General features: G+C 43.2%; 3 protein-coding genes and 1 pseudogene across 13 annotated transcripts; 1 reads left to right on the forward strand and 3 right to left on the reverse strand.

Moving 5' to 3' along the window:
• Positions 1-101,306: 101,306 nt before the first annotated feature.
• RAP1GDS1 (Rap1 GTPase-GDP dissociation stimulator 1) lies at positions 101,307-278,560 on the forward strand. 5 transcript variants are annotated; one of them, XM_030564400.1, is made up of 15 exons: positions 101,307-101,651; positions 151,594-151,704; positions 215,871-215,993; positions 223,881-224,006; positions 241,200-241,346; positions 250,892-251,020; positions 256,156-256,281; positions 263,558-263,701; positions 263,978-264,109; positions 264,641-264,775; positions 266,355-266,480; positions 268,796-268,935; positions 272,548-272,674; positions 274,130-274,258; positions 278,260-278,560. In XM_030564400.1, exons 1-15 carry the CDS (start codon positions 101,648-101,650, stop codon positions 278,385-278,387), a joined length of 1,827 nt encoding a protein of 608 aa, XP_030420260.1. In that variant the 5' UTR covers positions 101,307-101,647; the 3' UTR covers positions 278,388-278,560. The 5 variants fall into 5 exon arrangements, with proteins under 5 accessions (XP_030420260.1, XP_030420261.1, XP_030420262.1 ...); XM_030564401.1 differs by having other exon boundaries at positions 151,597-151,704; XM_030564402.1 differs by lacking the exon at positions 241,200-241,346.
• Positions 278,561-287,607: 9,047 nt separating this feature from the next.
• Positions 287,608-408,784, reverse strand: TSPAN5 (tetraspanin 5). 7 transcript variants are annotated; one of them, XM_030564406.1, is made up of 10 exons: positions 408,369-408,447; positions 371,901-372,065; positions 371,756-371,809; positions 317,283-317,333; positions 306,342-306,488; positions 302,943-303,113; positions 300,260-300,385; positions 294,148-294,195; positions 293,881-293,997; positions 287,608-293,125 (listed from the first exon to the last, which is right to left on the reverse strand). In XM_030564406.1, the coding sequence occupies exons 2-10, from the start codon at positions 371,916-371,918 to the stop codon at positions 293,060-293,062; spliced, it is 798 nt and encodes a 265-aa protein (XP_030420266.1). In that variant the 5' UTR covers positions 371,919-372,065; positions 408,369-408,447; the 3' UTR covers positions 287,608-293,059. The 7 variants fall into 7 exon arrangements, with proteins under 7 accessions (XP_030420266.1, XP_030420267.1, XP_030420268.1 ...); XM_030564407.1 differs by lacking the exon at positions 408,369-408,447 and adding an exon at positions 372,166-372,315; XM_030564408.1 differs by lacking the exon at positions 371,756-371,809.
• Positions 408,785-478,193: 69,409 nt separating this feature from the next.
• Positions 478,194-479,148, reverse strand: LOC115652417 (annotated as a pseudogene).
• A 6,565-nt stretch (positions 479,149-485,713) lies between these two features.
• Positions 485,714-525,155, reverse strand: EIF4E (eukaryotic translation initiation factor 4E). The gene is made up of 7 exons (XM_030564414.1): positions 525,061-525,155; positions 511,589-511,695; positions 505,010-505,105; positions 499,207-499,270; positions 497,170-497,283; positions 494,139-494,278; positions 485,714-486,967 (listed from the first exon to the last, which is right to left on the reverse strand). Exons 1-7 carry the CDS (start codon positions 525,076-525,078, stop codon positions 486,853-486,855), a joined length of 654 nt encoding a protein of 217 aa, XP_030420274.1. The 5' UTR covers positions 525,079-525,155; the 3' UTR covers positions 485,714-486,852.
• Positions 525,156-569,605: the final 44,450 nt, after the last annotated feature.

Below are 569,605 nucleotides of genomic sequence, written 5' to 3' on the forward strand. Positions count from 1 at the left end.
ATATCCAGACTCTCTGCAGCTGCGGGCGGAAAAGAACACTGTATGAGTAGTTTACACTCAGTTTGGGGTGCTGGGACGTGGAGTTGTCGAAAGCGGTTCTCACTTACACACGCCTTGGTGCACCCTCTCTCTTTTCAGGCATCTTGAAGCCAAGTGGAAGAGAAGGAAGTGGCAGGATGCACACACAGAGAAGATAAGAAGATGGAGAAAAGGAAGGAACTCTGGGCCACAGAACTTCCCTCAAATCAGCCTCAGGTCATGTAATTAGGCTGTATGGGGATCTGGAGCCTTTTAATAATTTGAGCAGCGTGACCGCCCTGTAAGCTGGGTCCCGGTCCGTCCCCTTTGGACATTCTGCTGCGTTATCTGTCTAGTGTGAGTGACTGTCCTGTAATAAGGGTGCCAGTCACCTCCTCCTAAATGTGGAGGGGGATTGAGCTCTTTCTTTAATGGAGCATTGTGAGCGCCCTGTAACCAGTGTCCAGGTCTCTGCCCACTTGCTCATTTGGCATTATGCCATGCTCCGCCCCAAGTGTCAGCGTGACAACCCTGTAATTAGGGTCCATGTCACAAGGCTCTCCAGAATGGGACCTATTGAACTCTTTGGTACTTTCACAGCTTGACCTTCCTGTAATTCGGGTTATGGTCTCTCCTCTTTGGCTAATGCCAGCGACCACCCTGTAATGAGGGTACAGGTTGCATCTCGCTTTTGAAATCTGGGGGATTAGAATCATTTCCATCACATGGGCAGCTTGACGTCCCTGTAACTAGGGTTTGAGCCTCCGAGGACCTTTGGGTCTCCGTAAGCTGCTTAGTGAGTGTGACTGCCCTGTAATCAGGGTGCAAGTCAACTCCCCCTAAATGTAGGGGGGGATAGAGCTCTTTTTTTAACTGAGCAATGTGACCTCCCTGTAACTAGGGCCCGGGTCTCTGCCCACTTGCTCATTTGGCTTTCCGCCGTGCTCTGCCTCATTAGTCTGCGTGACAACCCTGCAATTAGGGTCTATGTCACAAGTTACTCTTAAATGGGACATATCGAGCTCTTTCCCACTTTCACGCCTGGACTTCCCTGTAATTCAGGTTATGGTCCCTCCTATTTGACTAATGCCAGAGACCCCCCTGTAATGAGGGTACAGGTTGCATCTCCCTTGTGAAATCTGGGGGATTAGAATCATTACGAGAACAAAGGGAACTTGACCTCCCTTTAACTAGGGTTTGTGTCTCCGAGGCCCTCTGGGTCTCTTGGCCTCGTCCTGTCTTCACAGCATGCTGCGAAAGACCGCCCTGTAGTCAGGGATCGGGTCTTTGCCCTCTGGTCTCTTGGCAGTCGGACAAAGGCTGCCACTGCCCCGAATGAGCACCCTGTAAACAGGGTACAGGTCTCATTCGCTACTATTTATGGTGCCCCCGTGAGACTGTGTCCAGAGTTCCGGCCTTTTAAGCAGCGCTTGCAACGTGCCTGGAATTCTGCAGCCAAGTCTCCTGCTTTCTACTCCCTTCTTGGACTCGTGGAGACCTGACATGCTATTGGTGGTAAGCTGTGAAAGGGAGTGTCCTGTGGCGATTTGGACTAAGTCATTCCAGGCAGTATACCTTGTCCCATTGCTTTAGGAATGCTTGTCAATTAATTGCTTCCATCCCTACGTTATTTATTTCCTCTTGATTTGGTATGGAGACTGCCTGGTGAAATAATTGTCAAGGGGAAATCTGGAGATTGTGGCTTTAAAGGAGGAGGGGTTCAGGACTTTTCTCAGCCAGTGCAGCCTGGGAGGAGGGGAAAATGCTTGTGGAAGTAGGTGAGGACCACAACGAACTATCTTGGACCTAAATCTCCAAACTGTTTGCAATTCCAGAAAAGAACAACAGTGTATCAATAGTTGACATTGAGTTTCCGTGGCATTGTCGAAAGGGGATCTCACTTACACACGCCTTGTGCTCCCTCTCTCTCTTTCAGGCATCATGAAGCACAAGTGGAGAAGAAGGAAGTGTCAGGAATGCCACGCACAGAGGAGAAAAGAAGATGGAGAAAAAGGAAAGGAACTCTGGCCACAGTACCCTCCCTCAAATCAGCCTCAGGTCATGTAATTAGGCTGTATGGGGATCTGGAGCCTTTTAATAATTTGAGCAGCCTGACCGCCCTGTAAGCTGGGTCCCGGTCCGTCCCCTTTGGACATTCTGCTGCGTTGTCTGTCTAGTGTGAGTGACTGTCCTGTAATCAGGGTGCCAGTCACCTCCCCCTCAATGTGGAGGGGCACTGAGCTCTTTGTTAAACTGAGCAATGTGACCACCCTGAAACTAGGGTCCGGGTCTGGGTCTCTGCCCTCTTGTTCATTTGGCTTTACGCCACGCTCTGCCCCACTAGTCAGCGTGACAACCCTGTAATTAGGGTCAATGTCAGAAGGCTCTCTAGAATGGGACCTATTGAGTTCTTTGGTACTTTCACAGCTGGACCTTCCTGTAATTCAGGTTATGGTCTCTCCTCTTTGGCTAATGCCAGCGACCACCCTGTAATCAGGGTACAGGTTGCATCTCGCTTTTGAAATCTGGGAGTGTAGAAACATTTCAGTAACATGGGCAGCTTGACCTCCCTGTAACTAGAGTTTGCGTCTCTGAGGCCCTGAGGGTCTCCGTTAGCTGGTTAGTGAGTGTGACTGCCCTGTAATCAGGATACCAGTCATTCATAGGCAGTATACCTCCGCCTGTCTTTGGAGGGGCATTGAGCTCTTTGTTTAACTGAGCAATGTGACCGCCCTGCCACTGGGTCCAGGTCTCTTCCCTCTTGCTCATTTGGCTTTCCGCAGTGCTCTGCCTCATTAGTCTGCGTGACAACCCTGTAATTATGGTCTATGTCACAAGTGACTCTTAAATGGGACATATCGAGCTCTTTCCTACTTTCACGCCTGGACTTCCCTGTAATTCAGGTTATGGTCCCTCCTATTTGACTAATGCCAGCGACCCCCCCTGCAATGAGGGTACAGGCTGAATCTCGCTTGTGAAATCTGGGGGATTAGAATCATTTCCAGAACATGGGCAGCTTGACCTCCCTGTAACTAGGGTTTGTGTCTCCGAGACCCTCTGGGTCTCTTGGCCTCGTCCTGTCTTCACAGCGTGCTGCGAAGGACCACCCTGTAATCAGGGATCGGGTCTTTGCCCTCTGGTTCTCTTGGCAGTAGGACAAAGGCTGCACTACCCCGAATGAGCACCCTGTAAACAGGGTACAGGTCTCATTCTCTACTATTTATGGTTCCCCCATGAGACTGTGTCCAGAGTTCCGGCCCTTCAAGCAGCGCTTCCAACATGCCTGGAAATCTGCAGCCAAGTGTCCGGCTTTCCACTCCCTTCTTGGACTCTTGGAGACCTGACATGCTATTGGTGGTACGTTCGGAAAGGGAGTGTTCTGTGGCCCTTTTGGACTAAATCATTCCAGGCAGTATTCCTTGTCACATTCATTTAGGAATACTTGTCAATTCATTCCTTACCGCCCTTAATCATTTAATTCCCCTTGATTTTGCATGGACTCTGCCTGGGGAAATAATTGTCAAGGGGAAATCTGGAGATAGTGGCTTTAGAGGAGGAAGGGTCCAGTACTTTTCTCACCTAATGCGACTTGGGAGGAGGGGGAAATGCTTGTGAAAGTGTCTGAGGACCACAAAGAATTGTCTTAGACCTCAATATGCAGACTGTCTGCAGCTGCGGGCGGAAAAGAACACTGTATGAGTAGTTTACACTCAGTTTGGGTGCGGGACGTGGAGTTGTCGAAAGCGGTTCTCACTTACACACGCCTTGTGCTCCCTCTCTCTCTTTCAGGCATTATGAAGCACAAGGAAGTGTCAGGAATGCCACGCATAGAGGAGAAAAGAAGATGGAGAAAAAGGAAAGGAACTCTGGGCACAGTACCCTCCCTCAAATCAGCCTCAGGTCATGTAATTAGGCTGTATGGGGATCTGGAGCCTTTTAATAATTTGAGCAGCGTGACCGCCCTGAAAGCTGGGTCCCGGTCCGTCCCCTTTGGACATTCTGTTGCGTTATCTGTCTAGTGTGAGTGACTGTCCTGTAATAAGGGTGCCAGTCACCTCCTCCTAAATGTGGAGGGGCATTGAGCTCTTTCTTTAATTGAGCATTGTGAGCGCCCTGTAACCAGTGTCCAGGTCTCTGCCCACTTGCTCATTTGGCATTATGCCATGCTCCGCCCCAAGTGTCAGCGTGACAACCCTGTAATTAGGGTCCATGTCACAAGGCTCTCCAGAATGGGACCTATTGAACTCTTTGGTACTTTCACAGCTTGACCTTCCTGTAATTCGGGTTATGGTCTCTCCTCTTTGGCTAATGCCAGCGACCACCCTGTAATGAGGGTACAGGTTGCATCTCGCTTTTGAAATCTGGGGGATTAGAATCATTTCCATCACATGGGCGGCTTGACGTCCCTGTAACTAGGGTTGGAGCCTCCGAGGACCTTTGGGTCTCCGTTAGCTGCTTAGTGAGTGTGACTGCCCTGTAATCAGGGTGCAAGTCAACTCCCCCTAAATGTAGTGGGGGATAGAGCTCTTTTTTTAACTGAGCAATGTGACCTCCCTGTAACTAGGGCCCGGGTCTCTGCCCACTTGCTCATTTGGCTTTCCGCCGTGCTCTGCCTCATTAGTCTGCGTGACAACCCTGTAATTAGGGTCTATGTCACAAGTGACTCTTAAATGGGACATATCGAGCTCTTTCCCACTTTCACGCCTGGACTTCCCTGTAATTCAGGTTATGGTCCCTCCTATTTGACTAATGCCAGAGACCCCCCTGTAATGAGGGTACAGGTTGCATCTCCCTTGTGAAATCTGGGGGATTAGAATCATTACGAGAACAAAGGCAACTTGACCTCCCTTTAACTAGGGTTTGTGTCTCCGAGGCCCTCTGGGTCTCTTGGCCTCGTCCTGTCTTCACAGCGTGCTGCGAAGGACCGCCCTGTAATCAGGGATCGGGTCTTTGCCCTCTGATCTCTTGGCAGTCGGACAAAGGCTGCCACTGCCCCGAATGAGCACCCTGTAAACAGGGTACAGGTCTCATTCGCTTCTATTTATGGTGCCCCCATGAGACTGTGTCCAGAGTTCCGGCCCTTTAAGCAGCGCTTGCAACGTGCCTGGAATTCTGCAGCCAAGTCTCCTGCTTTCTACTCCCTTCTTGGACTCTTGGAGACCTGACATGCTATTGGTGGTAAGCTGCGAAAGGGAGTGTCCTGTGGCGATATGGACTAAGTCATTCCAGGCAGTATACCTTATCCCATTGCTTTAGGAATGCTTGTCAATTAATTGCTTCCTTCCCTACGTTATTTATTTCCTCTTGATTTGGTATGGGGACTGCCTGGTGAAATAATTGTCAAGGGGAAATGTGGAGATTGTGGCTTTAAAGGAGGAGGGGTTCAGGACTTTTCTCAGCCAGTGCAGCCTGGGAGGAGGGGAAAATGCTTGTGGAAGTAGGTGAGGACCACAACGAACTATCTTGGACCTAAATCTCCAAACTGTTTGCAATTCCAGAAAAGAACAACAGTGTATCAATAGTTTACATTGAGTTTCCGTGGCATTGTCGAAAGGGGATCTCACTTACACACGCCTTGTGCTCCCTCTCTCTCTTTCAGGCATCATGAAGCACAAGGAAGTGTCAGGAATGCCACGCATAGAGGAGAAAAGAAGATGGAGAAAAAGGAAAGGAACTCTGGGCACAGTACCCTCCCTCAAATCAGCCTCAGGTCATGTAATTAGGCTGTATGGGGATCTGGAGCCTTTTAATAATTTGAGCAGCGTGACCGCCCTGTAAGCTGGGTCCCGGTCCGTCCCCTTTGGACATTCTGCTGCGTTATCTGTCTAGTGTGAGTGACTGTCCTGTAATAAGGGTGCCAGTCACCTCCTCCTAAATGTGGAGGGGCATTGAGCTCTTTCTTTAATTGAGCATTGTGAGCGCCCTGTAACCAGTGTCCGGGTCTCTGCCCACTTGCTCATTTGGCATTATGCCATGCTCCGCCCCAAGTGTCAGCGTGACAACCCTGTAATTAGGGTCCATGTCACAAGGCTCTCCAGAATGGGACCTATTGAACTCTTTGGTACATTCACAGCTTGACCTTCCTGTAATTCGGGTTATGGTCTCTCCTCTTTGGCTAATGCCAGCGACCACCCTGTAATGAGGGTACAGGTTGCATCTCGCTTTTGAAATCTGGGGGATTAGAATCATTTCCATCACATGGGCAGCTTGACGCCCCTGTAACTAGGGTTTGAGCCTCCGAGGGCCTTTGGGTCTCCGTTAGCTGCTTAGTGAGTGTGACTGCCCTGTAATCAGGGTGCAAGTCAACTCCCCCTGCATGTAGGGGGAGATAGAGCTCTTTGTTTAACTGAGCAACGTGACCTCCCTGTAACTAGGGCCTGGGTCTATGCCCACTTGCTCATTTGGCTTTCCGCCGTGCTCTGCCTCATTAGTCTGCGTGACAACCCTGTAATTAGGGTCTATGTCAAAAGTGACTCTTAAATGGGACATATCGAGCTCTTTCCTACTTTGACGCCTGGACTTTCCTGTAATTCAGGTTATGGTCCCCCCATTTGACTAATGCCAGCGACCTCCCCTGAAATGAGGGTACAGGTTGCACTCCCTTGTGAAATCTGGGGGATTAGAATCATTTCCGGAACATGGGCATCTTGACCTCCCTGTAACTAGGGTTTGTGTCTCCGAGACCCTCTGGGTCTCTTGGCCTCGTCCTGTCTTCACAGCGTGCTGCGAAGGACCACCCTGTAATCAGGGATCGGGTCTTTGCCCTCTTGTCTCTTTGCACTAGGCCAAATGCAGCCACTGCCCTGAATGAGCACCCTGTAAACAGGGTACAGGTCTCATCCGCTACTACTTATGGTTCCCGCATGAGACTGTGTCCAGACTTCCCGGCCCTTCAAGCAGCGCTTCCAACAGGCCTGAAATCTGCAGGCCAAGGTCCGGCTTTCCACTCCCTTCTTGGACTCTTGGAGACCTGACATGCTATGGTGGTACGTTCGGAAAGGGAGTGTTCTGTGGCCCTTTGGACTAAATCATTCCAGGCAGTATTCCTTGTCACATTCATTTAGGAATACTTGTCAATTCATTCCTTACCGCCCTTAATCATTTAATTCCCCTTGATTTTGCATGGACTCTGCCTGGGGAAATAATTGTCAAGGGGAAATCTGGAGATAGTGGCTTTAGAGGAGGAGGGGTCCAGTACTTTTCTCACCCAATGCGACTTGGGAGGAGGGGGAAATGCTTGTGAAAGTGTCTGAGGACCACAAAGAATTATCTTGGATCTAAATCTCCAAACTGTTTGCAATTCCAGAAAAGAACAACAGTGTATCAGTAGTTGACATTGAGTTTCCGTGGCATTGTCGAAAGGGGATCTCACTTACACACCCCTTGTGCTCCCTCTCTCTCTTTCAGGCATCATGAAGCACAAGTGGAGAAGAAGGAAGTGTCAGGAATGCCACGCACAAAGGAGAAAGAAGATGGAGAAAAAGGAAAGGAACTCTGGCCACAGTACCCTCCCTCAAATCAGCCTCAGGTCATGTAATTAGGCTGTATGGGGATCTGGAGCCTTTTAATAATTTGAGCAGCCTGACCGCCCTGTAAGCTGGGTCCCGCTCCGTCCCCTTTGGACATTCTGCTGCGTTATCTGTCTAGTGTGAGTGACTGTCCTGTAATCAGGGTGCCAGTCACCTCCCCCTCAATGTGGAGGGGCATTGAGCTCTTTCTTTAATTGAACATTGTGAGCGCCCTGTAACCAGAGTCCGGGTCTCTGCCCACTTGCTCATTTGGCATTATGCCGTGCTCCGCCCCAAGTGTCAGCGTGACAACCCTGTAATTAGGGTCCATGTCACAAGGCTCTCCAGAATGGGACCTATTGAGCTCTTTGGTACTTTCACAGCTTGACCTTCCTGTAATTCGGGTTATGGTCTCTCCTCTTTGGCTAATGCCAGCGACCACCCTGTAATGAGGGTACAGGTTGCATCTCGCTTTTGAAATCTGGGGGATTAGAATCATTTCCATCACATGGGCAGCTTGACGTCCCTGTAACTAGGGTTTGAGCCTCCGAGGCCCTTTGGGTCTCCGTTAGCTGCTTAGTGAGTGTGACTGCCCTGTAATCAGGGTGCAAGTCAACTTCCCCTACATGTAGGGGGGGATCGAGCTCTTTGTTTAACTGAGCAATGTGACCTCCCCGTAACTAGGGCTTGGGTCTCTGGCCACTTGCTCATTTGGCTTTCCGCCGTGCTCTGCCTCATTAGTCTGCGTGACAACCCTGTAATTAGGGTCTATGTCACAAGTGACTCTTAAATGGGACATATCGAGCTCTTTCCTACTTTCACGCCTGGACTTCCCTGTAATTCAGGTTATGGTCCCTCCTATTTGACTAATGCCAGCGACCCCCCCTGTAATGAGGGTACAGGTTGAATCTCGCTTGTGAAATCTGGGGGATTAGAATCATTTCCAGAACATGGGCAGCTTGACCTCCCTGTAACTAGGGTTTGTGTCTCCGAGACCCTCTGGGTCTCTTGGCCTCGTCCTGTCTTCACAGCGTGCTGCGAAGGACCACCCTGTAATCAGGGATCGGGTCTTTGCCCTCTGGTTCTCTTGGCAGTAGGACAAAGGCTGCCACTGTGTATCAGTGTATCAGTAGTTGACATTGAGTTTCCGTGGCATTGTCGAAAGGGGATCTCACTTACACACGCCTTGTGCTCCCTCTCTCTCCTTCAGGCATCATGAAGCACAAGGAAGTGTCAGGAATGCCACGCATAGAGGAGAAAAGAAGATGGAGAAAATGGAAAGGAACTCTGGGCACAGTACCCTCCCTCAAATCAGCCTCAGGTCATGTAATTAGGCTGTATGGGGATCTGGAGCCTTTTAATAATTTGAGCAGCCTGACCGCCCTGTAAGCTGGGTCCCGGTCCGTCCCCTTTGGACATTCTGCTGCGTTATCTGTCTAGTGTGAGTGACTGTCCTGTAATCAGGGTGCCAGTCACCTCCCTCTCAATGTGGAGGGGCATTGAGCTCTTTCTTTAATGGAGCATTGTGAGCGCCCTGTAACCAGAGTCCGGGTCTTTGCCCTCTGGTTCTCTTGGCAGTAGGACAAAGGCTGCCACTGCCCCGAATGAGCACCCTGTAAACAGGGTACAGGTCTCATCCGCTACTATTTATGGTGCCCCCATGAGACTGTGTCCAGAGTTCCGGCCCTTGAAGCAGCGCTTGCAACGTGCCTGAAATTCTGCAGCCAAGTCTTCTGCTATCTACTCCCTTCTTGGACTCTTGGAGACCTGACATGCTATTGGTGGTAAGCTGCGAAAGGGAGTGTCCTGTGGTGATTTGGACTAAGTCATTCCAGGCAGTATACCTTGTCCCATTGCTTTAGGAATGCTTGTCAATTAATTGCTTCCTGCCCTTCGTTATTTATTTCCTCTTGATTTGGTATGGAAACTGCCTTGTGAAATAATTGTCAAGGGGAAATGTGGAGATTGTGGCTTTAAAGGAGGAGGGGTTCAGGACTTTTCTCAGCCAGTGCAGCCTGGGAGGAGGGGAAAATGCTTGTGGAAGTAGGTGAGGACCACAACGAACTATCTTGGACCTAAATCTCCAAACTGTTTGCAATTCCAGAAAAGAACAACAGTGTATCTATAGTTGACATTGAGTTTCCGTGGCATTGTCGAAAGGGGATCTCACTTACACACGCCTTGTGCTCCCTCTCTCTCTTTCAGGCATTATGAAGCACAAGGAAGTGTCAGGAATGCCACGCATAGAGGAGAAAAGAAGATGGAGAAAAAGGAAAGGAACTCTGGGCACAGTACCCTCCCTCAAATCAGCCTCAGGTCATGTAATTAGGCTGTATGGGGATCTGGAGCCTTTTAATAATTTGAGCAGCGTGACCGCCCTGAAAGCTGGGTCCCGGTCCGTCCCCTTTGGACATTCTGTTGCGTTATCTGTCTAGTGTGAGTGACTGTCCTGTAATAAGGGTGCCAGTCACCTCCTCCTAAATGTGGAGGGGCATTGAGCTCTTTCTTTAATTGAGCATTGTGAGCGCCCTGTAACCAGTGTCCAGGTCTCTGCCCACTTGCTCATTTGGCATTATGCCATGCTCCGCCCCAAGTGTCAGCGTGACAACCCTGTAATTAGGGTCCATGTCACAAGGCTCTCCAGAATGGGACCTATTGAACTCTTTGGTACTTTCACAGCTTGACCTTCCTGTAATTCGGGTTATGGTCTCTCCTCTTTGGCTAATGCCAGCGACCACCCTGTAATGAGGGTACAGGTTGCATCTCGCTTTTGAAATCTGGGGGATTAGAATCATTTCCATCACATGGGCAGCTTGACGTCCCTGTAATTAGGGTTGGAGCCTCCGAGGACCTTTGGGTCTCCGTTAGCTGCTTAGTGAGTGTGACTGCCCTGTAATCAGGGTGCAAGACAACTCCCCCTAAATGTAGGGGGGGATAGAGCTCTTTTTTTAACTGAGCAATGTGACCTCCCTGTAACTAGGGCCCGGGTCTCTGCCCACTTGCTCATTTGGCTTTCCGCCGTGCTCTGCCTCATTAGTCTGCGTGACAACCCTGCAATTAGGGTCTATGTCAAAAGTGACTCTTAAATGGGACATATCGAGCTCTTTCCCACTTTCACGCCTGGACTTTCCTGTAATTCAGGTTATGGTCCCTCCTATTTGACTAATGCCAGAGACCCCCCTGTAATGAGGGTAGAGGTTGAATCTCCCTTGTGAAATCTGGGGGATTAGAATCATTTCCAGAACATGGGCAGCTTGACCTCCCTGTAACTAGGATTTGTGTCTCCGAGACCCTCTGGGTCTCTTGGCCTCGTCCTGTCTTCAAAGCGTGCTGCGAAGGACCGCCCTGTAATCAGGGATCGGGTCTTTGCCCTCTGATCTCTTGGCAGTCGGACAAAGGCTGCCACTGCCCCGAATGAGCACCCTGTAAACAGGGTACAGGTCTCATTCGCTTCTATTTATGGTGCCACCATGAGACTGTGTCCAGAGTTCCGGCCCTTTAAGCAGCGCTTGCAACGTGCCTGGAATTCTGCAGCCAAGTCTCCTGCTTTCTACTCCCTTCTTGGACTCTTGGAGACCTGACATGCTATTGGTGGTAAGCTGCGAAAGGGAGTGTCCTGTGGCGATTTGGACTAAGTCATTCCAGGCAGTATACCTTATCCCATTGCTTTAGGAATGCTTGTCAATTAATTGCTTCCTTCCCTACGTTATTTATTTCCTCTTGATTTGGTATGGGGACTGCCTGGTGAAATAATTGTCAAGGGGAAATGTGGAGATTGTGGCTTTAAAAGAGGAGGGGTTCAGGACTTTTCTCAGCCAGTGCAGCCTCGGAGGAGGGGAAAATGCTTGTGGAAGTAGGTGAGGACCACAACGAACTATCTTGGACCTAAATCTCCAAACTGTTTGCAATTCCAGAAAAGAACAACAGTGTATCAATAGTTGACATTGAGTTTCCGTGGCATTGTCGAAAGGGGATCTCACTTACACACGCCTTGTGCTCCCTCTCTCTCTTTCAGGCATTATGAAGCACAAGGAAGTGTCAGGAATGCCACGCAAAGAGGAGAAAAGAAGATGGAGAAAAAGGAAAGGAACTCTGGGCACAGTACCCTCCCTCAAATCAGCCTCAGGTCATGTAATTAGGCTGTATGGGGATCTGGAGCCTTTTAATAATTTGAGCAGCGTGACCGCCCTGTAAGCTGGGTCCCGGTCCGTCCCCTTTGGACATTCTGTTGCGTTATCTGTCTAGTGTGAGTGACTGTCCTGTAATAAGGGTGCCAGTCACCTCCTCCTAAATGTGGAGGGGCATTGAGCTCTTTCTTTAATTGAGCATTGTGAGCGCCCTGTAACCAGTGTCCGGGTCTCTGCCCACTTGCTCATTTGGCATTATGCCATGCTCCGCCCCAAGTGTCAGCGTGACAACCCTGTAATTAGGGTCCATGTCACAAGGCTCTCCAGAATGGGACCTATTGAACTCTTTGGTACATTCACAGCTTGACCTTCCTGTAATTCGGGTTATGGTCTCTCCTCTTTGGCTAATGCCAGCGACCACCCTGTAATGAGGGTACAGGTTGCATCTCGCTTTTGAAATCTGGGGGATTAGAATCATTTCCATCACATGGGCAGCTTGACGTCCCTGTAACTAGGGTTTGAGCCTCCGAGGCCCTTTGGGTCTCCGTTAGCTGCTTAGTGAGTGTGACTGCCCTGTAATCAGGGTGCAAGTCAACTTCCCCTACATGTAGGGGGGGATCGAGCTCTTTGTTTAACTGAGCAATGTGACCTCCCCGTAACTAGGGCTTGGGTCTCTGGCCACTTGCTCATTTGGCTTTCCGCCGTGCTCTGCCTCATTAGTCTGCGTGACAACCCTGTAATTAGGGTCTATGTCACAAGTGACTCTTAAATGGGACATATCGAGCTCTTTCCTACTTTCACGCCTGGACTTCCCTGTAATTCAGGTTATGGTCCCTCCTATTTGACTAATGCCAGCGACCCCCCCTGTAATGAGGGTACAGGTTGAATCTCGCTTGTGAAATCTGGGGGATTAGAATCATTTCCAGAACATGGGCAGCTTGACCTCCCTGTAACTAGGGTTTGTGTCTCCGAGACCCTCTGGGTCTCTTGGCCTCGTCCTGTCTTCACAGCGTGCTGCGAAGGACCACCCTGTAATCAGGGATCGGGTCTTTGCCCTCTGGTTCTCTTGGCAGCGGGTCTTTGCCCTCTGGTTCTCTTGGCAGTAGGACAAAGGCTGCCACTGCCCCGAATGAGCACCCTGTAAACAGGGTACAGGTCTCATCCGCTACTATTTATGGTGCCCCCATGAGACCGTGTCCAGAGTTCCGGCCCTTTAAGCAGCGCTTGCAACGTGCCTGGAATTCTGCAGCCAAGTCTCCTGCTTTCTACTCCCTTCTTGGACTCTTGGAGACCTGACATGCTATTGGTGGTAAGCTGCAAAAGGGAGTGTCCTGTGGCTATTTGGACTAAGTCATTCCAGGCAGTATACCTTGTCCCATTGCTTTAAGAATGCTTCTCAATTAATTGCTTCCTGCCCTTCGTTATTTATTTCCTCTTGATTTGGTATGGAAACTGCCTGGTGAAATAATTGTCAAGGGGAAATCTGGAGATTGTGGCTTTAAAGGAGGAGGGGTTCAAGACTTCTCTCCGCCAGTCCTCCTGGGAGGAGGGGAAAATGCTTGTGGAAGTAGGTGAGGACCACAACGAACTATCTTGGATCTAAATCTCCAAACTGTTTGCAATTCCAGAAAAGAACAACAGTGTATCAGTAGTTGACATTGAGTTTCCGTGGCATTGTCGAAAGGGGATCTCACTTACACACGCCTTGTGCTCCCTCTCTCTCCTTCAGGCATCATGAAGCACAAGGAAGTGTCAGGAATACCACGCATAGAGGAGAAAAGAAGATGGAGAAAATGGAAAGGAACTCTGGGCACAGTACCCTCCCTCAAATCAGCCTCAGGTCATGTAATTAGGCTGTATGGGGATCTGGAGCCTTTTAATAATTTGAGCAGCCTGACCGCCCTGTAAGCTGGGTCCCGGTCCGTCCCCTTTGGACATTCTGCTGCGTTATCTGTCTAGTGTGAGTGACTGTCCTGTAATAAGGGTGCCAGTCACCTCCTCCTAAATGTGGAGGGGGGTTGAGCTCTTTCTTTAATGGAGCATTGTGAGCGCCCTGTAACCAGTGTCCAGGTCTCTGCCCACTTGCTCATTTGGCATTATGCCATGCTCCGCCCCAAGTGTCAGCGTGACAACCCTGTAATTAGGGTCCATGTCACAAGGCTCTCCAGAATGGGACCTATTGAACTCTTTGGTACTTTCACAGCTTGACCTTCCTGTAATTCGGGTTATGGTCTCTCCTCTTTGGCTAATGCCAGCGACCACCCTGTAATGAGGGTACAGGTTGCATCTCGCTTTTGAAATCTGGGGGATTAGAATCATTTCCATCACATGGGCAGCTTGACGTCCCTGTAATTAGGGTTTGAGCCTCCGAGGGCCTTTGGGTCTCCGTTAGCTGCTTAGTGAGTGTGACTGCCCTGTAATCAGGGTGCAAGTCAACTCCCCCTACATGTAGGGGGGGATAGAGCTCTTTTTTTAACTGAGCAATGTGACCTCCCTGTAACTAGTGCCTGGGTCTCTGCCCACTTGCTCATTTGGCTTTCCGCCGTGCTCTGCCTCATTAGTCTGCGTGACAACCCTGTAATTAGGGTCTATGTCAAAAGTGACTCTTAAATGGGACATATCGAGCTCTTTCCCACTTTCACGCCTGGACTTCCCTGTAATTCAGGTTATGGTCCCTCCTATTTGACTAATGCCAGAGACCCCCCTGTAATGAGGGTACAGGTTGCATCTCCCTTGTGAAATCTGGGGGATTAGAATCATTTCCAGAACATGGGCAGCTTGACCTCCCTGTAACTAGGGTTTGTGTCTCCGAGACCCTCTGGGTCTCTTGGCCTCGTCCTGTCTTCACAGCGTGCTGCGAAGGACCACCCTGTAATCAGGGATCGGATCTTTGCCCTCTGGTCTCTTGGCAGTAGGATAAAGGCTGCCACTGCCCCGAATGAGCACCCTGTAAACAGGGTACAGATCTCATCCGCTACTATTTATGGTGCCCCCGTGAGACTGTGTCCAGAGTTCCGGCCCTTTAAGCAGCGCTTGCAACGTGCCTGGAATTCTGCAGCCAAGTCGCCTGCTTTCTACTCCCTTCTTGGACTCTTGGAGACCTGACATGCTATTGGTGGTAAGCTGCAAAAGGGAGTGTCCTGTGGCGATTTGGACTAAGTCATTCCAGGCAGTATACCTTGTCCCATTGCTTTAGGAATGCTTGTCAATTAATTGCTTCCTGCCCTTCGTTATTTATTTCCTCTTGATTTGGTATGGAGACTGCCTGGTGAAAAAATTGTCAAGGGGAAATCTGGAGATTGTGGCTTTAAAGGAGGAGGGGTTCAAGAGTTTTCTCAGCCAGTGCAGCCTGGGAGGAGGGGAAAATGCTTTTGGAAGTAGGTGAGGACCACAACGAACTATCTTGGACCTAAATCTCCAAACTGTTTGCAATTCCAGAAAAGAACAACAGTGTATCAGTAGTTGACATTGAGTTTCCGTGGCATTGTCGAAAGGGGATCTCACTTACACACGCTTTGTGCTCCCTCTCTCTCTTTCAGGCATCATGAAGCACAAGTGGAGAAGAAGGAAGTGTCAGGAATGCCATGCACAAAGGAGAAAAGAAGATGGAGAAAAAGGAAAGGAACTCTGGCCACAGTACCCTCCCTCAAATCAGCCTCAGGTCATGTAATTAGGCTGTATGGGGATCTGGAGCCTTTTAATAATTTGAGCAGCGTGACCGCCCTGTAAGCTGGGTCCCGGACTGTCCCCTTTGGACATTCTGCTGCGTTATCTGTCTAGTGTGAGTGACTGTCCTGTAATCAGGGTGCCAGTCACCTCCCCCTCAATGTGGAGGGGCATTGAGCTCTTTCTTTAATTGAACATTGTGAGCGCCCTGTAACCAGAGTCCAGGTCTCTGCCCACTTGCTCATTTGGCATTATGCCGTGCTCCGCCCCAAGTGTCAGCGTGACAACCCTGAAATTAGGGTCCATGTTACAAGGCTCTCTAGAATGGGACCTACTGAGCTCTTTGGTACTTTCACAGCTTGACCTTCCTGTAATTTGGGTTATGGTCTCTCCTCTTTGGCTAATGCCAGCGACCACCCTGTAATGAGGGTACAGGTTGCATCTCGCTTTTGAAATCTGGGGGATTAGAATCATTTCCATCACATGGGCAGCTTGACGTCCCTGTAATTAGGGTTTGAGCCTCCGAGGGCCTTTGGGTCTCCGTTAGTTGCTTAGTGAGTGTGACTGCCCTGTAATCAGGGTGCAAGTCAAATCCCCCTACATGTAGGGGGAGATAGAGCTCTTTGTTTAACTGAGCAATGTTACCTCCCTGTCACTAGGGCCTGGGTCTCTGCCCACTTGCTCATTTGGCTTTCCGCCGTGCTCTGCCTCATTAGTCTGCGTGACAACCCTGTAATTAGGGTCTATGTCAAAAGTGACTCTTAAATGAGACATGTCGAGTTCTTTCCTACTTTAACGCCTGGACTTCCTGTAATTCAGGTTATGGTCCCCCATTTGACTAATGCCAGCGACCTCCCCTGAAATGAGAGTACAGGTTGCATCTCCCTTGTGAAATCTGGGGGATTAGAATCATTTCCGGAACATGGGCAGCTTGACCTCCCTGTAACTAGGGTTTGTGTCTCCGAGACCCTCTGGGTCTCTTGGCCTCGTCCTGTCTTCACAGCGTGCTGCGAAGGACCACCCTGTAATCAGGGATCGGGTCTTGCCCTCTGGTCTCTTGGCAGTAGGACAAAGGCTGCCACTGCCCCGAATGAGCACCCTGTAAACAGGGTACAGGATCTCATCCGCTACTATTATGGTGCCCCCGTGAGACTGTGTCCAGAGTTCCGGCCCTTTAAGCAGCGCTTGCAACGTGCCTGGAATTCTGCAGCCAAGTCGCCTGCTTTCTACTCCCTTCTTGGACTCTTGGAGACCTGACATGCTATTGGTGGTAAGCTGCAAAAGGGAGTGTCCTGTGGCGATTTGGACTAAGTCATTCCAGGCAGTATACCTTGTCCCATTGCTTTAGGAATGCTTGTCAATTAATTGCTTCCTGCCCTTCGTTATTTATTTCCTCTTGATTTGGTATGGAAACTGCCTGGTGAAATAATTGTCAAGGGGAAATCTGGAGATTGTGGCTTTAAAGGAGGAGGGGTTCAAGAGTTTTCTCAGCCAGTGCAGCCTGGGAGGAGGGGAAAATGCTTTTGGAAGTAGGTGAGGACCACAACGAACTATCTTGGACCTAAATCTCCAAACTGTTTGCAATTCCAGAAAAGAACAACAGTGTATCAGTAGTTGACATTGAGTTTCCGTGGCATTGTCGAATGGGGATCTCACTTACACACGCCTTGTGCTCCCTCTCTCTCCTTCAGGCATCATGAAGCACAAGGAAGTGTCAGGAATGCCACGCATAGAGGAGAAAAGAAGATGGAGAAAAAGGAAAGGAACTCTGGGCACAGTATCCTCCCTCAATCAGCCTCAGGTCATGTAATTAGGCTGTATGGGGATCTGGAGCCTTTTAATAATTTGAGCAGCCTGACCGCCCTGTAAGCTGTGTCCCGGTCCGTCCCCTTTGGACATTCTGCTGCGTTATCTGTCTAGTGTGAGTGACTGTCCTGTAATCAGGGTGCCAGTCACCTCCCCTCAATGTGGAGGGGCATTGAGCTCTTTCTTTAATTGAACATTGTGAGCGCCCTGTAACCAGAGTCCGGGTCTCTGCCCACTTGCTCATTTGGCATTATGCCGTGCTCCGCCCCAAGTGTCAGCGTGACAACCCTGAAATTAGGGTCCATGTCACAAGGCTCTCAAGAATGGGACCTATGGACTCTTTGGTACTTTCACAGTTTGACCTTCCTGTAATTCGGGTTATGGTCTCTCCTCTTTGGCTAATGCCAGCGACCACCCTGTAATGAGGGTACAGGTTGCATCTCGCTTTTGAATCTGGGGGATTAATCATTTCCATCACATGGGCAGCTTGACGTCCCTGTATTAGGGTTGAGCCTCGAGGGCCTTTGGGTCTCCGTTAGCTGCTTAGGAGTGTGACGCCCTGTAATCAGGGTGCAAGTCAACTCCCCCTACATGTAGGGGGGATAGAGCTCTTTTTAACTGAGCAAGTGACCTCCCTGTAACTAGTGCCTGGGCTCTGCCACTTGCTCATTTGGCTTTCCGCCGTGCTCTGCCTCATTAGTCTGCGTGACAACCCTGTAATTAGGGTCTATGTCAAAAGTGACTCTTAAATGGGACATATCGAGCTCTTTCCCACTTTCACGCCTGGACTTCCCTGTAATTCAGGTTATGGTCCCATATTTGACTAATGCCAGAGACCCCCCTGTAATGAGGGTACAGGTTGCATCTCCCTTGTGAAATCTGGGAGATTAGAATTCATTTCCAGTAACATGGGCAGCTTGACCTCCCTGTAACGTAGGGTTGTGTCTCCGAGGCCCTCTGGGTCTCTTGGCCTCGTGCCTGTCTTCACAGCGTGCTGCGAACGGACTGCACCCTGTAATCAGGGATCGGGTCTTTGCCCTCTCGTCTCTTGGCACTAGGCCAAATGCTAGCCACTGCCCTGAATGAGCACCCTGTAAACAGGGTACAGAGTCTCATCCGCTACTATTTATGGTGCCCCGTGAGACTGTGTCCAGACTTCCGGCCCTTCAAGCAGCGCTTGCCAACAGTGCCTGGAATTCTGCAGCCAAGTCGCCTGCTTTCTACTCCCTTCTTGGACTCTTGGAGACCTGACATGCTATTGGTGGTAAGCTTGCGAAAAGGGAGTGTTCCTGTGGCCGATTTGGACTAAGTCATTCCAGGCAGTATACCTTGTCACATTGCATTTAGGAATACTTGTCAATTCATTGCCTTACCTGCCCTTAGTATTTAATTCCTCTAGTTTCGCATGGACTCTGCCTGGGGAAATAATTGGTCAAGGGGAAATCTGGAGATAGTGGCTTTAGAGGAGGAAGGTCCAGTACTTTTCTCACCTAAATGCGACTTGGGAGAGGGGGGAATGCTTGTGAAAGTGTCTGAGGACCACAAAGAATTGTCTTAGACCTCAATATCCAGACTCTCTGCAGCTGCGGGCGGAAAAGAACACTGTATGAGTAGTTTACACTCAGTTTGGGTGTGGGACGTGGAGTTGTCGAAAGCGGTTCTCACTTACACACGCCTTGTGCACCCTCTCTCTGTTTCAGGCATCTTGAAGCACAAGTGGAAGAGAAGGAAGTGTCAGGGAATGCCACACAACAGAAGATAAGAAGATGGAGGAAAAGGAAAGGAACTCTGGCACAGAAACTTCCCTCAAATCAGGCCTCTGGTCATGTAATTGGACTGTATGGGAATCTCAAGCCGTTTAATACCTTGAGCAGCGGACTGCCCTGTAAACTGGGTCCCGGTCTGTGCCACTGGACATTCTGCTGCGTTATCTGTCTAGTGTGAGGACTGTCCTGTAATCAGGGTGCCAGTCACCTCCCCCTCAATGTGGAGGGGCATTGAGCTCTTTCTTTAATTGAACATTGTGAGCGCCCTGTAACCAGAGTCCAGTCTCTGCCCACTTGCTCATTTGGCATTATGCCGTGCGCCGCCCAAGTGTCAGCGTGACAACCCTGAAATTAGGGTCCATGTTACAAGGCTCTAGAATGGGACCTACTGAGCTTGGTACTTTCACAGCTTGACCTTCCTGTAATTTGGGTTATGGTCTCCTCTTTGGCTAATGCCAGCGACCACCCTGTAATGAGGGTACAGGTTGCATCTCGCTTTTGAAATCTGGGGGATTAGAATCATTTCCATCACATGGGCAGCTTGACGTCCCTGTAATTAGGGTTTGAGCCTCCGAGGGCCTTTGGGTCTCCGTTAGTTGCTTAGTGAGTGTGACTGCCCTGTAATCAGGGTGCAAGTCAAATCCCCTACATGTAGGGGGAGATAGAGCTCTTTGTTTAACTGAGCAATGTTACCTCCCTGTCACTAGGGCCTGGGTCTCTGCCCACTTGCTCATTTGGCTTTCCGCCGTGCTCTGCCTCATTAGTCTGCGTGACAACCCTGTAATTAGGGTCTATGTCAAAAGTGACTCTTAAATGAGACATGTCGAGTTCTTTCCTACTTTAACGCCTGGACTTTCCTGTAATTCAGGTTATGGTCCCCCATTTGACTAATGCCAGCGACCTCCCCTGAAATGAGAGTACAGGTTGCATCTCCCTTGTGAAATTGGGGGATTAGAATCATTTCCGGAACATGGGCAGCTTGACCTCCCTGTAACTAGGGTTTGTGTCTCCGAGACCCTTGGGTCTCTTGGCCTCGTCCTGTCTTCACAGCGTGCTGCGAAGGACACCTGTAATCAGGATCGGTCTTTGCCCTCTGGTCTCTTGCAGTAGGACAAAGGCTGCCACTGCCCCGAATGAGCACCCTGTAAACAGGGTACAGGTCTCATCCGCTACTACTTTATGGTTCCCGCATAAGACTGTGTCCAGACTTCCGGCCCTTCAAGCAGCGCTTCCAACATGCCTGGAAATCTGCAGCCAAGTGTCCGGCTTTCCACTCCCTTCTTGGACTCTTGGAGACCTGACATGCTATTGGTGGTACGTTCGGAAAGGGAGTGTTCTGTGGCCCTTTTGGACTAAATCATTCCAGGCAGTATTCTTTGTCACATTCATTTAGGAATACTTGTCAATTCATTCCTTACCGCCCTTAATCATTAATTCCCCTTGATTTTGCATGGACTCTGCCTGGGGAAATAATTGTCAAGGGGAAATCTGGAGATAGTGGCTTTAGAGGAGGAGGGGTCCAGTACTTTTCTCACCCAATGCGACTTGGAGGAGGGGGGAAATGCTTTGAAAGTGTCTGAGGACCACAAAGAATTGTCTTAGACCTCAATATGCAGACTGTCTGCAGCTGCGGGCGGAAAAGAACACTGTATGAGTAGTTTACACTCAGTTTGGGTGCGGGACGTGGAGTTGTCGAAAGCGGTTGTCACTTACACATGCCTTGTGCACCCTCTCTCTGTTTCAGGCATCTTGAAGCACAAGTGGAAGGAGAAGGAAGTGTCAGGAATGCCACACATCAGGAAGATAAGAAGAATGAAGGAAAAGGAAAGGAACTCCTGGGCCACAGTAACTTCCCTCAAATCAGGCCTCTGGTCATGTTATTAGACTGTATGGGAATCTCGAGCCTTTTAATACCTTGAGCAGCGTGACCGCCCTGTAAACTGGGTCCTGGCCTTTGCCACTGTGTCCTTTTGCCATATCTGGCTAGTGTCAGTGACTGGCCTGTAATCAGGGTTCCAGTCACCTCCGCCTGTCTTTGGAGGGGCACTGAGCTCTTTGTTAAACTGAGCAATGTGACCACCCTGAAACTAGGGTCCGGGTCTCTGCCCTCTTCTTCATTTGGCTTTATGCACTGCTCTGCCCCACTAGTCAGCGTGACAACCTGTAATTAGGGTCAATGTCAGAAGGCTCTCTAGAATGGGACCTATCGAGTTCTTTAGGTACTTACAGCGGGACCTTCCTGTACTCAGTTATGGTCTCTCCTCTTTGGCTAATGCCAGCGACCACCCTGTAATCAGGGTACAGGTTGCATCTCGCTTTTGAAATCTGGAGGTGTAGAAACATTTCAGTAACATGGGCAGCTTGACCTCCCTGTAACTAGAGTTTGCGTCTCTGAGGCCCTGAGGGTCTCCTTAGCTGGTTAGTGAGTGTGACTGCCCGTAATCAGGTACCAGTCATTCATAGGCAGTATACCTCTGCCTGTCTTTGGAGGGGCATTGAGCTCTTTGTTTAACTGAGCAATGTGACCGCCCTGCCACTGGGTCCAGGTCTCTGCCTTCTTGCTCATTTGGCTTTACGCCGTGCTCTGCCCATTAGTCAGCACGACAGCCCTGTAATTAGGGTCTATATCACAAGGCTGTCTAGAATGGGACATATCCAGCTCTTTGGTACTTTGACAGCTTGACCTTCCTGTAATTCAGGATAGGGGCTCTGCTCTTTGGCTAATGCAGCGACCACCCTGTAATCAGGGTACAGGTTGCAGCTCGCTCTTGCAAACTGGGAGATTAGCTTCATTTCATTAACATGGGCAGCTTGACCTCCCTGTAAGTAGGGTGTGTATCTCCGAGGCCCTTTGGCTCTCTTGGCCTCGTGCTGTCTTCACAGCCTGCTGCGAACGACTGCCCTGTAATCAGGGATCGGGTCTTTGCCCTCTCGTCACTTGGCTCTAGGCCAAATGCAGCCACTGCCCTGAATGAGCACCCTGTAAACAGGGTACAGGGTCTCATCCGCTACTATTTATGGTTCCCGCATGAGACTGTGTCCAGACTCCCGGCCCTTCAAGCAGCGCTTCCAACATGCCTGGAACTCTGCAGCCATTCTCCTGCATTCCACTCCCTTCTTGGACTCTTGGAGACCTGACATGCTATTGGTGGTACGTTCGGAAAGGGAGTGTTCTGTGGCCCTTTTGGACTAAATCATTCCAGGCAGTATTCCTTGTCACATTCATTTAGGAATACTTGTCAATTCATTCCTTACCGCCCTTAATCATTTAATTCCCCTTGATTTTGCATGGACTCTGCCTGGGGAAATAATTGTCAAGGGGAAAATCTGGAGAGAGTGGCTTTTAGAGGAGGAAGGGTCCAGTACTTTTCTCACCAATGCGACTTGGGAGGAGGGGGAAATGCTTGTGAAGTGTCTGAGGACCACAAAGAATTGTCTTAGACCTCAATATGCAGACTGTCTGCAGCTGCGGGCGGAAAAGAACACTGTATGAGTAGTTACACTCAGTTTGGGTTGCGGGACGTGGAGTTGTCGAAAGCGGTCTCACTTACACACTGCCTTGTGCACCCCTCTCTCTGTTTCAGGCATCTTGAAGCACAAGTGGAGGGGAAGGAAGTGTCAGGAATGCCACATTCAGAGAAGATAAGAAGATGGAGGAAAAGGAAAGGAACTCTGGGCACAGTAACTTCCCTCAAATCAGGCCTCTGGTCATGTAATTAGACTGTATGGAATCTTGATCCTTTTCATACCTTGAGCAGCGTGACCGCCCTGTAAGCTGGGTCCTGGCCTTTGCCGCTGTGTCCTTTTGCCATATCTGGCTAGTGTCAGTGACTGCCCTGTAATCAGGGTTCCAGTCACCTCCGCCTGTCTTTGGAGGGGCACTGAGCTCTTGTTAAACTGAGCAATGTGACCACCTGAAACTAGGGTCCGGGTCCGGGTCTCTGCCCTCTTGTTCATTTGGCTTTAGCCACTGCTCTGCCCACTAGTCAGCGTGACAACCCTGTAATTAGGGTCAATGTCAGAAGGCTCTCTAGAATGGGACCTATCGAGTTCTTTGGTACTTTGACAGCTGGACCTTCCTGTAACTCAGGTTATGGTCTCTCCTCTTTGGCTAATGCCAGCGACCACCCTGTAATCAGGGTACAGGTTGCATCTCGCTTTTGAAATCTGGAGGTGTAGAAACATTTCAGTAACATGGGCAGCTTGACCTCCCTGTAACTAGAGTTTGCGTCTCCGAGGGCCTTTGGGTCTCCGTTAGTTGCTTAGTGAGTGTGACTGCCCTGTAATCAGGGTGCAAGTCAACTCCCCCTACATGTAGGGGGAGATAGAGCTCTTTGTTAACTGAGCAATGTTACCTCCCTGTCACTAGGGCCTGGGTCTCTGCCCACTTGCTCATTTGGCTTTCCGCCGTGCTCTGCCTCATTAGTCTGCGTGACAACCCTGTAATTAGGGTCTATGTCAAAAGTGACTCTAAATGAGGACATGTCGAGTTCTTTCCTACTTTAACGCCTGGACTTTCCTGTAATTCAGGTTATGGTCCCCCATTTGACTAATGCCAGCGACCTCCCCTGAAATGAGAGTACAGGTTGCATCTCCCTTGTGAAATCTGGGGATAGATCATTTCCGGAACATGGGCAGCTTGACCTCCCTGTAACTAGGGTTTGTGTCTCCGAGACCCTCTGGGTCTCTTGGCCTCGTCCTGTCTTCACAGCGTGCTGCGAAGGACCACCCTGTAATCAGGGATCGGTCTTTGCCCTCTCGTCTATTGGCAGCTAGGCCAAATGCAGCCACTGCCCTGAATGAGCACCCTGTAAACAGGGTACAGTCTCATCCGCTACTATTATGGTGCCCGCATAAGACTGTGTCCAGACTTCCGGCCCTTCAAGCAGCGCTTCCAACATGCCTGGAAATCTGCAGCCAAGTGTCCGGCTTTCCACTCCCTTCTTGGACTCTTGGAGACCTGACATGCTATGGTGGTACGTTCAGGAAAGGGAGTGTTCTGTGGCCCCTTTTGGACTAAATCATTCCAGGACAGTATTCCTTGTCACATTCATTTAGGAATACTTGTCAATTCATTCCTTACCGCCCTTAATCATTTAATTTCCCTTGATTTGCATGGACTCTGCCTGGGGAAATAATTGTCAAGGGGAAGGAAATCTGGAGATAGTGGCTTTAGAGGAGAAGGTCCAGTACTTTTCTCACCTAATGCGACTTGGGAGGAGGGGGCAATATGCTTGTGAAAGTGTCTGCAGACCACAAAGAATTGTCTTAGACCTCAATATCCAGGACTGTCTGCAGCTGCGGGCGGAAAAGAACACTGTATGAGTAGTTTACACTCAGTTTGGGTGCGGGACGTGGAGTTGTCGAAAGCGGTTCTCACCTACACACTGCCTTGTGCACCCTCTCTCTGTTTCAGGCATCTTGAAGCACAAGTGGAGGAGAAGGAAGTGTCAGGAATGCCACACACAGAGAAGATAGAAGATGGAGGAAAAGGAAAGGAGCTCTGGACACAGTAACTTCCCTCAAATCAGGCCTCTTGTCATGTAATTAGACTGTATGGGAATCTCGAGCCTTTTAATACCTTGAGCAGCGTGACTGCCCTGTAAACTTGGTCCCGGTCTGTGCCACTGTGGTCCTTTGCCATATCTGGCTAGTGTCAGTGACTGCCCTGTAATCAGGTTCCAGTCACCTCCGCCTGTCATTTGGAGGGGCACTGAGCTCTTTGTTAAACTGAGCAATGTGACCACCCTGAAACTAGGGTCCGGGTCCAGGTCTCTGCCCACTTGCTCATTTGGCATTATGCCGTGCTCCGCCCCAAGTGTCAGCGTGACAACCCTGAAATTAGGGTCCATGTTACAAGGCTCTCCAGAATGGGACCTACTGAGCTCTTTGGTACTTTCACAGCTTGACCTTCCTGTAATTTGGGTTATGGTCTCTCCTCTTTGGCTAATGCCAGCGACCACCCTGTAATGAGGGTACAGGTTGCATCTCGCTTTTGAAATCTGGGGGATTAGAATCATTTCCATCACATGGCAGCTTGACGTCCCTTAATTAGGGTTTGAGCCTCCGAGGGCCTTTGGGTCTCCGTTAGTTGCTTAGTGAGTGTGACTGCCCTGTAATCAGGGTGCAAGTCAACTCCCCCTACATGTAGGGGGAGATAGAGCTCTTTGTTTAACTGAGCAATGTTACCTCCCTGTCACTAGGGCCTGGGTCTCTGCCCACTTGCTCATTTGGCTTTCCGCCGTGCTCTGCCTCATTAGTCTGCGTGACAACCCTGTAATTAGGGTCTATGTCAAAAGTGACTCTTAAATGAGACATGTCGAGTTCTTTCCTACTTTAACGCCTGGACTTTCCTGTAATTCAGGTTATGGTCCCCCCATTTGACTAATGCCAGCGACCTCCCCTGAAATGAGAGTACAGGTTGCATCTCCCTTGTGAAATCTGGGGGATTAGAATCATTTCCGGAACATGGGCAGCTTGACCTCCTGTAACTAGGGTTTGTGTCTCCGAGACCCTCTGGGTCTCTTGGCCTCGTCCTGTCTTCACAGCGTGCTGCGAAGGACCACCCTGTAATCAGGGATCGGGTCTTTGCCCTCTGGTCTCTTGGCAGTAGGACAAAGGCTGCCACTGCCCCGAATGAGCACCCTGTAAACAGGGTACAGATCTCATCCGCTACTATTTATGGTGCCCCCGTGAGACTGTGGTCCAGTTCCGGCCCTTTAAGCAGCGCTTGCAACGTGCCTGGAATTCTGCAGCCAAGTCGCCTGCTTTCCACTCCCTCTTGGACTCTTGGAGACCTGACATGCTATTGGTGGTACGTTCGGAAAGGGAGTGTTCTGTGGCCTTTTGGACTAAATCATTCCAGGCAGTATTCCTTGTCACATTCATTTGGAATACTTGTCAATTCATTCCTTACCGCCCTTAATCATTTAATTCCCTTGATTTGCCATGGACTCTGCCTGGGGAAATAATTGTCCAGGGAAACTGGAGAGAGTGCTTTAGAGGAGGACAGGGTCCAGTACTTTTCTCACCCTAATGCTACTGTGACAGGGGGAATATGCTTGTGAAAGTGTCCGATGGACCACAAAGAATTGTATTAGACCTCATATGCAGACTGTCTGCAGCTGCGGGCGAAAAAGAACACTGTATGAGTAGTTTACACTCAGTTTGGGTGCGGACGTGAGTTGTCGAAAGCGGTCTCACTTACCCATGCCTTGTGCACCCCTCTCTGTTTCAGGCATCTTGGAAGCACAAGTGGAGGAGAAGGAAAGTGTCAGGAATGCACGCATAGAGGAGAAAAGAAGATGGAGAAAAAGGAAAGGAACTCTGGGCACAGTACCCTCCCTCAAATCAGCCTCAGGTCATGTAATTAGGCTGTATGGGGATCTGGAGCCTTTTAATAATTTGAGCAGCCTGACCGCCCTGTAAGCTGGGTCCCGCTCCGTCCCCTTTGGACATTCTGCTGCGTTATCTGTCTAGTGTGAGTGACTGTCCTGTAATCAGGGTGCCAGTCACCCCCCCTCAATGTGGAGGGGCATTGAGCTCTTTCTTTAATTGAACATTGTGAGCGCCCTGTAACCAGAGTCCGGGTCTCTGCCCACTTGCTCATTTGGCATTATGCCGTGCTCCGCCCCAAGTGTCAGCGTTACAACCCTGAAATTAGGGTCCATGTTACAAGGCTCTCCAGAATGGGACCTACTGAGCTCTTTGGTACTTTCACAGCTTGACCTTCCTGTAATTCGGGTTATGGTCTCTCCTCTTTGGCTAATGCCAGCGACCACCCTGTAATCAGGGTACAGGTTGCATCTCGCTTTTGAAATCTGGGGGTGTAGAAACATTCAGTAACATGGGCAGCTTGACCTCCTGTAACTAGAGTTTGCATCTCTGAGGCCCTGAGGGTCCCAGTTAGCTGGTTAGTGAGTGTGACTGCCCTGTAATCAGGATACCAGTCATTCCCAGGCAGTATACCTGCGTACATCTTTGGAGGGGCATTGAGCTCTTTGTTTAACTGAGCAAAGTGACCGCCCTGCCACTGGGTCCAGGTCTCTGCCTTCTTGCTCATTTGGCTTTACGCCGTGCTCTGCCCATTAGTCAGCATGACAGCCCTGTAATTAAGGTCTATGTGCACAAGGCTGTCTAGAATGGGACATATCCAGCCTCTTTGGACTTTGACAGCTTGACCTTCCTGTAATTCAGGATAGGGTCTCTGCTCTTGGCTAATTCCAGCGACCACCCTGTAATCAGGGTACAGGTTTGCAGCTCGCTCTTGCAAAACTGGGAGATTAGCTTCATTTCATTAACATGGGCAACTTGACCTCCCTGTAACTAGGGTTTGTGTCTCCGAGACCCTCTGGGTCTCTTGGCCTCGTCCTGTCTTCACAGCGTGCTGCGAAGGACCACCCTGTAATCAGGGATCGGGTCTTTGCCCTATGGTCTCTTAGCAGTAGGACAAAGGCTGCCACTGCCCCGAATGAGCACCCTGTAAACAGGGTACAGATCTCATCCGCTACTATTTATGGTGCCCCCGTGAGACTGTGTCCAGAGTTCCGGCCCTTTAAGCAGCGCTTGCAACGTGCCTGGAATTCTGCAGCCAAGTCGCCTGCTTTCTACTCCCTTCTTGGACTCTTGGAGACCTGACATGCTATTGGTGGTAAGCTGCAAAAGGGAGTGTCCGGTGGCGATTTGGACTAAGTCATTCCAGGCAGTATACCTTGTCCCATTGCTTTAGGAATGCTTGTCAATTAATTGCTTCCTGCCCTTCGTTATTTATTTCCTCTTGATTTGGTATGGAAACTGCCTGGTGAAATAATTGTCAAGGGGAAATCTGGAGATTGTGGCTTTAAAGGAGGAGGGGTTCAAGACTTTTCTCAGCCAGTGCAGCCTGGGAGGAGGGGAAAATGCTTGTGGAAGTAGGTAAGGACCACAACAAACTATCTTGGACCTAAATCTCCAAACTGTTTGCAATTCCAGAAAAGAACAACAGTGTATCAATAGTTGACATTGAGTTTCCGTGGCATTGTCGAAAGGGATCTCACTTACACACGCCTTGTGCTCCCTCTCTCTCCTTCAGGCATCATGAAGCACAAGGAAGTGTCAGGAATGCCACGCACAGAGGAGAAAAGAAGATGGAGAAAAAGGAAAGGAACTCTGGGCACAGTACCCTCCCTCAAATCAGCCTCAGGTCATGTAATTAGGCTGTATGGGGATCTGGAGCCTTTTAATAATTTGAGCAGCCTGACCGCCCTGTAAGCTGTGTCCCGGTCCGTCCCCTTTGGACATTCTGCTGCGTTATCTGTCTAGTGTGAGTGACTGTCCTGTAATCAGGGTGCCAGTCACCTCCCCCTCAATGTGGAGGGGCATTGAGCTCTTTCTTTAATTGAACATTGTGAGCGCCCTGTAACCAGAGTCCGGGTCTCTGCCCACTTGCTCATTTGGCATTATGCCGTGCTCCGCCCCAAGTGTCAGCGTGACAACCCTGAAATTAGGGTCCATGTTACAAGGCTCTCCAGAATGGGACCTACTGAGCTCTTTGGTACTTTCACAGCTTGACCTTCCTGTAATTCGGGTTATGGTCTCTCCTCTTTGGCTAATGCCAGCGACCACCCTGTAATGAGGGTACAGGTTGCATCTCACTTTTGAAATCTGGGGGATTAGAATCATTTCCATCACATGGGCAGCTTGACGTCCCTGTAACTAGGGTTTGAGCCTCCGAGGACCTTTGGGTCTCCGTTAGCTGCTTAGTGAGTGTGACTGCCCTGTAATCAGGGTGCAAGTCAACTCCCCCTAAATGTAGGGGGGGATAGAGCTCTTTTTTTAACTGAGCAATGTGACCTCCCTGTAACTAGGGCCCGGGTCTCTGCCCACTTGCTCATTTGGCTTTCCGCCGTGCTCTGCCTCATTAGTCTGCGTGACAACCCTGTAATTAGGGTCTATGTCACAAGTGACTCTTAAATGGGACATATCGAGTTCTTTCCTACTTTGACGCCTGGACTTTCCTGTAATTCAGGTTATGGTCCCCCCATTTGACTAATGCCAGCGACCTCCCCTGAAATGAGGGTACAGGTTGCATCTCCCTTGTGAAATCTGGGGTATTAGAATCATTTCCGGAACATGGGCAGCTTGACCTCCCTGTAACTAGGGTTTGTGTCTCCGAGACCCTCTGGGTCTCTTGGCCTCGTTCTGTCTTCACAGCGTGCTGCGAAGGACCACCCTGTAATCAGGGATCGGGTCTTTGCCCTCTGGTCTCTTGGCAGTAGGACAAAGGCTGCCACTGCCCCGAATGAGCACCCTGTAAACAGGGTACAGATCTCATCCGCTACTATTTATGTGCCCGCATAAGACTGGTCCAGACTTTCCGGCCCTCAAGCAGCGCTTCCAACATGCCTGGAACATCTGCAGCCAAGTGTCGGCTTTCCACTCCCTTCTTGGACTCTTGGAGACTGACATGCTATGGTGGTACGTTCGGAAAGGGAGTGTTCTGTGGCCCTTTTGGACTAAATCATTCCAGGCAGTATTCCTTGTCACATTCATTTAGGAATACTTGTCAATTCATTCCTTACCGCCCTTATCATTTAATTCCCCTTGATTTTGCCATGGACTCTGCCTGGGGAAATAATTGTCAAGGGGAAATCTGGAGAGAGTGGCTTTAGAGGAGGAAGGGTCCAGTACTTTTCTCACCTAATGCGACTTGGGAGGGAGGGGAAATGCTTGTGAAAGGTCTGACGACCACAAAGATTGTCTTAGACATCAATATGCAGACGTCTGCAGCTGCGGGCGGAAAAGAACACTGTATGAGTAGTTTACACTCAGTTTCCGTGGCATTGTCGAAAGGGTATCTCACTTACACACGCCTTGTGCTCCCTCTCTCTCTTTCAGGCATCATGAAGCACAAGTGGAGAAGAAGGAAGTGTCAGGAATGCCACGCACAAAGGAGAAAAGAAGATGGAGAAAAAGGAAAGGAACTCTGGCCACAGTACCCTCCCTCAAATCAGCCTCAGGTCATGTAATTAGGCTGTATGGGGATCTGGAGCCTTTTAATAATTTGAGCAGCCTGACCGCCCTGTAAGCTGGGTCCCGGTCCGTCCCCTTTGGACATTCTGCTGCGTTATCTGACTAGTGTGAGTGACTGTCCTGTAATCAGGGTGCCAGTCACCTCCCCCTCAATGTGGAGGGGCATTGAGCTCTTTCTTTAATTGAGCATTGTGAGCGCCCTGTAACCAGTGTCCAGGTCTCTGCCCACTTGCTCATTTGGCATTATGCCGTGCTCTGCCCCAAGTGTCAGCCTGACAACCCTGTAATTAGGGTCCATGTCACAAGGCTCCCCAGAATGGGACCTATTGAACTCTTTGGTACTTTCACAGCTTGACCTTCCTGTAATTCGGGTTATGGTCTCTCCTCTTTGGCTAATGCCAGCGACCACCCTGTAATGAGGGTACGGGTTGCATCTCGCTTTTGAAATCTGGGGGATTAGAATCATTTCCATCACATGGGCAGCTTGACGTCCCTGTAACTAGGGTTTGAGCCTCCGAGGCCCTTTGGGTCTCCGTTAGCTGCTTAGTGAGTGTGACTGCCCTGTAATCAGGGTGCAAGTCAACTCCCCCTAAATGTAGGGGGGGATAGAGCTCTTTTTTTAACTGAGCAATGTGACCTCCCTGTAACTAATGCCCGGGTCTCTGGCCACTTGCTCATTTGGCTTTCCGCCGTGCTCTGCCTCATTAGTCTGCGTGACAACGCTGTAATTAGGGTCTATGTCACAAGTGACTCTTAAATGGGACATATCGAGCTCTTTCCTACTTTGACGCCTGGACTTCCCTGTAATTCAGGTTATGGTCCCTCCTATTTGACTAATGCCAGCGACCCCCCCTGCAATGAGGGTACAGGTTGAATCTCGCTTGTGAAATCTGGGGGATTAGAATCATTTCCAGAACATGGGCAGCTTGACCTCCCTGTAACTAGGGTTTGTGTCTCCGAGAACCTCTGGGTCTCTTGGCCTCGTCCTGTCTTCACAGCGTGCTGCGAAGGACCACCCTGTAATCAGGGATCGGGTCTTTGCCCTCTGGTTCTCTTGGCAGTAGGACAAAGGCTGCCACTGCCCCGAATGAGCACCCTGTAAACAGGGTACAGGTCTCATCCGCTACTATTTATGGTGCCCCCATGAGACTGTGTCCAGAGTTCCGGCCCTTTAAGCAGCGCTTGCAACGTGCCTGGAATTCTGCAACCAAGTCTCCTGCTTTCTACTCCCTTCTTGGACTCTTGGAGACCTGAGATTCTATTGGTGGTAAGCTGCGAAAGGGAGTGTCCTGTGGCGATTTGGACTAAGTCATTCCAAGCAGTATACCTTGTCCCATTGCTTTAGGAATGCTTGTCAATTAATTGCTTCCTGCCCTTCGTTATTTATTTCCTCTTGATTTGGTATGGAGACTGCCTGGTGAAATAATTGTCAAGGGGAAATCTGGAGATTGTGGCTTTAGAGAAGGAGAGGTCCTGGATTTTTCTCAGCCAGTGCAGCTTGGGAGGAAGGAGAAATGCTTGTCGAATTATTTGAGGACCACAAAGAACTGTCTTTGACCTAACGCTCCAGACTCTTTGCAGATGCGGAAAAGAACACTGTATCAGTATTTTACACTGAGTTTGCATGCAGGATTTGCAGTTGTTGAAAGCGGTTCTCACTTATAGTTTCTTTTTGCTCCCTCTCTCTGTTTCAGGCATCTTGAAGCACAAGTGGAGTAAGAAGGAAGTATCAATACCAAGGTATAACTGTGAATCTGAAATGCAGAGACCTTAAACACACGAGTTCTACAGAATGATTACTTCCTTTTTATTAATAAGTGATCATTTCCTATTGGAAATGCAACGATGTGACTGAAGGGAAGCCATACATTTTTATTCTCCACTCACCCCCTATTCTGCCCCCCAAACTCCTCACATAATGTTAAGGTTCACAAAATTAACTTTTACTTCAGATAACGCCTAACTTGTGTATCTCTTACACATTTTTAAAAGGAAGTAAGCAAAACTACATGTTCTGGCATCTGACAGTTACTTCCTGTACTTCACAACTTTCAAACACCTACTCCATTTAAATGGTCTCACCAACCAAAGTGTACCACACATTCAGTATTATCTTTGCACCTATTGTGTCAGAGGTTAGAGTGTTTTTAATAGTTTTGTCCATTGGTGGACGTGGCCATAGTGGTGTTTTAATAGTTTTTTATGCTTATTGAATTCAGAGGATGATGATGTGGATGTTTAGGTAGGTATTTTTCTGTTAAGTCTTGGTATTTGGGCAGAGGTGCAGTGTTTTGTGATTATGATTGGTTTTCTGGTATTGGTTTAGTGTGAATTGTTGGCAATTTTAGATGTTTTTGTATACGTACATTGGTACATGTATTTAGAGGGCAAAGCTGAAGTTGTCTGTTTGGTGCAATTTGATTGGTGTGAAAGTTAATTTCGGGTAGGTGTTTGAAAGCCCTGAGCTTTGAATTTGTAGCTCAACAGGGAGGCAGGACCCACCTGACTACCTCAGTTCTTACTGTCATTCCTAATTCCAAAATTTTGGATGAAGGTGACCAGGCAGAATAATGATATCTCCAGAGACTTTCAAGAGGGTAGCATTTCTGCAGCTTTAGGGGATTCCTTAAACCTTATTGAGTTTTTCAAAGTGCAATAATTGCGGAAAACTTCTACTTCTGCCACTTAAGTGTTGAACAATAACCTGTATTAAAGGATTTACACTGGTAGTTAGTTCTGTTCTGTATTAAGATGATTTTGCTAAAATCACCACCTTATGATGTGTGAAATGAATTAACTAGGTCTGATTATACCTATTTGATAAAAGTTGGACTACTCCATATTAAATGCATGGATTGAACTTTGATTGTCATATCACATTGCTTTGCTTTCTGTAACTCCTTATTTATGAATGTATTTATTACTCTTTATTTAATTCAATTAATAAAATGTATGCATTCAAGTTTTCTCTCCGTTTTTTCTGTGGCTAAACAAAAAGGAATCTGGTAAACTTGTGAAGAATTTTGGTATCGTTTTGTTTAATTTAATTAACATTTTTTTAAACTTTTCATGCCGTCATTGGAAGTAACTACCCTGTAGTGGTGCAAGTTTGATTTTTCTCTTGGATCCTGCGTTTTGGGCAGACTGCAGTGTGATCTTGAGGATGAAGATCTCACTGCCACTTAGGTGCATAAGGTTGCCCTCCTAGAGCTTTTTAGGTGCACAAGAATAGGCCTTTGTTTGGTCCCTTCACTGTTCACAGGCTTACAGATTCTTTGAGATCTGCAGGCCCTAGAGCTCACTTCCGGAGCACAATATATGATTGTGGCTATAATAAGATTAGCCTAAAACTAGCAAGGTCTTCTGGTTTCTGCACCTTTCCCATTCAGAAATTTTTTAAAAAGTGGATTAATGTTATATTTGTGTCTTTAACTTAATCTCAAGTTTCTCAGAAATTTACTCCTACGGTGCACTAAGTTTTCAATATGCTAATACATGTGAGGTAGTGTGGTCTAGTGGTTTAGAGCACTGGCCTGGGATTCAGGTCCTCCTCAATTTAAAAAAATGGGGAGAGGGGAGATGATTGTACTGACCTCATCTGTAAAGTGTTTTGAGACCTACTGAAGAAAAGCACTAATCAGTTTTACTATAATTGAGATTCTATAGGAGTGGGAGAGAAGTAGAGATTAACTTTGGTAGGGTGGATGAAGATATAATTCACTTTGTAGGCATTAATTTTGCTAATGCTATGAAGAAAATTGTCTTGTAAATAATGAATTGAAACAGCCGCTTTCTCTTTGCATTTGTTAATTCATTTCTCCTATACCAGATGCTTTTTGTTCCATTGAAATATGCATGGGAATGTGCTTTTTTATTTATTACCCTTGCCCTATGATTTATTATTCAAAGGTGGGCAACTTGCAAAGCAAATACTCAGTCTTAGGTGGTTGTTCACGTGGTGTAGGAAAAGCAGGTGAACAAAGTCTAAGTATGCAGCAGATGCAGTTACACTAGGGGAACTGCATGACTTCAATAGATTCAATAGTCGTCTTTTCTCTGTTTACAGGTACTCTGACTTGCCCCTTTACCCCTTCACTTAAACCCAATTCAGAGGCAGCTGATGAGTAACAGGTGCACTTCCTTCCACGTTAGGAGAGACCTGAAACCTGATCGTATGATGAGGGTGCTAATTCAGCAAAGTACCGTTTTACCATACCTCAGCCAGAGTCATCATGCGTACCTGGAAAAGAAAGGGCTTCTACAGCTAAACAAAAGATCTGCCAGGACTATTCAGTAGAATAGGTTGCAGCTATTTAACCTGGTGTAAAGTTGGCCAAACCTCTCAAAGACTGCGTTGGTGCAGGTTGCATTTCCACTAAATAATTATGCATTCATGCATGCCTATTTAAAAATTATCTTCCTTGCTGTTTGATTTGTCTTATTGTTTAAAACTATTGTATCGCGTTGCTCTCTAATTAGCGGAGCTTGTTAGAAAAAAACAATTGCCAGAGTTTGCTCTTTTGTTGAAATTGAAACATACTGCAGGACTGTGTCAAATCTGACAGAATCCACCAGACACTGAGCATGTTTCCAATGGACCTTTGCCGGCCAGGCAGACTTCCATTGGAAACTTGCTTGGCTTCCTGGCAGCTCAGCTGCCTGGCTCCTTAACAGACCATGTGGCACGCTGCTGGGGAATCCAGGCTTTCAGGCTCCCAGCTCCTCAGCTGCCTGCCTGGTGGGCTGATGGGAAGCTGGGAGCCTGAAAGTTGCGGGAGCCCCAGCTGCCAGGCTCGTGACTCCTCGCCAGGTAGGGCTCTTAGGGTCCTTTGCTCCAGGACAGCCCACCAGATATGCTACCATGGAGTTAGGTCTTGTAAGGCTCCAAGGGTCTCCAGTTCTGGGGCAGCCTACAAGGCTGCTTTAGAGCTCAGTGGAGATCAGCAATTCCATTTCACAGAGAATTTCAAAATTTTTGAATAGGATTCCAAATCAGAATGAAATCTGATTTTGAAATAGCAAAATCCGCTACAAAATAGAATTACCGTTCTCCCCCCAGCTCTTTCCGATGTTGGGACTAGTGGGGCCTTGTAATGAATGCAGCCCTGTTTTCCAGCTTCCTCCCAACTTTCCCTCTGTTATTTTTCTCCTTTCATCCTGTGGAAACAAAAATATTTCCTTTCCTATATTCTTCTGTTGTGTGTGTGTGTGTTCATTCGGGGGGGAACAGATGCCCCTGGGGTAGAAGGATCTTTCCCTGCTGCGTTCCTGCACGGCCCTTTTCTTGGTCAGAGCTGCCTGCAGAGCAGACTCCATCTTAGCCACGAGGGCGCTAAAGTAGTACATAAACAAATCTCCATATGTCCTCTGCAAACACTTATTCCCGGCTAGCTACCGAGATTATTATCGCTAAAGATTCAAAACACACATACCAAACCCTATATATTCTATTTCTTCAGGGGGAAATAAAGAACAGAATTTCCATTGTAACTCTAGTATGGTTTAAAGTTAAAGGTCTCTGAGTTATTGACATTTGCTCTCTTGTAGATAGAATTGTAAAATTACAATCTCTTATTTTGTGTACTATAAAACAATCCATATATTAAATCAAGGTTGAAAGTGCTTTGCCTATAAGATTAATTTAAACCTCTATGGATAAAAAGAAGACCCTCGCGGACTCATATACTGATGTGAGATAGCACCTCAGCATATTTCAGGGTGCTGGTCATTTCCTTACTTGATGCCTGTGCAGGGGATGTCTCTTTACACAGAAGCTTTTGCTGTATCTTTGGCTATAATGGCCCAGCTCCTCCAAGGTACATAGCCATTATGTGAGGGGAGTGAGGGGCCCCAAAGATCTTTGAGGATGTGGGTCACTCTCCCCTGGTTTCTCTTTCCTGTCAGTGCAGTCGGGCTATGCAAGTGGAAAGTCACTGCCTATGGCTGGGAGTGGCCCAACTCCTCCCTGGGCTGGTGGTGGGCTGCAGAGGGCCACATGCCCAGGCAGGGGCCCTGGTCTTCAAAATTCTGACACTGCTCCAGGCCCTCAGGGAAAGGGGAGGCTCAACGGGAGAAGCAGCACTAGGAGCTGCCCACAGCCAGTAGAACATTGCAGGAGGTCCCGCTACCCCGGAACATCAGGACTGGTTGGGACCAGATGAAACAAGCACCTCAGAGGTGGGGGGCTTGGACCAGGCTTCTACATGGTGGCATGAGAGGGACTGCGGCTAGGCTGAAAGCACCTTGAGGAGGCCGGATGGGAAGCAGCGACAGGCAATGCCTAAGAAAGAGGAGCGGGTGGCCGGGTTATGAGGTGGCAGGAGGGGCAAAGGTGAGGCTGGAGCACCGCGATGAGATGGCAGGAAGCAGCTGGCTCTGGCGGGAAGTCTGACGGAATGTGGGTTGGTTGGGAAACTGCAACATGGGGCAGGCAGAAGGCGCTGAGGAAGGAGCAATGCTGAAAGGGCAGTAGGAGGCTGGGAGTAAACCCATAGAAAGGGCACGAGAAGAGGGAAGGGTTGGGCTTGAGGCAGGAAGCGCTGAGGTAACTTGAGGAGAGGTGGGCAAACTACAGCCCGTGGGCCACATCCGGCCTGCGGGACTGTCCTGCCCAGCCCTGCCCAGCCAGGGAGGCTAGCCCCAGCCCCTCCCCCCCATGCAGCCTCAGCTCTCCGTGCTACCTGCACTCTGGGCAGCGAGGTCCTTTAGGGCAGCGCTGCTGCGAGAGCCACTAGGGTGTAGTGTGTTAAATTGCTCCCTGTAGGAATGTGCTACTCACAGAGCACGAGGCCTGACAACTGTAAGTAGTACACGGTAGGTAGCACATTCCTATGGGTAGCAATTTAATGCACTGCACTCTGAATGTAAATATATGTGTTTTTCTTTCATCACTTTCTAGTTTTCTTTTTACTTTCAGTTTCCTACTTTTTATTTAAGGAAGTGAACAAACAATCAGAAGAACAAAACCAAAGAGAGTCCCTTTTTAAATATTAATAAAACTCTACATTTCTTTCCTTAGGTTCCCCCTTTCCCCATTAGATAAGAAAATGTAAAGGGTAAGAAGAGTATGATGATTCACAGTGGTCATACAGTTACAGGTTAGCGTAGGGACCTGTCTGTCTGCTCCCAAGTACCTGTAACTAGCATTGTTAGTATGAATGTCTGTTACCTTAGTAAGATTATCCATGCATTGAAGTGATAACAATGAATTTGGGAAGATGCAGGGAGGAGGTGAACTAATGCAAAGCTTCTTTTTGCTAGACCCTGCAGACAAGAGCAGTGGAGTGATGTGTAAAGCTGCTGTTTCTTCATTTTGCCAGAAGATGGAAAACTTTCCCTATCTTGACATATTTCAGCATGGCAGCCATGTTAATCAGCCACCACCAGGACCGGTGCTAGGGGTTTGAGTGCCCTAGGCACATGGCAATTTTGCCATCCCATGCCCTGGTGCCGCGGCTCCCGTGGACCTGCCGCAGTCGTGCCTGCGGGAGGTCCACCGGAGCCGCACGAGCAGCCAACCGTCCGCAGGCACCACTGCGGCAGGTCCACCGGAGCCGCCTGCTGCCCCCTCTGGCAAAATGCCGCCCACCAATAATTCTGGCACCCTAGGCGATTGCCTAGCCCGCCTAAATGTAAGCATCGGCCCTGGCCAAAGTACTCCTTGTTCTTTTCCCTATCTTGTGACATTGAAAAATCATAAAAACCTGCTATGCTCTAGCTGTCTCATTCCTTCCTTCCAAGCTTTGAGAGGGTGTAATGCTGTAGGGACCTCTAAAAATTTGATCAGGCATGGAAAGAATTCCTGTGAGACTTTGGGGCCAGACAGCTATTAATCGCATGCAACTTCCTGACCATTTGAAAAATGAGGGAGGAAAAACCTTGTTTGTAGGGATTACCAGAGGATGGACAGAGGGCCCTGAGAAACTGGAGCTTTACTTAGGAACCTGATACCAGCTGTGAAAAAGCTGAGGAACAGGTTCGGTTGAATTGTTTGAACATGTTGTTTTGTTGGGCACTTCTGAGTAGTTCCCAGTGATGTAGCGTAGTGACATGGGAGGGAGTTGTCCAAAAAGATGATGTGGTAGGTAATAAATATGCTAGAGAGCCTGAGATAATGAATGAGGTTAATAATTTCAAATGTGATTGACTTTTCACCATTTGTGCTTTTTTCTTATATCAATGTGTGTGTTTTTAGGCTTAAACACTGCAGCTGAAGTGGTCTGTTGAATGAGCTACAAATTCTGTAGCAAGTTTCACTTTCTGTTTTCCATGCCATAGCACTAGGCTGTCATGTCGGAGTTTCTGTCAGTGAAGGAGAATGGTTTTCAATCCAAAAATTGAAAATAATTTTTATATTAATTTTAAAAATGGAAAGGAAGAAAACATAAGAATATTTCTGTTTACTAGTTCTGTAACATCTCTCTCCCCCATCTCCTCCTCAGGTGCTTTCTTTTATCAGAATACAGAGTTTGTGCCCAAACTACTTGGAAGTGTCACTTTAAAGAATGACGTTTATTGTGTGTATATAGAAATACTGTGCACAGGACCCATGGCTTATACAGTCCCATCTCCCATGTGAGTTCTGTGTGTGCATTTCATGGCAAGTTGAAGCTTAGGAGGGAATATTTATAAGCGAGAGAGAGAAATTTAAAAATCTGAACCCTAACAAGAAAAGTTAAAGTAAGAAAGCAATGAAAGTAAGGACACAGTCTTTCAGTATATTTGTATCAGCACTTAGCCTGTTTTCTGGGAAAGATTAGATATAGACCCAGCTGGGTGAAATATTTCTTAGAATTTGATGAAATCCTGCATATTTGAATTTCAACTAAAAAGAGCAGAAAACTTTTTTGGGATTTTTTTCTCCTGTATATGTCAGCCATTTTTATTTGAATGTATAATTAAAGATTAATTTGTTGCCTTTTCCTATTTGCAAATAATCTGCAAATAAATTCAGATTTTGTTAATGTGTTTATTTAATATGGTTTGACAAATGGCTTACATTCCACTCTCTGATTGCTCAGGATCTTCTCACCACATCTTTTGCTTTGACTATTCCCTATTCATAATTTACGACTTGTTCTGTATGATGGTTCACCTGAATCGATGCAATTATGTTTCTTCCCTGATTGATTGCCTTCGAATTCAAAACTGCTTTCAAGATGACTACGTGAACTTTTCTGGAGAGAATCCTCTTTAAAATGTGTAGTTTCAAAAGTACTGGTTAAACTTTGTCTTTACCCAAAGGCTCTTTTTGAACAAAAACTCACACGTACAAATATTGCTGGAGATGTTTACAAAGAGCCAGACATTTTTCATACATTTCAATATGTTTCAGCTGTTTGGCTGAAATTTGTTATTGTAGTGCTATTGTTGACTGAGCTCTCCATAAACACTATCTACCTACCAAAAAATGTGGGAGAGAGGTGGATCCTCACTAGATCTGATCCAACAGCCAGTTTTAGTACCATATTTTTAAATGCTGGAGTTAGGGTCATTTTTAGTCAATTCTTGTGTTTAGTCACTATAAGCGATGCACTGCAACAGAAGGATGTAGGGTGGCCCCAAGTGACCGTGATCCAGGCCCATAAAATTGCCAAAGTGTGGAGGAAACTGAAACGGGGAGTTTCATGTTGAATTTACTATTTTTGCATAAATCTGTGCATTTCTTGTGTCATTGAGAAAAGAGCAATAGGGTGTTTGTTAGAATTCTATGCAAAGTGCCTGGATGGTCTAGGCTATACCTACCGTATGGTCCTTTGATGAGGTAAACAAGAAGGCTCACACCTATAGGTGTATTTATGGCAGGGCCACTCAGAGGATTCAGAGGGCCTGGGGTCTCCCTGCCGCCAAATTACTGCCAAAGACCCGGCACTTTGGTGGCGGGTCCCGGGGGCAGAAGGACCCCCCCCCACTGCCGAATTGCCTATGATGACCCGAGCAGAAGAAGCTCCGGGGCCTGGCCCCACGAGAGTTTCCAGGGCCCCCTGGAGTGGTGAAGGACCCCCACTCCAGGGGCCCCAAAAAACTCTCGTGGGGGCCTGGGGCAAATTGCACCTCTTGCCCCTCTTCCCCCCGCCCCCCGGGCGGCTCTGATTTCGGTAGAGGACATGTTACTAACTATGAAAAATTTTTGGTGGTCATGCTGGTCCTGAGAGCCTAGGGCTACCATATGTCCCGATTTTATAGGGACAGTCCCGATTTGGGGGTTCTTTTCTTATATAGGCTCCTATTACCCCCCAGCCTCATTTTGATTTTTCACACTTGCTGTCTGTCATCCTATGAGCGCCTAAGGCTGATAGGCTGCAGGATTCTATTTCCATGATGAGGTAATAGAGTGAGAGTCAGGGCCTAGGAAATGTGCCAGGGAGGCCAAGGGAAGAAACAGTTCTGTCATCTACTGAGACCCAGAGTGAAAGTCCAAGGGGGATTCAGCATCTGCTGAGCTGCCAAGAGAGGGAACCCAGAGAGATTTGTGACATAGGGATAAATGGGCTAGTGTCTACAAGCCTGGGAGATGAAATTTGTCAGCTGAGTGTACACAAGCTTGATTGACAGGGATAGGTGCATGCAAGCCTGATTGATGGAGGGTGGTAAAGCAGGCCCTTGCAAGCTTGATTAGTCGGTGGAGAGGTGAGACTGGGCACACTGAAACCTGCTTGATGGTGGGGATTTGAAGGGCTGATGGCTGCAGCAACCTCTACGGAACTGGGAGGGAGGAGCACAGGTTGCTGAAGGGATGTTTAGAGGCGGCACTGGGAAGCCAGTCTGTGGGCACATGGCTGGAATGCTATCTGCAGTTACAGCGAGTCCCCACATGTTAATATCCAGTATGTGGTATATGAAACGGTCACATGTAAACTGGTTGATGGGGAGGAGAGATGGCTGTGCTTATTGTAATCTCATTTGCTTTGAGAGGGGGAGGGGCAAGCAAGCTAGATTGGTGCAGGGGAGTGTATGCAAATTTAATTCTGGGGAAGTGTAGGGGGTGTATGAAAACATGAGTGAGTGGTGATTGGGGGTAAACAAGCCTGATTACTGCACAGATGCATGCAGTCTCAGCTGGGGAGGGATAGGAGTAGCCAGGCACACACAAGCCTGATTGAGGGAAGTGGGGAAGGGTGCACTTGAACCATCTATCAGGGGATATGCTGTCTGGCACATTTTACCCTGTAAGCATGAATTTAGTCTAGGCTGGGCACATACAAAGGAGTCAGCTGCAGGGAAGGAGAGGACCTACAAATCTACTGGGAATGCATGTGCGCATACACTTAAATGGGGGATGATTGCTTATAAATATACTGTGGAGAGGAGCTGGATACAATGGAATCATGATTGATTTTAGGTTGGGGTATGTGAATGAGGCTAACCTGATTTGTGGGGGGCACAGACAGGCTGGTTACAAATGAGTTAATTGGTGTGTTTTTGGCAGGACATGCAGACTGAATTGGTGGGGAGAGAACACCAAACTAGCCTCTTCTAACATACCATCTTCTACATCAAACATCCGCAACTACTGGGCAAAAATGATCTAGTAAAGGGTAGGAGAGGAAAAAGGGATAGAGATCCATGTGGTGTGTGATCTGTTACAGTGGAAAGACTAATTATTACACAGTATTTTTTTCATATGGAAGCACTGTGAAGTTGAAATTCATCAATGTATTTAAGTGTGTTCCCAGCTTGAAGCATGAACTTCAGTGGGATGGGTCTCATGTGCTTAAGTACTTTTGGAATTGGAGTTTTTAAGGATGAACAATTACAGAGTTGGAGTTGGGTTGGTTTGGAGTTTTTTGTTAGTTTTTTGCTTGTACAGGTATTTATACAAATCACTACTGTTGGAGGGTCCCATTTGTATGAAATAACATTTATTTATAAGTAATAATACTAGGAAGATGACATAACAAGAAGAATAAATAAATAGTAGACTGACATAAATATACTGTTACAAATCCAGTAAAATGATCTGAAATATTGGCACAGCGCATAAGGAGAATAAATAGTAGCAACAGCTGTTAAAATTCCACTTCATCTCATTTTGTATGCCATATAAAAGATTCATTGATTTCAATTAGTACTTCCAATAAGTTGGTATTTTTATATCTAAATTTCCTTATTAGTTTGTCACATATTTGAAAACTTCTCAATTCTCCTTGGATTCTCTTGTCAGCACTAAAGCTGAAGTTAACTGCATATCTATTATGAAAAAATTAGTATCTCTTCACTTCCATCCTGGTGAGCTGTAAGTCCATCCTTCCCAGTAAGAGTCCCACTTTCCTTCACTACAACCAAACATGTCTCCAGATGCCCAACTTGCTGATGAGTATTTTGAGTATCTGAATGGAACTCCCGCCTGAGGTAGCTTGAGAGAGATGTTTGCAAAATCAGCAGGAAATGTGTTGGAAGGGTTCCTGAATTGCCACCTAAGCATTCTCCTTCAGGGATTATGGGGGCTTGAGATCCTGTTGGGGCCACCTGAAATCTCTCTCTTCAGTAACGCTAATTCAATTACTCTGGGGAAAAGTTTTGTACTGGACAAGCCTTCTATGGAGTCTGTCAATAAGTAGAAAACATCTGGGTATTTCCATGTGACTGATCTCCCAAACACACAGGCTGTATTGCTTTATTTTTTTCTTCAGGTATGCATCTGTCTCGTGGAAGTACTTTTTCACTCTGGTAAACTGTGATCCTTGTTTTCTGGGTTGGTTAATTCTGTGCTCTCAAACATGCCTCCAGTCTTTGAATTTGCAGATAAAGCCATACTGTCACCCGACTGTGGAACTCCCATCCCAGGCAGTTGGCATGAGGATTTTGCTAAAGATAGTGAAATCCTCTTGTGCATTCTTTTACTGAATGCTGGTACAGTACCCATAATAACGTGATAAGTAATAATCAGCTTGTGCTAGACCTTCTACCTGTAACTGTCACTGTAGTGCACATTAACCTGTCAGTTACCACAGAAAAGACTTTCCCTCCAGTTAAGGGAATACAGTTTGCATGTTGCAGAACTTCAATATCTAGCTCAGTGATAGTCAGACCTCAGTAGTTCAGGAGCCAAATTAGCGATCTACATTATCCAAAAGAGCCACAGTTGTGTGAATGCATTGATTCATTTAGTATTCATATTTAAATGGTATGACAGGAGAAATAGTTCGTTTTTTTATATAATAAATATTTTATATAATGTATATTATTAGAGCAAGTTGATAACTTAATTGGTTAATGACAAAATAAAAGCATCCTGATTGGTTAATAACTAAGACTGGCTAATAATTAAATCAGCCGGTGTTTTTATATCATATGCTGCAAAGACACATCAAAGAGCCACTTGCAGCTCACAAACTGAAGTCTGAGTATCACTGATCTAGATGCAAGTCATGAAATGTTCTGAGAAATACACATAATCAGAATAGTCCCCTCCTCTGTTTCTTGAGATCATAATATTGTCACCATTTGTTGTTGTTTTTCTCTCCTAGCATTTCTTCTCCATCAGAGCTTGATTAACCCACATGGTATCATTTCATAATAAAGTGAATGTATTGCATAACACATCAAGCATTATGGAGTGTTAGAAGCCACTGTGGGAAGACTCAGCAGAGAGGAGAGATTCCACTGCATCCTTTTGTCTTAACCTCAGTAGCTGCAACATCCAGAGCTGAAATGAAACAGGAAATAGTTGAAACAGAAAGGGAAAAAAATATAATGTTCATTGAATAGATCTCAATAAATGAAATGAAAATAAGAAAGCTCACAAGTCTTTTAGTATGTTCATATTTTTTTTAAGTCCCTAGGAAGCTTCTCAAACCTTGGAATACTAGAAATAGTTCTCATGACGACAGATTAACTAATAGCAATTATCACAATCGTAGAAACACTACATATGTCGAAGTCAGAGTACTTTGTGGTTTGGGAGGGAGGAAAGTATCATTACCTGCTGACCAAAGTGCTGGTGAGATACCTAAGTATTCCACATATGTGTACTTTGTTGCTTGGTCTGCCAATTACCTACTGCACACAGTAATGGTATGTTGGAGATTATGAAGTTCTGCAAAAATAAATAATAGTAGAAACACAGAAAAATAAATCCATGTCACTGAAAATCCATTTCCAGTACAGGACAGGAAGTGGCTAAAGCAGCTATCATGAAAATCAGCTGCTATTTGGCCATTGAACCTGTGGAAGAAGGATCAGGCCCTATATAAAAAGAATGATAAAATATTCTCTTTCTCTGTTCAGCTGTATAAATTACACTACTGTTGATTCATTTACTGCAGGGAAAAGTTTTATACTGTACCTTAGTAACTAAGTCTTCTTGTGAGTTTGTCAGTCAGTACATCTGGGTATTTCCATGTGAATGATCTCTCAGGCACACAGGCTGTATTGCTTTTCTCTCAGGAAAGCATCTATCCCCTGAAAGTATTATTTCACTCTCTGACTGGTGAGCTGGAGGTCCTCACTTTCTGGGCTGGTTAATTCCTTCCCTCTCAAACGTGCCTCCAGCTGCTGAATCTGCTGGTAAAGTCCACTTTGGAACCTGACTATTTAAGTCCCATCCCCAAGCACTTTGGATGAGATTTTTGCTAAAGATGTTGAAGATCTCTTGGAGGATCTCTTGGATTGCCACCTTGGCATTCTCCTTCTGGGACACTGGAAGTTGGACAGCATCCTGAGGGGGCTTGAAAGCTGCCCTTTCATTTATGCATTGTGAAGGAAATTTTTTTCTCTCTTTCTTCAGAAGCTCCAAAGCTCTCTGTGTTCATTTTGTTCTGCTGAAAGTGAAGCATGGTGCAGAGGTGAGATGAAATTTCAGTGGAGAAGAGCAGTACGAGGCAAACATGCAGCAAACACCTGGTGGTCATGATGATGTTTATACACTCCTTTTTTGCGTGTGGAAACCTTGAGCCTGGAGTTTGTTGAGGGTCCAACATAGACTGCTGTGACTTTCCTTTATGTCTCTGAATTTAAGTATTTGTTTGGAGAATGTTTCTTTGATCATTTTCTACTTACAAGATTTTCCTTCTTAGAGCTTCCAGAGTTTTTCTTTCTGTTTTCCAGTTCTTTTATGACGTTTACTCCTTCTTTTATTTATTTATTTATTTTTGTGAAAGTGACCACCCGTGACAATACACAATCCTATTAACTCCTGTTGGATCCGCATACATACAGGCTTTTTATCATACATTAATTTCTATCATTTAAGAAGATCATTCACAATTCCAAAGTGGAAAAGACTTCCAGCCAGTGCACTTCACATTCATAACCTCCTTCATTTGAGAGACAGAAATAGTTTAGGAATATTTAAAGTTTGCTAGGCATGGATGAAGTAAATGCGGGAGGAAAGGGTTAGGCCTCCCAAAAATATTGGCAAATCTCAACTTTAACCATTTCCTCCAATTTAGAAGGCACATTTAAAATGTAGACAGCACAAATCATCAATATCTTCTTTTTGTGAAACCATAGGAGATAGAAAGCTCTGAGAAAATGAAATCTTAACTCATTGTTATTTCCAGGTCTTAATATACATATTGGAGCTGAGGAATAGATGCAGCTGGAAAGTGTGACTATCATGTCCCGTTGATCACTCCAAGTAGCTGACAATAGTGAAAAATTGAGAATAATTCATAAAACAGGATGAGCAATTAGTAAAGTAACACATGGTAGAGAGGTACCCACATGGATTACTATGATTTACAATGTGGTCAGAAGTAGGTTATGCAGAGAAGTCACATTATGTATTTTTTACCAAGTGTGTCCCTGGGATGAAAGAATTCAAATATTCTTTAAAAAAATGAAATTCAGTGCTCACCAGTTTGCTGATTCCTTCTCTTTTAACATTTGCCTTCCTCTTGGCTTGGGCAGGGAAATTCTTCTGGTTTGTTTAATTCTCTTCACTTCCTGTGGTTTAATTTTTCTGGATCTCAAGCCCTAGAATAGACTGTTGTGCTGGAGTTTCCATCATGGCAGTGAAATGTGTTTTAATTCAACAAGAAAACTATTTCCACTTACATTAAAAAAGAAAAATCACATGAAGAAACCATGAAAACATTTTTGTGCATATTAATTTGGTTAGAGTCTCCCAAGTCTTCCTGCACTTTTATAAGAAATTTGAGATTTTGGCTTTCAAAGCAGAGAAAGCAGACTTACCAGAGCCCTCAGACTGTCATGGGCTATGTTCCCCATTCTCCCATGACTTTCCAGGGATGGGGCATCTGTATTCCACACCAGGGTGAAATCCTACGAGAAGATGTTGCGGGGTACTGAAAGCAAATGAACAAAACTGCAAACCCACTCTCATTGGGCTGGTGCCGACTGTGACCGCAAGACCAGGGCTGGCTCCGACTGTGGCCGCAAGTTCATAAAGATGTGTTCAGCTACTGAGGATCTAATCCTCCCAGTAGAAATGTAACATTTCATGGTGTGACATTCTGTACCTCATGGGAACACCCTACACCCCCATGTTCATTCTTATATATGATTGTGTGGTATCTAATGCAAAGTTGTCATGTTGAGTGTCTTCGGAAGGCTCATGATGCACTGAGTATTGTGGTCATAGTAATATTATAGTAATATTATAGGTTATAATTTCATGTATATAGTTGTGAGGCTGAAAATGTGTCTTCATGGAGAGTTTTTGATTGGGCTTATTTTAAGCCAAGAGTAGAGAAGCAGTTCACACCTCATCGGGGCATGGATGGGACAAACCCAGCCTAGCCTCACAGGAACAAAGGCCTAGGAGCAACAAAAGAATCTGTTGGACTCTCAAGTGAGTCACACCCCCTTCCTTTGGACAGTTTAGGATTGTGATGAGCTAATGCTCACCTGACTTTGAAGGGGGAGGGGCAAAATCAAGAGGGAAGAAAGAACATGATAAAAAGGAGATCCAGCTACATCTACAGACACCATACCAAGCGACTGAAGTGCTGATAAAAGAGGAGAGCCTGGCTGAAAAGCAGGACCAGCGCTAGTGTTTTTAGCGCCCTAGGCGCACGGCCATTTCACCACCCCGTGCGCTGGTCCGCAGCTCCAGTGGAGCTGCTGCAGCCATGCCTGCGGGAGGTCCACCGGAGCTGCGGGAGCAGCAGACCATCCGCAGGAATGCCTGTGGCAGATCCACTGGAGCCGCGGGACCAATGGACCCTCCGCAGGCACAACTGCTGCAGGTCCACCGGAGCCACCTGCCACCCCCCCCACCGGCAAAATGCTGCCTCCCAATAATCCTGGCGCCCTAGGCTATTGCCTAGGCCACCTAAATGGAAGCGCTGGTCCTGCTGAAGAGCTATCCTCCCAGAAGGAATGTAACATTTTCATGGACTTTCATTGTGCCAGTGTTAACTCTGGCTGCAAGGCCAGGGCCGATGCCAACTCTAGCCACAAGTTTCCTAAAGATGTGTTCCACTATTGAGGATCTAATCCACCCAGACATTTTCATGGACTCTCATTGTGCCAGCGCTGACTCTGGTCACAAAGTAAAGATGCGTTCAGCTATTGAGGGTCTAATCCTCCCAGAAGAAATGTAACATTTTCATGGTGTGACATTCTGTACCTCCACCACTCAGTCAGTGTAGCTCCCCCATCCCACTCTTATAACAATATATACATGTGGGACTCAGTTATGGCTCTAACATTGCATTGGCCAGGAACATCACTTTATATTGCAAATGCTTCATTGTACATGTACATTATACATACGATCATATTTCCTTTTGTAAAGATTGTAACCACCTTATGTAAAATTGAGCAAAATACTTAAGAATTCAAGCAAATTATGTAAGAAAATATACACACTGAAAATGTGTTGTGGTTACTGAAATATTTCTGAGGCCTATCTCCTTCAGTCCTACATCTCAGGATATGAGATACTCTAGACTGGCTATAAGCTGTACAAAGGGAGACTGTCTCTACAATGTAAATAGGTGAAGTGGTCTGAGACATACTTGCTTTGCTTGGGCAAGACCTCATAAGATCAGATGACATGTCTTTAAATTTTGCTCAGTTTTGATATGTAAAAGAATGAAAGCTGGCACCTCCTAGAGTAGAAAATCTCCCAAACATTTTAATCAACCACTACATTAAATCGCACGTGCTGCCCTACCCTCTGTTTATATACAAAACCAGAATACAAGCAGAATAGCTGTACTCTGCTGAGAACAGGGTGTGAGCTGGGAAGTCTCTATGTCCCTTGGACTCTATCATGCCTTTCTTTGCAACAGAGTGGAGGGCTGCGGGTGTAGCCAGTAGACAGGTCTGTGATATAATAGGTGACAACCAATGTATGAGGTATATAGGAACCCCATTTGTCTCTACTACTAGAGCACCAGTGCAGCTATTACATGCAAACCCAGCAGGCTAATGGGCAAAATATCCACCCAAAGCCAGATTTTGAGCTTTGATGAGGGGTGGCCCCATTTGGTCCCATGTGTTTCTTGCCTCATTTTCTTCTAAGGCTATTTGCATACCATAATCTTCCCTTTTCTGTGACCTCATAACTTCCATAGCAAGTTGTTTCTAATGTCATAAGCAGTGGTGATATGTAGATAAGCAGCAGGAGATGAATTTAAGATGTACAATGTATAGCATATCCTCAAGTTTAAGGGGGAAAAAAGCCCAAGAATTGATTTGTTCTTAATCCTTATTTACAACCTTGGACCAAATTTTTCCAATTTATTTGAACACATTGGATTAGAATGAACAATCCTGGAGCCTTAGATAATTAGGGTAGTTTAATGACTAATAGCAATGGAAACCAAGTGCTCCACCTAACAAAAAAGCAACAACTTGGGAGTTCTCAGGACTAGGCAGATACAGGGCCAGAATAAGGTGTAGTGATCCTTTCCCCAAGTACAGGGTATCTATCTAGTGCTCAAGATAATGTTAAAAGGTGCAGGCCAAGTATCACACACTACTACATTGCCCAAGGAAATGTGGTTCACCAACAAGGGGGCAAAGCTATGCACCATATAATGCATTCCAAATACAGAATTGTCATCTTCTGCACAGAAGCACAATGTATGTGCATGGCCATGCAGGGCCGGCTTTAGGAAGTGCGGGACCCAATTCGAACAGTTTTGATGGGGCCCCGGCAGGGATGACTAAAAAAAAAAAAAAAACCACTTAAAAAACCCCACCTTTCATTTCTTCCATGAATTATTTACTTTCCATGACTATATACATAATAACAAAATTATATATTACATACATTACATCATATTGTATATGGATCTTTTCATACTCCCACTTGGGTACTTTCTACCAATATCTCTTGCCCATATTGATAGAAGTCACCACATTCTAAAAGAATATTAATTATAGATTTTCACTTTCATATTAGGAAAATAATTTACGTTTTGATAGTTGTACAACTGATTTTCTTCAATAATGTTTATTTTATGCCCCCTCATTCCCCCCAGCACCGGCCTGTCCCGTGGAAACACTGCCCCCCCACCCAGCGCCGCCCGCCTTGCAGAAACAAACCCTCCTTCCTCAGCACCACCCCGTCGAAACAGCTGTGGGCCAAAGAGGAAGGTTTGGGGGTGGGGGGAGAAACGGCACACATAGGCAAAAGAAATATTCCATTCTATGCATCCGAAGAAGTGAGCTGTATTCCATGAAAGCTTATGTTCAAATAAATTTGTTAGTCTCTAAGGTGCCACAAGTACTCCTGTTCTTTTTGCAGATACAGACTAACACGGCTGCTACTCTGAAACCTAGCACAAATAGGGTGACCAGATCACAGCAGTAAAATAGGACTCACCCTCTCCCCGCTCAGCCCCACCATCACACCCTCTTCACCCCCTAGTCCCCCACTGACTTGTTGCGTCCCTCCTAGTCAGTCCCCCTGTCATAAACAGATAGCTAAGGGTTAATGTTAATGACACCCCCACCCACCACTTGCTTCCTTTCATTTTCTCTCTCCCCTGCCAGAAACCCCTATGCCTGCCCCTAGAACCCCTGCTGGCTCACTGCTCGCCTCTTTGTCCACCTGCCGCTTGCCCACCCGCTCGCCCCCGACTTGCCGCTGCACCCCCCCCCCGAGTATATAGCCTTGTTCAAAGACCCAGGGGTCACTATATTACTGCACACAGCAATCAATCAATGCAGTTGTAGATAAATCTCTGCATTATGCATTTTTGTATAACTTTTACATGACTTTGTATTGAACCTTGGTAATATAGTGGGCCCCAAGGTAGTATAATTAAGGTAAAAGAAAAATGTCTTTTTGCTAGAAGTAGAATGAGATTTTTCCTCCACTTTGTAATCAATTGCCCTATTGAATGAATGAGGTGTGAATGAGGAAGGTGTGGAAGGCAGTCACCTGCAGCCCTTGGAGAGGGGCTGGGAGTCTGACCAAGGCGCTTTGCCCAGGGCTGAGTGGGATGGAGTTTGGGTGCTGGGTGCCGTCTCTGGGCTGGGGCACGGGCTGGGGTGCAGGAAGGGTAGAGGGGTGCAGGCTCTGGGAGGGAGTGTGGAGGGGTGGGTGCAGGCTCTGGGACAGAGTTTGGGGGCTGGAGGGAAGGGACTGCCATGTGGCTTCCTTCTTCCCCTGATGCCCCTCACCGTAGCCTCAGTGGGGGATGGAGCTGCCCTTTCCCCAGTGTTTGTAGGAGTGGTGGCTGGGGGGAAACCCAGTCAAACTCTGGTTTTACTCTTTAGCTGATGGGCCACTTAAACCCCTTACAAATTCCTTCCCGCCTCTCTCACTCCCCTTTTCTACTGGGCTTGTTTGATCTTTTCGGTGGAGCCAGATAAAAACCACAAACCCCAGTGAGAACAGCAGGCTGGAAGACTAGACTGAACCCACCACTCAGCCTAGTCCATCCCAGAGCCCAGGACTGAGGGCAATGTCCCCCCACCCCCCAGGCCACCTGCTTCCACTCCTGGCCTCTCCCAGCGCTGCCAGTGATTCTGTGTGGCTGCATCGGGTGGGATTTCAAGCAGATTCCTCAACTCCCTGCTAAATTCACCCCTGTTTTGCTACCACTCTGCACCAAGAGCACCTTCCTTCCCTGCCTAGAGCTGCTGGATGGCTAGAAAGCTGAGCTGGGCATTTGATTGATCTAGAATATTATCATGCCCCACCCCAAAACATTACTATCCACACAGCTTTGGGGGGGGCTATTCGCCCCCCGCAACTGGTCTATTTTATTGTTGCAGGGCAAATGAAGGAGCCATAGTTTAATGGAAATATTCAGCCCCTACAGCGGTCTTGCAGCAGGGAAAACAGAGTTGATGGGAAGGGAACTGGTTTGGATAGGAGCCCCAGTCCCCTTCCTTTGCAAAATAATTTGGAGAGGGAATCAGATCACGCTGTGCCTCAGTTTCCCCTTCTGCAGGGAGATGGGGGAGAGATAAAAGTCTCAGCCTGCCATGCCATGTTGCAGACCTTTTGCATTCTCCTCTCTTGTTGTATTTGATTTCCTCCTCCAAACCTCCCTCTCTCTCTCACCTGGAGTTCACAGCACTAAGTACCGGCTGGGGGCTTTTTTCCTGGGTTACATTACATGACCCCAACTTTAGTTTCGAAACAGACATAGGCAGGCACAAACTCACCCGCAAACAGCAACACCACGAAAACCACACCACCAACCCAATATTACAAACCTAGGGGGAATGAGAGGGTCAAACACTCACCGTTGGAAGCCCCAGCAGCTGTTCAGGTGAGTGAAGTCCAATGCAGAGATTTCTGTGTCTCCCACTGGACCAGAAGCTCCCTCGGCATCTCCTCCAAGCTCCAGGTGACTGCTGGGGGGAGGGGAGGGGAGGGGAGGGAGGCTGCAAGCACGTGTGCCTTCTCCCCCCTCGCCCCCTGACCTGCAACACCCAGCGGCTGTCTCTGCCTCAGCCCTCTGCCGGGAAGTGACTCTTGTTGCCTAGCAGCAACAGCTGCTGCTTCCGGGAGACAGCCAGCCAGCGCGGGGCCCCTTCAGATGCGGGGCCCTATTCGGGGGAATCGGGCAAATCGGCCTAAAGCCGGCCCTGTGGCCATGAACAAAATGATGCTTGTTTCCCTAATGGCAAAATTGTCAATTCCAAAGCCATGCCATCTTATTTTATCATTTTGTCTGACCACTTTTCCTTGCCAAACTCTAAAGCAAAGATCAAGCAGAGTACACGCTGGTTGTTCTGAAGCACCATAGTAAATCAGTTTGATGTCAAAATTGCAAAACTGATATGGAGTGAGGCTAATCCAGATATGATCCCATACTTTATTGCATCTGATAATGTGCCATACAGAATTGGAAATGGTGGTATATTATACTACATACAAACAAGTAGCATCATGTTTTTTCTATATTTCCCAAACTTGGATGACCTGTGGGGGCGGGGGGGGCAGAATTGCTCTAATGAAAACACTAGAGATTAGCATATAAAGCAGGGGTACACAACCTATGGCATGGATGCCGAAGGCAGCACGCAAGCTGATTTTCAGTTGCACTCACACTGCCTGGGTCCTGGCCACCAGTCCAGGGGGCTCTGCATTTTAATTTAATTTTAAATGAAGCTTCTTAAATATTTTTAAAGCCTTATTTACTTTACATACAACAATAGTTTAGTTATATATTATAGACTTATAGAAAGAGACCTTCTGAAAACGTTAACATATATTACTGGCATGCGAAACCTTAAACTAGAGTGACTAAATGAAGACTCGGCACACCACTTCTGAAAGGTTGCTGACCCCTGATATAAAGTGTAGACACTTTACTTTGACAGAATGGGCAAGAAAAATATTGGCCCAGTTAAAGCATAGAAGCAACTCGATGTAATCTCTCTTCAAGCAGGCCATTTTAACTCTTCACTTTTACATACTATCTTCAGAGGCTTTTTGTAAACTCCCCATCAGTAATGACTAACCTGGGGAAAGCATAGGATAGAAAAAGCAGCTGTTGGCATCTACAGAAAACCAAGAAAGTCAGCAAAGCGCTGACTCTCTTCATGAAAAAAAAAAATCCCATTTTTAGACCCACTCATGAGATTTTGACTACTTCATAACTGGACCTGGAAGAAGCACACCTTTATTGATTTTTGGGTCTGTTTTCGATTCTTAACCGTGGAGCAAATTCATATCCCACCTCTCAAAAAACACTATATAAGGCACCCAGTTTACTGTTCCACCATTTTTGTTTTGGGGAGGATGTTTTCTCCATTCTACTAGACACTGTTATGTTTATTTTCCTGCCACCATCATAAAAACTGTTTCACAAAGCTTGAGATTTTATAAAATACCAAACGCTGTTGGGCTGTCCAGTCCATAAATACCTTTAAGAAAATAATAGATCTTCCAAGTAGGTCTAAACAAGTATCTTCTATATTTCCCTTACTCCTACTGTTCATCTAACAATTATGGCACCACAACAAAAATCATGGCATATTTCCCACATCATTTCTCTTCCTTTTCCTCTCTCTTGGTCTGTGTCAAACTTGCCTGTACTTTTCCTTTTATGGACAGCTTCATCTCCCTGTTAGACCAAAACTGTGCTAGATAACCAGTAAAGGCCATCAAATAAACCCCTTTAATCTTAATTTCCCTTGAGGGCCTTTCCAATCTTTTTGGCTAAAAGACAAGCTCATCTTGGCCTGTATTTCCTTTAAACTTCTGACAACATGGCAAATCTTCAGCACAACTCCTTTCACAAAAGAACAATTTCATATCTAGTGGGGTGATTGTTTTCAATTACTTGACTGTGTATTCATATTGGTGATGGTCAAATGCACAGGTAATTGCAGCACATAAGTAACTGACATTTGCAAAATAATAAAATTTTAAACTATCTTCTATGTTGAAATTTTAAGACTTTCAAAAACATATACTAAATATAGAAGTCAGACTGCATCAGTTCTCCCCAGGTATAAAGCTATATGGTACAAATCTGCTCCTTGAACATCTGTCAGATACTTCTTTGTATAATGTATGAGAAAATGTAAGTGCACTGATATGACACGCACGATCACAACACACTGACGTACAAGCAGAAGGATATAAATAGACACAAAAATGCTACAGTTGTTACCTAAACACAAAACCTAAACACAAAATCTTTCACAAGGTAAAGACCCTCCACAGGCTATAGCAAAGGTGATTCCAAGTCACAGGAATGATGTTTTTCATGCTCATACTCATAGAATAAAACATACTCTTCAGTCTAGATTTGTTTTCATTTCAGGTCAAGGAAAAACATCAAAGAAAGGGCTTAACCCTAAGAGGCACTAACTGCTTCCTGCAAGGTACTCAGCCCCCTGATCTCCCACTGAACTAGTGGGTGCTCAGCACTTCTCAGAATTGGGTCCAAAGACTGAACAAAGAGAAATTTTCCATGACCGAGAAAACACAGTGACTGTGTAACATGCTGCATCGTAAGGACAAGATGGCAGCTGCACTAGGCAAGGAGAAAATCTGCTTTTAAAAGTGTAGTCTTTAGAAAACAGCCTTTAATTTACATTGCTACATATAGAAAGAATAGTTAGCCATAATAGGCAAGATTCTGCCACCCCTACTCACAATGAGTATAGCTCACTCTTCTAACACTGATTTCAATGGGGCTTGCTTGTGGGGTATTGTACTAATCAACATAAGGGTAGCAGAATCTGGGCCAACATAAGAACAATGGGCCAGATCCTCACCTCATGGAATGCAGCACGGTACTGTGGCTGTCCCAATATCATTAAAAGAATCCAGATAACCCAGAGCAGAAGTCAGTTATAGTGATTGGTGTACAGGGACAGAGGGACAGAGCCAGTGCCTGACAACAAAATTCATATATATATATAGAGAGAGAGAGAGAGAGAGAGAGAGATCAACACTCAGAGATCATCCAGAGCTCTGAGATAATAATAGAGAGCCCCTGACTAAGCCAGCCCTCATTACAGAATGGGCCGCACCTGAGAGAAATTAGGTGATTCCAGGTTTAACTACTGAGTGGGCCCAGCTGAGGAACAGCTAGAGGAAAGAGAATACAGGATCTTGAGTGAGCAGGGAAGTGTAGATAGTGCTAGGTTGATGGAAAAATTCTTCTGTTGACTTAGCTACCGTCTCTTGGGGAGATAGTGTAACTACAGCAAAAGGAGAACCCCTCCCATTGCCGTAGTGAGAATGTACACTGAAGGTTCCTTTTGAATGTTCACCTTTGATTTATCAAATACTAATTAATTCTTCTCTGTGGGCAAGTAGGGCGGATGACTGACCCTTATATGAATTTGGGGGAGGAGAGCTGAGGGAGTTTGAGGACAGTGTTATGGACTAATAAAACATAAGACCAGTGTGCTTCTGAAACTGGAGATGAAAGACCATAGATAGAGCTACGTGTCGCTTGGCTGATAGAGGGATATATATATATATATATACACTCTGATTGTTAAGTGCTTTTGTTTGTATTGTATGTTTTCTGCTACTTGTTTCTGGGACACTCATAGGTGCAAGTAGCCAGTTACATCCCTTAGTCCTTTCTGCATTTCTGGAAGGCACTTAGATACTACAGTGACTCAGTCACATAAGAACCTGCATAGTCTTTTTAATTTAAAAAAATGTTGCATTTTTGTATTTAAAAAAGTTAATTTGGCATTAGTTTTGCATTATTGACAACTGTTTGTTACTATTTTAAAGTTTTCTGTAACTTGTGTTCAAAAGTAACCCCTTTCTGCATACATCCTATCAGTAGTTACATATGTCCACTTATTTGTACCCGGAGTACTGGTCAGCTATAAAGAAGCAAGTTCACTGAATATATTTGGCATCTCGTTCAAATCTTGAAAAAAAATTATGAGGGAGCATATTTTCTCCATTTTCATGTGCATCGAGGTGGGGGAATATATTCTAGGTTATCCCACTAGTGGAAGTCAGGCAGATGGTATGGATCATCTCAAAATAAGAATATATTAGCTTTTTATTACATGTGATCTGGAATTTTTAAAATATTCTTATTTATTGGGAATTGATTCAGGATCCAAGTCCTTCACTAGAAAATCTTATCTTTGTGTTTTTCATTCCCTTCACCAAATTCACAATTGGTGTAAACAGACAGACGTCAATCAGGGGAGTCACACTTGCTTATCCAAGCAGTGAATTTAGCCTCCTGTTTGTATTATACCAAAACATGCAAATACAGAAACATACAATATAATACTGTTGCTAAAGTGATATTTTAAGTATCAGAATTCTCAACTCAAGTGCCTAACGGTAAGCCAGGTGAGTACTATCTAGAGACATCTACATGGAACACATCACAGGACACCACCAGTACCAGGTCGAGTAACCGAGAACGCTGACCAGGGAAATAACCTACTTCCTTCCCTGACAAACTGAGGGATCCACCCCACCCATGTACTTATTCTCTACACCAGTACTGACCTGGACTGTTAATACATTCCATGGGTGGCAAACCTGAGCACACTTATCAACTGATGCTTTAAAAACTCCCACACCCCAATCTGGACCTATGCTGGTTATGTGATATGTATGTACCTCGTGAACCTTGAATGTTACCGATACTTGCAATCCCCCATAACCCAAACCCAAACCCAGATGTGCAATACCTTCCCTCTTAACTTGTGTAAATCTGATTTTAAACATTAACTTTAATACAAATTTTAATTGGTATGCACAAAGAATGTTTTTAAACATAATGTTAAGGGATTTACCCATCTGCACCATCACTTATAGATATCTTTTCTTCACAACTTCAATGTAGCTTTGATAGAACTGGGAGGGAAGTAACTACAGCCACAAGAAAAAAGAGAGTTTCTTTCAATACTACAGAGAGAGCACTAGATGGTGCCTTTTCCCAAGTTTCTCAGAATACATATAGTGCAATTGATCTCTGCTCTTTTCATCAAAGTAATTCCTGTGTGAATATAATGCATCAGAAAAACTTCATATTTTACTGATAAGTTGCAAAGAAACATGTATTTGCAAATACTATCTGAGGCAATCATTTAGACATGTCTAAGGCAAAACAGATCTATACTGAAAGACAGTACTATAAAGTGACAAGAGAAAATCTCTTTTCATCTACATAGATTTTTTAATTATATATACAGTAGCATTCCAGAAGCTGTTGTAAGTGAAGACCAGAAGGGAATCTGTTCAGTAATAAATAGCATGAAAGATTTAAAATATTTTTGGTTTTAATTCATGTTAGACATTTGGATTTGTTTTAATTAATGACTCTAATATCTTAACAAGACATAATGGCTTTGCATTAGCCTGAAGAGACTCAGAGTTTATCACTTGAGCATAAGCCTTTGCTCCTTGAGTGACAGTGGCTAAGAGTACTGAAGAAATAGTGTGCTCAACCTATGCAGGCATCCATCCCTCTGGTCAATTCTGGAGTGAAGTTCCTTGCCTCCAAACATTGGTTGACCCCCTTTTTTAACACCTCATACAAATTTTGACAGGATAATAGTTGTCCCGTGCAGCCATTCGCAGCTGCAGGCAGTTGCTACAGCAAAAAGTCTAATAAGGTGGGAGAGAGCATAAAAATAGATAAAACGGTGGCAGTACCCTTGAAGATAAAAGGATGCAAATGGATGGAATGCAAGCCATATGAGCAAAGACTAAAGAAACTGGATATATTTAGTTCAGAAAAGAGGAGATTAAGGAGGGAGATAATAGGGCTCTTCAGATACTTGAAAGATTGCCATAAAAAAGATGGAGAAAAGTTGTTCTCTCTTGCCACAGATGGCAGGAGAAGAGACAATGGGTACAGCCTAGCAGGTTTAGATTAAATAGCAGGAAAAAATTCCTAAATCTAAGAACAGTAGGACAATGGGAACAGACTGCCTCAGGAGGCTGTGAAAGCTTTTTCACTGGAGGTTTTCAAAAGGAGGCTGGATAGCTATCTGTCTTGGATGGTTTAGACACAACAAATCCTGCATCTTGGCAGAGGGTTAGACGAGATGACCCTTACAGTCCTTTCTAACTCTACGATTCTAAGATTCAGATCTTTCAGGGCAGTGGTCCCCAACCTTTTCATCTGGTGGGCGCCAGACGAAGGACTGTGGCGGCGGTGGAGCATCCACCGAAATGCTGCCGAATTTCTGTGGCATTTCAGCCGTGACGCCTCTCGATGATGTGGCTTGCTGCCAACAAGTGATGTCATCGAGAGGCGTCGCTGCCGAAATGCCGCAGAAATTCAGTGGCATTTCAGCAGATGCTACACTGCCAGCCAGGATGCAGGCGCATTTAAGATGCCCCTGTGGGCACCATGGCACCCACTGATTTATCCTCGTTGGGGACCCCTGATTCAGAGGAACCCAAACACACTCCTATAAAAAAATGTGAAATTAATGCAAAATAATTATGCTAACATAGTGGGATGGAGCACTTTGAATGACACTCAGTGAACCTACAAGAGACAGAAGAGAAATGCCAAAAATATTGTTTAATAAAATCTGAACACTCCAAGTACAAAATTAAACAGAGAAACAAGGTGGGTGAGGCAATATTTTTTATTGGACCAAATTCTGTTGGTAAGAGAGAAGAGCTCTGTGTAAACTCAAAAACTTCTCTCTCTCAAAGAAGTTGATCCAATAAAAGATATTTCCTCATCCACCTTGTCTCTCTAATATACTGAGACCAACACAGCTAAACCACTACTGCATACAGAATTAAATAGATATATTAGATGTTGTATAAAAGACAAGATATTACATAAACCTGTTGGGATGATGGTATTGTTTCTGGTTTACTTTCCCTTTCGGAGACCCATGTAAGATCATTTTGGATCTGAAATTCATACTAGGCTGACACTTTCAAACTGCACCCAAGCAAGGATGGTGGCAAAATATTGTATGAGTAATTGAGGATTACATTTTAGTGAATAAAGTCACATGGAAGACACTGATTGAGAAAATGGACTTCATGTAGAAGAAGTGAAATGATAGGAGAATGTAGAAGGTTAGTGAGAGGATAAATCAATTTTTTTTTAATATTCCAGATTTCTAACACTGTAGCAAATATCTTTCAGTTTGGAAATATTCCCAAGAGATAGTTCCCCTTACTATAGCATTTCCTCCTGTATTTTGTTCTGAGTTTTGAATTGGTTTCCATTTTTAAAACTGGCGTGTGGAAATATCTGACAATACATTTCTTCCAATATCTTTCCTGCGAGGCTGAACTTGTCCTGCTTATAGTAATTAGTGTTATAATCTTCCACGCTTCTGGAGAGATTTGTTGCTTCATTTCCTTTTCCGATTTCCTAATAGCTAGGCACTTGGTGACTTTTGACTGCTGTTATTGACTGGCTTAGAATTGCACAGACAGCTAATCTGTGCTAAAATATCCTATTGTTATTGTTAACCCATCCTATCTATCCCTGCTCCCTGCTTATTTGTTTCATCCAACTGTAAAATCTTGTCATTTAAATTGTAAGCTGTTTTGGGCAGGGACTTTCATTTACTATGTCTATTCACTGCTGAGCAAAGTGGGACCTTAACCCGATTGAGGGTACTACAATATAGATAAATTAAAGCCTAACCTCATAAAAATTGTCCTCTAGTCCTTGGTGCAAGATTCCTATTATTTATCATTGTTGTTTATTTCTATTGCAGTAGCACTTAAGAATCCAAATTTGGATTCCAGATCTCATTGTACTAGACTCTGCATGTACAAATAGCACAAAGACTGTGTCTGCCTCATAGAGGTCACAATTTGTGTTAGGAAGTATTCCAATACTTAGAAATTAATCGAAGAAATAGTTGTTTGGAATCCTTGTCACTGTAAAGACACCTATCTTTATGGCTTCAGGAACAACTAACAACTGTGGAAATGAGGTTGACATGAATTAAATATAGTCATTCAACTTTCTTTCTTTTAAGACTCATAGACTCATAGGTCAGAAGGGACCAATATGATCATCTAGTCTGACCTCCTGCACAAGGCAGGCCCCAGAACCCTACCCATCCACTTTTATAACAACCCCTAACCCAGGACTGAGTTATAGAAATCCTCAAAATTGGTTTGCAGACCTGCAGAGAATCCACCAGCAAGCGACCCATGCCCCACGCTGCAGGGGAAGGCGAAAAACCTCCAGGGCCCCTGCCAATCCGCCCTGGAGGAAAATTCCTTCCCGACCCCAAATATGGCGATCAGCTAAACCCTGAGCATGTGGGCAAGACTCACCAGCCAGCACCCAAGAAGGAATTCTCTGCAGTAACTCAGATCCCATCCCATCCAACATCTCTCCGCAGACCATTGAGCAGACCTATCTGGTGATAATCCAAGATCAATTGCCCAAATTAACTATCCTATCATAACATCCCCTCCATATACTTATCAAGCTTAGTCTTAAAGCCAGAAAAGTCTTTTGCCCCCACTACTTCCCTCGGAAGGCTGTTCCAGAACTTCACTCCCCTAATGGTTAGAAACCTTCATCTAATTTCAAGTCTAAACTTCCTTATATCCAGTTTGTACCCATTCGTCCTCGTGCCTACATTAGTACTAAACTTAAATAATTCCTCTCCCTCCCTAACGTTAACCCCCCTGATATATTTATATAAAGCAAGCATATCCCCCTGCAGCCTTCTTTTGGCCAGGCTAAACAAGCCAAGCTCTTTGAGTCTCCTTTCATAAGGCAGGTTTTCCATTCCTCGGATCATCCTAGTAGCCCGTCTCTGGACCTGTTCCAGTTTGAATTCATCCTTCTTGAACATGGGACACCAGAACTGCACACAATATTCCAGATGGGGTCTCACCAGCGCCTTATATAGCGGTACTAACACCTCCTTATCCTTGCTGGAAATACCTCTCCTGATGCATCCTAAAATCGCATTTGCTTTTTTAACAGCCGTATCACATTGACGGCTCATAGTCATCCTGCTATCAACCAATACCCCAAGGTCCTTCTCCTCCTCTGTTGCTCCCAACTGATGCGTCCCCAACGTATATCTAAAATTCGTATTATTAATCCCTAAGCGCATAACCTTGCACTTTTCACTATTGTATTTCATCTTATTACTATTACTCCAGTTTACAAGGTGGTCCAGATCTTCCTGAATAGTATCCCTGTCCTTCTCTGTGTTAGCAATACCCCCCAGCTTCGTGTCATCCGCAAACTTTATTAGCACATTTCCACTCTTTGTGCCAAGGTCAGTAATAAAAAGGTTAAATAAGATCGGTCCCAAAACCGATCCTTGAGGGACTCCACTAGTGACCTCCTTCCAGCCTGACAGTTCACCCTTCAATACGACCTGCTGGAGTCTCCCCTTTAACCAGTTCCTTATCCACCTTACAACTTTCATATTCATCCCCATCTTTTCCAATTTAACTAACAGTTCCCCATGTGGAACCGTGTCAAATGCCTTACTGAAATCGAGGTAAATTAGATCTATCGCATTTCCTTTATCTAAGTAATCCGTCACCTTCTCAAAGAAGGAGATCAGATTGGTTTGGCACGATCTACCTTTAGTAAATCCATGTTGCAATTCGTCCCTATTACCATTGACCTCCATGTCCTTAACTACTTTCTCCCTTAAAATTTTTTCCAAGACCTTACATACTACAGACGTCAAGCTAACAGGCCTATAATTACCCGGATCACTTTTATTCCCTTTCTTAAAAATAGGAACTACGTTAGCAATCCTCCAGTCGTATGGCACAAACCCCAAGTTTATCAATTGCTTAAAAATTCTCGCTAACGGGTTCGCAATTTCACGCGCCAGTTCCTTTAATATCCTCGGATGGAGATTGTCCGGGCCCTCCGATTTTGTCCCATTAAGCTGTTCAAGTTTGGCCTCTACTTCAGTTGCGGTAATATCCACTTCCATATCCACATTCCCGTTTATCATCCCTCCATCATCGCTAAACTCCTCACTAGTCTTATTAAAAACTGAGGCAAAGTACTTATTTAGATATTGGGCCATGCCTAGGTTATCCTTAACCTCCATTCCATCCTCAGTGTATAGCGGCCCCACTTCTTCTTTCTTTGTTTTCTTCTTATTTATGTGGCTGTAGAACCTTTTACTATTGGTTTTGATTCCCTTTGCAAGGTCCAGTTCAATGTGGCTTTTAGCCTTCCTCACTTTATCCCTACATGTTCTGACCTCACCAAGGTAGCTTCCCTTGCTAATCCTGCCTTTCTTCCACTCCCTGTATGCTTTCTGCTTTTTTCTAATCCCCTCTCTGAGTTGCTTGCTCATCCAGCTTGGCCTACAACTCCTGCCCATGGTTTTTTTCCCCTTTCTTGGGATGCAGGCTTCCAACAATTTCTGCAGCTGCGACTTAAAGTAATTCCAGGCCTCCTCCGCATTTAAATCCACTAATTCCTCCGTCCAATTCACTTCCCTAACTAATTTCCTTAACTCTTTAAAATTAGCCCTCGAGAAGTCGAAAACCCTAATCCCAGATCTACATTTGTTTATCCTTCCGTCTAGTTTGAACTGAATCAGCTCATGATCACTCGAACCAAGGTTATCCCCTACCACCATTTCTTCTACTAGGTCCTCACTGGTCACCAAAACCAAATCTAAAATGGCATCCCCTCTCGTAGGTACTTCAACTACTTGATGAAGAAATCCATCCGCTATCACATCCAGAAAAATCTGACCCCTATTATTCTTGCAAGCACTCTTCCTCCAGTCTATATCCGGGAAGTTGAAGTCTCCCATAATCACACATTTCCCCTTTGTGTTTACTTCATTAAAGACATTAAAGAGGTCTCTATCCATATCCCAATCAGATCCCGGTGGTCTATAGCACACCCCAAGCACTATCTCAGGGGAAGCTCTAGTTGCTTTTTTACCCAGCGTGATTTTTGCCCAGACAGACTCTGTCTTATCCATTCCATCGCTTCTTATTTCATTACAGTTAATCTCATCATTGAGGCTACTCCACCACCTTTGCCTTTCTTCCTGTCTTTTCTAAACAGCACATAGCCTTCAATACCTGTACTCCAGTCATGAGTACTATTCCACCAGGTTTCGGTTATCCCTATAATATCCGGTTTCACTTCCTGCACCAGTAGCTCCAGTTCCTCCATCTTGTTACCTAGGCTCCTCGCATTAGTGTACAGAACATTTTAATTTTTGGCGTTTGGCGTCAGTGACATTCTTTCCCCCATCGTGCACAGACCTTCTACCACCAGCATCACCCGTTACTCTGGTTTCTACTCCACTATTCCTCCTTGGATCAATTATTTGGTCCGCAAGAGTATCCCCTCTCACTTTGTTTACTTCCCTCTCCAGGTTATATTCCAGCGTGGAGATCTCCTGAACATCTCCCAACCATCTCCCCCAACTTCCTAGTTTAAAACTCTCTTGATGAGGTCGGCAAGCCTCCATCCTAGAATTCTATTTCCCTCCTTACTTAGATGAAGTCCATCCTGAGCGAACAGTTGCCTATCCGTAAACGCTTCCCAATGACCGTACATCCTAAAGCCCTCCTTATAACACCAATGCCTGAGCCATCTGTTGATCGCCATAATCTTGTCACTCCTTCATTGCCCTGCCTAGGAACCGGCAGAATCCCACTGAAGATCACCTGAGCTTCGATTTCTTTGAGCGTCTTCCCCAGTCTGGCATAGTCCTCCTTGATAGAGTCCAGTGAGTAACTAGCCATATCATTCGTTCCCACATGAAGGACAATCAACGGATTCTTTCCCGCTCCCGCTAGGATCCTATTCAGCCTCAGGTCCACATCCTGTATCTTAGCCCCTGGCAGACAGCACACCCTTCTGTTCTCCCGATCAGGTCTAGTTACAGGCCTGTCTATTCTTCTCAGTAAAGAGTCTCCAATCACGTAGACTTGCCTTTTCCTGGCAAAAGTGTGATTCTCCGGTCTATCCCCCACACCACCTGGCCGCAATTCCTCTCGATTTGTATTCGCCCTTACAATCCTCCTAGGGCTCATACTTGGTGTCGCCTCCATTGACTCCTCCCCTCCTTCTGCAGGACTAGCTGCTCTTAATATGTGTGTAAAGTTAACAACTAAACTATTGGATGAAAGATAAAACAAATGGGGCAAATCTGTTAAAAATAAATAATTGATTATGTCTATAACAGTATGTACCTTTACCATAACCAATACTCAATACACCTCTACCCCGATATAACATGAATTCGGATATAACATGCTAAAGCAGTGCTCCGGGAGGGCGGGGCTGCACATGCCAGTGGATCAAAGCAAGTTTGATATAACGTGGTTTCATAAGATTTTTTGTCTCCCGAGGACAGTGTTATATCGGGGTAGAGGTGTATTTCTCTGACTCTACTGTGTTCTGATATACTATGTATGTGAGACACTCTCCCTTACTTCTAATGTAAAAAAAATTTCCATTATCAACAATTCTGTTTCCTGTTATATTTTTTTATTTTAAAAATACCAATAAAAACATAGTCCATATAACTTGAAATTGCTATAAAAGTGAGAAAACTAAGCTTCTCAACTAACTTTTTATTGGTTGAATGTTTTGGCTTTATGACTGAAGTTCAGCTAAATGGACAAGCTACCAGCCTGGAATGCTAACTTCAAGAGTCAGACTTTGAGCCCAGAACTGGTGACACTACACATGGGATACAGGAATCCCTTCTGTGCATGAGAAAAGCAAGGCCTCCTCAATCATCAAAGTGATTCCTTAGAGGTAAAACAGTCACCTAAATTGGCAAACGTGGTTCAAAATTTGTCCTTCCTACTGATCATACCGTAATACGTGACATCCCAGAATTAAGACCCAGTTACTACCAAGTGGTAGAATCAACCAAGCAACATAGGAGACATGTTCTGGGTTGCAAATAGCACTGTTACATTTAGCAGGAAAATGAAATACTTGACTCAGACAGTGAAGAGAAGCCAAGAAGTGAATTCTCAGGAAGAATATCTATAGACAGGATATTTTAAAATGAAAAGGTGAGAGTTGAAAAACTTTAGTACCATAGATTATAAAATTCACATTTTTGCTGGGAATGGAATCAACAGGCAACTAGTATTCTCCACAGAGGATCATTTTTTCTACCGAATGTGACAGTCTATATAGACTTTGGGTACATACAGTGGTGAGCTGGAGCCAGTTCCCACTGGTTCGCAGGAACCGGTTGTTAAATTTAGAAGCCCTTTTAGAACCAGTTGTCCTGCGAGGGGGGGGGGCTGTCAAGGAACGTGGGGGGTTGGATGGGGCAGAAGTCCGGGGGGGGCAAGACCCCCTCGTGGGGTGCGAAGGAGGGAACCGATTGTTAATATTTTGGCAGCTCATCATTGGGTACGTCCACACTACCCGACAAATTAGCGGGTAGTGATCAACCTATCTGGGATTGATTTATTGCATCTAGTGTAGATGCAATAAATCAATCCCCGATCGCTCTGCCGTTGACTCCTGGACTCCACCGTGGCGAGAGGCAGCAGCAGAGTCAACTGGGGAGTGGCGGCAGTCAACCCTGTGCGGACGTGAAGTAAGTCGACCTAAGATACATCAGCTTCAGCTATACTATTCTTGTAGCTGAAGTTGCGTATCTTAGGTCGATCACGCCCAGTGTAGACTAGGCCTAAGAGAAATCTGGGTCCAGGTTCTTGTACTAGGGACATTCAGAGGTGATAATAGCGTATGGTACACACTATTTCTCAGGAAATCCATGGAAAAAGACAACTCTGGACAAAATCTTCCATGGATTTTTCTGTAATTCATGAACTGCTGGTGGAATTTTGCCAAACTTGCCCAAAATGTCATTTAAAAATGCCTCCAAGTCACTAAACAAAACTTTGACCTATAATAGCAGTTATAAGTCCCATTGGAAAAGGTGACATCAGATGTCAGAGAGAAAGTATTCTGAGCAACATGTTATTTCAACATTTAAACTTTGAAGAAGGAGGGTTTAATTAAATTCTCCCAATTTTCTCCACTTGTATTCACTGCCCACACACACACTTGGAGGTTGAGGAATGCTAAATGTTCCTCCATACAGAATGCTAAATGCTGATTCACATGACAGCCAGATAAGATAGCTTGAGAAATCTGCAATCTGTTCTCTCTGCCATTCTCCTGGTTCTGGCCTCCCAAGACAATAAGCTTGGGGCACAAACTTGGTCACCTGCCTGAACATGTGTATTACTTTCAAACTTTACTGAAGTTTGACCCACTTACACCAGGGCTGAATTTACTACAGTATGTTTAAATGTCTAAATCTATGAGCAATAACATTTGGCAAATTATATAATTTTACTATTTAAATTAAAAGTTCGTTCTGCAGGTGAGGGACAGATCTTGGAAATAATTTTATATCCACAAGAATATTCCTCACCATCTAATTTAAATGTTAAATCCTAGAAAGATCATTGGTTGGACCAAAAAAAAAAAAGGCAATTTTCTCCTTCCTGAAACATATGCTTGGTTTTCATGAAACAGACACACTTTTTAGTCTCACCTATACTAGGAAAATTACCTCTTGCATGATGTCAACAAGTTTCAGCAACAGGTTCAGCACCTGTTCACTTGCACAGGGTTTAATTGCAAGCCTAGATCAGGACAAGCTGTGTTTTGCACCTTCAGGAAACTGTAGTTAAGGTCAGCTGAAAGTGAGACCTGTTATCAGCAACAGCTAATTTTCCTGGTATAGACCCAGCCTTCTGAGATCTGAAACACAGAGACCAACAGCCAAGACCATAGCACAATATAGCATTGTACTATCCTTACAAAATGAGTCCCGGATAAATGGGACAAAACCAAATAACATGACTCCCCAACATGGTATTTTTGTCAGAGTAGGTGGACCCTTAGTTTTGTGTTTCCCTGGGACTATCTTCACTAGAGAATTTTACATACTCATCTTGCATGGGTGTGATTGTGCTGCTGCAGTGGCGCACTGTATCCACACGAGGCACCCTGTTGGAGCACAAAGAGCACTGCATCCACAGACAGCATTCCCTACAAGCATTGTAGTTCATCTGGATTGCTGAATGTATTCCATAATGTCTGGCATCCTGGAGCAGGTGCATAGGATCTGGGATTCACAATATCTATTTTCACCTGTTTGCATTTTTGGTTTGTTCCATAGCTCTGTCTAGCACAAGTTTGTGTGTGCATAAGTCAGGGGTGGGCAAACTTTTTGGCCTGAGGACTACATCGGGTTTCCAAAACTGAATGGAGGGCCGGTTAGGAGAGGCTGTGCTTCCCCGAACTGCAAGGCGTGGCCCGGTCCCTGACCCCTAGCTAACTGCCCCCCCCCGCTTCTCGCCCCCTGACAGCCCCCCAGGACTCCTACCTCATCCAACTCCCCCCTACTTCTTGTCCCTGATGGCCCCCCGGATGCCTTCCCCATCCATCACCCCCTGCTCCCTGTCCCCTGCCCCTGACTACCCCCTGCCATCCCATACAACCCCCCATCTCCTTCCTGACTGCCCCCCAGAACTGCTGCCCCCATTCAGCCACCCCTGTTCCCTGCCCTCTGACTGCCCCAACCCCTATCCACACTCCTACCCCCTGACCACCACCCCGAACTTCCCTGCTCTCTTACCGTGCTGCCTGGAGTCCCGGTGGCTGGCATGAGCTGAGGCTGCACGGGAGGGAGAACAGCGGGGTAGGGCCCAGGGTCTAGCCTCCTGGTCCAGGAGCTCAGGGGCCGGGCAGGAGGGTCACGTGAGCCATAGTTTGCCCACCTCTGGCATAAGTGGTAGTAATTAAACCCTCTCATTTTCAGATGCCATAGCAGTAAGTCAGCCATTCCCTCTTTACACATGGTTGGACCACTTTTGAGTAGCAGCATTCACGGAGGTAAGTTCCTTGCTTTTAATATTTTAATTAATTTATCCGATAGTCTTCTAATTTTTATTGTATTTTCTTTTCTTCCATTTTTATTTTGTTATTTCATGCTGGGTGTATGGATTGAGCACAGGATGACCATGAGCAACCAATGAAATACAGCTGTGAAAAAGGCAACTGCTATCCTAGGATGCAGGGGAAGCATTTCCAGTGATAGAGAAGTATTAATACCATTATACAAGACACTGGTCTGACACTACACCCCATATTCAGCATAGTGATATTATTAGGATATGATTATGGCATAATTATGATGCATTTTGTACAAGGTGGGTCATGTAAGATGTCATTGGAAAAGTTATGATTTGCTGAATATGATTATCCTATTAGTGTGCATGTATTTTTTGTATCTGAAATTATGAATATTGACTAGGTATCTGTATATCAAATGTGCTTACTCTGGGAACACCCACAGCTAGCCTTTCAGATACAACAATAAAAAGGCCAAAAAAATATTAAGAAAATACACACAAGCACAAGGATTACCCCAGAAATTGTGTACAATAGAAACCCCTCAGAGATAGTTCCCATTGTGTAGTGCTGTTTGACCCAGATCACAGCAAAAGAGCTTTCCAGCAAGTTAGAAAAAGATATAAAAGGTGGGGGAGGGGGGAAATGACATCATGACTGGACCTCACTTTTTCTACAACCCGACACCTGAAAGTACCGGAGGAAAAAGAATGAACTGAGGGGGAAGTGCTGGTCCCAGGCAGGAAAGAAGGAAGCCTGCCTGTGTAAGCCTGATTCAAATACTAAAGAGTACATTAGGCTTAGATTGTGGTTTTCTTTTATTTTATACAGTAATCTGCTTTGATCTGTTTGCTATCACTTAAAAGCTATTTTATACTTTACCTAAAACACTGTGTGTTGTTTGAAGGGCAAAGGGGATAAACCTGAGCTCATGATCAAGAGTTGGTGTACGTCCACTTTCCTTTGTAGAAGGGGCGGACTGGGCAATAAATTCATACTGGACGGGTTTTGGCTAGGGTAGGAAGGTGCAGCTCTGAGGTCTTAAGCTGGGGAGCTGGGAGTATTTTGGCTGTAGCCTTTCTGTTGTGGGTGCATGAGTGGCTGGCCAGAGCATTCATGAACACAGTTGGGTGTGATTTCTGTCTGTGGATGTTGGTGTGAATGCAAGTTTGGAGAGCTATGCAGCTTGTCATATCACAGTGCAAGAAGGAACCCAGATTGGTGAGATTGAGGGCTCAGCTGTACCTCAGTTCCAGGTGACACCCTAGGGTGAGTGGAGGAGAACCCATCACAACTGGTAAAACCTCATATGGAATACTGTGTACAGTTCTGGTCATCCATGTTCAAGAAAGATTAATTTAAACTGGACCAGGTACAGAGAAGAGCTACTAGGATAATTGAGGGAATGGAGGACCTATTTTAAGAGAGGAGCCTGGAATAGCTTGGCTTGTTTAGTCTAGCAAAAAGAAGGCTGAGAGGGGTTATGATCTGGAAAGAGTAAACAGTGAGGTGACAAAATTTGCTGAGGATACAAAACTACACAAGATAGTTGCATCAAAAGCAGACTGCGAAGAGTTAGAAAGAGATCTCCCAAAACTTGGTGACTGGATAACAAAATAGCAGATGAAATTCAATGTTGATAAATGCAGAGTAATGCACAATGGAAAATATAATCGCAACTGTACATACAAAATGAGGGGTCTAAATTAGCTGTTACCACTCAAGAAAGAGATCTTGGAGTCATTGTGGATAGTTCTCTGAAAACATCCACTCAATGTGCAGCAGCTGTCAAAAAAGCTAACAGAATGTTGGGAATCATTAGGAAAGGGATAGATAATAAGACAGCAGCATTATGATATTTTCTATCTAAATCCATGGTATGCTCGCATCTTGAATTCTGTGTGCAAATCTGGTGTGTGTCCCCCTGTCAATCTCAAAAAAAAATCTTGGAATTGGAAAGGGTACAGAAAGGGGCAACAAAAATGACTAGGGGTATGGAATAGCTTCCATATGAAGAGAGATTAATAAAACTGGGACTTTTCAGTTTAGAAGAAAGATGACTAAGGAGGGACATGACAAAGGTCTATAAAGCCATGACTGATGTGGAGAAATAAGGAAGTGTTATTTTCTCCTTCTCATAACACAAGAACAAATGAAATTAATAGGCAGCAGGTTTCAAACAAAAAGAAGTATTTCTTCACACAGTGCAGAGTCAACCTGTGAAACTTTTTGCCACAGGATGTCGTGAAGGCCAAGACTACAACAGGGTTAAAAAAAGAATTAGTTACGTTCATGGAGGATAGGTCCATCAATGGCTGTTAGCGAGGATGGGCAGGGATGGTGACTCTAAACTCTCTTTGCCAGAAGCTGGGAATGGATTCCCTCTGAAGCACCTAGCACTGGCCCTATTGGAAGACAGGATACTGAGCTAGATGGATCTTTGGTCTGACCCAGTACAGCCGTTCTTATGCTCTCTATATGTACATTAGGGGGTAAATATCACAGAAGATGAAGAGCTATTTAAGATGAAGGACAATGCTGGCACAAGGACAAATGGATATAAACTGGTCTTGAAAAAATTCAGGCTGGAAATTGGAGGAGTGAGGTTCTGGGACAGCCTCCAAACAGGAGTTAAGGGGACAAACAATTAGTTTTGAGAGAGAACTGGACAAATATGTGAGTATGACGAGATTACTTGTGATGGTGAGGGCCCTTGGCAGCCCTGGCTTACACTTTATGTCTTAAGTTCCTAAAAGCTTCACAGTTTTGGATGACTAACTGCAGGAGTCAGGAAGGGATTTTTTCCCTCTGATGAATTCTGGGTTTGAGGGGGTTTTTAAGCCTCCTTTCTCAGAAGCATATACTAGAGAAGTATTATTGTGAAAATAAGAATAGCATCTTCATTTATCTAGCTATGATGAAATTACAAGGCTATCAATCCAAATGCCTATGAAATAAACTGATTACAAATTAGATTTAAGAAAAAATGTCTTTACCCTGATATAAAATTATATTAGGACAGGTTTGTATCTTCCTTTGAAGCAAATGACAAAGGCTACAGCCAGAAGCAGGATCTTAAACTAGATGGACCATAGATCTATTCCTAGCAGTTCTTTCATTCTAATTATATAATCCATATTCAAAAATGCATCTGACTGGAATAACTAAGAAATAACATAAAATAGTAAACTAAGAAAACATGGGAGAGAATGATATTATTCTACAACCATAAAAAATACAACATATGTATTTACAGATCTGGCAAATGGAATAATGACCGAAAACACCAGAGATAACAAGGAAGTTCACAAGTGTGTCAGGGAAAGACTGTATCTATATCATAATAAAGAAAAACACATACATTTACCTGTTCTGCTTAGGTATTTTTAAAGAATTATTTTGTTAAAATTCTTAGAAAGGGAGTCAGGTTGTCCTAAAATCACTAGGAATTATCTTCGTATTGTCTGTAAGCTTTTACATGAGCAACATGTTCAAGACCCTTTTAAATCACGTGGCTATGTCTGAATGGTCTTTCTTTATCCAGTGCACAGCTAATGAGCATGTCATGGCTAACAAGAGATGAAAAATAAATTTAGGGGCAGATTTTTAAAGGTATGTAGATGCTTAACGATGCAGATAGGCTCCTTTTGGGATTTTCCAAAGCACCTAGGTACCTAAGTCTCATGTATTGTTTATACATATTTTAAATACCACTGTTTCTGAAAAAAAAAGTATTCTTTCCACTTGGAGTTGAGAAACATCTTTTTGGTGTGAATTCCAGAGTCCTACAAATCAAACAAGATAGAATATCATTCAAATAGAAAACAAACCAGTTTTGGGACTTAAAATTATGACTGAATTTTATGCACAAGAAAACAAGACACCTACAGTAACAACCTATATTCATGCTACACAAACCCAATTACTGTGTAGCTTTTAGGGTATTAGTGGCAAGGTTGAGTAGTATTTAGTGGAGAAGGGGGAAAAAGGCAGATTCTGGTCTCATTTATAATTGTATAAGTGAGAAATAACTGTGCTGAAGTCAAAGGGTACCTTATTAATACTACTGTAAATGAGATCAGAATCTAGCCTTAGACGTTTTAAGGGATTGGTAACAGGCTACAGAAGCATTCTTTTTTATATTGCTTATTCAAATCAGGTCCAGATGAGTGGTGATAGATAACTACCTTTTGATAACTGTTTGGTGGCTTTTGTGAACTGAGATGGTGGTCCCAGTTGCTAGTGAACAGCTGATTACTTCAAAAAAAAAACCCAAAAACAACCCACCATCATTGTGAAAGTTTAAGGTTGACTGAGAGTAAGGGTGAGGCAATAATACCCAAAGTGGAAGATAGGGAGAGAGACAAGCTCTTAAATAATTGGGTTCCTGACCATATAGCAATGTTACTTAGCTCCTACCCAAAACCTTCAACTATATATAGAAATGACTGCGTAGCCTGTGCAAAGCTTGGACAGAGGTATCATGGAGTGACAACTGTGTGCCTCATTCAAGGAATAAACTGTTGCTGATTCAGCACTATCTGAAGTTGCCATGGGCCTTTTCCTCTACTGACTTGCACCTCATGTATTCATCTACAGCTCTGCAGAATGGGTGTAAAATGCGATCAGAGTAGAATAGGAGTGTTTTACCTCCACATTTGCACAGGTGTAAAGGACTACAAACATAGATGTTGGAACTAGGAGTTCTGCCACACCTCCTGGCTTGAAGTAGTAATAACAACCCAAACACATCGTTTCCGCCTTCAGCATGCCCATTACAGAAACTGTTCTTGCACCACTGACTACAAAAGCTACAAAACAGCATAAAAATCAGGCTTGTGTATGCTATCTTGTAGCTTTTGTTACAACCATAGCATAGGAACATACGATCTTTCTGTGTACAATTGGTCTGATTCAGTGTGGTTTCCACACTACACGCCTCAGTAATGGATCAGCTGTGAAGCATGGTGACCTGTGATAAAAAGGTGAAGGACAGGTGTGGATACAAGTTAATCTGTCATTATTTCAAGTATCAGAGGGGTAGCCATGTTAGTCTGGATTTTTAAAAGCAGCCAAGAGTCCTGTGGCACCTTATAGACTACAGACATATTTGAGCATGAGCTCTTGTGGGTGAATACCCGCTTTGTCGGATGCATGTACCAACAAAGTAGGTATTCACCCACGAAAGCTCATGCTCCAGTACATCTGTTAGTCTATAAGGTGCCACAGGACTCTTTGCTGCTGTCATTATTTATGACTAGTAAATTGTTCTAACATTCCCCTAAAATAGCAGCAGCAGCAGCAGCAGCAATCTTATTTCACTGGGAATGCACACATTGGTGGGTGCGTTTCCTGGGCAATTACATCACAATTGATTTTTAGTCCCTATTTCATTACACCATATTTGGAGAAAGTGATTTGGGAACTAAAAGACTGGGATGCCCTCCTCCATGCTTTGTTGTGTGGCAGAGGTATCCTGTTTCTACAAAACATGTGGAAATGCAGTTCCAAGAGCAAATGGCAAGGGGATCGAGTTGGAGGGACCAAAGTGTGTACGTTTTTGAAAAACTTTCAGATAAAACAACACTAGTGGGATAACGAGAAAGAAGAGGGCAAAGAGCCAAGAGCAATGTGAAATGAAAGAAAGAAGAGACAAGACAAAAGCAGAACAGAAAAGAGAGAAGGAGTAAATCACCTACATCCAATAATACACTTACTATTTTCTCTGTAAATACATATATAGACGGTTTGTTAGTTTTTTGGGACTGGGTAAATATTTTGTGTTTAAAAACAGAATTGGCTACTAGAAAGAGAGACTTTTACAAAAAGCTCACTGCCAATACCCTTTTGAATATTTGGTAGTGTGCCAGCTGTATTGTGAGCTCAGAGGCAAGCAATGTAGGCATTTTAAATTCTTGGCCTTATAGGCATTCTCAAGCTTGTTCATGGTATGGACTGAATTTTAATAGACTAATTGTTTCACGGAGACCTCCGCTTGCTCATTCATAACTGCCAGGCCTCCCAGTCCCATTTACAATTGAATAACATCCCTGTGTCAATCATAATTATTGCTTATATGGAAAAATATTAGGAAACTATTTGAGGTATTTTTAATACAAGTTAGCTAGGAAAAAAGAGGAGAGCCAGCACACTGTAACTAGCCAGTTCACTTTGGACCATCAGCTAGTGCTCTCTGGACAATAGTTTAAGAACCTCGTCTCTAGAAGGCCTGTTCTTCCTTCCCTTGGTGGGTTCCCAATAACATACCGATAACATACATCTAGTAATAAAGGAATCTTTACTAAGAGTATGTCTTCACTATCCACAGAAAAGAATGGGTGGAAATATCAGACGTATGAAGTCTAATCAATAATTCACTTGTGGTGAATGCAGGAGGAGGGTAAAGGGTTGCCCTTGTCCCTCAGGGCCTTGGAAGGAAATAAAATCTTAAACCATTGGTCTCACAGACGTGGGTTTGACTCTGACAGTACTCCATGGCCCTCTCCTTTCTCTCTCTTCTATCCCCTTTTTCTTCTCTCCCTTCTAAGTCCCCTTTCCCTTTATCTTTCAGTTTTACTACTTTCCTACTAAAAAACCCCACCCAAAACTTAAAAAAACAAAGAAACAACATACATTGTGGAACAAACATGTCACTTGCGTATAACTACATTGTTATTCTGCTTGTATGTTATCTCTCTCTTTTCCACCTCCTTCCTCATTATCTAAATTGTAACATCTTCAGGGCAGGGACTACTATTGTTTGTACAATGCCTAACACTATGGGGCCCTGATCCCAGATACTGTTCCTAGTTGCTATCACAATAAAGATAATAAAATGCTACTAAGGCAGAGAGAAAATTTTACAAGATCCAGTGGTAAAGGCAATGGAGCTTAAATTCCCCAAGCCAAATAGCTGCAGGTTCCTATTTCTTCTCAATCTTTTTTAAATTATATACACACCTATACTAAGGAAATTAAAATACAATGTAATGATCAAGGACTCAAATTAAGACTTTCCAGAAGCTAAGGCTGCTCCCAAAATGCTAACTTAACCATGTTGCACATGTCAAATTTCTGATACTTAAGCAGGTAAGTTAAAAAAATAAAAGCCTTGTAAAAATGTATTATTGTTTGTTATTAATGTGCGTTACAAAATGCATAGTATGTGCAGGATGATTGACTTAATGTTGCAGAAAGAGGTCTCATATCTGGGCCTTCTTCATTTTTTATTTCAATCTTAATTCTGCATATAATGCTATAGATTTTGCATCTAAGTAATTTTAAGTAATGCATGCAGAGATCTAGCTGGGCATTTTTGCAAACATAGTCACACTAGTTCTGCTAGGTACATGAAAGAAGTCATGGAAGGATAATGTTTTTAACAATTCAAGCACTGAAAGACATTAAAATTTAAAACCTTTAATGAGTAGAAGGGAGTGGGCTTGTTAATCCTAGTACCCTGGAGTGCCTGAGCAATAGCATAAACACAGTAATTAGATAAATAGACTCAGATAGTCTGTACATTCTACCATCTTTGGTCAGTGGATAAGAGGTAAGAACTTTGCTTGTTAAAACACTTTGATTCCAAGATTTGTCTGCAACTGAAGAGTGTACAGCACCCCCCCAACCCCCCACCCCACTGGGTAAAACAAGGGGGAGCGGAGAGAGAGCCAAAGATGGTTTAAGCCACATTTAGGCTCTCACAATCTCGGATCAGCTGTGTGCTGGTCTGATCTCCTACTGTAAGTTAGTGCAGCATCTAATGTATGTTGCCCTTGGCCTAAACATTTGGCCAAAATTCAGAGCCTGACCATATTGTCTCTATTTGGAGAATAGATTAATACAACAAGAAGTCAGCTATTTCTTTGGTGCAATCCTGTTTACTTACAAAGCACATACACAAAGTTGATTCCATGACTATAGGAGAAGCAGTTTCTTCGCTCATATTTTCCAAGTCTGCCTTTCCAGACAGTCTTGTGCCCACAGGGTTCTGGCTCTTCTTCCTCCAAAAGGCATCCTCACAAATACTTCTCGGGCTCTCCTAAGTTATGTCGGCATAATTTATGTCATTCAGTAGGAGAGTTTCTCCTGCCAACATAGCTTTTGCCACTCATGAGGGCTGGAGTAGTTAAGTCCATGGGACAGCTCTCTCCCATCAGCTTAGAGCAGCTACATAGAGCTGTAAACTCTCTAGTGTAGATATGCCTTTAGTCTCTTGGCTTTCTGGTTGCTTTTTGACTCTGAAACCCACACAGATAACACAGCTGCAACCAATCAATCCCCAGCCCCTGCATTTGCAATCAGTCCTCAGGGAAAACCCTCTTGTCCCCGAATTAGTTCTTTCTCAGACCTTCCCATGTGGTACAGTGCCCTATACACTGTACCAGCTTCCATTGTTTCAGCTACATAAAGGAGCTTAATTGCTTCTTCATTTAGCCTAATGAAAGGTGACTGTCATGCCCATCAACTTTAACATGGTTTCTGCCTACAAATCAAAGATATTTGCTGGTAACTATTAACACCTTCAAGCATAACCGCTAATCAGCTTTCAGTTGAACTAGAAGCACTAACCTCTCACTCCATTTGTAAACTGGTAACTGCTAAAATCACATTGGAATTGAAGTAGAAAAAAATGCAAGGTGGTCAGAGTGATGTTATGTTAAGATCTGATATTTTGAGACACCAATGGAACCTATTTTGTGAATTAATGCATGCAGGTGGTGATTCATTTTATTGTGTAAGTGTCAGATATGTTTTAGCTGAACCTTTACTCCTATAAGATTCAAAAGGCCAAAGTGGGAAAATTACTCCTATGAGCAGTAAGAAAATGATTAAATCACTTCTTAAAGGAAAGAAATCCCTTGCACATTACACAAACAAAATAACTGATGGCAGGGGCCCCATATTTTCAACAGCAGAGAGCATTCTAAGAATGATAAATATCAGGATGCTCTCTGCTATTTTGATAATAGAGTTCTTCAAAAGAGCAGGATGGAGGGGGCCAAGGGGATGGAGATACTGGGCAAGATTCTGTGCTTCACCTCTTGGAGACACAACAGGAACTCATAACCCTGGGGGAGTCCGAGGCCCTCCTAACTACAGACTAGTGTAGCTTCCTGCATCTCTAGAGCAGCCATCTCAGTGCCTAAATTATATACAGCCTGCTCTGGATTTGCTACTAGTAGTGACCTTGTCAAGAATCCCCATAGTCCTACAGGCCTGCTCTCACTGCCCTGTTAAGTTCCCTTCCACCCCTAGCTTTACACCCGGCATGTCTTCTGTACTGGAGCTTCTAAGGGGATGTGCCTAGGGAGCCTCTGGCTATGCTGCACAGTACTGTCCTGCAGGAATTCTCCTTGGCCGGAATAAAAGGCTTTTTTCAGCCCTTGTACCTAACCACAGCAGCATATAGGGACCAGGGGGATCAAAGTCTCACCCATGGAATGATATTGCTAAAAGGCCAAAGTCACTTTGTGAACATATGCCACACAATTTAGCATTTTGCATGTTATCCTTTTAAACTGAGACATGTTCCAAAAAAGTTATATTTATACAGTGCTTTTAATATTAAATGCATTTTACAAACATTATGACCCAGTCCTCACAGCACCCTTGTAAGGTACATCGGTAATTATTTTTAATCCCCTTTTAGAGATGAGTAAACAAAGTTACAATGATTTGCCTCAGGCTACAAAGGTAACTCATGGCTGAATCAGGAGTAGAATTCAGGAGTTCCATGCTCCTTGGGCTCATCCACCCACAAACTGGAGTTGAAATAACTAACTTGGTTGTAATTCACACCTTATTTATTTCTGTGGCAGTGTGTGTGTGTGGACACTTACTTTGGAGTAAAAGTACCCTTTTCAATGTAACTTAAGTCAGAGAAAAATCAATTTAAGTTAAATTGAAATTAGACACTCTTACTCCAAAATAAAACTGACACTTTTAGTTATTTTGGTGCAAATTACAACTGATTTAGTCATTTTGGTTCCAGTTTGTATGCAGAGAAGTCCTAGTCTTGTGCTCAGATGACTTAAAATAAAGTTTCTAAAAACCTGAAAGGGAAGTTTTAGGGAGGCCAGGTCTACACCATAAACTTAGAATTGGTATAACAACATTGCTCGGGGGTGCGAAAAATCCATACCCTTCAGCAATACAGTTACACTGACCTAACCCCAGGTGTAGACAGCACTATAGGCTAGTGTACATGAGAAGCACTACAGCAGCACAGCTGCACCCAGGAGAGTTTGCCCACTGACACAGCACTGTCCATACCAGCATTTAGGTGAGTGTAACTTAAGTTACTCAGGACGGCGGCTTAGGCAACGCCTACACTACCACTTATGTCAGCAAAATGTATGTCACTCAGGGATAAGAAAAAGATACCCCCCTGAGCGACATAAGTTTCACCAGCATAAGTGGTATGTGCACAGTGCTATGTTTGTGAAGAGCTTCTCACATAAGTATAGCTACTACTGCTGCATTGGTACAGCTGTAAGCTTGCTAGTGTAGACATGGCCTTATTCACACTCCTGAGCATCAAGTTATACCAACAAGACCTGTAGTGTAGACAGACAGGAGGGCTTCTTCTGCCGACATAGCTACTGCCTCTCACGGGGGTGAGTTGTTCTCCTGTTGGTGTAATAGCAACTTCACTGAAGAGCTATAGCAGCAGGGCCGGCGCTTCCATTTAGGCGACCTAGGTGGTTGCCTAGGGCACCAGGATTTGGGGGGGTGGCATTTTTCCGCCCTCGGCAGCGGGGGGTCCTTCCGCGCTCTGGATCTTTGGTGGCAATTCTGCAGCGGGTCCTTCAGTCTAATCTCCAGATTTGTTTCATGCAGTGTCTTAAATGTGGATCTGCTCTTTGCTTCTGTAATTATGGCTGTGAACATTAACTACTGTATGTATATTACAAACTACTGGGTGGGGGGCGGAAGACACACCAGAATCACTACTCATGGCACTGCACTGTATCATATATCTGCCAATCCCAGATTTTTTAAATTAAGCATTTGAAGGAACCAGATTATACTCTTTCCTCTGGTTACAGAACATATTCAGGAACTGCCTTTCTTTGTATTTTTTAAGATCTGATCTGTGTACCACTGATATGTTTGATCATGCTCTGAACATGTTTAGTTTTCCCCAAATTTATGGCTGTAATACTTCCTCCTGAGGTGCATGTCACAAAAACTTCCTTGTTAACAGCTCAAACCATTTGTGAGTTTCCCTAAATGAGGTAATGTTATATTTGCCATGAACGCACTGACTGCCCTTAACTTTGAAAGTCATTCTAAAGGAGCATATAATATACAATTCCACTTCTAAAATGTAAAGCACAAGAAAAGCTAATAAGTCCTGCAGAGCAAGTGAAGGCTTTGGATTATGTGAATGCTGCTAATTCAGAGAGAGAGAGAGAGAGAGAGAGAGAGGAGAATGACTCATCTTTTGTGCAAAGTTATCTGAATGCACTTAGCCAAAGCCAAATTCATAATGTTCAGACACAGATTATTCTGGGAATCTAAAAAACATGACATGGCTTTTCCATTAGGCTCCATACACTTATAACCTCAATTAAGGAGTGCATATGATGCTTGCATATTCTTAGCACATTAATTGTTAATCCAGAATATTTGCATATTGCTGGGATGAGACAACACATATTAATTTGTGATTTTAGCTGTAAAAAGGAGCTTGTAGCAATTACTCACAAGCAGTCCCACTGAGATCATGAGACTACTTTCATGAGTAGCTGTTACATGCAGAAGTAAAGTTTGTTTGATCAGGGCCTATATACACAAGAATGCTCACAGGTAGATATTTGAAAAGAGGCCAGTCACCCTTTGAAATGCTTACATACTGATTTCCTATATATACTATAATATATATACTGTAATCATTTATTTTAGAGGGCTCCAGAAAATGCATAATTCATAGAGGAAAAGACTTTAGCATATAACTTGGAAGCCTTCCTTTGCACTAAGCACTGAGGAATAGAAAACTGAAGTGAATTATTTGACAGACTGAACATGCATGTGTGGGTTTTATTTTTTTCTATAAAGGAAGAAAACAGCATGGAAATCTCTTACCGGCTACATTTCCGCACGCTCTGGATACTTGTACTTGCAATGTACATGTGCTCTAAATATAAACAGACAACAAAAAATGATTGGAATATAGTCTGTCATTTTCTTCTTTCAGATTATTTTCTTGCACTGTCTATGATGTGATGGAAATGACAGTCAGTTCAAGCTGGAATTTCACTTGGGAAGGCAAAGAATGTCATGTTAATTCTGTTACACAGAATGTCGCAGAATAGTTTGCAAAAATATGCTAACAGTGCATGCCGAGACAAGTCATTTTGTGGGGGTTACATTCCAAAAAAAAAAACCCATTAAATTAGATAAAATACAAAATAGAAATTGAGAGAGAGACTATCAGGTAGAATTCAAAGCTGGACAAGCTGAGCCAACTTGCCACATGTCTTCAGATATAGCCCTATAAAGTAAATAAGATAATGTCTAAAGAACCCAGTGGTTTATTTTTAAGATACAGTAAAATCCTTTTTTTCAGATTCTCCATAACTGTGAATGCACAGATTTTAAATCATCATTGCTAAAATACCTTCCTGTAATTTATCTGAATTTTACAATGATTAGTCAAAAAATAGTGGCACCATTTCTTACTGAATGGGATACATTGATAAGTAACTAATCATCATTCAAACACCTACATTTAAGAACAGAAAGTTATTCAATGCATAATTTAAACTAAAAAACCTAGAAGGTCAGATACATAATATGACAAATGGATTGCCCCATAATGCATGCATTCACATCCCTCATTATGATGGCTTTGCCACTTGGGAATTATGGATCTCATTCTTTTGTAATGAGTTTAATGCATTCCTACATAACATCCCACCTTAAGTCTCTGTATAATGCAGCAAGTACATCATTCATACCATTTAGGACCATATACAGATCAGCTCTACTAAAAGCATATCACACCCTGGGGAAAAAAAGCACTACAGTTTAATCTTTATTCTTCATTTGCATGTTTTAACAGGGAAAAACAGAAAAATGGCCAATCTCCAATTGACATCAGACAGTTTTGCTTGAGTATAGAATCTAAAATTGGGGATGTCAACAACACAATTTTAGCACACGTCTCACAATATTTGGAGGAGATTAAAAAAAAATTAAAAACACTTTCACAGGATTGCCCTATTCCTGCCTTCCATTGCATGATTTTTTCCACCTAGGGTGACCAGACAGCAAATGTGAAAAATAAGGACAGGGGATGGGAGGTAATAGGAGCCTATATAAGAAAAAGACCCAAAAATTGGGACTTGCCCTATAAAATCAGGACATCTAGTCACCCTACTACCATCTCCTATTACTTTCACTATTCCAAGCAAGATGGCTACTGTTTCTCTACAGTCTCCACAAGTGCAAGTGAGACTGCTCTTAATAAAGATGGCTTCCAACTCCTATTATTTTAAATAAAACTAAAGTCAGATAGCCACTTTCCCTGAGGGCTCATGCTATGGTTGCAGGGTTACACAGGATACTGTTATGGGCTGCGGGGGGAGAGAATCAGAAAAGTAAGTAAAGAGGTTGAGGAAGAGAGTGAAGGTGGGTACAAGGCAGGAAGAGGTTGAGGGAAAATCAGAGAAATGTAAGATGACTAGAGAGAGGAGAGAGAGGTTCAAGGGAATGTGTGGGAAAGGAAGAGACTTAGGGTTTGCCTATACTTGAAAGTTGTTTTGGGTTAATTTTAATCTTTTGGGGATAAAGTCCCTTCTATTCACACACAAGTTTTTGTTTTGAATCATCTGGCATCTCCACCAGTATTAATAAACCCTCTTTAGAAGCAAATTTACTGAGATCTGAGAGTTTTTCTGTAACAAAGTAGGTGTAGGTGTATCTCTGTCTCAGATCAGCAGTTCCATCTCTGGCAGTCCTCCCCCTGCTAGCCCACACTGCTTTATCAGCTACCTTGGTCAGCCTGTCTGTTTACATGTGTGCCATGTAGCTATTGAGTGATGGCCAGGCTATTCTCCAGACTGAGGGGAGCTCTTGTGTAGGTTTTCCTGCACTGCAGTTCTGGTGTGAGTTATGCATAGATTTCTAGGAAAGTGGCCTTTGATGCCCTGAAGTTCTGCTGCCACCACTGGTCATCCCAGTTCTGCAACACTATCCTGTCCTAGCACTCTGTGGTATTTGACAGAGCAGCTCACTGAGTGAAGCTACTCCAGGAAACTTTCATGTAAAAGTGACTGTTCTGTTTCAGCCATCTCCTCCTTGCAAGGTGCCTGTATCTCAACAATTTTGGGAGTAAGGGCCTTAAAAAAAAACCAAGCATACAACTTTTAGCTATAACAAAGGAAATGCTAGACATATCCTTCCTGCTTCCAGATAGGATAATCCTTCCTGACTCAGTACAGAAGTGACTGAAAGTAATAAACTTCTTGATGGATGGATTGGATCTCCCCTGTAATATACATAAGATGATTGTTTTCCACACCACTGTGGAACGAGTTCAAACAAACCCCTTGTATTCTAAAGGGAAAGGGTAATGCAAAACCATGAGGAAAAATATAACATCCTGTCTTTGAATTCCAAAAGAGAAGATGAAAGAACACACACAATGCTACAATGCAGTTAAGTTTCATAGTAGGGAAATAATTAAAAAAAAATTTTTTTCATCAGAAATGGCCACACAGCAGAATTCTCAGGAATGTGAGTTTCATACAGTCAGTTCTGAGGCATGACTTTCCTTATCTTTTGATAAGAGAAACTGCTACACCTCTACTTCGATATAACGCTGTCTTCGGGAGCCAAAAAATCTTACCGTGTTATAGGTGAAACAACATTATATTGAACTTGATTTGATCTGCCGGAGCACGCCCCTCCCCGGAGCACTGCTTTAGAGCATTATATCTGAATCTGTGTTATATTGGGTGGTGTTATATCGCGGTAGAGGTGTATTATTGGGGATTGGGATTGCCCATCCAAGTACCTTAGAGATCTCAAGAATCTGTTCAAAACCTTGAAAATAATTATCTGAAACATTTCACTTGAATCGTGTTGGGGAAAAAACAAAACACTAGATCCTGCACTCCTTGCACGCACAATATTTCCATTGAAATGAGAGGTGAAATCAGTTGGTGTTTCATATAAGCAAGGAGTGCAGTATTGGGCCCCAAACACTATTAAGCTGAACAATTACACAACAACTCTTTACTTTATGCTTTTCTCCTTCTTAAGTAACTATCATTTAACCTAATGATGCTTATAATGTGGTGAGGGAAAACATTAGGGAAATTGGACCCAGTATTGCTGTGAAACCCAGAGGCAAGATATTATACCTGTTGTGATGACTTTTACTACTTATGTTTTCTCCCTCTAGTAAAATTAACTATGAACTTGTTATTTGTATGACTTACATTATGGTACATTGATAAATTGTAAGCACTCTGATCTTGAACTTTTCCCCTTTGAATAGCCCATTCTCTAGCCAGTGTCTTATTTTTCATTTATAGATAAACTGCCTGTAATGACAGTGTTGCATAGATAGCAAAATCCCACTGAAGTCTGCCATGAGTCTGCAAGGCCCAGGAGGATCAACAAGACTTCAGTGTGAATCGATGTCATCAAAATGCACGGTTGCTAGAGGAGACAACCTGATCAGATTGGAGCACTTCTCACTGTTACATATATAGTCCGGTGAGAAAAGAGAGAAGACTTCCTCTTGAAATATGTACGCCTCTGGGGCCTGCTTGGAAAAGATGAAGTTGGAAAAACATAACTCATATGTGATCAGGAGAGTCTGCTTGATACAGCAGGGTCATGATTCTATCCCTAAATTAAGATCCAGACAGGTAAAGAATGGAGTTTAGACAGTCAATTTCCATTGTATCAGCTGTCAATGGCCCAGTGTACATAGAGGTGTATAATTTAGACATAAAGTTAATCCAGTTTCCTATATAATTATAGGAATTGCACAAGTCAAATATACACACACACAGAGTTCTGAAAGTCTTGGCCCTGGATCAAATTTTCAACAAACATGCACTCATTTCCATAAGTACACAGGTGTGTACCTGGGCCCCAGTCCAGCACAGCATTTAAGCACATGCTTCACTTTTAGCAGAGAACCAATAGTCGTGCTGGCTACTATTCATGACTCCCTCACTGCATTGCATTGGTTAGGCTCATCTGAGAGTTCACTTTAAATACGTCATTTATTTAGAGTTCCCTTGGCATCTCCCCATAGTATTCAAAGCACCCCAGGCTCCAAGGAATGGGAAGTGGCAAGTACAAGCTGGTATACCTGAAAACTGGTTCCCAAAAGGGTTGGGGAGCACTTTGAGAGGCCAACAGACTGACTCCACATTGATTGATCCCAGATCAATTTCACATTAGTGTTTCCACCTGGGGGATTGGTGGGGACTGGGGAACAGCATTGAATGCTCCAGCTGCCAGCATTTCAGTTTCAGGGCTATGCAATCACATCTGTTCTCTGAAATGGGCTGAAGAGCTATAGGCTATGTCTGTACTGCAAATGGGAGTGAGCCTTCTAGCAATGTAGACAGACTCACGCTAGCTTGGCTTGAGCTCATGCATTAAAAATAGCAGTGGGGATATTGCAGTTCTAGCAGAGACTCAGGCTAGCCACACAAGGAAGGTCAGACGCAGGGGGTCATGTGGGCCTGAGTTGCCACCTGAGCTGCAGCAGCCACACTGCTATTTTTAGTGCACTAGTTCAAGCTAAGTTAGCATAGGTGTCTACCAGAGCTGCGTGGCTTGTTCCCAGCTGCTGGGTAGATATACCTATTAAGGCTCATGGGACATCTGCCTGGATGTCTAAGTAGCACGTGCTATAGAAACCCACTAGGAAAGCCCCTCGCACACAACCAAGAAACTTGAAGAGGCAGGTCTCCTTTTTCAAAGAATCTTTTATTGGATTATTTTACTTGTTATAAATATTCACGTGAAATATGGTTGTTTTAGTTACAATGAAATTTAACCAATATGCTGCACATTATTTGAGATGTAATATTTAATGTAGTGATACTCCTTTGTTCCTCTACAGGAAATAGGAGTCTAAGAGCCAAACCTTAGATCCAGACAGCTACATGAGATGCTGGACTAGTAGAGATAGTTATGGAAAGCAGCCAGCAACTTGGAACATTCTGCCAGCCATTCTCTGATTCCTCCTGCTCTGTATAGACACATCTCTTGTCCTGATAAGCAGCCCCGAGCACTCATTGGTGCTATGGAGAGGATGCAGTGGTTATGTGGTAGAAAGCTAAAAGCTCTCTTTCCCCTCACTCTGTGGCCCTTGCCTGTTTCCGGCAGTTTCTCCTTCTTTCCTCTATGCACAACAGAGAGGAACATAAGGCTATAAGTGAATGGCAATAGGAAAGTGATTGTAGCTTTCTCTCTCCACAAAAGCAAAAACCTCTGAAAGCCTCTCATACAAAGCTCATTATCACTAATGCAACAAACCAAATATATGCGGGAAATGTGTGCTCACTAAGTCACATCCTCAGTGGGGCATCATTTTAGAATTGCATATGTGGGAGCCCAGGAAAACTTTGCATAGTGCAATATCCGGTAAAGAGTCATTCAGGACAAGAGAATCGAAGTAAACCGGGAACCAGGCAGCCATTCAATTTAAAATTAAAAAATAAAACAAACCCTTTAAACCAGGGGTAGGCAACCTATGGCACACGTGCTGAAGGTGGCACACAAGCTGATTTTCAGTGGCACTCACACTGCCCTGGTCCTGGTCATCGGTCCGGGGGGCTCTGCATTGTAATTTAATTTTAAATGAAGCTTCTTAAACATTTTAGAAGTCTTATTTACTTTACATACAACAATAGTTTAGTTATATATTATAGATTTATAGAGAGAGACCTTCTAAAAATGTTCAAATGTATTACTGGCCTGCAAAACCTTAAATCAGAGTGAATAAATGAAGACTCGGCACACCACTTCTGAAAGGTTGCTGACCCCTGCTATAAACAGAATTATTTTGCTGATTTCTGCTTTTAGTTTGTTTTTTGTACACACAAACCTCCTCCAGCTTTAGTGGGTACTACAGTAGAAGAGTTTAGATTCTTTGTAGCCAATTTAGAAGAATGATGCTTTGAACCATAACATTTGTGCATCTCTTAATAAACATAAAGGACCACATTGAGCTCATAGCAGTATAAAGCAGGAGCAAGGCTTTTTGCCTCCCTGTTACTTATCTGTGCTGGATTGGGCACAGTCACATTCCTTGCCATCATGAAGTGCAAGAGGCTGTGCCCACAGCAGTGCTAGCCCCTCCACTGGAAGCAGGGATGGAGCCATGCCCCACTGCTCCTGCACCAGCCTACCTGAGGAACAATGGGGTAAATCCTCTGCTCCGCTGAGCAAGCTTAACTGGCCATCTAAGGAATCCCAGTATCTGTAACTGGCCCTACAACACCTCTACTTGCAGTCCTCCAGTATAGGAGGTGTGGACAAGGAAAAAGGAACATGGCTAGTTGGCTCACTCTTGCACCCTGGCAAACCCCAGTTACTGAAGCTGCTGCTTGCAGAATGTTGCCTTAAGGCATCTCTATGTTGCTTCTGAGGAGCAGATCAGTTCCTGAGCAGCCTGAGGATCTGTGACCCACAATAGTGGGTTACAGCCACCTTCACAGACCATCCTCTGAGCCGCACTGGGCACTGACCAGCTGGCTCCTGAGGATCAGGTCCAATGTCTTTAGACATTTAGTCACTGGAGTGACACATTTCTGTATCAGCATCCAACATGGGACTGTAGTTTACAGATACAGTTGAATTCAAAATAATCAAACCTTATTCCACCTCTGAGAATCAGGTATTCCCCCAACTTCACAGACACAGGAAAAACAAATAAATCACTAACCAACCATATTTACCCAAGACACCATAAGCTACCAGCCAACCTGACACAAGAGCTCTGCAATTCTAACATTTATTCCTGTGCTCTGCCCACTAGACTAGCTCTAACTGCAAACTTCTGACAACTTTTCAATTATCAGATAGCTTAATGTAAACTCAAGCTTCACAAAGACCTAGCACTGCACTGAACAGGGCTTTCCCTGAAACAACATGGCTGCAGGCTGTGACTCCTCTTTTTTCAATTCTTTACTATAAACAAAAATGCCATTAAGGAATCTCTGTGTGTGCACGTGTTCAAAAGTGCAACATCAAATAAGAGATATTTACATACTGCCATTGTCAACAGGCAAAACACCAGTATTACATGGAGCTATGGAGGCAGCATTGTACTTCACAAGGGAAAGTCACTGAAAACATTTACAAAATGTAAGCCATTAAAATGAAACACTTGCTGATTGGACACTTGGATTTGTTTATAATGCTAAAGGAAAATATCTTTAAACTCCCAAAAATCTTTGCTATAGTTTGTAAAAATTTCTTAATGTTATATGCCCTCTCTCACTTTGTTCCCCTCTAACATTAGCATTTGGTCACCTTTGTGCTGCTAGTGCAGTGCCAAAGAAGACATGACTGTAGGGCACGTTCAATGCTGCTATTGCAGGCTTCCGTATGACAGACTCCTCACCATGCCAAAAAATATTCAGTTTGCAGTGAATCAGCACTGTGGGCTTCGGTTCCTACATTTCTGATTCCCCATCCCCAAGCGAAATCACTCCTAAGAGCAACCTCCTTTGCCCGAAGAGCAAGACAAAACAACAGAAACCTGTGGATAATTATTGTGCTTGTGATTACCACCCCCATCTTCATTGCAAGGAATGACATTTTCAGTGTTGAGAAGAATCTGCAAAGTCGTCTTGCATTTTCTCAGGGTGGCTGAACTGCTGAATTGAAAGTGCGCATGGGGGTGGGAGAGATGTACAGATAAATGCACAGTTAGTGCCTGTCAAAAGCAAACCTGAAATCAGCATAAAGTTTCAAAATTAGAAACCATGAGTAAAGGCAGTAACTCAATACACATGATCAGTTGGTTAAAAACAAACAAACCATGAGTTATCAATATTTTTGTGACTAAAACTCCTTCTTACAGGAAGATTTTTGGTGTCACATTATTAGATAGTTATATGGGTGAATTACTTAATAACCTGTGAGTATTCCCGAACATTCGCACAAATCTCGAAATGATTATTTGTCCAACAATTTGTTACAAAAGTTCCTTACTCATCATTCAGCGTTATCTTGTATAAAATTTTTCAGTCATTCCATGGCACAGGAGTAAAGATGCTCGTGTCCTAACACCACTGGTAGCAATGGTACAGCTGTAAAATGGGTACTAATTTTCCTAGTTCTTCAGACTCAGCCTATTTCAGATCTTTCTTCTCAGTATAAGAAACAATGGTGTCCTATGGTGCTCTACTCACAGCTAGAGGCACCCCCTAGTTGTGGCCATGTCAGGGGATTAACTTCATCCAGGTCTGACACCCCTTTCTGGTGCTCACTGTGTTCCCTGCTGTCTCTCTCTCTTGCTCTCTGCAACTCAGGATACTCTTTGTTGCCTGGCCTTCTAACCAGGTCACTATAGTCTTCCTGCTGTCATGATGCCACTTTCCCAGTGGCCAGCAGGAGAACCCACTATTCTGGGTTCCAGTTTGGGGAACCTATACCTGACAATTGTGGTCTGCTTTCCCTCAGACCCTGTTGTTCCTTCCTACATCTTTTGATTCCCCTCCAGGGATATCAGCTCAAACTCCCTCCTTCCAGAGAGTAACTACAGAATACTGAACTCTAGCCTCAAACACACTACCCTACTCCCAGCAAGTGACTGCAGACTACTTCCTGGCTTTCCCTAGCCCTGCTTGTTCCTTCTCAGCTGGGCAAAGTGGTCATTCAGAGAATTACTTAGGCCACCTCATTCCCCTCAGCTGTGGCCTACCTGGTTAACTGGCCCTTTCGCAGCCTCATTAACCCCTTTCAGGCTGGTGTGCAAACACCCCATTGTAAATGGGTAAACTTTCAGTTCCTTCATTTGCTGGTAGTACACAGACTAACTGGTTCTGATAAAATAAGGAACGAGCCATACTTTTGCCTAAAACTTTCACTGAAATAATATGGGTCTGACAATGACAGACATCCCTGCTTCCTCAACACACAGGTGTTGTGAAGTAGAGACATTACCTGCATCAACAGAGTAAAGTGACCTCCAGAACTGCTTATGGAGGAGAGGAGAAGGAGAAGCAGTAGGGTGGAAAGTAGATTGGGGTGGAGCTGAACAGTCAGTTGTTCCCCAGCTGGCTCTCTCTCTGATTAGAGGGTTACATAATAACTAAGGTTCCACTCAGCATTTGCCAATTTGCTGCATTTAAGGTATTAGCTGAGGGCCCTCACCTATGGAACTCCCCGTGACTGCCACAGTCTTACCATGTCCAGAAGTGCGAGACTTGAGGCCTTCCTCCAAGACAGGTGGCAGCTCAAAGGGATAGATATATTTCCTTTGCAATCAGCACCCAAAATTATCCTTCAGAAAGGCAACAGTGTCCTAGGATGACCATCCAAACAAAACCAATCAAACAAAAAACACAAACAAACAAAACTGGTCCTAATTAGACTACACTAGAGTTTCAAATAATTCTTGGATATGATGCTTAAATACTACAGTGTTAAACATATCAGAAACTAGTAAGCTACAGGTGGTAGATACTTCTGTTTCACAGTTTAGGCTGACTGTACTGCAAAAAGCAAATAAACAGCACAAAACAGTGAGATATAAATGGATTTGATTTTTTAAAAATCTCTGGATTTAGTAATATGAGAGTATTATAAACAAATACATAATTTTTAAAATATGAGTTTTATGTTGAAAATATACTTATAAGCAAAGTTACCCTCTCAGACTAATCAAACATCTCTAAGCACATTTTAAGAAATGCAGATTAAAAGATCTAGGTGTAACCCTTCTGCCCCTCTGAGTTGGCAGCAACAAGGGCCGGGTTCAGTATCCAGGGGTTCCGTTTCAATAACCCAATGCCAAACCAGCTCGAGCCCCCACCCAGTGACCTGGGAAAATCTTACACACACCCCTAGGCGCCTCAAAGAGGCAATGCTTCCCCTCTCGCAAGCACAGAGTCTCGGTGTAGCAGAAAAGATTTAATACATGAGATAAACAACAAACACTAAATTGGGAAAAACACCTCTACTAGAGTTCATAGACCAAACGGTGAGCAAAGACCCACCCCAGGAAATTGGGCTGTGTCCTCTTTCCTGGGCTCTTGAGTCCAGCAACCCCCAAATCACCCACAGTCCCAAAAGTCTCTGTCCTGGGTCAGTGCAGCCCCAAAGTTCGAGAGTCTATCTGCAGAGGTCTCCCCCCCCAGCCTGGTAGAAAGGGGCACCTTACGTGGTCCGGGGCCAACTGCCCTGCCTCTCCGTGGGTTCTGCTCCCGCCTTCTCCACGAACTGCTGCGCTTTACCAGCCGCTCCACTCTGCTCCTCCAGCCATTCTCAGAAACTGCTCCGCTCCGCCAGCTGCTCTGCTCCGCCAGCTGCCCTGCTCCACCAGCTGCCCTGTGAGCTGCTCAGCTCTGCTCGCTCTGTGGGCCGCTCCACCCGTCTCACAGCTACTCCGCTCTGCCAGCAGCTCCGCTGCCACCAGCTATCCCGTGATCCGCTCCAGCCGTCCCCACAAACTGCTCCACTCCGCCAACAGCTCTGTTCCACAGGATAGCTTTGGGCTCCCCACTAGTTAGCACTGTACTCAGTGCTCTCAGCTCAGTGATTTTAGCTTTTTAGTGATTTTCAGCTCTTAGTGGTTCCAGCTCATAGTAGGGGAGCCCCAGTGCTAGTGCACCATTAGCCCAAAGTGATTTCAGCTCAGTAACCTGTATTTAAATTCTTAAGGAAATAAAAAAATCAACTCTGACATTCTACTGTGGAGAGAGGAGGAGGTGCAACTGGTGCTTCTGGCTCCACAAGGCGCCTGCACCACCAGGCACAGATACCTACCCCCCACCTCTCTCAATTCTCTGGGTTTTGGAACCCATGTCCCATGTCTAGCCAGTACCACCCAACTGAGGGTGAGCAATTTCTCACCAAGCAGTCCCACAGCTTGGCAGTCTGGGATAGGGTGGGCGTGCCTATGCAAATACACTCTCTGAACTTCTTTCCACCAGATGTCAGTGTAGAGCTTATCCTGACTCTGCTTACATAGGCATAAAACACAGAATTCAAAAGGTATTTCAAAGTAAGTTTTACTTTTAACTCATAACTTTTTAACACTGAACTTAGATTCCTTTTTCAAGCTCATTAACACTGTCCATAGGTTTGCTACTGTTTCTTGCCTTCAATTTTGTTTTCCATAAATATTTTGCCTGGTTGGCATTTCCCCAAAATGTATTGTGCCATACAGCTGAAATAAAAGGCAGTGCATCCAGAACTATGAAGGCCTTTTTGGGTGCCACTAATGATTAATTCCTTCCTTGCTAGGTATTCCTCAGGTCAACAAAGAAACTGATTTATCTGTGTGGAAGTTCTCTTTCCCTGCAAGCTTTACTTAGTGACATATCTATCCTGGATTTCAAATGAGTTCACAAACACTACTACTAGTTATGAGTTTTTTTACCAAATTTCAGATTGGCACTAAGGCCCAGATCCATGAAGGAACTTAGGCATTGTGACGCTGAGCATCGTGGTGCCTAGAAAAACCATGGGAACAACACTACAATCCACAAAGCCTGAGTAAGGTGCTTAGCTCCTTTACAATGAATGGAGAGAGATAGGCACTTTAGATTACAATCCACAAAAACAGTATGCTAGGCAAGGAGCTGCCTAAATTAGCCAATGGGAGGTGCTGACCGAGAGGACAAGGGGTGGTGGAGCTCTAAGCCATGTACCTTTCTTAAGGCTTGGTTACACTTGCGAGTTAGAGCACATTAAAGCAGCTCTGGGCACCCTAACTCATGACATATCCACACTGGCAAGGCACGTAGAGCACCCGGACTCCGTGGCTGGAGTGCTCCTGGTAATACACCTCCATGAGAAGCATAACACTTGCTGCATCCCGGCTGGAGCATCCCAGCACCAGTGTGGACACCCTGGTCTATTAATGTGCTCTGTTCGGCCTCCAGAAGTGTCCCACAATGCCTGTTCTAGCCACTCTGGTCATCACTTTGAACTCTACTGCCCTCCCCTCAGGTGACCAACCATCAGACCAACCTGTTTAATTCTTGGAATTTTGAAAATCCCCTTCCTGTTTGCTCAGCCAGGTGTGGAGTGCTATCAATGCATCTTTCCAGGTGACCATGCCTCCACGCGCCAGACGAACCCCAGTATGGAGCAATGGCGAGGTGCTGGACCTCATCAGTGTGAAGCTGTCCAGTCCCAGCTGCACTCCAGTGGTAGGAATTACGATATCTTCAGGCAATATCAAGGGATATGATGGAAAGGGGCCATGACCAGGACGCACTGCAGTGCAGGGTTAAAGTGAAGGAGCTGCAGAATGCATACTGCAAAGCACAGAAGGCAAACAACTGTTTCTACAAAGAGCTGGATGCAATACTTGGGGGCGATCCCACCTCCACTCCAAAGACCACCATGGACACTTCAGAGCCCAGCTCAACAAGGCAGGAGGAGGAGAAAAGTGGGAGTGAGGGTACTGAGGAGGAGGGAGACAGCCCAGCATCCCCAGATGCATGCAGCCAGGAGCTATTTTCAAGCCAGGAGGAAGGTAGCCAGTCGCAGCAGCTGGTGCATGGGGAAGGACAAACACCAGAGGGGGTGCCCGGTAAGCAGCTTTCAGTTTGGGAAGGAAGTTATTCAGTGTGGGCTCTTTGGGTGAGGAGGGTTAGGGCTGCATGCATGCCTAGATGCGGAATAGGACATTGATGTGCTCCCTCACATCATGGTAATCAGCCTCAGTGATCTCTTCAAAGGTCTCATGCAGAAGCTGGGCAATCTGCTTGCGCAGGTTCCTTGGCAGAACTACTGTGCTCCTTGTTTCAGTAAGGCTAACATGTCTGCTCTACTGTGCCATGAGTGGCGGGGGGACCATTGCTGCACACAGGCAAGCTGCATATGGACCAGGGCGGAAGCCGCATCATAGTAGAAGACCCTCCCTTGCTTCCCAGGTCACCCTCAGCAGCGAGATATCTTCCAGGATGAACTCCTGTGGAAAATGTGGGGACAGTATTCAGTATAAGGGCCCTCTGCAGCTGTTGGCTCTCCCCAAGGCAAAGAACCCCAGAGGACAATACGGCCCTGAAACAATCAGTCCCCCTTCCCCTGTGCTCATTCACCATTTTGGGGTTCCTGTGGGTTATGTGCACTCACTTTGGGACCGGCAATTTCTGCTATTGTGTACACTATGCTTGTCTTTAAGAACGGAAGAACCATTGCTCTGACTGGTGTGAACAATGCTGTCTCTGTTAAATGTTGCATTTTGGCTTTACAGATGCAACTGTGAGATTCCAGCTGTCCTTTTTATCAATGGCTGAAAGACTTCAAAGAATCAGGAAGCGTACTTGAAAAAGCAAAAAGGACCTGCTGCATGAAGTCCCTTAATGAAAATTAAAAAGTGCAGGAGTGGTAGAAGAGTGAAACAAGGGTCTGCCAGCAGAATGAGGATCGCTGGCACCAAAGCACAGAGCCGCTGCTAAGCATCACGGAGCGTGAAGTGGACTCGATACAGGTGCTCATAGCAATGCAGGAAGAGTACTTCTGCACCCCCCTCCCTCGGCAGCCGTTGTCCCAAAACTCTTTCCCTTGTGCCCCCATGTCACTGCCAACCCACTTTCCCCAACATCTGGGTTATTGCCACCAGCTGCTTCCAACAACTGTGGCTTCATCACCCAGCTCTGCAAACTATAGACCTTACCCAGTGCACTCAACTCCCATCACCATGCATTTTAGCCAGCCTGAAATGCAGCATTCATTGCACAGCACTCCGGACAGGAAGGCTGAGTATGATAACAGGACATACGCAAATCTGTGATTGTCTTGTTCCCCACTACACCCCTTCCCTTGTCCCGCACAGCACAAATGTGTCATGCTCTTTCTGTTTCCCAAGCAGTTGTGTTTCTTTTCAATAAATAAATTTTCTTTTCAATAAATGAACTTTTTGGCTTTGAAAACTTCTTTATTATTGCATTAAGTAAAAGATACCATAGCCCAGGAAAGCAACAGGCACTGCAAGTCAGTGCATCATACATAGCAAACACAGATTCCTACTAACAATGGAACCACTGCACTTCACTCCTGTGCTGGGCACCAAACATTAGTGGTGGCTTTCAGTCTCGAATTGCTCCCTCAAGGTACCAAACATTAGTGGTGGCTTTTCAGTCTTGAATTGCTCCCTGGGCTGGGCCCCTCTAATAGCCCTGCTCTCTGGCAGTTCAAATTCAGGTGTTGAACATGCCTGAGTTAATCTTTCACCCTTTCCTTCACAAATGTTATGGAGAGTACAGCACACAGATATAACTGTGGAGATGTTGTCATCGGTGAGGTCCAGCTTCCAATACAGTACGAGACTCCAGTGGCCTTTTAAACAGCCAAAAGCACACTCCACAGTCATTTTGCACCGACTCAGCCTGTTGTTGAACTGCTCCTTGCTGCTGTCAAGGCTCCCTGTGTAGGGTTTCATGAGCCACAGCATTAGGGGTAAGCGGGGTCTCCAAGGAACACAGTGGGCATTCCGACTTCCCCTACAGTGGTCTTCTGGTCTGGGAAGAAAGTCTCAGCTTGCAGCTTCCTGAACAAGCCTGTGTTTCAAAAGATGCGTGCGTCAAGCATCTTTCTAGACCAGCCTGTGTTAATTTAAATGAAATGCCCACAGTTACCCATAAGTGCCTGGAGAACCATAGAGAAATACCTCTTGTGATTAAGGTACTCGGAGGCTGGGTGGGCTGGTGCCAGAATTGGAATATGCGTCCCATCTATTGCCCCTCCGCAGTTAGGGAAACCCATTTGTGCAAAGTCAGCCACAATGTCATGCACGTTACCTGGAGACACGGTTCTTCTGAGCAGGATGCAATTAATGGCACTGCAAACTTGCATCAACACAATTCCAATGGTCAACTTTCCCACTCCAAACTGGTTAGCGACCGATCGGTAGCTGTCAGTTTCCAAATTGCAATAGCCACCTGCTTCTCCACTGGCAGGGCAGCTCTCAATCTCATGTCTTTGTGCCACAGGGCGAGGACAAACTCAGCACATAGTCCCATGAAAGTGGCTTTTCTCATCCAAAACTTCTGCAGCCACTGCTCATCATCCCAGACTTGCATGACAATGTGATCCCACCACTCAGTGCTTGTTTCCCGAGCCCAAAAGTGGTGTTCCTCAGTGGTGAGCATGTCCGGGAATGCCACAAGCAATCTTATGCTGTATGTGTTATGCGAATTGGCTTCATCCTTGGACTCCTCACTGTCAGTTTGTAGCTTAAGGAGTAACTCGACTGCAATTCGTGATGTGCTGGTGAGACCCATCAGCATATTCCTCAGCAGTTCGGGATCCATTCCAGCAGACCAAAAGGGAAGACAGAGCGTGAAGTTCAAAAACCTTTGAAAGATGGTGCCAAATGTGGATGGAAGCACAAGGATTGCTTGGATGCGAACTGATGCATCACGGGGCATTGGGACAGGACCCAGAATCTCAGCCCTCGCAACCCTCTGCCTCCTTCCCACAAGCCACAATGCCAGAATGGGAAGCGGTGCTCTGTGGGATAGCTGCCCATAATGCACTGCTCCCAATGCCACTGCAAGTGCTGCAAATGTGGCCACGCCAGTGCGCCTGCAGCTGATAGTGTGAACCACTGCAGCACTTTCCCTGCTGCGGTCTCCAAGGGCTGGTTTAACTCACAGCGTTTTATATCTGCAAGTGTAGCCATGCCCTTAGACATAGATCCCGATTTCTGCTAATGATCCTTGAACTAGGGGAAGATAGGTGTTCGACCACCTAAGGCGTTTGTGTGGGCCCAATCTGGTAGGCATGCTCAGAGTGTGTGTGTAGTCACAGAGTACTTCCAGCAGTTCCAAAGCAGACATTTGTTATATGAGGTGAATGCATATTACTAATGATATATTTGTGCATTATGGATTCACAGTACTGCACACACAGTTACTGTATGCACAACAGTGCATACACAGTTATTTTCACATTTCTATAACTTAACCATGGTCAAATCAGATTTATTAAAAACCATGATGATTGTACATGACTAAAATTAGATGACAATATTCAAAGCTGTTTCCTGGAAATGCTGAGAACCTTCATTTTAGAATAATGTTAAGGGTGTATATCTGAACAGAGTTGAGTGAGCTTCTCTCATTGTTAAGAGAAATAAAGCGGAAAGCCAGTGTGTTCTTGTCACTAGGGGAACAGCATCCAATATCTGTTCTCTTCCGCTTAACATACTTCTCGGTTCTTCTGAATTGTGCCACACTGCATGAGAGAACATATGCTAGAAGTTTTCAAAAGAAAGCTAAGCCGGTGGTGAGGAGATGTGCTGAGACTTTGAAGCTGACATAGTATAAGAAAAGGAAAATTCATAAAGTGATATGCAGTACAAGGTCACAGTGACCCAGTTTTCACTATTCTAATGCAGGTCTTAAAACAATCCTCAATGGTTGTGAACACAGGTATATTGCTGCTGCATATGTTTGTTCTATAATTATACAATTCAAAGTGCAATTTTCATGGCATTTTCTCTGTCAGAGACAAATTTTCATTGTTGAGCACCAGGCAGTCACACCCTTACTATCTCTTCCAAAGGTCCTCTCACACTCTTCCTCACTAAGGAATTAAACCGCCCCCGGCGTGCATTTAATGGGATATAACATTGTTCTTTCTGATTTTTATCATTAACCCCACAAGAAACATAATACACTCCTTCTATTTCCCAGTTTTCCCCAATCACTTGTTTTTAATTATTCTTTCCTTTTTGATGTCTCTTTAACTACATGATCATTTCATTAATTTTAATTAAATTCTCACAGGCTTTCCCAGTCAACTTATTTCAATGTATTTCATAGTTGCTAACCCTTTATAAACTACAATGCATAATTATTTTGTCTTTCATACAAACTGCATCCCACAAAGCTTTTTAAATAATGAGAGCCTGAGGCTCCCCTACCTGTGTTATTCCCATGCACCACAGGAGACTGGAAATCTCTCTCTTGGAGGTTCTCTTTTGCACTGGACCAAGGAGTGCAAAAATAAGTTGGTCCAATAAAATATATTACCTCACCCACTTTATCTCTGCAAAAAATACTACCATTTTGATTTGGTAGCATTATGTACCCTTTTGGCCCTGATGTAAACTACTAGATAAGACACAGGGCAATAGAGAAGCAGGCGCTAGGAATTTCCAACTGCAGAAATTTTCTCCTTACAGTATGTAAGGGATGGGAGAGACACAGTGTTTGCCCTCTCTCCAGAGAAGTAACAGCAGGTTCAGTCCAAAGAATCCAGTGATTCCCCTGAGATCTGTGCAGTTCTCTGGAATCTACTAGAGAACAGCACCATCTGTGAGGAGCTTCTGTGCTTCCAGTTCCCTCTTTGCAGCTCCTTGGAAGTTGGACTCTCTCAGGAGACACTGCTCACAGAAAGCCTTCATGAAAGGACTCACAGTATAAGGAGGTACCTATACCAAATAATGCCCTGAACCTGCAAAGACTTACGTGGGTGTTTAACTTTAAATGTGCAAGTAGGCTCATTGAAGTCTAGTTAGGTACATGTGTAGGTCTTACCAGGATCAGGGTCCTGGTCAGCTGGTTTATTTATCTCTGGTTTATGCCATGCATTTGGAAATGGGACAAAATTGTGAAGAAGGACATCTGTCAAACCCTGCCAGCACCTTCTCCCTATCCTACAGATCTAGATTAGTGAAGCGAGGCTTTCACAGTCTCTTGTTTTCCAAACAAGTTGAAAGAAACATTTGGGACATAGTTACAAAATTCAAGTAAAAAAAAATTGCTGAAGGATAAAGAAACTAAGAAGCAAAGACCAGGGAGGAAAGATATATTTTAGATGAGATCTGAAAATTAATGAAGCATTCATGGGGCAGAGGGATACAGGAACCATTTGCTTCTAGGATCATTTCAGAATTTCTCTGTTATATTAACTGTCAAATGATGCAAACTTCAGATTAAAAAAGGAATCAAGTTTCTATTTAAACAATTTGCAGTTTTAAAACACTAGGAAAAAATAATTACAAAACCATGCAGCTCATGTGCAACTTTTTAAATGACTTTTTCCAACGCTTTACTAAAAAAGTATGTAATATATTAGTTTTCCATATTAGCTGACCATGTAAATACATACATACATGAACACAATCACAAATGGATATACACATTGGACCCTTTATCTATTCCCAGTGAAGTCAAAGGCAAAACTCCATTCCCTTCAATGGGATCAGGTCCATTCTAGTGAGTCACAAGGTTACAATGATTTAAATCAACGATTCAAACTATTTTGGTCTGTAGTCCACAAAATGACTGTCAAATTTTTCCTTGATTTATCCCACAATCCTCTGTAATCATAAAATGTACATAATTTGTTAATAAGATGGAACAGTCGAGAGGGTGAGGTGGGTGCTGGATAGAACGGCTACTGGTATTGCCTAGGGGTGGATTTGTAGTTACTGTTGTAATGTGAGGTTGCTGGTCCTATTTTTTTTCTTGCCTTATTCATATGAGTTGTCCCACTGATTTCAATTGAAATACACATACAACTAAGATAAGCAGAACTTGCCTTGCAAAGCACCAATTATTCATAATTGGTTTTTACTATTCTTAGGTAATTATTAAGGCAAAGGTACATATTAATGTGGAGGAACTGAAAAAAAAAATTACTCTATAAAGCTCATCCTACTAATTTTACAAACATAATAGTCCCAGAAGAAAAACTGCAAACAAATATAATATGAAGTCCTTATGAGTAAATATTTTTCCATCATCCCATATCCAGTTTTACAGAGATCAGATATTCTGGGAGAAAAACAACCTCAATCTAAAAATGCTTCACACATGCAGAGTCTCTCATGAGAAGATGTTATGTTCCATACATGTCATTTTGTTCAGAAACATTTAAATTTCAGTTCTAATATTTATGGTTCAGATTCAGCAAAGCATGTGGTTTTATCTATTTGAGAGGAATCTATCAGATGTTTTGCCTTTCTTCCATTTTAGAAAGAGACATTGATTCTTTTGACCACAAAGTTCACTTAAAAATCCAATCTGATACTTCATCTTCTTTTCATCCCCCGCCACCTCTGAACCAAACACAAATTTTCCCCTTTAAGTGAAAGGCATCTTTATTTATAAATTGTTTCTATTAAAGGCAATGCGACAAAATCAAGTTCTTGCTTCCTGTTCAAAATCACTCCATCTACCTTTGCCATAGTTTTGTTCAAATCCAATTTAACACACAATGTGGCTTTTGGGATAAACCTTTACCACTGTCAATACTTTTGCAGCAGCTGCTAATAGACAAAAGAAAAAGTACTTAAAGATTCCCAGTTTCATCTGCTGCTCCTATTCTGGATACATGTATTTCTAGTCTTCATTTCCTCTTCTTTATGACTGCAAATCTCGTCTTGAGAGAACAGCTCCCAACCTCAGCCATAGCAAAACAAGTTCATATTTGGGCAAGATTTAGGAGTGCTATGCGACAGAGCACACTCCTAATTGTCCCACTGCTCCTTGTTGACATTTTAAAGTCAAAATCCAAAACACAGAATAATTTACTGTTTGTTTTCCTTTATAAGGTATGAAGACAGCTGAATAAGCATTTTTTGGGAGGCAGACATTGGCTTTTTTGTTACATTAACTCCATTCTTACTTGCCTCTTTTTCTTAGAAGACTCTGGCAGTCTTTGGAGGACCTGGAATGTGACTTTATGCAGATTACAACCTGAGCTACAGCTCTCCCAGCTCCTAATAAAAGGGAATGGAGTGCTGGGTCTTAAAATGAGAGAGTTGTTTCTCAGCTTTCAGCCACCTCAGGCAGTGAGGTCATATTCTGTCCTCCAAAGATTGTTGTCCTCTAGTGAAAAATAAGCCAAGTCACATCATTATACTGTAGTTTAAACTCTCCTTTCAGTTACAATGGTGCAACCCTACTGATGTCAGGATTGTACCATTTTAACTGATAAGAAAGTTTGGCTATGTATTTCTAAAGCAGGAAAAAAACATTATGAAGAGGTCAACTTACTACAAACATTCAAGACAAAAACAACCCCCGCCAACAAATACAAAGCCATCAAGAGATCAATTTATTCTAAACATTAAAAACCAAATAAAAAAAACAGGCAGTCTTTATTTGTGTTATTTGTAGAAATTAGATTGCAAACTCCCTTGGTGCAGATCTTGTTAAAATCTCATATCTGTGAAGTGTCATTCACACCTTGGATATTCCATCTATATTAAAGTTTTATACTGCCATCCATCACAGTAATATGTGAGTGCCTTCCATTTAAAATCAAGAGCAATAGTGAAGTCCCTAGTAGACTTCATGATGTCGTCGACTCATCTCCTTGTTCAGGGTCTGCTTGGGGTACAGTTTTTGTTTTGATTTTTTTGAAAAATGATTAATTTCCTCTTTTTTATGTTTTGGATAGTGGAGGTTTAAGGGGTCAAAGGGGTAGAAGTGTTGCAAGTGGCATTCTTATAGCTGGAAGTCTTTTTTAAAAGAGGAAATAATCAGTAATTTATTCTTTTGTAATCAATTTAAAAAAATGAACCATAGGATCAGACAGCATTAGTTGAACATGCTTTTCCTTGTCAGCATAGACCAAGATGTGTTAAAATCACTTTAGACATACAGTATTTACTAGGATGGGTTCCAACTGGGGCCTTGTCTACAGTGGAAAACAAGCCATTGTCCTGAAGCCATTTTTACCAAGAGAGTCTTAAAACCTGTAAAACACCAGTAACGTGGTTGTGTTAGCCAGGGCTGGTTCCTGTGGGGAAAGGTGAGGGAGAACTTTTCAAAAAAAATGAATATTTTTCAGCCAGGCTCTGTCTAGAAGGATAGAATATGAACCAATTTTATAGATCTTTCTAAAACAGAGTTAATTACCTGGCTAGATGGGCCTTCCATGGCTGTGTATCTACATCCTACAATACAAGCACTAAACGTTATAGGATGACATATAGGATAGCATAGCCAAATGTTGTATGTAAATCTCCTCCTCTCACGTTCTCTGTCTGCCTTAACATATCTGATAATATGATTTGCAAATAATAAGACAAGAATAATAAATACTAAATAAATAAATAATAATAATTGATACAAAATGACAACTGCTCTAAATCCTCTCCATGGGTTAGGCTATGGGTGAGGAGAGCCTCACAGGATCTGGGCTGGTCTGTTAAACTCCTGGCACCGTATCGCTCTCTGGACAGCAAGAGCTGAATTTGCCTGCAAAGCGCTCTATGGATTCCTATCCAGGTATTCATAATAAACAGCAGCAGGCGCAGACTGAAACTGCACGGGCACGGAGAGAAACCCGATCGTCCCCGCTGCATGGCCAGCCCGGGAGCTCACGGGGCGGGAGCAACCCCGCATAAGAAGCTACTTTTCTGCAACCTCTCTGGAGCTGCTACTGTGTATCTGCGCGGGTGCTGCTGGCTCCGCAGCTCCTCCTCCCGGGTCTCTGGGTGTCGCTGGGCCGGGTGTCTCCAGAGGAGGGCCTTGCCCGGATGTACTATACACTGACTCATAAGCCAATCGACACAACAGCGGCAGGCAGCGAGACACACACAGAGCCGAGCTCCCGCTTCGCTTCCCGCCTCCCCTCCCCGACAGCAGCGGCGGGGCTGGCCGGGCCCTGGAACGCACGTAGCCCCCTCCCCTGCCGCCGCCGCTCGCACCCCGAGGCGCCAGCGACGGGCGCTTGCTCCAGGGCTGCCCCTGCTGCCCGCCTCCTCCTCCCCCCCTCCCAGCCCTGGTCGCCGGCTGCTGCAGCTGCACCGCCCCAGGTCCCCGCTGCTCCCGCGTGTCCCTCCCCGGCCGCTGGATAGAGGCGCAGGCAGCTCCCCTGAGCAGCACCCAGAGCGCTGCTCTCCTCCTGGCAGGAACATGGGTAAGTCACCTTCTCCCTCCCCCCGCGGTCTAGCCCGGCTCCAGGCAGCGGTCCCCCAAAGTTATCGCCTTATTACGCGTCTGCCTCTGCCCCCGCCCTCTCTGGCATTGCTCTGCAGCACCGCGGGGCTGGGGAGACAGGAGGGACGGGGCCATGATGCCGAAACAAGTCCGCTGCTCCTGTTCCCATCCCCCTTCCCCTTCCCCCTCCCCCCTCCGTGGCTTCTGTGCGGCTCCCTGTTTTGCATCCTCTCTCCAGTCGCACTGTCCCTTTTCCGCCCAAGGCCGCCCCCTTGCTTCCCTCCTCCCTCTGGTGGACGGGCAGGAGGAGGAGGAAGACGACTTCATGCAACTTCCTCAGTAGCTCTGTCGTCTCCCCTGAGGGCCGAGGAGGCTCAGGGTGCAGATTGCTTTTGCAAGGGCTGTGTATGCTCTGAAGGGAATGGAGGGAGGGTGTCTCCACCCAGCCACGGGGTGAAGAGCACGGCTGTGGCCACGAGGACTGTAAAACCAGAGACCAGTCCATGAAATAGACGGGCAGGGACTTGCTCCGTGCTGGACTAGCGGGGTGTTTACAGGGTGTATTGCTACTGGGCTGAGTTCTCTATCTTGGTCACTTAAGGGCTGGGAACGGGTGAGACAGCAGGGAGCTGAACATAGTAATGGCACCCTATTTCTGAACTTAAAATACCAGGTTTCCTTCTCTGAAATCACAGTGCAAAGTTTCTGTGGGCTCCTGTAATATTGCCAGTTAATCCGTCAGGCTGGCCTTAGGTAGGCTGAATGTCAATTTAATAAACCGAAGGTACTCCTCAAATATAATTTGTTTTACAGTATTTGAATACAGATTTCTTAAGTGGAAGTCAAATTCTGTAAGTATTAAAGGAGATTTGGAGCAAGCGGCCATATGGGTCATTCAGCAGACTACATTTTCCCCCACTTTTGTTTCTGTAATAGACAGGTGGGATAATACATTACAAAGATTACTTGATGTTCCATTCTCACCTATGGTGTTCCTCTGCATACTTTTTGGAACCCCAAAGATCTTCATATTAGCCCCACCTCACTAGTTTTAAGTCACCACGTGTCTAGTGAAGAACTGCAGTGTTATTATCTGACTATTAACTCCCAAAGCTTGTAGGCTGATTGAGACCGCCAAAGAAAACCCACACTGATCTAGAAACTAGTGCTGCCTTAGTGTCCTCAACACTCACACCACTGGGCCATATCTCCTTGGGCTGCACCAGGAATTGAGGACAGTGTACCTCTGCCAGAGAGGCAATGTTACTGTAGTCTAATACAGTGGTTCTCAACTGGTAGTCCGGGGCCACCTGGGGGGGCCGTGAACAGGTTTCAGGGGATCCGCAAAGCAGGGCCAGTGTTAGACTCACTTGGGCCCAAGGCAGAAAGCTGGAGCTGCACCGCATCGGGCTGAAGCTAAAGGCTGAGCAATGTAGCTTTGCAGGGCCCCCAGTGGCATGGGGCCCCAGGCAGTTACCCTGCTTGCTACCCTCTAATGCCAGTCCTGGCTTTTATCTGCCAAAAAACAGTTGTTGTGGTACAGATGGGCCATGCAGATTTTATAGCATGTTGGGTGGGCCTCAGAAAGAACAAGGTTGAGAACCCCTGGGTCTAATAGTCTAAACATAGGATAAGGAGTCAGCAATTCCTGAATTCATAATCCTAGATTTGACAGTAGACTCCTGCTGCTGCCTTAGATAAGTCACTGGTTTCTTTTGAGACCATATAAATCTTTTGTCTATTACTAAACAAAAGATTTCCATGGATAGAAGCAACCTCTATACCTTAGTTTCCCTCTCTGTAAAATGGTGATAATGCTTACTTACCTTTCAGGGCTTTTGTGAAGATTATTTCACTTTTATAAAGTGCTTGGAAGAGGAAAAAACCTATGTAACTGTTAAATATAATTAATTATTTTCTCAGAGGCAGGTACTAAACCTCTGCCTTGACATTGTGATAGGGTTCTGGATGTCTCATTTATCGTAGATGAAAGGCCAACTCCTTGGATACTTACTAGGTGATTTTTAATTACACTGATCACAAGAGTAGGAATATTTATCCCAGTGTCACGATCAGATTGCTAGTGCAGAATGAATGCTGCATTCTACTCTAGAAAAGGCTCCATTACAGTTGTGGGTGAGTTTGTAAATTGCTTGCTGAATCTTTCTAGCCAAAGCTTGTTGCATAATTATGACATTATTAGCAGTGATAAGACGACCAAAAAGGATTCCCTTCAGAATCCATCAAGGATGTTCCTTACTTGTCCAAAGGAATTGCTGTTGAGCAACAAAAGGAACCAGCTTTTTTTTTCCCCCCACCCCGCCACACATCTAGATCTGATTCTGCTGCCTTTCAGGTCAATGGCAAACTTATAACCTCCTCTACAGCAGCTCATGTTGTTCTGAGGAGCCAGTGACCAAGATGGAAATCAAAGTTGCATATCCCCCCAGGTTAGTCAGCTAGCTGTTTTCTGTTATGTTTTTAGAGCAAGTGATGACTTTGGATGTTTAGGGTCTCATGATTAAGCTCAAAAAATCAATATAGTAGCTTCCCTGGCTCAATTCCGGTATGCTCTCCTTTTTTTATTTGTGCATTGTGTAACTGTTGGAACTTCTCAGAAAGTAAGTATTGAGGATGACTTTCTGCAGCACTAGTTCTCTTCCTCAAGCTTCTATTAACTTGGTAAATCATACTTGAGAATCAAGTATTTGTGGCACTGAGTACTAAATCTGTTTTATGATTAAACATACTGAATATTCTACACTTAATAAGCAGGTCAGAATGGGATTAGTAGATTCATACACTAATGATGTAAAATGGAAGCCCTGGAAAACATTCATATTCCAGTCAAAAGATTTGTGCCATTAAAGAGATCCATATGTACATGTGAGGCTGTGCGAAGTCTGCTGTTAGAATGCCTTTCCTATCTAAGAGGCTCCAACTGGTTATTCCTCTGTAGTCATTCTCCTGGCAATGATCTGCTTCTGTAGGTTTGAATTAATACATGCCCTTCCCAAAATTGTTCCATTGTCCTTTGGATTTATATTTAAGATTATTAATTCAGACTTTACTTTAAAAAATGTTCAATTTTTAGCATTAAGCATTCCTTTTGCATGCTAGGTTTCTTTAACTGTTCTTGGAAGTACAGCACTTTGAGTACTTTGGATGACACTCACTGCTATTGTTTTCTGTGCCTTTTCTAATGAACATTACTTGTGCATTTTTACCATAGTATCTCTGGTTTGCAAGGAATTTTGTAGCCAACTGTTTAAAGATTCATCTGTTTGTCTTATCTCCTGCAGTGCAATTTTTATAGTATCTATCTTGTATAGAGACTGTATTCTAAAATACTTTATTATAAAACATTATATGATATTTTATATGGGTACAATTTATTTTTATCATGTATATTAATTTCTACCTGCAGATTAGATGTTCTGGATTGTAGACTTCAGTTGTGCGTGGAGGTCTGCATCTAAATTTCTTCAAGTCTTTCTACAGCACTCAAAACAATAGCATCTGTATGCCCTTAAAAAACATACACACAAAACATCAATTCTCCTATCTAGATGTCTGGCTTAATTAAAATATTGCTCATGTATCTGTTCTCATTTTGTTACCTACCTTAATCCAATGCTAAAGAGAGACCTGAGTTGAGTAGAGACTTACATTGCCAATTTCAGGGCCCATTCTTCCCTGCGTAGTCTGTACTCATTAGTTCAGTGTGTGTGTTTCCTTGCAAAAATGTACAATGTGCTAAATATGTTCAGGAAGTGTCAGGCTTCGGGTCAGCCTGGTAGTTGAGCTATAACATATGAGATCCAGATTGTGGATGGCACAGATTGACAAAGATACAGTCCCTGTTTTCAAGAGGTTCCTTCTGTTCATCCTTTAGAGGGAGCTGAAGTGTGTTTCAGGTGAGGCTGCATGCGGTGTGACCTTGGGGAAGAAAGTAAATGGGACAAACTTCTTTTTTCTTTTTTTTAAAGTCTAATATAGTGGCAGGAGGGTGGAAGTAGATGAAAATATTCTTCCATCCTGAGAAGGTTCTTTTTACTGCTCCTCTCAATACCTGCACATGCTGTAGTGGAACATGGAAGACTCTGCTATGGTGATAATTGGTGTTGCCAGACTGGAAAAGCAAAATATTTGTACTGCACTTATAATAGAGCCAAGAGGGTTAGCAACCAACCTCTTCTACAGCTGCCATGGATTTAACTCCACAGGTTTGTCCACTGTCAGATTACTATGATCGGTATCCCACTCCTTCCCTAAAACAAACATTATTTACATTAATAGTTAAGAGAAGTGCTCATAATTCACCACTAATTAACAAATTTTACTCAAGAAAGGTTGAAAACTTGTGTATAGGATTCCCAGGCTAGACGCAAAATACACTGAAGAATTAGAGGGGAAAAATTCTCATGTCTTACTTATTCTGCTTTTCTGGTTTATTTTCTTAACTTTTTTCTATGATGTTCCCAAGTTCCTCGTCTTCATAATTACACTCTTTCATTTCTTCCCTCTGCTTTTCCTAGTTCTCCCCCTATATGCACTTCCCTCAAGGGGGTTTTGCTCTTTTCTATTTTTGTTTCTCTTCTTGGTAGCATGCTCATTTCCATTATTACTGCTTTGTTTTCTTCAGATTTCATCTGTTCTTGTGCTTCCTTTTTTTCCTCTCCCAGATTTTATTTCAATTCTGTAGATAGACACACATTCCTTGCAGACTTCTTCTTAAACTACTTCTATATATTGTGTTCTCAGGAGACATAATTTTTGAATGAAGCCTTTAACTTAATGGTATAGAGAAAACTACTAGGCCTCTTTAAGAACAAAAGAACGTAAACAGTGGTTTCAACACAGGAGCAATGCTGATTAGGGAAGATTAGTCAGACCTAAACTAACTGCTTTGGCTTCTTCAGAAGTTCAGAACTGCAGGCTTCCAGGTAATTTTGTTGAAAGGAGAAAAAAAAAAGTTACAGTCTAGAACTAGTTATTTCAGTGTCAGCATTTTAAAGATTCAAATTTTTTTGCTGCAAACTGGTCTTTGCTTTGGGAAATGACAGTACAGGCTACTATACTGGTTGATACACTCTGACTAGAACAAATACACTGGTTTTCTTCACATCTAATTATTTTAGCAAAATATAAGGAAAAATAATTTTTTTTTGTGTTACTTGTATCAGTTTGTGGATTAACCACAGAAAGGAAATGCTGATCCAGTTTTGTAGATAATAGAAGATTCACTTTCCACCATAGACTAGCCTACTGGCATGCTATGCCTTAAGGAAGTGAGAGCCCTTGCTCTCTATAACTTTGGAGGCCTTCATTACCTTTTAAGTTGTAGTTTGTTTTCCATTGTAAGCATTATTACGAACCACTAAGTTCCTAGAAAATAAAATAGAGTAATTTGTCTTGAATTGTTGATGTGTGTTCTCTAGCTAAGTCAGAACTTTTTAATGACAATTTGAGAGTTACTTGGAAAAGGCATTTTTCCCAATAAGAGATTTTGAAAGTGGCATCTTTCTCTTTAAGTGGTCTGTTGATTTCCTGTTAAACCCTCTTTCTAAAACAGCATAATCTAGAAATTGTAGATTTGTTTCAATCTCTTATTTCTGTATGAGCTTTATTCCATGGGTTTATTTTTGACAGGTATGGCCATACCAATTCACAGCCATGAAAACACGTCATGGACCATGAAATCTGGTCTCCCTCTGTGAAATCTGTATGGTATAGGGTAAAGCACACAAAAGACCAGATTTCAAGGGGGGAGACCAGTGTTTCTCAAATTGGGGGTCCTGACACAAAAGGAAGTTGCAGGGGGTCACAGGTTATTTTAGGGGGGTTGTAGTATTGTCATCCTGACTTCTTAGCTGACTTCAGAGCTGGGTGGCCTAGAGAGTGGCAATTACAGGCCAGGAGCCCAACTCTGAAGGCAGAGCTGCTGCTAGCAGCAGCGCAGAAGTAAGGATGGCATGGTATGCTATTGCCACCCTTACTTCTGCAATGCTGCCTTCAGAGCTGGGCGGCCGGACAGTGGCAGCTGCTGACTGAGGGCCCAGATCTGCGGGCAGAAGTAAGGGTGGCAGTGCCATACCAGGCCATTCTTAGTTCTGCGCTGCTGCTGGTGGCAGCTGTGCCTTCAGACCTGGACTCCCGGCCTAAAGCTGCCGCTCTCCATCTGCCCAGCTCTGAAGGCAGCAGCAGCAGCAGAAGCAGCAGCAGCACCACCACCACCAGCGGCCCGTGCAGAAGTAAGGGTAGCAGTACCACAACCCACCCTACAATAACCTTGCAACCCCACCCCCACAACTCTTTTTTGGGTCAGGACCCCCTACAATCACAACACCATGAAATTTCAGATTTAAATAGCTGAAATCATGAAATTTATTATTTTAAAAATCCTATGAACTTGAAATTGACCAAAATGGACCATGAATACAGTAGGGCCCTATTGATAAGGTTGAGTTTAAAAAAAAATGGAGTTAAACTCTATGGAAAAATGAACTTCAGCGTTCTCCTTTTGGACCAAAGATTTGCCCATTGGAACTTGTGAACACTGTAAAACAAATGGCTGTAGATGAAGGAGGCTTCAAAGTTTTAAAGACATCCTATAAAATCTATGAGCCAAGTAGTTCTGATTTAGGGAACTTTTAAGATATACATAAACACTGGTGATCTTGTAAAAATCCTTAAGACAAATAGCTGTGGTTCCAACTAGATTATAAACTTGGCAGATACCCAGAAGATCTGGTTAAATTCATAAACCAGGTAATCCTGATTCAAACTATTCTAGTCTAGACAGAGGACTCTAGTTCAAAGTACTTGTAAGATCTGCCGGCAAAGCCTGGATATATTGTCAACTTCACTATTGGAGTCCAGTCCACAGAAATGTGAAAGGTGTGCTTAAAAAGAAAGCATACCTTGCATATCTCAAACTTGAATCCCTTTGCAGACGCCATTGTTTGTAATCCCTGCAATGAAATGGATAGAAACCAAAGAAACTGTAAAGGAGTATCTGAACATCCAACTCTCAAAGTGTATCACCAATAATTTATTTTGGAGGCATCAAAAGTGACTGTTACCATTAAAATTGAATTCAGATTTGCACTTAAAAGTAATATTAAAATCCCTCTATTTCCCAGTTTCCTAGTCTCCAAATTTGGCACAAGAACTCTTCATATAGCAGTTGAATTTTCAGTGAATAGCGAGGAAAATATTTGCTAACTTTTATAAAGGAAACATTTAAAAATGCCCCATTTTTGAGATTGACCTGTTTTCCTCGTATTTCTGTGTAACCACAGTCCTCGCAAGCTCCAAATTTCTCTGAGACAGTCTAACAATATCTTTAACATAGGCCAATTCTGAACGTTTATTAAAATACAGAGACTTATTTCCCAGGTTAGAGATAATGTAATTGAGATTCACAAGATCTGCCAATGAAAACTGTTCTGGTCCATCTGCTACTTCCATTTCCTGACACTGCCAGTCTGCCTTCCTGACTAACTGTGTCACTTTAAAGAAAAATTAAATTTTTTGAAAGTTTTAATTTCCATTATTGGTTGAAGTTTTTCTATTGGCTCCGGGTCAGATTCAGCAAATCACTTAAATACATGCTTAAATTCAGTTAAGGCTTAAAGCATGTGCTTTGTTGAATTGTGGCTTTTATCTTTGACTCATCTGTTTTCTTCTGCACATATCTGGGAACGAGGTTGCGCAGCAGGGAGTATGAAATTGAAATAAGAGAGAGGTGGCTTTGGGGGATGAGCATCAGAGTATGAATGTATTGGAGGGAACAGCTAGAGGGAAAGGGATATGGGAGACAATAACGTTTGAGCTGGATTTTGAGGAGACAGGTGGAATTTATCAGAGTTGCTTCGAGACCTGAGAGGAACAACAGGCTTATGTGTGGGGACAAAGTATCTTGGAGGATGAGAGCTCAATATCTGTGCTCAGGCCTGGGAACTTGAAAGGCTCCCCTGGCAGAAGATGTAGTCTTAACCCATAGCAGATGAAGTTTTTTTTTGTTTGATTTGAAGATTATGGTGGAATTGTTTATTTTATAAATAATTGTGATAGTGCATTGTCATGATAGTTCAGCAAAACTTAAAAAAGACTAAAAATTCTGAAATGTAAAACTTCATTAGTTAAGATTGTGAATGAATATACATATAACCGCACACCATGCCTGGAACATACAGGACCTAATTAGAATATTGTACATACAACAAAAAACTCCTAAATATTTGAAAGTCAGGGAACTCAGAGATCAGGTTTCACAAACAACCTTCACTCTTCTTTGCTTTCACACCTTATCCCTGACCACACAAGATCTGCCCCTAAGATTCTCTTACATCCACATACCATGCCTCTTCTACATCTGCATTTCCAGCATAAGCCTCATACTCCACTGTCTCGTAGCACCGTCTACATATTAATATTGGAACTAATACATAAGAGCCACCAATCCATAAGCAGCCCCTCCTCCAATTCCTTTTCTCTTTTATTAACCACCTACACCTACACCTACAGTACCTACCTGTCAGAATAACCAGTTACATCAAAATAGCTGTCCCTTTCCTACCCCATATTCCTTAAAGAGACCCCTATTTTCACATTTTACGCTTCACATACAGTTTGGAGACAACACTTTTTCCTATCCACCATTCCATTATCTGCCACAGTGAAACTACCTCATCTGCCCTCCATAACCGGACTGAAAACTGTACTGCACTCAGGACCTGTAGAATTACACAGTAATTAGGGACAGATTCTGTGATGGACTCAGTTGAATTACGTAGGAGAAAACTGCAAATTTTGAAGTCCCTTAACAGTTAGGTTAGCCAAAACAACAGCAAAATAAATACAAGCAAGAATTAATTGAACATGTAAAAAATAAAAGTTGTCTTTTCTTCCCATTCTTCAACCTCTTTCTTTCCGATCCCCTCCCCCCAACATATTTAAACTCCATGCCTACCTATGCTACATCTGTTTTTCTGCATATAAAAGCCAGGGCCAGGGAGTAGCAAGCAGGGAAATTGCCTGGGGCCCCATTCCACAGGTGTCCCCGTGAAGCCAAGTTGCTTAGGCTATGGCTTCAGCCCCTGGTGGTGGGGCTTGGGGCCCCAGGCTTCAGCCCCATGCGGTGTGACCTCGGCTTTCTGCTCTGGGCCTCAGCAAGTCTAATGCTGCCCCTGCTTGGTGGACCCCTTGAAACTTGCTTGCGGCCCCCTGTTGCAAACCACTGTGTTAGATCAAAAGGAATCTAAAAGGTATCTAAAAGGGTGTCATCAGGAGGAGGGAGAAAACTTGTTCACCTTAGCCTCTAATGATAGAACAAGAAGCAATGGGCTTAAACTGCAGCAAGGGAGATTTAGGTTGGACATTAGGAAAAAGTTCCTAACTGTCAGGGTAGTTAAACACTGGAATAAATTGCCTAGGGAGGTTGTGGAATCTCCATCTCTGGAGATATTTAAGAGTAGGTTAGATAAATGTCTATCAGGGATGGTCTAGATAGTATTTGGTCCTGCCATGAGGTCAGAGGACTGGACTCAATGACCTCTCGAGGTCCCTTCCAGTCCTGGAGTCTATGAATCTATGAATGTTTTGTCATGCAGGCATGTCATATGTGTTCTGCTATCCAGCTGCCACCAGTTTCTGTTGAGGGCACGTCTCGGGGTGCCTCCTGTCTCTATGACATGGGCAGCATCTGATTATCAGCTTCTGACCTCTCACATTACAAGGCACAGGGAATATTTTAAATTAGTGGGGAAACAGAGTTTCTAACCTTAGAAATGAACTAAAGCATGTATGTGAGGGCCAGCTGCACCTCTGACCCGGTCTGTGGTCTCTCTGAGTTCACCCCCAGAGGTGTTATGCCCTTACCTTTTCTGTGGCGTGGAATCCTGCAGTTCTCCCATTCTTATACCATGTCCCAGGCAGCATGCTGTGGGTCGACTCTGCTTCCCCTGTAGGCCCAACTGAGTTCAGCACTTACAAGTTTTCTCTTCGGGAGCTGTGTCCAGTGGTAAATACAGTGACCCAAGGTAGTTTTCCTAAGCCAATGTGGTGTTTAATCTTAACAGTAGGAACAAAGAATAAGAAAAATGGGGATTTAAAACAATAAAAGGGCTAAGTGCATGTCTATCTTGCCTAAAGCTTACTGCCCCACCCTGGAACTTTAGGAAGACCTAACTTCTCCAGATCCGCAACCTCATTTCTGTGTCTGTGGCAGTCTGTTCACTGGGAACAACTCCCTCACATCTTTGGACAGAGAGTTCCTGTTTAACTGTTTCAAGTCTGTTTGATCAGTTGGCTCCCAGTACTGGGAAAACAAGTCTTGTAATTTGACTGGCACCTGAAAGTAGCATCTTTGCAGCTTAAAGCTCAGGCATTGGCTATTATGACCCCTGACAATTTTACTGGGAGAGGGATTTATCTGGGGTCATTGTGTTGCTCTACTCTCAGTTCCCCAAAAAGCCTGGCTTTAAACTAAACTAATTTATGTACATACTGTTGTAAACATTCCAGTAATCCAAAATACCTATACAGGAACTATCCCAATAAGCAGGGAACACCCAATACTCAAATTATTACAAATCAGCCCCACATCCTTCACAATGTATTTATAAAAATGCTCCATTCCTATTATGTGCTATAAAGAACAAATAAAGATTGCAGTTAGTATCGGGGCCCCATTGTGTTAGGCACTGTACATATTTATTAGAAGACATACCCCATGGAGCTTACAGTAGAGTTTAAGAGAAGACAGTGAGTGTGACCAAGAGGAGAGAAGTGGGAAGGAGGTTGAGGGCAACAGTGGCAAGATTATGCACTAACAGGCCAACAGTGTCCCAAACCGCTGCCTCTTTTTCTTAGATAACCGCTGCATATTACTATATTTTTCCATTCTGATGTGGGAAGCTGATTATAAGGTCAGGGTGTAATTCTACCACCATTGCCATAAAGCTGCAAAGTACTATGGCTCTGACTGTACTTCCAATAATATTATTATTATTCTACGAGAGCCTAGGACTCTAGATGAGATTAGAGCTCCAGTGGGGTAGGCTCTTCACAGACACAGGGCACTGATCCTGCAAAGAGCTCGGCGAGGTGGACCCACACATTATTAGTCCATAGCTTTAGATTGCAGTAGCACCCAAAATACACTTTCCAAATACACAGAGGAAGACAGTCCCTTCCCCAAACAGAGTACTGTACTCGCATTCTCCGAAACAAAGACCACAGTCATAACTGTTTCACATAGAAGATGTGGGGAAGCTGGCATGTGCATAGTGTATGTCTGACCCCTCTCTTTCCCTGCAGTCTCCTCTTTGTCTTCATCTGAAATTTTTTTAGTTTTCAAAAACTGACAAGAAACCAAAATTTTCTGTTTTGAAATGAAATTAAAAATTCTGTTTCATTTTGTCAGCAAAACCCAGAAGACTTCTCCCAGCTCTAACCAGTATTAAGTCATGCTTCAGTTTTGCCTCCTTGGATTAACCTAATATACTAATATATCAGGCAGGAATATGTGAGGATATACTGTGTATGAAAATAACTACAGCTTAAGGCCCCAGCCTTACAGTTGATACTACATTGTAGACCCTTGTGGCCACATAGAACCCCCTCTGAGTTCCACTGAAGTAACTGGGATTTTGCCCATACTGACTTAGTTGGAGGAACAGAGCCTTAAATTGCATTCTATTGATGATATCATGCAAAATGCTACATCTCTAGTTCCTTCCAAGATATAGCTCAGAACTGTGGAATCTTTTGGTCACAATAATGAAAATATGGACCCTGGGTCAATTTTGACCATCAGAAGCATATTATTGCTGTTACATTTCTTTGTTGATAAGTGAAGGAAGCTAATCAAAATCAGTATAGCACAGGAAATAGTGTCAGATTGAGATTAGTCATCACATGATATTAAAAAACAAACAAACAAAAACAAATCAGAAGTGCCATAGAGTTCAGTGGGAAGTTTTGCTTAGAAATTGGTGGAATGATACGGTTTATAATAATTTGTTATATCTAAGAAGAAACCAATTTAACATAGAAAAATATTCAGATTGTTAGAAAATATCCTGGAAACGGAAAGAGGCGGCATGGTGTCAAATTATTAATATACACACAGTGATCTTTGTTCTGTCTTGTAGTGACATAAGGAGAAAGAAAAATCATTTTTCAAGAGTCAGTGTTTCAACATCCCTTTTCATGTCCCTGTAGATAGTGGCTTTTGATGTCTGATAATAGTAAGGACGCATATTCCCACAAGGTTTCAGGGACCTCTCTCTAGGGCTGCTATGCATAATATTTCCAACAACACATATCAAAAGAATGTAGATATAAGGCTCCAAAGGCTGGAGACTTTGATTAGGGCAAAAAGTGACTCAGTCCACTTAATTAGAATACATTTTCATCCTCAGAGTTATCTGATATACTTATCTGTCTTTCCCAAGACAACAGAAGTCCCCTTTACAATGGAAGAGTAAGAATCCCAGTTCACTTCTTGGCAATTGAGGGTGGGGGGGAAGCATGCTCAGAAGCATTGAAAGAGTTCTTAGATTTTACATTTTGGTCATAAATTTGAGTTCAGCACACATGTCCAATATGAAACAGATGGTTGGATAGACAAATGCCCTAGATATTAGATAACAAAGCACTTTATGTTAACAAGGGGTGGGTTTGTTGTTGTTTTTTTAATGTAATTGTAATCAAGGCCTCTTGATATACATCTATGGATGTGAGTTATACTATTGTTCTAGCATGTTCTGGTACTTCAAATTCTAGACAGCTTGCAGGAATTCAAAGACAACGTATTTTAGGAACCATGTAAGCTAAAATTACCAACCTTTCCAAGGTCAGAAATGGAAACCTACATAATTAAAAAATAATAATAATTTGGCTGCACAAAGAGAACTAGTTAATTTTTTGAAGACTGTTATGGGCTGTATGTTTCATAAATTGATCATTTTTGGCAGCTTCTCTGAAACACTCTGCTGTTTGACGTATATTATTTTTTAATACTGTTTCTCAAAATTTATTCTCTTTAAAAGGACCTTTTCCAAATGTGTCTTGAAATCAGAGGTATGTTGATGAGTTTTTGTTTATATTAGGTTTAGGCTGGACTTGGAGTTACAGGTTTAATGACTAGGTGAAAGGATTGGTATCAGATTTGACAACTGGAAATCCTGTAAGCTGTTCTTATAAGATTTTTGCATGAATGCCAGAAATATTGAAAAAGCAGCTAATCTCTTAAGATTTTGGCCACATCTGAAGTGGAGCTAGAAAAACAAACAAAAAACAACCAGGCCTCCTCTAGTTTTGGCCATAACCTGGAAACAAAATGTGAAATAGTTCTTGTTTTTGAAACCCTGGTCTAGAAATTCAAAGGTATTCAGATTATGAGAGGTTCTAGCTTTTGCCTTTCTCAGAATTTTATGTTGTTTTTAGGTAAATAATGGAAGTGCTTAAAAATAAAATCTGAGTGGGATCTCAGTGGCATGTAAGCACTTACTTAACTTTAAATATATTAATAGTGACTTCAGTGTAATTACTCATGTGCTTAAAATTAAGGATGTGCTCAGGTGCTTTGCTGGATCCATGCCCAAGACCTGTGTTTCAGACTCTGGTGTCCTGTATTTTCCCTTTGACGGCCTGAACTCCTGTCTAGGCAGTTATGTGAAGGAGAAACTGACTCGAAGCAATTGCTTTAAAATTTAAAAGTGACAAATATACAAGCAATTGAATTTTAAACCATTTTGCCTAAAATATTATTTATAATATTTAAATCTGTGGTGATCTTTTGTAAGTGAAGGAGGATATCAGTTTTTTCTTCAAACATTAATTTAAATTTATTAAATTTAGCAATTAAATTAGTTTAATTTAGAAATATCAGTTAATCTTTAATACTGGATAAGAATCAGTTTCTTCCCAATGGCTGTTTACTGGAAACAGTACAATCATTCCTGTTTAAAAATATTCATTTTCTCTTTGCTGCAAGAGGTTCTAACTGAAGCTTGCTGCCAGAAGCACAAGATAATGCTGATATTACTTCATATGTGTTGTATAACTTAACTGTATATAAACAGTGCCGTCATTAAAGTATTGCTTTAATGGTAAAGTGTACAATTTAATCTGCATTAACTCATGCGCAAATTAAACATCCAAAAAATTCACACTTACCTCTTCTTGGCATATAATATTGACCACATGCAAAGGGATCCATTAACCTAGCTGTCAATTCATTGCCTGCATGTTGTCTTCACACAGAATTAAAGTTCTCTTCAACTAGTTTCCCAGTTCAAGAAGCAGATAGAATTTTATCCAACCATATTTATGTAGCACAGACAACACACAGCATAGGTTTTTGATGGTCAGGTTGTGTGTTCATATTACAGCGCATGGGTGCCACACTTCTATGACCCTAATCCTGTAAAGGGTTCCATGTGGGTGGCCTTTTATGTCTATACTAACCCTTTGCTAGATCAGGGTTTTGGTTTGTGCGCCAAATTCTGCTTGGTTACTTGCAGCAGTACAACTCCACTAAACCCAGTAAAGCTACCCTACCATTATGCTGGTGGAAATAATTTAGCCTTTGTATGCTTCCATCTGAGACATTCTTGCTTCGTGATCTAGAACAATCTGAGGGTAATGTAAAAGTGTCAAACAGGGGGTCTCATTAATTTGTCATGGAAGATCTCTAGTACTCAACACAGCTAATAAATAAAAGCCAAGCTTCTTTTGACACAGAGATGTTTAGCTTTACTTACCTCTCTTTTTTTGGAATAAAAATATACTGGTATATCAAATGATTGTGCTTCAGAATTTAAACTTTTACATATTACAGCACTTTAATGCTCTGAAGCCAGATCAGTTTTAAAAAGTTTATTTTGTCATATTTGAAAGTCTGCTCTCAACTAAAAATTGCTCTCTGTTCATTAAGCTGTCATAAAAAAACACCTACCCCCAAAAAACCCCACATGGATTATTTGAAGAATATTTCAGCATTTGTGAACTGAAAGATAAATAGCTGTTAACTCAGATTTGATTCAAAGCCTATTTGCTGCTTCTAACTTAAGCAAAAAAAATGGGTCTGATTCCAGTCTCAGTTCACTTTTGTTACTTCTGATTTACACCAGTATAAGGGTGATTAGAACCCAAGAATTCTCTTGTTGCCCTGCATCACGCTTAATCATTTAGGTTCATGTAAAGTGAGTGCATAGTTGGTGTAAAACACTAACCAAGTCAGAATGGTAGTGTTTTACAATCACATTGCCGTGGTGTAACTGACTACTCAAAGTGCAAGGTAGCAGAATAAAGCCAACAATGTTTTCATGATATTTGAGTTTGGAACTCAAACGAGTTTGGAAGAGTCTGGTTTCCAGATATTCACTACTGTTTAGTAGCATTAGGATTTATGGGCACCATCTTGAGTGCTAGCAAAGACCCTCATTTCCCACTGAAGTAACTCAAAGTTGCAAGTGCTCTGAATGTCAAGGAATCAGCATCACCATGGAATCAGGCCTTGTATTCTTAAAAGCTGTGGTCTCTGCAGTGCATCATGACGTCAAACAGATAGGTGAGTAGGGCTGACGCTCCATGCATTAGGGAGAAAGGGTACACATACTGTGGGTGACAGACACACAAAGAGGGCACTATTATATAGAAGATATAGTACTGATCTCTACCATACATTGCACTTCCCTCTTTACAGTGTTTTATAAACATTAAATCACTTCTCAAAACACCTTCTGAGGCAAGTGAACAAAATATTATCCCTATTTTATAAATGGGATAACTGAGAGAGAGGAGTTAAAGAGACCAAGCCAAATTTAACCCAATATTTAGGTTTTGTACGAGGAGTTTTTACAAAATATCAGAACAATACAGACAATTAAAATAACAGGAGATTTTTCTAAATGCAAAAAAATGAAATCACCCCTTGCAGTGTTTGCAATTTAAAGGACTGAAGCCTCTTGTTAGCACAGGAGAACCATAAAAAGAAACTGACAGAAACAAAAGTGTTAATTGACTAATTTTTATTGTCTTAAACTTTAATGTGCACAAAAACAAACAGCATAACTAGGGAAGTGTACACTCTTAATGTTTTAATAACCTCTAAGGTGTTATCAGTTCCATAGATAAGGAAATTAAGATTTCAGTTTTTAACCTGAAACTGCCTCTTTAAGTGGCTTGCTGAACATGCTGGGGAAGTCCAAGTCTGAGCCAGAATCGAAAATAGGAGTTTGGCTCCCATTACTATGTTCAGATGACAACTCTCTAATTGCCTAAAAATGTGAAGGTATCTGCTGATTTTTATAGTTATTTCATTATATGCATATTACCTAGCACCTGGGATGTTTTTAACCTGTTTTCATAGGAATTTGGGGACTTGCTAAAGGTTAATCTGCTTTGTTTATAAACAGTTTACAGCCATCACCTCTGTGTGATACAAACATTCCATGCCATCTGTGTCATGTACCTCATTGTCTCATATAATGTTTTGACTGTAGATTCTTACCATAAAGCATGCAGTTAAAAATCTGTTGTAACCTCTTCTTCCAAATTGTAAGTTGTGCTAAAGCTTTTTTTAGCTTTGTCTAGTAGGATAAGTGACATATTCCAAGCTACCAGACTGTCTGAGATTCTTCCTTTGGCTAAGAAATGTCTTCTCAGGCAGGTGTACGTATGGAGATATTAATGCATCGTGTTGATATTTGAAAGTGTGAACTTAATTGTAACTTTCAGTGTTTATTTTTCATCTGATGACTATAATGTAGAGAATGCTCTCTGTGCTCCTGTTCTGCTCATCATGGCTTCCCACAGGATCATAGGGTTTGAGCCAGAGGACTTATTAATGTTAAGAATCTTCCATCACATTCAACAAAATTTGCTATTCCTCAATGGCAAGGTATTAGCTTCCATTGTTTTTCTAATCTGATTGTCCTTTCCTGTACATGAATTCCAGTAGCAGTGGAGAATGACCTTGAGCAAATGCAAGACAAGAATTTCATAATAATAAAAATAAATATATTTAGCGTAACCAGGGGATAAAATTCTTGATTTTTAGATGCATGATGGAATCTTCTTCTAGTAAAGCACTGGGGATTTTTCTCTCTCAACCTTAAACTTACTACAGTTGTAACTGGAACAGAATGATGTCTACTTCGTAAAATAGCCCTTGCTCCTGCTCACCACCCCAGGAGTGGTAGCAGAACACAGGCAACTACAGGTGTGGAGCTTGTGGAAGTGTATATGTTTGATTCTCCACTATTATGCACCTTGTATACTCATTTGGCTCTATGCAAAGTGGATGTCAAGCACTATTTTTCCAGAGTAGTAGAGTTTGCACTCACTTTGCACAGGTAACTGTACAAGGTAGTGGAAAATCAAGTCCTAAATCTTCAACTCCCATCAATAGAAGCAATAGCAAGACCAGCTCATCTCTTCATCCTGTGCCAAGATCACTTTTATGAAAACCAGAGCAGATAAGCTCCTATTTCTTCCCTCCTAAGAGCACATTCAGCAAGTCTGACTTTGTCTACAGTGGGGATTTACCCCAGTTACAGCCACTGATGCTTGTAGGATTAGGGAAACCTATAGACTGCAGTTGGAACAGGTACAGTTCGTCAATTCCAAAAGTAAGCTGTATCACTGTTTAGAATAGTTTTGCCTTGTCTATACTGAGGGAGACTAGAGTTGTGATCTTTATTTTAAAGTGTAAACTGATTGCCAGTTAACTCACATTAACAGAATTGTAAACACTAGTGTGAACATTCCACAAAGTTTTCTCTGGGACTCTAGGCTGAGATGTAGGGTAACTCACAAAATTTTGTGTCCTGAACAAATGTTTGTTGAGTACCTAGATCAGCATTTAGAATTGTGCTAGGAAATATGAGTTAATTGTGTCCTGAGTTAAATGATTGCCATTTAGACACACTCTAGCAGTTTATTTCTGGATAGTTGCAAGATGGTTGAAATCCCATGTACTCAAGGCCTGAGAGGCAAGATTTCCTCTTATCCCATTCCCTCACAGTGAAATAGAAATTTCTGCTCAGTTAGAGAGGATAATAGAGGATAACAACAATTGCCTTTGAATACAGCATTTAGCACTACAGGTGAAAGAAAACTCCAGTACCCCAACGGGATTAGCACAATGGATCCTGAAGAGTTACTTTGAATATAAGGGGACTGAAAATCCATTGAAATGCAAGCATTTCAAGATTTTTTTATTTTGCACTATAAATGGTGTTTCACTGGCCCATAGCCCCAAAGATATTAGGCACCTGAATACTTTTGGGAATCTGAGCCAGTATAACCAAGTTTCTTTCTTTCTCTGTGTACATTTTTTGAATTACTGTAACTATCTAGTCACAAGTGGGGAATTTGTGCACTGAAAAAGAACAGGAGAATTATCAGTCTGGATATATGAAGTGCCCAGCCTCAAATCTGACATCATTATCAGTGCTTCTTGAGAAGTTGCTTTATAATGGAGCTATGGATGATCTATCCTCAACTGCAGTAAAAGGGAACTTTAAATCATCAGCTATTAATACCAAATTATTCATCATTGTGGCCATACATACATATTTTAAATGATGCATATCTGGGGAGAGGGAAGATTCTAGACTGCTTGTGCTTGTAGGCCAATATTAACGGATTTTTAGTCTTTTCTGATACATTTTACTTTAAGGATCAATATCTGACTGCATTAATTAGCATTATCTCAACTACCTTAGTGGGATGCTTTTATGAATTAATAAAATTGAGAGGAATATTAAGATCTCACCAATGCAATTTTTTCCTTCTTATTTGCAGCTGCTGGAAGTAAATGGATCACAGCATGCAACAATGCTGTATTGACTTATGCCTGCTGAAACAGAAGCATCCTGGTCTTTTCCCATAGATTGATCAGACCTCTAACATGTCAAGCATAGTTACAATTGTCATCAGCGTCTGCCCCATACTATGCAATAGTCCATCTTTCTATTCAGATTGTGTCTTATAAGCTCTCTATTGTAATATGTGACAACTTCTAAGGCTCTCCCTTCCTTCCATTTTCAGTACCCCAGTTATAACTGTGAACAGAAGTTTTGAGAAAAATAATGAGAAAATTAAAATTTGTAGGAGGGATTCTTCCCCAACTGTGGGTCCTTTATGCCTCCAGCAGCATATAGGGGTTGTGAAAGCCCCACAGCGGCACTGGGTAGGGCTGTGGTAAACAGCCTTATAAATCTCTCTCAAGCCCTGGTGCAGAGGGCATATAAGGCGTGGGGCTGGGGACGTGTTGGGGTAGTCTTCAAAGTACTAATTGCTACAAAGATTTCTGTGCTGCTCTAGGTGGTGGAGTAGCCCATAGGCAGCTCCTAGGAGTCTGATGTAAATTAAAGTAGTCCCTCGGTTCTTACCTAAGTTTTAGCCCAACCCTCATTCCCATCCACACAGAAAATCATCTGACGGAAATTCTTTAATCCTTGGATAGTTTACCCAGCTGAGGGTAATAAATTAGAACCCAAGCTCTGGTTTTACTCTGTCTGGAACCTGCCCATTTTGCAGTGAGTGATTTTTGCCTATATCCTCAAGTGCCGATAGTCCTCCAATGCCCTTCCCACAATTCTTCCTGAAAGACAGCAAGTTCTTGCACAACTGAGAGAGGAAAGACACGTAGAGTGTCTTAGCACAAAGAGCCATGAGACAGGTGACCAGGCATACATGGGCCAGTACAGAAACAGTAAGGACACAATAATTTCTTACATTTCCCATAGCAGAAATATACCAGTTACCAGTCTAGTCCAACACAGATAGGGGTTTGCTGTGGAACACTTGCACCCAATCTATGCTAATCCAGGTGCCAATCACTTGGGCTAACTGCAGTGTAGAGAGAGTCTAATTTATGGTATGGGCTGCAACAGCCCCTGTGACAGTCCAGAATTGGGCTTATGGTCACCTTTGTCCTCTCCTTTCTGGACTGTGCACCGGCCCAGCCCTAACTATACAAAGGATTGTCAATAGATAGTAACATTCGTTTTTGGGGTAGTCTACAGAGAAACATACTGGCATAATTATACCTGTATAACTATATTGACCTACTTATATCAATATAACTATTCGTATTCATGAATTAGAGTGCCTTTTTCCAGTTTAACTTGTATTGCTTTGGAAGCAATATAAGCTAACCCATATACATACACAATTACGTCAGTAAATTTCCTTTCATAGACAAGCCTTGAGTAAACAGCTAATACCAGGACTTCGAACCATCAAAAATCTGTTGCTCCCAGACATCTACCCTGATCCTGCAAACACTTAAGTAAATTCATTCAATATTTTCATTAATGACTTAGGTAATGTAGTGAAGAGTATACTTGTAACATTTGCAGATGACACCAAGAAAGAAAAGGGGTGGGGGACCAGTTAAGTCTTCAAATAGATTAAGGGCTGTTATAAAGAGGACAGTGATCAATTGTTCTCCATATCCACCTGTCTGAGTTCACTGACTGCTGGTGACATCTCCTGCTGCCCGTCCTGGGGATTCGCTTGAGCCCGGCATTGCGCCCTCCCTTGACAGTGCCTCTCCCATCATCTTCCCACCTTGTGGACGCCTCTCAATCTGGGAACTGCAGCCTCCTCTTCATGACTCAGCCTTACAGCTAGGTCACTATCAATGTTCCCTCTAATTGTCCCCACATGTGTGCAGAATGAATTTTTTATGTGCAACAATATGGTGGGGCCAAGGGGTTCAGAGTGTGAGAGGGGCTCAGGGCGGAGGCAGAGGAGTGAGGTGGGTGAGGGCTCTGACTGGGGTTGCAGGCTCGGGCGGGAGGGAGATGAAGGATTTGGGGTTATCATGTTCCCTGCCAGTCTTCTCTTCTCCAAACTAAACAAACCCAATTTTTTCAATCTTTCCTCACAGATCATGTTTTCTAGACTTTAAATACGTTTGCTGCGCTTCTCTGGACTTTCTCCAATTTGTCCACATACAGGGTGAAAGTGGGCCAGTACAGTGCACCGGTAACAACTCGCACCGGCCCGTACCCAGCCCCATTAAAGCACTGCTATGGCAGCGCTTTAATATTCCTGCCCCTTTTGCCTCCCCCGTTGGCAGCCCTGCTGGTAGGGTCCGAACCGGCAGGGCTGCCGATGGGAGGCAAAAGGGGCAGGGACATTTTGCCGCCCATCTTGGCCGCCACCGGGCGGCGGAGGGGAGCAAAGGAAGCAGCTGCCCAGGGCTGGCAATTTAAAAGGGCCTGGGGCTCTGGACGCTGCTGCTGTGGTAGCTGAACCCCTAGGCCTGCCTCTTCCGCCCGAGGCTTCGCCCCTTCCTGGGGCTAGAGCCAGCCCCGGCCCTGTAGCGGTAAGTATCCTGAGTTACTTTCACCCCTGTCCATGTTCCCCAAAATATGGTGCCTAGAACTGGACACAATATTCCAGCTGAGACCTTATCAGTGCTGACTAGAGTCGAAGAATTACTTCTCATTTTGACTTAAAACACTCCTGCTAATACATCCCAGAATGATGTTTGCTTTTTTTGCAACAAAAATTTATTGTTGACTCATATTTAGTTGGTGATACACGATAACTTCCAGCTCCTTTTCTGCAATACCGATTCCTATGCAGTCATTTCCCATTTTTTATTTGTGGACTTGATTGTTTCTTCCTGAGTGGAGCACTTTGCATTTGTCCTTATTGAGGTTTGTTCTTGAGGGTGAGGTTTTTAAGTTTTTTTTTCTTTAAAGATGTAAATGTATAGTGGTTTTTTTTGGGGTTGTATTTTTTTTTCCTGTTGTGATTTGCCAGATTTTCCTCCTTCAAAATAATCCCATGGAATACATTTGCAATGGTTATATACTTTATCATCTTATTAAGTCTAACATTCATCCAAAGTGGTCTTCAGTAATACTTGAGTCCTGCAGTGTTGGGATTATGATTTACCCAGCTGTTCATGTGGACTGAAATGTGTTGTGTGAAAACATCAGTGTCCCCTTTATTGCACTGTCATATAATTCTAAGTAAATAAAATTCTAAATGCATCCTAAAGGTTAATGATCACTTAGAATTTCAGTAATTATACAGGATACCTAAGACTTTTGGTTTAAAAGTATGGTTACTATGGAGCGTTTAAAGGACCATTTTAATTCCATCATCTGATTAGACTGCAGCTTTGAGTCAGTTTTGTATGTAAGCTTGGTAGAATTCTTATCCTCAAGAGAGCATCCAAGTTGATCATAAAAATACAGTATATTCATGCTGATGCTGTATGTCCTATGCATTCCTAAGTGAGAAGAAATAACTGGATTATTAGATAAATCTTTTTAGTGATCAAGATTTGCCAAAGATGGACACTAATCTCTGTAACACCAGATTTAAAAGGTGTTCGTAATAATTCTAGAGTTCCTTTTTTTGCCCTAAAAGCTTCTAGATTTGTGATACTGAGATTTGACAGGAACTTTAAACATCCCAAGCCAGTTGTAAATGACTCAGACACTGATTCTGCAGTTTACAACATGGGGCATAGCAGTCTGCCCACAAGATATAACTTGTTGGCCTGGGGCCACAGTATTCAGTACTGTCACTGCTAAACTGAAGAACTAATGGCATCAGATGAACAGGTGTGGTCTTACTAGCCAAGAACTCGTATCATACAGGGTTGACTTACATTCCTTCATACCCTTCTTTGCTGCCGGAGAACTTTATCTCCCTTTTCTCCAGGCATTAGGAGATTGTTACTTTTCCATCAGCCCTTTTTTGATTAAAGGAAACTGTTGAATTGCAGATTGTAAAAAATGTATTTCAGTAGATAGAAAAGCAATTCTGATATTCCGTTGTCTTTGCATTCCCTCTGTTCCTTGGATAGAAATATTTCACTCAAAGTAAGTTTGTAAACAAATATACACAAATTTAATCATCATTACCATAGATCACATGAATATGGCAACTAAAGGATCTTTGTGATTCCAATGCACATTTCTAATAGTCTTTTTATAACACTTTTTCTCTAGAAGGAAAAGCATTAGTACAAGTTACAAATGATTTCCATTATAATCTCTTATTTTCAGGCACTCATAGATTTCTAAAAAGATATTTTTTGGGGCTGAAACTTTCCATGCTTAGTCTCAGCCCACAGGTACATTTTTCTTATCGAAAATTTGAGATACCTGGGTAAGCTTTTAGCTTATCAGAAAAATATTTTTCCATTACTGTTTTAGACAGGAGAATAGCAGAGCCACAAAATTTTGACAGATGAAACTTTGCATGCACACAAATAATCTGCAATTAAGACTAGTGCCTGTGCCAGGTTTGATGGGGGAAGTAAAAAAATAAGTAATTAAATACTAATGAAAAATCATGTTGGATAAATCTGCATGAGCAGCTGCTAGGATTTTAACAGTCTGATGAAAATCTGTCGCCTTTGTGACATCACTGCAGTCTCTGTATGTTTCAGTGAAAATCTTCCCAAAAACCTGCCTTATTATCAAGGACTAAGAGACTGCAATGGGAAAAAAGTAGTGAATGAGATGATTTTAGGCTGGTAATTTTGTAGGTGGGTGGGAGAATGGAATTGCACCTTTCTTCTTTTTTTTAAAATAAAATCTAAATATTAGTGATTTTGTGATCTGGAGAAATGTCCACTAGACAGTGAACTGATACCATGAACCTCACTCATGATTGAAGCAGAATTTTCTAACAACCCTGAATCACAGAAAGGAGAGGGCCACAAGGTGCTTAGTATCAGGTTTCTGTGGTGTTCACCAAGTCAATTAAACTACTACCTGCCATCTAGATAATGAAAGTTGTCTAAGTTTTAATGAGACATTTGTGAGTTTATTCTTAAAAATGTTCATTTGCTTTTCATTGCTCCATTGTATATTTTCTTTGTGTGCTGAAGAGTAGAAAACAATGGAGCATATACCACTCCTGTGTACATTTTCCCTCTTGCGGTTCCCTCTTGAGGTTCACCAGAGGTGCGGGGGTATGAGCAGAAGCCCTCGGCTTGTGAACGTCTACATGTTTCTCACTTCCTTGGCCAAGTGGAGGATAGGTTTTTTCATGGAGGTAACAGGCCAAGGCAACTATGCTAACTCAGACACCATTATGATATCTGCCATATAAGAACCTAGATAAACTGGACCCAGCGGTATGAAGGATTGTTTGTTAGAGTGAGTTGATTGATCTTGGATAGCCCTGGAACAAAACTGATGTTAGCTTTGGAGAAATCTTGTCCTTCTGTCTGGCAAATAAGTGCCATGTGTTGTAAGATATTTAAACGAGTCAGAGTTCAAAAAGGAACTAAAGGATTAAGAGCCTACGTGCTTTTGAAAATCCCAATAGGTGCCTAAGTATCTTTAAAAATCTGTCCATATGTCCATAATTATAGAGCTTGCACTCCATCATCATCATCATGCTCTGGCATTTAGTAAGTCTTTTCTAGATTTTTTTAAAGTTCAGGAGCTTTTCGTAGCTTAGATGATGTTGTTCCATTGCTCTGTCTGTTTTGTGTTCTGTGTTAGATTGCACTTTGGGTCCTAATCATGTGTGTTATGGCTTTAAAAAAGATTATAACAGTTTATTTTAATAAAGACCGTAGAAAGAATCTGTAGGTTTATTTGAAAAGATTGACAAACAGTGGGTGACAAAGCTAAGCCCCTCTTTTTATTCAGATCCCTCCAAAAAACTCAATTTAAAAATATATACATTCGTGGTTATGAATTCATAACCACGAATGTATATATTTTTAAATTCATTTTCTTTTGTATCCTTTTTACAAGCCAGAACTTGCAAACACTTATGCACACGAGTACCTTTACTCACAAGCGCAATCCATTAGGATTGCTAAAGTACTTGGAGAATCAGGCCCTAAGTCTGTCTTTTAGGCTCTGATGCTGCAAAGACTTAACTATGTGCGTAATCCCATTGAAGGGAAAGTCAGATGTAAGCAAACTTTAGATTCCATTTATCCACATCTGAAACGGCACCTGCTGCTCTACATTACTCCAGCACCAGCCAGATACTGCACCAGCTGAGGATCTGGCAGGACACTGGTTGCTCTTCCCCGGCCTCTGGTAAGCCCACTCTCTGCTGCCTGCCCAACCCACACCCTACTCAGGGCAGGTGTGAGTGGCAGAGAGACAGCTATATCAGTTTTACACCACTTAAGGGTTCCCTTGTGTCTGGGGGAATCCTCCTCTGCCTCTTCTGAGCACTTTACTGGCTGCCTTGCACTGTCGGGGCTGAGGACAGAGCCAAACTTTTCAGTGCTACATAAATGAAACATACAATTCACCATCACCATCACAGATGTTGGTTTTTGGCAGGTCATAGATTGTATTTTCATGGTAAAACTGGATATAGATCAAGTGTAGTATCTTCAGCACGCTACGGGAGTTCGGGATGCCGGAGACCTTTCTACGCCTGATCCGGGAACTCTACGAGGGCTGCAGCACCACCATCCGTTCGGTAGAAGGAGAAACCGCCGAGATCCCGATCCACAGCGGCGTGAAACAGGGCTGCCCCCTCAGCCCGATCATCTTCAACCTGGCCATGGAGCCTCTCCTGCGGGCTCCAGAACATGCTCAATACCATTGGGAGAGCCGCTGACTGGACAGATCTCCGCTTTAACGCCAAGAAGTGCGCATCCCTCCACGTCGACGGGAGCAAGAGAGACTCGGTGCAGACGACGGAGTTCCAGATCGAGGGTGAGTCCGTCGTTCCCCTGGCAGAAGGGCAGGCGTACCAACACCTCGGCACGTTGACTGGTGTCCGTGTCCGGCAGACCCCTGAGGACACCATCCGGGAGATCCTACAGGACGCTGCCAAGATCGACGCATCCCTGCTGGCGCCGTGGCAGAAGATCAACGCCCTCAACACTTTCCTGATCCCCCGCATCGCCTTCGTCCTGAGAGGTTCCGCCGTGGCAAAGGTGCCCCTCAACAGGGCAGACAACACCATCCGGCAGCTGGTTAAGCAGTGGCTGTCCCTGCCCCAGAGAGCCAGCAATGAGCTCATATACATTGCCCACAGGCACGGTGGTGCCAACGTCCCCTGCATGGGTGACCTCTGCGACATTGCGGTCATCACGCACGCCTTCCGCCTCCTGACGTGCCTGGACGCCACGGTAAAGAACGTCGCAGCGGCTGCCCTACGCACCGTCATCGAGAAGCGAATTGGCAGGCCTCCGTCCGGCCCGGATGTAGCCACTTTCCTGAGCGGCTCCCTGGATGGCGAATTCGCCCGGGATGGGGGCGACATCGCCTCGCTGTGGTCCCGCGCCCGAAACGCCACGCACCGGCTGGGAAAACGACTGGGCTGCCGCTGGGTATGGAGCGAGGAACGGCAGGAGCTGGGAGTCCTGGTGCCGCGGATCGAGACGGAGGGCAACACCATCGTCAGCCCCGGAGCCAGGGGCGTGCTGGAGAAATCACTGAAGGCCGCTGTCCACGCGCTCTACGTGGACACCCTGAGGAAAAAACCTGACCAGGGCAAGGCCTTTGAGGTGACCAGCAAGTGGGACTCCAGCAATCACTTTCTCCCTGCGGGCAGCTTCACCCGTTTCACCGACTGGTGGTTCATACACCGCGCCCGCCTGAACTGCGTCCCGCTCAATGGAGCCGTCCACCACGGGAACCGAGACAAGCGCTGCAGGAAGTGCGGATACGCCCTGGAGACCTTGCCCCACGTCCTGTGCAGCTGCAAACCCCACGCCAGAGCCTGGCAGCTGCGCCACAACGCTGTCCAGGACCGGCTGGTGAAGGCCATTGCCCCACACCTGGGTGATATTGCAGTCAACCGCACCATCCCCGACACCGACAGCCTGCTGCGCCCGGACATCGTCGTCACGGACGAGGAACGGAAAAAGATCATCCTCGTCGACGTGACGATCCCGTTTGAGAACAGGACCCCAGCCCTCCGCGAAGCCCGAGCCCGCAAACTTGAAAAATATGCCCCCTTGGCTGACATCCTGCGGGCAAAGGGCTACGAGGTTTACACCGACGCCCTGATCGTCGGGGCGCTGGGTGCCTGGGACCCCTGTAATGAACGAGTTCTTAGGGCCTGTGGGGTGGGCCGTCGCTATGCACGGCTCATGAGACGTTTGATGGTCTCGGACACTATCCGGTGGTCTAGGGACATTTACACAGAGCACATCACCGGCCACCGCCAATACCAAGAGTGAGCCGGCGTGGCTCTGTGCACCCACGGGGGGGAGGAGGCCTATAAACCTCCCCTACCGAACCATATCCCCCAAGCCCTAAAGCCACCGAACTAGATTCCACCATTTAAGGTCATCCTGTCCCCATTACCCAGCCCGCTTACTTATACCCATGACTGCCTATAACCCACTGTATGAGCGATGTACCTTCACTGCTTCCCTACTGCTTCCTGATCCCACCCACCGTACACCCCGCATTGGGGGACCTTGACTGTATATGTTATGTGCTAACCAATTCCCAAATACCAGCATCCCCCTATACTCTGTATGTTGCCCCCAATGACCAACAACTGACGATTTGAACTCTTTGTATAATCTTTATTTAAATATTCTCTAATAAACTTTTAAATCTGTTCTTATCAGTTTATTTTACTTTATTAGCACAATGCGTAAAGAACAGATATGTAACTACTGTTAAAACCGAGAGCTGTGTATGCAATTTTTTGCCTTCTATACAGCTAATTTATTGTAATGTCTATGTACATCTCTACCCCAATATAACGCAGTCCTCGGGAGACAAAAAATCTCACCGTGTTATAGGTGAGACTGCATTATATCAAAGTCGCTTTGCTCCTCTCGTTCCTTGTTCCCTGACCACCCCCTCCAATGACCCCCCTCCCTAATCACCCTCAGGACCTCACCCCCTAGCCAACCCCCCGTCCCCTGATTGCTCCGACCCCTATCTCCCCCTGCCCCCTGACTGACACTCACCAGCAGCGGCGGGAAGCAGAGCAGCACGGCCCCAGTCCACTCCACTCCGTCAACTCCCAACCGCGGTGCTCCGCTTCCCGCTGTCAGTGAGTGCGAGGAGGTTGAGGAAAGGATCCCCCCCGCACTCACCTGCGACAGGAAGCGGAGCAACGTAGCCTTAGCCCGCTCTTCTTTCCTTGCCCCGGCCCCAGCCGTGTCACTGGGGGGCGGCAGGGGAAAGGTCCTGCACTGACCTGCAGCGGGAAGCGGAGTGTCACGGTTGGGAGCTGGCAGAGTGGAGCTGGCTGGGGCTGGGCTGCTCCGCTTCCCACTGCCGGTTAGTGCGGGGAGGTTGGGGAAAGGATGCCCCCCACACTCACTAGCGGCAGGAAGCAGAGCGAGGCAGCCCCAGCCCACTCCACTCTGTCACTTCCCAGCCGTGGTGCTCCGCTTCCTGCCGCAGGTGACTGTGAGGAGGTTGGGGAAAGGACGCCCCCCACACTCAACTGTGGCGGGAAGCAGAGCAACGTGGTCCCAGCCCACTCCACTCTGCCACCTCCCAGCTGTGGTGCTCTGCTTCCTGTTGCTGGTGAGTGCAGGTAGGTTGGGGAAAGGAAGCCCCCTTGTACTCACCTGTGGTGGGAAGCGGAGCACTGCGGCTGGGAGCTGGCAGAGTGGAACGTGCTGGGGCTGAGCTGCTCCGCATCCGCCGCTGCTGGTGAGTGCGGGGGGGGATCTCTTCCCCCACCCCCCTCCCCCCAGCGACATGGCTGGGGCCGGGTAGAGGGAAGCAGAATGTGCTGCTCCCGGCCCCCCGCTAATCCCCCGGGCCACTCTGGGACTGCGGGGTCCCCAAAAGTGCCCTCCCATAGCTCCTGCCGTCCCAGACCCTGGGGGTGGGGGGGAAGCCCCCGACTGCCTCCTGAGACCTTCTGCCCCTTATCAAACCCCTCGGCCCCGTCCTCGTCTGGCACCCTTAACATGCTTGTCAGAGCAGCGTGTCAGAGCTTTACCGTGTTATATGTGAACCTGCATTATATTGGGTCGCGTTATATCATGGTAGAGGTGTATAGGGTGAGATACTTTATCACTCAGAACAATTCTGAGATAATTTTTTTGTGTAATTTAAAAGTTCTTTGATTTGCTGTCTAGTGTGACATTGACTGTTGCAAGTCTGTTTTCATCGTCCTTGAAAATAAATGTACAGATTCTTACTCTATATGCTAATTTTTTCACTTATACTTTTTATTTGCCTAATAAGGACATTAGAGCAGCAGTAGACTGCACACTCTGAAACAAATTTTGTTTTTTGTTTTAAAAACTCAGTAGCTATGTTTCAAGGGTGGTTTCAAGTTCACCTACATGTAAACTTGCTAGAACCCTGCCATCTGCACAATATTAGATGCATATTTGACAAAAAAATAATCTGTCAAATGGTCTTGAACACTAAAACAGTTCAAAGGCTCTTTGTGTGGTAATGTTGGCACAGTTCCTAAATGACCAGATGGAATTTTATTAACACTTAACAGGACAGGGCCTGAGAGCTCGTTTCTTAACATTGTACATCTGAAAAAGCTTTTATAAACGTGTCAGAAAGCTAATACTTTTTTCCTAATATTTTTCCATCCATACTAACACAGATATAAATGCTTTTTAGAGAACTATTTTTGTTTATACAAAGGTAAAAAATGAGGCGATTTATGAGCAGGTTTCCTCTAGGTAACTGAAATCACTGGCGTTAAAGAGAAAGCAAATAAGTTTGTGGAAAACATTGTAAATGTTCATTATTATAATTTTAGTCACAGTAATTCAGCAAATATCACAGCTCATAGTAAATTTATAAGCTTTTTTACACATACAATTAGTGAGGATGATAAAAGTAATCTTTAGTAGTTAAAAATAGCCTTTCCAATAAATACATATAATGGATCTTTCATTTTGATTTCTATAGGACAAGTGATATGAAATATCAGTAACTAAGCACAAAAATAATCCTGTTGTTTTCCCGACATGAGTATATCCATAACTCATTCTCATGGCTGGCAGTGTGTGATTTTTACGGTTCTAATGAACATGCATCTTGATCGTGGAAGATACAGGATTTTCTAATTTGTAATATGGCTCCTGCAACATGAACGTACAATAACGCCTAGTACCATGACATGACCATGTCAACCTCAAACATTCAAAAGTCATTAGTCTGGCCCCTCCAAAATCATGGGATAGGCCAGGGGTCGGCAACCTTTGGCACGTGGCTCGCCAGAGTAAGCACCCTGGTGGGCCGGGCCAGTTTGTTTATCTGCCAAGTCTGCAGGTTTGGCTGATTGTGGCTCCCACTGGCCGCGGTTCTCTGCTCCGTGGCTTCCTGCTGCCCCCATTGGCCTGGAGCGGTGAACTGCAGCCAGTGGGAGCCGCGACCAGCCAAACCTGCAGATGCGGCAGGTAAACAAACTGGCCCGGACCGTCAGGGGCTTTCCCTGAACAAGCAGTGGCCTGACTTTGAGAGGCACTGGTCTGTAGGACCTGTTTCATCTTTTGCAGAAGATGGAAGGTGTGTGGTGAATGAGGCAGGGGATTGCAGGAAGAAAAAGGATGATCTCATAGTTAATATAGTTGAAAGCTATCCTGGAGAATTTGAGTCTATTCCTGTCTCTGCCACAGAGTTCCTGTGATGCTAGTCAAGTCAGTTAAACCACACTTTTGACAGGTTGTAACTGATTGTGTATTACTCATTTTCTGAGTGCACAGTTTGAGACCCTGAAGTCTGGTTTTCAGAAGTGCTGAGCACTCACAGCTGCAACTGAAGTCAATGGGAACTCGGCTTTGAATGAACCAGGTGTTATATAGTTCTAAGTACTCTTTAAAAAAAAAAGAAAAAGAAAAAGAAAGAAATCAGGTCCTAGACATCTCAAACTGGGCAATCAAAATTAATGGAAAATTTTGACCTTAATTCCTCTGTACCACATTCCTTATGTGTGAAATGGGGGTAATACTACCCCCTCATCTCACAGGGGTGTTGTGAAAATTAATTGATTAATGTTTGTGAAGTATTTAAATACTATAGTGATGAATGCCTTAAAAAGCCCATCAGGAAGCTAATAGCTCTAACTTCAGAGCAGGGTGCAGTGATTAGTGTACAGTAAATAAGGCTTGGAGCCGCATATTGAACAAGGACTTTGAAGCTTTAATAATGTTCTTTTAATTTAGGTAGGGGTGTGTGTGTGTGTGCATGTACACGTGTGTGTGTGTAATAGTGTCTGTAGTATCTATGGGTCATATAATAGCTATGTCCTGGTCTACACATGGATTTTGTACCAATGTAACATTTTTTAGTTAAGGGTGTGATTTTTGCCAGAATAGTTAAATTGATACAATCCCTGATGTTGACATAGTGACATCAATATAACTTATTCCCCTTCATTTATAGGCATGAGCAATACCAACGTATGCACTTTCATACTGGTATAATTGGATTTATGTGAGGGGGTCTGAGCCTCATGGGTTCAAAAATCATAAGATTGGCTTAAACATCATGATTTTAAAAAATACATTTGTGGCTCTCTGTTTGCCTTCTGGTTTTGTACATTGATTTGTGTTTTCAAGCTCTTCTCTGCATCCATGAAGGCTAAAAACTTACTTTTAAAAAATGCAATAAGAGATTGTCAGATATTCACATGATTATGAGCTAGGTCTTGAAAAGTAACACTAAATATCATGAGACTCACGGTGAAATTTTGATAATTGTCAACACTTTTTTTACAATAGCAGTTCATACCATTGGAAGCCAGTATAAGGGCTACCATCTTGTCTGACACCTGCTGGGTGTGAATGGAGGGGGCCTGCAGAGGTGAAAAGATGAATTTCTCTAGCTTGAGCTAAAGAACTTGTAGCTGGGACTGTAACAGAGTTATAACCTCTGTAGATTGGTCACAAATGGGGAACACACAGCATGGATTGATCAGTGAGTTATGTACTTCCACTGGACTGATGTAGCAGCATTGATTCTGAGGCCTACAGCAATTTAAATCCTGGAAGAATTCCTGCTTTTAAAAGTGCAATTTTGCCAGTATTACTGTGTCTACAGTAAGGGCTTCTACCGGCACAGCGGTTTTGGTCAGAATCACACCTCATCACATCCCTCACTGACATAGCTATACTGGCAGAGTCCATAGTGTAGACATACCAGGGTGGATAAAAATCAATGATTTAAAAAAAAATCAGATTTTTTTATTTAAATCAGAAATTTTTGATAAAATGCTTTTTGACGAAAAAACCTATCTAAAGATAGTTTTAATTAAGATACATTATAGCTCAAAGATATCTCATGGAATAGGGATTATAAATTCTAATTCTATAGTATGAGACAATATATTCATGTAATTTTTAAGAAAAGTTTTGTAAATGAGTTCCAATAGTTCATGGATTAAGGACCCAATCTTATTGGATTCCAGGGGCTTCTGTATAGATCAGGGGTTGGCAACCTTTCAGAACTGCTGTGCCAAATCTTCATTTATTCACTCTGATTTAAGGTTTCGTGTGCCAGTCATAGATTTTAACATTTTTAGGTCTCTTTCTGTAAGTCTATAATATATAACTAAACTATTGTTGTATGTAAAGTAAATAAGGTTTTAAAAATGTTTAAGAAGCTTCATTTAAAACTAAATTAAAATGCAGATCCCCATGGACCAGTGGCCAGGACCCAGGCAGGGTGAGTGCCACTGAAAATCAGCTTGCGGGCTGCCTTTGGCACCCGTGCCATAGGTTGCCTACCCCTGGCAGAGATTATTTAGGTCCAATGGGACTCAGTGCTAAGTCTAGAAGATACCATCAGAGATGCTTAGTTTTGCAGTTCTCAAACTGTTGTTTTTAAATAAAGAAATAATATAGAGAAGTGAGAAATAACCGTATTGTCCCTCTGCAAATTTGTGTACAGAGTCAATCCCTTACCTCTCTCTAAAAGTGCAAAGTTTCAAAAAGTTCAATGAATAGAAGATTGTTGGGGGCAGAATAGATCTGGACAAGGAGAAGTCTGGAGATAAATGTGAGAAGGGAGAAACAGGCAATAGAAACAAAAGTGAAACTATTTGAGCAGCATATTCCAGAAGTCTTGAGATCTTTCTGAGTGTAGCCTTTATTGATTTGAGATCTACCATACCATTCTTTCACTAGAATGGAAAACTTTTAATGGCTGACAGCCGTAAAAGTGACTAGTTTGGGAATAAGAACCATTCAAGAAATGATGTTTGCTGATGATATTTTAAAGAAAATCACACCTGTGAACTGGTGGAAGTCACTTAAGAATTTGGATTCAGAGACTGTTTGAAGTAGTAATCTCACTTTTAACAGCAGTAGCTTCTTTTGACAGTAGAAAGAATATTTTTTTTCTTTGGGCTAATTCATTCCAGACTGAGAAATTGTTTGGGACCTGAAAAAGCAGGAAAGCTTGTTTTCCTTTTCTGAATTATGAACAAACAGGAAAATGAAGGTGAAGATGACCGAGTTAGCTGCAAAAGCCAATATTTTAAGTTTCTCATGTTGACCTGACTGACATAGTTGATTTAATTAAAAAAAATTCATTTAACTATTTTAGTTAAAAACAATTTTAACAAAAACAAACTTGATTTTAAAACACTTGAATGTTTTACTAAATTCAAAAATTCATATGTTTGTTTTGTTAAAATATTGTATGTTTGCTGTTGAAGAAAAAAATCCAGAATACATAACATCGTTGTTTTAGTTAAATAAAACAGTTTAAATGTCTGTCTGGTGATGTTCTCCTCCTAATACAGCATGACAGGAAAATCCTCCAAATATTAATGATTAACCTGTTGAAATGGAGAAAGTTTATCTCCCAATGACTTCATAAATATCTGCTTCAATTACCTATGATAAGTGAAATAACCAATCAATCATTCATTTTCTGATATAGCTGTAAAACTAATCTGAAAAGTTTTCAAAATAAATCACTTAAAAATGTATAGTGTGTACCTTCTAAAAATGAAACCTACATCTATTTCTGATTTGTGAAGAATATGTATTAAGGTTATAACAACCAAGAAGAATGCACTTTTATGTAGAAATCCATGATTAAATTGAGTCTTCCTGACTAGTGATTTAAATCAAATGCACCCTGAGACATACTCTCAGACTCCAAACGTATCAGAAAAGCCTCTTTTGTTTGCAGCAGACTGCATAGTAGCTAGGCATTTTATGTTAGTGCCTGCACTTGCTGCACTGTTAAAGGACATCTTTATTATGGCAAGATAGTGTGGGTTCCCTGCCCAGACTTTGTCTTTTCCCAGGAGGGAAGAAAATTGCTGTAAGGAGCTTCTGTTTTGCTGGCTGTTCAAAATTCTGGAGATGCTTCCCAGAAATGGAAGGACACTGAGAAGTGTAAGGGAGCTGATAATTTCAAGAGCTTCTTTAAAAAAAAGAAAATGTAACAGAAGATCAAGTGTTTCCTGCAGCGGACAAACAAAAAATTAGGATGACCTTAATAATAAGAAATTATTGCAATTGTAAGAAGCGCCTTAGGCTTAAGTCTCAGAATTGTCTTGAGGTATCAGAGACTGTCCCCCTTATTTTCAGTAAAATGGTGACTACGTATTCTCCCTCCACTCAGCGGCTGAATCCTTCTTCTCTGGAATATTGACTAGTCCTGTTCAATGTGTTCTGTTCCACGTATCGTGGATAAAGCATAGAAACTGCCAGTCACACTGTTTTCTTATGTGGCATTTCTCCTACAATGGATGTTGTTGTGATTTCAGAAAACATTAGATCTTCCTTATCCACTGAAGACAATGTTTTTCCCAATGGGCAATTAAAAAGCCTTTTCATCTATCAGAAGCCCCAATTAGTAATTTTCTGTTTATGCACTCTGCTCCTTCAGGGCTATATTAGTATGGCTTGATGAAAATCAGGCAGCTAAAAAAATAATAAAAAAAAAATCTATACTAGGTCTGTTCGTGAAATTTAATCTAGGACTCGTGGCAGCTAAATATGAAAGAGTGAGATGTCTTTTGACACACCAGTAAGGAGAGCCGTATCTGTTGATCACTTCTCAATTGAATTAGGATATTTTTTCTGTTATTCTGTACCTTTTAAGTCAGACTGGGTCTTTGTAGACTCTCGGTCAAGTCTTAAAGCAGTTTGCAGAGCCTCTGCCTCCTTTTTCATTTAAATAAAAAAAAAATCATACGACAATTCTTCTAAGGCCTGCTGCAAAGCTTTGGAAATCAATAAAAGTTGTTCCCTTGATTTCACTGAGCTTTGGTTGAAGTTTCTAGACAGTTTCCTTAGGACAATTCCAAATATACAGTACTTCACTTTAAAATGTAAAGAGGATAAGTGTCAGGTCTTTCATGACTTCTGTGGAAGAAGTAAATGCTTCAAAAGATTCTGCAAAATCTTTCAGCAGTTCATTCTGATTGTCTGAGAGAGAAGGTATCTGAGGTAATATCTGTAATATCCTGGGACCAACACTGTGGCAACTATGTGGCATATTCTAATTATTTGGTCTTTCCAATCCAGGACCAAATAGAAAGAAAAAGCCTGCTAACATTTGAAATAATTACATTATGTGAAGCATGGATCAAAAGGACCTGTTGATAATAAAAATAGCAACCCCAAATACTATCTTGGTTTTACTGCTTATTTTGACCACAATAGAAGTAAAATTAACAAAAAGAATGAGAGGAAAAGGCCTTCCTCAATTCCTCATAGTCAAGTATCTCCATTTCCACCATAAAAGAAGTCCATCATTTTCACTACTACTCTCTCTCCAGTCATCTAGGCACTACCAAGTCAGTTCCACTTAAATACTCCTTGATTTGTGTCTATGTCTCCTAATCCAGTGTTTTTAAAAGTTCAGGTCGTGACCCAGTACTGGGTCATGGCATGTAAGGCACTGGGTCGCTGTAGTCTGCACTGCTGACAGGGACGTTAGAAATCCCATCAGCAGTGCTGCCCAGCTAATGCAAGCTAGTGCCTACCTGTTCTGACGCTGTGCTGTACCCCGGAAGCAGCCAGCAGTGGGTCTAGCTTCTAGGCAGGGGGGGCAATGGGGCTCCGTGTGCTGCCCCGGCCCCGAGCACTAGCTCTGCACCCGGCCAATGGGAGCTTGGGAGTGGGGAGAGTTGCCTGCGGGCGAGAGCCATGCAGAGCCACTTGTGAGCCTCTGCCTAGGAGGTGGACCTGCAGAAGTCTGTGCCCCAATTCTCTGGTATAGCCCTGAGCACCCCCAAACCCGGAACCCCTTCCTGCACCCCAAAACCCCCATCCTCAGCCCTACCCCAGAGCCTGCACCCCCAGCCTAGAGCCCTGATCCCCTCCTGCACCCTAATCCCCTGCCTCAGCCCTAAGTCCTCCCCAAACCCAGAGCCCCTCCACATCCCAAACCTATCGTTCCCAGCCCCACCCCAGAGCCTGCACCCCCAGCCAGAGCCCTGACCCCCTTCCACACTCCAACCCCCAGCCCAGAGCCCCCTCCCACACCCTGAACCCCTCATTCCTGGCCCCACCCCACAGCCCTCACCCCTGCACCCCAACCCTCTGCCCTAGCCCTGAGCCCCTCCTACACCCCAAACCCCTCATCACTAGCTCTGCTGGGTCGTGGGCATCAACAGTTTTCTTCAGCTGGGTCCCCAGAAAAAAAAAGTTTGAAAAACATTGTTCTAATCCACTGTTCTTAAAATAGAGAGGGCACAAAGCCACAATAGTAGAACTGATTAGTAGTAATATAGATATATATTATATGGAATAAAGCAAAACCAGAATTCTAGAGCAAAGAGGAAATTCTGCAGTGAAAAAGATACATACATAGCAACATTCCAGATTAACAGTAAATTTGCAGGTTCAGTTCTGTCTAGGTTTCTATTTTGATTTTGAACAGAAACTGACTATACAAATGTTAACATGTTTGGGGATGGCTGAATAACAACCAAAATAGCCAGCTCACTGCTCAGATAGCAGTGAGCCATTGAATATCATTATTTTTGGGTAATAAAGATGAGGTTCTGTGGGTGATTAAGGTGTCAGAAGAAGAGGTGCTGAACCAAACAGATAAATTAAAGAGTAACAAATCACCAGGACCAGACAGCATACATACAAACATTCCTAAAGTATTTAGGAATGACGTGGCTGAATGGCTAATGATAATATGCAATCTCATTAAAATTAGTTACTAGAGGACTAGGCAAGTATTGTACTTTAAAAAACAAGTGCAAGGGGCAACCCTGCAATTATAATTCAATAAAATTTTCTTCATGCCCAGCTAAGTTGGTTGAAATGGTAAGTAAAAATAGAACTATAAAACCATCTAGATGAACGCAGTATCACAGGGACAGACCAGCATGGTTTCTGTTGAAGAGTCGTCTCTCTGAAACAGACATCAGTGGGATTACTTGTGTGTTTAAATTAAGCATAGATTTAAGTGCTTTGTTGGTTGGGGGCCAATATGCTCATAACATTGTAGGGTCAAGCTGTTTAGAGAAGTGATGAATGAGAGGGATATGCAAGAATATCAAATAGTACCGTGAAGATAAATTGGGCATTTTTATTTGCCCTCTGGGACTTCCAATTAAATTGAAAAACAACAAATTTAAAATTGGTAAAAGAAAAGTTTTTACACAGTGCCTAATTAACCGGTGGAAGTCATTCCTGCCAAGGTACCATTAAGTCCAAGAATCTAGTCAGATCAAAAAGGGATTAAAAACATTTATATAGATAATGAGACCATCCACACTTATATCAAATAGGATAAAAAGTAGGTTATGCCCTTCTGTTTCAGGGCATAAACTAACCACTCCCTGAGGTTAGGAGGAAACTTCCCTATTGTACATTAATCCCTAATTTTCAGATACCATTTTATTCATCTTACTCTGAAGTATCTGGTGCTGTTAGTGAGAGACAGAATACTGGCTTAGATGGATCACGTTTCTGATCCATTATGTCAGTTCTAGTGTTCTTGAGTAGGCTGACCACAATTATATACTTTTTCTCAAAAACAACAGTGGTAAATCAATCCTGAATTTTCTATATAACTTGATTTCTATTGAGTTACTTGCAAGTAAAAATAAAACAGAGTCCATGCACAGAATTACATAATTCCCAAGAGAGAGAAGGTGGGTGAGGGTAGTGTCTTTTATTGGACCAACTTCTGTTGGTGAAAGAGACAAGCTTTTGAGCACACACAGAGCTCTTTTTCATGTTTGGGATAGGTATTCAGAATGTCAGAGCTAAATACAAGGGAGGAACAGATAAGGAGTTATCACAAGATACCATTTAAAGTGAAGTGGGCAATTTACAATAATAGAAGAAAGAAGGGTTAATAGGACAGTTTGTTGTAATGAGCTGTAAATCCAGTATCTTTATTAAGTCCATAATTTTTAGCATTTAGCAGAATTATGAATGTAAGTTCCCAGGTTTGTCTTTTAAAGGTGTGGTGCAGGTTTCCTTTGAGGAGGAGGACTGAGAGGACACATACAGAGTGATGGTTCTGTGAAAATAGTTTCTGTGTGAGTTCATTGGAGAGTGTAGTGATTGCTTTTCCCTTCAAAAAACAAGCCTGAAAACTTACATTCATAATTCTGTTAGACACTAAAAATCATGGACTTCATAAAGACACTAGATCTTGAAAGTTGTGTTGTGGGGCATATTGATCGTCGTAGCAATGGGACATATGTCTGCAGGTTTTGCACCTGTTGTTTTGGTAGGGGCTAGTGCTGCTTCAAGTCGGTGTGTCCTGGTTTGTGAGGAGCTTGCTTCTGTTGATGAGCTTTCGAGGGTAGAGGATTGTTTGGAGGCTAGAAGAGGCAATTCAGGAAAAACTTATTCCAGGATGTGGTCCCCATCAAGTGTGGGCTGTAATTTCTTAATGATTCCCTGTGTGGGCTCTAGCGTGGGGTGGTAGGTGACAGTTAGGGGTGTATGGTCAGAGGGCTTTTTTTCCCTGCATTGAAGTAGGTCTCTCTCTAAGTACTTGGGGGGTCCTACTCCATGCTATGATCTATTTCACAAGTTGAATAGGCTTATTTTGGTGAAGGCATTTGGAGGTCAGGGTGGCTCTAGCTTTTTTGCCACCCCAAGTACGGCAGGCAGGTTGCTTTCAGTGGCTTGCCTATGGTAGGTCCCCGGTCCCGTGGATTCGGCGGCATGCCTGCGGGAGGTCTGCTGGTCCCGCGGCTTCGGTGTACCCGCTGCTGAATTGCCGCCAAATTCGTGGGACCAGCGGACGTTCCGCAGACAAGTTGCCGAACCCGTGGGACCAGCAGACCTCCCTCAGGCGTGCCACAGAAGACTGCCTGACTGGCGCCCTTGCCGGGACCGGCAGGCTGTCCCCCACGGCTTGCCGCCTCAGACACACGCTTGAAGCGCTGGTGCCTGGAGCTACTGCTGGTGAAGGTGCATTAATGTGTATATTCTGGACTTTCTCCTTGGCGCTTATTCTGTGATATCTAAGGTGCCACAAGGACTCATTGTTTTTGCTGATACAGACTAACACGGCTACCACTTTCAAACCTATCACCATGCAAGATTTCTTGGTGTGTTTGAGGTGGCTGCTAGACCTGTGAAGGTAAATGTGGTGATCTGTGGTTTTCTTGTATATAGTTATCTGTAGGGTTGCACTGTTGAAGCTAATCATGGTGTCCAGGAAGTTCATGCTGGTGTGGGATGTTCTAGAGTTTGATTGATGGGTGATGGTGGTGGCTGAAGTTGTGGTGGAAATCTGTGAGGGAGTTTAGGTCGTTCATCCAGAAGATGAAAATATTATAGATGTATCTCAAGTGTATCATTGGTTCTGTGGTGCATTTGTCCAGAGATTCTTCCTCAAGGCAGCCCATGAAGACACATCAACTCAAAGTGGCACCAGCCCTTGCCATAACAAATGATGCAAACCCTGCAGACATATCTCCACTGCTACAACGATCAACATGCCTCATAACACACCTTTCAGGATTTTTGGATTCTACACATCTTATCAGAACATGTGATGCACCTCACACAGTGCACTCAGTGTCCCAATATGTAGATGAAACCAGATTGCCACTATACTCTCAAATGAACTTGCACAACAAAATGGTGAAAGAAAATAAATACCACATCACCCATGGGTGAATACTTTTCAGAAAAGATCACTATATCCGACCTCTCATTCCTCATTCTCAAAGGAAGTCTGCACATCTTCAGAAAACGAGCCTGTGAACTTACATTCGTAATTCTGTTAGACACTGCAAATCATGGACTTAAAAAAGACACTGGATTTATGGCTCATTACAACAATCTGCAATCCACCAACACTCTTTTGTCCTATGACTGTAGAGGTGTTAACTGCCCACTTCAGTTTAAATCAGTGGTTCTCAAACTTTTGTGTTGGTGACCTCTTTCACATAGCAAACCTCTGAGTGCAACCCCCCCTAATAAATTAAAAATACTTTATATATTTAACACCATTATAAATTCTGGAAGCAGAGCGGGGGCTGACAGCTCACGACCCCCCATGTAATAACCTCATGACCCCGAGGGGGCCCAACCCCCATTTTGAGAACCCCTGCTTTAAATGGTCTCCTGCAACATGTTAACTCCTTATCTGTTCCACCCTTGCATGTAGCTGAGCCTGTGACACTCAGGGTTTGTCTACACTGCGACAGTACTTAAAAAAGCTCCCCTACCCATCCCAAAAGACCAAAGTTTTGCTGATGCAAACGGCAGTGTGAACGCGGCTTTGTCAGCAGGAGCGCTCTCCTGCCAACAAAGCTAACACCGCTTGCGGGGCTGGAAGTATTTTGTCGGCAAAAGTGTTGACAAAAATCATTTACACACACTGACTTTTAGCGACAAGGCAATGTTGACACAACCTTGTCGCTAAAAGCTGCATAGTGTAGACAAGCCCCCAGGCTTATTTCAGTATAACTACGTTGTTCAGGGGTTTGAACAATCCAAACTCCCTTAAGGACATAGTTATACCAACCTAATGCCAGCCGTAAACAGAGTGGGAGAGCCTCTCCAGTCAACATAGCTACTGTTTCTCCGGGAGGTGGATTAACTATGCCAACTGGAGAAGCGGTCTCATCCTAGTAGTGTCTTTACTAAAGCACTGTATGTGAAGACAAGCCCTGGTATGTTCACTGGACCTGAAGAAGAGCTCTGTGGAAGCTCAAAAGTTTGTCTGTTTCACCAACAGAAGTTGATCCAATAAAAGATGTTACCTCACCCACCTTGTCTCTCCAATATCCTGGTACCAGCACGGCTACAACACTGCAAACATTACTGCCAAGGGCTAATCCCTTAAACATCTATTTCTTCATTTCCTAGCTGGCAGTACAGCTGTTTAACATAGACTGAATATATGGTTTACTACTTACTGGTTTAGTTTGTACCAACAGACAAACATCTTTAAAGCTGTCTTTTATGACATAACTTAAAGGAAAAACAGCCCCTCTGCCTTTGATATCCTACTGTTTCCTGAAACATGAATCACAGCATATTGATAGGAAAGTCTAACCACCAAGCCTGCAAAAAGAGAAAAACTGGCTTGAGTCTCATTTCCATCTGATTTGGCTTTGGTGCATGTGAGACTACTGAAGTCTCACTGATTAATTTATGAATTTCTTATCACAGTTAGGTTACACTTAAGCAGACTGTAATAGACCCATTAACTTCAGTAACACAGGGTACCAACCAGGAAATACATGAAATACATTAGAGATATGTTCAAAGAGTGTATTTCTTTGATTATTTTAATATTTAATGTACAGCAGTCACCACAATGACAAATAACTGTGGACTTAACATATAAGGGAGAAATAACTCGGAAAGCTCACTTGTAATAAACAGAAAATGCTGCCTTGATACTTTACTCCTAGCAATTAGTTTCAAAGGGAGAGAAACTTTTTTTTTTAAAAGGTAGACCATGTTTTTGAGGCAGGTTAGTTTCTGGAAAGAAGGCATGAAATGTATAAAAACAAACAGTCCCCATGCCCCTAAAATAATATTATGAATTAATGAAATTTCATTGTTAAGGAATGGCAGACACTGAACTGCTTTGAAACCACTTTATGCTCTGACTTTCTGTCTGGTTGTATGGGGCACCTATGAGATCAATGACAAGAAGCTTCTTTGTAAACAGAATCTGCAGCTTCATACAATGATGTGCTAATGGCTGCTTCCTGAGCGCATAGGTAGCAAACGCAGTGTATTTTTATGGCCCTTGACCATATATCAGAGAGGGTCATCAGCTGGCAAAGTTTAAAGGACAAAAGTGAAATTCAGCATACAACAAATTAGTGACTGGTAATGGGAGTAGGTCAAAAAGAAAGGGGTACTGAAATGGAATGGGATATAATAGTGTTGATTTGTGTTTTTCAGTTTTTGAATATTTTCTCCGTAATTGCCCAGTTTCCAGTTTGCAACAGGAACCATTAACACCAAGCTGCTAAAATTAATTGGGCTTGCTGCAGAGTTTTGGGCAGCCCCTCTTACTGAAGGATGGGGTGGAGCAGTAGTGAGTGTGAGTGGAAAGCAGAACTGTATACAGACTCTGGGAGCAAGCAGCTGTGGGTGGAGTCGGGAATGTGGACCAGGAAGTTGAGTTTGGCATAAAGGCAGCTCTTGGCATGTTCAACTTCCAGGCTTTTATCTTGAGGACATGAGGAGTGACAGCCTGTGTGATTCAGGGCTCAAGATCTGGATGACAGTTCTAATTGCACAGGCAGCAGAACTGGGGCTCAGGGTGACTATGTATCCCTGAGAACAGGGTGCCTCTGTTTTTAGGGCCTGTCCTAGGTAGGTTTTTTTAAAAACAAAAAAGTTGTTGGCATTGCTTTTTTGTAAACTGGGTGCCTGCAGGATGCACCTGCAGGCCAGCTTAGTCAGTGAAATTGAGCACATACGTACCACAAGAACCAATCCCTCACTAGGCATATCGCATATTGCCCTCTTGCCCTGCCCTGCCCTATTTGGCCCCACAAGTCCTCCCAGCCAACATAAGCTTGCCGGCCCCATCATTTGCCAGAACTGTCCTGTGCACATTTCTCGGACATCTTACCACAACCATTGCCTACGCTGCCCTTTTCCAGGGGATAGCTGTCCTTGTTTTCTTACTGTGAGGATCTGTTCATTGTACTCAGGGCAAGCCCACTGCAAACAGATAGAACTCCTCCTTGTGACAAACAGAATACCAGAGATGCAGGCAGGAAAACATAAGGACATTTGATTACTGAAAATAACAGGGTTTTTGCAGGAGAATATCTGCAGCTGCTTCTCTAAATGGCAGATTCCAAAGCCAGTACAGTCGCTGTGTAATTGCAGAATTCAAGTCCCTGCATAAAAGTAATGTGGTGGCCCTTTGGACAGAACCATCTTTTCTCAATAAAATGTCTCGCTCATTGTCATTTGAAACCAGGAAATCAATTGACCTAGATCATTGTAAGGATTTTCAGTTTCTGAACACAGTTTTTGTCCTAGGAAGGACCAAAAAGAGGGATAAAATCTCTAATACAATTTTAGAAATATTTATGTACTTCTGAGACTTGCAGAAGGGAAGCTGATTCTGTCTTAAGAATTTAAATCCATTTGATAAGAGGCATGATTCTGTCTTTGGAAGAAAGAGATTTTCAGATCTATACTTTGGTCATCTTTGCATTGTTTTTTCCTAAGCATTTCATGTAGGGAACCCTTTTCTCTGTAAATATGGCCTTTTGACATTGTGTCCTGAGAGCTGTGGTTCCTTCCTAATTCCCACTTTCTCTTTAGTGTATGTTTGTGGAGTAGGGGTGAGGGTGGGGGAAGGACTGCTATGAAAAAGCCTTCATTTTAAACTGGTGGACTTTTTACAGGAAATCAGATGTTTGTATCCAGTATTTTAGACACACTTACATTGTACATACAGTTTCTTAGTGGTAATCTAATCTAATTTTGATGTGTTATTTATACGATACCTATCATTGTGGTATCTGAGCCTATCCAGTAGAAAGCATTTTAATCACATATTGCAATGTAGCCACATACACACTTTAAAAATAAATCCATGTTATGTACTGTGATGCATCCCGCAGCACCCCGGGCTGTGAGTCACCTTGTTGAGGGAGTCTTGCCTGTGCAGGCTTGGTGATAGCTTCCTAACACAGCCAGCCTGTCAGTCACTTAAGCACTCTCCTCTGGACTATAACAGCCCTGCCTTTGCCCTGCACATTTACAGTAAACGCACCCCAGCCCCGGAATCCATCCAATGCATGATCACTAGATATCCACAGAAATCCCAGATCCTCTTCCCAAAGGAAAAGTGTACCCCAGTTTACCAGTGTTATCTTAGCGATCCCAGAACTTGAGTTCAATGGTGGTAAAAGAAAAGGAAATTTACTTAAGAAAGAGAAGAGATACAAACAGAATCAGGTGTGAGTGATGGAAACAAAATGTTTCATGTGAAACAAAATGCTGAGATATGAACTGGGGCATACACTTACTAACAGTTACTTTTCCTATCCAATTAGGGAGGTTCTGACCCCAAAGTTCAGTCTCTTGCAGCAGATGGTGGCCACAAGGAATCAGGGCTGTATCTTTCATGAAGCATCCCTGCTCATCCAGGTGCCTCCTCAATGAACGAGTGCAGAGTCTTTCTCCATCCTATGACATCCTGAATTGGTCTTTTGTCTTTATTTGGAGACAGGGCTATCCCCTTGCTGTCCTGTCATTCCTTTTCACTTCCCGGGGGTTTTGATGTTTATAGTTTATTTTTGATGGTTTTCTTTGTGGGTTGTTGCAACAATGAACAATTGAGCAATTAGCTAATTGGCTAACTAGGGAGAAGTGACAACTCTCTCCCACTTGAATGGGCCATTACAGAGACTTATGATTCTCTGGTGATTCATTTTCACTCCAAGACCAGAAGGGCATAACTGTCAATATATTTATATTATTCCTTAAATATTATCTGTACACACATCAGTGATTATGAGAATTGATAAGTTACAAGCTTTCAGTGGAGACCTCACATGCTAATCTTTAGGGATAAATACCATGAAAAGGGTGAATTAGGTGTAGTAAGTTGGTCAGTTCTATGATAGGAGTTGCTTATAAAGAATAGTGAACCCTTTGCCAGTTGGCAACAATTTGCCACTATGTCACGTTTACCAATCCACACTTTAAAGATAAAAGCCAACATTTTCAGAAGTTTGTGTCTAAAGTCAGACACCAAAGGATCCATAAGCTAATTTTTAGTGGTGCTGAGCACCCTCAACTTCCACTGAAGCCAGAGAGAGCTGCAGATGCTCAGCATTGCTGAAAATTAGGCTGCTTGTCTTGAAGTCCTTAAATATGGATTCAGATGCTAACATTGGGTTCCCAGATTTGAAAATGTTGTCCAAAATGCATAATTTCTTTATATAATTGTCTTGTTAATGAAGTATATGAAACAGCAAACCACATTAAAATCTACTTACTTTGTCTCTTACTCCTCTGTGTCTTTAAATTACATCAGAAATGAACTGAGGCAGAATCCTTCCTTCCCGTTCCAATTTTACTTTTTCATTTAGCTGGGTATAACAGGAACAAGCAGCAACATTTCCCACAATTTCCCAATCCCACAAGGTCCAATGCTCCAGTTCTTCTTCAATGCATTGTAGTGCCTAGTGCAGGAAGGATAAAAATGTCTCTCAAACGAAGCACTTTTGAGCTGGGGATATTTCATTGCTTTCAGATGTGCTTGGAATCCCCTTTTATGCTCCTCGAGGTATCTTAGAGCATATTTGTATAAAGACAGGGTTGTTTTTCATGTTTAATTGCATAGTGGTTAGTTTATTTATTTATTTTCCCCCACAGACTCTACCAACTCCAATGTCTTATCTACTTGCAAGAACTTCTAGAACTAGTTAAACATGTCAAATTCTGAACAATTGAGAGGAATAAAAGACACTTTTACTGTGAAATATTTTCACATTTTTTGACCATCTCTACCTAGAATACAAATATTTTTCCCTTCACAGTTTTCTACTTAATTTGACTTGCAAATTATGAGATGACTGACATTTATTTATAATGTCTTTATATTTATACAAAGAATAAAAAGAGTTGCCTGGTTAATGCTCTAGATGTCCTTACCACAAACTACAAAAACACCTGCAAAACACCAGATTTCCTTTCCTCGCCCAAAAATCTGACTGATCTTTATAATTGAAGATTCTTTGAGCTGTGCAGTATCTGGACCAGAATTTTGACAAGGCAGAATCCATCCTACTTGCTTCATTATGTTTAAGAAGGACCATGTAGCAGGAACTCCAGATTATTATTAGAAGCAGCCTCAAATATACTGTCAAGGGAAGATAAATTGTTTTGCAATTGATTATCCTTTGAATGGAGAGGATTGCAGATGCTATTTGTTCCCTCTCTGTATCAGTGATGAAAAGGTGACTCTCATGACAAAGTGAAGTTGATTGGTTGCTTAAAGTAAATTTTCAAGAAGAGACTATGGACACTTTGTATCCAATAAAGAGCAAAATATGTGTAGTTCATTAAATACTATTGGGGCACTACTGCTATGGGAAGTTGGTTTTCCAGCTAGCTTCTTTCACAAGTTTGTGCATAGTTCATGCTGTTTTTCTCTTCAGTGTAGCCAGTTGTTGGGTACAGTTAGAAAAGGGATAGATTCTGATCTCAGCTGTGTGTGCAATTTGATTGTTACTTGAGACTAGTGTAATTGAGATCAAAATCTATCCTGGAGGGTCAGCAGTGAAAGTGCAGTGTGTGGTTTGTGTGTGTGGTTTGTTGGTTTGTTTAGGGATTTTTTGGTTGGTTAATTGATCATTTTACAGTCTACTTGCTCGTGGCAGGCAGGAGGCTTTCCCAGCTGAGAGCCATCAATTTCTGCAGAATCAAAGTTTTCATTTTACATATATTTAACCCTTAGGGACATGAAGATAAGTTTCCAAACATGAACGAAGTATAGCTGATGCACTACCCTCTTCCTAAGTCTACAGGTAGAAAACTGCAGTGCCTTCTGTATTTGCCACTGCATGCATCCGATGAAATGGGCTGTAGCCAAGGAAAGCTTATTTTCAAATAAATTTGTTAGTCTCTAAGGTGCCACAAGTACTCCTGCTATTTTTGCGGATGCAGACTAACACGGCTGCTACTCTGAAACCAGTGCCACAGTTGCTGCTCACTCTTTACCATATTGTATCAGAGTAATGACCAGTTTTTGCTGCTGCTCTTCAGATCTCTGTAGGCAGCAGTGAAAGTAGCAAGCATCAGGTCACTTTCACTTCATTGCAGCATAGGGAAGCTATAACCAACTGCAGAGGTAGACAGTGGAATTGATCAGTGGTAAGAAGGACCCCAAAAAATGGAAAATTAAGGGAGGGTTGGAGTAGCAGAAACTAGTATATTATAATAATCATTAATAAAACACCACGACCACATATGCACCCCATTTGCAACAAGTAGAAAGCTTGGGGATGGGTACAATAGCTGAGAGACATCCCCAATTCCCATTGCAGGTTCTGGGGTGGGAGGAAACCAGTGAGAGAGAGACTACTCCTATCCTCAAGCAGCATGGAGAAATTTAAGTGTAAAGCTTCAAATTTATCAGGCACCTTCTAGAGGGAGCCCTCTATAAAATATGAAGCCCATGAGTGGAATCTAGAACAGGACCCGGGTAACAGTTTCAGCAGCCTCCTCTTTTCCCAACTGTGCAGAAACGGGGGTGGAGGCAGGCTTTTGACTTAGGTGTTGCCTCCAGTCAGTGGGACTCCCAGTTTTTGTATCTCTGTCTAGTAGATTTAGTCCTCCCACGCTAAGGCCTTGGCTACACTCACACTTTACAGCGCTGCAACTGGGGTGTGAAAAAACACCCCCCTGAGCGCTGCAAGATACAGCGCTGTAAAGCGTCAGTATAATCAGGGCAGCAGCTCTGGGAGCGCGGCTCCCAGCGCTGCACGCTACACCCGTAAGGGATGTGGTTTACATGCAGTGCTGGGAGAGCTCTCTCCCAGTGCTGCCGCTCTGACTACACTCACACTTCAAAGCGCTGCCGCGGCAGCGCTTTGAAATTCCAAATGTAGCCATACCCTTTAAGTGTTTGCTGAAGTTTCCAAGCTCTGTGTCAGTATCTGGATGAGCTGAGAGTAGGGGCCTGCAGGTAGGTGAGAGAGAGACAGAGAGGAGATACATCAAAAAAACAGAACCACAGTATAGAGAGAAATTTGCAGGGAGGTGGGAAAAGAAAGAGAAAATGGATAGGAGGAGGTAGAAAACACAATGTTAGGATGTAGTAAGAACAGCAGATCAAATATTACTCTGTGAATGTATCTTTTGACAAATTTCCACTGGTCACTGAACCGTTTATCTAACAAATACATTTTTTGTGGTTGTGAACGAGCCAGCTGCCTCCAAGCACCTCCTCCCACCCACAGCCTGACATCATTCTTCAGGCACTTCGGTTTCCTTCTTCAGCTCAGGGCTCCTTAAACCATCCTTAAATCAAACTATCAGATGAGCTCTTCCCTGCTTCATCAACACCTCACCTTGGGTGTTAGTTCATCAACATCAAACCATTCCCAAAATAGAAGTTTTCAGAATCCCCCTCAAGTCCATACTTCAAGTCTTTCCTACTGGTGGGCTCCCAAGCCTTCCCTAACTGAAGTCTTTTCCTCAAAAACTCAGGGTTCCCTGTGATGCCTGCTTTCCCTAAAAGTATCTCACTCTCTCTTACTCTTCCTGAGCATACTCCCCTCCAACTTTCTGCTGCTTCTCATAGGGGAATCAGCTCCTCCATCCCCAGCTGGCTCTACTAATACAACCCCATACCCCATCCCAGGTGTTGTAGGCAGGGCTAATTGGACAGACCTGGCTAGGTCTAGGCCTCTGCCTCTTAAAGAGACAGGTCACCTCACTACACACCTTTCCTGCCTTGAAACCTTGCTTGGCCCCGAGGCAAGTTCTACACTGTTTATTTCTTCTGTTGTCCCTTGCTAGTCTGTTTTTCCAGCATGGGGGGAGGGCAGAGCAAAGCAGCTGTACCACACTGCACCTCAGGATTCAGGTCAGGGCCGTTCGATTACTCAGTGTAGAGAACTACACAGTTCTTAATATTACTTATTTTGAGTAACTATCTCTGATTGCTGATTGAGTTGGCATGGAAACTGAATTACCACTCATTTTTTTAAAAGGATAGTCCATTCAGACTGAGGTTAGTCATCAGTTGGCAAAGTGAAAAGACTTGTATTGCAGCTGTTAACACTTATACCTGGCCTCTGAATAAACAGAATACTTGAGATGCTAGCACTGGTATTCTCAATCACTTCTGTGAGAATAAGTGTTCCTCCACAGAAAACAACACTGCGTGTTTTGGGGGAAAAGTGTTATTTCATAGTCTGACATATACAATAGGACTCTCGTTTCCAGAAGCTTCCTTATGCATCAGTTGAATGCAAATAGTAACAGTTTGTGTAATCAACACAAACAGTGCTTATGCTATTATATTTGATGTCCTTATTTAAAAGGCTTTTAGCCTGGCCCTTGTTTTTAACTGGGGCTTTGTGTGTGCATAACCAAGATGGAACCCTCTGGTATATGCAGAAGAATCTACAGCTAAGCAGAAAATGGCATGTGCAATTACTTTTTCTCTCCTCTTCCCCCACCCCCTTTCTGTGAATGAAAACATTCAAGAGGAGTTCACTTTTATCATTTTCTTTTTCTAAGAAGTAAAATGAAAGCAGAGATACTGCTGCTGTTTTTTCAAACCAGCTAAACTGAGGGAATACTGCTGTTAAAAAAGTTGTTCCGTGACATTTTATAAATGTGGCATCTCATTCTCAGACACAGAATGGGAAGTGTATACTTAAATTAAGAAAAGCTTGATTTTATCCAAAACCTTTGACTCTAGGCTTCTCTAAATCCTTAGCACACAGACACAACTGCCTTCCTTGTTGAAATAGGAGCCCTTTACCTTAGGGTAACTACTTGTGCTCTAAGCATGTTAGCTATCAGATCGACGAGGGCACTGATTTTTCTCTTCTTCATGTTAACCAAGCAGATAATCTAAGTGACGCCTTGAAGAAGCTGAAGATAACAGCCATTGAGAGCACAGCAGATAGCTTGGAAGGATGCTTGGATTGCCTGCTTCAAGCCCTGGCTCAAAACAGTAAGTTTTATTGTCTCTTCAAATTTTGCGCCATATGATCAGATTAGTAAATGAAGGAGGTAGTGCTGTAATGTGAAGCAATGCAAGTAACACAATCCATAGAATTGCTGGATTAGCTGTTCTATTAAAAAGGAAGTCTCGTATAACTTGTTTGTGAATCAGAAAGTGACAGATAAAAAAAAGATAGTGAAAGCCATGGACGTTCACAACAGGCATAGTACAGAGCTAGTCCCTGGCAAATGGAGTAAGTTACTTTTCCAATTGTAGTCTACATTCAGAAAGCAAAGGGCAAGGTATTTCTCTTTCAGATCAAAAACTTGTGCACTATTGTGCTTGGGTAGCATGAGCATGGCATTCAGCACTTTCACTTACTCTGCGTAAAGGTGGCACAGGTTGCCAATCCAACCATATAGCACATTATTTTCCGAACATGTCTGATCACACATTAATCTCCATGATGTTTCCATTAGAAGGGAAAGATTGGATTTCTAAGTACAGTACAATCTTAAGCACGTTGTATGATGACAGAACTAACATTGTCAAGAAGAAAATGAGATGGCTTTTGTTCCCTAAAATCTACAGGGCCCTGTTCCACAAACAGAAAAATTATAGGGAAAATGGAGACAGCAGTCTATAGAACTTGTCCATCTCTAACTTTCTGATTGTGGGATGCAGGCAGAAGATGTGAAAGAAAGATCCATGTAGGTTTCAACTTCACATACTTTGTTAGGGCCAATATAAATAATCTGCTTACATGTATTAGGTAAAATGAAGTTTCTGATTAGAATTTTTCTTTTTTTCATTTTTAAAAAAAATAAACCTTGGCTATACCTGCTCTCTGTAACATATCAATACTCTCCTCAAAAGCCCATATTAATCAGCTGATCTGATTTCTCTTCCAAGATGCCATTCTACAAGTCATAATTTCATGGCTGTGTAAGTGTAAGATATTTTGTGAAATTTTAACATTGTTAGAGATGCTTTACAGATTATATAACAGTGTCTGCAGGTCAGGAAGTAATGTTGGTGCATTTTTCTCATCCTGAATAGTTCACAGGGAGACTTTAGCCAGGAAAGTGTCACGCTTGGGGGTTTTGTTGTTGTTGTTTGTTTTTGATCAAACTCCTCTTCAAGGAAGAGAGTTCATGCTTTTCTAGAGTCCTTTGTAAGGTATCTGCGACATTTACCACCATTGAACACCTTCATGTTTAAAGAATATGGGATAGGAAGAGGTGTTTGTGATGTGAAAACATCCAAGGGCTTGGAGTGAAATGAATTGTGTACCATTACCTGTGAGGGTCCATAAATAAATCCCAGTACCCAGCTGGTACGTGCAAAATGGTTCAGGTTGTAGCTAAGGTAGAATTTTATGGGTCATTGCAACATGGGGACTGTGTCTGTTAGCTCCTCCTTATACCACTGAACTCAATTCGGTGTTGGTCGAGTCCTTGTTATGACCCAGCCCCTGCCCCCTTCAGGGTAATGGAGAGTTGGAAGCCCCATAGTGGTAGTGGAAGCTAGACAACCCTAGGTCTCCTGGGTTTCGAGCCTTCTTCTCCAAAGCACTTGGCTGGAATGGGTGGGGGAACCCAGCCCCATCCTCTCCATCGGGTTGTTTGGAACCTCCAGAACCAATCCTTCTTAGTCCTCTTTTTCCTCTTTCTGTTGTGTCATTCTAGTTTTTCTTACCTGATGCTGATTGTGGTATCTCTTTTTCTCTGTCTTCTTCAGTGTCTGCTTTCCTTCAATATATTTTTTTCTGTCCTCCCACCTCCTTCTTATTTCTTTCCTGTATATTCTTTAATTTCCTCAGATCTTCTTCTTAACTTGTCGCCTGTGTATTCCCCTCGCTTCACCCTATCCCCATCTCTTATACTCAGTTAGAGCTTGTCTACATTTAACATGCTGAAGTGGCACAGCTGCACCAATGTTGCTGAGCTGCTGTAGCATTTCAATGAAGACGCTACCTATGCCAACGGGAGAACTTCTCCTGTCAGCATAGGTAATCCACCTCCCCAAGAGGTGGTAGCTATGTCCCATTGACATAGCGTTGTATACACCAGGAGTTAGGTTGGCATAACTGCATCGCTCAAGTATGGATTTTCCACACCCCTGAGCAACATAGTTATACCAAGATAGGTTGCTAGTGTAGCCCAAGCCTCACACACAGTGGCACTGCTCACCAACACATACACACACGGCCCACCCCTTCTCACCTAGCTGTTCTAGAAGGAAGAGGAGAGTTAATCCCCTGTGGCCATGCAGTAGTTCTTCTCTCTGCTGAAACAGCTAACTAGGTTGCTAGCAAATTAGTGCCAGTTATGGATATTTTCCCAGGGGAACCAACAAACACCCAACAGCCTTCAGATAATACCTTTCAATCCTGGGCTGGATTTGAACCAGCCACTTGGAGAAGAAAGTCACTGTAGCTCATTTATAATTCCTCAAGCCATCCAACTCTCTGAGTATATGTTGAATATTTTTGAAAGAAAAATCGCTGGATAGATTTTAAGATTACATCATTAAAAGGCAGAATAATTTTTTTCCTTTTCAAAAAAACTAATATCACCCTTAATGAAATATGAAGAGTAAAACAACCCATCCTGGTATCTTGGTATATTACTGAGAAACACTACGAAATTCTAGGGATTCTTCAAATTAGCAAAACCTTACTTCAGAGCATACATGAGGTGACAAGCTGCCCATCCTAATAAAGGAAAAGGTTACAGTTTAGGGTAATTACTCTATTTTTGTGTGATTAATTTTCTAACTTGACAGTACCCCAAAGGAACTGATAAGTTCCATTAACTTGGAAATGGAGAATTATGCGTTTGTGACACAAAGACTAATGCTTCCAACCACGAAGTGGTTTATGTGCCACTCTGTTTATAGCTATACCTGTGATGTGTGGAGAAAAGTATCTTTGCCAGTGGCTGAGTATCAAAAGCATGCAAGAGATTTTTGCCTAGTCCAAAATGATGTTATTGTATAGAAATGATGTCATTGGAGGCCTTAAAGATAGTTTACATAACACTAATCCATTTTAGGTTTGAAGAAAGCAAAACCAAAATAACATAAGGGTTTGAATGTAAAATCAAACAGCAGTTTAGCAACAATGGATAAAACTTTCAAAAAAGACAGTCTCTTTGAAAGACAATTGGACTTAGGTTCCTAAGTACCTAAATCAGTTTTGAAAATGTGGCATAGGCGCCTAAGACTGTTGAAAAATTGACCAAATGTCAATACAAACAATTTCTGTTTTGCTTTAAACTGTGAGAAGCAACATACTTTTTTTTTTTTAAAAATCCTCTTAAATTATTTGTTGGGTTGCACCTGTTAATAAGTTTGGTCTAACAGATTGCTGTAAGGGATCAAGCTTCCTAACTTTGCAGCCAGTGGTCAGTTATTAATGATTTAGTAATATATTATGAGCATCCTTCTCCCTGTGCCTTCTAAATTTCCTCTCCCTATTAAACATCCTTCCAGGTCATCATGGTATATAGATTCTTTGTGTGGAATGTGTGTCAAAGAGATGAGCGTGCCAGTGGTGATTAATGTATTCACAGGCTAAGTAATTGCTGCATAAAGAGTTTTTAAAACTGACTATTGCGGAGAAGAAGAAAGCTCTTCCAGGTGGTGGACAGTCTGGTGAACCCAGGCTGCTGCCACCTAGAAAGAGGTTTGAAAATGGGAATGTGTTTTCATTGTAAAAATGTACAGTGCCTAACAGCAGGCCCCTGATCCCAGACTGTGGCCTCTAGGTACTACTACAATACACAATAATTTCTTTGTAGAGGAATTTTCTTTCTTCAAGAATAAGACTGATTGGATTTGTACTGGATTGGATGCTAATGTGGGGCCAGATCTATGTCCAAAAGAGTCAAATCCCATGGGCCTGATTCTCCATTACCTGGAGTTTTGTGTAGTCATTTATACCAGTGCAAAATGGATGTAAAATGCTGCCATTCTCATTTAGTAGCGCTTTACCCATTTTACAACTGCCCTTGCTCGGCGAGTCTGCCTCATCTCCCTGCCAGCTCACTCTTCTGTCTCCTTATAATGCCGTCAGTACCTAAAAAATCTTCATGAGGAAGTCTCACTCTTCCCTCACCTCTAGGAATCTTCCAGGGAACAGCAGAAGGGAGAGCTGCTAGTAGAGACAGAAGAGAAGTGCCAAAAATATTGTTAAAATCTGAACATGCAAAAAGTACAAAGTTAAACAGAGGGACAAGGTGGATGAGGCAATATCTTTTATTGGACTAACTTCTGTTCGTAAGCGAGAAGAGTTTCTGTGTAAGCTCAAAAGTTTGTTTCTCTCAGCAACAGAAGTTGGTCCAATAAAAGATATTACCTCACCCACCTTGTCTCTTGAATATCCTGGGGCTGACACGGCTACAACAATACTGCATACAATAATAGCAGACCCAGTAAGAGTACCCGTGCATTGTTGTGCTCTGTGCTTTAGGGATTTGACAGTTACGTGCGTGTGTCCCACAGACAGACACACGAACACAATCTCAATTGTCCTGCTAGTGGGGTAGGGAAGAAAGAGAGATTGAAGCAAGTAAGGTATGTCTTAAAAACCATTAAAGGTAAATTAAAATAAAGCTCCAGAATAAAACTGTGGAAAGGAACCAAAGGAGTACTGTATGTCTTAAGCTAAAACAAGTAGGCAGTGTCTCTTTAAATACTAAAACTCAGACATCAAGCAAAACTAAGGATGGAATAATAGCAAATTTTGTGTACCGTTAACATAAGTAATAAGTTTCATTGTTTCATTAGTGCGTCTCTCACAGGCATAGCAGAAGGAACATTTTACCTTAATAGACAATAACCGGAATGCATTAGTGTCCTCACATAAGGTCACTGATAAAACAAGAGACCATGGCCTAGTAGGATGAGAGGAGAGGAAAGTTCCATACTCCTCACAGAGCAGAACTGAGGCAAGTTTAAGTCAAACATCTCATCTGAGATCTAAAAATGTGATCCTCTGTTTTGTGAAGGAAAGGTGTTGATACTACATCTTCATTTCAGGTTATTTTTCTTTTTATCTAGATATTTACTTGTGCTTTAAAATCATGATACCAGGTCCTTGCCTGAAGCAGGAGGTGTAGTTGGAGAACTAGTGTGCTGTACTGCAACAATACACTATGCTTAAATAGTTCTCAGATTTGTCACGTTTGGAAGCCATAGACTTGAGACTATATCCTGGTTAAAATCTATTTGAAAGGATTCAACCTTTCCAGACCATATCATATTTTTTTTAAGTTTAGAGGAAATTTTACAGTACTGCTCCACAGTCTGCTCATGCTCTACAGACTGTCCTCAGAGTACATGGAATAAGGCCATAATGACAATTTTACAGCTAGTCTGTTCTTTTGAAGGTGGAAATAAATAATGTCTAGGTAGGTAGTTCAGAATATGGCTTATATAGGGAAAGTCCTGTCTCATTTCCATCTAGCAAGGTCAGATGTTTAAACAAAAATATCAGTGTTCGTGCCAAAGGAGTCCCTGAATGTAAAAGGTTAGATTTGTTCCTCAATTTAGTAGTTGTATTATACACAGGAGCCTATAACAGGCTTATATAAATGAAAAGGAAACTGCTATTATAGTTCATTATACTATATGGCATAGAAAGGGTCATTTTAACAGAAAGGTGCCGAGTAACTTTATTTTTAAAATGACTAAAAATATTTAGTTTTGAGAAACAGAAAATGGGAGGGCAACTCTTATGAATTGTTCCTTGTACTGCCAACTCAGAGGTGTGACTCCCATTAGTTTAGCCACAGAGGTTCTTCTACGTCCCTTAAGGGAAACTATGATTACAGCCAAGCAAAATAATCATAGTTATTAATACTGGCTATTTTATTATTAAAGAAAGGAAAAGAAAACATCAAACAAAACAATACAGCACAAATGATAAACTGGTTATGTCTATTACAATCTCTTCTGTATGCCTCTCTGTGGAGAGTTTTGAGCAGAGATTACACCTTTGAGAGTGGGCTGCTTCTGGGGACTTTTCTTTAGTAAGTGAAAACAAACATGTATTTAGGCTTGACAGAATTCAATTTTTATTTTTTTTTATAATTTTGATGGATGAGCTCAATGTGTATTTTTAAGTTTTTTATTTTTATCAATTTAAATTTTCACAGTTGCGAGAAATTATGGAGTGTCAGGCAATAGCGGGGAGTCAGACAACAATTATGTAAGGGCAATAGACATTGAAATTCAAAAAGTTTAAGCATTAGAACTTAAAAAACAAATTGTCAATTGCACATGTCAAAATATATAGTGTAAGTATCCTTAAATCAAGCTCTAATAAGTTCTCAAGTAGCATTTTTCTCTCTTTGCCTATCTGTAAATTTTGATTATTGTAGATAGAAATATTTTTTCGTTGGGTTGTGTGTGTACCATGAAATTGATATTTACCAACGTTTACGGATAAATCTAATCCTTATAAGCCTAAGTATATTGTTTCTGAAATTTGTGAGCCCAATTTAGTATCTCATAGATACTTAAGCTATTTATAATTGGGCAACAGAACTTGTTAAAGGGCAGATACTCCTGGTGGTTATTATTAGTAATCAAGCAGTTTATAACTGGGCAAAGTATGTAGTCTAACTAAATCCTATGAAATGGAAGAAAATATTGAAAGAGAAGAAGCCACTTAAGGAGCTTTCTTAAGTCAGGCCAATTACAAATATTAAGAATCTTAAATCCAGTCAAATCCCACTATTTTGCTGTTTACCAGTATTGAGCCCCATCTCCTTTTCAAGAATACATGGTCTAACCATTGGTGATTAACAGGAGAAACAGTCATCGGCTTAATAACAACAGGATTTCCATATCCCAGTAAAATCATTACTAGAGTTTAAATCGTTAGCAGTGGCGTAGTTAACTTCTCTCACCAATCCATGTTGAAGTCTTGGGGTGGTTTCCTTTGGCTGGTTTTTTCTGGAGTTCTCTCTGTTTTTCTTGTTTGTCTGTGGCAGCCTGCTTGAAAAGTTTGACAGGATAAGTTGATGAGTGCTTGTTGTTAAGAGTAGCAGAGGGTGTGAGAGTGGGAGGGATGCTCGCTTCTCAGTTTTTTTTTATATTCTTCTTTTTCCTATTTCCATGAAATTATTAGAAAACACACAGATTTCATGCTTGTTTAGATTCAGATTGGCTTATTACCTCCATGGGTTGTCCTTAGGAGCCTCTTCATCTTATGAACATGTAATTTGTTAATGTATATGTGCATTAGAGTTATAATTTTTTTTTGACAGATGTATTTCCTTTGTCTTTGTCATGGGAGATTTTCAAGAATATCTTTAAAGTTAGAGTTTTATCTCTTTATTTACTCAATTTCTGAGGAATTTCTTTAGTTTGATTAGAGTTCAACAGGAAATGAAATACTGTTTTAAAGAATCCAAACACTTATGTTCTTTATAGAAAGTTTTTTAGTTCTCAGAAACAATCTTTTTAAACTTAATGATTTCTTCAACAGTCCTTAGCTTAAATAGTTATAAAAGAAGTTGTTGATTCTTTAAAACAATTTTTAGAGAGATGATTCTTCTTGTCTTCCTGAGTTGAGAGAGGGAGTAACTTGAGTACTGTTAGTAATAATTAATTCCCCATTAATATAACTATTCTGAACTTAAATGGCTTCTTACATCAGTAATTATTTTAACAAGATCATTAGGCTCCATGCTGGTACATAAAGCATGTTACCATTTATACAGCAATGATATTAGGAAATTACATTAGACACTTTGTATTTAGTTAAAATATTTGGAAATGTGCCATTCTAAATGCTTTGGCATTTCAACATTTAAGAAATAAACAAAGGTTTAAAACATTTCCAGCTATCTATGTTTTTCCTAGATATATTTCTGAGTGAAACATTTAGAGTAATCATAAAATTAATTTCAACAAGAATATATCTAAAATTCTTTACTTATAAGTTTTTCTTGGTAGCATGAAAAAAGTTCACTTTGCATCAAGACATATTGCTCTAATAACACAACTCTACATTCTTGTCACAATCAAGTCTTTTCCTAAATCATGAATTTGTTTTGTGAATAAGGATGAAGTTTGTACCAAACTGATATTTTATATAAACGGAGGTGTTTTAGTTTAGGTGAGACTTTCTTATGGGTAATAAACATAGTTTTATGGATAAGGAGGACTATTTTCCTGACATTTGTTTGTCTCCCGGGTGACAATGCCAAATTCGTTTGGTTAGCCTGAATATTTAATATAATTAAATAAACAAAAAATATATGCAGGGGAAGGAAGTACTTTTCTCCAAGCACCATATGTATGAAAGTAATGATAAGTATATATCCTAAGTATCAGTAAAGACGCAGGCAAGATATAATGTTGTAACAAAAATGATAATAACTTTATTAATATCATTTTTGCATTAATATTAAGGTTTGTCTATCACAGCTGTTATAATAAAATGACCTGGACAAGTATGTAATAGAGGAAAACCATATCTATAGTGGCCTCTCCGTCTCAGGCTCAGAGGAAGGCCACTGTGCCTAACTACAATATCCTTTAACAATACATAATAAGTCAGTAATTCCATTGGAAGTTTCTAGTGACATCATATACCACAAGACTTGATACTTTTTAATTGGTTGTTCACATCATCATAACTCAGAGATGAAAGTATTACTTTATATACACTTTGGGGGTATACTTTTAAATAATAGATGCAACCCCATCCCCTGCCACCATGTGAATGTAAGGTCAGAGTTAACATTTTAAACAAAAGAAATACAAATTTGTCATTCCCACAGCAGCTGTAACTTGGCCAAATTGCATGTACGTATGATTATCTTACAGAATATGGTGCTCTCTTTAACTGCTTTCTGCATTTGTGCAATGTGATTGAGTTATGGGTTGCTGTGGAAACAAATTAATTTCCTTACTTTCTGGTGTTTAACTGTTTAGTGTCTGACAATTTCTATTTCATTTACTTTGCATGCAATGTTTAACCTTTAAGTGTGTTAAAACATATTACAATTGCTTTTCTTATATTACCCACAATGTGTCTTATATTTAATGGTTTGGCAAGTTGTGATGGATGTCAGAGCTCTTAACTTCTTTACTCAACCTGCAGCTTTTTCTTCTGTGCCTTTCAGTCCTTCTCTACTGGTCTTTTGATACTCACAGCCTGGCTGGAGTTGCTGTGTCTTTTGTATGGCCTTATGATTTATCCTGCCATTTGTTATACAAACTAACTAAAATATATACACCCACTTAAAATACCAGACAAAATACTAGCAAGCCAAATTTAGCCAAATATTTTTAATCGGTATTTGGCTAGGGGGATATTTATCTAACCAATCCCATCTGAGGCCCAGGAGTGAAAAGCCTCCACCGATGGTATCTTTAGGGAATGTATTATCCACCCTCTCCCTACCATTTATAAAATACATTCACACAGAAAGAGAACTTTGTCTGAAGGGGTGTTAATTCATTTTTATGGACTTGTGACTAATGCCAGTCACTCCTAGTCACTTGGCTTGGCTAGAGGCACAAAATAAAACTTAGAAGCTTAGATGCCCGGAGACTACAGGTTGAACCTCTCTAGTCCGGCACCCTCGGGACCTGACCGGTGCCAAACCAGAGAATTTGCCAAACCATGGAAGGTCAATGCAGAGTGCCAGAGGCTCTCCATAAGTGCGAGAAGTAGGGATGCTGGGGGTGCTGCAGCACCCCCAGGCTTTGCACCCAGCGTGGCCCTCACCCGGGGGCCCCACTGCCACCTGGGGTCCCAGCTGCCGGCCCCTCACCCGGGGTCCCAGCCACCAACCTCTTACCAGGGGTCCCAGCTGCCAGCGCCTGATCCTCCCCCTCCCTCCAGAGCTTAAATGCCACAAATCACCTGATTCGAAGTGCTCCAGAAGCGCTGAGAGGGAGGAGGAGGAGTTGGTAAGTGTGGGGCCACGGGTGCGTGAGAGGAGCAGGGGGAAGGGGGCAGAGGTGGCAGCTTGGCACCTGTGGATACTCCGCACCCACTAATTTTTCTCCGTGGGTGCTCCAGCCTATCCCGGACCATGGATGTTGCTGGATCAGGAAGTGCTGGATTAGAGAGGTTCAACCTGTACTAGTGGAAGGAGCAGAAGAGAAAACACTTATTAGAAATGATTTAAAATAACAGGCACATGCTACATGTCTTACTCAGGCTCAACTCTGTATTCAGTGGTACTTGTGCCACACCCTCAACGAAGCCAGCTGACGTTAGTGGGAGTTTTGCCTAAGTACAACCTTCAGAGATTATCCCAGTGTAATTAAGAAATAGCAGTACTGGGTCAAGTTCTGCTCAGCTGGCATAAATTGGCATAGCACCATTGCTCTCAATGGAACCCCATGCATTCACACAAGCTGAGAATCTGGCCTATTTTTTCTAGAAGGAGAATATGAATGCCTGCATTTTTCCCAACCTCCACCAAGAACGGTCTATAAATTGTTACGCTTTTTCTAGTTTAGATTTTTATAAGATGACTGTGGTGCATGAGTCGTAGGTGACATCAGCCGCAGAGAAATAGAATCTGTCATGCTCCATTTAAAATGTTGAATTTTACAGAACCAGCCACAGGAATTAAATTTTATATATATGAACATTTACATATTTTTCCATGTTTGATATATGACTTCTCTGTCAATCCTTGGATTAATTAGGTGTACAAAGAGACTAGTATGTTGTAGTCAAGAGTGAATTTATTGATATAGAAAAAGGCAGCTGTAAGTTATATGCATTGCAGCTTTGTCATAGCAATCCAAAAATGGATGAGGAATTGCTGTGCCACAGAAGTTTACTCCGATGTGTTACAGAATTATTGTGGCTCTACAAAGAAAAGCTGCCAGTAAGATTAACTTCACTTCTAAGCTCCTAGTTGATTTTGTTTTTACTGCATTTAATTTGCGGCTGGTTTACTAACATGAAGTCACTTTTCTGCATAATGAGCTAGGGAAACAAGCAGCTTATCTGGTGGCTACTTTATATAACCTGGTAAAAGAAAGAAACTCAATTGTCCGCTCCTGAAGAAAAATCCATGGGAGGAAACCTGTGTGAAAAGAAAACCCATGCTGTAGATTTTCAGGGCAGGATGGTTTTGTCCCTCCTCCTTACTGCCTGAAGAATGGGCAACGAATTCATTCCCTACTATTTGCAGATCACTCAAGACCACTCAGATGTTAGCAAACCTGTCTGAGGCCATGTCTACATCTAAAATTTTGCAGCGCTGGTTGTTACAGCTGTATTAGTACAGCTGTATAGGGCCAGCGCTGCAGAGTGGCCACACTTACAGCAACCAGCGCTGCAAGTGGTGTTAGATGTGGCCACACTGCAGCGCTGTTGGGCGGCTTCAAGGGGGGTTCCGGGACCGAGAGAGCAAACCGGGAAAGGAAACCAGCTTCGCCGCGGTTTGCTCTCTCGGTCCCGGAGCCAGCCAGCAAACCGCAGGGAAGGAGACCTGCTTGCTCGGGGTTCCGGGACCGAGAGAGCAAACCGGGAACGCCGCGGTTTGCTCTCTCGGTCCCGGAGCCAGCCAGCAAACCGCGGGGAAGGAGACCTGCTTGCTCGGGGTTCCGGGACCGAGAGAGCAAACCGGGAACGCCGCGGTTTGCTCTCTCGGTCCCGGAGCCAGCCAGCAAACCGCGGGGAAGGAGACCTGCTTGCTCGGGGTTCCGGGACCGAGAGAGCAAACCGGGAACGCCGCGGTTTGCTCTCTCGGTCCCGGAGCCAGCCAGCAAACCGCGGGGAAGGAGACCTGCTTGCTCGGGGTTCCGGGACCGAGAGAGCAAACCGGGAACGCCGCGGTTTGCTCTCTCGGTCCCGGAGCCAGCCAGCAAACCGCGGGGAAGGAGACCTGCTTGCTCGGGGTTCCGGGACCGAGAGAGCAAACCGGGAACGCCGCGGTTTGCTCTCTCGGTCCCGGAGCCAGCCAGCAAACCGCGGGGAAGGAGACCTGCTTGCTCGGGGTTCCGGGACCGAGAGAGCAAACCGCGGCGAAGCTGGTTTCCTTTCCCGGTTTGCTCTCTCGGTCCCGGAACCCCGAGCAAGCAGGTCTCCTTCCCCGCGGTTTGCTGGCTGGCTCCGGGACCGAGAGAGCAAACCGCGGCGTTCCCGGTTTGCTCTCTCGGTCCCGGAACCCCGAGCAAGCAGGTCTCCTTCCCCGCGGTTTGCTGGCTGGCTCCGGGACCGAGAGAGCAAACCGCGGCGTTCCCGGTTTGCTCTCTCGGTCCCGGAACCCCGAGCAAGCAGGTCTCCTTCCCCGCGGTTTGCTGGCTGGCTCCGGGACCGAGAGAGCAAACCGCGGCGTTCCCGGTTTGCTCTCTCGGTCCCGGAACCCCGAGCAAGCAGGTCTCCTTCCCTGCGGTTTGCTGGCTGGCTCCGGGACCGAGAGAGCAAACCGGGAAAGGAAACCAGCTTGATTACCAGAGGCTTCCTCCTTCCACGGAGGTCAAGAAAAGCGCTGGTGAGTGTCTACATTGCATTACCAGCGCTGGATCACCAGCGCTGGATCCTCTACACCCGAGACAAAACGGGAGTACGGCCAGCGCTGCAAACAGGGAGTTGCAGCGCTGGTGATGCCCTGCAGATGTGGACACTCTCAAAGTTGCAGCGCTGTAACTCCCTCACCAGCGCTGCAACTTTCTGATGTAGACAAGCCCTGAGGCCCAGAGTCATCTCTCCGGAAGTCCTGTGCTGTCTGCTTATTGCATGTATCTCTCTATCATGGGTCTATTTATCTATCTGTGTACTCACTTGTTCATGTGACCTCCATCATTGTAGTATTTGAGCACCTCACAAACTTCAATTGATATATCCTCACAACATCCATGAGGGTCCAGTAACACCATGATGATAGAACTTTCCTAACTGCACATTTAGCTCTGGAATCCATCTTTAAATGTGTTTTCACAGCATGGAGGGTGTGATACTGACAGATCCGCTCAAGTCAAAGCCACAGGACAATTCACTTATATGTGAATATCAAAGAAGTGTTAAGTATGTGTTCAAACTAATTCACTCCTATGCTAATAGAGATTAAAGGAGGTCTTGATTGTATTGATTTCAGCTTTCTATATCCTGTGGTTTGCTATTACATTACTTCTACATTATCAGAGTGATAGCCATGTTAGTCTGTATCAGCAAAAAGAACATCAAATACATTTGTTAGTCTCTAAAGTGCCACAAGTACTCCTTGTTCTTTTTACATTATGTATACCCTGTGGTTAAATAACCCTAGATCAAAGGTGTGTTAATAAAGACTGTATTCAGATGTTAGAACTTCATGAAAACTAATGGAATGTTACCAGTATTGTTCTCACTTATCTATTTCTAGGTAATGGCAGGCATTTGCATTATGTATATCTTTATAGCTAAGTTACTCATCAAAGATTGGTGCTAACTTCAAAGCAAAGACCATTGAGTTCACAGTCGGAACTTATAAAAGCAACAAGAGTCCAGTGGCGCTTTAAAGACTAACAGATATATTTGGGCATAAGCTTTCGTGAGCAATCTGCATTCCTCAGGCACAGCCAACAGGAGAAGGTCCATATGAATACAACTGTCAGTTTGCTGTCTGTACGAAGAAGATATAAAAGATGGATTCAAGAAAAGATCTTCCTCTCTGCATTGTTTGGGCACTTACAGGGAAGCATTCCAGATGCAAGACTGCGATCCCCAGAGTTATTCTGGGTAGCCCTGAGAGGCTTTTGGAAAGATAGCAGATTACTATATCAGCTATCATTTTGATTTACAAACTTTGACTCACATGTTAATGTATTTTACCTACTTTAACCTCTCAATAGCTCTCTCATTTCTTTTTCTTAGCCAAGAAATCTTTAGTTAGTTTACAAGAGAATTGGTTGCCAGCATTGTTTTTGGTGTAAGATCCAGAGTACAACTGATTTGCAGTAAGTGACTGATCCTTTGGGATTGGGAGTAACCTAATGTGATGCAACTTTTGGTTTATATAACCTTTTATCACAAAGTCCAGTTTGTCTAGGTGGCAAGATAGGCTGGAGAGCCTAAGGGGACTGTCTGTGACTCCATGGTAATACTGGTACAGTGATCCAGGAGTGCACATTTGTTACTGGCTTAGTGAAATCTAATTATAAAACAGTTGTTCGCAACCAGGAGTATGCGTACATCAGGGGTACCTCAACTCATCTAGGTATTTGCCTAGTTTTACAACAGGCTACCTAAAAAGCAGTAGCAAAGTCAGTACAAACTAAATTTTCATACAGACAATGACTTATTTAAACTGCTCTGTATACTATGCACTGAAATGTAAGTACAGTATTTATATTCCAATTGATTTATTTTATAATTATATGGTAAAGATGAGAAAGTAAGTCATTTTTCAGCAATAGTGTTGTGCTGTGATTTTGTAAGCAAATAGTTTTAAAGTAAGGTGTAACTTGGAGGTACGCAAGACAAATCAGACTCCTTAAAGGGGCAGAGTAATCTGAAAAGGTTGAGAGCCACTGGTGTAAACTATACCACTAGTCTGGAGTGTCTGCCTTACTTTTTGGCACTCTCAGTTGTGAGCCACACCAGACAGCATGATAGAGGGTCTCAGTGTACAGATCAGTGCTGGGTAACCTGCAGCCTATCAGGGTAATCCGCTGGTGGGCTGCAAGACAGTTTGTTTACAATGACTGTCCACAGGCACGGCCACCCGCAGCTCCCAGTGGTCATAGTTCACCGTTTCTGGCCAATGAGAGCTGCGGGAAGCAGCGCGGGCCACAATGATGTACTCGCCGCCGCTTCCCGCAGCTCCCATTGGCTGGGAATGGTGAACTGTGACCACTGAGAACTGCGGACGGCTGTGCCTCCGGATGATCAGTGTAAACAGACTGGCGGCCCACCAGCGGATTACCCTGATGGACCACAGGTTGCCTACCACTGGTATAAATAATAGAACCTAAGACTGTACTAGCTTTTGAGTGGATTCCTATGGTGGGTGGGATGCTACATGTAGAACATTTCTGACAAGTTGTCAGAATTACAGTTGTGAAGGAGTTTTGCCTTTTTTTATATATATCATGTTGGACATTTCAGTAAAAAAAAAAGAGAGAGAGAGAATTAAAAAAAAAACCAGAAAACAAGCAAAGCAATAGCCTGCTGCAAGTCATTTTACGAACAAGAGAAGCACCCTAGTTTAGGCTGTAATACCCTGATTGGTGTGCTTTTGTCTCATAACTCTCCTGTGGCTGGCCAACAAAATACAAATGTATATGCCAAAAAATATGTTAATGCAAAGTTATGGCTGAGAAATCAGGAAACACAAAAGATAAGGTTGAATGCCCAACCATAACGCTTCCCCCATGCTCAAAGGCATTATGATATAGTCTTTAGTTTAATGGTAATGTACTGATTTCCCAAATATAGTATGATTTGATGTTATTTTCTACAGCTTTAGATATACATGTGTCTGAAATAATCTGTAACCATAGAGAGACATAAATTTCAGATGAACTGCAAACCTTATCTGTTCAGCCCAATCAAGATACACAGAATTTTGAGTAGGTTACGTGCTGTTTTTATTTGTATGTTTAGAAAAATACATGAGGTTTGGCCCCACATTTAAACTGGATTTCTGCAGTATATAATATCCTTATAGCCAGAGGCTTTGGTTAATGGGAACTTCTCTCTAAGGGTCTTATTCTGCTCTCATTTACTCCAGATTTAACCCAGCATCTGACAGCAGAATTTGGCTGTAAATTTAAAAAAAAAAAAAAAAAAAAGGCAGATATATCTTTGCTTTAGCCATTGAGCAACTAATAAGGCTGGTTAGAGTAAATATTGTATTGAAATTACAGGGTGAAATCTTGGTTATGGTGAAGTCAATGGCAAAATGCCCATTGACTTTAACCTGGCTAGAATTTTACCCACCAGCTTTTACTAAAGAACATAATATATATCAGATTGTAATAAATCTAGATTTGCTATCATTATTTACTAAGCCCCTAACATTGGTTCCAAGGTTATTCTGGGATTAGAAAGATTCATTCCATGATGAAATACATGTTTAATCTACAAAATACAGAAGTACTCCCAATACAACAATCAAATGGTGACTGTACTTTTAATATTTATGTATCTTCATGATAATTAGAAACCCAGATTACCAATAACTTTGTAGATGTTCATAAAACGGATTTCCTGGACCTCCTTCAGAAACTCCAAATCGAGGTCCAAACTTCAAATACATTGTAAAGTGGTTGGAGAGAAGCAGTACAAGACAAATGAAATGTCAGCCTTGTATTATGTTTTGATGTTTTCTATTCAGGTATCAGACATTTTACATAATAAGAATTCATATAGCCATTATGAAATTTGTTTGGGTTTTGAAGTGGCCTAACATTTAAAAGGATGTTACAAATACCATCTGAAGCTTCAGGATTGTGTTTATGTAATCTAACCCAAAACTGTTGGATGGCCAACCTTAGATCCCTAGTGTATTTAGGGAAAGTAAAGAAGAATGTTACTGAATTAGGTTGGAAAAATCTTTGATAAACACCAGATCCCTGGGATTATTATCCTAAATTAACCCAGAGGACAGCCTGATTAGAGCCAAACATTTCACACACAGAATAAGATCAACAAGATAATGAAGATGGATAAGACTTTATATCTGTTTATGGTTTGGCTCAGATGTTTTCAACCCAGAAGACCTTAATCCAGGGGTGGGAAAACTTTTTGGTCTGAGGGCCACAGCGGGGAATAGAAATTGTATGGTGGGCCATGAATGCTCACAAAATTGGGGTTGGGGTGCGGGCTCTGGGGTGGGGCTGGCGATGAGTAGTTTGGGGTGTAAGAGGGTGCTCTGGGCTGGGATTGAAGGGTATGGAGAGTGGGAGGGGGATCTGGGTTGGGGCGTGGGGAGAGGCTCGGGTACAGGCTCTGAGCGGTGCTTACCTGAAGTGGCTCCCGGAAGCAGTGACATGTCCCTTCTCCAGCTCTTACACAGAGGCTTGGCCAGGCGCTCTGCACACTGCCGCATCCACAGGCACTGCCCCTGCAGCTCCCATTGGAGCTTATAGGAGCTGGAGCAGGGCCATGCCATGGCTTCTGGGAGTTGCGCGCGTGTTGTGGCCCCTGACCCTTTGCCCCAGCTGGAGTGTCAGAGCAGGATCGAGCTGCATGGTGTGGCTCGTGGGCCGGCTTAAAACGGCTTGTGGGGTGGATCCAGCCGGATCCATAGTTTGCCCACACCTGCCTTAATCAACGGAAGATTAAACAAATGGAGGAAAATAGGATAATGCATAAACAATTAGTTTGTAATGTGGAATGCATCCTTGCTTTGGTAAGAGGCATGTCTAGACTTAAAAACATTCCTTTGCACTCATGCTTCCTGAATAAATGTTTTTCAACAGAAAGAAGGAATAAAACATTTATACTCTGGAATGTTAGTGGTCTAAGAAACTACGTTATTTCAAATTGTGTTCAAATATATTTACAGGTAAAACATAGAAAACAGTAGATTTTTAATCTAACTCAGAGTATTTCATGACCAAATGGGGGTAGTTTTATATGTTATTTTGGAACATGTTGACCTTCTGTCAGGGTTTGGGTGCACTAGGAGTAATTCTATTCCTTGTAACTACATGGAGGAGGGTCACTGTAAGATATATGGGCCGGTATAGCAGTTGTTGTAAATCATCATATGAATTCAGTTGAGCTATGCCGATTTGCACCAGTTGAAGATCAGCCCCATAAATTTTATTCTGTCTGTCTAAAAACAGGGTCATGAAGAGGTCCATAAAAAAGATTGCTGGAACAAGAAGGGAACACAGAGCACAGAATATAGGTTTTCTAATATACTAGAGGCCTTCTGGAATATACAGTAATCAAAAAGATTATTGCTAGTCCAGACAGCCAGGGGTATTTCAGACACAAGAGGTTATAACAGAAATAAATAACCCAGATTGACAGACAAGAACTTTTGAAAATCTGTTGAGAATGTTAGTTATTTTTGGCTGTGAAATAGAGTAAGATCCTAGAAATGCCTTCATTCCTCAGCTGTGCATCAGAACAGTCTCTAATCCTGCCAGTGAACAGGAATCAGCATGTAACTCCATGGAGCAGTGGCTCTCAACCTTTCCAGGCTACTCTACCCCTTTCAGGAAGCTGATTTGTCTTGTGTACCCCCAAGTTTCACCTCACTTAAAAACTGCTGCTCACAAAATCAGAGATAAAAAATACAAAAGTGTCACAGCACAACCCTATTACTGAAAATTTGCTTACCTTCTCGTTTTTACCACATAATTATAAAATAAATCAATTGGAATATAAATATTGTACTTACATTTCAGTGTACACGGAGTCCTCGGACTTACGACACAATTCATTCCTCAGAATTGCTTTGTAAGTCGAAACTGCTTTCTCCACAGGCAGGGGCGGCTCCAGGCCCCAGCATGCCAAGCGCGTGCTTGGAGCGGCAAGCCACAGGGGGTGCTCTGCTAGCGCCGCGAGGGCGGCAGGCAGGCTGCTTCCAGCGGCTTGCCTGCAGAGGGTCCGCTGGTCCCGCAGCTTCGATGGACCTCCCGCAGGCGTGCCTGCAGAGGGTCTGCTGGTCCTGCGGCTTTGGCGGACTGCGGGAGGTCTGCTGAAGCTGCGGGCGAGTGGACCCTCCACAGGCAAACCGCCGGAGGCAGCCTTCCTGCCGTGCTTGGGGCGGCAAAATCCCTAGAGCCGCCCATGCCCGCAGGAATCAGTGGTATAAAGGGGGGGATTGTTTCCTGAACCAAAGCTTGATATGCTATTTTCACCACAATAACCCAGATTTTTGTACTAAATGAATTATAGATGACTAATGTAGCAACATCAATGTATTTATTTGGTAAACAGCATTCAAATAAACATAAAATCACATATGTTTTGACTTTCCAGAACTTTTTGAAGGGCTCTGGGCTGGGAGCTTCTCTGAAGTCTGAGGTGATTTTGCTAGTGCTTTTTATGTAGTCTGTTTTAAAACTAGGTAAATATCTAGATGCATTGATGTACCCGCTTGGAAGACCTCTGTGTACCCCCAGGGATACACGTACTCCTGGTTGAGACCCACTGCCATAGAGGGCCTAGAAGTGATTGTTCGCTCTGGTGCTCCTAATTGCCTCAGTTTGGACTCAGACCTCTAGTTTGGATAACTGATTTGCAGAAAGAAATGTTAATTAGAATTAAGTAGAAACAGTGCAAATCACCTTTTTGGTTGTGATTATGGAATTTTTAAATTATTTTAATTTTTTTAAATAAAAAAGGTGGAGAAAATAGCGAATGGCATATGGGGCTAAAGTTAGCGAACAGTAGATTGAAAAATGGTGAATATCTGTATGGTTAAATTTTCAAGTGGCATCTAAATTTAAGCCTGCAATTTTGCATGGTGATGCTGTCATAAACAGATAGCTAAGGGTTAATGTCTCTTTCACCTGAAACACCTGACCAGAGAACCAATCAGGAAACCGGATTTTTTCAACCTTGGGTGGAGGGAAGTGTGTCTCTGAGTCTTTTGTCTGTCTGCCTGTTTCCTCTGAGCTTTGGAGAAGTAGTTCTATTTTCTAGTCTTCTGTTTCTAAGTGTAAGGACAAAGAGATCAGATAGTAAGTTCTATGGTTTCTTTTCTTTGGTATTTGCATGAATATAAGTGCTGGAAATGCTTTGATTTGTATTCTTTTTGAATAAGGCTGTTTATTCAATATTCTTTTAAGCAATTGACCCTGTGTTGTATCATCTTAATACAGAGAGAACATTGTATTTTTTCTTTCTTTTTTATATAAAGTTTTCTTTTAAGACCTGTTGGAGTTTTTCTTTACTTCAGGGAAATTAAGTCTGTACTCACCAGGGAATTGGTGGGAGGAAGAAATCAAGGGGAGAGCTGTGTGTTGGATTGCTAGCCTGATTTTGCATTTCCTCTGGGTGAAGAGGAAAGTGCTTTTGTTCCAGGATTGGGAACGGAGAGGGGGACTCACTCTGCGTAGTTTCACAGAGCTTGTGTCTGTGTATCTCTCCAGGAGCACCTGGAGGGGGGAAGGGAATCAGGATTATTTCCCTTTGTTGTGAGACTCAAGGGATTTGGGTCTTGTGGTCCCCAGGGAAGGTTTTTCAGGGGGACCAGAGTGCCCCAAAACACTCTAATTTTTTGGGTGGTGGCAGCAGTACCAGGTCCAAGCTGGTAACTAAGCTTGGAGGTTTTCATGCTAACCCCCAAATTTTGGACGCTAAGGTCCAGAATCTGGGAATAAGGTTATGTCATGAGTGGCAGCGGCGGGATATAGACAGAATCCAGAAGCCAGTAGGAATATTATATTTTTCTTTTCTCTGCTAAGGGCTTTTTAGCAGAGAGAAACAGTTTGGTTTTAAAAGGGAACCAGAGAGAATTTTTTTTTTCTGCTCTCTCTAGCAGTTTGTGGTTTGCATGTTAAGCGAGAAGACTGTTGAGGGTCTTTTGTCATACAATAGCACTCCCATTGAGAGTCATACCAGCACTCTATATGCATGCAAATAAAGTGGTTTTTCTGGTTTCCCTTCATTGAACATTAGCTAGAGAGACAAAGGAAAAAAGCACTGTTGCTAGGCAGACTTCAGGAGGCAACAGAGAGCCTGCAGTTCAGAAGATAAACATCGGAGGGCACCCCAACACAAGAAAACAGGAACCATGACTTCTAAGGCAAGGATTGACGCCGAAGAACAAATCAAAGACGCTGAACACAGGCGACAACTGGAAATAAAACAAAAAGAGATGGAGATAAAAGAAAAGGAAGAAAGCATCAAACTGGCAGCCTTCCAAAGAGAACAGGCAGCCCAAGAGGCAGCACACAAAAGAAAACTAGAAGAAGAAGAAGCAGCCTACCGAAGGAAACAAGCAGAAGATGAGTTGGCCCACAGAAGGAAGCAAGAAGAAGAAGAGGCGGCCCACCGCCGAGACATGGAAAAACACCAAAAAGAAATGGAAAAACAACAAAAAGAAATGGAAAAACAACAAAAAGAAAATGAAGAGAAGGAAAAACAGAAAAGAAACCATAGAACTTACTATCTGATCTCTTTGTCCTTACACTTAGAAACAGAAGACTAGAAGATAGAACTACTTCTCCAAAGCTCAGAGGAAACAGGCAGACAGACAAAAGACTCAGAGACACACTTCCCTCCACCCAAGGTTGAAAAAATCCGGTTTCCTGATTGGTTCTCTGGTCAGGTGTTTCAGGTGAAAGAGACATTAACCCTTAGCTATCTGTTTATGACAGATGCTATGTAGGGATGTGCAATGATGTTGACACTATGCTAGATATCAAGCAGCAAGTATCAAAAGTAGCAAACAACTTTCATAAACCTGAAAAGATTTGTAGAAGTAGCATGATTGGGACTGACACAAAAATATAAATTTTTAACGTCAGTACATGTCTGTCCTCCTTTCTGGAGCAAAGTCATGGAAATCTACTAAAGAAATTGATAAGAAGATCAAATCATTCCAAACTAAATGCCTGTGAAATATCTTCTGAGTCCACTGGAAAGAATTTCTTGCAACATCAGAAATTATAAACAGAGTAAATCAATCTAAAGCATCAAATATGGCAAGAGGATGATGATGGATGTATTTATCACTTGCAATTCCATGGCAAGTGATAATTTGGATGCACCTGGAAAGACAAAAAGAGCACAACCTAGAGAAACACTGCAGGACAATAGAGAAAAGCCAGAACCATCAACATGACACTCAGAAGCCTGAACAGACCAGCATAAGACCAAAATAAATGGCAAACACTAGTGAATACCCTAAACACCTGAGAGTGTGGGAGGATAAAAAAAACAAAACAATTTTGCATATGTAGATTTTTGGATGGCCTAAAACTTTGAAATTGTATATGCTGATGCTATCAGTTGTGTGCACACAAATGCGTTTGCATCCACAAATGATTTTGGGTAAAATTTTCATAAGCACCTAAGTCCCATTTTCAAAAGTGACTTAGGCACTAGTCATTGAACAGCTCGTTAGTCACTTTTGAAAATAGGACTTAAGCTCCTAACTGTCTTGTGGCACTTTTGAAAAAGTTACCCTTTGTGCTCAAAATGGCAGAAGGAAATTTAGAGAGCAGATGGACACTCCTTTAACATTTAATAGTAGCATTTTTTTAAGTGCTCATCAGTCACTTTGAGCATGTTTACACTACACATGTAAGTTGACCTATGTTAGGTCAAATTACAGCCACCACAGGAATTACTGTGGTGGTTCATGTCCACAGTACCCTCCTGTCAGTGATCCTTGTCCTCACTCCTCACTAATAGCGGCTGTGTGTCTGTGTGTGTGTGTGGCGGAGGGGGGCGGTGGAGGGGCAGGGACAGCTGTGTATTATTGCCTAGGATGACAAGGACTAGCCCTGGGGCAGCAAATTTGCAATAGCAGCATTTTTGTAATCGATTCTACCAATCATAGTGCATATTGAAACTACCAATGACAGCGCGATGCCATTTAGTAAACATACTTGCAAGAATCCTAAATGTTAATAATATGACCTGAAGGAAGAAATTAATCGGTTCTCAGTTAAAAAAAAATGCTATACAAAACAAAGAAAGGGAAAATGAAATGACAGCAAAAATGCGCAAAATAGATTCCTTTGTTGTATCAGTTAGTGCCAAGAATGAGACAGGAAAAAATAGTTGAAAGTAGTAGTGAAATAAAAAGTGAAAATATTGGTGTTGATATTGAAAATATTGATGTTTATGTAGCCGGGGGCGGCAATTATTTCAGGGACTAGGGGTGGCAAAATCATTAATCTGCCACTGGGTGCGGGGGCTGAGAGCCCAGGCTCTGAGCTCCACCTGCAGCTCCTCGCTAGAAGCCTGACTCCCCATCCACCCCACCGAGCTCTTGGCTCCCCACTCCCTCCTGGTCTCTTGGTTCCATTCCCTTGCTGGGAGCATGGCAGCCATCTGGGCTCCCGGCAGCGACATCTGCACCCAGGCTGCCGGGCTTCAAGTGGGGAGCCAGGAGCTTGGGTGCAGCTGGGCTCTGAGCGGAGGAGCCAGGAGCCTGGGTGACAGTTGGGCTAAGTGGGAGCCCCCACCTGCCCAGAGAGGACAGCCAAAATTGTGAGTCGAGCTCTCCAGCAGGGACCGTGAAATTTACAAGAATGACACCCAACAATCCTGTTGTAAGTAAACACAATGTCTACAGGAACACTGTGTTGCCCCCAACTACACCAACATTAGCCTATACCTCTCCTGGAGGTGGAGTTATTATGTAAATTACACTGGCAGGAGCAAGACTGTAGTGCGGACATTGATGTTATTAGGTTGACGTAAGCTTCCTTAGGTCAACTACTTCTGTAGTGTAGAGTAGGCCGTTGTTTTGCTTGTATATACAGTGAAGCCTGTGCTAATGGCGGCCAGCTAGTTGCTATCACCTGTAGTAGTGGCTAGGAAAGTCTCAGTCCCAGGAGGATTCTTTCATGTTAATTGTGCTGTGTACGGAGTCTCTTTGGTAAAACAGCCATACAATTTAGATGGCTTTACTGTCTGCTATCAGTTTCACTTAAATGATCACCAGTAAGCCCTATTTTAAGAATCAGTTAAAGGAATTTTAAGATCAGAAACAGCTGCATATGTGCAGGATTAGCAAGGACTTCAGTTTGTAAAAGAAACAAAATATTTGACATTGTTTACACCTCAATGGCCGTATATCAACTCTTTAAACAGGTGAATAATGCCACCAAACACCGTCCTCCATCAAATTGAACCTTTTTAACTCGGCAATAGTGAAATCTAATTTCTAACAAAAGAAAACTATGTTCAGTGTTGTAAAAAATTTAACTAAGGTGACTTAAGGTTGCTGCATCAGACGTCCTGTGAGTCCTGTGTAAGCAATACTGAAGAGGTGATCATAGAGGTTAGCTTAATTCTTTTGAGAGGGAGTCGGAGGTTAATGGTGACAGAACTTGCTTTTTTTTTTTTTTTAAATGAAAGCTTTCCTAAGATTAATTTTGTTTAGTGGTCTTTGCCCGTGTCATAACATTTCTTCCCAGATCTGGACCTTAGCGTCCAAAAATATGGGTGTTAGCATGAAAACCTACAAGCTTAGTTACCAGCTTGGACCTGGTAATTGCTGCCACCAGCCAGGATTATACAGTGCCTAGCTCCTGTGGTCTCCCCAAAATCTTCCCTGGGGGACCCTCAGGCTCAGATGCCTTGAGTCTTACAATTAAGGGAAATAACCCCCTCCCCTTGTTCCTTGTTACTTCCTCCCAGGCTCCCCTCCCTGGATGACCAGGAGATTCCCTGCTTCCAGTCCTGGAAACACAAGTACCGAGAGATCTAATCTCTCTTCCCCCTCACCCAGAGGGTATGCAAAGTCAGGCTAGTAAATCTAACATAAAGAGATTTTCCCCCTGACTTCTTCCTCCCACCAATTCCCTGGTGGAGCTGCAGACTCAATTCCCTGGAGTCCCCACTAAAGAAAAAACTCCAACAGGTCTTAAAAAGAAAGCTTTATATAAAAGATGAAAAAGGACATAAAGATGGTCCTCTGTATTAAGGAGGTGACAATATACCAGGGTCAATTGCGTAAAAGAAAATGAATAACAGCCTTATCCAAAAAGAATACACTCCAGCACTACAACACATGTAAATACAAAAAAACCAATATAAACCTCTTGTCTTACTATCCTTGTACTTGCAACTTGGAAACAGAAGATTAGAAAGCCTGGAGATTCCTGTGGCACTCTCAGAGCCGAGAAAGAGAACAGACCAAGAACAAAGGACTCGCCACCCAAACTTCCCTCCACCCAGATTTGAAAAAGTCTTGTTCCTGATTGGTCCTCTGGTCAGGTGTTTGGTTCCCTGTGTTAACCTTTTACAGGTAAAAGAACATTAAACCCCTTAGCTATCTGTTTATGACAACCGTCCCCTATAGATTGCAAAAAAGTAGATTTTAAATCCATGTAGTGGGTAAAGTGGGAGTATACTCCCAGGATTAAGCAAAAACAGAGCACCAATTTTCTTTAGAAGAGAAAGGCGGCATTCCTTCCATCTCAGTATAACTGTGGTAGGGAGAAACTGGACAGAGCTCACTATATTACACTTCGTGCATACTTGGTTTATTTTATTATTGGGGCCAGATCTCTCCTTCCACGGTAAAAATCTGATGAGGGAAGGGGGTCGGGGGAGACGAAGGAAAGGATTTTCTTTGGGGACCTTATTGCAGAGTCTCTCCCTTTTTGTCACCTTTCCATGCGGGAAGGGATAAGGATTTGCCACCCAGGGATTGAGCTACAGAGCCTAACACGAAGCCCTGCATATCGCAAGAGAAATGCAAGAAGCCAGAGCGATCTGCACAAAAGCCCCGTGACTCTAGGCCAGCTCTGTGCCCTCAGCAGACCCTCAACTCACATCCTGGCAGTGGGCTCAACTGGAAACTGTGCAAAACGGGACTTGCGTCTGGGCTCAGCTGTTCCTGGACCAACTTAAGGGAAATTCCACCATGAAGGGGGCTCTTTGGAACACATAATTCAGCTACAGGGAAGCTCCATGAAGCTGGTTGGGGAGACAGCATGCACCCCTCATGCCCATGCCCTTCCCTCCTTGTCACAGTTAAGGTGAGGAGGTGACCCCAAATCATCTAGTCTGACCTCCTGTTTATCCCAGGCTACCAGCACCACCCAGCACCTGCACACAAACCCCAACACCAAAATTAGACCAAGCGTAATTACAGCCAGGACCGGCGCTAGGGGTTTGAGCGCCCGCACGGCAATTTCGCTGCCCCGCGCGCTGGTCCCGCGGCTCGTGGAGCTGCGCAGTGGTGCTGCGGAGGGTCCGGTGCTCCGTGGGCTCCGGTGGAGCTGCCGCAGTCATGCCTGCGGGCGGTCCACCGGAGCCGCGCAAGCAGCCGACCGTCTGCAGGCACGACTGCGGCAGAGCTCACCAGAGCCGCGGAGCACCGGACCCTCCACAGGCACCACTGCGGCAGCTCCACCGAGCCGCCTGCAGCCCCTCCAGCAAAACGGCACCCACCAATTATTCTGGCGCCCTAGGTGATTGCCTAGGCTGCCTAAATGGTAGTGCCGGCCCTGATTACAGCCCACAGGAGACTGAACTATTACGTGCCACAGGCAGAGAATCGGAAGGACCAAGTGCATCAATGCCTGAGGCCCCTGCCATGGCAGGAAAGTGATTAAGATATACCCAGATAATCCAAGCAAGAGACTTTCACAGCACACCATGCTGCAGAGAAAAGCTATCTGACCTTGGGCAAAATTCCTTCCCAACCTCACATATGATGATCAATTAGACCCTGAGCATGTGAGCCAGCTAAGTGAGCATACCCAGCCCCCACTACCTGTGCAGGTTCTCACCCCATGGAGAATCTTTGTCATGGTCCTAGGAATTAAGGATGGTGCCATAGAGGTGGGTAATGGTCCCTGTTGCATGGGTTGGGTGAGATATGCATTTGGAGGATCCCCTCAATGATGGATTTATGGGCATAATCTGCCCCTAGTTTTTGTTTTTTTAATGTACCCATCCTATTCTCTCATAGCAAATGTACATACCTTTAAAAAAGTTCAAATCAGATTAGTGAAGTCGGCTAAAAAAAACACTCAACCTCGTGTAAAAAATCAGAGTTCTCTCTGAAATGTTTACTTACTATTATTAAAGTGACACCTACAATAATAGAGAGAACACTTTTCTGTTTGTTTGTTTCCTTTGTATATTTTTGACAATTCTCTGTGAAAAGTCATTTTAACTTTCCAGAGTCAGGCAGGCTGTGATCCTCCAAACACTGATATGCTTAAAGTTAACTTTAAAGTCTAGACAGTGGCTATTTAAAAGCAGGATTAAGCCCTATGGACCTCAGTGGTGCTGGACAATGCCCTTAAATGAGTTTATTCAAAACGAGGAGAGGGAGTGAGAGGAAGAAGGAGGAGATGGAAGTGGAAAGGGACAGGAGAGCTAGTAAAGAGAAAAGAATGAGTAAGAAGAATAAGCTGCAGAAGAAATGAGACAGCAGAGGATTGATATAAAAATTTTTTGAATGAAAACTAACACACAAAAATAATTATCTGAATTGATAAGGGTGCTGAGCCTTTAATTCCTGTTGGCTTCAGCAGAAATTGCTGGTACTGATGACTTGGCTCAGCATGTACAATACAGTTACATATTTTGTAAACTGTTACATACTGTGTGTTCTATAGTACAGAAAGGAAAATGAATATAAACAAAGGCCTTGATCCTGCAAACATTTTTCTTTACTTTATCTAGGATACAAGTAGGGTTTACGCACCTGTGTATACTGTGCACATAGTGAAGCATTTTCAGGTTAAGGGCCAAAAGGCATACAGACTGTATTGTAGTCTCAGGGAATCACCATCGGGTCCAGTTCTTATGTAACAATGAATCACAGTGAGCTGAGGAAAGATACAGGGAGTGTGTATGTCTTTAGTGGTTATATTTTCATTTTTTCCCGAGTTCACTGTCTCTGCTGAGGGTCATCTAAACCTGGGCTTTCTGATGGAGAGTGAAATGAGTGAGGAAGTTAAAAGGGACAGTATATAGTAACCTAATATAAATATTTAGATTTTGTTAACAAAATAGTTTTACAAAATCTATATAGATACAAATATTTATACTAGCAGTATATTTTTTAAATGTAATGGAAACAATTTTTGATTTGGACATCACTATTCAACCTGCCCACCCCATTCCTTGCAACCCAAGCATTGCAGCCTTTTGTTAGCATATGAGAGCTACATAGTGAAACTGTCTAAATATAAAAGTTAAAATTATCGTGCATTCATTGTCCATATGAAGGCAATGCAAACAATAAACACCTTAAAGAGGGGGAAATGTGTGTAATTTTAAACTATCATTTTTAACCATTTAAGAAAGACAGAATTAGTAACAGAAGACCATTTTGAATGTAAAAAAAAATACATATATTTTTCATTTTGGAGAAGTTCCTGGATTTACTCCCAGCAGTATCCTTTTAGGATTTTCTACTGCAAAAAACTCTGCCAAAGATTGATAGTTTGAGAGTTGATTGGAATAGAGATTTGATTTTAAAAAATCAAGTAATCACAGTTCTCTGACCGACTGCAACACAATTATATCCAATGATAAAAAAGCAGCTATAGCCCTAAGAGTATGGTTTATTCACCAACAGACACTTTTTTGAACATACAGGTTCCCACATAGGTTAATGGTAGTGAGCCTTATAAACGCTGGCTGCTGTTGGAAATGTAACTCCCTTGGTGCTACATTGACTCATATGTTTTGGGAGTGCCCCGTATCAAGAATTTCTGACAGGAGCTGGGTCAAAGGACCAGTTTGATATTGGCTGCTGAGTTAGAACCCTCCTGCTTAACTTTTGTTCTTGGAAATATTCCTGATACCTGGTGACAAGGCGGCAAAATGCAGCTTTGGTCACTAAAAAAATTAAGCCTGCAAAAAGTGGAAAAGTTGATCTCCACCAAACATTGATGCCTGGTCAGTGATATGGCTGACTTCACAGCTACAAACAACATGGATTCCACAGAAGGAGAATGCCCAAAAAATAAAGCAATTTGAGCTGACTTTTTAGAGGGCTGTAATTAATATAGATCATGCAGCTATGTTGCTTCCCCTCTCCTTCCCTTGATCCTTGACCTTTTAACTTACTTTGTGTATTATGATAAATCTGCTGTTTTTAGTATATTTGTTGTATTTGGAAAAACTAATAAAAATTATAAATATAACAATCTTTTAACCAGACCCTGCTTTTTAATGAAACATGATGCCCATAAAATCAAAGTCTGCTAAGTCTGCCATAAACAGAATGGATTGTGGGAGAGGGAGTGCTTGAGCAAAGGATTTTTGTAGTGAAATAGTTTTTTAAAATAGAAAAGGAAAGAAAATACATAAAACAGTGATGGAGCTTTTAGCCTCTGCTGGAGGGGTGGCTTAGATCTAGTCTGCATTACACAAGGTTTATCGATATAGCTGTACTGGCAAACCTTCCTAGTGTAGAACCCACTTTTTTCTGGCAAAAATATGATTTTGATGGTATAGCTTATACCAGTTTCTCAAACAAAATAAGCCATACTAGTAAAAGCATTTTTTTTTGGTTGATATAACTGCCAGGATAAAAATAGTAAAAATTCACACCCTTAATCGATCCTACTATACCAGCAGCAAAAGTTTCTAGTATATACCTGGCCTTAGTAACTTATGCTTCCTGGAGCTACAGGTTAAAATCAAACAGCTTGATTAAGCAAGGTAGAGTTCCACTGAGTTTCCTATGCAGATTTTTCAGCCAAGTGTTTTATGTGGAAGATAGAGAGCCCAAGATACATGTTTCTAGAATAGAGGTTTGCCTGAATATCATTGTATAAAATGTTCCTCCTCCACCTCATGGGGTATGCTTATTGCACCATAAGCCCCTCAGGCTACTTTATTTCAGTGGTACTATAGATATATAATTTGGCAAGTACTTTGGGATGAAAGTGCTATATAAAGATTGTAGGGCGTGCTGCCAGGATACGGCTAGCAGAGTAAGTGCAGCCTGTGGCTGTCAAATGAAGGTGTCTGTTATGTGACCTTTGTGAGTCTTCATATGTGTAGATGGGACTCCTGGCCTAAAGTACACAGGCCTCAGAAGCTTTCTTAGGGTTATCATTCATGTGGAAGGTACCTGTTTACCTAACAACAGTCCTTGACTGGTTAATCAGTTTACCTAACAACGGCTCGTGGTCTGTATTAATTGGTTACTTTGCTAACCTAATATCAATTTGCCTGTCTCTGTATTAATTGGTTACTTTGTTAATGTATATAGTGTATGTTGTGACCAGTTCTTTGAAGCTATCTGCTGGTCAGATTACTCTGCCTGGTCCACAGATCTCTGGTGTCTGTAGCCTCGCAACTTTATTAAAGAATTTGTTAAACACTTAACTGAGTTCCAAGTAGACAGTACCTGGCCAAACCAGGAGGGCAGCAGGCGGAACCCCAGGGGATTACTACCACCCAGACTAGTGGAGGGATAGTGCAGAAGCTAGATGGATAGAGCTCAACAAATGTAAAATATTGTCACAGTACATTCTACTTAATTTGATCACACTTTGGGCTTGTCTACACTTAAAACACTACAGCGGCACAGCTGGAGCTGCACCTGTAGTGCTTCAGTGTAGACACTACTTTTGCCGATGGCAGATGTTTTCTTGTTGGTGTAGTTAATCCACCTCCCTGAGAGGTGGTAGCTAGATCAACAGAAGAATTCTTTCATCGACCTATTGCTGTCTACACAGGGACTGAAGGCTTGGCTACACTTGCGAGTTAGAGCATATTAAAGCAGTTCCAGGCACCCTAGCTCACTACCATCCACACTGACTCCAGGGCTAGAGCGCTCCTGGTACTCCACCTCAGCAAGAAGATTAACACTTGGTGCACTTTGACTGAAACGCCCAGGTGTCAGTGTGAACGAGGTGTTGCATTATTGAGCTCCGATCAGCCCCCGGAAATGTCCCATAATCCCCTTAAGTCAAGTGGCCACTCTTGTGTTGTTTTGGCATTATTGCAGGAATGCGGATATGTCCTTTGAAAGCTCCGTTTCTGGCAGCTGGCGTGCATATCTGCTCCAAGACAAAGCAACCATTACCGTGGAATGCTGTGTGTGAGAAGGGGTGGCAGGGAGAGGGGCGCTGTTGCTGTCTGAACTTACAAGACAGCATGCTGACATGCTCTCAGCCCCCCACAAACCCACTCTCTCTCCCCCCACATACACAACACACTCCCTGTCACACTCCACTCTACCCCCCATTTGAAAAGCACATTGTAGCCACTTGCATGCTGGGATAGCTACCACAATGCACTGCTCTCTGTGGCCATTGCAAGAGCTGCTAGTGTGGCCATGCCAGTGCGCTTGCAACTGTCAGTGTGGACAGATTGCAGCACTTTCCCTACTGTGCTCTATGAAGTCTAGTTTAAATCAAAGCTCTCTACATCTGCAAGTGTCGCCATGTCCTAAGATCAACTTAACAACACTGCTCAGAGTTGTGGATTTTCACACCTTTGACTGACATAGTGAAACAGACCTAATTTTCTAGTATAGACCAGGCCTAAATCAGGATGACTGATTTATTGGAATGTCTCCCAGGAAACTGGCTTAACCTATAGATGCCAAGTGGTAATCACTGCTGCTTAGTGAGGTTAGTATTTAACAAATTCCACTTAACGGTTATTAATTTAACTAGTGCCAAGTAGTTAAATGGTGTTTATCCAAGTGTTAAATTCCAATGCAATTCCTTGAATACACAATTTGCCAAATATAGATTGTGTTATATATTCTCCTCAAAAGGTATAGGTCATTAGTATTCCAGATAATGAAAGTTACAAGTTTCACTGGCAAAACTTTTTTCTTAAATTATTATTTTTAACGCACAATACAAAAGCAAAGCAAAAACTTCTTTTCCAAAACTAGTATTCAGAAATCAAGCAATGCAGAGTTGTTTGAAAGCTCATCCGTAACACTGCCTGATATGACTTAAAATATGATCTCTTTGTATCATTAAGAATCATAGATCATTAGGGTTGGAAGGGACCTCAGGAGATCATCTAGTCCAGGCCTGCACAACTCGTAAAGCGGCGAGGGCCACATTACTCCAAAGAAAACAGCTGAGGGCCGAAACCCCCCAGCCCCGCGGAAACACCTCCCCCCACGGGCCCAGCGGAAACACTTCGCCCCAGCACCGCCCAGTCCTGCAGAAACAAACCCTCCTTTCCCAGTGCCGCCCCACCAAAACAGCTGTGGGCCAAAAAGGAAGGTTGGGGGTGGGGAGGTGATACTTGCTTTTAAATCAACCAGCGACTCCCAGCTGAAGAGCTGGCTGGAAGCCCTCAGTGTCAAACTAAAGGGCCCAGAGCTCCGGCGGCTGCGGGAACCCGGAGCTTTGTGGGGCTGGGGCAGGGATTTAAAGGGCCCAGAGCTCCTGCTGCTGAGGGGAGCCCGAGCCCTTTAATTCCCAGCCCCAGGATTGGGCTGCCGCCGGGATTCAAAGGGCTCTGGGCTGCCCATGGCGGCGGGGAGCCCTGAGCCCTTTAAATCTTAGTCGCGGCTGAGAATCTCTGCAGGCAGCTCAGAGCCCTTTGAATCCTGGCCGCGGCTGAGATTTAAAGGGCTCTGGGCTCCCAATGGCTGTGGGGAGCCTAGAGCCTTTGAATCCCATCCGCAGCTGGCAGGGCGGGTTTTAGGAAGTGCCGGACCCAATTCGAACATTTTTGGCGGGGCCCCGGCAGGGATGATTAAAAAAAAAAAATGTAAAAAAAAAAGCCTTTCATTTCTTAGCAACCAGTTCCCTATAAAAAGTTCTGCCACAGTATGTATTTTTTGTACCAGTAGGGTTACCATATGTCTGTATTTTCCTCCTGGATGGCGATTTAAGATCCCAGAAGCCTGACATGTCCAGGAAAGTACAGATGTATGTTAACCCTACCTAAAGTTCTTTTTTAAAAAGATGCGTCTGAACTAGAAATGAGCTCCGCCACTCCCTGAGGGTGTGCTAGGGTGCACATGTGGGTCCCAGCAGCTCCCTGCCCACCTCATTGAAGCAGGTGTGCAGGGTTACTTCCCTGGGAACTACAGGGCACCAGTGCACATGGGGCTGGCTGGAGGTGTGGGGGAGGTGGCTGGAGGTAGGGTCTGGCTGCAGGCTGGGCAAGGGGTGTGGGGCAGGCTGGAGATGGCATGTGGGATGGGCTGGCTGGCTTCAGGCAGAGCCACAGGGGGGGTGCAGCATGGGTTGGCAGGGCTGGAGACAAAGGAGTGCAGGAATGGCTGGCTTCAGGCAGGGGGATGTGGCAAGGGTTGCCTGGAGACAGGGAAGGGGTGCAGGGCTGGCTGGAGACAGGAGTTGGTGCAGGGCTGAAGGCAAGGCAGGGGGTGAGAGGCTAGCTGGAGATGGGCTGGCTGTGAGCAGCGGATGCAGGGCTGGCTGCAGACAGGAACTGGTGCAGGCAGGGCAGGACGTGCGGCAGGGGTTGGCTGCGGGCAACTGGTGCAGGTACAGGGGGTACAGCCCATCCTGTATGGTGAGTGCCCCCTCCTCCTGCCTCCCTCACCAGGGTAGCAGTAGCAGCCCGTGGCTCAGAAGCTATTTAAAGGGCCTGAGGCTCCCCTGCTTCCACTGCCCCAGCCCTGTAAATAGCTGCAGGAACCCTGGGGAAGTGGTGGGGCTCTGGGGGATATTTAAAGGACCAGGGCAGCAAAGGCATCTGGAGACCTCCCCCCCCGCTACCCCAGGGCTCTGGGAGCTATTTAAAGAGCCCATGGCTCCCCTGCTTCTACCACCCCAGCCCTGTAAATAGCCGAGGGAGCCCTGGGGAAGCAATGTGGCTTAAGCGGCTATTTAAGGATTGGTGCAGCAGGGGCAGCTGGAGCCCCTGCCCTTTAAATAGCCCCCAGAGCCCCCCGCTACCCCAGGGCTCTGGGGGTATTTAAAGGGACCGGGGCTCCCTGTCTTCTACCGCCCTAGCCCTTTAAATAGCCACGGGAACCCTGGGAAAGTGGTGGGGCTCCGGTGGCTATTTACAGGGCCAGGGCAGTAGAAGCAACGGGAACCCCAGACTTTTTAAATAGCCCCCAGAGCCCCACAGCCCTACCCCAGGGCTCCAGCAGTGGTGCTCTGGTGGCAATTTAAAGGGCCTGGGAGCCACAGGCCTTTTAAATTGCCCCCTGGGGAAGCTGGGCCACCCCGCTACAGCGCAGTGGCTTTTGCCAGTACACCGTACTGGGGCTTGGGCATGTGGCCCTCTTTGGGGCAGGCTGATTCAGGGGAATTGGATGAATTGGCCTAAAGCCAGCCCTGGCAGCTGAGATTTAAAGGGCTCTGGGCTCTCTGTGGCTGCGGCCAGCCCAGAGCCTTTTGAATCCCAGCCGTGGCTGAGATTTAAATGGCTCTGGGCTCCCCACGCTGCGGGCAGCCCAGAGCCTTTTGAATCTCGGCCGCAGGCTGGGATTTAAAGAGCTCTGAGCTCCCCGCCACTGCAGGCAGCCCAGAGCCTTTTGAATCCCACTGCGGGCCGCACAGTGAGTTTCTGCGGGCCGCATGTTGTGCAGGCCTGATCTAGTCCAGCCCCCTCTAATCTAGTCCCCCCATCTGATTTGAGGATTGGCCCTCTCAAGGATTGAACTCCAACCCTGGATTTAGCAGACCAATGCTCAAACCACTGAGTATTAATCAGTGCACGTAGTGAACCTGTCTTAAGTAATTGTACAAGGGACTGACAAAAATTGTTTGGTTTATAAAGATATTCTCCCAATAAAGGTATAGCAAAATTGTACTCTTAATTTGGGATATTTTGAAGCAGACTTAAGATAGCAGGTTGCTTAATGAAATTTAGTAATTACAGTACATTTGAACAGCCTTCAGACTTGGTTTGATTTTTATTCTAAACCAGATCTGAAGAAATCAGTTTACAAATGGACATCATATTCCCATTTTACACAGAAGGAAACTGATATGCAGGGAGATTGAATTTCTTCCCCAAGGTAACACAAGTTAGATTAGTAGAAACAAGGGGGCAGATTTAGACTTTCACTCAAGTTTAGCATATAAAATAAAATTGCCAACAGTTTGATCCAGTAAGTTGTATTTTCAGAGGGATATAGATGGATAACTGGCCCAATTGGATATTAGCTTTCATTCCTTGTGAAGTATGCCAAATACTCATGTGCATATGTTTCCTCATAGAGAACCAAACAAGAGTCTGAAATTAATGGACAGTTTATGCATGCAACAGACTATTTAAAGGGTGGGTCTCATCCCCAATTCACTTTTAATATTTGGGTAGAGGTTTTAGAGTATAAGCCTGATCTGGGTTGGTTTGTCTTTCATTTTTTAAAAATCTTGAATCTGATATTTTGTTTAGGCAATGGATACACTGTAGCTTAAACCACTCCCCTGAGTGACATCAATTATGCCGGCATAAGTGCCTTTGTGCACAGCGATCTCCAGCTGACATAACTTCTGACATTCATGGAGGTGATTTTATTATAACGACGGGAGAGAGCTCTCCCATCGGCATAGAGTCTCTTCACCAGCTGTGCTGCTGCAGCACTGTACAGGTACGCATGGCCGTAGAAATCTCCATGCACTATGACTCTACTTCTCTGTTAGAAATAGGGGTGGTCTCTCTCAGCTGCTGAAGGAGGCAGAACAGAAAGCCGACACTGTCTGGCCTGGTCACACTACGCGTTTAAACCGATTTTAGCAGCGTTAAACCGATTTAACACTGTACCCGTCCACACTACAAGGCCCTTTATATCAATATAAAGGGCTCTTTAAACCGGTTTCTGTACTCCTCCCCGACGAGAGGAGTAGCTCTGAAATCGCTATTACCATATCAGATTAGGGTTAGTGTGGCTGCAAATCGACGGTATTGACCTCCGGGCGGTATCCCACAGTGCACCACTGTGACCACTCTAGACATCAATCTCAGCTCGGATGCAGTGGCCAGGTAAACAGGAAAAGCCCCGCGAAATTTTGATTTTAATTTCCTGTTTGCCCACCGTGGAGCTCTGATCAGCACGGGTGGCAATGCAGTCCCAAATCCAAAAAGAGCTCCAGTATGGACCGTACGGGAGATACTGAATCTGATCGCTGTATGGGGAAACAAATCTGTTCTATCAGAGCTCCATTACAGAAGACGAAATGCCAAAGCATTTGAAAAAAAAAATCTCCAGGCTACACAGTGCTGCGTGACAAGCGTAACGGGAAGCCAGAGACTCAAACGGACGCTGATGGAGGGAGGGAGGGGGTACTGAGGACTCCAGCTATCCCACAGCAGTCTCCAAAAAGTATTTGGATTCTTGGCTGAGCTCCCAATCCCTGTCGGGTCAAACACATTGTCCGGCGTGGTTCAGGGAATAGCTTGTCAATTTACTCCCCCCCCCCACGAAAGAAAAGGGAAAGAAATAGTTTCTTGACTTTTTTCAATGTCACCCTATGTCTACTGAATGCTGCAAGTAGACACGATGCTGCAGCAGTGAAGAGCAGTATGCACTCGTCTCCCCTCCCTGGTGGCAGACGGTGCAGTAGGGCTGGTAACCGTCCTTCTTATCAACCTGTGAGTGCTCCTGGCTGGCTTCAGGTGAGGCTGGCCAGGGGCGAATGAGTAAAAATAGGAATGACTCCCGGTCATTCCCGGTAGATGGTACAGAACGGCTGGTAACCGTCTTCATCATAGCAACTGGGGGCTGAGCTTCAATCAGCCCCCTCCCTTTCATGTGAAAAGAAAAGATTCTGTCCTGCCTGGACTATCATAGCAGCGGCATGCTGGGCTCCTCTCCCCCACACCGCTTAATGTCCTGCCTGGACTTTCATAGCAGCTGGAGGCTGCCTCCCCCTCATTTTATGTCACTAAAAACTCAGTGTTTCTTATTCCTGCATTCTTTATTACTTCATGACACAAATGGGGGGGACACTGCCATGGTAGCCCAGGAAGGTTGGGGGAGGAGGGAAGCAACGGGTGGGGTTGTTGCAGGGGTACCCCCCGTGAATGGAATGTAGCTCATTATTTCTGCGGGATCTGACACGGAGCAGCTGTACTCTGATACACGGCTTCTCTAGTACAATTGCCCCATATGCTAGGCAGGACTGACTCTATTTTTAGAAACATAAAGGAGGGATTGACTCAGGGAGTCATTTCCAGTTTTGCTTTTGCGCCCCCGGCAGATCTCAGCCAGGGGCACCCATGATAGCAGCAAACAGCACAGAAGGACAGATAACCGTCATCTCATTGCCAAATTACACTGGCAGCTGACAGTACAGAACGACTGGTAACCATCTCTGCTATCACGCAAAAGCAAATTAATGTTGCTGTGTAGTGCTGGAGTATCACCTCTGTCCGCGGCATCCAGTAGACATATGGTGACTGTAAAAAAAAAAAGCTGAACGGGCTCCATGGTTGCCGTGCTATGGCGTCTGTCAGGGCAATCCAGGGAAAAAGGGCGCGAAATGATTGGCTGCCATTGCTTTCCCGGAGGAAGGAATGACTGACGACATTTACCCAGAACCACTCGTGACAATGATTTTTGCCCCATCAGCCACTGGGCTCTCAACCCAGAATTCTAAGGGGTGGGGGAGACTGCGGGAACTATGGGATAGCTATGGAATAGCTACCCACAGTGCAACGCTCCGGAAACCGACGCTAGCCTCGGACCATGGACGCACATCGCCGAATTAATGTGCTTAGTGTGGCCGCGTGCACTCGACTTTATACAATCTGTTTTATAAAACCGGTTTATGTAAAATCGGAATAATCCTGTAGTGTAGACGTACCCTTAGCAACAGTTACGCTAGTGGGGAAGGACATGCCAGTGGGAACTCAGATATTTATATTTATCTCTGTATGCCAAGAGGGATGATTATTTTATTAGTGGCAGTATTCTGTAAAAATGGATCTCCATAGGCAGGATGATCTTTTAGGTTCAGTCATGGCTAGGCTAAATCTTCCCTTACTAGCAAAATGCCTTTCCAGATGAGACCCCATCATTTGTTTCTTTGATGTTCTTTATGAGCCACTTTTTATGTTTCTTTCATCAGACTAGGAGCTAGATTTGGATACGCAGAGAATAAGTCAGGAGGCTAATGAAAGACAGACATGCACAGTGCTCCTTGTGGTAGGTAATGTACTGTAAATACATGTTCTTGGTTGCGTGCATCTGTAGTTTTATGAGGATGTACCAGGCAATAAAATTTTCCTTGTCCTCTTCCCTCACCCAGCTTGCTAAAAGAGCAAATGGAATGCTTTCTGTGGTGTTGCATGTGGCTCATTGTAACTTGTTTAGCCATTCATCTTCCTCTCCCTCTTAGGAGTTCATGTGGGAGTGACATTATGAAGTCAAGGTAATTTTCTACAGTGATTGCAGGAGGTTTATAAAATGTCCTTGCAGAAACAATACGTGCATTTTTCAAAACAATAAATCACAAACATGGTTGGTTTAATAAGGCAACAGTGAAGTTGCTTGAGTTGCTTATTTATAATTCTGTGGTGCTCTCCCTTCTCCCTGTAAAGTTCTGTACTGTGGGAATTATTCCATCTCTAGCCATCTGTATTGAAGCTTATTCTAAACTCTTTCTATTAAAATACAAAACACCTTACACCAAAATAATGGTGTAACAAACTAATTGTTCAAGGGAGCAGGAACTAAATTTCAGTACTTTTCTCCTACTAGCAAGTGCCAAGTAGCAGCATTTCTTGTGAATTATCCCTTTCTCCACCCCTCTTTTACACTTGAGGATGGAAGAAAGGATGCAGAGATGTAAAGAATGAAACACAAAGTTAACAGAAAATACAGCTGAGAGAGAGTGAACAGCTTCATTTGAGGGTCTCCGGTTCTTTTCTGTGGTGATTTCTACTACTTAATTAACCAGTCACATAGCCCTGGTGCTCTACTCTGCAATTTAGATCTGCAGCCTTAAAGAAGTTGCTACTCACCCACATCCTTCTTTCTTCCCACTGCAGGCACTGCATGAAGCATGAAAACAAAAGTTCACATTTTAATCATCCTGCTATGTCATTAAGAGGGTTTTGGTCCTGTGATCTAACATACTCTTTGTGCTGATACATAGCTACTACAGGGAAGTCTGTGGCAGAAGGCTTAGCCTTAATTCTATTTCTCCATTTTTGCCACTTCATTTTTTTGATATACTATTGTTGCCCCTTTTCAACCCAAGTGCCTAGTCAGAGTTTGGGGCTCTGGGGATGTTGCAGCTGGAAGTAGAAATTGATGGATTCCGGTATTTTCTTTGAGCAATCTTGTTTATTTGCAAGGAATGTATAAAGTTCTGTGTCTTTGATTGCAGAAGGAACCAAGAATAAATGGGGCAGTCTCTTAGCTTACAGATCCCAAGCCTCTTGGCTTTCTTGTCTCTCCTCCTGTCTCTGTTCTTGTCTGTCTAGAGTTTCAGTGTAATCTCTCTTCACAGACACTCCCCTCCCAAAACAAACAAACAAACAAAAAAACCAATACTGAGCCAAAAACCCCAGCATGGGTTCACACACACCTTTTGTCCTAGGTTGGAGTTTATGGTTACAGTTTTATATTAATTCAAGGGTGAGCTCACACCTATCAATCTCCATGAGGTTTTAACTCAACCCATAACAACATTTCACCCAGCTCATAACACTATGTTGCCTGTAATGGGCCCAATTTTCAAAGAAACTGTTGCATTTACACAATAGTAACAACAGATATGCATTTTCTGCACTCAATGATTGGTGTCAGTTTTCGGAAGCACTGTGCATACAGTGCATGCATACAGGCTGAAAATTAGGCCTTCAAAGAAAGCTTCTCAACTCCCTTTACAGCAAAGGGAGTTTCCAGAGTGGCTTTGGAATGCCAGGCTGGCCACCAAGTCAGATTTTTAAAGCCATGGTTAAATAGTGTGAAGGCAACTATGTCAGGCTTGCACAACATGCACCCCCTGTGGGTTTACTGTGCGGCCGCAGGGGTGAGTAGGCAAGCGGCAGGTAAGGGAGGGGGCCTGAAGAGGCTGGTGGGCAGTGGTGGGGGATGAGAAGGCTAGCCTGGGGGGGGGGGGGCTGAGGAGGCGAGAGGCCGGGCAGTGGCCGGGGCTGAGGAGGCGAGCCAGAGGAGTGGGGGGGCTGAGGAGGCGAGAGGCCGGGCAGTGGCCGGGGCTGAGGAGGCGAGCCAGAGGAGTTGGGGGGGCTGAGGAGGCAAGTGGGCAGGCAGTGGTGGGGCGGTGAGTAGGCGAGCCAGCGGGGTGGGCAGCTGAGGAGGCAAGTGGGCAGGCAGTGGTGCGGGGGTGAGTAGGCGAGCCAGTGGGGTAGGGGGCTGAGGAGGCGAGCGAGGAGTCAGAGGCTGACCTGTTCTACTGATCTGGTCTGGCTCCCATCCCCTCTCCAAGGGTTGCGGCTGTCTGGAGGTGCTGCCTTCCATGCCTTCCTCATTCACACCTCATTCATTCAACAGGGCAATTGATTACAAAGTTGGAGGAAGAGCTTGTTCTACTTCTAGCAAAAAGTCATTTTTCTTTTACCTTAATTATACTACCTCAGGGGCCCGCTATAACATATTAGCAAGCTTCAATACCGCTGTTTCGATGGGGCAGCGCTGGGGAAAGAGGGTTTGTTTCCGTGGGGCGGGCAGTGCTGCGGGAGGGGGAGTATTTCAGGGGGGTGGGCGGTGCTGGGGGGGTGTTGTGTTTTGGGGGGGCTTGGCAGTGCTGGGGAGTGGGGGTTCGGCAGAGCCAGTGGGATTCGGTGCTCAGTTGTTTTCTTTGGAGTAATATGGCCCTCGCCACTTTACGAGTTGTGCAGGCCTGCCCTAGTGTAACTGCAGCTGCTGCACACTTAGACTTTGTTCACCTGCTTTATCTACACCAGGTGAACAATCACCTAAGACTGAGTATTTGCTTTCCAAGTTGCCCACCTTTGAATAATAAATCATAGGGCAAGGGTAATAAATAGAAAGCATATCCCCATGCACATTTCAGTGGAACAAAAAGCATCTGGTATAGGAGAAATGAATTAACAAATGCAAAGAGAGAGAGGCTGTTTCAGTTCATTATTCACAAGACAGTTTTTTTCACACCATTAGTAAAATTAATGGGAGAAGGATAGCTCAGTGGTTTGAACATTGACCTGCTAAACCCAGGGTTGTGAGCTCAATCCTTGAGAGGGCCACTTAGGGATCTGGGGCAAAAATTGGTCCTGCTAGTGAAGGCAGGCGTCTAGACTCAATGACCTTTTGACGTCCCTTCCAGTTCTAGGAGATTGGTATATCTCCAATTATTAACTTAATGCCTACATAGTGAATTATATCTTCATGCACCCTACCAAAGTTAATCTCTAGTTCTCTCCTACCCCATAGCATCTCATTTTTAGTAAAAATTCTGTTTAATGCTTCTCTTCAGTAGATCTCAAAACACTTTACAAATGAGGTCAGTACAATTATCTCCCCTCCCCCCTTTTTTTAAAATGGAGGGGGACACTGGCATAGGGAGGTGAAGTGACAGCCAAGTGACCTAAGGACAGCCAGTGACCCAGCAGCAGAGCCAGGAATAGAAACCAGGTCACGTGAATCCCAGGCCAATGCTCTAAACCACTAGACCACGTTACCTCACATGTATCAGCATACTGAAAATTTAGTGCACTGTAAAAGTAAATTTCTGAGAAACTTGAGATTAAATTAAATAAAAAATATTACATTAATCTACTTTTTAAAAAATTTCTGAACGGGAAAGATGCAGAAACCAGAGGACCTTGCTAGTTATAAGCCAACCTTATCATAGCCGCATATATTGTGCTCAGGAAGTGAGCTCTAGGGCCTACAGATCTCAAACAATCTATAAGCCCGTGAACAGTGAAGGAACCAAACAAGGGCCTATTTCTTGTGCACTAAAAAGCTCTAGGAGGGCAACTTATGCACCTAAGTGGCAGTGAGATCTTCATCCTCAAGATCACACTGCAGTCTGCCCAAAATCGTGATCAAGAGAAAAATCAGACTTGCACCACTACAGGATAGTTACTTCCAATGATCGCATGAAAAGGGTAAAAGATGTTAATTAAATAAAATGTACGATACAAAATTCTTCACAAGTTTATCAGATTCCTTTTGTTTAGCCCACAGAAAAAATGGAGACTATATTTGAATGCATACATTTTATTAATTGAATGACATAAAGAGTAATAAATACATTCATAAATAAGGAGTTACAGAAAGCAAAGCAATGTTGATATGACAATCAAAGTTCAATCCATGCATTTAATATGGAGTAGTCCAACTTTTATCAAATAGGTATAATCAGACCTAGTTAATTCATTTCACACATCATAAGGTGGTGATTTTAGCAAAATCATCTTAATACAGACAGAAACTAACTAACAGTGTGAATCCTTTAATACAGGTTATTGTTCAACACTTAAGTGGCAGAAGTAGAAGTTTTCCGCAATTATTGCACTTTGAAAAGCTCAATAAGGTTTAAGGAATCCCCTAAAGCTGCAGAAATGCTACCCTCTTGAAAGTCTCTGGAAATATCTTTATTCTGCCTGGTCACCTTCATCCAAGATTTTGGAATTAGGAATGACAGTAAGAACTGAGGTAGTCAGGTGGATCCTGCCTCCCTGTTGAGCTACAAATTCAAAGCTCAGGGCTTTCAAACACCTACCCGAAATTAACTTTCACACCAATCAATTGCACCAAACAGGCAACTTCAGCTGTGCCCTCTAAAATACATGTACAATGTATGTATACAAAAACAAATAAAATTGCCAACAATTCACACTAAACCAATACCAGAAAACCAATCATAATCACAAAATACTGCACCTCTGCCCAAATACCAAGACTTAACAGAAAAATACCTACCTAAACATCCACATCATCATCCTCTGAATTCAATAAGCATAAAAGACTATTAAAACACCACTATTGCCACGTCCACCAATGGACACAACTACTAAAAATACTTCTGACACAATAGGTGCAAAGTTAATATTGAATGTGTGGTACACTTTCATTGGTGTGACAGTTTAAGTAGAGTAGGTGCTTGAAAGTTGTGAAGTGCAGGAAGTAACTGCCAGTTGCCAAAACATTTAGTTTTGCTTACTTCCTTTAAAAATGTGTAAGAAATACACAAGTTAGGCATTACCTGGAGTAAATGTTAATTTTGTCAACCTTAACTTAATTTGAGGAGTTTGGGGGGCAGAATTGGGGGTGAGTGAAGAATACCAACGTACGCCTTCCCTTCAGTCACATCTTTGCACTTCCAGTAGGAAATGATGACTTCTTAATAATAGGAAGCAATCATTCTATAGAACTTCTATGTTAAGGTCTCTACATTTCAGTTTCACAGTTATGCCCTGGTACTGACACTTCCTTCTTCTCCACTTGTGCTTCAAGATGCCTGAAACAGAGAGAGGGAGCAGATGGAGTGTTTAAGTGAGATCCCCTTTCGACAACGCCACGTCCGGCACGGAAACTCAGTGTCAGTTACTGATACAGTGTTCTTTTCCGCATCTGCAAACAGTCTGGAGATTTAGGTCTAAGACAGTTCTTTGTGGTTCTTACATACTTCCACAAGCCTTTCCCCCTCCTCCCAAGCTGCACTGGCTGAGAAAAGTCCTGGACCCCTCCTCCTCTAAAGCCACAATCTCCAGATTTCCCCTTGACAATTATTTCACCAGGCAGTCTCCATCCAAAATCAAGAGGAAGGAAATGATGAAAGGCAGTAAGGAATTAATTGACATGATTCCTAAAGCAATGTGACAAGGTATAGTGCCTGAAATGACTTAGTCCAAAAGCGCCACAGGACACTCCCTTTTGCAACTTACCAGCAATAGCATGTCAGGTCTTCAGGAGTCCAAGAAGGGAGTAGAAAGCAGGAGACTTGGCTGCAGAATTCTAGGCAAGTTGGAAGCACTGCTTGAAGGGCCGGAACTCTGGACACAGTTTTATGGGGTCACCATAAATAGTAACTGATGAGACCTGTACCGTGTTTACAGGGTGCTCATGCGGGGCAGTGGCTGCATTTGGCCTAGTGCCAAGAGACGAGAGGGCAAAGACCTGATCTCTGATAACAGAGTGGTCCTTCGCAGCAGGCTGTGAAGACATCATGAGGCCAAGAGAGCCAAAGGGCCTTGGAGACAGAAACCCTAGTTACAGGGAGGTCAAGCTGCCCATGTTACGGAAATGATTCTAATCCTCCAGATTTCAACAGTGAGATGCAACCTGTACCCTCATTACAGGGTGGTCGCTGGCATTAGCCAAATAGGAGAGACCACAACCTGAATTATAGGAAGGTCAAGCTGTGAAAGTACAAAAGAGCTAACTATATCCCATTTTAGAGTAACTTATGACATAGACCCTAATTACAGGTTTGTCACGCTGACTAATGGGGCAGAGCACGGCGTAAAGCCAAATGAGCAAGTGGGCAGAGACCCAGACCCTAGTTACAGGGCGATCACATTGCTCAGTTTAACAAAGTGCTCAGTTCCCTTCCACATTTATGATGAGGTGACTGGCACCCTGATTACAGGGCAGTCACTCACACTAGGCAGATAACAAAGCAGAATGTCCAAGGACACAATGTCACAGACTGGGACCCAGCTTACATGGCTGTCACTCTTAGGTTTCCACAGAGATCAATATCTCACAGAAGACAGAGAGATTTGGTCTCTCCCTTAATTACAAAATCAGGACTCCCATTAACCTGCTGATGTAGCATGATGTCAAAATAATGAAGGGGAGAGACCAAAAACCTCGATAGAGAGTGGTCAAGTGGCCCAGGTACTAAGAGATCCTGTATTTCCTTTGACCTAAATCACCCTCATTAAAGGTCAATCTTTGCCATCAGCCCACTAATAGGAACTGAACCTAAAGAAAGCAGAAGCGGAGATAGATTCTCCTGTGCACTAAAAGATTCTGTCTGAGCTTTTACTCGTTCCTCTTGTGGGGAGGAGGATAAATATAATAATACACAATGAGCTCTTTTTCCAATTCTGAGAATAAATAAAAAACACTGCAGTGATTTAACTGAAAGAACTCAAAATAAATAAATATATAAATATACATGTTCACACCCATTTGTATCACATTCACTCACACACATATATACAAAACAAAGAGGGACTTCCCAGAACAGAGAGTTCATTGCAATAGGTCACTTGACCCACAGTGTTAAACTTGACCAGCTTTCCTTCCCTCCAAAAAAAAAAGGGAAAAGGCATAATACCTGGACCCTGCTTACAGGGGGGTCATGCTGTTCAAGAGATTAAAATGCTCGAGATCCCCATGCAGTGTAATTAGGTGACCAGAGGCCTGATTACAGGCAAGTTACTGTGCCCAGAGTCCCTTTCCTGCCGCGGCAGAAATGGCAGGCGCAGACAGTCGGGGAACCAAGGGGGGCAGAATCAGAGCTCCTCCAAAGCCCCACCTGGACTTAAACCTTCGTTTTGAAGGTGCGCCCGAGGGCGCAGTACCAGTTTCCCCCACGGATCCTTCCCCCCCGTTTTCCAACCGCCTTTCGTTTTTCCTCCAGGCGTGGACCCAAATAACATCTGACCGCTGGGTCTTACGCACTGTGCAGACGGGATACCGTCTGCAGTTTACGTCTTTCCCTCCCTTCTGCCCCCCACCCTCGTCCCTCTTCAGGGAACCCCTCACGAGCAATTCCTCCACCAGGAGGTGCAGACGCTCCTCGACAAAGGAGCCATAGAGGCGGTTCCGGAGAACGAGAAGGGCAAGGGGGTTTATTCCCGCTACTTCCTCATCCCCAAGGCCAAGGGAGGCCTCAGACCTATCCTTGACCTGCGGGAACTCAACAAACATCTGGTGAAGTTGAAGTTCCGCATGGTATCCCTGGGGACCATTATCCCATCTCTGGATCCTGGAGACTGGTACGCCGCCCTCAACATGCAGGACGCTTACTTTCATATCGCCATATTGCCACATCACAGACGTTTCCTTCAGTTCGTGGTCGACCGCCATCATTACCAATTCGCGGTCCTCCTGTTTGGCCTCTCTACGGCCCCGAGGGTATTCACTAAATGCATGGCTGTCGTTGTCGCACATCTTCGGCGCAGTCGCATTCACGTGTTCCCTTACCTCGATGATTGGCTGTTTCGGGGCACATCAGAGCGGCAGGTCCGCAGCCACGTCCGCAGGATCAACGGCCTTTTTACTACCTTGGGCCTCATTATCAACGTGGACAAGTCCCCTCTGCTCCCCATGCAGAGGATAGAGTTCATCGGGGCCGTTCTGGACTCCACCTTGGCCAGGGCCCTTCTGCCGTTGCCCAGGTTCCAGTCGCTGTCGGCCATCGTTCAGCGCTTGCTGGCGGCCCCCCTGACCTCTATAAGGACATGCCTAACCCTCTTAGGCCACATGGCGGCCTGCACGTTTGTGACCGGTTATGCACGGCTCCGCATGAGGCCCCTCCAATCTTGGCTCATTGCCCAATACCGGCCAGCGAGGCATTCGCTGGACACGCTTGTCACGATCCAGGGGGTATTGGATTCCCTCCACTGGTGGCTAGACCAGTCCGTCGTGTGTGCGGGGCTCCCGTTTCATCTGCCCCACCCCTCGGTGTCCCTAACAACGGATGCCTCAGATCTCGGCTGGGGGGGCCCACCTGGGAACCCTGAGGACACAGGGCCTGTGGTCCCCGCAGGAGGTGGATTTACACATCAACATGCAGGAGTTGAGAGCGGTCCGCCTTTCTTGTCAAACGTTCTCTCATCAGCTTCGAGGTTGTTGTGTCGCGGTGTTCACTGACAACACGACGACCATGTACTATATCAACAAGCAGGGCGGCACCAGATCCTCTCCCCTATGTCACGAGGCGATGCGACTCTGGGACTTTTGCATAGCCCACTCCATTCACCTCACGGCTTCCTTCCTCCCCGGAGTACGGAACACGCTAGTGGACCACCTGAGCAGATCCTTCTTCTCGCACGAGTGGTCCCTTCTCCCGGACGTCGCCCTCTCGCTCTTCCAGAGGTGGGGTTGTCCCCGCGTGGACCTCTTCGTGTCCAGGGGGAACAGGAAATGCCAGGTGTTCTGCTCCTTTCAGGGCCGGGAACCCGGGTCTATAGCGGACGCCTTCCTTATCCCGTGGATGACCCACTTGTTCTACGCGTTCCCTCCGTTCCCACTGGTCCACAAGGTCCTTCTGAAGGTGTGCAGGGACAGGGCCCGTGTGATTAGGGTAGCTCCAGCGTGGCCCAGACAACATTGGTACCCCATGTTGCTGGACCTGGCCATAGCCAACCCAGTCTCCCTGCCCCTTCACCTGGACCTGATCACCCAGGACCACGGCACTCTCTGTCACCCAGACCTCCAGTCGCTGCACCTGGCAGCGTGGCTCCTGTGTGGCTGACCAGATCCGAATTATGCTGCTCTACCCCAGTACGGGAGGTACTCTTGGGCAGCAGGAAGCCTTCCACCAGAGTGACGTACTCGGCCAAGTGGAAGCGTTTCTCCTGTTGGTGCACGGAGAGGGGTTTCCTCCCTATGGAAGTTTTGGTCGCCAATATTTTGGACTACATTTGGTCCCTCAAGCAACAGGGCCTGGCGATATCGTCCCTTCAGGTTCACCTGGCGGCTATCTCCACCTTTCATCCGGGTGGGGATGGCCGCTCAGTTTTTTCTCACCCGACGGTGACTAGATTCCTGAAGGGGCTGGATCGTCTATACCCCAACGTCCGACCCCCTGCCCCTACCTGGGATCTCAACCTGGTTCTGGCTCGGCTCATGGGGCCCCCCTTTGAGCTGTTAGCGACTTGCTCCCTGCTCTATCTTTCTTGGAAGACTGCCTTTCTAGTAGCCATTACCTCAGCTAGACGGGTGTCGGAACTCCGGGCTCTCACAGTAGATCCCCCGTATACGGTCTTCCATAAAGATAAGGTGCAGCTGAGACCGCACCCTGCCTTTCTCCCCAAGGTGGTCTCAGCCTTTCACGTCAACCAGGAGATCTTCCTCCCCGTTTTTTTCCCGAAGCCTCATTCGTCATGCAGGGAGCAACAACTCCACTCACTTGATGTCCGTCGGGCTCTTGCATTTTAGGTGGAGAGGACCAAACCGTTCCGCAAATCCCCCCAGCTTTTCGTGGCAGTAGCGGACCGCATTAAGGGGCTTCCCATTTCCTCGCAGAGGTTATCCTCGTGGGTAACATCCTGTATCAGGACCTGCTATGACTTGGCTCACGTTCCTACGGGCCGTGTGACTGCGCACTCTACCAGGGTGCAGGCGTCGTCGCTGGCTTTCCTCGCCCGTATGCCCATCCAGGAGATCTGTCGGGCAGCGACCTGGTCATCGGTCCACACATTCGCTTCCCATTACGCCCTGGTCCAGCAGTCCAGAGATGACGCGGTCTTCGGATCGACAGTGCTCCATGCCGCGACTTCTCACTCCGACCCCACCGCCTAGGTAAGGCTTGGGATTCACCTAACTGGAATGGATATGAGCAATCACTCGAAGAAGAAAAGACGGTTACTCACCTTTGTAACTGTTGTTCTTCAAGATGTGTTGCTCATATCCATTCCACACCCGCCCTCCTTCCCCACTGTCGGAGTAGCCGGCAAGAAGGAACTGAGGAGCGGGTGGGCCGGCAGGGGTATATATCAAGCGCCATGGCAGCGCCACTCTAGGGGGCGACCTGCCGGCCCACTGGAGTTGCTAGGGTAAAAAGTTTCCGACAAACATGCACGCACGGCGCGCACACCTAACTGGAATGGATATGAGCAACACATCTCGAAGAACAACAGTTACAAAGGTGAGTAACCGTCTTTTACAGCCCAAGGATGGGGTTTTTCCACCTGTAAGGCACACCAGCCAGCCAAAGAGGACTTTGGTCTCACCCCACTGGCTAACCACAAGTCACACAAGCAATTCCCTTAGACACTCCAGTTTCCCAGTATCACCACCAGTGCCACGCGTCCTAGGGACGAATGGTTATGAAAACCATCACCCCAATAAAGGAAAAAGGTTCTCTCGATCCCAAAGAATCGAGCCTCAGACCCAGGTCAATATACAAATCGGATCTTATCCACAAATCACGCTGTTGCCAATCCTTTAGAATCTAAAATATAAAGGTTTATTCATAAAAGGAAAAGATATAGATGAGAGCTAGAACTGGTTAAATGGAATCAATTATATACAGTAATGGCAAAGTTCTTAGTTCAGGCTTGTAACAGTGATAGAATAACTGCAGGTGCAAATCAAGTCTCTGGAGTACATCCCCCACTGGGATGGGTCGTTCAGTCCTGTGCGCAGCGCTTCAGTTTATAGCAAAGTCCCTCCAGAGGTAAAAAGCAGGATTGAAGACAAGATGGAGATGAGGCATCAGCCTTTTATAGTCTTTTCCAGGTGTAAGAACACTTCTTTGTTCTTACTGTGGAAAATTACTGCAAAATGAAGTCTGGAGTCATTTGGGCAAGTCCCTGCATATTTTGCTGAGTTACAAGGCGTATCTGCTTTCTCTCAATTGGTCAGTTGTATAGCTAATGGTCCTTAATGGGCCATCAAGCAGGCTAGGCAGAGCTAAAACCAACTTGTCTGGGGTGTCACCCAGAAGCATAGCACAAGTTTGAAATACAGACAGGATAGAGCCAATATTCATAACTTCATCTAAAAAATGACACATGCATACAGACAGCATAATCATAACCAGCAATCTATAACCTGATCTTAGACAACTTATATGACCCCCTTTACATAAGACTTGGTGCCACTACAGGACCTTGTTGCAACCATGTTCTATATGGTCCCAGATTATATCAATAATGTCACACAGGCTTTTTGGCAGAACCCACCATCAGCCCAGGGAGGAGTTGGGCCACTCTCAGCCTTAGGCAGTGACTTCCCACTTCCACAGCCCAACTCCACTGACAGGAAAGAGAAACCAGGGGAGAGCGACCCACATCCTCAAAGATCTTTGGGCCCCTCACTCCCCTCACATAATGGCTATGTACCTTGGAGGAGCTGGCCAATATAGCAAAAAGATACAGCAAAAGCTTCTAGTGTAAAGAGACATCCCCTGCACAGGCATCAGAAAGGAAATGACCTGCACACTGAAATATGCTGAGGTGCTATCTACACATCAGTATATTGAGTCCGCGAGGGTCTTCTTTTTATCCATAGAGGTTTAAATTAATCTTCTAGGCAAAGCACTTTCAACCTTGATTTAATTATATGGATGTGTTTTATAGTACACAAAAATAAAGAGCTTGTAATTTTACAATTCTATCTACAAGAGAGCAAATGTCATAACCCAGTACCTTTAACTTTAAACCATACTAGTGTTACATGGAAATTCTGTTCTTTATTCCCCCTGAAGAAACAGAATATATAGGGTGTTTGTATGTGTGTTTGAATCTTTAGCGATAATAATTCCGGTAGCTAGCCCGGAATAAGTGTTTGCAGAGGACATATGGAGATTTGTTTATGTAACTTTAGCGCTCTCGTGGCCAAGATGGAGTCTGCTCTGCAGGCAGCTCTGACCAAGAAAAGGGCCGTGCAGGAACGCAGCAGGGAATGATCCTTCTACCCCAGGGGCATCTGTTCCAAACCCCCCAGAGAGAACACACACACACACCGGAATAATATAGGAAAGGGAAATATTTTTGTTTCCATAGGGATGAAAGGAGAAAAATAACAGGGAGAAAGTTGCGGGAAGCGGTAAAACAGGGTGGCATTCATTACAAGGCCCCACTAGTACCACAGTCGGAAAGAGCTAGGGGGAGAACGGTAATTCTATTTTGTAGCGGATTTTGCTATTTCAAAATCAGATTTCATTCTGATTTGGAATCCTATTCAAAAATTTTGAAATTCTCTGTGAAATGGAATTGCTGATCTCCACTGATCTCTAAAGCAGCCTAGTAGGCTGCCCCAGAGCTGGAGACCCTTGGAGCCTTACAAAGACCTAGCTTCACAGTAGCACACCTGGTGGGCTGTCCTAGAGTCATGGACCCTAAGAGCCCTACCTGGCGAGGAGTCACGAGCCTGGCAGCTGGGGCTCCTGCAACTTTCAGGCTCCCAGCTTCCCATCAGCCCACCAGGCAGGCAGCTGAGGAGCTGGGAGCTTGGAAGCTCGGGTTCCCCAGCAGCGTGCCACATGGTCTGTGAAGGAGCCAGGCAGCTGAGCTGTCAGGAAGCCAAGCAAGTTTCCGATGGAATCCTGCCTGGCCGGCAAAGTTCCATTGGAAACATGCTCGGTTTCTGGTGGATTCTGTCAGAATTGACACAGTCCTGCAGTGTGTTTCAATTTCAACAAAAGAGCAAACTCTGGCATTTGTTTTTTTCTAACAAGCTCCGCTAATTAGCGGTGGAGAGCAAGGTGACACAGTAGTTTTAAACAATAAGACCATCATAGACAAAACAAACAGCAAGGAAGATAATTTTTAAATAGGCAGAATGCATGGTAATTATTCAGTGGAAATGCAACCTGCACCAACGTAGTCTTTGAGAGGTTTAGCCAACTTTACACCAGATTAACTAGCTGCAACCTATTCTATTGAATAGTCAGTCCTGGCAGATCTTTTGTTTAGCTGTAGAAGCCCTTTCTTTTTCCAGGTACGCATCATGACTCTGGCTGAGATATGGTAAAACGGTACTTTGCTGAATTAGCACCCTCATCATCATATCATCAGGTTTCAGGTCTCTCCTAGCGTGGAAGGAAGTGCACCTGTGACTCATCAGCTGCCTCTGAATTGGCTTTAAGTGAAGGGGGAAAAGGGCAAGTCAGAGTACCTGTAAACAGAGAAAAGACGACTATTGAATCTATTGAAGTTATGGAGTTCCCCTAGTACATACTTGTAAAGGTGCAGGGAGCCTCTGAGCACACCCTTGTGGCCCAACGTGGCACTACATGTCCACCCTACCTTAATTTCTCTAAGGGTACGTCTACACTATGGGATTATTCCAATTTTACATAAACTGGTTTTGTAAAACAGATTGTATAAAGTCGAGTGCACACGGCCACACTAAGCACATTAATTCGATGGTGTGCGTCCATGGTCCGAGGCTAGTGTCGATTTCTGGAGCGTTGCACTGTGGGTAGCTATCCCTTAGCTATCCCATAGTTCCCGCAGTCTCTCCCACCCCTTGAATTCTGGGTTGAGAGCCCAGTGCCTGATGGGGCAAAAATCATTGTCGCGGGTAGTTCTGGGTACAGCCTCACCCCTCCCTTTGTGAAAGCAGCAGACAACCATTTCACGCCTTTTTTCCTGGGTGAACTGTGCAAATGCCATAGCACAGCAGGCATGGACCCTGCTCAGATCAATACTGCAATCGTGGATGTTGTAAACACCTCGCGCATTCTTGTGTAGTCTATGCTGAACTGGGACCTGGAAAGCCACGCTAGGATGAGGAGGTGGCGGCTACGGCAGTGCGGCAACGAGAGTGATGAGGAGATGGACACAGAATTATCTCAAACCCGCGGGCCCCTGTGCTTTGGAGATCCTGCTGGTAATGGGGCAGGTTCTAGCCATTGAACGCCGATTTTGGGCTCGGGAAACAAGCAGAGACTGGTGGGACCGCATAGTTTTGCAGGGTTGGGACGATTACCTGGGTGCTGAACTTTTGCATGCGTAAGGGCACTTTCATGGAACTTTGTGACTTGCTTTTCCCTACCCTGAAAATCCATAATACCACTATGAGAGTAGCCCTCACAGTGGAAAAGCAAGTGGCAATAGCCCTCTGGAAGCTTGCAACGCCAGACAGCTACCGGTCAGTCGGAAATCAATTTGGAGTAGGAAAATCTACTGTGGGCGCTGCTGTAATGCAAGTAGCCAAAGCAATCATTTAGCTGCTGCTATGGAAGGTTGTGACTCTGGGAAACGTGCAGGTCACAGTGGATGGCTTTGCTGCAATTGGATTCCTAACTGCGGGGGGGCGATAGATGGAATCCATATCCCTATCTTGGCACCGGAGCACCAGGGCATGCAGTATATAAACCGCAAGCGGTACTTTTCAATGGTGATGCAAGCAATGGTGGATCACAAGGGATGTTTCACCAACATCCACGTGGGATGGCCATGAAGGGTTCATGACGCTCGCGTCTTCAGAAGCACTGCTCTGTTTAAACTGCTGCAGCAAGGGAATTACTTCCCAGACCAGAAAATAACAGTTGGGGATGTTGAAATGCCTATAGTTGTCCTGGGTGACCCAGCCTACCCCTTGATGCCATGGCTCATGAAGCCATACACAGGCAGCCTGGACAGTGGTCAGGAGCTGTTCAACTACAGGCTGAGCAAGTGCAGGATGGTGGTAGAATGTGCATTTGGCCGTTTAAAGGCGCGCTGGCGCACATTACTGACTCGCTTAGACCTCAGCCAAACCAATGTCCCCATTGTTATTGCTGCTTGCTGTGTGCTCCACAATCTCTGTGAGCGTAAGGGGGAGACCTTTATGGCGGGGTGGGAGGCTGAGGCAAATCACCTGGCCACTGATTACGCGCAGCCAGACACCAGGGCGATTAGAAGAGCACACCAGGAAGTGGTGCGCATCAGAGAAGCTTTGAAAACGAGCTTCATCACGGGCCAGGGTACGGTGTGACTGTTGTGTTTGTTTCCCCTTCATGAACCCGCCCCCTTTATTGACTCCTTCCCTGTAAGCAACCCACCCTCCCTCTTCGATTACAGCTTGCTTAAGGAAATAAAGTCACTTTCGTTTAAAAATCATGTATTCATTATTAAAAAGTAATTATAAAAAGAGGCAGAGAACAGACAAGGTATCCCGGGTGTGGTTTGGTAGGAGGATAGGAGGGAAGGAAAAGGCCATTAAACACATTTCAATGTAATGACAGCCTTTGGGTTGGACTGTCCACGGGGGTGGAGTGGGCGGGTGCACGAAGCCTTCCCCCACGCATTCTTACACGTCTGGGTGAGGAAGATATGGAACAGAGTGAGTGGTGAGAGTGGTTACGCAGGGGCTGCAGCGGCACTCTGTGACCCCGCTGCTCTTCCTGAAGATCCACCAGACCTCGGAGGATGTCAGTTTGATCACACAGCAGCTCCAGCGTTGCATCCTGCCACCTCTGATCTTCCTGCCTCCACCTCTCATCTCGAGCGTCTCTCCTATCCTCACGTTCGTCCCTTCTATCCTCACGTTGGTCCCTCCTGTCCTCACGTTCACTAGCATCTTTCCTGTACTTTGCTACCACGTCCTTCCACTCATTCAGATGAGCTCTTTCATTGCGGGTTACTTCCATGATTTCCGAGAACATTTTATCTTGCGTCTTCTTTTTCCTCCGCCTTATCTGAGATAGCCTTCGGGATAGAGTAGGGAGGCTTGAAAAATGTGCAGCTGCATGAAGGAGGGAAAAACAGGGAGAGAAGTATTTAAAAAGATACATTTTACAGAACAATGGTTATACTCTTTCACAGTGAACAACACTATTCACCTTACATAGCACATGTGATTTCACTACAAGGTCGCATTTTGCATCTTAATATTGAGTGCCTGCGGCTCTGGTGTTACAGATCTCACAGACGCAGGTCCGGGCATCAAAATTCAGCTTGCATGCGGCCATGGTAAGCCATTGTCTTTTGGCTTCTCCAGCCTTCATATACACAGTGCCCTCTGATGCTTCTTTCCTGTTAACATGCAACAGCAGAAGCCAACCCCCCCCCCATCCAATTCTCTGGTATGATCGCTTTACCCCTCCCCCCACTGCGTGGCTGGTATCATGGAAGATCACTGTTAATCACCCGCCTTTCCCCCCCCCCCCACCGCGTGGCTGGTAGCTGGGAAGATTCCTACTAGCCAAATGCAAAAAAGCACAGCGCTGTCCTTCCTCCCCTCTCCCCACTTGGCTACGTGCAAGGAAGGATTTCTTTTAAGCAACAGACCAGAAGGAAAATGGCATCTCTGTCCCCTTAATTAAATTCCTGAATTTCAACCAGGTTACCATGAACGATATCACTCTGCTGAGGATAACAGAGCGAGATAAAGAAGGGATGTTTCTTGAATGCCAGCAATCACCGGGACCATACGCAGCTAGGCTTTGTCATGCAATGATACCCGATTACTTGCTACATGCATGGCGTGATAAAGTGTCCTACCATGGTGGACAGAACAAGGCTGCCTTGCACAGAAACCTTCTGCAAAGGCTTTTGGAGTACCTCCAGGAGCGCTTCATGGAGATGTCCCTGGAGGATTTCCGCTCCATCCCCAGACATGTTAACAAACTCTTCCAGTAACTTTACTGGCCGCGAATGCATCCCAAGCCCTCAGGGCAAATCAATCATTAAAAAACGCTTGTTTTTAAACCATGTTTTAAATTCACAAAGGTACACTCACCAGAGGTCGTTTCCATGGCTTCACTGTCTGGACTAGTGGCTTGGGAGGGCTGGGAGGGTAATTCCATCTGGGTCACAAAAAGCTCCTGGCTGTTGGGGCTAACAGAGTGTTGTGTGCTCGCTGCAAGGTCGTCCTCCTCTTCCTCCTCCTCCTCCTCATCTTCCCCCTCTGCAGAATCCTCAGCCATGGTTGAGATTACAACCCCCACCTCGGAATCCACGGACAGGGGTGGGGTAGTGGTGGCGCAGCCCCCTAAAATTGCATGCAGCTCAGTGTAGAAGCAGCATGTTTTTGGCCCTGACTCGGACCTTCCGTTTGCTGCTTTGGTTTTCTGGTAGGCTTGTCTGAGCTCCTTAACTTTCACTCTGCACTGCAGTGAGTCCCTGTGTGGCCTTTTTCCATCATAGCCTTTGAAATTTTTTCAAATATTTTTTCATTTCGTCTTTTGGAACAGAGTTCTGTTAGCACTGAATCCTCTCCCCATATAGCGATCAGATCCAGTACCTCCCATGCGGTCCATGCTGGAGCTCTTTTTCGATTCTCAGGAGACTGCATTGCTACCTGTGCTGATGAGCTCTGTGTGGTCACTTGTGCTGATCAGAGCTCCACACTGGCCAAACAGGAAATGAAATTCAAAAGTTCGCGGGGCTTTTCCTGTATACCTTGCCAGTGCATCCGAGTTCAGATTGCTGTCCAGAGCGGTCACAGTGGTGCACTGTGGGATACCGCCTGGAGGCCAATACCATTGATTTGCGGCCCCACTAACCCTAATCCGATATGGTAATACCGATTTTAGCGCTACTCCTCTCGTCAGGAAGGAGTACAGAAACCGATGTAAAGAGCCCTTTATATCGATATAAAGGGCCTCGTAGTGTGGACGGGTGCGGCGTTAAATCGGTTTAACACTGCTAAAATCGATTTAAATGCGTAGTGTAGACCCGGCCTAAGTGGAGCAGCAGTAGATTCCATTTTAACAGCCCAAGGCAAGGAGAAGACAACGCAGTATAACCAAATACCATGTCCCCTTTTAATAAGGTTTCAGGCCAAGAAACATTACGATAGACAGTTCATCATGCCCAGGGTTCAGGCCTCCCAAACTTACAGTCCACACCCAAGTCCCTGAGACAATTTAGGCTTGTCTCCTGGTGTCTGAGAGAGCAACTGCAGCCAGTCTCTGACTTCTGCTCCTCTCTTTCCCTTGCTCTGTTTTCTGTTCCTGTTTATATAACTCATCCCCCAGGGCAGGACAGGGTCTCCTGGATGATTCCCAGATGGCAGACAATAGCCTGTCCTTTAAAGGGATAGTACCCCTTTTGTCCATATACTCTTTCACAGTAACCAAATAATAATACCCCGACCATTGCTTCAACACAAAAAACCAGGCTGGTCTTTCTCCAATGCCTGCCAAAGGAACAAATAGGATAGTGTGAGGTTATTACACAGTTTTACATGTTTAAACTGTTAATGTTTTTACAGTTCCCAAATAATATGAAATCTTCTTCTTAGGGCTGGTCTTCACTTGGGGAGATCGATGCTGCTGGAATAGGTGCAGCAGGGGTCGATTTAGCAGGTCTGGTGAAGACCTGCTAAATCATCGGCAGAGTGCACTCTGGTTGACACCGGTACTCCACTTCTCTGTGAAGAGTAAAGGAAGTTGAACAGAGAGCATCTCCCATCGATACTGCACAGTGAAGACACCGCGGTAAGTCGACCCAAGCTATGTTGACGCCAGCTACCTGAATAACATAGCTGGAGTAGTGTAGCTTAGGTCGACTTACCCCAGTAGTGAAGACAAGCCCTTACTCTGCATGGTAGCCTCTGCTAGCTGCAGGAGCATCATTTTCCAAAGGCTGAGACTCTGCAGGAGAAAAAAACCCAAACCAGTAGCAGTGTTTAAAATCACCCTGGCAATACCACTACATAAATGCATGTGATATGCTATACGACCCCAGAACAAATAAAATAATCCAACTTACCCTTCCAGGGCTCTCAGATGTCATTCATCACCTCTGATTCTCTTCCCCTCTTCTGCAGATGTTTGCTGCTGTATCATCAATCTTGGGAGGCCATAGGGCATCGATTCGGTTGGTGAGACTCATCATCTAGTCCATGATTCTTGAGGTCCCTAGCCCTCACCACATCAACCTCTGGTTATTAGAGGGAAACCCAAGAGAAAAGGAAAACTGTATATGCTGATTTTTTAAAATTCTGCCTGCATCTGCAGTCCTCTACAGCTCAAACCAAAGTTACAGTGCATCCCACAGACTACGTGGGGCCTACAACACAACCAATAATAGACTCTTAACACACTCTTCGAAAGTTAAGCCATGAGCTACTGCTTCCTTAAAGCGCTGCCTCACAAATATTTCCTCTCCTCCCTGACAGATCCTCCTGTCCAACACTTGCATCTAAAGCAGGAGTGGGCAGACTATGGCCCGGGGGCCTCATCCAGCCCTTCAGACATTTTAATCTGGCCCTCGAGCTCTCAATGGGGAGCAGGGTCCGGGGCTTGCCCTGTGCCGCACGTGCCGTGGCTCTGCACGGCTCCCGGAAGCAGCGACATGTCCCCCCTCCGGCTCCTATGTGGAGGGAAATCCAGGGGGCTCTGCACGCTGCCCCTTCGCCAAGCGCCACCCCTCCAACTGCCATTGGCCAGGAACTGTAAGCATTCATGGCCTGCCATAAAATTTCCATTCCCAGATGTGGCCCTTGGGCCAAAAAGTTTGCCCACCCCAATCTAAAGCCACCCCTCAAAAAAGCCCTTGTAGCATTGGACCTTGCAAAGGGAATTAAAACCAATTATAAAAGGTTCTATAGCCATATAAATAAGAAGAAAACAAAGAATAAGTGGGACAGCTAAACACTGAGGATGGAATGGAGGTTAAGGATAATCTAGGCATGGCCCAATATCTAAACAAATACTTTGCCTCAGTCTTTAATGAGGCTAATGAGGAGCTTAGAGATAATGGTAGGATGACAAGTAGGAATGAGGATATGGAGGTAGATATTACCACATCTGAGGTAGAAGCCAAACTCGAACAGCTTAATGGGACTAAATCAGGGGGCCCAGATAATCTTCATCCAAGAATATTAAAGGAACTGGCACTGAAATTACAAGACCATTAGCAAGAATTTTTAATGAATCTGTAAACTCAGGGGTTGTAGTGTACGACTGGAGAATTGCTAACATAGTTCCTATCTTTAAGAAAGGGGAAAAAAAGTGATCTGGGCAACTACAGGCCTGTCAGTTTGACATCTGTAGTATGGAAGGTCTTGGAAAAATTTCTGAAGGAAAAAGTAGTTAGGGACATTGAGGGCAATGGTAATTGGGACGAAATACAATATAGTTTTACAAAAGGTAGATTGTGCCAAACCAACCTGATTTCCTTCTTTGAGAAGCTAACAGATTTTTTAGACTAAGGAAGTGCAGTGGATCTAATTTACCTTGATTTCAGTAAGGCATTTGATACAGTTCCACATGGGGAATTTTAGCTAAATTGGAAAAGATGGGGGTCAATATGAAAATTGAAAGATGGATAAGGAACTGGTTAAAGGGGAGACTACAACAGGTTACTAGTGGAGTTCCTCAGGGATCGGTTTTTGGGACCAATCTTATTTAATCTTTTTATTACTGACCTTGGCACAAAAAGTGGGAATGTACTAATAAACTTTGCGGATGACACAAAGCTGGGAGGTATTGCCAATACAGAGAAGGACCTGGATATCATACAGGAAGATCTGGATGTAAACTGGAGTAATAGTAATAGGATGAAATTTAATAGTGAAAAGTGCAGGGTCATGCATTCAGGGATTAACAACAAGAACTATTGTTATAAGCTGGAGAGAAATCAGTTGGAAGTAACAGAGGAGGAGAAGGACCTCGAAGTATTGGTTGATCACAGGATGACTATGAGCTGCCAATGTGATATGGCTATGAAAAAGCTAATGCAGTCTTTGGATGCATCAGGCAAGGTATTTCCAGTGGAAATAAGGAGGTGTGAGTACCATTATACAAGGCACTGTTGAGGCCTCATCTGGAATACTGTGTGCAGTTCTGGTCTCCCATGTTTAAGAAGGATGAATTCAAACTGGAACAGGTTCAGAGAAGGGCTACTAGGATAATCCGAGGAATAGAAAACCTGTCATATGAAAGGAGACTCAAAGAGCTTGGCTTGTTTAACCTAACCAAAAGAAGGCTGAGGGGAGATATGATTGCTCTCTATAAATATATCAGAGGAATAAATACCAGGGAGGGAGAGGAATTATTTAAGCTCAGTACCAATGGGGACACAAGAACAAATGGGTATAAACTGGCCATTAGGAAGTTTAGACTTGAAATTAGATGAAGGTTTCTAACCATTAGAGGAGTGTTCTGGAACAGCCTTCCAAGGGGAGTAGTGGGGGCAAAAGACATATCTGGCTTCAAGACTAAGCTTGATAAGTTTATGGAGGAGATGGTATAATGGGATAGCCTAATTTTGGCAATTAATTCGTCTTTGACTACTAGCAGTAAATATGCACAGTGGCTAGTGATGAGATGTTAGATGAGGTGGGATCTGAGTTACTAAAGAGAATTCTTTCCTGAGTATCTGGCTGGTGAGTCTTGCCCACATGCTCAGGTTTTAGCTGATCACCATATTTGGGGTCGGGAAGGAATTTTCCTCCAGGGAAGATTGGCAGAAGCCCTGGGGGCTTTTCACCTTCCTCTGCAGCATGGGGCCCGGGTCACTTGCTGGAAGATTCGTTGCACCTTAAAGTCTTTAAACCATGATTTGAGGACATCAATGGCTCAGACACAGGTTTGATACAGGAGTGGGTAGGTGAGATTCTGTGGCCTGCATTGTGCAGGAGGTCAGATTAGATGATCATAGTGGTCCCTTCTGACCTTAAAGTCTACTATTCTATGATTCTTTCTCCCACAGCCATTTACAGCCCATTCCCCCACCAGCTGCTGCCTCTTCTGAGGTGGGGTAGCTTGCCCAGCAGACAAGTAAGGGCTGATCCAAGACCTTCTCCATTGGCACCTCCTGGCTTCTCTCTGCCAGGACCATGTTGTAACTTGCATGTGGCTAAATCTTTCTTTCTTAATAACAAAAGGAGTAGTAAAATCTGGAGTAGGAGTACTAGAAATAACCAGCCATTTTCAGGGTTATAAATAAACCACCTTTTTACGTGAGGTCAGACTATCTCCGATAGTATTTCAAAGCCCTGCCAAAAGTTGTTATTTTTTTTAACAGCTAAAGTATCTATCCAATTCCAAATGTTTTAAGACAGCAATTTAAAAATTAGTCCCATGCCACAGTCCATTGATAGTTTCCCCTAAATGTTTATATTAGAACATGAACCTGATGAACTCTAAACCTCTCAAAAACTGAGCTTATTATGAAGGTGCAAAAAGGACTCGACTCTAGAGGTATGTGCGTGATGCTGTAGTGATGTGCATTTGACTAGTACCTACCATTTGGAGACTCCTTATACAGAGGGTGCATAATAAACATGTCTGCCTTTTTTCTAGATCAGTATGTTTTCTGCTTAAAGTATACTGTCCCAATATAGTGAACTCTGCTTGTCTTCAGATGGGCTAAATTATGAGGAGCACTGAGGGTGGGGTCTGCTCAGAGCTGCAGTGGATGAGTGGAGATGCTCTGTGGCTTTCTATATGCACAGGGCAGCTGTAGGCTGAGTGCCACAGGGAGTGCTGTAAGTTGTGTGTTTGTTGTATAACCTTTCTTCCACTTAGTGGTGAAAGTAGAGCATGCATTTCCCGCAACGCTTGCTGTCACGTACTAGCAAGTTGGGGTGGAATGATAGGCATGGCCATGCCCCCTGGTAACTTAGAAGTGCTGCTGGGCATGATAACTAACCCCTACTGTTGCCTTTGTGCTTGAGAAATCCTAGTGTCAGTACTCTACCTGGGTCATGGGAGCCAGTGCGTGTCAGGGGGTTGGGGGGGATAAAGGCATGTTTGGTGTTTTTTGTTTTTGAAAGGGGGAGGAGATGCAGTGGTGGCCGCAATAATGCTCCATAGCAAGAGAAGGACCAATGTGCTATGTCTGTTTGCATTCTCTGCAGCTGATATTCAGATTTCCAGCAGAAGTCTAGTAAGCCGAGGAGTGTATTTTTATTGGCACTCACTTGCTTATCTCAGTCAAATAAATCAGAGCGTATTTGCTGCACACAACTTGCCTGGAGCACCATTTAATTTTATTTCCACCACTTCTTGCAGGTCACAGGACGTATTTTATTCTATTTATCTAATTTATGCATTGCACAATAACGAGTCCATCAAACGGAAGGCCATAAAAATAAGACTGGATACGGTATATCTCAACAATGTGTTAGGTGAAACCACATTAATGCCTCCTGCCTACTAATTGTGTCTCTCATTGTACAGATCAGTAGAACTTCACATTTCCAGATATGTTTTACTGTACTTTAGCAGCTGAAATCAAGGAGGTCTGTTATCCCATGGATACAAATGAAACTACTATCTGGAACTCCTCTTATCACTGACGTGCAATGTGTGTGTGTGTAAATTCTCTCTTTCATCCGTGCATCCATTCGAGAACTTACCTGCAAAGTGTGTGCAGAATTGGCCTGTTTGTAACATCTTCCAAATGGATCATTAAAATTCTCTTGTGATGACATAAGGTTCCTCAGCATATCTGAAAACTCACAACTAACATGTAAGCCTGTAAATAGATTAATAATAATTAGCACTTATGTCATGTGTTGCTGTTGAAAGTGCTGTATAAATATTAGTTAATTAATCCCTGTTCAGTAATAATCAGATGTTATCATCATTTTATAGATGAGAAGTCACTCTTTGCCTCACATTCTCCAAGATCATACATAGCATGTCAGTGACAGAGACAAAATTCAAACCCAAGGATTTTCTTTCCCAGCCACATTCCGTAACCTAGAGGTTACCAATTTATGGTCTGTTGAGGTGGGGAAGCCCAAAGTTTTCATTAAAAATTTGACTTGTTTTCTGACCAGCTTTACTTAAGATCCTGGCCCTCATTTTCCCTATCTAAGGATAATACCACCCATCAATCTGAGATCCTGATTTGGAAGGCGCTATATAAAAGCAAAGTACAGTTGTTATTGCTATCCTGCCTCACTTATTTAGGATCTCTTCCATGGCTTTATTGCAGCAGCTGCTGTGGAGGGTGATGGGTGGGTGGGATAATTGCAGCTGATGGTGTTTAGTTTAGTGAATTCTCTCCTCACCTAAGTGTCCTATACTCAAATTATGTTTACACTACATTCAGGGTGTGTGATTGCAGCCTGTGTAGGCATACCTGAGCTAGCTTTAATTTAGTTGGCTCAAGTACCAATAGCAGTGAAGATGTGGCACCACAGGTTTCAGCACGGACTGTGCAAGCCTACCTGGTGCCCTGCTATTTACTCAGGTAGCCACTTGTGATGCCACAGCTTCACTGCTAATTTTAGTCATGCTAGTTAGATTAAAGCTAGCTTGGGTATGTCTACATGTGCTATAGTCACACCTTCAATTACAGCATAGATGTGTCCTTAGTAACGAGAGTGTTTATACCTCATATCCAACTTCCAGTTTCCCCTGTTACTGACAAGTTTGGGGTCTATTTTAAAGCAATATGAGAATGTTGCATACATAGGCGCCAACTCCATGAGTGTTCCAGCCCTGGAGCACCCAGGGGGAAAAAATGAGTGGGTGCTTAGCACCTACGAGCAGCAAAGCTTCCCCCAGTGCCTCCCACCCGCTGGCAGCCCCGCCGATCAACTCCTCCCCCTCCCTCCCAGTGCCTCCTGCCCACCACAAATCAGCTGTTTCGCAGTGCGCAGGAGGCGCTGGGAGGAGGAGGGGAGGGGTGGAACTGGCTGGGAAGAGGCGGGGTGGAGGTGGGGGCTTGGAGGAAGGGGTGGAGTAGGGGCTGGGGTTGAGCAGGGGTTGAGCAACCTTGGGGCAAGTTAGAAGCTGGCAGCTGTGGTTGCATATCTTGTAGTATTTGCAAGACACCCATGAGAGAGGGAGAGATTTAAAACAGCAGATTGAGTTCAGATGGATTTGTTCTGTTTAGCACAAGAACATCAATTACTGTATCTGATCTAACGTTCTTACAGAATGCAGAACTTTTAGCGTGAATGATCAAATACAACAGAAGTCCCATTGCATTTATAAAATGACAAAATAGCAGTTGCCGTCTAATCATATGTATATTGCACTCATGTTAATCTGAAACGTAAAAACATTTGACAGTAGAAAAAAAACACTTATTATGTAGTACCTCTTGCTTTAATCTCTATGAGAATTACCGTTGTTTTTCAATTCTATAAATGGGTTATAATCCAAGGATGGAGGGTGGGCCTTGTCAGTATACAGATGTCCCTCAGCAACTGGAAGGAAGGGATAGAGAGTCCCCCTTGAAACACTTTATCCCCAACTCAGAATAGAGAAACCAGTTTCATTTCTTCTGTCCTTGCCACTGGAACTGAAGAGCTGTTACTGCTGCCCTAGCACAGTAATTCCCAGCAGAGTAATTCCCAGCACACCAGTGTGTATGGAGAGTGGGAAACCAAGGACTGCATAACTCTCTGTCTTCTTTTTCCACACTCTCAGACTGCTGGCCCAAGAGGAATGCATCTCCTCCACCTCTATTTCTGTACTAAATGGACCTGCCTCATGATTGCTCAGCTCCATGTACCACCTGTTTACTGTTACATAGAGCAGTCTATAATAGACATCCTACATCAGCACAGCTGCACTGATGCAGCTGTAGCGCGGCTGGTGAAGACGCTCTGTGACAATGGGAGAGCACTCTCCCGTCGGCATAATTACTCCATCTCTGCAGGAGTCGGAAGCTATGTCAGTGGGAGAGCATCTGCTGTCCAAATAGTGCTGGTGTGGACAGCGCTTGGGTCACTGTAACTTGTGTTGCTCGGGGCAGGGGTGTCTTTTTCACACCCTATAGCGACGTAAGCTAGATCAGCTTAACCGGTAGTGTAGACCTGCCTGTTCATGTTGGACTACCACAGACCTTTTGTCCCCTAAACTTTCATCAGGATTTTCTTATCGCTCTCTGCATTAGTTTCCCCATCTGTTTGTAAAATGAGGATAATCCTACATTTTTAGTTACCACATAGTTGCCTTGTAAGGATTAACTGATATTAAGTGCTTTGAAACGTTGTGTTAGATAAACACTGTTAGATGAATACTGAAACATCAATCTCTGCCTTGTATATAGCATGGTAGTTGCCATGAGACTTAGCTTTAAGCAAGGTCTAGATTTAAGTTGCATTTTATGGGCACCATTTTCAAAATTTACTCTCCCCTCTTTTTTAAAAAAGAGGCTGTAAATTATTATGCAAGTGATTTTTTTGTTTTGATGTGTTTTTCAGATACCGAGACAAGCGAAAAAATTCAAAAAAGTGGGATTCTTCAGGTGTTTGCAAGTCTGTTGACTCCACAGTCGTCCTGCACGGCAAAAGTAGCTAACATCATAGCAGAAGTAGCCAAAAATGGTGAGGTTTTCCACAAGAACTTTTCTGCTGGAACATCTTCAGTTTTGCACCTCACTTGTCAGTATGTTTTATTTCATTTATGTTTTCATTTTGTAGATTAGAGATTATTCATCTGTCTCTCTTTCACCCTTTCTGTTTTTGTCTTGGCAATATTTTGTTGCCACTAGATTTGTTTAGAGTGCATTTATCCCCTTGCTAATACATCAGAACAGCATTTGTTTTCAGGAGTTTTCAGTTTTTACTTTTGTGCTATATGTAATTTTTAAAAATCTATTGTGTATTTTTGTTAAGCAAAAAAAGATATTAAGGCTTTTTAAGATATTCAGGAATGCATGTACAGAAATGTTTATGTACTGTGACAGACCCAAACCAGTGGGGTACAGGAGTCTGGTAGAGGGCAAATATACTGATCACTGGGTGAGTAGTTTTCTGTTCCCTGAGTGACCAGAGCAGGGGCTGCACTAGAGTAATCAGGAATCTGCTAGAACCAATTAAGGCAGACAGGCTGATTAGAACACCTGCAACCAATCAAGGCAGGCTAATCAGGGCACCTGGGTTTAAAAAGGAGCTCACTCCAGTCAGGGAGGGGTGAGCCAGAGGAGAGGAAGTGCGTGTGAGGAGCTGGGAGCAAGGGGCACAAGGAGCTGAGACTGAGAGGGTGTGCTTCTGGAGGACTAAGGAGTACAAGCGTTATCAGACACCAGGAGGAAGGTCCTGTGGTGAGAATAAAAATGGTGTTTGGAAGAGGCCATGGGGAAATAGCCCAGGGAGTTGTAGCTGTCATGCAGCTGTTAGAGGAGGCACTATAGACAGATGCAAACCACAGGGCCCTGGGCTGGAACCTGGAGTAGAGGGGGGGGCCTGGATTCCCCCCAAACCTCCCAACTCCTGATCAGACACAGGTGAAGTTGACCCTGACTGTGGGGAAGATCACTGATGTGAGCAAATCTGCCAAATAAGTGCAGGACCCACCAAGGTAGAGAAGGTACTTTGTCACAGTACACAATTACCACAATAGATTGTACAAGTGTGGTAAATGGACAACTGAATTACCTTTTAGGGCTGGGACAAATGACAACATTATTACCCGTCAGGCCCTGTGACAAAATAGTAGGATCAGTCACTCTGAAAATAGAGATAATTATTTGTGTTACAGTAGCAGCCAAAGGCCTTTACTCAGGATCAGGGATCTTTGTGGTAGATGCCATACAACATAGATAGATAGATAGATAGATAGACACATTGAAAAATAATCTAGAAATTCTTCTAAAATTATTTTTTCTTTAAAAAGAATAGTTCATGGGCTCTAAACATTCCAACATGGGTGACATTGATCTGGGGAGAGTGCCCAAGGGAGCCTCCCCACATTCTTTCAGCCCCACTTAAACTCGTGCTGTTCGATTTGTACTGTATGAATGGGAAACTTTTTATAATGATTTTTTGTATCCAAGGTGATGCAAGAAGTGACAGATCTATGAACAAGCACATTATTTTGCCAGGCCATTATAGAATTTTATATTGTTGTTTAAATACAAATATATGCATCTGGATGGACAAGGTACTTTGCTCTGTGTAACCCTGTGGACTCCCTCAGCTTGGGAGGAAGTGGAGTGAGTGCTGGAGATCTGCAGGCAGGAGCCACTGCCAGGACTCTCTAGAAGGAATAGAAAAGGAGATGCAATTGACCTCCCTCAGCCCCTGAATTGCTCAACTCTCTTCCAAGGAGATTCACCGGTGAGAAGCCATAAACTGCAAATCATCCCAACCTTTGGAGGGGGCTGAGTAGAGGAGGGAAGGATGTTTTTCATTTGCTGCCTGCATGGGGTCCTGGCAGCTGATTTTCCTTCTGCAGAGTTCTCACACAGATTCCTCTTTAGGGAAAACACTGGATTGTGAGTCCATCTCCCTCTTCTATTTTCCCTTTGGAAGGGAAGTTGCTGCAGGGAGCTGACTCAACACAGTCCATTCTCTACCCTCTGAGTTGGATCATGGATGGTGGTGGGACCAGGGGAATAGGTAAAGATTGGCAGTAGCTTCCCCATGACTGGATCTGATGTGTGAGGCTAGAAGAGGACTTCTAGTAGGTGATAGGCTCTTTCAGATCCATCTTTTTCTGGAGCTTAGAGGGGAATTAACAATTTGATGAACTGGTTTCTTGTGTGGAGACAGGTTGTTGATTTACTTGTTTTGCCCAAGTTGCATTGTAATGGTTAGCATTCTTTTAATGTTTATACTTTGGAAGAGAAATAAAATAAATTTGTCTCAGAGTTTGCTTTTCTCCATATGGAAAGATGAAGCTGTCATCTGTCCCAGTCACTCTTTATTGTATTTGATTAATGTCAGGATCCATAGCAGGTTTAACCAAATTATTACATTTTCTGTGGTATATGTAATCCCAAACATTTCAGTTATTTTCTGCTCAGTTAAAATTCCATTAAGAAAAAAATGTGCTCTATACAATCAGATTTTCCCAATTTATTTTATTAACGCTGTCAGTTAGATCTAATATTCTAAGCATGGTGTTGTTATCTAGATATATACCAGTTACAATCTGTATCACAGTTAATGCTGTCCCTTCTCAGGGTCTCACTGAATGCACCTCGACAGGTGTCAGGCCTTGGGCCTTTATCTCTCCTGGGGTTGAGTTCTGCAATTCTCTCACAATTAGACCAGGAAACCATAACTATTTGCATTTGGAACCTGCAGGCCCTTTTTCGCCTACAGCCTGTGACAGGCGTGTTTGCAGTGATACAGCCTCTTCAAAACATAGCATGATTTACTCATCTCCCAAACCTACCAGGCAGGTAGAGCAAAACAAACACCCACCCACACACAAATGCCTACTCACAGGCATAGGACTTACACCTTGATAAGTTTCTCCTCATCTTGGCTAACTTACCTCTCTGGCATGCAGAAACAACCTGCACTGGGCTTCCTATCTCTGTGTCTGTCTGACTGTCATTCTTTTCACTGATGCATCCTGGTCAGCGTCTCTCAGCTCACACCAAAAAAACCCTCCACTTTTCTAGGGTCTTTGAGCTTTGTGGTGCCCAATGATCCTACGCTTAGCCTTGGGAGTAGTAGAATATTCTAGCTTGGCTGGAGCCAGGTAAGTAATTTCTTTCCCCAGCTGATGACCCTTTCCTGGGTTCTCTAACAACCCATTTACAGCCTCCTTTGAGTGAACACTATGCATTCAGGTGGACAGCAATATAAAATTGAACAAAGAAACTGAGTCATACATAATACTCAAAAAGAATACAAACATTTCCCCAGTTTGTCACAATCTGTATAAACTATCCTTTTAAACTCCACAACAGTAATTCCTGTAATTTCTGCTGCTTTGAGTTAATATGACATCTGAAGGTTCAGAGACCGCATTAAAAAAGGGCAAATATGTATCCTATTTTGTACCTTAAGAGAATTGAAAAATTATCTAAATATTATCTAATCTGTAAATAGTTTAAGCCTCCAAAAAATCTGCATATAGCAATCTAACTATATTGCAAAATTATTTCCCAAAATAAAAATGTTCCAAACCATATAGATAAATCCACCAAATCCTATTTCATACCTTTTCTGCCTTTAATATGTTAACTGAAAAATTTAGTGGTGTAATAACTGACAAAATACAGTATGAGTTCCCCCTCCCTCAATTTTCCTTCCTTTCTCTCTTTCCATCCTACAACTTTCTCCTCTTTCTTCTCTGTCACAAACACAAGTTTCTTACCTGCTTTTCTCCTCTAAATACTCCATTGAGCCAACTGACACCATCCCATCTCCTGATCTTCCTCATCCCACTCACAATCCATCCCTTACTCTTCTCCTTACTCTCTCATTCTCCTCTGGCTCTTTTCCCTCACAATGCAAGCATGCTTTATTTCTCCCATCTATCCTCAACATCACTTGCCTCTACAATTAGAGCTCCATCGCCTCCTTCCTCCCTTTCTTCTCTAAGCTCATTGAACTCACAGTTTACGTTTACTGTCTGGAGTCCTCTCCTCCAGTCCTAGACCCTCTCCAGTTTGCTTACATCCCATGCATTCAACAGAAACGTCTCTCACCAAAGTCTCCAATGACCTCTTTCTATCAAAGCCCAGAACTCTGTCTTCACCCTCCTTGACCTGTCAGCTGCCCTTGATGCCATCAGCCATGCATTTCTTGAGCTCTTGTCCTCCCTTGGTTTACAGGACTCCCTTAACTCTCTAATTGCTCCTTCATTGTGTCCTTTGGAGGATCCTCCTCAACCCCCCTTCCAGCTTTCTGTGAGGGTTCCACAAGACTCAGCCCTTGGCCCCCTACTATTCTCCCTCTGCATCTTGTCCCTGGGTGGTCTCATCTGCGAACACAAATTCAGCTACCAGCTCTGTGCTGATGTCTCACAGATCGGCCTCTCTGCACCTGACCTGTCTCTTGTCCAAGCTAAAATCTCAGCCTGTCATCTGACATCTTGTTGTGGATGTCTTGCCATGAGCTCAAGCTCAACTTGGATAAGATAGAGCTTTTAATCTTTCCCGCCAAGTCCCGCCTAACACTTGCTTTCTCCATCACTACGGACAACACCACTATCGTGCCTCAGACTCAGGCCTATAACCCAGGTGTCATCTCTGATTTGTACCTCTCTCTAGGTCCTCACATTCAGGCTGTGTCTAAGTCTTGCTGTTTCTTTCTGTATAATGTCTCGAAAATATGGCCTCTCCTGTCCTTTCACACAGCTAAAACTCTTATCCAGGCTGTCAGCATATCACAGTCTTTCCTCACTCATATCCAGTAAGAATGCTGCTGCAAAAACTATTCTCTTAGTGAGCTTTGACCATACATCAAACTATCAAACATAAGCTGCTTGTCTTCGCTTTTAAGGACCTTCAGACTCAGTCTCCCTCCTCCGTATTGTCCCTCATTTGCTATTGCTACTGAGCAGTCAAAGCTCACCTTTGATCAGCCTGTGATGCCAGCCATTTATTAATTTTGCAATCAAGAACTTTCATACCCTCTCTTATTCTACCCCTTGCACTGGGGAGAAGGTCCCCGTAAACATTTGCAAAGCTACCTCGTTATCCTCCTTCAAATCCCTCCTTAAAACACTCCTTTGCTGTGATGCCTACAAAAAACTTGACAGCAGTTCAGATGCTGGTGTGCTACTAGCACTGCATATCATGCTGACCAATATTGTCTCATTGCTTCCTTGTACTTCTCCATCTACCTGTCTGTATCCATCTGTGGTCTCTTGTCTTATATTAGATTCTAAGTTCTGTGGGGTAGAAACCATCTTTTTATCTTGTGTTTTTGTGCAGCGCTTAGCACAGTGGAGTCTTGGTCAATGACTAGAGCTCCTCCTCTGCAATCTTAAAATCAGTGTTTCAAAGGGGCACATGTATGCACTCCTCATGGATTTCACAACTGCTATGCTTTACCTCACAATGGAATTTACTGAAAATATTTTCTCAGAAAGGTTTGTGGAATTGGGCATTGCACAATAACCATACTCACCTCCCTAGAAGATACTAACTATAAAAACAAAGCGTGATTTTCTGGTTTCAACTGCTGGGATCTTCATACTCAGGGACCGTCTACACTACAAACATAGGTCAACTTACAGCCACCGCCGGTGTCCACACTACCCTCCTCCTGTCAGCCGTGTGCATTTTCGCCAGGAGCACTTCCACCAACTGACAAGTGGAGTGGGGGCTCTCAGCTCCCTGCCAGGACCCCAGCTGCCCCCATGGGCTCTCACTTCCTCACTCCGAGCCAGGAACGGGGCGTAGCCGGCTGGGGCTTCTTGCCTCTGTGCAGGGGGAGCCTCTAGGCAGCAGCCTGGCTGGGAGCCAGGGGCAGCCAGCATGAAGCCATGAAATTGACAAGACAGCCAACGTCGGGGGGACAAGACTGTAACGTGTACGCCGACATGATTAGGTCGATGTAAGAGGCCTCAGTCTCTGGTCAACTATGTAACACATCAACCATGTGCTGTTAGGTATTTTAATGCGATTCAAGGCCTTCAGGGGACCTACTTCATCTTCTAGTGGGGTTGCACACCAGCAGCACTGCTCCCTGCTTCACAGCACTGGTGCCCAGCAGCTCCTTCCACCCCACTCCTCACTACATCAGTTCAGTTAAAGTGAAGTCTATTCCTCACTACAGCTAGGGGCCCATGAATTCTGCTTGTCTTCCCTTCTCACATGAGTGGGGAGTGACAACAAAATCTACTCCTCTTCTGTAGGAAAAGGTGAATAATGAGATACTATTCCTCTCACCTCCAAACACAATGTGTGGAACTAAGAGAGAAAACCTGCCCTTCAGTGGAGAGGAGATGGTGATTGGTTTTGTAGAGGTAAAACAGATGTGGGTGGAGGGACATTGAGGAGGAGAGAGAATGGGGGTATATAGTAGAAGGGAGAAGAAGAGACAGGGAAGATCTACTAAAGGGAGAAGCAGAGGAAGGGGAAAGAAAATAATAGGCCCAATAAAGAAAAACTAGGATGAAAATGAAAGTGGGAGGCTGAAGGAGGAAAAAAGAGAAATGAATAAAAATGGCATGAGAAATAGCAAAAACAGGAAAAGATAGATAACTGTAAGGGACTGATGGATGTGATCTTGGATCATGTACACGACAGTGCACTGTGCTGACATTAGACTCCTAGCACCACTGTCGTCTTAGCATAGCATTTATTTACAGCTTTAACAAATTGTGTTTTAGGAGTTTTTTGTGCTGGCCATTGATCTTCCACCTGACATATACAAGTCTGTTTATCTATACACGGCACTCAAAGTCTGTAAGGACATAAGAACAGGTTAAATCTGCACTAATTTCATTTTCGTAGGGAAAAAAAAGATATTGCAAGATTAGTAAACATGGATAGCTGGTGCATACATTTCTCAGTTGTTTATAGGTAAATCCAGATCCCAGTCTAGCCAGGGATTCCTGTCTGAAAGCAGAACCATTGTAGTCCTGTTGTACAAGGAAAGGGATTGAATTTGCAGGAGCCCTGCAAACGGGTTGTGTATCCTATGCAACCCAATTCCTAGGACCAATTCTTATCTCACTGACATCAGTGTAATTCCATTTACTCCAGTGGAATTACTTCTGATTTACACTGGTGTAAGTGAGATTATAGTCTGGCCTCCTGTGAGCAGGGGACATGGCAGGAGAATGGGTTCAGGGGTAAGAGAATCTGTCACTGGTTGGATCATCTGGTTTCCCCCCATTGTGGGGCCATTTGGACTGTGAAAAGTTTGGCCTCTTAAACTTCTCTAATCCCCTCCCCTCCTTTCCTAGACCTACTGTAGCGATATCCAGTACCCAGCTTGCTACTCAGTGTTAGTTCCCTGAGTTTATCTTTTGTAGCAACCGCTTTTCAGGTGCTTGGAAATTTAGCTTCCATTTCTGCTTATATTTAATTTAGATAATCTAGTAAAACAGATACGGCTGTTCATTTTGGAGTAGGAATGCTGCAGTCTTAAATCTGCTTAATAGAGGGAGTTTACGTTTTGTTTAATTTGCAAATGTGGAGAACAAATGTTGCCAATATTCTGTTCTTTTCTCCTTGTATTTATTACTCTCAAAACATGCTCAGTGATTATTTGGAGGATGTTAAATTAGTTTCCATAAAAGTCAATTAAAACACTCTTGATTTCTGATGAATCAATGAGCAATGGAAAAACCGTAGCCAGAATTCTGAATTTGACCATCTTGTCTAGAATCTTTTTTGATAACTGGATTGTTCTTCCAGACATACATTTATTCTCATTGAGTGAGGCAGCTGCAGTGCCTGCATAAAATGGTAATCTGGAAAGAAAAGCCTTTTGCCAAAGATGAATTTTTGTGTTAACTAGAAAAGATCAAACCAATATAACTCGACTTTAATTAAAATATTTCTCTGTTTGCAGAATTTATGCGGAACTCGTGTGTGGATGCTGGGTTGATCCCTCCACTGGTGCAGCTCTTAAACTGCAAAGACCAGGAAGTGTTGCTTCAGACAGGACGTGCCCTGGGCAATATATGCTATGATAGCCGTAAGTGTGGCAATATAACATTTTTTGTTTTGATGGTGGTTTGGGGTTTTTTTTTTTGTTTTTTTTACTCTTTCATACAGTTATAAACTGAGTCATTTCCCCCTCCTTTCTTGCTTTATGTTTATTGCACCAATTGTTCTGATTTTATGGGATAGTTGCAATGTATCATAGGTATGACAACTGTACTCTGCTTGTGTGACAGACTGGTAAAAAAAACACCACCACCATTTCAATATCATAATATTTCCGGACATGAGACTAAAGGAAGTTTTTTTTCTCTTTAACATAATGGGTGAGATTTTCTAAGAGCATATGCTAAGCATGCAATTTGAGACTTGAATAACCACACAACTAGAATTATTTTAAATTATACTTACCTTTGGACCACATTGGAGGAGTAGGAAGGCAACATGTACTTCTCTCCAAGCCTCAAACAACAAGAGATGTGAGTTAAAGAGGAGACTACATATGTGGATGAAAGGTATGCCCTAACTATGTTGCAAATGCTATTACATTCTTAAATGGATGCCGTGGTACCGGGACGATGCACGTATCTTTTTCATTTTTTTGTGGGTACAATAGGTTTTGCATTCCCAAATGTTACTTGGCTGAAATGTAATTGTGAGTTCAGTTGCAAATTATGTACGTGCAATGTGAATCAGGTGCAATGTTTTGAAAATGTAGTTCCATCTTTCTTAAATTTAAATATTTTGATCATTGTGGAAAACTAAATTCTACTAGTTTAATAACATTTTTTTATGAGATTAGATATAGATATATTTAGGAGCCTGGGCTCCCCTTTGATAAGTGTAATGACTCCTGCTAGTGTTTGTAGATCCTATAAGTATATATCAAGATAGAGTAAGCTACTTAAACTATTATTGCATGAAGAGTACAGTGAAGAAGCAGAGTTCATGGGAATGTGTTTATATTATAGAAATTATTCATACAGAATAACTAGAAGGCTATGGATGTCTGCAGATAGCAAGTGAAATGAAAATGTGAAAGCATTTTACTAGCTTGAGTTATTGTACTTTATTGCTTGTATCAAGAATGTAGTTTTCTTTGTGGTTTTTGTCACCTTTACTAAACTCTCTGTTATTCTGACTAATGTCTGTTCAGTTAGATTGTATTAGTAGTTTCTTCATTACATTTGTTTCTCATGCTAGTTTGGAATTTTACATTTTATATTGCTATACATTGCTTTATATGTGAACTCCATGAAGTTAATCAGATTTGCCAATCTGGCAGTTGCATTTACAGACATCTGCTGCTTGAGGATGATAACGTTTCATTCCCTTGTTTAGGCTTTTCTATAGGCTGACTGATCAACTGAACACCTGCTTCCCCATGGAAACTTCAGCAAGAAACTGTTGAGCTTTCTATTATCTTACTTATTTATCAAATTGCATTTCAGGCTCAAATGTGATCAGAAAGCTCACTCCATGGATGATTTATTTCATATGAATAGACTATGTGACTATTCATGTCACCTTTGTTCCCCATACATTACTGCTTGAAAAATAATTAGGACACCAAAATGGTTCCATGCTGTCAAGTACTGTATAACTGCCCCTACATTTTGCATTGTCTGCAGGATTTGTTCAGTATAGAGAGTCTTTATTAACAGTTTTGCATTGCTCTTTTGTTGAGCAAAATTGGCACTGGTAAAATCTACAGTAGGCAGTGATGTGTTCTGTATACCAAGTATAGCTATTTTCCCATAGATAGTAACAGTCTTGCCTATGCACTCAGGGAAGAGCAATGAATAAAGTGTAATAAAATGTCATGTAAATCAAGATTAGTATCTTTGATTAAATTAGACTAGACTACTTCAGGGCTTATTTATCACATTCATCCTGCCACGACTTATTTTATATGTGTTATCATAGCCTTCAAGGGCTCTGTGTTTATATATACCAATAGAATATTAAGTTAAGGACAAATACACTGTGTTTATTACAATAAACATTTGATACAAATATTTTCCCTTATGACCATAATTGTTCATACTGGGAAACTATTTTCTCTCACAGTGAGTTCTCAGGTGTAACGAAGACAGAATATGCAGTCAAACATTTGTAAGTATATTGTGCACAGACAAAGTGGTCCTTTTTCCTTTTATTTGAAACAAAGATAGCTGTTACCTATCTGGTAAAAGGAATCAGTATTACAAAGCTGTAGCACCTCTTTAACTCTACTTAATAATCTAAAGGATTATTACTCGTATTAATCTTCAAATTGAATTTTGATGACTTTCCCTACTAATTCCATGTAATGGCAAGTGAACTCCAGACACTGTGATTACAGGGTTCCCTCATCACTCACGAGGAGTGAAGCTATGTGTAAGATCTGCAAGTCATCCCAAATGAGGACTGTACAGGCCCGTTATACAAAATCAAGCCCCTTCCTACTGATTAATGGCACTACATATATCTGTTCTAGATTGAACCCTGTGCACCCTGGTGAGTTTGCAATTTATGCTTAGAGGTTCTCTTTAGTTGCAGCTTGCATGGCACGAAGTGATTCAGGTCCCCTGTGTTTTAGAGGGGAAGCAGTCACGGTGCTCTACAAGGAAATTGTCAAGGGATTTTCATCATTAAAAAAAATAAAATGTGTTGCTCACTCCTGTGGGAAAAGCCCAGGGAAAGAGTTCCCCACATCTTTCCATTGGCATAGGAAAGGTCCCATTTCCCCCCTAGAGGAAAGGAGAGGGGCACTAGGCCCCAGAATATGTAGATCCCAGGAGATCTGTATGAAGGCAGAGCCATCTCCACAGAAGTCCTGGTTGGACAAGCTATGGAGAGATGCTGTGGAAAAGTTAATGTACCATTTATTCTTGGTGGATGAAGAGGTTTAGTGCCTCTCCAAAACCGAAGAGTGAGAGCTGTGCCTGAAAGGACGGTGGAGTAACTTCTGTAAATAGATCTTGAGGGGCAATCTGGCCTCTTTATTAAAAGCATGAAACTGAATCTTGTTTCCTTTCTGATATTCCTTCCTCTCCCTTAGATGGGCACATAGTGTTCCTATGGGTTTGCTTGTCAGTGCCGAGTCTTTAAAAGAATATTGAAACATTTGTTTGAGAAAAAACACAGAGAGAGAATTAAATGCATTTTACAAATACAGAGAAGAGGGAAAAGTAGGTAAATTTTAGAGCGAGCAGCCTGGACAGTGTCCGTTTTAAGTACTTGTTATTGGCTCTGAGGAGGTCTGCTTTATGTAATTCTCCTAACATCAGGGCAGCAGGCAGGGATAACTAGAAAGTGGAGTGGAAGGAAGCTTTGCCAGTTCTGATGAGATTTTTTTTTTATAGTTCCAGTCTCCCTCTCGATGCAGAGATGAAAGAACAAAAGTTTTGATCAAAGAAAGGGCTATTTGTTTTCAGAGAGCTTTTGAGGAATTAAAGTTTACTATACACTGTGTGGAAACCATTCAGTGCTGTCCTGCAGTTTAAAAACAACAACTGCATTATTGTTTATTTCTATAGTGCTTATAAATGTGCTAGATGCTTTACAGGTATAGACAATTATAAGGCAGGTCCCTGCCCCAAAAAGCTAACAATCTAAATAGATAAAATTGGGAGATGAGTGGTGTGTCTGTCTCTCACGCACACACCTCTATCTACCTACCTGCCTACATCTAGCCAATTAGCCTAGATGATATTTTTACTCAGACCTAGCGTTTTGTCGGATCTATATTACTAACACTAAATACCTGTACCTTCATCCAGTTATTTAATGAGTATAACCTGTAACTATTTTCAAACTGGTTTTAGCTTATAATTAACTTCCCTAAATTTCTACACCTAGTCAATTCAATCCACAAAACCTATCCTCTTGACAATTCATTCCTCACAATGCTTTCTCTACAAAGCAAGTCCTAAACACTCTTTTGCTGCCCTCCTGGATTTGAATGCACCTGTCTGCACTGCCCAGGAAAACCATGTTATTTAGCAAACTATGCTTAAACATAGCTCATGCTAGAAAGGAGCAAAAATGATTTCCCTGGCCAGTGCAGAGAGGTACCTAAGAATAGATTAGAACCTAAAAGTGATCTTCCACCATTAACCCTAGCAATCAATGGTATTAAGTTACAGATTGTGCTACTGCACACTTTCTTCAGTTTCTTTCAGTAGCTTTGGAAGTCAAAAATAGACAAATCATCATATATATAAAATTCCAGGCAGCATAGGATGCCTAACAGAAGGAAGAAATGTGGAGTCACTGGTCTGTTTCTGTTAGATCATCTCACTATTGGTTTTGCTTTGCTAGATGAAGGTTTGCAGAAACACGAGAGTTAACTCATCAACGTTCCCCGTGGCAATGATCCATTAAGAAGTATACATACTCCTGAACACAGATGATATAGTGGTTGTACGTGGAACTTGAAGCTAGAAAATCTGGGTTCTGCACTTTGCTTTGCCATAGACTTCTTGTATGATTTTGTGCAAATGAGAATTCACCTGGAGATACCACAGTAATACCTAGCACCACATTCAGGGAATACTGACAGGGATTGGGGGTCTGGGGGAAATGAAGGAAAACTAACGATCTCCTCACATTTTTTCTCCAAATGAGAATATGTGCCATGTGCTGGAGTGGAGGGGGAGCAGCTGGCATCCACCATGGCATGGGCTATGTTTCTGCTGTAGAACCCAGCAGATACTGAGGCACAGAGATATCCATGGAAAGCCCCAGTATCTGTGCATCAGCTCTGGGCCTTCTTTACCCCTTTCCCCATCCTCAGTGATCACACAACACAAGTGATCCCCTTGCCACAACTGTCTCCAGACCCTCCTTAAAGCAGGGTCTTGGAAAAGGTAGAACATTCAGTAGGCTGTTATCTTCTCTGAGTAACCTCCTAGGGTTAGCAGAGACAGTGTGTCAGTGTTACAAAATGAGAATCAGTATGTTGGATGGATTCACACCAACCTTTGATTAGGCTTATGTTGTTCCTGTGAACCTAGCCTTCAGAAGGATAATGCACTCGGTTCTTGGGTGTCTCTCCTTCCTCCTGATCCATGGAGATTAGAAGAGTTGTGTCATGGTATAATTCCCCGCTCTGAAACTTACTGTCCAAAAGATGGGGTACCAGCATGAATTCCTCTAAGCTCAATTACCAGCTTAGTACTTGTAGCGCTGCCACCAACCAGGAATTTCAGTGCCTGGTACACTCTGGTCCCCCCAAAACCTTGCCCGGGGACCCCCAAGACCCAGACCCTCTGGATCTTAACACAAGGAAAGTAAACCCTTTCCCTCACTGTTGCCTCTCCCAGGCTTCCCCTCCCTGGGTTACCCTGGAAGATCACTGTGATTCAAACTCCTTGAATCTCAAAACAGAGAGGAAAATTCACCTTCCCCCCTCCTTATCTCTCCCCCTCCCAGACTCTCCCTGAGAGAGAAAGTAATCCTAACACAGAGAGAAAATTAACCTCTCTCTCCCCCTTCCCTCCTTTCTCCCCACCAATTCCCTGGTGAATCCAGACCCCATCCCCTGGGATCTCACACCAGAATAAAAAAACAATCAGGTTCTTAAACAAGAAAAGCTTTTAATTAAAGAAAGAAAAAAAACAGTAAAAATTGTTTTTGTAAATTTAAGATGGAATATGTTACAGGGTCTTTTAGCTATAGACACTGGGAATACCCTCCCAGCCTAAGTATACAAGTACAAATTAAAGTCCTTCCAGCCAAATACACATTTGCAAATAAAGAAAACAAACATAAGCCTAACTCGCCTTATCTACCTAGTACTCACTATTCTGGACATATAAGAGACTGTATCAAAGAGATTGGAGAGAAACCTGGTTGCATGTCTGGCCCCTCTGAGCCCCCAGAGTGAACAACAACCAAACACTAACAGCCCCCACACAAACTTCCCTCCCTCAAGATTTGAAAGTATCCTGTCCCCTGATTGGTCCTCTGGTCAGGTGACAGCCAGGCTCACTGAACTTGTTAACCCTTTATAGGCAAAAGAGACATGAAGTACTCCTGTTCTGTTAACCCTTAACTATCTGTTTATGACAGGTTGGGATAAGAAGGGGGCGGGGAAGTAAAATCAACTAACAATGTTAAAAAATTCACTAATGAACTAAGTTGGCTTCCACAGTTATCTGGTTGTCTCTAACCTCAGCAAAGGCTGGTTGGAAACTGAAGAGAGAAAGAGCAGGGTGCATAGGCAGCTTGGTGAAGTGCCTGTAAAATGATCAGACTATTCTCATGGTGGTTGTTGCTATTTTAGAGCCTACAAGTCAAAGCATGATGGGGCATATGAATGTTTAGCATATCCGGCACGTAAATACATTGCAGCGCTGGCTATAGCAGTGCCATGTGAACACCTGTTCTCACTTTCAGGTGACATTGTAAACAAGAAGTGGGCAGCATTATCTCCTGCAAATGTAAACAACCTTATTTGTCTTAGTGTGTGGCTGAACAAGAAGTACGGCTGAGTGGACTTGTGGGCACTAACATTTTACATTGTTTTATTTTTGAGTACAGTTAAGTAAAAAAAAAAAAATTACATTTGTAAATTGCACTTTCATGATAAAGAGGTTGCACCACAGTACTTGTATGAGGTGAGTTGAAAAATACATTTTCTTTTTTACAGTCAAATTTGTAATAAAAATAATAATATAAAGTAATATACACTTTGTGTTCTATGTTGTAATTGAAATCAATATATTTGAAAACGTAGAAAAACGTACAAAAATATTTAAAATAAATTGAAATTGGTATTCCGTTATTGTTTAGTGGTGCAATTAAAACTGCGATTAATTGCAACTGGTTTTTTAATCTCACGATTAACTGCAATTTTTTTAAATCGTTTGACAGCCCTATTTGAAATATACAAATTAGAGCACTGACTTATGTGAAATAGAGAGAGCTGCAAAAATCATGCTAGGCATCTTTCTTTAACATGACTCATGCTAGGAGTCTTGAGTCTTCCCCGCTCAGGCCTTTAGCTTTCGTTTTTAAATGTGTCTGAAGCATCCAGCTGTATTGATAGATTATATAAAGTCAGAAATACTTGCTCAATCCTCTAGCTTTTAAAACTTAAATTAAAAGAAATTTAATCCTTGTAGCAGGTGTCAGAGTGAAAGCCATGGAGCTTGAAATATTATTTCCAGAAGATAGATACGGAAAATGAAAAATTCCCTGCCCTGCCACACCATGACAGGTGTCAATAGTACTCTTCAGGAACCTTCTCTGAAGGTTAGAGAGCAATTCACTCTCTGCGCCATTTGATCCTTTTCTTTTTTATGAAGAGTGATAGGTTGAATGTTATCAACTGTAAGAGGTGGTTTTGGGTACATGGACCCCTGCCTAATTAATTACTGCAAACCACCAACTCATTTCACATAGGCTCTCGTCTAACAGCTGTTAGATAACTCATCTACTGACCTGGGCAGGAAATTAACTGGTTCTTATTACTCATTTCACAAGTTATCCATTATTTCACTTTTGGTCACCCCAGACCTACTTTATAGAATTCAAGACTCCTGGCTGAATTTCAGATATGTGCTCTGGCACACAGTTCCCTTCCTTTTACACCCCGTGTGACCATCATCACTATGCCAGCAGCATCACTATGCCACTTCTTGGTAAGCTCCTCCTACTTCTGCAACAAATGGTGTGTGTTCATCTGCCTCTCTTTTGGGTATATAGCACAGCTCCATTGCCAGAAAGAGCCAAAGTACAGAAAATAAGAAATTCTTCACACTTATAATTATAGACATGGAAAAATACTCCGAAGATCAGGAGATGAAATTAATTTCAGGATCTGAAGCAGAGAGAGACAGTCTTAAGAAGTATAACATATTGGAGACAGTGTACAAATTAAATTGACTGCGGAAAATGGGATAACCTCTCTCAATACCATATGGAAAACCAGCAGAATCCTAGATAATGACCTGTGTTGACAGTCTTAGGCTACTTGTGAAATCATCTTCATGAAGATCACCTCTTACATAACAGCAGGAAGCATCCTGTGGCAATGTTTGCTTTCTAGTTTTGTACTGAATCTTATAAAATACGAATATCACCCACTAATCTATTTCTCAAGGAAATTATGAAATTGAGACCCGTTAATGAGCTTTTAACTCTTTCTGTGAACAACTAACAGTTTGGAAGTTGCTCACAGAGCTTGCCTTGCAGTTTCACTTTGTACCCTACAAGATCATGTTACTGTTAGCTCTAACTTTTCTTACATGTACCAGATGCTAGAGGATTGTTGGTTTGTTATGATTATAAGGGAAATAACTGTTATTTTTTCCATGCATCTGCAACAGAAGTATTGCATCAAGAGATTGAGCATGCCTGATGCATGTCAAAATACATATACATAGTAGCACTTAGCAATCATTAACCTTAAACATTCTTGTGGGGCAGGTAAATATTATCCTCATTTTACAATTGAGAAAACTAAGGCAGAGTAATGAAGTGACTCTCCAAAGCTACAAAAGGAGCCAGTGTCAGAGCTAGAAGTAGAATTCAGGAGTTCCCAACTTGCAGTCCTGTGTACACGCTACTAGTCAGGGCCTCTATATTATTTGCAGAATCTAATAAAGAAATCCTGGCCCTACTGGCAAAACTCCTGTTGACTTCAGTGGGGCCAACATTTCTGCTAGTGATGGGTGTCCCTTAACAGTAACCTGCGAAGAGCAAAACTCCGACAAAAAATTGTAAAACTTTCTGATAAAATCCCTTCCCATCTCACTTAATCAGATTTTATTTTCTTGGTATCAGGGTTATCATAAATCTGAGTTTTCCAGTTATCTATATTTCCTGGAAATACGGCATAGGAAAGACCAGTAGTTCCAGAAAACATTTTTGGGCCTTCTACATGAATTTTAAAAAGCAAAGAGAATAAAATAAAATAAAGAGAAGGGAATTCAATACATATAGACAAGAGCCATCCCAAAAATCATTTCTCAAGTCATTGAAAAAATACCAGCCCAAACATCATGATGATACCTCTCATCCCCAACAAAGCATTACACAAAGGAGATGAAAGACCTGCAGCATGCATTGTAAAGTGTTATGAGATCATCTGATGAAAAACACTGTTAGAACTAGGTATTGTTATATTATTATGAATTCAGAATAATAAAACAGCTAGTTTCTGAAGCTTGACTTCTTTATAAAAAAGTGAATCTTATATCTACTGCATAATTCTGTAGCAGGGTTGAATTCTGTAGCATTGAAATCACAGAATACATGAGGCCCAGAATACAAAGATTTAAAATTATACACACACACAGTTTTAATTTGAAATGGAATGTTGCAACACAGGACTCAAATGTTAAAACAAAACTGCAATAGTCTTATCTTTTTATATCGCATGGGAAACATGGGAGTCTAAAATAATTCCATTACAGTCAGTGAAGCTATGACAATTTACAGCACCTGAGAATCTGCCCCATACATTTAACAACCGCATTTTCTGAACTTTTCTTCCTTTTTTTTTTTTTTAATTATGAGGTATTTGCATGAACAGAATCTTTGTTCCTTCAGAGTTCTTCTGCTCCTGCTGTATGGTTCCCATATATAGTCATAATCTCCTGTATGTCACATCATAATTATCTCCACAGGAGCCAGTTTTGATTTCACAGAGGGTTATAACTTCAGCTGAGGAGTAAGCAGCAGGAGCAGATGAATGCCTCAGGAAAAAGATCATGTAAATATGTCCCTATTAATAAGAGATAGGAAAGAAAAAACATAGCCTACGTAAGAAGAATTCTATCTTATCTAACTTAGTCCCTCTCTCTTTCTTGCTCCCTATAATCTACTGGGATTTCTAATTTGGTCATCACTGTAGTATCTCAATGGCAGTTCATGTTGAACATTTTAAAAAGTTTTTTATGATGCAATGGTAAGTATCCAAAGATAGATAGGTTCTAATGCCATGTTCCTTCAGTGAGAGGTGAAATCATAAAGGAAGAAGAATGGGGTCATAGGAAGGAAAAACTGAAGCCTTAAAGGAAAACAACAGTATGTAATTTAAGATATTTTCTACTCATTAACATCTGATGACAGAGTAAATGAATTTAAAAGTGTAATAAATATACCAAAATCATAATTTGCATTTCTGCAGGAAGCTGCCTTCTTGGCATCTGGACAAAGCATTTGCTTTAACCATGTGAACAGTCCCATTTAAATCAGTGCGATTAGTCAGATGAATAAAATTTTGTAGGATATGAATCAAAGACAGAAAAGATCAGATTTTTCATTAGAAGGTGTGGAAATCAGAAATGTTCATAACCGTAAGGTAAAGTCTGAATTCATACCAAAAAATATTAATGTCAAAAAAAATTTATATATTTATAACTAAATGTCTTATCTGTGCCAAGAACATTTTAGAATATTTAAACGAAAAGAATATTTAAAATGTAAAATACTTTTTTGTGTCACAGTGCTTACTTTTGCACTTGGCAGTAATCCAGTAAAGCTCTTAAGGACATGCTGTCATAAGCAGATAGTTAAGGGTTAATGTCTCTTTTACCTGTAAAGGGTTAACAAACAGGGAACCAAACACATGACCAGGGAACCAATCAGGAGACAAGATACTTTCAAATCTCGGTGGAGGGAAGCCTTTGTTTGTGTTTTTTGGGTTTTGCTTTGTTCTCTCTGGGTCCTGGAAGGGACTAGACGGGCAACCAGTTTTCTTGCCAATCTCCCTGATACAGTCTTTTATAGTGAGTAATTTAGTAAGAAAGGTGGTTATAGTCTTTTGATTGTTTCTGTATTTGCAAATGTGTAGTTTGCTGGAAGTATTTTAAATTGTTTTTCTGTTGGAGGGGGCTTTTTCTCCAGTCTCTAGAAGCTGACAGACCCTGTAATATTCCATCTTGAATTTACAGTGATTTTCTTTATTCTTTTTTTCTTTTATTAAAAGTTTTGCTTTTAAGACCTGTCTGATTTTTCCCCTTGTTGAGGCTCAAGGGAATTGAGTCTGTACTTAACAGGGAAGGAGAAGGGAGGGGGAGAGAAAGGGGGGGGACCCACCTGATTTCTCTGTGTTGTGATTCAAGAAGTTTGAATCACGGTGATCTCCTAGTATACCGAGGGCGGGAAAGATCTGGGAGGAAGGAAGGAGAAGGGGGAATCCCTTTGTTTAGATTCACGGAGCTTGAATCTGTATATCTCTCCAGGAGCCCAGGGAGGGAACACCTGGCTGGGAAAGGCAACGGTGAGGAAAGGGGTTTACTTTCCTTGTGTTAAGATCCAGGGGGGTTGAGTCTTGGGGGTCCCCAGGGAAGGTTTTAGGGGGACCAGAGTGAATCAGGCACGGGAATTCCTGATTGGTGGCAGCTTATCAGATCTAAGCTGGTAATTAAGCTTAGGGGAATTTATGCTAGTACCCTTATTTTGGACACTAAGGTTCAGAATTGGGAATTATACTATGACACATGCTTAAATGGGAGTACTCACATGCTTAAAGTTAAGCAAATGTATTGCTGGGATTGATGCCTTGGAAGATGAAGTGAACTTAGTTAGTTTCATTGTTTTTAATCCAATTTTATACTACCATATTTCTGCCCAGTTTGGATTGCAAATTCTGCAGTGGAATGTTTGAATCCAAACAGAATGCCATTTTCAATGCTTTATTGTTGAATGTTGAAAATATTTCTTCTAATATTAGTTTTGTAAAATGTGGTTGTATTGTTGATTTTTTTTTTATAAACAAATACAAAATGTTGGGTCTAAATTATCTGTGTCCCTTTAAGCAGCTTTTAAATGTGACACAAAAATATATTTTTAAATTATAGAATTTATACTAACAACTTTGTTTGTTTTGCTTTCCAGTGCTTTTACAAAGACAAATCTATTCCATGCATTAGTTTGTATCATCAAACTGAGTTGATGCTGAGAAGCATCATTAAAATGTCAGCCCCTACTAAGAGAGACAACAGTCCAATTCACCGAATGAAGATATTGAATCAATTATGGAGTTTTAAAAAAATCTGCTTTGAAAATGTCTTTCAGTATTTTTATTTGGCAAACATTTAGTTAATCAGCTAAGGTCCTCATCCTGCAAAGATGTACAGGTGCTGAACCTTATACACTGTGGGACTGACTGTGCCCAAAGTTAACTATGCATATAAATGTGCAGGATCAGGGCCTAAATCTGCAGGATCATAACCAGTAACTGGAGTTTTCCTTTAAACATTAAAAACTAAGAAGATTAAAACCTTAGAGCAATGAAAGAACTGGAACAATGTACTCAAATGCCTCAATAAAGTCACAAACTGAAGGATCTCTCAGAGGTATCTCGAACTGAGCTATCCTTCAGCCTCTTAAAGCCTGGATTTAATATCCTGATAGGGACACTAATAAGAAATGCTTTTGTTCCATTCTATGACAGATGGGTATGTCTGCATCTTCAAACATCATTCATATTTGCATAGCTCAAACCCCATGTTAAAGAAAGGCCCAGGGCTGGTGTTAGCAAAACTAAGACAAGCTGGGATTAAGCTGCATTGGATGAACTGCTTTAGGAACTCCTTCCTAACACCTGCCTGTATTGGCTGGATCTCTGTTCTGGTTGTAACCTTGTTTTCACAGGCAATAAACTCACCCTGATGTTAATAAGCAAAATATTGGCACAAATATTTCAAACAGAATAACACTAGTATCCTGCCTTCATAGTTTGAACCAGGGATTTAACTTCATCTTGTTCTGTCATGTCTTATGAACCATAGGCATGGCTTGTTGAATTGCAAGGTTTAGCAAGTGGGGGCAGGAAACTAAGAAGAGAATGATATAGTCAGACTCCAAGGAAAGCAAAGTGGAGCAGTTTAATTCCAAGTCTTCATGTCACTGACCTTCTGGAATTATGAGTTTAGGGATTCATTTTAGAAAGGTGAATTGTACCTGGATTTTCATTTCCAGCTATGTATCAAATATCTGAAAATATATTAAACCCTCTAGAAAATGAGTGACAGATTTTCTAATCTTTATACATATAGTTAGTTATGCATATTTAAGGTCGGTGAGAGTGTACTGTCACTCCTTGTTTTTTTCTCTTGGTTAAACTCTTCCTTTCTTTGAGTCAAATGCTCCCTTCTGCCTTCATGAATGAAGAGGAGCAGAAGGCAGCTGATCTGAGCAGAGAGAGAAGGTGGGAAATGCAAGCTCTGTACCATTCTCGCTACAAGAATTGGGCTTTAGAGGCCCAGGGTCAGAGGAGAAGGACAGCTGCATCAACCTCTGCCTGGCAGGGATTTTTGCCCTCAGTTAATACTGATTCTTAAGTTTCATTTATACTAGTCCCCCACCGCTAAACAGAATCCCTATCTAAAGGAGTGTATGGGGTTCAAAGCCTGGTCCTTTAAAGGTGGGGGTACCCTGAAAGCTGTTCAGAGGCACAAAACAGCTGTACATGGCCTAAACCCTCTGACAGCTTCACAGAAATTCCCACGCCCTCCCCTTCCCTGTTTCAGTGGAACAATTTGGCAGAAACAATCACCGAGTTTCATGTTCCATACAAGTGGATTGTTTGGCCCTTTCTTCTCATACAACTTGAAAGTTGTGCTAATCCCATGATCTATGACAATTTTGCTTTGCACCTGGGGCTTCCTGGTTGGAGAATCATTATGATGAACTGCCATGAGCTCAAGCAAGAGTGAACCGAAGGGGGATTTTGAGGGGCTCTCCTTTTGTGGGAAATATGTAAGTATGCGTAGTATGTCTGAGTTCCACATGAAAACCTAATCCACACTAAAGCCCTATGAGCAACTCAGCAGTGAGGCCAGGCATTTATCAGGAAGACTGAACTATTCTCTTACCCGTACAGATGGTCCCTTAGGGTTAGGATTGAAGAGCATTGATGAAGCAATTACTTGTACTGTATTAGGTCTGTGCAATTCACATTCTTGGGAGAAATAATACTCCAGTCTCCCAAACCGTCAGTCTGGCATCCTTAAATAGCACTAAACTTACTTTAAAAAAAAAAAGGGTATAAAACTCTGTGAGCTATAGTGATGCATATTCAGCAGAGATGGTGAATTCACTCATTATGCTGTTCGCTCATTAAGCTCACAGGAATAGCAAATGTTTATTTTAAAAAGTCACATTGGAAAAAAATTCAGCACCAAGCTGCTGGAGGACTAGAAGCTCCTCAAGTGTGGGAGTTCTCAGAAGTGCTAAACTACGAAGTAGCAGTCAGCTCGAGAACAAGACATTATAGTGTGAGGCAATCTTGTGTTGATGGTAAATGACTTGGGATTTAGTGAGCATGCGTACATGCAAAGTCTGTGGCTTAGAGACTGAGCGAGGAAGAGGGAAGGGATTTTGTAATGAGCACCAAAACAGCATGGTGAATCTGGAGTATGATATTTTTCTTTGCAATTTGAGATGTAATGTGTTGTAGGATCTGGTAGTGACGAACTTCTGAGTTCACTCCCAGTTTTGATACAGGCTTCTTTAGTGGCCTTGGGCACGTCACTTTGCACCAGTCCTCCTGAGCATGGAAAGGGAGCAAGAGGAGGGAGGTCCTAATTACAGTTCCACTATGGTTCTACTGCTCAGTGCAGGGTGGAGAAGCAGCTGCACCTGGTTACTTCTGAAGCAGCCTCCACAGCCGGCCACTGGTGTGGAGAAGGGATGTGGCCTGGGGATCTGTGACTACACAGATCTACAAGCCAAAACCTGCAGGTAGGGGCTCAGAGATGCACTGCATCCTGCTTCCTATATGAGGAGGATTCTTTCCTTATGATTTACATCCACCCCTAAACTCCCTGCATAGGTCCCCTTATTTACTTGAGCTGTGTGCAGGGGGCAGTAAAACCAAGATCCTGTCTGTAATATAGGGGTAATTATTTACTACCTAATTAGGGTGTTGGGATAGGGTGACCAGATGTCCTGTTTTTAAAGGGACGATCTCATTTTTTGGGACTTTTTCTGATATAGGCACCTATAACACCCCCCCCCCCCCACACACACACACCGTCCCTTTTTGTTCCACAGTTACTATCTGGTAACCCTATGTTTATAGGATTAGTTAATGTTGTGAAGCATTTCAAGTGGAAGAGTGCTAAATATTTAAAAGTTTGGTAGTGTTCAGTTCTTAATTTCTGTTACATATCAGAGGAAGAACGGAAACAAAGGATTTATGGGGTCAGATCGTCATCTGGTGTACATTGGCAGAGCTGCATTGTTTCAGTGGAGCTATGCAAATTTACACCAGTAGAGGATGTGGCCCATAATTATTTTAGCAGGGACCAAAAATAAATGAAGTCATCCTACTTTTTACCTGTTTCTGTCTTCAAGTTTTGTATGTAAATTGATACACAAGGTATGGAGCCAGATTTTTGGCCTAATTCTTATCTAAAAGGAGTTTTATATTGGTTAACTCTACTCATTGCAAGTGTATTACACCCGTTTGAGATCAGAGTTCTGACCTTTTAATCTGAACACAGATGAAACCCTAACATTTTTTATACACTCACTTTGACTCTCATATTTTACATAAGCACTTTTAATTGTTTTGTTGTTGGAAAGATACTGCCTAAGGAATTGGGTATATAAAGAAAAAAAATGTTTGAATCTTACAGCCAAGTGTTTTCCCTGCTGGTTTAGTAAATGTGGCCACCAGTCTGGTACCTAATAAAGCCTGTGTTGCCTTACTATATTGGACAGGGATTTCATTACAGTTTCAGTCCTCCATTCATCACTTCAATAAGGTTTTGGGATTGTTTGTTTTACATACCCTTTTTGCTGTGTTCCTTGCTTGTCATAAGATTTGTCCCTGCAAGCACACTTAGTTTGACTCCCAAACAGATTAAATTTTTCAATTTTCCAAGAGAATTTCCATGGTCGGTAGGAGTCATTCTTCCAAAGGCATTAATCAGCACAGAAGTAGTTCACAGTGGCATTACTCTCCTTTTGTTACTGTGCCTGTATGTAGTATGACTGTTTTGTTATTCACAAAACGCCATATACGTGGTGCTAAAATGAAAACCTGAGACAACCAGCTGTTCTGTTGCCCACCACCAAGAGTTCATTCTCCCTTCTTCAGCCTTCTCCTCTTTACTTTACCGAGCACACTGTTGAAAGACCAAAGGGAGCTTTTATAGAATTAGTATCAACAAGAACTAAAAGATTTGAAACCTCTTTTACAGTAGATTGGAGCATTTTTAACAGTGGAAATCCATTCTCAGAATCTGAGCAATCTAATTTCATATTGTGTGTATGGAGGATTTGATACTGGAGAAGACCTTGCAGCCTGTCTCTCAAGAACTCAGTGGGGTGGGAGAATGAGGAGAAAAAGCCCAAGAAATCAATTACAATTGAAGGAAAAAATGCTACTGAACTTTTTTTTTTTTTTTTTGCAAAATGGTTTTTCATCAGGATTTTGTTTTCATTAAAATTTTCCAACGGGCTCTAATTATAACCCATCTTAACATGTCCGCATTTGGGAACCAACTATTTAGAATATCAAATGCTGTATGCCACGGCTTACTAATCTGAGAAAAAATGTGGTACGGTTGAACACTAATAAAGCACCCTTTTTCTTTGCTTCCTACACTGATGCTTTAAAAGCTGATTAGTTAGAGAGAGAGATTGATATGAAGAATTTGACATGTTACACATGAAGGCTCAGAGCATTTCAGCCTATTAGAAATTCAGAGTAAATCTTCATAATGATTTTAAACTTAGGGTGGAAAAGCAAAAAGACTATGGAGGGAGGCAGTGGGATTTAGTGTACAGAGTTAGTGACTGGGGAACAAGATCCTCACTATTTTCTCTGTTCTGTGTCTGGATCTGTTCTTCATTTTCTGTGCAGAACTGAGCAAGTTACTTTATTCTCTGTGCCTCAATTCATCAATTTTAATAGTGGCTAGAACAATTTTCCTCCCAATGGTGTACAGATTAGTGTTGGTAAAGTGCTTTGAGATCCTCCAATAGAAAAATGCTACTTATGTTCAAAGTATTAATAATTAGCACCTCCTGTGGCTCTGATTCAAACAATGAATTTGTTATTTATAAAAGTATTAGTACCAGTTGATCAATCCTTTTGTTGTAGGAGGGTCTAAAATCTGGCCCACAAGTGGCCTTATAAATAAATTTGACATCACTGAAGGGATTACAGTTAACTCGGTTTAAGAACATCATCTTTTGAATGTTTGTGGTTATTTTTGGAACGCTAAGGTGGTTTTTTATTTTATTTTTTTAAATTTAACTCTTTGTTTTACAGATGAGGGCAGGAGTGCAGTTGACCATGCAGGTGGTGCACAGATTGTAGTAGACCATTTAAGGTCACTGTGCAGTAAAACAGATCCAGCCAATGAGAAGCTCTTGACTGTCTTTTGTGGCATGCTGATGAACTATAGCAATGAGAATGGTAAACACCACTGAAAATTTGCTTTATGTCTCCCAGAAGAACCCCAAACCTAAAAATCAACCAAATATCTCAATTCTATATGTAAACTTATTATTTTTATTTAAAGTAAATGCTTCCAAAAGCATTTGCTGTGCAGATTCACAATACCATAAAAATAGCAACATACTGTATAAAGTTTGTATAAGCATCTTGAATTATGTATTTACTTATATGTTTAAAAGGGGGTACACATGGATATATGAAACTGTACTGGAAAAATACCTTTCCGGAGAAAAATCAGGTTGCATTGTCTAAAAAGGGTACAACAATTTTAAATATGAAAATTAGCCCGGACATCTAACTTTGCCTTTTTTTAAAACATGATTACTTAATATAAGTATATGCCAGACAGCTTTTTCTTACATTACTTTTCTAGTGAAAGTATATATAAAAGCACTTACGTTATTCTATTTCATATAATTGGGGGGTAATTTAGATACATGTATAACGCTCTATTAATATCTGCAAATAGCAAATAAGTGTCTATTCTTTATATTCAATAATAATAAATTGAGGGGCTTATATGGAGTAGGAAGGTAAGCTTTAGGAAAAATGGTACATTACTGAACATTTTTATATATGAAAAAACATTGACTACTGATTCCAAACAAATATAGTCTTCTAAGAAGAGGAGTTGTGCACTCAAATACCCACTTGTGTGTATAATTTGTTTGTGCATGTAAGTGAGGCAATTTACTGATGCATATTTTCACATGTTGTGCCAGCTTTTGAAAGTTGTACCTATTAAGGGGGGGGCCAAAAATGAGTAGAGCTAAGTAGTTCCAGGATGTGCATGTGTCCCCATAATGCCATGAATTGGAAACTTAGCCAATCAGATTGCTCCCTCAGTCAAGCACATTTCCTAAATTGAAATGTTCCCACATGGAATAACTAGCTTCCTTACTAGCCACTCACTGTAACATTATCAGAGTGCCTGAGATGAAGCTCTTTGTGTCTTTAGATAACTCTCACACTTTCCAAACTTATGCCAAAATTGTCCTGCTTTTCAGATGTGCCCTGGACTTAATCTCTCTATCTTTTATCCACCTACTCTTCTGACCACTGCTCTCTCATCTTAAAATCTTCTCTGTAATTTCTTTCTGGTTGGGGATAGTTTACTTGCTTTTTGCAGTCCCATCTACCTGGAACTCTCTTCGTTGAGAGTCATCCATGTAGCTAATCTCCTTACCCCTTCTCTCCTTTGCTTGTTCCTGCCACCTGTATCTCTACTCTTAGCCTAATATTATGCAAGAATATCTATTTACAGTACTTCCTTGCTGCTCTTAAATTACACCTTTTGCTCTTTCTACTGCATACAATTTCTCTGCAATGTTTTGCTCTACTGTCTGTATGAGAGTCATACTGTATCCAGTTCTGTGAAGTGTTATCTCATTATTATTTTCTCTCTCATTGTAAAGTGTCTTGAGATTAATAGATTTTCCCACCTATAAACTGAATTTCTAGATTCCCCTGCATTAACTGGGTCTAATGGGTTATTCAATATTTCTGATAGCTAGGGAGATAGACCAATTCAAAAGCAGAGCTTTTTGCTGTATAAAGGTATTTCATTGGTTTTGCTTCAGTGACCAAACTCCACTGAGTGCTTCTCTGGGTAAACTAATTACCAAAAAAGTTACCTCTCTTTTCATAACTGTTGTTCTTTGAGATATGTTGCTCACGTCCATTCCATTCTAGGTGTGCGCGTGCCCATGTGCACAGTTGTTGGAGACTTTTGCCTGAGCGGTATCTGTTGGGTTGGCTGTGGCACCCTCTGGAGTGCTGCAGTCAGGTGTCGGTATATCAGGCGCCACTGGCCCTATCCCCTCTCAGTTCTTTCTTGCTGGCAACTCCAACAGAGGGGCAATAGGGCAGGTAATGGAATGGACATGAGCAACACATCTCAAAGAATAACAGTTACGAAAAGGTAACTGTTTTTTCCTTCTTTGAGTGCTTGCTCATGTCAATTCCATTCTAGATGACTCACAAATAGTATCCCTAGAGGTGGGCTCAGAGTTTGCTGGGTAAGTGCATAGTGAGATGTAAACGTGTGAATGGATGACCATGTGGTGGTCCTGGAGATATCTGAAGTTGGCACGTAGGCCAAGAAGGCTGCTGCTGAAGCTTGCGCCCTAGTCGAGTGAGCACTTACAATCGCCGTTGGAGCACTTTTGCCTGACCATAGCAAAATCAGATGCAGGCGGTGATCCAAGATTAAATTCTCTGGGTGGACACTGGGTGATCTTTCATTCTGTCTGCCACTGTGACAAACAACTGCATCGACTTGCAAAATGGCTTGGTCCTCTCAATCTAGAAGGCTAGCGCTCTGCTGACATCCAGGAAGTGCAACCTACTTTTCTCCTCAGACTTATGAGGCTTTAGGAAGAAGACTGGCAAAAATATGTCCTGGCTTGTGTGAAATTGCAAAACCACATTGGGTAGGAAAGCCAGATGCAGCCACAGCTGGACCTTATCCTTGAAAAAACACTGTAGGGTGGCTCCAAGGTATGTGCCCTAATCTCGGAGACCTTTTGGGCAGAAGATATCGCCATCAGAAATGACATCTTCCAGGAGACCAGAAGAAGGGAACATGACACCAAGGGCTCGAAGGGAGCTCATGAGCCGTGCGAGTACCAGATGTCCCATGGAGGGACTGGGTCCTGGACCTGGGGGTTGCTCCAGACCTTTCAAGAACCAGATATGTTAGTGAAGACTGACCTGCTCTGGAATGAACGGTGAAAGGTTGATATGGCAGCCAAGTGGACCTTAATTGATGAAAGAGAGAAGCTCTGGAACTTGATAATGCATAAGGTAGTCCAGGATTGACTGCAGCCTGCTCAGGCCTAATCCCTGGGCCAAGGCCCAGCACATGAATGGTTTCCATTTGGCCAGGTAGCTTGCTCTAGTGGATGGCTTTCTTCTACTCAGTAGGACCTGCTGGACGTGGGCCGAGCCTGTAATGCACAAAATCGAAAGGGAAAGAACCGCTGGCCACTTGCGAGGCAAGGAAGAGAGGCGCTCCAACCAACCACCACAGCAGTAAGGGGGAACTGAGAGGGCATATGGCTGGCGCACCTAATATACTGACGCATGAGTGTGGCATTCCAGAGGGTGCCACAGCCAACCCTAAAGATACCAATAAGGCAAAAGTTTCCAATAACAGTGCACGTGGACATGTACAAACCAAGAATGGACTCAACATGAGCAAGCACTTGAAGAAGAATGTAAAATCTAAGATAAACAGCTTTTAAATAGTTAAACAGTTATAAACATTGAATGAACTACTTCTATCCAGAAAGAAAATCATTTCTGTAACTGGATGCTGTCAATAAACTTCACATGTATTCCATTAAGAACAAGGAGTGTACAGTAGCCACACTATTCGTGGCTTTAGCCAGTACTAATAGAGCTTTAATCTTGACATGAGCCTAAGGGCCTGATCCAATACCAGTTGAAACCAGTTGGAGTCTGTCCATTGACTTCAGTGGGTATTGGATTGAGCCCTAAATAATTTGCCAAATTAACATGAAAAAATGACTTAGAGGACCAACTTTTCCAAGGAGAAGTAAATGGTTTGGCCTGTAAAAGTTTTCATTGGCATTCACATAGATAATTGCATGTATAAATGGGTAGGTGGCCAGTTTTGCTCACACACAATTCCCCTTTGCTTGTGGACATATTTTGTTTTGAGGGCACAACAGGTGGATGTGCATTTTTCCAGATGCCCCATGTGACCTTCTTTGAAAATTTGGCCCAGACTATCAAGTGTTATTTTCAGAACGTTGAGAGCTTCCTTTTGTGGGAGCACAATTTAAGCCCAAAAAACTCACATCTGTATTTTTGCACTATAAGTTGAACTCTGGGCACAGATCTGAGTACTTGCACCTCTTAGCTACCCAATTGCAGGTGAAAATGAGGAAGTTCGAAGGGCATTTATTCAGATTGCATACACAATTACAAACTGTGCCCACAAATGGAGAGATATCCTTCTTAACATTTACTCATAAATATCTGATCCTACATTGCTTATGTGTAGCTATAAAAAAAAAAGACAAAGCTAAAAGAAAAGAATTTGGGAAAATTTAATTAGAAGCACATTCCTAGCCTTGGAAGGAGCACTTCTGCCTATTGTTATATTCTTTCTTTTACCATTTCCTACTTGGCTTGCTGTGCTACAAAATTACAGGTGGAAACTGACATTCCCTTCATGTTTTTAAATCACTCACACTCTTTCACATTCTACTGTCTGTCCAGCCAAGAATAATTACAAAACATATGGTTCTGAGTTGCATTTGATTACCTGTGAATATTTCAATGATTTGAATTTTTTATGGGTAAAAACCATGCAAATTATTTTGTTTTAAACCCTTTGTTAAAATATGCAACATTCTTGGTTCGCTAATATTCTCAGTTTCAAATAGCTTCTAAAACAAAACTACATTATTTTTTGTATATGAGAGACTCATTGCTGAAGTTATCTAAAGTGGGGTTTATCTCATGTTGTTGGACTAGAGTATTTACCACATACGGATTTTTCAAAGCAAGTAACTGGAGACCAGCTACATACAGTAAATGGTTCTACTTTAGAAAAAGCAAAATAATCTACAATTTTTATTTCAAGTGGTCTAATCTGACCAGATGGACTGGTTTAGCTTGCAGCTGTAACTCCACTCATAACATTGTTCTGTAAGTTCACAAGCTAGGAATCTTGTGTATGGTCCTAGTTTATTATAAAAGGAACGTGGCCTGCTTGTGTTTAGGCATGTTTCTCAGATATTTCTTTGTATCCTTCTCAGTATCTCATTCTTTCATGTGTCACAGTACATGCAAGGGAGCTTGTATTTGCCACCTCTCATTATTCTTTCAGCTGTATCATAGAAACTAAAATTGTTTTGCTATTAACCCTTTGGTGCTAGAAGTCAGAGTTTTCTGTTGATGGGAGACTTTGCTTTCTACCAGCACTTGAAAATCTTGACCCTTCTGTCGCAGTCTTATTTTACTATCTGAACTTGATTGGACATAAGCTGCTCCCCTCTTCACCTTGCATCTTAAGGCTAATAGGGCAAGATATGTTCCACGTACAACTAGAAATAAAATGAACATGCCATATGTGTTTGTAGATCTTTTCTTTCATGACATGACAAAGAATGAGATAAATTCTGGCTTTTACAAACCATAGAAATTCCAGGGGTGGGGAGAGGGGTCCAGAGTAGCTGGGCTGCAGCAGCAGTAGTTCTGGCACCTTTCAATGAGTGCAGCATGTTCCCCCACCCCACCCCATGGATCTGCTGGCACTATATATCTTTCTGTGTATATGTATGGGGACAGAGGGAGGAATGGCAAAACATGGTCCAGATCCTGCAAACTCTTACTCAAGTGAATAGCTCTTGCTAATGCAAGTAGTCCTGTTAGTCTCATACTCCTGTGAGCTGAGATTACTCATGTAAGTAAGGGTTTTCAAGATCAGACTGCAAACTGGGTAATTAATTTTAATTATGGTTCTGAGATTTATAAAGCACTCTCCAGACGCTTTTAGTAAAATTTGCATGTAGTTGTGAAAAGAACCACCCCACTTGTACTTTGTTTCCTAGGCAATGAAGTTATAGGTAAGAAACGAAGTGGATACAGCGTGTGTGTGCAAGCACATAAATCTATATATAAAATAACCTTTTTTTTTTTATAGATTAATTTCTCATTTCATTTCACATTAATCTTTAATCTGTCAAATTTGTCTTTCATTCAGTGCCTTTGTAAAATATCTAGATGTTGTATTATACAACAGCTAAGGCTCTCTTAATCTTGCAAACTCTCAGTCTGTATGTGATTGGAATCAATTCTCTGGGTTGATTTATGTTCTGCTTTTTTAAAAACATGTCTTGTCCTTCTCTAGAAACTGTAACTGTACAAGGAATGAAGGGGAGGTCGGTGGTATCATCATTATGGCCTAATAGTAATCAATATTCGAGTAATGCTTCTCTCTGAGACTTACCTTTGCTAATTCTCTTGTCTGCTGTGTTCTGTGTTTCATTTGCATCACAGCTAAGAATGTTAATTGTGCCTGCAGCTAAAAAGATATTTAAATATAGTGAAAAACAATGTTGTCGTGTTTTTATACACAATGAAAAGTAGCTCAGTGAATTTAAAAGTAGGTGAAGTTATTTTTTATAATAGTGGGACAATAATTATCACTTAGATTTTATAACAACTTAATACTTAAGTATATTATCTAAAAATTAATATTGACATGTTGAATACCAGCAGCTGTTTGTTGGGGATTAAATTAATTTGTCATAATTTTGCATGAGACAGATTTTCCGTTTAGTGTTTCATCAGTAACATTGATTATATCTTTAAGATTGTTGGAAATCCTATCCAGAATCCTGGCCTAACCTAAATTAATATTTTAATCTCAAATTCACAAAATAAAGTTCTTCCATTTGGGATATTCTCCCCAGATCCCATTCTTTGGAATTATCATGTGTGTCATGTGAAGGACACGGAGCCATTGAAATTCAAGTTTTAGGTAGGTAATTGTTCACACTAGCGCATGTATTGATTGCCATATATTTCCTTGTATATGCATCTGTACCACACACGAGTGTGCTTTTCCTCCTCACAGAACATGTAGGACCTGCTGTCACTGTGATTTCATGTAATACTGTCATACTTTAGTTGGTATTTGCTGTGGATAAGTCTTAAAAGTAAGAAAAAACCTTCAGGCTTTAAAAGTTGTACTTCCTATCATGCCAGATGGTTCAAATTCAGCTCTGATGTAAGCCAAACGGAACTTCAGCAGAAGTCAGGTTGCTTTACTCTGTGGCTGAATTTAGCCGTGCGTCTGTCACACATTGACCGAGTGTCTATTACTCTGGATCACACACTGGTGGAAGGTTGGGTTGATGTTCCGGAATTATCCAGTCTGTGTTGATCAGCAGAAGAGCCTCAGTGTTACTGTTAGTTGCTTGGCATTATTGCTCTTCATTCCTGATCTGAAGACTGAACCACTTCTATGTTACAAAAGTCTCTGGAACTAAGAAGTGATCCAGGTCTTTTGTCAAAGGAGAAGTTGAGCATTCTTTTCTTTAGTCATTGTACCTCTCCCTCATCATCCCAGAGCATCACCTAGAGGCTAAATTCAGTTAAGAGAATCTTCTTCTCAAGGGTATCCCCTGGACATAAGCATCAACAACTCGCCTTCAATTTCATTTTCTTCAGGGATCCCACTCTCAAATTCTTCAAGAAAAAGCATTTCCCTAAATTTAGGCACGTTAGAGCCTGGCCTTCTAGTGCCAGCATGGACAACTTCATATTCTTAACAGTAACAGAAATAATTGGCATCTCAGAAAGTTAGAGATTCTACAGCAGGGCCAGCCTTAATTAAAAGCAAGGCAAGGGAAGTGCTCTGAAGTTCACAAGCTAGTCCTATATTGCTCTGTGGCAAAGGAGAAAACAATTCACCCTCTGCGCACAAATTCCAGCTCAGGAGAACAATGTCTATGTTTGAATTTGCTCCCTACTGACAGTTTAGGGCCACATAAATTATAAGGACATAACTGTTTTTAGTTGAGCCATCCTCCTACTCCATGGGAGTGGAATTTGGTACGGAATCAGATGCAAGGCCTAATTTTTCAGTACATGCAGTAAGTAGTGTCTTCTGGTCCCATGCGCCTATTATTTTGTTTCCTTACTGGTCATGCCAACTGCCTATAATGTCAGTCAGCTGCGAGAACTGCTGAAAGATTTATGGCTTAGTCTTCCATAAGAATAAATTAGTCCTCAGCCTTTCTATTGAGAACTACAGTCAGCTTGCAGTGGAACTGAAGGAGGGTGTGATAGTGACACACTCATAGTCTGGAGGTAAAATGACATTCAATGCATGCGCTAGTGCATATGTGTACTTACCTGAAATTTGACAACTTCAACAGCTCTATAATGTCTGAAGTGGTGCTCTCATATATGCCTAAAGAGAAACCCGGCTCTTTGGAAGAGATAACCCAATAAAAGAAATTCAGTTACTGGTAAGTAACACAATTTTATTTGATTTAAGATGCTGAGCCACAATTATAATGATTCCTGATTACCTTCATTAATCTGTAACAGTTGAAGTTGCCATCTGCTTATTTTTTTGCACATGATTATTGATTATCATCGTTAACAAACTAATATTTTATACTGAAGAAAGAAACTATGAACACATTTCAGGAAATTAATTCATAACTTGTTATGTGAGAATTATAAATAGCTTTTCTTTTCAAGATTGTGCCGAGTTTCAAATTCTAACTCAGAATGTGTGAGAAAGCACCACATCTGATAGGCTCATTTGACTAATATTTTTGAGCTGTTTGTAAAATCTATGCAATTCTTTATGGTCTTCAGTCTGCTCTCTGAGAAATAAAATCTCCAACTGATTTCAGTTGCGCAAGATGAGGTCCTAATTAAAGAGAAATCTAATTGATTTCAGTGGGCTTTGGATCAAGCACTTTAAAAGAGTCCATTATATTTAAAATTAACTAAATGTCTTAGAAATCAAGAGATTCAGGGAAATTGCCAACTAGCATATGGTATGTCCATGTTTACTTCATTCTATTCAGCTGTGAAACAAATGTTTTTCTCTTCTTTGCTGTGTGATAAAACATTTAACAGAAAAAAATGTTATAATCAATCAGTTTTTTAATAAAAAGAGTCATGTTTCTTCCTAACTATCATAAAGCATCTTTCTGTTTGCAGACATCTAGGAGTAATAACTTCCCTACCTGTAAATACTGTAAACTTCCATTCTCGGAAAGGGATTTTATTGCAATAGCTTTAAAGGACTTTTCTCCAACTTCCATGTTTTTGTCTTTATTAAACTTTCTTTTTTCTCAAGCTCCTCCTAGTCTACATTGTGACTTCATGTATTTATATAGCTTTTCATGTATATTTCAATGCCTATGTATATTCATTCTCCTCCTCCTTCCTCCCCCGTCCCTTTCCACACACACATTTTAAGAGAAAGTGCTATTTAGAAACATTGGCCTGATTCTGATTTCAGATAAACCAATTTTACACCTATGTAACTCTGACTTCAGTGGAATAAACTTCTGATATACTCAAAATCAAGCCTAGTATATATTTAGAGTCTCCTGAACTGAGAGTTGAATTGCGTTAACTCATATTATTTTGTTTATTCGACTAAATTATTATGATCCCATTCCTGCCCTGGGAGATGCATACAAAACTTTCAGTAATTGGACATGTAGGGCATACCCCTTGGCCAAATCAAGAGGGAATTTTGGGGAGTGTACCCCTAGATAAAGAAGGTTTTGGGTCTATATCCCATGGCTGGATCAGCCCTAAAACAGAAGAGTAGATAGGATAGGTATTTAAATTTTGCTAAGCTTAGAAGTTGCGTGTGTGTGATATTTTAATGATTTTTCCAGCATTAATGTGCAAAGTGTGTTTGCGTTTCAAAGGAGATCAGTACTGCAAACAGAAATGCTAACTTGTCATTGTATTTTCTTTTTGTATAGATACCCTGCAATCTCAGCTTATCAATATGGGCGTTATCCCCACGTTAGTGAAACTGTTGGGCATTCATTGCCAAAATGCAGCTCTGACTGAAATGTGCCTTGTTGCATTTGGCAATTTAGCAGAACTTGGTAAGTCTAGGATCATAACCTCAAACTATTGTCGAATTGTTTAACAATGATTTTTTTGTTTTTTTAAGATTAAACCAGATTAATTTTAACTGAATTTTTCAGTCCTCTAAATGTATGCAAAATAAAAAGTCTGGGAGCACTGCTTATTGTCTCTTTAGAATTTATAGCTGGTTGTCTGCCTTTTTAAATTCATCCGGGTACTTAATACAACTAACATTTTATGTTAAATGTATTTAATGTAACTATGTGTATTTTAAATTTTTTAGGTTTCTCTCCTTGAATATTGTTACCTAGTGGTGAACCTGTGGCAAAGGGCCAAATTCAGACCCTGTTTAATTCCACTTAAAGTTAAATGAGGCATGAATTTGGCTCAAGAAAACATTCACCAAATGGGAATGGGGACAGACTCCATTAATAAACTTGTCTCTCACTATTAAGAATATATACTATTAAAACATTCTAGGCTACATACTTGCATTTATAAATAATTACAGATGATAAGAATGAGTTGATGTAAGCTTGGCAGATGAAATCACAACTGCATTTTAGAAAAAGCATGTAAAATTTGATCAGATCACATTTTGGTCAGCTCTGTGGCCCAAATTCTGCTCTGATTCACCTGTACAATACCGCTACTTTCAATAGGATTGCATGGAGTGTAAAACAACACAGCATTTGGCTTTATATTTTATTTTTCATTCATTGTCTGTTGGTGATATTGTAGAATCTCAAGTTCTAGGCATTTTAAGAACTGGGGCCCAAATTATGTCCTGATGCAAACAAATCACCTGCACATGTAGCCCTGTGATTTGTTTTTGCTAAAGGATATAGCAAGAAACAGTTATAAAATTGCAACACTGAAAAGGCTGGATGGTTTGAGATATTACCAATAAATTATATGGGGCTCTTTATTTCCAGATCAGGGCAAAATAATTGGAAGTTGGTAGCATCTGATAGCCATTTGGTGGCCTGAAATAATTAGATAGCTCATAGATTCATAGGGTTGAACACAAGAGAGACCATTATGATCATCTAATCTAACCATGTATATAACACAGGCCATAATATTTTACCCAGTAATTCCTGCATCAAGCCTAGTGTATTAGTTTCAAAACTGCTCCTGGTGGACAAGTTTCCGTATAACAACAAAAGAGCTATCATAAATTGTAAATTCTTCTGGCAGGGATCTTGTCTTTATAGGAGTGTATGTTATGCACACATGGGTCCCAATTTTTCCTGAGGATGTTCAGTACTGTCACAATACAGAAAAATAAATAATAGCATTAATTATTATTAATCTTTGCTAATCTCTCCACTGATATCTCCAGGGCTGAATGAACATAGAGACTGAACTATTCTCCCATCCTCAGAGGTGGTCTAGATTTGTTCAGATGAGGGTTAAGACCCCATGGCAGAACCATGTAAAGGAAACTTGCCTGAGTCCTGCTCTTGATGTACCTGCACAATTAATATGTTGAGTACAATCTTCGGGTCTTTATAGGTATGTATACACTGCAATAAAAGATCCCACAATACAGCCGTAGACGTTCAGGCTTGTGTTGGAACCTGTGAGGTGGGTGAGCATCTCAGAGCCCGGGTTCCAGCCCAAGCCTGAATGTCTACGCTGCAATTTTTAGCCCTGCAGCCTAAGCCATGCAAGCCAAAGTCAGCTGGCCCAGGCTCTGGGACTCAGTGCCATGGGTTTTCTGTTGCAGTGTAGACATACCCTCAGTTTGGCAAAAAATTAACTTTTAATAATTTAATTCCATATCAGAATTGCACTAGAAAGTCTTACTATAACTTTAATACTTCAATTTTGTTTTGTAACCATAGGATCTTATTCTTTGGTCCTTACCTCTCAGTAATATAAAGGAGACTCTCCATAATGCAATTAACGCCTTTGGTTAGCATTATGTAAAACTCCCATCCTGCTGTGTTAAAGTAGAGCACAAGCCTAGTAAGAAGGGTGGGGATTGCGTAAAAATAGGTGTTACCAATTTACTTGTAGGTGTAAGTGGGGTGGTGGGAGTGGTACAGGGGGTCATTGAACTCAATTAAGTTAGGCTGCCTCAGAAATAGGCAGCTCGCTCATTGCCTCATGGAATGAGAGACATTAAACTTGCCCTGCTCTATGGCCTGGTCTACACTTGGGGGGTGTAAATGAGTAACTGTGAAGCTATAAGCCCTAAAATGTTTTTCCTCTTAAAATTCCTCAGCATGAGCAAAGGGAGAAAGAGACAGTGTCAGGAGCTGGGAAGTAGCTCCCTTTTCTGTGGACAAATGGAAAATGCTATTGAGAGGAATTGCTACAATACTGTAACATGGACCTGATCCAAAGCTCACTGAAGTCAGTGAGCCATATGGCTTCTTACATAGTTGCAGCTGCACAGCTATGGACTAGAAGAAAGCTGCTTGAGTCGGTAGTCCAAGTGGAAGCATTTTAAATTGGAGCACATTTCCCGACAGAACCCAAATATGGCTTTCAGGAAACACCTTCTATTCTTACAGAGAGGATTTTACTCAGCTCAGATACAAAAGCTATACAATAGTCTTAGGGCTTGTCTACATCAGAAAGTTGCAGCGCTGGTGAGGGAGTTACAGCGCTGCAACTTTGAAGGTGTACACATCTGCAGGGCACCACCAGCGCTGCAACTCCCTGTTTGCAGCGCTGGCCGTACTCCCGTTTTGTCTCGGGTGTAGAGGATCCAGCGCTGGTGATCCAGCGCTGGTAATCCAATGTAGACAGTTACCAGCGCTTTTCTTGACCTCCGTGGAAGGAGGAAGCCTCTGGTAATCAAGCTGGTTTCCTTTCCCGGTTTGCTCTCTCGGTCCCGGAGCCACCCAGCAAACCGCAGGGAAGGAGACCTGCTTGCTCGGGGTTCCGGGACCGAGAGAGCAAACCGGGAAAGGAGACCAGCTTCGCCACGGTTTGCTCTCGCGTTCCCGGAGCCACCCAGCAAACCGCAGGGAAGGAGACCTGCTTGCTCGGGGTTCCGGGACCGAGAGAGCAAACCGGGAACGCCGCGGTTTGCTCTGTCGGTCCCGGAGCCACCCAGCAAACCGCAGGGAAGGAGACCTGCTTGCTCGGGGTTCCGGGACCGAGAGAGCAAACCGGGAACGCCGCGGTTTGCTCTCTCGGTCCCGGAGCCACCCAGCAAACCGCAGGGAAGGAGACCTGCTTGCTCGGGGTTCCGGGACCGAGAGAGCAAACCGGGAAAGGAAACCAGCTTCGCCGCGGTTTGCTCTCTCGGTCCCGGAACCCCGAGCAAGCAGGTCTCCTTCCCTGCGGTTTGCTGGGTGGCTCCGGGACCGAGAGAGCAAACCGCGGCGTTCCCGGTTTGCTCTCTCGGTCCCGGAACCCCGAGCAAGCAGGTCTCCTTCCCTGCGGTTTGCTGGGTGGCTCCGGGACCGAGAGAGCAAACCGCGGCGAAGCTGGTTTCCTTTCCCGGTTTGCTCTCTCGGTCCCGGAACCCCCCTTGAAGCCGCCCAACAGCGCTGCAGTGTGGCCACATCTAACACCACTTGCAGCGCTGGTTGCTGTAAGTGTGGCCACTCTGCAGCGCTGGCCCTATACAGCTGTACTAATACAGCTGTAACAACCAGCGCTGCAAAATTTTAGATGTAGACATGGCCTTAGTCGCTAGGATAGTTTTAAAAATGAAGAAGCCTGATTAAAGAATTAGGGAAAGATATTTAAATGACAAATCATGCTAAGTTATAATTAATGAAGTTAAGGGGTTAAAAACCAGGGTGGCAAGTGAATACATGTTATTTATTTATATTTTTGCAAGCATAAGTGAGATATAACCTCGGCCCAGACAGTACTATTTTGCTGCTTCAATGTTGGGATTTCCAAAAACTATCCTCAGATGTGACCCCACTGGAAGCCTCACAAGATGTTTGGGGGCAGAAGTTGCCATTCCAGTACAGGAGATTTTTGGGATCTAGAGTTTAGCATGGTTTGGAAGGATCACACAATCCTGCAGCTCTTCACTTAAATATTTCTGCTCTAGGGTCCTGATCATGCTTCCATTGAAGTCAATAGCAAAACTCTCACTGTTTTCAGTGGAACATGAATGGCCTCAAGAGATTCTATTTATACCACTCTTTAGAGATATGGAGATACAGCTCAATGGACAGAACTAACAGATTTTAGATTGTGGAGTCAGGTTCTGATCACAATTAAATGGATATAAATCCAGAATAATATCATTGGCTTCAATTGAGTTATTCCGGATTTACACGGGAGTAACTAAGGTCAAAATCTGGCCTGTCCCTTTTAAAATACCAAGATCAAAATCCATTGAAGAAACCATTCTGTACCCAGGCATTTTAAGTGAAAAAAATATATAATCTGCATGTTGAGGCCCAGATTTGCAGCTAAGTGTGCACAGCACAGTGTTGGTCAGAGAGCGCTTCCCAGATCCTAGGACAATAGTGTGCTAATTAGAGCAGCCTGAAAGCTGCTGTAAATTATCCCATCGGCCAGTAGCCTCAGGTGGCCATTACAGTAGCTGGGGATTGCCAGCTTTGCCCTTTACTACTGGACATTGTGTGGGTGGAAGATAGGAGTAACTCTGTTAACTCTCATCACTGGGTGATCCTACTGTGGCCAGCTATGGTATCTTTAGAACAGCTATGTGCAGGGAGTGTGGCGTAAGCAGCCACAGCACAGGACAGAATCTGGCCCTTACGGCTTCAGCTGTGTAGTATTCCAAAGTAAATGCTACCAGCATGAAACCATGTAAATATTAATGATCTCCATATGACCGTTTATCTCGGCAATAGAAAATTCAGTACATGATGTATAATTTTTATTTTTCATCTGAAGGCAAAGTCTTAATTTATATCTTTGTAATTTTACTGTTGCTTTGGATACCTTTATATTCTGCTGGTGCAAAGTTTTAATAGCCTTGAACATAATTAATAATTCAGGTCAGTACATTTATCCTAAAGTCTTAGACATTTTTCTTTTCGTTTAGTGACAAGTGTAAGTATTGAAGTGTATTGTTCTTGTCTGTGAATAGCAGTTAGGCCAATTAATCATTGTGCTGAATAAACCTGGTAATAAAGAGGAAAGAAAACTGAGTGTAAACAAACCAAATCAATTCCCCCCCCCCTTTTTTTTTTGACAGAATCAAGCAAAGAGCAGTTTGCCTACACAAACATTGCTGAAGAGATTGTAAAACTATTCAAGAAACAAATAGAACATGACAAAAAAGAGATGATTTTTGAAGTTTTGGCTCCTCTGGCAGAAAATGGTGAGAAGTTGATCATCTTTTATTGTCATACAGGCATTTTAATTTTTTCCTTATTTGTACACCAGCTATTCAAAAACTGCCAACTTGACAGTAATTATTTGATACTTTACCTTGCTCAGCAATTTAACCTTTCCTGTAGAAGCCATATTAGTTGAGCCATCTGATAGCAATTGGAGATGAAGAATAATGTGAATATTGCCTAGCAGCCTAAGCATACAACTGGGTGTCACCAATTCCTGGGACCTGGTTCCATCTCTAACATCAACTCCTTCTGTGTCTTTCTTGCCTCAATTTCTCTGTATTTCAAACTGGAATATTAATACCAATTTTTGTATGTTACAGGGCTTTATGAGGATTATTAGGTTTGTGAAATGATTTGAATATCAAAAATGTCCCATAATGGATTTATAAGTATTTCAATGTATAATTACATTTGTTAAAATACTTTGTCATACGTATTTTAATTATTTGATTAAATTATAAATACCATGTTTTAGTTACTATTAAGTAACTATTTAACTTGTGGCACTTTTTCAGGGCATCACCCTCTTTACTTTACTCTTGGCCCTCTGCTTTGAACACCATCTTTTGGTTGAGTAGGTTTAGATGAGACTCCTTTGGGACCTGTTATTGTCACCCCTTCAGTTAGCTGAAAGGATTTTCCTAAGCAACACAAGGGACTCCATTTCCCCCACAAGGGCTACATGACCTTCTTTCATAGCTGTGTAACCCTTGAGGAATGAGAGAACAGGACTGATAACCAAACCCAGCTCTCATAGATCATTACAACACAAATAGGTGATTTCCTTTTTTTTCTTTAAAACAACTGACATTTTGGTCAGATTTATTATGAAAATTTTCTTGTATAGGGATATTTAAATTGTACAGCCAAAGATCAGGGCAGTCCATGAGATATAAAGTCAGGAAATAGGTGTTTGGTGGTGTAATAGTTTAATCATAGAAAGCATAAAAATGTAGTGCTGCAAAAGGCCTTTGAGAGATTATCTAGCTCAGTCCCCTGCGCTGAGGCAGGACCAACTGTACCCAGACTGTCCCTGTGTTTGTTTAACCTGTGTTTAAAACCTCCAATGATGGATTCCACAACCTCCCTGGGAAGCCTATTCCAGTGCTTAACTACCCTTACAGTTAGAAAGTTTTTCCTAAAATCTAACCTAAATCTTCCTTGCTGCAGATTAGGCCCAGTATTTCTTGTCCTAGCTCCAGTAAACATGGAGTATAATTAATGACAATCGTCTTTATAACACATTTGAAGATTATTATCAGTTCTCCCCTCAGTCTTCTTTTATCAAGACTATCAGTTTTTTTTAACCTTTCCTCAAAGGTCAGGTTTTTGAACTTTCATTATTTTTGTTTCCTTCCTCTGCAATCTCTTCAGCTTGTCCACATCTTTCCTAAAGTGTGGCACCCAGAACTGGACACAGTATGCCAGCTGAGGCCTCACCAGTGCCGAGTACAATGGAACAATTAACCCCCATGCCTTAATACACCCCAGAATATTAGCCTTTTTTAGTAACTGCATCACATTATTGATTCATATTCACTTTGTGATCCACTATCAACCTCTTATCCTTTTCAGCAGTACTACTGTCTAGCCAGTTATTCCCCCTTTTGTAGTTGTGCATTTGATGTTTTCTTCCTAAGTGTATACTTTGCACTTGTCCTTATTGAATTGCATCTTGTTGAATGTGTCATGGCCATTTTGAATTCTAATGCTGTCCACCAAAGTGCCTACAACCCCTCCCAGCTTGAAATCATCTGCAGATTTTCTAAGCGTACCTTTACTCCATTATCCACATCATTAATGAAAATATTGAATAGTATCAGACCCAAAACAGACCCTGTGGGACCTCACTAGGTATGTCCCCCCAATTTGACAGGAAACAATTCATAACTACTCCTTGAATATGGTCTTTCAACCAGTTTTGAACCCACTGTATAGTAGTTCAATCTAGACAACATTTCCCTAGTTTGCTTGGGAGAATGGCACGTGGAACTGTGTCAAAAACTTTACAGAGCTCAAGACATATCACATCTACAGTTCCCACCATCCAGTAGGCCAGTAACCCTGTTGAAGAAAATTAGGTTAGGCAAAAATTGTTCTCTATAAATCCACATTGGCTATTATTTATTAGCACCTATTATCCTCTAGATCAGGGCTCAGCAACCTTTCAGAAATGGTGTGCCAAGTCTTCATTTATTCACTCTAATTTAAGGTTTTGTGTGCCAGTAATACATTTTAATGTTTTTAGACGGTCTCTTTCTATAAATCTATAATATATAACTAAACTTTTGTTGTATGTAAAGTAAATAAGGTTTTAAAAATGTTTAAGAAGCTTCTTTTAAAATTAAATTAAAATGTAGAGCCCCCCCGGACTGGAGGCCAGGAGCCGGGCAGTGTGAGTGCCACTGAAAATCAGCTTGTGTGCTGCCTTCGGCATGCGTGCCATAGATTGCCTACCCCTGCTCTAGATGCTTATAAATTGATTGCTTAGTAACTTGTTCCAGTATCTTTTCAGGTATCAAATTAAGCTGACTAGTCTATAATTCTTGGGGTTTTCTTTTGTCCCTTTTTAAAGATGGTTATGGTGTTTGCCCTTCTCCACTCCCCTGGGATCTCACCCATCCTCCAGGAGTTCTAAAAAAAGAATCGTTAAACAGTTCTGAGATTGTTTCAGCCAGTTCCTTAAGTTCCCTAGGGTGCATTTCATCAGACTGTGCTGACTTGAATACATCTGACTTATCTAAATATTCTTTAAATTGTTGTTTTCCTATTGTGGCTTGCGTTCCTTCCCCATAGTAGTTAATATTCATTATGTTAATGCATTAGTCTCAGGAGACTTGAGTTCAAATTCTGTTTTGGTTGTAAATGCAGAATTGTTGTTCAGGATCAGCTTATTCCCTTCTGAACATTCCTGCATCCCTAGGAAGATTCAACAAATTTGTATGATTTAACATCTATGCTTGAGTGGAGCCTAGGGATGAAGTATCAGGTGGAGTAGGTCAGGACCGAGCTGTGAGGCAGATCTGTGCTTGGAGGATCACTCAGTACCTTCCCACTGCATGCATAGATCTAGTCATGGCTACTATTCATGAGTGCCAAATTTATACCCACACACACTTCTTGTTTTGAAAGGAAAAAAATCTTAAGAGAATCCTATGCTCTTTTCCATGTTTGGGGACAACTTCTTCCAGATTACAACCTGTACCACGCTGTTTACTAGTGGATTAACAGGATGTAAATCAAAGCAAAATTTGGGTCTTTATTTTCTAAATGTAAAGAAATATGCATTTTTGCCAGAAACTGTCTTTTGTTACAATGTATGGTTGAAAATTTTTTTTGCCTTTTTCAGTCTGACAGCAGAATTTGGTCTGCTATTTTCATAGTTGATATTTGTAATTCAGATACTTTAGTGTTTGTTCAAAGGCAGTGTTTTGCAGTCACAGTAAGAGCAGCCTCAGTGCTGTTGAAAATAACATCCCTTCATGCATGTTAGGAGGTTGTATACTAAGCATTTATGCCCCTCACTGCTAATTCAAGACATGCTGGTGTCTGTCACAACAGTGAGTCTGCCATCCTTGTACTGCTTAGCCACATCTAAATGTGGTGCTGGGTAGTATGTCAGCAACTGGAAAAATTTAAATGAAGTACATGCACAGTCAATCCATTTATTGAAAGGCCCTGTGCAGTGGTTTGCAATTCTAATCACAACACACCTGCAACCTAGTATTCTGTATCCATGGAAACGCCCTACTTTTTAGAGTAGCTCAGTACAAAAGTACCTATTTAAAACACTTCCAGCTGAACATTTCTGGGCCTGTCACAAAGGTCACGCGAAGGTCAGTAGCTCTGACAGAAACATTGAATTTTCACTCATGCAGCAAAACCTAGTGACTGAAATAGAAGCTCCACATGGGGAGAGTCAGACCACTGATTCTTCAAGATAGGTGAAGCTGGCAGCTCCTGTCACCACCCAGTGCCACAGTCCATTTCTAAGTCTTAATCACCAAAATTCCCAGAGTTTTAAAAAGGTATAAAACAATTGGCCAAGCTCATCCTTGGTGTAACTCCATTGGTCTCAATTATTTATTAATTGTTGGACTTTCCTATAGCACCGGTGACTGTATTTGCTGAGCACCGCCCAAACACTAACTGAAATATCTTCACATCACTTGTGAGACAGGAAAGTACTTCTACCCGTTTTACCCATGGGAATGGAGTGTGACTGACTGCCCCACGGTCACATAGGAAGCCTTGCAGAGCTAGGAGCAGACCCCAAATTCTACTTCACAAGATCATCCTTCCTCGCTGTTGAGCCTCATTGATTTCAATAAGAGCAGAATTCAGCCTAGTAATTTCTGATTATCCATGAGCAAGGAACAAAACTCTCTCCCATTTTTAACAACCAGAAGTTGGCCTTGGCCCTGCTCTTGCTGCAGTCAAATACCCTTAGATGTAATAGGCAAAATTCTGGCTGCACCGAAGTCAATGAGAGTTTGGCATTGACTACAGTGGAGCCAGGATTTCACCCAGGGTTTTTATATGTACACAACTCCCATTGAAGTCCGTGGGGTTTCTGCACATGAAAGACAAGAACAGACCCTCATGTTTTGTTTTGAAATTATTTTAGCACTGAAACTTGCTGTCCAAGGCCCATGGGAAGCCTAATGCAGCACAACCTGTGTGATTCAACAAGGACCAGTGCAGAGTCCTGCATTTAGGATGGACGAATCCCATGCACTGCTACAGACTAGGGACCAAGTGGCGAGGCAGCAGTTCTGCAGAAAAGGGCCTTGGGGTTACAGTGGATGAGAAGCTGGATATGAGTCAACAGTGTGCCCTTCTTGACAAGAAGGCTAATAGCATTTTGGGCTGTATAAGTAGGATCATTGCCAGCAGATCGAGGGATGTGATTGTTCACCTGTATTTGGCATTGGTGACGCCTCATCTGGAGTATAGTGTCCAGTTTTGGGCGACCACACTACAAGAAGGATGTGGGAAAACTGGAAAAAGAGTCCAGCAGAGGGCAACAAAAATGATTAGGGAGCTGGAGCACATGACTTATGAGGCGAGGCTGAGGGAACTTGGATTATTTAGTCTGCAGAAGAGAAGAATGAGGGAAGGAATTTGATAGCTGCTTTCAACTACCTGAAAGGGGTTCCAAAGAGGATGGATCTAGACTGTTCTCAGTGGTAGCAGATGACAGAACAAGGAATAATGGTCTCAAGTTGCAGTGGGGGAGGTTTAGGTTGGATATTAGGAAAAACGTTTTCACTAGGAGGATGGTGAAGCACTGGAATGGGTTACCTAGGGCGATGGTGGAATCTCCTTCCTTAGAGGTTTTTAAGGTCAGGCTGGGATGGTTATTTGGGGATTGGTCCTGCTTTGAGCAGGTGGTTGGACTAGATGACCTCCTGAGGTCTCTTCTAACCCTGAGATTCTATGATTCTGCCCCGTGAGGTGGAACGTCAGGATTCATACCCTTGAAAATCATGGAGTACAGTTCCAAGGGGGCTCCAGGGCCCGTGTGGTGAGGTGATTTGAGGGCAACCCAGAGCAACAGCCGAGCTGGTGGATCTGTGATTACATAGATCTGCTGGACCAAGTATAGCTGCTGTTAAGGGTGAAGGCAGTCACAGCAGCTGGGGCACTGCAACCCTGAATCTGGAGAAGTAGCCTGGTGGAATTCCTTCTTCTGCAGACATCTCCGCACATAGCCCTGGGTTCTGACACAGAGACAAAAGCAGGCAAATTCCAAAATAAGAGGTTTAACCACAGCTCACTCTGTTGTGCCTAGCTGTGAAAGGGATCTCAGTACATTTTAATAATCAAAATTTATTATTTATATTGCAATAGCATGTAGGAGCCCCAATCATAGACCAGGATCCTACCGTGCTATGTGCTGCCCCAAAGAGCTTACTTACACTCACGTACGGTGCACTGCATACAGTGTAAGACATGACCTTTGGAGAGTGGAATGAGCAGGACTGCCAGCTTCCTCACTTTTCTGAGAGGGCATTCAGAAAGCTACAGTTTACTGAGTCTCTTCCTTTCCTTGTTAGTCAGGATGTCTTCAGAATTTTAAAGTATCTTCCAAGCTCTTTTCATAGAGAGGGATTGTGCCTTGGATTCTGCGCCCCGAACAAGGGAGTAAGAACTTCCCTTACACTCCTGCATGGTCTCTCAGACCTTGGGTCTGGGCACATAGGAGAGAGCTGCATGCCTACTTATTCCCCACCCATGGAGAAGGTGCATAGGAAGCAGGTGAAACCTTGGTTCTTTCCCCCTTATTAGCTAGCTAGCCCTGCTGGGCTGTCCTGGTGGTATTGTCTGGTGGCAAACTACTGCCCCCTGGAGTGCAAGGAGGAACACGGGGCACAGCTGTAAATCAGGCATGTCTCCAAGTCACAAAGCCTACTGGTGCAATGTAGACGCCACCCTTTACTCAGAACTGTGCCTAAAAGCCACACATCTAGTCTTTATATAGTAAACGCTTGGGGGCAGGGACAGACTGCAGTTTTATAAAGTGCCTGGCACAACAGCCTGGCCTTTGGGTGTAACTATAATATAAATATTAACTAATCATAGAACAGAATAGTAGATGATTGCTAGAGAAAGATATGATGATGCCCTGCAGAGCAAGCATCCCTTGAAAATACAGCTGGTGGACCACATCGAACCAAATAAATCTTTTAGTGTGTGGCCGCAAGTTATTTACATTACATTGATTTAATTGTCTTATCATTCAGTATTTGTCTGTGGCTAGTATGAAATGCAAGAGGCAGCTGCCATGGCTTTTCAAGTGTTTTTCAAATCCCCAGATGAATTCAGTCTTTTTTAAAGCACTTTGTATTTTTCTCTCTTACAAATTATATGTCATTGATAATACGGGAGGCAGCATTATAATTACCAATAAGAGCAGAAAATGCTTTTGGACACTGGGATCCCAGCTCTACTCACAGTTATGGAGTTCCACTAATTTGGCATCGGTAGAGTCTTTCTGATGTAACAAAAACAGAATTTTGCCCTGGTAATTAATGTAACTTGAAACAGGAAAATAAATCTATAGTGTTTAGTCCTTTCGAGATCAAATTATTTTTACTGTTGCTGAGGCAGACACTAAAGTAGATGACATTATTGAAAGTCTGCTCCCCTTACTCCCTATTTACACAATAGAGCTACTGTGTGTGCGCGTGTGTATGATAGACGCCGTACTTCTATCACAATCATGACTATTGTATTTGTAATATTTTTTAGATATCATTAAACTGCAGCTGGTTGAAGCAGGCCTGGTCGAATGTCTACTTGAGATTGTCCAGAAGACTGTAGACAGTGACAAAGAGGATGACATAGCTGAACTTAAAACAGCCTCTGATCTTATGGTTTTACTACTACTCGGAGGTGAGTACAGTATCTTAGTATATTTTGCACAGCAGCAGAGGATACCTAGGTCACATTTTACAGCTTAATTTTACTTTTACTATATAAAACACATGTTTTAAATTATTTTAAGGACTTGCTAGCTTGTTATTCAGTGGGCCAGATTTTGTACTCTGACACTGCTGTAAATCTAGAGTAATTCTAGTGAAGTCAATAGAGTTACACAAATATAACAGAGAGAAGAATTTGAACTAACATTTCTTTTGGGTGTTTATTTTCTACACTTTTTGCCTCCAGATGAATCCATGCAAAAGTTATTTGAAGGAGGAAAAGGCAGCGTCTTCCAAAGGGTACTTTCATGGATTCCTTCCAATAACCATCAGCTACAGCTTGCAGGAGCACTGGCTATTGCAAATTTTGCAAGAAATGGTAAGAATATGCTATAACAGCTTGTGTTTGCCTGTTTGCACCCTTTTAATGGGCTCTTTCTGTATAGCTATGAATCAAGCCTGTGTTGTGGTGGGATTTTTTAATTTGGTTTATGATAGCATTGGTAGTTTTGCACACCTTTGCTGGGTTTCTGAAAGAAGTTAACCCTGCTTTTAGAATTCTGCTTTTTCTACACATTGAAGATTCAGACACATTACTAAAGAATCATTATCCCTTTTTGAGGAATTTCTCAACTCTAGTAACTCCTACCTCAAGCAACACTTTTCAGATAGATATTTGTATCATGCTATTGGAGTTTTCAATTTTTACTTTCTGCTCTATTTCCCATTCCTTTGCTGTAAATGCATAATTGTTCCTGTAATTGAAGTTGACCCTGGTGGTCAGATGCTACACTTTACCTGAACTGTAAAATTTGGACAAGGGGGAAATTACACTTTTGTACTGAGAAGCTCTTGTATGCATATTAAGATTTATTGTGAGCATACAAGTGACTCATCTTGTCTTGTGCAGATGGAAACTGCATCCATATGGTGGATAATGGAATAGTTCAAAAGCTGATGGATCTGCTAGACAGACATGTGGAAGATGGAAACGTAACTGTGCAGCATGCAGCACTGAGTGCACTCAGAAACTTGGCTATTCCTGGTATGGCTTACGTCGCACTGCTGATCTCTCAGGGTGAATTCTGGCTCCCAGTGCAAAGCAATGAGGGGGATGACATTGTCCTCAGCCAACCTGGAGGCAGGCCAGCGAGCCTGTGTGCAGCTAGGCCACGGCCACGTCTACATTTATGGGAGGGTTTGGTGGCCAGCAGTTCTGTGTAGGTCACAGACCCACCGCTTATGTTTCTGCCACTGTCGTCCTGCAATAATATATCCACCCTGCACTCCCGCAGAGAGAGCAGCTGTGCTGCCTGGCTCTGCAATATGCAGGAGGCTGTGGAGACCTCAGTGTCACTTCCCTTGGCACTGCAACTGTTCTGCATCATTTTGGGCTCTCTCTGGCTAATAAGGAATCCTACCTAGGATTTCCATCTTTGCAAAGAGAACTGTTCACTTTTCTGATATACCACATCTTGCTGTAATTTCTCAGAGCTTTTTTTTCCCCATAGATGTTAGCGTTAGAGGAGGACTATCAGGACATTTGATCCATTAGGATTAGTTAATGTTTGTAACAATCTTTGAAGGTAATGGGCCATCCAAGTCCTAAATATTGTCATTTTTAATCATTTGTATCAATTTTTGATTGCCTGAACATAAAATATGAATATTCACATAAAAGCCAAAGCAAATATATAAATAATGTATATGTAAAACCCATACTTTCCAATGACCTGAGCCAAAAATCATCCTCTTTGATCAGTTTACTCTTCTTTTACTGCATACATTTAATTTTGAAAAATACTAAACTTCCTGAGACCAAACATTAATACCTACTAAATTCATATACATTTAACAATGCTAGAGAGCCATCTTCTGCTCACCTTATCCATTCGAGTCATCCCACCGACTTCAGTGGGGCGACCTCCCATGAATATGTGCGGGATTGGTCTCAAACCAATATACAGAACTTTCAACACCCAAGGAATATCTGCCGCAGCAGGGTACTTCCTTTTAAGTAATATTTAGAATATGAACTAATGTATCACTTTCATTAAGCATAGTATGGGATAAACTCTGTCCCCTCCTCACCATTTGTGGACAGCCTCATCAAGGTGGAATCAGTGTAGTCTCACTACATGGGATGAGAGAGGATTTAGGAGGCTGCACAAGGAATGCACACCCCCTGCAGGATACCCCACACTGCTTTTTGCACAGTGTATTGGGGCAGGGCAAGAGGTCCCCCTACTAACCTGATCCTTCAGTACACAGCGTCTATTCCAAACCTTTAGGGTGGAATTGTCTCTCCAGCTGGTCACTTCTCTTGCTCACATAGCTATTGTCCACATAGAGGACTCTGGCATTCAGCTAATATACTCAGGATTGAGCACTGGGAATTAGATTTATGCATAAGAACAAAACAATTCAAATTCACACTGTGTCTACATAACCATAAAATTATTTATATAGAGTGTGTGTGCGCTCACAATGTACACATTAGTATGCTATTTTTCAGTGTGTGTAGAAAAGCTGCTTTTGGACTGTCTTGGAAATGACAGTCTCCATCTAGTTTAAATGCATCATCAAAAATGATTTCTGAGAATTTCTGTTCTTTATTCATGTAGTTGTAAATAAGGCTAAGATGCTATCAGCTGGCGTTGCAGAAGCGGTACTGAAATTTCTCAGATCGGAGATGCCCCCTGTTCAATTCAAGCTGCTGGGAACGTTAAGAATGTTAATAGATGCACAAGGTAAAATAAGCAGTTCTTTATGTTCTATGATTCTCTCGCTAGTATAATCTGTTAAGGCTCTTCTAGAAGAAAAATAGTTTTGGGTTTTTGTTTTTGTTTTTTTTTGTTGTTGTTTTTTACTTTTTCTTAAGTCTTTAGCACAATGAGAGAAACATGAGCTGATTTAAAAATTCTGGATTGACTACCATGGACAATCAGAACACCTTTCAGACACATTTACTTTTCTACTTCAGCATTCTTCTAAACTGCCATATTATGCATATGTATCTAACTGCAGGTGTTTTGACCTAAGCTGACACTCATATTGTGCTACTCAGTTCCCACTTCTCTGTACCTTCTCTGTATCTAGCACCCTTGAATGGGCTGATCCATTTAATAATTGATAAATCGCTATTTCAAACTGATTAAATGTTATGTAATTTGCAGCTATCACATAGTGACTAGAACTACCATAAATAAAGTGGCAAACCACAGAAGGCTATGAAGAGTCTCTGTGACTATTTAGTGTTTTCTTTAATTTTAAATTCCAAGCATCTTTTTAAATTGCTATACCAAATAGCTCCCAGCAACCCTCAGCCACAGTTTGTGAATACTAGAGCCCTTGTAAAATTCACTAGGGTTTGTAATTATAGTACGTCTGGTTTCCATTTTTGAATATTTACATCCTTTTACCCAATAGCAATGGATGATATAGTGATATATACCACACCAAATCTATAACTGAAGTATAGGACAGCCTTACTAATCTGTACAATGGTAAACTACAATTCTGCACTGAGTGTGGACTTGCTGCTTTGCTCCTCGCTTCAGCACAGATTGGCAAGCTCTGGAAATCAGGTCATTAAAGAGGGACATCAAACTGCTTTGTGAGTCAATGGAACAGTGCTACATCCCCTCTCAACCCAACCGTGGTACTCAGTACCATCCTGAGACAGGACAAGGGCACATAACATGCTTCCCCATCTTTCTTCTAGCTGGCTTCTGCTCCCACTGATGCTGTTGAGGGACCAGGTTCTCCACTGTTTTCCCAGGCCTTGTTAAAGGCTGCAGGAGTGAAGAAACTAGATGGCAGAGATGAATAGAACATGGAAGCCATTAGACTAATGCCACCCTCCCTTCAGAGGCAGCCCTGTTTCCTCTGTACTTGTGTGTCTTGAGAACAGCCATCGAGGTGACAGTGGTGAAGGTAAAGATGGCTATTGTGTTCTGTGCTGAGGGGAGATAGGACAGCTGCCAGTTCTGTTGCTCCTTTTCTTCCTTCCAGTCAAGGAGGTGCACGGCCCTATCATCTTCAGAACAAAGCCAATGGTACCCACCTTTATTTTCATCTGTTCCCCTCAAAGGAATGATGCAGCACTCTATATACTGAGGGAGAGGAGAGGAGAGGAGAGGTTATATTACCTTTGTATTTGGCAATTGTGTGACCACTACTGGAATATTGCATCCAGTTCTAGTGTCCATATTTCAAAAAGAATGTTGAAAAATTGGAGTGGGAGCAGAGAAGAGCCACAGGAATGATTAAGGGATGGGAAAACATGCCTTAGAGAGAGATTCAAGGAGCTCAATCTATTTAACTTGGCAGTGAGAAGGTTAAAGGGTGACTTGATCACAGCTTATAAGTCCCTACATGTGGTACAGAATTCTGATAAAAGAGGATTCTTTATTCCAGTAGACAACAAGATCCAATGGCTGGAATTTGAAGCTATGCAACTTCAGACTGGAAATTAAAAAAAAAAAAAAATTTTAACAGTGAGGGAAATTAGCCATTGGAACAACTTACCGATGATTGTCTTGAATTCACTATCACTGGAAATTTTTAAATCAAGATTGGATGTTTTTCTAAAAAGATCTGCTCTAGTTCAGTCACAGCTTTTGGCTTTGAAGAAAGAACTAATTCAGGAAAGTCCTAGGGCCTGTTTTATGCAGGAGGTCAGATAAATGATCACAATAGTCCCTCTGGCCTTAAAAATCTATAGATCTATGAATTGGCTCACTGGGAATGTGATTTTTGTCTCCTTTTTTGTCTCTCATATTCAATATTTCACAAACTTCAATGGTCAAAATTTCATCCAAGAAAAAAGCAGAAAAAAATGTACCAGGAAAATATGTTGTGAAATTTTTTATGCACTTCCCTCCCACCCCGATTTTCTACCAGTTTTGCTCACTGATGCAAACTGGGACTTTCCCTCTATTAGCAGAGAGTAACAAGGTTCTTCTTTACGATTTTTCTTCCTCTTAGAAACTTTCATGCATACATTTCTGACACATGCTGGAAAATGACATCCTTGTTTTATTTTGGCTTGTGTCATATGTAGCAGAAGCTGCTGAACAGCTGGGAAAGAATGTGAAATTGGTTGAACGGTTGGTGGAATGGTGTGAAGCCAAGGATCATGCAGGTGTGATGGGGGAGTCAAACAGACTGCTTTCTGCACTTATCCGACATAGCAAATCAAAAGTAAGTTACTGGTGAAAAAATCCAGTTCACGTGGAGTCTTTAAAAGAAAGTCATGCCATGCTCTATTTTCAGTGTAGAAATACAGGCCCTGACCCTCTGCAATGAGATCGGCATGAATGGAGTCTGTGCCTGTTGTGAGCCCCAGTTACATCAAGGAGAGTCCACCCAAGCAGATTAGCTTGCAGAATTATGGCCATATTTTGTAATGTGACTGGATGTCTCAGAAGATTGACACCCTCTGGGTCATCTATATGAATCCCATGACCCATGTTGATTTAAAAGTCCCCTTCTGATGACTGTTTGAAATAAGCCAGTGACCTGTCTCCAGTTTCTGTTGGAGAGGCATAAAGCAGCTTTGTTGGTATTCTCAGAAGAAAGGCCAAAGATTGATTGGACATGGAGACTTACTGTCATCTTCTAGAAATGATCCATCTACTTAGGATTGAGCCATGTGGATGGGAAAGAGTGACAAGGAAACTGCATGGCTAATTCCTGTGCTTACCTCTGTGTGTGACAACATGGGACTTCTGGCTTCGGGGGGCCTGTCAATCAGATATGAGCACCAAGTTGAATATAAATGCTAATTATTTGATTAAAAACACTGTTTCATAAATATGAAGCCTGTTAAAGGAACACAGTCTAGGTTAGTAGGCCCAAATTTTGACCTGCCTATATTTATACTGTAACTTACAAATGCCAGTGGGATAAATTTTGCTCTGAATTACACTAGTGTAAATTCATAGTAACTCCATTCACTATCAATGACTTTACTCCAGATTTACACCTGTGTAAAAGAGAGAAAGAATCTTGACCTGTTTTTATAAAAAGTTTCAAAACTTTCAATGCTATTCTTTATCAGTTTCAAGCTTTCAAAAGGTTGTTCAATAAACATTTTCTTACAAAGGCCTACTTGTGTATACTCAAGGTAAAAAAATACTAGATGTCTGTCAATACACTTCTAGCACACTCCTCACCATGTTAGCTACACTGCACAGAGTTTATACAAAATACATGAAAGACCAGAACGTGCAGTCCTCGCTTATCCGTGTAGTCATATCGGACCTAACAGAGTTCTGGAATTAGCAGACTCCTGTTGCAACCACTGGGAGTAGTTCCTCCTTATGCCAGGCTTGTATTTTATCAGTTGATTCAGTGTGATTAGTTGTATAAGTATGCACTGCAGGATCAAGCCTGACATTGGGAAATGCTACTTGAGAAGTATGTTCACAAATTAGGAATGACCTGATTCATGGCACTACAAAGCAGAAACAGAGGTGCATTGTGGGACTGATCCTGCATGATGCTGAGATTACTCAGCTCCCATTTAAGTCAGTGGGATCTGTGGGTAGTTACCCTTTCACACCGTCAGTTCTTATGCAAAGAGTATTCTCATATTTTTCCTGCCCATCCTATGGTTTGTGTTCAGCCTCTAAAATGAGTCAGTATTAATTTTTCCCAGAATTCTGAATACCTTTCTTTCTTGCTGTCCGCAAGTCACATGTGCATGTGGTGAATTCTGCTGCTATTTTAAGAAACCATGGGAGCAGAGATGTGAGTTTTACGAGTCTGTGGAGGGTGACTGCACTCAAAAACTTAAAGCAAAGATACTAACACTGGCATGGAACAGCTAATGTTTGTATTAGACACAGAATTTAGCAAAAATCACAGAGTGCAGAAGAATCTGAGCTTTTAGAAGCTCAAAGACTGTCCTTCAACACAGTGGAAAAATTAGTTTACTCTTTTTAAATTTCATATTTGCACTGCCCTCTATGTTTGGATACAGGCATAGCTGCATGGCTTTTTACCATACTTTCACTAATATTTTAAATTCATGCACTTACAAAAGATAACGTGACATTTTCAAAAGTGCCTCAGTGACTTAGACCTTTTGGCCCCACTGACTTTCAAAGAGACTTAGGCCCCTAAGTATCTGAGTTACATTTGACTTGGGCTCCAAGTCACTTAGGCCCTCCTGTAGAAAATTATGGTGAGGTTCTTTGTCTCGATTCCCAGTAACTTCAGCAGAAGCTGAAGGCACTCAGAGCTTTGCAGGAGGTCCTCAGCATTTAGTAGAGAAGAGTCTAATTAGAAGGGATTTGTTGCAAGAAAGATAATTTTTATATATTTATGTGCATTAGGTAATTCAAAATTAAGAGCTTTTTAGCAGTGAATTTCTTAGGCAGTAAGCTCAGACTAACTGACACACAAGGTAGTATCTCATTTAAACAGCTTCTTTCCTCCCCTTACTCTCATTTGTAACAACATCTCAGAAGCTTGAAAGTAAATTGATTGGTGTTAGTTCCAGGAGAAGCACTTAACAGTGTGAGGTTTGTAGATTCTAGGAAAAAGACTATTTAAAAAAATAACCAAAACCAAATAGATAAAGAACTCCGAGGCCTTCATCCATCTTTTTATTACAAATACAAGTAAAATTTTTGACCTAAAAACATTGACAGAGACCCTTTAAATATTTAAGAGGATTTAATCCAGTTAACATTTTTGTTTCCTAGGTCTTGGGCAACAAGAAAATTATTGTAATGCTGGCTTTAGAACAAAAAGTAATACAGCAGTATTCTGTAACTTTTATTCCTTATGGTCTCATATGTATGACCAGTTTTGAGAGAATGCTATTCACTTCCTGCCTACTTTGTTTTTCACATTTTCCTAGTCTACAATTTCCATTATTAAATAAGTTGGAATACAGAATAACCTCCCTTTTCTAAAGGTCTTGAGGGTCATCCCAAAATTCAAGGACGAGAGGCATTTTGCATGATGGGGGATTGAAAGCCAAGGTTACAAAAGAGTCCTTCTGGATCTCCATACCCAGAGCACAGCAAAGGGATGCTGGACATCTTCAAACAGGTTGCATGCTGGGTTTCAACACCACAGGATAAGAAGAAGAAAGCTAGTTGTCTTTGCAGATTGGCTGATTTTAAATGGGGCTCAGGATTAGCTGGAGGGCAGTCCCTTTTAGAGCGAATTGGTCTGCAAAGCATGATAGCAATCTCATCCAGTATAACCTGGAAGAGGGGTGGGGAACAGACTTAACAAAATTATTGCTTAATTCAAACTTTTGGTTAACCAGTGTGTATTACCCAATAATTACATAATTTAACCAGATGTGATAAATACATATACCTGTGGCTCTCAACCTTTCCAGACTACTGCACCCCTTTCAGGAGTCTGATTTGTCTTGCATACCCCCAAGTTTCACCTCACTTAAAAACTACTTGCTTAAAAAATCAGGCATAAAAGTACAAAAGTGGCACAGGACACTATTACTAAAAAATTGCTGACTTTCTCATTTTGACCATATATCTGGAATATAAATATTCCAGTATATAGTATGTAGAGCAGTATAAACAATTCATTGTCTGTATGAAATTTTAGTTTGTACTGACTTTGCTAGTGTTTTTTTATGTAGCCTGTTTTAAAACTAGGTAAATATCTAGATGAGTTGATGTACCCCTTGGAAGACCTTTGCGTACCCCTCGTTGAGAACAACTGGCCTATACACACATGTACTTACAGCATATATCACAACTAAATTATTCAAGTCTGTTAATGTGTAATGCAAACTTTTTTCAGTCCTGTTATTCTTATTTATTTTAGGATGTAATTAGGACCATTGTTCAGAGCGGTGGCATCAAGCATTTAGCTACCATGGCAACTAGCGAACATGTAATAATGCAAAATGAAGCTCTTATTGCTCTGGCACTAATAGCGGCATTAGAATTAGGTGAGTATCCTGATGGTTAGCTCTCATTATTTTCCCTTTAGTCTGTGCTCAAGATGCTCAGGGCTGGAAAATCCAAGCAGAAGTGAGTTCCGTGGGTAGAGCTGCAGAAATCTACCAGTTTGACAAGATACTTGCTTTCATGAGCATGGGAATCTATGTTAACATACCCATATACAGGCAAAAACGGGGCTGTACAGATCAAGTTTGCCTTGCAGTGTCTTTATTACAGGTGATGATGTGTGAACTAGAAAGGCCCAAGAATGACTTTCAGATCCTAGATAGAGTTATCAATGACTAATAGTTAGAAAAATCTTTTTACATGATAAGGATGCTGTGGGACTCAGGGGTGATACGCATGGAACCCTAGGATGTCATATTTATAATTACATTTCAGCCTGGAGACACTATCAACCATGTGATTTAAAAAAATTGTTCTAGCCTCATCAGCAGGCTAATCTAGGGAAAGGTTTTTAATAGCACCTGGTTCTGGCTACACTTGAATGTAGACATCCTAAACCAGTTTAGTGAGAACTGCCAAGATATGACATTGGCTAGCTGCTGGTGCAGTCATGAGGACGTTAGTGAAATGGTGGGTGCTGCTCAGATAATGACTATTACTGATTTTATTAAATTTTTCAGCAACAAAAATAGATTTTTGATATGTCCTGTGTCGCTAACACTTTCAAGTTTGCTAAAGTTGAAAGAATTTTTAAAAATTGATTTTTCTTTCCACCATTTATCCTGCTCGCTTGCTCTTTGTATTTCCCTCATCTTGGACAATAGAACTAGTTGGGTCAACATTACTTACTTTTGCGTTCAGTTTCATCTCTTGTTCTTATGCGCTAGCAGAGTGCTGTTGTGTTCTGCTTCCAAAACACTGCAAAGAAGTGTTAGATATAAAAATAAATTAATCACATTGAAAAAAAAATAAAAAAATATCTTTATTCATTTTGGTCTTTTAGTCCCTTCCCTTTTGTCTTCAAACAATTACATTTTGGGCCTAAACGAAGTTGATGGTGTCCCTGTAAAACTTTGCCCAAATCATGTATTCCTTACTCAAGGCCTGGTCCTACTAAGTATTGAGCACTCTTGAACAGGTGCTGAGCACCCTGAGTTCTTTTTGATTTCAAAGATCACACCCTCCGTTTTTATTCCCTCAAAAGTCTGGAAAGCATTTAGTCAACAAGAGTTCTGACTGAGGAAGGCTAGCAGGGGTTGACTTCTCAGTATTCAGAATGCAGAGTGGATTTTCCATCAGGATTTTAGTTTAATATAAAACCATTTCACAAGGTACCATTATATGTATATATTTGTTTCATTTCATATCAGGCAACTCTTGAAGACTTCACAGCACCAGCGCAGGAGATAAATATTTCAATACATGGCTAAACACTGTGCATCAAAAATGACAGATGATATTCTTGGATTTACAACTTTCACTTATTTGTATTGCAGTCACTGCTGAGAAGGATCTCGAAAATGCTAAACTAGTCCAGATTCTACACAGACTGCTCTCAGATGAGAGGAGTGCTCCAGAAATCAAATACAACTCCATGGTGTTGATCTGTGCTCTCATGGGATCTGGTGAGTATTTACAAGGTGTTGCTTTGTTCTGCTCCTTGCTTTTCCCCTCACCCCCACCCCCACCTTTAAAAACTGAACTTTCTGTTTTCAGCTTGGATGCTGGGCCTCTACTACATACAGTCGGCCCAGTTCTCCACTCACACTGATTGTACGTGGACATAACTCCACTGACTATGGTGAAGTCACTCCTAATTTATAGTGTTGAGAGAGAAGTAAATCAGTTCTACCATGTGTACAGAAAGCTGTATAACAACTCAGTGCTGGATAATATTAAAGTATATTTTTTGCATGATAAGTAATATGTAATAGTAATAACTCAAGACTATAGCTCCTGCATGGTGCTGAGTTCTCCCTAATTTCCAGACGTCAGTGGGACCTCAGGGGCACTCAGCACTTTGGCGTATCTGCGCAGATACACAAGCATATAGCAGGGAGCTTAGCATTTGCCTTTAACTCCATGTTCCTATCATTTGCACATTTAGTTTTTCTTAACACTACAGTAAAGTTAGGGTTGGTTCTCCCCCACCCCACCCCCGCAAATGAATCTCCTTATTTTTGTTTTAAATTTTAAAAAAAGAAAGAAAAAAATAAGATTAAAAACCAGGACGTGCTTGAAAATGGAAAAAGAAAATACAAAGAGGTGATAAAAGAAACAAGGACTGCTAAAATACTTAAAATGTACCTGAGTCACAGCTCTTTTTGCTGGGGGGTATTCCCTCCCTGGGGAAAGCCCTGTGCTCTAAAGGCCTTAACTGCTCATGCCAACTTTCTGAACCACTTTACTCTAGGGCACTGTGTAAAGAGGAACAAAACCTGTTCTAACATCCCTTGTAAACAGGACACCTTTAAACATTCAGAACTTTAAAATTACTGAGCCAGTTTCCTTCAAACTTTGGATTGTTTTGAAGACTGTGTAATGAGCCAAAGTTTTTGGAATTTTAGCCTTCAGCCTTTCGAGGAAGGGATACACAAAATTTAAGTAGGAATATCTGGGGAGAGCATTTCATTCCTCCTCTATTAAAAAATGATTGCATTTACTCAGGTTTCCCAAAACTAATGCATTTTAGGGTGGGATCAAATTTCATCCCAAACAGAATTTGAGAAATTTACAAGCAGCTAAAAAGATAAAGAATGGGATTAAAATTAAAATAGGAGCTCAAGTCTTTCCTACACACAAAATTGCACAATTAAACTATATTAGTATGGGCCAAGTGAAAAATGATTTAAAAGTGTCTACACAAGGGTTTGCATCAGTTTAACTAAATTGATTTAAATGGGTGCAATTTATGTTTGTAATCAAGTCTTCCGTTTTTACTGTAGTGTTTGCTAATGATGCCTGCTATATTACTGCAAGGTTCCAGGGGTGGTGAGCGATCTTCAGAGCAATATGCACAAGGCAGGATATAGAGGGTCTTTGTAAAGTGCAGAATTTAGAGTCAGTGAACGGATAATAGACCCACTTATCACCAGCTTTAGTAATGAAATTTACACTATTGTGTTGAACTCCAACATTTTTAATCCATTTGGTGTTAGTGGTTCTCCAAGTCCCTCTCAAGATGAATGTCTTTGGAGCAATTCTCAGGAGCTTTGTTTACCTGTTTGTTGATCTTCCACTTGCCCCTTTAGCTTCTGTGCATTCCTTGAGCTACCTGCAGCATGCCCCAGAGTTTTTGCCACATGTTTGCATTTTTCATTCCCATGGTTCTTATCACCAGGAAGAGAAGATTCTGTTTCTGCAGCGCTCGCCTGCTCTAAAATAAGGAAATGTGATGTTTTAGTCTTAACTAATACTTAGAGGGGTGCCCTCCTCTAGGACTTCAAGCCTGCTATTAACTGCAAATATATCATCTTCCCCATCTGACCAAGTCCTTCCCTTTTATGTCACCAATCCCTATATAGATTGAATATTTATGCTTGTAAGTTGTGATGTTTTCTCTGCCAGTGAGTGAAGAGGTTCTTGAAGTTATTTTAAAATGATATCCACATAGAAAACATCTGCAGCTAAGACTTCTGTAGCTTCTAAGCCCTGTGGTTTTATAGGGTATGTCTACACTGCACTTGCAAGAGTGCCCTCCAGCGCAGGTAGAAAGATGTGCTAGCTCCGCTCAAGCTAGCGTGCTAAAAATAACAGCATGGATTTTATGGCATGGGTAGCACTCGGGCTAGCCACCCAAATACAGCCCAAGGGGGTGGACAGGTTTATATTAGGGTGACTACCCATGCCTCAACATCCACACTGCTATTCTTAGTGTGCTTTAGCTTGAGCAGAGCTAGCACATCTGTCGCCCCAGGCTGGGAAGCACACTCTTAGCAGCAGTGGCCATAGAGGCTAAGTATCTCTCACTGAAGTAGTGGATTGACATTATAATTGGTTTCTACGATGGAAGCTGTTGTTACTATACTTGTTACAGTGAAGTGATATTACATTTCACATCTTTGTGCTGGCAGTTGCATATTACCAGTGAAATAAATATTTCTTGCCTGCTGGGAACTGGTGTTGCAATGGAGTCAAGAGTGTTAAAAGAGGAGAGAATGATGACAATGGGAAATGTAAAAAGTGTAACTTAAAGGATCAGAAAAAAAAATCAGGGCATTCAAACCTAACACAGTCACTGTGTGTGAAGGCCCTGAGGCTCTTAAGAGTCTGGCTAAACAGAGCTTTTCTGCCATTGTAACTCAGTAAGTTGCTGAAAGTTGATTTGGTAACACCTGCTTAAACATGGCTATATCCTGGAAGTAGGAGGATAGAAAATGCTTATACCGTAGAATAACCCCAGAAGAGAAAACAGCTTAATTGAAACTGTTCACAGTGTACAAAAGTTCTCAGATGCACAGCACTGGCTCTGCTGTCACACAGTAGGGGGGTAAAACGTGCAAGATAATTGAAAGCAGGTGAACAGGAAACAAATGTCACAGAAAATTTGCTACAAGGAAAAGGAGCACATATCCTTTGTGTGAAACCTCGCTAATTTGAAACAGAGGTTCATATTTCTCATGAGCAGCCCAGGGCTCAGTTTAATTGGCAGCACCTGGGGAAGCAGAAATATATTTGGATCTTGTTGCTGATTTGGAGTCTACTAGAATTTCCTACCTTGCATATAAATAAAGTCTGAAGCACATTTTTTCAAAAATGCAGCGCCTACAATATAGAGCCTCCAGCTGTTTCAACAAAACTCATGATGTACTTGAAAAACAATTCAAGTCAGTGCTATGGGCATGCATCACTTTTTTCCCACCCTAAATTATGTACCCAATAATGTACAAAGCAATCCATGCAAATTTCTTAAAGCAAAAGAAAACAAATGCTCACCATTTTAGAGGGACCAGGCCATGCATCAGATACTTGTTTTGTAAATGCATCAGTGAAAATGAACACACTTATAATAAGCAGATTAACAATAAGCAAGTGATGCAGTGTCAGGTAAAGAAACACACACACACACACACACACACCCCTACCTCTCTCTCTCTTAGGCCAGAGCTGTTTTTCAAAAGATGAGCTTTATGGCGAGCCCTGAAGATGAGGTCACTGGCTTTGTAAGACCAGTATAGGGAACAAGTTCTAAAGACTAGAGGTTCTGGCTATACATTCTTCTACCAGTAACCATATTGAAAGGCATCTGGGGGTGGAATTTCATGAAGGCTGAGCCCCCACCGCTCCAGCTGAATTCAGTGAGAACTGTGGATCCTCAACACATTACAAAATTAGACCCTCGAGTTATTTCTGTAGATATCACTGCACTCAAAAGTGGTGCTGCCTGTGTGTGTTTCACTTCTGGGTTATTGCTAAAATAGGCACTGTTACCTCTCTGACCACCACTCAGGCTTGTCCGTGCTTTATATGTGGGCTCCATTAGCTCAATCACCTCAATTAGTTTTGAGTACAAGAGCAGAACATAAAGAAAGAGTGTCTCATTAGCAGCCCAAGAAAATTTAGGTATGTGCATAGAGACATGGTCTGAGACTGCAGAGTGTGAAACCTTCTTGCTTCTGTTTTCCAGAACCCCTTCACAAGGAAGTGCAGAACCTGGCATTTCTAGAAGTTGTATCAAAACTCCGCAGCCATGAGAATAAAACTGTTGCCCAGCAGGCCTCACTAACAGAGCAGAGACTCGCAGTAGAAAGCTGAGGAAGGTCTCCCATTTCCAGACAGCATTCCATCATGGATTTCACCTTTGTCTTCTGTCCTGCTGCCGCTCCTGCTATGTTTTCCACTGTATCACTTGTGCATGCATGTAATGTTCCCACACAAATTGATGAACTGCTGTAGGTACCTGTCCAATAAAAGATTTCCAAAATCCATAGATGATAACATAAATCTGTCAGAAACAAGTCTCCACCCATAAATGTTCTACTTGTATTCTTGTTGCTTGGGCCACAGAGTAGAATGTGCATGTTGTAGTCCTATAATGATGTAAAAGTAGTACTACATGATGACTCTTTCCTCACACCCCTAACTGCATAATAACGTACTGCTAAATTAGGGACAAATACAGGAGGCAGCACGTCCAAGCTAGAGTATTGATTATAGGATTAGATAGTAAACCTAGCTCCATTTCTGGTGCTTTGGAAACACAGGTATGAATGGAATGTATTGCTGCTCGTTCACTGGTCTTGCCTAGTAATGTCAAACTCATGGTACCTAGAGGTAACAAATAAAAATTCCAGTGCTCTCACAATTAACCCTCTGGCTTGTCATTAATTCTGTATTTAAATACAAAAAGGACCATACCATGCATGATGAGAAGCCCGTTTTAGTGATGGGCCTAACACTCAGGGAATCGAGGTCTTCAGTTTAAAGAAGAAATACAAAGGATACCATTTTAAACTGTTGAAATCCATTTTTCTCCCCTTCTCATTAGAGTGTACTCTGCAGGGGATGTTGTGGCTTAGTAAAGTGATTTTGGGCGTTGGCCCTAGCTTTATGCCAATGTACAATCCTTTTCTGCATCCCAGCATCTCCCACAATTCTGCTACACACCTCCTGTGTGCACTTCCAGAGGCAATTCAAGGCTGCGGCACAGCCTATGCTGGCCCTACCCCCTTTGCTCCAGCTTGCCGCCAACTCTTCTGCCTCTGCAGCAGCTCTCCATCACCATTCTCTGCTCCCAACCTTTCCATTGCCCTTTTTCATTTTCAGGAAGAAGCAAGTAGCTTCATTTTCTCCTCCTCCTGGACTGGGTATTCAGCAGCACTGTCGTGCCTCCCTGATGAGCTCCTCGGCCCTCTTTTAGGGATGGCAGAGCAGGGCGAAGCCCGAATAGTGTTCCCTCTGCAAGAGGTTTTTAACAGGATCCACAGAAGGCAAATTATGCCCTACCTGTTCTCAACCAGCTGACCCTCATGGACAGGGCATGGAGATTTTAGTCAAACAGGCACATTGGGACCTCTAGCCCCCAACAAGCTGTGAGTCCACCACAGGAAAGCCTGACCAGGAAACAGAGCCAAACTGGGAGAAGCTCTAAGGATGAGGAGGATCTCAATCAGCAATTCAGGACCATAAGGATAAGTCCCTAGCAGGGCACCTGGTCCTGGCCCAAAGCCCTGAAATTGATTGTAAGTGCTCTGGGGAAAAAAGCAGGGCCCAGGATCAGTTTTGGTGCCCCCCACACATCCCCTTCCCACCCTTTCATCTTGAGTCAGGAAACTCTGGCAGTGAATCCCCATCCTGGGAGGAGTGAGAGCCTATGGGAGAGGACTCCAAGAGAGAAATTTTCAAAAGGCTCTAGGCCTTGCACAAGACCAGCCACAAAAGGCCCATCTCGTGGCATAGCCGGGCAAGCCAGGCTTGCAAAACATGCAAAAAAATTCAAACAAAAAGGCTAAGAAAAAGCCCCAAAGGTATTCATCCTCTGACTCAAGACACTTCCTCCTCTGCTGTGGACGGAAAGCTTATCAGACTCCGATTCTGAGAAGGACATGGACAAAACGTAACAAAGGTTGGATCACCCTGAGGTCCAAGAGATGGATGCTGTGGTTCCTTTCTCCAGGGCTCCAGATACCCTATGCTATTCTGGGTTGCAGATGTGTACATCATCCCATCAAGATGGTGGTGGAGGTGGTGAGACAACCATCCGTTCTGGCAAACATACGGAAAGACCCCTACAAACATCTTCCTGGGCTGTTCACCATCACAGGGAGTCAAGGACCTGTCTCAGGACATGTCTTGAAATGTCTGCTTCCTGGGGATAATGCCATGTGTGTCCCCAGGCCATTGAGCTGGATGCTCTGGCCCTGACAGAAAACCGCATAGGATCAATTGAAGCATCTTCCACGAAGGTTGTCGCAAGGGAGATTTTCTCAAGTATAGATTTATTCGGTTTGTTTTCTGCCCTCAGGGAACTCCTCTAGCCATGACACTGTCTCAAGCAAAACAACTGGCCTGAGAGGGGCTGAGGAAGCATCAAAGTGCCTTCTGAGGGTGGCTTCCACCTTCCTATCTGTAGGACCCTTGGGAAAGAAGTCTCCTTCGGATGGACTAACCATATCCTTTCCTAGAGATGCTACTGCAGCATCGACTTTAGGCATATCAGTGATGGCATTTTTTGGTTCCTGGAGCATGTAGAATCTCAGTGTGTGCCTCCTAATATGTTTTGCCCTTTTTTCAGGAGTTTCCCACTCCTCCCTGATCACTTCCTCAAAGGATGAGTGCAGGGAAATTGCTGTCTTGGGAGAAGATTTAGCAAGAAAGTATTTTCTCTTAGGCTTGTCCTCAAGGCCTGTTTAGGTTAGATCTCTATAGTAGATACAACCTTTCTGCACATGGTTTCAAATTTCTCAGTGGGGGAAAAAGAACTAGCTCTTGTGAGATTCCAGAGCCACCTAGAAGGAAGTCACGTCCTGGTCCAGTCGACAGTGCAGCAGTTGCATACATAAACAAACAAGGATGGACAAGGAGTGCAGCTCTACATGCAGAAGCGGTTAAGATCATGGAGGGGGCCGGAACCCTACAGCCAGAACCAGCCCTGCAGCTGCTGGGGAGGCCAGACATCCTTTTCCAAGGACTATATCACTCCATTCCACCATTCTCAGACTGCCTTAAGCTAACAGCCCTGCTATTGATTAGCCATGCTCAACCTATCTTCAGAAATGATAGGCACTTTGCTCTCTTCTAGGAGAACTTCCACACTAAGCCTCCTCATCCATGTGGATGAAATTCAGCCTTTGGTGACAAGAGCGCAGAACAAACCCAAAGGATTCTGGGATTCCATTCATTCTACATTTCCTTCAAGGAGGAGTGGATAAGGGACTTCAGCTAAGCACTTTTGTGCACTAGGTGCCAGTCCTCAGTAGTGTACTGTTTGCAGGATCTTCAGGCTCCCTGGTCAAGAACCCTCAGGTATCCAAGTTCCTCAGGCACTCAGACTGGCCAGACCCGCAGTCAAACTGATCTTTCCTAGATGGGATCCATCAGTGGTGCTGAAAGCCCTAACAACTCATCCTTTTGAATCCCTGACTTCTGTATCACCATTTTTACCTTCCATCAAAACTTGTTTTCTGGTGGCAATCACATCTGCAGGACAAGTTGCAGAATCTGTAGACTTATCTATGCAGGAACCTTACTGTGTGTTTCATGATGACACGGTGGTGGTGGTCTTTCCAAAGTGTTCTTTCCAAAGGCGATCTCTCCCTTTTCATGTCTCGCAGGAGACTGTTCTCCCTTTCTTCTCTCCAGAGCCACAACTACCGATTGAGAAGCCGTGCCACACTTTAGATGTCAGAAGAGAACCTAAAGGTTTGCATCAAGCATACAGAGTCCACAGGGAGGTCTGGCGCCCTGCTTGTCTCCTGTGTGTCAGTCTCCAAGCTCTCCCTTACTAGATGTAGCAAACTGTGTATTGTTGAGGCATGCAAGGCATCTGACGTTCCTGCCTAGAAGGAATCAAGGCACACTCCATAAGATCCGCTGTAACCGTGTAGGCCAAAAGAGCATGTGTTTCAACTGCAGAGATCTGCAAAGCAGCAGCATGGTCATTTATCAGACACTGTAGCACAGCCTCCTTCAGCAGGAAGATGCTGCACGCGGTGCACCAGTGATAACTCTGCTTCTAGAGCAATCCTGTGAAAGGGAGGCATTTTTCCCTCTCCTTCTTCTCTGTTTTCCTACCCTCCCAACTCCTGTTCACTGCTTGCTGCTTCCCAAGCATAGCAGGACTGTGGGAGACATTGGGCTGCAGAATGGAAAATTTCTTACTTGATAACTCCCTTTCTGCTAGCAGCATCTCCCACAGCTCTACCCAGCCAGGATGGCTTGTCAACTGAGGGTCAATATTTTATTTGGATAAGTCACCATGTAAACACAGTCTCATGCGCATAGTTACTTGCTTGGCATTGGAATTAAACAGCTTTGGAATGAATCCTGTGGCAACAAGTTGGAGAAGAGGAAGTATGGCGGGCACAGGCAGTGCTCCAGTTTTGAACCACCTCTGGTCTGGACACAGGACTGGGATAGCCCATGCATATTGGAATTGTGGGAGACACTGCTAGCAGAAAAGAAAGGATCAGGTAAGAACTTTTAAAGGCAGTCAGATATAAAAGCTTTTCAGGAGACAGATTTATAAAGAGCATCTTCCAGCAGCTGTTTAGAGAGAAGCATATAAAGCGCAGAAATGCTGCATAAGAGAATTTTAACTAGTTTCCTGTAAGGTTGCCAGTTCACACAGGCTTGAGCACCAGAAGCTTCTGAGCCTCAGAGCTATTCTTGTAACATTTGTAACACGCTAGCAACTTAACCAAATACCAGTTTTCTGGCTCAATAACACCTTGAAGAGAAGGGGGTGTCATCCTTGCAGCTTCAGTCTATTTACCAGGAACTGGATGGCCTCCTTTCATGTAGGCCAGCAAACAGCCAGCAAATGGTAATGACTTTTCGCTACAGCTGAGTCAAACTGATGACACAAGAGATATGAATTCTCATACAAAATCAAGTCAGTGATCCAGGTAGTCCGATGTCCTTGTCTCAGACACTGGCAGCCAATCCTAGATGCTTCAGTGGAAGACACAAAAAAACCCATTGTGGACAACTGTACAATAACATACCCATAAAAAAATAGTTTCATCCTAATCCCAGTCAGTCACTGATTTTTTTTAATACTTCGGTAGTGCCTGGAAACCACAATCAACAACAGGGACCCCATTGTGCTAGGTTCTGAAAACACACAGACAGTCCCTGCCCCAAAGCGCTTGCAATCTAAGTACTGGTGTGCTTTAAGTAAGCAGTTAGTGATTCACTTATGCCCCTCCGTATTTATATCCCTTAGGGCCTCATGTAACTGTAGATATTGTCATCCATTCAGAATACTAGATGGTCTATAGCACTCTAATAACAATGTTAAAAAGGGAGGGCTCCCTGCATACAGAAATGGACCCTCTGCTGTTTTGACTGGATCCCACTTTTTCACATTTCTACATACCCAAGTACTTTTTGTTGCTATCGAATCATTTAGTCTAAGAGCCTCCAGTAATGAGGAAAACTATATTTCTTGCACAGATCTGTGTATTTTCTGGAATGCATTTGACTATCCTTTTACATTTCACTTTATCTATTTTGCTGAAGTCAAATGAGTTCAAACTGTTGGAGTGAAGTTTGATTGATAGATAACATCCAAATAAAGCTTGTAACCTGTACTGCTCGGGTTATTTTTATGCTTGTAGTGTCAGACATCTCACTGCTTGCCACCTAGTGCAAACTAAGCTGAAAGGAGCTGTAGCTGCCATACTCAGAAGGTTAGGAGGAGCAGATGGTATCAAGCTACTGCATTTGACTTGTAATGGTCATACAGATGTAGACCAGATTTACTGTCTCACAGATCATCAGCCTCAGCAAAAACACATCTGCTAACATTTGAACAAAGAGTTTCACGTATCTTATCAGCCTGGCCTTGTACAAGATATTTCACTGTGAAAAGCTCAGCCCCTTAAGTTTTTCCTGGTGGCAGATATTTAAGGTTAAAAAAAAAAAAGGGAGCACTAGATTTTTTTGCTAATTAAATTTGTGTACAAAGCATTGCATTAAGCCACAGACTCTAGTGGATATAATTTGTTTAAATAAAAATATAACCTGAGGAGTTTCATTCAGACCACGAAGGCTGCACCATCCAGCAATATGGACATAGGAACTTAGAAATGCCATCCCAAAGACAATAACAATGCAGAAAATGGATAATTATTAGCCACAGCCATCTGCCAGAAACAGCATGCATGCTTTTTAAATGTATACTTCAACAGTTATCAAAGGAGCTTAATCATGGAAAAGTAAAGAATAGACATAATACCAATAGCTCCATTACTAAGTAATAAAACAAGTTGTGCTACGATCACACATGCCCATCACATGTTAAAACACCAGTAGGCAATATGTTTTTCTAAAAAGATTCACTTCAATTGAACCACAAGTTGATGCAGGAATTGGGTGAAGTTCTATGGCCTCTGTTATGCACGTCAAACTAGATGATTGTAATTGTCCCTTCTAGCCTTAAAAAGAAATCTATAAATCTGTGTTTGAGTAAGTCCCATGATTAACAGAAAGGGTCCAATAAAACAGGTAAATCCTTCATGCAGCAACAGTGCTCTGAAATCAGTAACTTCATGTCCATGTGCCTCGTCACCTACCTGACACTGTAAAGGCACCTTCCTGGTCCATAATGAAAAGCTGGTCCCTGACTAATGGTGAAATATTATCACACAAGGGCAAATGGCAGCAACCAATTGCGCCTCCACTATTGATGACATTCTGCTCTGAAAACATGGAAATTTAAAATGTTTGTTTTTAAAAACTGCAATTTTTTACCTACATTTTGACAAAGTCAGGATGTCAAATGCACTTTCTTCCATCTCAACATGTCCTGCAGCAGAGGCCCCATCAGTAATACTCATCAGTATTAAGTTAGAAATAATTCATCAGAACTTAATTAGCCAAGTCTTGCCCTAGGTCTACGGCTTTAACTTACATGGTTTTATTATAATATGTCCATAGTATTATAGATGCATGATGATGATTTACAGAAAACAAACACACAGAGGAGCTTGTGGTCTCCTAGAAAAGAGTCTAATTTAGATTAAAGTTGCTGTAAACACATCCCTCGCTGCATCATGGGATGAAACCATGATGTTTTTTCTATTGACTAAAACTTAAAAGGGGCAAAAAGCACCCTCACCCAAAGCTCTCACCAAAATCTTAGCACTCATATATTTAAATGGCCTCAACATTTGAATTTACCATTTTGCAAGCACAACTATTTGCATGTGTGAAGACAACTGTATACACAAATGGCATTTGACAGACAACTACTGCACAAATGGTGGACCACAAATGTAGAGGCTGGGTTAAAATATGGCCCTTGGGGTCTCAGCTTAGCAGTGAAATTGGCTGTAAACAACAATGCTCTGGCCTGTGTTTCAAAAATCAGCATTGTCATCTCTGAATTGGAAGAATTAAATACAAAAACAAGTCAAAAGAAGAAATGGGGTTTACTGGGTGTCCAAAGATGTTTCAGACTCAAAAGTAAAAGAATACATTCTAGAAACTAATATATATATCCTTCATACATCCCCAAGGGGAACAATCTAAAGTAAGCTCAGTATAAACTCAGATTTCTACAACCTGACGTGTCAGTAGCAGATATTCAAGGCAGAATAAATTTTCCTTCTATGCTCGTAATACAATCAGAAAAGGCCATTAATACCTGCATTGTAACTTGTCACCTGTACAAGCCAAAGGTTGTTGCAAGAATTCCAGTCATAGTAATGTGGCATAACTCACCTGGATCCTCTGTTCAGGCAGAATTCGCCCTCTTCAGGGAGTTTCAGAAACTGGATTTCTTGGTTTTGCCATTTCTTGATGAACCTGGGAATAAACCTTTGCCCCCCAGCCCCCACCGACTACAGCTAAACTTCATATTTAACGAGAACTATGTATGCCAGTAGTTCCCAAACTTTTTGCCAGCACAACCACATTTTACTGAATTATTTCCTCCTGGGACCCCAGATGGCATGGAGTACGCCATTTAGAAGAACAAAGTGGCATCCTCCACATGGTGTGACCTTACATGCATCATATCTGCGAGGTCACACTGCATGGAGGACACCATTTTGTACAGTAAAATGACATCCTCTGCACAGCATGACCTTGCACGAACCATACATGTAAGGTCACATTGCACAGAGGACACCCACTGGTCTACAAAATGGCATTCTTTGCAGTGTGACCTCTCACACATTGTTTGTGTGAGGTCAGGCTGTGCAGAGCAAAATGGAATTCACTACAAACTAGAGATTACCATGATCATCTGCTGATGGCATGACCCCATTTGGAATCATGACCCACAGTTTGGGAATCGCTGGTATATGCACTACTAACAAAGCCAGACACAAATGCTGCCAAGATGGACATAAGCATTTTTTCCACTCCAGGGGAAAACAGTTCAATTTATCTGCAAGTGATAACGACCAAGGCTAAAATGGGAGTACACCTAATGACTGCAGATGCTTTTGAAATTCCCCTCTTTCCTCCCCTCTCCCCTCCCCTCCCCCACCATGTTTTAAGCAATTATACACTTCAAAATTAATGAGATTACTTATACTCGAGTTCAGTTGTGAAATTAATGCAGAATTTGATTAGATCATAGATTTTAGGGACTTTGCACTGGACAGTATTTCACAAATCTTTATGCAGTTTTTTTTAATCAAATTTATATGAAAATATTCACAAGAACAATGAAAACAATCAAGAATATAGCACAGCTGTAACCTTAGCTCATTTACATTTTAGCACTAAAACTAGCTGTTCTGTATGGTTGTCTGTGAAGCATTTAAAGACTTAATTGCTACTCTCAGAAAGGCCAAGGTATCCACCTGCCCTCTACCAAAATTGTCATGGTGAATCATTAGGTTTCCTCCATGCTCTCCCCTCTCTGAACTACCAGATAAGTGACTTTTGAACACTAAAAACATCACTAAAATAATTAGGCTGAAGTTTCAACTGCTGTGATAAATTGTATCCTCTGGGACTTGAAAAGTAACAGATTATAGTTGGAAATAGATAAAACAAGCAGTCTCATATCCTCAACACAGCTAAGTTATTTAGCTACCAGTTTCGACCACAGTTCACATCAGAGTAGATGTGGGGATTCCTGGTGTTTGAATGATCTTTTGCTTACACCAGCCATTATTTCATTTAACAGCATCTCCAGGCAGAATGAAAACGTAATCTATGTACATTTTAGGATGAAATGTCCAAGTGATAACAGATAGGTTTGGGAGCTAAACGTATATTTCTACCTTTAGAGTGAAGCACTGAAAGAAAAGTAAACATTCACCAGGTAATACTTCACACAATTTTATTTATAAAATTGTAATTATCTAACAAATTGCATATAAAATGATTTACTTCAAGTAAATACAGAATACTGCACAACTATTAAAACATTCCTAAAAATGCACCTATTAAAAAACACAAATAGCATGATCAAGACCACTTTCAATAGCTTAAAATGAGTTACCAAGAAGTTGTGTTAACTTCTGAAGTATAGTCCAGTTACATCCTTTGAAATCACCACAGTCTAATGCTAATGATGACAAATATAAGCAATACATATGCAGCTGAACTATGCATTTCTTCCAAGATGACCAGTTGGAAAACAGACAACTAAAGCTCTACCAGCATGCAGTTCTGTTAAAGCAATACTTTCAGTCAGTAAGTGTAATTGGCTTTTACAATCAATTTTGCATCTCACAAATTTAAAAAAACAAAAAAGAAACACAAGAGAATACATTCAGATAAAAAGAAATGTTACACAAAGGTAAATACAATGAATAACCTTCATTGTACCCTACAATGATTTGAGGACAGAGATTCTCCTTGAACTGGATTGGTGTTACATACCAGAGAGAGGACTGTGTCACAAAGTTTGGGCCCAGATCCTAATCTCCCCAAAGTTTGGGAGGATCAGATCATGGTTTTTGTTCAGGCCCATCTCTACTATGCACACAGAATGCATATGGAGACATATGGATGGAGCTTGTTGCCGACATTCATACTGCAAAACAAAAAAGACTAATGATGTTACACTGTTGATTAGCAGGTTGGTGTGTATCACAAGTCACAATAACTTTTTATACTGCATATTATTAGAGATGTGAACTATTTTCTTTCTAAGCATTAAAGGTTGGCAGCTAAATGGCTCTTACTGAGAAAACAAAACTTACCAGCAGTGGCCTGGTTTAGACAACTTCAGCCTACTGGGTTAATGAGACTCAAATTAACATATGCAATAATTTTGGCAGACAAAAAGGAGGGCATGAGGGTTGGGAACCTGCATTGTGCTTTAAACACACTAAGATCAAGTCTCCTTTCAATGCAATGTGGATTGGATGTGTGATTAGCATTAATCCAAAAAAGTATACGCATAGCAAGGAGCGAGAATGGACCCCAAGGTTTGCATTCAGAGGTTCTCTTATTTGTCTTTGGTAGCTGGAATCAATTCTATCCAGGACATTTCTAAAGAAGTGAAGATGCAGGTTCATTTTCAGGACCACACCAAATCAAGACCTAGCACCAAATTTAGTCCTGGCATAAGAGATGTCAGCTCCCCGTGAGTTCAGCCAGGGTTGAATGTCACCCCTATTGATTTTACAGTCAATACCTTTTCAGATCCTAAGCAGGCAGCACAGGAAGAACGTTCCTCAACTAACCAAAGCAAAAATGGTAGGCTGCTCCACCTTCATAAAACATAGGCCAGCTGTAGTTCTACATGGCAGACACTAGATGGCAGGCAATTAAAGCATTCCTGGCTGAAACCTATGGCTATGTAAAGCTTCTTAAGTGACCATTCAGTTTAATTTTGATCAGCAACTCTCACATTGTATATCTGTCATGAGTATAAATACATATTTATGATGAATAGCAGGTGCAAGAACCATTTCATTTGCATGCCACTATTTACATTTCAAATAGTATTTACACACCAGAACCTACCAAACCAGGTTCTGCCTCTTGATTCACTACAATTACCATCTCTATGAAAGGAAAGGTGGAGGAGAAGGTTTAGAGGACAGAGAACATGTAAGCAACAGTCTCCACCACTTCAAACTCCAAGAGCCACAGTCGAGATTATGGGTCTCAAACTAACAAGAGAAAAGCACAGGCTAAAACACAGAAATTTGGTCATGTAAGACTTCGCAAATTATTATTATTTTAAAAAGAGGGCACTCTAACAAAAAAAGGGCCTAAGAAATTGGGCAGAGTGATTAGAGGTTACATCAACCAGAGTGAGAGTGTGTATCTGAACTCTGAAATGGCTTTAGAACTCTGGACACAGCTCAAGCTTTCAGATCAGCTGTCAACTAATACCATAGCCACGCATATAACACCTAGCACATGCAAACATTTCACTCCATAAGAGGCTACCAGAATGCTGACTGGCAACATATTCTGGAGCAGCTACTGCACTTTGTGGCTGGTTAAAAGGCCTTCAGACTTGCACCTAATACTACCATCTGAGGCATGCTAGAAATTGCCCAGAAATACAATACCTACTGTATCTTATTGCTTTAACAAGACCCTGTTGGAAGGTAATCCTGTTTTGCCAAAATTCATGGTCTATTTGTGACCCACCTGAAGATTTAATGGAACTTTCCAGCAGAAATATTGTTTGTATTTGGTCAGTTCTGTGTAAAATAGATCAGGTGCCAAGGCCTCGCTTGACTTTCCAAACTGCCCACCTAAATTCCAACTGGAAGTGGACACTCTAGGTTATATCTCCACTGAAAGCAAGGGGGGGGGGGAGGGAGAGGGAGGAGGAGGAATTCCCCGGATCATGCAGACATGCTTGCACTAGCTATCATCCAGCTAGCAGGAGTATAAATACCAGTGTGGTTGCAGTAGCTGTTACCTATGCTGCTGTTTATAGTCATGCTAACTGGACGTTAGCATAAGTACTTGTACACAAGCAGGGATATCACATTCACACCCCGATCTTGCAGTGTAGTTGTAGCCACTATTACACATTCCCTGCATACACACGTGGGGTTTGAACATGCAACATAGAAAGCTGGTTCTGAACATTCAATGTGGCTTGACTACAAATGACTGAAAAAATGGGAAGGGAAAACACAACAACAAAATCATCTTAAAACAGCAGGATTAGTATTCGCAGCAACAAAAGGCTAGTAGAAAAACAAAGACTGTTCTTTAGTGGTTCTTCAAACAGCAGTCACTCAGGTACCTAGAGGAAACTTTGTACATTTTCTGCATATGCACCTGAAAGTCATGAGAACAAAGCCTCGCCATTTTTAAAAGCAATTCCCTTCCTTTCAGCACAATACTCTGCTGCTGGCATCTCCCAGAATTGTGATTTTGCAATAGGAGAAAGAAACTACAAGAACCAGCAGGAGAAGACAAAAGTCAGTTACAGTACTACTGTAGAAATTCAAGTAGAGGAATGGAAGTTGTCTTCAGAAGCCTATAGCAGCAGAAACAGTAGCAACGAAGATCAGTGGCAACCAGGATTCTGTCATGTGGACTTTTTAAACCAAAGTGCTGGTTCGCTATCAGTGCTCTCAGTAGGGGGAAAGAGGGAGGGGTGTAATTCCTGAATGCTGCTTCCCTGATCTCTCCACACCACATCATTTTACAAACAAACAGAGCGGTAGCATCTTTAGCTCCAATGATCTTTCCATTCTGTTGCCATCAGGCAAAATATTGTGTTCCCTTGAGGGGAAATGAACAATAGCTCCCCAAGCTAAGAGGAGTGGCTAAGAAAAACATAACACACTGATGAGACTGAACCAACTTCATTAAGGATAATATACTATAAACACATTCAAAGTTTAAAAAAAGTCCTTTGAAGTTGCCATTGGTCTTTAACCGCACACGCCAAAGGGTGTGGATGCTGCCAGCTACAGGCCAGGTGGAGCTTACTGGAGATTGAGAAAACAAATAAAACACAAGAGTGCAATTGCACTGCTCAGCTCTTCCAAGCCATTGAATAATGGTGCATATTGCCAGCCTTTGGGGGTAGAAATGCAAGTTGTCTCCACACAACCAGAATGCAGAAAGAAAGCATGTGTAAGTGTATATACACTCATACGTTGCATCTCTCACAAGGGAGGTCAGTGTACTGATTTGAAAGAAAATGGCATCCACGTGTGTTCACTTTTTCTGCTCTTATCTTATCCATCTTAGGGGACACTTTGGGCCAGTCCTGAATGGTGCGTGCACACCTCCTGATAGATGCCCAGCAACCGCAACTATTTCTTGAGGGAAGCGAGAGATGAGGGCAGTCAGCCCCAGCAGGATTGGGCCCGTAGACACTATGCAGGGCCTAAGACAAGCTAAATGTATACCAAGTGCCTTGGCTACCCAAGTTAGTGTCAGGTGCATGATCACACCATTACTGAAATAAAAGCGGATCACAGACACCTAGCTGGAGTTTGATCTACCTTGCTTCCCAATACTTGTGCTGTAGTCCAAGTTCTACCGCTTCTTCCATTTCTAAACGACCAAAAGTCTCTTGGTTGGTCCCAATACACTCTTCTTGCTTAAAAATATCCTTTTATTCTATTGGTTCAAGAAAGCATTTTGTTGTATTTAGACAGAGAGAGGCAAGATGGGAAACACACACACAGATAAGCAAATGAAAAACTGCTGACTCTAGGGAAGCATTTACTGTAGCAAAGCTGTCCTCCTTTCCCCCTTCCAAGACAAGGGGATAGGAACTTTGCATAATCAAGTGCATCTACCAATAAATAAGTAAATTTGGATTAGAAGCCTACTGAAACATATGCAGGGATTTAAAAACAAAGTTTCTCAGATTCTAATTCCATAGCTCATGCAGGTCGGAAAAATTAAAAAACAAAAATGAAAGAAAGAAAGAAAAGCAAAGCTTAAGCTAGCAAAGGATCAAGGAAACATCTTAAAAGAAATTTTGTACAATTACAACAAAGCACTAATATTAGTGACAGCCCCAAATACATCAGGTTATGCCAAATTCCAGAGAATCAATGGATACAGCCAGGGTATTTGGGTATGGACTTCATGACTTTTTTTTTAAGTTAACATATATTTCATTCTCTTTTTAACATTATATACCTGAGCCCCCCAAACCTCATGCTCCCATATATGTCCCATTCTTGCTTGGAGAAAGATGCTGGCAAATTTAGAAAGTTATCCCTTCAAATCTTGCTGATTCCAACCACATATTATTACAGACAAAGTCTGGAAGCGCTTGTATAAAAGTTTTTCCTTGTTTTTAAAACAATTTCTTGAAACGTACAATTGATGAGTGGAAAGTTATTTTCTGTTTGATGGGTTTAGTTTCAGAAAGATCTGCAGTTATGTTTAGCTGTGGAAAACAAGAAGATGGTTCCTTCAGCATGTACTGAAGAAAGAAACCTTTTCAGGAACGTTTGGCAGCTACCAAAGAGCTTGTGACACGGAGAATAAACAGCATATCCACACACCACAATGCAACTCCGTCCCATTGACACACACCAATTAAAAAAAAGAGAGTGTCCACCTGTTATTCAGAAGGATACAGTAGAGATTCATGGCTCAACAGCTTCTTGGTGATTTAAAAAAAAAACAAAAAACTGTCAGTGAGCAGCAGATTTTAAACAGCTCACCCATTAGCCAACCCCAAAGAACAAGGGTTCATTGCAATACCAGCAGCGTAGACTTGAGACCGCTTGGGAAAGAAGGCTTCCCTGTCACCCATGTCCATACAGCTTGGTGTCAGAGTGACACACTGGAGGTTTTGGAGGTTTTCAGTTGTCCAGTGTCTTGTGCCAGTTATTTCAGCAGTTTTACCAGCTGGCTCTGACAGCCTCAATGTCACTAACCAGGTTCTGGGCTAAGCATATCCCGAATATCTGGAAAAAGATGACAGTTCGTTTACTGGATGCATTTGACAGTTCTTTGGATACAGTCAGTTTTCCTGGGTGGTGTGGGACTTAGACACAGCAACAGGAGAAAGAAATTTGAGAAATGCAATTGTAAAAACATTACAGAAGTTGGCAGAGGAGCCGTAGGAACAAATGTAAAAACAAACTCCTTTAAGTTCATTTTTTGTCTGAAATGGACTGGATTCTAAATCAACAGGGTGTCTTTAATCTGAAGTCAGAGACTGTACTAGAATTTCTTCCCACTAGCAATTTAAAAAGTGATTTTTTTTGGCAGCCTGTCTAGATAAGGTCAGAAATAAGGCCTCCATACAATCTTTGAAATCCTTCCCCCCACCTCCTTCCCCCCAAGACTGCCAGTTTTGCCTGGACATGCTCCTGGAGGTTTCATCACACGACATAATCTTTAATTGAAGATTAATCTTTAATTTGTGGAGACTCTAGGATAATCCTGGAGGCCTGGCAACCCTATGCCCACCCCCAGTCTGACAAAGTGCAGAGTTGAGTTGAGGGCAGTCGGACAAACACCCTTCTATGGACAAACATAAAATATCCTTTAACACAAATGAAGTCTCAGCCATTAACTCACCAGTTAGCCCTTACTGAAAACCACTAATTCAAGGTTATTAAACAATGAAACAGCCTAATTTCCAGCTCTCTTGTTGAGCATTTCCCTGCTCTGCTTTTTTCCTCAGTAACTTCTTTATGAGGAATGTGTGCTTTACCTGCAACAATGCAATCCCAATGAAGATGCCAGCAACTATAGTAAGATTGTCCTGCAGCCATTTCTCAAACTGGGGGACGCAACCTTTAGTGTAGATAACAATCTGCTGATCAACCTCCTGCAAAGGAGAAGAGGGATGAAAACACAGATAATTAGCTCAACCTTTACCTCCAATCCTATAACCTGCTTGCCCAAAGTTACTCAGATCCTTACAAAATCAGGTATGATTTAAAAAAAAAAAAAAAAACCACTAAAAAAACCCACTTACAGGTTTTTGCCTGGCATCGTAGCCACACTGAGTGTTAATGACATCTTCCTAAGGGAGAAAAAAGAAAGGCAGTGAGGAGAAGTGCTTCCAATAACAAGGGACTCCCACAACATTTTCTCTCCTCAGCCTGTGATAAACCGCACGTCCCGGACACAGATGTTCTGTGGAGATGAAGACGAACTGGGGAATGATCCTTCTATTTAAATAAAATAACTTTCTGCAGGAAATGTTCATACTTTGTCCCTGAAAAATACACCAAGCACAGGGCAAGTTTAGTTCAGAGTTCATCCTGGGTCATGTGAAGAGGGGATGGAGTGGAGTGGTCACTTGGTACAATCTGGTCCATTCCAAAGGAAACAAGTTTGCTCTACAAAACTATTTTATAAGCCCAAGAGACAGATTATGCTTCTCCCTCAAAGGCCAGGGGAAGAGAAGAGAGAGATACGCTGTGTTTTTCTGTCACCTCTCCCTTTCACAGGAGATTATGATACCCATGAGAAGGAGTCACTTGCTATTCTCCTACTGTACTGTCCCTCACTTGAGAGCTCTGGAGTGCACAGAAGGAAGTACAAACTATTCTAAAGGGTATTTCTCAGTGAGTAGTATCCCACGGCAGCACTTCTAGCCTATTTTTCTGAGACTGTCTTTACTCCACATACACAGACTTTCTGGTGCTATGAGGAGAAGCAGACCCATGGAACAAAGCCTGCCCCATCCCACGCAACCCAATCTCTGCACGCACTCTAGACCCTTAGTAAATTAATCTGAAGAAAAACATCACCCTAATAAGAAAGATTACAATGCAGCAGCCATTCTGGGACTCTCTACTGCCAGCGTCACCTCTGGAATGCAGTCACAGGTTTCTCAATACCGAAACTCAATCATGATTGCTACTACTTCAGTCTTCACGGCTGAGGATGTTAGTGAGATTCCCAAACCTGAGCCGGCCTTTGTAGGTGACAAATCTGAGGAATTGTCACAAATTGAAGTGTCATTAGAGGAGATTTTGGAAATAATTGATAAACTTAACAGTAACAAGTCACTGGGACCAGATGGCATTCACCCAAGAGTTCTGAAAGAATTCAAATGTTAAACTGCGGAACTATTAACTATGACTTGTAACTTGTCCTTTAAATCAGCTTCTGTACCCAATGACTGGAAGATAGCTAATGTAATGCCAATATTTAAAAAAGGCTCTAGAGATGAACCCGGCAATTACAGACCGGTAAGTCTAACGTCAGTACCGGCCAAATTAGCTGAAACAACAGTAAAGAATAAAATTGTCAGACATATAGAAGAACATACATTGTTGGACAAAAGTCAATATGGTTTCTGTAAAGGGAAATCATGTGTTACTAATCTATAAGAGTTCTCTGAAGAGGTCAACAAACATGTTGACAAGGGGAGTCCAGTGGACATAGTGTACTTAGATTTCCAGAATGCCTTTGACAAGGTCCTTCACCGAAGGCCCTTTCATAAATTAAGTTGTCATGGGATAAGAGGGAAGATCCTTTCATGGATTGAGAACTGGTTAAAAGACAGGGAACAAAGGGTAGGAATAAATGGTAAATTTTCAGAATGGAGAGGGGTAACTAGTGGTGTTCCCCAAAGGTCAGTCCTAGACCAATCCTATTCAACTTATTCATAAATGATCTGGAGAAAGAGGTAAACAGTGAAGTGGAAAAGTTTGCAGATGATGCTAAACTGCTCGAGATAGTTAAGACCAAAGTAGACTGAAGAACTTCAAAAAGATCTCACAAAACTAAGTGATTGGGCAACAAAATGGTAAATGAAATGTAAGGTGGACAAATGTAAAGTAATGCACATTGGAAAAAACTAACCCCAATTATACATACAATATGATGGGCTAATTTTGCTACAACTAATCAGGAAAGAGATTGTGGAGTCATCGTGGATAGTTCTCTGAAGACATCCACACAGTGTGCAACAGTAGACAAAAAGGTGAACAGGATGCTAGGAATCATTTAAAAAGGGATTGAGAATAAGACAGAGAATATCTTATTGCCCCTATATAAATCCATGGTGTGCCTACATCTTGAATACTGCACACAGATGTGGTCTCATCTCAAAAAAGATATATTGGCATTAGAAAAGGTTCAGAGAAGGGCAACAAAAATGATTAAGGGTTTGGAACAGGTCCCATATGAGGAGAGATTAAAGAGACTAGGACTTTTCAGCTTGGAAAAGAGGAGATTAAGGGGGGATATGATAGAGGTGTATAAAATCATGAGTGATGTGGAGAAAGTGAATATGGAAAAGTTATTTACTTGTTCCCATAATATAAGAACTAGGGGTCACCAAATGAAATTAATGGGCAGCTGGTTTAAAACAAACAAAAGGAAGTTCTTCTTCACACAGTGCACAGTCATCCTGTGGAACTCCTTGCCTGAGGAGGTTGTGAAGGCTGGGACTATAACCAGGGTTTAAGAGAGAACTAGATATGTTCATGGAAGTTAAGTACATTAATGGCTATTAGCCAAGATGGGTAAGGAATGGTATCCCTAGCCTTTGTTTGTCAGAGGGTGGTGTGGCAAACCCAGGACAAATAGCTACCAAAGGAGGGATAGTAATTAGTCCCAGAGGGGCTAAAAGGCCTCTCCCTATTCATTGAGGGGAGACAGCCATGGAGGAATAAGGTTCAGCTGGAACAGGGGTTGCCAGGGAACTAATTAGGTTCAGCTGGCCCCGATTGCTGGGGACCTTTTTAAACCCTCCCTGGCAGGGAAGCAGGGGGGGGAGTGAGAGAAGCAGAGAAGCTGCTAGTGAGTAGGTGCAGCAAGACTCTGAATTCTTCCAGCCAGGAAGACTTGCACTCTCCCCAGAAGGGGAGAAAAATAGAGCAAGGGACTGACTGAGAAAGGATCAGCCAGACCCTGCGTGACTGGGAAGGACTTTACTCTGCCCAAGCCTGTGTCTCCAGGGAAAAAGGGGACTGAGCCAGCAGAGGAGAAACAGGTACTTTGCCACAGTGGAGATGGATAGCAGGAGAAAAAGAAGGAACATATAGTAGTCGAAACCCTCAGGAGGCCCAGTGGCAGCACGCCACTCAGCATGCATTACATTTCTCACTCTGAGCCCAATCCACAAAGGATATGGGTCTGTTACAGATCCCAGCTACACAGCCTGGCTCTGCAGTTCCAGCTGTACAGATTCATGCTTTTGACTCTGAAAGTCTCCAGATCAGTCCTCAGTGTCAGCCAAGGCGGCACAGAGAGACAGAACTAGTGAAACACTCCCTCTCCCCACAACAATGATGTGCGGAAAGATGATCTGCTTAGCTAACTTAGAAACCCAGCGAAGGGCAGTTATAGGTCCCAGTGGGAGAGACATCCAGCACATTTAAAAAAAAAAAAATCTCACCCTGGCCCCCAACCAGTAAATTATGCCTCTTAGTATTTTCCGGTTTGTTAAAGGTATTCCAGGATGCACCATTCGATAAAGTCACCAGTTACCTCAGATGCAGTGAGATCCCTGGGGCTGAGCTTTCCTCACCCAAGGTGCAAGTGATTCACATCCTGCAGGGGGTGAGGAATTGCACTCCCTACCCTGGTATATGCATCCCAGTATGTTTCCAACACAGGAGAAAGCATCAACAGAGTTTGACACAGATGAATTGTAAGCTCCTTCCAAATATGAATGCCCTCCACCCTGCTTAAATGGACCTTTTCGACCTAAACTTGGGCTACAGTCAGTTTTGCAGATTACTTGTAACTCCACAAGTCTAAACAGCCCCAGTGCTTCCCTTGACCTCCATGAAGTTCCTTAAAGAGACTTGAGGCACAAGGCAATTGTCAAGCAAAACAAGGGAAGGTAAAACTTGGGGAACTGACAGTCCTCAAGAGATGACACTTCACTCCTATTTGCAAGCAGAGAGAACCCTTGCCCTATTCTTTTAAGTATATGTTGATTACACCATTGTACTAGGGCTTCTTGAATGACCGATGCAGGAATTAAGCATTAGAGTTTATAAGGATTAAGTACAATATGGAAATAAGTTCACTTCCTATTACTTTCTAGGGTTGTTCAGAAGACCTATCCAATACAATGGAATAGGATGGTAATCCCTGAAACGTGGGAGCTCCTGTTTCACATGGGGGCGGGGGGAACCCATCATACAGCCTTTATTTGTAGACCTTTCTTTCTAAAATTACAAGATTTCTTTGACTGTGCATTCCCCTTAGGATCTGGTCATATTTTGAGACACTGGAAATACAGATTGCTTCATGAAGTTATGGGCAGCTGGCAAGACATCCAAAAAACAGAGAACACCACATAGTGGCTTGTGTCTGGAAAGCTTTCCCACAGGAGGGATATCGGAGGTAATAAATCTGGGCATCTTGCTACAACTACAGGATCTCTAGCTTTCTTACAAGATGATTTTGAACACTTATGGACACGATCTATGGAATGGAGAGATCAGTTATTTCACTGATCAATCATGCTGCTGCTTTACAGTGAACAGGGCTGATATTTATTTTTTAATTCTATGCTTATTGTACTCCTTCCCCAGATGACAGGTATACCCCACCACGCACACACCCAGATGTTGGGACAATTTTTTGCATGATTAGGTATTTACAGGGATATTGTTGGTTTTGTTCGCTAACAAGTACATTTTAAAAACTAGATTATGATAACCAGTTTGTGTTTATGTAGGGGGTGGCGTCCAAATGGTACAGAAATGTAATGCATTAGCATAATCTATCTTCCAGTCTGCTTTAACATGTGTAAAAAATAAGGTGACTAGCTGGATGGTGGCTTCAGATTATTGTGAATGCTTGTTCACATCACAGAGCAACCAGGACACTGTTGTGCAAATGGAAGTCACCTCAGGAGAGAAAGAGGCAGACAAGAATAGCAAATGATGTTGCAAAGTGAAGTCTGAGATGCATTAGCAGGAGCAGGAAGCTTCTGTGCGACCTATGGGCCCCTGCCTAGCTTCAGTCAATGCTACAGTACTCATAAAAGTGAGGAAGTAAAATTCACTCAACATGGAAAGAAAGCCATTACTGACAAACTAGATGATACTACAACTGGTAGGTTGGGTTTTAATCAAACAGAGACTACATAACGTTTAACATTAGCCATAAAATAATCTACAGGTGCACTAATGTATCCCTATACCAAATCCTGCACAGTCAGTAACCTGTCTCCCATATTATCGACCATATCCCACAGGTAAAAATGCACCCTTAACTTGGTTTGCACATTATAAGTCAAGAAGTGACAACATGGAATTGTATCCATCATAAAATGCTACGAAACTTCATTAAACGAGTGTCTCCCTCAAATGGATCATCTTCACTTCTGCATAATGTCAGTTGACTTCATGATAAAGGTACCACCACCCAGCACGCGGACTTAGTTGTTATAACTAAAGCAAAGTCAGTCACCGGGAAGGAACAACAAATCTATGAGGGGAGAGAGAGAAGAAAGATTTCCAATCCTGTCTCAAATTCAAAAGTAAAACACATGTAAGTTCTTTGAGGCATTGACTGTAATGTATTCTAGATTTGCCTAGCACACTGGGACCCAATCTGGTTGTGGCCTGTAGGTGCTACCACAATAGAAAAGGTAAGTAAAACAAATAATAAGCAATATACATGTCTGTTAAAAATATTTTTTCCTCTTTTAAGTATTCAGCCTTAGAAACTCTGGGAATGGGGGTGAGATGGGGGTGAGACATGCTGGTACCTAACTGAAAGCAACCATCATCTAACCAAGGCCAGGTTATGGCATTTGGCTGTGCTACAAACAACACATGCACCCAGCCAACATAGTGATTTCCTCATTCAAATGAAAAGCAGCAGGTACAAAGCCTAAGGTGGAGACTTAAAGAAGTCATCTCTCAGGATTGGAGATCAAACTGATGTTGACTGTGCAAGGTTGAGCTGCCAGTTAAATCTTGAAGTGGATAGGGAAAGCAAGGGCTAAAATAAACAGATCTCTCTCTCTCTCTCTCTCTCTCTCTCTCTCTCTCACACACACACACACACACACACACACACAGCCTAACAGAAGACACCATTTCATGTGGCAGCGATTTAAGAGAGAAGCAGCAGAACCACACCACCATTGGTAACGCACTCACGGCAGGATCTTTAGTACAGCATGAAAACGGCACGCCGCAGCGCTCTCTACTCGCGTTGGAATCTGTGCAATTGAAGTAAATATTGAGGTTCCAGTCATCAGCGCCGAAGGCTCCACAGCACTGCCACTAGAGCAAACACACAAGAATGAGAACATTCTGACTCTGTACGTGAATTAATATCAGCACCAACACCACACACTGGGAGATTAGAGGGAATCTGGCAACAAAGAAAAACCAAAATTCACTCCCAGTCCCATCCTGGAAACTGGTTCTTAAATTACTGTACAAATAACTAACTCCCTGTGAAGGATGTATTATATGCGGGAAGAACCCACCCACTAAGTGCCAAAATAAAAATGTCTATAGGGTGACCAGACAGCAAGTGTGAAAAATCAGGACGGAGGGGGGCGGGGGGGATAATAGGAGCCTATATAAGTAAAAGACTCAAAAATTGAGACTGTCCCTATAAAAATCGGGACATCTGGTCACCCTGCTCAAGTAACTGAATCTTCAGTACAATACACCAATGAGCCACACAATCAGCTGCTGTCTGTGGACACGTCTCCACTGGAAGCCAACAGAGTGGCTTTGATTTATACCAGTTGAGGATCTGGCCCAATGTTAATCTATATTAATTTTAAATCAAACCGAGCATGTATAAAAGGCGTTTGACTGACAGTGCCAGTCAACGTCCTTTTTTCACATATATGGCACAGCACATACAGCAGTAATGCAAGCTTCCTCCACAGTGCCTTCAGCTGTTACCTCCTCTAGGGCTGAGAAAGCAGTTTGGTTTCAATGCTCAGTTCACCTGCAGTGTCTCTGCTGAGACTGCTTGCTAACAAGAAATCCAGTCATTATGGCAGTTTTTACTACGTGGACACTCGTTCACTAGAAATTGCACTGAGACCCTTTCATTTCACAATGGCCTAAAGATTTGTGACTGCCACCAAGCTAAGCCAGATCCAACACAATGTGTAAGGCTCTGTGCATCCCATCACTTATTCACTCTCTTGAGAGGGAAAACACAAAATTATGACATACTCGAACATGAACATAAAGGAATTCATTTTGGTGGGTGGATATCTCTTGGATGGCAGTCATCTAGCACTCAGGCCCTTAGACACGTAGCAGTTACTTAATGGCATTTCTATAGATATATCTGAGTCCTCACAACAACACCCGTTTGAGGTTAGGCTAGTTATTAACCCCATTTTATATATGGGAGAAGTGAGGCAAAAGGCTAGGTGAATTGTCTAAAAGTCACTGAGGGAGTCTGTGGTAGATCCAGAATTAGAAAATTGCAAGTTCCGATGTCCATTCTTGTGTTCTAGGCCACTAGATCATGTAGCTTTCCTAAAAACAAGTTTCCAAAGACTTCTCCATTGTTCATGGAGGCTTGATGGAGGGCCAAATTCAAAGGTGATGAGTAAGGATGCAGGCTCATAAGCTGAAGGGCCAGGAGAGATGAGCGTAACAAGAAAGAACTAAAGAGTAAGAATGGAATGGGCAGCATAGGCCATTCCCTGCTTGATATAAATCTTCATACAGCTCCTTGGTGTGTAACTTACATCCACTTCAATTCCCTTGCATGTCAGTAAGTAAGTATGTGTACGTTTAAGGGAGCTTAACTTGTACCGCCTCACACACCACACTCTGAATGTTACCAATTCTCTCTAAGACAGAGAGATTGGAGCCATTTGCAGATTTCTCATGAGGAGAACTTCAATAGTGGCCCAATTCCAATTAAGCTAATTACATTCAATAGACTTTAGAATTTCCCCTGCAGTTTCACTTGGATAAGTAATTCTCCTCCTCCTACCCTGAAGTGTGGTCTAGAATTCTAGCCCTGCTAACTAGATGTCAAGCCCATCACAGAACTGACTGTATTTTCAATCAATCAGTCTCAATAAAAAGCATTGTATGGGTGCTGCAACTACAGATGGGCAAAAATCTTTTCAGCAAATAGTAAATTCTCAACAAACAAACAAAAAAAAAGCATTTTGGGAGCACCAAAATTATTTGCAAATTTGGATATAGTACAGTGAATAGTTTCTGTCCCCAGACCCAAAAAACAATAATTCCAAAAATGCCATTTTGAATTGAGATTTTGTTTTGAAAAATATCATTTCAAATAGACATCAATTTTTTTGGTTTTTCATTTTGTCAAAAAACAAAACAAAAACAAACACGAAAAAAATTTCAGTTTCCATGCAAAACTAACCGAATTTTCTTCTGGATTTTTCATTTCAGCCACTGAACTGAAAAAATCAGTTATTCACTTAGCTGTAGTTACAACTCTTATAGTAATGAAATAGTTTAAGCCTCCATGAACAATGGAGAAGTCTTTGGAAACTTGTTTTTAGGAAAGCTACACGATCTAGTGGCCTAGAACACAAGAATGGACATCGGAACTTGCAATTTTCTAATTCTGGATCTACCACAGACTCCCTCAGTGACTTTTAGACAATTCACCTAGCCTTTTGCCTCACTTCTCCCATATATAAAATGGGGTTAATAACTAGCCTAACCTCAAACGGGTGTTGTTGTGAGGACTCAGATATACCTATAGAAATGCCTTTAAGTAACTGCTATGCATATGTGCTAAGTATTATATTTTAAAGCACTTTTGTTGCTGCTGGCAAAATCCAACAGATGAGAAGTAAAAGTAGAAACAACTTACATACTCCTGTGTGAAGTCTATAAGGTTTTGCAAATCAATGTCATCTCTGTATGCTCTGATGTTATTGTTTATAAAGAAATACAGCTGGTCTTTGATCCAGTCCTTGAAAACAAATGCCAGAACACCAGCAGTGAGCTCCAGGAAGAAAATAATTCCCAGGAATACAGAAAACTATGAGAAAGAAGAGAAAAAAAGTTACAAGAAAAGGACAATTTTGCCTCTGTGGCTGAAGGCTTATTTTCCAACGCTTACAAATAATCAGAATGTGAATGACCTGAAACTGGACGTTTTGTCAGTTTCAGCAGGCTTATTAACACATGTTCAATGTACTCCTACCCACAGGTAACCTGACTCTTTTAAAAATGTTATTCATAATCAGCTGATAGTGCAGGACTGTACTGTTCTGTCTGGCACTTAACAAAGGCCAACATTTTCAGAGTTGGGTGCCTAAAGTTGGATACCTCAGCTGGGATTTTCAAAAGGACCCAAGGCAGTTAGGGGTGAATGTAAATGGGACTCCCTGAGACCCTCCCCTCTGACAATATCAGCCTTAAATCCATATGTAAGCGGGGTAATGGTCCCGCTATAGTGGGGAACTTTCCTGGCTTCTGCACTACCCCGGTGAAGTGGGCTGGCGAAAGGATCCGAGTCCTCACTCTCACTTCCTTTACCCAGAGGCCTCCCTGCCCTTGAGGACTCCTTTTCCACTCTCCTGTCTGGCAGAGTCCTCGTAACCCCAACAAGGCTGGGCCCAAGATTCCTGAGGGGGTTCAACCTCCAACCCTGCTGTGGCCACCTAGGACAGGGGCTAGGGTGTCCCCACTCCGGGGTACTCTCTTTGCACTGCGCACCTCCCTGACCCACTGATCACATCATACAATTTAAAGCAAATACAAGTTATTTAATTAACAATTAATTAAAAAAAAAAAGAATAAGGAAAAACAGGAAAGGTTAAAGGAAAACACATCACCCCGCTCTGTGGCAGGGACCATCACAAACAGTGTCTCTGGACATCAGGGCACTTCACAGTCTGTTCCTTGTAGGTCCCAGGCCTCCTTCTCAGGTCCTGGCTGTACTGCATGGACGCTGCAGGTCAGATAGTTGCTCTGGTGGTGGCCACACTCTCTCAGGCTCTGGGTGGCAGGACCCTTCTCTTCAGTGTCACCCCCACTCTGTCAGGGTTACGATCCCCCTCCCAGTCTGGTCTGCAGAGCCTCTTGGCTGAGGCGTCTCCCCGTGCTGGACCCACTGCCCAGGGTCCCCCTTGCTCTCCCCAGCTGCTCACTGCACCCAGCTCTGGACTGCTCCAGCCCCAGCTCTAGCTCCACACTGCCTCAGCACCACTGCTGCTGCTGCTCTGCCTTCAGCTCTCTGGGCTGCTTCTCTGGCCTCCCTGGCTCCTGTTGCTACAGCTCTGCTCCCAGGGCAGGTCTGCTCTGCAGGCTGCTTCTGTGAATCTCTCTCAGCTCTCACCTGCTTCCTGGGCTGCTTGTCTGGCCCCTCTGGCTCTGGTTGCTGCAGCCCTGCTCCCAGGGCAGGTCTGCTCTCTCTGGGCTGTGCTCTGGCTTTTTGGGCTGCAGCTCTGCTCCCAGCAGCTTAGCTTGGGCCCCTACCCTTGCCTTAGCTCGGCCCCACTCTGTCTGATCCAGGCAATTTCAGCTCACACGGAGGACAGGACCCACCCTGGCCTTCTGTCTCTTTGATTAGCCAGCCTGCCCGCCCTGTCAATCAGGCTGACCTGGAGCATTGGCCTCTCGCCATTGTTCCTGAGAACTGTCAGTCTCAGGGTCCTGATTTGCCATTGATCCCTCCCCTTTCAGTGCTGGGAACTAGCAACCAAAACACTCCCACTGAATGTTAGTAAGGGGATAACAGTCCCCTTACACATATTTAGGTATCTAAATTTTCAAAGCTGTTGAGCAGCCAATGGTATCTCTGAAAATCAGTTCACTTATTTGGGTGCCAAAAATTAGGTGCAGAAATCATATATTGGCACCTAGGTCTGTCTGTATAGTTTGGCCTAAGAAAGCATTTAAAGCAAACACTGGTAACAGCAGAAATTAATTAATGACTAAGTTACAAAGGAATGTCTGTGGAATTACTCATTATAATCACATTAAAACCAAGTAAGTTCATTAAGATTAATGCAAATGCAGTGAATGCCAAAGACATTATTAATGACATGCCATTTTCTCTAAACATCTCCAGTGAGTCTAGATGGAGTTTAAAAAATTCCACATGATCCAGACATATTACAGCTCTCTCTGTTCTGCAACTGTGCCTTTGATTCTCATTTTAATATTTCTTTTTTGTTCATTCAGATGCATTTTTAATTTTTCCTGCAGCTACTGAATAGGAGGCTATTGGCAGATGTGTTCATTTTAGAAGCATTCAGAGAAGCAAAGGAAGAAAGAAACAAGAAAGTTACTGTAATTTTCTAGCAACATAAGTTAATTTGTACTAGCTCAGGCTAGCTTATAGAAAGGCCTTGAGAACAGTAACTAAGAACCACCTCCTCTCTCTATACAGCAGTTCCACCCTGGGAGCCAAACACGGCACTGTTGTTTAGTAAGGAGCTTTTTCATGTACACGTAACATTTTATGGTGATGATGGCGTAGATTAGACAACAGCTTGCCAGGAGCCAAAAGAGTGAACAGGGATCACATTAAACTTGTGTAAAACAGACTAGCCTGCAGTCACACATCTTTAACCAGGGAGCATGGTTACCAAAAGACAGACAAACCAGGCTGCTCAGCTCAAGGTGGCGCATTGGCTGCTGGGACCTGTCTGCAGTTTCTTTCATGACTAATAGTCCATGCCAAGGGTGACTGAGCAGTGCCATCATTAAGCAGTACAGGGCTGTGCTGAATTAGTCTGGGTTGTACAAAACCAGGGATATCTACAATAAATAATCCCCTCTATAACTTGATACTGTCTCTTCTTTACCATGAGGGACACCATGGGGCCTGCACTCCCACACCAACGATCATGTGGGCCCCATTTGGTAGAGTTTTCACGTCCCCTCACATTTTACACAGGCATCTCATTATGGGCTTTCAAAGCTCAATACGTACACTATTAAAGTAGGTTCCTCCTTTAGTGAGAGAAAGGCCAAGCATTAGATTGGATCCTTATAAAAGGCATGTGCTTTTCATTATGGCTCTTAACAGGATTGCATCATGCAAGTTAAAACTCAAAAACATAAGCAATTTGAATTACAGCTCTTTAATAGTTTCATTGTTTAAAAATAGGAAAAAACTAACGTAGCAGAGAAATATAACACATTTGTGTCAAATATCCCCAAAGGCATTTTACAAGACTGCCACAGTTAAACAATAACACAGGACATCGTTTAACTTATGTAACTGATGAATCCAGAAATTGCAAAGGCTACTTACAAACTTGAGAAGGAAGGTATTTTCTCGCAAAGCTCCAATGCATCCTGCAAATCCCAAAATGAACATGACTCCTCCCACCACAAGGAAGAGCCAAACTGGATCAAAACCTCCCAGGTCAGTAATGGAGGAGATATTGGACAGCACTCCCTGGGAAAAAAAACAATGCCAAGGAATAACAGATGTGTCTGGCCTTCTATTGTGCAATGTCTGCTTTTGCTTTAAAATATAGAGAACATCATCAAATGGATATTCTTCGGCACGTATCAGAGAGCAAAATTAATAAGCTCTTGGATGAACAGCAGATGAAAAGATGGACATTTCCTTTCAATGCACTGTGTGCACTGAAACAATAAGATACAGTGTGAACTACAAAATGCACCTCAGAGTGTCCTTTGCAAGGAAGTGACAGAGTATATCACACCACATACAGCTAGGAGGGATTAATTTGCCGGGAGATCAAAGTAGCTAATGGGGTGGGAGGAAGATTAGTCTATTTTTGTTAGCTATTGTGGACAAGATGTATGTGCTTCATATTTTGGGGGTAGCAAGTTAAGTTCTTACATAAACAACACAATTACAAATGTTATGGTCTAAAAAGCCATCAAAGGCAACAGCCGACATTTCTTTAATTTGGTTTTAAATCCAGAGAGTGGATACTACTCAGACATAGGAAGCAAGTTCCTCAGTTGTGGGTAGTACTTGTTATGGACCCTTCCTCCTAAAGATTTTAGGTCATATCTTGGGCAGACTAGATAGCCGGCCAATTCAGACCTCAGTTAGCAGTGACAAAACCGCTGTTGAGTAAGCAGAGCGCAGCTAGTGACTCAATAGTTAGCAATAAAACTTGGCAATTAATTTAGAATCTCTTAGGGATTTTAAAGTGGGGGATGATGTGTCAAGCTATTCAAACATAAGAGCTGTGATTGGCTCATTGGAAACAGGATATGCAGCATTCCTGACAGAACAACCAGTAATAACCAGCCTGCATGTCATCTCCAACTATGGAGCAGAACTCAGGTGGATTGTGATGACGGCAGCATTCCTGAGAAGGTATTATTTTGTTTTTTCTTAAATGCTCTAGGACAGATTCTGGCTGATCTTCAGATGTGCAAGGATGAGGAGAGAATGCATGGAGCCCTTTCCCTATTCTTGCAAGCCTGCACTAAGACTATCAGGATTCTGGTGCTGAGTTAGAGACCACAAGATGGCAGGAAAAGCACGATGGTCTCACGCCATTCCTCTTTTCACACCACCTGGAAAAGGACTGCATACTAGAGGACAGGAACAACAAAAGACATGATGCAACCCAGGGCTGGAGTACACACTAGAAACCAATAGCATGGATGTCATCCTCCTTCCTACCATCCTCCTACCTGGACACAGATATTATCCCCTGCCCCATTATATTCTTTTTACACATAGGGTAGGGCTACTTTTGGAGCTGGGGGAATGATGCCCAGGTCAAGTACACATGGTCACTGTGACCAAGGCACCCCTGTGTTCACACCATACCCCTTACTGCAAAGGTATTTGTACACAATGTGTCTTTTGAAATATCATTTGAAAACTAATGGCACATTGGTCAGTAATATCATTGTGAAACGTATGTGACAATTCTGTGTGTGGAATTATGGACACTCACTTTAAAGGGCTTTAAAGTCTGTGACTAAAAGGTGTTTAAACCAGGTATATCAATGGGGAGTTGATAAATGGGTCTTCTCAAGACAAATAAAACAGGCCAACACCTCAAATCACATGTGGGCAAAATCAGTGGGCTATTCATTCATAGTGTAGGTTGCAGGAAGAGAACATTTACATTGCAAAATTGCAGCAGGATGCATCACACTGGAATACACCAAGAGATACCTTAATCAGGATAGAGTCGGTCCCCTGGGGGAGATGGGAGACTGACCCCCAGGGGATCAATTTGACCCTTGAAATAAAACACAGATTTTGATACGTAAAGGGACACAAACATTCTGGATCATCCTTCAGCTGAGGAGACAAGGAAAACTGCCTTGGACTCCGTGGTGATCAGCCAGCTATTGCTGGAAAAGGAAGATTAGTAAGGAAACTATCTTGAACAAAGACTGCAGCTTGTCAAGTTACATCATAGCCATTAGAAAGTATTTTTACTTTTATTTGTTTGTAACCATTTCTATCTTTGTTCCTCCTACTTGGTATCATTTAACCTAAGTCACTGTGTTAATAAAACAAGTTTATTATAAACAAACTCAGTGCTGTGTTTGAAGGGAAGGGTGTGTTTACCATTTACGTTACTAATAAACTTAATCCATTGACTCTTTAAAAGAGCAGCAAACTTATTATCTTCTGTGACTGTCCTGTGGTGTGGCTGTTCCTTGCCAAGAAATCTCTCTGTGGAGCATGGGGGCTAGAGTTCGATGATCAATACCTGCAAAGCAAGGTTTGGGGTGGGAGAGCCTTGGGCTGTTTACTGGTGAGGAAGACAGACTGGTGTGGCAGGGAGCTGACAACGAGTCTAATTTCCTGCATAGCTCACTCTTGCTGAGGCAGAAGGTAACAATGGCTCACAGCAGAATGCTATACTAGCACTAGCTCTCATCAAGCTAGTGTGCTAAAAGTACTACCATAGCCATGGTAATACGGGCAGCGGCGAGTGGCAGCACAGTCTGGCTGCCCTGAGCACAAACACACCGGGACCCTGTGGGTACATATGTGGGGCCCATGCCACACCACTCACTACTGCCCATGCTACTGCGGCTATATTCATATTTTCAGTCAAACTAGCATGAGAATGTCTACTTGAGCTGGGAATCACGCCCCATCTCAAAAAGAACAGGAGTGCTTGTGGCACCTTACAGACTAACATTTATTTCAGCATGAGTTTCGTGGGCTACAGCTCACTTCTTCGGATGCATAGAATGGAACACACAGACAGGAGATATTTATACATACAGAGAACATGAAAAGGTGGAAGTACGCACACCAACTGGGAGAGTCCAATCAATTGAGATGAGCTTGGACTCTCCCAGTTGATATGCGTACTTCCACCTTTTCATGTTCTCTGTATGTATAAATATCTCCTGTCTGTGTGTTCCATTCTATGCATCCGAAGAAGTGGGCTGTAGCCCACGAAAGCTTATGCTGAAATAAATTTGTTAGTCTCTAAGGTGCCACAAGTACTCCTGTTCTTTTTGCAGATACAGACTAACACGGCTGCTACTCTAACACTCCATCTCAGTCACTAGGAAGACCAAAATAGATTTAATAGCGTAATATTACAGAACAATGCTGACAGTCATCCTGGTCTGAAACAGGCTGGTTGGTCTGCAAGCTGAAACAATAATCAACAATCAGCCAACAATCAGTCCTTGACATTTCCAGCAAGTTACAAAACGCATACCACTAGGCTTGCTTCTAACTCTTATTATGTACATCCTACAAAGGAGGCACTGCAACAGCTCTATGGATATGCATGAAACATAACAAGGAAACAATAGACAGATACATGAGAAAGGCTGGCCTTGGAGGTACACAGGTCAGGAAACAGACCCTTTGCTCTAGGAATATAAGGAATGTTCTGCATGATAAAACAATGACTTACCCAAGTTCTGCACATACACTGTGTCCACATTTTCTTTAAGGACTTACAGTAACTACAGTGTTAAAGGAAACTATGCCTTATAAAGAAAAATTACATATAGTCTTGTGTTACAATAGCTCTTTATATACATAGATCCCAGATGATGTCATAACACGCACTAGTTCTGGGGAGGACTAATGTAGGAGATGTAGCAGGGGTGTGCTCAACATTTTCTTTTTTTAAACAAAAAGGGTGAACACTGTTACTTAATGACACATACTTTTTTTTAATCTGATGCTGTAAGAGACTTTGGGCTTATTTAAGATCAAACCACCACAACATTCAAATCCTATGAAGATGGCCTCAGCCACATTCTACTCTGACTTACAATATGTAAATCTGGAGTATTTCTAGTGAGATACAGTAACAGTGGAGTTACTCTGGATTTACACAAACATAAGTGAGAACAAGATATACCCCTCTGTGATCATTTTATAGCACACAAGATTCAGTCATGCCCCTACTAAAGGCAGCGGAAACAGAACCCAGCTAAATAAAGCTACTATGTATTTACGTTCTTTTCATAACCTATACTGACCCCTAAGGACACAAAGCTAGATGCCTTTCTGGATCTTCAGGTTTAGCAGGGTTCATGGGATGCCAGTGCTTAAAATGCTGGTCAACTAGGATCTATAATACTCTAGCTCTAATTTGCCCTAGTCTCTGTTCTTCTCCTCGCCTGTTATAGAAAGAGAGCACACACAAGGGGAGACTCCTCAGGGTAGCCAATTTCTAACTTGTACTGAGCCAGAGACTGTATTGAGCCAGTAGAAGCACTACCTGCTAATGTATATTGTTCCTTTACACACCAGTTTTGCCTGCCCACTTTTGGTTATCACCAGCCTTGTACGGATAACAATGAGCTATGCCTCAGGACAGAGGAGTTCGGTGGAGCACATGCTATATAATTTGCTCTCATGTTCTTCTGTACTGTTGGATCATTTTCTCTCACTGTACACAGAAGCTCCAGTTACCAACATCCTGGAGATACACAACTCAGGATATACAGCAGGGAGAGAGAGGTTTTGGCAATAAAACAACAGCTTTTAGTCTGAATGATGAACATGGTTTATGAATAGGTTTAACAACAAACCTCTTGTTTATCAAAGATATTCTCAGGTACTTTGATAGCAGACTCCTTAATGATGAAATATGGTGTAGGCTATCTTACAGCCCTCTCCTTTCCCGAACAGTTTGAAATAAGCTCTTAAGATCCTTAGTGATGCAGTATTTACAAGTATATTTTGTTTGAAATAGTGCGTCAATGACTGGAGCATATTATTCCATTTCAAACTGCTGAAAAGGATTGGCAGGACCATCTCATAGGAATGTCAATATATCCTTTCTATCCACACATCTGCCTGTCTGTCTTACGGTTTTCTACAATGCCTGTCACCATAATATTCAAGCACTTCTGTTGATTTAATGGGTCATTTATAAGACAAATTGGGAAAACTGTGAAGATCCTAGCACTGACCAGCACTGTCTTCACCATATCTTTAGCTGAATGTTGGAGGTGGAGTGGTGGTGTTTTTTTAAGAGAATAGAGCAGAGGACAGAGAATCAATCTAATCCAGGCTCTTCTACTGATTTGCTGTGTGTCCTTGAACCAGTCACTTAATATTCTCAATTTATGCAGTAATCTACCTCACAGAGGAGACAAACATTTGTGAAGAGCTTTAAAATCCTTGTACACTTCTACCCCAATATAATGTGACCCAATATAACACGAATTCAGATATAATGCAGTAAAGCAGTGTCTGGTGGGGTGGGGTGGGGGGACAGGCTGCACACTCTGGCGGATCAAAGCAAGTTCGATATAATGCGGTTTCACCTATAACTCGGGAAGCTTTTTTTGGCTGCCAAGGACAGCGTTATATCGGGGTAGAGGTGTATTACGTAAATATGAAGTATCCTTTCCAGCAGCATAAGTAACAATAGTCTACTCTGCTCTCTTTATTTCTGCCTGGTCAAATTAGTACTATTGATATCTTAGATGTGAAAAGAAGGGGATGCAGCTTTTCCCCCAACAATGCTATTGTATTTCTATTCTGCACATGCACTGTTCAGATGTTTGCATAATATTTGCCAGGAACCAGTTCACTTCTGCAAAATCACGTGTTTTAACATTTTCCCCTCTCACAATGGCTTTGGTCCAGGGATGTGTTGTAGTCCCAGAAGGAGACTAAATAGGATATGTTCCCTGGCTGATCTTCAACTCAGCTGTTTGTAGTATTCATCCACCCTCTTAATGGTCTGCAATAGGTCAGAGTTTGTGGTTAACTATTTAACATCTACAAGTGTCCCTGAGCCAATTCCAGTCAGAATTTGCTTCTGCTGCTGAGGAGGGATGGAGAGAGGGAAAGAAAAGAGAAAATATAAAACTAGAGTGAAATCAACATAATTAAGTTATGAAAAGTCCTTTATTTCTAGCTATGCATTCGATTTCAGAGCATGAGGGTACAAGGGATGTGTGCATGCAATGGGAAAGATTGATTTCATCCCTACCCTGCTCCAAATGGAAAAACTAAGCACTAATTCCATGGAGAAGTAGCAGAAAGAAACAGAAGGAGCTATTCTCTTCCACAAACATGGGGGAGAAATGCATAAGGCAGCAATACATGCAGAAAAGGTTTTGGTGGGGTATCCCTCAAGACTGATAGGTATCGTGTTTCCAAGGACACCCAAGCATTTCTGTAGCACTGGAGTGCCCTTACTGGGTCACTTTCACCACTATGGCACCAGAGCAGAGGACTCGCAGATGGTGAGTCATTCTGGGAAGGGAGGCTTAGGCTCTGTTCCAGACCTGCCAGTTGTCTTGCAGCTCCTTCTGATGTCTCTCTCTCCAGCCCACCACTGTAATCTCAGGCACAGCTCAGGGGAGAGGAAATCTGGCCTTGTAAGCAGGAGTTGAGGAGGTTCCTCACTACACTGCACATGCAGTATTTGCCTACTCTTTTGCAGAAGGGTGCAAGGAGAAAACAGATCCACAGGAGCCCAGGGAAGGCCCATCCCCACCCATCATTCCTCCCAACCCCAGGCCGCCAACCCCCACTTATTCAACAGTCCCTGTAGCACACTACAACAGAGAAGAATGCCAAGACCAGTGAGAAGAGACAGCACCGAGGGAGGATACAGGGAACTAAAACTACATCCCATGCTTTGCAGGCTTCACAGGAAAAGATTTGAAGGAACAACCCCCCTCCCTTACGGCATCAGAGGGAAAATTTTAGGGGTGATCTGAGAGATCTCCTCTCTGGGAAAAGAGAAGAAGAACTAGAGTAGCGATGCTCAGACTGAGGCTCGCGAGCCATAAGTGCCTCTTTAATGCATCTCCTGCAGCTCTTTGCAGCACAATATTAAAACGTTATGTGATTGAATTATTAACCAATCTAAGTTATTAACCAATCTGGATGCCTTTACTACATTATTAACATATTGTAGTGGATAAAATAACTATTCTTGGTGAGTCATTTTGCTGTGAGAATAATATATCTTAAAAAAATAGTATATGAAACAATGAATTCACTCTACTTTGGCTCTTTTGGGTAATGTTGATCACTAATTTGGATCCTGAATCACTGAAGTCGGAGTATCACTGAACTAGGGGAAGTGGCTGTGGAGGTGGTCAGAGGAAAAGAAAAAAAGATTCAAATATAGAATCATCTGGAGCATATTCTCCTTTGCAAACTGTGGGCTGGTCTTTCACACCCTGCTTGTGCATATGAGTAGGAATCTCTGACTAATATATATTTGGAGGGTGATGAGAAATGCAAGTATTTTCAATCACATTACTGCTTCATAATGGGAAAAATGTGTCTATTTTGATAGGCATAAATAGTTGAAAATTTCACATTATTGTGCATTTGAGTAAGTGTAGAGGAGAGAACAACAGTAATTTAAATGTGCCAAACCGGTTTTATTCCAAAATTTAGTCTCTGTAAACCTGAAAATATGTGAGGAGCATTAACACAATTTAAGTTTCCATAATTTTTGTTACACTCATGCTGGAAACACAAAAAACAACAACAGCAGCATTTCGCTAGTTACTTGGAATGGGAAGGAAACAAAAGGGAGAAAGAGTGGTCTAGTTTCCTTGTCATACAGGAGTGGAATTCACAAAGTAAACTAACAGCACAAACAGAGAAAAGTAAAATGAGATTTTTAAAATCCATTCAGATTGAAAAGCTTCAGCTGTTATAACATTAAAAATTATTTTGACAGTGCCCCTTTAGGCACCAAACTCTAAATGATGAGTCACATAATAGAAATTATTCACACCACCAACCCCAATATAAAATCCACAAATGCACAAGAGCAGAGAGAGTGCTTTGCATTTTGCCCAATTTGCATGCAGCCCCAGGGATATGCACAAGATTCAAATTTCCAAACAAGGATTCAAACACGCACTTGCTGGAAGTGGGTACCTGCAATCTCATGGCACAATTAGTGCATCTCTCCTTCCTGATCTTGCATCTTCACTGGGATAAAGCGAGGGAAGGAAAAGTCTTTCCTCAAAAATCTTAGAGAAAAATTCAGCAGTAAAACTGGGGTGACAGGGTGGAGGGAGGTGAACTTAATCTTTACAGATTCTCTCTCTCGGTTCACTGCCTCCTTGTTTCTCACAGCTCTCTTTCAGGTTCATGATTTAGGATGCTAATTTTTCCACTCTCTGTTTAGGCCTTGCTGACTGGCTGTCAAACCAGTTCCATTGACTGTCTGACAAGTGAGTTCTATTGCTCCCCCAAAGGCTGCAAGGAAGGTAATGAGACTATGTAGGAAATTATTTTCTTTAAAATACTGTTTGTCTTCAAGTCTCCTTTAGAAACAAATGGGGGCATGGGAAGGGATACGAAGCCACAATAAGTTCCTTACACCTGCACTGCATTTGGAATCCACATAGGGACTACTACTCAAAGAACTACAGTGCATTCCTCACACCTGGCATAAATAAGGCTGCAATTAAATGTGCATTATTTTATTAAAGCCAACCTTGGTAAGTGATATCATTCAACTTTGAGTACACTGTCTGGTACTCTACTTTCCATCATTCTAAAAAGGCTTTGAGATGTGGCAAGTTTGACTACAGAAATGACTGGAGTGTGTGGAAAGGTAAAATTTAACTGGAAAGAAATTGATATGACCGGGGCGGAGGGGAAGGGGGGAGGAGATTTGGATTTGTATCCCCCAAAATCACAACTTACAGCAGCACAGTGATTTATTAAGCTCCAACTGTGCAAAAACTGATGTCCATACATAACTGTGCACGGGAGCAGTACCATGGAACTCAGCATCAGCGCAGACTGTAAACTCTGTGGGAAAGATACTCTACTCTGTGACTATACTGCATCTAGAACAACAGGGCCTCAGCCCTAGCTGGGGCCTTTGCATGACACCACAGTAAACATAATAAACAGTCTTTCTAAAGCCCAAGGTGGGTGAGGTAGTATCTTTTATTGGATCAACTTCTGTATAAAAGATATTGCCTCATATCTCTCTAATATCCTGGGACCAACATAGCTACAACACACCACAAACAATTTCTGAAGCACCACATTTTTCCCACGCAGGCACTCAAAATGCCTGCTGAAGTCAGTGGTTTCCTGTGCACATGTCTGAGGAAAGAAACTGGTCCTATGACAGCAACATTTTTATTTATTCATTTATGTAAACAAGTCATACAGCCAATACTGTCCACACTGGCAGGCACCTACTCTTTTTTTGCTTTTTGTTTTTTTTTTTAAAGCATGTAATATATTAACTCAGTTCTTCAAATCTATAGGTTATTTTAAAATGAGATCATGATATTAAGTTTCTGCATATAAGTAAAATGTTTGCTGCAGTTTCTGACTATTAATTTTTTACTGGATACATTTCTCCATGAACAGTCTGATCCAGTCTTACACTAACGAACTATATTAAAGACCTAATGAATTGTCACTCTGACACAGAAGGACTCTTTTGCTTTAGGACTCCAGGCTAAGGAAACATTTATAATAATGGAAAAATCATTTTTGCTGCTTCAGGAAATGCTAGAAGAATGTAAAAAAAAAACCCCAACACACTTAACTTGGAAGCCACTTCAAAATTAAGCAAATACTACTAATTTATGCCTCAAACCTGCAAAGACAAAAGCACACACATTGCTTTACACACAGAGTAGCTCTATTTAATTCAATTAGATAAAGCAGATAAAGCAAAGCATGTGATTACATCTTTGCAGGATCGGGGCCTCAGCACAATACAGACTTTCATAATGCACTTCAATGCCTGTTCAAAGCCATCGAAAATGTTTTATTGTTTTAAATTGTCTGTATTCAGAAGGAAAACAGATGGAACGACTAGAAGACTCCAACTGACTGACTTGCTTCCAAGATAGGCAAATTCTTTCTGAATGTTTAGCGCAAAAGCTGAGCCAGAGACTGGGTTTCCAATGTATTGTTTCTGTTTGTTCAGCCCCACTTATGAGCTTAGTAGTGAACATAATATCAATACTTAACATTAACATGGGGCTTTTCCTCTTCGATGCACTTTACAAATATTATCTAATTAATTCTCACAATATTCTTGTTATCATAAGTATTTATTATTAATAACAACAACAACATTAAGAAGCGCAAAAGGGGAAGAAAATAGTTTTAAATTTTTTTTGCGTATTTTATCTTGTCGCAGAACTGACCTGTTTACCCAGGATTCTGACACACATTAACTTGTTTTATACCTTCTAGTCTGGCACTGCCTTTCCTTCCCACTTTCCATCCCCAAGCAGTCTCCCAAATCTAATCACATGAAAATAGATATCTGTGAGAGGATAAGAGTTACAGCATCAGTCGCACAATGAAGGACATTCTATCTTTTTTTTTTTTTTTTAAAGATAACTGAAGAAACACTATAGCTTAGTCAGTCTTGTGCTTATTTTTTTGTAAGTGTGTAAACTAATTTAAGCCACAGCTACCAGTAGTGTTGTAAATTCAGAGGCAAAAACAGAAAAACTCATTTTCATTTGGTTTGCTTCCCTTTATGACAGCACACTACCAAACCAACATTGCCTACCAATGAGAGCTCTATGCTGTACTTTCCATATATGCGCTGCAGTGGCTACTGTGTGTGCATCTGTCAGTTGAGCTTTCTTGCCAAAGCAGCCTCTAGAAAGATGCTGAGGTCTCCTTCTAGGTGAGACAAGCTAAAGTTTCATTTGACAATGGGTCTTATTTTCTCTCCAGTACAGAGCGTGTGTGAATGGGTAGCATGTGTAACAGTTATTCAACCGGTCACTAAAAAAAAAAAAAGTTGAGTTTGTGTTATATTCAACTTACTTTTTCATTCCATGCCCACAATCCAATTCCAAGAAATGCTATGCCCAGAAACTGAAAGAAATGAGAGGAAATTGGAGTAAGAACTGTGAATTGACTGTTACAAGCATTTCATATATCGACTGCTCCTTCATCTTCACCCCTCTGGCTGGGAACCTCTGTACCTCTAACAGTAATGTCAAGATTGGGCACCGACAGCACAGAAAAAATACAACAGCTTCTCCTACAATTCCACAATTAAAATCGGAGAATGAAAGGCTGGCTTTTTTGGCTCAGAGAACAGCAGGATAAAGGGGAAGATCCCTAATGCTGCACAGCCCACTTAACGCTTTCCCACACACACATCTCAGATGCCATGAATGTCACCTCCTCAACCACTCGACAAATCAACTCAAAGAAATATCTCCTAAGACTCGCATAAGTCAAGATCTGCGACAAGACAACACAAACAAACCATCATCATTTTGCAGCCAGCTATACAGAGCTGCTTTCCTGGCAAAGCACAATAAAGGAAATTTGGCTAGAAGGAGGAAGCACTAAAATCCATATTCATGACCAGATACAGTTATGTTGCCCACATTATGGTCTATTAAACCTAAATCAATGGGTACATTTTTAGACCAGAACTGTCATCAGAAAAAAAAACTACCAGAGATAATCCTAAAATAAACCTAAACAAACGTCATTTTATAGCTTTCTATTTATTGGTTGCTTTTATATTTCACGATGAACAAGCTACTTCAGTAGGCCATGCAGCCAACAATACACCAGCATATCTCAGAATGGCATAGCGCATTTTAAAACTATTGATCTTTCTTTCTGCATTCAGAAAATATTAAATAAATCAACTAAATGAATAAATGACTAAATCTTGCATTCCCAAAATATGCACTTGTTTCCTTTCTCAAGCAGAACTTGCAGAGCTGAGCTATACTTGTGGTTTTGGTTCAAAGAGTTTTGCAAAAACTTTCTTCCAGTTTTGCTTCACATGATTTAAATATCTTTCAAGTTCTGGGTTTGTATGAACGCCAGAACTGAAGTCTACTGAGACAGATGAGGTTTTATATAGTACTAACTCAAACCACAAATTGGTCCAAGTTAATGGAAACTGAGTCAAGGCTGACAAATTTTGAGTGACTATTTACCATTGATTACATCACAATTGTCATGACTTTAGGGGACGGTTGATCATCTAAGGAATTCCTTGTTCCATGGAATATCTTCAGTACTGCACATGCCCATAAGATTAACATGTGCCATGTTGCTTTAGGATTCTGTAACAGTCAAAAAGTTGAGGCTTTAACATAAACAAACACACACAAAACAACAGCTAATGACCAATGACCAACAGAACTACTTAGAAATCACAATTCCAGGGACAATGAATTGTAATCACTACAATCATTCCTCTCTGGCAATAGGAAAATGTTGTTTTATTCATGTTCCATGGTTTCTCGGCATATTACTAGTTCAGTTGAAGTGTATGTTTGGCTGCTATGGCCCAGCGATATGTGCAGACCAGCTTCTTTGGTCATCCAGGAGACTCCAGGATGACCCTGCAGCCCGCGCTGCTTCTCGCTTCTCCCATTGGCCGGGAATGGTGAACTGCGCCACTGGGAGCCGCGCCTGCAGACAGTCAACAAAAACAAAATGTCTCACGGCCCACCAGCAGATTACCCTGAGGCCTCGTGCCAAAGGTTGCCGACCCCTGGATTAAAGTTATTGATATAATCCCTTCACATGACTGCTACTAAAAACTCTGACTATTTTTGCAAATGTGATGCTCATGTTAGGAGTCTGTCTATTTGACCTCTGTGCAGGGACAGCTCTATGGTTTTTGCCGCCCCAAGCACAGCAGTTAGGTGGCCTTTGGCGGCATGCCTGCGGGAGGTCCACTGGTCACACGGATTCGGCAGCATTTCTGCGGGTGATCTGCTGGTCCCACGCCTTCGTACCCACCGCCAAATTGCCACTGAAAGCGTGGGAATAGCAGACCTCCCACAATCATGCCACCAAAGGCTGCCTGACTGCCACCCTAACGGCGCCCAGTACGCCACCCACCGTGGCTTGCCACCCTAGGTACGCACTTGCTGCGCTGGTGCCTGGAGCCACCCCTGCCTCTGTGCAATGGCTGGAGGCCGACGTAAGGAGATCCTTGTAAATGTTGGTGAAGTCCAAAGGGACTTCACCCAAAAGAAACACACACAGCTTCCCTTCAACAAAAGCAAGGAAGGGGAAGGCTACAATAAAAGCAAAACAGAACAAAAAACCACAAGGATCAACTAATTACAGTTGCAATAAAGAATGTAAAAACAGGAAGGGAGCGTAGGTCCAAGTTAAAATGAGGGAACCAGAGGGGCACACTGACAGACTGCTCAGAGAAAGCATCTAAGCAATCATGGGACTCTGGCTGGATATACGATCTATGGGGTGAAGGAAATAGGTCCCACAGTCACAGAGAAATCACATCACCATCATCACTGGTTAACCTCCTCAGCTGAAGGAGCCAGCCAGACAAATTTGAAGACTGAAGTCCTCTGTTTCTCCACAGAACTGATACAGCATAGATCGTGGTATAGCATTTTCTCCACACCCTGTCAGCATGACTGGATTTGTCCTACAGGGGTCACTCTAGTAGCATTTCAATTTATACAATTCAGATCAGATCCTCAAATGGTGTAAGTCAATGTGACTCCACTGAAGTCCAAGGAGCTATGCCAGTTTACACCAGACAAGGTGCTTCTCCTTCAAGTACATTTTAGTCCTTGGCACCTCTGTTGAGACTGCCAACAAGGGTTCCAGTTAGTGGTATGGGTGGTAGATGTTTTTTGCAATATTAGAAACCTGTCCACTGGTCAAATTCAATGCCAGTTTGAATTGGGTGGGTTACAAATCAATATCCTAGAGACAAAAGGCTCTACATACCAACTCCCTGACCCACCTAGTCCCCCAACCCTGCTAAACTTTTACCACTTTCCTATGTCCCTGAATAAAAAGGGAAAATGGCCATGTACGATGTCATAATACCCTGAACCTTTGCCATTTTTTGTACGTATCCCTGCAAAGTTACTTTCAAGAAGTCAGCAAGTACCAAGCTCTAAAGACACATAAACCTGACAATGCTTTCTTGCCATGAAGGAAGAATGAAGGGGCAGCTGGGACTTCATGCAACATCCACTGTAAACTCTATTTCAGTAAGTAAATGTCATGACAGGAATTGACTTTGTGAATTAAATGAAGTGTGCTGTTAACCCAAAAGTTATTGCAGGGTTCAGAGTTGAAACTCCTATAAATCATTTATCAGGTAAACAGAATGGGCATATTAAACATCTCCTCTCCCCACACTGCCTGATTACTAAATGGTACTGTGTAGCAGGATTAGCTGCAATGTAAGATAATGCTTGTCAAATTATTAAATCCATAATATACACCACTCTAGCATGCAGTGAGAGCACTTTTAAAATACACCTAACAAACAACTAAAGGAAGGAGAGATCTATACCATTGCAATGTAACCAAGCGAAGCCTCTAATATAGAAAGAAAAACAAGGGGGGAGGGAGCAGTGTGCACACACGTGTGTGCTTTTCTCCTCTGACTTTAAAAAGAGCTCACTACAGAGCCAACTACATATGAACTGGTTTCAGGCCATGCAATAGAATGTTGCTTGAATAGTGCAAACTGATTTTCCTTGTGGTTTCTCTGCAATAAACTGATACTGCTGATAGATTTATTTATTTATTTATTTTGGCATTCAGTATATTTTCTCCTAAGATGTGTGTAAACAACTTAGTATACTAATGATTTTTCTTTCCAAAACCACACCACGGAAATACATTTATCTTTCTAGGAAAAGGAGAGGGGAAACTGAGGGGATTCTCCAGCACTGAATTCAACAGCTTCATAGTGAGTTTGCGTCTTACTTTATGCATTTTTTAAAGAGGCAATTTTAGCTATGTGCCACAAGAATTTCTATAAAACGTTAACTTAATATTAACCGAAACACTCAAAGCTTTGCCATGTTTTCAGAAACACACACTGTCAAATACCTCAGGCCCAAAATTTTACATACCGTTAAAGTTGAATCATTAGCAAATGTCCTCCAGATTACATCCATGTTTCGTTTTAAAAATCAGTATCTCTTGCCCTAAAGATCTAGCACTCTTGCCCTTCTCTGTGCTTGACTCCAGTGAAAGTCAAAGGGAGCTTCATGCTTAGGGCTGCAGAATCAGGTCCGACTGCACGTAATTACCATCAAAAGACATAGGCCATGTCTACATCTAAAATTTTGCTGCGCTGGTTGTTACAGCTGTATTAGTACAGCTGTATAGGGCCAGCGCTGCCGAGTGGCCACACTTACAGCAACCAGCGCTGCAAGTGGTGTTAGATGTGGCCACACCGCAGCGCTGTTGGGCGGCTTCAAGGGGGGTTCCGGGAACGCGAGAGCAAACCGGGAAAGGACACCAGCTTCGCCGCGGTTTGCTCTCGCTTTCCCGGAGCCACCCTGCAAACCGCAGGGAAGGAGAACCGCTTGCTCGGCGGTTCGGGGAACGAGAGAGCAAACCGGGAAAGGAGACCAGCTTCGCCGCGGTTTGCTCTCGCGTTCCCAGAGCCACCCTGCAAACCGCAGGGAAGGAGACCTGCTTGCTCGGGGTTCCGGGAACTAGAGAGCAAACCGGAAAGGAGACCAGCTTCGCCGCAGTTTGCTCTCGCGTTCCCGGAGCCACCCTGCAAACCGCAGGGAAGGAGACCTGCTTGCTCGGGGTTCCGGGAACGAGAGAGCAAGCCGGGGAAGGAGACCAGCTTCGCCGCGGTTTGCTCTCGCGTTCCCGGAGCCACCCTGCAAACCGCAGGGAAGGAGAACCGCTTGCTTGGGGTTCCGGGAACGAGAGAGCAAACCGGGAAAGGAGACCAGCTTCGCCGCGGTTTGCTCTCGCGTTCCCGGAGCCACCCTGCAAACCGCAGGGAAGGAGAACCGCTTGCTCGGCGGTTCGGGGAACGAGAGAGCAAACCGGGAAAGGAGACCAGCTTGATTACCAGAGGCTTCCTCCTTCCACGGAGGTCAAGAAAAGCGCTGGTAACTGTCTACATTGGATTACCAGCGCTGGATCACCAGCGCTGGATCCTCTACACCCGAGACAAAACGGGAGTACGGCCAGCGCTGCAAACAGGGAGTTGCAGCGCTGGTGGTGCCCTGCAGATGTGTACACCTTCAAAGTTGCAGCGCTGTAACTCCCTCACCAGCGCTGCAACTTTCTGATGTAGACAAGCCCATAGACAGTAGCACTGCACTTTACTTATGTTCCACACAAACAAGAAAAATTGGTACTATGCCCTGTATTTGCATAAGGGGCACATGGAAAGCTTGATTTACATGGGCCCCCACAGTAAACAAAAAAAATCTCTCCTCTCTCTCTCTCTCTCTTTTTTTTTTTTTTTTTTTTTTAATACGTACCTACTTAGGGATGGAGAGATCAATTCCTAATTCCAGATAGAAAACCCGGGAGATGTTAGCTAACATAATTTAAGTTACCTGACAATGCACTTTTAGATATATGGCTCCCATTTCAGGCCATGATGGGACACAATACATCAGACCTTAACCCTGCCTTGGCCCAATGACAAGAGAGCATTATGCCCTAGAATTCTGGAATGCAACCGGATCCATTAATTACAGAGAAATCACCACCACCACACCAGTTCCAGTGCCCTGACAGACAAGAGGGAAACCCTTGTCCTCCATCTGGAAGAGACGGTTAGACCATAACTAATTGCCTGCTGTCTAAACCCCGCCAGCACCAAACACATACTATGTGTTAGAGCAGATTCAAATTGTCACCTCCTCAGCTGTAAGCTGAGCTAGGAACCATCTGGGGTAATCATATTTATCACAGTGGCTGTGACTAACCCAGGAGAGCTGTCTTTCACATGGATATTGAAATTTCCCAGGATAGACACCGCTATTCTCTCCAACAACAGGCTCCAAAGACCACTCTAGCAGCCCTGACAGGAAGCCTAGGGGAGCAGCATGGTGATCTGTACTCCACAAGGACACCCTCTGCCCTCCCCCAACCCGGTCAGCCTCTTCCTAGCACCTGCATACCAGAGACACTCCTTTAAGAGCAATAGGCACTTTCTACATCTGAGGTCAGACGCAAAATGCACATGCAGTAATGACTCCAGGGCTAACTCTCTTCCTCATGTGGATTTTTTAACCTCTTTCCATATGGAGGAAGGGGTCTTCTCTGCATCAGTGTCTAGAACTTCAGCTACTGACTTACTGAAAGCCTACTAGGTCTCTTCCCCTTCTGGGTCTTTCCCCTTGCCAAGCCAAGGCACCCTTAAATTCCTTACTCTTACATGATGCTCTTTCACATAATCTTTCAATAACCATATGTGCTTTAATAATCTTTTATTTAAAAAAAGATTCCCTCATTTTCTTCACTGTAACTTTTAAGTTCAAGTTCTCAGTGCACCCTACTGGTTTTGTCAGTCCCCTTTTTTTGTCAAATGTTTCTACTTCATCTTCCACAAACAATCTGGATTTTTTTTTCATTTCCTCTATTTCAACAGGGAGAGAATCCACTATGGCTTATAATTAGTGTCATAGGATCACTACTGCTGTTGATTAATATCATGCAGAACCATACAGAGATACTGAGGCCTTGAGATTCAAGGTAGCCAATCTTTGGTTACTTCCTCCAATGCTCCCTTTTTGTTTTTGTTTTTTATTCTGTACTGTATTATTTGCAATCCAAAACAGGGCCTAATGTGCACGTAGTTTTGTGGCCAGAAAGCTCTGTCCCCAGGGGTGTAAGTACAAAACAGAGCTTCGTTTCATGATTTCTTTTTCTATTTATTTTTCCAATTTAAAATTTTCCTTACACTGTTGGAAATACAAAAGACAACACAACAGCATTGAGTTAATGCAGGGGAACAAGAAATTGAAGCTGCCTAGGAGCACAGCGTGAAATTGACCAGCCTAGTAGCGGAGTTCAACTGTGTGACATACAAAAGTGAACATTAATAGTGAGAAATAAGTTAGATCTTTAAAATTCCTTCAATGTTAACCTCAGCTGTTAATAATTCAGAGTAAGGGTTTTTATTTTATAAATTATTTTTATTTTAACGAGCCTTCAAGTTTTGAAGGATGTTACACCCTTTCCAGACGTCGGCCAAGCAACATAATCATACATGAGGGAGCTAGTAGAAATTAAGTTGATCTTTTTGGACTGAAGTGTTGAGACTTCAATTCTAAACTATACTAAAATCCTGTATTCTTCATCTTCTGGGATGTGACATTTGCTAGATAACATCAAGATAGAAATTGGAATTGTAAATCAAGAATCAGATGTTTCAACAGTATGAACTGGATATAATTATTAAATACAGGTTTGAACTGAAACCCTAGATCCTAACTCTCGATCTAAGAGGCAAAACCAAGTCACTGGCTACAAGTGTTTCTAAACACGGAGTTTCAAATTTCAGATCCAAATCTGGTGTTTCGATTTGTCCCATTATGGAGATTGGTTCAAGCTGTGAACTCTGATCTGAAACCAGATCTCGGGTTTTGGTTTGGGCTCCGTCTCTAATAAGATTATGTTAAAGCATTTTAAATCAAACCAGAATATGAAATACCAATTGCTCTGAGTGTAATCTCCTCTGTGATACTTCTACTAAAAGAGCCAAAAAGTACATATGAGTTACAACTAACTCTGCTGTTTTTCTAACTTTATACAGTTCGCATAAGAAAGTTGTACTAAGTCCTTGTGGTTAAACTGGCTTTCTTTGAAACTTGAAGGGATAAAACTGCATAATGATAACAAAGATGAAGCTTACAAATAAATCACTTTGGTAGGGCAAGGAAGGAGGGAAAGACCTCATTCGTTCAAGGAAAATCAAATGGTCGAAAAACAAACAAGAAGACTGAAGGATAAAACTATTTATAAAAAAATCCATATTGCATTTGGAAATGGCAAAAATCTTTGAAAAGCTTTGGTAAATGCTGTATTTTGCAGGCAGTTCAATGTTGTTTTGTACATAAGTGTGAAAAGGTAAATATAAATAAAATAGTTTAATAAGCAGTATATACATGCATATTTTGGGCCGAATCCGCAGTGGTAAATTACCATAGGTCCATAGACTTTAATGAGATTTACACCCCTTGAGATATTGGCCCTTTGACTGGAGTTGAGGCTTATTTTGGTAAAATATTGTCATTAATTGCAAAAAGTGACTAATAGAAGGATATATATGACTTGAGCCAAAGGAAACCCATCCCATACCGTAGCCTGGAAAATCACAATTCCCAACCTATAGTAAGAGTTGGGAGTTGGACATTAGAAAAAAATTCCTAATTGTCAGGGTGGTTAAGTACTGGAACAAATTGCCTAGAGAGATTGTGGAATCCCTGTCATTCAAGTTTTTTAAGAATAGATTAGACCAGTGCTTGTTAAAGTGGTGATCCGCGAGCCATTTACTGCCGGTCCGTGGCGAGTTTCCTCATAAGACCATCAAATAGGATAATAATATGGCATCAGTCCCTGGCACATTGGGGAAAAAAATTGCCGGTCCCCCATATCAGATAGCTTGAGAAGCACTGGATTAGACAACCACCTGTCAGGAATGATCTAGTTATTATGCAGACCTGCCTTGAGTGCAGGGGACTGGACTAGATGACCTATTGAGGTCCCTTCCAGTCCTTCACTTCTATAATTCTAGAGAAAGCAGGACGACTGCAACAGCATCCCCAGTTCTGCTGCCACCAAACTTGTTGGTAGGAAAAGATAAGCACAACCTATTCCTTGAAGACCCTTACAGAGGATCAGAAAATGTATATATTCTCCTCTGCTTCAGCCCCCAAAACAGAAATCTCTGTACCCTTCCCTCTCAAAGACAACTGAAGCAAGAGCAGGGGCCTACCAGAGGAAAGAATCAATGCCCAAACTACCACAAGCAGGGGCGGCTCCAGGTCCCAGCATGCCAAGCAGCCTGCCTGCCGTGCTTGGGGCAGCAAAATACCTAGAGCCGCCCCTGACCACAAGGATAGATATATTACGGTGATGAATGACACAAGGATGCTAAAATAAAATGAAAGCCTGTGGTAGAAGAATTGGGTTTCATCATGAAACCAGTGAGTTTCCCCAGGGATAACTCTGGGATTAGTTTGGAGTTTTCAATTGAAAACTACAAAACCAAAACTTCCAGCAAACCTCAAAGACATGTGAATATATACACAAAACACTCTAGTCACCATAAACATGCCAGTCAAAAACCAGTGCATTTCCCACAACTTTTACACAAATATCCCCCCCCACCTTGTGTGCCCAATTCTGTCTTCATTTACATGCAAGCCAATCAGCAGAATTCTCTCCCCTCACATTTGAGAGAGAGAGAGAGAGAGAAAGAAATATTCTGTTAAGCTCAACTAACTTCATTTTAGTCACAAGAACTGCTCTGGATCCATACCAGCCTAAAAGAGCAGAATTTTATCCTCTGTCTACAAATTACTCTAGATATTTTAGAGAAAAGGGGCCCAATTCTCTCTTGCCTTGCATCTTGTATAGCCATTTAGACCTATGCCAAATGACTACAGAAAGTTCATGGTGGCAGAGAATCAGACCCAATGTGTCTTCAATATTCCTTGTTTGGAGGCAGACGCTCTAAAAACCGTGTTGTCAAATCTTTGAAGAGCAGGTTAGGGAGAACCAATATTTAGAAAGTCCTTTAAAATATAATACTTGGCATTATACAACAGTGGTGCAGCACGTTCTACAAGATTAATTTTACAACCCTCAGCCTTCCACTCACTAATGTCAATGTAAAGCAAAAACTACATTCAAATTTCTCTCTAGTAAATCAATTACTTGAGAATATTAGACAGCATGTAACAATATTTTATCATTTCACTGTCCTCAACTGTTTACATGCAGTGAACAAAAGTAACACAATAAAGAATATTGCTAAATATTTTATTCTATCATCTCTCTATTCTTCTCTCAGTATTAATTCACATGTTTACATACACTCATAAGCAATAATCCCCTGCCTAGCCCTTCAGTGTTTTCAGAGGTGGGTCGAACAATAAACATTTCAAGTTACATACATCCTTCTCTAAGCGTTATTAATCTTGTTGGCTAGCAGGAGTAACAAAGCACTCAGGTATGATCATTTCTTTGTTGTGAGGGGTACCGCACTTTACAAAACAGCATATAGTTTAAAAAGTAACATGGTAAATAATGGTGCAAAACTAAAATAGTTGTACATTGTAAGCACAAATGCAGATTGATCACCTATTACATCACAATTTTTTTTAATTTCAGTTGACACTCTTATTAAAACAAATAATTTAGAACAGACTACCAATCAAAAGCATCACAGCTGCAAACTAAATAGTAAAGGGGTTAGGTAATATACCATCGTCACATACTACTGAATGCCAATATGTCTTGTGTAAGGAAGATTTATAAAAAATAAAACAGGCTTGACAAATCATTCCTGTATGCAGTTGCTTCTTTTTACGCCCTTACAATAACAATAGAATGCACACTTTCCTATATAATAGAAAGGAACCACAGCTGTAAAGTTTTGACTCAGATTAGAACTTCCTCAAAATTTGGGGATTTTTTTGATCTCTCTCAACTGTGTGTGCATGAACTTCCTTGCTGTGAGTAGTGACAAAAACTTCTTATTACAGCCTTTTAAACCAAATTTTTAGGCTAGTAGGCCCAAAATCATCACTACGTCAGTAAAATTTATGTTGCTCGGGGGTGTGTATATTTTACCCCTGTGATTGACATGAGTTACACCAAGATGAGTGCTAGTGTGCACAGCACTACGACAGCGGGAGAAACTCTCCCGCCAGCATAGCTTATGCGCCCCCAGGAGTGGGCTTTTTATGCCAACGGAAGAGCTCTCTCCCGTCAGCAGAGAGCATCTTCACCAGACATGCTTCAGCAGCCCAGCTATATCAGTACAGCTGCGCAGCTGTAACGTTGTACATGTAGACATAGCCATATCCACAGCATTTTAGACTGCCTTCATTGTGGTTCTCTCTTTCTGTGACTGTGTACTATGTAATCTAAGCCCTCCAGAGAGTACGATTTCACTCTGTATCCTGGGCACATGAATGAAACAGGCATAGAATGAGGAAGAGCAATGTACACAGTTGCATCTTCAAACACTCAGTCCTCTGGATTTTTTTACAGTCACTTTACAGATTGTGCCATTGCTTGGTGGGGTTAGTTGGTTTGTTCTAAGAAAAAAAAATGTTTTTCATGGATCATGACTGCATGAAGGAGAATATGCAACTTTTTGAAGTACCATCAGTAAAACATGGGCCTTCTTTAAGTTGTTACAAGTCACTGAATTGACTCTCAAATGTACCACTGCTCTAAGACAATCCTTCCATAAGCAATATTTCTCTCGCCTGTACTATGATGCACTCATAGCCACAATACACTAGAGAAATATTCAAAAGGTGGGACACTGATTAACTTCTTCCTATAATTTTTTTCCAAGAGTATTTTTTTATTATTATTAAACTTCTTTTGGTCAATCCTGAACTGATATGAAGCACAAATATTCATTTAAGTTTCTTTAAATCATCCTCCAAGACTAAGAATATTTTGACTAAACCTGAATTGAAGTATAATTTGTAATTTAAAAAACTCAGTTCATTATTCATAGGCCTTCACAGAATTTGATTTTTATTTTATAATTTTGACAAATAAAAATAAAGCATTTTTTATTTTATTTTTAAGCAGGTTTTTTTTCAATGTCTACTGATTTAAATTTTCAGTTGTGGGAAATTTTGGGGTCAGCCAACAAAGTAAAGAGCACAGCTTGAAAGATGACGGAGAAGGCAGCTCACCTGCCTATCCAACCAGTATAGCAGCTTTCATCTGGGCTAAAATACCACATAAAGGGAATAGGGGGAGTTACAGCCAAGAATCTGCCTCCTTCCTTTCCCATAACTTTTCCATTCTCAGCACCAGCCGGCACAGGATTTAATTTAAAGCTGGTTAACCACAGAGGGTCACCATGGGAAAGCAAACTGCTGAGAGCATATATTATATGTTCATATAAATTTACAGATGTACTGTAATACTTATGAAAAATACGTTGGCCTAGAACCCATTAATTGTTTGCCCTTGAGCCACTGCCAGCAGGAAAGCTCCAAGCAATATGATTAGTGACGGAAGATACCAGGGGTGATTGCTACCTGATTTGATTCACATCAAAGGCAGTCAGCTATAGATGTAAAATAGGCTTTCAGATGTCAAATCTATTCTCTATTTTCACTTTAAATACACATTTTTAAATATTAATAAATATTTTACAAAATTATTTCCATGATACTTTTGATGGATTCTCCCCGAAATGCAGCTGATAAGAATCACCATACTCAATTTTTCACACATTTTTCGTTCAACTGAATCAAAAAGGCACAGCTGACATTGTATGGTAACCCAAAGTAGAAAAACGTATCTGAAAATGCTCTGAGAAAGCTGTGCAGCTCCTCTCACAGGACTATATTTTTGTTTGATCCACCTGAATGAAAAATTAATTAGACCTGGATGAGACTAGTTTTAATGTAAAATGCTGTGGCTGTCAGTTTACTCTTCTTCTATTATTTTTTGTTAATCTTGCAGTAGGTTTTAGATAGAGTGGGCAGCCCAACATAATTTTGAGTGCAAAGGCAGTTGTTGCTACTCTTATTGCTTTTTGAAGCTATTTAATTAAGATTGGTTTTGCAGGACATCTGTTTTCTGTTACTGATGTTACATGTATTTATTTTATTGCTCATTGGTGGTGCAATCAATGCTGTGTTATAAGCAATACCAGCCATAGGTTAGTGATGCCCTAAAGGCTCAAATCCCTCTCTTCTTGGCCATAACACAAATTAATGCATTGGAAAATAGAACAAGGAGGGTGCATTTCTGGATAAGTCCAATTTTTTTCCACTCAGACATATGAACAGCAGTTTAAAACAGTTAAAATGAGTAATTCTTTCCAAGCTCACAGCATTAGAATCACTTTCCAAATTCAAGTCCTAGTACTAGAACATGTACTTTATTTGAAGCCAAGATATTACAGATGTTATTCTAGAAAACACACAGTATTCATGCGCATACACACCTTTTTGCAGAATACAAGTGTGGAAGTTAAAAACTCCCAACACCACTATTGTTCTTATTGTACAAAAAAACCAGACTCCTTTCTAAAAACCCAAACAAAAAAAAACTTGGACATCAAAAGTTTAAGATAAGTAACTCCCTCTTTCAGGCACTCCACCAAAAATACACCACTTACCCAACCTTAACTTTTCATCCCTTTCAGGCCACACTTCATGTTCCCCCAGCCTTTTGTCCGTCTTCATACCACACCAGTCTCCTGCTCCTCCAGGGCCCCTGACTCTGGAGACTTGGGAGCGCTGCTCCTATCACTCCTCCATGGGCTTCTACCCAACAGCCAAACTCAGTGCCCTGCTACATTTTCTGTCCAGTCTCTTTCCCTCATCCATGCCATTCCACCTCTGGCTCAGCCCAGCAGCCACAGCAGCATTGCCTGAAATCAGTTTATATTTTTAGAAACAATTGAAAATAATTGTAAGTTGCCCAGTATATGCAGGAAAACAGCTTTGTACGAGTACAGCCCAAGCCATGGCCAAGACTGGCAGGAAAGAGGGTAGAAAAAAGGAAACAAAAAAAGGAAGAAAAAGATATGGCATCCTTACAGCATTTCTCTTCAACTAGCCCAACACACAGGGTAGGGAGCTGGTCAGGCCCAGGACTCTACATTCTGGATCCAAAAAGGAAAGAGAATAAGAAGGCAAACAAACCAAATATTGCCTCTGGTGGGCAATATTGCAAGATAGGCATTTTCCCAGGTCCTTCTTCCTGCTGGTGCCTGGGAGCTTCCTGCCTTGAGGGAGAGAGACTTCCTCTGACTACTCTTTATATCCTTGTTCTGTCTAATGAGCCCATAGTTATTTCCTTTCCTACCTGCCTCAGTGAGGGTTATTTATGTGCACTCCTATCACAAGCTCTTTTTATGGGGCCACTGTCACTCTATATAAAGCTGCAAACTGTGATGGAGTCAGATCCTACAAGAAAATTTCACTACAATTTACAAAGCTCCTGTACAATGTCTCGATCTGGAACAGAGATGGAACCAAGCACCACCACCTAATTAAGGCATTTGGTACACCAAGGTCTTAGCTGGCAGGAACTGGTAGTAGTCCCAGTTCTTACCAATGAATATGCACTTCAACCTATGTCATAGCTAATGCTGTAGTGTAAGTGCTTGGAGCCTGAAGCAGCGTGTAGGATCATGAAACCATTAGCAGCTATAGAGGTACTGTATGGACACTAAAGTGTGCTCAGAAGAATGCTCAGCAACTTCATTTCAGGGAACCTGGCTCAGCATAACTCAGTCATTTTGCTGTTAGCCACAGTGCCACATCCCATCCACCCCCGCCACCATATACTGGGTCATTTCAACTGACAAGGCTCAGCACTCCATTTGTTAGGACTGGTAAGCACGTGCGTGGGAGGAGGAAGGCAGGGACTGAGTCACTCTAAATGAACAGGCCAACTGTAAGCGAACTCCTCCACTTTCACAAACAGACATGGACCATGACAGTTTTGTCTTGCTCTTCTCTCATTTGAAAGAAAAATGGCTCTAAAGGTCTAGAAGAAATGTCAGTAAACAAAAATTAGATCACACAGGAACCTCCTCTCCAGCAAAACCATATTATCTACTGTGGTATTACTGACTCACTGGGTGTTTTGTTTCCATCATCACTGGATATTAATACTAATCATACCTAGTTCTTATAAAGCACTTTTCCTCAGGAGAGCTCAAAGCGCTTTACAAAGTGGGATAAGTATCATTATTGACATTTTACAGATGGGGAAACTGAGGCACAAAGCGACAAAGTGACTTGCCCAAGGTCACTCCGGTGGGCCAGTGGCAGAACCAGGAACAGAACTCAGGTCTCCTGAGTCCTTGTTTAGTGCCTTAGCAACTAGGCCAGGGAGACCCAACTTTATTACACAGGAGGGCCACATAAACATAAGCACAAACTTTTGGGGGTGGAGGGGAGGAGAAACAGAAACAGATTCTACATATTTTAATAAGATTTAAAATCACCTGTATTGATTTATATTCTAAATTCAGCATGATTCGTATGTATTTAGATAAGTTTTTCTATGTACAGTACTGTCAGTTTACACACTTGTGTAAACTAAACTGATGTAAACATGATGACAAAATGCTAATGAATCAGCTGTTAGTATACTGTGTTGAAGCAGGCCATGGGCCTTATGAAATGCTCTGGTGGAGCACGTACAGCCTGAGGGCGTAAGTTGGGCACGCCTGCACTAGGCCATGCTCCCCACCCAAATCACATCCCAAACAGAACATAAAAGATTGCTGTCTTAAAGCTCGGCAGCAGTAGATACATATGTGCCTTCACATATGTGAAACAGTCTCTGATCCTAGCCAAACTGTGGGTTTTCACTGGGCCACAAAATGGACTGTACGTTGTAGGCTACCACTCTCGAAAGCATACACAAACTGATGCCATCTTCCCAATCCAAATACAGTCAAACTAGGCGCAGCCTACACAAATCTCCTCATCTGTAGGGAAAAAATAATCCTACACAGGAATTTACCAGGCACAACACAAGCATTCTCTCAAACATACAGAATACACAGCTGGATTGTTAATAGTGATTACAAGATCCAGCTACGTTTTCCACCCCATAGACCTTTCAAGACAGGTGATATTGAACCAGCTAGTAGGTTAATTTCTCTACTGCTTTGTACCTTGTGTAGTCCTTTTTCATCTGTGCAGGTTTAGTGTCAAACACTGCCAAACCAGAATGGTAGTGCTTTTTAATAATCACTTAAGACCAGTGTGAAGTGGGTAAACAAAGATCAAGGCAATGGAGAATTAAAAGCCTCTTGTTTTTAAAGCTACAAATTAGGAAAGTCAGCTAAAATGGGTACCTAAAAAAACTGAGAAACTTCTTGAGTCTCTACATTTCAAGGTAGCATCATGTACTATAGAAACAAGGAGACGTCTTCCCTCCTCTTTAAAATATTGGTGTCACTTGCAGCAAGTTACGTCTTGCTAATGCCACAGCTAGCTTATGTGCCACAGATAATATGTTACTTGTAGTTATACAGCAAATTGTCATTTTAAGTAAAAAAAAATTCTCAGACACCATTAAATGTTTTATTAGACTTCTTGTGTTTCAAGATGTCTTCTTCTGGAGTGCCACAAAATTAATAAATTGTAAAACTAACCATAAATTTGTCACTCCTGCATTTTTTTAAAAAACAAGTAGGATTTTTCAATGGGTGTGAAGTGATGTTGGAAAGGGGGCGAACTGGATGACTACACATTTTTTCACCTGATGGTATCTAGACAAAACCAGCCCAAGATGACAGTGAATAAAAGCAGCTATCCAACAGCTGTTTGTTGGCTTAGTTGCAAGAGGCTGCTGACCATAGTGAACATGTGTCCACATCAGAAGCACCACCACATATCTGTCATTCTGAGCAGAGGGGCCAAGGCTTGTCTAGCCATGGAGACAAGAGGCCATGGCCAAAGTTGTTCAGTTTGACAAGGCATTATGGGAAGCTTGCACTGCTGTTATCTCTGTTGGAACAATTGTATGAACAGAAGACTAGTTTCAACAGTGTCGATTTAAATTGTGAGCATTAAACTTGTTTTAAGAAAAAGATGCATAAGAGGAATAGAACTATACAATATTAAAGATTTCTGATCCACTGCAATACAGTCAGTGAGCCTGGAATAAACTTTTTTATTATATAAATGTTTAGGTTGATTGTAAATATGTACACTATCTGCTGGCTGAGCTAACAATTCATACTGAATGTAGACACTAGTTGCAAATAATTTTGCTCTCTCTATAAATTGTAATTCCTTTTGGTTGCAATTACATTACCTCCTACATAACATTCTATTTTTCTAGCTTGCATGAGCAAACCCTCCAGCTGATGCATATCAGTAAAGCAAACGTATGAGAAAATCTCTGAGACGCAAGGAGATGGCATTGTAATTAGTACAGATGGCTTATTGAAAGGAGCAAAGCTAGAAAGGGACTGACATTGCCTTGCTAAGAACCTTCCGCTACATGGCTGCACTCTTGCAGTCAGCCAGTCTTATTCTTCCACTCCCACAGAATTGAGGAGGCGTTCTGAGGTTACACAGCTTACTTACTGGAAGGGGTGCAAATGCCAGCCAGACGACAACCTATTTCTCTACACTACCAGCAACAGCTTTGCATTTACAGGTAAGTTCCTATTTCATTTACACAGACGGAGACATTAGCACAAAGGGTCATTTACACAAGATCCAGAGTGGTAGCCATGTTAGTCTGTATCAGCAAAAACAACAAGGAGTCCTTGTGGCACCTTAGAGACTAACGAATTTATTTAGGCATAAGTTTTTGTTGGCTAGAACCCATTCATCAGATGCACGAAGTGAAAAATACAGGAGCAGGTATCAATACATGAAAGGATGGGGGTTGCTTTACCACGTGTGATGTCAGTCTAACGAGATAAATCAAGTAACAGCAGGATACCAAGGGAGGAAAAATAACTTTTGAAGTGGAAGAGAATGGCCCATTACAGACAGTTGACAAGAAGTTGTGAGTAACAGTAGGGAGATATTAGTATTGGGGAAATCAAGTTTAGGTTTTGTAATGACCCAACCACTCCCATTTTTTATTCAGGCCCTATCTGATGGTATCTAGTTTGCAATTAATTCCAGTTCTGCAGCTTCACATTGGAGTCATTTCTGAAATTATTTTGTTGAAGAATTGCCACTTTTAGGTCTGTTACTGAGTGACCAGAGAGATTGAAGTGTTCGCATCCTGGTTTTTGAATGTTATGATTCCTGATGTCAGATTTGTGTCCATGTATACTTCTGCGTAGAGACTGTCCGGTCTGGCCAATGTACATGGCAGAGGGGCACTGCTGGCACATGATGGCATATATCACATTGGTAGATGTGCAGGTGAACAAGCCCTGGATGGTGTGGCTGATGTGATTAGGTTTTATGAAGGGGTTCTTTGAATAGATATGTGGACAGAGTTGGCACCGGGGTTTGTAGCAGGGTTCTAGTCCACAAAACCGTATGCCCAAATAAATCTGTTAGCCTCTAAGGTGCCACAAGGACTCCTCATTGTTTTAACACAAGACCTTCACTTTAGAAAGCCCTGCAGCCCTGGAATGTTGGCATTATCTTTAAATACAGGGGAGAGAAGGAAGCATCTTGTCTCTATCAGCTTGTGGCTAAACCACAGAATATGCTTAACCAGTTAATGGTGCTTCCTATGTAATGACCCTTGACCTGGCAGCAAACAGATCTGAAGTGAAAAGCCACAATTTCATTGAACTTAACCTAAAAAAAAGAGGCACTCCCTGTCACGCAGACTCTCCCATGCCAGGTATTCAGCAGCGTTCCAATGCAGGGATTACATAACTCCTGCCATATGATCCATACCACGGGGTAGACTCTCCTCAGCCTTCCCCCTAGGACTCAGCTCCCTCTTCCAAGTCTGATCACCCACTCCCATCCAAGTGGGACAGAAGGTACAGAAGGGTGGGGACCGTCACCTGTGAAGGCCACGAGGTCTTCCCCTATCTCCTGAGCACAAGGCCCATCAGCAAAATCCCAGGTCTTTCATGCCTGGGAACTGTACTTTTTAGCCTTTAAACTGCACTGGAAACTGCAGAAGATAGTGTGATCCTCCATACACGATACATCTATTCCAAAATGGATCAGACTGGGAGGTTCTGTTATAATTACACAAGATGCTCTATCTCATCCATTATGAGGATCTGGGAAACATTGGCAAAAATTAATGTAATTACCCTCCCCCATTCTACCTATTAATTTTTAGAAGTGGACTTCCCTTGAACTGGAATATCTCAATGAAAGAAACAGATACTTGGCTTTCCCCCACACTAGACTGTGTGATGAGGGAGAAAGAAAAGCAGGTTCATAGTCCCCCATTACCGCAAGTGTGGATATGTCAGTATGAATCCTGCACAAATAGCTATATGGCTTATGCCAATTATCCCACAAAGCACATAGAGAGGTGACCTAAGAGTGGAAGAGATCAGTCACTAGTATCCTTATTCCTAGTTTCAAACATCAAAAGTTGGTGAATGGTGGCCAGTCTAAGGGGAAATAGTTACCCCTGCTGTCTTGCAGGAATAGCTGGAGAGCTGAACATATGCACCTCAAATGGTCACCTGTTATGAGGATGAGAAGTAATGGCTGCCACCTACAAAAGTGCATATCTTCCTCTTCCAAACCCACACATTCCTTACAGGTTTTGGCCATTGCAGGATGCTGCTCTTTATACGCAATACCACTTTACCAGTCCCACATTGGGGAAAACACCTGTAACATCAGCTGGGCTGTTGGCAGTGGGCATTGAACCTAGGACTCAGAGTTCTTAATTCACAGCCTCTGATGCTGTTAGCAATGGCTCTAGCAGACTCAGCAACTTCCAGATGGCCTAGCCACCACCATAAGGGTACAGAGCACCTCACCAAGCTAATGTGGGTTACACATACAAAGCACAATTCCACTCCAGGCCAGCTCTGCTAAGCAACTAATTTCTGTCAATACATTAAGCTAAGGTTTCACTGTACTCCCATATGAACTGAGTATGTGACAAATGAATGTTCTTGGCATTTGCGGCACACATGTATGTGTTTTATTCATCGTTATTTTTTTTCATTCATACTATGTCCACTCTGCATCCAATTTATTCAGCACTGGAAATGCATCTTGTAAATTTCCCACAGGCACCAGAGTTTTATGCTATTGGGGCCTTAATCTGACTGCCTCAAAGACAGACAGACAATTAACTTTTGGACACTCTAGCATTTATAAGGATCTTCAATTTACCATCTGCTGCACTTACTGAAACCACAATACCCTGTGTTGTCAGCTTTGGGTGGTTTTTTTGAGTGTGTGCTGTGCGAACAGGTTTCCATAAGATCACAAATCTAATTCCATGACATTTGGTAAAGTACTAATCCCTATTCATAGAGAAAGCATGAAAAGACCCCAGTGTACTGTCATTTTGCATTCTTGGCATTGACATTCAATGCTGGCTGCACTTACATGACCTCAGCTTGATTTCTGTCACTGCCAAATGGGCAGAGAACAAACAACTGCAGGACAGTGCATCCGTTTCCATATCTTGATGCATCAAGCAAGGCCCATTACAGTGGCTAGCAGTTGCCCTCAAACCCAATTTAAAAAAGAAAAAGAAAAAAGGGGACCGGGAGAAAAGGTTTTACTGATCATTTTTAGTTTTGGCCTCAGCTGATACGTTTAGCATCCAAAGCCAGGGCAGAGGAGAGAGAGAAGCAATAGGCATAAGACTGAGGGAAGAAGTGGTTTCGCTGGCCTGGCACAGCATTACTACATGATGGCTATGTGGAAGTGCAAGGCAGCAAATCTATCACAGTTTCGAAACCATCAGCTCTGTCCCGGCACTGGCTTGGTGTTCAGCCCTACTGGCTCTCTCGCCTATAGACACAAACATCATGTTATGTGTCAGGAGCTATTAGAAGGGATGCGAGACAGGAATTTATGAGCCCCATTTTATAGAATAAGTGCCATGGCTCTCGACCACCATAATTGCTTATATGCACAGACATCGCATTTACCCGGGTGGGAAGGGGAGGGAGAGAGAAGCATAATGATGGGGGAGCAGGAGGAGGAGGAACACACACAGACACACAAAATATTATGTCCCCAGTGGCTAAAAGGAAGAGACATTGGAATTGATGGCAGGAGACGGTGACTTGATCGGCCATTCCTGTGAGATGTTGCTGATTTCTCTAGCAAGAGAGATAGAATAAAAGTAGGAATAAAGTACATATCTGGAGAGAAAATAAATGTTTGCAGACTGAAAATATAAAAAGGTTTGTCTCAGTAGATTATGGAAAAGGATTTTCACAAGCACTCCCCACTGGCCTAACTCTGCTCCCACTGCAACCAATGGGCGTTTTACCATTGACTTCAATGAAAGAAGAGTTAAGACAATGCCAAACAATTCCACCCTAAATGCTGAACATTTACAATGTTTATTGGCTTTTATATCTATGGTTGCCAGGTGTCCAGTTTTCCACCGGAAAACCCAGTCAAAAGGGTACCTGTACAGTGTCTGGTCAACTGGTTACTGCGGGGAGGTGGCACTGGGTCACCAACCTGTGACAGCCCCTGCTGAGCCGGGACTGCCTCCTACCTGCAACTCATGGGCAGGCAGGCTCCATGTAAGCAGTTGCAGCTCCTGCTCCAGCCCTGGAGGAGAGTAAGGCCAGCTGGTGGTGGGAGGGATGTAGAGAGGATCAAGTGACAAGGAAGAGGGAGAGCAGTGAACCACCTAGGGGAGGGGAGGGGGGCAACAGGGGGCAGGGCCTTGGGGGTGGAGGGGGGGGCAGTGCTCCTCAGAAGAAGAGGCAGATCAAGGGAAGGTTCCAGTGCTCCTGATGTAGTGTCTGATTTTCAGACATTAGAAAGTTGGCGACCATATTTAAATGTAAGAGTAGTAACTTGTTTGCTCTAATATATAGTTACACAGAGGGGAGAAGAGGGAAAAATTCTGGTAACAAACAGGATTTTTTCTTTGATCTCAAACCATCAGTTTACACCACAAAAACCACTTGCACAGGAATTATAGCAGCATAGTTGAAGCTTGTTTCCCCTCATGGTTCTGGATAAGACGGCTTTGAAAAGAAATGTCACCATGCAGCCAAGACTTCTACAAAATCAAGAGCTCTGGAAATGTATTTGAAATAACGGAACAGTTTTTTTAAATAAAATATACGCAAGAACTATCAAAACAAACATGGAATGCATAAACCCGGTTAAAAAAATCATGTACATTTTTTATAAGTTTAAGTGCTTTCAAATATTTAAACTGTAGTGAAAGTCACAATAAACTCATTTTTATGCTACAATGAGCCTGCAACTGGCTCAGTTCAAAGGGCCCATTTGGAGTTATTTTAAATGAATTGTATTTGTTATTCTGAACACTTATTCACAGCATGCAGCATTCAGGTGAGTTCCTAATAGCAAGAGTGCTCGTTTCATAACTGGAATAAATATAAATAAGACTCTTCTGTATTATACATTCATAAACACAATATGTGCAATAAAAATTGTGATGAGTCACTGTGGACTAATAACCTGCAAATTTTAATTAAATGCCACCACCACAAACCTAGTCTGAATTATCATCAGTTCATTGGCATCTACATTTGAAAGCCTCTGAATTCCTTAAAATACAAAAAACCCAGGGCAAATATTCTCTCCAAACACCTTCCAACAAGCAAATTAATTTAAAAATTATAAAAATATTTTTGTCTGAAGACTACTGGGGGCCCACACCTCAGCACACATGTAGGAACAGAACTTGAAAGGCACAGGCCCCATATCTTACTCTCACAAGCTTTTCTCTCAGTATTTGAACATCAGAACTGGATACCATATTCCAGCAGCAATAGCACCACTGCCAAACACAGAGGCAAAATTACCTCGCTACTCCTACCAAAGATTCCCCTGTTTATGCATTCCAGAACTGCACTGGACATTTTGGCCACAGTGGCGAACTAAGAGCCCATGTTCAGCTGATTATCCACCAGGTGTTTTTCTGTCACCACTGCTTCCAAGGATAGAGTCCCCCATCCTCCAAATATGGCCTACATTCTTTGTTCCTAAAATGGTACCAATAACATATACTGATAAGATACTAGACCACGATGAATTAGCAATTCTTCTAGTAGCTTCAAATTAAATGGCAATAAAATTGACCTCATTAGACTCCATGTGAAAAAGGCCTCTGGACTGATGAGCAGTTGTCACTTACTAGCACCTAACTAAAGAAGATTTAGTAGGTAGCATTTTTCTCTCCTAGTACTGAACCAAAGCATCATGACATTAGAGATCATCATGTTAACAGAGCTGCCATCTTTCAGATAAGATGTCTGCTGGTTTTAAAATCCCACATTGTTTTCACAACATACAGGATTAGGATCAGTATCCTAGCCAAATTACTGCTGTAGTCTTTTTACTGTTTCTTTTGCTTTCTGATCATTTGAAAGGATATTAGAAAAGCAGTATCCTATAAAACCATTCTGGAAATATAATAGCTTCCCTGATACGTATCTTTAAAAACAGTGGAAATCCCAATTCTAGCAAAATTATTTCATATTATATATATAGATATATATCTATATCTATATCTATCTATATATATATCTATGTCTACCCAGTTCATTGCTGCAAGATGGTGCCTATGCTACATGTATATTTTGTATTCACCCATTCCATTTAATATGTAGAATACCTTTATGAAATATACTGAGAATTATTTGTTATCTATTGGTATTAATTTGCAATCCTATTAATTATAAGTGTACTATACAAAGCTAATCATCAAAGATTAGGCCCTGAAATTGTACACATATATCCCTTCATAATAAAGGGACACAGTCAACTTTAATTTCTGTATGTTTCTTAGCCTACCATTGTTACAAGCACAACCTAATATTAGCATTAGTGACAGAACTGGGACGGGGAGGCGGGGAGGAAAAAAAGGATTGTTTTGCATTTCCTTTGTGCATTTAACACCACTATGTGTACAGTCAGTTACGCCCTGCCTATAGATTTTCAGGACTGGGGCCTTGTTTAGTTTCTACTGTTCATGTGAATGTCTCACTAGCAATAGGAAATAAAAACATTTTAAAAATAAGAAAATTGAATTGTAAAACCACAAACAAATGCAGTGGGAATTCAGAGGCAGATGTAGAATCTGAAGTTACTTTTAACTCTACTCTAGTATAAAGGTTCTTATATCACCTCATCACCATCGTGTCTGAGTGTCTTCCAGTAGGGCATTAACTGACATGACTAACATCTGTCATGCATGGTTCATTCTCTCTCTCACCCTGTTCCCAAGGAGAGTTTGTGTGTGTGCAGTGCAGATTGTATTTTGGTAGGTTTTTTTTTTAAATATACGTTATGTGTTTATATTAGAGAAGGCAAATAAAAAAAAAAGAACCTTGCCATTAGAGAGGAAGGTGGTGAGGTTTGTGATGGTCTTTAGTTCCTTTCAGAGTTCATTCCACAATTTCATTCAACTCATTAGAAGGATACTGTCAACTTGAAAATCTAGTCACAATTTCAAACAGTAATATGTACACATACACATATGCTCACATGTTTATATAGCTATAAGTAGGTGGAGTATTAAAACAGAAAAATATATATTATTTTTATATGGACATTATATTATCCTTTGAACACCACCATTTTTCCAACCTATCAGTTAACTGAATGCTTGGAAGGCGTATACACACATATATACACTATCCATAGGATGTCACACAGACTTTCAATCATTTGAAAGATAAACGTCAATGAAGGAAAAAGAGATTGTAACATCTGGAAATTGTAGTTTGCTAGTCAGATTAAATACTGGCAGTGATACACCTTCTACAGCCCCTGATAAAAGCTTCAATGCTGAAAGACAGGGTACACAATTTTCTTCACCTCTAACTGACCTTAAAATAAAATACTTTTAAGAACAAATATATGAGCAACTTTTGTACAAGCTTTTTATTTATCTGGGTAAAGTACTTTTATTAGCATTTGTTAAGGTCATGAACTTTTACTGACACAGTAGACTGCTGGCTGTGTAGTGTCAATAATCTGCTGATTAAGGGTCTCTACTTATCCTCACAGATGTGACAGACCATGATGGCTCAATGATCTGCTGATTCTAATTTGGTGCAAGACGCTTGTATAATCAACATTTCCCCATTTCAAATGAGGCATCTTTATTAAGAAAATGAAATAAAAGAGAGGACTCATGTAAACAACTGTCCTGAAGTTACTTGAAGGGCCTGACAAATTCCTATAACTTAGAACATTTTGACTAAAGACTAATATATTCTCAGTAAAGCCAACACAAAGAAGCATAAACAGCAGGTAAACTCTAAAGTGGACATTAAAAGGGATTGAAAAGCAGAGAGCCAAAAATGATGGCTGCGTAGTGCACAGGGTACTGGACTGGCAATCAGGAGAGTGGGGTTCTCCTCCCACTGTCACTCGGTGGTTGTGTGTCCTCCGACACATCATGTATGTTCTCTCTCTCTATCTCCCTGTCACCTACCATCCTCTCTCTTGTCTAAATAGACTAAACTCTTCAGGACAGGGCTGACTCATAGGTGCTATCTTTAATATACCATCATTATTGCTCAAATAAAGGGGGTGTTCTCAGGCCCAGCAAGGAAAAGGATGTTAATGAGAGCCTTGTTTATTGCTACATCAGTAAACAATTAAGTGTGGTCCAGGATTTTGTGTCAAGTTATCACTGACTTCATCCCATTGTAACAACATTGCAAATTTGTTTAACCTTTTATTAAAGATACAGAAAAACAGGGGAGAAGTTAAAACATTTGAAATGTAAAATATTAAGTACGGCTTTCATTTTAGCAGTATCCTTTATTCCTTTTCATTTTAGCTGTAGATAATTTTTATAAGGAAAACCCCATTTGACAGTCTTTTAGATGTATTAACTGCCCTTGGGGTGGGGAGTAGGGGAGAGAAGAGGGGAGATTATGAGAGACGGTTTGGAGCTCTTGTTGTTGCTGTCAAAGTTCATGCTTGTTCCCTGGAAGACAAAACCAAGACAAACTTGCACACAAAAGGGACAGAAAAGAACAACAAAGACAGAATATGCAGCTTATGTCTCTGGTTCTGGCTTTCACTTGCCTCCAGGCTACTGGAGAAAAATAGGGCCAACACACAGCATTATCAGACATTTAAGAGTTGGCAAACTTTTATCAGCTTCAGACAGTTTAAGGCATCCCTTTTATCTGCCTGACCGGTCCCGGGCTTATAGCAGGATTGCAAAAGATGGAATTGCCTTGGCCAGCTAAGCCAGACTCTTATTAAAAAGAAGGAAAAAGAGAGAAATAAAGAGAAGAAATAATGTGAGGAAGGAAAAGGACACATAGGGGAAGGGGTGAGAGCAGGCACCTAAAGCACATATTCCAGATGGTGTTCCGGATTTAGCTGTAACCACTGAAGATGTCATCGGATCCCCTTCTCTAGCCTGATCTAGGCAGGATGCCTTTCAAGATTAAGGCAGTGAAGGCCCAATCGTGTCATGGTGGATCACAGGGTACCGGGAGTCAGTGGGGGTGGCAACCATGATGAAAAAGCTCACTCCTTCTAGTCCACACATCTCAGGTGTCCAGTGATCCCCAGATAAACCATGTTTGAGAAGGGGGGCAGCCTCATCCCCATCAAACTAACCAATCACAACACATTTCACTTATTTCAATGGTAAATATTCCCTCACATTTCAGCTCATTATCATGCCAACTCAGGACTTCACCAGGAGCCTTGATGACCACTTCAGACAGCAATCCAGTCTGTGCCAACCTATTCATCTTTGACCTTTGTTGACTTTTAAAAGCAACTGTATGTAACAGGCTGCATGGGACTTTTGTTACCTTGGACAACTTAAGTGTAAAAACCCTCCTCTATACAACAGGGTGGTTTCCAATCGAGTTAGCGTACCTCAACCAAGCACAATATCCTCCTAATGCTCAGACAGACACATTTTAAGCACTTTTAAAGTAATTAGAGCTGGTCAGGTTTCAGGACATTAAGTTTGTGGTGTGTCCCAGGGCATGAGACTGAGTCCTAAGGTTAAAACCTTTGTGAAGTGTCTAGATTAGCAATTACCATGTTAACTAACTCAAGTTAACCGACTGCCAATTAACCCAAGTTACAGCAGGAACAGAAAAGGTACTCTAGTCTAGACAAAGCCTTACTATGAATATGTGCAATGCCTGAGTAAAATGGTCTCAGTCTGGACCTCAAAAGCACTCCTGTAATACAAACAGCAAATAACAAGAAATTATTTCAGAATACTAGAATTAGGAAGCCAGTGACAGCTGTAGTGGGTCTATTGGAATAGCAAGGAGTAAAGGGAGCAACTGACGGTAAAGCAATTGCAGAGAAGTTAAAAAATTTTCTTCCATCGGTCTTCACAAGAGATTATTCGGAAGATACCTCTACCCTGAACTAACTCTTTTCAGGTTATAATGAAGTATTGTCAGGATGGAAGCATCAAAAGGGAAAAGAGTTCAAATAAACTGATTTATTAAAAGAGCAACAAGTCACCAAACACCAGATGAGGTATATCCAAGAATTTAAGGGTATGTCTATACTACGGGATTATTCTGATTTTACATAAACCAGTTTTGTAAAACAGATTGTATGAAGTCGAGAGCACATGACCACACTAAGCACATTAATTCGGTGGTGTGCGTCCATGGTCCGAGGCTAATGTCGATTTCTGGAGCGTTGCACTGTGGGTAGCTATCCCATAGTTCCCGCACTCTCCCTCGCCTATTGGAATTCTGGGTTGAGACACCAATGCACGATGGTGCAAAAACAGCGTCGCGGGTGATTCTGGATAAATGTCATCACTCATTCCTTCCTCCGTGAAAGCAACGGCAGACAATCATTTCACGCCCTTTTCCCCTGGATTGCCCTGGCAGACGCCATAGCACGGCAACCCCGGAGCCCGTTCTGCTTTTTTTTTTACTGTCACCGTATGTCTACTGGATGTTGCTAACAGACGCAGTACTGCAGCGCTACACAGCAGCATTAATTTGCCTTTGCAAGAGAGCAGAGACCATTATCAGTTGTTCTGTACCATCTGCCATGCCATTGTAAATTGGCGATGAGATGACGGTTATCAGTCGTTCTGTACCGTCTGCTGCTGTCATGGGTGCCCCTGGCTGAGGTCGACCGGTGGCACAATGACAAAAATGGGAATAACTCCCCGAGTCAATCCTTCCTTTATGGTAACTAAAAATAGAGTCAGTCCTGCCGAGAATATGGTGCAAGTGTACTAGAGAACCAGTGTACCGGAGAACCAGAAAGCACAGCCGCACCGTGTCAGATCCCACAGAAATGATGAGCTACATGCCATTCTAGGGGGTGCCCCTGCAACAACCCCACCGTTGCTTCCCTGCTCCCCCAACCCTCCTGGGCTACTGTTGCAGTGTCCCCCTCCATTTGTGTGATGAAGTAATAAAGAATGCAGGAATAAGAAACACTGACTTGTTAGTGAGATAAAATGAGGGGGAGGCAGCCTCCAGCTGTCATGATAGTCCAGGCAGGACATTAAACGGTGCAGGGGAGAGGAGCCCAGCATCCCGCTGCTATGATAGTCCAGGCAGTACAGAATCTTTTCTTTACACATGAATTTACACAAATTAATCAGTTTATTTGATGGAGCTCAGCCCCCAGTTGCTATAATGAAGATGGTTACCAGCCATTCTGTACCATCTACTGGGAATAACCGGGAGTCATTCCTATTTTTACCCAGGCGCCACCGGCCGACCTCACCTGAGGCCAGCCAGGAGCACTCATGGGATGACGACGACGACGGATAGCAGTCATATTGTACCGTCTACTACCGGGGAGGGAGGGGGAGAGGATACTGCTGTTCACTGCTGCAGCATCACGTCTACCAGCAGCATGCAGTAGACATACAGTGACATTGAAAAAAGTCAAGAAACGATTTTTTCCCCTTTTCTTTCACGGGGGGAGGAGGGAGTAAATTAACGAGCTATACCCTGAACCACCCCGGACAATGTGTTTGACCCTACAGGCATTGGGAGCTCAGCCAAGAATGCAAATACTTTTCGGAGACTGCTGGGGACTGTGGGATAGCTGGAGTCCTCAGTCCCACCTCCCTCCCTCCATAAGCGTCCATTTGATTCTTTGGCTTTCTGTTACGCTTGTCACGCAGCACTGTGCTGTGGACTCTGTATCATAGCCTGGAGATTTTTTTCAAATGCTTTGGCATTTCGTCTTCTGGAACAGAGCTCTGATAGAACAGATTTGCCTCCCCATACAGTGATCAGATCCAGTATTTCCCGTATGGCTCACGCTGGAGCTCTTTCTGGATTTGGGACTGCATTGCCACCCGTGCTGATCAGAGCTCCATACTGGACAAACAGGAAATGAAATTCAAAAGTTCGTGGAGCTTTTCCTGTCTACCTGGCCACTGCATCCAAGTTCAGATCGCTGTCCAGAGCGGTCACAATGGTACACTGTGGGATACCACCCGGAGTCCAATACCGTCGATTTGCGGCCACACTAACCCTAATCCGATATGGTAATACCGATTTCAGTGCTACTCCTCTCATCGGGGAGGAGTACAGAAACAGTATATATCGATATAAAGGGCCTTGTTGTGTGGACGGGTGTAGCGTTAAATCGCTTTACCGCTGCTAAAATTGGTTTAAACTCGTAGTGTAGACCAGGCCTAAGAGTGAAGCATTTGCAAATAAAAATATGCAATCTCTCTTCAAAATCAACTAGCATATCTTTAGAAGAGACACTAAGGGCGATGTTGAGGATTACAGAATAAGTCTTACTTCAACTGACATAATTACAAATAAAATTATAAAACATCTATATGAAAACACCACAATAGGCACAACCCCACATAGCATCTGCGATCACGTTATGGCTCTCTGACCTACTAGAATTCTATGACGCTGTTCGCAAAACAATGGATAAAGGAAAAGTGGATCACTATTTGAACCATCAAAATGCCTTTGATAAATTGCCTTACAAGAGGCTCTTATGGAAATTAAGAAGTCATAGGGTGACATGTAAAGGACTATCATGGATTAAGCACTGGCTAAGAGAGAAAAAAAAGTAGGAACAAAATGGTCAACATGTTAAAAAGCTAACACTGTGATTCCAAAAAGGTCCTGTAGTAGGATAGATGCTGTTTAATAAGGGATATGGACAAGGGGATGAATAAGAGATAAACTTTACAAATGACACAGAATTATTTAAATAGAGAAGATTGTGAAGAACTTCAGAAAAGCTATGCAAATAGGCAACATGACGACAGATGAAATTCCGTGTTGATGAATGCAAGGTAATGCAGTTTGGAAAGAACAACTTGAACTACTCTATACAGTGCTGGGAAAGAGACGTGTGGGGTTTCACTGTAGCCAGCTCAGTGAAAACCTCTGTTCAATATTCTGCTGCCCGGGAGAAGGGGGAGAGGAACAAAACAATAGGATGAATAAATAATGGGACAAAAATACAGAAAATATTATAATACCATTAGATAAACCATTGGTACACCCTCGTTAGCAATCTTGTACTCAATTTTGGTAACTCCATCTCAAAAAAGAAACAGAAGGAATCCAAAGAGAGAACAAAAATAATTAGATGTATTATATAGGTAAATAGCAGTGCCTGATTTGCATTTTCTGCACTATTTGCTGTTGTATCATGTAACCTATTATTTCTATTGTATTTAACTGAACAGTCTCTGCTCACATGGAAATTTTCCATACGAGGAGAGACTGTTTAGTTAAATACAATAGAAATAATAGGCTACATGATACAACAGCAAATAGGGTAGAAAATGCAAATCAGGCACTGCTATTTACCTATATAAATACAAGAACAAGGCAATATTAAGTGAAATCAAAAGGCAGTATATTTAAAACTGGCACACTGAAATACTATTATGCACAATACACCATTTAACTTCAGAACTTACTGCAGTCAAGAACTTAGTGAGATTCAAAAAGGGACTAGATGCTTATATAGAAAATGGTAACAACCACTGCATACCGAACTGAGGGTTGATTCCAGATTCTCTTGCAACAGGGTATGTCATAAGGAACACCATTGACTTGAGTGGAGCCAGATAGGTGTGGCAGAGGTCAATATCAGGTCCACCGCATGTCAGTAGACATTACCCCAGCAAGAACCATCACAAACTGAAAACACTCAGTAAATTTTGTTTAGCGCTTCTCCTCAGCATCAATATAAACTACAATAGATCTCAATCTGTGATATGTACTGTTCAAGTCAGTATGAAGTTCACTACTTCAGATTCCCATCCAATTCACAGATAAGGAAAAAAGAAACCAACACTTACTGGGAAATAAATTTCACAAGGGAACTCTTACAATGAGCAGTCGCTCTCTAAATGAGATCATAGTTCTTTTCTGTTGTTTTTATTTTCCATTCCAGAACATATTAACTGCAATGGAGATCTTAAAACTAGAAGCTTATTCTGATATACCCTTTATGCACCAGTTAGTTTTAATCGGCTTCTCAAAAGACACCAGGAAGGCAGTTAATGGCTGCTTCTATGTCCGGTAACATGACATGCTGCATAATTTACTGTTCCATGAAAAACTCTTCTTTCTTCAGTCTTCCCTTTGACATTATTATTAGCAATGAAAGCGTTGGGCAGGGGGTGTAGAGGAGGGCTTTTCTGCTACAAAGTTTTCTATATAAAACTACAAAGTGCTTTAAGTTGGCGTTACTTTTCTATCATTCTAACAATATGCTCACTGTATACTCCTGGCTGATAATAGGGAGCTTAAGGAAACACCACTAATTTAAACATGCACACACTCCTGCCTGAATATTTCCTGTAGTTACAAATAATACCTTCAAAAATAAATCAAAGATGAGGAGAAAAAATATTTTTCCCCAAAATATGATTTCCCTGTTCATTTGATAACAGTTCCTTTCATGGTTTCCCCTACATAATAAATAGGCAATTGTGATTATAAAGTCACAAAGGTTGGCAAGAGATTTCAGACCATGTTTGGTATCTGAAGCTACTTTCAACTTTAAAAAAAAATTATTGAATTTCAAGTGGATATGTCTCTCTACATCTCAAACTTTTTCTTTAGAATTCTTTGCAGGTTGTGTTTGTTTTTGCTTGTTTTGGTAACAATAGTGAAAATAAACATTCAGAGAGAAGTGTGATTTTAAGTTCACCATGTCTCTCACATATGAAATGCTCAGAGATCAAAAGTGCCAGCTCCTGGTCACTAGCCTTATTGCATGTTGTTTTGCTCAACACCAAAAAGAAATGTGGTAACAATTTTTTAAATGTTTTCAACTGATGGGTTTCAGTTTCCAAGGTCAGTAAGGGCTCTTAAAAATAAATAAATGAAAGTTTCCCAAATAAAAGTTCTTTTAAATATAGTAAGGAAGAATAAATAATTGCAAGTGTGTTTTTTAGATCTTAATATTTAGAATAAACATTCATTGGAAGGCTACTTTCCCCATGCATTCTCCTGTATGAAACAGAAGTTCTGTAACCTATACGTGCCATACACACAAAACACCTACAGCATAATAGGCATAAAAACAAAACAAGGTTTCTTTGATTCTCTGAACATATGTGCAATACTGCTGAAGGCAGTTTTACTTGTATGATTATACTAACTAAAGTCTTAATCTTGCAAAGGGATCAATCTGCACAGGCCTGTAAGACCTCAGCAGTCAGGGCTCCATTAACTTCAGACAAAATTCCACAGAGGCAGGAACCCTTTTCAGGAATGGGGTCCAAGGAAAAACATTCAGGGCTGGTCTACACTACGGGGGGAAATCGATCTAAGGTACCAACTTCAGCTACGTGAATAACGTAGCTGAAGTCGAAGTATCTTAGATCGAATTACCTACCGTCCTCACGGCACGGGATCGATGTCCGCGGCTCCCCATGTCGACTCCGCTACCGCCGTTCGGGTTGGTGGAGTTCGGGGATCGATAGGAGCTCGTTCGGGGATCAATATATCGCGTCTAGATGAGACGCAATATATCGATCCCTGAGAAATCGATTGCTACCCGCCGATACGGTGGGTAGTGAAGACATAGCCTCAGTCATTAGAAGGAACCCTTTCTATGCAACATTGAATTGTCTACATAGGAAGAGTCCCACTTCTACACAGCGGGACTCCAGCTCACCAGCATTAATCCAGCCAATAGTTTGCTGTATTCCCAACATAAAACTAACATGATAGCACAGAAAAGCAGCAGCATCTCTTATCAATATAGCCTTTTGTTCACTCCCCTTCCCATACAATCAAACTCAGGTATCTGTTTCCATAGGCATCAGCAAATCCAAAGGAATTGTAGTGGTTGGTCTAATAATGTCAGCCAAAGAGTTTTTAATAAAAACATTAAACAGTAGGAAAATGGGAAAGAAAAAGAGGAACATTTGTTTCAAAATTCTCTTTTTCATGTCTGTGAGGTTTCACGCAATACAAAAATCATGACAAAAAGTCTAGGGATAACAAAATCAGGCAAACTTCTGCACACACAAAAATCTGATCACAAGTTATATATGGGCCACAGCAAGTCTTACTTACAAGCCATCATTGTAATTATTTTGTCATCTCTCGCCCCATCTCCCACGCCTTTGATGAACAGACATTCTTTGCTTTGGGGCTGAAAGCGCTTTTTCTTACAACAAGAGCAAGTTGCACGTAATAAAAAAAGTTTTGTGAATGAGACAGTCTGTTCAATTTGCTTTGTTTTAAATGTGATCTCAAGAATTTTTGGGCACGCAGCTCTTTTATGTCTCATGCTTACAGCATTTGACAGTATTTTTTAAATGTTGTACTTTTTTCCCCCATTATAACTAAGTAAAAGAGACAAGTTTGCTATGTTGTAAATGACCACATTAAGAATGCTGACAATCCTACTTTTGTCTATAGACTGGAAAGGGGGTCAGTACTCTACTATCCTGAGTCAGTGTCGTCTCTACAATGCAAGTGCCTTTGTCCTCAAACTGCGACAGACAATGGATCTGTTATAGAATCACATGCACTAAAGACCCAACAATTGTTGAATGGATTTTCATGGCATGTAAATCACATTCTGCCTGCCTGCCACTTTTAAACTTTTTTCTCATGAACCTTGTATCTTTGCACAATGCAACAGCTAAGAATGGAAGAAGTGTTAGCACAACTTGTCCTGTCATGACATTGTCTATATTTTAGATATCTAACTTGGGGAGGGGGCAGGCGAGGGAGAAAGCATTTGCATCTGTTGGTGAAATCAGAGATATATTGGCTATCATAAAACAGTCAGAATTATCAAACTCATCACAAATTACAGAAACATTCTAAGAACTGTTCTCCCCCTCACTCTCAAAAGAAAAAAAAAAAGAGGCCGTCTTCAATGCAGCAAAATCTTCATTTTCAAGTTGGGCTGCCGATGTTCAAAAATAAATTTTACTATCAAATTGCACGCTGGTCTTAATGTCAGTGCTTTATCCCATATCTTCCTTCTTCCTAAATTGTATTCTCTATTTAATCTATGAAGGTCACATTATTTGACATTGTCCACACAATGCAATAAGTCACATTTATAATACCAGAGAAAGAGATAAGAAAAGCCTTCTAAATATTATGACAAATACCCACTACTGTTAAGGTTACATTAGAACTTTCAGTATCATTCCTCCCCTTTTTACATGCTCAAAATAACTTTCTGAAAAATTTATCCTTCCTGAAAGAAATGTTCCACGCTTATTCCAAGCCCAGAAGTGAATCTGGCTGGATAATCTGAAGAAAATCCCTTGTGACATTTTCAGCTATATAGAGAAGTCAAAAGAAATATATTTATACATGGTTTACCCTTTTAGAGAAAATTTTAAGGCATTTTATTACCCGCACAACACAAAAACATTCATAATGTAACACTTAATGTTTTCAGGTTGGCTGGCGTTTCAGCCCTTAGTTATAAGCTTATGTGATAATATTGGAGCTTTCATAAAAACTATCTAAAATATTCACAGGGCACCCATCATGACAGCATCTTTTAGCAGGCACACTTATGGCCATCTCATATCCTATGGGGGCTATTCCATCAAAAGGAACAGAAGTTCCATAAGTTTGCAGTTAGAGTCTGAGACACGTTTTTCTTGAGAGGTACGTTTACCTCTGCACTCAGTGCACAAGTTTCAAAGCAGTCACTCTCCAAAAAACTAGATAATGCTTGGAGACTGCGTGCCTCCACACCAGGGCCCAATACTCCCTCCGTGCCCCTGCTCCCCACCCCAGCCTCTACAATCCCCTGGCAGCATGACTCCTTGCTGGTCTACTGTCCTAAAAACCCTCTCCTCAGAGGCAGTCAACAGTGTAGAGGGAGACAGCAACTATATTAATAGAGAATGAAAATCCTGCACACACAGCAGGTCCTAGAAATCCAGAGGTACCAGTTCTTGCAATTTTATCGTGAATCTCACAGTATTTGGTGTTTTTCTTAAAGCTCCAGCTGCTGAAATTACGTTATCATCATAGAAGTCTTATGACTGATGGGATGGTCTAGAATCTAGACTCTAGATAATAGTTAGTACTGCCTCAGTGCAGAAGACTGGACTAGGTGAACTATCAAGGTCCCTCACAATCCTACATTTTATGAATCTCTTTCCCTTAAAAAGTTTCTAGCCTTTGTGGTTGCAGAGAAAACCTAGAAAATGTGAACCTTAATAGTTCAACATTAAAAGCTAAATAAAGAGAACACTTTTTACTTCATGATTTTTAAGACAATCTCAGACTATTAAGGGGTCTGAGTCATAATTTTTCAGTGCTTGGGAATCATGTAGCTATGTCCACTTTGCCCTGTCCCCAGAACAAATTCACTCAGGAGTAGAGGAGGAGCTATGCTTGCCTTTATCCTCAGTTAAGGAAGCACACAAGTAACCTCTAATGGTATACATCAGGGTTTGAGCCTCCTCTTCGCTGACAGATGTCTGCACTTTAAGGACACAGCTTAAAAAGACGCAACGACAACAGCAGCCCAGATAATCCCTGTCTCAACACTGCAAAGCTCTTTACAAAACATACAATATTTAAATACTAGCCAGTGTACAATGCTACGTATAACTTGACAAAGAAGAAAACATGCACGATTTCAATTCTGGCTTTGAAAATAAAAAAAAGCATTAACACAGCTGAGATTTCAGGGCAGGAATTTCTAACGAGAGATCGCTAACAGAGGACACCATCTACATTGCAATAAAAAAACTAAAAACTAAAAACTAAAAAAACCTGCGGCAGTGAGTCTCAGAGTCCAATTCAATGGACAATTTTTAGCACGCAGTGTGAGCTACTGAAGTGCAAGTAAAACAAACTTGTGCACACAATTATACACTACTGTTACAAGAAGTACACCTATAGTGTTTGTAAACTACAATAGTTAGGGACTATTACTGCAGAATGATATAGTCTCTCTTTTTATAGAGGTCAGCCAGGGTAACTGTATGCTGCAATAAAAGGCTAATGGCATGGCTGCGGCTGGCCTGGGTCAGCTGACTTGCGTTTGGGTTGCGGGGCTAAGGTATAGGCAGCAGGACTAAAAATTGCAATGTAAATATTCAGGTTTGGGCTGAAGCCTGAACATCTACATTGTGATTTTTAGCCCCGCAACCCAAACGCAAGTCAGCTGACCCAGGCCAGCCGCAGCCATGCCATTAGCCTTTTATTGCAGCATACAGTTACCCTGGCTGACCTCTATAAAAAGAGAGACTATATCATTCTGCAGTAATAGTCCCTAACTATTGTAGTTTACAAACACTACAGGTGTACTTCTTGTAACAGTAGTGTATAATTGTGTGCACAAGTTTGTTTTACTTGCACTTCAGTAGCTCACACTGCGTGCTAAAAATTGTCCATACACATACAAGAAGATATGGTGCGTGCTACAAAGAGCTGACAAACCAATACATAATATTAGACAAGGTACATCAATTAAACTGGTAACATTACCAGCTTATTTCATCCTGCCCAGTATTTAGACATTAATACGTAAAAGCTCTTTGAAGCAAGGAACACGTATTCCTGGGTACATGGATACAAAAACAAATGAAATATTTATATGCAAATATAAACATTGTAAGTATATACACACAAATATATAGGATATATGCATGAAAATTATATAGCTATATTTAAAAATAGTAATCTGTGTGTGTGTGCATATTATATACTCTAACAAGTGATGAACTGATTAACACGGATAAATTAAACTGGTTCCAAGGAGGAAGGAGTAGTTGGAAAGGATTAGGAACATAGTTTGAACCTAAATTCCACAGGGCTTTTTACAATGATATGCTCCTTTAAAGGTAATAAAGGACTTTATTGTCAATATTATTGATAGAAACCAGAATTTATGTGCTCAGTCCATCAGGCACCTGCCAGGACTCCAGTAGCAACAGCTGAGACCTGTTGACCTGTATACGGGGAGGCCAGGACCCAGGGTATTACAATAATCTTAACAGGATGAAACAAAGAAGAAGATTGATTAAAAAAGTGGGGGTGGATGGGATAAGAGGAGCATCTTTGCATCAGAAAGGGAAATGCAGTCCACTCTGTTGTGTGGAGATTTCACTTTGCTCGTCGGGGAACATCACTGAGACGTTCAATTCAAATGTTTGACCAGACAAAAACATGGGCGAAGGATCTAGAGGTGAAAGAACCACAGACGTCTGTTGGATGAGTGAGAGAAATCCGTATATAAATCCCACAACAGTAGCTGTTTTGGTTTTTAAAACTTTGAAGTTTTGATATGAATGAGGGAGCATAGGTCTTCATTCATCAGTAACACTGTATATATTAAAGTTAAAAAACACTAGTCAATCATATTGCCTCTACTAAAAAGCATGTAGAAATTTTAAAAAACATAGGACCAAAAGGCACACAAAAGATTCAGAAAAACAGATTCACATAGGAGCTGAAGTCTCTATCTGACACAAACTGTGACTGGATGGCCAGGAGCTCTGAACCAAGACAGAATTCTGTTCAAGCCAACAAATGTTTCAAGGGCTTCAATCAAGTGGTCAATTGTATCAAAAGCAGCTGTGTTGTCTTACATGGAAAAGTGCAGAAGGCAACACTCTGCTATCATTTTATATGAGGTTGCTGACAACACTGACTCAGTTCTGTACTACAGTTGAAAACCATGCGGGATACATTCAGAGAGACTGTGAGAAATGAGTGGGCTATTTAATGCGAAGAAAGATAGTATAAAAATAATAGATAAGCTCTAAAGCAATAAAAATTAACATATGAACTGGAAAGATCCTCAGACCCTTATGATAAATTGGTAATCTGCATATAAATATTTTCATTTATAAAGAGCCTTTCTTGTCCCAGAATACACAAGACAGACAGACAAGATGTGAGGGATGTGGTTTAATTAAGGCACAACTTTATGATTCATCTGGGAACTAATTGGCAATAAAACTTATGCACTGCAGGTCAGATTCCTTCCCTCATTTCTACCGGGTGGTGGGCTGCCACCAGTCTCCCAGCCCTTCACAGCTGTTCCCCAGTCCTTTGCTGAGATCCCACCACACACTCCTCCTCTGAGGATTGAGGGACTGAGGAAAGGGGGAGTTTTCTCCTCATGGTTATTAGGAAACAATAGGAGCCCCAGCCCCATTCCACTAAATCCACTTCCAATCCCAGTTTTATCAGGAAACTAGACCCCTTATGGAACAAGTACCTGCACTGGGCACCTACCGCCTGCTAAATTGAGTCATCTGGAATGGTGCCTTCTGACATACCCAACTAAGTCCCTGAGCTGCTCTGGGGAAGGTGGTGGGGGGGGAAACCTACTCTGTCCCAGCCAATCGTGCGGTGAGGGAAAAATTCCTTTCCATTCCAAGAAAAAGTGTCAAACTGTAATGCCCACAGCACCATATACCCTAATCCTAAAAGTGGGAGCTGCTACTTGGGCATGCCAAGGGGCTCAGGCTAGATGCACAGGCCTTATGTTACCTCCCCCTGAAGGGCAGAGTCATTGGGTTACCTTAACCTACGTGGCCTGCCTATCAATTCAGGTGATGCCTCCCACCCCTCCCAATTGTTCCTTCCCCAACTTGAAGCTGTGGGGGTTACATTCCCAAAAAAGCCTAAAGGTATTTCACAGACTATATACACCTTTCCCCCCCCCCACCCCCGATCTGTGCTGTCCCCGGCAGTCGTAAGGATTTCAGAAGAGACATGATAATGGATACAACACTGGTAGGTAGAATTCACGCTCAATGTCCAATTTACTGCTACAAAGATTTTTATTTAAATGCCATGGATGTGCAGGGGATGAAAAAAGGTTACTCTCTCTTCACCACAGCATCCATGAATGCTCACAGAATAGTCTTGTTCCTAGTGTTGACAGGGCCGACTCAACAGTTTTCACCGCCCCAAGCAGCGCACCGAATTACCGCCGCGGATGGCGGGGGCAGTCCGTGTGCCCTCAGGGCAGCAGGCACATTTCCGCGGTGGCGGCAATTCAGCAGCAGCTCCTATGTTTAGCTGAAGCTGCCGTGGACAGTTGAACATAGAAACTGCTGCCAAATTGCCGTCATCGTGGAAACGCAAGTGCCGCTGTCCGCGGTGACAATTCGGCGCGCTGCTTGGGGGGCAAAACAACAGGGAAGGCCGCCCCTTGCAGAATGCCGCCCCAAGCACCAGCTTGGAATGCTGGTGCCTGGAGCCAGCCCTGGTGGTTAATAGCCTGATCAAAATGAACTGCCCCTATTTATTTATAGCACTGAGTTTTTCTTGCTATGAGGAATTTTTCTGGATAAAATTGCTTGAAACCAGGCTGAACCATCTGGTTCCATGGATACAGAATGGTATCTTGACAGAGTAAATGATACATTTTTTGTGGTTAAGTTTACATCAGAGGAGATTACTGAGGTACTACAGGAGTCAAGTGCCTTGTAATTAGTTCTTTGGATTCAAGTCTTTTTAGATTATTGTAGGTTCACAGGTAGCGTGGAGACTGTCAACACCTCCCTGAAGGAGTGCAGAGAGCCAGCGTCATTTCAGGAATCTGTTGCATGGCCTTTGTCCACTAAACTAACACAAACTATCCCTGGGTATTATCTACTTTTGGTTAATGTTACCAAAAACATTCCATTACAGGAATTCTCAGGACACCTCAATGGCTCAGGATCTTCTTGATCCTTGTGAACCTGGATACTATGACTACTAGTAGTGTCCCACATACTATCTGCCCTGCAAACAATCCTGTTACAGAAATGCTGAAGTAGGTTGGAAGTGAACATGGTAAAAATAAAATGCCTAGAAAAGGTTTCTCACTAGCTCTGCCACCTTTACTGGCACATGCAAGTCTGAGAGGGACCTGTGGCTTTAAGGGAACTTTCAAGTCTTCGCTCCTACATAGGCACAGGCAAATACTTCCCTTTCCTTTACCAATCAGATTAGAGGCAGTTAATGAGTTATCAGTCCAGCACAGAAAGTACATGAAGTGCAAGGGTGACTGTTCCTGGATATTGGGAGGGGTAGGTATAGTCTAGAGGAGAGAGTGGATACTGGTGCTAAGTCCTTCACTGAAGCCTTTAGGAAAGTTTATTCAATGGCAGGCATTGCATCTTGATGCTTGTTCAGATTAGGGAGGAGACTGTCAGTGTTGGTTCAAAAACTGCTCTTCTGCTGTCTCACAGGCTGACTGGCCAACAGTCAAGTGCCAAGAACTGCCTTGTAGAATCTGCTGGAACATCCCGAGTACATTTGGCAGCAAAGCCCTTGGCTGAAGGAGTGAGTGAGGTGCTGGGGTAAATATTGGATGAAAGCCTCTGCTGTCAGGGGAGCAGAACCCAATTGCTGCACTCCATTCCAAGTGCAAATTCCTGGAAAATAATACAGGGAAACTCATTTCCCAGAGGAAACAAATCCCTTGTGAAAAGGTCCTATATAGAGAGCAGAAGAAAAGGAACATCTGCTTTCTTCCATGGACAGAGGGGAAGTGGAGAGTGTGAACATGCTAACAAGTGACTGGCTACTTATGACACAATCATACAACTATCAAAAATATTTGTTCAGACAATCTTGGCTGTTACATAATTAGCCTATGGGTCTCCATATGTCAGTAAATCCTCAAAAAAACAAAACATACACTGTTTTCATTAATTGCTGCGGTAGATTCGCATACACTTATCCAGCTTACATGTTACATCATCTAAATTAAATTTTCCCATTGACACGAATAGAAAAATTAAGTGTCAGACTTCAAGAATGCTCAGCATTGACATCGTGACTAGATTTTCAAAAGCACTCAACACCCAGCAGTTTCCTTTGAAAATCTGGCCACTCATCTAAGTGCCTGCATAGAAGCTCGTCGGTGCAGACCTCTTTTGATAATCTGGTCCCAACATTCTATGCCCAACATTTCACTGCAACTTTCCTCTAATGAACAGTTCTGATCTGAAGTGTCAGTTGTACTTATTTATATTTAACACCCTCAGAGCGGTTGGTGGGTAAAGGGATTTTCAGGCAGAAAGGCAGTCTGATCTAGTCACTGCCTTAGCAGAAAGATGACAGAGCCAAGGAAGTATAAGGTTACATTGCCTGTACCCATATATTGAACTCTGATATCTTGAGCTCAAGAAATGTAATTTGGAAATAGGAGTAAATTGTAAGTGTCTCATGAGGCAGTTTTTGTGAAACATGCCTATAGCAGAACTTAGAGGTAATGTTACAGTAAGAATATCCAGATCACTACTGGAGTTCTGACTAAAAAATAATTGATGTTAAAAAGCTCAATACATAGCTGGTGATTGGGAGACAGGTCCTGGAGGAGAAAGGGAGCAAAGCTGGATAATGGGAGAGGGAGAAGTAGAACAGAACTGACTGGAGGAAAACAAGGGGGAAAGGGTGCTAAGCAGGAGGCACAGATTCATGCAGGAATAGAGAGCAGAAATTCCAAGATTTGTTTTATTCTACTCAAGTCTGAGGCTACAATTTGCCTTGTTTTTTCATCATCACACAGCAAGGAGCTTTATTAAGAAAAAGTTAATAGTTTAAATACACCATTAACATGAACCTGCACAGAATGTGAAACTCACAAAGGACTTGCTAAGCCCACCAAAAATTAGAAAATTAACAATAATCCACCCCTGCATGTAATGTATATTTCAAGAGTCCTCAATATGGACAATACTAGTTAGCCTATCTACTGTGACTTTTTTTTTTTTTGCACATAGTCCAGCTGATAAGAATGGAATTTCAGCCCAAACTCTGTTTTCTCTGTCTTGTCAGGTTATAGCAAACTTTCACCATTTGTAAGTGAATTTATATTTTTAAAACAAAAATTGAAGAAAACATATTTTAGGAAAAAAAGCAACTTTAAGGGCATGAGAGGTGATGTGATAGAGCATAACTGCCAAGACACTTTAAAGGTCATTTTTCAAAATGTCATTTTTCCCAAGTGTCTTTAGAAAGCAGAATTTCTAGGAACAGTAGTTATTTTTTGTGCACAGTAAACACATTTTGAAGTAAATAAACTCAACTTATTAGTTTCATTTTAAACTAAACCAGTTCTGGCATCAAACCCATTTTTTAATTATGAATGCAAAATATCATCTTGAACTTTTTAAAAAATAAAATCCTATAAACTAAGCAGACTGTCTTCATAACAAACAGAATGAATTGTTTTGGAAAAAATGCTTCTGTGTAAAAATGTTGCATGCTGTATTTCTATCCAAACACACATTAAAAGCAATTTCTAAACCCTGGGCATTAAAGAGTTATAGCGGAAATACTTGCAGGCCCTTAATATAATGAAGAACAGATATAGCTATCCCTATTTAATATAGGATGTGCTACATTGTATCAACCCATTTTAGTCCCAACCCAAAAAACCGACTTCAGTACTAATATCTAATGTTTCAGTAGAAAGCAAACCACCACCACTCCTTCCCTTTTTTCTGCAATATTTTACATAAGAGAGTGGGGAGAAGGTTATGGGGAAATACCCTTTCTGACCCTGCAGGTGATCAGCGTAAGCCCTGGTGATTTGATTATGCTTAGTTTATGAAATTGAAAATGTTAATAATGATCAAAACACACAAGGTTCCAACCGCATGTAAACGGAGGGAGTCAGGATGTCAGGAGATACATACCATAGGACTTCTGCTCCCAACATATGGTTGGGGAATGTGAGTGTGGATGGGCAAAGCGGGGGAGGAAAAACAGTTGACAGGTCCACAGAATTACTTGGATCCATTGCTCAAGAAGTGGGGAAGAGGATCACCAGAACCTCCAGGGTGGCTGCAGCTCTGAGGTGGCAGAAGCAGCAACAGAGTGGCTCTCCTACAGCTCTGTGCCTTGAACAGTGTGGATGCCTTCCCCCTAGGGAATTCTCCTGACATCAACCCAATTAATTTAGGCTGTGCTCTGAGTAGAGAGATTTGGCCACAAAAGACCCTTTGTTCTCATACTATAGGGCAGCGCGAAAAGGAGTGACTGATCAGTTTCCTGTGAACCCTTCCTAGTACCCAATACTGCACTTCCATCTCTAATTCTTCCTCTTTTCCAGGTACTGTAAACCTAGGGTAGTTTTTAGTTTTGGTTGTTTTTTGTTTTGTTTTGTTGGGGGCAGAGGAAGTAGTTAGTTTCAAATCCTCTCCCTGCCTTTAACTTGCTTCATTGCCAACCTCCAGATTGCTTCAATCTCTGTTAAAGGTGAAGCAACCAAAAAAGAATTCTGCATTCAAAGACAGCAGATGTACCAGTCATGAACGCCATAGAAAAACAAAGCATTTTAGGTATTTGCTACTCCATTTGTAACGCATGCAATGCTGAGCTGCTGCTGCACAGTGCTAAGACATCTTACAAGTTCAGAGTAAATCAACGTATCTTCGTAGGTTTTAATCTGTGTATTATCTAGGGTGACCAGATGTCCCAATTTTCTAGGGACACCTCTGATATTTGGGGCTTCTTCTCATATTGGCATCTATTTCCCCTCACCCTGTCCTGATTTTTCACACTTTTTATCTGGTCACCCTACTATTATCTTATCCTCATTTAAATTTCACCTGAAATTATACTGCCCAATCCTGTTGAGGGATTTAAATCTGAGAGTTTTCACAATTCTTCTTAGTGTTTACTAATCAAATCCATCAGCTCGCTATCCCTTCCTCTAAATTAGTAAATATACTAAACACTGATGACAAAACAAAGCCATGTGGCACCGAAGTATTCACCTCTCCCTCTTCCCTGCAGGAGCGATTTACCAGGCTTCTGTATCCATTTACAGAATGAGATTTTTAAAGAAGCTTTTGTTCCTCACACTATGATTAATTATTTTCTTTAACAACAATTTGTAGAGGCACTTTGTCAAAAGCTTTCTGAAAATCCAAGTAAACTATGTTCACCAGGCCGCCTTTAGATATTATTTTATTAGCTTCCTCACCCTTGACATATCACAGCAGAAGCTATGGTGGTTTGACCAATTAATTTTTTTTTTCCCCTTTTTAAACCGGGCCTTCATTTTCACACCCACAATTTTAGTGGCTTGGATTTCTGAGTTATTTGGTTTGTGGGTTCAGCGACACTCTAATAAAATGCTAACTGTACCTTCTTTACATGGCAGATTGTTGACACATAAGTGATACCAAAGTTTAAAATACCACTCTTTGACTGGAGCCCAGGGCCAAAGTGAGACTACATTGTGGTGAGCCTCAGCATGTCCCTTGGCTCCTATTTTAAAGAGAGGAACCACAGCGGTGGCTTTCCACTCCTTGAGAGCAGTAGCTGTTCCTAAGGGTCTAATGCATTTCTCCTCAGAATTTACACTGTTTCTATATTTTATTTCCTTCAGTTAAGAATCCAGTGTTGGTGATTTACTAGCTTGAGTATTTCAATTTGTGCCCCAACTTGATCCTTGAAGACTTCAATCTCTGCCAAAGACAATCTGATTCCCATTAAAAAAATGCCTTTGGAATAAAAATGAGTGGAAAAAAATTCATTTAAAAACTTCTTACCCTCATCCTCCTTAATTCTCCCATCTCTCTGGTGGCACATGGGGATCAACTGTCACATATGCAGTCTTCTAGTGTTTAACTTTCTAAAAATATATACTTTAATTTGTTCTTCAGGTCATCTTTCGACTTCAAATTTACACTTTACCTAGCATAGTTTAGATTTCAATCTATATTCTTCAGGTGCGGGATTTCCATTCACTTAACCTACCATTCTACCTTTCCCTTCTGTAGGCATTAACCCAACTCTCAGAAATTTTGAAGTTCATCCTCCTTGTGCTGCCCTAGAAGATTCACCCTTTAAGATAATATGCTTAGCACGTGCTCATGTAATGAGATGATGGGGTGACAAGTACAATACCTAAAGAGAAAGTTAGGTTTGTAGCGCTCACTGTTTACCCACTAGTGCTCCTAAACCCACTTTGCATTGGTCCTGCATATTACTTAAGAGTAAACTGAAAGAGGCTTTCTCCTTTTTTAAGGCTCCAAAACAAGCTGACCTATAAACAATTTGTTTATGACATCAAACAGTTTTTCCACATCCTGCCCTAATGAGTCATTCAACCAAGTAATGCTGCAGGTAATTAAAATAATTACTACTGTACCAAACATATGTGTAACTTGCTTAACCTCAATCACCTTAGAAAAGGTTCCTATATGCATATATATAAATTACAAAAAAAAATAAAAAATCAGACAGACATTCTAGGATGGGATTTTCAAAAGCACCTAAGAGATTCAGAAGCACAAATCACATTGAAAGTCAATGCTAAATTAGGCTCTTTTGAAACCGCCAGCCCTAAATGCTGGTATAAACAATGCAATTTGTTCAACAAAGAGAAGGCTAGGAATGGGGTATCCTTAAAGCAAGCGTATTCAAAATCATGGCAAAGTAGAAATGAGATTAAGCATTGCACGGTTCAAAAGGATTGTTTTCATTTCACTAGGTGTCCATATAGGGTAAAGTTAGCTTATGTATCCAACAGCATTGTCAAAATAACAAGCCTGACAAGAGTGAATAGTATCAAAGAAAGATGGGCAAGCTTTAACTAAATTCTGAATTTCTTTCTTGACACTTGACATTATTTTGTTGTCTATTTTAATAGTGTGTAAGTTATACCAGCATCTGTTTGTTAACTCCCAATTGCTTTGTCTCTCTAAGGTGGTGTAATTGAGGGTGGAGTGTATTTCTCCTTGAAATGGAACATTCCAAGCCAAAAAATGACTACTTCAGCACTCAGCCCTCCCAACAGGTTTTAAAAAGAACTCATGCCCAGATTTACTGATAGATTTCATTTTAAAATGTGGAGCTTTTAATATTACATAAGAACAGCCATAATGGGTCAGCGCAAGGATCCACCTTAACTCACTCAGTGTCCTGACTTCCGACAGGGGCTGGTGCCAGTTGTGTCAGAGGGAATGAACAGAACAGGGCAATCACCAAGTGAGCCACCCCACCACCTAGTCCCAGCTTTTGACAGTGAGAAGAACATGTGGAGAATGGAACTATGTCCCTGACGGTGTTGGCTAATAGCCATTGATGGTCCTATCCTCCATGAACTTATCCAAATGCTTTTTTTTTGCCTAGTTATACTTTTAGCCTTCATAACATCCTCTGGCAATGAGTTCCACAATGTAATAGACTAGGGATTGGCAACTTTGGCACGTGGCCCATCAGGGAAATCCGCTGGTGGGCTGGGATGGTTTGTTTACCTGCAGCATTCGCAGGTTTGGCCAATCATAGCTCCCACTGGCCTCTGCGGGAAGCAGCATGGTGCAAGGGATGTGCCGGCCACCACTTCCCACAGCCCCCATTGGCCTGGAATGGTGAACTGCGTCCAGTGGGAGCTGTGATCAGCCAAACCTGCGGACGCTGCAGGTAAACAAACCATCCCAGCCCGCCAGCGGATTTCCCTGATGGATCACGTGCCAAAGGATGCCGATCCCCACAATAAACTGTGCATTGTCTGAAGAATAATTCTTTTTGTTTCAAACCTGTTGCCTATACATTTAATCAGGTGATCCCTAGTTCCTGCGTAGTGGTAAATAACACTTCCCTATTCACTTTCTCCACACCATTCTTGATTTTATAGACTTCTCTCACATCCTCCCTCAGTCATCTCTTTTCTAAGCTGAACAGTCCCAGTCTTTTTAATCTCACCTCATATGGAAGCTGTTCCATACCCTTAATCACTTTTGTTGCCCTTCTCTGTACTTTTTTCCAATTCTTTCTAATGCATCTTGTTTGAGATGGGGTGACCAGAACTTCACATAGTATTCAAGGTGTGAATGTACTATGGATTTATACAGTAGCATTATGATATTTTCTCTTATTATCTATACCTTATCTAATGCATAGTTGAAAAAAACTTTAGTAGACATGCTAGCACTGAAATATTGTACTACCTGGCAACATCAAACATACCAGAAATCCTGCTTTTGTGCCCATACAAAAACCCACAGAGACACCACGCCTCAAATGAACTTCAGACCAGCTAACTCACTGGGAATGAAAATAAAATGATACCCTCCCCACAACCCTCCCAAGTAGTGCTCTTTGCTCTAGTTTTGGCCTGCCAAAGCATATATGGCTTTGGAAAAGATTATAGAGGACAGCAGGAGGGCTAGAGAGTGGAAAATGAGCAATCATACTGCAGGTGTGGCTTTTAGTACTAGCCACCTGCCCCCTATCCAGAGAGGCAACCAGGTCACAGATAAATTAGCAGTGGAAGAATCTTTACAACACACCCTTCCGTCTCCTACTTCTGGAACATGCCAAAATCCCTCAGGTGGAGACAAGCCATTAAAAGGGGACAGGAGACATGGACTAGAGTTGATCAAGCAAGTGCTGAAACAGATGAACCCAGAAGGAATACTTACAAAACAAAATACACTATGTACCAGTTTATTCTTGTAGCACTGTTAGAACAAAGCCTTTTAGATGAACAGGGTCAGATGTGGTATTCTCTTAAGTGTTAGTAAGTTTCCTATGCACCAGGTCATAGAGATACTCTGTAGCTCTAAGCTACCTTCCTCTCAGCTTTCCCAAATAAAGGACATATGTTGCATGCATCATGCATGTTTATACAACAGGAGATGGCTTGAGAACAGTGCTGCTGCTCAGAAACCCACCTAAGACCTTCAAGTGACTAACAGAGTCAAAATAGTAAATTACTGGAAACCTACTATGGTCTGATATTGGCAGTGTGTGTGTCTGGGGACTATATTTTACTTTTGGGCAGAGGAAGTGGACTCAAATTATCTCACCTTTTTGTGTGTACTTGCAGGGCAAATTACTCTCAACAACTGTAATCAAGACTTTTTTAAAAAACTAAATTTTAGAAACTCATGCTTTTTCAGTCACAGGTCCACCTAGTCATTTATCTCTATGCTTCCAAGGAGGAAAAACACACTATTCTGCTCCCCATTAACACAGCTGGCAAAGCACAATGCTGCATGGAGACTACTTCTTCCTGACTATCTTTCAGTTCATCCCCTTAAGCATGAAGTTCAGCTGCCCTTATTTTACGCTGCACAGCTACCGGTGTTATTAATGATCAGAAATCACGTGGCCCTTTTAAAAAAGTTTCCTAGGGAATTTCAGAAAAGCAAAAGCACATGCTGCTCTGAAGGTCGGCCATTCAATTCCCCTAGTTATTTTTAGTGTACAACAATAAAAAAGTGCAAGTCCTAAAGCAATTGTGCGCAAGAAGCTCAAAAACAGGTTGTAGAACAACACTGAACTACAGAGGTTTACGTGGTGCATAGAACTGCTGACAGGCAACAACAAAAGGAAGCCCATGGTATAACTACAGTGGCTGTACAAGCAACTTACTAAAGACGGGGAAAAAATTATACAATCCTGCAGCAAGTAACCTAGCACTTAAATGGGGGGAAGGAGTGAGGACAAGTTAACACTAAGCCGTTAAGACACAAATACACGTAAAGGGAAATAGATGTAATGCTTTCATTCAAATAGTGTCAACCAGGTAAGTCTGCCAAACATTCACCAAACTATCACCCTGTCCAAGAAGAGAATCCCTTTTTAATTAAAAAATTTAGCCATTTTGAATAGCATTATTAGCAGCTTAGCCAGCAAGAAGTAAAAGTTTACAATAGCTAGCCAGCTGCTTTATAACAATGGCAGGCTTTCACCATTACAGTCATTACAGCTGATCATGATTTTCCATTAAAAAAGCCTTCTACCCCCACCATGCCACCTAAAATGTTTAGTCACTCAGCCATTCCACATCAGGCTGAAGTTTGCCATAAGCCCTGTGAATGTATGGATGTTCCTATAAATTGATCTAAGTTGATTAAAGGGAAGATTCTCTCACCTTAATCCCACACATTTCAACACTGAGCACTTCTGAAAATCCCACCCATGTGTTATTCCTACATGAAAAATTCAGTTAAGGTTCTGCACTTCAGTGCAATGTACTGTTCACTGTGCTAAATACTGTGCAGAGATACTCCAGTCCCCACCACAAAGACAATCCCATACCACAAATCACTCAGGAATTTAAGGATATCATTAAATCCTTCCCCAAACTCCTCCAATAGGAACTCTACAACCACATCCCCCACAAACCTACCCCCGGGATCTTTTACATGTTTGCAAGAGACACAAAACAAGGGAACCCAGGTAGACCCATTATATCTGGCTACGGCACTCTTACTAAAGAAATATTGGGAATCATGGAAAGCATCCTCAAACCTCTCACCAGACAAAGGACCAGTCTCCAGGACATAATCACAGAAACTCCACAACATTAACAACTTCCCACAGAACACCATCCTTGCCATCATGGACGTCACCTCCTTATACACAGACAACCCTCACCATGGTGATATCGCTGCCTGCCTCAAATATCCACCCCAAACTCATCCATTTCATATGACAACTTTCTCATGGGCCACCTTAAGGAAGAATTTCTGGGCAAATGCAGCACAAAACCAACAATATAGCTCAGATACATCAATGATATTTTCATCCTCTGGACAGATGACCTAAATTCCTTCAGATTTCCACCACATCTTCAACCACCACCATTACTCATCCAGCAAATTCTTTCTAGAACATCCCATACTGGCATCAGCTTCCTGGACATCATGGTCAGCTTCAGCAATGGACCCCTACAAGAAGTCAATGGATCACCACACTTACCTTTACAGAACCAGTAACCACCCTGACACACCAATAAATCTGTTATCTAGACTACAGCCAGCCACTCACATATCATAGATCATGCTCTGAGGAGAAAGTTCAGGATACACCTCTTAACATATTTAAAACTGCCTTCACCAAACAAGGGAACTCCCTCCAGCAAAGTAGATTGCATCATACAACGGGACACCCAAATACTACAAGAGAACCTGATTCAATATAGAGAAAAACAAAAACAAAAAACCCTCCTATCACCTACCACCTCATACTGAAATCTATATGGAGTATCATTAAACAATTAAAACCCATACTCAATTGGGACCTCATCCTGAAAGAAATCTTTCCTCGAACCCCCTGTTCTGGCCTTCAAACAACCCCCCATCCCAACCTCATCATCCAAAGCAAGCTTGCCACAGATAAGGACCCACCTACTCAAAATGATAACACATCCTGCCAGAACAATAGACAATGCAGAGTAGCAACATGAGCACATGGAAGTATCCAGCAGAACTTGACAATTCTGTTGGCTTTTCCTTGCTGAGATAAAACAGTTTAGAAGAAAACAAGGAAAAAAAACTGTGTTTAGATTATAACTTTAAGATGTGGCCTTTATCTAGAAGAAGTTGTGGGAATTAATGTGTGGAGGAAATCTAAAGTGACTAGTTCTTTAGCTAGAAGTGCCAAAACAAACAAACAAACAGAAAAAAAAAAAAGCCACAACCACCTCCAGAGAAATTTCAAAAAGGGCTCATTTTGATATGGTTTCCTATGCCAAAGTCACCAAATATGTGACCAAACATGTGTTGGGCCATTAACTGTGTTAAGTTTGGAAACTAGATTCAAATAATTAATGAGTAAAATGTGGGCAATGTTAACATTGCCTTAGTACAAATCTCAATGCAACCTTAAGTATGGAGCTCCTAGGGTACCTCCTTAACAAAGGGAGGATCCAGATTTTGGCAGTAGCTACTCTGCAGGTTTTTGGCTTTTACTAGAAAAACTGGTTCACACGAAAATAACCAGATGTTCCATTTATGCAATAATCTGTTTAAACAAAACACCAACACATTTCAATGGATGTTTCCATAGTGATACAAGTTTTACCCCTAGTGATTAATTCAGCGTTCCATAACATGTACGATGAGCCTAGAGTCTTTGTATTATAGTATGTGCAATTAAATGCTCCTTTACACAAGTAATGTAAATATACTATAAACTACTGAGATGCTACACTGGCTACCATCTGCTAATAACTGGATCTTGTACATGGCATGTACCATAAAAAAAAAAAAATAGCTCATGGATAATAACTGGATGAACCCCACCCTCTTGTTCACTCATGCTGGAGCAATTGTAAAACTAAGTCAGTAAGCCAGAGGATAGGGCACCTCACTTGGAGTCAGGAGACAGGTTTAGTAGCAAGTCAGGGGTAGAACTGTGATGTAAACGTAGGTAAATTAAAACCGCCTTGTAGATCTGTTGGGGGAGAGGGGTGGGAGCAGAAACTATGTTTCGAACTTTTTTTATTTTTTTTTAAATAAAGTTGTTTGTAATAATACTGGTTAAAATTAATCTATGTTGGAAGAGCAACCTAGATCTTCGCTGCCAGATGCTCAGCTACCCTTTTTCTACTGTTTCAGTGTGCAGATAGCCATGGCCGTTAATAACCGAATACAATATTCTCATTTAAAGGAAGAAAATTCTCTCCCTCACCATCCCCCTTTCTCAGGAAGGGGGGGGGGGGGACGAAGAAGCATTAGAGGGGGGCAGATACACACTGACTTAATCTCCAGATTTTCATGAATAGCTCATTCATTCACAAGCAGAATATCTATTACACCACTAGACAGCCCAGCACCATCCAACTGGCTGAGGTGACGTAACGGACATTTTATACTATTTTACCTACCTAGGTTACCATACAGTGGCCATCATGCTGGTAATCAAGCACGGACACGTGCAGTAACGTGAACATACACAGACCTATTGGTTTCCCTCTCTCTAACCCCAGATAGTGGGATTTTGGGGAGTGGTACTGTACGATAGCGGGGCCAAAGGCACTGAAGTTTTGGTTATTCTGGTCTCTTCTGGAAGCATGTTGTACCATGTGAGCTAGCTGCTGAGAGGGCTTTGTCCCCTGATCTCAAGAGTCTTGCCCTTGAGCCTGATAGTTCCATTGTTCCAATGGAATGCAGCTGTCATGGGAGGTCCTGACTGTATGGAGGGAGGCTGCCCCTTTCACAACTTGAACCAGTCCCTTGGAGGGCTTTTCAGAGGAGGCCAGACTCCTTAAATTTGATTTCTGCATTCTATGGAAGCCAGTGAAGGGAGGCACTGGGGTAATGTGCTCTAAGCACAGAAAAGTTGTGCATAAACAATCAGTAATGTGTAGTGTTTCATTTCAATACACAGTATTGACTGGACATAGGATGGTCTGCAAGGCAAGCATAGGTGGAAATGTGAGCTTTTTTCCCTTTTCGGCACATCCATGGCTACTTGAATATCCAGAAGCAATGGAAGAATCCAGTCTATTGTCTCTCTCTCTGGCAAAAACTACTGGCCAATTAGCAAATGTTTGAGAAAAATCACATGACCATGTGGCCGAGAAATAAAGCCACCTTAGCACAGGCTAACTACAAAATTCACACTGCATCTACCCAGTCATTTATTTCCACACCTATTTTATGGGATCTGATATCAAGTGGAATTTATAATTTGGGTTAAATGATTTCAAAATCCACTTTCCTTCATAAGACACACACTGCTACAGGAAAAATAGAAGAGTGGGCAATATCTAATATATTGACTTGGCAAAGCAGCATAGAGAAGTTTGCATTGTAACTACTCACACTGTACTTGTTCTGTGGATAAATAAAGGAATTCAGCATCCTAGGCCATCAATCCATGGCCTTTGACAAGTGTTAGATAAAATGAAAAATTAAGTAGAGAGAATTACTGATCACTTTAGACTCACTTAATAACCTTTACTTTAAAACTAAATACACACACACACACACCAAAATACACAAGTGATTTAGGGAAATGTATCACAAGACCTTATATTATGGCATTTTTCCACAAGAAAAACGTAAAATAATAATAGCACACATACCTAGGCACTCATGAGGAGAAAGCAGCGCAGTAAATTGATAATGTCTCTTTAACTGAGAGGCTGTGTGGTCTAGCAACAAAGTACACTGAACTAGAATTCAAGAGATAGGGGTTTTATTCCTCACTTTGCTACTGACACTCTGCATGTGTGATCTCAGATAAGTCACTTCAGTTCTCTGTGAGTCTGTTCCCTCTCCTTCCATCCTTTGTCTATTTAGGCTGTTTCTCACTATGAATTTGTACAGTAGCTAGCTCAATGCACTCCCACTCCATCTCCTTTGGGACTTCTGGACAATACCAAAATATAAATTATTAATAAACATGGATTCAAAGCCTGGATAAGGGAACAGACATTGGTCCATGCTCTAACTAAAAGAACGGGGGGAAAAAAATCACAACACAGTTTCAGCTGGTTTTTATTCAGAAGTCAAACAGGATAGGAACAGCACAGGCAATGATGCAGTGGGATGGAAGCAGAGCTATGACGATGACACTTGACTGTTCAGGCTTTTCCATTCTTGAGAACTAAACCAAATACAAAGAAAAATTTCACTTCTAACATTTTATAGAGTACAAAGCCCTGGAGAGTGAAAAATTAAAATTAATTAATTACCTTTAACTCTGCAGAAAAGTGAGCCTCATATTTGATTAAGAGGCTTTGCTGTGTAGCTAACGGCAAATAAATTAAAGCTTTGTATCTTGTTAATTTTTCCCACCATGATTTCCATCAATTATAGTCACAGAACTGTAGTGCAAAAATCCCTCTGGCTTAACAGGCTCTGTACAGCAGTAAGGCATTTTAAGCACCACTGCAAGCTCTTGGCATGTCTGTAACTCAACACATGTCCACGCACATGCATTACACTCAACACGCTTGCATTAGCGCACAGGCATTCACACGACGGTTGTTACTGCACTTGCTCTGAGCAACGCTAAACACCACACTGTTCACCATCTTTTCACCATACTGTACTAGTCAGCAAGTGCTGATGCAGCTGCTCCAACAGAGCATATGGTCTTCCTAGCATAGTCCTACAATGCTCCTGCTCAGCCTTCAGTGACACTACAGGCTAATGGCTGTGTCACCTGTAAAACCATGCAGCTGTTAGGTTAACACAGGCACAAGAGCATACAAGGTGGTTCTTGGCTGACCTCTGCTCTCGCCTGCGCTTCCCTCCGTCCCAATCGCAATATTCAAGACATAGAGTCCTGTTACATAAAGCTTAAGATTTATTTCAAAGCATTAGAATTGTTATTGTATATTGAAAATAAAACTTTCAGAAATTTTGCTTCATAATAAAGATATATGTTTTTCAATATATATATATATATATATATATATATATATATATATGTTTCTCATAGACCCATTTTAGCACCAGTAGGTCTTCAGCTCCTGAAAAATACAAGCCTTAGAGAAAAGACAGTGCAGGCGTTATAATGCACAGGCGTTACACACAAATACCTTATGGTGACCTGATGTCTGCATCAGAGTCAGACAATTGCCTCTCCCAGATTCCTGAGAACACAAAAAGTAATATCATCAACAATCAACATTGAAACTTAACGGGATTAACCCATTCCCAGGTATATCCACTGGTTCTACTTACCTCTCCATGCCTGCTCATAACACAGTGGGGCTCTTGACTGTCTGTAATTCCCACAGGGCTATCAGTGCAGGAGGTGGAGGAAGTAACTGGCACGATTTTGTGGAGTTACATGGCTTGGATCTTATCCCTCCAAACTTGGGCCCACACCATTCTGTTCTCAGTACTCTGAATGGGATGAGAAGAAGGGGGGAAAAAAAAGTTAGGCCAGAAAACAGCCAAGAATAACAACATATCAAGTAAAAGACATATCAATAAAGCTCCTTACCTCTTCAAGCACCACCTCCCCCCAGGAGCAGTGCTCTTCACAATAACCTCCAGCCCCAGAATCATTCAGGCAGTGGCTTGCAACTCTTCACCATGGCATCTTCAGTGCGAGCAAGAGGGCTTAGCAGAAGCTCCTGAATCTCACAGTGTATGCCTGGTTCTTCATGCAGGTCAAAGCATCCATTGGAACAAACCAAGAACAAGAACAGGTGCAGTCATATGTTCTCTATACCATAGATATTAAACACTTGCTCCAGGAAACTGCACCAAGACTTGTGGGACAGGCTCTGTAGCACTTGTATCATGTCTGCACACACTACTACATGCAAGCCCCAATGGTAAAATTTTGTACTGCAGGTAAAGCTAAGTGGTTGCTTTTAAATGAGTTGCATGGCACAATTACAAATCAGGCCTCTACCCTGCCCTTTTCCTTCCCTCCCTCTCCCTCCTCCCCCCCACCACCACTATATGAAGGGTCACAACCATCTTATCCTCTCTCTAGATTTACTTCTAGAAATCTCCACTTCTCTCTCCCGAGATTTACCACAAATTTAATTTCTGTTTCCATCTAGTTTCCCTCTCCTACTTGCATGCTCAGTCTTCCGACAACATCCTCCATTTCACTATGTCTAATTCACCCACTAACAAATACCACTGTTGTTGCATGCATTCAGTAAGGACAATGAAAACAGACTAGTCACTTTCATGTTCATTTGCATTCAGTTTCTTTTAGTAGTGCCTTGAAATGACCCTTTGTACAAGTTATACCCTAATGACTTACTACATTATAAATATTCCTGTTTGTAATTTGGAGCATTTTGGTATAAATATGCTGGGAATTTATCGTTCATTAGCACAAAATATGTGCACCCTTGTCCTATTTTTTGTTAAAGATATTTTTAAAATTCCAGCCCTCTCTCTTTTTATAGCCTCCTGTCTACAAAAGAACAAAGCTTCAAACATGCAGCACCCTCCATGCAATTACTGTTCTCTACTATACCCCAGCACTGGTTTCCTAGGAAACAAGGAAAAAAAGCATAAAAATGTCTAGCACATTTAATATGCAAATGAAGTAGGTCACACCAGTCATATTTCACTCATTGGCGTGCAGGACCATTCATTATGATTTGTGGTTTGCATTTGCTGCATGCAATTGGTTTTGGGGCAGTTATGGCAGAAATAATGATCTTCCTCGACAGTGCTGTTGCACAGCTTAGTGCTGTCTTAGAATAGGTTAAAAGATCCGGTTACAAGTGTGGAAACTGAAGGTTGTTTTAATGCTAAAATGACACATTAATAACTAATGTTTCTTCTCTCTGGCTAGATAGTTATATGTACAGCAAATAATAAAAGCCCTGATTCTTTTTGTCAAGTACCCCACCACATATTCAGCTCCAGTTCCCACTGTGCTCATCTATTCAGTCTTTAGAATCCATAGCATAGGAGCAACTGACTTCTAAAAGTACAGAAGAGGCCAAGTAGTTAGCCCTATTGCAGTAGAAAAGGAAAAGACCAGACTATCGCTCTGAGCAATACCCTCCGACGACCAGGATGTAACACTGCCATCAAATACACAAGCAGTTGCGTACCAGCCTGCATGAAAAATGGAAAGGGGCCAAGTAAGGGTGAGTGGGTCAGCCTACAACAACAAAAAAAAAGTGTGTGTCTCCAAATTCTCACAGACTGGTATAAAAGAGGAGTAATTCCACTGATTTCAGTGGAGTTACGTGTGTATAAGGGAGAAGAATCAGGCTGTGTCAATGCAAGAGAATACTGTTAACTGCTCGTTCTTCATTTTTATACTTGGTGTGAAGTTAGAACGAGGAAGAGAAGCATAAGTATTTATGCCACAGAATGCTAATGTAATACCTGCATACAACATCGACTACCAAATCAAGGCACCCTGAGTTCTAAATTCAGTTTCACTGCTGTCAGGAATGCAAAGAAAAATCCCACGATTAGTCTGTTTTGAAGCCATAGGGGAATATTTAACACTACAGAGAAGGAAGGGAAAAACCCAAGGTTTTAAAAAGGATACACTCAAATCAGGCTGATAATGTTAGCAGTCAACCTAAATATACTAGTATAATTTTATAGATTAGTTATGCGATGTAGTGATGCTCTCTCTCTCTGGCACTGAACTGCTATATAAGTACCGTGTTCACTTTGGTATACACGAACTGGAGAGAGAGTAATGACAAAACACTGCAACCATGCTTGGGAGTAGGAATGCAGATTCCCTGAGGCTCAGACTACTTATTGCGCTGTTTTTACACCAGACAGAGGAATAATCTTTGCCCACTGCCGCACTGATGTTTACAACTACAGCTCACTAAGCATTTCTTATGTTTGAATGTTTTCGCTTGCTGATTCTCTAGCCTGCAAAAAAGGTTTGAACTTGAAAGTCTTTGAATTTGGAAGACAGACAAACTGTCTTGAACTCTGGGATTCTGTTTAAAACATGAATACAGGAAGAGGAAGAGGATACAGATATATATGTCTGTTTCTTCCACCCTACTCCCACATAATACAAGTGTAAAGTATGCCAAAAGTTCAGAAGGACACACTGTTAAGATAAGGACATGAGGGATGAAATCATCCAGCAAAAGATCTGCACAAAACTTATGACCCCCACAATGAAAGCCAAAAGATGACATTTATTACATCTGCATGTATGTATAAATCAATTTCAAAACAGAGATTTCATGTCAGCTCACAAATATTGGGTATATCAACTTCTCATTGCTTTCTAAAAGGTGCTCTTATCCTGTTCTTGATCAGTCACCACCCACCCTTTAACCTTAAAGCTGAGTTTACTAGTTCTTAGCATATTTCCAGACACTCCACAGCTGCCTACATTTCCAGAGAAGTATGAACTACAAAATTCCAAAGACGGTTTCTATGTTGCTTTGTCAATTTCACCAAAATTTCAGAGATAGCTTCTATATGGCCCTCTAGCTTCTGTCTTAACATACTTCACGTTTGAGGTGATATGTATTTATCAGAATATTATCCTCTCCACTGCACCCAGAACCCCAGCATAAATACCTTTTTTAGTTTTTGCTTGTTTTCTAGCAATAGACAGTCCTGACTACAGAGCCCAACACATACTTGGCACAAAACATTTTGTGCACTCTTTCTGTGCATCCTTGTCAGTTACCACTTTTTAATTGTGCATGAAGTTTTAGTAAATACCAAACTAAGAACAGAATAAATTACACAGCCACCAAAGCTTCCTTAGTTAGTGGTAACATTCTTTTAATCCCACTGGAAAAGAGATAAGTTCTTTCCGGGTTCACACACCAAAGTCCACGTAAGAATTTCAAAACAAACTTCTGCTCAACTTCAAGCCAAGAAAAAGATTTACGATCAAATTCTGCTCTTACTTGCAACAGTGACTATCCAGAGGAATTTTAATTCAAACGGGTTACTCTGCCTCTCTCTACACCTTAGCGGAAAGTCCACTTCAGAGAACTGTCAGAAGTGGTACTGACTGGCATTTCTTACCAGGAAAGAGGTACCAAAGATTGAATAGAAATGAAGATAGAAGTACCTTCCCACTGCTTAAAGGCATTTCCTCCAGAACAGGGTGAAGGCACACCGGAAGGGCACTGTGGGGAAGCTAGGTCTCCAGCTGCCTATGCTGTGCATGTTCTGTGGATAGAGAGAACTTCAGCTTCCAGACCTGTCAATCTGGCTCCATTCACCAGCACTACAAACTTATTGAAGCAAAAAAAAAAAAAAAAAAAAAAAAAAAAAAAACCACACTATACATTTTTCATGATGTTCTTTTCTGCACAAGCATGTACTTACATAACACCATCCTCCTGACGCCACACATAGATAATGCTGATGCTTAGATAGCTCTGTCTGTATGACTAAAGTCCCAAGACCCCCAACCAGAAAGAAATTAAAAGTAAATTATTAGCAAGACTATCTTTAGTGTAACCGTTTACTTACAGTAAAGTCTTTCTTCAGTGTAAGCTACAGTTTAAAGTGGGGGGATGATAAGAAAATGTAAAAAAAAAGTCACAATTATGCTCCTTTGTAAATCTATGAAGAAGAAGAAAAGTTTCATCTAAGATAATATTAATTAGGTTTTATTCTTAGGTTTTTACAAAGTATAAACTATTGTTAGCTCTGATCTAAATGGGAGAGAGCTTGCATTGTTAATACGCAGAAGCCTACTGGAAACACTGCTAAAGCAGGTCTTTCTTGATTCCAGACTCTCAGAAATTAGCTGCAGTAAGAAACATAAAAACTTTCAGTTCTGGAAGCTGTTCAGATTACTTGATGAATTCTCTTGCCTTCCAGAAAACAAGAATTCCCCAACATCATTACTATTTGCCCCAACTTCTCAAGCAATAAAATAATTCATTTTCTAATTTTTTAACCTAATTATGGATTTTCGTCAGGGCAAATATATTTTTTAAAAGAGTAAAGATTCTTATAGCAGATTTCTAAGACGTGTATTAAAAATAGTCAGAAGTTTAAGTCAGAATAAAGGTCTGTCGGTTGTAGTACATTCTAATGGAAGTGTCATATATGGAGTAGAAAAAAAAACAGACCTTTTCTATGGGACTTTTGAAAATAACCCTGTCAACTTGAAATGAAAAAGGTGTACTTTTCTGAATATTTGCCTACTGTTATTACAACAGCCACCACAGAAAACTATAACTGAAGTTCAGTTGAGGTTAACCCCCAATACTATTGCATTCACTTGAAGTTTACATACTTCCCAGCAAAACATGAGCGCATTCTTCAGACCGGACGAATCTATCAGGTACAAGGGGTAAAATGCACCCCTAATGGTCTCCCATGTAGCTGGTAACCTATGGAAATACTGTTGTTTCAAAAACAGCAAGGAAGCAGTTAAACTATGTTTATATGTAGTTGCTTCTTGAAGCATTTTCCACAAGAAATTAAAATAAATCTGATTATGAAGGCAGTAATGGCATGTTGTTCTTGTTAAATCAGATTGGCAGTGTGCATTTACTTAACTGGCTACTTTGTTTTTAAAAAATCCAGGGCTAAACACATATGAATATTTAAAAATATTACTATATATTTATCTAATTTATTAGACAAACTAGCGTGGGTAGCTAGACTAGTTCGCTTAACCTCCTTAAGGAAAAGGGGAGAAAACTGATTTTTGTTTGTTTTAAAGAGAGTTACTAAAAATATTAAAGCCCTTTTGATGGAAGCTGGGATCTGCACAAGTCCCACACAGATGGGCTAGATGAACAACAGGTCTTCTCCGTCTTTAAATAGCTATAAAAGTCTATAACCCCCGACTCAAGCTAAATACTTCCCGGCGCCCAGCCCAGCGTTTCTCCAATCTCTCTGTCTCATCCACAGCACAGCTCTTCTGGGATTCAAGACAGGTAACAGAAGGCAGAGCTCACAGCGATAGGAAAGGTACAGTAAGAGCTAAGATCAAGTGTAATATCTGTTCCTCCACCCCCTTCTTCCTACCAAGAATTGTTCCTACCCAACAGAGCAGACCATCATCTTTCCACTCAGAACATCTCCTCTTCCATTGTTTGGGAACATGAACCAGGCTCCCGCCTGAGAACCTCAAACTGGCTTATGAGGACTGCCAAGGTAGCACCCCGAAACTCCTATTTTCTTCGTCTATCCCCGTCCCCCCCAATAGGACATTACTACCTAAAGAGAGGAAAACATGATGGCATTTGAATGTTCAGCTCCCATTCAGTGGCAAGATGCTACGTCATTATCAACTATCAAGCCACCTTAGCATACTTTGGGAAATACCTAAAATGAATGAACTTTCCTTTCAGTTGTCCATAAAAGTTGATTGTATATTATATGCATTCAGGCCCTCTAAGAACTTTTCCAGTATTTTGTATTCTGCTTGCTACTGACTTCTAAGCTTTTGAAGAAGGCAGCGATCAGTGTCACATTTGAGGTTTACAAAACTATGGCATTCATGTCTCTTCCCCAAGGATAAACAAGTAGTCTACATTTCATTTTCAAAATGAATTTAGGGCCTTAAGGGTCTAGGCCCCATTAAAAGTCTGAGACTTAAGAACCAAACAGCCTGATTTTGACAGGAATGCAGGTGCCAAACTCCTATTGTCTGTGAGAAGTAGGTGCTTTTGAAAATTTCATCGTGTTTTCTCACCTGATATTATAACCCACTCTCAATCGGAGGTGCTACTGTACATACTAAGCTCCCACTGCAAGGTGTAGCAGCACGTGAACAGTCCCACTGACGTCCAGAGGCCCCAATTTAGCAATTATAAAAGATCAATTTTTTGAGGCTATCCTATTTGTCATACTGTTTGGTTTAGGGGTTGATACTGAAGGAGTTCAGTGGCCTTAGTTAGCCTCATCAAAGAACCACTGAGCAAGATTATGAACTGGTATCATTATTACAATAGGATCTGCTCAGAAAATGCCCAAGACTGAGCGAGTACTCATATTAAATACTGGGACTGGTCTATCCTGACAGCAGGGTTGGAGCTCACTGGTGCACCTTGGAATGGGGGAGGAGGGGAGACTCACTGACCAAAAGAACACTTTCATGTCATCAAGGAAATGAAATAACTAGAAGTGAGTTTGTGGCTTTATATGTCTCTTGAAACTCAAGACAGGAAATGAAATTACAAGCACAGTACCAGCACACTTTAACCCAGGGGTCGGCAACCTTTCAGCAGTGGTGTGCTGAGTCTTCATGTATATCCTCTAATTTAAGGCTTCACGTGTCGGTAATACATTCAAATGTTTTTTAGAAGGTCTTTCCGTAAGTCTATAATATACAACCGAACTACTGTTATATGTAAAGTAAACAAGGTTTTCAAAATGTTTCAGAAGCTTTATTTAAAATTAAATTAAAATGCAGATCTTATTAGTTTAGTGTGATCCTTGCCCTTGCTTTTCCTTGCTAAGTTTTCCAATGTCTGGTGGCACCTATTTGGATACTTTAAGTTGCACACAGGCTTCCGAGTTATAAGTTAATAACCAGCTGGCAGGAGGTCAGCGCTGGAACCCCAGATCAGCAGCCGAGGTGAGTGGAACTGGCGGCTGGTAGGGCTAAGCAGAGCCGGAAGCCTGGACCCTGTCTGGCAGGGGGCCTGCACTGGAACTCCAACTGGAAACAAGGTGAGTGGGGCTGTGGAGGGGACCCCGGCTGGCAAGGGGCCAGCAGCCAGAACCCCAGAGCAGCAGCGGGCTGAGCAGCTCAGCCCGCCATCGCTCTGGGGTTTCGGCTGCTGGCCCCTTGCCAGCTGGGGTCTCAGCCCACCGCCAACCTGGGGGTTCCTTTCCCCAGTCGGGCAGTGGGCGCTGAGTGGGACCAGCGGCAGGACCCCGGCTGGTAAGGGGCCAGCAGCGGGAACCCCAAAGCGGTGGCAGGCTGAGTGGCTCAGCCCATCCCGCGTGCCATCAAAAATCAGCTTGCGTGCCACCTTTGGCATGCATGCCATAGACTGCCAACCCCTGCTTTAACCCAAAGCCTAACTTTTAAATTTTGGATTTTCAGAATCTTTTTAGCCAGATACTATTAAATCAGAAAGATTGATGCTCCAGTGCAATTCTTAATCAACTCTAAAGAAAGGCCATCATTGAAAACGTACCTATTCAAATCCCAAATGGCATCCAACGTTGAAGGAGAGGTCACTGGGCTAGACAAAGCTCTGTGGTAAAAGCAACTGACATAAACACTCAATGGAAATATGAAGGAACAATTTTCTCAAAAACTATGGGGTTTTCAAGGACTAAGATCAACCTTTTACTGAAATGCGTCTGCTTAAACCCATCATTCAGCTCTTGTAATACCTTTAAGTGAAATCCATTATGAGCAGGGCTATAAACACCTGAAAGAAACGAAAACCTTAAGACAAAGCATTAGGAAAACACAATTTATGTCTGCAAACAAGGGATAGAAATACAAACTGAGCACTGCCATTCCTCTGAAATCAGTCTGAAATCATCTCTACAAGAGGACTAGACTTTAAAAAAAAAAAATGAAAAGTGTGATGATGTTAAATGAAAAGTGTGATGATGTTGCAATCAGACCAGCACACAATTTAGAAGAGCATAAAATGCTAAGAGCCAAATCCTGGGGCTGTGCATGAAGCCAAACAAAACAGGTCATCGCATGCGGAAGTGAAGAGGGGGCAGCAGGAATAAATACAGATTGATACCCATAGACCATCACAGAGCATCAGCAAGAATCACTGATACACTCAGAGCTCTAACAGCATCCATGGTCCCCACACCCATGACACACACATTTGGCCAGAAGATTTAGAATCAACAGCCTTGTCCCCACCATCCCAATTCCCCAGTGACAGGGGCATTACATTTTAATTTCTAAGGGAACAGAGATTAAAAAGGGAAGTGGCTTAGGCTACCACTTGCAATTATGTCTACCAGTGTCTGGTTTGATTACATATTGAGGAATGGTTCCATCTGCTTTAAATATTCAGCCAAAAGAATAATTTGTACAAGATTTTCAGGGGGTTTGATAATTTGTAAGGTAACCTTGCATGTTAAACCCATCCTAACCACTGACCTTATTGACTCCCAGACAGTAATAGCTGAATGCCAGATACACAAATAGATAACTAACTTTACATCACATATCATTTTCTACATGTCTGTATATAATACATATTTATAAATAATCAGATAAGAGAGTTCTATCCCTGAAAAAAAAGCAAAATCCGACAGTACACCAGTGACAGCAGGTACCACCAAGGAGCAATACTTCACAACACACAGAGATGGTGGAAACCTATGACTACGACTACCACCACCTGCAGACTCCACAGCCTATGCCCCACCCACCAGGAACACTACTGAACTACAGTGGTTCTGCTGCTTCCTCATCTTTACACATCTGCGCAAGCCATAAAGAAACACTTTAGCTCTGAATTTTGAGCAGACGTTTGGCCTCAAAGAACAGGAAAATAGTAAATCCCTCATCCCCTGACAGCTATAAGATTTAGGACTGGCCGTTAAAGCTGACATTGCTACTCTTGGCTAATTCTCTTCATCTACAACCTGTTAAATCATTAGAGTACGTAAAACATTTGGAGTGACTGGACTGGGGCTTTCACTCAGCCAGAAGACAAAAGACAGCAACTGATGGAAATGCAGAAGAAACACCTCAAAAGCTGAGTCAAAATGATATAAAAGTTAGATCCTCCACTGTTTCGTCAGTCAAGTGTGGCTATGGAAGACTTGTGCGTTTTCATTTATGCCCGCTCTTTCGGTCAGGCTGAGAAGCAGCAACTGCAGAAGCAGTAAGAACAGAGAATGTATGGCTATCAGCAGAGCAGACTGTAGGATATTCCCTGGGCCAAAGAGGAGAAAAAAAAGATGGCAAGAAGGAGGGTTTCCCCAACAGGGATCATCAACTCATTGTGAATACAAATTCTGGCTGGCCATGGCAAAACAATGCCCCCTTAGGTGTAATGTAAGTTATTGGTATGGAGGAGAAGTGGAAAAACAAAACAAAACAAAAAATTCAACTAAAGCACTATTTAGGTTATTATACCAGATGCCTGATCCTGTAAACAATTTATTACCATGAAGTAGTCCTACTGAAGTCTGTAGGATTACACCCAGCAGTAAGCAATAAACCCTGTAGAATAGGGCCCTCTTTGAGTAATCTGATAGCACCAACTCCATGGAAACTCAGAGTATCTTGCATAAGCATCCCACAATGGGTAGCACTGGAAAAAATGAAGTCCTTCTCACTGCTTGGAAAACATCAGCAAACCAAATTATCTAAAATCAAACAAACATAAGAAAAGAAAAGAAAATCTATCAGCTAAAAGCTAAACAAAATAAACATGCTTTGAGACCTCAAAGCATTTGTTCCATTGTCCAAAATTCCACTGAAGTGCTTTTAAAATAGATCCCCATATAGTGAAACAAATGCTTTTCAGGATGAAGGGCCACTCAATCTGTTTTCTCATGCCTTTTGTTCTGGGGTACTATACACACACCCTTTTCTAAAACTTCCTATCTGAACAGGAATTTAGATAAGCAAGTTGTTTTCCTGGAAATCCAATTCCCAGGAGACAAGACCCTGGAACCAGGGGCTTAAAGTGCAGTCAATGTAATGCTAAGTCTGTCATACTTTAATGATATCATTTGATTAGTTTAACAAAGTTTTAGGATCCTGCAAGCTTAAATATAAAAGTTAATTACAAGTTTAATAATATGTTATCTTAAAGTTACTGAAGATGCAGTGCCCACTCACAGATGACCAATCCATATCAAATAGTCTTAATTTTTTTAGCCAGAAGTGCAACCCCAAGCAACCCAGCCCATTTTAGATCTTGTCTTCAATAGTTCCACCTTGCCAGGGTGATGCAGCCAGCAAGAAGTCAATCATGCTATTTGGGCTCTCCCCCTTCATATGCTCATAATCCTCAAGTGACTGATTGATAATCCAGGTAGAAAGGGGAGCGGGAATTCTGACCACTTATTAAGGCAGAAGAATAAGTGCTGGAGCAAAATGTAAAGGTGGCCTAAATACGTTGTGTGGACTTATCTTCATTAGAGAATTAGGCAGTGTAGGAGCACTTAGGAGATCTTAAGGAGGAGTGTAAACTAACCTGATGTTAAACATCAGTTTCCCCTGAGAGACAAGATAGATGAGCTAATATCTTCCATTGGTCCAATAAAAGATTACCTCATCCTCTCTCTACTGTCCTGGGACCAACACGGCTACAACTACACTGCAGATGTGAGTTCCCTATGTCAACACTGATTCAAAAGCCACATTCAAACGTCATGTTATTTAAACACAATCACAAGGTCACATTCTAATGTGTCCTAATTTTCTCATGAGGACAAGCCTATGAATAGTGTTCTCCCAGAAGTCATAAGAGTTTCTCAGAGTCCAGAGTGGCAAGCCTAGCGCTGAGCCTTTGCCCATCTCTCTTAGCAGCAAAACAGCTGCATCATTCTAAACATCAGGGTTCCAGGCAGAGCTACCCACATGTTATAAGATATTAACTGTTTATAATTTTGCTATATTGATATACTACTTAGAAAACAGAAAGGACAAGCATCAGCAGATGGTCACCTGGGAATGGTGCAGCTGTTTTGCTGTTGAGCAATACCCTCTTCAGCCTGGAAAATTTGCTTACACACAAATAACTTCCACCTGGAGTTGCTGCTACAAAAAGGTAGAAGTAAACTACCAAACTAAAATGGATTTTCATGTCTTGAATTGTAGCAATTTGCACATTAAGCACTACTGCATAACAGATGCGTTCAAAAACAATGCACAAGAATGGGAATTGGTGCTACTCTAATAAGACTGCAACACAGATGCCAGAGCGTCTGTGAAACCGCTAGAGGCCTTGACTGAATTGAATCCCTACGAAAGTATTCCTTTTCCCACTCCTGTTCCTAAAAGTCTCTTCTGAACTCTATAGGAATGATGGATGAATACTGCAGTGAGCCCTAACTCACTTCTTAAAAAAAGCTCTAACAAGGAAAAGTTGTACTTGCCTGAGGGTTTTTCCTCAGAATAGTCTGTTAAACATAAAAAAAAATTTCCTCTCAACTCCTGTTCACCACACCTCACTGTGAGGATCTTACCAGAGTTGATAATAGAGAGGGAGTGTAAAGAGAGGGTGGGGCGACTGGGCAGAATAGAAACTATGGACAATAGCAGGTCTAGTCTCCTAGAAACTGTCTGAATGAAATTTGTACTACTGAGTCGCAACAGCAGGCACAACACACTTCTACCAAAGGTGGCATGGTCTTCTAGACACTAGTTAGTTTGTAGTATCGGGAGACTTCTGGAAACCTGGCCAGGTCTCTGTCATATATTCCTCGCAGGAGGCATATGACCATTGTGCCCAGGAGTATGAATTGGTCTAAAACAGCAAACTTTGATTCCTTTTGGCAGGCACATTCATTTAGCTTTGCATACCTCTGAAATGCATAATTCACTTGTCCCAACTACTGAAGGGAAAGAAAGCATCTAAGACTTATTTCTTGGGCATATATTATGGAAAGAGATACCTATGTGAAAAACCTTATCTCAATTGCACATGCAGGGTAGAATTTTTCCAAGATACTCCACACTAGTCTAACTCTGCTCCCATTGACATGAATGCCAATTGACTTCAGTGGGAAAAGAGGCCAGCACTGCATGCTTTTAAAAACCTCATCTCTTGCAGTGCATGGGCCTGACAAAACAGACTGCTGCTACAGCCACACTGGCTCACACGTTTGAGACTGTGCCAGGATACAAACTTTTTGGCTAGAAGTTGGTAGGAACATTAACATGATAATGGATACCTCCCTAAAAAGGACTTCCCAGAACTGTGTTTTGAGATCTATATACCATCTCCAGTTCATGGCAAGCTTGGCTCTCTAGCACAGCACTTGTAGCCAACCACCACATACTGCTTCAACGGAACAGCAGATTGCCTTCAGGGATAGTAGCTTAGCACAACTTGGCTGATGTAACATTTCAAAGAGGAGAGACCTCAGACAAATTTGAAAAGATTTGACCTGACTTTTTAGAAATCTGCTTAATTCCTTGCGGACGGAAACCAAGATGTTACTCTCCTTTCCCTTCCCTGCCCTGGATCCTTTCCTTCCCTTTAATTTTTTATTCTTCTATCTTTTTGTTTGTTTCTTCTCCCCTTTTTTGTGTGGGGGGGGGAATCATAAAATACAAATTTAAAAAATGCCACCTGTCATGGTATAATTCCCCACTCTGAACCTTAGCGTCCAAAAGATGGGGTACCAGCATGAATTCCTCTAAGCTCAATTACCAGCTTAGTACTTGTAGCGCTGCCACCAACCAGGAATTTCAATGCCTGGTACACTCTGGTCCCCCCAAAACCTTGCCCGGGGATCCCCAAGACCCAGACCCTCTGGATCTTAACACAAGGAAAGTAAACCCTTTCCCTCACCGTTGCCTCTCCCAGGCTTCCCCTTCCTGGGTTACCCTGGAAGATCACTGTGATTCAAACACAGAGAGGAAAATGCACCTTCCCCCCTCCTTCTCTCTCACCCTCCCAGACTCTCCCTGAGAGAGACAGTAATCCTAACACAGAGAAATTAGCCCCTCTCTCCCCCTTCCCTCCTTTCTCCCCACCAATTCCCTGGTGAATCCAGACCCCGTCCCCTGGGGTCTCACACCAGAATAAAAAAAAATCAGGTTCTTAAACAAATTAAAGAGAGAAAAACAGTAAAAATTATCTTTATAAATTTAAAATGGAATAGGTACAGGGTCTTTCAGCTATAGACACTGGGAATACCCTCCCAGCCTAAGTATACAAGTACAAATTAAAATCCTCCCAGCCAAATACACATTTGAACTCCTCCCAGCCAAATACACATTTGCAAATAAAGAAAACAAAAATAAGCCTAACTCGCCTTATCTACCTAGTACTCACTTTTCTGAAACTCATAAGAGCCTGTATCGGAGCGATTGGAAAGAAACCTGGATGCACGTCTGGTCCCTCTCAGAACCCAGAGAGAACCACCACCAAAAACTAACAGCACACACAAACTTTCCTACCTCAAGATTTGAAAGTATCCTGTCCCCTGATTAGTCCTCTGATCAGGTGACAGCCAGGCTCACTGATCTTGTTATCCCTTTACCAGCAAAAGAGATATGAAGTACTTCTGTTCTATTAACTCTTACTATCTGTTTATGACACCACCCCTTTAAGTGTAACCATAAAGTAACAGAACTATAGTCACTCCTAGGTGGCAACAAATAAAAAAGAGCTCTGCTTATAGTACTTTGACAGTGGTCTCATGTTAAAAGTTCCTGTCTTGGTTATTTTTCTCATCTAACATTCATTATATACACATACAAATATGCATGCACACAAACCTTTTAGTTCAAAAATTAATAGTTCTATAAGGGGAAATATGAGCTAAATAGCAACTTTAACAAGGAACCATATAGAAAGTTTCACAAAACTAATGTTTCCCTTCAATCCTGTAGAAACTGTCACAATAAATCTCATCTTTGTAATGCATGAAGATTCAGGACTGAGATGTTTTATTTTGTTAATTTAAAACATAAATACCTTTATAAAAGATAGAAAAAGTCACCTGTTAATAACAAAACTAAAACAAAACATTTAATATTTTAACTATTATTTCTTTACACACTTAAATCCAAATAAAGTAACCATATCTTCTTGAAAACTTCTGATTGACCTCTAATGAGAGACATCACTTTCTCTCTAATGAAATCCTCACTATAATTTGTTTCCAATATCCATTTTGAAGCTATAGCTACAACAACAGATAAGTTAGGGACACAGACAATGTCTTGATTAATATAATCTGAATAACGAACATAGTCTGTGAAAAACTTATATTTTTCTAGTAATTTCTCATCTTGTTTTCCACTCCTAATAATAAGGAACCAATCCAAGTTTTTGAAACCATTTACAGAGATCCAACAGACTGATCTTTATGACACCATCTCATGTTTAAACGTAAAAAATGTCTCAATTTGATTTTTCTGCCCAGCTTATTTAGAGCTCCCTGTAAACATCTGACATATGGACACAGCAAACTCTCTCCACCATCTCTTGAATGACAGACATACTGCCCCAGGCAAGTTGATACTGTATAATCCTATGCATCTATTATCTGTGGAAAGTGTTTGGTTTCTGGACTGAAAAGTTTAAAATATTTGCAGTAACTTGCATCTCAGTAGTTTTGTAAACTAGCTTACTACAGATCTCCCCAACCAGGATTTTTCCAAATATGATTAGTGTAGGTGAAAGGTGTTGGACTGGAGAGCAAAGTCTTCTAAATGTTCACAGAACACCAGGACAATAGCAACTTGAGTTTTCCTTCCCAACACCCCTTCCAAGTACCTCCTCCTTCACCAGACAAAATACAAAGGATGAGAGGATAGTTCAGTCCCCTTAGAGCACCAGCCTCTACAGAAATGGCGAAAGATACCAGTTGTAAGGCCAGTTCACAACTGATTGCAGTTTAAAACACTTGATTGTAGTTTAAAACACCCACTCCAAACAGATCAAGCAAAAAGGGCACGAGCTTCACAAAAGCATTCTTCCAGTCTCTTAGCATAATTATGCTAAGAATCAAGTAAGAGATGTGTAACAGTGAAGATACGCCACTGTACAGGCCCTACTTCCATGCAATTGCAGGATTCTAGGCTGATATAGCAGAAGCCTTGATGCTGCCGCCATGCCATGCAACCTTCTTCACTGAACCCAACTATGCTGGATTGATGCACGGGGCAGCATTTAGCCCTTGATGGAATGGAAGCATGACACTTCCAGAGCCCTGGAATGGTGCACTGCAGCTACATCACAGCTAATCCTTAATTATTCTATACGAACATAAGAATGGTCATACTGAGTCAGGCTGGTCCATCCAGCCCACACTCTGGTCTTCTGACAGCGGCCAATGCCAGATGTTTCAGAGAGAATGAAGACAGGGAGATTTATTGAGTGATCCATCCTGCTGTTCAGTCACAGCTTCTGGCAGTCAGAAGTTTAGGGACACCCAGAGCAAGGGATTGTGTCCCTGACCATTCAGGCTAATAGCCATTGATGGACATTATCCTCCATGAACTTATCTAGTTCCATTTTGAACCCAGTTATACTTTTTGGTCTTCACAACATCCTCCAGCACAGAGTTCCATGGGTTGATCGTGCACTGTGCGAAGAAGTACTACTTTGTGTTTCTTTTAGATGCTCTGCCTATTAATTTAATTGGTGACACCTAGTTCTTGTGTTATGTGAAGGGGTAAACTTCCTTCTTCACTTTCTCCAAACTAGCTTTTTTGAGTGTCACTGCACACTGAGAAGATGGTTTCAGAAAGAACTATCCACCATTATGTCAAGATCTCTTTCTAGAGCTAATTTAGACCCCAACATTTTGTATGTATAGTTGGGATTATGTTTTCCAATGTGTATTCCTTTGCATTTATCAACACTTAATTTCATTTGTCCCTCACACACAGTTTTGTGAGATCACTTTGTAACTTTTTGCAGTCAGCTTTGGACTTAACTGTCTTAAGTAACTTTGTATCCTCGGCAAACTTAGCCACCTCACTGTTTACCATTTTTTCCAGATCATATGAGTATGCTTAACAGCACTGGTCCCAGTACAGATCTTTGAAGAACCCTATTTACTCCCTCCACTGTGAAAACTGACTATTCTACCCTTTGTTTCCTATCTTTTAACCAGTTACTGAACCATGAGAGGACCTTCCCTCTTATTTCATGACAGCCTACTTTACTTACAAGCCTTTGGTGAGGGATCTTGTCAAAGGCTTTCTGAAAGTCCAAGTACACTCTGTCCACTGGGTCATTCTTGACCCTCTCAAAGAATTCTAAAAGATTGGTGAGGCATGATTTCCCTTTACAAAAGCCATGTTAACTCTTCCCCAACATATCGTGTTCATCTATGTGACTGAAAACTTTACTATAGTTTCAATCAATTTGCTTATTGGCCTGTAATTACAAGGATGAGCTCTGGAGCCTTTTTTAAAATTTGGTATTATGTTAACTATCCACCAGACACCTTGTACAAAGACTGATTTAAGCCATAGGTTATACACCACACAGTTAGAAGTTTGGCAATTTCATATCTGAATCCTTTCTGGTCCTGGTAACTTATTACTGTTTATCAATTTGTTTCAAAAAACACTCTATTGACACTTCAGTTTACGTCAGTTCAGACTTGTCACCTAAAAAGAATGGCTCACGTGTGGGAATCTCTCTCAAATCCTTTGCAGTGAAGACCAATACAAAGAATTAATTTAGCTTCTCTGCAATGGTCTTGTCTTGAGTGCTCCTCAGCACTTTGATCATCCAGTGGCCCCACTGACTGGCAGGTTTCCTGTCTCTGCTGTACTTAAATAAAATAAAAAAAAATCTGCTGTTAGTTTTTTAATGTCTTTTGCTAGTTGCTTTTCAGAGTGTTTTCTGGCTTGCCAGAGTTTATTATGCTCCTTTCTATTTTCTTTGTCAGATTTGACTTCCAATTTTTAAGAGATGTCTTTTGGTCTCTATCCTCCTCTTTTATTCTGCCATTTAGCCATGGTGGCAATTTTTGCTCCTCTTACTGTTTTGTTTTTAATTTGGGGTAGGTACACATATAGTCTGAGCCTCTATTATGGTGTTTTTAACATTTCCATGCCACTTGCAGGCATTTTATTCTTCGGGCTGTTCCTTTTCATTTTCATTTAACCCGTCTCCTCATTTTGTGTAGTGCCCCTTTTTGAAGTTAAATGCTACTATGGTGGGTGGGTGAGTGAAAGAGAGAGAGAGAGAAGGTTTCTTTCGTATTTTCCCTCCTGCAAGGATGTTAAATTTAATTACATTATGGTCACTGTTACCCAGCAGTTCAGCTATATTCACCTCTTGGACTAAATCGAGATTTGCCATTTCCCCTCGTAGGTTGCAAGACTAGTTGCTCCAAAAAGCAGTCATTAATGGCTCTAGAAATTTTCTCTCTGCTTCCTATCCTGAGGTTACATATTCCCAGTCAACCTGAGGATAGCTGAAATCCCCTATTATTGTTGGATTTTGTGCTTCTGTAGCCTCTCCAATCTTCTTGAGCATTTCACAATTACTGTCCTCACCCTGGTCAGGTGGTCAACAGTATATTCCTACTGCTATACTCTTACTATTCAAGCATGGAATTTCTATTCATAGAGATTCTATGACACTGTTTGATTCATTTAAGTTTTTACTATATTTAACTCTGCTTTCTTTCACATATAGTGCCACTAGGGTGACCAGACATCCCGATAAAATCAGGACTGTCCCGATATCTAGGTGTTTGTCCCGTGTCCTGACTGATGTTTGGCTGCAATCTGCCGTGATATTTCACAGTACTCTTTTTCTTTTCTTTTCTATTTTTTTGGACCACACCAGTGACTCCCCTCCTCCCTATGTGTCCCAACATATTTTTCCTCTCATCTGGTCACCCTAAGTGCCACTCCATCAGCAACGTGACCTATTCTGTCATTCCTGTGCATCACACCCTGATATTATCGTATCTCATTGATTATGATCATTCCACCAAAGCTCTGTGATCCCTATTATATCAATATTTTCAGGTTCACCCTTCTTGCCATTTAAACTTCTTGCATCTGCGTATAGGCACTTACAGAATTTGTCAATACTTAGTTATCTGCCTTCATGTGAAGTAACTAAATGGGACTCATTTTCATTTGACACTTTCCCTTCAGTTCCTACTCATACTTTACCAACTTCTCTCCTGCCCTCTTTACTAGGACATAGAGTATCCCCCTTAAGAAATCCTCCCCAAGTAATGTCTCTTTCCACACCTGTCCGCTTTCCCCCAGCCCTTAGTTTAAAAAGTCCTGTACCACCGTTTTAATTTTACACGCCAGCAATCAGGTTCTTCTTTAGTTTAGGTAGATCCTATTCTTCCTGCATAGGCTCATCATTTTCTCAGTTCCTAATAAACCTAAATCCCTCCTCTCAACACTATCATCTCATCCATACATTGAGAACCTGAAGTTCTGCCTAACTGGCCCCACAAGTGAGACTGGAAGCATTCAAGAGAATGCTACCATGGAGGTCCCGGACTTCAATCCCTTACCTAGCAGCCTAAATTTGTCCTCCATGACCTCTCTCCAATCCTTCCTTATGTCACTGGTACCAGCAAGTACCTCGACCACTGGCTTCTCCCCAGCACTGCATATAAGCCTGTCTAGAGGTCTGGAGAAGCCTGCAACCTTCGCATCAGACAGGCAAGTCACCATGGGGTTGTCCTAGTCATCACAAACCCAACTATTTATATTTCTAATAAATCAAACCCCCCATTACTATTGCCTGACTTTTCCCAATAATAGCGGTCCCTTCCCTGAAAAGATATCCTCAGTGGGAGAGGATACCATGACGTCATCTGGAAGGAGGGTTCCAACTATGGGATTGTTTCCCTTAACTCAACCTGGATGTTCTCCCCCCTAGATTTTCATCTTCCTAAACAGCACAGAAGCTGTCAAACTGGGGGTGGAATCACTTCACTGTGTCCCAGAAAATCTCATCTAGGTACCTTATCTGGCTCCCTTATATCCTCCAGCTCAGCCACTCTGGTCTCAAGTGCCCATACTCGATACCTAAGGGCCATGAGCTGACTGCACCGAATGCACACATATACCACCTGCCCATAAGACAGATAATCATACATGCTGGATTCAGTACAAAACACTGGATATCCCCCTACTCTGCTGCTGGACTTCTGCCTGCATTATTTTTACCCTTGCAGGGTTCTGTTTCTTCTTTGGATGGGGAGGGTGGGTTTTATTTGGGAGGGGGGAGTGGGTTTATTGGCCAAAGTTTAGAGAATGTTTATTAGGTTTATCAGGCTCTCATGCTGCCTCTCTAAACTCCATCATAAAACTCCCTTGTCTCCTAGTTCCTCTGGTCACCTGGAGCTGTCTTTTTAAACCCCTTTTCTCCCTGAGTTATCCCCATCCCCTGGTCATAGGACTCTAAATGGATTAGGGATAGCAGGCTAGAGCCTCATCAGGAAGAGCTCTCAGCCTTGCCTAGTAGGCCACCAGGCTCAGCACACAGCCCCCCAAACAGACCCCACTATAAACTTCAGTCAAGCAGGCACACAGTAAGCATGCTAGTACACTAACAATTCACCCCGAGGGTCACAGTCACTCCTCCTTCCCCTGGAGAACTCCCTTGCAAAACTCTCCTGTTTGCTGCTCCTGTTCCACTAAAAGATTATCTATTTCTTTTGTGACTACAGCACTGCTGCTTAGCATAATATAAATTAGTTGCAGCTGTTAAGAGAATTCGCTCATTTTCTCTGAAGATGGTCTGCATTTTCAAGCCAAAATACTGAGAAGCTTTTAAAAAGGCAAAATGAACAGTTCTTCAATGAAAGTTTACACTTCTTAAAAGCCTTGAAGGCAAAAAAAAAAAAAATCCCTCTCAGTATTATCAGATTATAACCACACACACTTACAACTTGTTACTGAGAACTGCTGTTAAGAGTACTACAACCAGGAGACAGTATGAGTGCACTAGTTAGTTTAATGCAAGTTTCAATCAAGTTCTTCAGTTAACACACACACACACACACACACACACACACACACACACACACTTCCAGGAATGCAAATCCATATCCATTCCAAACCCTCTAGTTCATTTGCTAAGTATAAACTGAACTGATTTATGGATTTGATTTTCATACACAACTTCTATTATACTTTGTTTACTGAAATATACTTCTGGGTTGTGCTAGCTTACTGAATAAAACACTATGTCAGTTGTAATGGAATGTACTTTGTGTGAAGGCCACTATCTTTAACCCAAGATACTGTTAAAGTTCAGAAGCAATTAATAAAACGTGGTGATTTTTTATGTGGCTTATGGTAGACCACATACGAAGAGTATTTACCAGATAAGAATTAATAGTGTTCATGACCTGAAGATTTATCAAAACATTTGACTATCTCATAGAATTTATCCAAGTCAGTGCCTGGCAGAGGCAGGACTCAGCACTCAGTAGTAATACAATGTTATGAATGGCTGATTATAAAATGCTGGCATTTTCCAGATTGCTGGCCAAACTGGTGCTGAGGAGTCACATGTACATTTATACAGATGAACTACGGGTTTTGTCATGGCTTTTCATACACCCCCACTAAAAAAGAAAAAGAATGTAATCACATTATATATAGGCTCTAGTGGATTAACTATGTATGCACTGACTATTGTATTCTCTCAGTGCCAGAAGCATTAGATGCACATGATGCTGCTACAACTTAGAGGAGAGACTTTGCCTCCATTGAACAAAAACATTTAAATATATTTATTTCTTATCCCAAGAAATGAAAAAGGGAAAAGTGGGAAAATAAGAACATTGTGCAGCTCACTTTTTCTCTGCAAGAGCTTGTCAGCTGCATCTACACAGCCTTCTCCTCCATATCAGCTCTTAGTTACTAAGGCATGCTGAAGGTAATGGCTCTGGCTCTTCTCAAGTCTTTTCACATCTTTTTTACATTGGTTTTTAACCAAGGGCCTGACTATACAGCGCCTGCACCAAGCAACTCCCTTCAAAGTCAATGGGAGCTGCTCATATGAAAAGGCTGCATAACGAGGCCCCAAACATTACCAACTCTGAAGCAGTTTTTGTGCTGCATATGCTAAATGGAGGAACTCTACAGCAGCAGAGCATTTGATGTGAGGCAGCTATGCACAGGGCTCATATAAAATTAATATTACTCTGAGGGGAGAGGGAGGAGGAGGAGGAAGGAGTTTAATTGATCTTGGGAGAGTGTATTATTATTTCGAACCCTCGATGTGTTTGACAGTTTGATTTCTGTGAGCTTGGTTACACTCGAAACTCCAAAGCGCTGCCGCGGGAGCGTTTTGAAGTGCGAGTGTGGTCGCAGCGCCAACGCTGGGAGAGAGCTCTCCCAGCGCTGCAGGTACTCCATCTCCCCATGAGGATCAGCTTGCCGCACTCCCAGCGCTGGGGCACTGTTTACACTGGCGCTTTGCAGCGCTGTAACTTGCTGCGCTCAGGGGTGTGTTTTTTCACACCCCTGAACGAGAAAGTTGCAGCACTGTAAAGCACCAGTGTAGCCAAGGCCTAAATAGTGGAAGAGGCTATGCTGCTTCTTCTATGGCTTTCCTCTGCATTGAGTGAGTAGAACAAACAAGTTGTAGGTGCAGATAACACATACAAGTTAGGACGCATGTAATTATCCCTACTAGAGTTTATGAGATTACTTTTGTGAGGTACAGAATGAAGGGTATGCATAGGCATAACAACAATTTAGCTTGTCTCTGCATACTCCTGGAATGTAAGTCTTCCCACTTTGTGTAACTGCTTAATCCTCTACCCCAGCTTAGCCTCATGACAGCAATGTCTGGGCTTCAGGAAGCAAGTCTAATTCACCTCCATCAAACCAAAAATATCCTTTAAACTTGGGAGAAAAAAACACACACACACACACAAAAGGCAAAATACTAGACATCCTTTAACACAGAAGTGGAAAATAAAAGTGCAGACTAGCATCTTCCCAGCCTTTTTCCCACACCAAAGGGACAAATGAATGGGTTAAAATACAAAACAAGCATAAGCGCACAGTGAAGTTTGACTAGACAAAGGAGGATCTCTCTTCTACCTTCTCTCCAAACCCTTAGGCTGCTTCCAAGTTTTTTTTCTTAACATTTCCTACCATAGTGGTAGGAACAGTGGGAGCTCTAGCACAGACAAGTTGCTAGCACTTTTAGGGTATGTCTACATTCTACAATTTTGCAGCGCTGGTTGTTACAGCTGTATTAGTACAGCTGTATAGGGCCAGCGCTGCAGAGTGGCCACACTTACAGCAACCAGCGCTGCAAGTGGTGTTAGATGTGGCCACACTGCAGCGCTGTTGGGCGGCTTCAAGGGGGGTTCGGGGAACACGAGAGCAAACCGCGGGGAAGCAGGTCTCCTTCCCCGGGTTACTCCAGTGTTCCCCGAACCCCCCTGCAAGCAGATCTCCTTCCCCGCGGTTTGCTCTCGCGTTCCCCGAACCCCCTCCCCGCAAGCAGGTCTCCTTCCCCGCGGTTTGCAGGGGGGTTCGGGGAACGCGAGAGCAAACCGCGGGGAAGGAGACCTGCTTGCAGGGGGCTTCGGGGAACGCGAGAGCAAACCGCGGTGAAGGAGACCTGCTTCCCCGCGGTTTGCTCTCACGTTCCCCGAACCCCCCTGCAAACCGCGGGGAAGGAGACCCGCTTGGGGGGGGGATTCGGAGAACACTGGAGCAAACCGCGGGGAAGGAGACCTGCTTGATTACCAGAGAGGTATCCTCAGGTATGCTGGGATACCTGCTTATTCCACGGAGGTCAAGAAAAGCGCTGGTAAGTGTCTACACTTGATTACCAGCGCTGGATCACCAGCGTTGGATCCTCTACACCCGAGACAAAACGGGAGTACGGCCAGCGCTGCAAACAGGGAGTTGCAGCGCTGGTGATGCCCTGCAGATGTGTACACCTCCTAAGTTGCAGCGCTGTAACCCCCTCACCAGCGCTGCAACTTTGTGATGTAGACAAGCCCTTAGACCACCATGTCACCCAGCTCTGCTCAAAGCAAGCCTAGACATTGTGGTGGTTGAGACAGCCAGAGTTCCCACCAATGGGAATGCAACAGTGAGAAATATTAAGAGAAAGCTCAGCACAGATAAGGCTTAAGTGAGCCTCCGCCTACCACATAGATGCTTTTGAAAATCCCTCCCCAAATGATTGAGTCAACAGGACTTTGTGCTACTAATCATTCAGGCATGTCTGAAAATCCCATCCTTAACTACCCTATTACCACCGCCAATATTGCTGGGAAATAGAAAGGAACTCATGACAAGCACTCTGCTTGCTCCTAAGACAATAAGGAATTCCCCACTTTTATGGAACACTGCTTCCCCACCTCTCCTCTACCCCTCAAATAATATAACTGAAGCTTAGGAAAGAAAAAGGGACTAGGGTAGTAAATGGTGGAGTTACTGCACTTACATGCCTGAACTGAACTAAGTAACAAGTTACAGTGAGTTTGGTGCTCGTCCTAGTCCTCATTTCTCCACATCACTGAACAGGTTAGTACCATGTATAATCTCTATTCAGAAGACATCAGCAGATGAGGGTGGAAATGCACCACTGGAGCATTTTATAGTGTCTGCCCGCTCCATGCCCAACCCTGGTCAGTGATGATTATTAATAGAGCACAACACCAAATGTCTGCTAGGCACTTCCCAGAACAAATAAAAAACACTTAGTCCCAGTCCCAGACCCAAGAATCTTACGATCTAAGATGGAGGGGCATGACGAGGTTATATGGGGAGTGAGCGCACCTTGGAGCAAGGTGGGTGGGAGGATGCTGGGTCCCTGCCTCATGGGCCCTCATTACCATATACCCAGCATGTCACCACCATCCTGCTGCCTGCAGGCACTGGCCCCTCCTGCCCCCAACCCCTGCCATGCAATGCTCACATCAGAGGCTCTCACCAGACGGCTGAGAAGCTGAGCACCTCTAGCTTAAGGCCATGCTCTGTACAGCCCTGAGTGCAGGGGAGGTGGCTAGCCAGGGGAGGGCTCTCCTAGGGAAGCAGAGTCTGGAAGATGGAATCTCTGCTGGGGGGGAGACAGGCCAGCCAGGGGGAGCTGCTGTGGAGGAGCAAGGCTTGGATAAGAAGGGTTGGGGAGATGGGAGCACTACTGGGGAAGGATGGGGTCTGACAGGGAGGCAGTGGAGTTCTGCTGTTGCTAACAGGGCCCAGGCTGGGTGCTCTGCCAGATGGGGGTTGGGGCACCCTAGGCAGACAGCTACCCCAGGGTGTGAATCTGGGTGCCCACTGAAAGAACGGGCATTGGATTTCCATTGCCCAGCAGCCCCGGCTTCTTCAGAACCCTGTTGGTCTCAGAACCTGCTCCTGCACTAATAACTCTTTGTCCAGAGCCAAACCGATGGGACCCAGACTCATTCCACAAACACAGGCTTCTCCCCCATCTGCCCTAGCAACTCAGCCCCCTCTGTAGGTGAGGGGCCCTGGAACTCACGGGTCACATGGGAATTTCCCCTCTCTTCCCCCTCATGAGCTCTGAACTCCACACCACCTGGGTCCTCCGCTTTCTCCTGCACTGAGGGGGCCACTCACGGGACATGACTCTCTGAAGAGAAGCACAGCAAAAAGTGCGTGAACCTCTGATGTCAGTATTCTCCTCCCTTTCACTTCAACTTTTCACCTAGATGGAGCAAACAGCAGCCTGTGGTGGGTTAGCATTTGCAGGTTGGGTGGAAGAAGAGGGTCTTCACAAGGGATTTGAATAAAAAGAGGACTGAAGCCAGGATTGAGTGTTTTTCATGCTTTGGCCAAGTGAACAGGAGGATGGGGTATGAAAGAGCACGGATAAAAGGCAGAAGATGGGAGCAGAGGAGGACATGCTGGATAGAGAAATACAATAAGGAGATCTGAGATGTAAGCCAGTGGGCTCGAGCAGTGACTTAAAATTCAAAAGAAAGAGACTGAACGCGATCTGTTGGGCAAGAAGGAGCTAGTGGAAAAGTTCAATAAGGTACTATGTTCAGATGGATGGGTGAGAAAAATTATTTTAGCACCTGAATTCTGGACAGACTGGAAGGGAGTGATATACAGATAGGTATCAAGGAAATCAAGAAGAGGAAGTTGAAGTAAGCAAGGTAGGAAATGACCTGGATATGGAAATATATTTCTTTTCAGTCATCAGCACACAAAGAAATACGTCAGTTGACCTAGCAGCTAAAGCATGGGTAACTTTTCAGAGTAGAGGGACTTCAGACAAATTTGTAAAGATTTGGTCTAACTTCTTAGATATCTTGATTAATTCCTGGCAGGTGGAAACTGAGATGTTGCTCTCCTTTCCCAGCCCTGTTCCCTCTTCCTTCCTTCCCTTTCCCTCTCCCTCACTTCCCGTTCCTTAGCTTTTTGTTCTTTTGTCTTCTTTTCTGTTCTCCCCTTATTTTTGAAAAGGAAAAAAATGAAGGAAGGAAGCAGCATAACTTTATAACACCCTGAATGTATGTGTGAAAAGAGCCAAAGCCCAGTGTGCAGGAAGGATGGGGGGGTGACATGTCGTGACACAGAGTAAAACTGGCATACTACATCCTGTATTAGTGACTAATTATTGCAAAAACATTTTCCCTTCTACCTAAAAGCCTTAATCTGGCTGGATTTTAGTGCAGACAGTGATACCATCCCATGGAGAACTGCCTTTCTAATTTTGTAAACAAATGATTTTCTTCCTTTACAGTAAATATTACAGGTCTAATTCTGGTCTTACACCAGTGCAACTAATGGCTTCAGTAGACTTAGTCACTCCTGATTTACATTGGTGTAAGTCAGGTCAATGTCTACTTGGAGTGCATAATGACTGATGCCCTAGAATATCACATATGCACAGTCAGCATCTGGGGGCGAACAATCTCAGATCTTCAGTTCTCTGATGACATTGATGGCCTGGCAGGCAGTGAAGATGAACTTGCTAATCTTGTGAAATGACTGGATGAAACCTCCGCAAAATATGGCATGGAAATCAGTGCAGAGAAAATCAAGCTGATAACAAACAAAAATGATGGGATCAGCTCACATATCACTGTCAGTGAACAAGAATTGGAGACAGTGAAACAGTTCAAGTATTTGGGGGCAATCATCCCTGATGAAGGATCCAAGGCAGAAATTCGGGCAAGAACTGCACAAACAGCAGCAGCAGCAACGTTAAGGCCAACTTGGAGAAATAAGAGCATCTCCCTGGAATCCAAACTGAAACTGCTGCACACATTGGTCATCTCCATTTATCTGTATGCATGTGAGACATGGACCCTTATGGCAGAACATGAACACAGGTAGTAGAGATAAGACGCTTCTGTAAAATCCTGGACATCTCCTGCTTTGACCACGTCACTAATGAAGAGGTCCGCAACATCATCACTCAATGCGCTGGGTCATATGAAGGCCTTTTGACAACCGTGAAGCAGCACAAGCTGAAGTGGTATGGCCATGTAACAAGATCATCTGGCCTATCCAAGATCATCCTCCAAGGGACAGTACAGGGGAAGAGAAGAAGAAGTAGCCAGAAGAAGAGATGGACTGACAACATAAAAGAGTGAACAGGAATGGACTTCATGGAGACTCAAGCACTGACAAACAATCGTCAGAGGTGGAGACAACTGGCTGACTGCTCAATGCAGTTATGGGGGTGATGATCATGATGATGAAGTCAGGTCAGAGTCAGGCCCTATTGATACAGACATAATTTCCGTGAAATTTTATTTTTGGCACAAGGGGAAGAGGCTTTCCAATTTTGAAAACTGGTTTCCTACCTTGAACAGATTCTTGGTTATATTTCCTACTTACTTTGCCATTCTAGGATAGGCCAGATACAATCAACATCTGGAATCAATCTAACAGGCCTTCCTTCCTTCCTTTCGCACTGTTCTAGTTCGCAAGCATGCCTTTGTGCCTTCATGACAGCCACCCCCCTTCCACCGCATCCTCTAAGACAGCCAAAAATAATGTTAATCATATATATTCACATGACATTTCAAAGAGTACATGTATCTATTGGGGGGCGATGGAAGGGTTATTTGTTTTCACAAAAGGCAGTCTGACAACATATGCACCATGTGATATAACAAAACTCCTGCCAGAGAAGATGCATGATATTTTTTTGAGTTTGATGTCCCTAGTTTGTCAGAGGAAGCACATTTTCTACACATAAGGGATAGTAGGGATCCTGTGGTAGTGGAATAGAACATTCAGAGGAAAGAGAATGCAGTTATGGAGGACCCACATACACAGTGAACAACATGTATGTGGAGAGTGGAGGGTACCCATCCTTTGCAGTGTGGAGAGGAGATTTGACGTGGGCTGTGACCAACAGATCTGATACTATGTGAATCCTCTAGCCAAGACACCTCCTTCTATGCAGCTGTCTTTGCTGGTGCTCCCCTGCTTGGAAGGAGGAGTTCCTCCCTCCCGGCCCATGACAAGAACCCCTGCACAAAGATTGCTTCTTTGAGCTCTGTGAGGGAGGGTAGATTTGCCCTGAGTTAAATAGGCTATGTAAGTGCACACTATTTTTATTAATGACCAAATCTTGGTCCTCACCCTCTCCGCAGGCACAGAGGACCAAAATGCAGCAGAATTGCTGCATTTCCACTGTGTGAGGGTGGGGAGTATCCAGAATGTCGAGAGACTGCACAAGGGGACTTAAATTTTATCTAAGCATTCAGACTTGCTCATCAATTTAATACTGATAGTGCTGATCAGTGGACTCAAGCCAAATGCATCCACTGACCCCCAAAATCCTACAACAGAGGGAAACCTGTGACACAAACAGAACACCCAACTCCCCAAGGAGAGCAATAAGACCAACTTTAAGGCTGGAGAGAAGAGTTTGTTCCAGTTAGAATCCCCATGTACTACTTTTTTTTTTTTTTGGGGGGGGGGAACATGTCTTTTTACTTGGGCTTGATTAAGAGGGACCAGGATTTAGCTCACTAGCACCATTTTCTGGGAGACAAAGGTATGGGAATAACAATTTCTATACACCCCTTCTACTTGCAGTGCTAACCCACCTCACTCCAACCACCTTTCTTTTATTTTTTTGCTCAAGTGGACATTCCGTGGCAGGGTCTCTTCACTAGCTGCTTGTTAAACTTTTTTTTTTAATTGAGTGAGAGTGTAACAAAAAGCAAAAAAAGAGCTTCTCCCTAAAATAAATGCCTAGGATTCAACATGAATACACTCACTGCAGAATCACAGAGCACAAACCGTGTGGAACAAGTGCACAAGAACGTCTCTATTGTATTTCTTGGCCCTGCTACTGAAAAGACACCACACATCTTGAACTTTGCTTGAAGTGGTTTTCAATATTATTTGATGTTAAGGAGTCTTCAGTGGGCGCAAGGGGATTTTCAGATCCCTGGAAGAGGCACATTGATTCTTTCCAGTTGTGTGAAATTGACAATGCATTCATAAGATACTCTCTGTGTACTGAAATACATGTTCTAAATCAGGGATCTCAAACTCAAATCACCACAAGGGCCACATGAAGACTAGTACATTGGCCCAAGGGCCGCATCACTGAAACCTTTTCATAAAACCATACGAAAGTATAGTCAAAAATGAAAAAGAAGAGTAACACAGTATGCTATTAAAAGTCAACGTATTAACTTTTTTAAAACTGTAATGCGAAGAAGGGTTTTAATAAAATATAAATACCTGTAACTATTCCTTATGTGGTCAGTAACACTGATGATGATCTACACTAACAGTCTATCAACATAGCTGTAATGACAGGAACTTTTTAAAGTAACTATTCATAGAAAATACATTGCCACTTTTAACAAACATTCTTCCCAACTACTCACAGCAAAGAATCATTCATGCTGAGCTTCATACCTCAGACTGCTCATCTAGTCCATGAGGCCCTGCCCCACCTCACCTTTTCGCACCCCTTCCCTGCCCCCATTCCAACCTCTTCCCCAAAGTCCCCATGCCAACTCCACCCCTTCCTTGCCCCTATTCCAACCCCCTCCCCAAATCCTGGCCCTGCCTCTTCTCCACCTCCTCCCCTGAGCACACTGCATCCCCGCTCCTCCCCGCTTCCTCCTGGAAAGTACTAAGTACCGCAAAACAGCTGTTTGGCAACAGGAAGTGCTGGGAGGTAGGCAGAGGAGTGGGGATGCAGCATGCTGGAGGGGATGGGGGGTGAGGGGATCTTGGCTGCCAGTGGAGTTGGCACCTATGGCAGGCCATAGGAAATAACTCCACGGGCCGCAGGCCGCATGTTTGAGACCCCTGTTCTAAATGCTATCCAGAGAAAAGTGATTGGAAAAAGTTGAAATACTATCTGTAGAACCTATGATGTGAAAACTGATGTCCTTTAAACAAAGAAACAAAAAAGTTACCTAGCTGTTACTCATCTCATTTATTTGTATACCCCAGCGGCACAGAGACTGCAGATGCTCAGCACCTTTGGAAGTCAAGACATAAGTGAGTTATTCAAGGTCACGCTCAATCGGAGCCAAAGAGCCTGTTAGTCCCAGGTTTTATCCCCTGGGTAACATTTCCTGTAGTGACATTTTTAATATAAACCAAGAAAAGAGATGGGATTACTGAGCAACTCTGTATATTTTATAAAACCAACTAATTTAACTGGGCACTGATGCAGCAATGGGATCCATTCTTAGACTCCTACACCCGTGCAAAGTCCCAATGAAGTCCCTAGACTCCATACAGGCATACAGGTCTAGACAGGCAGATCCTTTTGCAGGTTCAGAGCAGAGGTCAGCAAACCTGACTCTGAAAATGCGGATTTTCAAACTTGTACAATAAACCTATGTAGACCAATGGAAGAGAAATGATTATGTCTCAAGCCAACAATGAACAGGCTTTCTGCTGTCTATGCTGCAGAACAGTAATGAAACTGAATATAGTGCAGTAAATTACTAAGAAAGGATAATATTACTCTGTTAAGGAGGAGGCAGGACTTAAACAAGTTATGTGGGCAAAGCACTTATCTTTTTTAAAGCAAAATCTCACAGGAAGGAAGAGAAGCTGGTACAACAGGATTTAGCCATGATTCAAGATACAAAAAAACACTGTTTGACTAAGAAAAATTATAAGATTTTTTAAATGTACTGCTGTATTGGCAGGCACTTCAAGAGTTAATACCAAGGGTCACTTCTGGATCATTGCTAATAAAGCTCTGTTACCACATGGGCCTTTCAGCTCCTTGTTCCTGCCTACACCATAACAAAACCCATTACAGTTCTATTGACAGGCAAACATCCATTTATATGAGTAGTACACTGCATATTTTAGGCAATTAGAATATAAAAGCAGATTCTACCCTACAGCACTATATTGTTATTCTAAAGCTGGAATTGTCTACCTGGCAGAAGGTTTCAAAGTTTTTTGGGGGCAAATTGTTTTTATTGTTTTCAGTTTTAGTTGGAGATAAAACATTACACTTAAACGCTTGAGGCAAATCTTCCTGTTTTATTGGTATTAGGTAACTGAATATGGAGTATTAAACATGGCTAGATTTAATGTTTATTAACACACCAGCTGCTCCTTCCAGGTTTATAAAAGTTGTAATCTTGGTGCCAAATATAATTTATAAGACATTTTCAGCGAGAGGCAGCTTGTTGTCACCTCTTTCTTCTCCCTTTTTCCCCCAATTCCTTTAAAGCCACGAGTCTACAAACGAATGCACCAATGCAGACCCTTACATAAAAAGAGAATCCTATTTAAGGCAATGGGATTCTGCATGGATAAACATGAGGGGCAAGAGCAGTGATCTATTTCCAGGATCAGTGCTTAATGCAGTTGAGAGTGGGGAGGGGGACTTCTAAAGAATTTTATTGTGTTTTTCACTGACTGCAAGCTCAGGTTTCCTATCACTTACCAACCATTTACTACTACTGTCTTATAGAGTTTAAGAAAAGAATAATCCAAGGTTGCTGATTATATTTCAGCATTAGTATTATTTAAGGCTCCAGATTCACAGTCTTCCACTCACAAAGAACAAATATTTTATTTTTGGTTTTAAACATATTGAAAAGAAAAATATTAATACTCCAAGGAAAGTTCCTTCACTTCCACCTTTCATTCTCCTAGTCCCAAACCAGAAAGCTTCTACTAGGTAACAGTAATTTTCTAATTAGACTTCATGGTTGGAGGATTATTTTTTTAAATGGCTTTCTTGGATTTCCACTTGAAAAATATTAGTTTCCTTCCACTACCCTGCCATATAGTCGCTTTTTCTACGTGCCCGTGCATACAACGTGCAAATATGTATGTATGCCCATACATACAAATATGCTCTCTTTTGCTTATTTTGAGTTGTGTGCTTTTGTCCAAATGAGCTGTTTTAGAATGTGGACATATTTTCCAGTTAAAAATGTTTGTTACTACAAAAATAGACTGGGGGTTTTGGAGGCAGTGGGGAAGAAGCTCATGACAATTTGTCTAGTATATCAATATGCATTCACCAATTTTCAGAGTTACAAAGCAGTCATTACATATATTTTCCAAAACAAGCTTTTTTCTATTTCTGGCATCCATTATGAAATATTCTCCAATGTATCAAAATGACTGAATTAACAACAGAAGTAAATGTATTGAATGTAGAGTGGAAGCAGTGGGTGGAGAGGGGGGAAGCATCCTGACCATCTATTTTTGTCCTGAAATGCATTCATCCTTAACTGAATGGTTATCTTCCTAGAGTACTTTCTATGGATAAAACATTACAGAAGCTGTTTAAAGATCATGCTAAGACAATCTCTCATTCAAATTTTTGTTTTATGAAGGAGAGAAAAATTATATTTCCAAATTTCATTTTTCAATTTCTGAAAACACAGTGTCATGGGGAAATTATTCTGTGTCACTTTGAGAACACACTATCAATTATCTACAGAATTCAAGCGAGCAGTCAATTACTTGTCCCTTACATGTCAATGAACCTTTCAACTCTTTTCTTGTAGGACATTTACATCAACATATTTAGCTTTCTTTTTACTATCTTCCTGTAATTCAGAAGACAATTTAGACTCCCATATGGTTACTATCAAAACTAACAGATGTCTAGCAAATTAAAACACAAATTATGACTTCTAATATGCTGATTCTCATCATCCCACTACATCTTGCAATTTACGGTGAATCATAAGAAAAAAAATAGGCTTCTGTCTTATGTGCTAAAGTTCTCTGTACCTCCCTTCTCTATTTGTTTAGGGTCAATGGAATTAGAGTATGGTCCAAATTCTGGCTTGAGACATACATATGCAGTTTCCATTGACTGCAACAAAGGATAGAATGTGGCCTTAATTTACTTGGAAATAAGGCAACAGCTTAAAACTGATTTACAGATGGGAAAGCCAGTCTTGTGCCTTTTTGGCTTCATTCTGACATATAAAGAAGGCCTGAAAGAGTTTTTGGTAATTAAAAAATAAACAGAAGCTATTTTTCTTCCTTTTGATTTTTATGTAAGGAATTCAGGTTCCTCATAGGCTAGAAGACACTGGTTTTGTCTAGACTAGGATTTAAAGGCTTTTAGAATGTGATCAGTAACACACACTCTAGAAGTGTCATGCAGAAACTGCACAGCATGTCTTAAACACACACTGAACTGATCAAGTTAAAGCCTGGGGCAGTGCTCTAGTCAACAAGGGCCTGGAAAGGGAAAGCTGAGCAACAGATAGGGCTATTTAGTCGACTCTCTCATATTTAAATCTTTGTTTTGTTTGGTTTATACTTCGTTTCAGTGTTCAAGTAACGTTTTGGAGAAAGGACATTTCTTAGTGTTAAACATCCCTGCCTCTTCTATTAAGGCATTGCAAGCTCACATGATAACTTCTCCCAAGACTTCAAACTCTTGTTTTGCTAAAGATTACTCGGGCATTCTCAATACCTGAGAAAAGACACAAGCAAGGGAAAAAAACCCAAACAAACTTTCTTTATACATCTTAAAGCATGCTCTTTCATCCCCTCCAAACCCCCACCCAAAAAGGGGGGCAGGAAACCATCCTGAATTTTATAAAAGCCTTTGCAGGTCAACTCTAGCATATTAAATTTAATATCTTTAACTCTGGATTTTCAAAAAAATGTAACCTAAAATCACAAATGTATCTAAAGTTGTGATTTATACTGCATGTACAAACAAGGCAACATTCTGTTGTTACCAACCCACCCCTCCCCAATGCAGCTCTACTGAAGCAAGTGCAGTTGGGTGAACATAACAGAGTGCAGAATTTGAGCCATGTTATCTGAGGCAATAAAAGATTAAGAGGTGTCTCCTGAAGAGCATAATTCTGCCTTCAAATACACAGGTGCAACTGTCACTAACTGGATACAAATCTGTTGCTGCTGCTGGGTTTTGGTTTGTTTGGGCTGGGTTGTTTTTTTTCCCCATGTAAAAACACAAAGCTAAACAAAAGGAATTAGATTACTTTGTCTTCATTCCAAACATTAAAGGTGTGAAGTTATGTACATTTTGTTCTATATTGTAAAGTTAAGATGGTATGTGTCTTTAGATTATGTGCCAATATCCCAACTGTAATTTAAAAACCTATACAATATTTCTCTGTTGAAGGCTCCATCACTTTTCATTGTTAGAAATGGTGCTGCTCCTAACTCAGTTCACTCCATTTTCACTCTGCTATTTTATGATGCAGAAATTGAAAGTTCACGTTTTTCTTCATTTTTTAAAAACTGTTGATACAAACAGCACATACTAAGTCTTTGCTAGATGTTTTTGGAAAGGTACTATACACTTTTGAAGGCTTTATGCAAGATGTTTGAAAGAATGTTTTACACAATAACATTCTCAGTAAAAGATGTGAGCTTCTTAAAACAACTAAAGATGCAGTTATCCTCAATTACTGCTCTTCTTGCATAGGCAACTGAAATTATTTTTTCTTTTACATGAGTTCTGGCTCAGCTGAGTCATTGAACACTGAGCAAATTGCAAAAGAAAACTACATTAAACATACTGTGGAAGATGACTGCCTATTATTTGGAACTGTGGTACATGTAGCCTCTCCTCACAAAAAGCCAGTACTGTTTTGAGGAAGTAACTAACGACAATAAAAACACAACTCCTCTATAAATGAAATGCACTGTATATCTCAAAGGGGTGTGTAAAGGAGGGCAAGTATCATGAACTGCATTTTGCAAATAGGGAAATTCAGATATCTAGGCCACACAACAAGCCAACGGCAAAGTTGGGAATAAACTCAAGGTTCCCGATTCCCAGTCCAGCGGCCGCCTCTCCACTGCACCATACTGCCCAAGAACCTTCCCTCAGAAATCTGGGATTCACCAGTTCAACTGTGACACATGGAACTCTGCTATTCATTTTGATAGCTAAACTGATTGAGCCTCAGCCAAGCAACATGAAATAAGTAAATAATTTGTTAGCCTCCTGTGTCCTTTTCATGCAAAGATATAAGTCTACATAAGAAAAAGACACTGATCTAACTGCCATTGTCCACATACTTAGTATTTACAGGATGAGGCAAGCACCATTAAATAGGGAGAAGCATAGTATCTCATTCATTGAAAATGACTGGTTGGCCAAGAAACACACCACACTTTTTTCTATATATAATTTATTAGGGTATCAAAATAATCCTTCTCCCCCTTGATCCTGAGGGCCACTGGAATAATACACAAGTATTCTGCAAGCGCTTCTATTTTTTGCTGGAAAACATCTTTGCTCATTACATCACACATGTAAAGGAATTAAACACATACACCTTTAAAACCGGAGCAAACAAAACAACAGATATGGCTGTTGAAAGTCACCGTGTGACTATTTAAAGTACCGTGTGTGATAGGAGGTAAGGAAGGGACAAGTAAACATTAACATAATCTTAAAATAGTTCAAACACTTATTTTATATTAAAAAAATAAATCGAGTTTCTTTTTGTTTGTTCAAAATAACCACTTTAAAAAACTGACAGTCTTCCAGAGATCTTTGCCAGAGCCACCATTTTTACTTTCTAGGAAAAGAGACATCAATCACATCATCACTAAACATTTGTTATCACCTGGTCCTTATCTATTTTTTCCATGGATGCTGATGGTAATCAGAAGCTCTGTACTGGTGGTGAGATGAGAAGGGAAGAATAACTGTTTTCCCATCTGTAATAATGGAGTTCAGAATCTTTTGTTGCCAACCTTTAAATTCCAAAGACCTGCATTCTAAGTCTGTGTTCACACATGCTTTCACAGTCCCCCCAGCACACCTACAGCATCTCTGTTTAATAAGTCTATCTTCATCATTGCTAACTGGTATAAATTATGAGATGTGCTTTATAAATACAAGAGCCCTCCTCCTGCTATAATAAACGATATATACATGGATGAGGCCATATTTTATTGTTTCCAATAACATATAAACCCATCCGTTATATTGACTCTGACTTATAGATTATGTATCATGTTAAATGCGTCTCATTCAAAACAGGCATGTGAAAAACGTACTAGAAATATTATTATATGCAGGTTACACTCTAATATACGGCTCTGACTACTCCATACACAACGCTACAGATGGTGTCACAGGATACAGTGAAACCAAGGCAAGATCAGCAACACAACCACTGTCAAGCAAATGCTCAACCAAACCATTGTAAGAGCCTGGGCTTCAGGAGAAGGAACACAGTTTCCTCCCTCCTATTATTATTAAACAACAATATAAAATCCCAACAAACCCCCTGCATATCCATACAAGTCACTGTGTAACCATCCTCCCAAACTGCATTGCTCCTAGAACTTGAGCTACGATTTTCCTCGGGGACATTACAACAACACATGCAGATCAACCCGTTCCCCAGGCCTGGGTGTCTCGACAATTCTCTACTTCTCCCATAACAAAGAGGGAGGGGAGGGACACTCTTCACACCTACAACAAAATCCATTAAGAGGGAGGAGGGAAGAGGGAGAAAGCTTTGTTTCAAGATGCAGACATGCGAACCTGTACGATCGGAGGTGGAGGAGGAATGGATATGGCTTATCTGGGAGACTGGGGAGGAGGATGAACACACACGCTCCACATATATGCGCGCACACACCTCTCTCGTGTTGTATTTTTCACACACTCCCAACTGTCCTTTCCGTGCGCTGCACCGGTGGCACCACAGCAATAAAACCGCGGCACTTACCCAGAAAATGACATTGAAACCAAAGATAAAATATTTGATACAGCAGCTGACTTCGGGCCCTTTGTAATGCTTCCCGGACATCCTCTGGGCTCATGAAGACGCGGTAGGGGCAGCCAGAGTGGAAGCGAACAGGGCGGGTTTGGTCGCACCGCAGGCGGGCGAGCAGCAGCCGGCAGGGAGGGAACAGAGATTAGCGGCGGCTCGGCTCAGAGATGCATGGGGCGGGCGCCGAGTGCCGGGGATGGCCGGCGAGCAGCTCCCACCGCCTCTCACACATGGAGGAGGCCCCGCCGGCGAGTCCCCCGCCTCCCGCGGCTGCTGCTGGGGACAGAGGCGCCGCCGCGCTGCCCGGGCAGATGCTGCCAGCACCGGACTGGCCCCGCTGGAGCAGCGAGACGCTCGAGCCCCTCGGCCACGCTGCGCCTTCCTGCCGCCGGCCTCCCCCGCTCTGTGCGCCCGCCCCCAGCTTCCACCGGGCCGCCTCCGGAGCGCAGCGGGCGGAGCCGCGCACACATTGCAGGGCGGGGGCAAGGCGAGGCAGCAGCCTGGCTGCCCCAGCGGGGCCGGGGCCGAGAATGGACTTTCGCCGGGGAACCTGGAGCAGTCCCTTCGTGAGCTGCCCCCTGGTCTCAGGCTGAGCACCCGTGAGGGCTGCTGGAGCGGCCACTTGAGCCCTTTGAGTGTCAGGTTTCTCTTGAAATGGCTTCTCCGGCTGGCACTAAATAACCCAACCCGGGGGGAGAGGGAGTCCCAGCCTGCTCCTGTGCCACTTTGCCTGCAGCTAGGGAGGCGCAGGAGAGGAGGGGGCTGGCCTAGGCCCTGTCTAAATTACAGCATCCTGTTGGGAAGAGACTCCTGCCTGGGTGGGGAGAGCCACTTTCTTAGCAGTCTGGAATATTAAATAGCTTTGAAGGTGATCCAGAATAATGATGCCACCTTGGGATCTTGTCCGTGGCAGCACTGCCAACCCCAAGCTGTCATCAGTCACAAGTCAGCCCTTGCCGGAAAGCATGAGATTGGCTTAAAAATTTGTAAAAATTTGTGGGTTTTTTTATTTGACTTCAATTGTTTGTCCAATTTGTTTTTTAGCTTTTAGGGAGAAGCTGCCCACTCCCTAAAGGGTGAAAGCAGCAAAGAATCCTGTGGCACCTTACAGACTAACAGACATTTTGGAGCATGAGCTTTCTTGGGTGAATACCCACTTCGTCAGATGCATGTAGTGGAAATTTCCAGGGGCAGGTATATATATGCAAGCAAGCTAGAGATAACAAGGTTAGTTCAATCAGGGAGGATGAGACCCTGTTCTAGCAGTTGAGGTGTGAAAACCAAGGGAGTAGAAACTGGTTTTGTAGTTGGCAAGCCATTCACAGTCTTTGTTTAATCCTGAGCTGATGGTGTCAAATTTGCAGATGAACTGAAGCTCAGCAGTTTCTCTTTGAAGTCTGGTCCTGAAGTTTTTTTGCTGCAGGATGGCCACCTTAAGATCTGATATAGTGTGGCCAGGGAGATTGAAGTGCTCTCCTACAGGTTTTTGTATATTGCCATTCCTAATATCTGATTTGTGTCCATTTATCCTTTTCCGTAGAGACTGTCCAGTTTGGTTGCTGTACATAGCAGAGGGGCATTGCTGGCATATGATGGCGTATATTACATTGGTGGACGTGCAGGTGAATGAACCAGTGATGGTGTGGCTGATCTGGTTAGGTCCTGTGATGGTGTCACTGGTGGAGATATGTGGGCAGAGTTGGCATCGAGGTTTGTTGCATGGATTGGTTCCTGAGCTAGAGTTACTATGGTGCGGTGTGCAGTTACTGGTGAGAATATGTTTCAGGTTGTCTGTGGGCGAGGACTGGCCTGCCACCCAAGGCCTGTGAAAGTGTGGGATCATTGTCCAGAATGGGTTGTAGATCCCTGATGATGCGTTGGAGGAGGTTTAGCTGGGGACTGTATGTGATGGCCAGTGGAGTCCTGTTGGTTTCTTTCTTGGGTTTGTTTTGCAGTAGGAGGCTTCTGGGTACACATCTGGCTCTGTTGATCTGTTTCTTTATTTCCTCGTGCAGGTATTGTAGTTTTGAGAATGCTTCCACCAACGTGCACAGGCAGAAATTGTGGAAAAACAACATCGCTTGCCTCATAACCTAAGTTGTGCAGAACGCAATGCCATCCACAGCCTCAGAAACCACCCTGACATTATCATCAAAGAGGCGGAAAAAGGAGGTGCTGTTGTCATCATGGACAGGTCTGACTACCAAAAGGAGGCCGCCAGACAACTCTCCAATACCAAATTCTACGGCCACTTCCTCAGATCCCACTGAGGAATACACTAAGAAACTGCACCATCTACTCAGGACACTCCCAACTCTAACACCAGAACAAATCAACATACCCTTAGAGCCCTGACCAGGGTTATTCTATCTACTACCCAAGATCCACAAACCCGGAAATCCTGGACGCCCTATCATCTCGGGCATTTGCACTCTCACTGAAGGACTATCTGGATATGTGGACTCTCTACTCAGACCCTATGCCACCAGCACTCCCAGCTATCTCCGTGACACCACTAGGGAAACTACAATGCATTGGTGACCTTCCAGAAAACACCATCCTAGCCACCATGGATGTAGAGGCTCTCTACACAAACATCCCACACACAGATGGAATACAAGCTGTCAGGAACAGTATCCCTGATGATACCACAGCACAACTGGCTGCTGAGCTCTGTGCCTTTATCCTCACACACAACTATTTCAAATTTGATGACAAAATATATATCCAGATCAGTGGCACTGCTATGGGCACCCGCATGGCCCCACAATATGCCAATATTTTTATGGCTGACCTGGAACAACGCTTCCTCAGCTCTTGTCCACTCACGCCCCTTCTCTACCTACGCTACATTGATGACATCTTCATCATCTGGACCCATGGGAAGGAGACTGAAAAAATTCCACCACGATTTCAACAGCTTCCACCCCACCATCAACCTCAGCCTGGACCAATCTACATGGGAGGTCCACTTTCCAGACACCACAGTGCAAATAAGTGATGGTCACATTAACACCACCCTATGCCGAAAACCTACCAACCGCTATGCTTACCTTCATGCCTCCAGCTTCCATCCCGGGCACATCACACGATCCATTGTCTATAGCCAAGCACTGAGGTACAACCGCATCTGCTCTAACCCCTCAGACAGAGACCAACACCTGCAAAATCTCCACCAAGCATTCTCAAAACTACAATACCAGCACGAGGAAATAAAGAAACAGATCAACAGAGCCAGACGTGTACCCAGAAGCCTCCTACTGCAAGACAAACCCAAGAAAGAAACCAACAGGACTCCACTGGCCATCACATACAGTCCCCAGCTAAACCCCCTCCAACGCATCATCAGGGATCTACAACCCATCCTGGACAATGATCCCACACTTTCACAGGCCTTGGGTGGCAGACCAGTCCTCGCCCACAGACAACCTGCCAACCTGAAACATATTCTCGCCAGTAACTTCTTTGCTGCTTTTACAGATCCAGACTAACACGGCTACCCCTCTGATACCTAAAGGGTGAGTGATCATTACAGATTTAAAATTCAAACTATATTCCACTTGTAAAAAGGTAGATATGTAGATTGTTGGCTTTGTGCTGCAGAGGAGCCAGCAGTTATCATACATGTAGATATCAGTAACATAGGGGAAGGTAGGAGAGAGGTCCTACAGGCCAAATTGAGGCAAGTAGGTAAAAGATTGAAGTCCAGGACCTCCAGGGTAGCATTCTCTGAAATGTTTCCAATTCCACACTCAGGGCCAGTTAGGCAGAACTGAATGGTTTCAATCCATGGATGAGATGACTGTGTTTAGAGGAGGGATTTAGGTTTGTTTGGAATCAGGACACCTTTTGGGAAAGGAAGAGCCTCTACAAGGAAGAAGATGGGCTCCACCTAAACTAAAGGAGAACCAGATTGCTGACATGTGAAATTAAAAAGGCTGTAGAGGAGTTTTTAAACTAAGAGCTGGGGGAAAGCCAGTAGGTGCAGAGAAGAACACTGTTCGGTCAGAGACATCCCTTACTGAAGGATTCATTAAAGGGTATACTCTATATCTGGGGTAGGCAACCTATGGCATGCGTGCCAAAGGCAGCACGCAAGCTGATTTTCAGGGGCACTCACACTGCTAGGGTCCTGGCCACTGGTCCAGGGGCTATGCTTTTTAATTTAATTTTAAATGAAACTTCTTAAACATTTTATAAACCTTATTTACTTTACATACAACAATAGTTTAGTTATATATTATAGATTTATAGAAAGAGACCTTCTAAAAACATTAAACTGTATTACTGGCACGCGACACCTTATATGAGAGAGTGAATAAATGAAGACTTGGCACACCACTCCTGAAAGGTTGCGGACCCCTGCTCTATATCCTAGTAAAGAAGAGAGGATAAAAGTTGATAGATTACAAGTAGGAACTGAAGAGAAACAGTCCCATTCAATTACATCACATGAAGGCAGAGAACTAAATATTGACAAATTTTATAAGTGCTTGTACACAAATGCAAGAAGTCTAAACACTAAGAAGGTGAAATAGAGTGTCTGGTATTACATCAATATTCTCTTTTAACAGGCATCACAGACACTCAGTGGAACAATGATAATCAATAAGACACAGTAATGCCAGGGTACGAAATATATAGGAATGACAGAGTAGGTCACATTGGTGGGGGAATGACACTCTATGTGAAAAAAGTATACAGTCAAATATAGTAGATATCTTAAATGAATCAAACAGCATCTCTGTGCATAGAAATTCCTTATATAGTAGTACAAATATTATTACCAACCACCTGACCAGGATGGTGACAGTAATTGTGAAATGCTGACGTCTCAGAAACAGAAAACCCAATAACGATGAGGGATTTCATCTTCCCATATTGACTGACAGCATGTCACCTCAGGATGGGATGCAGAGATAAAATTTCTAGACACTATTAATGACTACTTCTTAGAGAAGCTAGTCCTGGAACCCACAAGGAAATTCTCAGAAATGTAGTCCTAAGTGGAGCACAGGATCTGGTCCAAGAGGTGAATATAACTGAACTACTCGGTAATAGCAACCATAATGTAATTAAATGTAACATCCTTGTAGGGGGGGAAATACCAAAGAAACCCACCACAGTAGCATTTAGCTTCAAAAACGGACACTACACAAAAATGAGGAGGCTAGTTAAATGGAAATTAAAAGGAACAGTCACAAGAATAAAATGACTGCAAGCAGCATGGAAACTTTTTAAAACACTATGATAGAGACTCAAACTATATGTAAAAAACCCCGGAACCAAGAAACAAACAATAAGAGGAGCAAAAAAATACCACCATGGCTAAACGACAGAGTAGAAGAGGTGGCCAGAGACAAAAAGACATCTTTTAAAAATTGAAAGTCAAACCCTACTGAGGAAAATAGAAAGGAGCATAAACTCTGGCAAGTTAGGTATAAAACTATAATTAACCAGGACAAAAAAGAATGAAGAACACAGGAAAAGACACACAAACTAACAGCAAAACAATTTTTTAAGCAGCAGAGCAAGAAACCTGCCAAACAGTGGAGCTACTGGACGATAGAGATGCTAAAGGAGCACCAAAGGAAAACAAGGCCATTGCAGAGAAGCTAAATTAATTCTTTGCATTGGTTTTCACTACAGAGGATGCAAAAGAGATTCCCACACCTGAGTCATGCTTTTTAGGTGACAAATCTGAGGGACTGTCCCAGATTGAGGTGTCAGGGGAGGTTTTGAAACAAATTGATAAATGAAACAGTAATAAGTCACCTAAGAGTTCTGAAGGAACTCAAATATGAAATTGCAGAACTTCTAACTTGTTGTATAACCTATCACTTAAATCAGCGTCTGCACTAGGTGACTGGCGGATAGCTAATGTGACACCAATTTTTAAAAAAGTTTCCAGAGGCAATCCTGGCAATTACATGCCAATATTCCTAACCTGAGTACCAGATAACTTGGTTGAAACTATAGTAAATAACAGAATTATCAGACACATAAATAAACATACTTTGTTGAGGAAGAGTCAACATGGCTTTTGTAAAGGGAAATCATATCTCACCAGTCTATTAGAATTCTTTGAGAGCGGTCAACAAACATATAGACAAGGCTAATCCCAGTGAATATAGTGTACTTGGATTTTCATAAAGCCTTTGACAAGGCCCCTCACCAAAGTCTCTTATGAAAACTAAGTAGTCGTGGTATAAGAGGGACCATCCTCTCATGGATCAGTAACTGGTGAAAAGATAATAAACAAAGAGTAAGAATAAATGGAGTGGGTAAGTAGCACCTGCCAAGAATCTGTTCTGAAACCAGTGCCGTTCAACATATTCATAAATGATCTGGGAAAAAAATGGTAAAGAGTGAGATAGCAAAGTCTGCAGAGGATATAAAATTACTCAAGATAGTTAAGCCTAAAGCTCACTGCAAAGAGTTATAAAGGGATCTCCCAAAATTGAGTGAAGTGGACAAGAAAATGGCATATGAAATTCATTGTTGGTAAATGCAAAGTAATGTACATTGAAAAAATCCCAACTATACAAAATGATTGGGTCTGCATTAGCTGTTACCATTCAAGAAAGAGATCTTGGAGTCATTGTGGATGGTTCTTTGAAACCATCTGCTCAATATGCAGCGACAGTTAAAAATAAAAAATAAAACCACACGCACACAAAACCCCAAAATCAACATTGTTAGGAACCATTAGGAAAGGGATAAAAAATAAGACAGCAAATATCATAATGCCACTATATAAATCTGTGGTACACCCAGACCTTGAAAAGTACATGCTGTTCTGGTCACCCCTTCTCAGAAAAATATATACAGTATTAGAATTGGGAAAAGGACAGAGAAGGGCAACAAAAATGATTAGCAGTATGGGACAACTTCCATATGAGGAGAAAATAAAGACCAAGACTGTTCATCTTAAAAAAGAGACAACTAAGTGGTGATATGATAGAGATCTATTAAATCATTAATGGTGTGTAGAAAGTGAATAAGGAAGGGTTACTTACCCCTTCACATAACACAAAAAAACAGGGGTTACTCAATTAAGAACATAAGAACACAAAATAAATTGAAACAGACATAAGGAGGAAATACTTCTTCACACAATGCACAGTGAACCCGTAGAACTCACTGTCAGGAGATGCTGTGAAGACCAAAAGCATAACTGGATTCAAAAAAGAATTAGGTGCCTTCATGGAGGATGCCCTGTTCTGTTCATTCCCTCTGAAGTATCTGGGCTTGTCTACATCAGAAAGTTGCAGCGCTGGTGAGGGAGTTACAGCGCTGCAACTTTGAAGGTGTACACATCTGCAGGGCATCACCAGCGCTGCAACTCCCTGTTTGCAGCGCTGGCCGTACTCCCGTTTTGTCTCGGGTGTAGAGGATCCAGCGCTGGTGATCCAGCGCTGGTAATCCAATGTAGACACTTACCAGCGCTTTACTTGACCTCCGTGGAAGGAGGAAGCCTCTGGTAATCAAGCTCGTCTCCTTCCCCAGCTTGCTCTCGCGTTCCCGGAACCCCGAGCAAGCAGGTCTCCTTCCCTGCGGTTTGCTGGGTGGCTCCGGGAACGCGAGAGCAAACCGCGGCGAAGCTGGTCTCCTTTCCCGGTTTGCGCTCTCGTTCCCCGAACCGCCGAGCAAGCAGGTCTCCTTCCCTGCGGTTTGCAGGGTGGCTCCGGGAACGCGAGAGCAAACCGCGGCGAATCTGGTCTCCTTTCCCGGTTTGCTCTCTCGTTCCCCGAACCGCCAAGCAAGCGGTTCTCCTTCCCTGCGGTTTGCAGGGTGGCTCCGGGAACGCGAGAGCAAACCGCGGCGAAGCTGGTCTCCTTTCCCGGTTTGCGCTCTCGTTCCCCGAACCGCCGAGCAAGCAGGTCTCCTTCCCTGCGGTTTGCAGGGTGGCTCCGGGAACGCGAGAGCAAACTGCGGCGAAGCTGGTCTCCTTTCCCGGTTTGCTCTCTCGTTCCCGGAACCCCGAGCAAGCAGGTCTCCTTCCCTGCGGTTTGCAGGGTGGCTCCGGGAACGCGAGAGCAAACCGCAGCGAAGCTGGTCTCCTTTCCCGGTTTGCGCTCTCGTTCCCCGAACCGCCGAGCAAGCAGGTCTCCTTCCCTGCGGTTTGCAGGGTGGCTCCGGGAACGCGAGAGCAAACCGCAGCGAAGCTGGTCTCCTTTCCCGGTTTGCTCTCTCGTTCCCGGAACCCCGAGCAAGCAGGTCTCCTTCCCTGCGGTTTGCAGGGTGGCTCCGGGAACGCGAGAGCAAACCGCGGCGAAGCTGGTCTCCTTTCCCGGTTTGCGCTCTCGTTCCCCGAACCGCCGAGCAAGCAGGTCTCCTTCCCTGCGGTTTGCAGGGTGGCTCCGGGAACGCGAGAGCAAACCGCGGCAAAGCTGGTCTCCTTCCCTGGCTTGCTCTCTCGTTCCTGGAACCCTGAGCAAGCAGGTCTCCTTCCCTGCGGTTTGCAGGGTGGCTCCGGGAACGCGAGAGCAAACCGCGGCGAAGCTGGTCTCCTTTCCCGGTTTGCTCTCTCGTTCCCCGAACCGCCGAGCAAGCGGTTCTCCTTCCCTGCGGTTTGCAGGGTGGCTCCGGGAACGCGAGAGCAAACCGCGGCGAAGCTGGTCTCCTTCCCCGGCTTGCTCTCTCGTTCCCGGAACCCCGAGCAAGCAGGTCTCCTTCCCTGCGGTTTGCAGGGTGGCTCCGGGAACGCGAGAGCAAACCGCGGCGAAGCTGGTCTCCTTCCCCGGCTTGCTCTCTCGTTCCCGGAACCCCGAGCAAGCAGGTCTCCTTCCCTGCGGTTTGCAGGCTGGCTCCGGGAACGCGAGAGCAAACTGCGGCGAAGCTGGTTTCCTTTCCCGGTTTGCTCTCGTTCCCGGAACCCCCCTTGAAGCCGCCCAACAGCGCTGCAGTGTGGCCACATCTAACACCACTTGCAGCGCTGGTTGCTGTAAGTGTGGCCACTCTGCAGCGCTGGCCCTATACAGCTGTACTAATACAGCTGTAACAACCAGCGCTGCAAAATTTTAGATGTAGACATGGCCTCTGACACCAGCCACTGTTGGAAGACAGGATACTAGGCTAGAAGGATCATTGGTCTAACCCAGTGTGGTCATTCTTATGTAAACCTCCCCATTGATGGCCCATACCCCCTCCTAGCCCTGAGGGTGGGGGGAGCTGCCATTCTATACTTCTCTATTCCCTTCCCTTATTACTATCATATCTCAGGCCATGTCTACATCTAAAATTTTGCAGCGCTGGTTGTTACAGCTGTATTAGTACAGCTGTATAGGGCCAGCGCTGCAGAGTGGCCACACTTACAGCAACCAGCGCTGCAAGTGGTGTTAGATGTGGCCACACTGCAGCGCTGTTGGGCGGCTTCAAGGGGGGTTCCGGGACGAGAGAGCAAACCGGGAAAGGAAACCAGCTTCGCCGCGGTTTGCTCTCTCGGTCCCGGAGCCACCCAGCAAACCGCAGGGAAGGAGACCTGCTTGCTCGGGGTTCCGGGACCGAGAGAGCAAACCGGGAACGCCGCGGTTTGCTCTCTCGGTCCCGGAGCCAGCCAGCAAACCGCAGGGAAGGAGACCTGCTTGCTCGGGGTTCCGGGACCGAGAGAGCAAACCGGGAACGCCGCGGTTTGCTCTCTCGGTCCCGGAGCCAGCCAGCAAACCGCAGGGAAGGAGACCTGCTTGCTCGGGGTTCCGGGACCGAGAGAGCAAACCGCGGCGAAGCTGGTTTCCTTTCCCGGTTTGCTCTCTCGGTCCCGGAACCCCGAGCAAGCAGGTCTCCTTCCCTGCGGTTTGCTGGCTGGCTCCGGGACCGAGAGAGCAAACCGCGGCGAAGCTGGTCTCCTTTCCCGGTTTGCTCTCTCGGTCCCGGAACTCCGAGCAAGCAGGTCTCCTTCCCTGCGGTTTGCTGGGTGGCTCCGGGACCGAGAGAGCAAACCGGGAAAGGAAACCAGCTTGATTACCAGAGGCTTCCTCCTTCCACGGAGGTCAAGAAAAGCGCTGGTAACTGTCTACATTGGATTACCAGCGCTGGATCACCAGCGCTGGATCCTCTACACCCGAGACAAAACGGGAGTACGGCCAGCGCTGCAAACAGGGAGTTGCAGCGCTGGTGGTGCCCGGCAGATGTGTACACCTTCAAAGTTGCAGCGCTGTAACTCCCTCACCAGCGCTGCAACTTTCTGATGTAGACAAGCCCTCACTCTCTCCAGGCTCCATCCAGTGTTCTGCCTCACTCACATTCTTCCTCCATTCTCCCTGAGTGTCTCCTGTCCCATACCTGCATCCCATATTTTCCTTCCTTTCCCCTTCACAGTTTTCTTCCATCACATTTTCCCCTTCTGTCATCCCCTATTCCAGCTAACCCCAAATAGTCTAACATCATGTGTCAGGTATACCAAAAATCAGGAGATTTTTAAACCAATCATGAGATTTCAAAAATCATACATTTTGTCCAATTGTCAGTTGCCTGCTGGTGTAGGATCTTTTAGGGTTCACATTTTAAAGCTTTTCTCTCAACCATGAGGGCTAGAAACTTACTTTCTTTTTATATGATTGAGATTCATAGTGAAACATGTTTTCAGAAGCTGAGGCCTTAAGAAAAAAACACCAAATATTCAGAGACATATAATAAAATTGTTAGCATTGGCAATATTGTGATCCCACTGATACCGTCTTAGTCTCCCGCATCTACTTCCAGTTCCTCTTATTCCCAGGTATCCTTCAATCTCCCTCTTGCTTTCCTCACATTCGCCTACACCCTATTCTCCCTTCAGCATCCCCCCACTTTCCCAGTTGCCACTCTGCTCCCCTCATTCCCCTGCACACCCCAGTTTCTTTCCTGCACCCTACATTCCCTTATCTGTTCATAGGTTCCTGCCCCTAATGCACAAAGGAAATATGGAATCCATGTTGGTGTGGTACAATACAAAGATTGTATCAGGATAAGTTTGGGTTGGCCTGAGTAATCAAAAGCGATAAAGCCATGATTGCACTATGCAGGTTATTCCAAATGGGTATCAATCCAACTTTATAACATCCCACTGCAATCTATTCTGCATATACCTCACATATTAGAGAAAAACAATTTTAGAAATGTTTTACATAATTTATTCATAATATATTGGGACTGTTTTTTGTATCCCTCTATTGATAAAATTAGGTCCTTTTGTTACCATAAGTCCAATAGGTCTCAGATAGAGCAATAAAATCTTCTAAAATAGCCTTCAAGAGCATTTCTATATTGAAAAATGTCAAATTAAATGTCTAATATCTTGAGACTTTCCAGGTCTAGAAGTGAGCACTGTGTTTCTCATTGCAAAGACGAGAATCTCCTCTTTTTGGTAGTAAAAATCTTCCATATCTGTTCCTACAAGCTTGTAAGATAACAGACTTTAATAAAGATGTGACATTTTTAGGTACAGAAGACTATCATTGATTCTTGCCTGTCCTGAAGTCCTGAGCAGGTGTCACTTTTTTGATGAGAGTATGTGGGAAGTGGGAGACAACAGGAAAATATCACATTTGGAGAACAAAAACATTTCTCTGGCCAGTAGATTGTTTTTAATAGCAGCTCTTTGAAATATCCGAATACGTGATTGTGAAGATGGATTAGTGGGCAGAGAGTAAGTGATGTGGTCAAAGGTGCATGATACATTCATTTATCAAATGGCTATAACATTTATCATAAGGTTCTACAATTTACCAAATGGATATCAACTTTATATGTGTTCTTAATGACATCTGCTGAGACCACGAGTAAAAACAGGGTACAAAAGAGTGTGCAATACATCCTGCAAATTTTGTATACCAAGAGGTAAAAATATGTCACGCTATGCTTGATTGTATGCAGTAGTAATATTAGTGCATAGCGTCTGCAAAACACTATAAATACAGATAAGTCAAAGCACAAAAGTTTAATATATTACTGTCACAGCACTCTACTAACACCACCTATTGGCACACTTTAGTATTTTTTAGTGCTTCATAGCCAGAGGGACTGAGGGACTCGCCACTGAATTGCCGCTGAAGACCTGGATGTGCCGCCCCTGGCCGCCCCAAGCACCTGCTTCATTTGCTGGTACCTGGAGCCAGCCCTGATTGTAGATAAGCAACTAAACATGAGCTCTCAGTGTGATACTGTGACAAAAAGGGCTAAACACAGTACTCAGATGTATTAACAGGAAAATACTGAACAGTAACAAGGAAGTGATATTACCTTAGTGAGGCAGTTATTGGAATATTATGTCCCTTTTTGGTGTCCACATTTTAAAAAGAATATTGACAAACTGGAGATGGATCAGAAGAGCCTCAAGAATGATTTAACATCTGGAAAATATGGCTTAGAGTAAAAGGATACAGTAGCTCAATCTGTTTAGTTTATCAAATAAAAGGTTAAGAGGTAGTTCGATCAGTATCTATATTCACTCACACAGAGAGAAGATATCCAGGACTAAGACTCTCTTTAATCTAGCAGATGAGACCAGAAGAGACCATATGAGATCATTTAGTCTGACCTGTATGTCACAGGCCATTACATTTCACCCAGTTACCCCGATATTGAGCTCAATAACTTGTGTTTACCTAAACCATAACTTTGGTTTTGGCTAAAACATATCTTCCAGAAAGACATCCACTGATGATTTGAAGACAAGAAGAGATGGCGAATCCACCCCACTCTTAGTAGTTTGTTTCAATAGTTAATCACCCTGATTGTTGAAATTGTTTGACTCATTTCTAACTTCAATTTGCCTCGCTTCAGCTTTCAATCACTAGTTTTTGTTATGCCTTTCTCTGCTAGATTAAAGAGCCCTTTAGTGTGAAGGAGTGAGAAAGTGGGACCTGTCTGCAATTACTTGTAGGAATGATATACAAGACAGGGACTTACTTGATTTGGGATTGCTACTCAGATGTTGCAAAAGAGTTAAGAAGCTGTTCTTGGGGCAGAACAGATCACAGTGAAGTACTTGTGTCACATAACTGTCTGGGAGCCCAAGGACTAAACAATCAACATGTAACAAGGAGACATGCTGACAGGCAGTACATGTGAACTCAGCACGGCTCTGCAGGAGAACAAGGATGTCAGATGGCAGGGATTAGAGCTGGCCTTCAAAGAGACTCAGCAACTCTCACCTGGGACTGACAAAGAGATAGGTGTGGGGTAGGGTTGCCAACTTTCTGATTGCAGAAAACTTAACACCCCTGTCCCGCCCCTTCTCTAGCCTCCTCATTTTTGTGTAGTGTCCCCCACCTTCTCTCACTGGCTCATTTTCACTGAGCTGGGGCAAGGGGTTGGGGGTGCATGCTCTAGGGAGAGGCTGGGGATGAGGGATATGGGATGTAGGAGAGGACTCTGGGTTGGGGAGGCTGGGTCCGAGGGGTTTGGAGTGCGAGAGAGGACTTTGGGCTGTGGCAGGGGGTTGGGATGTGGGGGTGAGGGCTCTGGGCTGGGGCCAGAAATGAGGGGATCAGAGTGTGGGAGGGGCTATGGGCTGGGAACTAGAGTGTGGGAGGGGGCTTCTGTACAATGGGAGCTGCGGAGCCAGCACTTGGGCCAGGGGCAGCGTGCGAAGCCCCAGTAGTTGCCCCTGTGCCTAGGAGACGGAGGGACTTGGCAGTCACTTCCAGGAGCCATGTGGAGCCAGGACAGGCAGGGAGCCCGTCTTAACCCCACAACCCTAACGTGGGGTGGGAAAGAGCCAACAAGAGGATTCCATAGCACTTGTTTATATGGAGTGCTGGCTAACCTAAGAACTTCCCAAACCTGGGTGGAGTCCCCCACCCCAGCACCACCCCTTCTGCCCAAGCTGCCCCCCACATCACCAGAGCCTCCCCCAGCCATGCCATGCCTCCTCACCTGAGACCCCAAGCCACGCCAGGGAAAAAGCTCTTGTCTCTTCATGAAGAACCTGAGCTTTTTATATGCGCCATGCAGGTTCCAGGATGGCTGAGGAAGTGGTATGTGAGTCCAGGGAGATTACAGATGAATCCAGGAAGCTGAGTAGCAGGTATCACCTCCTCAGCCGCCCCAGAACCTGCATGGAGCATAATAATAAGCAAAAACTTCCCCTGTGCAAACTGCCAAAACCCACAACCAGGTGTCCGGCAGCAGCAGCTGCACCAGGGGAGGCTAAGCCTTCCCTAGCCAATTATACCCACCATCTATGTTCCCAGTGCTGTGTTCCAACTGACTAATAAACCCTCCTCTGTTTTGAAAAGGCTGTCTGGTGTCACTGCAAATAGTTGCAGAGGCGCATTGGTCCCTGAAGAGTGTAAAAGTCTCAGACCAGGAGTCTGGCTCAGCTCGACTTTAGGAAGAGTGCATGGTGTGAAATAGGAGTGCTGGAGCCCAGGGCTCACTTCTGGAGGCATTGACGCTGCTTGGCCTACCGTTAAGGAAGAGTGGGATGCCTTGGGGCTCTGGCACACTGAAGAGGCTCCTCCAAGGGACTGCTTAAAAGCAGAGGCGTAGCAGAGATCTTGTGAATCTACGACAGAAGATATTTATACACTGCAATCAAGTCATCTGTCAGTCTTCTTTTTGAGGAGATAAAGCAACTGTTTTCTTTAAGTCTCTCAATGTAAGGTTTTGTGGTTTTGAGTTCTCAAACCAGGTTTGTGGCTCTTTTCTTCACTCTTGCTAATGTTTCAATATCCTTTCTAAAATGTAGACATTAGAACTGAATGCAGTATTCTAGCAGCAATGTCACCAGTGCCGCATACAGAGGTAAAATCACCTCCTGACCTTACTAGTTTCTCCTATTTGTACATCCAAGGATCACATAAGCCATTTTTGTCACAGCAACGCACTGGGTGCTAATGTTCAGTTTCTTGTCCACTATGACCCCTAAATTCTTTCCAGAATCACTGCTTTCCAGAATACAGTCCCGTGCCTTTTCCCCCCCGAGTCTGGAGGTATGGCCTGCATTCTTTGTTCCTAGCTGTATACAGCATGTGGCTATAGTAAAATGCATTTTGTTTTAATGGGCTTGTGATGAAGCTGGGAACCCCACACCAGCATAAAAAGGGTTAAAGAGAATCTAGGGGACCAGCTAGGCATGCCCCGCTATACCTGCAGCCAATGCCAGGCCAGGCCAGGCCAGAGGATAAAAAGGAGAGAACCTGGCTCAATTCAGGGCTGACTGGTGAAAAGGCAGAAACTAGCTGCATTCCTACGCTAGGGAAGCATCAGTAGGAGCTGGGGCAGCCACTGGAGAAGAACTGCGTCCCTGACCACTGGAGACTGCTGAAGAGACCAAGGAGCACCCCTTAGCAAGTGAACTGTGTGACTAAACTAGACACACGTTGTCGGGTTATTTCCCCCAATCTTACTTATGCAGCCCTGCCCACAGGAACCTGCAAGATGCTGCAAAAGGTTCATAAGGGGATGCTGTTGAGTTAAGTCACTACAGACTGTTTGGACTATAGCAGCCATACCCCAGTCTGAAGAGACTGAGATAGGAAGTAGCCCGGGACAGTGGATTTAGGCCTGGTCTACACTACAGCATTAAGTCAACATTTATGTCAGTGTAACCACTTTCCAAACAAGCTTGCCATGTCACCTGTTTTTAATCAGGTACACCTTTAATCCTGAGAGCTATTTAGTTTTCTACAGTGACCACTGACATGGAGCCAAATTCACTGTTGATGTAAATAGTTGCAACTCCATTGACCTTTGTGAAGCTGTGTCCAGTTATTATCCCAATGGCAAAATTTGACCTAAGCTTTCCACAAGAGAAACTCAAGTTTCTCCAACCATTGACTGATATCATTTCTATTTAATATTCTTGCTGATACTTGTCAGTGAGTTTCTAGAATGTGTAGGAAGTATTTTTCCAGCATGCTGCTAAGATCTCCCACACACTCGACCCTAGCCTCTTTATAATAGTCTTTTCCCTTAAGGCTATCCCATGAAGCCATAACCCGAGAATCCCAGCTTGCAGAATCAATCCGCACTACAAAAGCTATTAACAAAAGTTCTGGAGCTCTGAGAATACATAATACCTGACCTGATCCTGGGTGTGCCTTGTTTTGCTTCCTCTGAAACAACACACACTCTGAGTTCTCGTTTTCTCTGCATAAAGTGGAAACTATGGCTCACTCTTGGTTACTGAATGCTGTGTTTTGACGTAGGTATCGGTTTTGTCTTTTGCCTTTAAACCACAACAGTAGTAGGAAGGAACCATATGGGTCCAGAGGGGTCCAGAATAACCAATGTTTAATATATACATGCTACATTCAAGACCTAGCTACGAACTACACTACTGCTCTGGCAGTGGTCTGGTTTCTGGAACACAGGAGACAGTGAGGGCCATTGGGGGGGGGTCACAAACTATTTAAAGGGATACTACTTTAATTCCACTAATAATACCACCTACACACTGCATACCCCTCTCCTTTTAATGTAAAAGACACTTTTTTTTAAAGTTACAAATGCATTACTATAATTAAATATACTGCAGGCTATCAATTATGACTGAGAGGTGGTTAACTATTTCTCTCTGGATAGGATCAGGTAGGTATCACAACAACACCTGGAAAAGTATTTGTACTTTCTCGTGTGGCTACATCAGCAGCATCCTCCAGCTCTGTAGTGTTAGGGTCACTTGTAGTAGGAACAGGGACATGAGGCAGTATCACACATCACTGTCTGCAACTTGGTGTGTAGGCTTGGTATTTTCACTAGGCATCACTGGTATAGAACATCCCACTGAACTTGTGTTCGAACGCTGATGACCTCCTGGCATCTCTTCCAACCCGAATCTTCTATGATTCTATTATTATTCTATGAATCTTCTGTGTCTTCCTCATGAGATGTTTGGTGCCATTTCTATTCTATAAGACAGAGAACCAGTCTGTGAAGTAATCACTTCATGTTTCCATGCATTTTCTCAGTAGTCTCTTCCTAAGACATTTTACTCCCAGGTGAAAAGTACACCGTCAAGTATGACTCTTGTGATCATTTGATATTACTGTTTCTTCAGAAAATCACTAAGTAAATCAGGCTGTAATGAGGGCCGGCCAAACCTTAAATTACTTCCCAATAGCAGCACTGATGATGGCATCTAATTAGTAGTAGGTACGTACTGCATTCCTCTAGGCCAACAGAAAATTCTCAGGCCATGTCTACATCTAAAATTTTGCAGCGCTGGTTGTTACAGCTGTATTAGTACAGCTGTATAGGGCCAGCGCTGCAGAGTGGCCACACTTACAGCAACCAGCGCTGCAAGTGGTGTTAGATGTGGCCACACTGCAGCGCTGTTGGGCGGCTTCAAGGGGGGTTCCGGGACCGAGAGAGCAAACCGGGAAAGGAAACCAGCTTCGCCGCGGTTTGCTCTCTCGGTCCCGGAGCCAGCCAGCAAACCGCAGGGAAGGAGACCTGCTTGCTCGGGGTTCCGGGACCGAGAGAGCAAACCGGGAACGCCGCGGTTTGCTCTCTCGGTCCCGGAGCCAGCCAGCAAACCGCGGGGAAGGAGACCTGCTTGCTCGGGGTTCCGGGACCGAGAGAGCAAACCGGGAACGCCGCGGTTTGCTCTCTCGGTCCCGGAGCCAGCCAGCAAACCGCGGGGAAGGAGACCTGCTTGCTCGGGGTTCCGGGACCGAGAGAGCAAACCGGGAACGCCGCGGTTTGCTCTCTCGGTCCCGGAGCCAGCCAGCAAACCGCGGGGAAGGAGACCTGCTTGCTCGGGGTTCCGGGACCGAGAGAGCAAACCGCGGCGAAGCTGGTTTCCTTTCCCGGTTTGCTCTCTCGGTCCCGGAACCCCGAGCAAGCAGGTCTCCTTCCCCGCGGTTTGCTGGCTGGCTCCGGGACCGAGAGAGCAAACCGCGGCGTTCCCGGTTTGCTCTCTCGGTCCCGGAACCCCGAGCAAGCAGGTCTCCTTCCCTGCGGTTTGCTGGCTGGCTCCGGGACCGAGAGGGCAAACCGGGAAAGGAAACCAGCTTGATTACCAGAGGCTTCCTCCTTCCACGGAGGTCAAGAAAAGCGCTGGTGAGTGTCTACATTGCATTACCAGCGCTGGATCACCAGCGCTGGATCCTCTACACCCGAGACAAAACGGGAGTACGGCCAGCGCTGCAAAGAGGGAGTTGCAGCGCTGGTGATGCCCTGCAGATGTGGACACTCTCAAAGTTGCAGCGCTGTAACTCCCTCACCAGCGCTGCAACTTTCTGATGTAGACAAGCCCTCAGTTTTGTATTGTAAGCTACTTTTCTCTGGAGCTATAGCTCAAATCGTTCATTTTAATGTCTAGATAAATCTTTCCCCTTATCCATTTGTGGAAAGTTGGTATGGAGATCTGAAATGTTTGATACCATTTCTTCTGACAAACAGTTGAGATTTTTCAGATGTGAACTGAGCTCTAGCATCAGTTACAATCTGAGCAACTGCCATCTATGAAAACAATAATCTTAACACTTCCATTGTCTGCACTGAATTAGTTGAATTCATACCGAATACTCCACTTAGAATGGGGATAGATCAGGGGTGGGGCAAATTATAGCCCAGGGGCCACATCCAGCCCTCCAGACATTTTAATCAGCAGTGTCTGGGGCTTTCCCCACTCCAGTGTTCCAGCCAGGGAGTGGGGTGGGGGTCTTGCCACTACTTCCGGTAGCTGTGCAGAGTGGGGCATGTCCACCCTCTGGCTGCTAAGCATAGAGGCAGCCAGGGGGCTCTGCATGCTTCCCCTGCCCCAAGCACCACCCCCGCAGCTCCCATTAGCAGGGAACCGCAGCCAATGGGAGCTGCAGGGATGGCGCCTGTGGACAGGGCAGTGCGCAGAGCCACCTGACCACAACTCCGTGTAGGAGCTAGAGAAGGGACATGCTGCTGTTTCTGGGAGCTGCTTGAGGTAAACGCCGCCCAGAGCGTGCCCCTCTGACCACCTCTTGTACCCCTGCTCCAGCCCTGATCCACCTTCCATCCTCCAAACACCTTGGTCTCAGCCCGGAGACCCTCCTGCACCCCCAACCCCTCATCCCCAGCCCAACCCCAGAGCTTGCACCCCCAGCCAGAGCCCTCACACACCCCAACCCCCAATTTCATGAGTATTCATGGCCCGCCATACAATTTCCAGACCCAGATATTGCCCTGGGGCTAAAAACTTTGCCCACTCCTGGCACAGACTGCAATCAAAAACATATGTCCCATAAATGGCCCCACTGCCATGAACACTCCCAAGGATGCCACACAGCCTGTTAAGGCACGTGTTGTATTTGTACCTGGAGATTGTTTTGCCATTTCCTTTTATTTGTGTATCAATGCGAGGCCTCCACTCATGACTGCTGGCCAAGAGTTTGATGTTTACAATTCCCAAACGGCCTTTAGGTAATTCTTGGTGTATATGTGACTTGAGCTTCCTAGTAATCACCAGTCTCATGCCACACATTTGTCAACCTTGATATACACTTAAGTTCTCTTCAAGAACAGAAAACTGGAAACAGTTGTTTATGTACATTAGCCTATCCACTCACTGTAGTGTCAAACACTTTAGCTAGTACTAGATAATTTTTAGTTTAAACTTGTACCTAGGGATGCCAACCCTCCATCATTGTCATGGAGTCTCCAGGCATTAATCTTTAATTAAAGATTATGTCATGTGATGAAACCTCCAGGAATACATCCAACCAAAACTGGCAACCCTAGAACTTGTACCATGACTTCTGTCATTGTCAAGGGTTCCATTTCCCATAAAGAACATACTGTCTGTCTCTGGTTCCCCTGCCATATTCTTATTTGCCATTGGAAGTGACAGGAATAAACTCAACTCATAATGGTGAGTACCTAGGATTATCACCAGCTTCTGTAACCATGCTGCAGCCATTACCAGCAATCTTTTCTTCCAGTTAAAGAATTGATGGTTGATGGTCAATAACCACAGTAATTTTTTTTCCAACATAGAGATACTAGTGAAACATTTTACCTCTCTTTTTAGTTCCTCTACTAATTTGAGCATAGTTACTTTCTGCAGAGGTAAGAGCTCTAGAATCAGACCATAGTTCTTTCAGGATGATCTATCGCATAAGAAAATACTGCTCTTACTCCATCTAGGTAAGTGTCACAAACTACCTTTACAGGAAAAGATGCATTGCAGTGTGTAAGGACCCTTTCAGATGCTATTAGCTTCTTGGCCACATCAAAAGCTTTGGTGAACTCTGTGGATCAACACCATTTCTGTCCATTGTGCTCACTTAGAAATTCATGGTTTTTTTTTTTTTTTTTTTTTTTTTTTTTAAATGCCAGAAGGGACCATTAGATCATCTAACCTGACCTCCTGTATATATCACAGGCCATAGAATTTCAGCAGAGTTACCCTTGGATTGAGACCAATAACTTGTACTTGATTAAAGCACATCTTCTAGAAAAGCATCAAGTCTTGACCTGAAGACATCAAGAGACAGAAGTCAGCACTTCCCTTGGTCATTTATTCCAATGGTAAATCACCCTCACTGGTTTAAAAAAAAAAATTGTACCTTATTTCTAACTGGAATTTGTCTGGCTTCAACTCCCACCCATTGGTTCTTGTTATGCCTTCCTCCATTAGATAAAGGGGCCTTTTAGCACATGGTATTTTCTCCCCATGAAGGTACTTATACACCATAAGGAGTTACTTCTCACTGTTCTTGTTGATAAGCTAAACAGATGGCGTTCTTTAAGTCTCTCTCTGTAAGACAGTTTCTCCAGCTGTCAAATAACTTTTCTGGCTCTTCTCTGCATCCCCTCCAATTTTTCCACATCCTGTTTAAAATGTGGACACCAGAACTGGACACTGTATTCCCGTATTAAACAGTATAGGATGAACTTGGGGGAAAAAAAAAAACCAAACACAAACAAGGAATTGCTCCCCTTCAAGCACAATTTTGTTCATTATGTTTTAAGATTCTGATACCACCCTTACAAAATAAATTGCCTTGTCCAAAAGTTCAGCTAATTATTGTTGAGAGACAGAGTTCATTTGTTTTTTTAATAACCTGCAGGCATGTTCAGCTTTGCCATTCCGCATAGGTGTTGGAACTAGGGGTGCTGCCACACCCCTTGGCTTGAAGTAGTAATAACAACCTAAATATATGGTTCACACCGTCAGCACTCTGGCCCCCGCTAGAAAATTGTTCCAGCACCACTGCCTGTGCGGCTGAATCTCTCTCAGCCTCTCTCTACCAAAAAAATGCAGGACACACTGACTTCACTACACGGAGGTTTAGCATATGCTGTTTACATTTGTTACTTTCACTCTAACACAACCCAGGAGAGTGAGGATTTCCTTTGTATGTGTGTTTAGTAACACTGGCTGGTCTTCTGCAACTTTTCCTCTTTAAGTAGTCTGATAATCCTGCTGTGAAATAACAGAACAGCAGACTCCGTATCCAGCTCCATTTTAAGTCTTGCTCTTTCTGTTTGTAAAGAAATCCAAACAACTTAGAAGACAATAAGCAAAGTGTTAAGTGATTGCAGAACTGAACGCTATAATATTCTCAGTGGGCTCCATGTTGCCATGTACAAGCTGATGAAACTGAAATCCTGTTATTGTCCTCATGAAGTGGGGATTGTGCTTTTTGCACTGAACCATACATGTTATGGATGTGCCCCCAATTTGTTGCATTTTCTGCAGGTTGAACCAACAAACACTTGTATTGTGAATTTTCCCACCATGAAAGCACACAGCCAATTGGGTGTTGTCAATGTTATGCTTTCTGCTTGACCTCCCAGTTTGTTTGTTGCACAGATTCCTGGACGCTGTTGCAGCTCCCTGGCATCTTTAGTAGCAGTTTCCACAGATAAAGCAATTTTGAATGTACACTTTAGAGTCCAAATCAGCCTCAGTTAAGAACTGTTGTTTTTTTTAAATTGGTTCATTTTGCATACCACACACTAACCAGTCCATTAATGAATCATTTAAACACTTTCCAAACTGGCAATGCTCTGCTAATTTCTATAATTCAGCCACACATTCAGAAATAGGTTCACTGTCTTTTTTATTCCATTTACAAAAGTGGACATGCATTCGATTCACCAATGGCTTTCAAGATGCATGATTTTTGTAGAATTTCCATGATCTCGGCAAACATTTTGTCTGCTGGTTTAACAAGACTGAATTTCCACTCAGCCTGGTTGTGCAGAATGGGGAGAAGGTGCCTGTTGTCCTTCAACAATAGTCTTGTCAATTAAGAAACAAGAACCACCATTTTGGTCATTCTTACTTGGAAGGAGTGGGGGAAGGAGGAAGCTTGAAGGCTAGGGAGATGGAGAAGTTTAAAGTGGTAAGGAAAGAGGTATCCTCAAGGCTATATTAGGAAACTAGGGAAAAACAAAACAAAAATCACATTTATATTTTATGTCTAGCAAGTTTTAAAATTATATGCTGCATACTCCCAAGCAATCAGTATATGAGGGACATACTACATCAGTAACCTAAAAATTGCCTCCTTTTGTGTTTTAAATTTCCATTGTTCAGTCCTACAGATTGTTGCCTCCTTATCCTGTGGTGCTCACTTTACAGCACAGTAGCAGGTATACCTGTAGTTTGGTGCCCCCTGGAGGTGGAGCAGGAGGTACTTGCTAGCAAATGTAGACTTCATAACAGCAACTAACAGGGCTTGTATAACCACTACAGAATTTTGCTACAGACTGGAGCTGCCTTAGAAGGACAAGGAAAATAAGGACTTTTGCAAAAACATGTATATTAGGGCATGAAATAGCAATATTAAAAACTTTGCAAAATCATGCAATACTGTTAAACCTTTACTTGTCCTTCTCAGATGATGCTGTTATTTACTGGAGCAGTGGTGGGCAACCTGTGGCCTGTGGGCCATATGCAGCCTATCAGGATAATCCACTGGCAGGCCAGGAGAGAGTTTGTTTACATTGACCGTCCGCAGGCACGGCCGCCCATAGCTCCCAGTGGCCGTGGTTCGCTGTTCCTGGCCAAAAGGAGCTGTGGGCCGCAGGATGCCCACCGCTGTACTGGAGTCTGGAGATTGTAACATGCTTGCAGACAGTTCTCTGGCACTCCACATATAGCAGGGGCCAGTAATCTGTAGCAGGACTAGTCATCAGGCTCTAAACTATGGAAGCAGAAAGGTCAGTTTAAAGTCAGTAATGTGCTAAATGTCACTGTCTCTCTAGGTATCTAGGCCCTTCAGCACACTCTTGTGTAGTTTCTGGTTTTAAAAACACTGAGCAGTAAGCATAGGCCAAAGCTGCAAAATTTGGATCCTGATTTAGATTTTGAACCGCCAAGGTCAGATTGCTTGGCTCCAGCATTTGGATTGTGGACCATTTCTAATGGCAAAGGTATGGCATTATCTACACTTGTTTTATTAGCAACAGGCAGGCCACCCTTCAACTTGTGGATGAACAGTACTTTAGGAATTCTTATACTTGCCTGTAAGCAAAGTGGATTTGCCAGGCCAGGCCCATGGTTGAGTTCTCGCTGTAATTTTGTAAGCCTGGCACCACAAACCTCCCTGCAGGCCAAGACCTGAGGAGCTGCCAATTCTCAAGTGTGGTGCTGGCACAATTGCTTCTGAGATGTTGGTCTCTCACAGACTTTCAGCTTTCTGGTTCCATTTGCACCACTCTTATGCTGTGAACATGGGGCCTTTCATTTTAACTTCCTGCACCTCTTCTACTGCACATGCTTAACACCATAGAATCAGCATTTATTGCTGCTACCGCCCTTGGGGAAAATGGAACTATGAGTGACTGTTTTCATGCCAATTTTTGGAATGCCCTCCCCAGACCTGCTCAGTGAGCACCTTCTTTGCACTTTACTTACAGAAGGTTTAAATCAAACCTATTTAATGGCACCATTGAAATGGGTATATGCCTTACTGAGTAATCAAGTACAATTATTATTGCACTTGATTACTCAGTAAGGCATTTCCTTCCTCACCTCTTCCATAGCCCTCTGTTTGGGCCTCCCTTGTTATATCAAGTCTGAACTTATGCCCTGATCTTTCAAGAGCTTATAAATTAGATCTTTAGGCACATGAGTAAGTCACGCTCACATAAATAACTAACTACTTACCCACCCAAGTACTTGCAGGTTTGAGGCCTTACTTAAGACTCTAATCCCTTTGGGCAGGAACGGTCTTTACTTGTTTCTGGCAACTGTCTAGCACACTTCTAGGAACAACCAAAATATGCTAATTTTGTTTTTTATTTTAAAATATTCTTTTCTGCTCCCCTCAATCTAGTTGTTCAAAAACTATTATAGTGTATACATAAAGCATAAGAATATATGCACACCCACAGGATGTAAAAAATGGGACCAGAAACAGCAAGAACAAATTAAAAATACAGTAATCATGGACTTCAAGGAACAGACCTAGTCTTTGTGCACTCCTTTTGTTTGCCAACCTGGTAGAATGTTTTCCTTGTGAAATATGATAAATAACTCAGCGGAGTGTACCAGCCTGCAATAATAAGGCACTCTGAAGTTTTCTCACCATTGAAATATTAGCCTTATTGGCTGATAAGCCAGCTGTTAATAAAACAAAACTTATTAGACCTACTTAAATTTGCCAATTTGGCAAAGCCACCTAACAGGGACCGCTAATTATGCTCAAGAGGGACATCTCTGTTCAAAATAATGACCATATGTATCAGCTTCTCACAGATACCTGGTTATGTCTCTGCCACAAAACCAAGCTGGCTGGCTACATTGTATTAATTTCTTAAAACTTTGCTGTGTTTTGACACTTAGATTTTAAGCTCTTTGGGACTCTCTTTTTGTTCACTGTTTGTATAGCGCGAGGCTCAGTGGGGTCCCAGTCCCTGGTTGGGGCTCCCAGGTGCTACTATAATACCCATAATAATAAAACAATTGAAGGGCAAGTTGTCAGTTTTGCAACTCGTGCATAAGCCTACAAAATAAGAGATTTGAAGGAGGCCAAATTGGTGTTTGTGTGTGATGAACATAAAGAAAGCAAAAATAGCGTTAGGGATTGGAAGCTGATAAATTCTGATTTGGAGGATTGTGCATTTATATTTCCCCTCCCCCTAAAACATGCATAATGTTGCCAAAAGGTTAGCATTACTATTTCTTGTGTGGAGAGTCTGTAAAGTTAATCAGGATTTCACAAAACTGTGTAAAACTTACTAGCAAGTAGGTTAAAAATAAGAGCCATTTTTAAAAATGTCAATCTATAAGAGGGGAGTGAGACAGCTTAGACGGAACATGTTCCTTGTTCTGTACTAAGTAGTGTCACACTGAACCAGGAACAGAAATTAAAGGACTGAGTGGAGGTCGAGCCATCTAGTGGCAGATTGCACTGAAATGCAAGACATTTGAGCTCTGCTCTGCGTCCATGAGCTTAGAGGGACTGAGAACTTGATGGAAGTGAGGAAAGAAGCATTTCACATAGTTCTTCCCCAACCTCTGCACTTGCCAGCATTGGGAGTGATATGGATTGGCTGCAGTGGGAATTTCTTCTAGCTGTTAGCTAGAAGTTCTCAGAGCTCCCAATTAAACAGAGAGAAGAACAAGAGGGGAAATGGATGTGTGATCACATGGGAACTGAGAACCCTTCTGCTGAAATCAGACAGGCTGTCAGCAGAAGTAACAGCACCACAAGCAATAGTAACTTTTACTAGGATATGACATAATGAAGACTCAGGAGACGAAACTCAGGTGACTAATCCTCTTGAACTTTACAATCACTAAACATTTAAGCACATGCCTAGCATCTTAGATGGCTACATAGTCAGGGTCAGTAGCCCCCACTGCACTCTATTTTTGTGTACTAGCTCAATCAAAGCTAGCATGGGTATATCTCCTCAAGCTGGAATTTACACCTCCAGCTCAAAGTATAAACATATCTGGTGTCTGTGAGCCTGTAGCTGGTACACTGCCTCTTTTCATGTAATTGCATTCTGGGAAAAACGGGGCAGTTGTCCCATAGTTCCTTAGCAGAAAATAGCATGCCCAAAAGATATCCACATAAGCAACAGAACAATATATTCTTAGGCTTTCCTCCACACAATCAAAAGGGAAAGATGAGTACGTGGTAAATTGGTTGCAACAGGAGTCCTGTCAAGAAAGACTGCAGCAGCAACAAATTCTGGTAAAGCTGTTATAGAAGGAAAACCATGTAGCCAGCCTGGCCTCTGGCCAGGGTGAAATACTTAGATGACACACTTACTGAGTGAGAGCCACATTGTGCACATGGACATATGCCAGCTGTTTAGCCAACCGTGCCAGTAATTGATTACAAATTCATTTAAAAGTTGTAATATTGGCAGGCCCTTACAAGAATGGTAACATTTTTGAAAGCACCTAAGTCCCATTTTCAAAAGTGACTTAGGTACTTCAGAGACTAAGTCTCACTGAAAATCAATAGGACATAGGCTCCTAAAGGCCATGTTTTCAAATATATTTAGGTGCTCAAAACTGCAGATAGGTACCTAGTAGAATTTTCAAAAGTCCCTGAGCAGGTTAGACACCTAACTCCCATAGATTTAAATGGTTCAACACCAATTAAAATAAAGCCAATTATCTAGGTACCTTACTATGGATAAATGTGCCTCACTTTAGACATCTAAGTTTTAAAATATTGTCCCTTGTGCAGAATGGCCAGTAATTGATTTCCATATATTTATGCATACTTAAGATAGAATGGGCATATTAAACTCCTGGTTGCATTCCGCTCCAGCTGAATGCAGAGTCTGTTCTGAATGCAAACTCTATATACATTTTTAAACCACGCTTATCGCTGTCACATCTGAGCATCTTGTAGTGGTGCATTAAGCAATGTGACTACACATCTGTCACATGGTGTTTGTTCTCTTATCCTCTCTCCAGAGGCTGAGTTTTGGCAGTATGTAGGAGTTGGTGGTTTTTAAAAAATATAACTATGCCTGTTACTATGACAGGTTTCAGAGTAGCAGCCGTGTTAGTCTGTATCCGCAAAAAGAACAGGAGTACTTGTGGCACCTTAGAGACTAACAAATTTATTTGAGCATAAGCGTTTGTGGGCTACAGCCCACTTCTTCGGATGCATAGAATGGAACATATATTGAGGAGATATATATACACACTGTAAGACAACTCCCACCTTTTCATGCTCTCTGTATGTGTAGGTGCCACAAGTACTCCTGCTCTTTTTATCTGTTACTATGTGTTTGTATTACAGCAGGCAAGAAATGTGCCTTGCACTTCAAGTGGAAAATGTGTTCTTTGGAAGTGACATGCCTCAAAATGTTGTACAATGGGTAACGTCTGAGGTGCATTTTGTCCTCAGACTAGATCTATCCAGCAGCATTCTGAAGGCTGTACTGAGCAATCAGCTGTCAAGGGCCAAATTCTGCTCTTGGTTACTGTAGACGAGTGGACTCAAGCCTGCAGCACCTCCTGCTGGTGACTCCTGGGAATTAACTCATTCAGCTCTGCAGTGCCCTCTGCAGGCCGGTGATCTGCCTGTCCTCTGGTCCCTGTGTCCCTCCCTGGACCCGGAGTCCTTTTACATGGGGTGCTGCCCCCTGGCAGTAACCCCTTTCTCTCAGGGTCTCCCCTCCACAGGAAACCTCCACCCTCTATCCCCACCTCGCCTCAGTATAGTACTGCAACTTTTATTTATGGAAAGGGCCCCCCAAATTGCTTTGCCCCAGGCCCCCTGAATCCTCTGGGCAGTGCTGAGTCCAAGTGTTACTTGCTGATGGCCACTGCTCATGGATGAGAAGCACAGCTGTCTCTTGCTTGAAGTGACATCCACTAACATATACAGTGGGTTGTTTAAATACAATTATGTCTGCTAGTCTGCAGAGCAGTTATCACATCATCTTTTTGCCTTGAACACTCATAGACCCTTGGACTCCTCTGCTTGTCTAGTTATTAGTAGCTGGGATAGCAATGTAGAATTTGTTCAGCTTTTTGCTACTTTTGAGCAACATTTACCATGAAAATAAGAACTGATCCCAACTGTAATTTCAGAAAGACAGACTCTATCATAGTGCCTGTTAGGATGAAAGGAAGATTTCACTGACGAAAACAACTGTATGAAGTGGGACTGGATGTGTGTATGGAACCTGCTCTAGACAGCTCCAGTCAGACCAAGATATCATAAGGGAATTTAATTATCAAACCTCATCACAGATGGCAAAATAATGTCTAATTTCCTGCTCACCATGCTGAAAATATACCTGTAAACTCTGCATGAAAGAAAAGTCACCTCCCAGGTGCTGCGTTCCACAGAGTTATTTATTAGGAAGTAGGCCCAAGTGCAGAACTCTGTTTTAGCTTATTCCAAGGGCCTGGCAGATTTAGGGCAAAGCTTCCATTGGATCAGGGGCTTATTGCAGAAATAGGGCAGACTTCCTACCTTTTAGGCTGTCTCCCATTCCACCTAAATCAAACATGCCAAGTGTTTCCTTTATCCTGCAGCAAAAGCTAGGCTCATTTTAATTTCTGAAAGTAACTGCTATGTAAAGCTGGATTAGTGATGATGGCACATACCCAGGCATCCTTACTCAGAGACATACAGGCTTCAAACAGTGGGTAAAAGATTAGTAGCTGGGAATACTGCCGTCTGCAAAGTCACTTGATGCACAAGCATTTCCTCTTGGCTGCCTATGCTCAGGCCAAAGGCTATGATTTTGGTTATGGCAGTTTTTAAGCTGTCAGTGGGTGGCCATGGTGAAAAGGGCAAAAAATCCTAGAAACAGTTTTTAAAACATCACAAGTGGCTTTTTTAAAAAAAACCTCAAAATAACCTTTTCCTCCTCCTCTCTCTTTTGATGCAAGTTACAATAGTGCTGCAAGAACAGTTCAGAACAAGGAAATGATGTACCAGAGCCCCCTGTGTAGCACTAGCCTGGCTCTCTAAATACAAACAAAAAAGGATGTGTTTTTTCCCCACCCTGCTGAGTACATAGGGCTTTGGGGATGGGGAGGGAAGCAACAAAGGAGGCAAGTCCCATTAAGTATTTTTGAAAAATTAGAGTGCTTGCTGAGAGCTGTCTGATCCTGTTTCCTACACTCTATTAGCCACCAATGTCAGGCAGCTTGGAGTTTAAATGTTACAGCACTTCAAGCTCTAAATGAAGATTGTTCAGCTGTGTATCATCAACATCAACCAAACCACCCACACATCCATCCACTCATTTAAAAAACAACTAAAAAACAACCCCGGCAGCATGAAAATCATGGAATCCAGGACTTCCATGACAGTGGGGACAAAGGTCCAGCCTTGCGTGTCATACTTACGGCACCAAAACATTAGCGACCTGACCCATGTGCTCTGATAGCAACTCTTATTTCCTCACTGCAAAATACATTAGCCACTCAGCTAATGGCTTCCTCCCAAAGCTCTATTTTCTTTCTCCGCTGTTGAATGGCATTCTGCCATGTGTTCACCTCCTTGGGCACATCACAGTTACAGGATCCTCAGCCCTACCACCACAGTGTAGTGCATGGAGAACACACTGACTGAAAATGGTTCAGATGCACTGAGTGCCAGAGTAACGTCTGAGCCTGTTCTCAAGTGAAACTGGCGGTTTGTTTTCTCTTGTGGAAATGACATAAGAGGAGGCAAGACAGGATAAGAAACTCTTCTGCACTTGTATAGAGATTTCCATGCAAAGATCAGAAAGGGACTGAAATACAAGCAAAGCATGTAGAGGCTTGGGCTGTCTATATCCTATACAGCCTCTACAAACCACAGGGCAGCCTAGTTTTATTTTCCAGCAAAGGGAACACAATTTACAGCCTGATTTGTGCCTTGAGCCCCTGCCCTGCCTCAACCAGATTTTGTAACCTAGGGATGATGGTGGAGCCACCTTCAATGGTGCCGATCAGTTTGCTAATTTCATACACCATCAGGCCTGTGTATTATGACCCCCACTCTGGTATAAAGGTGTACGTGACCTTTAACACACCACCAAAGAGGATGCCCCATGGAGACAGGAGTGACCCCCTGCGGTTCCTGACCACCCTCCTCCCAGGTCACAGCACCAAATATAGCAGCATGCTCTTCCACAAACAGGCTTCTCTGCAAAGACCCACAGTACGGACCCCCGCCCTGAGGAGCCAGCAGTCTTGCCCAGCCCCACATTAGGGATCTGTCCCTAAGATCACCATGTGCTGGGATGCACAGTGTGGGGCTGCAGCTGCCTCCCCCAATGATAGAACCCCTTTGAGTGTGAACCCAAAGTGCACCATAGGACAAAGGGAGAGCTGCACTAGGCTGAGGGGGGAGGGTCCCCGATATGAGGATATTGTATGGTGGTAGGTCCAGGCCATACAATATATGGATGGAACAATGGGGGGATAATACAGAGGCATTAGAGTCTGGTTACAGGGGCCAGGACCTAAAGGAAGACCAGGATACAGGGGACAGATGCTGTGGGGAGGACTAAGACATGGGGAATAGGTGGGGAGGGCTAGGAAAACGGGGGGGCAGGGTGGGAGGATAGGACTGAGGGCAGATAGGGCAGGATGCTAGATAATGGGACCAATATCATGGGGCAGGACCCTGAGGCAGATAGATGCAGGGGCAGGACATGGTGATGCAGGACCCTGGAGGTTAGGATGCCTGGGGAAGGGGCAGACGAGGTGGAGACAGGTGGTTGAACAGAACCCCAGGTGACAGATGGGCTAAAACATGGCAGGAGGAGATGGAGGAGAGGAAGCTTAGGACACAGAGCCTAGGACATGGGGGAAAAATAGGGGACAGGACCCTCAGGGGGCAGGGGAAAATGTGGTGGGAGAAGGGCATGGGGTGGAGAGTGGCAGGAGGGCAGGAAATTGGGATGGAGGGGTAGGACATAGGGGGCTGAAAGGAGCAGGAGGATTAGGGCAGAGGTCAGATGGGGCCAGGGGGTGCCACTTACTTGGTTATTGTCCACTCCAGGGGTCCCCTCATCCTTAGGTCCCCTCATCTTGTCTAGGGAGAGGCCCTTGGAGGCCAGGATGTGGGCTCCCCAGGAGCTGCATGCAGGACCTTCTGCTGCATGTGGAGGCCTCTGCATACGTGTTAATGTATGCAGGGTGCACAGTGTGCAACTTGCTGATACACATCAACAGTTCGTTAGTGCACTTTGAAGTCGTTCTCTTTGAACCAGGACTAGACCAAATAACATTAAGGAACGGTTAGCAAGTGTCAGGGGCACAGACTGTCTGCACCACAGCAAGATAGTGATCACACCCCAGCTTGCCAAGAGCCTGCCAGGCTAGGCAGCTGCCTTGCTTTTCTATATGCCCATAGTGGCCTCTGTGCATAATACGCATGGAAAGGAACCACACGTACACCCAAAGCCACCAGGGGAGGCAGCCACCCTCCACAAACTCCACTACTGGTCTCAACTCTCTGATGTCTTTCTTTTGGAGGTTTGGGACTCCTGAAATTGTAAGACTGACCATGGTTTCTGTGACTCTGGTGTGTATAGTTCACCCAAGATTTTTGCAGGACATCCAGCAATTTTCCATTTCACTTCCTGTTCTGAGCTCTCTCCTGCTCAGATCCAGGTCCCTAAAAGCAGCACTGCCAGCTCCTGCTGTGGGTCAGTTCCCTAATGTTTCTTTCTTCACCTCCCTCTGAGAAGTATGGCCTGCTCCAAAGTTTCGGTAGCCACAGCCTGTCCAGTCCAGTACTCTGACTGAACTAAGATTCTCTCCTTCTCCTCAGCCCTTTTACCACAGGTTCACACACAACATTTAATAGTCACAAGTAAGGCCTTGTCCACACAGGGTTAAATAATGGTAAAAATGCCTGAGCCTCTCTGAGCCTTGTCTACATTACAGCTTCCAAAAAGTGTTAGCACCAGCTGGGAACCCTAGCTCCAAACAATCTCCAGATTAAAAAGGATACATTGATCCTGCAATGTTTAATCACAATTCCTGAAATGGGACTGAATGTGGTTTGATCCCCTTAACACTGAAAATTAAATAGTTTCAGCTGCATTCATTACTTGCCCTTGCCTATTGTAAGCAATAGATACATTTCCTAGTGCAGACAAGGTTTATGTCAGCAGCCCAGACTGATCTAGAAGATGGTGCTGGATTTTGCTTGTTTGCTGCAAAGGCAAATAATAGATTTTTGCCTGCTTGTTTCACTCAGAGTGCCTGTGAAGGGGTGGGGACATTGGGAAAGATAAGGTATCATGCCCCAGGGCACATGCTTTTATCAGTTTCATTAAGTCTGGCCATTTCTGGAGAAGATTACACCGCTGGATACAGTGATCAAGATTCAGAGCTTGGACATTCTTATTAGTGCAATGGAGACAGACCAGGGGCTTGTCTTTTTTTTTTCTTTGTTTAGTAATCTGATGCAGGGCTGGTGTTAGTCTGCCTCTGAATGTCTTGGCCATATACAGATGTCAACATGTTTTCTGATCATCACTAGTTCAGTCATTTTCCCCTTATCAATATGGCCTGCAGAGCATCTGTAGTCCTCCGAGTGGTCTGCTCATCTGGTTACATTACAGCTGTCCCTTGAAGACAAAAATCCCTTTGTGCTGCTCTAGCTATGAACTAACCCTTTACCCCCAAAAGCAAAACCAAAAAAGTAAAATAAAACTAATCAAATAAATAAATGAAGGGTAAAGCCTGGCTGTGCAATCCAGCACCACACAGGCAGATGAGTTCCAGACCTTGGGCCTGATCTTCAGCTGGTGTACATTAGCAGAGCACACTGACTTCAATGGAACAATGTCAATGTATAGCAGCTGAAGGCTAGGCCCCTTATCTGTTACTAGGTCACAGACTGACCAAGAACCTTGAGCACTGTAAAAGCAGCATGTGTAGGCCTTGTCTTTGCTAGGAAAAAGTTGTGCTCCTAACTTGTTAGTGAGCATGTGAGTAACACACACAAGGTAAAAACCTAATGAAGACAAGGCAGTTTGCAGTTGACAGTCTACACACTGAGTAATTAGATAAAGACAAATATACTTGCTGGAAGATTGCAATGTTACACTACTTTACTTCTTACAGTTCAGACTACCACCACACAGGAACCCCAAAACAGAGAGAGCCAAACAGGCTGCTCCCTAAAACAGAGAAGGGCTCCCAACCTTACTTTAGGCTGGCTATTTGGATATAGACTGACTGTCAGTAGACCCAATTCTCACATAGGGTCCTCCAATCTGCAAGAAAGACCAGGAAAAGCCTCTGTGTATTTAAAGTAATAGCTCTATAATTTCAGCTTTCAATACACCACCGTAGTTTTAACACAAGTTAAAGGTTGAGGTAAATACTAGACTTCCTCATAGTCTTTACCTCTGTAACCCTTCTGCCAGGTGAAGCCAGCAGCAACAAGGGCCGGGTTCAGTATCTAGGGGTTCCTTTTCAATAATACAACACAAAACCGGCTCGAGCCTCCACCCAGTGACCTGGGACAATTACACACCGACACCACCCCCTGGGAGCCTCTAAGAGGCAATACTTCCCCTCTCGCAAGCACAGAGTCTGAGTGTAGCAAAAAAGATGGTTACTCACCTTTGTAACTGTTGTTCTTCGAGATGTGTTGCTCCTATCCATTCCAGTTAGGTGTGTGCACCGCGCGTGCACATTCGTCGGAAAACTTTTACCCTAGCAACTCAGTGGGCCGGCAGGTCGCCCCCTAGAGTGGCGCCGTCATGGTGCTCGATATATACCCCTGCCGGCCCATCCGCTCCTCAGTTCCTTCTTGCCGGCTACTCCGACAGTGGGGAAGGAGGGCGGGTGTGGAATGGATATGAGCTACACATCTCGAAGAACAACAGTTACAAAGGTGAGTAACCGTCTTTTCTTCTTCGAGTGATTGCTCATATCCATTCCAGTTAGGTGAATCCCAAGCCTTTCATAGGCGGTGGGGTCGGAGTGAAATGTGGCACAATGAAAACTGCTGAGCCAGAGGCTACAGCATCTCTTGACTGTTGAACCAGGGCATACTGCGAAGCAAAGGTATGGACCGAGGACCGATGGAGCTGCGCGACGGATCTCGTGGGTAGGAACATGAGCCAGCAAGGCGGCAGATGAAGCCTGAGCCCTGGTAGAATGCACGGTGATGTGGCTTGGGGAAATATGAGCCAAATCATAACAAGTGCGGATGTACGCCATCACCCAAGATGAGATCCTCTAAGAGGAAAACAAGCAAGCCTTCCCTTTGGTCTGCTACCGTGACAGAGCTGGGGCACCTTAGGAAATGGTTCTGTCAGCGCAATATAAATGCGAGCACTCTACAGATGTCCAGGGAGTGCAACTGTTGCGCCCATTGCGTTGAGCTGTGGGTAACATGAAAGGCCGAAACCACCTTAGGGAGGAAAGCCGGGTGTGGTCATAACTGCACCTTGTCTTTGTGAAACCTAGTGTACGGCGGAACCACCGTTAAGAGCTCTGAGCTTGGAGACTCGTCTGGCCAATGTAACAGCTACGAGGAAAGTTGTCGTCCAAGACAGGTATAGCAGAGGGCCGGTCGCGAACGGCTCGAATGGGGGAGACATAAGTCTGGTTAAAACTAGGTTGAGGTCCCAGGTTGGGGCTGGGCGGCGCACCCTAGGGTGCAAGCGCTCCAAGCCCTTGAGGGACCTCGAACCCATAGAGTGTGAGAACACGGAACTTCCACCTTAGCCTGGCTGGAAGGTAGAGATGGCTGCCAAGTGTACCCTCAGCGATGATACCGCCAGGTCCTGCCGCTGAAGGCCAGAGGCAGGCCAAATAGAGGGGATCAAGACCTCAGTAGGAGCAAGATCGAGCGTATTGCACCTGTAGAAGAAATGCTTCCACTCGGCCAGGTACGTTGACCAGGTGGAAGGCTTGCTGCCACCCCGGCTCAGTTATGCAGCAGCCACACCGTGAGGTGAAGAGGCTGCAGGCCCGGGTGACGAAGCCTGTCGTGGCCCTGAGTGATGAGGTCTGGGTGGGGTGGCAGGGTAATTGGGTTGGTTATTGAGAGGCCGAGCAACGTGGTATATCAGTGCTGCCTGGACCACGCTGGAGTGATCGTGATGATGCGCGCTCTGCCCCTGCGGAGTTTGAGTAGGACCTAATGAACCAGTGGGAACAGTGGGAAGGCATAAAGGAGTTGGCCTTTCCACGGCATCAGGAATGCGTCCAAGATCGATCCCGAGGAGAGACCTTGGAAGGAGCAGAACATCTGGCATTTTCTGCTCTCGCGGTGAACGAACAGGTCTATGTGAGGAAAAATCTCCACTTCTGGAAAGCAGAATGCCTCACATGGGGCAGAGTGACCACTCGTAAGACAGGAAAGGCCTGCTGAGTCAAAGCGCCAAGGCGTTCCGAACACCTGGGAGAAAGGATGTCACCAGCTCCATCGAGTGGGCCATGCAAAAGTCCCAGAAATGGATGGCCTCCTGACAAAAGGGGGGAGGACCATGTCCCTCCCTGGTTATTTATGAAGCACATGGCCGTTGTGTTGGCTGTAAACACCGAGATACCACAGCCTCGCAGCTGCCGCTGAAACCCCTGGCACGCCAGGCGGACTACTCTCATTTTTGGGGCATTGATGTGGAATGCCAGCTCCCGAGAAGACCAAAGGCCTTAAGCTCGGAGGTGACCATGAGCACTCGAGCAGAGAGATGACGCGTCCGTAGTCAGGGGCAGTGAGGGCTGGGGCGGATGGAACCGCATCCCTGCCCACACCAGGGAGGGAGTTAGCCACCACTCTAGGGAGCCTAAGGTGCTCGAGGGAACGGTGACTACCATGACCATTGGCCCCCTGTCCGGGCGGTGCACCGAGGTGAGCCGGACTTGGAGAGGACAGAGGCGGAGCTTGGCGTGTTTGGTTACAAACTTGCGGGCAGCCATGGACCCAGGAGACTGAGACAAGTGCGAGCCGAGGTCGTTGGGAAAGTCTGCAGACCTCAGATGATTGTTGCCATCGCCTAAAACCGCGGCTGTGATAAGCAGGCTCCGGCTAGGTCGGAGACCAGGATAGCCCCTAGGAAGTCCAACCTCTGCGTGGGAACCAGAGTGGATTGCTCTATAGTAATCATCAGGCCTAGACCTGTGAATAAGACCGTGACGATGCCCACGTGCTGAGTGGTTTGTGTCTTGGAGTCTCCTCGGATAAGCGAATCGTCCAGATATGGAAAAACGCATATCCGACATCAGCGAAGGTAGGCGGCGACTATGGCCATATACTTGGTCAATACCTGCGGGGCTGCAGAAAGGCCAAACAGTAGGACCATAAACCAGAAGTACTGACGGTTGGCTAGAAAGCGGAGGTATCTCCTGTGCGGAGGGAAGATGGCGTTGTGAAAGTACGCGTCCTTCATATCGAGGGCGGCATAGCAGTCCCCAGGAGGTAAGGATGGGATAATGGTTCCCAGGGATACCGTGCGGAACTTCAACCTTATCCTAAACTGGTTGAGTCCGCGCAGGACTAGGAAGGTCTGAGACCTCCGTTCGAGTGGGGGACTAGGGCATAACGGGAGTAAACCCCCTTGCCCCTTTCATCCGTCGGCGTCTGCACCTCTTGTACGAGGAATTGCTTGTGAGAGGGGTCCCTGAAGGGGGACAGGGAACAAATTAGCGGTGGTACCCATGCTCCACCGTGCACAGGACCCAGCCATCTGAAATTAACTGGGGCCACGCCAGGAGAAAGCGGGATTGGGATCCCGGCCTGTGACTGGTACACCGCCCTCAGGCGCACCTTGGAAGGTTCATCTTTGGTCCCAGTGGTAATTGCGAGGGACCTTGACCTTGGCTCTTTAGGGGTCCTGACGTTTGTCTGCAACCACCTTGGCCTCACCGTTTGCCAAAGTCCTGTCTCTGGCTAGGCACAGAGTATGGCGGCTGGGGACAGAAAGGCCTGCGTTTGGTCGCTGGCATATGCATGCTGAGAGAGTGCATTAGGACCCTATTGTCCATCAGGCTTCGCAGCCTGGGGCTGTCTTTGCTGCGAAGAAGTCTTTACCAACAAAGGGTAAGTCCTGAATGGCATACTGCAGCTCCGGCCGGAGGTTTGAAACCTGAAGCCATGAGATGCACCTCATGGCGACACCAAAGGCCAGAGTCCTGGCTGCTGAGTCTGCTGCGTCCAATGAGGCCTGGAGGGACGCTCTGGGTACCTTTTTCCCCCGTCCTCCAAGACGGCAGCGAACTCTTGGCGGGAGTTTTGAGGGAGAAACTCCATAAACTAAACTACCTTCACCCAGGTGCTATAATTATACCAGCTAAGCAAGGCTTGTTGCTTTGCTACCCAAAGCTGCAGGGCCTCTGCAGAGTACACCTGGCGGCCAAGTAGGTTCATTCACCAAGTCTCCTTCGGTTTCAGGGCTGGCGCCCGCTGGCCATGCCAATATCTCTCCTTAACAGACTGAAAGGCTAGTGAGCAGAGAGGAGAGCGGACAGACGAGTAGTCGTACCCCTTAGAGGGCACCATACCGGGTCCTCTACCTCTGGGACCCCCTCTACCTCAGGTTGTCGGGGCGTATCAGAATCGTGGTCCTGAGCATAAGATCTGCGCATCTGGGATGACACGGATGCGTGTCTGGATGGCCATGGAGGTACTAAAAAAAGGCAAGGGCAGAGTCTCTGACTTTATCGGACCTTGCCCAACTCGGCACCGGGGACCGGCACCGGGAGGCGTACCGGTACCTGGAACGAGATCCAGACCTGCAACCAGAACGGTGCTGGGAGGTCGAACTAGATCTCGAGGCTCGGGGAGAGGCTACGGGAGTCACGGTACCTGTCACGGTGCCGGGAGTCGGAACGGTGCCGATAGTAGCAGGTCGGCGAACGGGATACCAACCGGTGCGGCGAGTGCGACCAGTACCGATGAGGAAAACAGCACCGGGACTGCAAGTGGTGTCGGGTGTGCTGATGGGACCTGGAGCGTCTGCGGGACCATGATCATGAATGGTGCCGCTCTGCTGTGCTGACAGAGGACGGTCATATGAAGAGACTGTATTACCCGCACCGGCGGTGCCGGGGTCAGGCAGCATCGACTCTGTCATGGCAATGAGATCCCTCGCCGTTGGTAATGTCTCCGGCGTGGAGGGAACAGCAGGCTCAACCACAGTGCATACTGGGGAGCTGTCAGGCACCAGATTTGACGGCCCTCGTGGGACTGGGATCGACGGTACCGAGGTCGTCAGAGCTTCGGTAGGTGTCGGTGCCAGGCGATCCGACTTAGACAAGCTCTCTGGCTGTGGTGCAGTTGGCACGGAAGCAGCAGGAGCAGTAAGCTCAACCACGGCGCGTGCCGGGGAGCCATCAGGCACCGGATTCGATGGCCCTTGTGGGACCGGGATCGACGGTGCCTACATCGTCGGTGCCTCAGCAGGTGTCGGTGCCGGGCGATCCGACTTAGACGAGCTCTCTGGCTGTGGTGCAGTTGGCACAGAAGCAGCGGGAGCAGTAAGCTCTACCACAGTGCGTGCCGGGGAGCTGTCAGGCACTGGATTCAATGGCCCTGGGGGACTGGAATCGACGGCGCCGATGTCATCGGTGCCTCTGCAGGTGTCGGTGCCGGGCAATCCGACTTAGAAGAGCTCTCTGGCTGTGATGCAGGTGGCATGGAAGCAGCAGGAGCAGGGGGCTCAACCACGGCGCGTGCCGGGGAGCCCTCAGGCACCAGCAGGAATTGTAGGCTTTCTCGACCTCGGAGGAAGGGAGCGATGCCGAGTCGACTTCGGTGCCGGCGACGGCCGGTGCCGAAAGGCCTTGGCAGTACCGGCGGGGTCTGGTGCCGAGGAGGCGCTTCTGCCAGCCGCTTGATCATCGCTCGGTGCCAAAGGTGGAGGGCGGGCGCTCCTTTTTGTTCTCGGCTTAAAAGCCTTGCAAATGGGGCACTTAGCTGTCAAGTGTGATTCCCTGAGGCACTTCAAACAGGAGTCGTGTGGATCTCCCTTCGGCATCGGCTTCTGTCAGGCTGAGCCCATTTTAAAACCCGGTGAGCCGTGCATGGGCTCCGGCACTGGGTGCAGGAAAGGGGCTACTTCCTGAACCCCGCTAACTATTACTAAACTAACTATGTTAGCAAAGAAAAAACGTATAACTATACAAATATATATATAAAAGGATTATAACTGCATAACTATATACGAGAACTACGAGTAGCTAGGGAAGTGGAGGTCAGCTAAGCCACTCTCCACTGTTCCAATGACTGACACGGGCGGTAAGAAGGAACTGAGGAGCGGGTGGGCCGGCAGGGGTATATATCGAGCACCATGAGGGCACCATTCTAGGGGGCGACCTGCCGGCCCACTGAGTTGCTAGGGTAAAAGTTTTCCGACGAATGTGCACGTGCGGCGCACACACCTAACTGGAATGGATATGAGCAATCACTCGAAGAAGAACACTTTAATAAAAGGAGGGAATTAACTCAGCATAAATTTGGGAAAGCACTGCAACTAGGGTTCATAAACATAAACCATGAGCAAAAGACCCACCCCCAAGTAAGTTGGGCAGTGTCCTTTCCCCCTCAGGGTCTTCAATCCAGCAACCCAAAAGTCTCTTTAACCTGCCCGTCCCTTCTCTGTACCTCACTCACAGTTGCTGTCCTTGGCCAGTGCAGACCCAGAGTTCAGAAGTTGATCTGCAGAGTTCACCTTCCACCCTGCATGGAAGGTAGGGATGGGTGAGGAGGCACGTTACACGCTGCACTGCTCGGGCACTCGCTCATCACCCCAACCGCTGATTGCCACGCCTCTGTGGGGCTCCACTCTGGCCCTCTCCACCAGCTTCTCTGCTGGCTGCTTGCCAGGCCTCTCTGTCAGCCACCCTGCTGTCCGCTTGCCATGCTTCTCCACCAGCCACACTGCTGGTCACACCTCTCCACAGGGGCAGCTCCAGGCTCCAGCATGCCAAGCGCGTGCTTGGGGCGGCAAGCCATGTCTGTGGGAGGTCCGCTGAAGCCACGGGACCAGCGCACCCTCCGCAGGCAAACGGCCGGAGGCAGCTTGCCTGCTGTGCTTGGGGCCGCAAAATCCCTAGAGCCGCCCCTGCCTCTCCACCAACCTTCCTGCTGGCTAGTTGCCGTGCATCTCTGCCAGCCACTCTGCTAACTGCTTGCCACACCTCTCCACCTGTCACCTGCTTGCCAAGATGTCTTCGGGACCCCCCGCCACACACACTTAACACAGCTCTCAGTGATTTCAGCTGTTAGTGGGGGAGCCTCACTGCTTTGCACACTGGGAAGCCTCTTGCAATAGAGACACTGTCTCAAAGTAGATCTAATACTTAGACCTAGGAATCAGTGATTGCAACTCTGTAGCATGTAACAAGACTCTCAACTGAGTCTAAATTAGCTCTTTTATTATACCATGGAGAGAGGAAGGGTCAGATTGTGTCTAGGACCCTTAACCGGTTTTCTAAAATTCTCTACTCCTGTTTGTCTGCTACCTTTCTCTGAAAGATAACTTTGGGGATAAAAAAAATTTGTACAAAACACCAGAACAAGTTGGATGCCCACTTTAGAGTTTTGAGTGTGTGTGTGTTTGTATAATTTTTAAGGACACTTTTTCTTTGTTTAAGAGATTATATGATAGGCATTTTAAAAGAGCTGAGTTAGGTTTTTGGAGACAAAAATGTGAAATATTAATTGCACTTTGTTGTTAGTAAAACCCAGGCCCCAATAAAGTTAAAGGTGAATAGTCTTCCTGGAAGAATTTGCATGTTAAATCAGTATCTGGGAAGCTGTAAGCCCAGTCATGCTGATATATCCAGGCACACCAGCCCATTTCTTAGCTGGAGATAATCAAGCAGTGATTAAGAGAATATGCAAAGAGAAAGAAGGAAGTGTCTAAATCTCTCAACCTTGACTAGCACTCTGGGATGCACGTACACTAAGAAAATTAGGACCTGTTAATTAATCACCAATGCAGCTCTATTGATGGTAGCAATAGTGTAAACAGGATTCACATATTTTTACTACCATGTCATCTAACCCTACTCAGAATAGAAATTACCCCATAAACTCCTTATCCTGCTCAGATTCTTCAGAGAGCTTTGGCTTCCCAAAATGGAAATTCTACCAACCTGAAATTCAGGCTCAGAGATGCAGATCAGGTTTCCTATGAAGTAGGATGAATACCTTGATGGGGTGGATCCCTGTACATATTGACATTTATTTTTAACAGCGCTTCCTTCCTGTATTCAACCTCTACTATAAATTAGCAGGCATTTAAAGTCGTTAGGGATGACTCTTTTCCTTAAGGGACATTCATTGCCTGAGCCTCTGATAATCCAGGCAGCAACCGACACCTTGTATATGTTACAAAAATTAGGACTCATAATTTTCCATCAGTGGTAGCAATGATGAAGGCTGTAGTCTTAATAGAAATTAAGCATTTTCACCACTGTATCTTATCGGCCCACTCAGGGGGTGTGGAATCTTCAGTAAAGATGTCCTTTTCTCCAAAATGTTCATTAGTCATTGAAGTAAAGTAGGCATTAACCAAAACAAACAAAAAGAATACACTAAACGGCCTGATTAAAAATTCCCTCCCCCTTCAGCTGTTCAATTTTTCACTCTCTTGAACTGCTGTGATGTCAGGCTCACTAGCTCTCCAGTCACCATAGGGAAGGGTAGACAAAACCTGATTTTCTAATGTGAAAAACACACATATAAATTAAAAACCAAAACATTCACAGGCACCAGCACCTTTTCTGACCTAGTTTATACATCATTAAAAAGGCAAAAAGGGATCCCACCCAATTTAGTTATTCCTTTGCAGGTCACTTTTAAAGGAAAGAGTCATCAGTATCTGCCTCACAGCCTTGTAAAGTTCTTTTATGGGAGAGGTTGAACTCAGGAAGAAAGCACTGTTAAAAGTCTGTATGAATACACCCCCAAAGGTATTCATCCTGCTTCAAAGGAAACCTGACCTACTTTTAGGAGCCTGACATTTGCGTTGGTAGAGTTTCCAGATCGAGAAGCCAAAGAACAGAGCTGGCTTGCTGGAAGGGTCAGAGCATCATAATTAGTTTACAGGGTTATTTCTGTCTCATCTAATATTTTCTTCTGAGTTTGGTAACAAAGTCGAGCTGGTGAGCTTTGATTTTTCAGAGCTATATGTGTGGCATTAAGAAGTTTAACTTTCTCTTTTTTCATGGCTGCACTCACTTAATTTGTCATGCTGCTATCATAGCAGCGCTCCCAGTATCAGAGTAAAAAATCCAGAGACGGGGGAGACAATCATTGGAGAAGGTCATAAACAGAACTGATAGAGAAAGAGGTGGAAAAATTCAAGCGCTTAAACTAACTAAAAATTTATTTACACTTGCAAAATAATAAAAAAATAATTATTACAAATAAATTAAAAAAAAGGTCTAAAGTGAGGATCCAAGTTTCCACCTGTGCCTGGCACAGAATGTCTATGGCTAACCCAGAAATAGAACGCAGATATCCCGAGTTCCAGTTCCATACCTGAACCACAAGGTTCCTCCCCTTTATATTCCTTGTAATAAAACATTGTTTTTCTAGAAATAATAGCAGTATCAGCAGTAGCTGGTTATTTTTTAAAAGTACTTTGTCCTCTGAGAAGGCAACCTAGGGACTGTTGGGGAAGGGGTGAAAGCGTAGGTTTATTCTCCTCAGAAATGCCACTGTGGAATCTAAGGCTGTGTAGACTATGGACCCAGTGGGAGAAAATACCTATCACCCTGGTCCACTGGGCTATATTTAAATATAATATATTTATCCCAGTTGGACTTCAGCCAATAGCATTTGTTAATAATTAGTGATCTGACCAAAGCGATTTCACTTTTGCCCTCCTAACACAATAGAATTATATGATCACGACAGGCATGGAATAAACTCTTCTAGCTATGGCATTCCTTACCTTCTTTTGACGCTTTGACAATAAAAGGGAATAGGAACATTTTCCATGTTGTAGATAATAATGTTTCTCTTTAAATGTATTACACATCTCAGGTGAATATAGAAAAAGCGGGGGGACTATTGGCAGACAATTTTCTGGAAGGGCCCCTTTCCTTAGGAATTTATTCGCTTTTAGGGCATGCTGCAAAATCCATCCAGCTGAGTCAGATGAAGATAGGATTTTTCTAGTGGAGAAGTGTGATGGCATTTTTAAATTGTACTGGGCACATGACTAGTGAACAAATTATGTATGATCAGGTGGGAGGAAGAAGAGCTGCTGCATTAGTTGGTTTTTACTTTGTATCTCCAATGTTCTTCTCATTTGCAACTGGGTATGGAGTCTGTGTAAAACTGAAATCTTAATAAATAATAAATATTGCCTTTCACTGTAGCATGTAATCCTCTGTGTTTGTAACTTTAAACTTCTTAATAACATTTTAGCTAAAATGAAAGTGTCTATATGTAAGTGGTGTCCAGAGGCCAGTAACAGGAAAATGTGCTCCCATACTATTATTTCTATAAGAGTCTGTATATTTAGGCCAGGAAGTGGGTGGGAATTGGGTCCAGCTGTTAAGTCTTTTCAGAATATATCTGGGAGTGTTATGTGCACCTGGTGAAGTTGTCAGATACTCCTTTAACGTGTGGTCCCAGACATGCTGCACAGAAATGTAGGGCCAGATTCTCTCCTCCATTTCATCTGTGCTTAGTCCAGGGAAGGAAGAGTGTCAGTCTGCTATGGCGCTCTGATCCTACTGTCAGACAGTGCCAACCTAGCTGCCACTGCACTAGGACTGCTCTAACTCATACTAGTTTCACTGGGTCTCTGATGGATGCAATGCCAATGGATGAGGGTTGCTCCACTCTGCCCCACCAGCACATATCTCTGGCCTCTGCCAGCTTTACACTAGTGAGGAGTTCCCTTATGCAAGGGAAAGTCCCTATTTTCCTCTTAAAGCCAGAATCAAGGCCCTTTGCCTTGCTTGGGAACCACAAAAAGTCTGGATCTCAGGAGAGCTCTGGACCTTATTGTTTAATAATGCAATAGCATTTAGCTATTTATCACGAGGGAATCCCGCCCCAGAAGTGTTTTGATCAGCAGCCAAATTTACTAGGTTGTTTTAGAAAACAGTCGGAAGACTGGATGGAGCTTGAAAAGATGCTCCATGTGGATGGTGCCTAGAAAGAGCTTAATTCCTACTAAGCTGAAAGAAAAACAAATATCAATCTACCATACTTCAGTAGAAAGAGGAGCAGGCACATACAAAGTGGACGTAAGCCAGTGGATAGAACTGATTGAAAAACAGAGGACACGTGTCTCAGCTCTAATACTGAACTCTTACTATTGAGAGTTGCAATAAGAGAATACCTATTTGTGTTTTGCTCATCTATTGGGACCCATTATGTATATAAGAAGAAACTTGCCCTGATTTGTTTCAATCCTGCATAAAACAACCTTAAAAATCCTAACAGAATTATTTCGCTACGACTATCAACAGTAAACAGATCAGAGTTCAGGAAGGAACCAATGGGCTGTTTCTCTCACTGCTCCACCGCCAAACAGGTGTGCAGCATGTGAAGAGCTTGACCAGCCTTTCTCCAAGCTTCTGGAGAGAGTAGACCCTTACCTCTCCTTGTTTTACCTCCCTCTATCTAATCTGAGATCCCTCTGGCAACCTCTGATGAGCAGATTATAGTGCTAGGACTGTAGCGTAGCTTGCAACCGGGAATGGTAGTGCAGATGGAGTGTTGCCCCCTTTGTGTCCTGGCTGTGTGCTGGTATTCCTTGGTATAACAGGCTGCAAAAAAGGCATCCTTCTGTTGACTTAAAAAAAACCAACCTGATTCAAGCACTATTCATCTTAGACATGTGAGCCCTCTTCAGTTTTCCCTTCACATTCAGTAGCTGTGGGAAATCACTATACATAAATGTCCTCAGACGAAGGAGGAACTCAGAATGCTAATTATGGACCAACTGCAAATGGTGGCATAGGCTACCAACAGACCAGCTTCTTGGGCAGGCCACTAAATGGGGGGGAAGATCATCAGGAAAACTGAGAATGCTGCCTTAGGATAAAATGAGTGACAATATTGTGCTGTGTTAAAAAGGAGTAATCAGTGGTCAGACATTATTTAAGCCAGTTCAGTAATAAAAAGCTTCATACCACTTGAATCTTTATAATTCTTGAGTTCAGGGTCAGCATCTCTACAACTCTCTGGGAAACACTTTGGCTCAACTGTCTTTTTCACCCCATTAACAATGATTTCCTCACCAGGGATATCATTAGGCTTATAGTCATTTTCTGAATGCCCTGGCACAGAATCATCTATGAGTCATACCCTAATGCCTTTACAAGGTCTGGAACAGTTACAGCACTGAAGGCCTCTGAGCCATTTTGAAATTTTACTCCCCATAAAGACCTACCTATTACTTACAGCCTAGCAACAATAATTTAACAACTAACTTAATCTACAGAATTATGCTCTCTAACTACAGAGAAGAATGCATGGGATTCCAGGGAAAGAGCTGTGTTCTGAGAGTTCTTACTAGAGAAGTTGGTACTAATGCAGGAGTTGGCATTAATTCATGTTTCATGCAGAATTCCCTTCATGCACAAGAGAACACTTCCATGGTATCCTCTGTCAAACATCAACCAGCTGTTCCCCTGCCTTAGCAAAATGGGGGCTATCACAAAAGCACAGCTAGCACTGTTGCAGAAGCACACAGTGCAAACGATAAAGAGATCCGACAACAAAAGATCGTTCTATGTGTCTCTGATATTTTGTGAGACACACAACAGGAGGAAGTATGATATTTGAAATAGCACTGCAAGTTATGGATCATTTTGCTTTCTCTATTAATCTTTTGGTATGAATTAATAAATCCTGCAGATGTTCTGCAGCTCAGGCTGTTCACTTAGTGCTGAGTCACAGTTTCATATTGCTCTGGCATGCTCCTGCATGCCTCTGCTTCTGCAATACCTGCTGCTTTTCTGTCACTCCTAGGATTTGCTCAAGCCTGTACATAGTTAAAAAAAACAACAATCTTGCTATTGTTTCAGGTTTAATTGAAATAGTGTTTTAAAGCATCAACTTATTGCTCAGTGTTGCCAACACAGATGGAGTTAGATCAGGATTAGAGGTGGTGGGAAATGTTTGCAAAATTCCCTTAATGTAGACAAGAGCAAAACATCTCTTTCTTAAGATTAAAGGTTATTATGAGAGATGGAAAGAAGGGTAATTCTGTGGTTGACACACACAATTTGCATTCCAGAGACCTGAGTTCGGAAAATACAGTATTTATTATTTTTAATACCTTGATCCTGCAAAAGATTTACCTGTGTGTGTAATTTCACTGAGTTAAGTCTTTGCAGTATCAGGGCCCAATGTTGTAAGGAACTTCACGCAGCCAATAACTCAGGCAACCAATGAGTGACTTCAGAGCACACAAGCAAGAAGTACTCACATTGGCTGCCAGAGCTTTTAAATATTTCCTGGCACACACTTAATTCTGCTGCAAAATCAGGGGTTGACCTTCCTTTCTGAACAGAAAAGCAGAACTCCTCTCTGTGGATGCAGGAGACAATAATCTAGGACAGTGGTTCTCAAACTTCTGTACTGGCGACCTCTTTCGTATAGCAAGCCTTTGAGTGCAACTCCCCTTATAAATTAAAACACTTTAAAATATACTTAACACCATTATAAATGCTGGCAGCTGACAGCTCGCAACCCCCCATGTAATAACCTTGCAACGTTGAGGGGCCCCGATCCCCAGTCTGAGAACCCCTCATCTAGGCCATAGTTAGGTTTTAACTACTTTGCAATATAGACAACGATGATGTCTTATTTGTTTCAGGGAAACCAAGTTATAGCTGGGCCCCCCAGTGTAAAGAAGCTGTAAGGGTCTGCTGCTGTTATGCAAAGTGGCAGAATTGACACCTGTAGTTTGTCCAAACTCCAAAGGACATCTGTGCTGAGCTAGAGAAGGCCTTAAAACATAACGTTTTAAACATGCACTTGGCTTAATACATTTTATCATGCATTCCACAATCGTGCAAGTGTGGAAGAGGTAGGGGAATCAGGGGCTATGTTTTCCCAGAATATGGTTAATAATGAACATAATATGTCCTACAAATAAAAAAGCACATTTATGTCAAGGTTCTAAAAATCCTGCAAAGAATTGAGTACATTTACTAATTTACACAGTATCTTGGACTTGAAATATGGGGTTTTACACTGCAATACAGATACAGTTGGTGGGTATGTTTTTTTGGTTGTAGAGAACAAAAGGAAACCTAATGTTTCAATCCTGAAGCTTAATGTAAGAGGGCACAGCAGTGCACAGCATCCATAAAACAAGCTTATAAAAATGACTTCAGCTCACAGCTGCAGGCAGCTGATGTCTTAATCAGAGCAATCCCTCTGCTATCATCAGGCAGTGAGTCACACCACACACTGCTGCAGAACAGCTGAACAAAAGTGAGCACAGTGCTACAGCATTTCTATTTAAAAACACAAGCAAAGAACAAACCCCCAAAACTCCCATAAAACACCCCATTCCTACTTCTCCCTCCAGATCCCCTCACTATTCACATACAAATGACATTAAAAGATCTTGAATCTGCTGCCTAGAACATTTCTCAGTTAAAAAAAAAATCACATTTGATATGGTCTGATATACAGTACAGCTGGGGTTCTCAACCTTTTTCTTTCTGAGGCCCCCACAACATGCTATAAAAACTCCATGGCCCAGCTGTGCCACAACAAATGTTTTATTGCCTATAAAAGCCAGAGCCAGCATGGGGGTAGCAAGCAGGGCAAGCCTGGGGCCCCACTCCACAGGGGCAGGGGCGGCTCTAGACATTTTGCCACCCCAAGCATGGCGGCATGCCGCTGGGGGGGCGCTCTGCTGGTCCCGCGGCTCCGGTGGACCTCCCGCAGGCGTGCCTGCGGAGGGTCCACTGGTCCCACGGTTCCACTGAAGCCGCGGGACAAGCGGACTCTCCGCAGGCACGCCTGCAGGAGGTCCACCGGAGCCGCCTGCCGCCCTCCCGGCGACTGGCAGAGCCCCCCTATGGCATGCCGCCCCAAGCACGCACTTGGCATGCTGGGGCCTGGAGCCGCCCCTGCACAGGGGGCCCAGTGAAGCTAAGTTCCTCAGGCTTTGGCTTCAGCCCTGGGTGGTGGGACTTCAGGCTACAGGCTTCAGTCCCATGCGGTGGGGTTTCTGCTTTCTGCCCTGGGTCTCAGCAAGTCTAATGCCGGCCCTGCTTCACATACACCCTTAAATCTGTGGGCTGCTTGTTGAGAATCACTGCAATACAGTATGCTGTACTTTATAACAAGTTACCCCTCTACCCCGCTATAACATGGTCGTGGGGAGCCAAAAATCCCTACCGCATTATAGGTGAAACACAGTTATATCGGGGTAGCGGCAGCAGGGCTCCAGTGGTGATTTAAAGGGCCCAAGGCTCCCCGCAGCAACCGGAGCCCTGGGCCCTTTAAATCACCGGCTGAGCCCTGCAGCCACAACCCTGGGGTAGTGGCGGCAGGGCTCTAGCGGTGATTTAAAGGGCCCTGGGCGCCCCGCAGCAGCCGGAGCCCCACTGCTACTGCGCTGTATGCAAACACATGTTATATCGGGTCGTGTTATAGCAGGGTAGAGGTGTACTTTTTGCTCTTTTACTACAAAATCCCGGTAACCTAAAATACATAGCCAGTGGTCATCTGGATGCTATAGAGGACGGCATAAATCCCAAACCACGGCCAATTATCGTGGTGATGGGAGAAATAGTTTCCTAGCCCTGAGCAGTTAATACGTATGGGCTTAGTAAGCGCCAAATTCTTCTCAGTTAAACCCATGTAGCCATATTGATTCCAGCTGTTTGGTGTCAATCAGGCAGCACTTAGACCCTTGGCTTTTATTTTGACTATTGTTTGGAACAATAAGACCATGGCACAATGAACATTTCTCTTCAGCAGACTGTGATATGGCTCACTTTCTGGTGCCAGCTGTGCACCAAGGGAAGAGGCTGATCCTGATTAAGAAGCCAACTGCAAGCAGCTGTGAACTGATGCCATTTTTCCAAGCTTGTCTGGTCCTTGTCTATAAGTGACTTTTTTTTTTGGCCAAAAATTTCTCTGTTGGCATCAGTGCAGCTCCACCAGTGAGAGCAATGGTCAGAGCACTAGTATAAAGAATACATCAGCAGCCACTGGTGTTTTGTCAGTTGTGTAGACCTTGTTCTTAGCAGGGCTAGATGGAGTGGTGATAAAAATGTTACCAGCGACATTTCACCTTGGACATTAGGATCTGCTTTATTTAGAGCATGAACGCTGACCAGGGCATTGGGTATCCCCTATTCTTTTGGGAAAGTGCCAGAAAAGCTTTAAATAGCAAAAAGATAGCCACCACGGCTGAGCAGAAGTGACCACAGTTTAAAGTCTTATAGGAAGAGACAGCAGGAACAAGAGCTCAAGAGGGATTTCAGAAGGAAACCCCCCTTGTCTGACAGTGCCTTAGATGGTATCAAAGTTAGTAATAACTGCCCTTTTCTGAAAAAGAGAAGAAGTTGGTTGAAATGAGCTGGAGCTGTTGCAGTGAAAGTCCAGGCCTGTTGTGGTTGGGATTTAGCTGAAGCTGGTGGGAGGGTGGTGATATTATCTTGATCTCTTTCTCTGGCCTGGTCGGGTCAGGACATCCCTCAGGATCAGAGGATGAAGACCCAGGGTACCAGGAAATGTGGGAGTCGCATCCTTGATGGCATAGTTCACTCCAGTAGCATCTGCCTGTTCTTTATTCCACCCCCCGCCACTAAGTTTCTTCAAGGATCCACAAAGGGAACGGTGGGTAGAATAGCCCAACCCCTCATCATTTTGTCCACCAATTAGGCCTAATATCCGACATACCAGTTTTGGTTCACTAATTTCCAATTCCACATCTTCTGTTTTTAATCAAGCATGATTTCAACATAGTCCTGCCTAGTTTTCCTGCACCTGCTTATAACAATTATTGAAAACAACTTGACTGATTTTTGAAAACATTTGTTATTACAGGTTAGGGTTGCCAACCCTCCCGTTTCACTGGGAGTCTCCCGGAATCAGTCTCTATCTCCCAAAGGCTGCTGCAGCCAATCCGGGAGATTTTAGCTCACTTAAAGTCCAGCAGCGCAGTGGGGCTAAGGCAGGCGCCCTACCTGCCCTGGCCTGTGCCAGCATGCCCCTCTGGCCTTGGGGGCAGGGGCACAGGGTCTCGGCATGTTGCCCCGTACCCCTGTCTGCAAGCACCACCCCACAGTTCCCATTGGCTGGGAACTGTGGCCAGTTGGAGCTGCAGGGGTGGTGCTTCCAGGCAAGGGCAGCACACAGAGCCTCCCTGCCCTCCCTCCCCCACAGGAACACCATCTGCTTCTGGGAGCAGTGCAGGGCCAAGGCAGGCAGCGAGCATGCCTTAGCCCTGCTGTACCGCCACCCACGAGCCACTCGAGGTGCAGCCTTCAGCCTGGCAGTGCTTACCCTTCACCCCCTCCTGCACCCCAACCCAGCCCTCTCCTACACCCAAACTCCCTCCCAGAGCCTGCACCCCAACCCCTTGCCCCAGCTCTGAGCCCCAAACCAGAGCCAGCACCCCAACCCCCTCCTGCACCCAAACTCCCTCACAGACCTGCACTCCTCACTCCCACCTAAACCCCAATCCCCTGCCCCAGGGTCAGCCTGAAGCTCCCTCCCACACACACAACCCCTCAGCCCAAGCCCAAGCCCAGAGCCCACACCTGCAACCCAACCCCCTGCCCCAGCCCAGTGAAAGTGAGTGGCGGGGGGGGGGGGGGGAAGAGCGAGCAATGGAAGTAGGGGGGATGGAATGAGTGGAGTGGGGCAGGGGAGGGGCCAAGGGTGTTTGGGTTTGTGTGATTAGACAATTGGCAACCCTATTACAGCTTATTGTATCATCTTATATATTTTGTCAGCCAAATTATCACAACACAACTCAAATAGCAGAGATTGAGGGAGCCTCCTCTTCAAATCCTCTCTCCCATCAGGCAGCAGAGGGAACTGAACCAAGATCTCACACATCCCAGGTGAGTGACCTAACTACTGAGCTAAAAGTTACAAGGTGAGCATCACCACCTCCTCCTTCTCTGATTTATGTGAATGAGGCAGGTGCCTAAGACTCCTTGACTCCAGTTGTGGACCACTAGCAGAGATAGGCACCTTCCTGTAGCCTGGTTTTAGGGCCTTAACTCCATGAGGGGGGCAGGATTTAGGACACACCCATCTCATTGGGCTCTCCCATTGGCTACCTTAGGCAGCTTACCACCTAGCATACTGGCTTTTGTGAATCACATTCTAAGGCACTATCTCTCCCCATTTGTTTTATAGGGAGCCTAGCCCCTTAACTTAGGTTTTGTGAATCACAATGCTGTCCTTGCGCTTTTCTAGGCATTACCATGCCGAGCACTGCAATGCCTGTCTGTTTGCAGATCTGGGCCAGCACTACTAATGATGCAGAATCCTCTCTCATTTGCTCCACTGCAGTGTCAATATCAAATATATATGAAACCACAACTTCCCAACCCAAAGATAAGAGTTTTACCCAGTCAACTACATTGATAGACTGTTCTGCCCAGGAGTAGAAAAAGGGAATAAAGTAAGTGCTCCAATGCAACAACTTCAACAGCCTTGGATTAATAACAAGGACAGAAAATTAGCTTTTGATAGGAACTGGAGCAGACACATTGGCCTCAATGGAGTGATGCTGATTTCCATCAGCTGGGAATCTGGCCTTTTGCTTTGTAGCTCCAAAGCAATCATTAAAATCTGTTTTAAACTTCCTTCTTGCTTTTGGTTTGCCTGTCTTCAGGTCTGGATTGGTGCCTGGGGCTTTTGGTATAAGGAAAATATATGGAAAAGGAAAAGAAATTCAGATAAACAATATTTTTGCTACAACATCTCAGACCACCAGCCATCTTGCCAGACATCAAAAGTAATATATCCTGCAGTCGGCCCTAAGTTTTCATTTAGAAGCTTATTTGAACATAGCCACTGAAAACTTGATACAATGCAGGCACCAGTGACTCCTGTTGAAAACAAAGTAGAGAACATGAATTAACATCACAAGCATCTAAAATCGGAGTCAGTAGGCAAAGCGGACTGAGAAATACATGGATTTAACTGAAGCTTAAGTGCAGCTGTAATTTAGTCCTCTAAAAAATGCAGGAGGGACTTAAACATTTTGTTAAATATAGTCCCGGATTTAGTGCTTAAAGTGGTCTGAAAAAAGTGGCAGGTCTATCACAGTCTGGGAGCAGCAGTTTTGGTAAAATAAGACTTAAGAGTGTCCCCTCAGTAGCACAGCTCATTTTTTTCCTGTGTTTGTGAACACTTGTGACATCGCCTCCCCAAACACACACACACACACACACACCTGGTTGAAAAGGGACCCTGGCGACTCCAGTCAGTACCACTCAATATGTTTTCTGATTTAAAACCTGACACAATAATCTGAGACACTCGAAGCAGATGTGCAGTAGGAAAAGATGCCCCAGGGACAGAATATTAAGCATTGTGTAGTCTGGATTCCTGGGGCTTATAACCTTTATGGGATTGTCTGTTATGTGATCTATGCTGTCGGCTTCATCTCCCTTTCTCTTTCCTCATGGGTGATAATGTTCTGACGTTTATGTAGTGATGGATATGCTCCCTGAAGCTGCTTCTTGTATGTATGTTGGAGAGCAGTAATGTGTTTCTGCTATGTTCTGCTGCTGTTTTTTGTTCTGTGGCATTTTAAACATTTAAAGATAAAGTAGAGATTTCAAATGCCTGTTACATTTTTATTGTATTTTATTTTGTTGGGGCTTACTAAAATGAGGCAGCTCTGTATTTCACAGTGGGTAACAATTTAGATGCATTTATTGTTTAAAAGTGATGTCAATATACATTTAAGACTTAATTAAGGCTGACTGAGGAATTCAGAAGCAATTTGAAACTTAAAAAATATTTTATTATTGTTCTCCTTTTAGAGTTTATATGGCTCTTTTATTGATTAGATGTTGCAGAACTGGCTATCAAAGACATCTGTTGACCAGTAATGGACTTTTGGGGGTCTATTACCCTTTTTTAATTGTCAATTTTAATTATATATGGTTAGGAGCCCAAGGCCCTTTCACTACACATAAATTATGCCTACAGCAATGCAGTACTGCGGGGGGGGGGGAAAGAGGGAATGTCCTCCAGCTATATGCTCTCGTCACCCTCCCCAACCTGCTCATATAGTGGACATATATATGCCCCAACTTTTCAAACAGCTTCTGCCTAAGTGCACACATACTTCTGTCCATACTGACTTAACCATGTACCCAGGAGCAAAGGGATAGCGATCTGTAATCTTGACGTGCAAACCCAAAACAGATACTTCCAATGAGTATGGAGCCAGGTATGTTGCCAATTGAAAACATGGGACAGTGATAGCCTTTAGTTTCTTCACTCATTGCTGTTCAAACACCCAGTTACAGTAACTTGTCTTTGGAATTAATTTACATGAATTAGAAGTGTGTGCAAGGAGGATACTTGAGCTCTAGCTCTGAACTTTGTTCAGCGGTGTTCAGTGTGACAAACTGACATGATCCTGAACAAATTTTATTGAATTAAATTAAACCTTATTGAATTAGGGCTAATAGCTTTGGGGTACATTGTATTAAAATGCAGTTGTGTATGTGTTATCGTACCACTGTACATACATTCTGTAGTAAGGGGGAAGATACTAGCTTACTTCCTCTAGCATCAGCCCCTTGAAGGCAACCCCCAGAGAGGTATGTATGTATTAGTTCAAAGTTGACTTCCCAGGCACCAACAGAATTTTGTTTGTTTTAAATAGCCTCATTTTAAACTGACTCAGGGCCTTCTTCCTGATCTGGTAAAAAGACATAGGCCCAGCTCCACAGAAGACCCCAACCCTTTGGGAAGGGTTGGAACAAGTAAGCCTGCTGAGGCCCCAACAGACTGTGGTTTATGCTGAACCTCTGATGAACTTGCCCCTGTTGGAGTTAAGATGGTATCTGGTAAGTGTCGCAAACCCAGGACAAATGGCTACAAAGGAAGAGGTAGTAATTAGTCCCAGGGGGGTTAAAAGGCCTCTCCCTATCCACTGAGGAGAGATAGCCAAGGGGAAATAAGGTTCAGCTGGAAAAGGAGTTACCAGGGAACTAATTAGGTTCAGCTGGCCCCAACTGTTGGAGATCTTTTTAAACCCTTCCTGGCATGGAATGGGAACCAGAACCTGCCAGCAAGCTAGGTGCAGCAAGGCTCTGAACCCTTCCAGCAAGGAAGAGTGCACTCCGTCCCCAGAAGAGGAGAAACCCAGCACAAGGGACTGACTGACTGAGGGAGGGATCAGCCAGACCCTGTGTGACCTGGAAGGATTTTGCTTTGCCCAAGCCTGTCTCTCCAAGACTAAAAAGGACTGAGCCTGCTGAGGAGAAGCAGGCACTTTGCCACATAATCTTATTAATATGCATGTAGGTTTCTATTATTATTTATATTTTTTGCAGTGCTTTTTACCTTAAGAATAAAATAGGCTTCTATAGAAAGAACTGTGTGGTATTAACTGTTGACAACCACTCTATCAGCATCTGAAGAGAAAAGCAAATATGCTTGGGCAGTTGCTCTTTGCCAGGAATAACACAGTGAAGGCAAGGAAATACCATTATGAGAAGGGAATGAAACATGCATCTCCAGCCAAGAAAGGCAATGGGGAGTGAGCCAAAACCTGAGTGTAAGTGCCCTTGCTGGACCACTGACAGGAAAAAAAAAAGAGGTGCAGTTGCCCTGCAGTGTGACATTTTTAGCACCAGGATTGTAGTTCAGGTCCTTATAGAGACAGACATAATACTGATGCAGCTGAGCTGCTGTAAGCTCACTAGCGTAGTCAGCAGCATAATAATAAATCCGGCCCCAAAGAGCGGGCGTAGTTATGTCAGTGGGAGAATCTATCTCTGACATAGTGCTGTCCACGCTGGTGTTTAAGTGGGTGTAACTTATCTCGTTCAGGGGATGGCTTATTCACACCCTGAGCCACATAAGTTATACCAACATAAGCAGTAGTATAGATGTAGCCTAAGTTACAATTTCTTTATTTCATCCTTTTAAAATCCAAATGCCAAACTACTTCTCTCCCGCAAAAAACTGCCCTTCTTTACAAGTTATTTTGAGGCACAGTGGCATTCTTAATGACTAGTGATGTATGGCTTACTGCCGCTTGACACCATTTGTATGCCAGGTGGTTATCTTAGAGCAGCTAGGTGCAACTATAATAAAAGCCATTTCTCTATATTATGTCATGGCTTTCTCTATTTGGTATGTTAAACTAAAAATCTTAAGTGACACAGCTATAGAATTAATATTTTGTTGCAAGTTTTCCCCCTACTTAGCCATCTGTAAATGACAATTTATAGCCTTGATACTTCATTCAAATTTTTAGAATGAGGACACTGCTGATATTTTACTATTTTAAAATAATTGACTATGACATAGTCCCCTGGAGATGAGTTAGACTACCTTCAGAGCAAAGGACTACTCAATGTGAACAAGCGTGGTAGAATGAGACGCTTCAGAGTAGCACCCGTATCAATCTGTATCCGCAAAAAGAACAGGAGTACTTGTGGCACCTTAGAGACTAACATTTATTTGAGCATAAGCTTTTTTGGGCTACAGCCCACTTCATCGGATGCATAGAATGGAACATATAGTGAGGAGATATATATACATACAGAGAGCATGAAAAGGTGGGAGTTGCCTAACCAACTCTAAGAGGCTATTTAATTAAGGTGAACTGTTGTCAGCAAGAGGAAAAAATTTTGTAGTGATAATTGAGATAGCCCATTTAAGACAGTTTGATGAGAAGCTGTGAGGATACTTAACATGGGAAATAGATTCAATGTGTGTAATGAGAAGCCAATTTCGGCACCACTAGTCATTAATATAACCCTACTACTTGAACTTTTAAGGTCTAGAAAGCTTCAGAACTTGGGTCTCAACTCTGTTAGAACTTCCCAGGAATTAGAATTCTGCTCAGATGGTATATTAGTAAATAAAATTTTTATAAATTCAATTTGATAAATAATGTTACATTATTATGAACTAACAGGGCTACAGGATTGAAACAAAGAAAGAAATATGAGGGGAATGAAACATGAGAGCAGTTTAAACCTTGGAGATTAGTTAGTTATCTTCATATAGGTATGGTTAGAACATTCAGTAAAACTGATGGTATCAAATGGTACTTATATAGCTGTAATTAGCAGCATCTGCTCTGTGCATCATCTCTCTGTTTGAGCAATTCCCTTGCTTCAAAACCACTTACAGAATTTCTACTGCAATAGCAAGTGCCAGATGGATGCAGTACTATTAGCAAAGCAGATTAGCATGGGGGAAAGAAGTTAACACTACAGATATGTATAGAAAGTGTTAAATGGCATAGGAGCTGTTCTCTCCCCATCTCATCTTGTATAATACAGCCATGCACACCAAACTAATTTTTCTGTCCAAGAGCCAATAACTGCATGCATCTTTGCAGATGGAACTGGCCTGTAAATTACATGGGTGTCTTAAATCCCTTTTGCAACTACCTTAAAATGTAGCATAATAGCATGCAGAAGTGTGCAAACATTTGAAATAAGATTTCAGAATCAGCTACCTCATCCTAGCAGGTGGGTATTCAAACTGCATAATTGCATTAGCAGTAGACAAGCCTTAACAAGGCAGAGTTATGAAAACATTTGAAAGGGAGGATGAGTTTAAGGATTTGCACTTCCAGGCTCCACTCTTGCAAGCCCTCTTCACACTGAGCTTACTGGGAGTTTGATGCAGGGAGGACTTGCAGAATATGGGACGATTAGAAGGCCATTCTTTCTGAATCAAATCCCAAATCTTCCAATAGAATATTGCTTTCCCATCTATTCTTCCTAAGACCACTCTCTCTCCTCCCATTCCCCAATAAATTGTTGACTGGGCCCTATGTGGAAGGAAAAGAAAATCAGGAAGTGAAAATATTGAAAAGAAGGCATATCAATTACTTTATCAATAAAGTCAGTTTACTCCTCCAAGCTTATAAGGGCATGCAAGTGTTTCCAGAAGAGACTTAAACATTAAGCATTGGTTATAATGTGCTCTCAAAGGATTTCAGAAATTCTCCACTATTTACAATCTGAATCATAAGCAGCACTGAAAATGTGAATTACTGACCTTCTGGATTAACAGTGGTGCAATGTCACCAGCAAACAGGCCAAGCCAAAGAAACCAGATTTGGCCACAATGGGGGAATGTTTCAACATTTTTCATTCAGGTTTAATTTAACTTTAATTTTGAAATGTAGGTCTTACGGAAAGGATAGAAATCAGGGTTTTCAGATTTAACCCTAAAACCAGATCCCTTAGCTTCAGAACTAGTCCTCCGCATGAAGTATGCAACGTTATAGCACTCAGAGCTGTAAACGTTTATGTACTTTAATATTAGTGTCCATTTACTAACCACAGAAAAAACGACTTAATATTGCAATTCAAGAAAATGTGTCTATGTTCACAGCAAGTGCAATATTATCTGGGCTCCTTATAAATATGTGAACACAGACAATTTCCTGCAAGAAATACTTATTCCAATGGAAGGAAGCTGAATAAATAGCTCCCCAGGAGCAATTAAATGGAAGTTAATTGCTCTTCTCAGATAAAAATCAGAACTAGCCTGAAATTCATCCCTTGACCTGTTTACGTCAAGCCTTTAAAATTCAGCTGTCCTTTCTTATCCAGGAAGAGGATCCAAGAAAATATAAGCCACCCACTTCCATACATGATTAATTCTCCTTTCCTCCCATACAGTTGTTCTGCCTTTCCCTTCCCATTGGATATCTAGTGCCAGCTGCTCAAGTCCACCATCATCACTGCTTAGAGCCTCTGCAATGAGACCTAAGATCACCTCTGTGTGTAATGCAAGTAAGTGCAGCCTCCTGGTGCTCAGTAACACAGAGCAAATGAAGCTGAATAGAGGAAAAAAAAGGTAAGCTGAAGTAGACTAAAAGCAGTGTCATCTTTCTCCACTCACTAAAAATAAAACATCTATTTTGAGGTCATAAAATGAACCCAACACATCCTCCGTGGAGATAAACAGTCTATTTCCCTGAGAAAAGTGATGAGTCCCCCATTATGCCCTACAGATGGACTTCTGTTTCTGTGTAACCAGTGGAGGGGAAGAAAACCAAAGAGTAGAGAGCTCTACACAGAACATTGAGTGCTAGGCTCCCCACAACATTTAGAGCACTAGGCTCAAGTGCCCTAAGTGATCTCTACTGACATGGCTGTTTAGATTCTTAGGTAACCAGAACCCAAACCATATAGGCCTTGATAGATCACCATTGCTGATCTGAATAGAAGAAGGGCTTTTCAATTTTGCTGGCAAAGGCATAACAAGATCCAGTAGGTAGATGAAGTTAAGACAAATTTAACCTTGAAATAAAAGGCAGCTTTTTGCTTTTTAATTGCGAGGGCAATTAAACAGTTTACAGGGGGAGGTGGTGGACTCACCATCGCTTGGAGTCTTTAAAATGAGACTAGATACCTTTCCATCCAGCTTCAAAGAGAAATGCTACTACCTGGGAGAGCAGAGGTCAGGCTGAATGGTCCTGGTGGTCTCTACTGGCCTTGGAATCTGTGAAGGAAGCGGGTGATTCATGGGCCACAGGGAGAACGGGATTGCTTGCATTGCCCGTAACATATTAATAAACAATTGTATCTTTGCATTAAGACATTTACAATAATCATATCTCATGCTTCAGAGCTTTAACTAGTTGCCTGCAGGAGTCATGAAGAAAGCCTCCTGCCTCCCCACATCTTCCAATGCACAATTGGCAAAATGTATTGTGGGTTTGTTTTTTTCACCTTCCTCTGAAGCATCAGATAATGGCCACAACTGGAGATACTAATCTCCTGGTGTCCTATGTGAACAGATCAGGCTCTTAAGAAAGATCTGTACTTTCTCAGATCACTGGTCCACAGTGGACCAGTGATCTGAGGAGGTACAGATCTTTCTTAGGGTATGTCTATACTGCCCACTGGATTGGCATGCAGCAAGTGATCCGGTCTAGTCTAGACACGAGTGCTCTCCCGTCGATTCCTGTACTCCACTGCCGCAAGAGGCACGGGCAGAGTTGACGGGGGAGCGGCAGCAGTCGACTCACCACAGTGAAGACACTGCAGTGAGTAGATCTAAGTAGGTCAACTTCAGCTACGTTATTCACGTAGATGAAGTTGCGTAATTTAGATCAATCCCTCCCCCAGTGTAGACCAGGCCTAAGGTGCCTGACTTGCTCACATACTCAGGGTCAAACTGATGGCCAGATTTGGGATTGGGAAAGAATTTTTCCTTAGATCACGCTGGCAGGGACCTTAGTTTTTCTTCATCATCCTCTTCAGTGTAAGGCATGAATTGCCTAGGATTACCAGGGCATATTTTATCAAATCAATTCCCAGTCATTGCAGCGGCTTGTGGCACCTTAGTCTCTCCTGTTATCTGCCTATGGCAAAGAGGTTTATAGTCTCCTAAGGACTGAAATGTTTTAATCAAATCAGTTATTGGGCTTAACAGAGGGGTATCTGGATGACATGTAATGGCCTGTGATATACAGGAGGTCAGAATAGATTATCTAACAGGGTTCTTCTAGCCTTCAAGGCTATGAAAGTATGCATTGCACTTAACAAGGAAGCAGGTGTTGAAGGACTGGGGTAGTAAGCTCCCTGCAGCTGGATTCTACACTAATTTCCAAATAGTCTCTCAAAAAAGATAACCTACTCCTGCACTGTAGAGCCCACTTCCTTAATTCAATTTAAAGGTGTCTCTTATATGCCCCCACCCTCTTTGGCAAGGTCAGATCTGAAGAAAGATTGCAGTCATCTGCTAGGTTCTAAAAGGAGTGAGGGGGAAAAAAGCAGTGCTTTTGGTAACCACTGTCACCTGAGAATCCAGGAACAAATCACAGCTCTAAAAGCCCCTCCGCCCCACACACACACACTGCAACTTCAAAGGAAACACTGCACTGAAGGCCATGTATCTGCCCTGCATATCTCAAACATTAGAATGTTTGAGAAACTCCGTAGAAGTTGCATGTGAACTGGAAGAGTACTATAATCCTTTGGGGGAGGCAAAGCACCAGCTGCATCATAGCAAGCAGTAATACACCCAGTGATCCAGCTCAACAATCTCTGAAGAGACTATGAACCCCTTTAATCTTTCTGTGATAAAGACAGAGTCTAGGTGATTTTTGAAATTTACCTGGTACTAATCCACATACAAAGGGAAGTCCCCCATGGAGATTGGTGTGGTTTAGGAAAAAAAACCAGTAGATGAATAGACTAGTTAAGATGCAAATCCGATAGCACCTTAGGTGAAAACTTGGGTTCGTGGGCATTGGGAGACCTTGTCCTTGAAAAACATTGTAAATAGGAGGTCTGCCATCAATGCTCTAATTTCTAATAGTGACAGCTATTAGAAAGGAAGCCTTAATAGATAAGTGAAAGAGCAGTTTGCCATAGGTTCAAATGGAGGTGCCATAAGGCATCTAAGTACCAGGTCGAAATGCCAAATTGCAGCAGAATCCTTTACCCCCAAGTTAAGATTCCCCAGACCCTTAATAAATCTTGAGGGCACAGGATGTGCAAAACAAACTCCCGCAATGGGGAATGAAAAGCTAATATCACCAAGATGAGCCTTAATGGAGATAAATTAATGGACCCCTTTTTTAGATCCAGCAGTTAATTAAAGATGGCTGACAGCAGAAAAGATTCAGGCACAAGCGCTGCCAGTGACACCACTGGTTGAACCACTTCACAATTTCTGAAGGTAAGTAAATCAAATTGATTCCTTTTTACTGTAATACCTGTGCTCCTGTTGAGGTGGATTCTAACCCTGTGAATGATCCAGGAGCCATGTTTAGAAATGGAGGACCCCTAGGTCGAGGCGAAGCACACAACCTGCATCCTGGGAGAAGAGATGAGGGATGGTTGGAGGCTTGAGCACTGATTAGGGACACAGGTAAAGTAGGTAAGGACACCAGGCTCAGCTCACCTAGGTCAGTACTATAAAGATAACCCTGGCCTTGTCCTGCCTGATCTTGTTCATCGCTCTTAAAATCAGTGGTGTTGGAAGGAATGCATAGAAAAGACGGTTACTCACCTTTGTAACTGTTGTTCTTCGAGATGTGTTGCTCACATCCATTCCAGTTAGGTGTGCGCGCCGCGCGTGCACGTTCGTCGGAAACTTTTTACCCTAGCAACTCCAGTGGGCCGGCAGGTCGCCCCCTGGAGTGGCGCCGCCATGGCGCCCAATATATATCCCTGCCGGCCCGCCCGCTCCTCAGTTCCTTCTTGCCGGCGACTCCGACAGTGGGGAAGGAGGGCGGGTGTGGAATGGATGTGAGCAACACATCTCGAAGAACAACAGTTACAAAGGTGAGTAACCGTCTTTTCTTCTTCGAGTGATTGCTCACATCCATTCCAGTTAGGTGACTCCCAAGCCATACCTAGGCGGTGGGGTCGGAGTGAGAAGTCGCGGCATGGAGCACTGCAGTTCCGAAGGCCGCATCCTCTCTGGACTGCTGGACCAGGGCGTAGTGGGAAGCAAAGGTGTGGACCGATGACCAGGTCGCTGCCCGACAGATTTCCTGGATGGGCACACGGGCCAGGAAAGCCAGCGACGACGCCTGCGCCCTGGTAGAATGCGCAGTCACACGGCCCGTAGGGACATGGGCCAAGTCATAACAGGTCCTGATACAGGACGTAACCCCACGAGGATAACCTCTGGGAGGAGATAGGAAGCCCTTTCATACGGTCCGCTACCGCCACGAAAAGCTGGGGGGATTTGCGGAAGGGTTTGGTCCTCTCTATGTAGAACGCGAGAGCTCTACGGACGTCCAGCGAGTGGAGCTGCTGCTCCCTGCCTGAGGAGTGAGGTTTTGGGAAAAAAACCGGGAGGAAAATCTCTTGGTTGACGTGGAAGGCTGAGACCACCTTGGGTAGAAAGGCAGGGTGTGGTCTAAGCTGCACCTTGTCTTTGTGGAAGACCGTGTATGGGGGGTCCACCACAAGGGCTCGGAGTTCCGACACCCGTCTAGCTGAGGTGATAGCTACTAGAAAGGCAGCCTTCCAAGAGAGGTAAAGCAGGGAGCAAGTAGCTAACGGCTCAAAGGGGGGCCCCATGAGCCGGGACAACACCAGGTTAAGATCCCAGGTTGGAGCAGGGGGACGGACGTTAGGGAATAACCGTTCCAGCCCCTTAAGGAATCTCGACACCGTCGGGTGAGAAAAAACGGAGCGACCGTCCGCACCCGGGTGAAAGGTGGAGATAGCTGCCAGATGGACTCGCAACGACGATAAGGCCAGACCATGTTCTTTGAGGGACCAAACATAATCTAAGATTTCGGATACCGAAACTTCCATAGGGCGGAGATTTCTCTCTACGCACCAACAGGAGAAGCGTTTCCATTTTGCCGAATATGTGGCTCTTGTGGATGGTTTCCTGCTGCTCAAGAGCACCTCTCTCACAGGCGTGGAGCAGCGCAGCTCGGAACCAGTTAGCCACGCAGGAGCCACGCCGCTAGGTGCAGCGACTGCAGGTCTGGGTGACAGAGGGACCCGTGGTCCTGGGTAATCAGGTCCGGATGAAGGGGCAGGGGAACTGGGTCGGCTACGGCCAAGTCCAGCAGCATGGTGTACCAGTGCTGTCTGGGCCATGCCGGGGCCACCATGATCACACGAGCCCTGTCTCTGCGCACCTTCAGGAGGACCTTGTGAACCAGAGGGAACGGAGGAAACGCATAGTACAGGTGGGTCGACCACTGGATGAGGAAGGCATCCGCTATCGACCCCGGCTCCCTGCCCTGAAAGGAGCAGAACGCTTGGCACTTCCTGTTCCCCTTGGACGCAAAGAGGTCCACCCGGGGATAACCCCACCTCCGGAAAATGGAGAGAGCGACGTCCGGTCGAAGGGACCACTCGTGTGACAGGAAGGATCTGCTCAATCGATCCGCCAGCGTGTTCCGTACTCCGGGAAGGAAGGAAGCCCTGAGGTGAATGGAGTGGGCTACGCAAAAGTCCCAGAGTCGTATCGCCTCGAGGCACAGGGAGGGGACCTGGTGCCGCCCTGCTTGTTGATATAATACATGGTCGTCGTGTTGTCCGTGAACACGGCTACACAACGACCCTGAAGCTGATGACAAAAACGTTTGGCAAGCAAGGCGGACCGCTCTCAACTCCCTCATGTTGATATGTAGCCCCACCTCCTCCTGGGACCATAGGCCCTGCGTCCGCAGGGTCCCTAGGTGGGCCCCCCAGCCTAGATCTGAGGCATCCGTTGTCAGGGATACCGAGGGCTGAGACGGGTGAAAGGGAAGACCCGCACACAATACGGACTGGTCCACCCACCAGCCGAGGGAATCTAAGACCTTCTGGGGGACTGTGATTAACATGTCTAGCGGTTGCCTTGGTCTGTAATGACTGATAAGCCACAGGCTGGAGAGGCCTCATGCGGAGCCGAGCGTAGTCGGTCACAAAAGTGCACGCCGCCATGTGGCCTAACAGGGTTAGACATGTCCTCACTGACGTCAACGGGGCTGACCGCAAGCGTTGAACGATCGCCGCCATGGTCTGGAACCGCTGCCGAGGCAGCGAGGCCCTGCCCACAGTGGCGTCCAGGACGGCCCCGATAAATTCCACCTTCTGAGTGGGCCTCAGGGTGGACTTGTCTGTGTTTATCAAGAGGCCCAGACTCGCAAACATGCCGGTGATCACGCGGACATGGCTGTACACCTGCTGTTCCGACGTGCCCCGAATCAACCAATCGTCCAGATAAGGGAACACGTGGACACGGTTGCGCCGAAGATGCGCCACGACAACTGCCATGCATTTTGTAAACACCCTCGGGGCCGTGGACAGGCCAAACGGGAGGACCGCAAATTGATAATGACGAGCCCCCACAACGAAGCGGAGGAAGCGTCTGTGGCGTGGCCAAATGGCAACGTGGAAATACGCGTCCTGCATGTCGAGGGCGGCGTACCAGTCTCCCGGATCCAGGGATGGAATGATGGTCCCCAGGGATACCATGCGGAACTTCAACTTCACGAGGTATTTGTTGAGTTCTCGCAGGTCGAGGATAGGCCTGAGGCCCCCCTTGGCCTTGGGGATCAGAAAATAGCGGGAATAAAACCCCTTGCCTTTCTCGTTTTCGGGAACCGCCTCTATAGCTCCTTTGCTGAGGAGCGTCCGCACCTCCTGCCGAAGGAATTGCTCGTGAGAGGGGTCCCTGAAGAGGGACGAGGAAGGAGGGCGGGAAGGAGGGAACGAAACAAACTGCAGGCGGTACCCCCGTCTGCACCACGCTCAAGACCCAGCGGTCCGATGTTATTTGGGACCACGCCGGGAGGAAAAACGAAAGGCGGTTGGAAAACGGAGGGGAAGGATCCGTAGGGGAAACTGTTACTGCGCCCTCGAGCGCACCTTCAAAATGAAGGCTTAGGACCAGGCGGGGGTTTTGAGGAGCCTTGGTTCTGCCCCCCTTGGTTCCCCGACTGCCTGCGCCTCCCGTTCCTGCCGCGGCGCCTGTAAGGGTCCTGCCGCTGGCGGAACTGGGAAAACGGCCGACGGTGCTGCTGTTGCTGCGGCCTAAAGGGTCTACGCTGTGTCACGGGGGTGTGCATCCCGAGGGACCGCGCAATGACCCGGTTGTCCTTTAAACTCTTAAGTCTGGGGTCTGTCTTATCGGAAAACAGGCCCTGGCCTTCGAAAGGAAGGTCCTGTATCGTGTGCTGGAGCTCTGGCGGAAGGCCGGAAACCTGCAGCCAGGAGATGCGACGCATCGTAACTCCTGACGCGAGGGTATGGGCAGCCGAGTCCGCAGCGTCCAAGGAGGCTTGCAAGGCCGTGCGCGCGACCTTCTTGCCTTCGTCCAAGATGGCCGTGAACTCTTGGCGAGCATCCTGTGGCAGCAGCTCCTTAAATTTGTCCACTGCCACCCAGGAGTTAAAGGCGTATCTGCTCAGCAGGGCCTGTTGGTTAGAGACCCTGAGCTGCAGCGCCCCAGCCGAATACACCTTACGGCCAAGGAGGTCCATCCGCCTGGCTTCTCTGGATTTGGGGGCCGGAGCCTCCTGGCCGTGACGCTCCCTATCGTTCACCGATTGCACTACCAGTGAACCGGGAGTCGGGTGAACATGTAAATATTCGTACCCCTTAGAAGGGGCCATGTACTTCCTCTCGACTCCTTTCGCTGTCGGAGGGATGGAGGCCGGGGACTGCCAGATAGTATTGGCATTGGCCTGAATGGTCCGTATAAACGGCAGGGCGACCCTGGTGGGAGCATCGGAAGAGAGGATGGTAACAATTGGGTCCTCTATCTCCGAGACCTCCTCTGCCTGCAGACTCAGGTTTTGAGCCAATCGCCTGAGGAGGTCCTGGTGCGCCCTGAGATCCAGCGGGGGGGGGACTGTTGGAGGAGGTACCCGCCACCGCCTCATCCGGGGAGGAGGATGATGAGACCCCAGGCACAATAGTGTCCAACTGAGGGTCTTCCTCAGCCCTCGCCTCTGTCTCCGGAGCCGCAGCGGAGTCCTGCTGTTTGGACCCTTCGTCCCCTTCCGGGGAGGGAGGGGGGCGAGACAAAGAGGCTTCAGGGGCCCTACGCTCCGCAGTCGCCGGCCTAGCAGGGAGCTGCTGGGGGCCCTGGGCCTGATGGTACGCCCAGGGTGTCCAGAATCCCCACTGTGGGGGGCCTTGGTCCTGCAGCGGCGGATCAGCAAACAGCGCCGCCTGCCGGTCGGTGCCCAGCGCATAGCCGCTGTCCGTCTGGGAGGACACGGACGGCTGCCTGGAGGGCCACGGCGGGGCCGACCCTGGATGGTACGGGTCTGCGCGGGCCGGCACGGAGGATCGTCTCGGTGCCGGGGACCGGTGCCGGGAGTCATAACGGTGCCGGGACCGGGATCTGTCACGGTGCCGGGCGCTGCTTCGGGACCGGGATCTGTCACGGTGCCGGGCGCTGCTTCGGTGCCGGGATCTGTCACGGTGCCGGGCGCTGCTTCGGTGCCGGGACCTACTACCAGCTCGGTGCCGGGAGATCGACCGGGACCGGGACCTGCCACCAGCTCGGTGCCGGGAGGTCGAGCGAGATCGGGACCGGGACCTGCCACCAGCTCGGTGCCGGGAGGTCGACCGGTGCGGCGAGTAGCGTCGGGACCTGCTCCTGGAGTCGCGGTGCCGGTGTCGACTGGAGCCTGACCGCGACCGTCTCGATGCCGACCGGTGCCGCGAGTGCGACCGGTACCGCTGAGGGGAGCGGTGCCGGGACTGCGAGCGGCGTCGGGATCTGGAGCGCCCAAGACGTCGGGGCCTGGATGGCGAACGACTGTCCGAGGGCGGTGCCGACATCATGGGCTTGCCTCTGGACGTGACCCGCACCGGAGGAACCGGGGGTGGCAGCCGAGTAGGCTCCGTCAGGGCAATAAGGTCCCGAGCCGAGGCGAAGGTCTCCGGTGTGGATGGGACCATTATCTCAACCCCAGATCTCATGGGGGAGCTCGGCGGCACCGGACTCAACAGACCCGCCGGGCCCGGAGTCAACGGTGCTGACGGTGTCGGCGGCGCCGCAGCCGATGTCGAGGCCGGGCGTTCAAGCCGGGTCTGCCTGGCCGGAGTATTAGACTTCGACGGCCTAGGCACTGATTCCGGTGCCGGAGAAGGTCGGTGCCGAGGAGTCTTCTCGGTGCCGGAGCGATCCGGTGCCGGTGCCGAAACCACGGTCTGCGAAGTCGACGGGTCAAGTGCCGCCTCCATTAGGAGAGTTCGGAGCCTCTGATCCCTCTCCTTTTTTGTCCTCGGCTTAAAAGCCTTACAGATGCGGCACTTGTCAGATCTGTGCGATTCCCCGAGGCACTTCAGGCACGCTTCGTGGGGATCGCTGGTAGGCATGGGCTTCTTGCAGGCCGCACACTGCTTGAAGCCTGGCGAAACAGGCATGAGCCTGGCGCCCGGTGCCGGGAAGGGCTAAGCCCCCCGGCCAGGAACTACTTAACAGCTATTTACTAAACTATCTACTTAACAATACTAATTAACAACTATCTATAGAACTAGAGATAAGCGATAAACAAGCGATAGAAACTAGGAGAGCTAGGGACGTGGAGGACAGCTATGCCGCGCTCCACAGTTCCAACGACCGACACGGCGGTAAGAAGGAACTGAGGAGCGGGCGGGCCGGCAGGGATATATATTGGGCGCCATGGCGGCGCCACTCCAGGGGGCGACCTGCCGGCCCACTGGAGTTGCTAGGGTAAAAAGTTTCCGACGAACGTGCACGCGCGGCGCGCACACCTAACTGGAATGGATGTGAGCAATCACTCGAAGAAGAACAGGCTCTTCATCCAAGGAAGGAGAAAGGCATCTCCCAAAAAGGTGACCTAGGCCTCCTCTTAAGCAGAATAAGGGGCACTTCCTGTTGCTGGATGTAGCGAATAGTTCCCCCTGTGAAAGTTCCCACCTCTACAATATCCCATGAAGGATTTGAGATTCCAATTCTCATTCACAGTCCTAGGAGAAGCGCCTGCTGAGCATGCTGACTGACAATCTGGACTCAAGGAAGGTTAGTGGCTGAGATCATACACCAGTCCCACAACTTTACAGCTTTGGCAAACAGCAGGGGGAGGGGGGGACTTCTCCTCCCTCTCTGATACAGAATATGCAAGCTACTTCGTCCTCAGGATTGAGTGATTTGCCCTTGATGAGTGGTAGGAACTGAAGGCAGCATTCCTGACTTCCCTAAATTCCAACAAATTGATATGGAGACGGGTTTCCTAGCTGAAGGAGGGTGAGAGCTCATTTCCTCTGGAATCTCTTTTTCTGGTGGGTTTGGTGGTTCAATGACAACCATAGAACTGAGCCAGGTGGGATCTCTGGGTAGTTTGAGACTTGTTAAATCGCTTCATGGCTGTAGGGCTGTATATACCCAGAGACCGAAATGTGGCCCTGGAGTCCTTCAGCATGTGCAGGGCACTAGTCTGTAGTTCCAGAGAAGAGCTTCTGACCATCAAATAGGAGGTCCTCAGCCATATTCTGAACCTCTCTCAGGAATCCTGATAACTGAAACCACAATGCTCTGAGCATGACAACTGCTGTGGAGATAGATCTAGCAGCAGTGTCTGTGGATTCAACGAGCTTGGAAAGAGGTTCTGGCTAATAATTTACTCTCCTTAACAATGGCTGGGAAGTGTTATTTATGCTCCTGTAAGAGATGTTCAATAAAGGATGTAAACTTGTAAGTCATGTAGTCACACTTGACCTGCTAGTTTATGATCTAAAATTGGGAGGGTCACAGATGAGTAGACCTTCTCTCCTAAAAGATCTAACCTTGTCATAAGAAGCAGACCTGGAGTAATGCTGTCTACCCTGCTTCTTCATGGCATCTATCAACAGGGAATTAGGTTGCATAAACAGATAAGAGATTCGTAACACTTATTGCCATTTTCACTGGAGCTTAAAAAAAATGCACACATTTGTATGCTAGCTTCTCCGGCAAGAACTCTAACTACACCTTGTTTCTCAAATACATTGGACTGCCATCTAAAACTATGCTCTCCCTTGGAACCCTGATACATGATCAATGCAAGCACAATATTTTGGTCAGATCTGATTTTTTAACTTCATGGAACCCCATCCAGTGAGGGGTGAGTATACCCTGTCCTCCGAGCCGTCCTCTACCTCAGGGCAGTGATGCCAAATGGCTAGAGTTGATAGAATTGCCTTCACCTCTGGGACGATATGGCCTAGTGGTCAGAATCAATACTGATGCCCTCTCCCTCAGAGCTGTGTGGCCCAACAGCCAGAGGCCAGTTCGAGTCAGCAGAGTTGCCCCTATCCACAGAGCAGTAAAGTCTTGCAGCCAGAGCCAGCGGGGTTGCCCTTATCTGCAGCACGGTGAGGACTTGCGGCCTGAGCCAACAGACTGTCATCTTGGGTGGTGGGTGGCAGTTGCAGGGTACCCAAGTCCATCCTGCTCCACCAGGTCCCAACTCAGAGCCTTAACACACTGTCACTGAGTCTGCAGGGCTCCAACCGAAACATGCCCACTACCCCCAGGACCATAGCTAGCTTCCCCCCTCAGACCACTTCCTACCATGTCTCTCAGAGCAACAGTTGAGGTGTCATCTGGGCTTCTTGGTGTGTGCAGTTCCTAGTGACTCTGATCCCTCTTGGGTGTATGTAGGTACCTGAGCCTCTGTCTGGGTCTCAGCATCTCTGGCTTCCACAGTCAGGTGTTCCAGCTGCTCCCAGGCTGGGCCTGTGAGGTGCATCCTTCCTCCTTGGCTGCTCCCTTTCATACTAGTGCTACCCTTGCAGCATGTCTTGTAGGGATGTGGGGGCATGGCTTCTTCGGCCCACAACAAGGAGTTAACCTTTCCCTGTCCAGTGTGGGGTGAGTGCACCCTGTCACACTCCATCAATAAGTACTCTCAAAACTAATTCATTAAATTAGGAAATTGTTTACAGAGCTTTTTTGACTGAAGGAAAAAAGTCTTCTCTCCACAACTGACATCAAAGCAGTATAGTCCCTAACTCTTTTGTCAGGCTGAGAAAAATAGGTAATATTTTATGGATAGTGCTTGTTAGTGTACTTTACTCAAAAGTTACACATTCAGAGGACAGTAATGTAATAAAACTGTCTTGTCTCTGAACTATTTAGGTGAACTGCTAGCACCAAAAAGAGTGATAGAGCCGGTATCCATATCTTTTTCCAAATTGTTGTTTGCTTGGAAATGTTGATATATAGTTTTTAAATTCCAAGTTCATGAAAGTGCCTGTGGATGAGAGAGATAACACACTATTTCAAAACATACAATTGAGTCCTGAATTGGGATGCTATGGGCACATGCCATATACACATCTGAAGCATTCACTTGGCTGGCTGCCTACCTGCCTGGAAGAATGCCAGTATAGTCCAAAGGTTAAAGTTCATCTTTAAAAAAGGACCAAACGTGCTGCACAAAAGATCATGCATTCTGCAACATGAAAGGAGGCTGTTCTAGTCAGCAACAGAAAGTGACCCAGCAGCCCATGCTCTGGATTTTATCAAGCACCTTGTGCAAACTTTTTTCCCTAACCATCTCCAAAGACTGCAAATAAGATTAAACCATATTATATTCTATGTTGATCTGTAGGCAGAGTGGCTAGCCCGCTTTAAGATCAGTCACCAGACTTAGGTGAGTCAGATGGGTCCAAGTAGCAGAAATTATCTCCAACTAAGAAATCTCAGCAGTCAGTCTCGTGGCTCATTTGGGGTCGATTTCAGGCCAGCTCTTAATTCAAATTACAGGAAGTCAAACAGTGAATACTTTCCCCCTGTCCTGGTGCCGGGGATGCCACATTGTTTACAAGTGTGTTCTGTCTTGCCTTGCTGATCAAATGGCACACTAAGTACACAAAGTTTTTCCACATAACCTCTGCTAAAAACTAAGGTAATCAGATAGTATATGTTTTGGGCTTCTGAAAATCCTTCAGCTCTGTGGGGGAGGAGGCTTCTCTTTTCTCAGCTAAATCAACCATTTACCCGCTAGCAGTTATGATTTTATTGCTGGCATGCTGTTCTATTTCTTTCAGCCATTCAGGAAGGCATTGGAAGGATTCTTCATGGGTTATGTTATAGGCCAATATTAATGCATTAGTTCAGCGATAGCAACTCTGCATAATGGACTGGAATCTCTCCTGTCCTGTTGTGTCCTAGATCTGCAGCTTCACTTTTCCACCATTTATCTTCACAGTCTTAATCAAAGTCAACCCTGATAGTGTCTCCTTGACCTGGTGATAAAAGTGAAAGTGAATTGTCAGACTAAGCAGGTTTTCCCCATGCCAGTGTTGCCAATTAAAACAATTTTGAACAGAAAATCAATCTTCCATACTCATTTACACAGCTGGATTTAGGATTTTTTCCTCATGCCTTGCAAGCCCATAAAACAAGACAATGCAGGAATCACCTACACACTTCATTTTCAAGATTTACTTACTGACAGCTTTCTTTAATGTTAATACAAAAAGCAAGTCAACACCTTCAGCGAATAATACATTATACCGAGCTGATTAATGTTAAATTACCATGCATCATAGCCACAAAGTTAAAAATTAACTCTGGGAAAACAAAAAATCTGGAGTTCATGGACTGGAACATAATATTTTTAATTCACTTCTTTATAAAAGTTGACCATGCAATGACCAGAGTTTGCCAGCGTGTTTGCTGGATCCAGGAGCACTTGATTAATGGGTAGTGTAACCCTGGTGGGCGTCACCAACTGCAAGGAGTTTGTGATGAGTCTTTAAGCTCCTCAAGAGGTATCTGCAGGGCATCTGCCACCTTCTTCCTAAGATCCTGGAATTGACAAAAATAGTTGACCACCGATAGCGGTGGAGGCACGACTGCCTCGTTGGAGGCAATGAGATAGGGGTTAGAGGAGGTATCCTCTTTGGCTGCCCTATCCTCCAGTTCCTCAAGGGTTTCCTTGAGTTGGGAGTTTGATGGTGGAGACTGTGACACCCTAGTTTCCTTGTGCAGTTAAGCTGGAGGTCTAGCAAAACTGCTACTGATAATGCCACCTAAGGACCCCAGGATAGCCATGGAGACACCCGTATGGGAGATGGAGTGGTACCCAGGACTGACCCCACCAACCCTGACGTGGGTGAGGGTCTCTGTCAAAGTATGGGTTTGTGTAATGACGTGAAGGGGAACCTCACACTGATGAAGAGACTGATTGAATGTCTCCTTCATCCCCCTTCTCAGTGCCCTCCAATGAGGCTGCACCAGTAAAAAAGGGCAGAGAATCCTGTTGTACCAGAAAACAATAGTAGTGGAGACTGTTGTCTCAATACTGTGTTGTTTGGTACCCATACGCAGTGGGGACTCTGGCTGATTTAACACTGAGTAATGGAATTCTTGTGGTATACCAAGCAGGAGAGTATTGATACAGCAATTGACTTCAGTGGTACAACTGATTTGGGGCATGTAGGCACCAAGGCCAAAGGCATGTGCTTTAATTTTGTTGGTGAGACTGAAGTAGATTGTGTCCATCTGGATGTGCAAAATACTGTGGCCCTGCTGGCTCAGTGTTTCTCCAAAGTGCTCTGAGATCTCCCTGCTCTGCCGGTACTGGAGGAAGAATCTGTCACCTTTATGGTATTGAGTGTATAGGTTGAGGTTTCAGACACCATACACCTAGTAGGAGATTGGGTCTTCATGGGAGCTAGCTCCTTGTGATTGGAGACTGAGCTCTTCTTCAGAGCCTTCCCCTTGTTAGGTGAGGCCTTAGCCGAAGTTGAAGGGATGTGGGCTCGGTCTGGAGACAAATGTACAGTGTGGGAGTTTGATATGACTTGCAAGTGGGTTGAAGGGAGCACTCCATCATCATCAGCTTCAGTTTGGTCTCTGGATTCTTCTAAGCTCCAGATTTTAAAGCCAGGCAGAAGTTAAACTTCGGGGAGATATGGGACTCTCTCAAGCAAAGGATAAAACTTAGAATGGCCACAGCTGATTAGGATAGCCTCCTGACAAGGATGGTAGCATTTGGAGTCTGGCAAGCCAGACAACATGCCCCATCAGGCCAAATAAGCTCCCCAGAAAAAATGGGGGAGAAAAGAAAAACTGAAACCCCTTGCAACTATCTTAGGGTATGTCTACACAGCCAATGTTAAAACGCTGCCGTGGCAGCGCTTTAACGTGGCTGTGTAGTCGCGGCTCTAGTGCTGGTAGAGCGCTCTCCCAGAGCTGTAATAGAACCACCTTCACAAGGGGAATAGTTGTAAGTGGCAGTGTAGACAAGGCCTAATTCTACACCAACACCAATACCAACCTGAGCAAGAACTGCAAAACACGCTGATGCATACATGAGGTGGACATACTAGAGCTCTGTTTCAGGCTGAAGTGGCAGAGAAGAAACTGAATGCAGTTTGCCTGTACAGCCCTATGTATCCTGAGTGTGTGGCATGAGGCTGTATAGAGTCCATGCGCAGGCCAAACTGACACTGCTAATGAAAAATCTCCAATCAGTGGATTGAGGAGTGCATGCGCACCTGAAGTGGAACACCCATAGGGAAACTACTTGAAGAACTGGACTGCATAAATAAGCTCTAAGCTCATGGCTTAGAATTTTAGAATCTGCAACTCAGTGGTTTTCATTACAGACACCCAAACCATTTTTCCATATAGATCCTTTGTCGCAGGGCATCTATGCATCAAGGTTGATCTTGGAGGAGGCAGTGATACTGGGCCTCTCGAACCCCAGCACACAGAAGCACTGCTCAACTTCCTCAGCTGCTAATTTGACTACGGAATTGGTACAGCCTTTATGGCTTGATTCCATATTTAGGACTTCCATGGAATGATGCAAAAATCTGCACAGAATTCCTCTTTTCTTTGACAAGTCAGAAGACCTTCTCCCTTCCCCTTCCTGATAAGATCCACAAACTGAAAATCTCACCCATTCATCATATCTATCATCCTCAGTCCCCATGCCACTGAGAACAGAAAAGCCATTCACAACATGAAGAAAATCTTTAAGATTTAGGTGTGTCTGGACAGTTGATTTCTTATCCACACCTTGAGGTTCAACGATGTTAGAACATCTTTGACTCTTCAATATTGATAAGCAGAGATGCCTAAACAAGTGTTAATGTCTAACAATTCACAAAAGCAAATACATGCTCCAGGGAGACTGCAACAAATACCACATAACAATGAGAAGTCAGAAAGAACATAGACCCTCTTTTTTTGCAGCACACATTAAGGCTTGGCTGTCAAATGCTGACATTTGCAAACAGCCTCTTTTGAAGAGACAAAACTCTCCTCCCATGAGGAAGAAGAGAATTTTAGAATCTCTTCCAACCTAACATACACTTTCAGATGTAGTTCCTCAAAACAATCCTGACATTTGGGACAAGGGACAATTTTACTGTTTACTCTAAGCAAGTTGTTTTCAGTCAGTTGAATGCTCTTGATACTTTCATATATTGAATGTTTTTCCAACATAATTGAACGCACATTTTAGACAAACACAATTCATGTCATACAGGTAAGGCAAAATCCAAGTTATGGAACTGGATTTTCTCTTTGCATAGAATAGGATGGACACTTTAAAAAGAAGTCCTTCAGCTCTGTAAGGTAGATAATGAAAATTCAACATTCACATCATGCACCTTACCTTTCCCCTTCTCTTTTAAATGGGACCTCCAAGCACCATATTTATCCTCCTGTGATTCTGTCTCCCCCCTCCCCTGCCCCCCATGCCCCCTTTTTAGGCGATCTTAATCTCCCCATCAATGAAATCTTTTCTGTGGAGACACTCAGTTTATGTTGTGATCAGTTTTCCAAGGTAAAAGTTGCAATCCCAAAAATTATTTTTTGCCACAAAAGATTCCATGATGGGAGATGGAAGACTGAAGAGGCTGCTTTTTTTTTTTTTTTTTTTTAAGTGGCATTTTTCAGGAAGCCTATAGTGAAGGAAGTAATGTTTATATACTGTTTTTAAAAAAAATTTCAGAAGCACTCTACCACTCAAAGAAGATGGTGCAAAGCTAGAATAGTAGGCACTGTTAGTCTTAAATTACAATTTTGGAAAATAAATAAGCAACAGACAGCAACATTTTTCATTGCTAGTAGTTTAAAAGTAATTTTTTTTTCAAATGAGTTAAAATCAGATTTACTTTACAATGAAAGGTGACTAAGTTTTTAATTACTCACACCTTTTGGTTCACAAAACACCAGGATATTTGACAAACTTGGCATGTTACAGAAATACTTAAAATAAAAAATTGTTATTGCAGAATGGCTCAGTTAAATATTCAGACTAAATTCCTTGGGGCAGGGACTGCTCCCGTATGTCTGGAAAGCATGTACCATATCACGGGTATTACCAGGAATACAAGGAAGAATTTTACATTCCCAGTTGGATAACAAGATTCATGGTCACTTGTTTCTTCTGGCAGTAAGTTCAACTCATAGAACAGTTGAGGCGAAAAAAACCCCCGTTTCTTGCATTCTTAAGTTTAATTCTTGAGGAGGAAATTCAGTTCCTCCAGATGAATTTAACAGTTGTGCAAGGTCACGGTCACAGAGTGAAGTAGAGCCTTAGAATGCTCATGAAAATTTCACTGAGGGTTTCAAAGACTAGGATGAAAATCTTAACTTGACTACTCAACCCACTAGAAAAATGTTGAAGGCGTGGCACATATAAACTGCTGGTAATATTTAAGACCCAAACATTTTCAGTGAGGACTTGTACTTAAGTTTTGGGCCTAACCTATCTGATTTACTGACTAATCCTAACCAACATTAACGATTTATGACGTAGTTATTGCTCAACTATTGCCAAAGCAGCATAGATATTTATTCATTTTATTTAGAAAGGTATGCTTTACTATCCTTTAAGAAATCTTGAAAGATTACCACAGTAATACACTACACACTGCTACAGCGATACAACCTTTCAGTACTCTCCCATCCCTTTCCCCATCCAACATAGAAATCCAAACACCAAATTGGGAATTTTTACACAGTCTACTTTGAATAAAAACAGTAAATTGTCACACTGTCCTAGGGTTCGTGCAGCATAACAAGTTTTAGTTTAGAAGCTTTTAAAACATTTAAAAACAAGTAACACTATCCAACTTTTGTACAGCACTTATCAGTAGACCTCAAAACGCTTTACAAAAGCAGTACAGATTATCTATACTTTCACATTTACCGTCCTCCCTTTAGTAAACCAGGCTCTTACACTTCACACTTAACAGCACATTTTCTAAAATAAAATTCAGTGCCGTATATTTCTACCTAGGGAAGGGCACAGTGGGGTGGAGAGCTTTTAAAGTTAGACATATTCCTTAAGTATAAGATTTACTAGGTACACAACAAAGCACATTTAGTAAAAAGCTCAATGAACCATCTACGACAGTTTATGGTCAAATTAGCATTAAACAGCATCCATCTTGAATATAAATAAAGGAAACAAAGAAGCAGCAAACTAATAAGCAGACCTGAATAACTGAGCAGAGAAATGGAATATGAAGCGTCATGTACTATAATAAAACTTTGTCAACGGAATAATTTAGATGCAAGTAGTTCCACAAAAGAGGGCTGCTAATAGCCCCCCCTGACAAATTTGTACTATAAAATCAAATTACAATTGTGTAGTCACACTACAGTCCTGCACAAATGTGAGGGGATAGTCCTCCCCACTTAAGACATTGCCCCTGCTTAGTGACATTACAGGTAGATTGTCACTACACTGACAGTTCACAATTTCATTAGAGATGTGTCTGCTCTGTTAAAGGTACATTAGTTTTTATTGCCATAACACTAAAATAAATCAAGCTGTTTCCAGTCATTATTGATTTTAATACAAGCAGTAATTCTATAATTTCCATTTAAGAGAAAAAATGGTCCAGATTATGAAGACGACCCCATTTCTTGTAAATTATGTAGAGTTTGAGTTCACCCTAACTAGTGTTATACTGGTGAATTACGAGTGTGGGTAAGCTTTGTTCCCCATTCCGATAGCATTTTGCCAGAAAGAGGCAGATTTCAGTCTTAATGTAACAAGTTCCACAATGAGACAAAAATGCAGAGAACTCTTAGTGAGAATGTGAAACTGACAAACTGCACAATAAGTTTGTAAGTAAATTGAAAATGAGGCAAAGACCACATACATAGCTCTTCAGGATCTTCACATACCATTTAATAAATGGTAAGAATTTAAGAGACTAGTCTAACTGCACACCACTCATTAGCCTTAAGATGATATGTTGTATTTTCGGAATGATGAAAAGAGAAGTTTGTTAGGAAGTACTCCTTTAAACGGTTGTACAACTTTATATACTAGCCTCTTCTAAGATTTTCTCCCACTGGCCCCTATGAAGTCAGTTCAACCTCCAGCACCTCTGCCCAGTCATCTGCATCAACTGCTCCAGCCAGAAGAAAATTTGTCATTGGTATGGAAGACATGATAGCAGATTGTTACATTTTATCCCCTTATACCATTTTTCTTTAATGGGTTTTATTGATACTTCTCATACAGTAATTACATGATTTTACACAGAATCATTCACTTCAGTGCTTGAGATGCACAACATGGCCTAATAGAACACGAGAGTGGGACTCTGGAGACCTAGGATCTATTCTTGGCTCTGCCACTGGCCTATTGAGTGACTGTAGACAAGTCTCTCTCTCTCTCTCCTTCGCCCCCCCGCCCAAATCTGTAAAATGTAGAGAATACCACCATCCTTTGGTAATGTGCTCTGAGATCTCCTGATGAAAACTGCTATACCAGAGGTAGTTATGCTGCTCTGGCTGCCACCTGAATCCAGATGGCTTTTGCCCTGCGTCTTTTGCAACTTCTCCCTCGAATTCTGTGTACGCTGACCAAGAACCTGCACAACACACTATTATCAATTAGACTGATCATTTTAAGAAAAACAATAGCCAAACCAGTGTAATTCCACTTTGGAATATGGTGCTAGCTATTAGATTTATTAAAATTTTGTAATTACCATAGTGATAAACTATAGTTCCATATTAATCTCTCTTGGAAGACACACTACAATTGAAGCCACAGTAGAGACTGCCTTGTCACAAGTACAAATATTTACTGTAAAGATGGAGGAAATAAAAGGACAAATCTAGTTGTCTAAAAGACAATTCACTGTACACATTTTATTTACAGTTTTGTACACTGTCTTAATATGAATGGGACTGCTTGTCTACTTGAGCCATTTTTAACCAAAGAATATAACCTAAGTAATACAAAGTGTTAAAATACAGCATAAGATACAAAAACAGACATACTATTTCTAGTAAGGAATGTAAATTTATGGTGTTACATTTTAAAAAATCCACAATTATGTTTAGGAAATCACACAAACATAGATCACTGATTTGACTGAAATGCATAAGTCTGTAGCAAAGCTTTGATGTTACAAAAAACAAAAAGTTACCAAAGAATGCACAAAATTAATGTTTATTCCACCTTTGTCATATTCCCAGAACCTTCACCAATGTTACATGAGCAAGAACAACTGAAATCAGAGTATCACTAATGTTATCAATTAGGGAAACAAATAAATTAAGTCTAGCAGCCATCAGCATAGGTTACAGCAAAGACAATGCTGTATTAAGAAAATTGCTAGAAAATTCTATGCACCATACTTTTTTTTCCAAACCAGCAAAATATGTCACTGCATACAATGCAAATATAAAACAGAAGTAAATTTTTCTGTAAGGTATAAAGATGCATTTTCTTTTCTGAATATTGTGGATAAACAAATGTTTTTGTAATAGTAATGTCCTACTAAGCTATTAGAGTGGGCCAGGAAAACCTTTATGGATTCTGGGGGTAATGTGTACTGAAATCCTTTGATTGAATAATGGTTACTTCAGCCAAAATAGAAAAAAAATTGAACACAGAAGTACAAGACAAAGGCGAATGAGACTTCTCACAAATCTTAGCAACATTTAGATGGAAATCAAATTTAAACGCAGTCCACTCTGCTTTTGCAGAGGCTTTGGTTCAGCTCCCAAATCTCGATTGCTTGACGCAGTCTCCTATGAAAGAATACGCAGAAGGTGTCTTCTTAAACAACAAACCTATTTTTAGTGGTGGAGCCGCTCTTAGTAGCTGTGTCTGCATGAGACTGATAGCCAAGCACTATCTTTGGAGGAAGTCCTAATCTTTCCTTGTATACTCTCCTAAAGAAACAAAAAAATAAAACACCAGAAGTTTTTAAGTAACACTCTCAGGGATAGTAAATCAAGTTATTTCCTTTCAGAGCTGCTGACATTTTAATGAAGAAAGACAAATTTCTATTTAGAAACAATGCTGCTTAAATATTTCTGTACTTATGTATACTTTTAAAAAACAATATCCTGTTTTTGTACAAAGTTCAACTGCTCCTGCTACTTCTGTTTCTCACTTCAAATCAAATCTAAATTACATCATTTATTGCAGAGATAAGTTATCTTCACTAGGATAAGGAGGACTTGGAAAAATAAGCAGCAGGCCCAGATACTTGTCAGAGATCAAAGATCCACCCTATCATGCTGATATACTGGCAAAAACAAACATAAGCTTTTTTTTTTTTAATTATTATTATTATTATAAAGTTTAAGATTTCCATGAAGCATGTATCAGAATTTGTTACTAGTTTCAGAATGGGTAGAATATTTGATTTTGATATAATCTGAAATTGATTAGAATATTGAACAAAATGTGATCAAAAGCTCAAAGAATAAATTGTATCAACTTAGTCACTGCCACAGGAACTTCATGTACAGTAACTTCTCACTTAATGTTGTAGTTATGCTCCTGAAAAATGCGACTAAGTGAAAGGATGTTACGCGAATCCAATTTCCTCCTAAGAATTAATGTAAATAGGGGGGAATAGGTTCCAAGGAATTTTTTTTTTGCCAGACAAAAGCATTATATACAGTTTAAAAAAGCATTTTAATACTACACTGGGGGGGAGTAGTGTGCATGTGCTGTTTGTTTACAAACATACTGTACGTACAGTACAGTACTATAGTTGGAAGGTGCCCCTGTCTTACCCTACACAGGCACAGCCCACTGGCACTGGAGAGGAGGCAGGCAAGGAGGCTGAAGGTGCTGTACACTGGGAGAAGCACACTGCGCAGCAGCGACAGATTCCCCTCCTCTGCAAGCATCAGGGGTGGGGGGCGCTCAACCCTCAGCCTGCCCACTCCCCCCTTCTCCAAGCCCCCATCCTTGACCAGCCTCCTCCTTACCCCCCCACCTCCTCCCCCTTTACTTCCCATGCTGCATTTTCACTCCTCCCCCCTCCCTCCGCTCCCTTCTAAACTCTGCAAGCCACGCCAGCAGGAGGCAGGGGAGGTGTGGGGGGGGGAGGCATGATGAGTCCTCGCTCTGCCCCAGGTGGGAGGGGTGGGAGAGGAGGAAGGTCTAGGCACGCAGGCTCCCTCTCCCTCCTGCCCAGGGCAATCAGCTGGCTTGCGGCGTTCTGGAGGGAGGGGGAGCCTGCATGCTGAGTCGTCGCTCCACCCCACTCCCTCCTGCTCCCGAAAAGCCACAAGCCAGTTGATTGGCCGGGGGGGGGGAGGGGAGAGGAAGGTGCTGATCCATGGGGTCTGCCAGCAGGCGGGAGGTGTGGTGGGGGGCAGGGGCCATAGGGAGGCTGCCAGCTGTGGAGGAAGCAGGCAGCCAAACAACGTAAGAGTGGAGCATTGCACAGCTTTAAATGAGCATGTTCCCTAATTGATCAGCAACAAAACGATGAAACAACATTAACTGGGATGATTTAAAGTGAGGAGTTACCGTATTTTCCTTTGAACAGGTTTTCCAAAAGCTATTATGTTATGGCAAAACTAGTCGATCAGCCCATTGACAACAGTTTTGGGGGCACAAGAGAAGACATTGATCCTAGAACTTTGGTTCAGTTCTAGATAAGAGGGACAACTACTACCTAAATACACTCCCCTAAACGTTCCTTGATAGTATTTGAATTATATCATTCCTAACTGCCTTTAACTTGCGAGCTCTGACCAGATCATAGAACAAAGTGTTATAACTGCAGGCTATTATCAGAAACTATATGAAATTCTATTGGTACAATTGCAACTTGAACTGATATTTAGAGTAAGCGATTAACGGAATCATAACTAGCCAATTTTATTCTGACTTCTTTACACTTGAGAGTTAAATTTTCAGCGGCACCAATGGCGGCAGTATAATGTTACACTGTTACTGGATGGGAAATACAGGCAATATAAATGAGGTCAGGTAAAATCATTGAGATACTTTGTGCTGTCTTCACTGCTACCTTGTGGCTAGTTTTCCATTTTGGTGATCTTAGACATTTTTAAATTTAACTTAGGCCCTGTCTACACTGGCAAGTTTGTGCAGTAAAGCAGCTTTCTGCATCGTAACTTCTGAGCAACTTAGTGCACAGAAACTGCGCAGTTGCAGCGCTGTAAAAAAAACAACAAAAAAAAAACCACCCTGCAAGAGGCATACAGCGCTATGGTGCCAGTGTAGACACCCTGGTTGATTACAGCACTGCTACTGACCTCCGGGAGGTGTCCCACACTGCCTGTTCTTGCCTCTCCGGACATCAGTTTGACCTCTACTGCTCTGCCCTCAGGTGACCAACCGTCACCCCCACCCTATAAATTCCTTTGGAATTTTGAAAATCCACTTCCTGTTTGCTCAGTCATGTGTGCAGTGATTTCAGTGCATTTTTCCAGATAGCCATGCCTGCTCCATGCACCAGGCGATCCCCACCTGGAGCAATGCCAAGCTGCTGGACCTCTTCAGCATTTGGGAAGAGGAGGCTGTCCAGTCCCAGCTGCGCTCCAGCTGTAGTAATTATGCCGCCTATGGACAGATTTCATGATGCATGACAGAAAGGGGCCATGACTAGGACACACTGCAGTGCAGAGTTAAAGTGAAGGAGCTGTGGAATGCCTACCACAAGGCACAGGAAACAAACAAGCAGCAGATTCTATGAAGCACGGGATGCAATACTCGGTGGTGACCCCACCTCCACTGTGAAGGCCACTATGGATACTTCGGTGGTTCACATACCAGTCGAGAGTGGACCGAGTCAGGAGGAGGAAATTTTGGACGAGGATGTGGAGGGGGACCCAGAGGCAGAGGATGATTCAGCGGTCAGAGATGCACGTAGCCAGGAGGTCTTTTATACCCCGGAGGAGGCTAGCCAGTCACAGCTGTCAGATCTTGGCGAAGCGCAAACAGGAGAGGACCCCCGTGGTAAGTGGATTTGATTTTGGGAATTGCTGAAGCAAGTTGTTGGGGGCAGGAGGGTTGCAGAAAGCAGGCTTGTGTCTGTATGATGTGCATACCACCACATGCCTAGTCTGAACGACGGAACAGGTTGTTGATTGACTCCCTCACTTCACAGGAATCTGCCTCAGATTTCCAGGGAACTCCCATGGAGATTCTGGGCAATCCTCTGCTGCAAGTTCTTGCCCCATTAACTGTAACTTTCTCGAGTCACTCTGCCATCACTGGATGTGTGTGTGCGGGGCATTGCTGCACACAAGTGAGCTACACAGAGTCCAGGGCAGAAGCCGCAGGCTTGGAGAAGACCCTCCCTTGATTCCCTACTCACCCTCAGCCACGAGATATCTTCCACAATGAATATAGCCTGTGGAAAATGTGGGGACAAGAATGATTATCAGCTCTCATAGTGCTGACTCTCTCCAGTGTACCATAGGGTCCAGGAACGCTGATTTGCTCTGCCTCTGCAGCTACTCACCATTTTGGGGGTCTTGTGGCTCATGTGGCTCATGTGTGCTTGCCTGAGGTCAGCCAGTTAGTGGCAGGTGTGAGAGTACTGGCTGTGCTTTAAATCACTTAATCAGTGTTGTGTGTGTTGCAAACAATACCGTTTGTGTAAAATGTGGAGTTTTAGCGTCAAAGAGATGACCTTGGGAATCCAGCCTCCCTCTTTGTTATCGCCAGTAAACGGCTGTGCAGAATTAGAAAACAGCCAAGAACCACCAAGGAGGACTTTCTGTTTTATGCTATGATGCACTCTGCGGCCGAAAAACAGGAACTGAAGGAGTGGTGGGACAGCGAGAAGAAGGCCTGAAAGGAGAACACGGCATTTCACTCCTCCCCTGTAAGAGTCCAACACTGCGGACTTCCACTACCCACTGCACTCAACACTCATCCCTCAGCAGTTTGGCTCTGCTGAAGTACAGTACTTGCTGCACTGTACTCCAAAGGAGAAGGTTGGATATGATCCCTGTACATACACAAATCTTTACCCTTCCCGAGACCCCACCTCCTCCTGGGACCTTCCCTTCCCCCATCCCCCTCAGTGCTGATGTGTTATTTTGTTTGACTCTTCTCCGGTTGTTTTTTTTAATAAAAGAATTGTGTTGGTTTGAAAGCAATCTTTATTCTATTAATTGAAAGCAAACAGAGCCCTGCGAAGCAACAGACAATTATCTTAAACCTTCACATTGCATCATCTGCACCAATCATAATCACTAGCATTATAAGCACTCAGTAATGACTCCTGAGCATAGCAACAAATATTAGTGGCTTTCAGCTTCAAATTGCTGCCTCAAGGCATTCCTGATCCTTATGGTCCCATACTGCGTCCGTCTAACAGCCCTTGTCTCTGGTTGTTCAGATTCAGTCTCCAGGCACTGAGCCTCAGCGGTCCATCCCCGAGTAAAGCTTTTACCCTTCCCTTCACAAATATTATGGAGCATACAGCACGCGGCTATAAGCATAGGAATACTGTCAATGGCCAGGTCTAGCTTCCATAAAGGCAGCACCAGCGGGCTTTTAAATGGCCAAAAGCACACTCAGTCATTCTGCACTTGCTAAGCCTGTTGCTGAACTGCTCCTTGCTGTTGTCAAGGTGCCCCACGTATGGCTTCATAAGCCACAGCATTAAGGAGTAGGCGGGGTGTCCCAGGATCACAGTGGGCATTTCGATTTCCCCTATGGTGATCTTCTGGTCTGGAAAGAAAGTCCCTGCTTGCAGCTTCCCAAACAGGCCAGTGTTCTGAAAGATGCATGCATCATGCACCTTTCTGGACCAGCCTGTGTTAATGCAAAGCCATCCACAATGTCACGCACGTTGCCTAGAGTCATGGTCTTTCCGAGCAGGGTGCAATTAATGGCCCTTCACACTTCTGTCAACATGAGTCCAATGGCTGACTTTTTCACTCCGAACTGGTTAGCGACCAATAGGTAGCAGTCTGGAATAGCCAGCTTCCATAGTGCAATTGCCACACGCTTCTCCAACAGCAGGACAGCTCTCATTCTCACGTCCTTGCGCTGCAGGGCTGGGGTGAGCTCATCACACAGTCCCATGAATGTGGTTTTCCATGTGCGAAAGTTCTGCAGCCACTGCTCGTCATCCCAGACATGCATGACTATGTGATCCTACCACTCAGTACTTGTTTCCCCGATTCCAAAAGTGGTGTTCCACTGTGGCCAGCACTTCCATGAATGCCACAAACAAACAAACAAACAATCTCGTGTTGCAGACAGTATGCGTGGCGAGATCAATTTGGCACTTCTCTTGCCTTCATAGTTTAAGGAATAACTCCACCGCCACTTGTGACCTGTTAGTCAGAGCGAGCAGAATAGAGGTCAACAGTTCGGAATCCATTCCTGCAGCCTGAACAGGCAGAGAGCACAGTACACAAACCATTGAAAGATGGCGCCAAATGCAGACGGAAGCACAGGGATTGCTGGGATGCGAAGCAATGCATCACGAGGCACTGGGACAGGACCCAGGATGCCCCACGGCCCTCTCTGCCTTCCCACATCTTAGTGGCAGAAGAGGGAGAGATGCTCTGTAGGATAGCTGCCCAGAATGCACTGCTCCGAATACTGCTGCAAGTGCCACAGGTAAGAACACGCTACTGCGCAGGCAGCTGATAGCATGAAGACACAGCAGTGGTTTCCCTTCAGCGCTCTGAGTGGTGCTGTAACTCTGCTAGTGTAGACATACCCTTAGTGTTTGTTAATACCATGCTGATGCATACTTAGGATGGTGTCCTGGAGTACCAAAACATCTGCACCGAAGTTCAGCAATTCACTGTGCCTATCACTGAAGAGTTGCCCCCAAAATTAATAAAAGAGATGGCATAGTAGTGAAGTGACTGCTACATGTAAGGGAGATCTCACTGGACTTAATATGGTAAATTGTTCTGCTGGTCACAGAACAGGAAATCAGAATGCAAAATTGAACATAAGTCAACATGCACTGTTTGTAGTTAGAAAAATCTAACCAAGAAAAAAAAAAAAGACCACCACTCCATTTGAATTTTCTTGAGTTCTCTAAAGAAAAAAGTACCTAATCAGGCTGGAAAAATATGCAATTTCCTTTTCTGGAAATACTGCAATTAGTTTTCTTTCAGAAGAGAAGACAATTTTAATCAAGTCTAGTTTTTTTTAAGCTGACCAGTAATAAAAACAATTTGTACTTTAAAATTTAAACTGCAAGAAGTTATAAGAATTCCATCAATATTTGCTAAGATGAGGAGGCAACATTCAGCACATTACCTAAAAGTCAACTCTTGGGCTCCAGGACATTTATTCCTGCCATGATTTTAGCTCCCAGCCTGCTATTATGTCCCTTGCCCAGAACGATGCAAGGCAGATGACATTACTGAAACACCCAGCTAGTTTTCTCTTTTGAGATTATGTAAAAGGGTGAGAGGATGAGAAAGCAGCTTTAAAGTAATAGAATATATAGTTTTTCGAAGTGTTTTTTAAAAAAGCACACCCCCCCCAACAAGATGTCATCAGATATGTTTTTACTTGTTTTATTGAAAGTGACTCTTAGATACCTGCTTCAGAATAGGCTTACTCCATGTTCTGTAATGGCTGGGACATCATCAACCTAGTGTATACTGGTATATTTCAGTGGAGCTTGAGTTAGCTAGCCACAATGCCTCATCCAGAAGAGTTAATGAAGCTTTCACCACCGATCTGCTTCCCATTTATTCATGTTTTCTTTGCAAAAGGTACAAGGAGGGACACTCAAGTAGTTCAGACAATCTACTGTAGGTCTATCCTTCAAATCCATTCAAGATTCACAGTCTGTAGGTGCACGTGACAATGTGTGCACAACTTGTTTTGTACTGACTTTTTTTTAAAAACTCGTTAAGACACTGATCAGTAGGCCATACTACAGAAGATTTTCCTTTGCCCCCAAAATACATTGTCCAGACTGTACCCACTGATCTCAAAATGAAGATCAGCATTAGCATGATATCTCCGACTGAACTACCCAAATTTAAAAGGTATTTAGGTATTAAAGATTATTAAAGGTATTAAAGAATACAGTCATGTGTATTAAGTCTAAGGCACTCAATAGCAATCATCACTTACCCTATATGCGTAACAGCATCCCTGTTTTCACATTCAGTTGTCCATATTGCTATTTTATCACCCTTAGCTCTAACATTAACAACAGCTCCACATACGTCATCGCTGTAGTCATCAAAGGACTCTCCGATAAGGCACAGCAGCTACAAAATAAAGACCAACTATTAAAGGGAGGTAAACAACCTCAAATAAAATAGTATTTTATTGTTGAATCTTCCATTTTTATAAAGCAGATTCATATTAGACATTATTGTATTAAATTTCTGGTGTACTGAAAGCCTCTTACACATGGAGACAAACCATTTTCATTCTGAATGATCGAAACACTAAATATCAATGACTAAATTATGCTAAAATTAGAATAAGAAAGGTTTAGCTGCATAGCAGTGGAGTTCCCTTATTTCTTTTTAGGTGGGATGTTTTGTTTGAGGTTTTCCATCTATCTATAGGCTTCATAGCTGAAACCTTTCTAGTACAATCGCTTTAATTAAAAGATCAATAACTCAGACATAGGTTAGGGGTTTGTTATAGAAGTGGGTGGATGAGATTCTGTGGCCTGCATTGTGCAGGAGGTCAGACTAGATGATCGTAATGGTCCCTTCTGACCTTAATGTCTATGAGTCTATGTTCTCTCCTCTGCCAAGCCCTCCACACATGCCACAGTCATGCCCTCCATCTCCTCCCAAATCTCCAGAACTGTTTCTCTACATAGCCCATCATCTTGAAATTCCCATCATCCTCCCAAATACTCTTTCTGCTTCTTCTCTATACATCTTTTCAGGTATTTGGAGGATCCCTCTTGCGCCACGCAGCCCCACCAACTATACATTTTAGAAGTGGTTTGGCTGAGGATTCATGTGCGGTTGCTATGGAGAGATGCAACATATATTCTTTCCCCAGGGGCTAAGTGCACCACCTTTGCTGCACACTCAGCTTTAATGCATGGGAGCCACGGATCAAGCTTGGATCAAACTCCAAGGCACTGCAAACAGCTCACTGCGCCAACCCATGTTGTGACTGTACCCTGAACCACGGAGTGCACATGATAATGCTCCCTGTGCACAATATTTACACAAATGCAGGTACTGCACAGAGATGTTTACTTGCTATGATGGACCAACATGGAGACCCCTCAGAGTTGGAATGGAAAGGTTAAAATCTTCTCTTGGTGTAGGAAGAGGAAGCTGATAGTAATGATTATAAAATCAGAAGCTAGGAATTGTAGAAAACTAATAAGAGAAGCAAAGGTACATATGGAAAAAAAAAATTCTGACCAGCAGACTTAAGGACAATAAAGAGTTTTCTTTAGTACACTAGGAACAAAGAATCCTGACAATGGTATTGGTCTGTTACTAGATGGAAATTATCAATAATAATGTAGAAAAGGCAGAAGTGTTTAATATTTCTGTTCTGTATTTGGGGGGGAAAAAACAGATGAAGTAACCTCATGATAGGGTGATAATGCTTTCCACTAGGATCTCTGGAAGATGTTAAAACAGCTACAAAAATTAGACATTTTTAAATCAGCAAGTCTGGATAATTTACATTCCAAGGTTTTAAAAGAGCTGTGTGAGGAGTTCGCTGGACCATTCACGTCGATTTTCTTGAAGGCTTGGAACACTGAGGAAGTTCTACAAGAGTAAACAGGACAACCTGGGTAATGATCCATCTGTCAATCTGACACTGGTCCCAGGCAAGACAGTGGAGCGGCTGATACAGGACTCAATTAATAAAGAATTAAAAGGAGGGTAAATAAAATTAGTGGCAATCAACATGGGTTTATGGAAAATAGATCCTGTCAAAATAACTTTTTTTTTTTTTTTGGAGAAAATTGTAAATTTGGTTGATAAAAGGTAATAGTGTTGATGTAATATGCTTAGACTTCTTTGAGGCATTTTACTTGGTACTAGCACAACATTTTGATTAAAACTCTATTATAATAAAATTAACATGGCACACATTAAATTAATTAAAAGCTGGCTAACAGATAGGCCTCAAAATGAAATTGTAAATGGGAAATCATCATCATCTGCCTTAAGACATGTGCAATAAGTTACTAGCAACTGAACAGTTCACTTCCCTAACCTTTGTTTTTATGTTGAAACAGGAAAGTTAAATATTTTGTATTTTCTGTTTATAAAATGTTTGAAAGCAATGCCATGTTTCTTGGATTTTTCATAATGTTTAGGTAGCAGAGAAGTAAACCAAGTGTTGATCACGATGGTGTGATTACATTACATCGAGAAACAGTATACTATCTCCCTGTAGTTTTTAAACTATAACTCTCGGGACTGGAAAGTTTCTCTTATGCAATATTTGTTATGGCGTATGAGAAATAGCCATTAGCCTGAAGATGCTCATCTTGTGACTCTGCAACTGCATAAGGCCTTTGGGACACATCACAAGGCTCTTGTGGTGCCCATGGACCTGATGGATGTGACACCCTCTCCACCACCACCTTTTCAGTTTCACTCAAAGCGGCATGCAAAATGGAGTATATGCACCAAAACCACTTGGATCTCTGTGTCCTTCCAGGCAGAAATAAGAAGTGACAGCAACAGATTCTGGGGTGCAGTGAGGCCGCCTTATGTCAGCAGCCATATCACACCCTAAAGCAGAGGTAGTCAATAGGCAGACTGTGGGCCAAATCCAGACCACCAGAGGCTTTTGAATGGACTGTGAACTTTTTATTTACTTATTATCATTGTTATTTTTGTATTATTTTCTCTGGAGTCTGGACTTTGATCAAGAAATCTGGACCTTGACAAAAAATAAGTGATTACCCCCTTTAAAGCCAAAACTGGTCACCAGATCCCAGTGTAGGACAGTCCAGCAGAAGAGCTGGTATAACAATTCTTATGCAAACCCCTGTTTTGCTGCTGGTGTATAGCCAGGGCTCCCCTCTGCTCCATTTTATGCCAAGCAGCCATATCATTCCTTGAGCCATAGGCAATCAGCATAATTTAGCCTTTAGATTGCGCTAAATTATACTGGGCGCTGGCCCCTCACCAAGCTGCAATGTCATAAAGCTTACTGTCTCTAGCCAGAAGCGATCAAGATCATTTCTTCTCTGCTGTTTAGTTAGTGTAATTAGCCATCGTCCTCCTCGCTTATTTTTCTCGTCTTCCCACATAGGTTCAATCCCATCCTACAAAATGTAGAGTAAGACAGTAAATGGCAAAATCTCATTTGTATTTTATTATACAACACAAAAGAGGAAGTAACATTTAAATCGCAACAAAAGAACAGACTTTACAGTTTAAGAATAGTAATGATTTTTCCCCACAGAGTACCTTATTCTAGGGTAGGAACACTGAATACTAAGAGCAACACCAGTTTCATGCTAAATAGTAACAGAGAAATTTAGGAACTAAAAATTTAATATTTCCTAGATGGCTGAATTCTTATTTGTATAGTAAAGTCATGAATAAATAACTTGAAGTCTGCTACAGAATGCTCCATGTAAACTGGTTCAAATACAGCCCAGGTGAGACATTTGTTTAGTCCTGTTTGAAACTGGGCAACATAACCAGTAATTAAAAACAAGGGGGTATGCCTACACTGCAAACTAAAACCTGTGGCACTGAGTTTCAAAACCGGGTCAACTGACCACAGCTTGCAGGGGTGGGAGTGGGGCGCTGCGGGCTGCAGAGCTAAAAATAGCAGTGTATATATTTGGGTTTGGGCTAGAGTCCAGACCCTGAAACTTGCCAAGGAAACAGGCTACTGTGGCCAGCCCCCAGCCCAAAGAGGAACATCCATACAACTATTTTTAGCCCCACAGCCCAAGCCTGAGTCAAATGACCCCAAGATCTGAGACTTACTATCATACCCTTTTCTTTTTACCAAGGACTCCTGAGTTTTATTCTTCAATTTGACCATCAAGATTGTGTGATTTTGGCCAGGTTACTGAATCTCTGTGCTTCAGTTTACTCAGGTGCGAAGTGGGAAAGCTGCTTCCTGTCAAAGAGTGACTTAGTCAAAGTGTCATCATGGCACTCACTGTTTACAGCCTCAATGAATTCCAGAGCAAAATATGCAGGGTTTACAAATAATTTTTTTTAAAACTGCTATCCTTGCAAAAAGGTCAACCTATCATTTAAAAGGCAATCAGTGTTTTCTGATTCATGCATTGCCAGCACAGAAGGCTTTGCAATTGGAACTTATTTAACACTTGCTGCACTAGTCAGAAAAGAACCCAGCTCCCACTCCCATAGGGCTGTTAACGTTGCAGTGTTTGATATATAAAATAATATTTTTAATAGTAAGTTTTCAGAGAAAAGCTACAATTCAGTATCTGTGATTCACAGAACTTTGGATGAAAGCTGAAAGTGGAAAGGCAGTTAATGATGTCAGGTCACTTTCCCACATTTGGCACTCTTACTGGTAGCCAGAGAGAGATCAAATTACTTCACTGCCCTGAGAAGCAATTCCTCTAGATCAAGATAGAAGGCCACTGGCAGGATCACCAGGGAAAGCTTATAAAGCTGTTGCCAGTGATGTGCCTGTTGCCAGCAAGCATGAAAACCTCTATAAAACTTGCTTTGTTTGTTAACTTTCATAAACACTACGTTCACTTAAAATAATATGGGAAAGTTTTATTATGTATAAAGTACTAGTTAAACAGCCATGTGACCCCCTTTGTTGCAGCCCCAAAAATCACATTTATATAAAGTAATGAATGGAAGATCTTTTGCACTATTAAAAACTTTGAAACTTGATCATATCAAGTACTTGGGCTCATATCTTGTAAAATTCTTACAATGCAGGCACAAATAAGATACAGTGTGATGAAAACCAATGCATCAGTAGGGTCATGGGACTGAATTTTCAAAGCAACTAGTGATTTTGAGTGTCCAACTTCAGTCATTTTAAAAGAACCTGATTTTCAGAGAGCAGGTGCTCGGCACTTTCTGAAAGTCAGGCCCCTTTAACACATCTCCACCAGCTGGGCTCCCAATATCACTAGTCACTTTAAAAATTTTGATCATGGTGTCTTTACTTATTCAAGAAAACAGTTATATAAGATTATGACTTACATTAATAATTTTAAAAAGCTTACTGGGCATACCTTAAAAAGTGAGTAGTCACAGCCAGGCATTAAATTACTAGAGAGTTGGATATGGTTGTATAAACTATTTGAAGACAAAGAAAAACACAATTATAAGAAATACATTAAAAAAGTTCAGCAGCTTCTGAAGGTACAATATTGTTCTTGAAAGGCTTAAGAAAGCTGAATCCATACAGCTCAGAGTTTGACTGACAAAACATGCTTAAATCAAACTGAACAAGTTATTAAAATTTCTTTCTGAAGCTACCCCAACTTCAGCTGTATAGAACCCAATATAAAAATGCATATCAATTTATATTCTGATGTCAAACCAGTTTTTAGTAGAGATGTTACTTATTTAGCTCTTTTAAAAGTACTGAGTTCTGTGAAACAGGACAGAAACTGGTTTACATCCTCTCACTGGGATCCATGCTACCAACTATCATTTTTAAAAAATATTGCCATTTTCACCACCTAAACCCAAGTCTTGACTTAAGCAAACCTGAGTTAATATTTCATACAAGTTTATCACATTAACGTTCAGGACACCCACTGAATAAAATTCATTTGTTTTGTATATTGCAGTATAAAGATAAAGGCTTAGGATTCTGTGGCTGTTCTATCCAGATGTGTTTTAAGAGTCATATTCTACCTCATGAACATCTATTACATTACTCCAAGGGTGGAGACATGTAGGCAGAATATCTGACAACCAAATAAGGATGAAAAAGAGACAAGTGTGCAAGACTCAGAAGTGAAGTGTATACTGAGCCAAAATGAAGTGCTCACCACCAAGCAATGCACAGGAAAACACAAATTTTGAAAATGGGGTGGCAAGGGGCTTAATGCACAAAATTGGAGGAGTGTGAGGAGGAAAGGATGCTGTTGTAACAAATATTGCAATCACGTGCAATATCTTTGGGGATCATAAATAGTTTATATATGACTGATTTACTCCATGGTGGAGAGTTACCACAGCTCCTATAGGAACTAAAAAGAGTGGGGGGGGGGGAGGTGTTTCAGGCAAATCACTCTAGACAAGTACCATACCCTGGAGTGGTTGGGCATATACTGATTCAAGCTGGGTTTTCCAGAGACTAGGAGACAAAGAAAGGGCTTTTGGTATAGAAGGATGAACTTAATGGACACAAGGTCCTTTTTCTGATCCAGGAAATGGACAGAATCTTCTGTCCAATGGGGACCCCAATCCTTGCAGAAGGGTTTGAAAGACTTTGGCTTACTAGGGCCCCATAAGATAGATGGGTGACCTCTAGTCAGCTTTTAGCATGCATGTATGAAAAACTGGCTAGTAACCTCTTGTAACTGTTGTTCTTTGAGCGGTGTTGCTCATGTCCATTCTGTAATAGGTGGGTACACTCGCAACATGCACCGGTGCCCCAAGTTTTCAATCTGTGGTATACACAGGGGACTAACTCTGGCGCCATCTGGAGTGGTGCGCATATGTGCTGGTATAAGGGGCACCACTGGCACTTCTCTCCCTCGGTTCCTTCTTGCCAGAACTCCAACAGAGGGGAAGGAGGGTGGGTCATGGAATGGACATGAGCAATATATCTCGAAGAACAGTTATGAAAGGTTAGTAACCATTTTTTCTTCAAGTGATTGCTCATGTCCATTCCATTGTAGGTGATTCCCAAGCAATACCTCCGGAGGCAGGTAGGAGTTCATGGACATGTTGATTGCAACACAGCTCTGCCAAAACCAGCGTCATCTCTGGCCTGCTGAGTGATACCATAATGCGTTGTGAACGTGTATACCGAAGACCATGTTACAGACCATGTTTCATTTAACTATTTTAATTAAAAACAATGTTAACAAAAAAAACCCGATTTTAAAAAACTTGAATGTTTAAATTAAAAAATTCATATGCTTGTTTTGTTAAAATATTATGTTTGCTGTTGAAGAAAAAGATCCAGAATACATAAAACGTTGTTTTAGTTAAATAAAACAATTTAAATGTCTGTCTGGGTGATGTTCTCCCAATACAGCATGGCAAGAAAATCCTTCACATATTAATGATTAACCTATGAATTGGAGATATTTATGAAGTCTTTGGGAGGTGAACTGTCTGTTTCAATTACCTTTGGTAAATGAAATAACCAAACAATCATTCATTTTCTGATATAGCTGTAAAACTAATCTGAAAAGTTTTCAAAATAAATCACTTTAAAGATGTATAGTGTGTACCTTCTAAAAATGAAACCTGTATCTCTCTGAGTTGTGAAGAATATGTATTAAGGTCATAACAACCAATAAGAATGCACTTTTATGTACAAATCCATGATTAAAATCAAGTCTTCCTGACTAGTAATTTAAATCAAATCCTGATACATTAGGTCTCCTGACCAAGACAGGAGAAAAGCATCAGAAAGCGAGCCTTTGCCAAGGCCTTGCAGAGAGCAGAACCGATGACACTTTCTGTTCTGTCTGGTGGTGAACAGGTTCATTTGGGGAGCTCCTCACTTCTGAAAGAGCATCTTGCCCACCTCCTAGCTTGTTCCAGACACCAAGGAGATGCAAGGCTTCCAGGTGAATTACATGCTGGATGCAGAAGTCCCACAGACGAAGGGCTTCCTGGGACAGAGCCGACAAATGAGCTCCCCCTTGCAAATTGACATAGAACATGGAGGCCATTTTGTCAGTCAACACCTGCACCACCCAGCTGGACAGGCGGGGAAGGAACACTGCGCAAGCCAGATGGATAGCTCTAAGCTCCCTGACGTTTATAGGTAGCACGAGCTCCTCCCGTGACCATAACCCCTGAGTCCGCAGCATACCAAGAGGTTGCAATGCTTGGAGCGGAGTCCGATGTGGCTGGCTCCAAGGGTTGACTCCATAAGGAGCGCTCTAACTCAAATGTCTCGCTCCTTTTTGGTTTGCAGCTTGAAACTCTTAAAAATGTGACACTTGTCACTCACATGGGTTTCCCCCAAGCACTTCAGACAGTTTTGATGGGGATCACTGACTGGTGTAGGGCTTTTTGCAGCAGTAACAAGGCTTGAAGCCCAGGGATCAGGGCCTCATTCCTAGGCTAAATCCCGTAGGGGACTAGCTATTACTATCTTATGCACTAAGGGAACTAAAACTATATAAACTTTAAGAACTATATACACAAGAGATTCACAACTGGGCAGAGTTGAGATAGGTAAGCTTGCAGAGGCAAGGAAACATTCCAGCACTGTCACTGGTGGTAAGAAGGAACTGAGGGAGAGGAGCCAGAGGTGCCCTGTATACTGGTGCATGTGTGCGCCACTCAAAAGGGCAGCACAGCTGGTCCCCAACGGATATCACGGAGGGAAAAACCTCCAGCACTGGTGCATGTGGCAAGCACACACCCCTACAATGGAACTGACATGAACAAGCACCTGAAGAATTTTTATTGTTTTGAACATGTTTTCTCTGTAATGCTTTTATCTTAATAAAAGGTGCTTGCTTAGAAAGAGCGATGAGGATGGGGTTTGGACAGAGGGCAGGGGAGTTCGGGGTGGTGGTAAAGGGGCAGGGGTGTGAATAGGGGTTGGGGGGGAACAGGGGGTTGAATGGGGGCAGGAGTCCCAGGGGGCAGTCAGGAAGGAGGCGAGGTTGGATGGGGCAGCGAGAGGCAGCAGTTCCGTGGACACGCAGAAGGGGATGTTGGATGGGGCAGGGGTCCTGGGTGGGCCATCAGGAATGAGTTTAGGGGTTGAATGGGGCAGCGGTGTGTGGATGGAGTAGGGGTCCCAGAGGGGCAATCAGGGAAGATGGGGGGGTTAGATGGGGTAGGAGTCCCAGGGGAGGGCAGATAGGAGGTTGGGGCTGGGCCATGACCCCCTCCCTCCCCTAACTGGCCCCTCCATATAATTTACAAAACCTGATGAGGCCCTCAGGCCAAAAAGTTTGCCCACCCCTGCTGCAACTGATGCTGTAGCCAACTCCTGACTGGAGTCATCTGGGTTAGTAAATATTCTGCTAGTTCATACAACCAACAGAATGCATTACGTCTTGGTAACATGCATGCCCAAACCCATCCATGATCAACTTTATTAGCATACAACCACACATTAACAGCATGAGTCAGGACAAGGTTTATATCTGCCAAAAACTGCTTCCCCAGAAATGGCAAGACCAGTGAGATCGTTGTCTTTCCCTGCCCATCACAACAGTGCGGAGAAGCCAAAGCTCACACAACTGACCCATACACCTCATCCAAGATCTCCAGGTTCCAAGCATGTTCACTCAACTTGAAAACCATCCTATGATGCAACTGCCAAAACTGATTGCCTGAACAAACTCCAGAGTAGGCCATTCGCACACACTGATTTTTCCCACACTATCCACACAAAAACTCTCCTGTCCAACAATCACATAATAACACAATCCCTCTAGCATCCAAGTAACTATTATTTCCACTTATTATTCCCATGAGTGTCCCACACCAACATAAAGAACACCTTTTCCACCTCACGTTACCACTTTCCAGTTTTCCCAGCTCTCACATCCAGAGGGCAGAATCCAACAAAAGTGACCTTGCTACTCAGAAGGTGGAGAGTCGGTGTTTCAAAAAGGTTAAGCACCAATATGTTTTCCCTCTGTCAACCACATCCCACCCTCAAAAACACATACTCCCTTCCTCCATTTTCCCAATTTACATCACAACATGCAAGACATTTAAAAGACAGCCCCTTTAATTTCAGTAAAAGCAACCCACAGGAACCAAAATCGTTAAAGAGCTCATGCCTATGGTTCAGGTGCTGCTGTTGCAGCCCAGCTACTAACAGACTTTGGGGGTATTCAATACAGAAATTATTTTCCCTTCTACCCTCTTCTGAAATTCTCTGAAATTTCCTGTTTCACTTAATTCCTATGGTATTCATAGTACCAATCATGTGACAGAATCTATATCCTTGGACAGCCAAGACAATTTCACAAGGGAGGTGAAATCTGGCGCAGTGGGGAGGTTTTAGTTGGTTTCCAAATGTCTGGTTTCCCCAGTATCATTGAGATGTATGGTACTCTGCCCAGTATCTATCTGTTATACAAATAAGGAGCTTTAATATAGCTTCAATTCACCAATACCCCAAGCCTCTGAGAATACTGTACATACAACCTGCTTAGTTATTTCTCATTACTCTGCTTGATAAACAGGTAAGGTGTTCTCAAAATGTGCATAACAAGGTCAAGAGATTCAGAAGTGACTAGTGATTTTTGGATGGCTAACCTGAGGCACCTTAAAGGGGGCCTGTTTTTCAGAAAACAAGCAAGCACCTGACCTCTGAAAAACAGGCCCCTCTAAGGTTCCTCAAGTTGGGCACCAAAAGTCACTAATAATTTCTGGCCAAACTTTTCAGGTACAGGATATTGTGCACATTAAATTATTTCACCAAAAGCAGAGTTCAGGCTTCTGTTTATGACCCTCAAAAATCTAGTCTAAAATCTAGTCTACATGTAATAAGGCCAATATTTGAACCTTCAGACCTATATACATTGCAATATCAGACTGCAACGCAGAACAATCTCTTTATTATCAATACAATTACAATTTCATCCCATCCATGCAAGCAGTAAAATATGATGGATTTAAACCACAAAAAAAAATTTAAAAAAATCAAGCAATAGTTTATATACAAGTTTGGTTTTTTGAAAAAACTTCTCATTCTGAAGATTAAGACGTCCACCCCAAACAGTTGAGACAAATTCCAATTTACACTCCAGAAACTAACATTTAGTTAGTAGCTAATAAGTACCTTTTTGCTAATACAGAGAGGAATGTCAAACTACTTCCCCAATATTCCACAGGATTAGTATGTGGATTAAAAGCTTTACTTACGCCCAAAAATCTTCAACAGTATCAAACTTCGAGATCAGACGAAGGTTTGCTTGCCAGGTTTTGCTTTTGTCATTTTTGAAGAACCAGAGTGCCCACCTAAAGATAAAATGATGTACTGTACATTATAAATAAGTCAGAACTGAAGAGATTTGAGTACACTTATTGGATAACAAGTACAGAGAAGATATGAGACTGCCACTGAGGTAACAGAATGAAACTCAGTACCAGTTCCTAGGTGGCAGAAGAAATTCGGAAGAGAAACAGCCTTGAAATCCAATTCTGGATCTTGGGAAAGTGACAGCCTCTGAGTCTCAACATAGAGAAGTGTTAGTAGGCCTAACCAAACATTTATGTGCAGCTATTTAAAATCCTTTTTGAAAAGTTTTATATAAGTGATCAGTGTTACATTCATGACCGAATGACCATTTGCTTGAGCCTCACAAAAGGTTTTAGTTGTGCTTATAGGTAAACTGCAGCCTTGTACATCAAAGTGGACTCTTGGCTGTAATCTGCGAAAGACTGCTGACTGGTCATGTTAGGAGCATGCTATGTCAGTGGTTCCCAAACTTTAAAGGTTCACATACCACCTTTCTTTTAAAACTGCCATGAAGTGATAGAATATGAAGGTCAGATATAGTTTGGGAACCTCTTCTCTATGTGATTAGAGTCCTTTGTCTCCTTCACCTAGGCATCTCTTTCAAATAGATTCTGATGAAAGATTAGAGGAAAAAATGATTTCGTCTCAGCACACATGCCAAGAAGCACTTCCATCATATTGTAATGATTGGAGATTAAAAAATGAAGCTGACATTTAAGCTTATTGATAACAACAAGCTTTAATGAGAAATCTTAAAGGTAATCTGTAAATATTTGCCTTATATTATTTTACTTAAATTTTCATTCTTTGCTCAGATTAAAATTTAAAGGCACACTAACATGAAATTTCAACACTGCACTCAGAGTAGAGCTATCTCACAACCAGGAAGGAGCAACACTGGTGTCTAAGCAGGACACGCTGGGAAGAAGAGATAACACTCTTCAGAGTGCAGCCTCTAGTGTTGATTTCAACACCCAGAAACTGCAGGAAAAAAACTGCCATGGCTACAAGTCACAAAAGAGTCCGTATTCGGGAATATTTTCAAGAAATTCAAGAAAACATGTGCCACATGTAAAAAGTGCAACAAAGAGAGGCAGTGCCCGGTTATCAGACAAGCATGAAAAATGTCCTCAGAAGGCAATGACTTTGACCAGGATGTGGAGATGTCTGAAAAATCTGAATCAACTGGCTAGCAAACTTATTTCTGCACCATCCTTATGGACTTCCTAGCATGTCTTACTATGCTAGGAAATAACAATTTAGATTGTCAAATTTGTGTTTTGGGTAGATTACTTATGAATTTCAAAATGTTTGTATTCAAAATATAATTGGTACGTTTGTTGTGAGAGTATTTATCAATTACATTTTTACAGTTTCTACTGGACTACTAAATTTTTTTTATTGCTCAGGATAAACAGTGCAGATGAAGACTTCTGGTTTAAAAGTACATTTATGAATTTTAACATTAAAATTTTAACAAAAATATGACTAGAGATATGGGTTTAAATAGATTTAGATAATCCTTATAGTTTGTTAATTAGTCTTCCTATAAAACTGGGTTTAGAATGAATTATATAATTTAAACAGTGGTACAAACAGCTGCAATAAGAGGAATTTCATTTACAACCTCATTTTTTCAAAGCAGTGCACTGAAAGAGTGACTTCTTTACCATTTTGTTTCAGTGCCCAACTTAGACATAAGGGGCTGTGAATGTCTATCTGCAACATATACCACTTCATGCCATATGCTGCTACCACCAGCAGTGCTGCAGCTAAATCTACGCCAGATAGTAAATTACCTGGATCAAAAAAAGAAGAAGTTCAGCATCCAGTAAAACCATGGATGAGTTCATAATCAGGACAGCCAATTCCAGCAAAACTTCATAGATGAACAAATTACATGGTTCATTTATGCAACACATTCTCCCTCTTGTCTTGTCCAGAACACAAATTTTATTTACATGGTTAAATCATTATGACCAGGCTACATTCCACCTAGCAGAACAGACATTGCTGGATACAAGGTTTGAGGAGGAAATTGAACAGTGTGCAAAAAGCATTGATAGGAAATTCGTTAACTGAGTCTTGATTGGTGGAACAATGTACACAAGGATCAAGTAGAGAGAGTCTGTCTCTGTCAACAGAAGTTGGAGTTGTCTATTTCAGAGAACCAACTGATACATCAGGATATACCCATACGCAGTAATACTTAAAAATAGCAATAAAAGCTGTAACAAACTGAACAAAAATTAAAGCTTGACGCATGTAGCTATGTCACAGAAAATGCTGCAAATGTAGCAAAGATAAGAAATTTAGAAGAAAATATTGAAGGGAATTTGAAACTTATAGGGGTGCAGTGCTCATCTGATGCATCTTTTAGCCAAAGACTTAAATACAACTCCAGGAATAAAGCAAAATGTTGAAATTGCAAAATATTTGGGTAATAAGTGTGACAAAGTGGGAATTTTTGAGAGATTATTTTTATGAATCCTATGTGTGTCTCAGGGCAGACTAAAAGACAGGTTTGTGTGTGCTGCTTGTATGAGCAAAATGAAGGATTCATTAAAAAGGACTGGCCTATGCTGATCCATATCAACTGAAAAAGACATTGGAAAGCCCAATTACCAGGACACTGACATGGAGCAACCGAAGAGCCAGAAAGGGAGAGGATTTCCCCACCTCTCAGCAGGGAAGCTGAGGAGAGACCCCAATCACAAGAAGAAAGGACCAAGAATTGAGGCAGGGGAATAAGAGTGGGTTCTCACCTGGGAACTGACTATGGTCAGGGGGAGACAGAACCTGAAAAATTGAGTTCTCTACAGCTTGGCTGGTGAACTGCTCTGAGCTGACCAGAATGTCTATGCTTTAACCTTTATTTCTCTATGCTAACCTAAGGACTTCCAATGCTATGTTCCAATTGACTAATGAACCTTACTATTTTGAAAATGTTTTTTGAGTGTCTTTGTAAATACTGAGTGAAGTCCAATAGTCCCTGAAGAGTGTACCAGTCTCTAACCAGGAGTCTATCTCAATTAGACTGCCTGAGCAGAGATCCTAGTTTGAATCAGGAGTGCTGCAGCCCCAGAGATTCAATCTAAGGAGAGGGTGAGGCCATGCAGCCTATCATGAAGGGGAGACCAACTCCTTGGGGGTTGGGAACATAGAAGGGGTTCCTCCAAGAGGATGTTCCAAAGCTGGGCATATAGCACCAATCCTGTAAACCGTGACAACCACTTCAATTTAGCTGCACTGCAGAGAGCAGGAGGAGCCAAACCAATTCTCCCCCAAGATGTATGATAGAAGCCAGTTGTTGAATGTTCTGGACTATATTAAGAATTGGCCTATTCTTATAATTTGTGAAGAAAATCGTGACAAAACAGATGGAACTATCACAGCTAAAGTAGTCAACATCAGACTAGGAAGAAATGTAGAATCTATGCTGAATTTACTGAAAGCTATTTCCATACCCTGGGACAAACAGTGGAAAGATTGCTGCTGCATTGCTGATGCTGCTGAAATCTGCGAAGAACTTCAAGCAACACTGAAGAAAGAAATACTTACCACAAAGTTAAACTTCAGGCAGTAAAGAAGTAGATGGATAAAGCACTTACTCTAAACATTTTCTTGCCAATATTCTCAATCCAATGAACCGGGGTAGATGCTTAACTGCTAAAGATGGTGCTGCCGTGATGTGGGCATCTAATAATCACCCAATCAATCACGCCAACTGTGAACCATTCAAGCAGTAAACCATCATCAATAAAAGTATGAAGAAGGTCACAACTGAACTGGAGAAAGTCATTAGCTAAATCCTGGGAACCAGAGTTTGACAATAGTAACCTCTTCTGCAAGCACAGGAGTATTTTCTTCATTTGAGCTAATTCATTCAAAGTCCAGAAACTAAGTGGGAATTGAAAAAGCATGAACACTTGTCTCTCTTATAGTCCACAAATACAAATGAGGAGGGAGATTAGATCTACCAGTTCTAAATGTTTGAAGAACAGCCTAACTAACAAACTCTAGTCATTTTCACTTCTGCATATTTGAAAAATTTCCCAGGCTGATCTGAAATAATCAGTTTAATTCACTGTCTACAGTTAACCCCTCTAGTCTATTAATAAATCATTTAGTTGTAAATATGAAAGATGTTCTGATAATACAAATGTATGTATCCAAAACATTTCATGTTTTCTAAAAAAAAAAAAAAAAAAAAGAGAAAAAAGTATGTTTTGTGTTTCTCTAAATTCCAATTACCATCCTAATGCAGCTTGAGACAAATCAAGAGCAAAAAGTTACTTATCCAGTAAAATAGGTCATTCACCATTTTCTAACAGTAAAATGTATAATAAGAATCTGCAAATTTTAAGCTATACAATTGCTTAAATATATGTATATAGTTTTAGTATACCCTCCAATGTAGCAAAAAGATACACCAAATTTAGTGTAAATGCTCTGTTTATTTGTAAATCAACATGTTTTAATGGTTATATCAACCAATGAGAATGCACTTCTTAAAAATAACTGTAGTACACATGGAAAAGTTGACTAAAAAAATTATGATTTAAATCAATTCCCTGAATTGATATCCTAGGCTCAGAATATTTTACTCAAAACTAACATTTTCATAAGTGGTCTTATTAAATATTTTAAAACAATATTCACAACTACAAACAGCATTGTAATTGTTGCTCACAGTGCTTGAGAAATTTAGCCGAAGAAAACACCTATATAGTAACTCCTCACTTTAAGTCGTCCCAGTTGATGTTGTTTCGTTGTTACATTGCTGATCAATTAGGGAACATGCTCATCTAAAGCTGTGCAATACTCCACTCTTATGTTGTTTGGCTGCCTGCTTTCTCCACAGCTGGAAGCCTCCCTACGCCCCTTCCCCCACCAATCAACTGGTTTGCGCCTTTCTGGGGGAAGGAGGGAAGAAGAAGGACTCAGCAAGCAGGCTCCCGGTCCCTCCTGAACACTGCGAGTCAGCTGACTGCCCTGGGCAGGAGGCAGATGGGAAGCAGGGAGGGGGAGCCTGCATGCCAAGTCCTCCCTCCTCCCCCCTGCCTCCTAAACATCACAAGCCAGCTGATTGCCCCAGGCAAGAGGGAGGGTGTAGGAGCGAGAACTCATCGTGCCTCCCCTCTCTCTCTCCCTCCCCTGCCTCCTGCTGGCGAGGCTTGCTGAGTTTAGAAGGGAGTGGAGGGAGGGGGGAGGAGTGAGGCTGGAGCGTGGGAAGTAAAGGGGGAGGAGGTGGGGGGGGGGAGAAGAGACAGGTCAAGGATGGGAGCTTGGAGAAGGGGGGAGTGGGCAGGCTGAGGGTTGAGCGCCTCCTTCCCCCACCCCGGTGCTAACAGAGGAGGGGAAGCTGCCGCTGCTGCACAATGTGCTTCTCCTAGCCTACACCACCTTCAGCCTCCTTGTCTGCCTCATCTCCAGTGCCAGTGGGCTGTGCCTGTGTAGGGTAAGGCAGGGGCACCTCCCAACTAAAGCACTGTACTGTATGTACAATATGTTTGTAAACAGACAGCACATGCACACGACTCCCCCCAGTGTAGTATTAAATTGCTTGTTTAAAATGTATAGAATGCCTTTTGTCCGGCAAAAAAAAATTCCCTGGAACCTACCCCCCTTCACTCCATTTACATTAATTCTTAGGAGGAAATTGGATTCGCTTAACATAGTTTCATTTAAAGTTGCATTTTTCAGAAACATTAACTCTTCACTTAATGTTGTAGTTCTGTACTACATTTTTCTTAGAATTTTGCAGCATTGCATTGCCACTGGTAATAGCAAAGAGGAAACACTAATACAGACTAGCCAGTAGAGTTTTACCAACTTGTTGTCCAACCTTGATGAAAACAGCTGCTCAGTTGGTCTACCACTACTGCTTCCATCAGTGTACTACAACCATAAAACTAAGAAAAATACGTGAAAGATGAGGGTGTATGACTCCTTAATGACATCTAGGGCTAACATCACATGTGATGCCCAAATCCGTAGCACTTAGTTGCTGGGATCGAACAGTACATTATGGTTTCTATCAAAGTACATTTCTGGACCCTGCTTGATAGGGGCTCAATTTTTGATCTCAGCCACTTTTGGATGTCTGATACACGTGAAGGTTCACCTACTCCTGACTGATAGAACGAACTTTGCCTCTCCTCACCACCTTCAGAGCATCTTGGCTGCAATAAGAAAATATACAGAGGGAAGAGATCTCAGCTACTCTATCACTATTATTAATAGTTTTAATTACAATAGAAGATGAACTCAGAACCAGTACAATTGGGTGTTTATTTCTTCATGAGGGTCACTGAAAAAGTGTGTTAGAATAGGCTGAAAGTTTATGAAGAAAACATGAAAAAACAAATCTTCTCTATAAAACACAATAATTAATTGACAAAATAGCAACTATGAGAATTTTGAGGTGGCGTATTTACTTGTAGAATCACAAAGCCTGCTGACAGAACAACATGGCTCACCTGTTTTGTAGTGGATGCTTAATGTACTGTTCAGGGCTGGCAACCTCCTGAGTTGGTGCTGTTTCAGTTTTCTCTTCTTCTGAAGTCTGAGGATTGGGAGTGGTTTCCTGTATAAAGAAAGCAAAATTATTAACGTGTGTCTTCAACTGTATTCTGAAAACACTTAGCTACCACCCTCTTAAGTTTATTTCAGAGAATTAGCTTCCCCTACCTTTTTTCTGATTAGCAGTCCAGGATCACAGCATAAAAACATATATGGCCCTGCAAGTATGTGTGCTCATCTATGCAACATGCTCATAAACTCTAACAGGTCACAAGATATTGTACTACGAAAATTCATGTAATTTTGCTTGCTGTTTGGCTTTCCCCAGCTCCACTTTTATTTCAATGTGGTTTATACAGCTTATTTTACCAAGTACCAGAAGGCACAAAAGTCTGCTGTGCACTTTAGTTTTAGAACCATTAGCATACAACACTGACTTCCATAATCAGTGTTTCCTGAGGAGGCAGTCATTAAATGTCAGAATTGCGAGGTGGAAGATGATAATTAGAATGATTTGATTTTAAAGGTCTGGAATCTAATGAACAATCCCTGGAAAGTATCAGAAGGGTAGCCGTGTTAGTCTGACGAAATGGGTAGTCACCCATGAAAGCTCATGCTCCAAAACATCTGTTAGTCTATACGGTGCCACAGAATTCTTTGCTGCTTTTACCAATCCCTAGAAAGATTGCCAGCCTTTCAATGTATTTGCATAACTTCTTTCTAGCCCTAAGGGTTTGAGAGATACTTGACTCCAAAACTACTGCAGCCAGTACTAAACACTACAAGTGTTGAACTTCAAAACAGGGTAATTTCCAATGCTTGTACTCCCAACGTAAGCAAGTATGAGCTGAAATATGTGCCCTAAATGGCAGTGTAGTGTTAACTAAAAGTAATTCTCAGATTTGAAGTTTACCTTTCTTAATGAGTTTAAGTTACCCATTAAGACCCGCTACTACAATACACCTTGATTCAAAATATCATCCTACACTTGCTTTAGAGAAAGTGCTACAGACCTCAAATATACACTGAATTTATTAGATTTAAAATAGAATATGGAAAAAAACATGAGTAGAGAAGAAAATTCAGGATGTGTGTTGCTCTTCAAGCTTATTTGTCATTTAATTCTACAATTTCAAACATGACATTGTGGCTATTAAAGTCATTCCCTCAGAACTTTAGAAAGTATAATAAAGCATTTAGAGCTGCTACTGCCATCTCTCCATCCCACTCCAATTTGCAATCCTTGCTGTAACATTCACGAGACAGGGGATGAAAGACAGCTCATTCTACATTTAAGGCAAACAAAGCTGTGTACAGCTGATTCTGCACAATAATTAGCACTTAGTTACACTCCACACAGAAAACAAAACCTACCCAAATGTAAAAATATTCCAGACACTCCTAAATCCAGTGGCACAAAAAAGGATTTAAAAACTAGGTAAAGTTTTAGACTTTATGGTCTTGATCAAAGAGAAGCAGTGCAGAAGTAGATTAAGTTAAGCCATGACAAGTCAAAAGGACTTCAGCACCTGAAGTAGGAGTTATGCACTACCGAGAGCCTCAAAATCCCTGCTAAGTGTAACCCTGAAGGCACCTATAATCCCTAGGTGCCTAAATTTTCACTGTAAAAGTCTCCTATGATCCTAAATTTCTGTCTCTGGGTATGTACACAATGCATAAGCCGCAGTACAAACCCTCAAAGCATGTGAAAGTAGGTGTTCCATTCCACTGCCAACTTGCCTGTGGGGATAGACCCCCGTATGCGTTCTCAAAGCACATTTCATACAAAACAGCTGGAGGGTGGAGGAGGAGGCAGCAGCCTCCATTATAATTTTTAGCCCAGTGGTTAGGGTACTCACTCAGGATGAGAGACAGGTTGGTTCAATCCCACCACCCCACCTGAAGGGAAGTGATTTGAACATGGATTTCCCACCTCTCAAGGTTATTCACAGTCCCAGCAGCTTCTGAGCTATTGGAACACTGAGAAGAAGTGGAGTGGACCTGAAGGGATAAACATGAAGATGAAGTGGCAGCATTTTATGATTTTTTTAAAAGTATGAGATTATGTTAGTACCATATTTTACCTAGAATGCTCTTCTAATAACATGGATTACACAGAAAACCACTGTTGAGGCACTAATATTTAGGACTTCACTGCTGATTCAAATACAGACAGCACAGTCTCCTGTCTTAATTGTGGAAATATTTTACTAAGAAATTATTCATATACTAATAGACTTCACTACAATAACCAAAAGTACTAGTATTCTATTTTATAATCTGTTGCCAGATTTGGTTCACATGACAATTTCTTTTAAAAAAGGGCACTCCATTAAATCAGTCAAAATTCAAGTGTTAGTAGTTTCAGGAACTGCACCCTGCTACTTCCCATCTCCCCCCGTTATCCCCCTGATCATTTTGTAGTTTACCAATCACATTTAATTTTTTTTTAAAATTGAACTCTTCCTCCTGAAGCCACCTGAAAGACCCCCCAGAGTGGGGAAGGGGAAAAAAAAAAAAATCAGTGAAATGGCCAACACACAAATGCTGTCAAATACACACAGTAGACGAGCTTAAAAAAAATAAATATCCTCTCAACCTGATATAGTCTTAGGTTTTATACTTTAGCAGCAAAATCTTTTCTATCACCTAGAAGTGGGGGTCAGGGGAAATAGTCATATTTTGAAATAATGCTTGTTTTGTTCACAGTACTTCACTGGTTTCATTAAACACAAATAAATTATGACCACCCAGAATTCTGCAAACACTTATGAAGTCTTCATTAAGTTTTAATATTTCAATAAGTTTTAATACTTATTGTACAAATGGGAAACTTGCTTTTTCCTGTAGCTATTTCTATTGAGCAACCTACTCAGATCCACTAAGTAGTCAGCTCTTTAAATAGCTAAAGAATATCATCTAATTTTTTTTTAACCCACTAGACTAGTCACCTATTTTTCTAATTGTCCAGTGCAACCTAGGCTAGAAAGATGAATATAAGACTAACTAGGAATGGAAAAGGAAAGTGATAACTAGAAAGTGCAAGTTTTAAAACAGCTTTAGAAAAATATATTAGGTATGCATGTGCTAGAAATCTTTTACTTGCTTATTGTATTTATGGATACCACATGTATGGATCAAAACTGAATAGAAGACATCGCACTCCACCCAACCGCCTATCAAATTAAATACTTCTAGTTAGAGCAATTCTGATACCAAGTAACTTACGTGAACATTTTAAAAAGTTCATTTTCAAGATGTCATTCACAAGTGTCCTAATGATTCACTCACTTCAAAGACCCTGCCATAGCCAACTATGATCCTTTTGGCACAGGATGACATGACTCCCTCAAAAACTAATCAAGTTATGAGATAGTTATGCAATATAAGATAACAGATCTAAACACTGCTGTGTATGCTATCACTTGCAAAAGTTAACCTAGTCCATTAAACTGAAAGCAGAGTTTTGTGCTTCAAAGCAGAGTTGAGGATAAGTTTCGGGTACACAGAAGTTTAACTCTCAACTAGAGCAGTTTATGCTCAGTACAAATGCTATCAAGTTGAGCAAAATAGAGTGAGCTACTTAGTGGTAAAACAAAATTTTAGTTTTTGCTTGTTAATGCTACTTGTTACAGTTTCTGTTGATTTTTCACATTCAACCTTGCCCAGACCATCAGACTGAATGTTTACACAGTGAAGCATTTATCATTATTAATCAAATGTGCAGTGTATCAATCCAATTAGTAAAACTTGCTTAAAGCTTTCAGCTGGATTGTTAAAGCCAGTTATTGATTAGTATAAACTCTTCTAATCCCCATATTGCTAGAACCCTAAAATATTTCATTAGTAAAATTACCATTAGCAATAGTAGTTTCTAAAATATCATTTAAAATGAGATTTTCTTAAGATTTTACTGTTATCATTTACTAAATGCATTTCTCAACCCTGAATTTGTTTTAGGACGAACAGGTAGGTACAAGCTTGCTTTTAAAGGTCTGCCTTCTCTAGTTTTGTTAGATTTTTTTCCAGATATACACAGATAGGGTAGCATAGTAAATCCAAATCTGGTTATCTGCTAAATTGGAAGCCTTTGTAGGGTCAACCCTGTTACTCTTATATGCACTGTAGTAGACAGCTCAATGTACTCACTACATATATTACAGTTTCTGAACAGAAAATCAGATATCGACATCACCTGGAAAACTTGGCAGAAAGATCCCATTCACAGTTTTAAAAAGATATCAAATATATATACATGGTAACAGGATTCTGTGTCTTGGGAATTTCTTCTGCGTCTACTATTCTTCATAGTACAGATGTCACAAAGATTTGCAGGGACCACACTCTGGCAATTAAGAGCTCCATAGCAGGAGAGAGAAATCCACTGGATATTCAACTGCAACTTTTATCCCAAGAGGCCATAATTACAATCCCTATTACACATCTCTGGGAATAAACAGGTGGCCTAGGAATTTCCCACATTAAGTGGATTTTCTAGTTAAGTGTACAGCATCTGATTAAAACAGGCTTTGTCTACTGGATTCAATCATCTTCATCAGAGCTGCTACCATCACTTGCAAAACCTACAGCTACGTTGCCCACACAGCCCTCTGACCCAGGGAACAGCTGCTGAGTAGCTTCCAATGTAATGAGATGCATATTAGAACATGGACATCAGCAAAAGCTTTTACTATAACAAAATGGGAAGAAAACAAACAACGAGATTTGTAACATAGTTTGCAAGAGTCACAATTGCTAACTCCCAAAAAGTACAGTTAAAAACTACTTAGCTCAAAAATAAATAAAATTAAAAAAAAACTCTCAATATAAAGAATTCACTTAAACCCATGCACAGCAAAAGGCACTATGCTGAGGTTGAAAGAACCAAGATTCAGCTACATATTCATTGGATTAGAACAGCTGTCAGTACTAGATTTTTAAGTATAGGTGAGTCCCGACTAAGCAGACAATGCAACATATTTAAGTTTCCATTTTAGTTACTTCTTGGGGCCTTCTTCCTGGGAGAAAAAAACCAAAGCAAAACACCAAGACTGGCAGACAAGAAACACAACCTATATTTTAGGCTGTTGTGTTCACAGTGTTAGAATCCTTTAAAATGAAAGGATCAGAACTTTCAGAAATGGAATTATTCTATTTTAAAGCTAGCTGTTCACTAGAATTGCTGATTCTGATCTAATTATATTATATGATCATTCAGCAACTTTCCGCAGCTATTCGTTTGGACACTAAAGCTTGAACTAATACCATCACAGGAAAAATTTTATTAAAATGTTTAAATTAATTGGATAGTCTAGTAGTTTAACCGTGATACGCCCAAAAATTGAAAATCAAGAAAATCTGTGCAATTAATCAAGCTCTAGGAAGAAAAGAGGAAGTGACTTGAAGCTACTGAACTATGTGTATAAGGGAATTGTTATCCTAACCATATACATTTTCTTAAACCAAAGATCTTAGGAAAGCAACTAGCAGTAACAACAGGAATATGACACATTACCTGAAGCCCAAATGAGACGTTACAAGAGGTTATGTAGCAAGGAAGTGCGTGAACAGAAAGAAGGCCTTTAGTATACCTTCCAGGAATAAATAAAGCACCTAAATGAAGATTAACACATTTTCCTCAAGTTAAGAAACCAACTATTGTTGGCTTCCATCCAGCAACAGTTATAACAGCTTTTTTAAAAAGGGATTATGTCTACCTGAAAGTGCGCAGCACTTTTTCCAATATTGGAGTTGAAATCTTCCTAGGGCTAAAAGATGCATGTTACAAAGTATTTAGAATTGTTTTAAAGTTAATACCTTTGTGGATGTTTCTAGTTGCACAAAGTGGTTGCCCTGTGATACCAAACTTCCTGCTTACACGAGACGTGCCAGCATATGATGTGCTGGTGCCTTTAATACTGGAACATGGAATCTGCATATGGGGATAAGGTAAGTTTCTTCAATAGTCAATACGTAAGAGGGTTCCAAATTATCTTGTTTACTAGTACCAACATTGCCACTGGTGTTTGCTGGAAATCTCATGAGTTGGAGGACCAGGACTACGCAGGGCTTCACTTTAGATATTAGAGATTCAAGCCATTGCCAACATAATAGTATTTTGTGTTGTGAAATTCTGGTGAATTTCCAAATGGATGTAAATTCAATAATTAGATTAATTGCTAGCTTTAATAATTTAAACAATTAGATAATGTAACATTCCAGCCAATACCCAAAAATTTCATCCATGTGCTAAATCTCTTCTTTGTTGACTCACAAATCTAAAGTTACCGAGAACAATTACAACATTAAACTTAAAGCAAAAAGCAAGGCTCTTGAAACAGGAATTTTCAAATTGATTCTAATCATGAATATATATCATATTTCAAAATTAAGCCAACACCTGAGCCAACATCATCATCAGAAAATTTAGGACTTCCAAGGAAGACAGTACTATAGTTAAAGTACAGGATAGTCCTTGTCATCCAGTTCATTCATGCTACATCTAAGCCGCACAATTATCTGTTTAATTCAAGTAAGGTCGGGAAAATAAAGTTTTTCTATCATGACACTGAAATATTTAAATAGAACTGATAAATGAAAGTTGATGCTACATTTTCACCACACGAAAATGAAGTTAGCACACTGTTTATTAACTAACATGTTATTAGTTTAAAGTTATGAACAAAAACAAGCTCTGTGATTTATACATAAAAGACGTGATACAAAAAATTGTTCAAATATTAATTTTTTTTAAATCTACCTCCTGTGCTTTTGTGTAATTTTGCACTGTACATACTATTTAAAATCTAAGACTGCAGTCATTTGTAAGTGCCTTGGAATCAGGACTATTTAACGGCTTTTAAACACTGCAAGACCTAAGGAACTTTATCAAGTGTGCAGAGACCATATGGAACTTCAAGTTCTTACCAAGCATCTCCAAAGGCAGAAACTCAAACTTAAAAACAAATAGTCCTATGCACTAGGATGTGACAAGAGATGAATAATGCACATTTTGAATTTCTAAAACAAACTTCTGTATTAATATGTATAAAACGCTGAAAGTTTCAAGAAATGAAAAAAACCCTCAATTTAGAAGTTTTTTCCTTTCCAAGAGAGAAAGTGATTCAGAAATAAAGAAGTTTTTGTTTAAATGTTAAGTAGAAAACCTTAAAATAGCTAGGGCATGAAAGCAAGGTGATTTCTCACAATGTAATCCTCTCTACAAACACCTCAATTTCTTACAATTTTCACTATATCTCTCCTAGAGCTTATGATGTTTACAGAGATCTTCATGAAGCTCTGCAGAAGTTCCTATTTTTTTAATCTAATAACTCTGAAGTTTTGCACTCAGTGTTTACAGTAGCACTTACATACCATGTAAAGTGCTGTTAAAACCCAACATAGATAAGTGGTCCTACACACTGCTTCTCACTGAGGATTAATGGATATTTAGACCATGCTGTCTGGGACACCCCTTTACAAAACTCTTTAGAAAACTTAACATTAAAAACATCTCAATTCTTTTCAAGATTCTATAACTAACTCAAACCACTTGGGTGATTATCTAAAATGGACTAGAACTTTTCCTCTGATATAAAAGATAACTATGATAGGTATGTTTCTGACTAAACTTTTTCAGAAAGTTAGCATTGAATTTTTTAATTTTTATTTTTAAAGTGAGCTTATGATGGGTTTAACAGGGTTCAAAAAAGAACTAGGTAAGTTCATGGAGGATAGGTCCATCAAACGCTATTTGCTAGGATAGGCAGGGATGGTATCCATAGCCTTTGTTTGCCAGAAGCTGGGAATGGGCAACAAGGGATGGATCATATGATGATTACCTATTCTGTTCATTCCCTCTGGGATACCTGGCATTGGCCATTGTTGGAAGACAGAATACTGGGCTAGATGGACCTCTAGTCTGACCCAATCTGGCCGTTCTTACGTTCTTAAACTCTTTTAAAACTACAGTATCTCCATTATTAAACAACTGCACTTAAGACTGATTCCTAGTTGGTAAATACCAGCAATATATTTAAGCAAAATATAATGAACAAAACTGCTTAATTCAGTGGCGCTCAACCTTTCCACACTACTATACCCATTTCAGGCATCTGATTTGTCTTGTGTACTCCCAAGTTCCATTTCACTTAAACTACCTGCTTACAAAAATCAGACAAAAAAAAAAAAGCGTCACACCAGATTATTACTGAAAAATTGCTTACTTTCTCATTTTCACCATATAATTATAAAATAAATCAACCGGAAAATAAATATTGTACTTACATTTCAGGGTATAGTATACAGAACAAAGTCATTGCCTGTATGAAATTTTAGTATGTACTGACTTTGCTAGTGCATTTTATCTAGGTAAATATCTAGATGAGTTGACGTACCCCCGGAAAATCTGTGTAAACTCCTGGTTGAGAACCACTGACCTAATTCATCACACTATGACTGAATACTGTGGGAATCTCCCAACAGCACATCACTGATCACAATGACACTAGAAATTCCTAGTCACAGAGAGATTAAGGCCAATTTCTGTCCTAAAGCAGTTCAGGTTTAAGAACAAAAGTCAAGGCTTTTTTTGCTGTTTAATTTTATTCCATAGAATAAAAGGAGTGTAAAAATTACAAAAAAGCTTTAAATGTATCCTTAAATTAGAAGCTGTTTTGATATCAGCATACACACTAACTTAAACTCCAAGCCATAGTTCAGCTGCATATTTTTTAATTTAAGTAAATCATTACAAGGTCTGCGATTTCCTTTAGCAAGGGCCAAGATCCTACACACTAGTGTTTAATTATATATAGAATCAGAAGTATAGGGCTGGAAGGAACCTCAAAAAGTCATCAAGTCCACCTCGCTGTGCTGAAGTAGGACAAAAACCTAAACCACCCCTAGCAGATATTTGTCCAAACTGTTTTTAAAAGCCTCAAATGACAGGAATTCCCCCACCTCTCTTGGAAGCCTATTCCAGGGATCCTTACCAAAGCTAACTCATAGCAACTAGCCAAATTAAAAATGGAAGAACAGATATGAAAGTTTCAGCTAAGACACACAGTTTCAGCTCAAGATAGGATCTTTTGAATGTGGAATTAGTTAACTATACAAATGCAAGTGTTAAGAAAATACAAATATTTAAGTGCACTGAATAAGAACAAAATGATAAAAGCAAAATCCCACACCGAAACCTACTTGCAATTTGGGAGATGGAAGGGTACAAGGTTACATAAGTTACCTTCTTGTCTTATTTATCCAAACCATTCATAGGTTTAGCATGGCAGAATTTTATTTTTAAAGTTATTTTCTGTAGGTTGTTGTTGAAATCCCTGAAATAATGCCAAAGCATTAACACTGGGACTTTTTCCTTTTCTTTAGTGTTTTGTACAAACAGTTCTTTTCTTATTAAAAAGAACATTCAGATACAGTGCGCGTCCGCAGAGCTGAATGTCCATGACCACATTATACTGTATTCCAGGTGACTAAAAGTGCAACAGGGTTATTACTGATCTGATGTAGACAGGTTAACGGCAGATGACCACATGGCTGCCGGCAGTCCATGGCCAGGCAATGATCCCTGCTGACCTTAAATCCGATCTTCAGACTTTGTCCCCGAGGCAGGCTATATGACCATAAAGAGCCAGCCAGAGGTGACAAAAAAGGACTTCAATCTTCTTGAAGTCAATTGTCAATAACACATCCCCTATCACTGATTAAAAAAACCAAACCAAACTTTCTTATGCCCAATAGTAGCTGCTGGCAATGCATATGAAGTGCCTTCAGCGTCCTGATATCCTAGTTAAGCAATACCCAGGCTTCAGATCCATATAAGATGATCAAAAGTACATAGGTTTGATGGACCCATATTTTTCTTATAGATGCAATTTAACTGTAAGTTCTCAAACAGGACTAAATTTTCTTGAGGAACATACCAAAACAGTATTTCTACATTTCACGAGATGCAATATATTGTCCTGGTTTGATATTTAAGTTACCACTAAATTCAATGGACTTTGGAGCAAGAGCAGCAAGGTAAATGAGAAATCGCCCACATCAGTATGAAACGAAGTACATATGCTAGGGTTTGAATCTTTAGTACAACTCTATGAACTTACAATGCTTGTAAAATGAATACAAATTTATATGTTGACAAATCCTAAAATAAAATGTACAAGTGCACAACTCAAAAGTAAATATACTTAGTTTCAGTACAAAATGTACGTTGCACAGATGCATGCAGCTTTGAAATTGTCTTTACAGTTAGCAAGAAAAGCATTTTAAGCATTGTATTAAGCTCTTTAAATCTTTTCAGAGAAATCTACATCAATCAAGTATTTGTGTTTTAATGTCTACTAGAACTGGCTGATAATTTTTAAACAAGAAGAGGCCTAAATTAAACTTGTGTGGAAAAACTTGCTTCTTAACACCTTTATTTTCTTCTTTTTCTTCCCTTTTCAACAGCAAACATGGAAAAGAAGTGGGGAGGGGGGGAAGATCTGTACTGAAAAGTGAGTTTCTGGACATTTGAAATGTATAAACAAAAATGTTTTGGGAATTAGTTGTTCTAACACTAACATTACAGATGTTATTTTGTAGAATTATACTTGCATTGGTAACAGATGTTTCCACGAATACGCTTTAACGTTTTGCATTGTACCTCAAATGCTTTCAACCTGAAGAGAGGGGTACACAGAATTTTTTTAAAAACAAAATAGCAACAATTGCTTTAACTTTGATTCTATTTTCCTTTAACACCCTTCCCATCTCATAAGACCTTCCCTGCCTCAACTGCAGAAGACACTCAGAGAAAGTAAGGTGGTACTGCGAGCACCATAAAATGCTTCTGTGTTGCACTGGAAAGGGAGATACAGGAACTACAGAAAAACGAAGGATTTATATGCCTGTAGTCCCAGATTTTGAAATCTCAACAAGAGGTTTTCCCTCTTTTTTTGAACTGTACAACAGTAAATAGTATTTTAATTCTGTACAAATAGCCAATTATCACCCTAGAAAGTCAAGGTGGGTGAAGTAATATCTTTCAGGAGCCAACTTGTGTTGGTGAGACAAACTTTCGAGCTTACACAGAGCTTACGTGGGCACAGACCTGAAGAAGAGCTTGAAAGCTTCTCTCTCACCAACAGAAGTTGGTCCAATAAAAGGTATTATCTCATCTACTTGTCTCTTAATATCCTTGGACCAACACGGCTACAAACACAACTACATACAAGTGTCACTAGTCATTTTATAAACTTTATGTATTATGTTCAGAAATATGCTGGTCAGGCTTGGAAAATAGAAAAAAAAATTTGAGGATAGGCAGGAGACTTATGAGGAGGCATGGAACCTTTAATTTTAAATTACCTTTAAGTTCAGTTGTAACCAAGAGTCGTTACCATTTGATAGCTATCTGGCTCCTTTAGGAAAGCATGCTTTTAGTATCAGTTCAGTCACTAGCGGACAGCTGCCCACATCGCAGCAATTAGTGATCTTCGTGGCCCTCACAAAAAAGTGAATGAAGACGGAGACACTGATCCTCTGACCCTAGAAATGGTTCCCCCCAAACTCAAGTCATGATGAAACTGTGTGAACAACAAGGGGAAACTGATGCTGTTGCTGCTTAGTCTGTTTCTGTTCTTTGGATAAGTCAATGACATTGTTTTCTAGGGCTGTTAGACACTTTTTACAAACATTAAATTCACTCATCTTTTGCTTATATTTAAAGTAATGTGTCTTTGCAGAGAGCCATTAATTGGAAATGGATGTCTACAATGTTTTCAGCTACATTTACTTCACCATAAAACAGTAAGAAAACTTCAGCGAATTGTTTTACACAGTAGTATTTCTGTTTCTGTATGAAAATCAGTTTATTTACAACTAGGTCAAATGAGACAGTAAACTGATTTTCGTACTTAAAAAAAATTTATTTGATTTTTAAGAGATAAAAAGTAAAATTTAGTAACTTTCAAATTATATTTTCAATATTTAATAGAATAAATCACAACTCTCAAAAGAGACTTATTTACCTCTTCCTCACCTTCTTTTCCAGACCCTAATACTCAATCTTGCAGATGACCATCCTCTGAGATACATCAGCATGTATATCAAAGATGGCATCACATGAATCATGGAGAATGGCTGGAGGTGGCACACAGAAATAAAGAAAAGGCAGGCTGAAAGAATATCTAAGAAATAATATTCTCTAGAGTTCTGCTACTTAAAATTGAAACAAGGACATCAAAAATATTTAGTAAATATGTGCAAAGTCACAGGATGTCACAGGAGTAGTGAATTCACCCCAGTAATGTGGCAACAGCTTGGTAAGTGAAACGTACCTGCCAGGGTTTGTCAGGGAACAAGCCATTTTAAGTTTGGATGCTTCAAACCCCAAAGGGACCAGTGATCACTTTACAAGAGTAACCTCAGGGCGGCGGATGGCTCAGCACTCTCTCTCTACCCGACTTTGAATGCAGGCTGCCATGCTGTCAATCCAGGGCTAAACTGCCCAGACGTCAGAGCAGTTTCGTAGAGACAGAGAAATCGATGGAAGAGGTAGGGAGCCCGTTAGCCCCTCAGTGGCCAGGAAATGTATTTCCTACCTGGCCGCATCAGTGTGGTCAGCAACACGGACGTTTGCCCAGACAGTACCGCCCTCTCCGCCGCCAGCGGCTAGTCCGGCTGGCCACAGTCATAGTGGCACTAGGCTCTTTCGTGGGTCACCTTCCGGCGCTGCGAGAGCGCAGCCCGGCAGAGGGTCGCCAAGGTCACTCGCAAGGAGGGCGCCAGAAGCTCCCGGTCCTGTCCGGGCGCATCACGACCCCGCCGGGAGACAGCGGGGTGGGCGCCCAGCGGGGAGCGGCGGCCAAGCGCGCGCGCACGGGGGTCTCTCCGTTTCCCCTGTGTCAGTCGGGGCGGAAGCACACGTGGGAGACGCGCCGGGCCTCACCCGCACGCACCGTGCAACTGCTGACACAATAGGAACCGCAGCCACCCGGTGTCTGGCCCCAGCACAGCAACCCCTCCGCCCCAAGCCCAGGCCGCGTGCGCCCCCTCTTCATCACGCGCCAGCTTCCCCCTCTTCCCTCCCACCTCACGCACGCACCGCCCCTCGCGTCCGTTGCCCCCTCCCCCCACTTTCCAGGCCTCGCGCCGGGCGGGCCCCAAGTGGTGACGGCACAATCCCCACCACGCGCCTAACTCACGGGCTCGGAATCCACCCATCCCCTCCCCCCTACACAGGCCGGCGCGTCCTCCTCCACGCGCGTGCGCTACTCAAAGCTTTACCGATCCACTCTCACCCCGTCCCGCCCCAGCGGGGATCGCCCCTCCCTTGGGGAGCGCTTCCTCCTTCCCCACCGCCTCCTTCTCTGACCGGGCTCAGGGGAGCGGGGATCAGGGCGCGAGCAAGAGGGAATGAAACACTCACCGGTTCCACAGTCGCCATCTTAGATCGATCTGATCGCACACAAGCGCTGCGGGGAGGGGAGGGGGCGGATAAAAAATCAGATTCAAACCCGATTGGCTATCAGCGGGTCACGTGAGGCTCACGGCCGTTTGAAAGGGCTCGGCGCCTGCGCAAGGCGGGGAAAGGTGAGAGAGCGGTGCCTTCTGGGAACTGTAGTCGCTGGGGTGTGGAATGAGAGTGGAGGAGGCCGGTGCCCCTCTCCCTTCCTGCCTTCCTCTCACAGGAGAGAGACAGTCACGTGGCAGAGGGGGAGGCAGACAGGGCGTGCCAGGCTGTGTCTGAGGGGAACGGATCCCCCCCCCCTCGCGGCCAGACCCAGTCACTGCAGGAGCTGGGAAGACTCTTCTGTCGGCATCCCTGTTAGGCACTGCGGTGCTATCTGGCCTGACACTGCCCCCTGTCAGGTGGGGATGTCTGCACTCACAATGCATGATGCAACCCGCCGCCCTGCAACAAGGGGAGACTGAGACACCCTTCTCAATGGCCAATTGGTCTGTCTGTTTTACACACATAGTCTGTCTAAGTTAACTCTGCGTGCCAGGTTAGGCCTGGTCTGCATTAGAAAATAAAGTCAGATTAACTGTATGGTTCAAGGGTGTGAAAAATCTCAGGGAGGGGCATGATCTGTGCTGAGGGGAGAACCCCTCCCGTTGGTGTGGGTCATGTTTGTACTGAAGCGCTGCAGCAGCGCTGCTGTAGAGTTTGAAGTGTAGTCGTACCCTTAGAGACACACGGTGGGTCAGCTAATATCTTTTATTGCAGCAACTGTTGGCGAGAGACAAACTGTTGAGACACACAGAGCTCTTCTTCAGGTCTGGAGAGGCTACTTCTAGCATCACAGCCAAATGCAAGTGGAACTGATTGTTTAGCATGAATAGTTGTCAGGGGCCATTCCTAGCCCTGTCTCTCTCACCAACAGAAGTTGGTCCAACAAAAGATATTACCTCGCCCACCTTGTCTCTCTCATATCCTGGGACTGACATGACTACAATTATATTGCATACCGTTAGACTCTCAACCTTTCCAGACTACTGTACTCCTTTCTGGAGTCTGATTTGTCCCGCGTAATCCCAGGTGTCAGCTAATTTAAAAACTATTTGTTTACAAAATCAGACATAAAAATACAAAAGTGTCACAGCACACTTACTGAAAAATTGCTCACTTTATTATTTTTACCATGTAATAATAAAATAAACCAATTGGAATATAAATATTGTACTTACATTTCAGTATATAGTACAGAGGTTGGCAACCTATGGCACGCATGCCAAAGGTGGCATGCGAGCTGATTTTGCCTGGCACACGGCTGCCAGCCAGGGTCCCGGCTGCCGGCCCCGCTCAGCCTGCTGCCAGCTGAGTGAATGGAACCCCAGACCGGCAGCAGGCTGAGCAGGGCTGGCGGCCGGGACCCCAAAACAGCTGCAGGCGCACCCCCAGCTCTCCCATCACCATGCTCAGGTTCTGCAGCTCCCAGGAGGGTGAGCTGCCAGGGCACAGGGCCCTGAGCCTGCTGCAGGAGGGGCGGCAACGATTGCTCACACTCCCGGGAGCTGCAGAGCCTGAATGCGGTGAGGGGAGAGCTGGGGGGTGCACGGGGACCACCACATGCATGCATCCGCTGCAGGAGCCCCCTGGGGAGGGCACCAGGCCGCAGCCCGGGCAGGCATGCCCCCCGGCTCCACTCTCACTGTGCTCGGGTTCTGCGGCTTCCGGAAGCGTGAGCCGCCGCTGCCCCTCCTGCAGCTCCCTGCATCCCCCACTGCCTCAGCACTCTGCGGGGAAGGGGCTGTGCACGCAGCAGCCCGGCAGCGTGTTTTGCCTCCACGTGGAGCCAGCATCTGACCGGCATGGGCCTGGTAAGGGGAGTCCCAGGGGGCAGTCAGGGAGCAAGGGGAAGGCTGGATGGGTTGAGAGTTCTTGGGGTCCTGTCAGGTGGTGGGGAGTGGTTGGATGGGGTGTGGGAGTCCCAGGGGGCTTTCTGGGGGTGGGGTTGTGGATATGGTTGGAGCAATCAGGCGACAGGTAGGGGCTAGGGTACTAGGAGGACAGCTATGGTGGTGGGGGTCTCAGGAGGGGGCAGTCAGGGGACAAGGAGCAGGGAGGCTTAGGTAGGGGATGGGGTTCTGGGGGACAGTTGGGGCAGGGTTCCCAGAAGGGGGCTATCAGGGGACAAGGAGTGGGGGGAATTGGGGGTTCTGACGGGGCAGTAGGGGTGGGAAGTGGGAGGGTGTAGATGGGGGCAGGGCTAGGGCAGGGCTCTCCCTAGGCGAGGGGGGAACCAGGGGGCACATGAGGGCGCAGGGGACGCCGGGCTTCAGCCTGGACAGGAGGGGCAAGGGGGTGCAGCTGCTCTCCGCTAGCGGTGCCGCCGCCTTTGCAGTGCTGCTGCCTCCCTGCACCGCACTGGCTCCTCCATGGCTGGGGCTCGCTGCTGCCGCAAGCGGGACGCTCTGGCTCTCCAGTGCCTCCAGAAGGCAGCTCCTCCTTGCCAAGCTGCTGCAGTGGCCCAAGCCTGGCAAAGCCAGTGGGTGGACTTGGGGTGGGAACCACTGAGGTCGGGTGAGGAGGGCTCGCGGGGCGGGGATGTGCACCCTCTAGGGAATTCAGGGGGCAGGGAGGGGGGAACCTGGTCTTAGGAGCAGCCCCTGGGCAGGCAGGCCCCTAGGGTCTATAAGGACTCATTGGGATTTGCCCCTCAATGAACCGATGTGTGTGGGGGCGGGGAGGTGGGCGAAAGGTGGAAGTTTCACCTGGGGACAAAATATCCTTGCACCAGTCCTCTCCCAGGGGGTGCATGCACCCCAGGTTAAGAACCACTGCACTAAACTGATAAGATCTGCATTTAATTTAATTTTAAATGAAGTTTCTTATCACTAATAGAAGGAAATAATCTCTTCTCAGCGTGTTAGTTTTTCTTCTCTCTGGGAAGGGGAAGGATTTTGCTTTCTGTACTTCACTGGGAAATACGTAGAAGCTAACTCAGAATTTGACTTTTTAAATCTCTTCACAAATATATTGTTGATGTGGCTAGTGATGCTGCATCCCTGCCCCACAGAAAATCCCTGTTTTCAAGGATTACATAGTGGCTGGCTGTGTAAGAATTTGGTTGAGGCTAAACCATCACCCTTTTTGTCTCAAAGTTTTCTGCATTTCCCTCATCATCCCCTAACTAAGTCTGTGAAGATTTTGGTAAAATATTGTGCTATTGAGCTCCTCCTGGGAGCGTATCTGGGACCAGCAGCAGGCAGAAGATCACCAGACAGCGTGGCTTCTGTGGATGAAGCTAGAGGGTGGGGGCATGCAGGTACAGAGCCTGGAGGAAGTGGGGAGAGGAGACACTGTGTTGCGGCATAGATAGTCCTGGTTTCTGACAAATGTGTGGATTTTGGGGCAGAGTCTCCTGGTTATTTCACAGATGGACAAACCCTACCTTCCTCAAGCAGATAATCCAGTGGAAACTCAACAAGAAGAATACTTTTGTGGTTTTCCAGAGGATGAGGCCTTATTAAATCATACAGTACACTGTTTTGAAATATTTCAGATTACCTCATGATTTGTATGTGTAATCGCAGTAGAATTATGGGGATGGTTCCATTGCAATTATATCAGGATTGAAAGAATAATAATATGTTTATAGAAGATTTTCAAGGCCCACCTTAAAGTATAAGCCTGATGCAAATCCTCAAAGCACTCTAGTGATCTTTTGGAAGAAATGTAAGGACATGTCTTCATTGGCAACATTAAAGTGCTGCCATAGCAGTGCTGCCATGCGAGCACTTTAACGTGGCATAGTGCTGGGAGAGAGCTCTGAAAAAACCACCTCCATGAGGTGTCTACACTGGCACTTTACAGTGCTGAAACTTGCAGCACTCAGGGGGGTGTTTTTTTACACCCCGAGGGAGAAAGTTGTAGTGCTGTAAAGTGCCAGTGTAGACAAACCCTAAGTAGCTACATTTATGTATATGAAAGAACCGAGTACAGAAGAATGTAAAGACAATATTTCAGCTAACACTGCTATCTTCCAAATTTACTGCATCCAATTAATATAGTAGAAATTTAAACCCCATATCAAATTCAACCATTATACTTTATCTCATACTGGAAATAAAGTAATTCAACAAAATTATGTTTTATTGCATTTATTATATTATTTGTGTGTTTCATCAATAAGTCATTGTCAAGGTATTTTTCCCGCTTTGAACTTTAGCGTCCTAAAAGTGGGGCCCTGCATGTACCCTTCTAAGCTTAATTCCTAGCTTAGATCTGATAGCGCCGCCACCAGCCAAAATATAGTGTTTGGCATACTTTCTGTTCCCCCAAAACCTTCCCTGGGGAGCCCAAGACCCAAATTCCTTGGGTCTCAAAACAAGGAAAAATAAACCATCCCCCCTTCTTTCCCCCTCCCAGACTTTCCCCTCTCTGGGCTACCCTGAGAGACTACACTGATCCAAACTCCTTGGATCTTAAAACAGAGAGGAATTAACCTTCCCTGCCCCCTCCTTTCCCCCCACCAATCCCTGGTGAGTTCAGACCCAATCCCCTTGGGTCTTAAACAAGAGAAAAAAATCAATCAGGTTCTTAAAAAAGAAAGCTTTTAATTAAAGAAAGAAAAAGTAAAAATTATCTCTGTAAAATCAGGATGGAAAATGTTTACAGGGTATTCAGCTCATATAGACTAGAGGTACTCCCCCCCCCCAGCCTGATTCAAGTTACAGCAAACAGAGGCAAAAATACTTCCAGCAAAATACACATTCACAAGTTAAGAAAACAAACATAAGACTAATCCGCCTTTTCTAGCTAGTACTTACTATTTTGAACATGAGAGACTGTTTCAGAAAGATTGGAGAATCCTGGGGTGCACATCTGGTCCCTCTTAGCCCCAAGAGTGAACAACGAACAAAAAAACCAGCACAAACAAAGACTTCCCTCCACAGAGATTTGAAAGTATTTTGTCCCCCCATTGGTCCTCTGGTTAGGTGTCAGCCAGGTTCACTGAGCTTCTTAACCCTTTACAGGTAAAAGAGACATTAACCCTTAACCATCTGTTTATGACAGTCATGTTCATCAAATCATGTTTCTACACTTCAGCGTCCAGACAGTTGCAGAGTATTTGCGTGTTTAGCTGATGTGAGAGCCAGTTTAAGCGTTGTTGCTCTTAACTTATTATTAATGGCAGGAAAATCAAATGCAACTGCTTCGCTCAAAATAATGAAATAAAAACTAAAAAATGCCACTTTCTAAATGTCATTTGCATTATTTTGTGAAGAGAACTCTTAATCATGCAAGTTACATGAAATAAATAAAATGCTTGTTGTTCATGGCAATTGGTCACATATTGGGTGATTTGAAAAAACAAGTCCACTTTTGCCATCTGTCATGTGCTTGAGACTGAGCATGAACAAATCACTTCAGTAAGAACAACATTTTTCAGTGGAGAATTGGACAAATGAGAATTTTATTATAAGGATATTTTATTCACCAGAAAAAGTCATATTTCCAGGTATTATTCAATTATTTCCAAACAAAGGTTTGGCAACAAGTGATATGGCAGCCAAAAAAGCCAATGACATTTTAGATTAAATACACAATGGCATCATGTCACTAGAAACATCCTTCTTTCTATAGCACTGGTGAGACTGCACCTAGAATACTAAAGTTCTGGGTACCAGAAAAATGTTGACAAATTGGAGGCAATACAGAGTAGACCAACAAAAAGAAATATGGGGTTGGAAGTACCAACTTTTTAAGAGAGAATAAAATAATTAAACCTGAATATGTTGGCATGATGACAAAAGAAGTTATGACAAATGTTACAGAAGGTTCCTACAGACCCAAATGAATAGGCTACCAGTATATAACTTATGTTATTTTTATCAGTTCTCAGGACTAACATTTGTCTCTTTGATCCATACATGATGGGGACAGTAGCATGCTTTGAGGGAAGTGACATTAGGTGTCCTCTCTCCCTATTTAATTACAGTTCCTTAGGGCTGGTTTACATACAATATGAGCCCCGATTTAAGTAAATCAGTGCTGCCTTCTGGCATGGACACTTATTTTGGATTGCATATCCTATTTCAATTTTGTTTAAGTTGATTTCTTATTGATTCCAAATTGATTTAGTTAACTTGGTGCTCAAACTCTGGGAAGTCAAGAGTTATGTTCAGCAGGTGCAAGGGGAAAATTAGAAGCATGTTTCTCCTTAAATCTAACATAAAAGCTACAGCCTAGGACAGGGGTGGGCAAACTTTTTGGGCTGAGGGCCACATTGAGTTTCTGAAATTGTATGGAGGGCTGGTTAGGGGAGACTGTGCCTCCCCAAACATCCAGGCATGACCCGGCCCCCTGTCTCCTATCCGATCCCTCCTGCTTCTTGCCCCTTGATGGCCCCCCTGGGACTTCTGCCCCATCCACCCCTCCCTGTCCCCTGACCGCCTCCGGACTCTCTGCTACTGACTGCCCTCGACTGCCTTATCCAACCCCTCCTCTCATTCCTGACTGCCCCTCTGGGACCCCTGCCCCATCCAGTCACCTCTTCTCTCTGTCTCCTCACCGTCCCTGGAACCCCTGCCCCTGCCCCTGACTGCCCCCCCCAGCCCATCCAAGCCCCCCCTCCTTCCTGACTGCCCTCCCGGAACCCCTGCCCCCATTCACCCCCCTGTTCCCCGCCCTCTGACCGCCCCACCCCCTATCCACACCCCTGCCCCTCACCCTGAACTCCCCTGCCCTCTATCCAATCCCCTCTGCTCCCTGCCCCCTTACCGCATTGCCTGGAGCACTGGTGGCTGGCAGCACTACAGCTGCGCTGCCTAGAGCACCAGGACATGTAGCTGCATCACCTGGCTGGAGCCAGCCACGCCACCGTGCAGCACAGAGCACCGAGTCAGGCCACTGCTCTGCAGCCCCGCCACCCAGAGAATTGTGCCGGTGGCGCAGTGATCTGAGGCTGCAGGGGAGGGGCTGGGGACTAGCCTTCCAGGCCAGGAGCTCAGCAGCCAGGCAGGAGGGTCCCGTGGGCCAGATGTGGCCCGTGGGCCATAGTTTGCCCACGTCTGGAGTATACAAGACAGACAGAGAATTGTAAACTGGAGTTGAACTAACAATAAAACAAGAGGAAAGTATTTTTATCTCCAGGAAAAGTACTCCAAAAGCAGATCTTATAAATATAAAATTATCATTCGTCTTTATGTGTGCCTGCTGTTACCAACAGCCTCTTTTTGAGATTCACTGTGCCCAAGAGACAGTCTCTAGACAACCTTCCACTAGTAAATCCTTTATCATAGGGGTTCTCAAACTGGGGGTTGGGTCCCCTCAGGGGGTCGCAAGGTTATCACATGGGGGGAGGTCACGAGCTGTCAACCTCCACCACAAACCCTGCTTTGCCTCCAGCATTTATAATGGTGTTAATTATATAAAAAAGTGTTTTTAATTATAATGGGAGGTTGCACTCAGAGACTTGCTACGTGAAAGCGGTCACCAGTAAAACAGTTTGTGAGGCACTGGCCTATCAGGAAGGAGAGAAATGCTGGAGGCAAAGTGGGGTTTGGGGTGGAGGTTGACAGCTCGTGACCATGTGATAGGTCTTGTAAGGTATCATCGGAAAGCTTATAATTTACTGTGTGTGTAATCGCAGTAGAATCACATAATTTACTGAATGTGATTATCCAGTTTGTATGCTTGTATCATTTCTGTATCTGAAGTTAGGAATATTGACTATATCACAATTACAACTTGGTGGGTACTTGGGGAAACACCCACCAGACAGTAAGCAATTATCCTGAATGGGCTATTTAAGAAGGAGAATAGAAGTCTGAAGATATTAATCTCCCATCTTCCTGAGGAGCTTCCTGGGATGCCGCATTGACACTACAAAGTCAGGTGAAAATGTCACCTAATGCAAAATACCACCTTGGACATTGCTGGTACTTTTTCACTGGAAACAAAGGCTTCCTGCCTTACATACATTCTATTTAAGGGCAGGAAAGCAAGGCCATCAGCACTCTCCTCCATTGCCTACCCAAGAAGAAAGACTGCTGAAAGTAACTGAAGAGACAAAGGAACTAACCTGAAGGAAAAGGAAGGAGTGAGTCCAGACTGAGGGCACATCTACACTGGCAAAGTTACAGCGCCGCTCAGAGAGCGCTGAAGGGAAACCGCTGTTGTGTCTTCATACTGTCAGCTGCCAGCGCAATAGTGTGTTCATACTTGCAGTGGTATTCGGAGCAGTACAGCCTGGGCAGCTATCCCACAGCACACCTCTTTCTCTTCTGCTGCTTAAGACTTGTGGGAAGGTGGATGGGGTCACGCAGCATCCTGGGTCCTGTCCCAATGACCTGTGATGCATTGCTTCACATTGCAGAAATCCCTGTGCTTCCATCCGCATTTGGTGCCATCTTTCAATAGTTTGTAAACTGTGCACTCTGCCTCTTCAGTCTGCAGGAATGGACCCTGAATTGTTGAACAGTATGCTGCTTGCTCTGACCAACACATCACAAGTAGCAGTGGAGTTATTCCTTAAACTATAAAAGACAAAAGGAGTGCGGTGTTGATCTCGCCCTCGTACTGGCTGTAAAACGAGATTGCTTGTGGAATTCATGGAGGTGCTGACCACAGTGGAATGCCGCTTTTAGGATTGGGAAACAAGCATTGAGTGGTGGGATCACATCATCGTGCACATCTGGGATGATGAGCAGTGGCTGCAGAACTTTTGTATGAGGAAAGCCATATTCATGGGACTGTGTGATGAGCTCATCCCAGCCCTGCGGCCAAGGACACAAGAATGAGTGTTGCCCTGTCCTTGGAGAAGCATGTGGCGATTGCACTATGGAAGCTGGCTAGTCGAGACTGCTACCTATTGGTCGCTAACCAGTTCAGAGTGAGAAAGTCAACCATTGGACCCGTGTTGACAGAAGTGTGAAGGGCCATTAATTGCACCCTGCCCTGAAAGACCGTGACTCTGGGTAATGTGCATGACTTTGTGGATGGCTTTGCACAAATAACCATGGGCATTTCACAGACATTAACACAAGCTGGTCCAGAAAGGTGCATGATGCATGTGTCTTTCAGAACACTAGCCTGTTCGCGAAGCTGCAAGCAGAGAGATTTTCTTTCTGGACCAGAAGATCACCACAGGGGAAATTGAAATGCCCATTGTGATCCTGGGACACCCCGCCTACCCCTTAATGCTGTGGCTTATGAAGCCATACATGGGGCACCTTGACAGCAGAAAGGAGCAGTTCAGCAACAGGCTTAGCAAATGCAGAATGACTGTTGAGTCTGCTTTTGGTCAGGTTCTGCCTTTTGCCTTCAGCTAGTGAGATCTAGTGCTTGGACTGGAGGTCAAAGCCGGACATAGGGTCAGGACTGGAATAAGGGTGGTGCTGGAGTCAAGATCTGGGGACAGACATGGGACAGAACCAAGATCAGAGTCCATTGACAAGCCAGAATCAGTGCCACAGCTGGAGTCTAGATGTAAGCCACGGGTCTAAGCCAGATGGTCAGATTCCAGGGACAAGCCAAGTCAGTACCGTAGCTGGGGCCAGGTACAGAAAGGATTGCCAGTCCTCCAGGATTGTCCTGGAGTCTCCAGGAATTAAAGATTATCATGTGATGAAACCTCCAGGAAAATGTCCAACCAAAATTGGCAACCTTAGGTACAGGCCAAAGGTTGAAGCTGGGTAGTCAGGGTCTGAGGGGGGTCAGGAAGCGAGGCAAGGCTGGAGCGAATCAGTAAGCAAGGTCAGAGAAGGGCAAGGACAAGACCGGAACAAGGCTGGGGCAGGAACAGGATCAGGAGCATGCTGGGAGTCATGAGTTTGATACACTGCAAGAGGGTTCCTGGCCAAGTAGTGCTGTTGTACAGACTGATCTGCATCTCTGAAAGGGTGGGGAAATACCTTTGCTTGAGGGTCATCTGACCCAGGTTCTACTCCAGGATAGGCTGCTGCGGCATGCCTGAAACCCTACACCCCTTCTGAATTTTCCCCCTTCTCTCACCAGTGATCAACCAGTTTAGTAAATTTGAACACCTCTTCTAATTTCAATTCCTGAGAAAAACACTGCCTGAAGGCTGACTCTCTGCAGTGTCTGTGGGAAGAATATGTTAGCACAGCTGGGTTGCTGCTGCATGAGTGGTGACTCATCTCACCCCTATTAGAGGGGCTGCTGAGTGAGCAGCCCTGGTTTAGCTGCAGATTTGCCTCAGACTTTCCTCTGAATTCTGTAGTTTAATGCACTTTATTTACTAGGTGGAAGACTACATAAATTGGTGGTCAGATTTATGTATGGTTGTAAAATATTTGAAATAGTCCTGCTCAGAGTAAGCTGCTGTAAAATGGGGGACATATTAGCAAATAATGCAATAAAAGTGTTGCAGGCAAAAGAAGTACCATATTTTATCCAACAATTGAAGTGGTGATTTCTATTCAGACTATAGTTTATAAAACTGTATTTCTTAAATTAATTTAGTGCTTGTGAAAGGTGCTTGATTGGCAGCCCTGGAGAATTCAATTCTGTAAATATATCCACAGGACAGCAGCACCAGAGTGTCTAAATTCTGACCTCTAGGGAACCCTAGGTGATGACGTCACTTTGTAAGGGGAGGGTAGCTAAGTCTATATCCTCATTCAGTCACTAGCCTCTCTGAGATTGACAACAAAGATGGTGAGTTTTCTATTGTGTACACATTCTTATCAGGAGTTAGACTACAGCAGCCACCTATGATATTTAAATATAGATCACTAAATAATTAACTCTTTATTACTATCAAACTGGTGAGGATTTGAACTAGTGACCTAGAAATGAAAGGCTTTGTGGTATTCCCTAACCCCCACCACACACACAATTTAAACTATTAATTTTATGAGTCAATATTTATTTTATAAAAAGGGTGACTGCTCAGTGCAGTGTCATTTTCTCTTTAATTTAAAAAAAGACACAACAAAATTAACTAACACTTGACTTTCAGACTTCTTTGTAATTTTTTCAAGACAGCATGCCTTACAAACTGGAAATATATATATTAAATTATTTGGATACACTTTGCCAATGATATAACAAAAAATAAAGTATTGAATTTAATTAATGAGCTCCTTCACCCTTTCTGTTTCATGTAACTTAAAAACCATATTATGATAATAAAATCTATTAATTTTGCACAGCTAGTGTCTGCCAATAATTTTTAAAGTATCACTGGTTATCCTGTAACACTTTTTTCATTAATTGCTGTTGTCTTTTATTTACTTCATAATATCTGACATCTAGTTTTATAGCTGTTTCATTACAGATTTTGGTTGATATGAATTCATAAGCTATATTACATACTTACTTTTTAAGTTGCAAGGTGGATCTGATATTCCATTACATTGGCTTGGCAAGCATGTATATTCTTTTATGGACTCTGTTTTAATCCTGCCTTTAAATGTCTTAACCTAAATAAAGATAATCCATTCAAAATCCTCTTTGCTTCGTTTTTTTCCTGAGCTTCTTTTGTGTTTCACTTTGTATTTTTGTACTCACTGAATATGATGGGGGGGATACCTGCATTCTAAAACTTTACATATAAGACTAATGCACTCTTTTTTAATTGCAAACAATTAATTATCTTTCTCAGATGTACTGAGTTAAAAATCTACAAAATCTTTAAGGAGAAAACTCAGAGGTCAATCAAAAACATGTAATTAGCTATGGACAGAAGACTGAGTCTTAATCTTTTCTCTGACTCTTGTAGTGGAGACACATGTAGAACCAGATCCTCTGAAGCAGTGTAGCCACTCTGTACACCACCACCCATCTTGCCTAAAACTGGTTTAAATGGCCCAGGGAAGGCGATCCCCCAGTAATGTAGAACACAACATAGGAATTTTACACCATTTGCTCTCTCTTGGTGGTGTAGCAAAAGAAAGAGGAAGAGAAGGAGGGATTCTGAAGGAAAGAGTATGTGACTGAGTCATCCTTGTGCAACATAGTCCTCTGACTTTAGTGCTTCTCTCAGGCCTGGTCTACACTACGCTTTTAAACCGATTTTAGCAGCGTTAAACCGATTTAACGCTGTACCCGTCCACACTACAAGGCCCTTTATATTGATATAAAGGGCTCTTTAAATTGGTTTCTGTACTCCTCCCTAACAAGAGGAGTAGTGCTAAAATCGGTATTACCATATTGGATTAGGGTTAGTGTGGCCGCAAATCGACGGTATTGGCCTCCGGGCGGTATCCCACAGTGCACCACTGTGACCGCTCTGGACAGCAGTCTCAACTCGGATGCAGTGGCCAGGTAAACAGGAAAAGCCCTGCAAAATTTTGATTTTCATTTCCTATTTGCCCAGCATGGAGCTCTGATCAGCACGGATGGCAATGCAGTCCCAAATCCAAAAAGAGCTCCAGCATGGACCGTACAAGAGATACTGGATCTGATCGCTGTATGGGGAAACAAATCTGTTCTATCAGAGCTCCGTTACAGAAGACGAAATGCCAAAGCGTTTGAAAAAAAAATCTCCAGGCTACACAGTGCTGCGTGACAAGCGTAACGGGAAGCCAGAGACTCAAATGGACGCTCATGGAGGGAGGGAGGGGGTACTGAGGACTCCAGCTATCCCACAGTCCCCAGCAGTCTCCGAAAAGTATTTGCATTCTTGGCTGAGCTCCCAACGCCTGTAGGTTCAAACACATTGTCCGGCGTGGTTCAGGGAATAGATCGTCAATTTACTCCCCCCCCCACGTGAAAGAAAAGGGAAAGAAATTGTTTCTTGACTTTTTTCAGTGTCACCCTATGTCTACTGAATGCTGCTGGTAGATGCGATGCTGCAGCAGTGAAGAGCAGTATCCTCTCCTCTCCCCTCCCTGGTGGCAGACGATACATGCCTGATAACTGCTGAATACCCCTGGCTGGCCTCAGGGGCACCTGAGTAAAAATAGGAATGATTCCTGGTCATTCCCAGTAGATGGTACAGAACAGCTGGTAACCATCTTCATCATAGCAACTGGGGGCTGAGCTTCAATCAGCCCCCTCCCTTTCCTGTGTGAAGAAAAGATTCTGTACTGCCTGGACTATCATAGCAGAGGGATGCTGGGCTCCTCTCCCCCACACTGCTTAATGTCCTGCCTGGACTATCAGAGCACCAGGAGGCTGCCTCCCCCTCATTTTATGTCACTAAAAACTCAGTGTTTCTTATTCCTGCATTCTTTGTTACTTCATGACACAAATGGGGGGGACACTGCCACGGTAGCCCAGAAAGGTTGGGGGAGGAGGGAAGCAACAGGTGGGGTTGTTGCAGGGGCACCCCCTGTGAATGGCATGTAGCTCATCATTTCTGCGGGATCTGACACAGAGCAGCTGTGCTCTCTGATAGACTGGTTCTCTAGTACACTTGCCCCAAATTCTAGGCAGGACTGACTCTATTTTTAGAAACCATAAAGAAGGGATTGACTCGGGAAGTCATTCCCAGTTTTGCTTTTGCCCCCCCCCCGGCCGATTTCAGCCAGGGGCACCCATGGTAGCAGCAGACAGCACAGAAGGAGAGATAACCGTCATCTCATTGCCAAATTACACTGGCAGCAGACGGTACAGAACAACTGGTAACCGTCTCTGCTATCATGCAAAAGCAAATGAATGCTGCTGTGTAGGGCTGGAGTATCGCCTCTGTCCGCGGCATCCAGTAGACATACGGTGACTGTAAAAAAAAAGCTGAACGGGCTCCATGGTTGCTGTGCTATGGCGTCTGTCAGGGCAATCCAGGGAAAAAGGGCGCAAAATGATTGTCTGCCGTTGCTTTCCCAAAGGAAGGAATGACTGACGACATTTACCCAGAACCACACGCGACAATGATTTTTGCCCCATCAGCCACTGGGCTCTCAACCCAGAATTCTAAGGGGTGGGGGAGACTGCGGAAACTATGGAATAGCTATGGAATAGCTACCCACAGTGCAATGCTCCGGAAATCGACGCTAGCCTTGGACCATGGTCGCACACCGCCGAATTAATGTGCTTAGTGTGGCCGCATGCACTCAACTTTATACAATCTGTTTTATAAAACCAGTTTATGTAAAATCGGAATAATCCCGTAGTGTAGACATACCCACACATTCAGTGTAAATTAGAGTAGACATTAGAGAAAATTGAGCAGTACCAGAATCAGGGGATTGCAAAGATAAGCTTTAAATTAATTTGTACACTTCCAGATCTGGCTACTAACTACAGTTAGCATCAGTAAATCATAACATCAGTGAGTGTATAGACCCCATTTGGATCAGAGTATTTCTATGTGTTTAATTTTACATGCCATGTATACTTGTTCATTAGCCGGTTCGTTTATAAGCTGACCCCCCCCCCAAAATGGATTGGTAAAATAGCAAAAACTGTATGACCCTTTCATAAGCCGACCCTATATTTCAGAGGTTGGAAAACTTTGGCTCCTGGCCAGTCAGGGTAAGTTGCTGGCGGGTTGGGATGTTTTGTTTGACTGGAGCATCTGCAGGCATGGAGCTCCTCAGCTCCCTGTGGCCACAGTTCGCTATTCCCAGCCAATGGGAACTGCAGGAAGTGCCACTGTGTCTGGCTGTCTCTGGGGCTTCCTTGCTCCCTTCTGTCACTCTGTGCTTCTGTGGTATTTTGGCTGCTTCTTTGTCTCACACACAGAATTCCAATCATATCAATTCCCCACCCCTGCATTTGTTATCAAACCATTGGAAAACCTCTTGGACGGCATAGCTTACTCACTACCCAGACTTGCATGCAGTCTAGATCTTAGGCAGAGGTTTTCCATTGTTTCATCTATCACTAAGCAAAGGGCATTTAATTGTTCCTTCAGTTAACCTGAAATGAAGGCAGCTGTTAAGCCCAGCAATTTCAACAAGGTGGCATGATTGCTGAGCTTCCAAGCACAACAATATATAGCTGCATAGGACATGAACATTTAAGGAGCTCTCTTGAAAAAGTACAATTGTGTTTATAGTGGCCTTTCTCATTATATCCAGAAGCTGTCTTGGCTGCCAGCTGCACTAGTCTTTCCCACAGCAGTTTACTGACCCTTGACACATAGATGACCCCTCCTTCAGGCCTTTTTTGCTAATCTCATTCCAACCTCCTGCATTGCTTTAGAGAAACTAGGGGCAGAGCAGGAATGGAGCATTGACATAAATCAGAGACCATGAATGAACTATAAAGTTTCTGATTAATATCTGCTTCTGAGTGTTTGTCCATGACAAGAGGCCAGCCAGCTAGAGAGTGACAAGAAAAGCAGGATAGAGAACAAGAGTTCTGCTCAGGGAAGGTCACAGCAAAGGTCAATGAACTTCCCCTGTGAGAATGAGTGTGCCACCAGATAATGGGCAACACTAATAGATGGACATTCAAGAGATTTGATTCATTACACTTTTTAAATAAGAAAACAAAACCTTTTTAAGCTCTACTGCGAGCATGTTGTAGGACTAAAAAGCCCTCTGTCATGTCTTACAATTTATGGTAATACGTTGTCCTGCACATATAAAACTCTTCTAATTGTTACTAAATATGACTCAGAAGCATAGATGGCTATGTTTAATTTGGGAGCTTTTATTAATTGATTAGTTAATTATTATACCCCTTGGCTTCTTCATGTATAACAGTGAAATCACACGTAATGCTTTCCACTTCAGAATGTAGTAACCAACAAATAAAACTGAGTAACATAGAAAGGGGGAACATAATTTAATAGTTAGAACGGGGGTATAGGAGTTCTAAGTTTCTTCAATCCTGCCTCCCATTCATCCTGTAAAATGGGCATAATAATGTTCAGTGTTACTGCGCCTCACTGGGATGTTGCAAGATTTAATTCATTCCTGTCAATGAAGCTGGAACATATTAAAGAACTGCAGGATATTATTGTTTTATTGAAAGTTCTGCAAAAAACAGCAAACAGAATTCAAATCCAAGAACTTTGGACTAGATTAACCAGTGCATTTAGTCCTTTTCCACCATTCCAACAATATAAAGTAGTTGTAAACATAATTTAAACAGATGGATACTTTAGATTTACTGCTCCTTAGTGCTCCTGAAGAGGCACAAAGCAGTCAGAAAGTACTGGTGCAGTTGTCCCCAACCTTTTTCGTCTGGCGGGCACCAGACAACGAGACACGGAGGACTGTGGCAGCGGACGAGCATCCGCTGAAATGCCACCAACAAGCAGCAACGTCAATAGGGGTCACCACCAAAATACCACCGACAAGCTGCGTCATCCAGAGGCGTCGCTGCCAAAATGCCGCTGAAAATAGGCTGCATTTTGGCGGCGACGCCTCTGGATGATGCAGCTTGTTGGTGGCATTTTGGCGGATGCTTGTCTGCCGGCCAGTACGTGGGCGCACTTAGATGTCCCGGCAGGCGCTATGGCGCCCACGGGCACCGCGTTGGGGACCCCTGTACTGGTGAATCTGACCCACAGTATAATAATTTGATTTGTTGGCTGTGTTGTAAGGAGCACTGTATTTGCACATGGCACAATCATGTTACCTGCAAGCAACATGGATCTGTTGAAAATTATTCTGCCCATTCAATAGCAGCTTGTTTTAGAAACACAAAAAATTAATGAAGTTATATGTTAGACTTTTGAGAGGGCAGAATATCATTCTGAGATTGTCCCTTAAACTACTTTATGATGTGAATTGGTAGCCTTTTGAAAATCAAAGGAATTTTTGGATTTCAATACTATGAAAATACCAACTGACTAAATCAGTAAACATATATTTATTTGAAGATTTAAAATAAAAATAAAAAGATAAGGCTCTTTACAATTTAAAAGCATTGACTAATGAATTCTCACAACACTCCAGTAAGGTAGGTCGATAAGTACTATTATCCCTAGGTGATAGATGAGGACCCTAGCATACAGAGGCTATGTGAGTCAGGTGCCCACCTCCAACTGAATTTCAATGGGATTTGGGTACCTAATTCCTATAGGTTCCTTTGAAAATTCCAGTCAGCGTTTAAGTGACTTGCTCGAGAACACAAAGCAATAGTGTCAAAGCCATCATTAGAATTATCAGTCACGTTTGTTACAATAGTGCCTAAGGGCCAACCAAGAATAATGCTCCATTGTACTGGACAAACTTTATAGCAGACTGTCTCTATCCCAAAGAGCTTATAATATAAATCGACAAGACAGAAACAGAGTAGGGGAAAACATATAACATACAAGCACGGTGAACAATGTGATAAGAGCAAATGTCATGTTGGTTTCACTTTACATATAAACAGATAAATGGTTAAACATCTCTTGTCTGACAGAAACCTAATTTTTCACCTTTGCTAGTGACCAATCCCTATACACAGAGTTTAAGAATACAGTATCTGTCATAGTTTCTGCACTACTTTGCCAGTTGGCATTAAGAGATTCTTGGGTCCCAGAGTTCTAATGTTGCAGCCCCATATTCAGTCCTCTGGAGGATGTTCAGGATCTTTTTAATCTACTAGTTTAACACACATCATCTTAGTATATAACCTGAGGATTCAGGTTGTTTTCTTATATAGGCGTGATTTAAAATTCTAGGCTGAGTAGATGCTAACATGTAGTTGCAGGGAGCACTGAAGTGGCATGTTGCATTTTGATTTAGGGAGCCATTTGGATGTCAAAGGCTAAGGATGACACAGGTGCTGAGATCAGCAGCTGGTGTAAATTGGAATACCTCCACTGAAGTCAATAGAGCTGCACTGATTTACACTAACTGAAAATCTGGCCCAGGAAAAATTTTAGTCCAATGGACACTGGAAAAATATACTGTGACTGCTGGTGGCAATACAGTAGAGCAGTGGTTTTCAAACTTTTTATATTGGTGATCCCTTTCACGTGGTAAATCTCTGAATATAAATTAAAAATGGAGGTTTAATTTAATTTAATGGGGGCTGTGGCTGTCAGCCCCTCACATAGCTGACAGAGAGCTCACGAACCCCATGTAATAACCCCCAGTTTAGGAACCTCTGTGCAAGGTCTTGTTGATTTTTATATGATGGGTACAGATTAAGCCCATTACTACTTGTCTTACCTTGAGATGACGTGGTGAACAATCAGTCACTGTCCTTTCTATAGCAGCCCTTAATATATCTGAAGACTGTTATCAGGTCCCCCTCAGTCTTCTTTTCTCAAGACTAAACACCTCAGTTTTTTAACACTTCCTCATAGGTCAGGTTTTCTAAACTGTTTGTTCTTCTCGTTGCTTTCCTTGGACTTTCTCCAGTTGATCCACATCTTTCCTAAAGTGTGGTGTCCAGAACTGGACACAGTACTCCAGCAGAGGCCTCACCAGTACCAGCTAGAGCAGAACAGTTACCACCTATGTCTTATGTACAACATGCCTGCATATATATACCTGCCCCTGGAAATTTCCACTACATGCATCCGACGAAGTGGGTATTCACCCATGAAAGCTCATGCTCCAAAACGTCTGTTAGTCTATAAGGTGCCACAGGACTCTTAGCTGCTTTTACAGATCCAGACTAACACGGCTACCCCTCTGATACTTTTGACACCCTAGAATATTAGCCTTTTTTGCAACTGAATCACGTTGTTGACTAGTATTCATTTTGTCTGTAATCCACTATAACTCCTAGATCCCAGCAGTACTACTAGCCAGTTATTCTCCATTTTTATTTTTGCATTTGATGGTTCCTTCCAAAGTGTAGTATTTTTCACTTGTCTTTATTGAATTTCATCTTGTTGATTTCAGACCAACTCTCCAATTTGTCCAGATTGTTTTGAATTCTACTCCTGTCCTCCAAAGTGCTTTCAATACCTCCTGGCTTGGTGCCATCTACAAATTTCATAATCATTGTCTCTGCTCCCTTATCCAAGGCATTAATGAAAACATTGAATTGTATCAGACCCAGGACATACCCCTGTGGGACCCCAGTACATATGTCCTCCCAGTTTGACAGTGAACCATTGATAACTACTCTTTGAATACAGTCTTTCACCCAGTTGTGCATCCACTTCATAGTAACTTCATCTACACCGCATTTCTCTAGTTTGTTTATGAGACTGTCGTGTTGGACTGTGCCAAAAGCCTTACTAAAATCAAATCTACAGTCTCTGTGCTATCCACTAGGCCACTAACTCTGTCAAAGAAGGAAATTAGGTTGGTTTGGCATGATGTGTTCTTGACAAATCCTTGCTGACTATTCCTTATAACCCTATTGTCCTCTAGGTGCTTACATATTGATTGTTTAATATTTTTTTTCCAGTATCTGGTGCTTGGGGAGAAGGAGGAATGGCTGGGCTGGCAGGCTCCCTACCTGGTTCTGACCAGTATGTCCTGGCAGCTCCTAGGGGACGGGGCAGCCAGGGGGGCTCCACGCGCTGCTCCTGCCACAAGCACTGGCTCCGCAGTGCTCACTGGCTGGGGACTGTAGGCAGCATGCAGAGTCCTCTAGCCCCTCCATCTAGGAGCTGGAGGGACATACTGGGGTGAAGGGAGGGCTCCCCGGCTCCCACCGGCAAGAGCCACCCCACACCCCAACCTCAGCCCAGAGCTCCAGCCCTGAGCCCCCTCCCACACACCCAAGCTGCTGCTGCTGGCCCAGGTGCTGCTGAGCTCGGGCAGCCCCTAAGGCAGGAGTCGGCAACTTTCAGATGTGGTGTGCCGAGTCTTTATTTATTCACTCTGATTTAAGATTTCGCATGCCAGTAATATATTTTAACATTTTTAGAAGGTCTCTTTCTCTAAGTCTATAATATATAACTAAACTATTGTTGCATGTAAAGTAACTAAGGTTTTTAAAAAGTTTAAGAAGCTTCATTTAAAATTAAATTAAAATGCAGAACTCTCAGACCATGGCCAGGACCCAGGCAGTGTGAGTGCCACTGAAAATCAGCTTATGTGCCGCCTTTGGCCCCCCGTGCCATAGGTTGCCTACCCCTGCCCTAGGGGTGACCAGATAGCGAATGTGAAAAATCAGGATGGGGGTCAGGGTAATAGGAGCCTATATAAGAAAAAGCCCCAAATATTGGGACTGTCCCTATAAAATCAGGACATCTGGTCATCCTAACAGCCCCTGAGCCAGCACCAGCTGCTGCAGACGTCACAGGAAGTCATGGAATTCATGACTTCCATGACAGACAGGCAGCCTTACCTTTTATGTCTCTTGTTAGGTATAACTGATTTTGTATCTTGCCTTTTTGAGATTGTCTGTATGTGCTTGTGCTATTCTTTTGTACTCATCCTTAGCAATTTGTCTATATTTCCACTTTTGTAGGATTCCTTTTTGATTTTAATATAAATTAAAGAGCTCTTGATTGAGCCATATTGGCCTCTTACTTTTCCTCCTATTTTTCTTTAGCATCAAATAGTGTGTTGTGCCTTTAATATTGTCTCTGAGAAACTCAGCTGTCCTGAACTCCTTTTTCCCTTAAACTTTCTTCACAGGGGATCTTATTTACCTGTTCTCAGAGTTTGTTAAAGTTTGCTTTTTTGAAGTCCATTATCCTTATTCTATTGCTCTCACTCCTAGCTTTCTTTAGAATCATGAAATCTATTATTTCATGTTCACTTTCATCCAAATTGCCCCCAGCCGTCAGATTCACAACCAATTCCTCCCAGTTAGTCAGAATCAAGTCTAAAATGACTGTCCCATTTTATTTCCACCTCCACTTTCTGAAACAAAAATTGATCTCTAATATATTCCAAGATCTTATTGGAAATGTTGTCTTTTGCCATGTTACTTTTCCAACAGATGCCTCAGTAGCTAAAGTTCCCCAGTGCCACAGCGTCTTGTGTTTGGATATTTGTGTTATTTGTCCTAAAAATGCCCTGTTTACCTCGACCTCTTGATTTGGTGATCCATGACGTTCCCACTGTTTTTTTCCCCTTTTACTGTCACTCAGACTTTCAAGTGGTCTGCCTCTCACCTCCTTCTGGATCTCAGAACAAGTGTATATATATTCTTAGTGTATAATAAGAACATAATGTTCATATTGGGTCAAACCAGTAGTCCATCTAGGCCAGTACCCTGTCTTACAACAGTGGCCAGTACCAGATGCTTCAGAGGGAATGAATAGAACAGGGCAATTGTCGAATGATCCAGCCCCCATCATGCAGGTAGAGGTTTAGGGATACCCAGGTGTAACAAAGCAGCCTTTGGTGGGACATAACTGAGAGTATCAATTCAGGACAAATTGCTTAGAGCAGGGCAGTCACAGCCCAAGACCAGGGTCATTCACTACTAAGGCACACCAAACCAGCCAAACAGAGAGGACCTCAGTTTTATCCCACTGGCTAACCAGAAGTCATACAAGCAATTCCCACAGACACTCCAGTTTTCCAGTATCACCACCAGCACCACTTCTTATGGGGATGAATGGTTATGAAAACCACTACCCTAGAAAAAGAAAGAAAAGGTTCTCCCAATCCCAAAGGACCATGCCCCGGACCTAGGTCAATGTACAAGTCAGACCTTACCCACAAATCACGCTGTTGCCAGTCCTTTAGAATCTGAAGGTTTATTTATAAAAAGAAAAATATAGATGCAAGTTAAAATTGATTAAATGTAATTACATATATACAACAATTGCAAAGTTCTTAGTTCATGCTTCATGGGATTACTGCTGATTTAAACCAATCAAGTCTCTGGAGTACAAACATCCCAGCTTGGACGGGTCATTCAGCCCTTTGTTCAGAGCTTCAGTTTCAAGCAAAGTTCCTCCAGAAGTCAGAAGCAGGACTGAAGAGAAAATGGAAAGTTTTCCAGAGCCTTTTATGTCCTCTGCCATGTGGCAGGACCCCTTTGTTCTTACTGTGGAAAATCACAGCAACAAGATGGAGTTTGGAGTCACATGGGCAAGTCACATGTCCATGCATGACTCAGTTTGCAGGTGGCAGCCATTGCTCATGTGCTGCCTTGAACGTTCACAGGAAGGCTCCGCAGATGCGGATTGGAGTCTCTCAAGGTCTATTGTCACTTAAGTGTTTCTTGATTGGGCACTTACTCAGAATAGTCCTTTCTCAAGAAACTGACTAAATGCTTCACTGGTGCTACTTACAAACACATTGAGATACAAGTACATAGCCGATATTCATAACTTCAGATACAAAAATGATACACACATACAAACACCATAATCATAACCAGCAAATTACAACCTTTCCATAGATACCTTACTTGATCTCCTTTGTACAAGATTTGGTGCCACTATAGGACATTGGTTGCAAAAATGATCTATACAGTCACAGTTCATGTCAATAACATCATACCAGGGCATGATGTTGCATCCCAACCACCTTGGCTGATAGCCATTTATGGACCCATCCTGCATGAACTTATCTAATTCTTTTTTTAAATGCAGTTATACTTTTTGGCTTCACAACACCCCATGGCAATGAGTTCCACAGCTTGACACTGTGTTTTGTGAAGAGGCACTTATGCATGTTTTTGAAACCTGTTGCCTATTAATTTCATTGAGTGACCCTGGTTCTTGTGTTATGTGAAAGGGTAAATAACACCACATCCTGAGCATCTGTGTATAGCTGCAGCCTGCTAGCCACACTCCAGTCTCATTCTGATTCCACCAGCCTCGGTTACTACTTGTAGTGTGACCGCAACACACTCCCATTCTCAAATTTCCCAAAGATGTGTGTTCTGCACTGTCCAGTCCTCTCTTGGACAGTTCAGATATTACAGGTCCATTGGGATCAGTGTCTGACCTCTTGCTACTTTAATTGGCATTACCAAACGATTCAGTTTAAACACAATACTGGATTAGTTTTGATTAAAGAATAAAACAAGTTTATTTAAGTACAGAGAGGTTTTAAGTGAGTACAAGTACAATGTATTTAAATCAAAATGGTTTAAAGAGAAATAAAGATAAAATGCTTCCTAGTAGCTAAGACTTACCAAACTAGACTTGGTTCAAGATGTATTGCTGACCAAATTTCAGGTCAGGATCTCTCCCAAAGTCCAAGGGCTGGTTTCTTTGCCTTCTTAAGTGAAAGGGACAGTAAGAGAGATGGGCAAAAACACCCCAGGCTCTCTCTCTCTCACTTTTATAGTCTAGTCACCCTTTGAAAGGCATTTTCCTAACAGTTACCCTAGATAAAGTTCCTTCCAGCTGTGAGAATGGAGACAAGGAGTCTCCTGGTGAAAGAGGTTCCATGTTATTATTTGTTGAAATGCAGATCAATCTGTTCCTGTCCCCCACTTCGCTGACAAAGAATAGCCACTTGATATGTGATTGACAATCAACTTTGACACCTGGCTAGAGACATCAGCTTGTCTTTTGTACATGAGGAACAACAGGTTAATTCCCTCCAAAGATTTGTCTGGTAAACCCATTTAAGTCATTTCAGCTTATGTTCATAACTGTACATTACAGTATGATATTATTGACTAGGGAGTTATTAGTTTTCAAGTGATGCTTTTCAAGGCATATTTTGTACAAAGATTATTACAGTAGAGTGTAGGGTGTGAATGCAGGAGTGCACTCCATCACAGAGTGTCTTCTGTTTACAAGCAAGCAGCTTGATCACACTCCCAAACAGCTGCCAGAACTGCCAATCAGTTCACCCACAGCTGCAATCAAGAGAGAAAACAAGACCTGCTATAAAGATGAGAGTACAGAGATGGAAAGGGAGGCTAAAAGGCCTGAGATATCAAAGGAGTAACAGCCCTGCAACAGGCTGCCTCTAAGAAAACTGCCAGGAGACTGCAAACCCAAAAGTGTACCAGCTGATAGGCTTAATTGGAGCTGAGGGTCCAGGAACTGAGACCAAACTAAGGCTGGTCAGTCAAGAGAAACTGAGACCCCTCAAAAGCCTGCATCAAGAGATGGAAAAAGCCTCCTTTATCATTTCTTTTCCAAGCTGAACTGTTCCATTCTTTTTAACTTCTCCTCATATGGAAGTTGTTCCATAACTCAATCATCTTTGTTGCCCTTCTCTCTACCTTTTCTAATTCTAATACCTTTTTTGAGATGGGGTGACCAGAACTGTGTAGAGAAATCTCTGTATTAACTATCTCTATAAATCTTTATAACATTGCATTGTGTTATTTTGTATTAAGTATCTTTCTGTATTAAGTATCTTTATGACACTGCATCTGGCATGATGTTATCTTGTATTTCATATGACTTGGCATTGTGTCTCTTTATTTTCATACAACTTTGTATTAGATCCCTATATAGAAAATTGGTAGAAAACTTTGTATCAAATGTTATAGCCCCTAAGGATAGTATAGTTAAAGTAAAAGAAACATGTGCCTTTTTGCTAGAAGTAGAATAAGATCTTCCCCCCACTCTGTAATCAATTGCCCTATTGACTGAATGAGGTGTGAATGAGTGAGGCTTGGAAGACACCCACCTCCAGACAGCTATGACAGTTGAAGAGGGAATGGGAGCCAGAGCAAAGGACAATACAACTTGTCAAGTATGTCAGGGATTAGAAGCAAGCACCTTCTTTAGAAAACACCCTCTTTGAGCAGCATTGGGACAAGACCCAAAGAAAAGCAGCACAGACCAACAGACACAGACCCAGATTTTGAATCTGGTCTAGATTTGCATAAGAGGGAAGCTGCTATAAATACAAGGGGTCTTGCAGAAGGACCCCGGGTCTCATCTTGTCACCATTGGAGCATCGATCTGGATCGGCAGAAGCCCGACTCCACCCCTCCCCCATCTAACTCACCTGGCCAGTGCAGTTAAGGGGAGCAACTAGTTGGTAACAACAGGAAGACAGAGTGTGTGTGTGTGAATGCATGACTGTGATATATATCTCATATGCATATCCTAGAGTATTAATTGATACCTGTATTACTAATAAATGTGGCATTTTGCCTTAATCCCCCTGAAAAGATCCTGTATAGTACTTTAAGTACAACAACTGCACATAGTATTCCAGGTGTGGGAGTCCCGTGGGTTTACATAGTGACATATTTTCTGCCTTATTATCTATTCTTGGGGTTCTCAAACTTCATTGCACTGCAACCCCCTTCTGACAACAAAGTTACTACGTGACCCTGAAAGGTGGGTGGAAACAGAGCCTCGGGTGGAGGGGGCTGCAGCCTGAGCCCTGCCACGTTGGGAGTGGGTGGATTTTGGGCATCAGCTTCAGCCCTGTGTACTAGCAAGTCTAATGCTGGCCTCAGTGACCCAATTAAAATGAGTTCGCAACCCACTTTGGGGTCCCAACACTCAGTTTGAGAATCACTGATCCATCCCTTTCTTAAGGGTTCCTAACATTCTGTTAGCTTTTTGACTGCCAGTGCACATTGAGCATACGTTTTTGGAGAACCATGCACAATGACTCCAAGATCTTTCTTGAATGGTAGCGGCTAATTTAGAACCAATCTTTTTGTATGTATAACTGGGGATTATCTTTTCCAATATGCATTATTTGCACCTATCAATACTGAATTTCATCTGCCATTGTGTTGCCCAGTCAGAGTTTTGTCAGATCCCTTTGTAACTCTTCGCAGTTTGCTTTGGATGTAGCTATCTTGAGTAATTTAGTATCATATGCAAACTTTGTCACCTCACTCTTATACCTCCTTTTCCTGATCACTTACTAATATGTTGAAAAGCATAGGCCCCAGTACAGATTCTTGGGGGACTCTGCTGCTTACTGCTCTACTGTGGAAAAATTACCATTTTATATTTATCCTTTTGTTTCCTATTTTTTTTACCAGTTACTGGTCCATGAAAGGATCTTCCTATGATTACCTACTTTGCTTAAGAGCCTTTGGTGAGGGACCTTGTCAAAGGCTTTCTGAAAATCCAAGTACACTGTATCCACTGGATCAACCTTGTCTCTTTGTTGACACCGTCAAAGAATTCTAATAGACTGGTGAAGTGTGATTTCCCTTTACAAAAGCTATGTTGGCTTTTACCTAACATATATTCATCTGTTTTTGATAATTCTATTCCTTATTATAGTTTTAACCAATTTGCCTAGTATTAACTTCAGGATTGCCTCTGGAGCCCTTACTAAAAATCAGTATCATGTTAGCTACCCACCAGTCATCTGGTACAGAGGCTGATTTAAGCAATAGGTTACATACCACAGTTAGTGGTTCTGCAATTTCATATTTAAGTTCCTTCAGAACTCTTGGGTGAGTGGGTCCTGGTGATTTATTACTATTTAATATATCAGTTTGTTCCAAAACCACCTTCATTAAAACCTCCATCTGGGACAGTTTATCAGATTTGTCACCTAAAAAGAGTGGCTCAGGTGTAGGAATCTCTCTGACTTTCTCTGCAGTGAAGATAGATGCAAAAAAATTCATTTAGTTTCTCTGCAGTGGCCTTTTCTTCCTTGAGTGCTCCTTTAGCATCCTGATTGTTCAGTGGCCCTACTGATTGTTTGGAAGGATTCTTGCTTCTGATGTACTTCAATTTTTTTTTCTATTTTTTGTGTCTTTTGCTTGCTACTCTTCAAATATCATTAGGCAGGCCAAAAAAGTACTTGACTTGTCAGTTTGTTCCTCTCTGTTTTCCTCAGTTTTCCTATTAAAGGCATTTTTGCCTTTTACTGTCTCTTTTTTACTCTGTTTTTTTAGCCATGCAACTCCTCCTCCTCCCCCCACCCGCCTGTCCTTCCTGAACAAGCTATGGTCCATAGGTGGCACGTGATTCTTGTGTCTAGGGAGGCTGGGTGCAAACACCAGAAGCTCCATAGAAGTGGGGGTGCAGACTGTGGCCCTGTACCCCACCCCTCCCCCACTGTGCCTCTTCCCCAGAGGCCCTCACCCACCCACCGATCATTCCTCCCCCCCCCCGAGGCCCCTTTGCCCACTCCTCTCCATAAGGTGACAAGGTGCCCTGGCTTTTGACCAGAACACCCAGTTGAAAAGGGACCCTGGCGGCTCCGGTCAACACCACTGACCATGCCATTAAAAGCCTGGTTGGCGGTGCTTCTAGGCTAAGGCAGGCTAGTTCTTACCTATTCTGGCATTACACTGTGCCCTGTAAGCGCCCAGCAGGTCTGGGTCTTAGGCGGGGGGACCACAGAGTGTTCAGATTTGTGCAGTTAAAATGTTGGCAACCCTACCTCTCCTCTCCCTCCTCTCTGAGCGGCAGGTGAGGGATGGCCTTGTGGAAAGAGGTGGGGCAAGGGCATGAAGAGGTGGAGCAAGGGCAGAGCTTGTGGGGGTGGCACGGGGAAGATGCCAAGTGTAAGCGGGGCTTCGGAGCAGAGTGCAAATGGGGTGCTGTGTGGGCTTCTGGCGATGGCGCTCCAAAAGCGGTGGGGCTTTGGAGGTGTACTGCATCCAGCATTTCTTGCCCCATTTCGGGAGGCCTAGCCTCTTCAAGCCTCTTCTACCCACCGCCCATGCTATGGTCATCTATACCAATATTACAGTAATAAGATTTATCTCACCAAGTCTCTGTGATGCCAATTAAGTAATAACTTAACTTATGTACTAATACTTGTTGCAGTTGTTTATAGATATCAGATGTTGAGTAGATTCCCCCACTGTTTTCTCTCTCGTTTCGCCTGTGACCTTATTGCAATTTTCCATTTCCCCCAACATCTAGCACTCTTAGTCACTTTTTTTTTTATTCCTACACGTAGGCTTTTGTTGCCTGCCCTCCTTGAGCCTAGTTTAAAGCTTTCTTTACTAGGTTGGTGAGTCAGTGTGTGAAGATGCTCTTCCCCTCCTTGGTCAGGTGGACCCCATCTCTTCCCAGCAATCCTCCTTCCCAGAACAGAATCCTATGGTCAAGGAAGCCAAAGTCCTCCCGTTGACACAATCTGCGCAGGCATACATTCATCTCCAGGATGCGCATGTCCCTGCCTGGGCCCTTACCCTCAACTGACAGGATGGACGAGAACACCACTTGTGTCCCTGACTGCTTCAGCCTCACTCCCAGGACCATGTAATCACTGCTGATCTGCTCAAGATTATCCCTGGCAATATCATTGGTGCCCACGTGGATGTGCAGCATGAGGTGGTGGTCAGAGGAATGGATGAGTCTTGACAACCTTTCTGTGACATCTCAAATGTGGGTTCCAGGCAGGCAGCACTTCTCCTGGGACATATCAGGTTAGCAGATGCATACCTCTGCCCCCCTCAGATGGGAGTCCCTGACCACCTACGTTTCCTCCTCTTGGATATGGTGGCTGTGAGCCTCCCAGCCTTGAGGGCAGGTGACTCCTTTTCCTCAGCCATTGGGGTCTGTTCCTCTCCTTCTGTTGTCAGTACAGTGTACCAGTTCTTGACCTGGGTGTGGGGTCGAGCACTGTCTACTACCCAAGCTGACCAGCAGCCAGTCTTCTCCCCGTAGAGCAGCTGGTTCTCGTGCCTCCTTTGGTTTTGCTATAGTCTTTTCTAGCTAGCTAGCATCCATTCTGGACATCTCTATGTGTATCCCATCAAAGTTCATGGCTTTCAGAAACTATGCAGACAAGCTACCTCCTTCTGCAGGTCTTACCTGCTTCCTAGGGGACTCCCCCAACAGACACCTCTCACAACAGATGGTTCCCCCTACCTGTCTGTCTTCAGTAGGGACATACAGGCTGCATTCCTAGCAAGTCAAGACCAGGACCTGGGTAGAAGCCTCCAGGGTCAAGATGCCTGTTTGGCCAGAGGAACCACACAAGGAGGCAGAGGAAGAGTTAGTAATAGTGTTGGCAATGTGCCATTTTCCTCTCATTGAGGGTTCCTCCATGTAGAGTATCTTGAAATTAAGAGCCAAAAAACAACCCCTATGTCCCTGCCTTCTTCTGCTGGCAAGTCACCTGGCTAATTCACTGTGGGTATGGCTACCTGGGGATTTTAGTCCAGTGTGGAAAATGCCTGCATACACCCGACACAGTTCATTACAGTGCACTAACTTCGCATCTATTGTGAACTTGGGAATCCTCTTTCCAAGTGTATTAAGTTTGATGCAAATGGAGTTAATTTGGTCTATTGTTAGTGTGCATTCAATGCTGGTGCACACTACTTTAGTCCTCCATCTGCTATTCCACACTGCTTGGTAGGTGTTCATTACTGACCTATCTGTTTACCTTTGCCCTCCACTGCACTGAGGTCAAGTTGACCAGATATCCCCTTCCTGTTTAAAAACCGGCATGAGGCTAGAATTTACCCATTTGCTCCTGGCTTGGAATATATCAGCATTACTATATTACTCCAGGAGTGTCATAAACAGATAAGTAAGAGTTAATAGAACAGAAGTACTTCATATCTCTTTTGCCTGTAAAGGGTTAACAAGATCTGTGAGCCCGGCTGTCACCTGACCAGAGGACCAATCGGGGGACAGGATACTTTCAAATCATGAGGGAGGGAAGTTTTTTGTGTGTGCTGTTAGTGTTTGGTGGTTGTTCACTCTGGGGGCTCAGAGAGACCAGATGTGCAACCAGGTTTCTCTCCAATCTCTCCGATACAGGCTCTTATAAGTTCAGAATAGTGAGTACTAGGTAGATAAAGCGAGTTAGGCTTGTGTTTGTTTTCTTTATTTGCAAATGTGTATTTGGCTGGAAGGATTTTAATTTGTACTTGCATACTTAGGCTGGGAGGGTATTCCCGGTGTCTATAGCTGAAAGACCCTGTAACATATTCCATCTTAAATTTACAAAGATAATTTTTACCTTTGTTCTTTCTTTAATTAAAAGTTTTTCTGGTTTAAGAACCTGATTTTTTTTTATTTTTTTTATTTTTTTTATTTTTATTTCTGGTGTGAGACCCCAGAGGACGGGGTCTGGATTCACCAAGGAATTGGTGGGGAGAAAGGAGGGAAGGGGGAGAGAGAGATTACTTTCTCTCTCAGGGAGAATCTGGGAGAGGGAGAGAAGGAGGGGGGGAAGGTGAATTTTCCTCTCTGTTTAAAGATTCAAGGAGTTTGAATCACAGTGATCTTCCTGGGTAACCCAGGGAGGGGAAGCCTGGGAGAGGCAACGGTGAGGAAAGGGTTTACTTTCCTTGTATTAAGATCCAGAGGGTCTGGGTCTTGGGGGTCCCCGGGCAAGGTTTTGGGGGGACCAGAATGTACCAGGCACTGGAATTCCTGGTTGGTGGCAGCGCTACAGGTTCTAAGCTGGTAATTAAGCTTAGAGGAATTCATGCTGATACCCCATCTTTTGGACGCTAAGGTTCAGAGTGGGGAATTATACCATGACAAGGAGCCTTACAACATACATCTAGCAGCTGCTTGGAGCCATGTTGAGACCCTAGATCTCCTTGCCATCTGGGGAGATGTGCAGGTGCAGCAAACTGTTGGGGTCAGCCACTGGACTAAAGATCTATTTGTGGAGATTGCTAGTCAGAGGTCTGCGAGGGGCTTCAATCAGGATTCTGACCAGTGCCAGATAAAGAGCAAACAGTTCTGGAGGACTTACTTTTAAACCAAGGATTACAAACAAAAACGGTTTGGTAGTGGACTGTAACCTGTCCATTTTTCTCTTTTTGAGGACCTGGACAGGATTTTGAGCAATTGTACTACTACTGAACCCAAAGAGGCTGTTGACCCTGCTTCCCCCCCATTCCCATCCCAAAAAATGATCAAGAGTCATCAGAGGAGGAATACAGGAGGTCAGTGAAAGAACGGTCCAGGGAAAGCCAGGATCACTTTGAGACTCAGGACCCTGATGGCGGCTGTCCAATTCCTAGTCAGAAACCAGGCTAGGACTGAGGAAGCAGATCCTATGGAAGGAACCTCAACATGTAAGTATCTATCTTTACTATCTATTATTATGCTATACTGCCTTGCTAGCTTCTGTTCTGGGTACCCTATGGCCTCCGCCATTTTTGGCAGATGCGAGGTGGGAGCCTTTTGGAATCTCCAGCTCCCATCTCCCTATCTTGGCCTACACTGTCTATTTGACTGTCCCCTATATAAGTTTTCAAATGGTGGTATGGCTGGGCAAACTGCTTCAATGTCATGTTAAAGGCCCAGCCACTGACTGTTTTCAAGCCCACACCACTACACATACCACCACATCCATCTATCTATTTTCTTTTCCCCTCCCCACATCTCTGCTGCCTCATGAAACCCCAATTTAATTTGTCAGCTAAAAATTGTCTGGCAGAATGGTGCAGTTACCGATGTCTACTTCCCCTCCCCTCCCACAGCATATCTGAATAATGAAAACATTCAATTGTGCAAAATTAAACTGTTCATTGAGACAATGTTTACAGGAAAAGAAGTGCACTAAGTATTTTCAGTTTACATGAAGTAGGCATGGGCATTACATGCCCATACAGGTATTACAGCTTTTTGCTGAGGTATAAATGACCTGTAACATGTATTTCTACAAGACAAGAAATTTACCTTAAGTATAGCAAAGCTCATAATGGCTTTACACAGACTGAAACACAGAGAAACTGTGAACCACGAATGCTTCAAACAATCCGTGCAGAACTCTCTATTTTTCTCCGTATTTTCACCATGTCGGCAGGGGAGATAAAGCAGAATTGAAGGCATGGGCTATATCTAAAACTTAGGTTGACCCAGCTACAATGTTCAAGGTTGTGAGAAATTTTATGCCCTGTGTGATGTAGTTAGGCTAACCTAACGCACACTGCAGATGCAACAGAAAAATTCTTCCATCAACCTAGCTACTACCCCTTAAGAGGGTGGGTATACCAGAGTGACAGAAAAACCCTTCTATAGTTGTAGTAAGCATCTACACCAGGGGTTTCTCAACCTTTTTCTTTCTAAGGCCCCCGCAACCTGCTATAAAAATTTCATGGCCCATCTGTGCTACAACAACTGTTTTTCTGCATATAAAAACCAGGACTAGCAGTAGGGAGTAGCAAGCAGGGCAACTGCCTGGCCCCATGCCACAGGGGGCCCCACAAAGCTAAGTTGCTCAGGCTTCAGCACTGTGTGCCAGGGCATCAGGCCCTGTGCTTCAACCCTATGCAGTGAGACTTCGGCTTTCTGCTCTGGGCTCCAGCAAGTCTAATGCCGGCCCTGCTTGGCAGCCCCCCAGAAACTTGCTTTCGGCCCACTGGAGGACCCCAGACTCCTGGTTGAGAACCACTGGTCTACACTACAGTGTTTAACTGTGCCACTGTAGTGCTTGTAGTGTAGACATACCTGAGGCAGAGAAATTGCTAGATTTTTGTTCCAGCCATTATATGGGATAACTGCATAGTCATTCCCCCCACACCCAATATAGCTCACAATTCCCTTCCACTGCTACAGTACCTCTACGGGACCGTCTTGGTGAATAACTTCAGTGTATCTCACTACTCTTTGCCTCTTTGAATAAAGACATTCTATGCATTCTAGTCACCTGCCTCAGTGTAATGTCACTGAGGACAGCCTAAAGGGGAGGTAGAAGGGATTACTATTCAGCTTGCCCCCAACTGTCCCCTGCTAACACCTCCAACACTCTCTATAAGCACTTCCAAGGCATAGCAAAACTGCAGAGCCAAACTGGGAATATAATTCCCAGCCTCCAAAGCACAATGGCAACCCTAAACAGCATGAACTGCACAGACAAAATTCCCAATCTAGCCCTCCTCATGTACAGACCATCTGTGGGGTTCCCCCAAGATGAATCTCATGGAGGAGAAATCAGAAATACAAGTAAGTGCTATCATAACCTCTCTGGAATATGAACAATAACTGTTTTTGTTTTTTTTATCTCCCAGTCCCCCAGCCATGTCACCTGCAGCAGCCAGACCCTCAAGGACAAGGCCTCTATCAAAGGCTAAGCAGCTGGTTAACCTGAGGGGGAAGAAACAGAAAACTCAGGATAACATGTTTGCAGACCTCATTGCAGCCTTCCATACAACTCCAAAGACAATGGAGAGGTGGAAGTTGTATCTGAGGTTGGAGAGGGAAAAAGAAATGGAGCTCTCCAGAGGCAGCACTACAATTGCAAAAGACATTGTGGAGAAAGACAGGGATATGCAGAGGCAACTCCTGGAGGCAATATAGAAGCAGAATGCTCTGCTGCTGAGCATGCTGCTACTGGGCCCACAGATAATCCTGTGCCCTAAACCAGGACCGAGCCATGTTCTGCAGCCCCTGACAGTATAGGGTACTGGAAACACCAGCATCTGCTCCCTGCTGTACCCCCGCAGCTGTGCTCCCAGAGGCCATTTTCTTCTCAGGCTGAAGCTGAGGGCAGTGAGAACAATTGCACCTGGAAGCCCAGTTCTTTTGAGCCATCCAATGCCCCTGATAAGTTTGAGTCCCACCACTCAACACCAGAAAGCCCAAGAACAAGAAGAGGCAAAGGCAAGGCATATGCTTGTCTGTGACTTGGAGTCGCCACATTGTTGTGCTCTGTCATCCATTGCACTGTCGCTTTAAAGCTGTTTCGTTATCGATGTAATCAAATGTTTATTTTTAGTCATTACATTATTTTTTATAATACAAACACTTGAAAATGAATTTATAAAAAGCTGTCAATGCATTCTGCACAGAATATCCATACATTTTGCATAGGTCACAGGCTTTTACAAAGTTATCAAGACACTCTCAGAAGCTAAAATAAGGAGAGCCATGACATGCTACTTCTACCACCCATCAAAGACCACACTACTCACAATCCATCCACCATCCCCTCCGTGGGAGAACAGCTGGATGTACAGGAGCACATTTTCAGGTATGAGACTCAGTCAGAGCCAGAGCAGCCCTGAAATTACAGCTGTGGCTGTTTCCATTTTCTAGTAGACACCTGCTGGCTCCTCAAACTGCTGAACAAGTCTCTGCACCTCAGCCTCCCACCCATCATTAAGTCCATCTCCCCTTCTCTCATAAATATTGTGCAAAATACACTGAGATGATAGCTGCATGTGACAGAATATACCCCTGTGTTCACACCCTACATACTATTGTAATTTTGTTCAAGGCATGTCTTGTGAGGTATCACTTAAAAACTTGTAATTTGCTGACCTATAATATAATGGCAAAATGCAAGTAGCAGTGTTATATGTGAAGTTATAAACATAAGCTAAGATCATGACTAAAAGCATGGTTTCCAGAGAAATCTGGGAAGTGGCCAAACCAGTTCCTCAGAGACAACAGGTAATCTGACACCTCAGCCAAGGGTAAACAAGATGGATGGACCATTACCTGCTAAGTGGCCATTCTTTGGCAGATAAGGGGCCAGGGGCAAAAAAATCTACATCTTAGCAAAGAAACAACATGGAGTGCCCTTCTACCCAGACTGCCTGTCACTTTTCTCCCAGCTGGAAATGCTTGTCAAAGGGGGGACTAGACTATAAAAAGAAGGGGAAGATCCCCCCCCCCCCACACCTTCAATTCACTACACCTGAAGGGACAAAGGAAGCAGCCATTGGACTGGGGGAGAGGCCCTGAGCTAAGAAGTTTGGTCAGTAAGACTGCTGAAAGCACAGGGAAAGAATTTTGCTTTGAATTTAACATAGTTTGTTAAGTTAAAACGCTTCTGGTGCCTATCTTTTATTTTTCTTGTAACCATTTCTGACTTTTATGCCACATTACTTGTACTCACTTAAAATCTCTTTGTAGTTAATAAACTTGTTTACTGTTTTATCAAATCCAGTGTGTTTCGTATCTGAATAACTCTTTGAAATAATCAGATCACATTATTCTTTTAAAGAAATAATAGACTTAATACAACTTGTATTGTCCAAGAGAGGGCTAGGCAGTACAGGACATATATTACTGGGGGAAAATCTAAGACTGGGTGTGTTTTGGGGTCATCCTGCAGTAGAAACAAAGCTGATGAGAACCAGAGTGAAGTTACCAGGCTGCAGTTACACACAGACTCATGGCTTGCATGCTGGAAGGCGGTTTGTGAGCAGCTCAGGTGGAAGTCACTTCAGCAATGCATTGTAAGGCACCCAAGGCTGCAGGGCAGAGGTGACACAGCTGCTCTTTAGTCTGGATTGTACCCTAGTATGCAGGAGTGACAGAAGGTCCCTAAGAGTGTGTGTGTGTGTGTGGGGGGGTGTCAGAGGTGCCCTCGCCCTGCCCCTCTCCCTAAGGGCCCACCCTTGCCCTGCCCCTTCCCTCAAGGCCCTGATCCCACACTTCCTCTTCCCCCTACCCCAAGACCCTGCCCCTTCTCTCTATCCCTTCCCCCTGTCGCTCACCCTTATGGTTGTTAAAAACGGGGGGCATAGCCTCTGGGTTCCTGTTCAAATGCCTCTGCTAATATGTCACATTCAGGCAAGACTTTTTTTCCAGCAGCTTCCAACCTATTTTACAAGCAGTGTCGCCTTCCGTTCAGATGGCCAAATACATATTCCACTGCCATTCTGAGGCAATAGTTAAACTGTCCAAATAGCCTTTGGATAGCTTCATTAAACAAGGAAGCAGAGGATAAGCCAGTTCTCCCAGCTTAACCAGAGTAATCTCCATATCATTAATGTCCAAAGTGATCCTGGGGGCAAACTGTCCTTTATTCATTATAGTAAACAGCGCTGAGTTCCAAAAGATCCTATCACAGCATTGCTCTTTCCAGTCCACTCTGCATTTATGTTTGTAAAATGTTATGGTGATCAGTCAGCCTTGGGAGCACGGGGGAGAAATACCCTTTTCTGTGTACAAATTCAGTTTGGAAACCCCCTGCATGGAAAGCTGTCAGTCTCCTTAGCATTATCCTGCTTTATAACCCAGCGTACCAGTGTCTTATGAATGGCATCACATACTGTAAGACAATAACCCTAAGAGTCTACACCAAATGGTGGCTACAAACTAGTGACCTGTGGGGGTGGTCAGCATCTAGATGGCAATGTTGACATACTTTTCAGTGGGTTTGGAGCACCCAGGCCAGCTATGGATGTTTAACTGCTGTTGTGAAAGTAGAAAGAATTATATTGTAAAAATAAGAATGGATTAAAGAAATGTTGTATGTACCTTTAAGCAGAAATAAGAAATATTGAAATACAGGTGCCAGGAAAAGAAACATTAGGCATAAACAATGGTGCTAATGGCAAAACATTAACAGAAGATCGGTAATAGTAAGGAAATAAAATATGGATGTCCAGCCTAGGTAAACTTATCAGATTCTGCTTCCTTTGTTATCTTGTTAAGTTCTCGCCCTTTTATCTGTATAAATAAGATAATTTGTGTCTTGCATGGTGCTCACATTATCTGGGTGTTATTAGCAGAGCACTGTGCTAATAAAACAGAGTGGTCTGACAAATTGTGAGTCCTGAGTCTAACTTTGACAATTTGGAGGTCCCCTGAGATGGCAACCGTCTTCACTGGGGCTGTGTGATTCCTCACCATTTTTGTAGGATGACCGTGGCAGCCAGCACCCGGGCATTTGGCCCGAGTGGTCCTCCACCAGAACAGAAAGGCACACGACCACAGTGGAGTCTATGCCATTGAACCTGTTGGTTACCACTCTGTTCTGGTAGGGATCCCGGGATCTGACATCAGGAATCTGGTCAGGTAATTATTTCTGTGTTTTGTCCGGACTGAGGACTGTCCTGTCTCTGTGTCTATCTGTCCTCCTGTGGAGTGTTTGAGTCTAGGTGCCATCTCCGTCCGGGGATCGGCTGACCAAGGGGTTTCTGTCCCCGCAGTCTGAGTGAGTGGAATCTGCACAATCGCAGCCGCACTGCACTTTGTGTAAAACCGTTGGTGTGAAAGCAAGGGCGATTGAGGCAGTAGCTTGTGGGCTCCTTTTGTGTGTTGCACCAGGCATCGCTCTGATGAACCCGAATTTCCTTCTTGTGCAATTGGTGTGTGAAGTTCTCCTGTATGGGTAACCAGACGTCTAAGTTGACACAGTTCCTTAAACGAACGCCGGCTCATTTTATGTATTTAGGATGAGTCCGGACTCCTGTAAAAAGGGTCCAGACTCCCGTAAATTTCTGGAAAAATGGTCTAGGCTAACTCAGGGGGATCCCAAAACTCAGTGGCCACTGTTAAAATCTTGGAACAAAGACCGAGTGGATGTCTTAAGGACAAACTTGGCCAACCTAAAACTAAATTGGCTAAAGGAGAGGTTAATTGTTTCATGCAGTAGTGGGAAGAGGCAAATCGTAGGTGGACAAAATCAAAACTCGCCTCTCTCAAAATATTCAAATAATAAGTTAAAAACTTTATTAAAAGCCTTCTCTCCCACCACCAGACTGAGCGCTCCCCTTTACCCTGTTCTCAAAAAAAAAAAACCAAACCCACCCTGGATCGATCCAACCCCCTTAATACTCCCAATTCATTGTAAAAAGGACAAAAAGCCCCTTGTTCTGTTCCCCTTTGTTGTCTTCCTCAAAAACTAATTCTTTAGTGTTCCACTACCAATTCAGAAAGTAGGGTGGGCTCCTCAACTAGCCCCCACCCTTCCTGGTGCCTTTCCTTAAACATTTCTTTCAAAAAAATTGTGAAATGACCACAATATCACTCACAAACGGTTCATTGGAAAAAGCAGGATCAGGCCCAGAAAAGCAGTGAAGCAACAGATTTAAAAAAACAAACAAACTGAAAAACAGATTGGAAGCCCTAAGGGCATAGTGTCAGGAGTAAGAAACGCAGTAAGTGCAGTCATGAATCCCTGGAGCAATACTTAAAATAGTTAAATTTGGGTTCATGAAGGTGTCATTTTGGGAGATAAACAAGTGATTTAAGGAAAGAGAGTGAAAAGTTAACTCTACAGAGGCTGGAGAGAATTAAGCAGTTAAACTTTGTGAAAATGTTAAAAAGGACCATGTTAAAGAGAGAATTCTTGGTTTCTTTGCAGCCATTCTGAAGGAAAAATGGGCCCTTTTCCAAAAGAGTGCCTGTAAATAATCCAAATAATATACAGCTATGTAAAAACAAAGCAGTGTAAAGGAATGTTAAGGAAAAGAAAATGTGTATGTATCTATTTGTCTGTGAAAATATGTAAAGTTCTAAGAATCTAAACCAACACATCTGGTTTGTAAAACTCCTCTTTTCTAGATGTGAGATAAATTGGTTTTGTTTGTTTTTAATGCCACTAAAAATTCATTTGACTCTTTAATTCAAAGTTGCAAAACTGAGAGACCTTTTTGCAAGACACAGGTAATTAGTGTTTGGCTTTGGGATTTAGCATTTAACCCTTAAGGGGTAACTTGATTCTTTACAAAATTTCAAATGTTTTTAAATAAAGACCAAGTCATGGCTGCAATAGGGCACTCAAAATCAGGAGAATAGGGAGAGATTCTGAAGTCTCTGTTTGTTTGGTTGTTTTTTTTTTTTTTTAACAATAGCAGATAAGAGCTGTAGAGAAAGAATAAGAAATTAACAGTGACCCTCTGAAGCAACAGCAGAGGTGAGGTGCACGAAACAAAAAGAAGCAACGTTAAAAACTGAGCCTTAAAATGGCTTTGTGTAATCAGACTGTTACTTTAATAAAGGTACATGAAAATTCTGTAAGAACAAAAGAAGCAGTTACACCTTATGTAAAAATTGATATGGCTAATGTTTAAAAAAAGTTGTAGTATAGAAGGAATGTACATTTTCCCTAGGACATGTGCAGTGTATATTGTAGAGGTGAGTATGCTTATCCATGCCTGTTGCTCCAAAGCCCTGTAGTAAAGACATCTCACTAGAATCCTGTATGTGAAATAAAATTAATAATGAGACCAAAGTACTGTATAATGGGCTATGTGTATGTGTTGATTCTTGGGGAAAAGTGTTAAAGTGTTAGTAACCCACCAGAAGACAAATGTAAATGTAATATAAGTACTGTGTTTACCAATAATCACATTTACTATTTGCCACAACAACAAAAAGTCTCAGCTTACTGTAAGCACTGATTTAGCTGAGTTCTCTATCAGTCTTGGCATTGAATGGCAAAAAGTTACCAATCATCTGTTAAAAGGTAAAAAGGTAACACAGTTCCTAGAAAAAACAACACCAATGTGGGAAACGGAACCATTCATATTATACACACAAATGGGGACATGTTAAGAATTGCCACTGCAGAAAAACATAACTGCTTACCATTGGTAAAACATTTTCTGTATGGTCTCCCACAACTACTGGCATACTAATGTTACTACCCCTAATTGTTTTTGGTTTTAAATTGTATGTGTTTAACTGAAATGTTTAAAATATGCTAGTGGATAAAACAAATGTGTGCAAAGCTAAAGCCACAGGCCCAAATCACCTCCCAGTATTTTCTATTACGTGTGTAACCCTTCTGACCCTCTGCGTTGGCAGCAACAAGGGCCGGATTCAGTATCTAGGGGTTCCATTTCAATAACACAATGCATAACCGGCTCGAGCCCCCACCCAGTGACCTGGGACACTCACATACCACACCCCTCTGGGCACCTCTAGGAGGCAATACTTCCTCTCTCGCAAGCACGGAGTCTGAGTGTAGCAAAATCCTTTTAATAAAGGAAGGAAACAATGCGGCATCCCATTGGAGAAACACCACAAACAGGATTATAACACAAACCATAAACAAAAACCCACCTCCAAGTACATTTGGCAATGTCCTTTTCCCCTTAGGGTCTTAAGTCCAATCACCCCAAAGTCCAACAACCCAAAAGTCTCTGGTCAGTGCCACCCCAGAATTCAGGAGTTTATCTGCAGAGTTTTACTCCCACCAGCCTGGGTGGAAATGGGAGGGGAGTCCACACAGGGTGTTAAGGGGCACCTTATGTGGGCCAGGGCCAACTGCTCCACCTCTCCGTGGAGTTCTGCTGCAGCCTTCACCACGACCAGCTCCACTACACCAGCTGTGTTGCTCCTCCAGCTGTCCCTGCAAACCGCTTCACTCTGCTCACTGTTCCATGGGCTGCTCCAACACGCTGCAAACTGCTCTGCTCTGCCAGCCGCTTAACGATAGGTCTTCAGGCTCCCCCACTAGTTAACACAGCGCTCAGTGATCTCAGCTCAGCTCTTTCAGTGATTTCAGCTCTTGCACCATTGGCCCAACATGAACTCAGCTCAGCGGTCTCTAGACGGACTCCTAATGGAATCAAAATTAGTTCTACTCTTTTACAGTGGAGAGAGGAGGCAGTGCAATTGGTGTTCCAGAACACACTGTACAGCTGGGAGTGCAGCGGCATGGCGGCCTCCTCTGGTGACGCTCAGGCCAGCGCGTGGACACGTTCTACGAGCGCCTGAACCACGGGAAACTGTGGAAACACATCAAGCACAAGTATGAGACACAAGAAAAATGAAGTGAGAGCTGCAGTAGCCATGAGGGGGTGACTATATCCCCACTTGCAACTCTTCAGTTGCCTGATAGCAGTTACCAAGAATGAAAATGGGCTTCTGACTGAAGAAATCTGAGCCAGAGTACATCACCAACTTCATCAAGGTTTCTGCCACAGACAGACTTAAGGATTTACTCCTGCTGTGTTAAAACATTCTGTTACATTAATAAACTCACTAACCAGTTTAAAAGAAAAATTGGTGTTCCAAGCCCTCAAAAAGAACCTATACCACAAAACATACACACACCAGTCCCCAATCTCTCTCAATTCACTGGGTATTGGAACCCATGTCCCTTGTTTAGCAAGTGTCACTTAAGTTATATTGAGACATCTCTGTCATAAAGCAGTCTCCTAGTTCCTCATTCACATAACCAGCTGGCAACACTTTTTTTATCCTGCCCCAATAACAAAGAAATTGGGGATCCCAGAGCTGTCAAAATAACCATCCCAGGCTGCATTGGGCTACAGTGGGCGTGCCCATGCAAATATCTGAGACTTTACAATTCCTGAAATTCTTTCCGCACTTCCCATAATTCACCACCAGATGTCAGGGTAGAACTCATCCTGACTCTGCTTACACTAAATAAGTGATACTGGTGATTAATAACCTTAGTGTCAAAAGGGGGATATGTAGGAGCAGGATTTTATAATGTCCCATAAGAATTAAAGTATGATTTGATTTCATCCTGTCAGCCACCCTTTTTAAATAGCAGAAGGAAATGACCCTCTGAGACTATAAGATTCTGTTTTCCCATATGCAATTCAAATTGGGCCCTCTCTAACGCTTTGTTTTAAGATTTAGGTAGTAAGAGACAGGATTAAATTAGAGAAACATTGAAGGCCTGGGTCTCAATGTAATTTGTCTTGGTTATTAACTGTAAAACTTAGCAAGGTTTAATTTGCAATGCTTTTTTGCTCGATATAGAATACTACTGTTTGTATTCTCAATCTGTTTGTGTGAATGAGGTATGTATGCATCAGGAAAAGATAAGGTGTGAAGGCCATTGTTATAGCCAGAGTCAAGGAAGAAGTAGTAAAGAGACTTAAAGAACATTAAATAATCATCAGGCACTGCTTACTACCCAGACGGCTGTTAAACTGTCTGGCATCTCAGAGTGGATACATGCTTCGCAGTGTAAGAATGCACCACCCCCAGCGAATCAATCATCACCTCAGGACCACGCAGAGTCAACTGTGACTCCAGAAGAAGACGTAGAGCAACAGCCTGCAATACCTTACAATCTACGTTCTCATAAAGGTTGCCAGAAGCAGATGACAACCTAAAGCAAGGCCCAAGAAGAAGCAGTAGCGAGCCTAGCACCTGCTGCCTGGTGGACATAAAACTGTGACTGCAGTTTCCTCAGTTGAGGTTGTTAGAACCAGAAGGGCCCTGCCTCCAACATGCGCCTCTGGTGGCGTCTGTTCCTCGGCTGCTGGTGTCTTAAGGTCTGGGGAATCCACAATGACAATTCTTTTATCCAGCAGCAAGTGTGGATAGCTCAGACCCCTAATATTTCTAAATGCTGGGTCTGCAGCCACATCTCAGCCCACTCTCAAACTGGTGTTCCTCCTCCTGGCTATCCCACTCAATTCCCCAGATCTCACCTTGTCCGTTTTAACACAATATGGAACAGTAATGACACCTGGGAAGAGGCTATTGGCGGTTCCTTTATCCCACTTGGGGGAGTAATACACCAGGCAAAAAGGTTCCTGAGGTTACAAGCAGTAGTCAAAATAATGGCAAATAAAACTGGAGAAAGTTTAAGAGCCCTGGCCAAAGAAACAGGGGCAATCCGACAGGGGCCCTCCAAAACCGTCAGGTATTGGACATAGTGCTGGTGGCCAAAGGAGGGACCTGTGCTCTCACTGGAAAACAATGTTGTGTGTTTATCTTAATAATTTTGTATGTTTTCAGTTAGTCTCCTGTTGTATCCAAAACAGTGTAAGGCATGCCACCCAGGTGACTGCCCCAAAACAGAGTGCTAATATGATGATTTTGAATATTGCTGATGAACAAAGAGATGAAGAACGGTTAATATGTGGAACCCAGTAAAATGTTGGTCATGGCGTGAGCTTGACCAAAAGGAGGGATTGTGAAAGTAGAATGAATTATATTGTAAAAATAAGAATGGATTAAAGAAATCTTGTATGTACCTTTAAGCAGAAATAAGAAATGTTGCAATACAGGTGCCAGGAAAAGAAACATTAGGCATAAACAATGGTGCTAATGGCAAAACATTAACAGAAGATCAGTAATAGTTAGTAAGGAAATAAGATATGGATGTCCAGCCTAGGTAAACTTATCAGATTCTGCTTCCTTTGTTATCTTGTTAAGTTCTCGCCCTTTTATCTGTATAAATAAGATAGTTTGTGTCTTGCATGGTGCTCACATTATCTGGGTGTTATTAGCAGAGCGCTGTGCTAATAAAACAGAGTGGTCTGACAAATTGTGAGTCTTGAGTCTAACTTTGACACCGTGTAGATGCCTTTGTCCCACCAGCCATGTGTCATGTTTTACTCAGGCTATGGCTACACTGGCACTTTACAGTGTTGCAACTTTCTTGCTCAGGGGTGTGACAAAACAGCCCTCTGAGTGCAGCAAGTTACAGCACTGTAAAGCACCAGTGTAAACGGTGCCCTAGCCCTAATCCCCTTGTGGAGGTGGAGTACCTGCAGTGCTGGGAAGAGCTCTCTCCCAGCGCTGGCGCACAACCACACACTCGAACTTATAAGCGCGGGAGCCCTCCCACAGCAGCACTTTGAAGTTTTGAGTGTAGCCATGGCCTCTGTCTGAGTAGTCATATTGAATAACATGCAGTTTATGAAGAGTGGGTCTTTCAAATGAAACCTTATAAAAGTATATTCTCTCTGCTGCACACGGACATTAAGATCACGTGGCAAATAACAATACTTTTAGTTTCTCTCTCATGTAAAATTAAATAATTACACTTTGTACAACTTATGGAAAGGGCTTTGAGATCCTTGGATGCAAAAGGCTGTATAAAGTGCCAGCTTTGATTATTTAACTTTTCATAAGAGTTTCCTCCAGTGTCCTAGCTGCATTTTTGCCTCCCTGTATTATTGTGCTGGGTGCAAGCTAGCTGATGCCCATTAGCTATGTTTCAACCAAGCCAATTCCAACAAGGCTAGGGAACCCTGGAACATCTTTTCGTAGCACCCACACTGCATGGCCCAAGCCAAGAGGATAGGAACATCATCTTTCCCATCTGCCCTTTATAGGAGTGCCAAGCCAGTGGGAGGCCATGAGAATGCACCCAGATCTGAGGTGACTTGGAGAGCAGGGGATGGAGGTGCTGGAACTAGCTTGAAACAGTTTCCATGCTATGCAGGGATTACAGTTTGGGTCAATGGCTCTCAGCACCCCCTGCTATACAAATGGTTCCAGTGCCCCTGGTTTCCTGACAGGAGGAAGAACAGGACCCAGAAGCAGCCTGACACCAGGAGACCTGACTGTCGGTCAGGACTTAAAGTTATTGTCACTGCCTGTGCGGCACCGAGCATCCCCTGCTGAGCCCTGCAGATTGGGTGGGGCTCGGTGCTGCTGGTCTGACCCAGCCTGGCTGCTCAGAGGCAAAGCCAGATTAACCTTTTGTGGGCCCCCTGGGGGAAATGGAGCATGATGGAAGTGGTTGGTCCCTGGAGTGAGCGGCTGGCATGGGGTACAGCATCATGCCCAGTGTGAGGGCACTATTTGGAAACCTGCAGTTGCCAGATACACAATGGCCTGCCCAGTCCTGTGCTGCCAGCATGCTCCTTCCCCTTGGGGGTGGGTCCATGCCACACCACAGAGTCTCCCTGCCTCAACACTGGAACAGCCCTCTGAATCCCTATGGCCAGAGCTCCCTCAGACCCACTATGCCCAGCACCCCGCCTCCCAGAGCCTGCCACAAATACACAAGGCCCTGCACAACACCACCCATCAGCACCCCCACAGCCCCACCACAACTGCACAGCACCCCACACAGAACCCCCACTCCCTAGTACCCCAGCACACACAGATCCCCCTAGTACCCCAGCACCTCCACCCCAGGCCATCCAGACACACCCTACTCCGTGCCCTGCCTCCCCGCGGCATCCCTGCTGGAAGTGACTGTCTGCCAGGCTGAGCTGCCAGTACAGGTCCTGAGGCAGGGAATCGCTCTGGCCCCTTGGAAACAGAGTGATCAACCAGTCCAGCGCCTGCCCCATGCGGCCTCCCTCAAGACCCACTTGCTTGAAAGGGCCCAGCCAAGCCCCCCATATTTTCCCCCCCAACTGGCTGAGACTGGCCAAGCTTCTGCATCAGTCCCAGGCCGCTCAGCTCCAGGGAGACAGGTGGTGCCCCACAGGTGGTGGGAAGCAGAGACTCCTGGAGCTGGGGGTTTGCTGGGGTCTGGCCAGGGGGCAGAGAGAAGCAGGGTGGGGGGAGGCGGGGCCAGGGGTGAGGAGGCACCCTCAGCGAGCAAGCCAA

This window comes from Gopherus evgoodei, chromosome 5, assembly GCF_007399415.2.
Source record: "Gopherus evgoodei ecotype Sinaloan lineage chromosome 5, rGopEvg1_v1.p, whole genome shotgun sequence".
Lineage (NCBI taxonomy): Eukaryota > Metazoa > Chordata > Testudines > Testudinidae > Gopherus > Gopherus evgoodei.

Excerpts from the sequence above, each read along its gene's own strand:
- RAP1GDS1 (XM_030564400.1), top strand. Across the intron at positions 151,705-215,870 it reads TCAAGCCCTGGCTCAAAACA|ATACCGAGACAAGCGAAAAA; the intron begins GTAAGTTTTATT and ends TGTGTTTTTCAG. Across the intron at positions 251,021-256,155 it reads TGGCAATTTAGCAGAACTTG|AATCAAGCAAAGAGCAGTTT; the intron begins GTAAGTCTAGGA and ends TTTTTTTGACAG.
- TSPAN5 (XM_030564405.1), bottom strand. The coding sequence starts at position 408,449 with ATGTCCGGGAAGCATTACAAAGGGCCCGAAGTCAGCTGCTGTATCAAA. Across the intron at positions 300,386-302,942 it reads TAGACTTCACACAGGAGTAT|TGGCAGTGCTGTGGAGCCTT; the intron begins GTAAGTTGTTTC and ends TGTTTGCTCTAG. Across the intron at positions 294,196-300,259 it reads GCTGTACTAAAGATCCTGCC|GAAGATGTCATTAACACTCA; the intron begins GTGAGTGCGTTA and ends TTTCTCCCTTAG.
- EIF4E (XM_030564414.1), bottom strand. Across the intron at positions 505,106-511,588 it reads AAGCATCCACTACAAAACAG|GTGGGCACTCTGGTTCTTCA; the intron begins GTGAGCCATGTT and ends TTTTATCTTTAG. Across the intron at positions 494,279-497,169 it reads ATCGCTTCTGGCTAGAGACA|CTGCTGTGCCTTATCGGAGA; the intron begins GTAAGCTTTATG and ends TTTATTTTGTAG.